At 45.7% G+C, this 576,716-nt stretch overlaps 1 protein-coding gene and 1 non-coding gene across 3 annotated transcripts; one reads left to right on the forward strand and one right to left on the reverse strand.

The window, feature by feature from the left end:
- The first annotated feature begins 7,475 nt into the window (after positions 1–7,475).
- col11a1a (collagen, type XI, alpha 1a) lies at positions 7,476–394,307 on the forward strand. Of its 2 annotated transcripts, XM_073062463.1 has the most exons (66): positions 7,476–7,806; positions 24,351–24,518; positions 51,257–51,470; positions 52,277–52,439; positions 99,651–99,770; positions 108,503–108,667; positions 108,826–108,927; positions 118,024–118,092; positions 133,427–133,468; positions 145,823–145,885; positions 149,000–149,074; positions 153,301–153,384; positions 169,896–169,952; positions 171,258–171,311; positions 180,536–180,589; positions 184,929–184,982; positions 188,050–188,103; positions 197,742–197,795; positions 199,485–199,529; positions 200,889–200,942; positions 201,275–201,319; positions 210,554–210,607; positions 211,535–211,579; positions 211,669–211,722; positions 213,799–213,843; positions 213,977–214,030; positions 214,111–214,155; positions 222,767–222,820; positions 223,926–224,033; positions 224,766–224,819; positions 253,196–253,249; positions 253,763–253,807; positions 261,357–261,410; positions 261,499–261,543; positions 261,947–262,000; positions 262,701–262,754; positions 269,102–269,155; positions 270,034–270,141; positions 272,823–272,912; positions 273,010–273,063; positions 275,589–275,696; positions 278,480–278,587; positions 280,927–280,980; positions 282,609–282,662; positions 282,980–283,087; positions 301,399–301,452; positions 301,904–301,957; positions 302,457–302,510; positions 307,764–307,817; positions 312,915–313,022; positions 313,597–313,650; positions 315,631–315,684; positions 318,787–318,840; positions 325,950–326,003; positions 341,133–341,240; positions 341,324–341,377; positions 341,991–342,044; positions 342,369–342,476; positions 352,939–352,992; positions 360,295–360,330; positions 362,167–362,220; positions 362,349–362,595; positions 374,157–374,269; positions 379,785–379,853; positions 379,976–380,209; positions 393,729–394,307. In XM_073062463.1, the coding sequence occupies exons 1-66, from the start codon at positions 7,701–7,703 to the stop codon at positions 393,873–393,875; spliced, it is 5,217 nt and encodes a 1,738-aa protein (XP_072918564.1). In that variant the 5' UTR covers positions 7,476–7,700; the 3' UTR covers positions 393,876–394,307. The 2 variants fall into 2 exon arrangements, with proteins under 2 accessions (XP_072918564.1, XP_072918565.1); XM_073062464.1 differs by lacking the exon at positions 108,503–108,667.
- Positions 394,308–436,528: 42,221 nt separating this feature from the next.
- On the reverse strand, positions 436,529–436,635 carry LOC140737442 (U6 spliceosomal RNA). Its single transcript, XR_012101145.1, has one exon. It is a non-coding gene; the product is annotated as a U6 spliceosomal RNA (small nuclear RNA).
- Positions 436,636–576,716: the final 140,081 nt, after the last annotated feature.

Here is a 576,716-nt window from a genome sequence, read left to right on the forward strand (position 1 = left end):
CTTCGGCCCACAAAGTTGTGCCAAACCTGTCCCTACCTGAGAAATTACCAGGTTTACCCATAGCCCTCTATTTTACTAAGCTCTATGTACCTATCTAAAAGTCTCTTAAAAGACGCTGTCGTATCCGCCTCCACCACTGTTGCCAGCAGCCCATTCCACGCATTCACCACTCTCTGAGAAAAAAACTTACCCCTGACATCTCTGTACCTGCTCCCCAGTACCTTAAACCTGTGTCCTCTTGTGGCAACCATTTCAGTCCTGGGAAAAAGCCTCTGACTATCCACACGATCAATGCCTCTCATCATCTTTTACATCTCTATCAGGTCACCTCTCATTCTCCATTGCCCCAAGGAGAAAAGGCCGAGTTCACTCAACCTATTCTCATAAGACATGCTTCCCAATCTAGGCAACATTCTTGTAAATCTCTTCTGCACCCTTTCTATGGCTTCCACATCCTTCCTATAGTGAGGCGACCAGAGCTGAGCACAGTACTCCAAGTAGGGTCTGACCAGTTTCCTATATAGCTGCAACATTACCTCTTGGCTCCTAAATTCAATTCCACGATTGATGAAGGCTAATACACCATATGCCTTCTTAACCACAGAGTCAACCTGCGCAGCTGTTTTGAGCATCCTATGGACTCGGACTCCAAGATCCCTCTGATCCTCCACACTGCCAAGAGTCTTGCCATTAATGATTATTCTACCATCATTTTTGACCTACCAAAATGAGCCACCTCACACTTAGCTGGGTTGAACATCTGCCCCTTTTCAGCCCAGTTCTGCATCCTATCAATGTCCCGCTGTAACCTCTGACAGCCCTCCACACTATCCACAACGCCCCCAATCATTGTGTCATCAGCAAATTTACTAACCCATCCTTCCACTTCCTCATCCAGGTCATTTATAAAAATCACAAAGAATAGGGGTCTCAGAACAGATCCCTTAGGAACACCACTGGTCACCGACCTCCACGTAGAATACAAACCATCCACAACCATCCTTTGCCTTCTGTGGGGAAGCCTTTTCTGGATCCACAAAGCAAGATCTCCTTGGATCCCATGCCTCCTTATTTTCTGGATGAGCCTCACATGGGGAATCATATCAAATGTTACTGAACAACAGATAACATTAGAGCGCAGAGAAGTACAGAACAGGAACAGGCCATTCAGCCTGCAATGGAACAGTACAGACAGGAATAAGCCCTTCCTTTGTCTTATGATCTCATCTTCTTGCCTAAAAGTTTGTGAAGATTCCACATGACATGACAAACTTCTACAGGTGTGTGACAGAGAGTATACAGTATTGACTGGTTGCATCACAATCTGGTATGAAAGCACCTATAGTCCTAAATGAAAAAAATCTACAAAAAGTATTGAATACTGTGCAGCCCTTCGTGGGTAAAGGTTTTTCCTCTATTGAGCACATCCACATCAAACACTGTTGCAGGAAAGCAGTGTCCATGATCAGGGACTGTGACCACACAGGTGTCTCTCTTCTCACTCCTGCCACCAGGAAGAAGGTACAGGAGCCTCAGAAGCCACAGCACTAGGTTTCCTCAACCATCAGGCTCTTGAACCAGTGGGGATAACCTCACTCAGCTTCACTCGCCCCATCACCAAACTGTTCCCACAATCTATGGACTCGCTTTCAAAGACTCTTCATCTCATGTTCTTGATATTTATTGCAAATTTGCTTAATTGTTTTCTTTTGTATTTGTACAGTTTGTCATCTTTTACACATTGGTTGTTTGTCCGCCCTGCTGAGTGTGGTCTTTCATTGATTTAATTCTGGTTCTTGAATTTATTGAGTATGCTCACTAGAATCTCAAGTTTAAATATGGAGACATATATGTACTTTTACAATAAATTACTTAGAACTTTGAAGAAGATACTCTCTGGCTAAAAAAAAGTCCTCCTTATCTCTGAAAGGATCATCCCTCAATTTTCAGGCTGTGCCCTCTAGTTCTGAATACCCCCACCATAGGAAACACATTCTCCACATCCACCCTATCTAGTCCTTTCAACATTCAATAGGTTTCAATGAGATCTTCCTGCATTCTTCTGAATTCCAGTGGGTACAGGTCTAAAGCTGTCAAATACTCCTCATATGTTAACCTCTTCTTTCTCCCAGGTCAGTGGCGGTTATTTAAAAAGGGTTTTTTAAAAAAGAGGCTTTGTTTAAAACGTCTGCTAAAAACGTCTTTTTGTCTTTTTCCCCCCTCTCTTACTGTACCAATTAAATGGCTCTAATGTGCTCTTTGTGCCGGATGTTGGAGAACTGGGAGACCCAGAGTCTTCCGGGGAACTACATCTATGTGAAGTGCATCTGGCTGCAGCTCCATGAAGACCGTGTTAGGGATCTGGAGCAGCAACTGGATGACCTTCGGCTTTTATGGGACAGTGAGGATATAATTGATCAAAGTTACAGGGAAGTGGTCACCCTGAAGTTGCAAGAGGCGAGTAGCTGGGTGACTGTCAGGAGAAATGGAAATAGGCAGTCAGAGCAGAGCACCCCTGTGGCCATTCCCCTCAAAACAAATATACTGCTTTGGATACTTTTGTGGGGCATGACCTCCTGAGAAAATGCCGTGGCGACCGGGTTACAGGCACTGGGCATGAGTCTGTGGTGCAGAGGAGAAAGAAAGAGAAGAAGGGAGCGGTAGTGATAGGGGACTCAGTAGTGAGGGGAACAGACAGGAGATTCTGTGGATGTGAACGGGACACCCAGATGGTATGTTGCCACCTAGGTGCCAGGATCAGGGATGTCTCAGATTGCATCCACAACATTTTGGAGAGGGAGGGGGAGCAGCCAGATGTCTTGGTACATATTGGTACCAATGACATAGGAAGGAAAAGCAGTAAGGTCCTGAAAAAAGAATTTAGAGAGCTAGGTAGAAAGCTGTGAAGCAGGACCTCTCAGGTAGAAATTTCTGGATTGCTGTCTGTGCCATGCGCCAGTGAGGGTAGAAACAGGATGATTTGGGAGATAAATGCATGGCTGAGAAGCTGGTGCAGGGGACAGGGCTTCAGGTTCTTGGATCAGTGAGATCTATTCTGACTGAGGTATGACCTGTTCAAAAGTGATGGTTTGCACCTGAACCCAAAGGGGACCAATATTCTCGCAAGTAGTTTTTTCGAGCTGTTGGGGAGGGGTGATTTGGCAGAGGTGTGGGAACAGGAGTGAAGGGACTCAGGATAGGATGGATGGTAAAAAGGTAAAGATAGCATGCAGTTAGATTGTCAGGAAGGGAAGGCAGGTGATGGGACTTAGATGCAGCCAACAAGCTGAGTATCAAATCATTAGGGATGCAGAATCAGAAAGTATAGCAAATATGGTACTCAAGGTGTTGTATTTAAGTGTGTGTAGTATAAGAAATAAGGTAGATGTTCTTGTTGCAATATTACAGATTGCCAGGTTTGATGTGACCATCACTGCATCATGTCCGAAGGATGGTTGTAGTTGGGAGCTGAATGCTCAAGGTTACGTTATATTGGAGGGATAGGAAGGTAGGTAGAGGGGGGTGGTGTGGTTCTACTGGTAAAGAATGACATCAAATCAGTGGAAAGATGTGACATAGGATCAGAAGATGTTGAATCCTTGTTGGTTAAGGAATAACAAGGGTAAAATGATGTTGATGGTGGTTATATACAGGCCTTCCAACAGAGTTGGGAGGTGGACCACAGATTACAACAGGAGATAGAAAAGGTGAGTCAAATGGGCTATGTTATAATAGTCATGGGACATTTTAACATACAGGTCAATTGGTAAAAACAGGTTGGTAATGGATCTCAAGAGAGTGAGTTTGTTGAATACCCAGGAGATAGCTTTCTGTCATTGAGCCTACTAGGGGATTAGCTATACTGGATTGGGTGTTATGTAATGAACCAAAGGCGATTAGCGGGCTTAAGGTAGAAAGAACCTTTGAGTTTGTCTCACACTTTTCCCTTTGTAATAGCAATGGCACTCACTCCTACTCCCAGACACTCAAGGACCTCTGGCATACTGCTAGTGTCTTCCACAGTGAAGACAGATGCAAAGTACCCATTAAGTCCATCTGCCATTTCTTTGTCCCCGATTACTATCTCACCAGCATAATTTTTCAGTGGTCCAATATCAACTTTCACCTTCCTTTCACTTTCTATATAATGAAAAAACTGCTTTATATTATTGCTAATCTGCCTTCATTTTTCAACTTTTTTCTTACACAGCTTTTTTAGTTGCCTTTTGTTAGAATTTAAAAGCTTCCCAATCATCCAACTTCCCATTCACTTTGGCTACTTTACTTTCCTTGGCTTTTATGCAGTCCTTAACTTCCTTTGTCAGCCATAGTTGCCTACCCCTGCCATATGGGAACTTCATCCTCTTTGGGCCATATCTATCCTGTGCCTTGTGAACTATTCCCAGAAACTTCAGCCATCTCTGTTCTGCTGTCATCCCCACCAGTATCCACCTCCAATCCACCTGGGCAAGCTCCTCTCTCATGCTTACGTAATTCCCTTTATTCCTTTGCGATACTGTTACATGTGAGTTATGCTTCTCCCTCTCAAATTGCAGTATGAATTCAATCATATTATGATCACTGTCTCCTTGGGGTTCTTTTACGTGAAATTCCCTAATAAGATCTGGGTTATTCCATAACACCCAAGCTAAAATAGCCTTTCCTTGAGCAGGCTCAAGCACAAGTTGCTCTAAAATACTATTTTGTAGGCATTCAACAAATTCCCTGTCTTGCAGTCCAACAGCAAGCTGATTTTGTCAATCCCCTTGCATATTGAAGTCCCCCATCACAATTGTGTCATTACCCTTATTACATGCCTTTTCCAGTTCCCTTTACAACCTCAACCCCACATCTTGGCTGCTATTTGGAGGCCTATAAATGATTCCCATAATAGTTTTTTTTACCCTTGCAGTTTCTTAACTCCACCCACAAAGATTCAACATCTTCTGACTCTATATCACCTCTTTCTAAAGTTCTAATTTCATCTCTTACCAACAGAGCCACATTACCATCTGTGCCTTCCTGCCTGTCCTTGTGATACAAAGTATATCCTTTGATGTTAAGCTTCCAACTATGGCCTTTTTTCAGCCGCAACTCAATGATACACAAAAATACAACTGCAGATGCTGTGGATCAAAGAATATGAACACAACGCTGGAAGAACTTAGCAGGTCAGGCAGCATCCGTAAGAAAAGAGTAGCCAACGTTTCGGGCCAAGACCTTTCATTAGGAAAGATGAAGGTGATGCCCACAAAGTCATACTGACCAATCTCTAATTGTACCACAAGTTCATCCACTTTATTCCAAATACTACGTGCATTTAAATACAGCACCTTCAGCCCTGCATTCTTTGCCCTTTTGAATTTTGCCTCTGTGGTACAATTTAACTCTTTGCTCTGTCTGTATGTGTACCCAATTATTGGCTTATCCTTCCTCACGTTCATGTTACACCCATCATCTACCTGTAAACATGCTGGTTCATCCTCCTACCATATCAGTTTAAACTACTCCCAACAGCTCTAGTAAATCTGCCTGCAAGAATATTGGTCCTCCTTGGATTCATGTGCAACCCGTCCCTTTTGTACAAAGTGTTCTGAATCAACAAGTTTTCATTGGTTCTCACAAAGGAAATGGGCTAGATCTCAGTGACAAGGTAAAAATCTAGTGCAGGTTTCCTTAAATAAACAGGAGGTACCTGAGCAGGCTTATCACTGGATACGTCCAAGGTGCAGATGGGATTTACCCTAGGTTATTTTGGGAGGAGAGGGAAATCATCGCAGCAGTTCTGGTGGATATTTCTGGATCTTCACTGGTCACAAATGAGGCATCAGGAGACTGGAGGACACTAAACTTGGTCTCCCTTTTCAAGATGGCAGTGGGAAAAAGCCTGGTAACTCTAGATCTATGACGAACATCAGTGGCTGGGAGGTTAATGAAGAAAACTCTAAGGGACAGGATTAATGATCAGTTGGAAAGGCTGGAACTGATCATATTCAGCCAACATGCATTGTTTCTGTTCGAACAATTTGATGGAGGTAATGAAGGACATTGATGAAGGCAGTGCTGTAAATGTCGACTTCAGTAATGTCTATGATGAAATCTCACATGGGAAATTGGTTGAGAAGATTCCAGCCCATGGGATCCAAAGCAAGTTGGCAGATTAGATCCCAAATTGAGAATCAAGAGACTGAAGTTGTGGATGCAGAAGCAGATTGCTAATAGAAGAGGGCAGTTTTTGTGATTAGATCCTTTGGACTTGTGGTGTTCCACAGGAATTGGTGTTATTTGAATGATATGGGAAATGAGTTGAACAGGAAAGTGGCTCACTTAATCAGATGACACAAAGATTGGTGGAGAGTGGTCTTAGGGTACAGAATGATATGGATCTATGGGTGAAATGGCAGATGAGTTTAATCCATGAAGCTGAGGGATGACACAGTTTCAGAGTACTCATGAGGTTAGGACATACATCATGAATGCTGGGATTATTAAAGAAGAGCTCCTTGTGTTGCAAGACCAAAGATCCTTAAAGGCAGCAGCAAAGGTAGGACAGTCTTGTGAGATAATGGCCTTCATTAGTCAGACATTGACTAGAAGGTTAGGTACTTTACATTGCACCCTTATAAAATCTTGGCTAGGTGTCCACAGCTCTGGTCAATTCACAATTGGATGTGATTGCAATGGAGATGTTGCATTGCAGATTCTCTGGGCGAGGAAGCTTCAGCTATGAACAGAGTAATGCTGTCCTTTTTACTCTCCAGGTGATGAGCTCGTTTCCCACTTCCCCTCCCTCTCACCCCTCGCATCACTCCATCCCTCTCACTCCTTCCCCATCCTTCCTCAGCCCTACCCCTACTCCCTCTCCTCCCCATCATTCCTCTCACTCCACACTCTACCTACTCATCTTTCCCCCTCCCTCCTCGTCCCTCAGTCCCCTCACTCTCCACTCTACCCTCTCACTTTTACCCCTCCCTCCTCACCCACTCTTCCCCTGCCCCTCATTCCCCCTCTCCCTGCTCTAACCCTCCCTCCTCGCCCAATCTACCCCTAGCCCCCCGACTCTACCGCTCGCCCCCCTCTCATTCTACCCCTCGCCCTTCATTCCCCGCTCAACCCCTTCCTCTCACACTTTCCCTTCCCTTCTCACCTACTCAGTCCCTCAATCTCCTCGCCCCACTCCGCCCCCTCTCACTCTACCCCTCAACCTTCATTCCCCGCTCTCCCCCTCCCTCCTCGCCCCATTTCCCTTCCTCTCTATCCCGCAACCGCTGTGCGCTCCTGTGACCGATGCCGCCTCTGCCCGATTATCCCCAACGCCGCAGTTCCACTGAAGTGGCCGCGGGATCCGAGCCCAGGCTGATTCGTTGCGCTGACTGACGGGCTGAGTTTAAACTGCTCCTAGTCTCCTCCTCCCTCCCCCCCCCCCCCCCACCGGCAACACAACCCCCCTCCTGAGCCCCATCACTTCTCCCCCTCCCTCCTCTTCCAGTCTGGACGTGCTCTCTCCCAGAACCGTGCCGCCGGTCCCACTCGGCCATCTCAGCGGCTGTCAGACGGAGAGAGGGAACCCAGGGCCGGGACCGAGACCGAGAGGCTGCCGAGCCGGTGTCCATGGCCGTGTGACCCTGATCCTGCCTGTCTCTGCCTGATAGTCTGCGACCCGCTCAGTTCTCCGCTCTCCGCTCCTGATAGTCGGCACCATGACCGGCAGCTCAGACACCAGGTGGAAGTTAAAAGGCTCCTGCCGGCATCTCCTCTTCTCGCTGCTTCTCTGCGGCTTCGTACGGGGTTACAGCGCGGCGCCAGGTAAGTTCAGAGCGAGCGGCAACCGGGGTGATTGTCCTCTTCCTCCATCCCTCATTCCCTCTTCCCTTCCTCTATCTTTTATTCCACCCTCCTTTCCTCATTCCCTTTCCCTCTATCCCTTATTCCCCTCCACTCTACCATCCTCACATCCTCTCGCTCAACCCTACTCGTCCTCTGCCTCAACCCTCCTCGTCCTCTGCCTCAACCCTCCTCGTCCTCTGCCTCAATTCTCCCTCGTCCCCAACCCCCCTCGTCCTCTACCCCAACACTCCCTCGTCGTCTACCTCAACTCTCCTCATCCCTTCTCAAATTCTCCCTCAGCCCTCCTCACCCTCACTTCTCCTACTCTCACCCTCACTGTCCCTCACCGTCTCATCCCCCGTTTTCTCTCCATTGCCCCTCTTGTCCTGTCTCTCTATCTCTCCTCTATCTCCCTTGTCTTTTTATCATTTCTTTCTTTCGCTCTCTGACCCCTCTCTTTTACCCCTTTCCCCCCTACCCTTCACCCCAGGTTATTGACAGCTGTTGGCCGAGTGGACTAGTCGGCTTGCTGGCAGCGACGGCTCCTGCCCCTCCCCGGGGCTGGACTCCGTGTCAATGGTCCGCAAGGTGTGTGCGGAGCTGTTCTCGTTCCCCGGTCCAGCCTGGGCGCCAGAGCCGCCGCTCCGAAATGGCTCCCCCCCCAAAAAAAAAAACAACTTCGGAACGGGGCTGGCCGGTCTGTCCAGACGCGTGGTTTTCAACGCGAGGCTTCCTCAAGGCGGGGAAGTTTAACTAGAACTGACTACAATTTTAAAACACACGTTATAATCTGACTTTCTGCCGACGCCGTTCTGCCAATCTAGTTGGTACTAGTTCCTCGTGACTCTTGCCCAGTCTCTCTATCTAGGTTTCCCATGGAACCTGCAGGCAGAGGCCCCCTCTCTTTCTCCTCCTTGCCTCACCACTCACATACAGAGTGTGGGAGAATGGTGCAGTCGGTAGGGGAGAGTTGCAGAGGGACCAGAGTGTTAGGGACCTATCATAGAGTAACACAGCACAAAATAGACCTTTCGGCCCAACATCCTTTCTGACTAAGCAGCCTTCCCCCACATCCAAATTCTTATGGTTTTCCTCAGCCATTTGGATTTGGTCAATATCCCTCTGAATCTTTCCAATCCATGTCCTAACCAACCTGCGCAAATGTTTTTTATACATTGTAATTGTACTCATCTTTCCTACTTCCTCTGGCAGCCCATTCCATATACCCAAGTCCGGCTGTGTGAAAATCCTGTCCCCCCTTCCTTTTTATACCTTTCCCCTTCATCCTATGCCCTCTAGTTTTAGACTCCCCGACCCTGGGACAAAGGCTGTGACAGTTTTATTTATGTGTACCTCAGGTGATTTTATAAACCTCTATAAAGTCACCCCTCAGCCTCCACCACTCCTGGGAAAACAGTCCTAACCTCTCTTTATAATTCAAATCCTTCAGTCCTTATGAATCCTTAATCTTCTCTAGTTTAATCACACCCTTTCTGTAGCGAATTGTCCAGAAATGCAATAGTACTGTGGGCGCGGTCTCACCAATGTCTTGTACAGCTGGAACATTACTTTCCAGTTTTTGTAATCAATGCCTTGACTGATGAAAGCCAGTCTGCCAACCTCTCTACCTGTCTCACACTTTCAAGGAAGTCTGAACTGTACCTCTGAGTCTTTCTGTTCCCCAGGGGCCCTAACATTTCCTGTGTAAATCCTGCCCCACTTTAATTTGTCAAACTGTAACACCTCACACTTGGCTGAGCTAAATTCCATCAGCCATTTCTTGGCCGTCTTTCCCAGCTGACTTCAGACAATCCTCAATGTCTACCACATAACCAACTCTGGTTTAATTGGCAATCTTTCTGACCATGCCACGTACATTCCATCCAAATTGTTAATGTAGCTGACAGATAACAGTGGACTCAGCACTGATCCCTATGGTCAAAGGTCTCTAGTCCTGACAAACAACTCTCCACTGCCTTCCTCTGCCTCCTATCACCAATGCAATAATGGACTCAGTTGGCCAATTCACCCTGGATCCCTTGTGATCTAACTTTTCTGACATAACTACCCTATGGGGCCTTGTCAAAAGCCTTGCTGAAGTCCATGTCTACTCCACTGGCCTTGCAGTTCAATTCATCACAACAAGAAAAAATCTGCAGCTTCTGGAAATCCAAGCAACACACACAAAATGCTGGAGGAACTCAACAAGCCAGGCAGCGTCTATGGAAAAGAGTACAGTTGACATTTTTGACCAAGACCCTTCAGCCAGTTCTGCTGAAGGGTTTCAGCCCAAAATGTTGACTGTACCATTGTTCCAGTTCAACAAGTCACCTTGATCAAGTTTGTGAGAGCTGGTTTCCCATGCACAAAACCATATTGATGGTCTGAATCAGTGGGGGTGGTGGGTGAGGAAGGCTGGTGCAATGTCTTTGTAGATGGGGGAAGGGGCACAGATTGTGATACAGTATTACCCACCGTCTCTGTACCCATCTCCACCTACCCCATTCCCCACCACTTGGTCTCTGCCTTCAAGTTCTCCTTCACTCTATTTGTTCAATATAGTGAGAGTTTCTATCCACTCAGGCAGTGTTTCTGAGTCCACCCCCTCCCAGGCAAAATAAATTTGGCATACACTCGTAAAACACTGTAGCACAGAAACAGGCCCTTTGGCCCATCTAGTCCATTCCAAACTGTTATTCTGCCTAATCCATTGGCTTGCACCTGGACCATAGTCCTTCATACCCTTGTTTGGATAAGTCAATTTGTTAACCAAATTTCTCTTGTATGTTGAAACCAAATCCAGCCCACCACCTCCACTGGTAACTCATACCACATTCTCACTGAGTGAAGAAATTCTCACTCGGGTTCCCTTTTAATATTTCACCTTTCACCCTTAACCTATGACCTCTAATTTTAGTCTCACTAAACCCTTAACCTATGACCTCTAATTTTAGTTACATCTTTCCTGTAGGTAGGTGACCAAAACTGTATATAATATTCCAAATTAGACATCACCAATGTCTTAAATAGTTTCAACATCCCAACTCCTGTACTCAGGATTTTGATTTATGAAGGCCAATGTGCTAAATGTGTTACAGGTAGATAGAGTTTCTTTCCAACTCTGTAACACCACTTTCAAGGAATTATGGATATGCATTCCCAGGTCCCTTTGTTCTACCACACTCCTGAGTGCCTAATGCTCACCATGTACCTAGAAACATAGAAAACCTACAGCATGATACAGGCTCTTCGGCCCACAAAGTTGTGCCGAACGTGTCCCTACCTACGAAATTACTAGGCTTACCCATAGCCCTCTATCTTTCTAAGCTCAATGTACCTATCCAAAAGTCTCTTAAAAGACCCTATCGTATCTGCCTCCACCACCATTGCTGGCAGCCCATTCCATGCACTCACCACTCTCTGCTTAAAAACTTATCCCTGACATCTCCTCTGTATCTCCTGTGTCCTCTTGTGGCAACCACTTCAGCCCTTGGAAAAAGCCTCTGACTATCTACATGATCAATGCCTCTCATGTACCTATGCTGGTTGATCCTCCAAAAGTGCAACACATTATACTTGCCTGAATTAATTTCCATCTGCCATTTTCCAGCTGGTGCAGATCCCACTGCAAGTTTTGATAGTCTTCCTTGCTGTCCACTACACCCCCAATCTTGGTGTCATTCGCAAATTTACTGGTCCAGTTTACTACATTATCATCCAGATTGTTAATATAGATGACAAACAACAATGGACCCAGCACTGATCCCTGCAGAACACCACTAGTCAGAGGCCTCCAGTCAGAGAGGCAACCATCTAAGACCACTCTCTGGCTTATCTCACAAAGTCAATGTCTAATCCAATGTATTACCTCATTCTGAATGCTGAGTGACTAAACTTTCATGACCAGACTTCCATGCAGGGCCCTGTCAAGTGCCTTAGTAAAGTCCATATAGACACCAACCACTGCCTTGCCTTCATCCACTTTCCTGGTAACTTCCTCATAAACTCTATAAAATTAGTTAGACTTGACTGACCTTGCACGAAGCCATGCTGACTATTCTTAATCAGTCTATCCAAATACTTATACAGTACATCCAATCCCTTAGAGTACCCTCCAACAACTTTCCCACTACTGATATCAGGCTCACCAGCCTATTATTTCCTGGCTTATTCTTAGAGCCTTTCTTAAACAATGGAACAGCATTGACTATCCTCCAATCCTCTGTCAGCTCACCTGTGTCTAAGGATGATTTAAATATCTCTGCTAGGGCCCATACAATCTCTGCAATTGCCTCCCACAGGGTCCAAAGGAACACATTGTCAGGCTTTGGGGATTTATGCTCACTAATTTGCTTCAAGACAGCAAACACCGCCTCCTCTGTAATCTAGGATCCTCTGTAATATAGGATCCATAATCTCACTGCTGCTTTGCCTTACTTCTATAGATTCTGTGCCCATTTCCCAAGTAAATACAGGTGCAAAAAATCCATTTAAGAACTCCCCAATCTCTTTCATCTCCACACAGATTACCATTCTGATATTCCAGAGGACCAATTTTGTCCCTTCCAATCATTTGTTCTTAATATATCTGTAGAGCCCCTTAGGATTCTCCTTCACCTTGTCTGCTAGGGCAAAGTCATACCTTCTTTTAGTCCTCCTGAATTCCTTCTGAAGGTTCCTACCTGTCTAAAAAGTGGGAATAGAGGAGTCAGTGTGTGGGGTGAGTGTGTCAGTGTGTGCTGAATGTGTCAGTGCGTGAGGTAGGTGTGTCATTATGGGCATGAGTGCTTCAGTGTATGTGTGTCATGTGTGGCTGGGTGTGTCAATGTGGGGGTTAGTGTGTCAGTGTAGGGGTGAGTATGTCAGTGAGGGTGTGGATGTTAGTGTGTCAGTGTAGGGGTGAGTGTGTCAGAGTGGGTGTTAGTGTGGAGGTGAGTGTGTCAGTGAGGGTGTGGATGTTAGTGTGTCAGTGTAGGGGTGAGTGTGTCAGAGTGGGTGTTAGTGTGTCAGTGTGGAGGTGAGTGTGTCAGTGAGGGTGTGGATGTTAGTGTGTCAGTGTAGGGGTGAGTGTGTCAGAGTGGGTGTTAGTGTGTCAGTGTGGAGGTGAGTGTGTCAGTGAGGGTGTGGGTGTTAGTGTGTCAGTGTAGGGGTGAGTGTGTCAGAGTGGGTGTCAGTGTGGAGGTGAGTGTGTCAGTGAGGGTGTGGGTGTGTCAGTGTTTGGGTGTCAGTATAGGGGTAAGTGTGTCAGACTGGGTGTTAGTGTGTCAGTTTGGGGTTGAGTCTGTTAGTGTGTGAGTTTGAGTGCGTCAGTGATAGTGTGGAGGTGAGTGTGTCAGTGAGGGTGTGGGTATGTCAGTGTAGGGGTGAGTATGTCAGTGAGGGCATGGGTGTTAGTGTGTCAGTGTAGGGGTGAGTGTGTCAGAGTGGGTGTTAGTGTGTCAGTGTGGAGGTGAGTGTGTCAGTGAGGGTGTGGGTGTGTCAGTGTTTGGGTGTCAGTATAGGGGTAAATGTGTCAGACTGGGTGTTAGTGTGTCAGTGTGTGGTTGAATCTGTTAGTGTGTGAGGTTGAGTGTGTCAGTGAGAGTGTGGAGGTGAGTGTGTCAGTGAGGGTGTGGGTGTGTCAGTGTAGGGGTGAGTATGTCAGTGAGGGTATGGGTGTTAGTGTGTCAGTGTAGGGGTGAGTGTGTCAGAGTGGGTGTTAGTGTGTCAGTGTGGAGGTGAGTGTGTCAGTGAGGGTGTGGGTGTGTCAGTGTTTGGGTGTCAGTATAGGGGTAAGTGTGTCAGACTGGGTGTTAGTGTGTCAGTGTGTGGTTGAATCTGTTAGTGTGTGAGGTTGAGTGTGTCAGTGAGGGTGTGGGTGTGTCAGTGTAGGGGTGAGTATGTCAGTGTGGGGTTGAGTCTGTTAGTGTGTGAGGTTGAGTGTGTCAGTGAGAGTGTGGAGGTGAGTGTGTCAGTGAGGGTGTGGGTGTGTCAGTGTAGGGGTGAGTGTGTTAGAGTGGGTGTTAGTGTGTCAATCCGGAGTTGAGTTTGTTAGTGTGTGGGGTGATTGTGTCAAAGTGGTGTGAATATCAGTATGTGTGGGGTGAGTGTGTCAGTGGTTGGGGTGGATGTTTAGTGTCTGGGTTGAGTGTCTCAGAATGTGGTGAATGTGTCAGTGTGTGGTGAGTGTGTTAGTGTGGGGATAAGTGTGTATGGTGAGGGTGTCAATGTGTGAGGTAAGTGTGTCACTATTGATGAGAGTGCTTCAGTGTATGTGGGGTATATGTGTTGTGTGGCTGAGAGTGACAGTATAAGGGTGAATGTGTCAGTGTGGGCTGAGTTTGTGTGGGTGTTAATGTGTCAGTATGGGATTGAGGGTGTCAGTATGTGGGGAGAGTGTCCATGTGGGTGTTTGTGCTCTTCCTCCATCCCTCCTCTGTGGAAACCACCTGGGTTTCCCCCCAACTCCCTCCATCTTCCCCTCATCTCTCTCCATCTCCCCCACCTCTGTCCGTCTCTCTACAATGTCCCGCCCCATCACTCGTGCCTCCCATCATCGACCCCTCCCCCATGTCTCCCAGAGTCTGGACTTCCACCCCATGCGAGGCTTGGTCACACCCTGAAGCCTTGGCCTTCACTGTCACACATTCGCCCAAAGTCCGCTTCATTCCCAGAGCCAATTCCCAGATTGTGAAGGGTGTCCCTGAACTCAACCTCCCATTTCCACTAGACACTGTTTGGATCAGATCTCTCCATTTCCTACCTCTCCAAACCTGCACTTCAATACTCTTCCCTTCTTCAATACCCTCCCTCCTCATTCCCTTCCCCCTCTTCAATACCCTTCCTCCTTATACCTCTCCCCCTCATTCCCTTCTCCTCCTCTCTCCCACTTTATTTTCTTGCCCCTCCTCAATACCCTCCTCCACCTCAATTCCTTCTCTCTCCTAATACCCCCCTTGTACTTTTCCCCCAATTACATACCTCTCCTTTCCCCATATCCCTGCCTCACTTCATGAACCCCTGTTCCCTCACAAAAATGATTTCTTTCCCTCACCCATTGAATCTCTTCCCTTAGCCCTTTGGTGGGGGAGAGGCAATGGGAGAATAGGAGACTCCTGCTCAGGAGACCAGGTCCTACCCCACCCTCCCTTCGCTTTGCATAATCTTAGCTCGGAATTCCCTGCTTCACAAAGCATCTCATCCTAAACAATCCGATCAGTATTCCTGACCAGTCTGTGAATCCTTGGAATAATTCTTGAATATCCCTGAGTTTGCCAGGATGGGCACTGATCCCGTGACTCAGAGCCAGGACTGCAGTTTGTAACTCCGAATGGGAATTCCAGGGGTGTGAATCTGTCCATCACTGGAATTGAACTGATTCATAGAACTTCAGACCCTCTGGTCCCCACACCATTCCCTGTCTCTGTATCCCCTCTGGCCCCTACACACCTTCCTGTCTCTGTATCCCTTCCCACCACTTCACCACTCCGTCTCTGTATCCCCTCTGACCCCTACACCCCTCCCTGTCTCTGTAACTCCCCCTCTGGTCCCTAAAACCCTCCCTGTCTCTGTATCACTTCTGGCCCCTACACCCCTCCCTGTCTCTGTAACCCCACCTATCCCCTACACCCCTCCCTGTCTCTGTAACTCCTCCAACCCCTACACCCCTCCCTGTCTCTGTAACCCCATCTATCCTCTACACCCCTCCCTGTCTCTGTAACTCCTCCAACCCCTACACCCCTCCCTGTCTCTGTAACCCCATCTATCCCCTACACCCCTCCCTGTCTCTGTAACCCCCTCCAACCCCTACACCCCTCCCTGTCTCTGTAACTCCTCCAACCCCTACACCCCTCCCTGTCTCTGTAACCCCCTCCAACCCCTACACCCCTCCCTGTCTCTGTAACCCTGTCCATCCCCTACACCCCTCCCTGTCTCTGTAACCCCATCTATTCCCTACACCCCTCCCTGTCTCTGTAACTCCTCCAACCCCTACACCCCTCCCTGTCTCTGTAACCCCATCTATCCCCTACACCCCTCCCTGTCTCTGTAACTCCTCCAACCCCTACACCCCTCCCTGTCTCTGTAACCCCATCTATCCCCTACACCCCTCCCTGTCTCTGTAACCCCATCTATCCCCTACACCCCTCCCTGTCTCTGTAACCCCATCTATCCCCTACACCCCTCCCTGTCTCTGTAACCCTGTCCATCCCCTACACCCCTCCCTGTCTCTGTAACCCTGTCCATCCCCTACACTCCTCCCTGTCTCTGTAACCCTCTCCGGTCCCAACACCACTCCCTATCTCTGTATCCTTTCCATTCCCTACACCCCTCCCTGTCTCTGTAACTCCTCCAACCCCTACAGCCCTCCCTGTCTGTGTAATCCCGTCTATCCCCTATACCCCTTCCTGTCTCTGTAACCCCATCTATCCCCTACACCCCTCCCTGTCTCTGTAACCCTGTCCATCCCCTACACCCCTCCCTGTCTCTGTAACTCCTCCAACCCCTACACCCCTCCCTGTCTCTGTAACCCCATCTATCCCCTACACCCCTCCCTGTCTCTGTAACCCTGTCCATCCCCTACACCCCTCCCTGTCTCTGTAACTCCTCCAACCCCTACACCCCTCCCTGTCTCTGTAACCCCACCTATCCCCTACACCCCTCCCTGTCTCTGTAACCCCCTCCAACCCCTACACCCCTCCCTGTCTCTGTAACTCCTCCAACCCCTACACCCCTCCCTGTCTCTGTAACCCCATCTATCCCCTACACCCCTCCCTGTCTCTGTAGCCCTGTCCATCCCCTACACCCCTCCCTGTCTCTGTAACCCCATCTATCCCCTACACCCCTCCCTGTCTCTGTAACCCCATCTATCCCCTACACCCCTCCCTGTCTCTGTAACCCCATCTATCCCCTACACCCCTCCCTGTCTCTGTAACCCTGTCCATCCCCTACACCCCTCCCTGTCTCTGTAACCCTGTCCATCCCCTACACCCCTCCCTGTCTCTGTAACCCTCTCTGGTCCCAACACCACTCCCTATCTCTGTATCCTTTCCATTCCCTACACCCCTCCCTGTCTCTGTAACTCCTCCAACCCCTACAGCCCTCCCTGTCTGTGTAACCCCGTCTATCCCCTATACCCCTTCCTGTCTCTGTAACCCCATCTATCCCCTACACCCCTCCCTGTCTCTGTAACCCTGTCCATCCCCTACACCCCTCCCTGTCTCTGTAACTCCTCCAACCCCTACAGCCCTCCCTGTCTGTGTAACCCCGTCTATCCCCTATACCCCTTCCTGTCTCTGTAACCCCATCTATCCCCTACACCCCTCCCTGTCTCTGTAACCCTGTCCATCCCCTACACCCCTCCCTGTCTCTGTAACCCCTCTGACCCCTACACACCTCCCTGTCTCTGTAACCCCTCTGACCCCTACACACCTCCCTTTCCTTTCTCTTCTCTCTCCCTATCTCCACCTCTCCCCCACCTCCTGTGGAACTCTGTGTGAAGGTTTGGTTTTTTGTTTGCTTTGCCTGATCACAAGTTCGGGAGAATTTGTCTTGTTATAAATAGTTCGTCTGTGGCCACAAACTATCGGTTTATCTGTGGCCTGGTGTGTGGTGGGTGGCATCTCTCACCTCAGCCTCTCTCACTGACACGTTGCAGGCAGGGGTGGGATTAGTGGTGGTCGGATCCCTTCACTGCCCCAGGCCTGGCCTGGGTTACTTCCCACCTCTCTCACACACACTCTCTCTTTGTCCCTGCACACAGACTGCTTCTGTGCTGCGGCTCTCAACGATGCATTGATTCTCTCGAGGCAGCTACGTCTCTCTCTCAGGTTTCGGTTTGGAAAAATAATCAGTCTCCATGCCAGACTGCCGCCTGTCCCTGCACAAGGCAGAGGTTCGGAAATCCTTCCTAGCCCCTTCCTGAAGAATATTCCAGCTCTGCACGGCCAACGAGCTGGAAGGTTGGAAGAGGTGGAGAGGGCTCAGGGACCTCAGGAGCAAGCGGATTGAAGATATCACTGCTGTCCCGAGTAACCTTGCCTCCAGCTGAGAGAGGATTGCCTTCCTGTTCCTCCACAAGTGCCCCGGTGGAGCAGTGTGTAGAACTCGCAGTAGCGGAGAACTAGGTTCAAATCCCTCACAGAGTCAAACAGCGAGGAAACAGGAGCTTCAGCTCATTTTGTCCATGCCACCCACCACAATCACTCAGCTAGTCCAATTTGTACAGATTACTTCAAACTTGTCCTTATCCAAATCTCCTTTGATCATTATTGTTTTAACTTCAGCCACTTTCATTCCATCTATGGGGTGCTGTCTGTCTGAAGAAGTTACCAATCAGGCACTGTTTAAATCTTTTACCTCTCACCTTAAAGCCATGATATCTAGTTCTTAATACACCTTGCTGAGGAAAAAGAGTGTGTGCATTCATCTTATCTGTATCTTTCACAATATTATACACCTTTGTAAGTTGGACCCACAATCTCCCACGTACACTCAAAGGAATAAGGACCTGTCGAACCTTACCCTCCAAAGTAAGGGACATGGAATCCAAAGGGACATTGCTTTGTGGATCCAGAACCGGCTTGCCACAGAAGGAAAAGAGCGGTTGTAGACGGGTCAAATCCTGCATGGAGGTTGGTCACAAGTGGTGTGACTCAGGGATCTGTTCTGGAACCCCTTCTCTTTGTGATTTTTATAAATGACCTGGATGAGGAAGTGAAGGGATGGGTTAGTAAGTTTGCTGATGACACAAAAGTTGGAGGTGTTATGGATAGTGTGGAGGGCTGTCAGAGGTTACAGCAGGACATTGATAGGATGCAAAACTGGGCTGAGAAGTGGCAGATGGAGTTCAACCCAGATAAGTGTGAAGTGGTTCATTTTGGTAGGTCAAATATGATGGCGGACTATAGTATTAATAGTAAGACTCTTGGCGGTGTGGAGGATCTGAGGGATCTTGGGGTCCAAGTCCATAGGACACTCAAAGCTGCTGCGCAGGTTGATTGTATGTTTAAGAAGGCATACATCAATTGTGGGATTGAATTTAGGAGCCAGGAGGTAATGTTGCAGCTATATAGGAGCCTGGTCAGACCCCACTTGGAGTACAATGCTCAGTTCTGGTTGCCTCATTACAGGAAAGACGTGGAAACCATAGAAAGGATGCAGAGGAGATTTACCAGGATGTTGCCTGGATTGGAGAGCATACTTTATCAGAATAGGTAGAGTGAACTTGGCCTTTTCTCCTTGGAGCGGCGGAGGCTGAGACATGGCCTGATAGAAATGAATAAGATGTTGAGAGGCATTGATCTTGTGAATAGTCAGAGGCTTTTTCCCAGGGCTGAAATGGCTAGCACGAGAGCGCACAGTTTTAAGTGCTTGGAAGTAGGTACAGATCAGATGTCAGGGGTAGGTTTTTTACACAGAGAGTGGTGAGTGCATGGATTGGGCTGCCCGTGACAGTGGTGGAGGCAGATATGATAGGGTCTTTTCAGAGACTCCTGGATAGGTACATGGAGCTTAGAAAAATAGAGGGCTATGGGTAACCCTAGGTAATTTCTAAGGTAAGGACATGTTTGGCACAGCTTTGTGGTCTGAAGGGCCTGTATTGTGCTGTGGGTTTTCTATGTTTCTAACTCAGGCTCTTGAGTCTGGCAGTATCATCAGAAATCGTCTATACATTTTCTAGTTTGATGATGCACTTTCTATAAATGTGACCTTAGAGGCTGTCTGTGCGAACTTTGCACATTTTCCTTGTGACCACAAGGGTTCCCCTTGGTGCTCCAGTTCCATCCATAAAATGATAAGACATTGCTGCAGAATTAGGCCATTCAGCCCATTGAGTCTGCTCTGCCCTTAGATCATGGCTGATCTATTTCCTTCTCAGCCATTCTCCTGCCTTGTCCTCGTAACTTTCCACCCCTGACTTCTCAAACATTTATCGACCTCTGTTTTTACAGAGCTGGCCTATGATTTCCTTTCTTCTGCCTCTCTCGCTTCTTGAAGAGTGCAGTGATATTTGCAATTTTCCTGTCTTCCAGAACCATAACAGAATCTAGTGATTCTTGATAGATCATTACTAATGCTTCCACAATCTCCCTAACAATCATTTTCAAAATCCTGGGGTGCAGTCCATCTGGTGCAGGTGACTTAACTACCTTCAGATCTTCCAACTTCCCATGCACCTTCTATCTATTAATAGCAATTGTGCTCACTTTTGCCTCCTGACACTCTCAAACTTCCACCATACTGCTTGTATTTTCCACAGTAAGGACTAATACAAAATACTTGTTCATTTTGTCCACCGTTTCCTTGTCCCCCATTATGACCACTTCAGCATCATTTTCTAGTGGTCAGATATCTACTCTCACCTCTCTTTTACTCTTTATATATTTAAAAATACTTCCGGTATCCCCTTTGATATTATTGGCTCGCTTATCTTCATATTTCATCTTTTACCTCACCACTTCTTTAGTTTCCCTATGTTGTTTTTTAAAAGCTTCCCAGTCCTCTAAATTATCACTAAGGACAAAGTCAGTATAGTTTCGTTAGAGGAAAAGTTTGCCTGATGAACCTGGTGGAATTCTTTGAGGAGTTTACAAGTAGGATAGATAAGGGGGAGGCAGTATATTTGGACTTTCAGAAAGTGCCACAAATGAGGCTGCTTACCAAGTTAAAAGCCCATGGTATTGCAGGACAATTATGACATAGGTAGAGCATTGGCTGATTGGTAGGAGGCATCGAGTGGGAATTAAAGGATCCTTTTCTGATTGGCTGCCAATGACTAGTGGTGTTCCACAGGGGTTGGTGTGGGAACCGCTTTTTTATGCTGTGTATAAATGATTTAGATGATGGAATAGATGGCTTTGTTGCCAAGTTTGCAAATGATATGAAGATTAATGGAGAGGCAGGTCATGTTGAGAAAAAAGGTAGGTTTCAAAAGGACTTAGACAGATTAGGAGAATGGGTAATAGAGTGGCAAATGAAATACAATGTTGGAAAATGCATGGTCATGCACTTTGGTAATAGAAATAAATGTGCAGACTGTTTTATAAACAGGGAGAAAGATCCAAAAATCTGAAATGCAAAGGGACTTGGGAGTCCTTGTGCAAAACACTCTGAAGGTTAACTTGAAGGTAGAGGTATTAGTGAGGAAGGCAAATGCAATGTTAGTATTCATTACAAGAGGTATACCATACAAGAGCAAGGATGTGATACGGAGGCTTAAAAAGGCACTGGTGAGGCCTCACCTTGAGTATTGTGAACAGATTTGGGCTCCTCATCTAAGAAAAGTTGTGCTGGCAATGGAGAAGGTCAGAGAAGGTTCACAAGGATGATTCTGGGAATGAAAGGGTTATCATACGAGGAACTTTTGATGCCTCTGGATCTGTACTTGCTGGAATTTAGGTGGATGAGGAAGGATCTCATTGAAACCTTTCAAATGTTAAAAGGCCGAGGTAGAGTAAAAGTGGAAAGTATGTTTGCCATGGTGGGGGAGTCTAGGACAAGAGGGCACAGCTTCAGGATAGAGGGGCGTCCATTTAAAACCGAAATGTGAAGAGATTTTTTTTCAGCCAGAGGGTGGCAAATTTGTGGAACTTGTTACCTCAGACAGCTGTGGTGGCCAGGTTGTTGGGTGTATTTGAGGCAGAGCTTAATAGGTTCTTGATTGGATATGACATCAAAGGTTATGGAGAGAAGGCCGGGGAGTGGGGCTGAGGAGGGCAAAAAAGGATCAGCCATGACTGAATGGCGGAGCAGACTCAATGGGTCAAATGGCCTAATTCTGCTCCTATGTCTTACCGTCTTATAGTCTAATTTTTGCTCTATTATATGGCCTCTCATTTGCTTTTATTAGACCATAAAACCATAAGATATAGGAGCAGAATTAGGCTATTTGGTCCATTGCATCTGTTCTGCCATTTCATCATGGCTGATCATTTTTTTCCTCTCAACCTCCATCTCCTGCCTTCTCCCTGTATCCTTCATGCCCTGACCAATCAAGAATCTATCACCTTCTGTCTTAAATATACATAAAGATTTGGCCTCTGTAACTGCCTGTGGCAAAGAATTCCACAGATTCACCAGTGTCTGGCCTCATCACTGTTCTAAAGGACGTCCCTCTCTTCTGAGGCTGAGGCTTTCAATGAATCATAGATCTGTATTCCCGGATCCCTTTCTTCTACCACCCCACAGTCCCCTGCTGTTCACTGTGTAAGACCTATCCTGGTTGGTGCCTCTGAAATGCGAAACCTTGTACTTGTCTGTATTATATTCTACCTGCCATGTTTCAGCCCATTTTTCCAGTACCTGCTACAAGCCATGATAGTCTTCTTCTCTCTCCACTACACTCTCACTTTTGGTATCATCTACAATTTGGCTGAACCAGTTAACCACATTATCATCCAGATTATTGATATAGATGAGAAACAATGAGGGACATAGCATCAAACACTGTGGCACTGGACTAGTTACAGACCTCCAGTCAGAGAGGTAGCCATCTACTACCACTCTCTGGATTCCCCCACAAAGCCAATGTCTCATCAAATTTACTACTTAATCTTGACTGCCAAGAGATTGATCCTTATTGACCAAACTCCCAAGTGGGGCCTTGTCAGATACCCTGCTAAAGTCTTTTTAATAGATGTGGTGAACTACATATACCTGTCTGGACACGCCCCCTGCTGACTGTTCCTGTGGCCCCTCCCACTGACCGTGGCTCCTCCTACAGACCCCGGTATAAAGACGATTGAGGCCTGAGCCCGGCCCTCAGTCTCCAGGATGTAGTATGGTGGTCAACTACTGCTTGTTCTTTCTTCCAGTCAATAAAAGCCGATATCTCGCCTTCACGTCTCAGAGAGAGTTATTGATGGTGCATCAATAGGTTTCAAAGAGGTCACCCCTCATTCTTCTGAATTCTATTGAGAACAGTCCCAGAGCTATCAAATGTTCCTCATATGACAAGCCTTTTAATCATTGAATCGTTTTGTGAACCTTCTTTGAACACTCTTCAGTGTTACCTCATCCTTCCTAAGATAAGGGGCCCAAAACTGCTCACATACTCTGTGAGGCCTCACCAGTGCTTTATAAATTCTCAACATTACATCCTTGCTTTTATATTCTAGTCCTCTTGAAATGAATGCTAACATCACATTTTCCTTCCTCACCACAGACTCAAGCTGCAAAAATTAACCTTTAAAAATCTTGCACAATGACTCCCAAGTTGCTGTGCACCTCAGATTTTTGAATTTTTTCTTTAGTTTGAAAATAGTCTAGGCATTTATTTCTTCTCCCAAAGTGCATGACCTACACTTCCCAACAGTGTATTCCATCTGCCGTTTCTTTGCCCATTCTCCTAATCTGTCTAAGTCCTTCTGTAGCCTCTCTACTTCCTCAAAACTACCTGCCCCTCTATCTATATTTGTATTGCCTGCAAAGTTTGCAAATGAAGCCATCAATTTCATCATCCAAATCACTGACATATAACGCAAAAGAATTGGTCCCAACAAGACCCCATGGAACACCACTAGACACCGGCAGCCCACCAGAAAGGCTCCCTTTATTCTCACTCTTTGCCTCCAGCCAATCAGCCAATGCCTTACCCATTCTGACATCTTTCCTGTAATAGTGAGGACTCAGAGCTTGTTAGGCAGCCTTGTGTGGCACCTTGTCAAAGGCCTTCTGAAAATCCAAGTACACAACATCCGCTAATTCTCCTGCTTGTTATTTCTTCAATGGGTAGGCATACAAAAGATCACATAAATTCAAGCAAATTTTTTCCACTGAGGTTGGGTGAGACTACAACTAGAAGTCATGGACAAAGGGTGAAAGGTGAAATGTTTAAGGAGAACATGAGGGGGAACTTTGTTACTCAAAGTGTAGTGGAGTTGCCAGGGCAGTTGTGCATGCAAGCTCCACTTGAACATTTAAGGGAAGTTTTGAGGGGTACATGGTAGGGAGGGTTATGCAGGCTACGGTCCCCATACACATCAAATGGAATGGATCAGTTGACCCCGTACAGATTAATGGCTTGGCACAGACTAGATGGGCTGAAGGGCCTATTTCCCCGCTGTTGTGTTCTGTCACGCAATAATTTTAACTGATAAAATTCTATGGGGCATTGATAGTGGGAATCCTTCCCTAGCTGCAGAGATATTTAAAACTAGAGGACAGGCTTCCAGTAGGAGGGATCTGAGGAGAATCCAGAGTAGGTTGGAAAATGGATGTCACTGCGCAAGGGGTTGGTGGGGTCACAATGTTGAACAAGTATCTGGCCAAGTACTTGAATCATCAAGGCAGAAAAGGATGCGGACCAAGTGCTGGGGAATGTGTTTGGTGTGGTGGGTACTGGAGGGTCAGTATGGAGATGGGGGGGCTGAAAGGCCTGTCCCTGTGCAGGATGAGCCTATGACAGTAACTCTATTGGGCCCCTCCCTCCCTGTTGGATATCCTCTGCCCATAGATGGTAGGCGAGGGTGCCTGAGACGTATTGAGTGGGGTGAAGATCAGGATTTATGGCCTACTCTGACTAACATCCCTCCTTCTCTTTTCAGCCAGTCCAGTCGATGTCCTGCAAGCTTTAGAGTTCCAGAATTCCCCAGAGGGTGTGGTGAAAACAAACGGCTTCTGCAAGAACCGGAGGAATGAGCCAGGACCAGATGTGGCCTACCGAGTCAGTAAACGGGCACAGCTGAGTGCACCCACCAGGCAACTGTACCCCGGTGGGTGAGAGTGGGGACAGAGGAGGGGTCGCAGGTCCGCCTGATGGGCTGGGGGGCGGGTTGCTGGGTCAGGATGTTGTCATTAGGGTTGGGGGTCAAATGTTGGGGTCAAGGGTCATAAAGTTTCAATGAATTTATGATGGGACAGGAACAGGAAAAGTTAAATGAGAAATCTTTTTCTAGGATTGGAAAATGGGAAAAGAGGCAGTGTACTGAGATGGAGGGGATGGCAAAGGGTGTAGGCAGAAGTTGTAGGTGAAGAATGTAGACAGAGAGCGTATGTGGTGGGTGTAAACAGTGGGTGTCGATGGAGGATAGACAGTATGTAGGTCAGGTAGATGGTAGGGTAGACAGAGATTGTGGAATATTCTGGGAGCAGTGATCTCGGGGTAAAGTCCTTGAGAATGCAGTTTTGGTTACCCTGTTGCAGTGAGGAGATGGAGGATAGGAGAGGATTCAGAAGAGGTTCACCAGGATTTAAGGATGGGTTGGACACAGTTGGGTTGTTTTCTCTTGAATGCTGGAGGCTGAGGGGCCGCCTGATAGAAATCATAAAATTGTGGGAGGCATAGATTGAATAGAAAGTCAGAGCCTTAGCCCAGGGTGGAAATGTCAAATATTCGACAGGGTGAAAATTTAAAGAAAAGGAGATGTGCGAGATAGGTTTTTCACACAAAATGTTGCCAAAGGCTATTGATGTCTCTGACAACATTTTGTGCTGTTCCATAACATTGTTTCTTATGCTTTAAAGAAAGAAATGTTATGATTGGTGACACTGCCGTGGATCTTTGGTGGGTTGGTGGGCAATTGGAAGGTTTTCAAATAGGCCCTGTAGGAAGGGTCTCAATGTGTGTGTTGGGGGGTTAGGTACTGAGGGAGAGTCACAGTAGGGGTGAGGTAGGTACTGATGGAGAGTCACACTGACAGAAGGGTGGTACTGAGAGAGGTTCACACTGTTGGAGCTCTCTCTCCTAAAGTTGAAAATTTGCTGGAAAAATCACCAAAGAACAGTTTTGGAGACCACCGGAAGGCTTTGGGAGTGTGCAGTGGACTGAAGCAGCTTCCTTACCTAGAAAAATTCTGTTTGGTGAAGTTTTTTGGTCCATGTTTCTTCAGCGCTGAACAGTAGGTGAAGGTGGTGGATTACCAAAGTTTGAGTCTAACTTTGCCAGGAGCGGGGACGGATTTATTCCATTTTTAAAAGTGGAAAACCCCTCCTGTTCAGAGCGCCTAGCCCAGGGTTTCTGGGTGAAGAGGACTTTGGAGTGGTCAGAGGAACAGTGGACCCGCTCAGAAAAGCTTTCATTGGTGCTGAGGTGTTTAACACCGCATGGCCTTCCCTGCCTATCCACTCCTTTTCCCCCTTCTGTCCCATCCCATCTCATCCCTGAACTGTTTCTTTTTGACTGTTTGCTGGTGTTCTGCTGGGTGTAGACTGTAATATCCCAGCAGTCGTGTTGAACTTTTGAATTCAAACTGCGTCATAGTGGGGAGTTGCAGCTGATGAAGAGGACCACCCATACAAATTACTGACTTTAAAGAATGCTCTACAGTGCACCGTGCCTACTTCAGTCGGTAGGATTGTCACCATAAAAGCCGTGGCGGAGACTGTTGGAGGCTGCGAGGGTATTGTTGCATCAGCGGCTTTGAATGGGAAAACTATTTTCTATTTGAAGTCACCGAGGAGTGTGTTTTTGGCCCTGAGTCAGAGATTAAAGGTGGAGTAGGTGATGGGCCCCATGTAGGTGGCAATACTCTTTGACATGCAACCCCTTTCTGTGACAAGACCCTCTTCCCCTGTCTGTACTCCATCGGCGAGGTGCATTCAAAAATAACCCCGATACCGTACAGGGCACCTCCATGGGGTTATGAGCACCCATTCTCATTCCAGCACTGTCTGCTTATGCAGTTAGAGTGGGGCAGGAATGCCAAGGGGCGGCTTCAGTGTTATTTTGAGGAGCATTACCATCCCCTGGTCTATGGGTCATCTGAGGTGCCATGCCTGTAAGGAGTTTGGGCATATTTAGAAGAATTGCCCAAATTGTCGGGCTGCCAACTCTGCCTCGAAGGGACAGGGTGATACCATTGGGTGTTCCTCCACTGACCCCCCCCCCCCCACTTCAGCTGTCCCACCCCTGTCACCCCCCCCCCCCCCCGTGCCACTGGCTGTGGAAGCTGTGGTTGGACACATGGCGGGTGATGGTGTGGGGTGGGTTCAGGTGGTGGGCAGGAAGGCAAAAAAGAAGAAAAAGCATCTGAAGGCTTCTCCCCCAGAGAAGGAGCAGCTTGTTGCAGTTGAACCAAGTCTAGAGAGTCCTGTGGCTGCTGAAACCTGGGGAAGGGGGGAGGAAGTGGTGGCAGAGACTTTGGATGCCTCTGTAATGGAGGTCAGCGTGCCTCAGTACATCTGCAGCCTGAAACAGTAGAAGAACATGTCCCATGATGCTAGAGATCAAGGGCCAGGAGGATTTACCCCTGGTAAAGGCCATATGTGCAGAGTATATTCCCTCCGAGCTGGAGGATAGCTCTGTCATACAGGGGCCCTCTGCTGGGGAGACATCTCCTGAACACGTGTCCCCTGGGCTGGTGAGCTGCACCACTGTAAAGGGTCCATGTGGAGAGACAGATTTGCATTCAGCTGAGACTGTGCACTCAGAGCGTGTGTTCCCTGGGAAGGGGCAAAGCCCCTGTAGAACAGGGGTTTCCTATGGAAATAGGGTCACCAGTGGGATTGGTTTCCCAGCTTATTGCCTCAGTTGAGGCCAGGTGGCCTGCAGAGGAGCATGTTGCCCAAGAGGGGAACCGAAACAACCCTGGATTGCCATCCTACACAGCTAATCATAAGACTATAAGAGCAGAAAACATAGGAGCAGAATTAGGCCATTTGGCCCATTGAGTCTGCTCTGCTATTCAACCATGGCTGATCCTTTTTTTTTATCCTCCTCAAACCCACTTCCTGGCCTTCTCCCCGAAACCTTTGATGCCAAGTCAAATCAAGAACCTATCAATCTCTGCCTTAAATATACCTGGCTTCCACAGCCATATGTGGCAACAAATTCATTGTTAAAGAAATGTCTCCGCATCTCTGTTTTGCCTCAGCATTACATCCCTGCTCTTGTATTCTAGACCTCTTGAAATGAATGCTAACATAACATTTGCCTTCTTCACCACCGAGTCTACCTGTAAGTTAACCTTTAGGGTGTTCTGCACAAGGACTCCCAAGTCCACTTGCTCTCAGATTTTTGGATTTTCTCCCCATTTAGGAAATAGTCCATACATTTATTTCTACTACCAAAGTCCATGACCTTGCATTTTCCAACATTGTGCTTCATTTGCCACTTTTTTGCCCATTCTCCTAATCTGATACAAACATTGGTGGAGGGGCAGATAGTGTGGAGGAAACAGGTAGGATGCAGAAGGACTTAGTTTGTATCATCTGCAAACTTGACAACAAAGCCATCTATTCCATCATCTAAATTATTTATATACAGCATAAAAAGAAGTGGTCTCAACACTGACCCCTGCAGAATATCACTAGTCACTGGCAACCAATCAGTGACCTTTTATTCCCACTCACTGCCTCCTACCAATCAGCCAATGCTCTAACTATTTTAGTAACTTCCCTGTAATACCATGGGCTCTTAACTTGGTAAGCAGCCTCATGTGTGGCACCTTGTCAAAGGCCTTCTGAAAGTCCAAATATACAACATTCCTGCATCCCCTTTATCTATCCTACTTGTAATCTCCTCAAAGAATTCCAACAGGTTTGTCAGGCAAGATTTTCCCTTAAGGAAACCATGCTGACTTTGTCCTATCTTGTCCTGTGTCACCAAGTACTCCATGACCTCATCCTTAACAATTGACTCTAACATCTTCCCAGCCACTGAGGTTAGGCTAATTGGTCTATAATTTCCTTCTTCTGCCTTCCTCCTTACCTAAACAGAGAGACTGTGTCCCAAGGGGGTCAGGCGGGAGGGGACTCTCCTTCTGCTGTTTCCAGGGAAGGTGATGAGGGTGTGGAGATGGGTACTACCCAGCAAGCTCATATCCAGGATGTGGGAGTAATTCTGTATTCAGAGCTGGCAGGGCCACCCTCTGTCAGTGGTCCTGGGGATGGGCAGAGCCTGTGGACGAGACTCCTGTTGGGGCCACAGTGAAGAGTGAGGTGGTCATGTTGGCTGCAGATAATGACTGCTTGATGATGACTGTGAGATTGTTGGACGCAGTGAAGGGGAAGAGAGAGATTCTTTTGTGGTTGAGATGGTAGATGTGCTGGACTCCAGCAGCGAGTTACAGCCCATCTCTCTGGAGGGGATCTGGCCATTTGTGAGGGACTACTGGAGGAAACCTTTCAAGGCCCAATTGGCCACTGATCACTGGTCACTGGTCAGGTCATTCAGTTTATCTGCACAATCCTCCAAAAGAAGGGGAGGGGAGCTGAGGTGACCCGTGAGGAGAGGCGGCAGATTAAGAGACACCCGGAGCCCCTGGAGAAGGGTTGTTGGGTGAAGGCGAGAGAGGGCTCGAAGGAGAGCTCTGCTCCTTTTCCTACGGGCTCTGGTGAGGGGTCTCAATAAGCTGCGTCATGGAGTTAAGTGTTGCGACCCTTAACATCAACGGTGGTAGGGGGGCTCTCCATGGATCCCATCATCTCTCTGTCCTCCGGGACATGAGATATGCAGTGACCTTCCTGCAGGATACCTGCACCGTTCCAGGAGACAAATCCACCTAGATCCTGGAGTGGCGAGGGATGGGGGTCCACATGAGTCACCTCAGCACTTGTAGTGGGGTGGCCATCTTGTTGGCCCCTTTTTTTCCAGCAGGAAATAACGAAGGTTCAGGAATACGTGCCAGGCCATCTGCTTCACCCTACCGGGTGTCAGGACAGTGTGCCGATGGACTTTGTCAATGTGTACGCCCCTGAGCCCGGCCCGATGCGGATGTCAGCATTGCTGGGATCCATAGAGGTGTCAGCATTGCAAGTGCTTTATCCTAGAGGTGATTTCAATTGCACCCTCGAGAAGAGGGATCGCACTGGTCCCCAGAGTAGCTAAGCTTCGGTGAGGAAGTTACGGGACTTGGTCGCAGTCTGGCGAAGCCTTTACACCAACTACTGTGCTTTCTCGAGGAGATACAGAGGGGGCGGGACTTGCGGGTCGACCAACTCTATATCTCTAGGGCGCACGTCTCCCAGGTGTCAGCCGCCTCCATGCGGCAGTTTGCCTGCTGGGACCACCACCGGGTGTGGGCAGAGCCTAATGCACCGCCTGCACGGTTGGGGTCTGCGTACTGGCTTTTCAACAACCGTCTGCGGGAGGACGGCCCATTCCGTAATTCGTTCCGGCAGGAAAAGCAGGGGAGATTCCCCTCCCTGAGGCTCTGGTGGATTGTGGGAAGGGCTCACATCTGACTGTCCTACCAGGAATATGTGTGCGGATCGACTGAGCGGATGTCCGAGATCGATCAGCTCGAATAGGAGCTGATCGACTTGGAGTCCCGGCTAGAGCCGACCAATGGGAACCAACCCCTCTGGGATGAGTACCGGATGTAGAAGGAGGCGCTGAGGTACCTGCACCCCAAGAGGTTCTGAGGTGCTTATGTGAGGTCGTGGGTCCAGATGTTGCAGGATCTGGACCTCGCTTCGCCCTTCTAGGGTGTCCGCAGGCAGCTCGTGAAGCAACTGGTAGAGCATAGTTCCACCGTCACAATCCGGCTGTCTTCTCACCGGACCCGTGCAGTGAGGATGAACGGAGGATCTGTAGGGGGACTTGCCGAGGGTCAGCCCTGGGGGTGCTGAGCGTCTAGGTGCCCCGCTATCTTTGGTGGAGCTGACCAGTGTCCTCAACCAGCTACAGAGAGGCAAGTCCCTAGGACTGGATGAGTTGACCGCTGAATTCCTCCTAGGGACTGATTATACAGGGGTATTGGGGGAGTGCATGGCGACGGGCGAGATGCCCCTCTCTTCGCACAGAGCAGACGTGGCCCTGCTGCCAAAGAAGGGGGATCTCTGTTGCCTGTGGAATTGACACCCAGTATCCCTCCTCAGTGCGGAGTACTGTACAAGATTTTTGCCCGGGCAGTGGCCGGTCGTCTGGGCTCCGTGCTTGTGAAGTGGTCCACCCTGACCAGTCCTACACAGTCTGGGGGCAGTCTATCCAGGACAATATTCACCCTGTCCGGGATCTGATTTACCTGTGCTGGGAGGCTGGTCTGTCAGTCGCCTTCCTCTCCCTTGAGAAGGCATTTGACAGGATGGACCACAACTACCTTTTTGGAACCTTGCAAGCATTTTGTGACCCGCGTTTGACTGCTGTACACTGCTGTGGAATGCCTCGTTAAGGTTAATGGGTCCTTGACAGTGACGTTGTGCTTTGGGAGGGGGTGTGTCAGGGGTGACCCATGTTTGTACAGTTGAATTCTGTTTGCATGGAGCCATTCCTGTGCCTTCTCCGTGAGAGGTTAACGAGTTTGTTTCTACGCAAACCAGACATGGAGGCCATCCTTTCGGCTTACACTGACCCGGTTGACTTGCAGAGGTTGTGAGAATGCTAGCAGGTCTGCTTAGCCGCGTCCTCTGCATGGGTCAAATGGGAGAAGAACGCGGGCCTCTTGGTGAGTCAATGCCAGGCGGACTTCCTTCCGGAGGGGTTGAGGCCCTTTTGCGTGAAGCACCACACATCTCCTCTTCTTGGGGGTCTACCTGAGTTCGATGGAGGAGGCCTGACCAGTGTACTGCAGGGATTTGGAGACAAAGAGCTCTGCCGGGCTGGGACGGTGGTCAGGCCTCCTTCATGTGATCTTGAACCCGGGAAGGACATTAGTTATAAGTCAGCTGGTTGCCTCCATGATATGGTACTGGCCGGTTACTTTAGTCCTGCTCATTTATTTTGATTTCAGAGCCCAGAAGAGGCTGATGGACTTCTTCTGGGGCAATTGGAAGCATTGGGTCTCTGCAGCGGTCCTGAACTCTGATCACAGAGGCTGGCCAGTCCTTGGTGTACGTGTGCACCCAGCTGGCGGCACTCCACCTCAGGACCCTGCAGAGATAACTGTACTGTGACCACCCTCCGAGGTGACATGCACTGGCGATGTCCTTTCTCCTCCGGGGACACTGCTTGTAGGAGGTTACGTGGTTTCCAGTGGACAGCATCAGCCACACCAATTTGAGAGAACTGTCTTGGTTTTACTGAGAGCTTTTGAGGGTTCGGGGTCTAGTATCATCCAGACAGGGTGTTCCTGCATTGGCAGGAGGTGGTGCTCTCGCTGTGAGGGGAAGGATCCCCATCCTATTGGGGGCTCAGGGAAGCAGAGGGGTTCCAGCTGCACCACCACTTGATGGGCTGGAAGTGCTCGTCGGACCCAGGCCTCGGGAGACCCCATGGGAGAGGGTCCCACACAATGTGAGCCGTCTTGTGGGAATGCCCTCTGTGCCGATCCGTGACGCTCCGAAACTCGGACCCAGGCCTCGGGAGACGCCATGGGAGAGGGTCCCGCACAATGTGAGCCGTCTTGCGGGGATACCCACCGTGCCGATCCGTGACGCTCTGAAGCATTTCTGCGCCTGCTCACCTTTCACTTCCCTGCCTTCCCCTGCCGACCGGACTCACCTTGGCGGTCCATGCTACCGTCTGGCAGCGGGTGGGGGGGGGGGGGTCCCAGTAGAAATCTCTTTACGCAGGGGCCCTTCCCCTGTACATTGGGCACCTGGGGTGGAGGGTGTTGCATCGGGCAGTACCGTGGAAACAGATTTCTGAGCAGGTTCACTGACATTCCGTCCTCCTGTCCACTCTGTGGGAGGGAGGAGTCACCGTACCATGCTTATATGGAGTATGAGAGGCTGCAACTCCTGTCTGACCGTCTGAAGGGACTGCTGGTTAGGTTCTGGATCACTTCAGTCCCGCTCTCCTCATCAACGGGCACCCAATACGGAAAGGGGTGGCTCATGAGGAGGATCTCCTGCTGGGCTTGCTTCTGGCCCTGGACAAGATGGCCATTCATGGGTCTAGGCGGCGGAAAGTTGAGGACTGTGCCTGGGCCAACTGCCTGTCCCTCTTCTTAGGATACGTTCATGCCCAGCTGTCCTTGGAGAGGGAGTATGCAGTCACAATGGGTACATTGGTGGATTTCCGAGACCGGTGGGCCCCCCAGCGAATTGACTGTTTTACAGACAGTCGTAATCATATTTTAATTTGAATTTATTCACTGTCTTGTAAATACTTAATGTTAGTACTTTGTGTATTCGTTGTGTAAATAAACTTTTACAGTTTTGTAAATAAAAAAAGAGGTACTGAGAGAAGTTTACACTGATGGAGGTCGGTACTGAGGGAGGGTCACACCTTGGGATGGACAGTGGTCTGTGAACTGTTGGAAAATGTCAATTTATTTTGGGCATTAACACTGAAGAATGGTGATGAGGACAGAGGAAAGTGTAAGAGAACAGTGCCTCATCATTAACAGTAGGCTGCAGCAATTTATTTCTTGGGAAAAAGTTGTTTTGTCAAGTTTTGTTGAGGCTGTGCTCGGGCCGCAGCAGTGACAGCGGCTGGTGGTTTGTCATTTCATGTTTGCAACTTTTACTGGGTGCAGGGACAGTTTTATATGGCCGTTAACATTGGTAAATCTTTTCCCACCTGGCGCACTCAGCCTGGGATGACCAGGTGAAGAGTTTTACAGCCAATCCTTGTCTTTCTCTAGAATGGAGGAACTTTAGAGCAGCCTGGCTGCACACCAGGAGGGTCAGTGCTGGTGCTTCATTGCACAGACTTTCCTGCTTGTCTGGAGGAGAGTCCTATCCTTTCTCTTTTAGAAACGTAGAAAACCTACAGCACAATACAGGCACTTTGGCCCACAAAGCTGTGCCGAACATGTCCTTACCTTAGAAACTACCTAGGTTTACCCATAGCCCTCTATTTTTCTAAGCTCCATGTACCTGTCCAAAAGTCTCTGAAAAGACCCTATCATATCCATATAACCATATAACAATTACAGCATGGAAACAGGCCATCTCGGCCCTTTTAGTCCGTGCCGAACGCTTACTCTCACTTAGTCCCACCGACCTGCACTCAGCCCATAACCCTCCATTCCTTTCCTGTCCATATACCTATCCAATTTTACTTTAAATGACAATACCGAACCTGCCTCTACCACTTCTACTGGAAGCTCGTTCTACACAGCTACCACTCTCTGAGTAAAGAAATTCCCCCTCGTGTTACCCTTAAACTTTTGCCCCCTAACTCTCAAATCATGTCCTCTTGTTTGAATCTCCCCTACTCTCAATGGAAAAAGCCTATCCACGTCAACTCTATCTATCCTCCTCATAATTTTAAATACCTCTATCAAGTCCCCCCTCAACCTTCTATGCTCCAAAGAATAAAGACCTAACTTAGAACATAGAACATAGAGTAGTACAGCACATTACAGGCCCTTCAGCCCACAATGTTATGCTGACCCTCAAACCCTGCCTCACATATAACTCCCCACCTTAAATTCCTCCATATATCTGTCTAGTAGTCTCTTAAACTTCACTAGTGTGTCTGCTTCCACCACTGACTCAGGCAATGCATTCCACACACCAACCACTCTCTGTGAAAAACCTTCCTCTAATAACCCCCTTGAACTTCCCTCCCCTAAACTTAAAACCATGTTCTCTTGTACTGAGCAGTGTTGTCCTGGGGAAGAGGCGCTGGCTGTCCACTCTGTCTATCCACTCTGTCTATTCCTCTTAATATCTTGTACACCTCTATCATGTTTCCTCTCATCCTCCTTCTCTCCAAAGAGTAAAGCCCTAGCTCCCTTAATCTCTGATCATAATCCATATTCTCTAAACCAGGCAGCATCCTGGTAAATCTCCTCTGTACCCTTTCCAGTGCTTCCACATCCTTCCTATAGTGAGGTGACCAGAACTGGACACAGTACTCCAAGTGTGACCTAACCAGAGTTTTATAGAGCTGCATCATTACATCGCGTCTCTTAAACTCTATCCCTCGACTTATGAAAGCTAACACCCCATAAGCTTTCTTAACTACCCTATCTACCTGTGAGGCAACTTTCAGGGATCTGTGGACATGTAACCCCAGATCCCTCTGCTCCTCCACACGACCAAGTATCCTGCCATTTACTTTGCACTCTGCCTTGGAGATTGTCCTTCCAAAGTGTACCACCTCACACTTCTCCGGGTTGAACTCCATCTGCCACTTCTTAGCCCACTTCTGCATCCTATCAATGTCTCTCTGCAATCTTCAACAATCCTCTACACTATCTACAACACCACCAACATTTGTGTCGTCTGCAAACTTGCCAACTCACCCTTCTACCCCCACATCCAGGTCGTTAATAAAAATCACGAGAAGTAGAGGTCCCAGAACAGATCCTTGTGGGACACCACTAGTCACACCCCTCCAATCTAACTGTACTCCCTCCACCACAACCCTCTGCTTTCTGCAGGCAAGCCAATTCTGAATCCACCTGGCCAAACTGCCCTGGATCCCATGCCTTCTGACTTTCTGAATAAGCCTACCGTGAGGAACCTTGTCAAATGCCTTACTAAAATCCATGTAGATCACATCCACTGCACTACCCTCATCTATATGCCTGGTCACCTCTTCAAAGAACTCTTTCAGGCTTGTTAGGCACGATCTGCCCTTCACAAAGCCATGCTGACTGTCCCTGATCAGACCATGATTCTCTAAATGCCCATAGATCGTATCTCTAAGAATCTTTTCCAACAGCTTTCCCACCACAGATGTAAGGCTCACTGGTCTATAATTACCTGGACTATCCCTACTACCTTTTTTGTACAAGGGGACAACATTTGCCTCCCTCCAATCCTCCGGTACCATTCCCATGGACAACGAGGACATAAAGATCCCAGCCAGAGGCTCAGCAATCTCTTCCCTCACCTCGTGGAGCAGCCTAGGGAATATTCCATCAGGCCCCGGGGACTTATCCGTCCTAATGTATTTTAACAACTCTAACACCTCCTCTCCCTTAATATCAACATGCTCCAGAACATCAACCTCACTCATATTGTCCACACCGTCATCATGTTCCCTTTCATTGGTGAATACCGAAGAGAAGTATTCATTGAGGACCTCGCTCACTTCCACAGCCTCCAGGCACGTCTTCCCACCTTGATCTCTAATCGGTCCTACCTTCACTCCTGTCATCCTTTTGTTCTTCACATAATTGAAGAATGTCTTGGGGTTTTCCTTTACCCTACTCGCCAAGGCCTTCTCATGCCCCCTTCTTGCTCTTCTCAGCCCCTTCTTAAGCTCCTTTCTTGCTACCTTATATTCCTCAATAGACCCATCTGATCCTTGCTTCCTAAACCTCATGTATGCTGCCTTCTTTCACCTGACTAGATTTTCCACTTCTGTTTTCACCCATGGTTCCTTCATCCTACCATTCTTTATTTTCCTCACCGGGATAAATTTATCCCTAACATCCTGCAAGAGATCCTTAAACATGGACCACATGTCCATAGTACATTTCCCTGCGAAAACATCATCCCAATTCACACCCGCAAGTTCCAGCCTTATAGCCTCATAATTTGCCCTTCCCCAATTAAATATTTTCCTGTCCTCTCTGATTCTATCCTTTTCCATGATAATGCTAAAGGCCAGGGAGGGGTGATCACTGTCCCCCAGATGCTCACTCATTGACGGATCTGTGACCTGACCCGGTTCGTTACCTAATACTAGATCTAGTATGGCATTCCCCGTAGTCGGCCTGTCAACATACTGTGACAGGAGTCCATCCTGGACACACTTAACGAACTCTGCACCATCTAAACCTTGGAACTAAACAAGTGCCAATCAATATTAGGGAAGTTAAAGTCACCCATGATAACAACACTGTTATTTTTACACCTTTCCAAAATCTGCCTCCCAATCTGCTTCTCGGTATCTCTGCTACTACCAGGGGGCCTATAGAATACCCACAGTACAGTAACTGCTCCCCTCCTGTTCCTGACTTCTACCCATACTGATTCAAAAGAGTATCCTGCTACATTATCCACCCTTTCTGCAGCTGTAATAGTATCCCTGACTAGTAATGCCACCCCTCCTCCCCTTTCCCCCCCTCTTTATCCCTTTTAAAGCACTGAAATCCAGGAATATTGAGAATCCATTCCTGCCCTGGTGCCAGCCAAGTCTCCGTAATGGCCACTACATCATAACTCCATGTATGTATCCAAGCTCTCAGTTCATCACCTTTGTTCCTGATGCTTCTTGCATTGAAGTACACACACTTTAGCCCTTCTACCTTACTACCTTTACACCCTTTATTCTGCTTCTTTTTCATCAAAGCCTCTCTATATGTTGCATCTGGCTTTACTCCATGCACTTCTTTCACTGCTCTATCGCTTTGGGTTCCATCCCCCTTGCAAATTATTTTAAACCCTCCTGAACCATGCTAGCGTACCTACCTACAAGGATATTGCTCCCTCTCGAGTTCAGGTGCAACCCATCCAGTCTGTACTGGTCCCACCTTCCCCAGAAGAGATCCCAATGATCCAAAAATCTAAAACCCTGCCACCTGCACCAACTCCTCAGCCACGCATTCAACTGCCATCTCCTCCAATTCTTACCATCACTATCATGTAGTACTGGCAGCAATCCTGAGAACACCACTCTTGAGGTTCTGCCTAGTTCCCGAAACTCACACTTCAGGACCTCATCCCTCTTCCTGCCTATGTCGTTGGTACCAACATGTATCATGACTTCTGGTTGCTTTCCTTCTTGTAACAGTATATCATGCACCCGGTCAGAGACATCCCGGACCCTGGCACCCGGGAGGCAACAAACCATGCGGGTGACCTTCTCATGTCCACAAAATCTCCTGTCTGCTCCCCTGACTATAGAGTCTCCAATGACGACAGCTCTCCTCTTCTCCGTCCCATCCTTCTGCACCACAGGGTCAGACTCAGTGCCAGAGGCCCTGCCACTGTGGCTCACACCCTATCGGTCGTCCTCGCCAACAGCATCCAGGACGATAAACTTATTATTCAGGGGAATGGCTACAGGGGAGCTCTGCACTACCTGCCTACTCACCTTCGCTTTCCCTCCTCTGACTGTTACCCAATGACCTGCTTCCAGCAACGTATGTGTAGCTGTAGCTCTCATCTATGATTGCCTCATTCTCCCTTATGAGTCGAAGGTCATCCAGCTGCTGCTCCAGATTCCTCACACGGTTTTCCAGATCACCCAGCCGCAAGCACTTCTGGCAGATGTGACTCTGCGGGAGAGGGGAGTTCCCCCAAGACTGCCACATCTCACAGGAGAGGCACACCACTGGTCTCAGGAGGCATTGCAAAGACTAACTGGGAACAAGTTCGTCGAAGCCTCTCGAGTCAAAGCCTCAAATCTCCACTCCTTCACTGGCCACTCTGCTTGAGCTACCCCTCTATTTATTTGTTTGAGCTTTTCAAACTGTTTGGTCACCTGACCTCGATTGCTCAATCAGCTGCTTTCTGACGAGTCTTAGCTATTCAAATCTTGATTGTCTAATCAATGGCTTTCTGCTGAGCTATTCAAATCTTGATTGACTTGATTGCACAGTCCAACTGCCAAAACTGCCCAAATCTCTCTGTTCAAAGTCTCAAATCTCCACTCCTTTACTGGCCCACTCACTCACTGGCCACTTGTTCTTGTTCAATCTTTCCCTGTAACTTAGGAGCTGAAACCCAGGTAACATTCTAGTAAATCTCTGTACTCTCTCTATTTTGTTGACATCTTTCCTATAATTCGGTGACCAGAACAGTTTTCCTATAACTCGATGACCAGAACTCCTCCACCACTGTTGCTGGCAGCCTATTCCATGCACTCACCACTCTCTGAGTAAAAAAACTTACCCCTGATATCTCCTCTGTACCTACTTCTTTCTCATAGCTCTTTGAAAGACTGATGAGTGTTGTGATCAAGTTAATTCTGCAGCGTTTTGATTTCTGTCTGGAGGGAACTTTAACATGGTGGGCTGCAGCTTCGAGACAGTGAGGCTGAGTTCCTAAGCAGGAGCCGTAGCTTCTGGTAATGTAGCTCCTTAAGAACAGCCACCTTTCAGACCAATAACTCTAAAAAGACATGGTGCAATCTGATATCCCTGTACCCTTGAGAACAACAGAGAAGTTGGCTATTGTGGCTGTGTGAGTGAATGGAGATAACGACATTATTGATACATAAAGTTCTTTGGCTACATAAAATGTAAAAGAGAGGTGAGTGGATATCAGACTGCCGGAAAACAATGGTGGAGAGGTCGTAATGGGGGCAAGGAAATGAAGGACAAACTGAATGAGTATTTTGCATCAGTCTTCACTGTGGAAGACAGGAGCAGTATGGTGGAAGTTCAAGAACGTCAGGGGACAGAAGTGTATGAATTGCCTTTACTAGAGAGAAGGGTTTTGGGAAACTGAAAGACCTGAAGGTAGATAAGTCACCTGCACCATATGGTGTTCACTCCAGAGTTCTGAAAGGGGTGGCTGAAGAGAATGTGAAGGCATTAGTAATAATCTTTCAAGAATCAAATCATTCTGGCATGGTACCAGAGGACTGGAAAACTGCAAAACGTCACTTCACTCTTCAAGAAGGGAGAGAGTCAGTAGAAAGGAAATTATAGGCCAGTTAGTCTGACCTCAGTGGTTAGCAAGATGTTTGAGTTGATTTTTAAGGATGTGGTTTTGGGGTGCTTGGAGGCACACGATAAAATAGACCATAGTCAGCATAATTTCCCCAATGGACAAGTCTTGCTTGACAAATCCATTGGAATTCTTTGAAGAAATAACAAACAGGATAGACAAAGGAGAATTAGTTGATGTTGTGTACTTGGATTTTCAGAAGGCCTTTGTCAAGGTGCCACACATGAGGCTGCTTAACAAGCTACAAGCCCATGGTATTACAGGAAAGATTCTAGCATGGATAAATCAGTGGTTGATTAGCAGGAGGCAAAGAATGGGAATAAAAGGAAACTTTTCTGATTGGCTGCCATTAACTGGTGGTATTTCAGAGGGCTCTGTGTTGTGACCAATTCCTTTTAAATTAATATATCAATGATTTGGATGATGTAATTGATGGCTTTGTTGCGAAGTTTGTGGATGATATGAAGATAGGTGGAGTGGCAGTTAGATTTGAGGAGTATAGATGCTACATAAGGACAGATAGATTAGGATGGGAAATAAAATAGCAGATGGAATACAGTGTTAGGAAGTGTATGGTCATGCACTTAGGTAGTAGAAATAAAAGCACGGACTATTTTCTAAATTAAGAGAAAATTCACAAATCTGAGGTCCAGAGTGACTTGGACTAAAGGTTCATTTGCAGGTTGCGTCAGTGCTGAGGAAGGCAAATGTGATGTTAGCATTCATTTCAAGAGGACTACAATATAAATTCAAAGAGAAGTACAACATATAAAGAAGTCCTTTCTCTTAACCCATGACCTCTAGTTGCAGACCCACCAAACCTCAATGGAAAAATCCTGCTTGCATTCACCCTATGTATATCTCTCATAATTTTCTATACCTCAATCAAATGTCCTCTCAATCTTCAATGGTCTAAGAATATAATCTTAATCTATTCAATCTCGCTTTATAACTCGGGTCCTCTAGACCTGGCAACATTCTCGTAAATTTTCACTGTACTCTATCAACTTTGTTTACATCTTTCCAAAACTACACACAGTATTCCAAATTAGACCTCACTAATGTATTAGATAACTTCAACATAACATCCCATCTCCTGTACACAATACATTGATTTATGAATGCCAATGTGCCAAAAACCTTCTTTATGACCGTATCTACCTGTAACGTCACTTTCAAGGAATTATGGAACTGTATTCCCAAATTGCTTTATTCTACCACAATCCTCAGTGCCCTACCATTCACTGTGTAAGAATGACTCTGGTTGGTCCCACCAAAGTGCAAAACCTCACACTTGCTTGCATAAAATTCCATCTGCCAGTTTTCAGCCCATTTTTACAGCTGATGCAGCTCCTTGATAGCCTTTGTCACTGTCCACTACACTCCCAAACTTGCTGACATCCACAGATTTGCTGATCGAGTTTAGCACATTATCATCCGGACTGTTGAGGAAGATAACAAACACAATACACCCAGCACTGACCCCTGCAGAACACGATGAGTCACACCCCTCCTGTCAGAGAGGATGGGCAGTGAGGGTGAGGACTGGGGTGAGTGTGTGGGAATGGGACAGTGAGGGTGAGGTCTGGGCTGAGTGTGTAATAATGGGACAGTGAGGGTGAGGACTGGGGTGAGTGTATGGAAACAGAGGCAAAATTCAAAAGGGCGAAGAACGCAGGACTGAAGGTGCTGTATTTAAATGTGTGTTGCATTCGGAATAAGGTGGATGAACTCGTGGCGCAATTAGAGATTAGTAGGTATGACGTTGTGGACTCACTGAGTTGTGGCTGAAAGAAGGCCATAGTTGGGAGTGTAATGCCAAAAGATATACCTTGTATCAAAAGGACAGGCTGGAGGCATAGGTGATGGTATAGCTCTGTTGGTAAGAGATGGAATCACATCTTTAGAAAGAGGTGATATAGGGTCAGAGAATGTTGAATCTTTGTGGCTGGAGTTAAGAAAGTGCAAGGGTAAAAAAAAAATTATGGGAATCATATATGGGCTTCCAAATAGCCAATATGTGGGGTTGAGATTGCAAAGGGAACTAGAAAAGACAAGTAAGAAGGGTAATAAAACAATTGTAATGGGGACTTCAATATGCAAGGGGATTAGGAAAATCAGGTTGATGTCAGATCGCAAGAGAGGGAATTTGTTGAAATCCTACAAGATGCATTCTTAGAGCAGCTTGTACTTGAGTCTTTTAGGGGAAATGCTATCTTAGATTGGGTGTTGTGTAATCAGATCTTATTAGGGAGCTTAATGTAAAGGAACCCTTAGGAGACAGTGACCATAACATCATTGAATTTATACTGCAATTTGAGAGGGAGAAGCATAACTTACATATATCAGTATCACAATGGAATAAAGGGAATTACAGAGGCATGAGAGAGGAACTTGCCTCAGTTGGATTGGAGGAGAATCTGGTGGGGACGTTGGCAAAGCAGAGATGGCTGAAATTTCTGGGAACAGTTCACAAGGTGCAGAATAGTAATGTCCCACAGAGGAAGGAGTTGTCAAATGGCAGGGGTAGGCAACCGGGGCTAACAAAAGAAGTTAAGGACTACATAAAACCCAAGGAAAGGGCATATAAGGTAGCAAAAGTGGGTGGGAAGTTGGATGATTGGGAAATTTTTTAAATCCAACAACTGAAAAAGCTATAAAAAGGAAAAGATGAAATACGAAGCCAGACTAGCCAATAATATAAAGCAGGATACCAAAAGTTTTCTTCAGTTATATAGAGAGTAAAAGGGAGGTGAGAGTTTATATTGGACCACTGGAAAATGATGCTGGTAAAGGAGTAATGGGGGACAAAGAAATGGCAGATGAACTTAATGGGTACTTTGCATCTGTCTTCACTGTGGAAGACACTAGCATTGTACCAGAGGTCCATGAGTGTCAGGGAGCAGGAGTGAGTGCCATTGGTACTACAAAGAAAAATGTGCTTGGTAAACTCAGAGGTCTTAAGGTGGATAACTTGCCTGGGCCAGATGGACTACATCCCAGATCTTGAGAGAGGTTGCTGAAGAGATAACGGATGCATTGGTCATGCTTCCCTGGTGTCATGGATTATTGATTATCTGACTGGCAGGCCACAGTACGTGCGCTTGCAACACTGTGTGTCAGAGCAGCACTGGGGCTCCACAGGGTACTGTCCTGTCTCCCTTTCTCTTCACCATCTACACCTCAGACTTCAACTACAACACAGAGTCTTGCCATCTTCAGAAGTTTTCTGATGACTCTGCCATAGTTGGATGCATCAGCAAGGGAGATGAGGCTGAGTACAGGGCTACGGTGGGAAACTCTGTCACATGGTGCGAGCAGAATCACCTGCAGCTTAATGTGAAAAAGACTAAGGAGCTGGTGGTGGACCTGAGGAGGGCTAAGGCACTGGTGACCCCTGTTTCCATCCAAGGGGTCAGTGTGGACATAGCGGAAGATTACAAATACCTGGGGATACGAATTGACAATAAACTGGACTGTTCAAAGAATACTGAGGCTGTCTACAAGAAGGGTCAGAGCCATCTCTATTTCCTGAGGAGACCGAGGTCCTTTAACATCTGCCGGACGGTGCTGAGGATGTTCTACGAGGCTATGGTGGCCAGTGCTATCATATTTGCTGTTGTGTGCTGGAGCAGCAGTCAGAGGGTAGCAGACACCAACAGAATCAACAAACTCATCTGTAAGGCCAGTGATGTTGTGAGGGTGGAACTGGACTCTCTGACGGTGGTGTCTGAAAAGAGGATGCTGTCCAAGTTGCATGCCATCTTGGACAATGACTCCCACCCACTCCATAATGTACTGGTTAGGCACAGGAGTACATTCAGCCAGAGACTCATTCCACCAAGATGTAACACTGAGCATCATAGGAAGTCATTCCTACCTGTGGCCATCAAACTTTACAACTCCTCCCTCGGAGTGTCAGACTCCCTGAGCCAATAGGTTGGTCCTGGACTTATTTCCACTTAGCATGATTAACTTATTTAATTTAATTATTTATGGTTTTATATTGCTATATTTCTTCACTATTCTTGGTTGGTGCGGCTGTACTGAAACCCAGTTTCCCTCGGGATCAATAAAGTATGTCTGTCTGTATCTTTCAAGAATTACTTGATTTGGGCATGGTCCTGCAGGACTGGAAGTTTGCGAATGTCACTCCACTCTCTAAGAAGGGAAGAAGGCAAAAGAAAGGAAATTAAAAGCCTGTTAACCTAACCTCAGAGCTTGGGAAAGTGGAATGGCTGACAGGCAGGATAGCAAGTGGGAATAAAAGTGGCCTTTTCTGGTTGGCTGCCGGTGATTAGTGGTGTTCCTCAAGGATCAGTTTTGGGACCTCTGCTTTTTACATTATTTGGAATGATTTAGATAATGGAATTGATGGCTTTGTGGTAAAGTTTGTGATGATATGAAGATTGGTGGAGGGGTAGGTAGTGCTGAGGAAACAATACAATTGCAACCAGACTTAGACAAATTGGAAGAATGGGCAAAAAAATAGCAGATGGAATACAATGTTGGGAGATGTATGATAATGCATTTTGGTAAAAGAAACAATAGTGCAGACTATTATCTAAATGGGGAGAAGGTTCTAACATCAGAAGTACAGAGGGATTTAGAATTCCTCGTTCAAGACTCCCAGCAGGTTAATTTACAGGTTGAGTCTTTAGTAAAGAAGGCAAATGCAATTTTGGCATTTATATCAAGGGGAATAGCATATAAAAAACAAGGGGATAATGCTGAGCCTTTATAAGATACTAGTCAGGATGCAGTGGAGTATTACAGTATTGGGCCACAGAACGGATGTGTTGTCATTGGAGAGAGTTGAGAGGAAGTTCATGAGGATGATCCCGGGAATGAAAGGGTTAACATATAAGGAGTGCCTGGCAGCTTTGGGCCTGTACTCACTGGAATTTAGAAGAATGCAAGGGTATCTCATTGAAACCTACCAAATGCTGAAAGAACTATAAAATGTGGATGTGGAGAAGGATGTTTCCTATGGTGGGTATCCAGAACTAGAGGGCACAGCCTCAAAATTGAAGGGCAAATCTTTAGAACAGAGGTAAGGAGAAATGTTTTTAGCCAGAGAGCAGTAAATCTATGGAATGTTCTGCCATAAACTGCAGTGGAGACCAAGTCTGTGCATATATTTAAGGCGGAGCTTGATTGTTTCCTGATTGGTCAGGACATCAAAGGTAGGTGTATGGGGTTGAGTGGGATTCGGGATAAGCCATGATGAAATAGTGGAGCAGATGTGATGGGCTGAATGGATGCTTGGAGGGATTAGTGTTTTGGTGTTTTCGGTTTGCTTTTGAGCTGGTTCGGCACAACATCGAGGAACAAATGGCTTGTTCCTGAGCTGCTGGTCTTCTAAGTTCTAAAGAGCTGCTTGTCCTGGAGTTTTGGCTGATCCTAATCACAGGGAACCTGCTCCATTGCAGAAGTATTAGGGAAGAAGGAAGCACCGAGGGACCTGCAGCTCGAGGGCTCCCTTCAAGAGGTCAAGGACTGAGGTGTTACAAGATCTGGACCGTGCCTCACCCTTCTATTACTGTCTGGAGGAGTGGAGAAGTGTGCGCAGGCAACTTGTGGAGCTGCTGGCAGAAGATAGCTCCTCCCTCATGGATCCAGAGAGAATTGTTCATGAAGTTTGCTCATTTTACGCGACCTTGTTCTCACTGGACAAGGAGTGCTATGGGAAGACCTGCAAAAGGTCAGCCCCAAGGCTGTCCAACAACTGGACTCTTCCCTATTGCTAGAGGAACTCTCCAGCATCCTTAACCATCTATGGGAAGGGAAGTCCAGCCTGGTTGGACAGGTTGACTGGAATTCCTCAGGGCCTCTGGACGTTCTGGGTGCTGACTACACCAGGGTCTTGAGTGCAAGCCTGGCAACAGGTGAGATGCCCTTCTCTGGCTGTAAGGTGGTCGTGGTCCTGTTGCCGATGAAGAGAGATCTTCATCACCTGAGGAATTGGTGTCCACTGTTTCTCCCTTGTGCCAGGAATAAGATGTTTGCCTGGACGATGGCAAATTGCCTGGGGTCTGTAGTGTTCCAAATGATCCACCCAGACCAGTTCTACAAGGTCTCGGACTGGTCCATTGAGGACAATATCCACCTCATCCTGGACCTGATCCATCTGTCCCATGAGTCTGGCCCGTCAGTTGCCGTTCTCTCTCTCTCGATCAGGAGAAGATGTCTGACATAGTGGATCATGATTACCACCTCGGGACTCTGCACGTATTTGAACTCTGACCGCATTTTGCTGCCCGTGTCCTTCTGCTATATGCTGCTGTGGAGTTCCAGATAAAAGGTCAGTGGATCATGGACAGCACCATTTTGCTTTGGGAGAGAGGGTGAATCAGGGCTCCTGATGTCGGGGCATGTGTACTCTGTCTGCATAGAGCCTTTCTGTGCTTTCTTCGGAAGCAGTTGACAATTTGGCTCTGCGCAAGCCAGAGATGAAGGTAATCCTTTTGGCTTATGCCAATGATGTCCTCCTTGATCACCGACCCTGTTGGCCTACAGAGGATGCAAGACTGCCAGTGGGTCTTCTCAGTTGCATCCTCTGCCAGGGTCAACTGTAGAAAGTGCTCCTGTCTTTTAGTGGGTCTGTGGGAGATGGACTTCCTGCCAGAGGAGTTAAGACCATATGCGTGGGTACCATGCACTTCCTCTCTCTGGGGGTCTACCTAAGCTCCATTCTGGAGACTTGGCCGGTGAGCTGGTGTTCCAAGTGTTGGGTCTTAGAGATCAAAGCCTCTGCCCAACTGGGATGATGGTCAGGTCTCCTTTGCACAATCTTGTACCGGGGTAGGTTGATGGTCATCAGCCAGCTGATAACCTCCATGGTACCGGCTGGTCACTCTAGTACCGCCCACTGTATGTGTACAGAGAGGATGCAGAGAAAGTTGGTAGACTTCTTCTGGGATTACAGGAGGCAATGGGCCCCTGTTCTGGTCCAGAGTCTTCCTATTGGGGAGGGGGGTCAGTCACTGGTATGTAACCAGATGGCAGCTCTCTGTCTCAGGACTTTACAGAGATACATGTTCTCCAAGCACCCTCCGTGGAAGCATGCACTGACAAAGCATTGCTTCGCTGGGGGCTTTGCCTTCAGGAGGGTACACTGATTCCAGCAGCAAGCATCAGGTGCTCTGCTATGTGAGAGCTGCCAGGTTTTTGCTGGGAGCTACCGGAGGTCTGGGGTAGGGTCTCCTCTGGTCAGAGTTTTCTTGAACCTGCGGGGAGAGGCACTCGGGCCGATGCAAAGATCGTTCCCCATCCCGTGAGGGTGGCTGGCGAAGTGGAGTGGCTATGGCCGCACCAACCCCTGGGAAACTAACTCTTCGGGAACCTCGCGGAGATGTCCACCGTGTTTTTCCTCGACGTGCTGAGACGGTTCCTGTGTGGGCTGCTCCTGCACACTTTTCACTTCATTGCTCTCTCCTACTGTCTGGACACGCCATGGCGGCCTGTCAGGCAGTGAAGGGAGTCCCTAGTGAACGTCTCTCCATGCAGGCATGTTTCCCCTGTATATTGGGGACCTGAGGTGGAGGGTGTTGCACAGGGCAGTACCGTGGAATAGATTCCTGTGCAGGTTCACTGATACCCTGTCCACCTGTCCTTCCTGTGGACAGGAGGAGTCAGGGTACCATGTGTAACTCTTGCTTTGGCTAGCAGCTTAATAGAGGGGGATGATAGCCCCCCTCAGCCCGGCCAAACTTAAGAAATCTCATTTGGGTAGATGCTGAATGATGTGTCTCCCGTTACAAATCATTACCACAAAACACTAAACAGTGCACAATATGTGATTAAACAATTGAGATTTATAATTCTTAATTTGATGATATGGTTAGTAAAGAAAACAAAAAAAAGGCCCATTCTCATGAAACAGTCTAATCCACAACATTGGAGCTCGTTCGCACACCATTGACATCCTCCGATCGTCACTGATCTTCAGACCCTCACTCCAAGTCCACTCCATCTGGCGGTCTACCAACTCTCTCCATTTGGGTCTTCTCTCCTCATCTCTACCCGGTAAAAGACTGTGAATTTGCAGCTCCTGGACACACAAGAAAGAACAACATCCCGCTCATTGGCTAGCATGACTCTAGTCATAACCCAAACACTGCTGCTACAGAGAGGCCATTACTTTAGCAGTGGAACATTACCGAGTACCCATTACATTATCAGTCAAACCTTACAGCGCATTACACTCTACTCCCACCAAATTTAGTCATGGCCTCATGACGTTGAGATAATTCGCCAACTTTTCCTGCAAAATACCAAGTCCAACCCAGGTGCACAAGGCAGTGACTTAGCTCCCAAAATGGTAGGGGTCACACTCTGCTCCTCTGGTGCTGTCAGGTGGTCTCCTAATTCTCTGAGACCTCTGCACCCCCTCACCTAACTCTTCAGGTTCAGACACTACTGGGGATAGAAACATAGAAATATAGACAACCTATAGCATAATACAGGTCCTCGGGCCTACAAAGTTGTGCCGAACATGTCCCTATCTTCGAAATTACTAGGCTTACCTATAGCCATCTATTTTTCTAAGCTCCATGTACCTATCCAAAAGTCTCTTAAAAGACCCTGTTGTATCTGCCTCCACCAGCATTGCTGGCAGCCCATTCCACACTCTCCCACTCTCTGAATAAAAAACTTACCCTGACATCTCCTCTGTACCTACTCCCCAGCACCTTAAACCTGTGTCCTCTTGTGGCAATCATTTAAGCCCAGGGAAAAAGCCTCTGACTATCCACATGATCAATGCCTCTCATCATCTTATACACCTCTATCAGGTCACCCTTCATCTTCCGTCGCTCCAAGGAGAAAAGGCTGAGTTGACTCAACCTATTCTCATAAGGCATGCTCCCCAATCCAGGCAACATCCTCATAAATCTCCTCTGCACCCTTTCAATGGCTTCCACATCCTTTCTGTAGTGAGGCGGCCAGAACTGAGCACAGTGCTCCAAGTGGGGTCTGACCAGGGTCCTATATAGCTGCAACATTACCTCTCGGCTCCTAATTTCAATTCCATGATCGATGAAGGCCAATACACCGTATGCCTTCTTAACCATGGAATCAACCTGCGCTGCTGCTTTGAGCGTCCTATGGACTCGGACCCCAAGATCCCTCTGATCCTCCACACTGCCAAGAGTCTTACCATTAATACTATAGTCCGCCATCATATTTGACCTACCAAAATGAACCACTTCACACTTATCTGGGTTGAACTCCATCTGCCACTTCTCAGCCCAGTTTTGCATCCTATCAATGTTCTGCTGTAACACTTGACAGCCCTCCACACTGTCCACAACACCTCCAACCTTTTTGTCATCAACAAACTTACTAACGCATTCCTCCACTTCCTCATCCAGGTCATTTATAAAAATCAAAAAGAGTAAGTGTCCTAGAACAGATTCCTGAGGCACTCCACTGGTGACCGACCTCTATGCAGAAGATGACCCTTTTACAACCACTCTTTGCCTTCTGTGGGTAAGCCAGATCTGGATCCACAAAGCATTGTCCCCTTCGATCCCATGCCTCCTTACTTTCTCAATAGGCCTTGCATGGGGTACTTTATCAAATGCCTTGTTGAAATCCATATCAAAAGGGAGAACCTCACCTTTTGATCGTACCTCTCCTTATTTCCTTGATTCTGCTTGGCAGCCGCGACCCCAACTAATTCATCAGCCCTTTTCAGCCCTCTTCTCATGTCAGACAAATACTACAGATAGGTCTTCAGTGGTAAGTCACCCTCGTCAGTCCCAAAGCAAAGGTCAATGGGCAACCTTGCCTCACGGCCAAACATCAAGTAACATGGCGAGTACCCAGTAGCTTAATTTTGTGTACAGTTGTAACTGTGAATCAGGTGCCCAATATGTTGACTCCACTTACTCATCCTGCTGATATCCAGGGTCCTGAACATGTCTTGCAAGGTGTGATTAAACATCTGCGTCTGGGGATCACCCTGAGGGTGAAAAGGCGTGGTCCTCGACTTCTCAGCTCCAAGCACGCCCAGTAACTCTTGGATGAGTCTGCTCTCGAAATCCTGTCCCTGATGACCATGTATCCACCTGGGAAGGCCATAATAGATAAAATACTTCTCCAATAACACTTTTGCAACCGTAGACACCCTCTGGTCCTTGGTAGGAAAAGCCTGAGCATATCTGGTGTAGTGGTCAGTGATGACTAAGACATTAGCTGTGTTGCTGGCATCGGGTTCTATTGACAGGAAATACATACACACCAGGTCCAGGGGCCCCGCACTCTGCAAGCTTCTCCCCCTTCTCCTGATTCATGTTCTGAAGCTCCACCATGAGCTCCATTGGGCCTCCTGTCAGGTCAAAAGCATTGTCCAGTGCTTGCATGTAATTGACACCTGTCGCTACGGGATACTTTAACCTGACAGCTCTCACAACGTCAGCGGCCCACCCATTCAAACTTTCAACCAGTCTCTGTCGCTTTACACCATCAGAGCACTGCCACTCATCCAACAACTGAGAGGTCTGCTCTGCCCAAGCCTCATACTCCTCCTCCCCTTTAGGGGTGGGCATTATTCCAGAGAATCGGCAGAGCCTACCATAGCTGGGACTTTGAACCTGGGCATTTTTCCATTTATTCACCAGAAAGGTAAGGGCAGATACTAACTCAGAATTCTTACTCTTCACCAGGGGGCATAGACTGACCGCTCCTTCCCCTCACTCCTCAGAAAGGATAGAACCCTGCCTTTGAAATCTTTGCCCCCAGCTACCACTACGTCAGCGCTGGTCTGTATTAAAATGAGAGCTGCGCCTACTATTTTATCAAATCTCTGCCCAGAATCGCGACTTTAACAGTACTTAACAGGCGAATTAGCGATTCATCCAGTGTACGAATATCTACCTCACTGGTTCAATGCTCAGGATAATCAATCCTGGACAAGCCACCACAATTGTAACTCTTGCTTTGGCTAGTGGCTCAATAGAGGGGATGATCACCCCCCAGCCCAGCCAAGCTTAAGGAATCTCGGCTGGGTGAATGCTGCACGATGTATCTCTTGTTACAAATCAGTACCATGAAATAACAAACAGTACACAATATGCAATTAAACGATTGAGCTTTATAATTTTTAATTTGGCTATATACTAAAGAAAACAAAAATGGAAAAGGGCCCATTCTCGTGAAACAGTCTAATGCGCAATGTTGGAGCTCACTGATAATGCTGCTCATTCACCATCAACCTCCTTTGATCGTCGCTGACCTTTGGACCCTCGCTCCAAGTCCAGCAGTCTACCGACTCTCTCCATTTGGGTCTTCTCTCCTCATCTCTCCCTGGCAAAAGACCACAAATTTCTGGCTCCCAGACACATGAGAAAGAACAATATCCCACTCATTGGCTAACATGCCCCGTTATCTCTAGTCATAACCCAAACATTGCTGCTACAGAGAAACCATTACCTTAGCAGTGGAACATTACAGAGAAGCCATTACATTGGCAGTGAAACCTTACAGTGTGTTACACATGTCTATATGGGGTGTGAGGGGTTTGAATATCTGAAGGGGGCTGCTCCTCTTATTCAGCCTCGCACTCCTGGTTTATGGGCACCCTGTATGGGGTCTGGCTGGGGGGTGGGGGTTGGGCGTCACTTGTTGGATGTTCTGGTAGGCTTGCTCAGGGGCCTAGCCAAGATGCCCATTCGCAGGTCCAGACAGCGGGCTGTTGAGAGATCTGCCTGTGCCGATTGTCTTCCCCTCTTCCAGGGATACATTCATGCCAGGGTATCCTTGGAGAGGGAGCATGTGACCATTAAGGGTGCAATGGGGGATTTCTGAGAACAGGACACATGCCGGCAAATTGGGTACATTATAGATGGTAAAAACTGTATTTTAATTTGAATTCACTAACTGTATTGTCTTTTGTATTTGAGTGAAGTGTGTACATTTTGTTCTGGGTCGTGTTTGTGTAAAATATCGCTGAGCTACACCCCTGATGTTGGTTGTCCCCATGACCTGCCTGCTGCCTGTGGGATCTTGCTGACTCACCTGGGGGTTGGTCTAGTGTCTCAGGCCCTGTAGGTCAGATGGAGCTGAGCTTGGCACCCTGCTGATTCTCTATTTTTTTTTCCTACAGATGGACAGTTCCCTCGTGATTTCTCCATTCTCATCACCCTGAAACCCAAACGCAATACACAGGCTTTCCTGTTGTCTGTCTACAATGGCCATGGGGTTCAACAGCTGGGCGTCGAGATCGGCCGCTCCCCTCTATTTCTCTATGAGGACCAACATGGTCGACCAGCTCCTGAGGACTACCCTGTATTCGGAACCATTAACTTGTCTGACAACAAGTGAGTGATGATGGCTGGCCTGTCTCTCACTGCTACACTCCATCAATGTTCAGGCCAGCTTACCACATGGGCTGATGCCCTCCACTCTGGGGGTGATGGGAATTGGGGCATGTTATCTCAATGCAAGCAATGTGAACGGAGCTTTCATGGAGGGATCCAGAATTAACAAGGGAGTGTGGAGAGGACAAACAGGGTGGGGGTCAGAATGGAGGAGTGAGGGTGGTGGTGGTGGAGTCTGTCAGGGGTGAGTTGCAGGATCTGGGGAGTTGAAACAGGCTCAAAAGGAGGTTGAAAACATTGGAATCCTGGAGTGTGGCACAGTGGGATAAGCTGCTATATCACAGCTCCAGAGACACAAGTTCAATTCCCACCTCCAGTGCTGTCTGTGTGGAGTTTGCACATTCTTCCTGTTACTGTATGGTTTTCCCCTGGGTGTCTGGTTTCCTCCTACATCCCAAAGATGGGTTAATTGGCCACTGTAAGTTGCCACCCAGAATCTGTGAGAGGTAGTATCTGGGGAGAGTTGATGGGAACATGGGGAGAATGAAATGGAATCCATATCAGTTTGGTCTCAGTGGGTGACTGAGGGTCAGCACAAACTCAATGGGCCAGAGGGCATGTTTCCACACTGTGTGGGATAAATGGAGAGAGTGTTTGGAGTTCCTGTGTTTTTCTGCCTTTTGGGGGAAAAGACTTGGACACCTCCTGTGAGAAACGAGAGTTTGGTGAAGTGGATTAGGTCACTTCGCCATCCAGGGAAGCCTTAGGAATGACAGGTGACTGAGCTGTGGTCTCTGTTCTGCCAGGTGGCACCGACTTGCCATCAGTGTCCAGAAGAAGAATGTGACGCTGATCCTGGACTGTAAGAAGAAAATCAGCAAGCCTCTGCCGAGGAGCAGCAACCCTGTCCTGGACACAAGTGGCATCGTGGTATTCGGCACCAGGATCCTTGACGAAGAAGTTTATGAGGTAACATCCCTCCGCCATGGCTCAGAGGTTTACAAGGAAGCAGCACAACCTCTTGGATGGTAGAGAGTGGGCTGGAGACGGGATCTCCATCATAGTCTGAACCCCAATGGCGAGACAGAGGGTGGGAGAAAGGAAACCAGAGGGGGAGAGAGAGAATCATGGGGATACAGAGTAACCAGATGGTACAGGGCAGTAGGAAACCACAAAAGAGGGAAGGGAAACAACTGAGATCAGGGCCCAGGTAGCTGCAGGAATGTCCATCAATGAGGGGTTGGAATCCAAGTTGAAGTTCATGTTAGTTGTCACAGACACACCCAGGGTATCAGGTATAGCGTAGAACAAACATGGTGAACATACTTTTAACAAAATCATAAAGTAACATTGATAATTAATGGGATTAATTTATTTAATGTAACTTATCATTATTATAACTCATTATTAACAATGTGGGAGCCTAGGACCAAAGGGCACAGCCTCAGAACAGAGATGAAGATGAACTTCTTCATCTAAAGGGTGGTGAATCTGTGGAATTCATTGCTACAGACAACTGTGGAGGTTAAGTCACTGGGTATATTTAAATCAAAGTTGATAGGTCCTTGATTTATAAGGGTATCAAAAGTTATCGAGAGAAAACAAGAGAATGGGTTTGAGAGGGATAATTATGGGCCAAATGGCCTAGTTCTACTCCGAAGTCTTATGGGGGTTACAGAAACAGGGAGCGGGGTAGGTACTATTGTGGGTTACAGAGTTGGGAGGGGTGTAGAGGATGGAGGTGGTTACAGAGACTAGGTGAGTCCAGAGTGTTACAGAGACATAGAGAGTGAAGGGCAAAGAAAGGGTATAGAGACAGGAAGGGACTTAGGGATGAAGACAATAATACCATAAGATATAGGAACTGAATTAGGCCACTTGGTCCATTAAAACTACACCACCATTTCATCATGCTGTTCCAATTTTCCTCTCAGCCCCAGTCTCCTGCCTTGTCCCGTATCCCTTCATGCCCTGACCAATCAAGAATCTACCAACCTCTCTTAAATATACCTAATTTCTTGGAATCCACAGCCGTCTGTGAAAATGAATTCCACAGATTCACCACTCTCTGTCTAAAGAAATTCCTCCTCATCTTGGTTCTAAAAGTACGCCCCTCTATTCTGAGGCTGTGTTCTCTGGGTTTAGTCTCTCCCAACATAGGAAACATCCTCTCCACATCCACACCATCAATGCCTTTCACCATTCAATAGGTTTCAATGAGGTCACCCCTCATTCTTCTGAATTCCAGTGAATACAGGCCCAGAGCCTTCAGGCGCTCTTCATATGACAAGCCGTTCAATTCTGGAATCATTTTCATAAACCTCCTTTGAACCCTCTCTTGTTTCATCACATCCTTTCTAAGGTAAGGGACCCAAATCTGCTCACAATACTTTGTGAGGCCTCACCAGTGCTTTATAAAGTTTCAACATTACATCCTTGCTTTTATATTCTAGTCCATAAGACATAGGAGCAGAATTAGGCCATTTGGCCCATAGAGTCTGCTCCACCATTCAATCATAGCTGATCCTCTTTATTTACAACCTCAACCCCACTCCCCGGCCTTCTCTCCATAACCTTTGATTCCACGCCCAATCAAGAACCTATCAAGCTCTGCTTTAAATATACCCACTGGCCTGGCTTCCACAGCTGCCTGTGGTAATAAATTCCATAAGTTCACCACTCTCTTGCTAAAGAAATGTCTCCACATCCCTGTTTTAAATGGACACCCCTCTATTCTGAAGCTGTGCTCTCTTGTCCTAGACTCCCCCAACTTAGGAAACATTCTTTCCACATCTACCATGTTTAGATCTTTCAACATTAGGAAGATTTCAATGAGATCTCCCTTCATCCTTCTAAATTCCAGTGAGTACAGTCCCAAAGCCATCAAACATGCCTCATATGCTAACTCTTTCATTCCCGGAATCATCCTTGTGAGCCTCCTCTGGACCCTCTCCAATGCCAGCATACCTTTTCTGAGATGAGGAGCACAAAACTGTTCACAGTACTCAAGGTGAGGCCTCACCAGTGCCTTATAAAGCCTCAGCATCACATCCCTGCTCTTGTATTCCAGACCTTTTGAAATGAATGCTAAGACTGCATTTGCCTTCCTCACCACATACGTTACCTGCAAGTTAACATTCAGATTGTTCTGCACAAGGACTGCCAAGTCTCATCGCGCCTCTGTTTTTTGTATTTACTCTCTGTTTAGAAAACAGTCAACCTTTTCATTTCTTCTATCAAAGTGCATGATTATTCATTTCCCAACACTGTATTCCAGCTGCCATTTATTTTCCCCTTCTCCTAAACTGCCCAAGTCCTTCTGCAACCTTTCTACTTCCTCATAATTACCAGCCCCTCCATCTATCTTCATATCATCTACAAACTTTGCAACAAAACCATCAATTTGGTGATCGAAATCATTGACATAGATAGATACTTTATTGATCCACATCCTTATTGCTGTTGGGGAGTCTGTAAACAGCTCCTATTGGGGTCTTTTTACCCTTGGAGTTCCTTAGCTTTACCAACAGTTATTCAACACCTTCAACCATAAGACTATAAGGTATAGGAGCAGAATTAGGTCATTCAGCCTATTGAGTCTGCTCTGCCATTCCATCATGGCTGATCCCGGATCCCACTCAACCCCATACACCTGCCTTCTTGTCATAGCCTTTGATGTTCTGACCAATCAGGAAACAATTAAGTTCTGCCTTAAATATACCCATGGACTTGTCCTCCACTGCAGTCTGTGGCAGGGAGTTGCACAGATTCATTACTCTCTAGCCAAAAAAATTCCTCCATACTCCGTTCTAAAAGGTCGCTCCTCAATATTGCATTTGTGCCCTTTAATTCTGGATACTCCCGCCATAGGAAACAACCTCCCCACCTCAACCTTATCTAGTCCTTTCAATATTCAGTTGGATTTAAATGAGATCCATCCTGCATTCTTCTAAGTTTCAGTGAGTACAGGCCCAAAGCTGCCAAATGATTCTCATATATTAACCCCTTCATCCCCAGAATCATCCTCGTAAACTTCCTCTGGACCCTCTCCAATAACTACACATCTTTTCTGAGATATTGGACCCAAAACTGTTGCTAATATTCCAAGTGCGTCCAGACCAGTGTCTTATAAAGCTTCAGCATTATCTCCTTGCTTTTAACATATAACCATATAACAATTACAACACGGAAACAGACCATCTCAGCCCTTCTAGTCTGTGCCGAACGCTTACTCTCACCTAGTCCCACTGGCCCGCACTCAGCCCATAACCCTCCATTCCTTTCCTGTTCATATACCTATCCAATTTTACTTTAAATGACAATACTGAACCTGCCTCGACCACTTCTACTGGAAGCTCATTCCACACAGCTACCACTCTCTGAGTAAAGAAATTCCCCCTCGTGTTACCCTTAAACTTTTGCCCCCTAACTCTCAACTCATGTCCTCTTGTTTGAATCTCCCCTACTCTCAATGAAAAAGCCTATCTACGAAAACTCTATCTATCCCCCTCATAATTTTAAATACCTCTATCAAGTCCCCCCCTCAACCTTCTATGCTCCAAAGAATAAAGACCTAACTTGTTCAACCTTTCCCTGTAATTTAGGTGCTGAAACCCAGGTAACATTCTAGTAAATCTTCTCTGTATTCTCTCTATTTTGTTGATATCTTTCCTATAATTTGGTGACCAGAGCTGTACACAATACTCCAAACTCGGCCTTACCAACGCCTTGTACAAATTTAATATTACATCCCAACTCCAATACTCAATGCTCTGATTTATAAAGGCCAGCATACCAAAAGCTTTCTTCACCACCCTATCCACATGCGATTCCACCTTCAGGGAACTATGCACCATTATTCCTAGATCACTCTGTTCTGCTGCATTCTTCAATGCCCTACCATTCACCATGTATGTCCTAGTTGAATTATTCCTACCAAAATGTAGCACCTCATTCTTATCAGCATTGAACTCCATCTGTCATCATTCAGCTCACTCTTCTAACTGGCCTAAATCTCTCTGCAAACTTTGAGAACTTACTTCATTATCCACAACACCACCTACCTTAGTATCATCTGCATTCTTACTAATCCAATTTACCACCCCATCATCCAGATCATTAATGTAAATGACAAACAACATTGGACCCAGTACATAGAATAGTACAGCACAGTACAGGCCCTTTGGCCCACAATGTTGTACCGACACTTAAACTCTGCCTCCCATATAACCCTCCACCTTAAATTCCTCCATATACCTGTCTAGTAGTCTCTTAAATTTTACAAGTGTATCTGCCTCCACCACTGACTCAGGCAGTGCATTCCATGCACCAACCACTCTCTGAGTGAAAAACCTTCCTCTAATATCGCCCTTGAACTTCCCACCCCTTACCTTAAATACATTTCCTCTTGTGGTGCCCTGGGGAAGAGGCGCTGACTGTCTACTCTATGTATTCCTCTTAAATATTCCGCTATATCTATTTTTCTTAATATCTTGTACACCTCTATCATGTCTCCTCTCATCCTCCTTCTCACCAAAGAGTAAAGCCCTAGCTCCCTTAATCTCTGATCATAATGCATACTCTGTAAACCAGGCAGCATCCTGGTAAATCTCCTCTGTACCCTTTCCAGTGCTTTCACATCCTTCCTATAGTGAGGCGACCAGAACTGGACACAGTACTCCAAGTGTGGCCTAACCAGAGTTTTAAAGAGCTGCATCATTACATCACATCTCTTAAACTCTATCCCTCGACTTATGAAAGCTAACACCCCATAAGCTTTATTAACTATCCCATCTACCTGTGAGGCAACTTTCAGGGATCTCTGGACATGTACCCCAGATCTCTCTGCTCCTCCATACTACCAACTATCCTGCCATTTACTTTGTACTCTGCCTTGGAGTTTGTCCTTCCAAAGTGTACCAACTTACACTTCTCTGGGTTGAACTCCATCTGCCACTTCTCAGCCCACTTCTGCATCCTATGAATGTCTCTCTGCAATCTTTGACAATCCTCTACATTATCCACAACACCACCAAGCTTTGTGTCATCTGCAAACTTGCCAACCCACCCTTCTACCCCCACACCCAGGTCGTTAATAAAAATCACAAAAAGTAGAGGTCCCAGAACCGATCCTTGTGGGACACCACTAGTCACAACCCTTCAATCCGAATGTACTCCCTCCACCACGACCCTTTGCTTTTGGGAGGCAAACCAATTCTGAATCCAACTGGCTAAACTTCGCTGGATCCCATGCCTTCTGACTTTCTGAATAAGCCTATCATGTGGAACATTATCAAATGCCTTACTAAAATCCATGTAGATCACATCTACTGCACTACCCTCATCTATATTCCTGGTCACCTCCTCGAAGAACTCTGGCAGGCTTGTTAAGCACGATCTGCCCTTCACAAAATCATGCTGACTGTCCCTTATCAGACCATGATTCTCTAAATGTCCATAGATCCTATCTCTAAGAATCTTTTCCAACAGCTTTTCCACCACAGATGTACGGCTCACTGGTCTATAATTACTCAGACTATCCCTACTACCTTTTTTGAACAAGGGGACAACATTCATCTTCCTCCAATTCTCTGGTACCATTCCCGTGGACAACGATGACATAAAGATCCTAGCCAGTGGCTCAGCAATCTCTTCCCTCACCTCGTGGAGCAGCCTGGGGAATATTCTATCAGACCCTGGGGACTTAACCATCCTAATGTATTTTAACAACTCCAACACCTCCTCTCTCTTAATATCAACATGCTCTGGAATATCAACCTCACTCATATTGTCCTCACTGTCATCAAGTTCCCTGTCATTGGTGAATACCAAAGAGAAATATTCATTAAGGACCTCGCTCACTTCCACGGCCTCCAGGCACATCTTCCCACTTTTATCTCTAATTGGTCCTACCTTCACTCCTGTCATCCTTTTGTTCTTCACATAATTGAAGGATACCTTGGGGTTTTCCTTTACCCTAGTCGCCAAGGCCTTCTCATGCCCCCTTCTTGCTCTCATCAGCCCCTTAAGCTTCTTTCTTGCTACCCTATATTCCTCAATAGACCCATCTGATGCATGCTTCCTAAACCTCATGTATGCTGCCTTCTTCCACCTGACTAGATTTTCCACCTCACTTGTCACCCATGGTTCCTTCACCCTACCATTCTTTATCTCCCTCACTGGGACAAATTTATACCTAACATCCTGAAAGAGATCCTTAAACATCGATCACATGTCCTTAGTACATTCCCCTGCAAAAAACATCATCCCAATTCACACCTACAAGTTCTAGCCTTATAGCCTCATAATTTGCCCTTCCCCAATCAAAAATTTTCCTGTCCTCTCTGATTCTATCCTTTTCCATGATAATGTTAAAGGCCAGGGAGGGGTGGTCACTGTTCCCCAGATGCTCACCCACTGACAGATCTGTGGCCTGACCCGGTTCGTTACCTAATACCAGATCTAGTATGGCATTCCCCCTAGTCGGTCTGTCAACATACTGTGACAGGAATCCATCCTGGACACACTGAACATACTCTGTCCCATCTAAACCATTGGAAATAATCAGGTGCCAATCAATATTAGGGAAGTTAAAGTCACCCATGATAACAATCCTGTTATTTTTGCACCTTTCCAAAATCTGGCTCCCAATCTGCTCCTCGGTATCTCTGCTGCTATCAGGGGGCCTATAGAATACTCCCAATAGAGTAACTGCTCCCTTCCTGTTCCTTACTTCCACCCATATTGACTCAAAAGAGGATCCTGCTAAATTACCCACCCTTTCTGTAACTGTGATAGTATCCATGACCAGTAATGCCATCCCTCCTCCCCTTTTTCCCCCTTCTCTATCTCTTTTAAAGCACTGAAATCCAGGAATATAGAGAATCTATTCCTGTACTAGTGCCAGCCAAGTCTCCGTAATGGCCACTACATCATAATTCCATGAATGTATCCAAGCTCTCAGTTCATCATCTTTGTTCCTGATGCTTCTTGCTTTGAATTACACACACTTTAGCCCTTCTACCTTTACACCCTTTGATCTGCTTCTCTTTCCTCAAAATCTCTCTATATGTTAGATCTGGCTTTACTCCATGCATTTCTTCCACTGCTCTATCGCTCTGGGTCCCCTTACAAACTAGTTTAAACCCTCCCAAAGCATGCTAGCAAACCAATCTGCAAGGATATTGCTCCCCCTCGAGTTCAGGTGCAACCCATCCAATCTATACAGGTCCCACCTTCCCCAGAAGAGATCCCAATGATCCAAAAATTTAAAACCCTGCCCCCTGCACCAACTCCTCAGCCACACATTCAACTGCCATCTCCTCCAATTCTTACCATCACTATCACGTAGCACTGGCAGCAATCCTGAGGATGTCACTCTCGAGGTCCTGTTCTTCAGCCTTCTTCCTAGTCTCTGAAACTCACACTTCAGGACCTCATTCCTCTTCCTGCTCATGTCATTGGTACCAACATGTATCATGACTTCTGGTTGCTTTCCCTCTCGTATCAGGTTGTCGTGCACCCAGTCAGAGACATCCCGGACCCTGGCACCCAGGAGGCAATAAACCATGCGGGTGTCCTTCTCACATCCACGATATCTACTGTCTGCTCCCCAGACTATACAGTAGCCAATGATGACAGCTCTCCTCTTCTCTGTTCCACCCTTCTGCACCACAGGGTCAGACTCAGTGCCGGAGGCCCTGCCACAGTGGCTCACCCCTGGTTGGTCATCCCCGCCAACAGTATCCATGACAGTATACTTATTATTCAGGGGAATGGCTACAGGGGAGCTCTGCACTACCTGTGTACTCACCTTCGCTTTCCCTCCTCTGACTGTTACCCAACGACCTGCTTCCGGCAGCCTAGGTGTGACTACCTCCCTGTAGCTCTCATCTATGACGGCCTCATTCTCCCTTATGAGTCGAAGGTCATCCAGCTGCTGCTCCAGATTCCTCACACGGTCTTCCAGATCGCCCAGCTGCATGCACTTCTGGCAGATGTGACTCTGCGGGAGAGCAGAGTTCCCCCAAGACTACCATATCTCATATGAGAGGCACATCACCTCTCAGCAGGCATTGTAAAGCCTAACTGGGAGCAAGGTCATCCTCCGCCTCTTCTCTTTGCTTTTATGTTCTATTTCCCTTGAAATAAATGCACACATTGCAATTGCATTCTTTCATAGACTAAAGTTGTAAATTAACCTTCTGGGGGTCTTGGAAGACTCCTAAATCCCTCTGCACCTCTTTTTGAATCTTCTTCTCATTTAGAAAATAGTCCACACTGTTGTTCCTTTTACCAAAATGCATTATCATACATATCTACCTATCTTCGTATCATCCGCAAACTTCACCAAAATGCCATCAATTCGATGATCTAAAGCACTGACAAATAGTGTAAAAAGTAGTGGTCCCAATATTAACCCCTGAAGAATGCACTAGTTGCCAGCAGCCGAGCAGAAAGGGCCCCTTTTATTCCCACTTTCTGCCTTCTGCCTGTTAGCCATTCCTCTATCCATGCCAGTATCTTTCCTGTAACACCATAGGATTTTATCTTGTTAAGCAGCCTCCTGTATGGTAAATATGAAATGCCTTCTGAAAATCTAAGTAAATGACATCCACTGCCTTACTTCCTCGAAGAACTCTTATCAGATTTGTAAGGCAAGATTTCCCTTCACAGAAACCATGCTGACTTTGACTTATTTAATCATTAGTCTCCAACACTTTCCCAACCACTGAGGTTAGGCTAACTGGACTATAATTTCCTTTCTTTTGCCTTCCTCCCTTCTTAAAGAGTGGAGTGACATTTGCAATCTTCCAGTCCTCTGGGACCATGCCAGAATTGAGTGATTGGGTTGCAGACACCAACAGAATCAACAAACTCATTTGTAAGGCCAGTGATGTTGTGAGGGTGGAACTGGACTCTCTGATGGTGGTGTCTGAAAAGAGGATGCTGTCCAAGTTGCATGCCATCTTGGACAGTGACTCCCATCCACTCCATAATGTACTGGTTAGGCACAGGAGTTCATTCAGCCAGAGACTCATTCCACCGAGATATAACACTGAGTGTCACAGGAAATCATTCTTACCTGTGGCCATCAAACTTTACAACTCCTCCCTCGGAGTGTCAGACACCCTGAGCCAATAGGCTGGTCCTGGACTTATTTCCACTTGGAATAATTTACTTATTATTATTTAATTATTTATGGTTTTATATTGCTATATTCCTACATTATTCCTGGTTGGTGTGGCTGTAATGAAACCCAGTTTCCCTCGGGATCAATAAAGTATGTCTGTCTGTCTGTCTTGAAAGATCATGACCAATCCATCTGTTATATGTTCAGCAACCTCCTTCAGGACTCTGGGATGTAGTCCATCTGGCCCAGGTGACTTATCCACCTTAAGACCTTTCAGTCTGCCTAGCAGCTTTTTCTTTGTAATAGTAATGGCACTCATCCTGCCCTCTGATACTTAAGAATGTCTGGCACACTGCTGGTGTATTCCACAGTGAAGACAGATGCAAAGTACCCATTCAGTTCATCTGCCATTTCTTTGTCCGCCATGATTACCTCACCAGCATCATTTTTCAATGGTCTAATATCAACTCTCTACTCTTTATATCACCTCTTTTGCTCTTTATATATCTGAAAAAACTTTTGGTATCTTGCTTTATATTGTTGGCTAGTCTGCCCTCGTATGTTATTTTTCCCTCCTTATAGCTTTTCTAGTTGCCTTTTGCTGGATTTTAAAAACATCCCAATCATCCAACTTCCCACTCACTTTTGCTACCTTATATGCCCTTTCCTTGGCTTTTATGCAGTCCTTAACTTCCATTGTTAGCCACAGTTGCCTACCCTTTGCATTTGAGAACTTCTTCCCCTGTGGGATATATGTGTCGTGTGTTTTGTGAACTGTTCCCAGAAACTTCAGCCACCTCTGCTCTGCCGTCATCCCCACCAGCATCCTCCTCTAATCCACCTGGGCAAGCTCCTCTCTCAATCCCCTGTAATTCCCTTTATTCAATTGCAGTACTGATGTATGTAACTTCTGCTTCTCCCTCTCAAACTGCAGTATGTTATGATTGTTGTCTCCTAAGTGTTCCTTTACATTAAGCTCCCCAATAAGATCTGGATTATTATGCGACACCCAATTTAAGATAGCCTTTCCCCAAGTAGGCTCAAGGACAAGCTGCTCTAAAAAGCTATCTCATAGGCATTCAACAAATTCACTCTCTTGCCATTTGATACCAACCTGATTTTCCCCTTGCATATCCCCCATTACAAATGTGTCATTACCCTTATTAAATGCCTTTTCCAGCTCCCTTTGCAATATTAACCCCACATCTTGGCTACTATCTGGAGGGCTTTATGATTCATAATGGTTTTTCACCCTTGCAATTTCTTAACTCCACCCACAAAGATTCAACATTCTCTGACCCTATGTCACCTCTCCTATAAGTAATTCCATCTCTTACTAACAGAGCTCCACCATCGCTTATGCTTTCTTGCCTGTCCTTTCAATACAAAGTATATCTTTTGATGTTAAGCTCCCAACTATGGCCTTCTTTCAGGCACGACTCAGTGATGCCCACAACGTCATACCGACCAATCTCTAATTGCACCGAGTTCATCCACCTTATTCCGAATGCAACACACATTCACACACAGAACCTTCAGTCCTGCATTTTTCACCCTTTTGAATTTTGTCTCTGTGGTACAACTTAACTTTTTGCTCTGTTTGCATTTGTACCCAGTCATTGGCTTGGTAAATGACATCCACTACCTCTCCTTTGTCCACCCTGCTTGTTATTTCCTCGAAGAACTCTTAACAGATTTGTCAGGCAAGATTTCCCTGCACGGAAACCATGCTGACACTCCATGTCTTTTCCCGCTCTCTTTGCAATCTCACCCTCACATCCTGGCTACTATTTGACACCTTTATATGATTTTGTCACACCATACTCAATCTTTTGATTCCTGACTTTGTATGAGGTCTTACCAACATCTACCTCCACAAACTCTCCACTAACTGTTCTGGCACTGGTTTCCATCCCTCTACAACTCTAGTTTAAACCCCACTGTGCCGCATTAACAATCCTTCCTGCTAGGATATTAAATCCCCTCCAATTCAGTGCAAACTCTCCCTTTTTTACAGTCTTACCATCCCTGGAAGAGAGCCCAGTGATCCAAAAATCTTATGCCCTTCCTCTTGCACCAACTCCTTAGGCATGTTTTAAACTGTATAATCTTCCTAGTTCTAGCCTCTCTAGTACGTGGCATGGGTAGCAATCCTGAGACCACATCTCTGGAGATCCTGCACCTTTAACTCCCCAAACTCCCTATGTTGAACCTTGTCACTAATCCTGCCTATGTCATTGGTACCTACATGAACCATGACTTCTGACTGTTCACCACCCCACTGAAGAATGCTGAAGTCTCGATCCAAGATATTCTGGACCCTGGCACCCGGGAGGCAACATATCATCCAGGAATCTCGTTCTCACCCACAGAACCTCCTGTCCTTCTGCCTAAGTAACAAATCCTCTATCTCCACAGCGTGCCACTTCTACCCCCTCCCTTCCAAGTCACAGAGGCAGTCTCAATGCCAGAGTCCCCAACACTGTGACTTTTCTCAGTTAGGTCATCATACATCCTGCAAGAGGAGCAATCTGCCTGACATATCTACTGTCCTAGCTGAGCAGATATAAAGAAAAGGAAAAAAAACTTGAGCTTTTCTATCCTTTGCTTTCTCTGAGTGAAGCCTCTCTTCGCAGAAGCCTTGAAGAAGTAAAGCATTAAGATACCAATCTGACGATGCACTCAGACAACAGTTGCTGTGATAAAGGGATTGACAGACAGGTAGAGTGAAGGCGATGGAGGTGGTTACAGAGATGGGTTGAAGTGTAGGGGCCAGATTGTGTTACAGAGACAGGGAGAATGAAGGAGGGTGTTACAGAAGCAGTGAGAGTGAAGGGGATGGAGTGGGCTACAGAGACAGGGAGGGGTGTAGGGACCAGAGGGTGTTACAGAGATGGAGCAAGGGAAGGAGAAGAAGAGGGTTAAGGCGATGGAGATGGGTGTAGGGGGATGGAGGTGGTTATAGAGTTGGGGAGGGTGTAGGGACTGGAGAGTGTTATAGAGACAGGGAGAGAGAAGGGGACAGTGGAGGTTGAAGAGATAGGGTGGTGTGTAGGGGCCAAAGGGTGTAACAGAGATGGAGAGAGAGAAGGGGACGGCAGAGGTTACATGGATGGGGTGGTGTGAAGGGGCCAGAGGGTGTTGCAGAGATGGGGAGAGGGAAAGGGAAGAAGGAGGTTGCAGTGATAAGGGGAGTGAAAGGGATGGTGGTGATTATAGAGACGGGAGGAGTGAAGGAGATGCAAGTGGTTATAGAGACGGGAGGAGTGAAGGGGATGGTGGTGGTTATTGAGATGGGGTATTGTTTGGAAACCAGAGGAGCTTATAGAGATGGGCAGAGTGAAGGGGAAGGAGGGTGTTACAGAGACAGGGAGAATGAAGGTGAAAGAGGATGTTACAGAGATGGGGAGAGTGAATGGGCTGGTGGTAGTTATGGGGACAGGGAGAATGAGGTGGAAAAAGGGAGTTACATAGAAACATAGAAAATAGGTGCAGGAGTAGGCCATTCAGCCCTTCGAGCCTGCACCACCATTCAGTATGTTCATGGCTGATCATCCAACTCAGAACTCTGTACCTGCTTTCTCTCCATACCCCCTGATCCCTTTAGCCACAAGGGCCATATCTACTTCCTCCTAAATATAGCCAATGAACCGGCCTCAAGAGAGAGTGCAGAGACGATTTACTAGGATGTTACCAGGGTTTCAGCACTTAAGTTACAGAGAAAGGTTGAACAAGTTAGGTCTCTATTCATTGGAGCGTAGAAGGTTGAGGGGGGATTTGATCGAGGTATTTAAAATGTTGAGAGGGATAGATAGAGTTGACGTGAATAGGCTGTTTCCATTGAGAGTAGGGGAGATTCAAACGAGAGGACATGATTTGAGAGTTAGGGGGCAAAAGTTTAAGGGAAACACGAGGGGGTATTTCTTTACTCAGAGAGTGATAGCTGTGTGGAATGAGCTTCCTGTAGAAGTAGTAGAGGCCAGATCAGTTGTGTCATTTAAGGTAAAATTGGATAGGTATATGGATAGGAAAGGAGTGGAGGGTTATGGGCTGAGTGCGGGTAGGTGGGACTAGGTGAGATTAAGAGTTCGGCACGGACTAGGAGGGCCGGAATGGCCTGTTTCCGTGCTGTGATTGTTATATGGTTATATGGTTAACTGTTTCCTGTGGCAGAGAATTCCACAGATTCACCACACTCTGTGTGAAGAAGTTTTTCCTCATCTCGGTCCTAAAAGGCTTCCCCTTTATCCTTAAACTGTGACCCCTCATTCTGGACTTCCCCAACATCGGAAACAATCTTCCTGCATCTAGCCTGACCAATCCCTTTAGAATTTTATACGTTTCAATAAGATCCCCCCTCACTCTTCTAAATTCCAGTGAGTATGAGCCGAGTCAATCCAGTCTTTCTTCATATGAAAGTCCTGCCATCCCAGGAATCAATCTGGTGAACCGTCTCTGTACCGTCTTTCCTCAGATTAGGGGACCAAAACTGCACACAATACTCTAGGTGCGGTCTCACCAAGGCCTTGTACAACTGCAGTAGAACCTCCCTGCTCCTGTACTCAAATCCTTTTGCTATGAATGCCAACATACCATTTGCCTTTTTCACCACCTGCTGTACTGCATGCCCACCTTCAATGACTGGTGTACAATGACACCCAGGTCTCGTTGCACCTCCCCTTTTCCTAATCGGCCACCGTTCAGATAATAATCTGTTTTCCTGTTCTTGCAACCAAAGTGGATAACCTCACATTTATCCACATTAAATTGCATCTGCCATGTATTTGCCCACTCACCTAACCTATCCAAGTCACCCTGCATCCTCTTAGCATCCTCCTCACAGCTAACACCGCCGCCCAGCTTCGTGTCATCCGCAAACTTGGAGATGCTGCATTTAATTCCCTTGTCTAAATCATTAATATATATTGTAAACAACTGGGGTCCCAGCACTGAGTCTTGCGGTACCCCACTAGTCACTGCCTGCCATTCTGAAAAGGTCCCATTTACTCCCACTCTTTGCTTCCTGTCTGCCAACCCATTCTCTATCCACATCAATACCGTACCCCCAATACCGTGTGCTTTAAGTTTGCACACTAATCTCCTGTGTGGGACCTTGTCAAAAGCCTTTTGAAAATCTAAGTATACCACATCCACTGGCTCTCCCCTATCCACTCTACTAGTTACATCTTCAAAAAATTCTATAAGATTCGACAGACATGATTTTCCTTTCACAAATCCATGCTGACTTTGTCCGATGATTTCACCTCTTTCCAAATGTGCTGTTATCACATCTTTGATAACCGACTCTAGCATTTTCCCCACCACCGATGTCAGACTAACCAGTCTATCATTCCCCGGTTTCTCTCTCCCTCCTTTCTTAAAAAGTGGGGTTACATTAGCCACCCTCCAATCCTCAGGAACTAATCCAGAATCTAAGGAGTTTTGAAAAATTATCACTAATGCATCCACTATTTCTTGGGCTACTTCCTTAAGCACTCTGGGATGCAGACCATCTGGCCCTGTGGATTTATCTGCCTTTAATCCCTTCAATTTACCTAACACCACTTCCCTACTAACATGTATTTCTCTCAGTTCCTCCATCTCACTAGACCCTCGGTCCCTTACTATTTCCGGAAGATTATTTATGTCCTCCTTAGTGAAGACAGAACCAAAGTAGTTATTCAATTGGTCTGCCATGTCATTGTTCCCTATGATCAATTCACCTGTTTCTGACTGTAAAGGACCTACATTTGTCATGACCAATCTTTTTCTTTTCACATATCTATAAAAGCTTTTACAGTTAGTTTTTATGTTTCCTGCCAGCTTTCTCTCATAATCTTTTTCCCCTTTCCTAATTAAGCCCTTTGTCCTCCTCTGCTGGTCTCTGAATTTCTCCCAGTCCTCAGGTGTGCCGCTTTTTTTTGCTAATCTATATATTTCTTCTTTGGACTTGATACCATCCCTAATTTCCCTTGTCAGCCACGGGTGCACTACCTTCCCTGGTTTATTCTTTTGTTGAACTGGGATGAACAATTGTTGTAGTTCATCCATGCAATCTTTAAATGCTTGCCATTGCATATCCACCGTCAACCCTTTAAGTGTCATTTGTCAGTTTATCTTAGCTAATTCACGTCTCATACCTTCAAAGTTACCCTTCTTTAAGTTCAGAACCTTTGTTTCTGAATTAACTATGTCACTCTCCATCTTAATGAAGAATTCCACCATATTATGGTCACTCTTACCCAAGGGGCCTCGCACGACAAGATTGCTAACTAAATAGTTATAGAGACGGGGAGAGTGAAGGGGGATGGTGGTGATTACTGAGACGAAGTGGGATGTAGGGTCCGGAGAGGGTTACAGACCCAGGGAGAGTGAAACATAGAAGACCTGCAGCACAATATAGGCCCCTCAGCCCACAATGCTATGCTGAACATGTATTTATTTTAGAAATTGCCTAGGCTTACCCATAGCCCTCTATTTTTCTTAGCTCTATCTATCTATCTAGGAGTCTCTTAAAAGACCCTATCATATCCACCTCCCCCACCGTCACTGGCAGCCCATTCCACGCACTCACCACCCTCTGCGTTTAAAAAAAAAACTTACCCCTGACATCTCCTCTGTACCTATTTCCATGCACCTTAAAACTATGCTCTCTTGTGCTAGCCATTTCAGCCCTGGAAAAAAGCCTCTGACTATCCACACAATCAGTGCCTCTCATCATTTTATACAGCTCTATCAGATCACCTCTCATCCTCTATCACCCAGGGGAAAAGGCTGAGTTCACTCAACCTATTTTCATACAGCATGCTCCCCAATCCAAGCAACATACTTGTAAATCTCCTCTGCACCCTTTATCTGGTTTCCAAGTCCTTCCTGTAGGGAGGCAACCAGAATTGAACACAGCACTCCAAGTGAGGTCTGATCATGGTCCTATACAGCTGTAACATTACCTCTCAGAGCTTAAACTCAATCCAATAGTTGATGAAGGCCAATGTATCGTATGCCTTCTTAATCACAGAGTCAACCTGTGCAGCTGCTTTGAGTGTCCTATGGACTCGGACCCCAAGATTCCTCTGATCTTCCACACTGCCAAGAGTCTTACCATTAATACTATATTCTGCCATCATATTTGACCTACCAAAATGAACCACTTCACACTTATCTGGGTTGAACATCTGCCACTTCTCAGCCCAGTTTTGCATCCTATCAATGTCCTGCTGTAATCTCTGACTGCCCTCCACACTATCCACAACACCCCCATCATTTGTGTCATCAGCAAATTTACTAACCCATCCCTCCATTTCCTCATCCAGGTCATTTATAAAAATCACGAAGAGAATGAGTTCCAGAGCAGATCCCTGAGGCACACCACTAGTGACCGACCTCCATGCAGAATATGACCTGTCTACAACCACTCTTTGCCTTCTGTGGGCAAGCCAATTTTGAATCCACAAAGCACTGTCTTCTTGGATCCCATGCCTCCTTACTTTCTCAATAAGCCTTGCATAGGGTACCTTATCAAATGGCTTGCTGAAAACCATATACAATAGATCTACTATGTTTAGTCACATCCTCAAAATATGCAATTGGGCTCATAAGGTATGACCTGTCTTTGACAAAGCCACGCTGTCTATTCCTAATCTATGCCTCTTCAAATGTTCATAAATCCTGCCTTTCAAGATCTTTTCCATCAACTTACCAACCACTGGTCTATAAGTTACTGGGCTATCTCTACTCCTTTTCTTGAATAAGGGAACAACATCTGCAACCCTCCAATCCTCTGGAACCTCTCCCGTCCTTATTGATGATGCAAAGATCATTGCCAGAGGCTCAGCAGTCTCTGCCCTCACCTCCTATAGTAGCCTGGGATACATTTCATCAATCCCAGAGACTGTTCCAACTTGATGCTTTCCAAAAACTCCAGCACATCCTCCTTCTTAATGTCTATATGCTCAAGCTTCTCAATCCACTGTAAATCATCCCTGCAATCACCAAGATCCTTTTCTGTAGTGAATACTGAAGAAAAATATTCATTAAGTACCTCAGCTATCTCCTCCAGTTCCATACACACTTTTCCATTGTCACACTTGATTGGTCCTATTCTGTCATGTTTTAGCCTCTTGCTCTTCACATACTTGTGGAATGCCTTGGGGTTTTCTTTAATCCTGCTCACCAAGGCCTTCTCATGGCCCCTTCTGGCTCTCCTAATTTCATTCTTAAACTCCTTCCAGCTAGCCTTATAATCTTCCGGATCACTATCATTACCTAGTTTTTTGAATCTTTCGTAAGCTTTTCTTTTCTTCTTGACTAGATTTATTACAGTCTTTGTACACTATAGTTCCTGTATCCTACCATCCTTTCTGTTTCATTGGAATGTACCTATGGAGAGTGCCACTCAAATATCCCCTGAACATTTACCACATTTTTGTTACATTTCCTTGAGAACATCTGTTCCCAATTTATGCTTCCAAGTTCCTGCCGATAGCCTTATATTTCCCCTTACTCCAATTAAATTATTTCCTAACTTGTCTGTGCCTATCCCTCTCCAATGCTATGGTAAAGGAGACAGAATTGTGATCACTATCTCCAAAATGCTCTTCCACTGAGAGTCCTGACACCTGACGAAGGGTCTCAGCCCGAAACATCGACAGCGCTTCTCCCTATAGATGCTGTCTGGCCTGCTGTGTTCCACCAGCATTTTGTGTGTGTTGTTAACTGACCAGGTTCATTTCCCAATACCAGATCAAGTACAGCCTTTTCTCTTGTAGGCTTATCTACATATTGTGCCAGGAAACCTTCCTGAACACACATAACAAACTCCACCCCATCTAAATCCCTTGTTCTAGAGAGATGCCAAGCAATATTCAAATCTCCCACCACGACAACCCTGTTATTATTACATCTTTCCAGAATCTGTCTCCCTATCTGCTCCTTGATGTCCCTGTTATTATTGGGTGGTATGTAAAACAGCACCACTTTCTGTTTCTAACTTCCACCCACAGAGACTCAGTAGACAATCCCTCCATGACTTCCTCCTATTCTATAGCCACGACACTATCTCTGATCTGCAGTGCCACGCTCCCACCTCTTTTGCCTCCCTCCCTGTCCTTTATGAAACATCTAAAGCCTGGCACTCGAAGTAATCATTCCTGCGCCTACATCATCCAAGTCTCTGTAAAGGCCACAACGTCATAGCTCCAAGTACCGATCCGCATTCTAAGCTCATCCGCTTTGTTCATGATGTTTTTTGCATTAAGATAGACACATCTCAAAGGGTATGTGGGGATTACAGAGGAGGAGTGAAGAGGAAAGAGGGGCTTACAGACATGATGGGGTGTAGTGTCTGGAGGGGGTTACAGAGAAGGAGAATGAAGGCGAAGGAGGGTGTTGCAGAGATGGGGAGAGTGAAGTGGATGGTGGTGGTTGCAGGGACAAGAAGAGTGAAGTGGAAGGAGGGAGTTATAGAGACAGGGAGAGTGAAAGGGGATGGAGGTGATTACAGAGACAAGGTGGGAGGTAGGGTCCGGAGAGGGATACAGAGACAGGGAGAGTGAAGAGGAAGGAGAGGTTACAGAGACAGGGTGAGTGAAGGGGAAGGAGAGGTTACAGAGACAGGGTGAGTGAAGGGGAAGGAGAGGGTTACAGAGGCAGGAAGCGAGTATAGAGTCATGGAATCATAAAGCACAGAGAGCCCTTCAGTCCATCCAGTTAATGCCTATCACAGCATCCTTTCTGTTAGTCCCTTTTGCCCACATTCTGCTCATAACCCTTCATACCTATCCAAATGCCTCTAACCTATTTCAGTTGTACTCACTTTAGCCACATCCTCTGGCAGCTCGTTCCAGATTCACCAGATTCTGAGTAAAGGGGTTACCTCTCAGGTCTGGATTTGATTGGGATCTGGGATCAGCCATGATTGAATGGCAGAGCTAACTCGATGGGCTGCACTTATTGTAATGCCTACACTGTTTTGTGCACTTTATGCAGTCCTGGGAAGGTCTGTAGTCTAGTGTAGTTTTTTTTTTCTGTGTTGTTTTTACGTAGTTCAGTGTAGTTTTTGTACTGTTTCATGTAGCACCATGGTCCTGAAAAACATCTTGTTTTTACTGTGTACTGTACCAGCAGTTATGGTTGAAATAACAATAAAAGTGACTTGACTTGAATGGCCTAATTCTGCTCCTATATCTTATGATCTCTGTTAAATCTCTCCCCTTTCATCTTATATTTGTGCCTTCTAGATTTGACTCCCCAACCCTGGAGAAAAGACTAACCATCCATCTTATCTAGACTCCTTTGTGAATTTATAAACTTCTCTGAGGTCACCCCCTCATTCTACGGTGCTCCAAGGAACAGGAAACCAGTGTGGCCAACCTCTCACTCCCTCCTCTGCTGTCTGTGTGGAGTTTGCACATTCTCTCTGTGACTGTGTGGGTTTCCCCTGAGTACTCCTGTTCCCTCCCAATTCCCAAAACGTGGGTCGGTGGGTTAATTGTCTCCAGTGTGTGAGTGAGGGGGAGTATCTGGTGGGGATCGGATTGATGTGTGAGATATGACAAGTGGGAGCTCTGCTCCAGGGAGAGACTGCTGAAGTTTGGAGTGTGGGGTGAGGGTTAGTGGAGAGATGCAGAGTAATTATGCATTAGGACAAAGTGAACAAGGTGGCTGAGAGAGTCTGGAGGATAGGAGTGAAGGATCAGAGGGAGAGGGAGAGTGCTTCCTGCAGATGTGGGTCGATGGGAATGGGTTCTGGATATTTTCTGAGGTTTGATTGAGGTATACAGAATTATGAGGGGTATAGGCAGGATAAATGCAAGCAGCCTTTTTCCACTGAGCCTGGGTGGGACAACAACCAGAGGTCATGAGTTAAGGGTGAACGGTGAAAAGTTTAATTGGAACATGAGGGGGAATATTTTCACTCAGAGGGTTGTGAGAATGTGGAATGAGATGCCAGCATACAGTGCATGTGAGCTTGATTTCAACAGTTAAGAGAAGTTTGGATAGGTACATGTATGGGAGGGGTACAGACAGCTATGGTTCTGGTGCAGGTCGATAGGAGTAGGCAGTTTGGCACAGACTAGATGGACCGAAGGGCACTTTACTGTGCTGTACTTTTCTATGACTCCATGTGTGAGGACTCACAAAGAGTCAGCACAGGCCTGATAGGCGGAGTGGCCTCATCCTGTGACGGGCAGTCTCGATATTCCTGGGGCTGGAATTTTTCTTATATTCTCTAGTCTTGTCTAGACCACTGATTGTTGGTTCAGTTACTTAATCACTGTGCTACTGTACTGCATTACCCATACATCTGAAAAATATGTTGTAACTTGACAGCGTTCTGGCCTGTGGCCCGATCCTGTCGCGTGCTTGATAGATGGTTGGAGCTTTGCACTGCTTTTGGCAGGAGGCTGCTTTCACTTCAGCTGTAACTGAAGCAACAGATCTCATTGATAACCCCAAGGCTTTGTCTGTATGGGGATCCCTCCACTTTCCACTGCATTTTTCAGCACAACTACCACAAATCAGACTTTGCCTGCCTGGAATCTGTCCAACTTTGAGAGCAGTGTAATGAATCTCTGTCCGCTTACAAAACTCACGCTGACCTCAGCTCCTTCTCACCTCTTCTGGCTGATTTTAAGCTCCACAATTTTACCAAGTGCCATCTGCAATCAGAGGCTAACATCTGCAGAAATTAACACTCAGCTTGTGTACAAATTTCTGCTTCAGATGAGATTGGAAATCTCCTAGAATTACATTATGCACTTGTACAGTGTGTAAGACAAAAGTTCTTTACTTTTCTTTACTAAGTTTTTGGAGAGCAGGGATTCCTTCGTGCAGAAGTTTTTCCATGGCAGAAGGGCTCAGGGACTCGCTTTGTAAATTGAGCAGAGAGTGGAAACATCAGTTGCAGTGTCTTCAGAGGGCTGCGATCAAGGGGCGGTGACGAATGCAGTTCAGTTGCTTCCTGCTTGTGACATCTCCTGAAAGGGTTATGATGCAGGAGAGATTGTAGAACACACCTGAAACAGCACACTGGGAACATTCAGCTCTTAAAAAAAATGCACACTGGGAACGTTTAGCTCTTTTAAAAAAAAAGCACACTGGGAACGTTTAGCTCGAAAAAACAGCACACTGGGAATATTTAGCATGCTAGGAACAGTTAGCATACTAGGAACGTTTAGAAACATAGAAAATCTACAGCTCAATACAGGCCCTTCAGCCCACAAAGCTGTGCTGAACATGTACTTATCTTAGAAATTACCTAGGGTTACCCATAGTCTTCTATTTTTCTGAGCTCCATGTACCTGTCCAGGAGTCTCTTAAAAGACTCTATCATATCGCTGACAGCCCATTTCAGCACTCACCACTCTCCGTGTAAAAAAAAAACTTACCCTGACATCTCCTCTGTACCTGCTTCCAATCACCTTAAAATTGTGCCCTCTTGTGCTAGCCATTACAGCTCTGGGAAAAAGCCTCTGACTATCCACACGATCAATGTCTCTCGTCTTCTTATACACCTCTATCAGGTCACATATCATCCTCCGTCACTCCAAGGAGAAAAGGCCGAGTTCACTCGACCTATTCTCATAAGGTATGCTCCCCAATCCAGGCAACATCCTTGTAAATTTCCTCTGCACCCTTTCTATAGTTTCCACATCCTTCCTGTAGTGAGGCGACCAGAACTGAGCTCAGTACTCCAAGTGAGGTTTAACCAAGGTCCTATACAGCTGCAACATTACCTCTCAGCTCTTAAACTCAATCCTACGATTGATGAAGGCCAATGCGCCGTATGCTTTCTTATCTACAGAGTCAACCTGTGCAGCAGATTTGAGCGTCCAATGGACTCGGACCCCAAGATCCCTTTGATCCTCCACACTGCCAAGAGTCTTACCATTAATACTATATTCTGCTCCTATATCTTATGGTCTTACAGTCTTATTTACAAGACAGTGAAGACATTCAGGTTAAAATATCATTACTACTATATCAAATATTCAATTCCCTGGAGGGTCCACTGCTCCCAGAAATCCCCTAATGTACCCATGAATAGGCCCGTAAATGGCTAACTTGGCTAGGCACAGGACCAAGCCCACCAGTACATCCTCCTCGCAACCCGCCTCCTTCTGAGCACCACCCTTCCCTCAGTACCACCCCTCCCACAGTGTGACCCTCCCTCAGTACCACCCCTCCCACAGTTTGACCCTCCCTCAGTACAACCCCTCCCACAGTGTGGCATTCATATAGTTATAGATTCAAAGTTATTGCCAGTTAGTTTGACATCAGTGGTCGGAAAGATGTTGGAGTCCATTATTAAGGATGAGGTCAAAGTCAGCATGGTTTCCTTAAAGGGAAGTAACAGGCAGGATAGACAAAGGAAGGTCAGTGGATGTTGGTTATTTAACAAGGTGCCGCAAAAGAGGCTACTTAACAAGATAAGAGCCCGTGGTATTACAGGAGATATTTTAGCATGGATAAAGCAGTGGCTAACTGGCAGGAGGCAAAGAATGGGAAGAAAAGGTGCCTTTTCTGGTTGGATGCCAGTGACAGTCGTGTGCCACAGGGGCTTGGTGTTGGGATGGCTTCTTTTTACATTATATGGGAATGATACGGATGACAGATTTGATGTCTTTATACCAAGTTTGCTGATGATACGAAGGTAAGTGGAGGGGCAAGTAGTGTTGGGAAAATGAGCAAAGAAGTGACAGATGGAATATAGTGTAGGGTAGTGTATGGGGATTCACTTTGGTAGAAGGATTAACTGTGTAGACTATTTTCTAAATGAGGAGAAAATTCAAACATCTGAGATGCAAAGGGACTTGTGAATCCATGTGCAGGTTTCCTAAATGTTTACTTTCAGGTTGAGTCACTGGTGAGGAGCATAAATGCAATGTTAACACTTATTTCAAGAATACAAGAGCAAATATATAATGCTGAGGCTTAATGAGGCATTGTCAGAAAGCATTTAGAGTATTGTGAACAGTTTTGGGCCCCTTATCTAAGAAGAGATGTGATAGCATTGGAGAAGGTCCAGAGGAATGACCATAAGACAAAGGAGCAGAAGTCAGCCATTCGGCCCATCGAGTCTGATCCGCCATTTTATCATGAGCTGATCCATTCTCCTATTTAGTCCCACTTACCCACCTTTTCACCGTAACCTTTGATGCCCTGGCTACTCAGATACCTATCAATCTCTGCCTTAAATACACCCAATGACTTGGCCTCCACTGCTGCCTGTGGCAGCAAATTCCATAGATTCACCACCCTCTGGCTTAAAAAATTTCTTTGCATCTCTGTTTTGAATGGGCGCCCTTCAATCCTTAAGTCATGCCCTCTCGTACTAGACTCCCCCACCATGGGAAACAACTTTGCCACATCCATTCTGTCCATGCCTTTTAACATTCAAAATGTTTCTATGAGGTCCCCCCTTATTCTTTTAAACTCCGAGGAGTACAGTCCAAGAGTGGTCAAATGTTCCTCATATGTTAACCCTCTTATTCCTGGAATCATTCTAGTGAATCTTCTCTGAACCCTCTCCAATGTCAGCACATCCTTTCTTAAATAAGGAGCCCAAAACTGTACACAGTACTCCAAGTGAGGTCTTACCAGTGCCTTATAGAGCCTCAACATCACATCCCTGCTCTTATACTCTATTCCTCTAGAAATGAATGCCAACATTGCATTCGCCTTCTTCACCACTGACTCAACCTGGAGGTTAACCTGAAGGGTATCCTGCACAAGGACTCCCAAGTCCCGTTGCATCTCAGAACTTTGAATTCTCTCCCCATTTAAATAATAGTCTGCCTGTTTATTTCTTCTACCAATATGCATGACCATACACTTTCCAACATTATATTTCATTTGCCACTTCTTTGCCCATTCACCCAATCTATCCAAGTCTCTCTGCAGACTCTCTGCTTCCTCAGCACTACCAGCCCCTCCACCTATCTTTGTATCATCAGCAGTCTTAGCCACAAAGCCATCTATTCCATAATCCAAATCATTGATATACAACATAAAAAGAAGCGGCCCCAGCACAGACCCCTGTGGAACACCACTGGTAACCGGCAGCCAACCAGAATGGGATCACTTTATTCCCACTCTCTGTTTCCTGCCAATCAGCCAATGCTCTATCCACATATGTAACTTTCCCGTAATCCCATGGGCTCTTATCTTGTTTAGCAGCCTCATGTGCAGCACCTTGTCAAAGGCCTTCTGAAAATCCAAATACACAACATTCACTGCATCTCCCTGTCTAGCCTACTTGTAATTTTCTCAAAAAATTGCACTAGGTTTTTCAGGCAGGATTTTCCTTTAAGGAAACCATGCTGAGTTCTGCCTATCTTGTCATATGCCTCCAGGTACTCCGTAACCTCATCCTTGACAATCGACTCCAACAACTTCCCAACCACCAATGTCAAACTAACAGGTCTATAATTTCTTTTTTGCTTCCTTGCCCCCTTCTTAAATAGCGGAGTGACATTTGCAATCTTCCAGTCCTCCGGAACCATGCCAGAATCTATTGACTTTTGAAAGACCATTGCTAATGCCTCCGCAATCTCCACTGCTACTTCCTTCAGAACACGAGGGTATATTCCATATGGTCCGGGAGATTTACCTACCCTTAGACTATTCAGCTTCCTGAGTACTTTCTTTGTCGTAATTGTGACTGCGCACACTTCTCTTCCCTGACACCCTTGAGTGTCCGGTATACTGCTGATGTCTTCCTCAGTGAAGACTGATGCAAAATACTCATTCAGTTCCTCCACCATCTCCTTATCTCCCATCACAATTTCTCCTGCATCATTTTCTATCGGTCCTATATCTACTCTCACCTGTCTTTTACTCTTTATATACTTGAAAAAGCTTTTAGTATCCTCTTTGATATTATTTGCTAGTTTCTTTTCATAGTTCATCTTTTCCCTCTTAATGACCTTCTTAGTTTCCTTTTGTAAGCTTTTAAAAACTTCCCAATCCTCTGTCTTCCGACTAAGTTTTGCTTCCTTGTATGCCCTCTGCTTTGCTTTTACTTTGGCTTTGACTTCTCTTGTCAGCCACGGTTGCGTCCTTTTTCCATTCGAAAATTTCTTCTTCTTTGGAATATATCTGTCTTGCACCTTCCTCACTTCTTGCATAAACTCCAGCCACTGCTGCTCAGCCATCCTTCCCGCTAGTGTCCCTTTCCAGTCAACTTTGGCCAGTTCTTCTCTCATGCCACTGTAATTTCCTTTACTCCACTGAAATACCGACACATCGGATTTCGGCTTCTCTTCCTCAAATTTCACAAGTGAACTCAATCATGTTGTGATCACTGCCTCCTAAGGGTTCCTTCACTTCCATCTCTCTAATCACCTCTGGTTCATTACACAATACCCAATCCAGTACAGCCGATCCCCTAGTGGGCTCAACAACAAGCTGTTCTAAAAAGCCATCTCGTAGACATTCTACAAATTCTCTCTCTTGAGATCCAGTGCCGACCTGATTTCCCCAATCCACTCGCATGTTAAAATCCCCCACAATTATCATAACACTGCCCTTCTGGCAAGCCTTTTCTATTTCCTGTTGTAATTTGTAGTCCACATCACTGCAGCTGTTTGGAGGCCTGTATATAACTGCCATCAGGGTCCTTTTATCCCTACGATTTCTTAGCTCAATCCATAAAGATTCGACACCTTCCGATCCTATGTCAACTCTTTCTAATGATTTCATATCATTTCTTACCATTAAAGCCACACAATCAATGCCTCTCATCATCTTATACACCTCTATAAGATCACATCTCATCCACCATCACTCCAAGGAAAAAAGGCCGAGTTCTCTGAACCTGTTCTCATGAGGCATGCTCCCCAAACCAGGCAACATACTTGTAAATTTCCTCAGCACCCTTTCTATGGTTTCCACATACTTTCAATTGTGAGACGACCAGAACTGAGCACAGTACTCTAAGTGGGATCTCACCAGGGTCCTGTATAGCTGCAGCATTACCTCTTGGCTCTTGAACTCAATCCCACGATTGTTGAAGGCCAATGCACCGTATGCTTTTTTAACCTTAGTCAACCTCCACAACAGCTTTGAGTGTCCTATGGACTCGGACCCCGAGATCCCTCTGATCCTCCACATTGCAAAGAGTCTTGCCATTAATTCTATATTCTGCTCCTATATCTTATAGTCTTATGGTCTTATTTACAAGACAGTGAAGACATTCAGATTAAAATATCATTAGTACAGTATTAAACATTCAATTCTGCACTATCCACAGTACCTCCAACCTTTGTGTCATCAGCAAATTTACTAACCCATCCCTCCACTTCTTCATCCAGGTCATTTATAAAAATCATGAAGAGTAGGGGTCCCAGAACAGATCCCTGAGGCACACCACTGGTGACTGACATCCATGCAGAATATGACCCGTCCACAACCACTCTTTGCCTTCTGTGGGCAAGCCAGTTCTGGATCCACAAAGCAATGTCCCCTTGGATCCCATGCCTCCTTTCTTTCTCAATAAGTCTTGTATGGGTACCTTATCAAATGCCTGACTGAAATCCATATACACTACATCAACTGCTCTACCTTCATCAATGTGTTTAGTCACATCCTCAAAAAACTAAATCAGTCTCGTAAGGCACGAGCTGCCTTTCACAACACCATGCTGACTATTCCTAATCATATTATGCCTCTCCAAATGTTCATAAATCCTGTCTCTCAGGATCTTCTTCATCAACTTACCAACAACTGATGTAAGACTCACTGGTCAATAATTTCCTGGGCTATCCCTACTCCCTTTCTTGAATAAGGGAACAACATCCACAACCCTCCAATCCTCCAGAACCTCTCCCGTCCATATTGATGATGCAAAGATCATCGCAGAAGCTCAGCAGTCTCTTCCCTCGCCTCTCACAGTAGCCTGGGGTACATCTCATCAGTCCGGGTGACTTATCCAACTTGATGCTTTCCAAAGTCATCGAGAATCAGAGGGATCTTGGGGTGCGAGTCCATAGTACACTCAAAGCTGCTATGCAGGTTGACTCTGTGGTTAAGAAGGCATACAGTGAATTGGCCTTCATCAATTGTGGGATTGAATTTAAGAGCAGAGAGGTAATGTTTCAGCTATATAGGACCCTGGTCAGACCCCACTTGGAGTACTGTGCTCAATTCTGGTCACTTCACTACAGGAAGGACGTGGAAGCCATAGAAAGGGTGCAGAGGAGATTTACAAGGATGTTGCCTGGATTGGGAAACATGCCTTATGAGAATAGGTTGAGTGAACTCGGCCTTTTCTCCTTGGAGCGACGGAGGATGAGAGGTGCTTTGATAGAGGTATTCAGGATAATGAGAGGCATTGATTCTGTGGATAACCATATAACGATTATAGCACGGAAACAGGCCATCTCGGCCCTTCTAGTCCGTGCCGATCGCTTACTCTCACCTAGTCCCACTGATCCGCACTCAGCCCATAACCCTCCATTCCTTTCCTGTCCATATACCTATCCAATTTTACTTTAAATGACAATACTGAACCTGCCTCTACCACTTCTACTGGAAGCTCGTTCCATACAGCTACCACTCTCTGAGTAAAAAAACTCCCCCTCGTGTTACCCTTAAAATTTTGCCCCCTAACTCTCAACTCATGTCCTCTTGTTTGAATCTCCCCTACTCTCAATGGAAAAAGCCTATCCACATCAACTCTATCTATCCCCCTCATAATTTTGAATACCTCTATGGTCCCCCCTTACCCTTCTATGCTCCAAAGTATAAAGACCTAACTTGTTCAACCGTTTTCTATAACTTAGGTGCTGAAACCCAGGGAACATTCTAGTAAATCTCCTCAGTACTCTCTCTATTTTGTTGACATCTTTCCTATAACTCAGTGACCGGAACTGTACACAATACTCCAAATTCAGCCTTACCAATGCCTTTTACGATTTTAACATTGCATCCCAACTCCTATACTCAATGAACAACAACACACACAAAATGCTGGTGGAACACAGCAGGCCAGGCAGCATCTATAGGGAGAAGCGCTGTTGATGTTTTGGGCCGAGACCCTTCGTCGGGACTAACCGAAAGGAAAGATACTAAGAGATTTGAAAGTAGTGGGGGGAGGGGGAAATGTGAAATGATAGGAGAAGACCGGAGGGGGTGGGATGAAGCTAAGAGCTGGAAAGGTGATTGGCGAAAGTGATACAGAACTGGAGAAGGGAAAGGATCATGGGACGGGAGGCCTCAGGAGAAAGTAAGGAGGGGGGGAAACACCAGAGGGAGATGGAGAACAAGCAAACAACTAAATATGTCAGGGATGGGGTAAGAAGGGGAAGAGGGGCATTAATGGAAGTTAGAGAAGGCAATGTTCATGCCATCAGGTTGGAGGCTACCGAGCCGGTATATAAGGTGTTGTTCCTCCAACCTGAGTTTGGATTCATTTTGACAATAGAGGAGGCCATGGATAGACATATCAGAATGGGAATGGGACGTGGAATTAAAATGTGTAGCCACTGGGAGATCCTGCTTTTTCTGGCGGACTGAGCGTAGGTGTTCAGCGAAATGGTCTCCCAGTCTGCTTCGGGTCTCAACAATATAAAGGCCAACATATCAAAAGCTTTCTTCACCACCCTATCCACATGAGATTCCACCTTCAGGGAACTATGCACCTTTATTCCTAGATCACTCTGTTCTACCGCATTCTTCAATGCCCTACCATTCACCATGTATGTCCTATTTAGATTATTCCTACCAAAATGTAGCACCTCACACTTATCAGCATTAAACTTCATCTGCCATCTTTCAGCCCACTCTTCTAACTGGCCTAAATCTCTCTGCAAACTTTGAAAGCCTACTTCATTATCCACAACGCCACCTACCTTAGTATCATCTGCATACTTACTAATCCAATTTACCACCCCATCATCCAGATCATTAATGTATATGACAAACAACACTGGACCCAGTACAGATCCCTGAGGCACACCACTAGTCACCGGCCTCCAACCTGACAAACAGTTATTCACCATTACTCTCTGGCATCCCATCTAGCCACTGTTGAATCCATTTTACTACTTCAATATTAATACCTAACGATTGAACCTTCCTAACTAACCTTCCGTGCAGAACCTTATCAAAGGCCTTACTGAAGTCCATATAGACAACATCCACTGCTCTACTCTCGTCAACTTTCCTCGTAACTTCTTCAAAAAATTCAATAAGATTTGTCAAACATGACCTTCCACACACAAACGCATGTTGACTGTTCCAGATAATTATATATACCATCTCTAAGAATACTTTCCATTAATTTACCCACCACTGACATCACTGATGTCAAACTGACAGGCCTATAATTGCTAGGTGAGTCAGTGGCTTTTTCCCCAGGGCTAAAATGGCTAGCACAAAGAGGACTTAGTTTTAAGGTGCTTGGAAGTAGGCTCAGAGGAGACATCAGGGGTAAGTTTTTTACACAGAGAGTGGTGAGTGTGTGGAATGGGCTGCCGGCGGCAGGGGTGGAGGTGGAAAAGATAAGGACTTTTAAGAGACTTCTAGATGGCTACATTGAACTTAGAAAAATAGAGAGCTATGGGTAAAGCCTAGGTAGTTCTAAGGTAGGGACGTGTTCGGCACAGCTTTGCGGGCCAAAAGGCCCGTATTGTGCTGTATGTTTTCTATGTTCTCTGTCCCAAAAACTCTAACACATCCTCTTTTTTAATATCTACATGCTGAAGCTTTTCAGTTCGCTGTAAGTCATCTCAACAATCGCCAAGATCCTTTTCCATAATGAATACTGAACCAAAGTACTCATACCTCGGCTATCTCCTCCAGTTCCATACACACTTTTCCACTTCACACTTGATTGGTCCTATTCTCTCACGTCTTATCTTAACAGAGAAAATCTGTTCCAAATTTATTCTTCCAAGAGACGTTGCACAGTTACAGAGTCACACAGCCTGGAATCAGGCCCTGTAGCATTCAGTCCAAACCAGGTCTGCCATCTGAGCACATCCTATCTGCTTACATTTGGTCCATATCCCCCTAAACCTTTCCTATCTGTGTTCCTGTCCAAGTAGCTTTCAAATGTTGTTAATGTACCTGCTTCAACCACTTCCTTTGGCAGATTGCCCTCGGTATGGACCATCTTCTGGATGAAAATGTGACCCTTCAGTTTCCCCTCTCCCCTCAAACCTTTGCCCTCTAGTTCTTGATTGCCCCAATGTTGACAGTACATTTATTATCAAACTATGTATGTACTTTTAGATGTTTTAGATGTTTCAGAAAGGACGGAGGGAAGCAAAAGAGGTGGGGGCATGGCAGAGATAGTGATCAGAGAAAGTGTCACAGCTGCAGAAAATGTGGTCACCATGGAGAGATTGTTTACAGAGTGGAGAGGAGATTAGGGTGGAGATTAGGAACAGGAAGGGGCAATAAATTTACTGGGTGTTTTTTATAGGCTGTCCAATATTAACAGGGATATCGAGGAGCAGATAAGGAAACAGATCCTGGAAAGGTGTAATAATAACAGAGTTGTCGTGATGGGAGATTTTAATTTCCCAAATATTGATTGGCATCTCCCTAGAGCAAGGGGATTAGATGGGGTGGAGTTGTTAGGTATGTTCAGGAAGGTTTCTTGACACAGTATGTAGATAAGCCTACAAGAGGAGAGGCTGTACTTGATCTGGTATTGGGAAATGAGCCTGGTCAGGTGTCAGATCTCACAGTGAGAGAGCATTTTGTAGATAGTGATCATAATTCTATCTCCTTTACAATAGCATTAATAGACAAGTCAGAAAAGCGTTCAATTGGAGTAAGGGGAATTATGAGGCTATCAGGCAGGAAATTGGAGGCTTAAATTGGAAACAGATGTTCTCAGGGAAAAGTACAGAAGAAATGTGGCAAATGTTCAGGGGATATTTGTGTGGAGTTCTGCATAGGTACGTTCCAATGAGACAGGGGAGTTATGGAAGTTATAAATCTTGAGCATGTAGATGTTAAGAAAGAGGATGTGCTGGAGCTTCTGGAAAGCATCAAGTTGGATAAGTCACTGGGACCGGATGAGATGTACCCTAGGTTACTTTGGGAGGTGAGGGAGGAGATTGCTGAGCCTCTGGGGATGCTCTTTACATTATCAATGGGGCTGGGAGAGGTTCTGGAAGATTGGGGGGTTGCGGATGTTGTTTTTTTATTCAAGAAAGGGAGTAAGGATAGCCCAGGAAATTATAGACCAGTGAGTCTTACCTCAGTGGTTGGTAAGTTGATGGAGAAGATCCTGAGAGGCAGGATTTATGAACATTTGGGGAGGTATAATATGAATAGGAATAGTCAGCATGGCTTTGTCAAGGGCAGGTCGTGCCTTATGAGCCTGATTGAATTTTTTGAGGATGTGACTAAACACGTTGATGAAGGAAAAGCATCAGATGTAGTGTATAAGGATTTTAGCAAGGCATTTGATAAGATACCCAATGCAAGGCTTATTGAGAAAGTAAGGAGGCATGGGATCCAAGGGGACATTGCTTTATGGATCCAGAACTGGCTTGCCCACAGAAGGCAAAGAGTGGTTGTAACCGGGTCATATTCTGCTTGGAGGTTGGTCTCCAGTGGAGTGCCTCAGGGATCTGTTCTGGTACCCTTACTCTTCATGATTTTTATAAATGACCTGGATGAGGAAGTGGAAGGATGCGTTAGCAAGTTTGCTGGTGACACCATGGTTAGAGGTGTTGTGGATAGTGTGGAGGGCTTTCAGAGGTTTCAGTGGGACATTGATAGGATGCAAAACTGGGCTGAGAAGTGGCAGATGGAGTTCAACCCAGATAAGTGTGATGTGGTTCATTTTGGCAGGTCAAATATGATGGCAGAATATAGTATTAATGGTAAGACTCTTGGCAGTGTGGAGGATCAGAGGGATCTTGGGATCTGAGTCCACATGACGCTCAAAGCAGCTGCGCAAGTTGATTCTGTGGTTCAGAAGGTACGTGGTGTATTGGCCTTCATCAATTGTGGAATTGAACTTAGGAGCCGAGAGGTAATGTTGCAGCTGTATAGGACCCTGGTCAGACCCCACTTGGAGTACTGTGCTCAGTTCTGGTTGCCTTACTACAGGAAGGATGTGGAAACCATAGAAAGGGTGCAGAGGAGATTTGTATAACCATATAACAATTACAGCACGGAAACAGGTCATCTCAGCCCTTCTAGTCCATGCTGAACGCTTACTCTCACCTAGTCCCACCTACCTGCACTCAGCCCATAACCCTCCATTCCTTTCCTATCCATATACCTATCCAATTCTTTTTAAAATTACAATATCAAACCTGCCTCTACCACTTCTACTGGAAGCTCGTTCCACACAGCTACCACTCTCTGAGTAAAGAAGTTCACCTTGTGTTACTCCTAAACTTCTGCCCATTAACTCTCAACTCATGTCCTCTTGTTTGAATCTCCCCTACTCTCAGTGGAAAAAGCCTGCCCACATCAACTCTATCTATCCCCCTCATAATTTTAAATACCTCTATCAAATCCCCCCTCAACCTTTTACGCTCCAAAGTATAAAGACCTAACTTGTTCAACCTTTCTTGTAACTTAGGTGCTGAAACACAGGTAACATTCTAGTAAATCTCCTCTGTACTATAGAACATAGAATAGTACATCACATTACAGGCCCTTTGGCCCACAATGTTGTGCCGACCCTCAAACCCTGCCTCCCATATAACCCCCACCTTAAATTCCTCCATATACCTGTCTAGTAGTCTCTTAAACTTTACTAGTGAATCTGCCTCCACCACTGACTCAGGTAGTGCATTCCACGCACCAACCACTCTCTGAGTGAAAAACCTTCCTCTAATATCCCCCTTGAACTTCCCTCCCCTTACCTTAAAGTCATGTCCTCTTGTACTGAGCAGTGTTGCCCTGGGGAAGAGGTGCTGGCTGTCCACTCTGTCTATTCCTCTTAATATCTTGTACACTCCTATCATGTCTCCTCTCATCCTCCTTCTCTCCAAAGAGTAAAGCCCTAGCTCCCTTAATCTCTGATCATAATGTGTACTCTGTAAACCAGGCAGCATCCTGGTAAATCTCCTCTATACCCTTTCCAATGCTTCCACATCCTTCCTATAGTGAGGTGACCAGAACTGGACACAGTACTCCAAGTGTGGCCTAACCAGAGTTTTATAGAGCTGCATCATTACCTTGTGACTCTTAAACTCTATCCCTCAACTTATGAAAGCTAACACCCCATTAGCTTTCTTAACTACCCTATCTATCTGTGAGGCAATTTTCAGGGATCTGTGGACATGTACCCCCAGATCCCTCTGCTCCTCCACACTACCAAGTATCCTGCCATTTACTTTGTACTCTGCCTTAGAGTTTGTCCTTCCAAAGTGTACCACCTCACACTTCTCTGGGTTGAACTCCATCTGCCACTTCTTAGCCCACTTCTGCATCCTATCAATGTCTCTCTGCAATCTTCGACAATCCTCTACACTATCTACAACACCACCAACCTTTGAGTCGTCTGCAAACTTGCCAACCCACCCTTCTACCCCCTCATCCAGGTCGTTAATAAAAATCACGAGAAGTAGAGGTCCCAGAACAGATCCTTGTGGGACACCACTAGTCACAACCCTCCAATCTGAATGTACTCCCTCCACCACGACCTTCTGCATGCAAGCCAATTCTGAATCCACCTGGCCAAACTTCCCTGGATTCCATTCCTTTTGACTCTCTGAATAAGCCTACCATGTGGAACCTTGTCAAATTTCTTACTAAAATCCATGTAGATCACATCCACTACACTACCCTCATCTATATGCCTGGCACCTCCTCAAAGAACTCTATCAGGCTTGTTAGGCACGATCGGCCCTTCACAAAGCCATGCTGACTGTCCCTGATCAGACCATGATTCTCTAAATGTCCACAGATCCTATCTCTAAGAATCTTTTCCAACAGTTTTCCCACCACAGACGTGAGGTTCACTGGTCTATAATTACCTGGACTATCCCAACTACCTTTTTTGAATAAGGGGACAACATTCGCCTCCCTCCAATCCTCCCGTACCATTCCCGTGGACAACAAGGACATAAAGATCCTAGCCAGAGGTTCAGCAATTTTCCCTTGCCTCGTGGAGCAGCCTGGGGAATATTCCGTCATGCCCCGGGGACTTATCCGTCCTAATGTATTTTAACAACTCCAACACATCCTCCCCCTTGATATCAACATGCTCCAGAACATCGACCTCACTCATATTGTCCTCACCATCATCAAGTTCCCTCTCATTGGTGAATACCGAAGAGAAGTATTCATTGAAGACCTCGCTCACTTCCACAGCCTCCAGGCACATCTTCCCACTTTTATCTCTAATCGGTCCTACCTTCACTCCTATCATCCTTTTGTTCTTCACATAATTGAAGAACGCCTTGGGATTTTCCTTTACCCTACTCGCCAAGGCCTTCTCATTCCCCCTTCTTGCTCTTCTCAGCCCCTTCTTAAGCTCCTTTCTTGCTACCCTATATTCCTCAATAGACCCATCTGATCCTTGCTTCCTAAACCTCGTGTATGCTGCCTTCTTCCACCTGACTAGATTTTCCACTTCACTTGTCACCCATGGTTCCTTCACCCTACCATTCTTTATCTTCCTCACTGGAACAAATTTAGCCCTAACATCCTGCAAGATATTCCTAAACATCGACCACATGTCCATAGTACATTTCCCTGCAAAAACATCATCCCAATTCACACCCGCAAGTTCTAGCCTTATAGCCTCATAATTTGCCCTTCCCCAGTTAAAAATTTTCCTGTCCTCTCTGATTCTATCCTTTTCCATGATAATGCTAAAGGCCAGGGAGTGGTGATCACTGTCCCTCAGATGCTCACCCACTGAGAGATCTGTGACCTGACCCGGTTTGTTACCTAATACTAGATCTAGTATGGCATTCCCCCTAGTCGGCCTGTCAACTTACTGTGACAGGAATCCATCCTGGACACACTTAACAAACTCTGCCCCATCTAAACCCTTGGAACTAATCAAGTGCCAATCAATATTAGGGAAGTTAAAGTCACCCATGATAACAACCCTGTTATTTTTGCACCTTTCCAAAATCTGCCTCCCAATCTGTTCCTCGGTATCTCTGCTGCTACCAGGGGGCCTATAGAATATCCCCAGTAGAGTAACTGCTCCCTTCCTGTTCCTGACTTCCACCCATACTGACTCAAAAGAGGATCCTGCTACATTACCCACCCGTTCTGCAGCTGTAATAGTATCCCTGACCAATAATGCCACCCCCTCTATCCCTTTTAAAGCACTGAAATCCAGGAATATTGAGAATCCATTCCTGCCCTGGTGCCAGCCAAGTCTTCGTAATGGCCACTACATCATAATTCCATGTATGTATCCAAGCTCTCAGTTCATCACCTTTGTTCCTGATGCTTCTTGCATTGAAGTACACACACTTTAGCCCTTCTACCTTACTACCTTTATACCCTTTATTCTGCTACTCTTTCCTCGAAGCCTCTCTATATGTTAGATCTGGCTTTACTCCATGCACTTCTTTCACTGCTCTATCGCTTTGGGTCCCATCCCCCTTGCAAATTAGTTTAAATCCTCATAAAACATGCTAGCAAACCTACCAGCAAGGATATTGCTCCCCCTCGAGTTTAGGTGCAACCCATCCAATCTGTACAGGTCCCACCTTCCCCAGAAGAGATCCCAATGTTCCAAAAATCTAAAAGCCTGCCCCCTGCACCAACTCCTCAGCCACGCATTCAACTGCCATCTCCTCCAATTCTTACCATCACTATCACGTAGTACTGGCAGCAATTCTGAGAATGCCACCCTTGAGGTCCTGTTCTTCAGCCTTCTGCCTAGTTCCCGAAACTCACACTTCAGGACCTCATCCCTCTTCCTACCTATGTCGTTGGTCCCAACATGTATCACGACTTCTGGTTGCTTTCTCTCTCGGACCAGGATGTCATGCACCCGATCAGAGACATCCCGGACCCTGGCACCCGGGAGGCAACAAACCATGTGGGTTTCCTTCTCACGTCCACAAGATCTCCTGTCTGCTCCCCTGACTATAGAGTCTCCAATGACGACAGTTCTCCTCTTCTCCATCCCATCCTTCTGCACCACAGGGTCAGACTCAGTGCCAGAGGCCCTGCCACCATGGCTCACACCTGGTCGGTCGTCCTCACCAACAGCATCCAGGACGGTAAACTTATTATTCAGGGGAATAGCTACAGGGGTGCTCTGCACTACCTGTCTACTCTCCTTCGCTTTCCCCCCTCGGACTGTCACCCAACGACCTGCTTCCGGCAGCCTAGGTGTGACTACCTCCCTGTACTCTCTCTATTTTGTTGACATCTTTCCTATAATTCGGTGACCAGAACTGTATACAATACTCCAAAATTGGCCTCACCAATGCCCTGTACAATTTTAACATTACATCCCAACTCCTATACTCAATGCTCTGATTTATAAAGGCCAGCATACCAAAAACTTTCTTCACCACCCTATCCACATGAGATTCCACCTTCAGGGAACTTATGCATCATTATTCCTAGATCACTCTGTTCTACTGCATTCCTCAATGCCCTACCATTTACCATACATGTCCTATTTTGATTAGTCCTACCAAAATGTAGCACCTCACACTTATCAGTATTAAACTCCATCTGCCATCTTTCAGCCCATTCTTCTAACTGGCCTAAATCTGGCCTAAATGCCATTTGAGAATAGGTTGAGTGAACTCGGCCTTTTCTCCTTGGAGCGAAGGAAGTTGAAGGGTGACCTGATAGAGGTGTATAAGATGATGAGAGGCATAGATTGTGTGGATAGTCAGAGGCTTTTTCCCAGGGCTGAAATGGCTAGCATGAGAGGACACAGGTTTAAGGTACTGGGGAATAGGTACAGAGGAGATGTCAGGGGTAAGTTTTTTACTCAGAGAATGGTGAGTACGTGGAATGGAGCTTAGAAAAATAGAGGCCTATGGGTAAGCCTAGTAATTTCTGAGGAAGGGACATGTGCAGCACAGCTTTGTGGGCCAAATGGCCTGTATTGTGCTGTAGGTTTTCTATGTTTCTACTTTCAACTTTGAAATTCGGCTCCTTATAGACAGCCATAAAACAAAGAAACCCAATGTGCAGAGAAAAAAAAAATGAATTGCGCAAACAAGAAAAGTAAGCAAATAGCATACAGAACAAAAATGAGTCCATAGACATGAAGCCCAGAGCAGCTGGATCAGACCAGAGCCTCAGCATCAGTTCGTCACAGAGTCGAGTGAAAGTCGTAGAACCCCATCTTGGGAAAAAGACCCTCCCTATGCTCCTCATTATTTTGTAAATTCACTCCTCATTCTCGAACTTTGAATGAATAACACAGCAACCTGCTTAATCTCTTCCTACCGTCCAGTCCCTCAGGTGTGACCTGTAATAAAGTGAGTTGGTTGCACTTTAATCTGAGGGAGACCAATATTCTTGCGGTTAGGTTTACTAGAGCTGTTGGGACTGGTTTAATCTAATATGGCTGGAGATGGGAACCAGTCTGATAGAGCTGAGGATGAGATGCAGGTTTACAAGTAGATGATGTAGGTAATGTACATGTAAGGAAAGATTGGGTACAAATGCTAATGTATCAAAGAGTTAAATTGTACCACAGAGGCATAATTCAAAAGGGCGAAGAATGCAGGAGTTAAGGTGCTGTATTTAAATGTGCATAGGATTGGAATAAGGGGAATGAACTGGTGACACAATTGGAGATTGGTCGGTATGATGCCATGGGCATTACTGAGTCGTGGCTGAAAGAAGGCCATAGTTGGGAGCTTAACATCAAAGGATATACTTTGTATTGAAAGGTCAGGCAGAAAGGCATAGGCGGTGACATGTCTGTGTTGGTAAGAGATCGAATTACGTCTTTAGAAAGAGGTGACATAGAGTCAGAAAATGTTGAATCTTTGTGTGTGGAGTTAAGAAATTGCAAGGGTTAAGAAACCATTATGGGAATCCTATATTGGCCTCCAAATAGTTGCCTAGATGTGGGGTTGAGTTTGCAAAGGAAGCTGGAAAAGGTCTGTAATAATACAAACATTAGGGGTGCAGAGGGACTAATGAGCCTTCATGCAAGACTTCCAGAAGGTTAATTTACAGGTTGAGTCTGTGGTAAAGTAGGCAAATGCAATGATGGCATTTATTTCAAGGGGACTAGAATATAAAAGCCTCTCTACATGGGGTATCAACGGCTATGATTCAGGCAGCCCTCCTGGAAGTCAAAGACTAGAAATCCCAGATGTCCTGTTTTGCCTCTAATGTTCTGCTGCTTTTATGATCCAATGCCACTCTTGTACACTGCAGTGAAGCATGTACAACATAGATCTGTACAGAGTACCCCAGCATGGTCATACACAGACCTGCACATAACACTCCCAACACGGTTATAAACAGACCCGTACAGAGTACCCCAGCATGGTCATACACAGACCTGCACATAACACTCCCAACACGGTTATAAACAGACCCGTACAGAGTACCCCAGCATGGTCATACACAGACCTGCACATAACACTCCCAACACGGTTATAAACAGACCCGTACAGAGTACCCCAGCATGGTCATACACAGACCTGCACATAACACTCCCAACACGGTTATAAACAGACCCGTACAGAGTACCCCAGCATGGTCATACACAGACCTGCACATAACACTCCCAACACGGTTATAAACAGACCTGTACAGAGTACCCCAGCATGGTCATACACAGACCTGCACATAACACTCCCAACACGGTTATAAACAGACCCGTACAGAGTACCCCAGCATGGTCATACACAGACCTGCACATAACACTCCCAACACGGTTATAAACAGACCCGTACAGAGTACCCCAGCATGGTCATACACAGACCTGCACATAACACTCCCAACACGGTTATAAACAGACCTGTACAGAGTACCCCAGCACCGTCACACACAGACCTGAAGACATAGGAGCAGAATTAGGCCATTCAACCCATCGAGTCTGCTCCACTATTCCATCATGGCTGATCCTGGATCCCACTCAACCCCATACACCTGCCTCTTGCCATCTCCTTTGATGCCTGACTGATCAGTATTTAATCAACTTTCGCCTTAAATACACCCACGGACTTGTCCTCCACTGATGTCTGTGGCAGAGCATTCCACAGATTCACGACTCTCTGGCTAAAAAATTCCTCCTTACCTCTGATCTAAAAGGTTGTCCCTCAATTTTGAAGTTGTGCTCTCTAGTTCAGGATACCCCCACCACAGGAAACATCCTCTCCACATCTATCCTCTCTAGTCCTTACAACATTCGATAGGTTTCAGTTAAATCCTCCCGCATTCTTCTTAATTCCATTGAGTACAGGCCTAAAGGTGCCAATTGCTTCTCATATGTTCCCAGAATCATCCTTGTGAACCTTCTCTGGTCTCTCTCCAATGACTTCACATCCTTTCTGAGATATGAGGCCCAAAGCTGTTGACAATACTCTTAATGTGGCCTGACTAGTGCCGTATAAAACCTTAGCATTAACTCCTTGTTTTTATAGAAACATAGGAAACCTACAGCACAATACAGGCACTTTGGCCCACAAAGTTGTGCCGAACATGTCCCTACCTTAGAAGTTACTAACTTCCCCATATCCCTCTATTTTTCTAAACTCCATGCACCTATTTGAAAGTCCTTAAAAGACCCTATCGTATCCGCCTCCACCACTATTTCCGGCAGCCCATTCCACGCACTCACCACTCTCTGAGTAAAAAACTTACCCCTGACATCTCCTCTGTACCTACTCTCAAGCACCTTAAACCTGTGTCGCCTTGTGGCAACTATTTCAGCCCTGGGATAAAGCCTCTGACTATCCACATGATCAATGCCTCTCATCATCTTATACATCTCTATCAAGTCACCTCTCATCCTCCGTCGCTCCAAGGAGAAAAGGCTGAGTTCACTCAACCTGTTTTCATAAGGCATGCTCCCCAATCCAGGCAACATCCTTGTAAATCTCCTCTGCACCCTTTCTATGGCTTCCACGTCCTTCCTGTAGTGAGGCGATCAGAACTAAGCACAGTACTCCAAATGGGGTCTGATCAAGGTCCTATATAGCTGCAACATTACCTCTTGGCACCTAAATTCAATTCCATGATTAATGAAGGCCAATACACCATATGCCCTCTTAACCACAGTGTCAACCAACGCAGCTGCTTTGAGTGTCCTCTGGAGTCGGACCCCAAGATCCCTCTGATCCTCCACACTGCCAAGAGTCTTAACATTAATTCTATATTCTGCCATCATATTTGACCTGCCAAAATGAACCACTTCACACTTATCTGGGTTGAACTCCATCTGTCACTTTTCAGCCCAGTTTTTCATCCTATGAATGTCCCGCTGTATTCTCTGATAGCCCTCCACACTTTCCACAACACCTCCAACCTTTGTGTCATCAGCAAACTTACTAACCCATCCCTCCACTTCCTCATCCAGGTCATTTATAAAAATCATTAAGTGTAAGGGTCCCAGAACAAATCCCTGAGGCACACCACTAGTCACCGACCTCCATGCGGAATATAACCTGTCTACAACCAGTCTTTGCCCTCTGTGGGCAAACCAGTTCTGGATCCACAAAGCAATGTCCCCTTGGATCCCATGCCTCCTTACTTTCTCAATAAGCCTTGCATGGGGTACCTTATCAAATGCCATGCTGAAATCCATATACACTACATCTACTGCTCTTCTTTCATCAATGTGTTTAGTCACATCCTCAAAAAATTCAGTCAGTTTCTCAAGGCACAACCTGCCCTTGACAAAGCCACGCTGCCTATTCCTTAATCATATTATAGAACCATAGAACATTACAGCACAGAAACAGGCCTTTTGGCCCTCCTTGGCTGTGCCGAACCAATTTTCTGCCTAGTCCCACTGACCTGCACCTGGGCCAAATCCCTCCATACACCTCTTATCCATACACCTGTCCAAGTTTTTCTTAAATGTCAAAAGTGAGCCCACATTTACCACTTCATCTGGCAGCTCATTCCACACTCCCACCACTCTCTGTGTGAAGAAGTCCCCCCCCCCCCCATGTTCCCTTTAAACTTTTCCCCCTTCACCCTTAACCCATGACCTCTGGTTTTTTTCTCCCCGGCCTCAGTGGAAAAAACATGCTTGCATTCACTCTATCTATACCCATCTTAATTTTACACACCTCCATCCAATCACCCCTCATTTTCCTAGGCTCCAGGGAATAAAGCCCTAACCTATTCAACCTTTCTCTGTAACTCAGTTTCTCAAGTCCCAGCAACATCCTTGTAAACCTTCTCTGCACGCTTTAAACCTTATTAATATCCTTCCTGTAATTAGGTGACCAAAACTGAACAACTACTCCAAATTCGGTCTCACCAATGTCCTATACAACCTCACTATTACATTCCAACTCATACTCAGTACTTTGATTTATAAAGGCCAATGTACCAAAAGCTCTCTTTACAACCCTGTGACGCCACTTTTAGGGAATTATGTATCTGTACTCCCAGATCCCTCTGTTCTACTGCACTCCTCAGTGTCCTACCATTTACCTTATATGTTCTACCTTGGTTTGACCTTCCGAAGTGCAATACCTCACACTTGTCCGCATTAAACTCCATCTGCCATTTTTCAGCCCATTCCTCCAACTGGTCCAAGTCCTTCTGCAAGCTTTGAAAACCTTCCTCACTGTCCACTACACCTCCAATCTTTGTATCATCAGCAAATTTGCTGATCCAATTTGCCGCATTATCATCTAGATCATTGATATAGATGACAAATAACAATGGACACAGCACTGATCCCTGTGGCACACCACTAGTCACAGGCCTCCACTCAGAGAAGCAATCCTCCACTACCACTCTCTGACTTCTTTCATTGAGCCAATGTCTAATCCAATTTATTACCTCTCCATGTATACCTAGCGACTGAATCTTCCTAACTAACCTCCCATGCGGGACCTTGTCAAAGGCCTTACTGAAGTCCATGTATACAACATCCACTGCCTTCCCTTCATCCACTTTCCTGGTAACTTCCTCGAAAAACTCTAATAGATCGGTTAAACATGACCTACCACACACAAAGCCATGCTGACTTTTTCTAATAAGCCCTGTCTATCCAAATACTTGTAGATCCGGGCACCTGACCCGTGGATATCGACATTTTAAATATTTCTGCCAGGGCCCCTGCAATTTCAACACTAGTCTCCTTCAAGGTCCGAGGGAATATCCTGTCAAGTCCTGGGTATTTATCTACTCTGATTTGCCTCAAGACAGCAAGCAGCTCCTCCTCTTTAATCTGTATAAGTTCCATGACCTCCCTACTTGTTTGCCTCGTTTCCAGTTTCCTTAGTAAATACAGATGCAAAAAACCCATTTAATATCTCTCCCGTTTTTTTCGTTCCATACATAGCCGACCACTCTGATCTTCAAGAGGACCAAGTTTATCCCTTTCTATCCTTTTACTCTTAACATACCTGTAGAAGCCCTTAGGATTATCCTTCATCCTGACTGCCAAAGCAACCTCATGTCTACTTTTAGCCCTCCTGATTTCTTTTTAAAGTATTTTCTTACTCTTTTTATACTCCTCAAGCATCTTATTTCCTCCCTGTTGCCTATACATGTTATACATCTCTCTCTTCTTCTTTATCAGAGTTCCAATATCCCTTGAGAACCAAGGTTCCTTATTCTGAATTCATTTTGCCTTTAACCCTGACAGGAACACACAAACTCTGCACTCTCAAAATTTCTCCTTTGAAAGCCTCCCACTTACCAATCACATCCTTGCCAGAGAACAACCTGTCCCAATCTACGCTTTTTAGATCCTTTCTCATTTCTTCAAATTTGGCTTTTTTCCAGTTTAGAACTTCAACCCGAGGACCAGATCTATCTTTATCCATGACCAAGTTGAAACTAATGACGTTATGATCACTGGAACCAAAGTGTTCCCCTACACACACTTCCGTCACCTGCCCTAACTTGTTTCCTAATAGGAGATCTAATATTGCATCCTCCCTCGTTGGTACATTTATATATTGATTTAGAAAACTTTCCTGAACACATTTCACAAACTCTAACCCATCTAGACCTTTAATAGTATGGGAGTCCCAATCAATGTGTGGAAAATTAAAATCCCCTACAATTACAACTTTCTGACTCCTGCAGTTGTCTGTTAACTCTCTGCAGATTTGCTCCTCCAATTCTTGTTGACTATTGGGTGGTCTATAATACAACCCTATTAAAGTGGTCATACCTTTCCTGTTTCTCAGCTCCACCCATATGGCCTCAGTAGACAAGCCCCCTAATCTTTCCTGCCGAAGCACTGCTGTAATATTTTCCCTGACTAGCAAAGCCACCCCCCCCCCCCCACCCTTCATCACTCTGCCTCTATCACGTCTGAAACATTGGAACCCTGGAACATTGAGCTGCCAGTCCTGCCCCTCCTGTAGTTAGGTTTCAGTAATGGCTATGATGTCATAATTCCATGTGCCAATCCATGCCCTCAGTTCATCTGCCTTTCCCACAATACTCCTCACATTGAAATATACACACCTCAGAAGATTATTACCACCACACACAACCTTACTATTTGTGACTTTGCATGAACTACTAACATCATTTATTTTTACCCCCGTTCCACTATCTACTCTGGCACTCTGGTTCCCATCCCCCTGCAAATCCAGTTTAAACCCTCCCCAACAGCACTAGCAAACCTCCTTGAAGTATATTGGTCCCCTTGTAGTTCAGGTGTAACCTGTCTCTCTTGTACAGGTCCCACCTGCCCCAGGAGAGGTCCCAGTGATCTAAAAATCTGAAACTCTGCCCCCTACACCAGTTTCTCAGCCTTGTGTTCATCTGCCAGAGCATCCTACTCTTACCTTTACTGGCACGTGGCACAGGCAGCAATCCGGAGATTACTACCCTTGAGGTCCTGTTTTTCAACTTCCTACCAAGCTCTCTGTACTCATTCTTCAGGACCTCCTGACTCCTTCTACCTATGTCATTGGTACCGATGTGTACCACGACATCTGGCTGATCACCCTCCCACCTCAGAATGCTGTGCACATGATCAGAGACATCCCTGACCCTGGCACCTGGGAGGCAACAAACCATCCGGGAGTCTCTGTCATGACCACAGAATCTCCTGTCTGTACCTCTAACTATGGAGTCCCCTATCACTACCGCTCTCCTCTTCTTCCTCCCTCCCTTCTGCACTGCAGAACCAGACTCAGTGCCAGAGATCAGGCTGCCGCAGCTTGTCCCAGGTAAGCCACCCCCCCCCCCCCCCCCCCCCCAACAGTATCCAAATCGGTATACCTGTTTTGGAGGGGAATGGCCACAGGGAAACCCTGCACTACCTGCCCTTTCCCCTTCCCTCGCCTGATGGTAACCCAATTACCTGTGCCCTGCTTCTTAGGTGTAACTACCTCCCGGAAGCTACTATCTATAAACTGCTCAGTCTCCCAAATGATCCGGAGGTCATCCAGCTCCTGCTCCAGTTCCCTAATGCGGTTTGTTAGGAGCTGTAACTGGATGCACTTCTTGCAGGTATCGTTGTCAGGGAGACCGGAGGTCTCCCTGACTTCCCACATCCTGCAAGAGGAGCATTCTAACATCCTGCCTGGCATTCTCTCTAGTCCGAACAAAAAAAAAGAAGAGAAACAGAAACTTACTGGAACCTACCCTCGCCGAAGCCTGATTGAGCCAAAGCTGTCCCACTCCGACTCAGTCCACTCCAACGATGGCCGCTACGACAATGGCTGCTGTATATGGCGGTCTTTCTTTTAAAATTTGGCACACTACATCACGCACCTGCGCAGTCTAGCCTCTTTTTCCCAATCAGTTAAAGAAAAGAAAAACGACCTTCCCTCTGCGATGCTTCAGCCTTTCACTCTCAGCCTCTTGCTTCGATTGAAAATACCTCTCCAAATGTTCATAAATCCTGCCTCTCAGGATCTTCTCCATCAACTTTCCAACCACTGAAGTAAGACTCACTTGTTAATAATCTCCTGGGCTATTTCTACTCCCTTTCTTGAATAAAGGAACATTCACAACCCTCCAATCTTCTGGAACCTCTCCTGTACCCATTGATGATTCAAAGATCATCACCAGAGGCTCAGCAATGTCCTCCCTTGCCTCCCACAGTAGCCTGGGCTACATCTCATCTGGACCCGGCGACTTATCCAACTTGATGCTTTCCAAAAGCTCCAGCACATTGTCTTTCTTAATATCTACATGCTCAAGCTTTTCAGCCTGCTGCAAGTTTACAACACCATTACCAAGATCAATTTCCATGGTGAATACTGAAGTAAAGTACTCATTAAGCACCTCCGCTATTTCCTCCGGTTCCATACACACTTTCCCACTGTCACACTTAATAGGTCCTATTCTTTCACGTCTTATCCTCTTGCTATTCACATACTTGTAGAATGCCTTGGGGTCCAACACATTCCCAACCACTGAGGTTAGACTAACTGGTCTATAATTTCCTTTCCTTTGCCTTCATCCCTTCTTAAAGAGTGGAATGACAATTGCAATTTTCCAGTTCTCTGGGACCATGCCAGAATCAAGTGATTCTAGAAAGATCATGATCAATGCATCTGTATCTCTTCAGCAATCTCTCTCAGGACTCTGGGATGTAGTCTGCCTTGTCCAGGTGACTTACGCACCTTAAGACCTTTGAGTTTGCCTAGCACTTTTTCCTCTGGCATACTGTGAGTGTCTTCTATAGTGAAGACAGATGCAAAGTATACATAAAGTTTATCTGCCTTTTTTTTGGTCCCCTGTTACTACCTCACCAGCACGTGGTAACCCCAGCATGGTCATACACAGAGCCGTACACCGTACATCCAGCACAGCCACATACACAGAATCCCCAGAACCATCACACACAGACCTGTGCACAGTTCCCCTGGCACTATCACTCCCAGACCTGCAGACAGTCCCTCTAGCAGAGACACATGCTGACCTATACACAGTTCCCTTGGCACGATCACACCCAGACCTGCAGACAGTCCCACTAGCACCAACACATGCTAACCTGTATGAAGTACCCCCAGAACCATCACACTTAGATCTGCAGACAGTGCCGCTAGCAGAGACACATGCTGACCTGTACACAGTTAACCACAGCTCTGCCTGAGTCCAGTCTGTTCCTTGTGACCTGAGTGGTATGTTTTCCTAGCTGAAACCTTAATGTCGAGATAGGTTGTCAAACCACTGAAATGTCACGTCCTTGACATTTCACTCTTTGCTTCATTTGTGTGTCCTCATTCTCTCTTGCTAAGTCTACGCTCTCTGAGATTAGATGATCAATCAATTTGTTTCACTACTGAAAGCATCTGTTGATTGTGTGAATTGTCTGTCTGTGTTTCTGTGTAAACTGCCAGCCAAGCCCTGTAGATTTACTGGTATGCTCATTTGGAAGCCCAAATGTTGCAGTTTATAGTTTACTATGCAGTAATTAGCAGGAGAACAAGTGTGAGAGATTGCTTGTGTCTTTGGCTGATTTTAATGTTCTCCAGATGCTTGGGAAACCTGATGCAGAGCGCAGAGCGGCAGTGGGGAATCTGTTTGTCATCATCCTGGGGGACTGGACTGGCGCATTGCAGCCAGGCACCCCACTGTACATTGGCATAGAATTCCAACACACTCCGAATTCCGCGGCATCAAATTCCTCACCACAGGTGGGAAGAGAGGGAGGATCACACTGTGGGAGGGGAGGTACTGAGTTTAGATTTCCAAGAGCTGTCCAGGCTGAGACAGGGTTGTGATCAGTTTAAACATCTCTGGACATGACCATCCTGAATGTGAACCCACTCCTCTCTGGCTCAGCCCAGCCCACTGAATGATTCCAATATTTTCTTAGATTTTACCTGGAATCTGCCCTGTCCGAGTGTGTTGCCTCTGTATCTGTCTGTTGGGAGATGCAAGGTCTCTGAGATACAGGTGCAGTATTAGGCCACTTGGCCCATCTTTCCTGCTCTCCCATTGGTTTTGTGCCCCTGCTAATGATTTCTTATGGGTCTTCTCTGTTGTTTCTGTGTTCTCAGGGGGATATCCAGCAGCTGTTGATTGTTCCAGATCCCCGAGCGGCCTACGATTACTGTGACCATTACAGCCCCGACTGCAATACTCCGCTGCCCCAGTTACCACAGGCGCAGGAGGCCCAGGTCAGGCAACCTTTCAGGCTCAAGTGGTGCAGGATGGGGGAGGTGGGGAATGGGGAGGCTGAGGGGAAAATGGATGGGGGAGGTGGGGGAGGGGAGAGGGAGGGGTTTGGCAGGGGTGGGGAGGAAAAGAGGGAGCAGCAAGGGAGGTGAAGTGGGATGGGGCAAAGGAGAGGGGGAGAAGGAGGGGTGGGGAGTGGGTTGAAGAGCTGTTGTTGGGGTCAGTGGGTCAGAGAGTTCAGAATCCCACTCCGTCACACTGTCTCTGCAGCACAAATCTGGACCCGGGTTCTAGCTTTGGACTCTACGTTGACCTTGATCTGAACCCACGCTCCCCACTGCTTAAGCTTGCTGATCACAAACTAGCACTCTCACTTATTCTTGACATTTGACCTTCAACAGTGCCCTTGACCCTCGATTCCCCTTTTGACTCTCAACTCTCCACTTTACCTTCAACTCTCCCATTGACCCTCGCCTCAATCTTCACACTTTGCCCATGCCTTGACCCTTGACCTTTGACCCACACCATATGACTTGACCATCAACCCTCGACCCTCAACAATCTGCTCTGCCCTTGAATCTCCCCTCGTTCCTTGACCCTCGACTCTCCCCTTGACCCTGATTTTCCGTTTGATCCTTGAATCTTCCCTCAACACTTGAATCTCACCCCTTGTTTCAATTCTTGCCTATCACTTTGACTCTCAACCCTCAACGTGATCCTCGTTCCTCAACTCTCAACTCACCCCTTGACTCTCGCATCTGGCCTCAAACCTCCACTCAACTCTCGACCCTTGATTATAACTTTCCCCTTGACTCTCAACCCTGAGCCTCAATCCTCGACTCTCCTCTCTCCCCTTGGCTTTCCTGTTGACCTTCAACTGCTCTTGACCCTTGACTCTCCTCTGACTCTTGACACTTTCCACTTGACTCTTGACACTTTCCACTTGACCCTTGACTCCCCACTTGATCCTTGATGCTACCCTTGACCCTCAACTCTCCCCTTGACTCTCAACTCTCCTCTCAATACTCCACTCGACCCATGCCCCTTCCAATGCTTTCACCCCTCGCCTTGACCCTCAAGACTCTACTCTCAGCTTAACCCTCAACTCTTCCCTCACCCCTCAACTCTCCCCTAGATCCTTGACCCTCATCTTGACGCTCGACTCTCTACTCGACCACAACCCCCCCACCCCTTGCTTCTCTTCCCCTGCCCCTTGACTTGACTCTTAACCCTTGCCCTTGATGCTTGACTTTCCACGACCCACAAAACTCCCCTCAATACTCCCCTCACCTCTCACCTTGCCACTCCCCTCAACACTCGGCTCTCACCACTCCACTCGCCCCTCGACTTTTGCCTCTCCACTCTCCACTCACCACTTGACTCTCTTGAACCTCCCCTGGACACTTGACTGCACTCAACTCACCTCTCCATTCTCAACTCTCCCCTTATACATTAATACTCCACTCGACACTTGTCTCTTCACTTGACCCATGTCCTCTCCACATCCTTTGCAAATTCGCCTCTCACAATTTGACCCTTGCTCTTTGCATTGACCCTTGACCCTCAAGCCTCAACTCTCTCCTTGTCCCACGACCCTGACCCTTGACTCTCCCCTGACTCTCTCCTTGACTCAGACTTCAACTCTCCTTCCTGGGCCTCCACTTGACTCTTCGCTCGACCCTTGACTCCTTTCTTTCATCTCGACTCTCTCTTTGACCCTTCTGCCGACCCTTGACTCTCCCTCAACCTTTGACTCTCTTCTGAAAGCTCTTTTCAACCTTTGACTCACCCCTTGACCCTTGACTCTCCATTTGACCTGCCCCTTGATTCTTGAGTCTCCTCTGGACCCTCAAAACTTTCCTCAACCCTCCCCTTGACCTTCCCCTAATCCCTTGCCCATTATGCCTCACTCCTCGCCCCTTGCTATATTACCCACTACTTTACCTTGTCTTGTGACACCCCCTTGGCCATTGATCCCCATCTCAACCCTCAATCTTCGACTCTCCTTGACTGTCGAACCTTAACTCTACTCTAGACTATTTTCTCCCCCTTCAACCCTTGACACTCTACTTGGTAATCCACTTGACCCTCCCCACGACTCTCCCCTAGACCCTTGTCTCCTAATTTTCCGCTTTGTCATCAAAACACACCTCGACGCTCACCTTGATCATCGCCACTCATGTTAACCCTTGACCCTATACTCTCCCCTCATCCCTTGACACCCTCGACATCCTCTGACTCTCAACTCTACCTCAACTATCCCCTTGACTCCCAAATTGACCCTTGATCTTTGACCCTTGACCCTCAACTCTCCACTAAACACTCGACTCTGGACTCTCGACTGTCCCCACACCCTTGATTCTCTCCTCAACCCTTGACTCCAATCTCACATCTCCCCTTGACTCACCCCTCCACTCACTCCTTGACCTTTCCCCTGCCATTCACCCCTCACCATTTGCTTTGTTCCTTGACACTTGACTCTCCCATCAACCCTCAACTCTCCCCTCGACCCTTGATTCTGACTCTCCACTTGACCCACATACCCCTCGACTCTCTCCTCAACCCTCAACTTGCCACTCCCTTCACCTTGTCCCTCAACCCTCAACTTGACCCTTGACCCTTGCCAAACTCTCGACCTTGACTCTATTCTCAACTCTTGACTCTTTCCTCGACCCTCAACTCTTCCTTTGACCCTCAGCTCTCACCTCTCCATTCGACCCTCGGACTTCAACCCTTGACCCTTCACTGTCCACTCACTATTCACTACTTGACCCTAGACTCTTGAATCTCCCCTTGACTCTTGATTCTTCCCTCGACTCTCCCCTGGACCCTTGACTCTGCACTCAACTCACTTCTCCATTCTCAACTCTCCCCTCATCCATCAAAACTCCTCTCAACCCCTGTCTCTCCACTTGACCATTGCCCTTCCCACACCCCTCACAACCTCTCCCCTCGCAATTTGTTCCTCGCTCCTCACTTTGACCCTTGACCCTAGACCCACAACTCTCTCCTCATCCTTGACCCTTGGCTCTCCCTTTAACTCCCCCTTGACTCTCTACTCTCCCCTTGACTCCCACTTTGACCCATGACCAAACTCCCCTCAATCCTCACCTCTCCACTTTCCACTTGACCCTAGACTCTTGACCATTCGACCCTTGACTCATTCCTCAACTCTCCCCTGGACCCTTAACTCTGCACTCAACTCACCCCTCCACTCTCAACTCTCCTGTCTTTTTGTCAAAACTCCCTTCGATCCTTGTCTCTCCACTTGACTTGCTCTCCCCACGTCCCTCACAACTTGTCCCTTGCTTCTTGGATTTACCCTTGATCCCTTTGACCTGCAACTTTCTCCTCGTCCCTGAACCCTTGACTCCCCCTCAACCATCGATTGTCCCCTCAACTTTTGACTCTCCTTTTGATGCTCTCTTCGACCCTTCACTCTCTGCTTGAACTACCCCTTGACCCTCTCATCAATCCTCCTTTTGACACTCAACACTCCCTATGACCCAAGATTCTCTTCTCGACCTTTACCTCAACCCTCGATTCTCGACTCTCCCCTCAGCCCACAATTCTCCCTAAGACACTCCTCTTAACCCTCTCCTCAACCCTCAACTTGATCCTTACCTTGCACCCCCAATCCTCGCCCCTTGCTCCACACCTTGACCTTTGATTCTTTTCTCATCCTTTGACTCTTCCCTCAGCCTCAACTCTCCCATTGACCCTCTCCATCTTGATTCTTGAGTCTCCCCTCGACCCTCAAAACTTCCCTCAACACCCTCCTTGACCTTCTCCTCGACTCTCACCAGTTATCCCTCACCCCTCCTCCTTGCCTTGACCCTCGATACCCCTTTGACTCTTGATCCCCACCTTAGCCCTCAATCTTTGACTCTCTCCTCAACTGTTGACCCTTTTACTTCCTTCTGTACTCGCGACTCTCCCCTCAACTCTCCATTCACTCCTCAACCCTAGCCATTTGCCCCTCACTACTTGCCTTATCCCTTTACCCTCAACTTTCCCATTGACCACCTACCCCCTCAACCCTCCCCTTGACTCTGGGGTCTCGCCTCAGCACTCTCCTTGACCCTTGCCCATTCCTCAGACCCTCACCATGCCCCTTGCTCCTCGTCTTGAACCTCAACCCTCAACCCTCAACTCTTTTATCAAATCTCCCCTCAACTCTTGACTCTCCTCTCAACATTCCTCTCAACCCTTGCACCTTCCTGGACCCTCACCCTTTTCCCCTCACCTTGACCCTTGACTCTCCCATCAACTTTCCCATTGAGTCTCCTCTCATCCCTTGAATCTCCCTTTGACTTTGGCTCTCCCCTCGACCTCATCCCTTCATCCCTCAACACCCCTGACTCACCCTTTGACACCCCACTCAAATAACTCTCGACGCACTCTCCTCACACCCTTGATACTCCTCTTGACTCTTGGCATCCCCCGACACCCACTTCTGCTCAACTGTCAACCCTTGACACCCTACTCATCCCTTGACACATCCCTCATCCCTCAACCCTTGACTCTCCCCTTGACCTTTGACTCTGCCCTTGGCTCTCCCCTCCACTTTCCTCTTCACTGACCCTTGACTCTCCCCTCGACTCTACCCTTGATCTTCACTTTGACTCTACCCTTGACCCAACCCTCGACCCTCACCTTGACTCTCCCTTTTCCCTCCCCTCAACTCTCCCCTTGAGACTCCCTTTGCCCCTTGCCTTGTCCCTCAGTCCTTGACTCAGCCTTCATCTGTTGTCGCCCCTGACCCTTGACATTCCCTTGACAATCCCCTCAACACCTCACTCAACCCTTGACATCCCCTCAACACCCTCTTGACACAAGCTTCAATCCTCAAAATCCCTCTTGTCCCTCAACACCTATCGACCCTTGACATCTCCTCAAAACCCCTCAAAATTCCCCTCGCAACTCCCCTTAAAAGCCCCTAGACACCCCCTCAAAACCCCTTGACACCCCTTGACACCTCTTGAAACTGAACTCAAAAATCCCTTTGACATCCCCTCAATACCCTCTTGATCCCCCCAAAACTCCCTTTGAAATTCCCCTTGAAACTACCCTTGACACCCCTGACATTCAGCACTCTACTCGACCCTCGAAGCTTTCCTTGATTCTCAAAACTCCCTTTGACACTCCATTCAACCCTCAACATTCCCCTTGACCCTCAAAACTTCCCTCAACACTCCACTCAACATCTTCCTCGACCCTTCAAACTCCCCTTGACTCTCAAAACTCCCCTCAGCGCTCTACTCAACTCTCAATACCTCGACCCTTGATACTCCCCTCGACCATTAAAACTCCTCCTGAAACTCCCCTCAATTCCTTTCGACACCCCCCTTGTTCCTTGACCCTTGACACTCCCACTGGCACTCTTCCATAATCTTTCCTGCCAACTCTCCTCACCAACTCTCTCTCTCACCACTTGACCCTCCCTTGGCCCTCTTGCTCTCAAACCTCTTCCCCTGACAGAGCCTCTGCCAAATACCTCAAAGTTCAGGACATCTGCTGTCTCCCCTTGCACTTGTACAAAGGATCATTATGTCTTGCTCTGCTGGCCCCAACTGTGGTCTGCACCACCCTACACCCTCCCCCTCCACTCCCTCCAGCATTTTCACTCTTCTTCAGTGTGCTGCACTGTCTCTGTTCCCTGGGTAGTGGATACAGGGTGTGGTGAAGGGACAGAGCTGTTATCCATTGTCTGTGCTCCACCCACTACTGCATTCACCAAGTCCAACAATGGGATGAGAAGCGGCAATGAGTCTCCAGTGTTGACCTGTTCATCACAGGCAGACCTCAGTACAGAAAGAGGCAGTGTGGATAAAGAGGAGAAACAGATGTTGCTGGCTCCTGCTCCACCATAACTGCTCACCCTTCCATTGGGAATGACCTCCCAGTTGGACCCAAACCCCTGTCACTGTGGATAATTCTTCTTGTTGTTCACCAGTCTCCCTCAGCGAAGGTCACCATCTTTGTCGCATGGTCCTCTGAGTGAGATGGAGATTCTCATGGTCATCAGCCATGGCCAAATCTACACTCTCCCCCTGCAGCTTGCTGAGCTCTTGGAAATATGGTCTTGGTTGGTCTTGTCAATGGAGTGGTCTGCAATGCCCGCCTGGTCAGGAAGGTGACCAGTGTTGGTACATTTATCTGTCACCCATGCACAAGCCAAGGAGCGAGGTGCTTTTCCTCGATTACATGGACATATTTCATCTGGTGTTGAAGCAGGTGACTTCTGAACCTGTTCTCACCAAGCTATCGCTAACTGTCATTGCATTTGCCCTTACACATAGCTCCCCCTGGAGGACTCCCTGGAGTATGAGTACAGTAATGGTGACTCAGACTTTGCACATTATTACCATCACCTCTCCGAGGAACAGCCAACAGTGGGAGGGGAGGAAAGCCAAACGCAGGTAACCAGGAGATGGGTCCTCTGCCCAGCATGGTCTGTGTCAGTCTGTCTGCCACCTCTGCTCAGCCCCATTTGTCTTGTCATGTCATTCGTGTTTCCATTCTTGTGTCTCCCATCCTCTCCCTCCCTCCACTCCATCCCTCCCTTCAGATCCTTACTCTCTCATCCATCCATTTCCCCTTATTGTCCCTCCACCACCCTCTTCCACCCTTCCCTCCATTTATCTCTCCCACCTGTCCCACCACCCCTTCCTCCATCTCCCCCACCCCACCCTCCATCCCCCTCCCACCCCACCCTCCATCACCCACATCCCACCCTCCATCCCCCCTCCCACCCCACCCTCCATCACCCCCTCCCACCCCACCATCTCCCACAACCCACTCCATCTCCCACACCCCACCCTCCACTTTCCCCCTCCTATTTCTCCCATCCCTACCTCCACCTCGCTCTCCCATTCCTCCCTCTTCTTCCTTCTCCCACCCCTACCTCCTCTCCCCTTTCCCACCCCTCCATCCTCTTTCCTCACCCGCCCCTCCCTCCATCTCTCTCTCCCATCGCACCCACCACTCTTGCCACCAATCTCTTCCACCCCTCCTTCCACCATCCTCTCACCCTCCAATTTCTTCCATTTCTACCACCACTTTCCTCTTCCACCCCTCCCTCCACTTTCCTGTCCCACTCCTCCCTCCTTTCTCTACCACTCCTCCCTCCTTCTTTCTCTACCACTCCTTCCTTCATCTCCTTCTTCCACCCCTCCATCCAACTCCCTCTCCCTCCCCTCCCTCCCTCTCTCACCCTTCCATCTATCTCTCCCTCCACCTTCCTCTCCCCTCTCCCACCCACCCCTCCACTTTCTTCTCCCCTCCTACTTCTCCCGTTCCTACATCCCCTCCCTCTCCCACTCCTCCACCAATCTCTACCACCCCTCCCTCCACCTCCCTCTCCCATCCTTCCCTCCATCTCTTCCACCCCTCCCTCCACCTCCCTCTCCACTCTCCTATTTCTTGCATTCTTCCCTTCACCTCCCTTTACCAGCATTCTCCCCACTTTCCTCTCCCATCAATCCCTTCCTCTCTCACCCTTCCCTCAAATTCCTCTCCCAATGCTCGTTACATCTGTCTCTCCCTCGCCTCTTTCCACCATCCTTCCCTCCCTCCAATTTCTCACATTTCTACCTCCACATTCCCTCCCACCACTCTCTCCACCTCCAACTCCCACTCATCCCTCCACTTCCCACTCCCACCCTTCCATCCCACTCTCCTACCCCCTCCACTTTCCTCTCCCTCCCTCCTCTTTCTCCCATTCCTAAATGCATCCTCCTCCCACCTCTCCCTCCACCTCCCCCCTCCCCCTCCGTCCACTTCCCTTTCCCAGCCCTCCTTCTAAATCATCTCTCACCTCTCCCTCTAATTCCTCTCTCACCCCTCCTGCCCTACCTCCACCTATCTCTCCCACCCTTCCCACCCTTCCCTCCCTCCACTTACCTCTCCCCTGCTATTTCTCCCATTCCTACCTGCACCTTCCTCTCTCACCCCTCCTTCCACTGATCTCTCCCACCCCTACTACCACTATCCTCTCCCCCTCTAATTTCTCCCATTTCTACCTCCTCCTCCCTCTCCCACTCACCCTCCACTTCCCTCTCCCACCTCTCCCTCAACTTTCCTCTCCGGCCCCTTACTCCACTTATCTCTCCCACCCACCCTCCACCTCCCTCTCCCACCAATTCCTCCCTCTCATCATTCCCTCCAATTCCTCTCCCACCCCACTCTCCACTTTCCCCTCCCCATCCTATTTCTCCCATTCCTACCTCAACTTTCCTCTCCCTCTCTCATCCCTCCCTCCACCTCCCTCTCCCGCCCCTTCAGCACCACCCACTTATCTCTCCCATCCCATCTTCTACTGTCCTCTACCCTCCTATTTCTCCCATTCCTACCTCCACCTCCCTCTCCCACCCTTTCCTCCACTTTCCTCCCCTCCATCATCTTTCTCCCATTCCTACCTCCACCTCTCTCTCCCACCCCTCCCTTGACTTTCCTCTCCCATCCCTCCCTCCTCACCCCTCTCCTACCTTCCCTCCACCTCCCTCTTCACTCCTTCCTCCATCTTCCCCTCTCCCCTCCTATTTCTCACATTCCTACTTGCATCGCCCTTTCCCACCCCTCCCCCAACTGTCCTCTCTTACCCCTCCCTCCACCTCCTTCTCCCACCCTCCCTCCACCTTCCTCTCCCACCCTTCCCTCCACTTACTCTCCCATACCCCATCACCCCTCCTGTTATTCATGTCTCTGCATTCCATCTCAATACATTTTTCAGACAAGCAAACCCAGTTTATTCTTCAAAGAGAAGACCATTTCTGGGCGAACAGACACTATGGGCGTTTCGACCAAGACTCCTTCCAAAAACATATTCACATCTGAGAAGAGGGGTCAGGAGCAGTTCGAGCAGCTGACCTTTACCCACCTCCAGCTGGGGGAAAAGGTAGCCAACGAGATCAAGATCTTTCCAGGTGAAGACTGGAAGATCTCTGATGAACCATCTGTTCGCCGAGGCGCTCTTCCCCTTGTCTGTCGCCTGCAGCGTTCTCTGGCAGTGGGTGATAGGTTTGAGGTTAAAATCCCTCCTCTCTGTCTCCCCAGGAACAGAGCAACCTCTTACCAGAGCAGCACGCGGAGGATTATTACTATGAGATTGTTCAAGAAACAACCAGCTCTTCGTCAGCGAGTGAGAGAGGCAGTGAGGTAAGGTATAACGAGAGGGAGGTGATGGGAGATGTGCCTCCACTCTGTTTGTTTGGAGGCCATTTGCAAAGTTGGTATTGGAGGTAGGGGAAGAATTCACATGGAGAAGGAGAGCAGTGTCCGAATAACAGAAGGTGGGGCCTTTGAGGGAGCTGCAGAAACTCGACAATAAGACCCAAGCCTGGAGCCACCACAGCTGAGATGAGCATGGTTGATCTGCGGTATGGTTTAATCTTTGAGCAGAATGTTGGATTTTGGTGACAACAAATTGGTTAATTTGTTTGAAATCCACTGGCTTGTTCACTTCCTCTGCACTGTTTCATTTGAATAGAAGTATTTTTATTAATTGCTGCAGGACGGCACACTGTGGACGCCCTTGGAATGTTTTAACATTGTTTGTACTTTGTCTGATTCATAAAAACAGAAAGATGAAACACCACAGCACAGTACAGGTCCTTCTGCCCATGAATGTAATAGTCTTACAGGTCCCGGGAGCAAGGAACACTGACTGTATTTCTCTGACCAGTAACAACCAAAAGTCCATCCTTAGTTGAATGTCACAAGCTGGTGATGAGCCACATCTGTGACACGCTGCTTCCATAGAGCTGGTGTGAGGGAGTTCCAGGACTGGTAAAGGTCCTAGTATTTGTGAATGACCCAGTATTTGTGAAGTTTCAAGTCTATGTGGACTCAGTATTTGTGAATCACCCAGTATTTGTGAATCACCCAGAATTTGTAAATCACCCAGAATTTGTGAATCACCCAGCATTTGTGAAGGACCCAGTATTGGTGGAGATGTTCCCATGCTACTGATGGGGAAGGTTTTCAGGGCTTGCACCCAGTACTTGTGTTCTTGTCTGATTTGTACCCAGCACATCCTCAAATCCTCCACCATTCTACCCCTTAGTAAAATCTTTCTGCACAGCACAGTGACTCAGCAGCAGAGCTGCTGCTTCACAGCCCAGAGACACAAGTTCAATCCCATCTCAGGCACTGTTTCCCTGTGATGGTGAGGGGACTTCCTTGGGTGCTCTGGTTTCCTCCCACATCCTAAAGACTTACAGGTCGGTGGGTTAATTGGCCACTGTAAGTTGTCCCCAGGGTGTGGGTGAGGGGTGGAATCTATGTGGGGGAATAGGAGACATGGAAAGTTAGTAGGGAATCTGTGAGCTGGCACAGACTCGATGGTCAAGTGGCTCCTTCTACAGCATCTGATGCAGAGTTGACCACAGGCAGTGTGTTGCTGTGTTGTACCTCTGCCCATGGTCTTGAGGTTTGATTCGCAGTGTGGCACTGCTTATTTGCGTCCTTTCTCTTATCATTCTGAAACCTTCCCTGTCAAAAAAGGGAAATGTTATTGAAATCTGAAATCAAACAAAGCAAAAATGTTAAATATTCTGAGCTGGGCCTTGTCTCCAAGCTAAGACTCATTTGCAAAAACTGCCTGGAGATGAAGTCAACCCCCTCATCACTGCTCTGCTTCATGAACCCCTGCCCTTAATGCTGACCCTTACACTGAGGATCAGGCTCCTTTCCAAAATGACCAACTCACCGATACAACTAATAAACATGTCTGGTGGCCAGAGTTTCCTGCCAAAGGGAACGACTGCCCCAGACCATCACAGATATTCCTGTCTCCATCTCCATGGCTACTTTGCAAAGGTCCGTAGTGTGGAATTTATCTTTGCTTTGCTAACACTCTGCTTATATCACTCTCCATTTCTGAACCATCGCAAATCACATGGATAAAACTAAGACCAACATGGAAGAAGATTATAAAGAATATGTGATTGGAGAAGATGATTATTATCCTGACAAGAAAGACTCAGAGGGAAAAGAACAGAACTTCAATGAGTACGAGTACATCGAACACGACTTCAAAGAATACAGTGAAAATGAAAACAGCCTCAAAGGGCATGACCCCAGTGAGCATGACCCCAGTGAGCATGACCCCAGTGAGCATGAATTCAAAGGGCAAGACTCCAGAGGTTCTCCAGTTGAAGGTTTAAGGTCCAATGATCCCAATTTCAAAGCAGATGATACTGAGTATGGCCCCAGTGAATATGACTTCACTGAACATGAACTGACCGGGCAAGAGCACAAAGGCCAAGACTTGAAAGGTTCTCCTGCCAAAGGTGCAAGTACCAATGATCCTGATTTCAAAGAGTATGACATTGAGTACGACCCCAGTGAATATGACCCCAGTCATTATGGCGATGAATATTATTATGAGGTGACAGAATATGAGGATAAGGAGCCATCGGTCACAGCTGAGGAGAACGTTGGCCAAGGGGTTGCTGCAGAAATAAGTGTGAGTCTCCCTGCAATGACTTGCATGCATGTTGGAATAACAGGGTCCACAGCCTAGATATAGCATGTCTACACAAGACCCATCTACCTGCATTAAGTCCAAAGCCACCACTCCTTTTGTGGCCAGCTACCTGTATAAAAGCCTTAAAACTCTAACTTTGTACCTGCTTCCATCACTTCCTCTGGGAGCTCATTCCCTATACCCACCATCCCCTGTGTCGAAAACCTGTTGCTCAGGTCCCCTTTAAATTCATTTTCTCTTGTATTAAACCTGTGCCATTTCATTCTAGATTTTCCAGTGGAAAGGATAATAACTATCTACTCTATCTCTGCCCCTCAGGGTGTTATGCAACTCCATAAGACCATAGAGGCTTACACACATGCCATTGGGAACACTTAGTAGGTATCAGGATCTTATCCCCAATATACTCCTGGCTATGACAACCTTGGTTCCTGAAGGATGTCATAGCTAAGAGGAGGGGAAGAGTAGGTAGTGTAGTGGAGATAAACTCCCACTACTTATTAAATAAATTCCCACCAAACTGAAGAGATGGAAGAAGGGGCTGTTGGCTCAAAAATATAGAAAGCTTGGAGACAGTGCAAAAGGGAGGAAAGGCAGGTGATAGAGAAGGGACGTGCTCAGACTGATGGTTTGAGATGTGTCTATTTTAATGCAAGAAGCATCATGAACAAAGGGGATGAGCTTAGAGCATGGATCAGTACTTGGAGCTATGATGTTGTGGCCATTACAGAGACTTGGATGGCTCAAGGCAGGAAAGGATACTTAGAGTACCAGACTTTAGATGTTTCAGAAAGGATAGGGAGGGGGGCAAAAGAGGTGGGAGCGTGGAACTGTTGATCAGAGATAGTGTCACAGCTGCAGAAAAGGAGGAAGTCATGGAGGGGTTGTCTATGGAGTACATATGTGTGGAAGTTAGGAATAGGAAGGGGTCAATAACTCTACTGGGTATTTTTTATAGACCACCCAATAGTAACAGGGACACAGAGATAGTGTCATGGCTGCAAAGGAGTAAGTCATAGAGGGATTGTCTACTGAGTCTCTGTGGGTGGAAGTGAGAAACAGGAAGGGGTCAATAACTCTACTGGATGTTTTTTATAGACCACCCAATAGTAACAGGGACATCGAGGAGCAGTTAGGGAGACAGATTCTGGAAAGGTGTAATAATAACAGGGCTGTTGTGGTGGGAGATTTTAATTTCCCCAATATTAATTGGTATCTTCCTAGAGCAAGGGGTTTAGATGGGGTGGAGTTGTTAGGTGTGTTCAGGAAGAATCTTGACACAATATGTAGATAAGCCTACAAAAGGACAGGCTGTGCTTGATCTGGTATTGGGAAATGAACCTGGTCAGGTGTCAGGTCTCTCAGTGGAAGAGTATCTTGGATATAGTGATCAGAATTCTATCTCCTTTACAATAGCCTTGGAGAGGGATAGGAACAGATAAGTTAGGAAAGCATTTAATTGGAGTAATTCAAAAAACTAGGTAATGATAGAGATCTAGAAGATTATGAGACTAGCAGGAAGGAGTTTAAGAATGAAATTAGGAGAACCAGAAGAGGCCATGAGAAGGCCTTGGTGAGCAGGATTAAATAAAATCCCAAGGTATTCTACAAGTATGTGAAGAGCAAAAGGATAAGACGTGAGAGAATAAGACCAAACAAGTGTGACAGTGGAAAAGTGTGTATGGAACTGGAGGAGACAGCAGAGGTACCTAATCAATACTTGCTTCAGTATTCACTCCAAAAAAGAAGCTTGGCAATTGAAGGGAATGTTTACAGTGGATTGAAAAGCTTGAACATATAGATATTAAGAAAGAGGAAATACTGGAACTTTTGAAAAGCATCAAGTTGGATAAGTCTCTGGGACCGGATGAGATCTACCCCAGGTTACTGTGGGAGGCGAAGGAGGAGATTGCTGAACCTCTGGCAATGATCTGTGCATCATCAATGGGGACAGGAGAGTTTCTGGAGGATTGAAGGGTTGCAGATGTTGTTCCCTTATTCAAGAAAGGGAGTAGAGATAGCCCAGGAAATTATAGACCAGTGGTTGGTAAGTTAATGGAAAAGATCCTGAGAGGCAGGATTTATGAACATTTGGAGAGGCATAATATGATTAGGAATAGTCAGCATGGCTTTGTCAAAGGCAGGTTATGCCTTACAAGCCTGACTGAATTTTTTTGAGGATATGACTTAACACTTTGATGAACGGAGATCAGTTGATGTAGTGTATATAGATTTCAGCAAGGCATTTGGTAAGGTACCCCATGGAAGGCTTATTGAGAAAGTAAGGAGGCATAGGATCCAAGGGGACCTTGCTTTGTGGATCCAGAATTGGCTTGCCCACAAAAGGCAAAGTGGTTGTAGACAGGTCATATTCTGCATGGAGGCCAGTGACCAGTGGTGTGCCTCAGGGATCTGTTCTGGGATGCTTACTCTTCGTGATTTTTATAAATGACCTGGATAAGGAAATGGTGGGATGGGGTAGTAAATTTGCTGATGACACAAAGGTTGGGGGTGTTGTGGATAGTGTGGAGGGCTGTCAGAGGTTACAGTGGGACAGTGATAGGATGAAAAAACTAGGCTGAGAAGTGGCAGATGGAGTTCAATGCAGATAAGTGACTCAGGAATCTGTGCTGGGACCATTGTTGTTTGTTGTCTATATCAATAATCTAGATGATAATGTGGTAAATTGGATCAGCATGTCTGCTGATAGCATTAAGATAGGAGGTGCTGTGGACAGCGAGGAAGGCTTTCAAAGCTTGCAGAGGGATCTGGACCAACTGGAAAAATGGGCCAGAAAATGGCAGATGGAATTTAATGCAGGCACGTGTGAGGTGTTGCATTTTGGAAGGACAAATCAAGGTAGGACATACACAGTAAATGGTAGGGCACTGAGGACTGCGGAGGAACAAAGGGATCTGGGAGTTCAGATACATAATTCCCTGAAAGTGGCGTCACAGGTAGACAGGGTTGTAAAGAAGACTTTTGGCATCCTGGCATTCATAAATCAAAATATTGAGTATAGGAGTTGGGATGTTATGGTGAGGTTGTATAAGACATTGGTGAGGCCAAATTTGGAGTATTGTGTGCAGTTCTGATCACCTAACTATAGGAAGAATATCAGTAAGATTGAAAGAGTGCATAGAAGATTTACTATGATGTTGCTGGGTCTTCAGGAGTTGAGTTACAGGGAAAGATTGAACAGGTTAGGATTTTATTCCTTGGAGCATTGAAGAATGAGGGGGGATTTGATAGAGGTTTACAAAATTATGAGGGGTATAGACAGAGTAAATGTAAGTAGGCTGTTTCCACTTAGATTAGGGGAGATAAATATGAGAGGACGTGGCTTTAGGGTGAAAGGGGAAAAGTTTAAGGGGAACATTGAGGGAACTTCTTCACTCAGAGAATGGTGGGAGTGTGGAACGAGCTGCCATCTGACGTGGTAAATGTGGGCTCACTCTTAAGTTTTAAGAATAAATTGGATAGATACATGGATGGGAGAGGTCTGGAGGGTTATGGACTGGATGCAGGTCAATGGGACTAACGGAATAAAGTTCCGGCACAGACTAGAAGGGATGAATGCCCTGTTTTCTGTGTTGTAGTGTTCTATGGTTCTAAGTGTGAGGTGATTCATTTTGGTAGGTCAAATATGATGGCAGAATATAGTATTAAAGGTAAGAGTCTTGGCAGTGCAGAGGATCAGTGGAATATTGGGGTCCGAGTCCATAGGACGCTCAAAGCTGCTGCGCAGGTTGGCTCTGTGGTTAAGAAAGCATACGCAGCATTGGCCTTCATCAATCGTGGGATTGAGTTTAAGAGCCGAGAGGTAATGTTGCAGCTATATAGGACCCTGGTCAGACTCCACTTGGAGTATTGTGCTCAGTTCTGGTCACCTCACTACTGGAAGGATGTGGAAACTATAGAAAGGGTGCAGAGGAGATTTACAAGGATGTTGCCTGGATTAGGGAGCATGCCTTATGAGAATAGGTTGACTAAACTTGGCCTTTTCTCTTTGGAGTACAAGAGGATGAGAGGTGACCTGATAGAGGTGTATAAGATGATGAAAGGCATTGATCATGTGGATAGTCAGAGGCTTTTTCCCAGGGCTGAAATGGCTAACATGAGAGGGCACAGTTTTAAGATGCTTGGAAGCAGGTAAAGAGGAGATGGCAGGGGTAAGTTTTTTATGCAGAGAGTGGTGAGTGTGTGGAATGGGCTGTTGACAACGGTGGTGGAGGTAGATACGATAGGGTCTTTTGAGAGACTCCTGTATGGGTACATGGAGGTTAGTAAAATAGAGGGCTATGGGTAAACCTTGGTAATTTCTAAGTAAGTACATGTCAGCACAGCATTGTGAGCCATAGGGCCTGTATTGTGCTGTATGATTTCTATGTTTCTAAATGCTTTCAATGACATGCATCTCAAATAGCCTTGGACAACAAAGTCCAGCTCCTGGTCTTCACTTGTGGCTTAGCTACTAAATCCCGTGGAACTGTTTCCACTGGCAGGAGAATGCCAACATTACATGAAGACTCCCAAGTCCCTTTGCACCTTTGATTTTTGAATTTTCTCCCTGTGTTTATTCCTTCTACCAAAGTACATGACCATATACTTTCCTACACTATATTCCATCTGCTTCACTTTGCCCATTTTCCTCACCTAAGTCCTTCTGCAGACTCCCTGCTTCCTCGACACTACCTGCCCCTTCACTTAGCTTTGCATTGGCTGCAAACTGACCACAAATCTATCAGTTCCTTCATACACATCATTACTGAAGAAAGTGAATAGTTGTTTTCCCAATACTGACCCCTGCTGAACCTCACTCGTCACTGGCAAAAGACACCATAATCTCATTACTCAGCTGCCATGTATGCAGACTACCCAGTGACTCCTTATAATTACAGCCTTCAATTCCAGGTAGTATCTTGGTGAATCTCTTCTGTCTTCCTTTTACTGCCATACCCTTCCTGTAAAGTGGACACAAGAGATTCTGTAGATGTTGGAAATCTAGAGCATCACACACAAAACGCTGGAAGAACTCAGCAGGTCAGGCAGCACCTATGGAGGAAACTGAGTTGAAGTTATGGGGCTGAAACACTCAATTAGGACTGGAAATGAAGAGGGCAGAAACCAGAATAAAAAACATGGAGGGAGTGGAAAGGGTAGAAGCTCGAAAGTGATAGTGAGGCCAGGTGGGGGGTGGGGGAGGGAGGGCATGAAGTAAGAATCTGGGTGGTGATAGGCTGAAGAAGAAGAGATCTGTTAGGGGAGAAGAATAGACCATGGGAGGAAGGGAAGGAGGAGGATCACCAGAGGGAGGTGAATGGCAGGTGAGGAGAAGATAGGGGTGAGAGGAGAGGCAGAATGGGAAATGGGAAGGAGAGCAGAGTGGGGAAGAAATTACCAGGTTAGAGAAATCGATGTTCATGCTATCAGTTTGGAGGCCTCCTAGGAAGCATGTGAGGTGTAGCTCCTCCAGCCTGAGTTTGGCATCATCATGGCAATAGAGGAAGTCATGGACAGACATGTTGGAATGGGATTAGGATGTGGAGTTGAAATGTGTGGTCACTGGGAGACAGAGCAAAGGTACTTAACCAAGCAACCTCCAGATTGTATTGGGGCTTGGTGATGTAAAGGAGGCTGCACCACAAGTGCAGATACAATAAATCACCAAGAGATTTTGCAGATGCTGGAAATATTGAATAGCATAGACAAAATGCTGGAAGAATTCATCAAATCAGGCAGCATCTATGAAGGGCAAAATATTCTTGATGTTCTAGGCCAAGACCCTTCATTATTTTGTGTGTGTGTACAATAAGCGGCCCCAACAGACTGTCACAAAGTGTCACCTCACCTGGAAAGACTGCTTGGGGCTGTGACTGGTGCTGAGAGGGAGTACTAGGGGCTGGTGTAACACGTACTCTTTGTAGGGATAAGTACCATGAGGGAAGTCAGTGGGAAGGTGTGAGTGGACAAAGGAATGATGTAAAGCAATCCCTATCGAAAATAAGATGGGGTGAAAGGTGTGCCTGGAGGTGGGATCTCATTGGAAATGGCAGAAGTTATGGAGAATGATGTGCTGGATCATGGGCTCATGATTGCAGTTGTGTCTCCGATTTCTGAAAGATGGTGGAGAAACAACCATCTCAAAGTCCCTGCACATGAAGATGCAGCCCCTGCAGGTAGAAGAGTGAAAGGAGCTGGACCTTATCCAGGTACAGAATCTCAATCACGGCTGGTCAGGCAACATCTGTGGGGAGAGGAACAGCCAACAATTCAGGTCAGAATCCCTTCATCTGATCTGGGAACGAGGAAATCGAGTCAGTTTTAAGTGAGGGAGGGGTATGGAACAGAAGAATCTCTACGATAGGGTGATGGCAGGTGTCATAATGGGGGCAGGTTAGTAAGTTTTGACCTAACTGGCAGTGTGTGGTTGAGGGGTAAATACCAGGGAGAAAAGGTGGTGGGAAAACCTGGTGGGGAATGGGGTTGGTCTGTGAGTCAGCTTCAACCTGATATGACCAATGGCCCCTGTATGGTGAATGTTTGCAGAGATTGGGGAGGGAGAGATGGGAGCCTCGATGGGTGGGTGGTTCTCCATGCGGGGAATTCGGTGATGGTGAAGAAGCCATTTTGGAATCACTACTAACTTCCTGCCTCATCAGTGCGATGTTGGCAGCTCAGGGCATTGACCATGACTCATGGGACGGGTGGGGGTTCCAGTGTCCTCTGCCCCAATGTTGATGTCAATTTTTTTCTGGCTGCAGGTGAGCACGAATTCTCTGGGACTGAGAGGCGAGAAAGGCCAGAAAGGAGAGCCTGCTGTGGTGGAGCCCGTGAGTGAGGGAATTTTAACCAGGGTGGGGAGGGATGTAGGACGGAGTGGGCGGAAGAAGATGTGTCTCCTCAGGATCTGAGATGATTTGGTGAGATCCTCCTCACTGTCTTCAACTGCAGAGATTATCAATCTGGATTGAATACCACTAATTTTCTAAGGCTTGTGGTAGGACAGTTGTGTCACTACAGACAGAGGAGATAAACAGGGATAGTTTCTTCCCAAAATTGGATTTCAATAACATTCAGAGGTTGCCTGGTTACTCTCACTGAGAAAGGCACAATCATTTTCAACAGAACAAAATAATAATACCAGCAAAAGCAGATAAGAATAGTGAGGATGGTGATGGATGAAGAGAGGGAGAGAACAAAAATGGGAATGAAAGTAGATGGGGGAGGAATAGACAAGCATGAAGAACAAGACTGAGAGGACAATGAAAGAAATGTTAATGAGATGATTTGGATGTAAATATAAATAATCAGATTAGTAAACTTATAGATGACAAGAACCTTGAAGGTGTTGTGGACAATGAGGAGGGATATCAATAGATACAATGGGAGAACAGTTGGAAATGTGGACAGGGAAATGGTAGATGGAGTTTAACTGAATAAGTGAAGGGATCCTGTCAAATATACAGGAAAGTACACAGCATATGGCTGGACCTTTAAGTGTATTGAAGTACAGAAAGATCTTGGGGTATGTCCATATAGCGCTCAGAAAGCGACACCACCGGTAGATAAGTAGATGAAGAAGGTGTATGGCATTCCTACCTTAATTGGTTGGGAAGCTGAGTATAAATGTCAGGAAATTGAGTGGCAGCTGCAAAAAACATTTGGTTAGGTCATATCTGTAAAATTTTGTGCAGTTCTCATTACCCCATTGTAGAATGGATGTCGAGGTTATGGAGAGAGTGCAGAAGATGTTTATCAGAATGCTGTCTGGATTATAGCCCAAGTGCTATAACAAGACGCTGGACAAACTTGGATTGTTTTATTTTTCTCTGAGGTGGCAGTGGCTGAGGAGAAATCTGATAGATGTTCATAAGAGTATGAGATGAATAGATAGAGGTGGAAACCTGATATCTTATAGAAGGGAGATCAGATATCTGAAAGAGGGGAGACCTGATGTCTGATGGAGGGAGACCTGACCTCTGATGGAGGGGAAATCTCAAGTCTGATAGAGGGGAGACCTGACGTCTGATAGAGGGAGACCTGACCTCTGATGGAGGGGAAATCTCAAGTCTGATAGAGGGGAGACCTGACGTCTGATGGAGGAGAGACCTGATGTCTGATGGAAGGGAGATCTGACGTCTGGTGGAGGGGAGATCTCACGTCAGATGGAGGGGAGACCTGACGTCTGATGGAAGGGAGATCTGACGTCTGATGGAAGGGAGATCTGATGTCTGATGGATGGCAGACCAGACGTCTGATGGAGGGGAGACCTGACGTCTGATGGAAGGGAGATCTGACGTCTGATGGAAGGGAGATCTGACGTCTGATGGAAGGGAGATCTGACGTCTGATGGATGGCAGACCAGACGTCTGATAGAGGGGAGACCTGACGTCTGATAGAGGGAGACCTGACCTCTGATGGAGGGGAAATCTCAAGTCTGATAGAGGGGAGACCTGACGTCTGATGGAGGAGAGACCTGATGTCTGATGGAAGGGAGATCTGACGTCTGATGGAGGGGAGATCTGACGTCTGATTGAGGGGAGACCTGACGTCTGATGGAAGGGAGATCTGACGTCTGATGGAAAGGAGATCTGATGTCTGATGGATGGCAGACCAGACGTTTGATGGAGGGGAGATCTGACGTCTGATGGAGGGGAGACCTGACGTCTGATGGAAGGGAGATCTGACGTCTGATGGAAGGGAGATCTGACGTCTGATGGATGGCAGACCAGACGTCTGATAGAGGGGAGACCTGACGTCTGATAGAGGGAGACCTGACCTCTGATGGAGGGGAAATCTCAAGTCTGATAGAGGGGAGACCTGACGTCTGATGGAGGAGAGACCTGATGTCTGATGGAAGGGAGATCTGACGTCTGATGGAGGGGAGACCTGACGTCTGATAGAGGGAGACCTGACCTCTGATGGAGGGGAAATCTCAAGTCTGATAGAGGGGAGACCTGACGTCTGATGGAGGAGAGACCTGATGTCTGATGGAAGGGAGATCTGACGTCTGATGGAGGGGAGATCTGACGTCTGATGGAGGGGAGTTCTGGCGTCTGATGGAGGGGAGATCTGACGTCTGATGGAGGGGAGTTCTGGCATCTGATGGAGGGGAGATCTGATGTCTAATGGGGGGGGAGATATGAGACTGATGGAGGGGAGACCTGATGTTTGATGAAAGGGAGATCTGACGTCTGATGGAGGGGAGATCTGATGTCTGATGGAGGGGAGATCTGACGTCTGACGGAAGGGAGATCTGATGTCTGACGGAGGGGAGACCTGAGACTGATGGAGGGGAGACCTGACGTCTGATGGAGGGGAGATATGAGACTGATGGAGGGGAGATCTGATGTCTGATGGAGGGGAAATCTGGTATCTGCAGGAAGGGCATCCTGATATGTGATGGAGGGGAGACATGATAACTGCTGCAGGGGAAATCTGATGGCGAAGATACCTGATATATGATGTTCGAGGTACCTGATATTTGAGGGAGGTTGGACAAGTTATCTGATGTAGGGTAGATCTGATATCTGTTGGAGGGGTGATCTGATGTCTGTTGCATGGGAGATCTGATACTTACTGGTGGGGAGGTCTGATATCTGATGGAAATTGATGGAGGCGAGATCTGATATCTGATGAAGGGTCAATCTGATTCCTGATGGTGGGAATGTCAGATATATGATTCAGAGGCAATCTGATAGTGATGGTGGAGAGACCTGATATCTGACACAGGGGAAACATGATATCTAATGGAGTGGAGATCTGATACCTGCTGGATGTAGCTCTCATAGCTGTTGGAAAGGAGGGCTGATATCTGATAGAGGGTTAATCTGATACAGTGCCTTCAAAAAGTATTCACCAGCCTTGAATGTTTTCATACTTTATTGTTTTACAGCTTGAATCACAGTAGATTTAGACCATAAGACCATAAGATATAGGAGCTGAGTCAGACTATTCAGCCCATCGAGTCTGCTCCATCATTCCATCATGGCTGATCCTGAATGCCACTCAATGCCATACATCTGCCTTCTTGCCATATCCTTTGATACCCTGACCAATCAGGAAACTATCAACTTCTGCTTTAAGTACACCCATGGCTTCCACCACAGTCTGTGGCAGAGCATTCCATGGATTCACTACTCTCTGGCTAAAAAAATTCTTCCTTACCTCTGTTCTAAAAGGTCACCCCTCGATTTTGAGGCTGTGCCCTCTAGTTCTGAAAACGCTCACCAAAGGAAACATCCTCTCCACATCCACCTTATCTAGTCCTTCAACATTCGGTAGGTTTCAATGAGATCCCCCTCATTCTTCTAAATTCCAGTGAGTACAGGCCCAAAACTCCCAAATGCTACTCATATGTTAACCCCTTCATTCCTGGAATCATCTTCCTAAACCTCCTCTGGACTCTCTCCAACGACAACACACCCTTTCTGAGATATGAGGCCCATAACTGTTGACAATACTCCAAGTGAGACTTGACTAGTGTCTTATAAAGGCTCAAAATTATCTCCTTGCTTTTAAACATAGAACATAGAATAGTACAGCACATTACAGGCCCTTCAGCCCACAATGTTGTGCTGACCCTCAAACCCTGCCTCACATATAACCCCCCCACATTAAATTCCTCCATATACCTGTCTAGTAGTCTCTTAAACTTCACTAGTGTGTCTGCCTCCACCACTGACTCAGGCAGTGCATTCCACGCACCATTCTACCATTTTACATTCTATTCCCCTTGAAATAAATGGCAACTTTGCTTTTGCCTTCTTTACCACAGATACAACCTGTAAATTAATCTTCTGGGAGTCTTGCATGAAGACTCCTAAGTCACTCTGCACCTCTAATGTTTGAACCTTCTCCCCATTTAGATAATCGTCCACACTATTGTTCCTTTTACCAAAATGCATTATCATACATTTCCCAGCACTGTATTCCATGTGCCGCTTTTTTGCCCATTCCTACAATTTCTCTAATTCCTGCTGCAATTGCATTGCTTCCTCAGCACTACCTACCCATCCACCTATCTTTGTATCATCCGCAAACTTCACCACAAAGCCATCAATCCCATTATCCAAATCACTGACAAACAATGTGAGAAGTAGTGGTCCCAATACTGACCCCTTAGGAACACCACTAGTCACTGGCAACTAACCAGAAAAGACCCCTTTTATTCCCACTTGCTGCCTCCTGCCTGTCAGCCATTCTGCTATTCATCCCAGTATTTCCAGTAATAGCCATGGGATTCTATCTTGTTAAGCAGCCTCATGCATGGCAACACATTGTGCCTTCTGAAAATACAAGTAAATGACATCCACTGCCTCTCCTTTGTCCACCTTGCTTGTTACTTCCTTGAAGAACTCTAACTTTGACATATTTTTATCATTAGTCCTAGCACCCTGAAACTACATCCTTGAAAATGGACTCCAACACTTTCCCAACTACAGATGTAAGGCTAACTAGCCAATAATTTCCTTTATTTTGTCTTCCTCACTTCTTAAGGAGTGGAGTGATATTTGCAATCTTTCAGTCCCACAGGACCATAGCAGAGTCAAGTGATTCTTGAAAGATGATGACCAATGCATCCATTATCTCTTCAGCAGCCTCTCTCAGGACTCGGGGATGTAGTCTATCATGTCCGCGTGACTTATCCACCTTAAGACCTTTGAGTTTGCCTAAAACTTTTTAGTTTGTAATAGCAATGGCGCTCACTCCTGCTCCCTGACACTCATGGACCTCTGGCACACTGCTAGTGTCTTCTACAGTGAATACTGATGCCAAGTACTCATTAACTTCATCTGCCATTTCCTTGTTTCCCATTACTACCTCACCAGCATTGCTTTCCAGTGGTTCAATATTAACTCTCAACTCCCTTTTACTCCTCATATAACTGACTTTTGGTATCCTGCTAGTCTGCCTTCAGATTTCATCTTTTCCCTTTTTATGGCTTTTTTTAGTTGCCTTTGGTTGGATTCCCAATCATCACTTTTGCTACCTTATATGTCCTTTCCTTGGCTTTTATGCAATCCTTAACTTCTCTTGTCAGCCACGGTTGCCTACTGCTGCCATTTGAGAACTTTTTCTGTTGGACAATCTGTCCTGTGCCTTGTGAACTATTCCTAGAAACTTCAGCCACCTCTGCTCTACCATCATCCCTCCAATATCTTCCTCCAATCCTCTCTCTCATGCTCCTCAGTCCACTGCCATGCTTTCCACTGTCTCCTCCATCATGCCTCTGTAATTCCCCTTATTCCATTGCGATACTGATACATGTGACCTATGCTTCTCCCTCTCCAATTGCAGTATGAATTCAATCATATTATGATGACTACCTCCTAAGAGTTGCTCTACATTAAGCTTCCTAATAAGATCTGCCTACCAACATATACAACAACTTCTGGCTGCTCATCCTCCCTTTTCAGGATATTGTGGTCACATTCAGAAACATCATGGACCCTGGCTCCAGGGTGGCAGTGGGGTGGGGGGTGGGGAGGCATGTTTCTTTTTATTCTTCTTTTAATTTGGCTTTTCTGTATACTGCTCAACACAAAAAGACTCTTATCAAAGTGGAAACAGCTCTCTACAAAGTGGTCTAAATCAATTACAAATATAAAACACAAAACAATTGATTGCATAATTACTCACCCCCTTCGAGTCAGTATTTACTAGATGCACCTCTGGCAGCAATTACAGTCTTGAGTCTGTGTGGATATGTCTCTATCAACTTTGCACATCTGGATGCTGCAATTTTTCCCCTTTCTTCTTTACAAACTTGCTCAAGTTCTGTCAGATTGCATGGGGATTGTGAGTGAACAGCCCTTTTCAAGTTCAGCTTCAAATTCTCAATTGGATTGAGTCTGGACTCTGACTTGGCCACTCCAGGACATTAATTTTGTTTTTAAGCCATTCCTGTGTAGCTTTATGTTTATGTAGGCTTTATGTTGGGATCATTGTCTTGCTGGAAAACAAATCTTCTCCCCAACAACAGTTCTCTTGCAGATTGCATCAGTTTTTCCTTCAAAATTTCCCTGTATTTTGCAGTATTAATTTTACCCTCTATTTTCACAGCCTTCCAAGGCCTACTGCAGTGAAGCATTCCCACACCATGATGCAGACACCATTTCATGCTTCACGGTATGGGTGGCGTGTTTTTGATGATGTGCAGTGTTAGGCTTATGCTAAACATAGCGTTTAGTCTGATGGCCAAAATGCTCAATTTTGGTTTCATCAGATCATAGGCTCTTCTTCTAGCTGACTTTACAGTCTCCCACATGCCTTCTGGCAAACTCTGGCCAAGATTTCTTGTGAATTTTTTCAACAGTGGCTTTCTCTTTGCCACTCTCCCGTAAAGCTGGAATGGTGAAGCCCCCTGAGCAACAGTTGTATGTGCAGTCTCTCCGATCTTAGCCACTGAAGCTTGTAACTCCTCCAGAGTTGTCATAGGTCTCTTGGTGGCCTCCCTCACGAGTCCCTTTCTTGCATGGACAATCTGCTCTAGGCAGGTTTACAGCTGTGCCATATTCTTTCTGTTTCTTGATGATTGACTTAACTGTACTCCAAGGGATATTCACTGACTTGGAAATTTTCTTGTATCCATCCCCTGACTTGTGCTTTTCAATGACTTTTTCACATTGTTGCTTGGAGTGTTCTTTTGTCTTCATGGTGTAGTTTTTATTAGAATACTGACTCACCAGCAGTTGGGCCTTCTCGATACAGGTGTATAGAACCATAGAATATTACAGCACAGAAACAGGCCTTTTGGCCGTTCTTGGCTGTGCCGAACCATTTTTCTGCCTAGTCCCACTGACCTGCACCTGAATAATATCCTTCCATACCCCTCTCATCCATGTACATGTCCAAGTTTTTCTTAAATGGTAAAAGTGAGCCCGCATTTACCACTGCATCTGGCAGCTCATTCCACACTCCCACCACTCTCTGTGTGAAGAAGCCCCCCCCCCATGTTCCCTTTAAATTTTTTTTACTACATTGTATTTTTACTACAAACAATTGAAACACCTTGACTACACACAGCGATCTCTTTATAGCTAATTATGTAACTTCTATAACCAACTAGCTGCACAAGTGATGATTTGCTGTGTCATATTAAAGATGGATGAATACTTATGCAATCAATTATTTTGTGTTTTATATTTATAATTAATTTAGATCACTTAGTAGAAATCTGTTTTCACTTTGACATGAAATTCTTTTTCTGTTGATCAGTATCAAAAAAAGCTAAATTAAATCTACTGTGATTCAATGTTGTAAAACTATAAAACATGAACATATCCAAGGTGAATGTGAATACTTTTTATAGGCACTGTATTTGCTTAGGGGAAATCTGACTATAAAGACCTGATATCTGATAGAAGGGATGCCTGATATCTGATATAGATGAGAGCTGATATCTGATCTTGTGGAGAATTGGTACCCGAAAGAAGGGATACTTGATATCTGATGGAGTGGAGAACTACTGTCCAATGGAGGGAGAACTACTATCTGATGGAGGGGAGATCTGATAGGGAGTGATCTGATGGACAGAATAAATAGAGGAGAGCCCTTATATCCATTGGAGAGGAGATCTAATTGGAGGAGATATGATAGCTGATTGAGGGGACACTTGATATCTGAGAGAGCGGAGATCCAATATCTGATGGAGCAGTGATTGGATATCTGCATGAAGGGAGACCTGATATCTGATAGAGAGGACTTCTGATATCTGATGGAGGGGATATCACTGAATCATGGCTAAAGAAAGGTTGGGGTTGGGAGCTGAATGTCCAAGATTATACATTGTATCGGAAGGATAGGAAGGTGAGCAGAGGGGGTGGCATAGTTCTATTGGTAAAGACTGGTCTCAAATTAGTAGAAAGATGTGATCATAGGATCAGAATTTATTGAGTCCTTGTTGGTTGAGTTAAGAAACTGTAAGGGTAAAGGGACCCTGATGGCAGATACATATAACCCTCCTAATAGCAGCTGGGATGTGAACTACAAATTACAATGGGAAATAGAAAAGACATGTCAAAAGGGCAATGTTATGATAGTCACTGGAGATTTTACTATGCAGGTCAATTGGGAAAATCAGTTTGGTAATATATCTCGAGTGAATTTGTTGAATCCCTATGAGATGGCTTTTTAGAACAGTTCGAGTCCACTTGGGGATCAGCTATATTGGATTGGGTCTGATGTAGCAGTATTTCAGCGAAGGAAAGGAAATTACAGTGGTATGAGAGAGGAGTTGGCCAAAGTAAATTGGAAGCAGATGCTGGCAGGGATGACAGCAGAGCAGCAACGGTATGAATTTCAAGGAAAAATGAGGAAGGTGCAGGGTAGATGTATTTCAAAAACAAAGAAATACTGAAATGGCAAAATAGTACAGCCATGGCTGACAAGGAAACTCAAAGCTAATGTAAAAACAAAAGAGAGGGCATACAACAATGCATGGTGCCACAGCACAGGAAATTTGCAAACATTGCTCCATACTTTCAGAAAGGAGGAAGGCAGAAGAAAGGAAATTATAGACCAGTCAGCCTGACATCAGATGTTGGGAAGATGTTGGAGTCAATTATTAAAGATAAGGTGATTGAGTACTTGGTGACACAGGACAAGTTAGTACAAAGTCAGCATGGTTTCCTTCAGGGAAAATCTTTCTTGACGAACCTGTTGAAATTCTTTGAGGAGATTACAAGTAGGATAGATAAAGGGGATAGCTGACTGGTGGCGTAGTGGCATCAGCGCTGGACTCCAGGGTGAGAGGTCCCCAGTTCGAATCCAGCCGGCTCCCTTCAGATGCCTAAGACACGCCGTATGATGAGCAATCACCAAAAGAATCAGCGCAAAAAGCTTGTCATGATGGCACCAGGAGTTAAGGGTGCACACAGATGAAGGGGATGCAGTGGATGTTGTATTTTTAGACTTTCAGAGGCCTTTGACAAGGTGCCACATATGAGGCTGCTTACCAAGATAAGATCCCATGGTAAGGGAAGTTACTAACATGCTTAGAGCATTGGAGGATAAAAGGATCTTTGACTGGTTGGCTGCCAGTGACTAGTGGTGTTCTGCAGGTGATGGGACTACTTCTTTTTGTGTTGTACATCAATGATTTAGATGATTAAATAAATGGCTTTGTTGCCAAGTTTGCAGATGATAATGAAGATGGGTGAAGGGGCAGGTAGTTTTGAGGAAACAGGAAGACTGCAGAAGTACTTGACAGATTGGGAGAATGTGCAAGGAAGTGGCAATTGAAACACAATGTTGGAAAATGCATGGTTACGCACTTTCGTAGTGGAAATAAATGGGCAGACTATTTTCTAAACAGGGAGAAAATCCAGGAATCTGAGATGCAAAGGAACTTGGGAGTCCTTAAACACTCTAAAGGTTAACTTGCAGGTTGAGTCGGTGGTGAGGAAGGCAAATGCAATGTTAGCATTCATTTCAAGAGGTCTAGAATACAAAAGCAGGGATGTGATGCTGAGGCTTTATAAAACACTGGTGAGGCCTCACCTTGCGCATTGTGAACATTTTTGGGCTCCCCATCAAAAGGAAGATGCGCTGGCATTGGAGAGGGTTCAGAGGAGGCTCACAAGGATGATTTTAGAAGTGAAAGTTTTATCATACGAGGAACATATGATGGCTCTGGGTTTATACTTACTGGAATTCAGAAGAATAGGGGGTGGGGAACCCTTTTGAATGTTGAAAGGCCTGGACAGAGTAGATGTGGAAAGGATGTTTCCCATGGAGGGGGAGTCTAGGATAGGAGGGCACAGCCTCAGGATGGAGAGGCATCCATTTAAAAAAGACATGCAAAGAAATTTCTTTAGCCAGAAGGTGTGAATTTGTGGAATTTATTACCACAGACCAAGAGCCATCAAATGTTCCACGTATGATCACCCTTTCATTCCCAGAATCATCCTTGTGAACCTCCTCTGGCCCCTCTCCAACGCCAGCACATCTTTTCTGAGATGAGGAGCACAAAACTGTTCACAATAGTCAAGGTGAGGCCTCACCAGTGCCTTATAAAGCCTCAGCATCACATCCCTGCTCTTGTATTCTAGACCTCTTGAAATTAATGCTAACATTGCATTTGCCTTTCTCACCACTGACTCAACCTGCAAGTTAACCTTCAGGGTGTTCTGCACAAGGACTCCCGAGTCCCTCTGCATCTCTGATTCCTAGATTTTCTCCCCATTGAGAGAACAATCCGCACATTTATTTCTGCAACTAAAGTGCATGACCATGTACTTTCCAACATGCTATTTCATTTGTCACTCTCTTGCCCATTCTCCTGATCTGTCTAAGTCCTTCTGCACCCTACCTGCTTCCTCAACAGCCTACCTGCCCCTCCACCAATCTTCGTATCATCTGCAAACTTGACAACAAAGCCATCTATTCTATCATCTAAAAACACAAAATGCTAGCAGAACTCAACAGGCCAGACAGCATCTATAGCAGGAGGTAGTGACGACGTTTCGGGCCGAAACCCTTCATCAGGAGTGAAGTAACATGGGATGGTCAAGGGGGGATAAGAAGTGGGGGGAGGGATAAAGTAGAGAGCTAGGAAGTGATAGGCTGGAGGGAAATGGGCTGGGGGAAGGTGGAGAATTATGGGAAATAAAAGAGAAAGAAAGGTAGGGCTGGGGGGAGATTATAGTGAGGGGGGAAAAAAGAGAGAGAAAGAGAACCAGACTGAAATAATAGATAGGGATGGGGGTAAGGGGGGGCAGGGGTATCAACGGAGGTCTGTGAGTTGGATGTTCATGCTGGCAGGTAGGAGGTTACCCAGGCAGGAGATAAGGTATTGCTCCATCGACCTGCGCGCGGCCTCATCTTGACAGCAGAGGAGGCCATGGACAGACATGTCGGAGTGGGAGTGGTCTGTGGAATTGAAGTGTGTGGCCACAGGGAGATCCCGCCTCTGCTGGAGGACTGAGCACCGGTGTTCGGCAAAACAGTCTCCCAGTCTGCGGCGGGTCTCCCCAATGTATAAATGGCCACATCGGGAGCACCGGATACAGTATATCACCCCAGTTGACTCGCAGGTGAAGTGGTGCATCACCTGAAAGGCCTGTCAGGTGCCCCACACTTCTTCCCTCAGCACCATCCTAGGCCCCCGACAGTCCTTTCAGGTGAGGCACCACCTCATTCTCCTGCACAAGCCGAAGTCATCCAGCTGCTGCTCCAGATCCCTAACACGGTCTTCAAGGAGTTGCAGCTGGATGCACCACGCAGATGTAACTCGCTGGGTGATTTTGAGCCTCCCAGGACTCCAACATCTGGCATGAAGAACCCACAACAGCCATTTACTACACTAAGTACAGCAAGAGAGAGAAATAAAGGGAACCTTAACAGAAACTTACCCCCAGCCAAAGCCTCTTTTGAGTCCAATTTAGGTATGTTGTCCAATTTAGGAATGTAGTGTCAAACTGATGAAAATAGAGCAGTAGATGTGGTGTATTTGTATTTTAGTAATGTGATTGACTATGTTCCACATGACAATCTCATCCTGAAAATCTGGAGGCATGGGATCATAGAAATGGCTGGATGGATTCTAAAATTGGCTTGTTGACAGAAGGCAGAGAGTGGTTGCAGATGGAACATATTCTGGCTGGAGTTGGTGATCAGTGGCATTCGATGGGGATTTGTTCTGGGACCCCTGCTCTCTGTGATTTTTATAAGTGTTTTGGATGAGGAAGTGGAAGGGTGGGTTAGTAAGTTTACAGATGACATAAAGGTTGTATATAGTGTAAAAGTTTGTACATTGGGGCATTGTTAGGATGCAGAGCTGGGCTGAGAATAATGAAGGCAGATGCAAAATACTTATTCAGTTTGTTAGTTCAGTCTTTGTGCCCCATTACTACCTTGCCAGTGTAATTTTCTAGTGGTCCGATATCTGCTCTCATCTCTCTTTTACTCTATATATCTGAAATAAGTTTCTGGTATTCTCTTTGATATTGTTGACAAGCTTACTTTCATTTTTCATCTTTTCCCTCCTTATGGGGTTTTTAGTTGCTTTCTTTTGGTTTTTAAAAACTTCCAAATCCTCAAACTTCCTATAATTTTGGCTCTATTATATGCATTATCTTTGGCTTTTATGTTTAACCAGGATGCTTCCTGGATTAGAGAACATGTCTTATGAGAAAAGGTTGAACAAGCCAAGAGTTTTCTCTTTGGAGGATAAGAGGTGACCTGATAGAGGTGTACAAAATGCTAAGAGGCACAGATAGAGTGGGCAGCCAGAGGCTTTTTCACTGAGTGTCAATGGCTAAGAGGACATCTGTTTAAGGTGAGTGGAAGAAAGTTCAGGGGTGATGTTAGAGGAAGATTTTTTACACAGAGAGTGTGTGGATGTTTGGAACACCCTGCCATGGGTGGTGATACAGGCCAATACATCAGGGACATTTAAGGTACTGTTGGGCTCAAGTTATGCCCTGTGTTCGTTTGGAAGAGAGACAACCGACACCTGATTATAGTGAAACGTGGCTTTATTTGCAGAATCGTAACTGGCACAGCGAATCCACGGAGTCGCTGGAGAAGGCGCGCGTTCCGACTTCCCCTTACAATCTGCTCTTATTTATACCCCTTTTCCCCCCAGCACAGCCCCCCGCTACATATTAGGTAATATCGGGCACTTGTGTCCATCTTATTGGCCCGATGCCATACACTCACGAGTTACCTGTTTCTTTTGTTTACTGAATCGCGTGACACTAGTAGTTTCGGTGTAGCGGAATCCCCAGTTTCGCTTCCCCCCCTCCCTTGCATTCCGGTCTCCTAATATTACGTGAGCCACTCCTGACCTGTAATGGCAGTCTCGAATTAACCCTAACATTAACCCTAACACTCCCTCCCTTGGCCTCCCAGAGGCCACATCCCTTACAATCTTTTCCGCGGCTGCCGGGATCAGGCAGGGAGGTGAGCGTCCCCCAGCACTCTTTGGCGTGTCCTCCCTATTTGCTTATCCTGATTTGTCCGACCTAGGGTCACAAAATATGGGTAGGGGTTCCCTAAACATCCGCAATTTTTACAAGTAGCATGCAACATTTCAGAAAACTTATTCAAGAACAAATTCACAATCCCCCCCTTGCCATGGTCCATTTCAGTCCGTGTCCTCCCCTTCCACCGGGAACAAGGGTGCCTGGTACGCCGGTGGAGGTCCATTCTTTCCAGTCAAGGCTCGATCTATAGTCCGGATGACTAGGGTCCTGATACAGGGTATGCAACAACAACCACACATGATAAAGACAGCAATTGAAATAGACAGTCCTAGAGCCGACTGTCCCAGAAACGCTCCCCACTTGCCAGAGGTCTTATTTAGCCAGTAGAAAATGATGCCAGTTATTGTCCCCCTCCCTTCTTACCTTTTAATGCCCTGTTGGAGACCTCGGTGACAGGGTATGGACCATGCCACCGTTTTCCGTTCCAGGTGAGCTTCCCCGGCCTCGGAGGAACACTTCCACCCCTACCTTGATGGTGTCCGACCCCTGCGGCTGCTCACTGTTAGATTATTGAACTCGCACAGTTATCAATTTTACCATATTTCTAAAAACTCTCATATACTCTGTTACTCAACACGCAAATGTCTGAGTTTTGGTAACTCGAAATTGAAGTGCTCCATGGCTCCCTAGTACACAGAGAGGATCAAATGTGGGACGGTCGCCTTTCAAAACCTGACCTTCGCGTGGGAGTTTTCTCCTCTTAACAACCAGTCTAAGGTAGGCGCCGTCAGTATCCCTGTGTACTACGGTGTACCGCGACACTTTTCTCCTCACTCCTGAGACTTTTATGCCCATCGTGGGCGGCGGGTACCCTCACTCAGAAGACTTTTCCACGGGCGGAGGATCTTCCTAAAAACAGATAAGAGTTAGTACTTACCAGTCACGATTCTGCACCGGGAATGATCTCTCCCAGGGTAATTTGGGGTTGGTGAGGATCCGTCAGCAGACAAGATCTAACTCAGTGATTTAACTATCTAGTGGAAGTCTTCGATATAACAGGCACTTCCTGACCTTAGTCGAGCTTGCGGCCGCAAGTTGTCTGCTGTCGGACCCGCCAGCCTGTGTTGTCTCTCCCTCCCCACGTCGGGGTCACCAAATGTTGGGCTTGAAATTCTGCCCTGTGTTCGTTTAGGAAGAGAGACAACCAACACCGGAATATTACAAAACTTGGGTTTATTGCAGAATTCGTAACTAGCACAGCGAATCCACGGAGTCGCTGGAGAAGGCGCGTGTTCCGACTTCCCCTTACAATCTGCTCTTATTTATACCCCTTTTCCCCCCAGCACAGTCCCCCGCTACATATTAGGTAATATCGGGCACTTGTGTCCATCTTATTGGCCCAATGCCATACACTCACGAGTTACCTGTTTCTTTTGTTTACTGAATCGCGTGACACTAGTAGTTTCGGTGTAGCGGAATCCCCAGTTTCACTTCCCCCCCTCCCTCGCATTCCGGTCTCCTAATATTACGTGAGCCACTCCTGACCTGTAATGGCAGTCTCGAATTAACCCTAACATTAACCCTAACAGTACTCTTAGATAGGCACATGGACAGTTATGGGCTGTGTAGGAGGGTGGTGTTAGATTGATTGTGGAGTAGGTTTCTATAGTTTGGCCAAAGGGCCTGTACTGTGCTAGGCTGCTCTGTTGTCATGTTAACGTATTGGTGGAGTGCACAATTTAGGAATCACATGGTTATTTGGACTTTATTCCAACAAGAGTAGAGATGTCAGCTCCAATTACCCTGGTGAGGCCATGCCTGGTGTATTGTGATCAGATCTCGCAGCGACAGGAAAGAGACCATGTCACAGATCTCTGGGCTGTGAGATAGTCCTGTGAGCAGTGATTAGGCAGATTGGCTATATACTGTCTGAGAGGAGAAAGGGGAGGCATTGAAATGTTAAAAACTCTTCCAGATCTGGACAGGGTATAGGGGAGGGGAGAGAAAGAGGAGGAGTTGCGAAGAGGAGGGAAGGGGAGGAGGAGGTAAGGGAAGAGGTGGAGAAGGAGGAGGGGAGAGTTGTGAAGGGAAAGCAGGAGGGAAGTGTTGGAGGGGGAGGTGATAGAGGAGGGGAAGGAAGGGGAGGGAATGGGAGGGAGGGGGAGAGGAGGAACTAGAAGACGTGGTAGCCAAGTGGAAAGCAATCTGACTGATGTTTCTTTGTTGATCTCAGGGAATGCTGATTGAAGGCCCTCCTGGATTAGCTGGACCCACGGTAAGGAGCTTTGAACCCACTTCATTTCCTTACAGTCATGGGCAGCCCAGCGTATCGGAAGAAACATGGACCATTAACAGAGTCATGGGTCTCTGATGATGAGTGCACTGGGGGAGCGAGCAGAGGAAATATGGACTATTAACAGGTTTTGCTTATTTTCTGGCAAGGCAGACATTTCCTTTCTGAGTGAGGAAGTTTCCCCTCATGTTCCCTTTAAACTGTTCACCTTTCACCCTTAACCCATGACCTCTGGTTGTAGTCCCACACAACCTCAGTGGAAAAAGTCTGCTTGATTTACCCCATCTATACCACTCATAATTTTGAATACCTCTGTCAAATCTCCCTCAATCTTCCATGTTAGAACCATAGAAAACCTACAGCCCAATACAGGCCCTTCGGCCCACAAAGCTGTGTCAAAAATGTCCTTAACTTAGAAATTACCTACAGTTACCCATAGCCCTCTATTTTTCTAAGCTCCATGTACTTATCCAGGAGTCTCCTAAAAGACCCTATCGTATCTGCCTCCACTACCATTGCCGGCAGCCCATTCCACGCACTCACCACTCTCTGAGTAAAAAAACTTACCCCTGACATCTCCTCTGTACCTACTCCCCAGCACCTTAAACCTGTGCCCTCTTGTGGCATCCATTTCAGCCCTGGCAAAAAGCCTCTGACTATCCACACGATCAATGCCTCTCATCATCTTATACACCTCTATCAGGTCACCTCTCATCCTCCATCACTCCAAGGAAAAAAGGCCTGTTTTCATAAGGCATGCTCCCCAATCCAGGCAACATCCTTGTAAATCTCTTCTGCACCCTTTCTATGATTTCCACATCCTTCCTGTAATGAGGCGACCAGAACTGACCACAGTACTCCAAGTGGGGTCTGACCAGAGTCCTATATAGGTGCAACATTACCTCTCAGCTCCTAAACTCAATACCATGATTGATGAAGGCCAATGTACCGTATGCTTTCTTAACCATAGAGTCAACCTGCGTAGCAGCTTTGTGTGTCCTATGGACTTGGGCCCCAAGATCCCTCTGATCCTCCACACTGCCAAGAGTCTTACCATTAATACTATATTCTGCCATCATATTTGACCTACCAAAATGAACCACCTTATGTTCTAGGTAGTGAAGTTCTAACCCATTCCTATGACTCAGGTCCTCCAGTCCCAGCAACATCCTTGTAAATTTTCTCTGTATTCTTTCAATCTTATTTACAACTTCCCTGTAGGTAGGTAACCAAAATTGACACAATACTCCAAGTTAGGCCTCCACAATATCTTATACAATTTCATCATAACATCCCAACTCCTGTACTCAGTACATTGATTTATCAAGACCAATGTGCCAAAAGCTTTCTTTACAACTCTATCTACCCATGACACCCCTTTTAAGGAATTATGGATCTGTATTCCCAGATCCCTTTGTTCCACTGCACTCCTCAGTGCCCCACTGTTCACTGTGTAAGTCCTCCCAAAATACAACCCCTCACACTGAGTTTTACACTACATCTCCCATTCCATTTTCCATATTTTTCCAGCTGGACCAGATCCCACTGCAAACTTTGATAGTCTTCCTCACTCTCCAATATATCCTAAACCTTGCTGATCCAGTGAATCACATTATCATCCAGGTTACTGATCTGGATGACAAACAACAATGGACCCAGCACCGATCCCTGCAGCACTCCACTAGTCACAGGCTTCCAGTCAGAGAGGCAACCATCTATTACGAATATCTGGCTTCTTCCACAAAGTCAATGTTTAATCCAATTTACTACCTCATTTGAATGCTGAACAGCTGTACTTTCTTGACCACCCTCCCTTGGTGGACCTTGTTAAATGCCTTGCTAAACTCCATGTAGCCAACATCCACTGCCTTGCCTTCATCAGCTTTCCAAAGTTCCATGGTTTATATCCAATGATGGGGAAGAAACAATTATATATTTCCCAATCAGGATGTTGGGGTCTTGGGGAACTTTTATAATCATGGAGAGATACAGCATAGACCATTCAGCCCATCTAGTCTGTGCCAACAATCAGCCATCCATTGACACCAATCCCTCACTGATTCCATTCCATTCTCCCCACATTCCCATCAACTCCCCCCCCCCAGATTCCAACCCTCACCCTCACATTGGGGACAACTTATATTGGCCAATTAACCCACTGACCTGCACGTCTTTGGGATGTGTGAGGGAAATGGAGCACCTGGGGAAAACCCACATGGTCACAGGGAGCACATGCAAACTCTACACAGACAGCGCCAGAGGTGGTGATTGAACCCATGGCTGTGAGGCAGTGGCTCAACTCGCTGTGCCACTGTGCTGCTCTACCTAAGGAAAGACGTACATGTGTTAAGGGGAGTGCAAGGGTTGAGAGGTCATAATGTAATACAGCACAAAAACAGGCCCTTCGGCCTATCATGACCTTGCTGTCTAATTTTTTGCCCATCCACATTAGGACCATATCCTTGCCCATTCAAGGGTCTGTTTAAATATCTCCTAAACACAGTGATTGTATCTAACTCCATCACCTCCTCTGCCTTTCCAAAGGGTCATGAGTCCTATCCCTCAAAATTTTCTCCACCAGCCTAGCCTACCTGGATGACCACAGCTGCCATTCTTCATGAGCCATTCTCCCTGGCACTGCCCTATGGCCAACAGTGATGCAAAAATATCCAGCATCACAGCAACCTCCTCCCTGCTTCGCAGAATAACCTTGGATATTTCTTATCTAGCCCTGGAGATTTAGAACAGGGAACATTACAGAACAGGTACATGCCCTTCAGCCCGTCATGTATATGCTGACTCTGATGCCAAATTCAGTGAATCTCACCTGGTTCATCCATTTCCTGTATATTCATGTTGTTTAAATCCCTCAATCAATTGTTTACAGGCAGCACACTCTCTGTTTAAAAAACACTTGCCCCACACATCTCCTTTGACCTTTCTCCCTCTCACCTTAAACCTATACTCTCTAGTATTTGATATCTCCATTCTGGGACAAAGATTCTATCTATCTCTATCGCAATTTCATAAACCTTGATCAGATCTCCTTTCAAACTCTGACGCTCCAAAGAAAGCAACCCAAGTTTGTCCAATAGATCTCATCACACTCAGGGGATTCATCCACCACAATGTTTTTCTGGAGTCGCAGCATCTCCTTCTCCTAGGTATCAATACATAGTGGAATATTAGCACCCCCTCCCTGACCTCATTCTCTTCCATATTCTTCAAGTTGATGAGTGTGCATTTAATACTTCTGGCTCCAGACATATATCCTCTCCTTTCTCCTAGAGTGGACTTACTCTTCCCTTAAGACCATAAGCTATAGGAGCAGAATTAGGCCATTTAGTCCATCGTGTCTCCTCCACCATTTCATCATGGCTGATCCGATTTCTCTCTCAGCCCCAATCTGCTGTCTTCTCCCCATATCCCTTCAAACCTCTGCCTTAAATGTTTGTAAAGACCTAGCCTCCACAGCTGCTGATGACAATGAATTCCAGAGATTCACCACTCTCTGGCTAAAGAAATTCCTTCTCATTTCTATTCTAAAAGGTCGCCCCTTTATTCTGAGGCTGTGTCCTCTGGTTGTAGACTCTCCCACCAGAGGGAACATCCTCTCCACATCCACTCTATCAAGAGCTTTCACCATTTGATAGATTTCAATTAGGTCACGTGGAGAGGATGTTTTCTCTGGTGGGAGAGTCTACGACCAGAGGACACAGCCTCAGAATTTAGTGAATCCAGGCCCAGAGCCAAAAAACGCTCTTCATATAACAAGCTGTTCAATCCTGGAATCATGTTTGTGAACAAACTCTGAACCCTCTCCAGTTTCAGCAATCCTTTCTAAGAGGATCAAAACTGATAACAATAATCCAAGTGAGGCTTCACAGGTGCTTTATAAAGCCTTTACATTACATCCTTGCATTTATATTCTAGTCCTCATGAAATGAATGTTAATATCTCATTTGCCTTCCTCACTGTAGACTCAACCTGCAAATTAACCTTTAGGGAATCCTGCACAAGGACTCCCATGTCCCTTTGCACCTCAGATCTTTGAATTTTCTCTCCATTTAGAAAATAGTTAACCTTTTTATTTCTTTTACCAAAGTGCATGACTGGACACTTCCCAACATTCCATTTCATCTGTCATTTCTTTACCCATTCTCCTAATCTGTCTAAGTCCTTCTGTAGCCTTTCTACTTCCCCAAAACTACTTGCCTTTCCATCTTTCTTCATATCATCTGCAAATTTTGCAACAAAACAATCAATTCCATCATCCAAGTCATTAACGTATAAAGTAACAAGAAGTGGACCCATCACAGATCCCTATAGAACACCACAAGTCATCAGCAATCAACCAGAAAAGGCTCCCTTTATTCCCACTCTTTGCCTCTTGCCAACCATCCACTGCTTTATCCATGCTAGTATCCTTCCTTTACTACCACAGGCTCTTGCTAAGCAGCCTCATGTGTGACACTTTGTCAAAGGCATCTGAAAATCCAAGTACACAACATCAACTGATCCTCTTTTGTCCATCCTGCTTATTATTTCTTCAAAGAATTCCAACAGATTTGTCAGGCAAGATTTTCCCTTGAGGAAACCATACTGAATATTTTTATCATTTGCCTCCAAGTACCTCAAAACCACATCCTTAATTGACTCCAACTTCTTCCCAACCACAGAGGTCAGACTAACTGGCTTATGATTTCCTTTCTTCTGCTTCTTTCCCTCCTTGGAGTGTGATGTGACATTGGCAGTCTTCTGGAACCATTTCGGAATCTAGTGACTCTTGAAAGATTATTATTAATGCCCCCACAATCTCTTCAGACACCTCTTTCAGAGCCCTAGAGTGTAGACTATCTGTTCCAGGTGATTTATCTACCTTCAGACCTTTCAGTTTCCCAAGAACTTTTTCCTTAGTAATGACAACTTCACACACTTCTGAACTCCGGCACTCTGGAACGTCCACCATACTTCTAATGTCTTCCACAGTGAAGACTAATGCAAATTACTTATTCAGTTCATCTGCCATTTCCTTGTCCCCCATTACTACCTCTCTAGCATTGTTTTTCAGTGGTCCAATATCCACTCTCACCTCTCTTTTAAACTTTGTATCTGAAGAAACTTCCGGCATCCTCTTTAAGATTATTGACTAGCTTTCTTTCATATTCCATCTTTATCTTCTTAATTATTTTTTCAGTTGCGTTCTGTTGGTTTTTTAAAACTCCCCAATCCTCTAACTTCCCACTAATTTTTGCTCTATTATATGCTCTCTCTTTGGCTTTTATGTTTGCTTTGACTTATTTTGTTAGCCATGGTTGTGTCATCTTGCCTTTAGGATACCTCCTCCTTTTTGGGTTGTATATATCCTGCACCTTCCATATTGCTTCCAGAAATTTCAATCATTGCTGCTCTGTTGTCATCCCTGCTGGTGTTCTTTTCCAATCAATTCTGACCTCATGCCCCTGCAATTCCCATTATTCCACTGTAATAATTATATATCTGATTTTAGCTGCTTCTTCTCAAATTTCAGGGTGAATTTGCTCATATTATGATCACTTTCCCCTAAGGTTTCTTTTACCTTAAGCTCTCTAGATAATTCCAGTTCATTGCACAACACCCAATTCAGAATAACAAATCCTCTAGTGTTTTCAACCATGAGCTACTCTAAAAACCCATCTCATAGGCATTCTAGAAACTTCCCCTCCTGGATTCCAGCAGCAACCTGATTTTCCCAATCTACTTGCATATTGAAATCCTCTTTGACTATTGTAACATTGTCCTTTTGGCGTGCTGTTTCTTTCTTCCGATGTAATTTGTAGAACACATCATTACTACTGTTTGGGCACCTGTATATAAGCCCCATCAGGGTCTTTTTATGCTTGCAGTTCCTTAGCTCTATTCACAATGATTCAACACCTTCCAATCCTATGTCATCTCATTCTAATGATTTGATTTCATTTTTTACCACCAGATCCATGCTACTCCCTCTGACTTATTCCCTATCCTTTCAACACAATGTGTATCCTATTACCTCATCACCTTCTTGATATTAAATACAGTACTTGAGATTTTCCTTAATTTCACTTGCCCAAGGCATTTCATAACCCCTTGTCAATCCCCCCACCCCCCCACCCCTGATTCCCAGTTTAAGTTCTAGAGACATAGAAACATAGAAAACCTGCAGCACAATACAGGCCCTTCAGCCCACAAAGTTGCGCCGAACATGTCCCTACCTTAGAAATTACTAGGCTTACCCATAGCCCTTTATTTTTCTAAGCTCCATGTACCTATCCAAAAGTCTCTTAAAAGACCCTATCATATCCGCCTCCACCACTGTTGCCGGCAGCCCATTCCACTCACTCACCACTCTCTGAGTAAAAAAACTTACCCCTGACATCTCTGCTGTACCAACTCCCCAGCACCTTAAACCTGTGTCCTCTTGTGGTAGCCATTTCAGCCCTGGGAAAAAGCCTCTGACTATCCACACGATCAATGCCTCTCATCATCTTATACACCTATTCTCTCCTATAGTTCTCTCCTATTCTTTGTTTTCTTTCTAGACCCTATTTGATTTCAGCTTCCTAGATGTCTTTTTTCCTTCTTCCTTTTGACTAACTTTACAACATCTCTCATCGCTCTTTATCCAATCCTTCAGAATCTTACCATCCTGGTCTTCCTTATTCTGATCAGCTGGTCTTTAAATAACTCCTACATGTCTGATATGGACTTGTCTGTTATCACCTGCTTTGTCCTCTCCCCCCGGCACCTGCTCCCGGTCAACTCTCTCCCTGGCACCTGCTCTTGGTCAACTCTCCCCGGCACCTGCTCCCGGTCAACTCCCCCCAGCACCTGCTCTCAGTCTCCTCTCCCCGGCACCTGATCTCGGTTTTCAAGTTGGACTGTCCACAAACCCTCCTGGATTCACCTAACAAATTCTGCCCAGTTTAGCTCTTCTGCACTAAGGGAGCAGTCAATATTGGCAAAGTTGAAGTCACCCACTCTGGTAACCCTAATGGTTTTACATCTTTGCATAATCTGTCTACATATCTGTTCCTCAATCCTCCACTGCCTGTTGGGAGGTATCTCATATAACCACACCAGAGTGAATGTACCTTTCTTTTCCCTGAGTTCTATCCAGATTACTTCAGTGGATGAGGCCTCTGTGTTCTTTCCAAGTTCCCTCTGATCAGGAGTGCATTTCTCCATCTCTTTTACATCTATCTGAACTTTCTAACTTTCAGAACATCAAACAGCTAGTCCTGTCCCTCTCACAGCCAAGTCTCCGTAATGGCCACAGCATCGTACCTTCATGTGCTGAGTTCCTCCAGCATTTTGAGTATGTTCCTTCTCTTTTAACTCTGTTTAAAAGGTCGCCAATCACAGGTCCTGCCTTACACTGTAGAAATTGGCCCTCGTCCAGTCTAAGACTTTACTCTGGCACTCTTTCCCTTTCACTGCGCACCTTGAGGCTGACAGGATCATGACCATGATCCACAAGTGACACTTCCACCATCTGTCCAGTTGCATTTCCAAAGATAAGGCTGAGCACTGGCCTATCTTTTGCAGGATCCCCTACACATTGTCTCTAAGAGGATTTAACAAATCTCACCCCAGTCCAAGTCAGTATTGGGGAAGTTAAAGTCCCCCTCTATCACCCTCAGGCTGTCACACCTTTTTGGGATTGGTCTACATGTCTGCTGATCCACCTATGTTCCCTCCGGGATAACCTCCCCAGACATCGTAGTGATTGTGTTCACAGGACCTTTCACCACCACGTCCACAGCCCCTCTTCACTACTACTGTCACACAGATTGCCCTCTCTCCCCCCATTCTGTCTGCTCACTGACTGAGAAGAGAGAAGGCTACAGGGTAAATGAGTGGGGAATGACAGTAATTTGTGAAATGACATCGAATCATAGAATTACTCAGCTTGCAAACAGACCCTTCAGCCCAACTCATCCATGCTGAAGAAGTTTTCCTCTTGAGATAGTCCTGTGTGCCCAAGTCGGAACAGTTCCTATTCACATACCTTTCTAAAGGTAATTAAACACTGTTATTGTCTCCACCTCTACCACCTCCTCATATCCACCACCTTCTGTGTGGAAAAGTTGTCCCTCAATCTATCCCTGTCACCTTAAACCTGTGCCCTCTAGTTTTAGACTCCCCCACCCCGGGGAAGTTGGACCCTCAGTCTGACCCACAGGAAAGGTTTGGTGATTATGTCTGCACCATTATTTTCCACCCCGCACATTGCTGTTTCCACTTCACCCTCTCCCCACCCCCCCAGTCCTCGCCAATGAGAATGTGGCCCTCCCTTCCAGAAGAGTGTGGAGGGGCTCGATCCAATTCCTCAGCGTGGAGGAGGCCAAGTACTTACTGAGCTGTACAAAATTACAAGGGACAGACATGGGGTAGATTGTGGGAAGTAATTTCCTGTAACATAGAACAATACAACACAGTACAGGCCCTTCGGCCCACAATGCTGTGCCGACCCTTAAACCCTGCCTCCCATATAACCCTCCACCTTAAATTCCTCCATATACCTGTCCTGTAGTCTCTTAAATTTCACTACTGTATCTGCCTCCACCACTGACTCAGGTAGTGCATTCCACACACGAAATGCTCTCTGAGTAAAAAATCTTCCTCTAATATCCCCCTTGAACTTTCCACCCCTTACCTCAAAGCCATGTCCTCTTGTACTGAGCAGTGGTGCCCTGGGGAAGAGGTGCTGGCTGTCCACTCTATCTATGCCTCTTAATATCTTGTATACCTCTACCATGTCTCTTCTCATCCTCCTTCTCTCCAAAGAGTAAAGCCCTAGCTCTCTTCATCTCTGATCATAATGCATACTCTCTAAACCAGGCAGCATCCTGGTAAATCTCCTCTGTACCCTTTCCAATGCTTCCACATCCTTCCTATAGTGAACTGGATACAGTACTCCAAGTTTGGCCTAACCAGAGTTTTATAGAGCTGCATCATTACCCTGCAACTCTTAAACTCTATCCCTTGACTTATGAAAGCTAACACCCCATAAGCTTTCTTAACTACCCTACCTACCTGTGAGGCAACTTTCAGGGATCTGTGGACATGTACCCCCAGATCCCTCTGCTCCTCCACACTTCCAAGTATCCTGCCATTTACTTTCTATTCTGACTTGGAGTTTGTCCTTCCAAAGTGTATCACCACACACTTCTCTGGGTTGAACTCCTTCTGCCACTTCTCAGCCCACTTCTGCATCCTATCAATGTGTCTCTGCAATCTTCGACAATCCTCTACACTATGCACAACACCACCAAGCTTTGTGCCGTCTGCAAACTTGCCAACCCATCCTTCCACCCCCACATCCAGGTTGTTAATAGAAATCATGAAAAGATGAGGTCCCAGAACCGATGCTTGTGTGACACCACTAGTCACAACCCTCCAATCTGAATGTACTTGCTCCACCACGACCCTCTGCCTTCTGCAGGCATCCAATTCTGAATCCACCTGGCCAAACTTCCCTGGATCCCATGCCTTCTGACTTACTGAATAAGCCTACCGTGTGGTACATTGTCAAATGCCTTACTAAAATCCATGTAGATCACATCCACTGCACTACCCTCATCTATATGCCTGGTCACCTCCTCAAAGAACTCTATCAGGCTTGTTAGACATGATCTGCCCTTCACAAAGCCATGCTGACTGTCCCTGATCAGAACATGATTCTCTAAATACCCACAGATTCTATCTCTAAGAATCTTTTCCCAAAGCTTTCCCACCACAGACGTAAGGCTCACTGGTCTATAATTACCCGGACAATCCCCACTACCTTTTTTGAACAAGGAGACACCATTCGCCTCCCTCCAATCCTCCTGTACCATTCCCGTGGACAACGAGGCCATAAAGATCCTAGCCAGAGGCTCAGCAACCTCTTCCCTCACCTCATGGAGCAGCCTGGGGAATATTCCATCAGGCCCCAGGGACTTATACATCCTAATGTATTTTAACAACTCCAACACCTCTTCTCCCTTAATATCAATATGCTCCAGAACATCAACCTCGCTCATATTGTCCTCACCGTCATCAAGTTCCCTCTCCTCAGTGAATACTGAAGAGAAGTATTCATTGAGGACCTCGCTCACTTCCACAGCCTTCAGGCACATCTTCCCACTTTTATCTCTAATCGGTCCTACCTTCACTCCTGTCATCCTTTTGTTCTTCACATAATTGAAGAATGCCTCGGGGTTTTCCTTTACCCTACTCGCCAAGGCCTTCTCATGCCCCCTTCTTGCTCTCCTCAGCCCCTTCTTAAGCTCCTTTCTTGCTACCCTATATTCTTCAATAGACACATCTGATCCTTGCTTCCTAAACCTCATGTATGCTGCCTTCTTCCACCTGACTAGATTTTCCACCTCACTTGTCACCCATGGATCCTTCACCCTACCATTCTTTATCTTTCTCACCAGGACAAATTTATCCCTAACATCCTGAAAGAGATCCTTAAACATTGACCACATGTCCATAGTACATTCCCCTGCAAAAACATCATCCCAATTCACACCTGCAAGTTCTAGCCTTATAGCTTCATAATTTGCCCTTCCCCAATTAAAAATTTTCCTGTCCTCTCTGATTCTATCCTTTTCCATGATAATGCTAAAGGTCAGGGAGGGGTGATCACTGTCCCCCAGATGCTCACCCATTGACAGATCTGTGACCTGACCCGGTTTGTTACCTAATACTAGATCTAGTATGGCATTCCCCCTAGTCAGCCTGTCAACATACTGTGACAGGAATCTGTCCTAGACACACTTTACAAACTCTGCTCTGTCTAAACCATTGGAACTAATCAGGTGCCAACCAATATTAGGGAAGTTAAAGTCACCCATGATACCAACCCTGTTATTTTTGCACCTTTCCAATATCTGCCTCCCAATCTGCTCCTCGTTATCTCTGCTGCTACCAGGAGGCCTATAGAATACCCCCAGTAGAGTAACTGCTCCCTTCCTGTTCCTGACTTCCACCCATACTGACTCAAAAGAGGATCCTGCTACATTACCCACCCTTTCTGCCACCCCTCCTCCCCTTTTTCCCCCTTCTTTCCCCTCTTTTCCCTCTTTTAAAGCACTGAAATCCAAGCCAAGTCTCTGTAATGGCCATAGGCATCCGTTAGTCTCATGAGACCATGGATTTGTGCCTTGGAAGGTTTCCAGGGCGTAGGACTGGGCAGGGTTGTATGTGAGACCGGCAGTTGCCCAAGCTGCAAGCCTTCCCCTCTCCATGCCACCGATGTTGTCCAAGGGAAGGGTACTAGGACCGAAGCAGCTTGGCACTGGTGTCATCGCAGAGCAATGTGTGGTTAAGTGCCTTGCTCAAGGACACAACACGCTGCCTCAGCTGAAGCTTGAACCAGTGACCTTCAGATCACTAGACCGATGCCTTATCCATTAGGCCACGTGCCAATACAATTGTAATGCCCACTACATCATAATTCCATGTACGTATCCAAGCTCCCAGTTTGTCACCTTTGTTCTTGATGTTTCTTGCATTGAAGTACATGCACTTTAGCCCTTCTACCTTACTACCTTCACGCCCCTTATTCTGTTTCTCTTTTATCAAAGCCTCTTTATATGTTAGATCTGGCTTTACTCCATGCACTATACTTGCAGCTCTCACATGACCTTTATCCTCCTCCACCTCACCATCTGCTCTAACACTCTGGTTCCTCTCCCCCTGTAAATCTAGTTTAAACCCCCTGGAGCAGCACTAGCAAACCTTCCCGCAAGGATGTTAGTCCCCCTCCAGTTCAGGTGCAACCCATCCCTGGTAACAGAGACCCTGGGTTTAGTGTGAGGGGTAGGGGAAGTAGAGAGGATGTGAGGGAGGTTTATCCTACAGAGTGAGGTTAGAATCTGGTGCTCACTGCCTGAGGGGGTGGTGGGCAGAGATCCTTGCAATGTTGAACAGGTATATGGATGAGCACCTGAATCACCAAGTCAGGGAAGTGTTTGGACAGAGTAAATTGGTTAGTTAGTTATGAAGGACAGCAGGAGATGGCAGACAGAAGTGTTTGTTTCCATGCTGTGTGACTCTGGGCTGGGTTCGGAGGGATGTCTGGGTGGTAGGTTGTTGGATAAAGATGGGAGAGGGAATGTACCGGAGGAACTGGGAACAGCAGCAGCAAGTGGAGTGGATGAATGGCCTGTTCACAGGCTGCAGATTGAGTGTAATGGGAGCTGTCTGGGGCAGCTCTTGCTCTGTCTCGGCACCTCTCTCCATTGCCTGTGCCGTGATCGGGCGGGTTTTACTGAATGGTTTTCACAGCCGTGCATTCCAAATGCTTCTGTTCCCTTTTCACAGGGTCTCCCAGGCTCCCCCGGTCTGATGGGTCCACCCGGCCCTCAAGGTGATCCTGGTCCACGGGTGAGTCACGTTTGCTATTGCTCCACTTCACAGCAGAGATCCCATCTGCAGCCCCTGTCGCTCAGCGCTGGGGTAAATAGGTCAACTTGGAACACAGTACACACCACAGAGAATGGCATTAACTTGCTCTCAGGCAGGATATTAATTCCCTCTGAAGATTAGAATCAGAATCAGGTTTAAAATGTCATAGAATTTGTTGTTTTGTGACAGCAGTATATTGCAAAACATAATAACAATAACAAAGCTATGAATGACATTTAAAAGGATAGATCAAAAAATTAAATTAAATTAGTCGTGCAAAAAGAGTTTTAGGAGCCCAGGAGGTCTGACTCAGCTCCAAGTGCATTTGTGCAAACAAACGTCTTCTCAATAACAAAAATCGCAGAGCACAGAGAGATGGTTTGATTTTATTTTGAGAGAAAGTAGCTTTGAGGTTGTGTGAGCGCTGCTGAAGTGAGGCGCAGCTAGTGTTTGGAAGGGTGGAAAGTTAAGGAGCCCATGTGTAGCCATAGCTACTGGTACGCTTCCTCCTGCATGTTCCCCCGAGAGTCACTCAGCACGCAGCCAAGCGAGAGAGAAAGAAAAAGAATTCTTTGACATATGTTACCGAGTCAGCTTCACACAAACCAGATGTTGGAACTTATTAAAATGCAGAGTTGGGAGCATTTGTCTCTGGCAAGAACCGTCTGTCTCGGCGGATCTCATTTCAGTCTGTGACGCTCCCTGGGATTGAAGGTCTGCTTCTGGTTCGTCGTACGTTGATACAGTTAAGGAATGTCAACATTGGCTGTCACTGGCAGACTCCTCAATACAAGGGCAGCCTGTCTCCTTGGCTGCCCACAAGCACTCTGGCGATTTAGGGCTGTTAATGCCTTTCCATCACAGAGGGCAGAGCCAACCCTGCAGAAAGATTATCAGTACCAATTGCTTATGCAGGGTTTAAACTCAATCCCAAAGCACCACCATCCTCCAGCAGAAAGAATGTGATCTTCACAAATCCAGCCGGAATCTCAGAACCAACCCAAGGGAAACTGTGCACAGCAAGAGCCCATCTCAGCACCTTCAGTGATTCAGTTTAGTTAATTTTGTTTGGCGATGAATATTCATCACCAGATACCAGGAAAACTGCAGTCACATCAACAAATAGTGTGAGGAGATTGGTTCAAACCTCAACAGTGTGTACACATTAACTGCAGATCTAAAACTACCTCCGCACTCTCCCTTAGTGCAGCATCTCCCACAGTGTGACCCCACTCAGTACCACCCCTCCCACAGTGACCCTCCCTCAGTACCACCCCTCCCACAGTGTGACCCACCCTCAGTACCACCCCTCCCACAGTGACCCTCCCTCAGTACCACCCCTCCCACAGTGTGACCCACCCTCAGTACCACCCCTCCCACAGTGTGACCCTCCCTCAGTACCACCCTTCCCACAGTGTGACCCACCCTCAGTACCACCCCTTCCACTGTGAACATCTCTCAGTACCACCCCTCCCACAGTGACCCTCCCTCAGTACCACCCCTCCCACAGTGTGACCCACCCTCAGTACCACCCCTCCCACAGTGTGACCCTCCCTCAGTACCACCCTTCCCACAGTGTGACCCACCCTCAGTACCACCCCTTCCACTGTGAACATCTCTCAGTACCACCCCTCTCACAGTGTGACCCTCCCTCAGTACCACCCCTCCCACAGTGTGACCCACCCTCAGTACCACCCCTCCCACAGTGTGACCCTCCCTCAGTACCACCCCTCCCACAGTGACCCACCCTCAGTACCACCCCTCCCACAGTGTGACCCTCCCTCATTACCACCCTTCCCACAGTGACCCTCCCTCAGTACCAACCCTCCCACAGTGCAACCCGCCCTCAGTACCACACCACCCACAGTGACCCTCCCTCATTACCACCCTTCCCACAGCGTGACCCTCCCTCAGTACCACCCCTCCCACAGTGTGACCCTCCCTCAGTGCCACCCCTCCCCCAGTGTGACCCTCCCTCAGTACCACCCCTCCCACAGTGTAACCCTCCCTCAGTACCACCCCTCTCCCAGTGTGACCTTCCTTCAGTACCACCCCTCCCTCAGTACCAGCCCTCCCACAGTGTGACCCTCCTTCAGTACCACCCCTCCCACAGTGTGACCCTCCCTCAGTGCCACCCCTCCCCCAGTGTGACCCTCCCTCAGTATCTCCTCCCACAGTGTGACCCTCCCTCAGTACCACCCCTCCCACAGTGTGACCCTCCCTCAGCGCCACCACTCCCACAGTGTGACCCTCCCTCAGTACCACCCCTCCCACAGTGTGACCCTCCCTCAGCACCACCACTCCCACAGTGTGACCCTCCCTCAGTACCACCCCTCCCACAGTGTGACTCTCCCTCAGTGGGACCCCACCCCCCCTCAGAACACCCCTCCCAGGGTGTGACTCACTGTATCAACCCTCACCCCTCCCAGGGTGTACCTGCCCTCCCACTGCCTCTGATTGTATTATTACTGAGAAGGCTCTAATGATAATCTTGCACATTGCTTTAAGAGCAGCACACCCAAGTTGTTGGAGGTACTCAACAGGTCAGACAGCATCTATGGAGGGGAATAAATAGTCATTATTTCGGGCCGAGACACTTTTCCCCTCCATAGATGCCGTCTGACCTGTTGTTTCCTCAGTAACTTGTGTGTGTTGCTCTGGATATCCAGCATCTGCAGATTCTCTGGTGTTTTGTGACGAACATTCCTCTCTCCGCTGGCCGTGCAGTGTGGTCATGGACAAGTGGGTGCTGCGAACATGTTCACATCGAGGGGGCATGGGGTGTATGGGGGCTAACCGCACAGTAATGTCTGAGCCAAGGGAGCTAGGTTGCTCACTGTGCAAAGATGGGATATTGGTGCGGCAGGCCTCTGTTATCTAGTCTTTCCTGTTTTTGTTGGGCTGTGCCTGTACTTTCCACAGGTGCTTTTCATGGAGGGAGCGCCTCTGGCAGGGGGACAGAATAGTGGTTTTCTGGAATGTGGGAAGTATGCACTGGTTTCCCTGAGGCTGTGCTCTCTCCTGGCTCGGCCTCTTACTTGACAGGACCATGCTTGCTCTGGGATGTGACGCAATGCCTCTCTCTCCCAACAGGGTCCAATCGGACGAGCCGGACTTCCTGGGGCTGATGGATTACCCGGGCCACCTGGCACAATGCTGATGCTTCCTGTGAGTTTACTGCTTCATAGAACACTGCACCACTACAGCACAGAAACAGGTCTTCAGCCACCTAGTCCGTGCCAAAATATTAATCTGCCTAGTCCCATTGAGCCGACCCTGGACAATAGCCTTCCATACTCCTATGAGCATCTTCTGTCTGAAGTGTTCCTGTACTTCCACCACCCAGGATGCATCCCACTTCCTTACTCTCGAAACCTCCCACAACAAAGACGCTCCCTGTCCCCGACACTCCACTGTGACCTCCAATCAATCCCTCCCCTACCCTATTCTTGCCCAGGGACACTACCCCCTCTTCGATCCTTCACCCTGATCATCCCCTCCCCCACCCTAACCTTCCTCAGGGACACTCCCACCCTACCCGACCCTTCACTCTGATCAACCACTCCCCCACCCTATCCTTCACAGGGACATTCCCCCCCCACCTCGACACTTCACTCCGATCATCCTCTTCGCTACCCTATCCTTCCCCAGGCACACTCCCCCATCCCCAACCCTTCACTGTGACCTCCGATCAATCCCTCCCACACCCTATCCTTCCCAGGGACTCCACCCCCTTCTCAATCCTTCACTCCGATCAACACCTCCTATTCTTCCCCAGGGATACTCCCCCTCCCCAACCCTTCACTGCGATCATCCCCTCACCTACCCTATCCTTCCCAGGGACACTTCCCCATCCCCAACCCTTCACTGTGACCTCTGATCAATCCCTCCCCCACCCTATCCCTCCCCAGAGACACTCCCCCTCCCCAACCCTTCACTGTGACCTCCGATCATCCCCTCCCCCCCATCCTTCCCCAGGGACACTCCCCCTCCCCAACCCTTCACTCCGATCATCCACTCCCCTACCCCATCCTTTCCCAGGGACACTCCCCCTCCCCAACCCTTCACTCCGATCATCCACTCCCCTACCCCATCCTTTCCCAGGGACACTCCCCCCTCCCCGACCCTTCACTGTGACCTCCGATCATCTCCTCCCCCCCTTTCCCAGGGACACTCCCCCCTCCCCGACCCTTCACTCCTATCATCCCCTCACCACCCTATCCTTCCCCAGGGACACTCCCCCCCTCCCCGACCCTTCACTCTGATCATCCACTCACCACCCTATCCTTCCACAGGGACACTCCCCCTCCCCAACCCTCCACTGTGACCTCCGATCATCCCCTCCCCCACCCCTTCCCAGGGACTCTACCCTCTTCTCGACCCTTCACTTCGTTCAACCCCTCCCATCCTTCCCCAGGGACTCTCCCCCCTCCCCAACCCTTCACTGTGACTTCCGATCATCTCCTCCCCCCCCCTCCTTTCCCAGGGACACTCCCCCCTCCCCAACCTTTCACTCCTATCATCCCCTCACCACCCTATCCTTCCCCAGGGACACTCCCACCCTCCCCAACCCTTCACTCTGATCAACCACTCCCCCCACCCTATCCTTTACAGGGACATTCCCCCCCCACCTCGACGCTTCACTCCGATCATCCTGTTCGCTACCCTATCCTTCCCCAGGCACACTCCCCCATCCCCAACCCTTCACTGTGACCTCCGATCAATCCCTCCCACACCCTATCCTTCCCCAGAGACTCCACCCCCTTCTCAACCCTTCACTCCGATCAACCCCTCCTATTCTTCCCCAGGGACACTCCCCCTCCCCAACCCTTCACTGCGATCATCCCCTCACCTACCCTATCCTTCCCAGGGACTCCACCCCCTTTTCAACCCTTCACTCCGATCAACCCCTCCCATCCTTCCCCAGGGACACTCCCCCTCCCCAACCCTTCACTGCGATCATCCCCTCACCTACCCTATCCTTTCCCAGGGACACTTCCCCATCCTCAACCCTTCACTGTGACCTCTGATCAATCCCAACCCCAACCTATCCTTCCCCAGAGACACTCCCCCAACCCTTCACTGTGACCTCCAATCATCCCCTCCCCCCCATCCTTCCCCAGGGACACTCCCCCTCCCCAACCCTTCACTCCGATCATCCACTCCCCTACCCCATCCTTTCCCAGGGACACTCCCCCCTCCCCGACCCTTCACTGTGACCTCCGATCATCTCCTCCCCCCCTCCTTTCCCAGGGACACTCCCCCCTCCCCAACCCTTCACTCCTATCATCCCCTCACCACCCTATCCTTCCACAGGGACACTCCCCCTCCCCAACCCTCCACTGTGACCTCTGATCATCCCCTCCCCCCATCCTTCCCCAGGGACAATCCCCCCTCCCCGACCCTTCACTCTGATCATCCACTCCCCCCACCCTAACCCTCCCCAGGGACACTCCCCCCTCTCTGACCCTTCACTGTGACCTCCAATCATCCCCTCTCCCACCCATTCCCAGGGACTCTACCCTCTTCTCGACCCTTCACTCCGATCATCCCCTCCCCCATCCTATTCTTCCCAGGGACTCTACCCCCCAACCCTGACCCTTCACTCTGACCTCTAATCATCCCTCCCCCCCCCATTGTTCCCAGGGACACCCCCCCTCCTCGACCCTTCACTGTGACCTTCAATCATCCCCTCCCCCACCCCTTCCCAGGGACTCTACCCTCTTCTCGACCCTTCACTGTGACTTCTAATCACTCCCTCCTCACTGTCACTCTCCAAGGACATTCTCCTTCCCCCTTCACTATACTGTCTGGACACCCCTTCACTCCTCCACTCCACACCTCCCCAACACTCAACAGCCAGACAGCATCTGTGGGAAGAGTTCCTGATTCGACACCCTTCCCCAGTCCTGATGGAGAGTCCTGCCACCACAAGCCTCAACTGTGCTCTCCTCACAGACATTCATTGACCTAATGGGAGTTTCCCGCATTCCCTGGTTTTATTACAGACTTGCAGCATCTCATCCCTGCCACAGGTTGGTTGAGATGAGAACAAGAGGACATGGGTAAGAGTAAAAGGTGAAATGTTTAGAAGGAACTTGAGGGAGAATTTTTGACACAGAGGGTAGGTAGAGTGTAAACAGAGCTGCCAGTGGAAGTGGTGAACGTGGGTTCGATTTCAGCATTTAATGGAAATTCGAACAGTACGTGGCTGTGAGGGGTATGGTCTGGGTGCAGTCAATGGATGTGGCAGAACTCAGTAGATGGGCTGAAGGGTTTGTCTGTGTAACTTTGTTTTCTTCTGATCAGAGGTTGTTGTTGATGGGACCCTGGTGCACAGGATATTCTGATCTCCAAGTGGGAAAGTGAAAGGGTGACTGGGATACCTCTTTCAAGTTGTAAGTACTGATAATGGAGGATGGAGAGCTATGAGGTTTAAAGAAGGTGACCCTTGGCTGTGATATTAAATGGTATTTGTCATTCATTTTCACTAAGTGGGCAGAGCAGCTGCCTCACAGACTCAGAGACCCAGTTTCGATCCCAACCTCAGCCACTGTCTGTGTGGAGTTTGTACCTTCTCCGTTTCCACGTGGTTTTCCCTGGGAGCCCTGGTTCCTTCCCACCTCCCAGAGACGTGCAGGTTGGTGGATTGATCGGCTGCTGTAAGTTGTCCCTAGTGTGTGGGTGAGGGGTGGAACCTGGAGGTAGTAGATGGGAATGTTGGGAGAATAGCATTGGGGTCAACACAATTTACAGCTATAGACATAGAAACAGGCCGTTTGGCACAACCTATAAATGCTGATTCGATTGCCTTGGTAACCCATTCCACCTGCCTCCATTTACATATTCTTGTAAACCTTTTCTATCTATGGTAGGGTGCAATTCAGTTGGGGGTAGGTTTTGTCAGAATAGGTGTTGTGTGTTATGGGTTTTGGATTGTTTTTCTGTTGCTGTTAAGTGTTGGGGTGTAGATGTTTTGGGTTGCTGTCCTGTTGGGGAAAGGCATTTGGGGGGTTTGGGTATTTGGTAAAGCTGCTATGGGTTTGGGTATGTGTAGAATAGGGAGTGGGGCTATGTGGTTGTTGGGAGATGTGAGGTCCCTCCACCAAGAGGAACCACCCACCCAGAGCCAGTGATGGATTGTTCACCCAGAGCCAGTAAAGGATTGTCCAGCCAGAGCCAGCAATAGACTATCTAGAGTCATTGAGGGATTATCCAATGGTCCAATAGACCATCCAGAGCCAGTGATGGTTCATTCACCTTGAGCCAGTGATAGTTTGTCCATCCAGAGTCAGAGATAGATGATCCTGTCAGAGCCAGTGATGGACTGTAATCTTCCATGGTTTTGCCTCTCTAGATGTATTGATTATGTTGTTCTCTACATTTCTCTGTAGTTCCGCTATGGCTCCAGTGGTGAGAAGGGACCACCGATATCAGCGCAGGAGGCACAGGCACAGGCTATTCTACAGCAGGCCAGGGTAAGTATCGCTGGCAACCCTGGCATTTACTCATTGGTTCATAGCTTGGCCCCAGTACTGGACCCCATTGACACCTGCTATTACTTGTCACCTGCCAGGTTGGACTCCTTAGCCTCCCCACATGCGTAATATGCATCTTCCCTGTACATTTCCAGTCCTAATGAAGGGTTTCATCTGGAAGTATCAACTATTGGTTCCTTTCCATAAATGCTGTCTGACCTACTAAGTTCCTGCAGCATTTTATGTGTTAATCTGTTTGATTTTCTCAACCTCATTCATGTATAAGCCCTCCTCTATCTGATTTTCCAAAATACATCAACCTTATACTTATCATAAGACATAGGAGCAGGATTAGGCCATTTGGCCCATCGAGCCTGCTCCACCATTTAGTCGTGCCTGATCCATTTTGTTTCTCCTCCTCATCCCCATTTCCCAGCCATCACCCCGTAAGCTTTGATGACATGTCCAATTAAGAACCTATTAATCTCTGCCTTAAATAGACCCAATGACCTGGCTTCCACAGGTGCATGTGGCAATAAATTCCACAAATTCACCCCATTTTGGCTGAAGAAATTTTTCTTTATCTGTTTTGAAATGGTATCCCTCTATCCTGAGTCTGTGCCCTCTTATCCTAGACTCTCCCACCATGGGAAACATCCTTTTCACATCTACTCTGTCTAGAGCTTTCAATATTCAAAAGGTTTCAATGAGATCCCCCCTTATCGTTCTGAATTTTAGTGAGTACAGACCCAGAGCCATCAAATGTTCCTGGTACGATAACCCTTTCATTCCTGGAATCATCCTTGTGAACCTCCTCTGAACTGTCTCCAATGCCAGCACGTCGTTTCTAAGATGAGGGGCCCAATACTGTACACAATACTCAAGGTGAGGCCACACCAGTGCCTTATAAAGCCTCAGCATCACATCTCTGCTCTTTTATTCTAGACCTCTTAAAACGAATGCTAACATTGCATTTACCTTTCTCTCCCCATTCAACCTGCAAGTTAACCTTCAGGGTGTTCTGCACAAGGACTCCCAGGTCCATCTACATCTCAGATTTTTTGATTTTCTCCCCATTTAGAAAATAATCCGCATATTTATTTCTACTGCCAAAGTGCATGAACATGCATTTTCCAACGTTGTATTTTTTTTGCCACTTTCTTGCCCATTCTCCTAATCTGTGTAAGTCCTTCTGCATCCCCACCTGTTTCCTCAACACTACCTGCCCCTCCACCAATCTTTGTATCATCTGCAAACTTAATGAGCTATCTATTTCATCATCTAAATCATTTATATGTTTGATTGTCCATCAGAATCTGATGACAACACCCACTCCTTTAACTGTGAGATCTTTGATGACTATACAGTCCTATCCTGGACCTACAAGTTCAATGGCAGGTGGGACATGTATATGTGGTAGTGGTGGTGGTAGGGATGGCAACCATGGCTGCATTTCTCCTGGCTCTCTTCTGCTGTCTTCTGGTTGTTCTTTCCATCTCCAGAATATGAACCCTATCCCTACACAGCTGTCGCCAAGTGTTACGGTCAGCAGCAACATCCTCCAGGTCCTCGGGTCTGATCTTACACTTCCTTAAAGCATTCTTCATCTGATCCTTATAGCGCTTCTTCAGCCCTCCAGCTGAGCGTCGACCATGATGTAGCTGGCCATATAACACTCTGCGGGGTAGCTGACATGGGGGCATCCTTATCACGTGCCCCAGCCACTGCAGCTGACGCTGGGTGATCATGGCCTCAATACTCCTGCAGTTGGTCTTTACAAGTATTTCAGTGTGAGGCACCCACTCACGCCAGGTAATTCCCAGGATGCGCTGAAGGCAGCTCATGTGGAAGCGCTCCAAGGACTTGATGTGATGGCTGTAGGTTACCCGAGCTTCACAGCTATAAAGAAGGGTGGTGACACAGACCGCTTGGTATACAGGGACCTTTGTGGAGGGATGAAGGCTCTTGTTCTGAAAGTCTCTACGCCAAAGTCTCCCAAAGGCAGCTGATGCCTGTTTAATATGACTCTGGATGTCATTGTCAATGCCGCTATCCTCAGAGAATGCTCTCCAGATATTTGAAAGATAGCACTACTGACAGCTTTTCATCACCAACAGTGAAGGCAGGTAGAGTGGGTGGGTGGGACACTGGTACTCCATTGGCAAACCACTTCTGTCTTGGTGGTATTGACAGTTAGACCCATCCTGCTGTACGCACTCACCGCCACAGCAGGTACAGTCTGAAGATCCGCCACAGGAGCACAGTCATCTGCATACTGCAGCTCCAGAACTCGTTCTCTATGGAGTCTGGTGGTTGCGTGGAGCCTCCTGATGTCAAAGAGGTTGCCATCTAATCTGATGTACACTGCCACACCACTGCTGTCTTCAATCTCGTTGTGGAGAAGCTTGGTAACACACAAGAGGAAGATGTTAAAGAGCAATGGTGCTAGCACACACCCCGGCCTCACCCCTGTGCGTACAAGGAAGGGCTCGGACTCTTGTCCTCTTATGGTCACCTGAGCAGTCATCCCATCATGGAACTGGCGGAGGATGTTAACAAATTTATTGGGACAGCCAAAACTGAGGAGGACATCCCATAGAACCATAGAACATTACAGCACAGAAACAGGCCTTTTGGCCCTTCTTGGCTGTGCTGAACCATTTTTCTGCCTTGACCCACTGACCTGCACCTAGACCATATCCCTCCATAACCCTCTCATCCATGTACCTGTCCAAGTTTTCCTTAAATGTTAAAAGTGAGCCTGCATTCTCCACTTCAACTGGCAGTTCATTCCACACTCCCACTACTCTCTGTGTGAAGAAGCTCCCCCTAATGTTCCCTTTAAACTTTTCTCCCTTAACCCATGTCCTTTGGTTTTTTTCTCCCCTAGCCTCAGTGAAAAAGCCTGCTTGCATTCACTCTATCTATACCCATCATAATTTTATACACCTCTATCAAATCTCCCCTCATTCTTCTACCCTCCAGGGAATGAAGTCCTAACCTATTCAACCTTTCTCTGTAACTGTTTCTCAAGTCTCGGCAACATCCTTGTAAACCTTCTCTGCACTCTTTCAACTTTATTAATATTCTTCCTGTAATTAGGGCTCTGTCGTGGGCAAAGTACTGGAGAGTTTAACATCGGTAGCTGAGCGAAGGGCGCTGAGTAGGCTACGGTCAATTATGGAAAACTCTGAACATCCTCTACATAGCACCATCCAGAGACAGAGAAGCAGTTTCAGCGACAGGTTACTATCGATGCAATGCTCCTCAGACAGGATGAAGAGGTCAATACTCCCCAATGCCATTAGGCTTTACAATTCAACCACCAGGACTTAAGAACTTTTTAAAAGCTATTATTAATGCTTTTTGAGATAGTGATTTAGATGCATATCATATTTTTTACTGAGTTAAGTATTGTATGTAATTAGTTTTGCTACAACAAGTGTATGGGACATTGGAAAAAAAAGTTGAATTTCCCCATGGGGATGAATAAAGTATCTATCTATCTATCTACCAAAACTGCCCACAATACTCCAAATACGGCCTCACCAATGTCTTATACAACCTCACCATAACATTCCAACTCTTATGCTCAATACTTAGATTTATAAAGGCCAATGTGCCAAAAGCTCTCTTTACTGTCCTATCTATCTGCGATTTTAGGGAATTATATATCTGAATTCCCAGATCCCTCTGTTCTACTGCACTCCTCAGTGTCCTAACATTTAACTTGTATGTTCTACCTTGGTTTGTCCTTCCAAAGTGCAATACCTCACACTTGCCTGCATTAAACTCCATCTGCCATTTTTCAGCCCATTTTTCCAGCTGTTCCAAATCCCTCTGCAAGCTTTGAAGACCTTCCTCACTGTCCACTACACCTCCAATCTTTGTATCATCAACAAATTTGCTGATCCAGTTTACCACATTATCATCCAGATGATAATTTGTCATATAGATGACAAATAACAATAGACCCAGCACTGATCCCTGTGGCGCACCACTAGTCACAGGCCTCCACTCAGAGAAGCAATCCTCCACTACCACTCTCTGGCTTTTCCTATTGAGCCAATGTCTAATCCAATTTACCACCTCACCATGTATACCTAGCGACTGAATCTTCCTAATTAACCTCCCATGCGGGACCTTGTCAAAGGCCTTACTGAAGTCCATGTAGACAACATCCACTGCCTTCCCTTATAAATTACAATGATGTTTGCATTTCTCCATTGAAGTGGGATGTTCTCGTCAGTCCAGGCCGTGGTGATGTACTGGTAGAAGGCGCACATACACATGTACCCCCCCCGTTCTTCAGTAACTCAGCAGGGATATTGTCAGTGCCAGGGGACTTATTGTCCTTAAGGGAATGGACAGCTGATAGAACCTCCTGGAAGGCTGGTGGTAGACTGAGGTCGTGGGTAGGAGGAAGTTCAGGCAGTTCGTCCAGGATGGTGGGGTCTGCATCAGAATCCTGATTAAGCAGGGTGTTAAAATACTCAGCCCACCTCAGCAGAATGGTATTCTGATTCGTCAGAAGTGTTAGACCATTTGTTGTTTTCAGGGGAGTAATGTATTGATTTATTGGGCCATAGATGGTTTCGACAGTATTGTAAAAATTATGCATGTTATTATTATCGGCAAAGGACTGGATTTCATGTGCCTTTTCAGTCCACCACTCATTTTGTATGGCCTGTATTGCCTTTTGCACTTTCTTCCGAGCTGCCTGCCAATGCTGTCTGATGCTGATGGATGAAGGGTTGTCTAAAGTTGCCCGGTGTGCTTTGTGCATGTCCTTAAGCAAGTTGTGGATGGTATCTGAGTTATCGTCAAACCAGTCTTGGTGGTTCCTGCTCTTATGGTCGATGAATTGGGCTGCTGTCTCATAGAGCGTAGAGCTAATGTAGGTCCACTGTTGTTCCATGGTATTTTCTGAACTCAGACAAGGTTCCAGCTCCCTTAGTTTCTCAGCTAGGATGCGTCGAAACTCACTTCTTGCTTCTGTGCTTCTCAGGTGGTTGCAATTTAGACGCTTTTTATTGGGTTTTTGCAGCCACAAAGGGGGACGTACTTTCATATGGAGCTTGGTCACAATCATATGGCCACAATCATTTATATACAGCATAAAAATAAGTGGTCCCAGCACCAGTCCCTGCGGAACACTACTGATCACTGGCAGCCAATCAGACAAGGATCCTTTTATTCCCACTCGCTGCCTGCTACCAATTAGCCAATGCCATAATCATGTTAGTAAGTTTCCTGTAATACCATCGGCTCTTAACTTGTTAAGCAGCCTCATGTATGGCACCTGTCAAAGGCCTTCTGAAAGACCAAATATACAACATCCACTGCACCCACTTTATCTATCAACTTGTAATCTCCTCAAAGAATTCCAACAGGTTTGTCAGGTAGGATTTTCCATGAAGGAAATCATGCTGGCTTTGTACTAACTTGTCCTGTGTCACCAAGTACTCCATCACCTCGTCCTTAACAATTGATTCTAACATCTTCCCAACCACTGAGGTCAGACTAACTGGTCTATAATTTCCCTTCTGCTGCCTTCCTCCTTTCTTAAAGAGTGGAGTGACATTTGCAATTTTCCAGTCCTCTGGCACTATGCCAAGGTCCAATGAGTTTTGAAAGATCATTTCTAATGCCTCCACAATCTCTAATGCTACCTCTTTCAGAACCCTATGATACAGTTCCTCTGGTTCAGGTGACTTATGCACTTCTAGGTCTTTTAGCTTTTTGTAACAGTAACTGCACCCACTTCTCTTCCATCACACACCACAACATCTGACACACTGTTAGTGTCTTCCACAGTGAAGACTGATGCAAAATACTCATTTAGTTAATCTGCCATCTCCTGTTCCCCACTATTATTTCTCTTGTATCATTTTCTAGCAGTCCTATAGCCGCTCTCATCTCTTGTTTATTTTTTACATACTTGAGAAAGGTTTTACTATTCACTATGATATTATTTGCTAGCTTGCTTTCATATTTTATCTTTTCCCCTCTAATGATTCTTTTAGTTGTTATCTGTAGGCTTTTAAAAGTTTCCCAATCCTCCATCTTCCCACTAATTCTGGCTTTGTTGTCTGCCCGCTCTTCTACTTTTACAATAGCTTTGACTTTTCTTGTCAGCCATGGATCTATTATTTTACCATTTGAGTATTTCTCCTTCTTCACTTCTTCCCTTACCCCTCTGAAATACTGCTATCATGTTTGCTGTTGTGTGCTGGGGCAGCAGGCTGAGGGTAGCAGATGCCACAGAATCAACAAACTCATTCATAAGGCCAGTGATGTTGTGGGGGTGGAACTGGACTCTCTGACGATGGTGTCTGAAAAGAGGATGCTGTCCAAGTTGCATGCCATCTTGGACAATGTCTCCCATCCACTCCATAATGTACTGGTTAGGCACAGGAGTACATTCAGCCAGAGACTCATTCCACTGAGATGTAACACTGAGTGTCACAGGAAGTCATTCCTGCCTGTGGCCATCAAACTTTACAACTCCTCCCTCGGAGTGTCAGACACTCTGAGCCAATAGGCTGGTCCTGGACTTATTTCCACTTGGCATAAATTACTTATTATCATTTAATTATTTCTGGTTTTATTTTGCTATATTTCTGCTCTATTATTGGTTGGTGCAACTGTAATGAAACCCAATTTCCCTCGGGATCAATAAAGTATGTCTGTCTGTCTGTCTGTCTACATCAGACTTTACTTTCTCCCTATCAAATTTCAAGTTGAACTCAATCATATTGTGATCACTGGTTCCTAAGGGTTCTTTTACCTTAAGCTCCCTAATTGTCTCCAGTTCATTACATAACACCCAATCCAGAATAGCTGATCCCCGAGTAGGCTCAACGACAAACTGCTCTAAAATGCCATCTCTTATGTATTCAACAAACTCACTCTCTTGAGATCCACTACCAACCTGATTTTCCCAATCAACTTGCATGTTAAAATCTCCCATGACTACCATAATATTGCCCTTTTGACTTTGTTTTTCTATTTCCTGTTGTAATCTGTGGTCCACATCCCAGCCACTTTTGGGAGGCCTGTATATAATTGCCATCAGTGTCTTTTTTCCCGTGCACTTTCTTAATTCAACCCAGAAGGATTCAACATCTTTTAAATCTATGTCACATCTTTCTACAGATTTGATGCCATTTTTTTTTACCAGTAGAGTCACTCCACCCCCTCTGCTTATGCCTCTATCCCTCCAATATAACGTATTAACTTGGACATTCAGTTCCCAACTGCAACCATCCTTCAGCCACGATTCAGCGATGGCCACAACATCATACCTGACAGTCTGTAATAATGCAACAAGATCATCCACCTTATCCCTTATACTCTGCAAATTGAGATACAACACCTTAAGTACTGTATTTGTTATCCTTTTTGATTTTGCATCCCTCATGTATTGATACTCACCCTAATTCCAAGTGCTCCTGCAATGTTTTGTCACCCTGCAACCTTATCCTTCAATCTCTTTATGGAGGACAGCATGTGGTATAGATAGATAGATAGATAGATACTTTATTCATCCCCATGGGGAAATTCAACTTTTTTCCAATGTCCCATACACTTGTTGTAGCAAAACTAATTACATACAATACTTAACTCAGTAAAAATATGATATGCATCTAAATCACTATCTCAAAAAGCATTAATAATAGCTTTTAAAAAGTTCTTAAGTCCTGGCGGTAGAATTGTAAAGCCTAATGGCATTGGGGAGTATTGACCTCTTCATCCTGTCTGAGGAGCATTGCATCGATAGTAACCTGTCGCTGAAACTGCTTCTCTGTCTCTGGATGGTGCTATGTAGAGGATGTTCAGAGTTATCCATAATTGACCGTAGCCTACTCAGCGCCCTTCGCTCAGCTACCGATGCTAAACTCTCCAGTACTTTGCCCACGACAGAGCCCGCCTTCCTTACCAGCTTATTAAGACGTGAGGCGTCCCTCTTCTTAATGCTTCCTCCCCAACACGCCACCACAAAGAAGAGGGCGCTCTCCACAACTGACCTATAGAACATCTTCAGCATCTCACTACAGACATTGAATGACGCCAACCTTCTTAGGAAGTACAGTCGACTCTGTGCCTTCCTGCACAAGGCATCTGTGTTGGCAGTCCAGTCTAGCTTCTCGTCTAACTGTACTCTCCAGTTAGTATATAAATGTATAAATGTATCTCTCCAGCAGACTTCATCATGATCATCATGACTCCAGTATTTCTACTATTTTTTAATGTTTCTTAATTGTACAAATGATTTTTTTATGTTCTGTAGCTGAGCAGCAGTGAACTATCTGACTGGCCTACCAGAGTTCTCTTTGGGAACTAGTTGACTTGATCAGCATTTCTGATCTGGCTATTGGTCACGATTGCACTTAATAAAACAAGACCCTGTTGGCTGCAACTATGTCCCACCACCTGTCTGACCTTCCTGGCCGAGTGACAGCACACTATCTTTACTTGTTTACCATCTGTCCTATTCCAAGTTCCATCACTCTGGTTCTCATCCCCTGCCAAATTAGTTTAAATCCTCCCCAACAGCTCTAACAAACCTGCCCACGAGAGTATTGATCCCCCTTGGGTTCAAGTGCAACCCATCACTTTTGAGCAAGTCATACCTACCCCAGTAGAGATCCCAATGATCCAAGAATCAGAGGCCTGCCTGGTGCACCAGCTTGTCAGCCACACATTTATCTTCTAAATCATCCTGTTTCTACCGTCACAGGCAGCAATCAAGAAATTACTACCAGGAGGTCCTGCTTCTCAGCTTTCTACTTAGCTCTCTAAATTTTCTTTTCAGGACCTCTTTGCTTTTCGTTTCTTTGTCATTGGAACCAATATGTACCAAGACATCTGGCTGCTCTCCCTCCCTCTCCAAAAGTCATAGAACGCTAAAGCACAGAAACAGTACGTTCGGCCTATTTAGTCTGTGCCAAACTATAAATCTGCCTATTCCCATTGACATGCACCAGCACCATAGCCATGCGTTAACCCTCTTATCCATGTAGCTAACCAAACATCTCTTAAACCCCACATCCACCACTTGCACTGGCAGCTCGTTCCACACTCTCACCACCCTCTGAGTGAGGAAATACCCCCTTATGTTCCTCTTTAAACACTTCACCTTTCATTCTTAACCCATGACCTCCAGTTGCAATTCCACACAACAGTGCAAAAAACCTGCTTTTATACACTTTCTATAGAAACATAGAATATAGAAACATAGAAAATCTACAGCACAATACAGGCCCTTCGGCCCACAAAGTTGTGCTGAACATATCCTTACCTTAGAAATTACTAGGCTTACTTATAGCCCTCTATTTTTCTAAGCTCCATGTACCTATCCAGAACTATCTTAAAAGACCCTATCATATCCGCCTTCACCACCTTTGCCGGCAGCCCATTCCAAGCACTCACAACTCTCTGAGTAAAAAACTTACCCCTGACATCTCCTCTGTACCTACTCCCCAGAACCTTAAACCCATGTCCTATTGTGGCAACCATTTCAGACCTGGGAAAAAGCCTCTGACTATCCACACGATCAATGCCTCTCATCATCTTGTACACCTCTCAGGTCACCTCTCATCCTCCGTCGCTCCAAGGAGAAAAGGCCGACTTCACACAACCTATTCTCATAAGGTGTGCTCAGCAATCCAGGCAACATCCTTGTAAATCTCCTCTTCACCCTTTCTATGGCTTCCACATCCTTCCTGAGCACAGTACTCCAAGTGGGGTCTGACCAGGGTCCTATATAGCTGCAACATTACCTCTCAGCTCCTAAATTCAATTCCACAATTGATAAAGGCCAATACACCGTATGTCTTCTTAACAATAGAGTCAACATGCGCAGCTGCTTTGAGTGTCCTATGGACTCGGACCCCAAGATTCCTCTGATCCTCCACACTGCCAGGAGTCTTACCATTAATACTATATTCTGTCATCATATTTGACCTACCAAAATGAACCACTTCACACTTATCTGGGCTAAACTCCATCTGCCACTTCTCAGCCCAGTTTTGCATCCTATCAATGTCCCACTGTAACCTCTGACAGCCCTCTGCACTATCCATAACACCTCCAACCTTTGTGTCATCAGCAAACCTACTAAACCATCCTTCCACTTCCTCATCCATGTCATTTATAAAAATCATGAAGAGTAAGCGTCCCAGAACAGATCCCTGAGGCACACCACTGGTGACCAACCTCCATGCAGAATATGAACCATCTACAACCACTCTTTGCCTTCTGTGGACAAGCCAGTTCTATTTTTTTTGTAATTTATTTTTTTATTGAAGTTCATCAAACAAACATTTCCAAAAGATGTATTTCAGACATTGTACATATATATCATATAATCATATATATTACAAATCTCCACAAAGTATTTATCTGGGGTATACACTTATAGAAAAGAGTGGAAAGAAAAAACAAGCAATAGGAAAGAACTATGTACAAGTAGGGAATGATTTCTGGATCCACAGAGCAATGTCACCTTGGATCCAATGCCTCCTCACTTTCTCAATAAGCCTGGCATGGGGTACCTTATCAAATGCCTTACTGAAATCCATATACACTACATCTACTGCTCTTCCTTCGTCAATGTGTTTAGTCACATCCTCAAAAAATTCAATCAGGCTCTTAAGGCACGACCTGTCCTTGACAAAGCCATGCTGACTGTTCCTAATCATATTCTACCTCTATATACATATATATTTATATCAAATCTCAATGTTCCAAGGAATGAAGTCATAACCTATTCATATAACCATATAACAACTACAGCACGGAAACAGGCCATCTCGGCCCTTCTAGTCCGTGCCGACACTTACACTCACCTAGTCCCACTGGCTCGCACTCAGCCCATAACACTCCATTCCTTCCCTATCCATATACCTATCCAATTTTACTTTAAATGACAATACCAAACCTGTCTCTACCACTTCTACTGGAAGCTCATTCCACACAGCTACCACTCTCTGAGTAAAGAAATTCCCCCTCGTGTTACCCCTAAGCTTTTGCCCCCTAACTCTCAAATCATGTCCTCTTGTTTGAATCTCCCCTACTCTCAATGGAAAAAGCCTATCCACGTCAACTCGATCTATCCCCCTCATTATTTTAAATACCTCTATCAAGTCCCCCCTCAACCTTCTATGCTCCAAAGAATAAAGACCTAACTTGTTCAACCTTTCCCTGTAACTTAGGTGCTGAAACCCAGGTAACATTCTAGTAAATCTTCTCTGTACTCTCTCTATTTTGTTGACATCTTTCCTATAATTCAGTGAGCAGAACTGTACACAATACTCCAAATTCGGCCTTACCAGTGCCTTGTACAATTTTAACATTACATCCCAACTCCTATACTCAATGCTCTGATTTATAAAGGCCAGCATACCAAAAGCTTTCTTCACCACCCTACCCACATGAGATACCACCTTCAGGGAACTATGCACCATTATTCCTAGATCACTCTGTTCTACTGCATTCTTCAATGCCCTACCATTTACCATGTATGTCCTATTTGGATTATTCCTACCAAAATGTAGCACCTCACACTTATCAGCATTAAACTCCATCTGTCATCATTCAGCCCACTCTTCTAACTGGCCTAAATCTCTCTGCAAGCTTTGAAAACCTACTTCAGCCTTTCTCTATTACTCAGGTTTGCAAGTCCTGACAACATTCTTGAAAATTTTTTCTGCATTCTTTCAACCAGTTACGATAGAGTCTTTCAGTGGATCTTTTAAGATAATTTTGGACAGGTACATGGAGCTTAGAAAAATAGAGGGCTATTGGTACCCCTATTAATTTCTAAGGTAGGGACATGTTAGGCACAACTTTGTGGGCCGAAGAGCCTGTATTGTGCTGCAAGTTTTCTTTGTTTCTATGTTTATTATTTGTATTTTTCCTGTAGGTAGGTAACGAAAACTGGACACAAAATTCTAAATTAGGCCTCTCCAATATTTTATACAATTGCCACATAATATCCCAACCCCTGTTCTCAGTGCACTTATTTATGAAGGCCAATGTGTCAAAAGTTTCCTTTATGACACTATTTATTTGTGAAGTCACTTTCCAGAAATTATGGATCTGTATTCCTAAATCCCTCTGTTCTATCACACTCTCTGTACCCTACCACACACTGTGTAAGGCCTATCCTGGTTAGTGTTCCCAAAGTACAACACTTTACCCTCATCTACATTAAAATCCACCTGCTATTTTTGATCCAGTTTACCACATTATCATCTGGTTTGTTGATATAGATGAGAAACAGTGGACCCAGCAACAATCCCTGTGGCACTCTAGTAGTCAGGCCTCCAGTCAGAGATGCAACTATCTACAACCACTCTCTGTCTTTTTCTGTGAAGCCAATGTTTAAACCAATTTACTGCCTCATCTTGAATGCTAAGCGACCGAATCTTCTTGACCAACATCTCATGATCTTGCTGTTGCTTTGCCTCCCTTCTGTGGACTCTTTTTCAGTCTCCCAAGTAGATATAGATGCAAATAAATCCATTTAAATTTCCCCCATTTCTTTTGGCTCCACACATAGATTATCACCCTGATCTTCCAGAGGATCGATTTTGTCCCTTGCTATTCTTTTTCCCTTAATATAGCTGAAGAAACCCTTAGGATTCTCCTTCACCTTGTTTGCTAGATCATTCTCATGCCTTATTTTAGCTCTCCTGATTTCCATAAGATCATAAAACATAGAGTAGAAATGAGCCATTTGGCCCATCGAGTCTGCTCTGCCATTCAATCATGGCTGATATTCCCCCCCCCCCCATCTCAGCCCCACCCCCCCAGCCTTCTCCCCGTAACCTTTGATACCATGTCCAATCAAGAACCTATCAAGCTCTGCTTTAAATATATCCAACTACCAGGCCTCTACAGCTGCCTGTGGTAAGAAATTCCACAAATTCACCACCCTCTGGTTGAAGAAATTTCTCTTCATCCCTGTTTTAAAAGGGCACCCCTCTATCCTGAGGGTGTGCCCGCTTGTCCTAGACTCTCCCACCATGGGAAACATCCTTTTCACATCTACTCTAGGCCTTTCAACATTTGAAAGGTTTCCTTATTAAGTGTTCTCTTGCATTTGTTATACTCCAATGTATCTGGTTTAGCTTACTTGTCTATATCTGCTATGCATCTCCTTCTTTGTCTTAACCAGGACTCAATGTCATAGAACATAGAATAGTACAGCACAATACAGACTCTTCGGCCCACAATGTTGTGCTGACCCTTAAACCCTGCCTCCCATATACCCCTCCACCTTAAATTCCTCCATATACCTGTCTAGTAGTCTCCTAAAAGTTACTAGTGTATCTGCCTCCACTACTGACTCAGGCAATGCATTCCATGCACCAACCACTCTCTGAGTAAAAAACTTTCCTCTAATATCCCCCTTGAACCTCCCACCCCTTGCCTTAAAGCTATGTCCTCTTGTATTGAGCAGTGGTACCCTGGGGAAGAGGCACTGGCTGTCCACTTTATCTATTCCTCTTAATATCTTGTATACCTCTATCATGTCTCCTCTCATCCTCCGTCTCTCCAAAGAGTAAAGCCCTAGCTCCCTTAATCTCTGATCATAATGCATACTCTTTAAACCAGGAGGCATCCTGGTAAATCTCCTTTGTACCCTTTCCAGTGCTTCCACATCCTTCCTATAGTGAGGCGACCAGAACTGGACACAATACTCAAGTGTAGCCTAACCACACTGCGACAGGAACTATCTGACAGGAACAATCAAATTCTGTACGCTCAAAGTTTCTCTTTTGAACGCCTCCCACTTACCAAGTACACCTTTGCCAGCAATCAACTTGTCCCAATACACACTTGCCAGTACCTTACTAATAAAAATTGGCCTTTCTCCAACTTAGACTCTCAACCCAAGGACCAGACCTATCTTTTTCCATAATTACCTTGAAGCTAACTCAACAGTTGCATTTAACATCAGAGAATGTGTTCAATATACAGCTTGACATTCCCGTTCTTTGCAGACGTCTACAAAACCTGAAGAATTCCCCAAGAATGAGTGACAGTAAAAATGTTAAAACCCCAAAGGCTTCCTACACCCACAACCAGCAGAAAAATAATGACTTCCCCCTCTCCACTTACTTCAGCAAGAAAAGCCTCAGCATCCTCCACCCACCATGAAGTAATTTCAAAACCCCCAAGGAAGACCACGATCTGCAGTGCAATAAAAATGAATCGCTCACTCAACGATTCAACATACAACAGGCTCTCTTTCTCCCTAATATAGGGACAGAGGCCATATACAAAATAATTCACTGATTTACGGTGATAAAGTTTCGGAACCCTGAAGGCCCGCTTGTCTTCTAGGCTGTGTCCTAGGTGTATCGAAAAACATGAACAAGTTCCATTTCCGTGAAGAGCTTAGTGTGAGTGTTGTTCTAGGTCAGGGTCTTCGACAGAACACCATCCACCTTGAAAAGGAAAAAAAGAGGCATTAAAGATAGAAATACTGTGTCCGGTGCTCCCAGTGTGGTCTTTTATATATTGGTGAGACCCGACGTAGACTGGGAGACCGTTTCGCTGAACACCTACGCTCTGTCCGCCAGAGAAAGCAGGATCTCCCAGTGGCCACACATTTTAATTCCACGTCCCATTCCCATTGTGATATGTCTATCCATGGCCTCCTCTACTGTCAAGATGAAGCCACACTCAGGTTGGAGGAACAACACCGTATATACCGGCTGGGTAGCCTCCAACCTGATGGCATGAACATTGACCTCTAACTTCCGTTAATGCCCCTCCCCTTCTTACCCCATCCCTGATATATTTAGTTGCTTTTTTTTCTCTCTCTGCCCATCACTCTGCCTTTTCTCCATCTCCCTCTGGTGCTCCCCTCCCCCTTTCTTTCTCCCTAGGCCTCCCGTCCCATGATCCTTTCCCTTCGCCAGCTCTGTATCCCTTTTGCCAACCACCTGTCTGGCTCTCAGCCTCACCCCACCCCCTCCAGTCTTCTCCTATCATCTCGCATTTTCCCCTCTCCCTCCTACTTTCAAATCTCTTACTATCTTTCCTTTCATTTAGTCCTGACGAAGGGTCTCAGCCCGAAACGTTGACAGCGCTTCTCCTTATAGATGCTGCCTGGCCTGCTGCATTCCACCAGCATTTTGTGTGTGTTTCTTGAATTTCCAGCATCTGCAGATTTCCTCGTGTTTGCCTTTCAAAGATAGAAATTAAGCTGTTTCTGCAGTTGAGCTTGAAGAACTCGTTGTTGTGCACTATTGTAGCTCCGCCCACTAATGGCGTTATGATCACTAGGTACTAAGTGTTCTCATTCAGAAAGTGCTCTGTCTCATTCCCTTATAGGAGATCTAGGATCACACTCTCTCATTGGGACTTCTATGTACTGACCTGGATGACAATGTAGATGGGTGGGTTAGTTAGTTTGCAGATGATACTAAAATTGGTGGAGTTGTGAATACTGTAGAAGATTGGCAAACAATACAGATCATTTGGAGATATGGGCAGAGAAATGGCAGATGGAGCTTAACCCAGTGAAATGTGAGGCGTTGAATCACAGTAGGGCAAGATCCTTGCGTGTTGCTGAGCAGAGAGCTTTTGGGATCCAAGTTCATAGCTCCTTGAAAGTGGCTACAGAGATCAGTAAAGTGGTTAAGAAGGCTTATGGAAGGCTTTGCATTTATTAGTCAAGCCATTGAGTTCAAAGGTTATGAGGTTATGTTGCAACTTAGAAAAACTCTAGTTAGACTACATAAGACTATAAGACCTAAGAGCAGAAGTAGGCCATTATGCCTACCGAACCTGTTCTGCCACTCAATCATGGCTGATCCAATTCTTCCAACTCCCCTGCCTTATCCCCATACCCTTTAATGCCCTGGCTAATCAAGAACCTATCTATCTCTGCCTTAAATGCACCCAATGACTTGGCCTCCACAACTGCTTGTGGCAACAAATACCACAGATTTACCACCCTCTGACTAAAGTAATTTGTCCGTATCTCTGTTCTAAATGGACGTCCTTCAATCCTAAAATTGTGCTCTCTTGTCCTGGACTCCCCTACCATAGGAAATAACTTTGCCATATCTAATCTGTTCAGGCTTTTTAACATCTGGAATGTTTCTATGAGATACCCCCTCATTCTTCCACACTCCAGGGAATACAGCCCAAGAGCTGCCAGACGTTCCTCATATGGTAACTGGATAAATGCATACAATTCTGGTTGCCTACTACAGGAAGGATGTTGAGGCTTTGAAGAGAGTGCAGAAGAGGTTTACCAGGATGCTGCCTGGTTTAGAGGGTATGTGTTACCAAGAGAGTCTGGATAAACTTGGGTTGTTTTCTCTGGAGTGCCTGAGACTGACAGAGATTTACAGGATTATGAGAGGCATAGAGAGAGTGGACTGAGAGTATCTGTTTCCAAGCATTGAAATGTCAGGCAGGCAACCGTGTTTTCCTGTATCCTGTGTTTGCCTGTATTGTGACTTTTGCCTCTTTATTGACAGATCGCCATGAGAGGTCCGGCTGGTCCAATGGGACTGACGGGAAGGTCGGGACCAGTGGTGAGTTTTGAGAACACTCCATTTCTTGGCAGTGGGAAGGACACAGGAGGTCACAGTTCATCCCCAACCACACCTCCCATCCCCAGTTCACCAATCACACCTCCCATCTCCACCCACACCTCCCATCACCACCCACTCCTCCCATCACCACCCACTCCTCCCATCATCACCCACTCCTCCCATCTCCACCCACACCTCCCATCACCACCCACTCCTCCCATCACCACCCACACCTCCCATCACCACCCACTCCTCCCATCACCACCCACACCACCCATCTCCACCCACGCCTCCCATCACCGCCCACTCCTCCCATCTCCACCCACTCCTCCCATCACCACCCACTCCTCCCATCTCCACCCACTCCTCCCATCTCCACCCACGCCTCCCATCACCACCCACACCACCCATCTCCACCCACGCCTCCCATCACCACCCACACCACCCATCTCCACCCACGCCTCCCATCACCACCCACTCCTCCCATCACCACCCACACCACCCATCTCCACCCACTCCTCCCATCTCCACCCACGCCTCCCATCACCACCCACACCACCCATCTCCACCCACTCCTCCCATCATCACCCACTCCTCCCATCTCCACCCACATCTCCCATCATCACCCACTCCTCCCATCTCCACCCACTCCTCCCATCTCCACCTACACCTCCCATCACCACCCACACCACCCATCTCCACCCACGCCTCCCATCACCACCCACTCCTCCCATCACCACCCACACCACCCATCTCCACCCACACCACCCATCACCACCCACGCCTCCCATCACCACCCACTCCTCCCATCACCACCCACACCACCCATCACCACCCACTCCTCCCATACCACCCACACCACCCATCTCCACCCACACCACCCATCACCACCCACTCCTCCCATCTCCACCCACTCCTCCCATCTCCACCCACACCTCCCATCACCACCCACACCACCCATCACCACCCACTCCTCCCATACCACCCACACCACCCATCTCCACCCACACCACCCATCACCACCCACTCCTCCCATCACCACCCACTCCTCCCATCTCCACCCACACCTCCCATCATCACCCACACCTCCCGTCATCACACACACCTCCCATTATCCAATCCATGCGCTCCATTAATGTTGAATCCCTGGGGATTTGGAATTTTTGGCACATTTTCTACCCTCAAGGGGGCATTAAGTGTCAGAAGTTAATGTTTTTCCTCCCTACTAGCACAGTCTGGAATAATGGACATTTGACCCATCTCACTGCCATACTCGTTGATTTCTCTCACTCTCCCGTTGCTTAGGGAATTCCTGGCAGTCCAGGATTGAAGGGTGATACTGGTGACGCTGGTCCTCAGGTAAGCCAAATTTATCCATCTTTCATCTCTCTCTAACTTTGTCCCTTTCCCCCTCTGTCCCTGTTCCCATCTCCCCCTCCCTCTCCCCCTCCATCACCACTGCCCCTCCCCTCCCCCTCTCCCCTTCCCCTTTCCTCTCTTTAACTTTCATTCTCTCTCTTTCTCTCTCTCTTGTTCATTCTCTTTCTTTCTCTCTGTTTCTGTCTGTCCCTCTCACCCCATTTGTCCATCTCTTTCATGCTATGATTCTCTCAATGGTGTGTTGGACATACTGTGTGGATAAGAGATGGCAAAAATAGAAGAATAGGAGAGATGTTGGGGAATGGTTTTGAGAGAAATGGGAGACACAGTAGGGTGAAATGGGGAATAATGAGAAAGGGTTTGAGAGGAATGGTAGAGATGCTGGGTAGATGGAATTTAGAGGAAAGGTGGAGATGGATGGTAGGAAGATGGGGTTTGAAAAGAATAAGGAGATGGCGGGAAAAGGGGGGTTAAGGAATGGGAGCAAATGTGAGGACACGGGGTTGAGAGGAATGTGGGGTGATAGTGAGGAGATGGGGTTTATGAGGAATGGGAGAGGTGGGCTTGAAAATAATTGGGGGAGATGGTGCGATGATGAGGTTGAGAGGAATGGGGGAATGGTAGACAGATGAGGTTGAAAGTAATTGGAGGAGATGAAGGAAAGATGGTTTGAGAGGAATGGGGACATGGTGTAGAGTGCAAATGGGAGGAATGGGGAAATGGCAGGTCACAGGCTTCAAAGGAATTGGGGAAATACTGAGAAGACAGGGTTTGAGAGGAATGGTAGAAATGGTGGGGAGGTGGGGATTCAAAGGAAAGGTGGAGATGGGTTAAAGATGATTGGGCAGATGGTGGGAAGATGGGGTTTGAACAGAATGGGAAGATGGTAGGGAAACAAGGTTTGAGAGAAATGAGAGTGTTGGTGGGATGATGGTGGCTCAGAGGAATGGAGGAGATGGTGGGGAGATGGAGGTTGAGAGGAAAAGAGGAGATGTTGGAGAGCAGTGGGGAAAATGGTGGGTAGAGGGGGTTTGAGAAGAAAGGGGGTGATGGTAGGGAGATGAGAGTTGAGTGGAATGGGGCAAATGGTGAGGAGACAGGGTTTGAATGGGGGTAATAGTGGGGAGATGGAGTTGTAAGCAATTTGGGTAGATTGTCGGATTATGTGGTTGAGGGTAAAGGGGAGATAGTGGGAAGATTGGGTTGAAAGTAATTGGGAGAGATGGAGTTAAGAGGAATGGGGAGATGGTTGGGGGACTGGGATTGAGAGGAATGGAGGAGATGGTTGGGGGACTGGGTTTGAGAGGAATGAGAGAGAGGGATTTCAGAAGAAGGGTTGAGATGGGGTTAGAGATGAATGAGGCAGATGGTGGGAATATGGGATTGAAATGAATAAGAAGATTACAGGGAGACAGGGTTGAGAGGAATGGGGAGATGGTGGGGGATTGTTTTGAGAGGAATGGGGTAGATGGTGGGGAATCTGGGGTTGAGGGAAATGAGGAGATGGTGTGGAGACGGGGTTTAAGGTGGATGGTGGTTTGCACTTGAATCCTAGGGGGACCTATAACCTGGCAGGGAGATTTACTAAGGCTACTGGGGAGACTTTAAACTAGAATGGTTGGTAGGTGGGAATCAAATTGAAGAGACTAGGAGAGAAGAGGTTAGTTCACAATTAGAGAAAGCTTGTAGACAGTGTGTGAGGGAGGATAGGCAGGTGATAGAGAAGGGGAGCACTCAGACCAAAGATGTAGGGGAGAAGAAAGAAAAAGAAGATAGTAAAGTTGTTTGCCATGTTAGGGATAAACAGAGAGTAAGAGGTGGAGAATTTCTTAAATGCATTTATTTTAATGCTAGGAGCATTGTAAGAAAGGTGGATGAGCTTAAAGCATGGATTGATACCTGGAAATATGATGTTGTAGCTATTAGTGAAACATGGTTGCAGGAGGGATGTGAATGGCAACTAATTATTCTTGGATTTCGTTGCTTCAGGTGTGATGGAATCGGAGGGGCAAGATGGGGAGGTGTTGCATTTCTTGTCAGAGGTTGCTTTGACAGGATAGATTAGAGGGGTAATCTAGGAAGGCTACTTGGATGGAATTGAGGAATGGGAAAGGTATAGTAACACTTATAGGGGTGTATTATAGACCACCTAATTGGGAGCGAGAATTGGAGGAGCAAATTTGTAAGGAGATAGCAGATATTTGTAGTAAGCACAAGGTTGTGATTGTGGGAGATTTTAATTTTCCACAAAAAAGGGCTAGATGGTTTGGAGTTTGTAAATTGTGTGCAGGATAGTTTTTTGCAGCAATACATAGAGGTACCAACTGGAGAAGGGGCAGTGTTGGATCTCCTGTTAGGGAATGTGATAGGTCAGGTGACGGAGGTATGTGTTGGGGAGCATTTCGGGTCCAGTGATCACAATGCCATTAGTTTCAATATAATTATGGAGAAGGGTAGGACTGGACCCAGGGTTGAGATTTTTGATTGGAGAAAGGCTAACTTTGAGCAGATGTGAAAGGATTTAGAAGGAATGGATTGGGACAATTTGTTTTATGGGAAATATGTAATAGAGAAATGGAGGTCATTTAAAAGTGAAATTTTGAGGGTACAGAATCTTTATGTTCTTAGGTTGAAAGGAAAGGTTAAAAGTTTGAGAGAGCCATGGTTTCAAGGGATATTGGAAACCTGGTTTGGAAAAAGAGGGAGATCTATAATAAATATAGGCAGCATGGAGTAAATGAGGTGCTCGAGGAATATAAAGAATGTAAAAAGAATCTTAAGAACGATTAGAAAAGCTAAAAGAAAATATGAGTTTGATTTGGCAAGTAAGGTGAAAATAAATGCAAAGGGTTTCTACAGTTATATTAACAGCAAAAGGATAGTGAGGGATAAAATTGGTCCCTTAGAGAATCAGAGTGGACAGCTATATGCAGAGCCAAAAGAGATGGGGGAGATTTTGAAGAATTTCTTTTCTTTGGTATTCACTAAGGAGAAGGATATTGAATTGTGTAAGATAAGGGAAACAAGGAGGGTAGTTATGGAAACTATGATGATTAAAGACGAGGAAGTACTGGTGCTTTTAAAGAATATAAAAGTGGATAAGTCTCCAGGTCCTGACAGGATTTTCCCTAGGACCTTGAGGGAAGTTAGTGTAGAAATAGCAGGGGCTCTGACAGAAATATTTCAAGTGTCATTAGAAACGGGGATGGTGCTGGAGGATTGGCGTATTGCTCATGTGGTTCCATTGTTTAAAAAGGGTTCTAAGAGTAAACCTAGCAATTATAGGCCTGTCAGTTTGACGTCAGTGGTGGGTAAATTAATAGAAAGTATTCTTAGAGATGGTATGTATAATTACCTGGATGGACAGGGTCTGATTAGGAACAGTCAACATGGATTTGTGCGTGGAAGGTCATGTTTGACAAATCCTATTGAATTTTTTGAAGAGGTTACTAGGAAAGTTGACGAGGGTAAGGCCGTAGATGTTGTCTATATGGACTTCAGTAAGGCCTTTGACAAAGTTCCACATGGAAGGTTAGTTAGGAAGGTTCAATCGTTAGGTATTAATATTGAAGTAGCAAAATGGGTTCAACAGTGGCTGGATGGGAGATGCCAGAGAGTAGTGGTGGATAACTGTTTGTCAGGTTGGAGGGTGGTGACTAGTGGTGTGCCTCAGGGATCTGTACTCGGTCCAATGTTGTTTGTCATATACATTAATGATCTGGATGATGGGGTGGTAAATTGGATTAGTAAGTATGAAGATGATACTACGATAGGTGGCATTGTGGATAATGAAGTAGGTTTTCAAAGCTTGCAGAGAGATTTAGGCCAGTTAGAAGAGTGGGCTGAAAGATGGCAGATGAAGTTTAATGCTGATAAGTGTGAGGTGCTACATTTTGGTAGGACTAATCAAAATAGGACATCATGGTAAATGGTAGGGCATTGAGGAATGCAGTAGAGCACAGCGATCTAGGAATAATGGTGCATAGTTCCCTGAAGATGGAATCTCATGTGGATAGGGTGATGAAGAAAGCTTTTGTTATGCTGATCCTTATAAATCAGAGCATTGAGTTTAGGAGTTGGGATGTAATGTTAAAATTGTACAACGCATTGATGAAGCCAAATTTGGAGTATTGTGTACAGTTCTGGTCTCCAAATTATAGGAAAGAAGTCAACAAAATAGAGAGACTACAGAGGAGATTTGCTAGAATGTTACCTGGGTTTCAGCACCTAAGTTACAGAGAACGGTTGAACAAGTTAGGTCTTTATTCTTTGGAGCATAGAACTTTGAGGGGGGACTTGATAGAGGTATTTAAAATTCTGAGGGGGAATAGATAGAGTTGACATGGATAGGCTTTTTTCATTGAGAGTAGGGGAGATTCAAACAAGAGGACATGAGTTGAGAGTTAAGGGGTAAAAGTTTAGGGGTAAGACGAGGGGGAACTTCTTTACTTCTTTACTACTCAGAGAGTGGTAGCTGTGTGGAACGAGCTTCCAGTAGAAGTGGTAGAGGCAGGTTCAATATTGTCATTTTTAACAAAAATGGACAGGTATATGGACAGGAAAGGAATGGAGGGTTATGGGCTCAGTGCATGTCGGTGGGACTAGGTGAGAGCATTTGGCACGGACTAGAAGGGCCGAGGTGGCCTGTTTCCATGCTGTAATTGTTATATGATTATTATATGGTTATATGGGGTTAGAGAGTGTGGCGGCTGCAATTATCAGCCGCACCATCAACCAGGCATATTAAGGTGTCCTGTAGCTGACTATCCTCTTGATAATCTGGCAAATGACTGAGCTGTTGCATTACACCAGCCTAAGTAGATGAGGCTGGATAATTGGATTGTGCCATTCTGCTAAAGGCAGAGGCGTGTTCTCTGGTGCTGCTTCATTTATGTTGTATCTTTTTAAGGAGAGGAATGTTTTCTCTCCCCTACAATTTACTATGGACTGGCCAGCATTGAAAATAAATCCACAATCAGGAGATGAGTGGTGTCACTTCATTTGAGGAGTATTTACTATGTTGTTGTAACCAAGTTCTGTTTAGCTGATTCAAGTTTGGACTTTAGAACAGTTCTGTTGTGTTTGTAAATATTTTGGGTAAATAAAACTCCTCTTTTTTTCACCTTTACCTGCTCTCCCAGTTTTATGCTTGCCCTGGTCCTACACAGAGAGGAAAGGGATAGATAGTGGGGATATATGGTTTAATAGGAATGGGGGAGCTGGCATTTGAGAGGAATGGGGGAGATTATGTGAAGACATTTGTTGAAAGGAACAGGGAGATGGTGGCTGCCAGGAATGGGGAGATGGGGTTGAGAGGAAAAGGGGAGATGGTGCAGGGACAGGGTGGAGAGCAATGGGGAGATGGTGGATAGATGAGTTTTGAGAGGAAAGGGGGCAATGTTAGGAAGACTGGGGTTGAGAGGAATGGCAGAGATGGTGGATAGATGGGTTGAAAGGAATGAGGGGATGGCAGTGAGACAGGGGTTAAGGGGAATGGGGGAAATTGTGAGGATACAAGGTTTGGGAGGAATGGTATTGATGGTGGGGAGATGGGTTTCAGATGATAGCTGGAAATGGGATTAGAGAGGAATCGGAAGACGGTGGGAAGACAGGTATGAAAAGAATGGGGAGATGGGGTGTGAGAGGAATGAGGAAATGGAAGGGAGAGGAATTTGACAGAAATGGGGAAGTAGAGCTCATGGGGGTTGAGAGGAATAGGGAGGTGGGGAGACTAGGGTTGAGAGGAATAGGGAAATGGTGGGGAGACTAGGGTTGAGAGGAATGGGGAAATGGTGGGGAGACTAGGGTTGAGAGGAATGGGGAAATGGTGGGGAGACTAGGGTTGAGAGGAATGGGGAAATGGTGGGGAGACTAGGGTTGAGAGGAATGGGGAAATGGTGGGGAGACTAGGGTTGAGAGGAATGGGGAAATGGTGGGGAGACTAGGGTTGAGAGGAATAGGGAGGTGGGGAGACTAGGGTTGAGAGGAATGGGGAAATGGTGGGTAGATTAACTGGAAGGCATCGGGTAAATGGTGTTATGGGGCTAGAGAGGAATGGGGAGATGGGTTTGAGAGGAATGGGTGAGATTGTGAGGAGACTGGGGTTTAGAAGATGGAAGCTGAGAGGTATAAGGGAAATAGTGGGAGATGATGGGAAGAATGGGTTGAGAGGAGTGGTGAGATAGTGTGGAAGACTAGGGTTGAGAGCAATAGGTGATTGAGAGGTGATTGAGGTGATTGATAGTATGGGGAGATGAAGGGGAGATGGGGTTGAGAGGAATGGGGAGATGGTGGGGAGATAGGTTTGAGAGGAATGAGAAGCTGATGGAGAGATGGGGTTGAGTGGAATAAAAAGATGGGGAGATGGTTGAGAGGAATGGAGGTAATGGAGAACTGGGTTTTGAGAGGAATGGGGAGATGGTGGGGAGATTAATGGGAAGGCATTGGGTAAATGGTTTGATAGGGCTAGAGAAGAATGGGGAGATGTTGTGGAGATGGGGTCTGAGAGTAATGGGGGAGATGGGGTTGAAAGGAATGGGGATATGGTGGGTGATGGTTTTGAGAGGAATGGGTAGATGGTGGGTAGATAGAGTTTGACAAGAATGGTGAGATGATGGGAAGAAAGGGTTTGATAGGATTGGGGGAGATATAAGGCAAATGGGGTTTGAGAGAAATAGTCAGATGCTCTTGCGAGGAATGGGAAATAGTTAGGTGTTCATGTTGAAAGTAATTATGGGAGATGATAGGATGGTGATTGAATGGAATGGAGTAAATAGTAAGTTGGGGGTTGAGAGGAATGTGGGAGATGCTGGAGAGATGGGAGTTGAGAGGAAAAGAGAGATGGGGACTGAGCAGAATAGGGAGATGATGGAGAGATGGGGGTTGAGAGGAATACAAAAATGGGGAGACGGGTTGAGATGTATAGGGAGATGAAGGGGAGATGGAGTTGAGAGGAATGAGGAACAGGTGGAAAGATGGGTTTGAGAGGAATAGGGTGAGATGTTTGGAACACTAGGGTTGAGAGGAATGGAGACATGGTGGAGATGGGGATTGGGTGGAATATGGGCAATGGAGAGATGGAATTTGAGAGGAATGAGGAAATGATGGGCAGGATGGGCTTGAGTGGAATAGGGAGATGGTGGGGTGACTGGTGGTGAAACGAATGGGGTAGATGGTGGAGATGGGGATAGAGTGATATTGGGGTTGAGTGAAATGGACAGATGGTGGGGAGATGGGCAGGAGAGAGGTGGGGAAATGCTGCGATCAGTGTTGAGAGGAATGGGGAGATGGAAAGATAGGGATTGAGTGAAATGGGGGAAATGTTGAGATGGGAGTTGAGCGGTGGTAGGGAGATGGCGTATGGCAGGAATAGTGAGGTTTTCAGGAGATGGGGTGGAGAGGAATGGGGCAATAGGTAGAGATGGTTTTGAGAGTAACAGGGGAGATGGGGTTTGAAAGGAATGGGCTGATGATGAGGAGACAGTGTTTGAAAGGAAAGTGGCAATGTTGGGAGATGGTTTTGAGAGGAATGGGGCGATGGTGGGGAGATGGGGATTGGGTAAAATGGGTGTAATAAAAGATGGGACTTGAGAAGAATGAGAAGATGATGGTGAGGTGGGATTGAGGGGAATGGGGAGATGATAGGGAGATGGGATTAGGACGATAGGGGAGATGGTGGAGTGACTCAATGTTGAAAGGAATGGGGGAGATGGGAATTGGGTGAAATGGAGAGATGGGGTTTGAGAGGGATGGGGAGATGGAATTGAGAGGAATGGGGAGATGGTGAGGTGAGTCAATGTTGAAAGGAATGGAGGACATGGTGGAGGTGGGGATTGAATGTGATGAGGGAAATGGTGAAATGAGCATTGAGAGGAATGGGGAGTTGGAGAGATGTTGAAAGGAATAGGGAGATGGGGTTAAGAGGAACGGGGAGATGTTGGAAAGACTGGGGTTGAGGAATGTGGAGATGGTGGAATGGGGAAGTAGAAAATGTGGTTTGAGAGAAGGGGAAATGGGTGGGTGACTGGAGGTTGAAAGGAATAGTGGAGATGATGGAGGTGGGGATAAAGTGTAATGGGGGAAATTGTGAGATGGGGCTGAGAGGAATGTGGAGGTGGTGGAGAGATGGGGTGGAGAGCAATGGGGGAGTAGGTAGATAGGCTTGAGAGGAAAGGGGGTGATGATAGGAGACAGTATTATGAGGAATGATTAGATGGGTGATGGTTTTGAGAAAAATTGGGAAGACAGTGGGTAGATTAGGGTTGAGAGGAATGGGAAACATAGTGGGGTTGGGAGAAATGGGGAACATGGTGTGGTTGAGAGAGATAGGGAACATGATGGGGAGACAGGGTTGAGAGGAATGTGGGCTGATGGTGAGGAGTTATGGTCTGTGAGGAATGGAAGAGATGCTTGGGAGATGGGGTTAGAGAGGAAATGGGTAGATTGTGGGGGCATGGGGTTTAATAAGAATGGGGGAGTTGGTGGTTGAAAGGAATGAGGAGATGATGGGAAGATCGGGATGAGAGGAAATGGGGAGACGGTGGAGAGCAATGGGGAAGATGGTGGGTAGATTCATTTTGAGAACCAAGGGTTCTCAAAATGTTAAGGAGACTGGGGTTAAGAGGAATGGGAAGATGGGGTTTGAGAGGAATGGGGAAGATGGTTGGAGATGGGACTGAGAGGTATGGGGGAAATGGTGAGATGAGGGTTGAGAGGAATGGGGAAATGGTAGGAGAATGGAGGATATGGTGAGCAGATGGGGGTTGAGTGGAATGGGAGATGGTGGGGTTTGGAGGAATGAGGAGATGGCGTAGGGGTTGAGAGGAATGCGGGAAATGGTAGGAGGATGGGGGAGATGGTGTAGGAGAGGAGTTTAAGAGGAATGGGGATATAATAGGGTGATGGGGTTGAGAGGAAAGGGGCAAATGGTGTGGAGACTGAAATAGGGTGGTGGGGAAGGGGAGAATGTGGCAGATGAGGTCAGGAGATAGGTGGGAAGGATGGGGGAGACTGGTTAGAGTCAGAGAGGACAGGAGGGGAGACTCCCCTCCCTATGGTGATGCACACTCAGGATCTGGATTCTATTTGTTGAGACAACCATCCTCCTTGTGCTCCAGCACTGGATGTGATGTCAATGTCTTGAGGGTGAAGTGGATGTATCTCCTGGAATGAACATGACTAACTGCTATTTTCACCTCACTCAGGGTCCTCGTGGAATTCAAGGAATAATGGGAGCGACCGGAAAGCCTGGCAGGAGGGTAGGTACCCTCGGATTTGCATGCCATCAAATTCTCACACAAATTCCCAATCACTGTCCCCATCCTCCTGTTCTCAATAACCCGGCCCCAATCCCTGTCCCCAATACCCTTGTCCTAATTGCTGTCCCCCATTTACCTGTCTCCAACCCCTGACTCCCATCCATGACCCCCATCACTCTGTCCCCAACCCAACTCGTCCTCAACCCCCATCCCCAAACTTCCATTTTCAAACCCCCATCCACAACCCACTGTCCAAAACCCACCGTCCCTAATTCCCTTTTCCCTAATCCCCATCCCTAATCCCTTTCCCTAATCACCCAGTATGCAATTTTCCCTATCTCCAATCCCCCTGTCCTGAATACCTGCCCCAAATCCTGTCCCCAATCCCAGTACTGAATTATCCTATCACCACACCTTTCCCCAGTCAATCTTTTCCCGATCCTCTGCCCCCAAATCCCTCTCTACCCAATCGCTCTGCACCCAATCCCTGGTCCAATCCCTGTCCCCAATTACAATTGACAGTCACCAATCCTTGACCCTAATCCCAGTCCCCCGTTCCCATCCTCCTGTCCCTCATGCCCCTGTCACAAAACCATCTGACCCCAACTGCTATGCTCCAAATCCCTGGCCCAATTCCAGTCCCCAATCCCAGTCATCAATGCCAGTTCCTAATCACAATTCTCAGTTCTCCTGTGCCCAAACCCTCTGTTCTTGATGCCCCTGTTGTGACCTGCACCACTGACCATCACTGATCAGTAGTGACCTGCACTATTGACCAGCACTGACCAATAGTGACCTACCCTATTCACCAGTACTGACCAAAGGTGACCTGCACTATTGCGCAGCACTGACCAGTTTTGACCTGCACTATTGACCAGCAGTGACCTATACCAATGATCAGCACTGACCAATAGTGACCTTAACTATTAACCAGTACTGATCAGTAGTGACCTGCACCATTAACATTCACTGACAAATAGTGACCTGCATCATTGACCAGCACCAACCAGTACTGATATATACCACTGACCAGAACTGACCAGTTGTGACCTGAAGTATTGTCCAGCAGTGACTTGTACCATTGACCAGCATTGACCAATAGTGACCTTAACTATTGATCAGCACTGATCTGTTGTGACCTGCATCATTGACCAGCACTGACAAGTAGTAACTGGCACCATTGACCAGCACTAACCAGTAATGTCTTGCACCATTGACCAGTACTGACCAGTAGTGACCAGCACCATTGACATTAACTGACAAATAGTGACTTGCATCATTGACTAGCACTTATGAATAGTGACCTGCGATGTTGATCAGCACTGGTCAGTAGTATACTGCGCTGTTCACCTGTATTGACCAATAGTGACCTGTACCACTGACCAGTACTGACCAAAGGTGACCTGCACATTTGACCAGCACTCTTCGATAGTGACCTGCACTATTTACCAATACTGACCAAAGGTAACCTGCACTATTGAGCAGCATTGACCTGTAAGGACTTGTATAATTGACCAGCATTTGCTAGTAATGACCTGCACTATTGACCAGCACTGACCAATAGTGACCTGCACTATTCACCAGTACTGACAGAATTGACATATACCATTGACCAGCACTGACCATTTGTGACCTGCACATTTGACCAGCACTGACCAGTAATATCTTGCACTATTGACCAGCACTGACTAGTTGTGACCTGCACTATTGACCAGTACTGACCAATAGAGAACTGCACTATTCAGCAATACTGACAGAATTGACATATTCTGCTAACCAGCAATGACCAGTTGTGACCTGAACATTTGACCAGCACTGACCTGTACCATTGACCAGCACTGACCAGTAATATCTTGCACCATTGACCAGCATTGACTAGTTGTGACCTGCACTATTGATCAGCAGTGACCTGTACCATTGACCAGCACCAGTAAGTAGTTCACTATTGACCAGTTTTGACCAGTAGTGACCTGCACCATTGACCAGTACTGACGAGTACCAGAGACCAGCCCAAACCAGTAGTGACCTGTACCATTGACCAGCACTGACCAGTTGTGACCTGCACCATTGATGGCACTGACTAATAGTGACCTGCACTATTGACATATACTGACCAATAGTGACCTGCTTCATTGACTAGCACTTATGAATAGTATCCTACACTATTGACCAGTACTGATCATTAGTAACCTGCAGTATTGACCAATACTGACCAATAGTGACCTACACTATACACCAGTACTAATCAAAGTTTACCTGCACTATTTTGCAGCACTGACCAGTAGTAACCTTCACAATTGACCAGCACTGACCAGTACTTCTATACCATTGATCAGCACTGGCGAGTAGTAACCTGCACTATTGACCAGCACTGACCAGTAGTGACCTGTACCATTGACCAGCACTGACCAGTAGTATCCTGCATTATTGACCAGCACTGACCAGTAATGACATGCATCATTGACCAGCAGTTCCCAATAGTGTCCTACACCATTGAAATGCACTGACCAGTTGTGACCTGCACCATTGACCAGCACTGATCAGTAGTGATCTGTACTATTGACCAGCACTGACCAGTAGGAACCTGCAGCATTAACCAGCACTGACCAGTAGTGACTTGCACTATTGGTATTCACTGACAAATAGTGACCTGCAGTATTGGCCAGCACTGATGAATAGTGATCTGCACTTTTGACCAGCACTGACCAATAGTATCCTGCACCATTGACTGGCACTGAATGGTACTGAACTATACCATTGATCAGCACTGACCAATAGTGGTCTGTAACATTGACCAGCACTACAAATAGTATCCTGCACCATTGGCCAGCACTGACCAATAGTGACTTTCATAATTGACCACCACTGTTCAGTAGTGACCTGCATCATTGACCAGCACTATCCAGTAGTCACCTGCACTATTGATCTGCACTGACCAATTATGACCTGTATATTGACCAGCACTGACCAATAGTAACCTGTATTATTGACCAGCACTGGCCAGTAGTGACCTGCACCATTGACCAGCACTACAAATAGTAACCTGCACTGACCAATAGTGACTTTCATAATTGACCAGCACTGTCCAGTAGTGACCAGCACTGACCAACAGTATCCTGCACTATTGACCTTTAGTGGCCAGCATTGACCAGTAATTGACCCATTCCATTGACCAGCACTGATCAATATTGACCAGCTGTGTGTAGTCATGATCTGTACTGTTAACTAGCACTGAGCAGAAGTGACAAGTAGTGACCCTCACTGACTCCACCACCTTCTCTGCCTTGATGATTCGAGACTCATCTTTCTTGTGAGGGTCTCTGTCTCCATCTCTCCCCCTCAAGTAGTGAGTTCAAGATTTCTTTCTTAATTTTCCTCTGAACCTCCTAGCCCTCACCTTAAGCCTTTGTCCTGTGAGATTAGACACTTTTGCAGTAGTGAAAATTTTTTCCCCATTTTTTTGTCCACCTGCACTTGGTTGTATCCTTCACTCCAAGAACAGATTCATCCTCTCCAGATTCTAAATCTACACCTGGCAAAACTGTGAAATCTCCTCTGCACTGTCTGCGGAGCAGTGACCTCCCTCATGGGGTGTGGTGACCCAAACTGCGCACAGTGCTTCAGCTGTGGTGTCACCATTTCATTAACCCTTGTCTCAAAGTTCAAAGTACATTTCTTAACAATATACCATCTACAACCTTGAGATTCATCTTCTTTCAGGCAGCCACAAAACAAAGAAACTCAGTAGAATCCACGAAACCCCCCAAACTACCAAGACCATCAAACATCCAATGTGTGAAAAAAGGCAAACTGCACAAACAAAAGGCATAAACAAATAATGCCTAGAACATGAACCACAGAGTGAGTCTATGGCTGAGGAGTCAGTTCAGCACTGAGGTGAGTGTAGCTGGTCCAGGAGTCCGAATGCTGCAGGGTAACTGCTCCTGAACCTGATGGCGTGGGACCCAGGGCTTCTGCACCTCCCGCCCCATAGCAGGAGTGAGAAGAGAAGGAGATGGGTTGAACACAGGCAGGCTCAAATAGGGGATTTTGGCTGGTGTGGGGAAAAATACAGCCTCAGCCAATGAAGGCTAGAATCCCAAATGCCCTTTTTCCCCACCTATATGCCTGCGCTTCCACATCAGTTAAGTTTATACTTGTATACTTGAATCTTCTGTTTGTCCGCACTGCTCAGGGTCTCACCATCACACATTTTCCAGTCCTCCCACAGACCTTATTCCCCCATCACTCTCTACCCACCTCATCTTTGCCCTACTTTCTCCATCATCACCTGAAGCCCTCCTTCCACACATGACTTATGAGTTGTTATCCTTTCCAGGGTCGGCCCGGAGCTGATGGATCCCGCGGAATGCCAGGAGAGCCTGGTGCAAAGGTAATTCCATAGCAATGTGAACTTGCGCGTGTGTCTCCGTCTGGCATCATGAGAAATGTGGCTGAGGCACAGGGACACTGAACCAGGGCGAGATGTTCTGGGATGGAAGTTTCAAACCTTGATAGTAAGCAGAGGTGTAAAAGAGTGGAGAGGTGGCGAGGATCAGGAGGGAGTTCAGGGGCTTAAGATACAGGGAATCCATGTTTAATGTCAGGAGTGAATGGTAGGCTGAAACCAGAAAGTGAGCTGGATGGGGTTATAGAGACAGAGAAAGGTGTTGAGGATGGAGGGGGTTACAGAGACTGGGAGGGGTGTAGGGACCGGAGGAATGACAGAGATGTGAGCAGATGTAGGGGCTGGAGGGGTTTTCAGAGACATGGAAGAGTGTCGGGGTTGGATGGGGTTACAGAGATGGGGAGAGATGGAAGGGGTTGCAGAGACCAGGAGGGGTGTAGGGACAGGTGACAGAGATAGGGAGGGTTGTAAGGGCTGGATGAGGTTACAGAGACAGGGAAACGTGTCAAGGATGGAAGGGGTTACAGAGATGGAGAGGTGTGTAGGGACGAGGGGCGACAGAGACGGGAAGGTACTGTGAAACATAGAAACATAGAAAACCTACAGCACAATACAGGCCCTTCAGCCCACAAAGCTGTGGCGAACATGTTGTAACCCTCGAACTACCTAGGCTTACCCATAGCCTTCTATTTTTCTAAGCTCCACGTATCCATCCAGGAGTCTCTTAAAAGACCCTATCATTTCCATCTCCACCACTGCCACCAGCAGCCCATTCCACACACTCACCACTCTCTGCATAAAAAAAAGGTACCCCTGATCTCTCCTCTGTACCTCCTTCCAAGCACCTTAAAACTACACCCACTTGTGCCATCCATTTCAGCCCTAGCTAAAAGCCTCTGACTATCCACACAATCAATTCCTCTCATTATCTTGTACACCTCTATCAGGTTACATCTCATCCTCCGTCGCTTCAAGGAGAAAAGGCCGAGTTCACTCAACCTATTCTCATTAGGCATGCTCCCCAATCCAGGCAACATCCTTGTAAATCTCCTTTGCACCTTTACTATGGTTTCCACATCCTTCCTGTAGTGAGGTGACCGGAATTGAGCACAGTACTCCAAGTGTGGTCTGACCATTACCTCTCGACTCTTAAACTCAATCTCATGGTTGATGAAGGCCAATGCATCGTATACCTTCTTAATCACAAATATTCCTGTAGAGGTGTGTTGTTATGTGAAGTCTCAGAGACAGGTCAGTACGAAGTAGAGATATGTTGTTATGTGAACTAGCAGAGATAGGTGAGTACATAGGTTAGTATTGTGTACAGGCATGTTGTTTGATGAAGTGTCAGAGATAGGTCATACTGTGTAGAGGTATGTTGGTATATGAAGTCTCAGAGAGAGTACTGTGTAGACATGTGTCATGTCAAGTTTCAGAGATAGATCAGTTCTCTGTAGAAACAAGTGAAAATCTGTTGCTGCTGGAAATCTAAGTGACAAAATGCTGAAGGCCAGGAAGCATCTCTGGGAAAAAGGACAGTCAATGTTTTGGGCTGAAATCCTTCATCTGTACTGGAGAGAAAAAAGAGGCGTCAGAGTTGGAAGGTGGGGAGAGAAACACAGGGTGATAGGTGTAACTGGGAAAGGGGGAGGGGTGAAGTAAAGATCTGGGAAGATGACTGGTGAAAGAGATACAGGGATGGAGAAGGGGAAAGCTATTGGGAGAAGTCAGGAGGCCACGGAAGAACGAAAATTGGGGAAGAGCACCAGAGGGAGACAATGGGCAGGCAAGGAGATAAGGTGAAGGAGGGAAAAGGAGATGGATAATGGTGATGGGAGGGGTCATTAGTGGAAGTTCGAGAAACTAATGTTCATATCATCAGGTTGGAGGATACCCAAATGAAACATATGGGGTTGTTCCTCCAACATGAGTGTGGCCTCATCACCGACAATAGAGGAGGCCATGGATTGGCATATTGGAATGGGAAGTGGAAGTAAAATGGGTGGCCACTGGGAGATCCCACTTCTTCTGGTGGACAGAGCGTAGGTGCTTGGCAAAATGGTACATGTAGTCCTTTTACACTATGTGAGTCCCAAATTAGGCCACACCACTGTCTTGTACAACTTGAACACAATATCCCATCTCTTGTGCTCAATATTTTTATTTATGAAACCAATATCTCAAAAGGTTTCTTTACAATCTGATCTTCTTGTGCCACCATTTTCAATGAATTAAGGACCTGTCTTCCTAGATCTATTTGTTCTACTGCACTCTTTGCTGCACTACTGCTCATTCTATAAGATCTATCCTGATTGGTTCTACTGAAGTACAACACCTTGCACTTGTCTGCATTAAATCCCATCTGCCATTTTTCAGCCCAGGTTTCCTGCTGGTCCAGATCCTGGTGCAAACTCTAATAGTCCTGCTTTCTGTTCACTACATCCCCAATCTTGGTTTAATATCTTTGGATTCTCCCTGATCTTTTCTCCCTAAAGCTATCTCAGATCTCCTGTTTATCCTTTTGATGTCCTCCTTCAGTGCACTCCTACAACCCTATACTCTTCTAGAGATTCACTTGATTCCAGCTGCCTTGTACATGACCCATGTCTCATCTTTGGCCAGAGGCTTAATATCCCTCATAGTCCAGGTTTCCTTACTCCAGCCATCTTTGTCCTTCACTCTAATGTGGAACATAGAACAGAAACATGGAAACTTTGAAGTGTTGTTATTTTTTGAATTTCTTTCACTTGCCATATGTCCCTTTGCCTGCAAACAACTTACCCCAATCAACTCGAATACCAGCAAAGTTCAACTGGCCCTTAGTTCCAAACTTTCATCAGTATCTGGATCTGGAAAAAATGAGCTGAAAATGGCAGACAGAATTTCATGTAGACAAGTGTGAGGTGTTGCACTTTGGAGGGCAAACCGGGGTTGGTCTTGCTCTGTAAACGGTAGAGCACTGAGGAGTATGGTAGAACAGAAGGATCTACAAATGCATACTGGAAATATACACAACAAATAATCTTGACTCTTGAATGTTGTCCCCTTGCAGGGTGACCGTGGTTTTGACGGCTTGCCAGGACTTCCTGGAGAAAAAGGCAATCGGGTAAGAAACCAGTTTAATACCACACCTTCCTATTGCACTGAACTCCAGGATATCCCATTCAACATGTTCCCACTGAACCTGTCACGTACCCCGCGACCGGGTTAAAAACCAGCAGAAATGGAAAACACTTTGGAGTCTGGTATTACCGTAAACTAATAGTGTTTATTAGTAAACTAAGCAATACAGTACTATAAAATACAAATATATGAAACAGGTTAGCAATGATATATACAGAAGTGTGAAAATAGGAACCAAAACCGGGCTCTTTCAGAGCTAGGGGTAAATGGATACAGTCTTACGATGGTGAAGAGTTCAGTTCAGTTCAGGTCGAGATAGTTGTTTGAGTATCGTTGGAGAGAGAGAGAGAGAGAGAGGTGATGAGAGGTGATGCCGTTGCCATTGATCTTCCCATAGTCTTCCTGTGTGTGGTCACCAACTATGACCATATCACGTACGACTGTTCTTCAGTGGTGGACCTGTCACCCAGGCAAGGGTGGACACACAAACAGTTCCCCACCGGTCACACCTTTTCACACTGTGAGCCACTGATCGATTTCCCCGAATCGATCCTCCAAAACCCCCACCTTCACATGGGTGCACAACGCTCATTCAGTGTCTCGTGGTGTGTCTGCCTGTGTCTTAGCAGACCTGCTTTTTATCTCCACATGCTGGACACTGGCTGTCCATCAACCTGGCTCCTCCCTGCTGTCTCTGTGGAATCTTAACAAGCAGGCAAAGTGTCCTTGGAGAAAAGGTAAATAATCAGCCGCGGAACCATAACATTAAATCTTGTCTCTCTCTCTCTCTCTCTCTCTCTCTCTCTCACATATGCACTGGATGCCTTCCCCTCTCTCTCTCAACAGCAGCACAGGTCAATAGGGTCAACTCTAGACCCCCTTCTCAAACTCGGTTTGCCCATCACAAACCCAAATCTGGGACTATCCCATTCTACATGTTACAAACACAGTGAACTCTAGGAATGTCCCATTCCACACATTCCCACTGCACTGAACTCTGGGAATATCCCATTCCACACGCTTCCACCACACCAAACTACAGGAATATCATGTTCCGCAGAGACAGACAGTGTACTTCAGTATGTTTCCTGAGGTCCCCCATGTTACTGAGGACATAAGCTCACATTGTGTCTTCTGAAGATGAAGCAGTTATACTGTAGGGTAATGTAATTATGGACACCTACATCATTCACAACCACCAACATTGTTGGGGTTCACTTTAAGAGGCTGGTCTGACGTTATGACGTAAGTCAAGTCAAGTCAAGTCAAGTCACTTTTTATTGTCATTTCGACCATAACTGCTGGTACAGTACACAGTAAAAACAAAACAAAGTTCCTCCTGAACCATGGAGCTACATGAAACAATACAAAAAGCTACACTGAACTACATAAAACAACACAAAAACTACACTAGACTACAGACCTACACAGGACTGCATAAAGTGCACTAAACAGTGCAGGCATTACAATAAATAATAATCAAGACAATAGGTGCAGTAGAGGGCATTAAGTTGGTGTCAGTCCAGGCTCTGGATATTGAGGAGTCTGATGGCTTGGGGGAAGAAACTGTTACATAGTCTGGTTGTGAGAGCCCGAATGCTTCGGTGCCTTTTGCCAGATGGCCGTAATTATGTGAAGTTCAGGTTTGGAGTACAATACATGAGTTGTTATGGTTTCTCTTAACATAAAATGCCTCATGTTTTTTCATTTGTGAAAACCTACACTAGTAACCCTGATGCTCTAGGATGATTCCAGAGTTATTGAATGTCGTTTTGAAACTGCCAGAACTTTGGGAGTAAAATGCCATCACTTGGTTTGTACAAGCTGAGGCCCAGTTCATGCTGTAAGAAATCTCTGCTAACAATGCCAAATATTTCCATGTGGTAATGTCACTCAGCAGTTCCACAGCTGTGAGAGTGGTGGGTCTTATTCAACACCCGCCTGAACACGATAACTGCTGTTCGCAGAAAACTCACCTTTTACAGACCTTTGGACTATCAGAGTCTGAGTGCGCCAAACAGTTCCTCTTCAAGCTGTCAGAATGAACCACATGTTCCTGGGAAATCACCATCATTTTTTTATTTTTAAAGAACTCTTCATGCAGCAAATGTCTGGTCAAATTCACATAGCCTTCACTAATGCACCGGTGAAGGACTATAGGGAGCTTGCTAAAATGGACCACTTTCCCTGCCTCAATAAGCCTGGTCAGCAAAGCCTCCAAACAGACAATGCCAGGTCAATGTTTCTACTATGCTCTCTTTGGTACAAATGCTAAGAAGTGCCAACTGCCTTGCAGCTTCAACAGTGCCAATGCATCAGGCTAACAGAGGTCTGTGAACACTGTGGGTTCCAGCTGCCAGGGTTGTTTACTGTTCATTACAGACACCCTTTCAGGGCTATGTGTCCTGTGTGGCGCAGGTGTTCAAGTGAGTGTACTACTGGCATCGCCTATTGATGAGAAGGCAAACAGTGACAAAACTTCATGGGAGGCCGTCAACGGGAGCAGGATCCAGACTTACAGGACACGACAGGGGACATTCTGCTTCAGTGGGCGACATTACACATGGGACTTTGTCCTGGCTGAAGTGGCTAGACCGCTGTTTGGCGCAGATTTCCTGTGTGCCCAAGGACTGTTGGTTGATTTTTAAGATCTGCCATTTTGTGGATGTCAAGACCTTTGAGTTGTTACCCTGTTCCCCCAGTAAGTTCCCCACAACAACTCTGTCAAGCACATGCACGACTACATGTGATTTTACTCGAATGCTGGGTGAATTCCCAAAACTCGTCAAACCCACATTCTCCACGAAAGTCACAAAACATGGGGTTGAGCATCACATTTCCACAACTGTCCCACCAGTCCATGCCGCACACATAGACTGGACCCAGAAAAGCTGGCAACTGCAAAAGGTGAGTTCGCCAAAATTTGAAAGAATTGGCATTGTAAGCAGGTCGAATAGCTCCTGGGCTGCACCCCTCCATATGGTCCCTAAGTCCAATGGTGGTTACCACCCATGTGGAAATCACCATTGCCAAAGTCAACTTAGGGGCTACCATCATGTGCCTGTGTGAACACAGAAACATAGAGAATCTACAGCACATTGCAGGCCCTTTGGCCCCAATATTGTTCCAACCATGTAACCTACTCTAGAAACTGCCTAGAATTACCCTACCACATAACCCTCTATTTTTCTAAGCTCCATATACCTATCTAAGAGTCTCTTAAAAGATGCTATCGTGTCCGCGTCTACCACTTTCACTGGCAGTGCATTCCATGCACCCACCATTCTCTGTGTGAAAAGCTTACCTCTGACACTCCCTTGTATCTACTTCCAAGCACCTTAAAACTATGCCCAACCTGTGTTAGCCATTTCAGCCCAGGGAAAAAGCATCCAGCTAACCACATGATCAATGTCCCTCATCAACTTATACACCTCTATCAGGTCACCTCTCATCCTCCACCGCTCCAAGGAGAAAATGCCAAGTTCATGCAACCTATTCTCATAAGGCATGCTCTCCAATCCAGGCAACATCCTTGTAAATCTCCTCTGCACTTTCTCGATACTATCCACATCCTTTCTGTAGTGAGGTGACCAGAACTGAACACAGTACTCCAAGTCAGTCTAACTAAGGTCTTGTATATCTGTAACATTACCTCATGGCTCTTGAACTCAGTCCCATGTTTGATAAAGGCCAACACACCATACACCTTCTTAACCACACAGTCAACCTGCACAGCAGCTTTGAGTGTGCCATGGACATAGACCCGAAGATCTCGCTGATCCTCCACACTGCCTTAAGTCTTACCATTAATATTATATTCTGTCTTCAAATTTGACCTACCAAAATGAAGTACTTCACACTTATCTGGGTTGAAGTGCCTCTTCTCAGCCCAGTTCTGCATCCTAGCGATGTCCCGTTGTAACTTCTGACAACTCTCCAGACTATCCACAAAGCTCCTAACTTTCGTATCATCATCAAACTTACTAACTCACCCTTCTACTTCTTCATCCAGGTCATTTATAAAAATCACAAAGAGGAGAGGTCACAGATCAGGTCCCTGTGTAACACCACTGGTCACCAACCTCCATGCAGAATACGAATAATCTACAACCACTTTTTGCTTTTGGTAGTCAAGCCTATTCTGGATCCATGAGCAAGATCTGCTTGGATCCCATGCCTCATTTCTTTCTGAATGAACCTGGCATGGGGAAGCTTATCAAATGCCTTACTCTGAGAATGTGCTCTGAGAACATTCCCAAAATGGCTGTGATAACCCTGTTTGGCATTTTTAAGTTTCTGCACATGCCATTTGGAGTGTAAAATGCATCACAGACTTTCCAACAGTTGATGGACTCTATTAAAAGACTTAGAATTTCTTTTTGTTCACCTGGATGACATGCTTGTCACCAGAACATCCAAATCTGAACACGTATCTCATCTCTACACACTTTAGCTAACACAGGTTGATTATAAACTTGCTAAACGCCAGTTTGGGTTGTCAACCATTGACTTTCTTGACCGTCACATCTCCACAGAAGGTGTAAAACCCTTCTCATTAAAAGTATCTACTATTATGGATTTTCCACCACCCCATACCGCTAACATCCTTCATTCCGTGTGCTGCTGAACTTATGCTTCCCTTGTATAGTGAGCTTGAAGTCAATGTCCCTAATCACATGCTTGACTGGTCAGTGGACATGACCAGAGCATATGATGACACTAAACAAGCTCTTTCTAATGCAACCCTTCTGGTGCACCAGCTCCCCAACAATCCATAGCCATTACAACTGACGTCTCAGACTACACTGTGGGTGCTGGTCGGAGGTGTGTGGTGGCTGCTCACTTTCTTCTGCCGGCAGCTCCATCCTCCCGAAAGGAAGTACAGCATCTTTGACTGTGAGCTTCTCAGTCTCCATCTGGCTATCTGTCATTTTTGTTTTCTTCTATAGAGGGTTGCCATTTCACAACATTGTGTACACAAGGCCATCCCTTGTGTACATAATGACCAAAGTATCAGATCCTTGGTCTGCACGGCAGCAATGCCACCTGGCCTACATATCCAAGTTAACAAATGAAGTGCAACACATCAAGGGGAAAAATAATGTCATCCTTCTGGCATTGATGACAATCGCAGATGTGGCTCGGGTATTCATCAGCACTTGGGTTACTCAGTTTGGCACCCTATCTGATATTTCTTCAGACCAAAGTCCCCAATTCATTTCAGACCTCTGGGCTGAGGTGGCCCAGAGCCTTGGCATTAGGCTTCATCACACCACGGTGCATCACCTGCAAACCAACGGCCAATGCAAGCAGTTCCATCGTTCCTTAAAAACTGCTGTGAAGGTTTCAGTAATAAGGAGAGATTAGAGAGACTGAATAATTCCAAGGACCAACACCTGAGGTCAGGATTGAACCCAGTTCGTAGGAGCTGTGAGCTGGTACCACTACCCACTGTCCCACAGATCCACACATGGTCAAAGTCAAGTTAAATCAAGAAATTTTAATATTAGACTATATATATGTTGCCATATACTACACTGAGATTCATTTTCTTGCAGGCATTAACAGGAAAATAAAGAAGTACAATAGAATTTATGAAAACCTTTCTCTTGATGGAACTTTTATGTACTGATTAAGGAAACTTTCCTGAATACAAGAATTTGTCAAAGGTGTTCAGGAAGGTTTCTTTAATCTTAATCACAGAAACTCCAACTAGAGAGCGTGCGATACTAGATCTCCTATCAGGGAATGAGACAGGACAAGTAACAGAAAGTTGTGTAGAGGAACACTTTCCATCTAGTGATCATAATGCTACTAGCTTCAAGGTAATTATGGAAAAGGATAGATCTGGTTCTTGGATTGAAATTCTAAGTTGGAGACAGGCCAATTTTGGTGGGATTGGAAGGATCTGGCAAGTGTGGGTTGGGATTGGTTATTTTCTGGCAAAGGTATACTTGGTAAATGGGAAGCTTCAAAAGGGAAATTTTGAGAGTACAGAGTTTGTATGTTCATGGTAGAATAAAAGACAAAGATAACAGGTTTAGATAACTGTTTTTCAAGAGATAGTGAAGCCTGGTTAAGAAAAAGAAGGAAGTGCATAGCAGGTATAGGCAGGTAGGAACAAAAGAGGTACTTAAGTATAAGAAATGCAAGAGAACACTTAAGAAGAAAATCAGGAAGGCTAAAAGAGGGCATGAGGTAGTAGAAAAAGTACTACCTAGTAGAAAAAGTGAAGGATAAGACCATAAAACATAGGAACAGAACTAGGCTATCTGGCCCATCGACTCTGCTTTGCCATTCAATCATGGATGATCCTTTTTGTTCTCCTGCTCATCCCCAGTTCCTGGCCTTTTCCCCAAATCCTTTGATGCTGTGTCCAATGAAGAACCTATTAATCTCTGCCTTAAATACACCCAACGATCTGGCCACCACAGCTGCCTGTGGTAACAAATTCCTCAAATTCACCACTCTGGCTAAAGAAATTACTCTGTATTTCTGTTTTGAAATAGACACCCCTCTATCTTGAGGTTGTGCCCTCTTGTCCTAGACTCTCCCACCATGGGAAACATCCTTTTCACATCTACTCTATCTAGGCCTTTCAATATTTGAAAGGTTTCAATGAAATTCCCCCTCAATCTTCTAAAATCTAGTGAGTACAGGCTCAGAGCCAACAAACGTTCCTTGTATGATAATCTTTTAATTCCCGGAATCATCCTTGTGAATCTCCTCTGAACCCTCCCCAATGCCAACACATCTCTTCTTAGATGAAAAGCCCAAAGCTTTTCACAATACTCAAGATGAGGCCTTAGCAGTGGCTTATAAAGCCTCAGCATCACATCCCTGCTCTTGTATTCTAGACATCTTGAAATGAATCATAACATTGCATTTGCCTTCCTCACCACCGACTCAACCTGCAAGTTAACCTTTAGGGTGTTCTGCACAAGGATTCCCAAGTCCCTTTGCATCTCATATTTTTCGATTTTCTCCTCATTTGGAACACATTTATTTCTATTACGGAAGTGCATGACCATGCATTTTCCAACATTGTATTTCATTTGCCACTTTCTTGCCCATTCTCCAAATCTGTCTAAGTCCTTCTACATCCTACCTGTTTCCTCAACACTACCTCGCCCTCCACCAATCTTTGTATCATCTGTAAACTTGGCAACAAAGCCATCTGTTCCATCATCTAAATCATTTATATACAGCATAAAAGTAAGTGGTCCCAACACTGACCCCTGCGGAACACAACTCGTCACTGGCAGACAACCAGAAAAGGATCCTACTCACTGCCTCCTACCAATCAGCCAGTGTTCTAACCATGCCAGTAACTTTCCTGTAAAACCATAGGTCTTAACTTGGTAAGCAGCCTCATATGTGACACTTTGTCAAAAGCCTTCTGAAAGTCTAAATATACAACCCTTTATCTATCCTACTTGTAATCTCCTCAAAGAATTCCACCAGGTTCATCAGGCAAGAGTTTCCCCTTAAAGAAAATATGCCTATCTTGTCCTGCATCACCAAGTCCTCCATAACCTCAAACTTAACAATTGACTCCAATATCTTCCCTACTACTGAGATCAGGCTAAGTATTTAGATAGACAGGGACTGATTAGGAATAGTATAGCTTTGTGTGTGGTAAGTCATGTCTAACCAACATTATAGAGTTTTTTGAGGAAGTTACCAGGAAAGTTAATGAGGGCATCACAGTGGATATTGTCAATATTCTCTTTAGCAAGGCCTTTGACAAGATCCTGCATGGGACATTGGTCAAGAAGGTTGATGATCCATAGAACATAGAAATATACAGCACTTTTAACTTGCACTGGACACTTATAACTTGATTTTAACTGACATGTGGCTGTTGTGTTTTACTATTTATTGCTGTGCTTACTATTTGTTGCGTTTGTTATATTATGATTGCACTTGCCTCTGGGAACCGCTGTCTCATTCTGCCCTGCAAAGCTGATGTATGGTTGGAATGACAATAAAGTTTTTGAATCTTGAATCTTGAATTACTGGCTCTTTGGTCTACAACGTTGTGCTGACCATGTAACCTACTCTAGAAACTGCCTAGAATTACCCTACCACATAGCCCTCTATTTTTCTAAGCTCCATGTACCTATCTAAGAATCTCTGAAGAGACCCAATTGTATCCACCTCCACCACCATCGCTGGCAGTGCATTCCACACACCCACCACTCTCTGTGTGAAAAACTTAACCCTGACATCCCCCTGGTACCTATTTCCAAGCAGACAGTGGTAGTAGATGGTTGCTTCTCTTACTGGAGGCCTGTGTCTAGAGGTGTGCTGCAGGGATCAGCACCATTCATTGCTGTTTGTCATCTATAACAATGATCTGGGCGATAATGCGGTTAACCGGATCAGCAAATTTGTGGATAACAATCAATCAAGATTGGGGGTGTATTGGACAGCGAGGAGACTGTCGAGCTTGCAGTTGGATCTTGACCAGTTGGAAAAAAAGGCTGAAAAATGGCAGATAGAGTTTAATGCTGACAAGTGTGAGGTGTTACAGTTTGTGAAGACCAGCCAATCTAGGTCTTACACTTTACACAGCTAGGGTGTTAAAGAAAGCTTGTGGCATATTGGCCTTCATGAATCAGTGTACTGAGTATGAGATTGTATAAGATGTTTCCACTGAGCTTGGGTTGCACTACAACTAGAAGTCATGGGTTAAGAGTGAAAGGTGAGAAGTTTAAGGGGAACTTGGGGGTAACTTCTTCACTCAGAGGGTGGTGAGAGTGTGGGCTGAGTTGCAGGCATAAGTGGTGCATGCGAGATCAATTTTTAAATTAACAGAAGTTTGGATAGGTTCAATACATGGACAGTAGGGTTATGGAGGGCTGTGGTCCCAGTGCAGCTCATTGGGAGTAGGTAGTTTAAATGGCTCAGCATGGACTAGGTGGGCCAAAAGGCCTGTTTCTGTGCTGGCCTTTTCTATGACTCTATCTTGGTGAGGCCTAATTTGGAGTACTGTCTGCAGTTTTGGTCACCTACCTACAGGAAAGATGTAAATAAGATTGAAAGAGTGCAGAGAAAATTTACAAGGATGTTGCTGGACAAGGACCTGAGTTATAGGGAAAGAATGAATAGGTTATGTCTTTAGTCCCTAGAATGTAGAAGACCGAGAGGAGATTTGATGGAGGTATATAGAAATATGAGGGGAACAGACAGGTTAAATACAAGCAGGCTTTTAATGTTGGGGTTGGTAAAACTACGAGAGGTCATGGGTTAAGGGTAAAAGGTGAAATGTTTAAGGGGAACATGAGGGGCAACTTCTTAATGGAGGGTGGTGAGAGTGTGGAATGAGGCAGGAGAGAGTTGATTGACAGCGGGAAGAATGCATCCTAGGTTTTGCACCATGTTGACTGTTTACTGTTTGGTTGTTTCTCTCCATGTTAATTATCTCTCACGTACCTTGTCAACTGTATGTAAAATCCTGGCTTTGCAGATGTAGGTTTGTTAATCACAAGTTATTCCTGCTGGTCTGAATGAACTCCCTCACTGCCATCTCCTTTCAATTAATTTAGCACAAAGCAAATTTGTGCTAGAACTTGCAGGGATTCTGTACGCTGATCTATTGTTTTTCCATCCACACAGGGTGAGACAGGACCTCAGGGCTCCCCAGGGGCACCGGGTGAAGATGGCGTCAGGGTAAGTCATCTCAAAGGTCTTCCACATGAGAAAATGTGCAAATGCTGGAAATCCAACGCAATGCACACAAAATACTGAGGAGCTCAGCAGGTTTCAAACCAAAGCTGTAGCCATAGGAAAACACATGGTCCCAGCTATTCCTGTCTTTGTTCCTGTCCATGTTCCAAGCCTGCACCAGCATTGCTCCCCAACACTTCCCTTGCTATATTGATGACTACATTGGAGCTCATCGACTTTATCAACTTTGCCTCTAGCTTCCACCCTGCCCTCAAATTTACTTGGAACATTTCTGGCACCTCCCTCCCCTTTCTCAATCACTCTGTCTCCATCAGTCTATTTACTGATACTTTTTATAAACCTACTGCCTCTCACAGCTATCTGGACTATACCTCTCACCCTCCACCTGTCATTTGTAAAAATGCCATCCCCTTTTCTCAATTCCTCAGGCTCTGCTGCATCTGTTCTCAGTATGAGGCTTTTCATTCCCTAACTACTGAGATGTCCTCCTTCTTCAGAGAAATGGGTTTCCTTTCCTCTGTCATCAATGCTGTCTTCACCCTCATCTCTTCCATTTTGTGCACATTTGCCCTTACCCCATTCTTCTGCTGCGATATCAGGGATGGGGTTCCTCTTGTCCTCACCTGCCACCCAACCAGAGATAGGGTTCCTCTTATCCCAACATACTACCATACTAGCTTCAGCTCCAGCACATAATTCCCCATAACTTCAGCCATCTCCAATGGGATCCCACCATCAAGCACATCTATCCTTATCTTCCACTTTCCACTTTCTACAGGGATCACTTCCTACGCAACTCCCTTGTCCACTCAAACCTCCCCACTGATCTCTGTCCTGGCACATCTTCCCTCAACACCATTCAGGGCCCAAACAGTCCTTCCAGGTGAAGCGACACTTCACCTGTGAGTCTGCTGGGATCTCTGCTGTATCTGGTGATACTGGTTTGGCCTCCTATATATCAGTGAGATCTGAAATAGATTGGGAGTCCTTTTTGCTAAGCACCTTTGCTTGATTCACCAGGGAAAAACCGGATCTCCTGGTGGCCACTCATTTTAATTCTACTTCTCATTCCCATTTGACATGTTAGTTTATGGACATCTCTACTGCCGTGATGAGACCACACTCAGGCTGGAGAAGCACATTATATTCCGTCTGGGTAGTCTCCAACCTGATGGCATGAACATTGATTTCTTGAACTTCTGGTAACTGCCCTCTCCCACCCCCCACTCTGCTTCACCATTCCCCATTCCTGTTTTCCTCTCTCACCTTATCTCCTTACCTGCCCATCACCTCCCTCTGATGCTCCTCCCCTTCTCTTTCTTCTCTGGGGTCTTCTGTCCTCTCCTATCAAATTCTCCCTCTGACAGCCCTGTACCTCTTTCACCAATCAACATCCCAGCTCTTTACTTCATCCCTCCCCTTCTCCCAGTTTCACCTATCACCTTGTACTTCTTACTCCCTCCCCCCCCCCCAATTCTTACTCTGAACTCTCCTCTTCCTTTCCAGTCCTGATGAGGGGTCTCAACCCAAATTATCAACTGTTTATTCTTTTCCCGAGATGTTGCCTGGCCTGCTGAGTTCCTCTGGCATTTTGTGTGTGTTGTTTCAAAGGTCTTCCTTTGATCAGTTCTCCCCATCACTCAGCCACCTTATTCTGCATTTATTTTCCAGGGAGATGATGGTGAGCTCGGGCCCCGAGGATTGCCTGGAGAAGCTGTAAGTTGGCCATTTCTGAAGCATGGATCTCAGATGGTGGGACAGGGAAATGGGGTCCTGGGCCTCGTCGAGAGTCCACAGAGGATGGAGGTTGAACAAACCATGGTGACCTATATGGCTGGGCCACTGCCAGATAACTGAGCAGCTGTGAGCCCAGCCTGTATGGGTGTTTGTGGGTGGCGAATGGTTGATATTTAGTCCCTCGGTTGAGTGACTCTGCCTTGGGGAGAGGATGTAAGAGCTGGGAAGGTGAAGGAATCCAACAGGATCATTGCGTGTGGAGGGCCAGTCACCAGAGAATAGGATGGAGGGGAAGGGCAGAAGGGACAGAGAGTGGGGAAGAGTATCTCCACCACAGTGAGACCCTGGGAGTTGGGTCAACTAAAGCTTTTTATAAAAATAGGTGACCTTTTTTGCAAATTTACAACATTTTAAAATGAAAAGCAACTGAGCAGTGCAGCTCTGTGATGCCCAGCTGCCCTGGGACGAGCCTGAGGGCACAACATGCTCTCCCTTTCTAGTGACTCAGACATCTCCTCAGAAAAGGGGCAGGTACTCAGCTTGGATGGAACCCTTGATGACCCATGACTGAGACCTGGATATGGTCACCTTGGACAGATGAGGAAGTTCCCCAAATGACCCTTGCCCCTCTGCACCAGGCCAAGAGATAAGGAGTGTGGGGCTGAAGAATGTCCAGAGCCTGTGGGGCAGCCCTTTCAGGCGCACTGAGAGGCGAGCACCTCTACCACCTGGCACGATTATTAAATGCAGACTCCTCCAGGCCATGGCAGGATGTGTGACAGGAGCTACAGAGATTCTATACAAAGAGAAATGTATCAGAACTGGGCCGACACAGGCTTGGCAGGCAGAGTGGTCTTTTCCTGTGCTGGCAGAGGTTGGTCTGCTTACCAGTCAGTTCCAGGGGTGTGAGCTCACTCCCTGGTACAGGACGGGAGCTGCTGATGTGACTGCACAGTACAATGGAGTGAGTGGGAGAAAGGTTCTGAAGGGGTTATGTAAGGTATAGGCTACAACATGAGGAGGTGACATCTCAGGAGGGGACAGAGTCAAGAGGGATTCCTTCCCTGGGTGGGCATGACCTTTGGGGTCAACTCTGGGATTCAGCTCTCCAAGTGCTGAGGATTTTCAGTATTGGGATGGATGAATTTTGGTCTGGAAAGGTCTGCGAGGAAATGGGATGGGACAAGAAGGGGAATAGGGTCTAGACCCCGCAGACTTGAGGGGTGGACTGAGGGGAAGCTTCCATTTCCCCCAATTCCTCATGGAATGAAGTTGAGGAGAGATGTTGAAGTTCAGGCTGACGGAATCACTTTGAAACTTGTCTATCTTTCTCTGCAGGGTCCCAGAGGACTTCTCGGGCCCCGAGGATCTCCCGGACCTCCAGGACAACCTGTACGTCCCAGACTGGCCTCAGAATCACCTCTTTCTAGTGCTGGATTGTGAGAGGGGGCAGAGGGGAGGGGAGGGTGTTCCCTGTGGATGTGGGTTAGTGGGAATGGGTTCACCAGGTAGAGTTTTGGGGGAGGGGAAAGGTTCCAGGGACCCGGGGAGGAAGCAAGGAGCGGGATTGGGTGGAGACTCTCACAGAGCCAGTACAGGCCTGATGGGCGGAGTGGACATCCTAACTTGATTGTGTTTATAGAATCAGAAGCTGTGAGTCAGTGTTAAAATGCCTTCCAGTGTTTGAGGAATTAAGCAATGTTTGATTCATTTTATTGTTTCAGGGACCTTCTGGTTTGGATGGACCTCAAGGGCCCAAAGGAAACATGGTGAGTGTGTCCAGGTCACCGACCTTACAGGCTACTACAGTATGGGAAACACGCTGACCATTTGTCACCCATCCACACCAACCCCAGTTCCAGCGCTTTCTCCCAGTCTGTAGCTTGGTGATTTAAGGGGTTAAGAATCGAATAGAACTTTATTGCCATTGCTCAAGACAATGAGATTGTGATGCTACTCCAGTCTGTGCAAAACGGATATTTAGTGCCTGCAGTATGGCCTAATTAAAAAAAAATCCCATATTTACATGCAACAAGAGATTTGATATTTCAGAACACTCAAAAGCTGGGATGTAGTTGCGCATTCAGCTGTACAACAGCCCTTGGAAAGAAGCAGTTTTTCAGGCAGATGTTTGTTCCTGTTGTGTTAACTCTCACAACATTTCTCATCTTTTCTTCTGCCCCTCTGCCATTTCCCATCTTCCCCTCTCCCTTCTCCCTCTCTCTCCTCTTTCCCTCACCCCCTTTGCCTTCTCCCCCTCCCCTCTCCCTATAGCCTCTCTCCATCTGTCTCTCTCTTCCTCTCTCCCTCTCCATTTTCCCTTCCTTTTACCTTCCATAATCTCCCTCCTCACCACATCTCTACATTGCCTGCACTCTCCCCAGTACCTCCCTCTGTCCACCCGTCCCCCTATTCTTCCCTGCACTCCTTCCTTTTGTCCTCCTGTCACTAACATCTGACCTCTTCCCTCTCCCCTCCCCTCTCCTGCTCTTCTCCCTCGCTCCCTCGGAATTATTTCCCCTCCCCTTCTCCCACTCCCTTTCTGCATTCTGCCTTTTCTTCCTCTATCCTGGAGACACAGAGAAGTCCAATACAAGATTCAATGGTAGAAAGTAGAGGATTGTTTCTCAAACTAGAGGTCTGTGTCGAGTTGTGTGTTGCAGGGGTTGGTGATGTCACCTTTATTGTTTGTAGTTTATGTAATTGATTTGGATTTGAATGTACAGGCCTGGTTAGACATTAAAATAGATCATGTTGTAGACAGTATAGTAAGTTATGAAAAAACAGGTGGGATTTTGATCAGCTGGGGATGTGAATTGAGAAATGGCAGATAGGTTTCTATCCAGATAAATCTGAGGTTTTGCATTTTGGAAAGTTAAACCTGAGCAGCATTTTCACAGTGAATGACAATAAGACCATAAGCCTAGTAATTTCTAAGGTAGGGACATGTTCGGCACAACTTTGTGGGCTGAAGGGCCTGTATTGTGCTATAGGTTTTCTATGTTTCTAATAATAATGCACAAATTAGGCCATTTGGCCCATCAAGTCTGCTTCACTATTTCATCATGGCTGATCCAATTTTTCCCTCAGTCCCAATCTCCGGCCTTTTCCTCATACCCTTTCATGCCCTGACCAATCGAGAATCTATCAACCTCTGCCTAAATATACATAAAGATTTGGCCACCACAGTTGCCTGTGGCAAAGAATTCCACAGATTTGCCAATTTCTGGCAAAAGAAATTCATAGAAACATAGAAAACCTACAGCACAATACAGGCCCTTTGGCCCACAAAGTTGAGCTGAACATGTCCCTACCATAGAACATAGAACCAAAAAACACTACAGCACATAAAACAGATGATTTGGCCCTTCTAGTCTGTGCTGAAACTTTATCCCTCTAGTCCCATTGACCTGCACCTAGTCCATAACCCTCTAGACCTCTCCCATCCATGTATCTATCCAATTTATTCTTAAAACTTAAGAGTGAGCCCACATTTACCATGTCAGATGGCAGCTCGTTCCACACTCCCACCACTCTCTGAGTGAAGAAGTTCCCCCTAATGTTCCCACTAAACCTTTCCCCATTCATCCTAAAGCCACGTCTTCTAGTATTTATCTCTCCTAGTCTAAGTGGAAACAGCCTATTCGCATTTACTCTGTCTATACTCCTCATAATTTTGTAAACCTCTATCAAATCCCCCCTCATTCTTCTCAGCTCCAAGGAATAAAGTCCTAAATTGTTCAATCTTTCCCTGTAACTAAACTCCTGAAGACCCAGCAACATCCTAGTAAATCTTCTCTGCACTCTTTCAATCTTACTGATATCCTTCCTATAGTTAGGTGACCAGAACTGCAAACAATACTCCAAATTTGGCCTCACCAATGTCTTATACAACCTCACCATAACATCCTAACTCCTATACTCAATACTTTGATTTATGAATGCCAGGATGCCAAAAGCCATCTTTACAACCCTGTCTACCTGTGACACCACTTTCAGGGAATTAGGTATCTGAATTCCCAGATCCCTTTGTTCCTCCGCACTCCTCAGTGCCCCACCATTTACTGTGTATGTCCTACTTTGATTTATCCTTCCAAAATGCAACACCTTTCCATCTGCCATTTTCTGACCCATTTTTCCAGTTGGTCCAGATCCCTCTGCAAGCTTTGAAAGCCTTCCTCGTTGTCCACAACACCTCCAATCTTCATGTCATCAGCAAACTTGCTGATCCAATTTACCACATTATCATCTGGATCATTGATTTAGTAACAAACAACAACGTTCCCAGCACAGATCCCTGAGGCACACCATTAGTCACAGGCCTCCAGTCTGAGAAGCAATCATCCACTACCACTCTCTGTCTTCTCCCACACAGCCAATTTTGAATCCAGTTTACAACCTTACCTTAGAAATTACAGTACTAGGCTTACCCATAGCCCTCTATTTTTCTAAGCTCCATGTACCCATCCAAAAGTCTCTTAAAAGACCCTATTGTATCCACATCTACCGCTGTTGCTGGCAGCCTATTCCACACAGTCACCACTCTCTGTGTAAAAAACTTATCCCTGACATCTCCTCTGTACCTACTCCCCAGCACCTTAAACCTGTGTCCTCTTGTGGCAACCATTTCAGCCCTGGGAAAAAGCCCCTGATTATCCACATGATCAATGTCTCTCATCATCTTATACACCTCTATCAGGTCACCTCTCATCGTCACTCCAAGGAGAAAAGGCTGAGTTCACTCAACCTGTTTTCATGAAGCATGCTCCCTATTCCAGGCAACATCCTTGTAAATCTCCTCTGCACTCTTTCTATAGCTTCCACATCCTTCCTGTAGTGAGGTGACTAGAACTGAGCACAGTACTCTAAGTGGGGTCTGACCAGGGTCCTATATACCTGCGACATTAACTCTCAGCTCCTAAATTCAATTCCACGATTAATGAAGGCCAATACATTGTACGCCTTCTTAACCAGAGTCAACCTGTGCAGCTGCTGTGAGCATCCTATCAACTTGGACCACAAGATCCCTCTGATTCTCCACACTGCCAAGTGTCTTATCATTAATACTATATTCTGCCATCATATTTGACCTACCAAAATGAACCACCTCACACTTATCTAGGTTGAACTCCATCTGCCACTTTTCAGTCCAAGCCCAGTTTTGTCTCCTGTCAATGTCCTGTTGTAACCTTGGACAGCCCTCCACACTATCCACAACCTTTTTTTGTCATCAGCAAATTTACAAACCTATCCCTTCACTTTCTTATCCAGGTCATTTATAAAAATCACGAAGAGTAAGGGTCGCAGAACAGATCCCTGAGGCACACAACTGATGACCAACCTCCATGCAGAATACGACCCATCTACAACCACTCTTTGCCTTCTGTGGGCAAGCTGATTCTGGATCCACAAAACAATGTCCCTTGGATCCCATGCGTCTTTACTTCCTCAATAAGACTTGCATGGGGTACGTTGTCAAATGCCTTGCTGAAATCCAAGGTATTTAGAATACTGGTCTCCATCAGTTAGGGTTTGTATCATATAACAATTACAGCATGGAAACAGGCCATCTCGGCCCTTCTAGTCCGTGCTGACTGCTTACTCTCACCTAGTCCCAGCGATCTGCACTCAGCCCATAACCCTCCATTCCTTTCCTGTCCATATACCTATCCAATTTTTTTAAAGGACAATACCGAACCTGCCTCTACCACTTCTACTGGAAGCTTGTTCCATACAGCTACCACTCTCTGAGTAAAGAAGTTCCCCCTCTTGTTACCCCTAAACTTTTGCCCCTTAACTCTCAACTCATGTCCTCTTGTTTGAATCTCCCCTACTCTCAATGGAAAAAGCCTATCCACGTCAACTCTATCTATCCCCCTCATAATTTTAAATACCTCTATCAAGTCCCCCCTCAACCTTCTACGCTCCAAAGAATAAAGACTTAACTTGTTCAACCTTTCTCTGTAACTTAGGTGCTGAAACCCAGGTAACATTAGCAAATCTCCTCTGTACTCTATTTTGTTGACATCTTTCCTATAACTTGGTGACCAGAACTGTACACAATACTCCAAATTTGGCCTCACCAAGGCCTTGTACAATTTTAACATTACATCCCAACTCCTATACTCAATGCTCTGATTTATAAAGGCCAGCATACCAAAAGCTTTCTTCACCACCCTATCTAAATGAGATTCCTCTTCTTTAATCATCAGTTTTCATAACTACCCTACTTGTTTCTCCTACCTTACACAATTCAATATCCTTCTCCTTAGTGAATACTGAAGAAAAGAAATTGTTCAAAATCTCCCCCATCTCTTTTGGCTCCACACATAGCTGTCCACTCTGATTCTCTAAGGGACCAATTTTATCCCTCACTATCCTTTTGCTATTAATATAACTGTAGAAATGCTTTGCATTTATTTTCACCTTACTTGTCAAAGCAAACTCATACTTTCTTTTAGCTTTTCTAATTGCTTTCTTAAGATTCTTTTTACATTCTTTACATTCCTCAAGCACCTCATTTACTTCACGCTGCTTATATTTATTGTAGATCTCTCTCTTTTTCCTAACCAAGTTTCCAATATCCCTTGAAAACCGTGGCTCTCTCAAACTTTTAACCTTTCCTTTCAACTTAACAGGAACATAAAGATTCTGTACCCTCAAAATTTCTCCTTTAAATGACCTCCATTTCTCTATTACATCCTTCCCATAAAACAAATTGTCCCAAACCACTCCATCTAAATCCTTTCACATCTCCTCAAAGTTAGCCTTTCTCCAATCAAAAATCTCAACCCTGGGTCCAGTACTATCCTTCTCCATAATTATATTGAAACTAATGGCATTGTGATCATTTGACCTGAAGTGCTCCCCAACACATACCTCCGTCACCTGACCTATCTCATTCCCTAACAGGAGATCCAACACTGCCCCTTCTCTAGTTGGTACCTCTATATATTGCTGCAAAAAACTATCCTGCACACATTTTACAAACTCCAAACCATCCAGCCCTTTTACAGAATGGGCTTCCCAGTCAATGTGTGGAAAATTAAAATCTCCCACAATCACAATTCTGTGCTTACTACAAATATCTGCTATCTCCCTACAAATTTGCTCCTCCAATTCTCGCTCCCCATTAGGTGGTCTATAATACACCCTGATAAGTGTTACCACACCTTTCCCATTCCTCAATTCCACCCAAATAGTCTCCCTAGACGAGTCCTCTAATCTATCCTGCCAAAGCACCGCTGTAATAATTTCTCGGACAAGCAATGCAACACCTCCTCCTCTTGCCCCTACGATTCTGTCACACCTGAAGCAATGAAATCCAGGAATATTTAGTTGCCAATCACACCCCTCCTGCAATCATGTTTCACTAATAGCTCCAACATCATAGTTCCAGGTATCAATCCATGCTGTAAGCTCATCCACCTTTCTTACAATGCTGCTAGCATTAAAATAAATGCATTTAAGAAATTCTCCACCTCTTACTCTCTGTTTATCTCTAATGGTGCAAACAACTTTATTATCTTTTTGTTCCTTCTCCCCTACATCTTTGGTCTGAGTGCTCACTTCTCTATCACCTAACTATCCTCCCTCACACACTGTCTACTAGCTTTCTCTATTTGTGAACTAACCTCCTCTCTCCTAGTCTCTTCAATTTGATTCCCACCCCACCAACCATTCTAGTTTAAAGTCTCCCCAGCAGCCTTAGCAAATCTCCCCGCCAGGATATTGGACCCCTGGGATTCAATTGCAACCCGTCCTTTTGTACAGGTCACACCTGCCCCAAAAGAGGTCCCGATGATTCAGAAACCTGAATCCCTGCACCCTACTCCAATCCCTCAGCCACACATTTATCCTCCACCTCATTCCATTCCTACTCTCACTGTCGCGTGGCACAGGCAGTAATCCCAAGATTGCTACCTTTGCAGTCCTTCTTCTCAACTCTCTTCCTAACTCCCTGTATTCTCCTTTCAGGACCTCTTCGCTTTTCCTACCTATGTCATCGGTACCTATATGTACCACAACCTTTGGGTCCTCACCCTCCCACTTCAGGATATCTTGGACGCAATCAGGAACATCCCAGTCCCTGGCACCAGGGAGGCAAACTACTATCCGGGGTTCCTGAATGCATCCACGGAATTGCCTATCTGACCCCCTATCGAGTCCTCTATTACTACTGCCTTCCTCTTCCTTTCCCTACCCTTCTGAGCTACAGGGCCGGACTCTGTGCCGGAGGTACAGCCACTGTTGCTTCCCCCAGGTAGGGTGTCCCCCCCACAACAGTACTCAAACAGGAGTACTTATTGTCAAGAGGTACAGCCACTGGGGTACTCTCTAGTACCTGACTCTTCCCCTTCCCCCTCCTAACCGTGACCCACCTGTCTGCCTCCCGTGGCCCCGGTATGACCACCTGCCTGTAACTCCTCTCTATCACCTCCTCACTCTCTGTGACCAGACGAAGGTCATCGAGCTGCAGCTCCAGTTCCCTAACACGGTCCCTTAGGAGCTGCAGCTCGGCGCACCTGGTGCAGATATGGACGTCCTGAGGCTAGGAGACTCCAGGACTTCCAGGACTTCCCATATATGACACAAGCTGCTTTCACACTCATAATTCCCCCTTTCCTCAAATAACAGGAAAAATTGAAAACTAAACCTACCTTGCCTTGCCCGTTTCTGCCTAAGCCCGTTGAGCCAAAGCCCTTAAGCCTTCACTCTGCTCCCAGCTCACTCTGCTGCCTGCAAAATGACGCTGGAGTTATTTGGCAGCTGTAGAGGATGTTGGTGAGATCAGTGTATCCGTTTGATCGTCATACTCTAGGAAAGATGTGATTAAGCTTGGGAGGGTGCAGAAAAGATTCACAGGGAAGCTCAGTTTTGGTTTTCCTCTAATAGGAAAGGTTATTAAAATGGAGGGAGTACAAAGGGGATTTATGATAACCTGCCAGGACTGAGAGATAGGGAGGTGTTGGTCTGGCCTGGTCTTTATTCATTGAAATGCAGGTGAATGATGGGCAACCTTACATAGAAATACAGTATAACGTTATGAGAGTCTTTTCCCCAGGGTAGGGGAGGACAAATCTGGGGGGCTTAGGTTTAGAGTGAAGGAAAAATTTAAAAGAGACGATGGTGATGAGTGTATGGAACAGGTTACCAGAATATGTAGTTGAGACAGATACAATAGAATTGTTTAAGAAACATTTAGATAATTATGTGGGGTGTGGAATGGAGTTGGGCGAGGTGGGGTGGGATGGGATGGAATGGGTGAGATGGGGTGGGTGTGGAGGGTGTGGTGGGGCCGGATGGGTGGGGTGTTGTTGGGTGGGGTGGGTGAGGTTTGGTGGGATGAATGAGGTGGGGTGGGGTTGGGTGGAGTGGGTGAGGTGGGGTAGGTATGGTGGGGTTTGGTGAGGTGGAGTGGGGTTAGTGAGGTCAGGTGGGGTGAGGTGGAGTGGGGTGCAGGTTTAGAGGGTGATAAAATCAGTTGTTCTTTATACTTCTACTTTCTATAAAATATTAGCTAAATTAATAAAAGTCTAAAATCTTGTTTTAATCATAGTTTTTTGCTGATGTAGTTGTATCTTTAACAAACTCATAGCAACACACACACAATGCTGAAGGAACTGAGGAGGCTAATCCATAGCATCTACGGAAAAAATAAACAGTCAACATTTTGGGCCATGACCTTCCATCAAACCTGCTGAGTTTTTTCAGCATTTTGTGTGTGTTGCTTTGGATATCTACCATCTGTAGATTCTCTCTTGTTTGTTTAACAAACTCATGTCTTTTTCTCAGAATGTGGTGGTTCATCCCCACTTACTGGCGGAAGGCAGTATAGCAGTTTCATATACGTTTTCATTTTTTAATTGGGTAATAATATATTAGCACATTCTACACACATTTTAATTGTGTAGCCTCTTTATCAGTTTATCTCTATCTAAGGAATTTCAGCTATTCTGAGTATAAGGGGATAGATTTTCAAGACGCCATATAGTCTATTGCATTTTTTTTCTTTTTTGTCTTTCATCTGCCTTGTATCACCATTACTTTGTCTGTGAATTTGGTTAAGCTTTAAAATAAATGATAGTAAAGAATCAGTTCCTTACTCATTCTTGAGCTCCTAAAAGAAGCCGGGGATTGAAAATAATTGTGATCAGTCAAGGGATATGAGTCAAATGCAGGAAATTGTGACTAGCTGGGCTGGGACCATGGTCAGCAGAAACTGGATCTGTATCCATGCTGTATGGCTCTCTGATTCGATCACTGTATGGGACTAGTCAGGTGGGCACCATGGTTAACATGGACGAATAGGGCTGAAGGGCCTGTTCCATGCTGTAAACGCTATGACTATGTCCATGCTGACCCTCCAGTATCAACTATAGTAAGTTACTTCCCCAGCAGAGGGTCTGCACCCTTCTCTGTCATGATATGTATTTTTAATCTATCTGGAAATCAAACAAAGTTATTGGTTTTATACCCTGCCTAGTCAACGTCTGTCACTGTGCACAGCATCAAGAACTTGCATGTCATCCATAAACTTATTGATCACTGATATCGCTAACATTTGCAAAATGGCATTAGTCACAGACATCCAGTGAGATCAGGATCAGATTGGCCAGCAGCATCTGTCACCGTCCGATTAACCACATCACCTTGGACTCATGGTGATTGCAGGGGAAGGAGGGGATAGCGAAGGGAAGTGGGGGGAAGAGTATTGGAGGGGGGCAATGGGAATGGGAAGAGCGGAGTGATGGGAAGGTAGAAAGGGGACTGGAAGGGAGTTTGTTGTACTGGGGGCAGCTTCAAAACAATGACTTTATCTCTCTCCCTCTTTCCCTCTCTCTCCATCTCCTTCCTCTCCAATGCCCATCGCCCTCCCTCTCTGTCACCCCCACAACCCTCCCACTTCCCTTCCCTCTCTCTCCCACCTCCTCTCCCTCCCCCACTCCCTCTCCCTTGCCATTTTCCTCTCTCACTCACTCTTCGCATTCTCCAATCTCCAGGGACCTCAAGGCGAGCCGGGCCCTGCAGGGCAACAGGGAATTCCGGGGCCCCAGGTGAGTGTGAACTAAAGAGGGAGGGGAATGGCTGGGGGAGGAGTTGGGAGTGAAGGAAGGGATAAGAGATGGAGGCTGTAGGTTATAGGGATTTTGTCCGGTAAGGTGAGAGTTAGGGTGTGCGGTGAGGGCATTGGCGTCAGTTAAGTGTAGGGAGAATTCAAGAGTAAAGGGAAAGTGAGGTGTTGGGGTCATGGATAGAGGAGGAGGTGAGAGAATCATGATGATGGTGGATGTGGGGTGGGGGTGGGGTGGGTTAGTGTGGGTAGGTGGGAATGTGTTGGGGGAGGCAGTGAACGTGGGCGAGTGATAGGTCTGCATTAGGTGTCAGTATTTGTCCTGCATGATTGCCTGATATCTGCCCTCACTCCCCCTTCCATCCTCCCCCTCCCCATTCATTACCCTTCCCCCCCCACTCATCCTTCTCCCTGTCTATCCTTACGCCTCACCCCATTCATCCTCTGTTTTGTTCGTCCTTTTCACCCTCCGTACATTCATCCTTCTCTCCCTCAATCTATCCCCCTTCCCCATCTCTTCCCTACTTCAATTCTGTCCCCCGTCCATTCCCCTTTGCTTCTCTGTCCATCTCCCTCCCCACTCATCCATCACCCCTCCCTCCTGTCAGTCCCCCTTCACCCCCATGTTCATCCCTCTTTTCCCCTGCCCCATTTATCCTTCCCCCTACCTCCTCTGTCTGTTACTCACTCTCCCTTCATTCAGTTCCCCTCATTCTGTCCCACACCCCCTCTGTCTGTCTCCCTCTCCATCCTTCTCTCCCTCCTTGTACATCCCTCGCCCTCTCTCTCTCCCTCCCTCCCTCCCTTCCATTCATTCCTCATTCTGTGTGTGGGCAATTCAAAGACATTCTTGCATGCCTGAGCTCCCAATAGCCCGTCATGACTAGAACCTTCCTGTCTCTTTGTTCAGGGTCTCCCCGGACCTCAAGGCACGATCGGACCCCCAGGGACAAAGGTAAGGCCAGCAGTGGACAACAGAGGTGACAGGTTGGCTTGTATCTGCCATGGACTTCCTGACACTTGTCCATGGTGTTCTCCCCACAGGGTCCACAGGGAAAAGCTGGTCTCCCAGGTCTTCGAGGAGCCGATGGACCTCCGGTGAGTGACCCTTCCTCTGCGGACAAAAACTGTTGGTGATGTATATTGATCGGACAGACGGAACAGCTTCATCTGGGTGTTAAACTTGAAAACTATGACACACTCATCTCCACAGACAACAGTTGAACACTCCTCACCATTCCTATTGATAAATGCACAGTATCAAATACACACACTGTGAATGGCAGGCTATCCCTCCTTACCTCCCCCACTGATAAATGCATCAGATACACACATTGTGAATAGTGTATCCTACAGGGGAAGAGGTTGGGAACATCTGGTCGAATGTAAGAGAAAAGAATATGGTAAATGGCAGGGCAAGAGTCACACTGATGAACAGAAGGGTCTTGGGCTGCTCGAAAATGGCCACACAAGTAGCCAACATGTTGGACTTTACAGGTCAGGTAGAGTGTATAAAAGTCAGGAATTTATGTTGCTGTGTGTTAGGCCTTCATTTAGTTCTGGTCTCCTTATCACAGAAAAGATGTAGAGGCTTCTGAGAGGGTGCAGAAGAGGGTCACCAGGAAGCTGACATGAATAGAGAGTATGAATGATAGGGAGCTGTTGGACAAACATGGGTTGTTTACTGTGGAGTGCCAGAGGCTGAGGGGTGGGGGGAAAGATCTGAGAGAAGTCCGCATGACTACAAGAGTCATAGGTATGGCAAACAGTCCCAGATGGAATTGTCAAAAACCAGAGGGCAAAGGTTAAATTAGAAGGAGGTTCAAATGGGATGTGTTGGAGATGTTTAAAGGAGATGTGTGGTGGAGGTGTTTAAATGTATTGAGTGGGAGAGGGGTTTAAAGGTGATGTATGGGGGAGGGGTTTAGAGTAGAGGTGTGGGGGAGGAGTTTAAAGGAGATGCATGGGGAAGGGGGTTAAAGGGGGTATGTGAGGAGGGTTAGTCAGGCAAGATATTCTCTACAGGAATCTTTTCTGAATTTGTTCTATCTTATCCTGTCACCAAGTACTCCAGAACCTCATCCTTAACAATTGACTTCAACATCTTCCCAGCCACTGAGGTCAGGTCTATAATTTCCCTTCTGAAAGTGTGACATTTGCAATTTTCCAGTCGTCCGGAATAATGCTGGAACCATTGATTTCTGAAAGATCACTACTAATGCCTCTGCAATCTCTACTGATACCTTTTTCAGAACCTTACTGTGCAGTTCATCTGGTCCAGGAGATTTGTACACCTTTTGGTCTTTCAGCTTTTTGAGCACCTTCTCCCTTGTAACAGTAACTGCACTCACTTCTCTTCCCTCACACCCCTCAACACCTGGCACACTGCTAGTGTCTTCCACAGTGAAGACTGATGCAAAATACTCATTTAGTTCACTACCGTCTTCTTGGCCCCTGTTATTATTTCTCCGGTTTCACTTTCCAGTGGTCTATATCCACTCGCTTCTCTCTTTTATTTTTTACATACTTGAAGAAGATTTTTCTGTCCACCTTGATATTGTTTGCTAGTTTGCTTTCATATTTCACTTTTTCCCTCCTAATGATTCTTTTAGTTGCTCTCTTTAGGGTTTTAAAAGCTTCCCAATCCTCTTTCTTTCTATTAATTTCTGCTTTGTTGTATACCCTCTCTTTTGCTTTTACATTAGCTCTGCCATCCCTTGTCAGCCACAAATGTACTATTTTGCCATTTGCATATTTCTTTGTTTTTGGAATACATCTGTCCTGCACCTTCCTCATTTTTCACAGAAACTCACTCCATTGCTGTTCTACTATCATCCCTGCCAAGATCTTCTTCCAATTTACTTTGGCCAACTCCTCTTTCATTCTACTGTAATTTCCCTTACTCCACTGAAATACTGCTGCATCAGACTTTACTTTCTCCCTATCAAATTTCAAGTTAAAATCAATCATATTGTGATCACTGCCTCCTGAGGATTCCTTTACCTAAAGCTCCCTAATCACTTCCAGTTCCTGATGTAACACCCAATCCAGTATAGCTGATTACCCCCCCCACCCCGATCCTTCCCTCCAATCACTTTAAAATGATGCCTCTGCTATTGTCATTTGATAGGTTGTGATGGACTGACTATTAATCTCTCCCTGTGTCTTCTTAAGGGGCATCCAGGGAAAGAAGGCCCTCCAGGAGAGAAAGGCTCTCAGGTAATGTTGGTGTGATTCCACCCCCCACCCCCCTTGGCTGTCTCCCTTTCTCTCCCCAACACTCCTGTCCAGATGCACACCTCTTCTCTTTCCCTTGAGCCATGTTCCCTCACCTTTCTCTCTCTCCCTGTAGGGAGTAACTGGTGCACAGGGTCCACTAGGATATCCGGGCCCCCGGGGAGTGAAGGTAAGTTTGCACACAGATTCCATGTTTTCAGGCTGCCCAATGTCCAGCTAATGCACTGACTGTGATGTGTTTGGAGACAGGGTGCCGATGGAGTCCGCGGCCTCAAAGGCGGAAAAGGAGAAAAGGTGAGCGACTCACTGTGTTTACATACTCCTAGCATACGTGGAGGGGAGGGTGCTCAGAGTACAGGGAGACATTTTACCATTGTATGGAAGGGTGGGCTTCCTCAGTATTGGTAGGGGCCATGTAACAGACCCAGTCTTGTAGTCTCCCTGAATTGCTCCATCTGAAGGAGCATCCACATCCCAAAGACATGTGGGTTGATGAGCTAATTGTCCACTGTGAATTGTCCCCAGGGTGTAATCTGGAAGGTGTAGGTGGTAATAAGGGAGTGGGGGGGAAGAATAGATTGCAGACAATCAGTAGTAAATGTGATTACCTTGTGAACTGGCAGAGACCTGAATTTCTGAATGAGCCACCCTCTGTCAAGTAGTCATAGATGAATAGGTTTACACGTTAACTGATGGGGGTAGGGAACTAAGACAGGAGAGAGATTAAATCTGGGTCAGAACAGCCATAGTTACATTGGCTGGTGGGATAGGCCAGAGAGTGCGATTGGCCTTCACTTCTGAATGCCTGTGTTATTATGTTTCTACTGTGGTACTGATAGACTGTAGCATGACACTGTTAGACTGTACTTAACACTGTTAGACTGTACTGTGACACTGCTGGACTGTACTGTGACACTGTTGGACTGTACGGTGACACAGTTAGACTGCACTGTGATACTGCTAGACTGCACTGTGACAGTGTTAGACTGTACTGTGACAGTATTTGACACTGCTGTTACAGACTGTACTGTGACACTGTTAGAAACATAGAAACATAGAAAATCTACAGCACAATACAGGGCCTTCGGCCCACAAAGCTGTGCCAAACATGTCCTTACCTTAGAACTACCCAGGTTTACCCATAGCCCTCTATTTTTCTAAGCTCCATGTATCCATCCAGGAGTCTCTTAAAAGACCCTATCATTTCCATCTCCACCACTGCCACCAGCAGCCCATTCCACACACTCACCACTCTCTGCATTAAAAAAACTTACCCCTGACATCTCCTCTATACCTACTTCCAAGTACCTTAAAACTATGCCCTCTCGTGCTAGCCATTTCAGCCCTCGGAAAAATCCTCTGACTACCACACCATCAAAGCCTCTCATTATCTTGTACGCCTCTATCAGGTCACCTCTCATCCTCCATCGCTCGAAGGAAAGAAGGCCGAGCTCACTCAACCTATTCTCATAAGGCATGCTCCTCAATCCAGGCAACATCCTTGTAAATCTCCTCTGTACCCTTTCTATGGTTTCCACATCCTCCCCGTAGTGAGGTGAACAGAACTGAGCACAGTACTCCAAGTGGGGTCTGACCAGGGTCCTATATAGCTGTAACATTACCTCTCGGCTCTTAAACTCAGTCGCACGATTGATGAAGGCCAATGTACCATATGCCTTGTTAACCACAGTTTCCGCATAGCAGCCTAGTAGCTTTCAGTGTCCTATGGACTCAGACCCCAAGATCCCTCTGATCCTCACCAAGATCCTTTTATGTAGTGAATACTGAAGCAAAGTATTCATTAAGTACCTCTGCTATCTCCTCTGGTTCCAGACACACTTTTCCAGTGTCACATTTGATTGGTCCTATTCTCCCATGTCTTAGACTGCACTGTACACTGTTAGACCATGTGACACTGTTAGACTGTACAGTGACATTGTCAGGCTGTAATGTGACATTGTTAGACTGCGCAGTGACACTGTTAGACTATTGTGACACTGTCAGACTGTAGTGTACACTGACACTTAGAGTATACTGTGAAATTGTTAGACTATGGTGACACTGTTAGACTGTAGTGTGACAGTATTTGACACTGCTATTACAGAGTGCAATGTGACACTGTTAGGCTGTTATGTGATATTGTTAGACTGCACTGTGACAATGTTAGACCACACTATGACACAGTTAGGCTGTAACGTGACACTGTTAGACTGTAATGTGACACTTTTAGACTGTAATGTAACACTGTTAAATTTATACCTTATCTCGCGAGAGTTAGCACGTAATGTTCTTCTATTTGCACACATTGCTTTTTGCTTTGCAGTCTCCTTGACCCTAGTCATGTAGCTTATTAGCCCTTTTCCTCCACAACTGTACTGAAATTGGTCAACTGTGCTGACATTATTGGCTTGTACTATGACACTGATGACCTATGCTAACTAGTTCAACTGTATTGACATTGTTTGGCTGTGCTGACATTTTTGTCAGCTGTACTATGACGCTGATGCTTGCACTGACATTGTTCGTCTGTACTGACATGAGTTGATTGTACTGACATTGTTCAACTATACTGACATTGTTTGATTATACTGATGTTGTTGGACTCTACTGTCATTTCAACTGTACTGACATTTAAGACCATAAGACCATAAGAGCAGAATTCAGCCTTAAGAAACTGGCATAGTGTATATGGAAGATGGGAAACAAGCAGTATTATCATGGAACATATAGACATTAAAGAGGAGGAGGTGTTTGCTGCCTTACAGCAAATAAAGGTAGATAAATCCCCCAGACCTGACATGATATTTCCTTGGACCTTGAGAGAGACTAGTGTAGAAATTGCAGGGGCCCTGGCAGAATTTTTTAAAATGTCCTTAGCCACAGGTGTGGTGCCGAAGGATTGGAGGGTAGCTCATGTTGTTCCGTTTTTTAAAAAAGGCTCCAAAAGTAAACCAGGTAATTATAGGCCAGTGGGCCTGACATTAGTAGTAGGTAAATTATTGGAAGGTGTTCTGAGAGATTGGATATACAAGTATTTGGACAGCCAAGGGCTGATTAAGGATAGTCAGCATGGCTTTGTGCGTGGTAGATTGTGTTTAACGAATCTTGTAGAGTTTTTCGAGAAGGTTACCAAGAAAGTAGATGAAGGAAAGGCTGTGGATGTTGTCTACATGGACTTTGACAAGGTCCCACATGGGAAGTTAGTTCAGAAGGTTCAGACACTAGGTATCCATGGACAGGTTGTAAAATAGATTCGGAATTGGCTGTGTGGGAGAAGACAGAGAGTGGTAGTGGATGATTGCTTCTCAGACTGGAGGCCTGTGACTAATGGTGTGCCTCAGGGATCTGTGATGGGACTATTGTTGTTTGTTGTCTATATCAATGATATAGATGATAATGAGGTAAATTGGATCAGCAAGTTTGCTCATGACAATAAGATTGGAGGTGTTGTGGACAGTGAGAAAGGCTTTCAAAGCTTGCAGAGGGATCTGGACCAAATGGAAAAATGGGTCAGAAAATGACAGATGGAATTTAATGCAGACAAGTGTGAGGTGTTGCATTTTGGAAGGACAAATCAAGGTAGGACATACACAGTAAATGGTAGGGCACTGAGGAGTGTGGAGGAACAAAGGGATCTGGGAGTTCAGATACATAATTCCCTGGAAGTGGCGTCACAGGTAGACAGGGTTGTAAAAAAGGCTTTTGGCATCCTGGCATTCATAAATCAAAGTATTGAGTATAGGAGTTGGGATGTTATGGTGAGGTTGTATAAGACATTGGTGAGGCCAAATTTGGAGTATTGTGTGCAGTTCTGGTCACCTAACTATAGAAAGAATATCAGAAAGATTGAAAGAGTGCAGAGAAGATTTACTAGGATGTTGCCGGGTCTTCAGGAGTTGAGTTACAGGGAAAGACTGAACAATTTAGGACTTTACTCCTTGGAGCGTTGAAGAATGAAGGGGGATTTGATAGAAGTTTACAAAATTATGAGGGGTATAGACAGAGTAAATGCGAGTAGGCTCTTTCCACTTAGATTAGGAGAGATAAATACGAGAGGACATGGCTTTAGGGTGAAAGGGGAAAGATTTAGTGGGAACATAAGGGGGAACTTCTTCACTCAGAGAATGGTGGGTGTGTGGAACGAGCTGCCATCTGATGTGGTAAATGCAGGCTCACTCTTAAGTTTTAAGAATAAATTGGATAGATACATGGATGGGAGAGGCCTGGAGGGTTATGGACTGGGTGCGGGTCAATGGAACTAGTGGAATAAAGTTTTGGCACATACTTGAAGGGCTGAATGACCTGTTTTCTGTGTTGTAGTGTTCTTTGGTTCTGGCCATTCAGCCCATCGAGTCATCTCCACTATTCCATCATGGCTGATCCTGGATCCCACTCACCCTATACACTTGCTTTCTTGCTATATCATTTGATGCCATGACCAATCAGGAAATGATCAAATTCTGCCTTAAATATATGTATAGACTCGTCCTCCACCGCAGTCTGTGGCAGAACATTCCACAGATTCACTACTCACTGGCTAAAAAAAAATCCTCCTTACCCCTGTTCTAAAGTGTTGCCTAAAGTGGTACATTGGCCTTTATAAATCAAACTATTGAGTATAAGAGTTGGAATGTTATGGTGAGGTTGTATAAGACATTGGTGAGGCTGTATAAGACATTGGTGAGGCCAAATTTGGAGTATCATGTGCAGTTTTGGTCACTGAATTACAGGAAGGATATTAATAAGGTTGAAAGAGTGCAGAGAACGTTTACAAGGATGTTGCCGGGACTTGAGAAACTGAGTTACAGAGGAAGGTTGAATAGGTTAGGACTTTATTCCCTGGAGTGTAGAAGAATGAGGGGTGATTTGATAGAGGTATATAAAATTATGATGGGTATAGATAGAGTGAAAGGAAGCAGGCTTTTTCCACTGAGGCTAGAGGAGAAAAACACCAGAGGACATGGGTTAAGGGTGAATGGGGAAAGTTTAAAGGGAACATTGAGAGGGGCCTCTTCACACACAGAGTGGTGGGAGTGTGGAATGAGCTGCCAGATGAAGTGGTAAATGCGGGCTCAGTTTTAACATTTAAGAAAAACTTGGACAGGTACATGGATGAGAGGGGTATGAAGGGATATGGGCCAGGTGCAGGTCAGAAGGACTAGACAGAAAAATGGTTCGGCACAGCCAAGAAGGGCCAAAAGGCCTGTTTCAATGCTGTAATGTTCTATGGTTCTATATTGCCCCTCAATTTTGAGGCTGTGCCCTCTAGTTCTGGATACCCCCACCATAGGAAACATCCTCTCCACATCCACCTTATCTCGTCCTTTCAACATTTGGTGATCCCCTTGCATTTTAGCAACACATACAAAATGCTGGTGGAACACAGCAGGCCAGGCAGCATCTATAGCAAGAAGCACAGTCGACTTTTCCGGCCGAGACCCTTCGTCAGGACTAACTGAAAGAAAAGATAGTAAGAGATTTGAAAGTAGGAGGGGGAGGGAGAAATCGGAAATGATAGAAGACAGGAGGAGATGGGGTGAAGCTAAGAGCTGGAAAGGTGATTGGCAAAAGGGATACAGAGCTGGAGAAGGGAAAGGATCATGGGATGGGAGGCTGGGAGAAAGAAAGGGGGAGGGGAGCACCAGAGGGAGATGGAGAGCAGGCAAGGAGTGATTGTGAGAGGGGCAGAGAGAGAGAAAAAAAAGGGAGGGGAGAAAATAAATAAATCAGGGATGGGGTAAGAAGGGGAGGAGGAAAATTAACGGAAGTTAGAGAAATCAATGTTCATGCCATCAGGTTGGAGGCTACCCAGCCGGTATATAAGGTATTGTTCCTCCAACCTGAGTGTAGCTTCATCTTGACAGTAGAGGAGGCCATGGATAGACATATCAGAATGGGAATGGGACGTGGAATTAAAATGTGTAGCCACTAGGAGATCCTGCTTTCTCTGGCGGACAGAGCTAAGTGTTTAGTGAAACGGTTTCCCAGTCTGCGTCGAGTCTCACCAATATATAAAAGGCCACACCGGGAACACCGGACGCAGTATATCACACCAGCCGACTCACAGGTGAAGTGTCGCCTCACCTGGAAGGACTCTCTGGGGCCCTGAATGGTGGTGAGGGAGGAAGTGTAAGGGCAGGTGTAGCAATTGTTCCGTTTACAAGGATAAGTACCAGGAGGGAGATTGGTGGGAAGGGATGGGGGGGACAAGTGGACAAGGGAGTCATGTAGGGAGCAATCCCTGCGGAAAGCAGAAAGTTGGGGGGGAGAAGGGAAGATGTGCTTGGTAGTGGGATCTGTTGGAGGTAGCGGAAGTTACAGAAAATTATACGTTGGACCCAGAGGCTGGTGGCGTGGTAGGTGAGGACAAAGGGAACCCTATCCCGAGTGGGTGGCGGGTTGATGGGGTGAGTAAATGGGAGAGATGTGTTTGAGAGCAGAGTTAATGGTGGAGGAAGGGTAAGTTCATGTGAGTATAGTCCCAAAGCTGCCAAATGCTCCTCATATGTTAATCCCTTCATTCCTGGAATCATCTCTGGACTCTCTCCAATGACAACACATCCTTCCTGAAATCTGGGGCAGAAAATTGTTGACCATACTCCAAGTGTGGCCTGACTAGTGTCTTATAAAGCTACAGCATTGTCTCCTTGCTTTTATATTCTATTCCTCTTGAAATAAATGCCAACTTTGCATTTACCTTCTTTACCATTGACTCAACCTGTAAATTAACCTTCGGGTAATCTTGCACTCCTAAGTCCCTCTGCCCCTCTGATGTTTGAAACCTCTCCCCATTTAGATAATAGTCCGCACTATTGTTCCTTTTACCAAAATGCAGAATCATACATTTCCCAACACTGTATTCTATGTGCCACTTCTTTTCCCATTCTTCCAATTTGTCTAAGTTCTGCTGCAATCGCATTGCTTCCTCAGCACTTCCTACCCCTCCACTTATTTTTGTATCAACCACAAACTTTGCTACGAAGCCATCAATTCCATTATCGAAATCATTGACAAACAATGTGAAAAACAACGGTCCTAATACTGACCTCTGAGGAATGCACCGAGTCACCAGCAATCAATTAGAAAAGGCCCCTTTTATTCCCACTCACTGCCTCCTGCCTGTCAGCCATTCCTCTATCCATACCAGTATCTTTCCTGTAACACCACAGGATTTTATCTAGTTAAGCAGCCTCATGCATGGCACCTTATGAAATGCCTTCTGAAAATCCATGTAAATGACATCTACTGCCTCTCCTTTGTCCACTCTGTTTGTTACTTCCTCTAACAGATTTGTTAGGCAAGATCTCCCTTTACAGAACCTCATCCTGAGTAATAGACTCCAACACTTTCCCAACCACTGAGGTCAGACTGACTGGCCTATTATTTCTTTTCTTTTGCCTTCCTCCCTTTTTAAAGAGTGGAGTGACATTTGCTATCTTCTAGACCTCCAGGGCCATGCCAGAATCAAGTGATTCTTGAAATATCATGACCAATCCATCTGTTATTTTTTCAGCAACCTCTCTCAGGACTCTGGGATGTAGTCCACCTGGCCCAGATGACTTATCCACCTTAAGACCTTTGAGTTTGTCTAGCACTTTTTTCTTTGTAATACCAATGGCACTCACTACAACTCCCTGATACTCACGGACCTCTGGAACACTGCTAGTGTCTGCCACATGCAAAGTAGATAAATGCAAAGTACCCATTAAGTTAATCTGCTATTTCTTTGCCCCCATTACTCCCTCACCAGCATCATTTTCCAGTGGTCCAATATCAGCTTTCACTTCCCTTTTACTCTTTGTATAACTGAAAAAAAACTTTGGTATTCTGCTTTATATTATTGGCTAATCTGCCTTTATATTTCATCTTTTCCCTGCTTATAGCCTTCTTAGTTGCCTTTTGTTGGATCTTTAAAGCTTCCCAATCATCCAACTTCCCACTCATTTTTGCTAATTTATGTGCCCTTTCCTTGGCCTTTATGCAGTCCTTAACTTCCTTTGCCAGCCATGGTTGCCCACCCCTGGCATTCAGAACTTCTTCCTCTGTGGGACATATCTATCCTGTGAACTATTCTCAGAAACTTCAGCCAGATAAGTGTGAGGTGGTTCATTTTGGTAGGTCAAATATGATGACAGAATATAGTATTAATGGTAAGACTCTTGGCAGTGTGGAGGATCAGAGGGATCTTGCAGTCCGAGACCATTGGACACTCAAAGCAGCTGCGCAGGTTGACTCTGTAGTTAGTAAGTTTATGGTGTATTGGCCTTCATCCATCATGGAATTGAATTTAGGAGCCGAGAGGTAATGTTGCAGCTATATAGGACCCTGGTCAGACCCCACTTGGAGTATTGTGCTCAGTTCTGGTCTCCTCACTACAGGAAGGATGTGGAAGCCATAAAAAAGATGCAGAGGAGATTTACAAGGGTGTTGCCTGGATTGGGGAGCATGCCTTATGAGAATAGGTTGAGTGAACTCGGCCTTTTTTCCTTGGAGCAACTGAGGATGAGAGGTGACCTGATAGAGGTGTATAAGATGATGAGAGGCATTGATCGTGTGGATAGTCAGAGGCTTTTTCCCAGGGCTAAAATAGCTAACACAAGAGGGCACAGATTTAAGGTGCTTGGAAGTAGGGACAGAGGAGATATGGGGTAAGTTTTTTCCTCAGAGTGGTAAGTGCGTGGAATGGGCTGCTGGCGATGGTGGTGGACGCGGATATGATAGGGTCTTTTAGAGACTCCCGGACAGGTAAATGGAGCTCAGAAAAATAGAGGGCTATGGGTAACTCTATGTAATTTCTCGGGTAAGGACATGTTCAGTACAGCTTTGTGGGCCAAAGGGCCTGTATTGTGCTGTAGCTTTTCTATATTTCTACACTGATAAGCTGTACTATCTTTTCCTCCTATAGGGTGAAGATGGTTTCCCTGGATTTAAAGGTGACATGGGGCTGAAGGGGGAGCGGGTGAGTGATTTTTCCAGTCTGTGTGGGTGCCAGACTGTGGTATGGGGGGCTTCTGGGCATTCACTTGGATCAGTCACATCACACCTCAAGTCTCCTTCTGCTGAGCAGGAAACTGTGGCAGATTCTAATGAGTCAAATACCCTTCAGCCCTGCTCTGAGGTGGGGGGGGGGGGGGAGGTGATTAGTGATGCTCCTTACTTCATTCCCTCCTGTGCCTGAGGTCACAAGCTTTTGTCTGTGGTCAATAGCAGAAACCTGTCAGAGGGGACCATCTTCTAACAGAGGTTATGACCCTGTAGCAGGAATCTTCACCATTTCCCTTCCCACCCTTGTTCTCACTGACTGGAATGGTTGTAGCATTCCAACAAGATTGACAGATTCTGTGAAAGCTCACTACCTTCTCCCAGGGCTCAGCACTGGACACAAGTCACGTTCATCTGAGGGAATGGTGGAGACTGTCTGTGCCTCGACCTCACTGCCAGCTGGGACTCACCATTAGTCAGAGGGGCCTGAATTTGAAGGGAGGTATGTGTTTTCAATGGCTACAGCTGGCTGAGGGTCCCTGCTGAGGTTTATGAGTCCCCCACCCTCAGTTCATCTCCAGCTCACTTACCCTACCCCCCAGCATCTCATTTCCAACTTATTTGACTCCACCCTCACAAATGGCTTGTTCTCCCTATTGTCCACTTCCCCTCATAACCCCATCCCTTGTTGCCTGATCATCCTGTCTCCTCATCCCTGGCTTGGCATTCTGCCCAGACCTTGCCTACAGCCCATCTCCTCATACTAGGGTTGCCATTCGGTCCAGATTTATTCTGCAGCCCATCGCCCTCACCCCTCTGCCATCTTCATCATTTCCTCTCCCACCCTTGTTCTCACCAACTGGAACGGTTGTAAGCCCACCAACTCCTTCCTCAACCAAAATGAGGCCATTCAGCCCACTAATTGCTCCCTGCCTTCCCACATTGGGGGAGTTGAACTGACGGGCATTAACAGTACTTGGGGGTGCAGGGCGTTTATGAGAGGGGCACGGGGGTGAGTGAGAGGAACGTAGGGTGTGAGTGAGCTGCCAGTGAGATTTACCATTCCTCACTCTCTGCTGCAGGGTGAGACTGGGTTACCAGGACCCCGCGGAGAGGATGGACCCGAGGGTCCTAAAGGTCGCTCAGGACCCCCAGGAGACTCTGGTGCAGCAGGATTAGCTGGAGAGAAGGTCAGTACTGGGGAAGTGGGCACTCCTATGGGATATCCCAGAGCAGTAGGACAGGCTGTGCTTGAGTGCAAGGAGTGACCAGCACTCGAGGGGTGGGATGTCTATGGTGTCAGAGATGTCCCACTGTCAATCATCACCTCTCCACATCACCCATAGTGCTGCCTTTGAGTCTGGGGAGGGGCTTTTTCCAGTGAGAGAGTCTACCATCAAGGGACACTGGAGATTCTGCAGGTGCTGGAAATCCAGGGTAGCACACACAAAATTTTGGAGGAACTCAGCAGGTTAGTCAGCATCTATGGAGGAGAACAAACAGATTTTAACAGAACAAGGGGTGATCTTCTGAAACATCTCTGACCTTAAGGGGACATGACAAGGGAGAGGTGGAGATATTTCCGCCGTGTGAGAATCTCAATGGGGCGGGGTACTGTTAGAGGATTAGGGAGCAAACATTTAAAACTAAGGTGTGTAGAGTCTTCTCATAGAGGGAGTGGAATCTTTGGAATTCTCCACCCAAGAGGGGTTTATAGAGGAGGGAGAGAAGTGTTTGACAGATCGGGGGACTGAGGGCAATGGGGAACTGGTATAGAAGCGGGGATAAGGCCTCGGGCAGATCATCCATGGTCACATTGAACGGTGAGATAGGACGAGGAGCTGAGGGGCTGAGTGGCCTTCTTCAGCTCAGTCTGCTCGTTACTGGTGAGTTCTGCTGATGGACTGTTCGTCTCACTTCAGGGAAAGTTGGGCGTTCCAGGATTGCCAGGATATCCCGGCAGGCAAGGACCAAAGGTGAGTAACTATCCAGTTCACGGGCTACCTGACAGTGACGGGGTGAGGGCACTGGGAATGCTGAGAGTTTGGGATCCCAGTTCACGGGCTATCTGACAATGATGGGGCGAGGGCACTGGGAATGCTGAGAGTTTGGGATCCCAGTTCACGAGCTATCTGACAATGATGGGGCGAGGGCACTGGGAATGCTGAGAGTTTGGGATACCAGTTCACAGGCTATCTGACAATGATGGGGCGAGGGCACTGGGAATGCTGAGAGTTTGGGATCCCAGTTCATGGGCTACCTGACAGTGATGGGGTGAGGGCACTGGGAATGATGAGAGTTTGGGATCCCAGTTCATGGGCTACCTGACAGTGACGGGGTGAGGGCACTGGAAATGATGAGAGTTTGGGATCCCAGTTCACGGGCTACCTGACAGTGACGGGGTGAGGGCACTGGGAATGATGAGAGTTTGGGATCCCAGTTCACGGGCTACCTGACAGTGATGGGGCGAGGGCACTGGGAATGATGAGAGTTTGGGATCCCAGTTCACGGGCTACCTGACAGTGACGGGGTGAGGGCACTGGGAATGCTGAGAGTTTGAGATCCCAGTTCACGGGCTATCTGACAGTGACGGGGTGAGAGCACTGGGAATGCTGAGAGTTTGGGATCCCAGTTCACGGGCTACCTGACAGTGATGGGGCGAGGGCACTGGGAATGCTGAGAGTTTGGGATCCCAGTTTACGGGCTACCTGACAGTGATGGGGCGAGGGCACTGGGAATGCTGAGAGTTTGGGATCCAGTGGGCAGTACTAGACTAGTGGACAGCAACATATCGACTGTACAGAGTGGGATCTAATGGAAAGCACTGGATCTGGCAGTGTAGGATCCAGTGCACAGAGTGGGATCTAATGGAAAGCACTGGATCTGGCCGTGTAGGATCCAGTGCACAGAGTGGGATCTAATGGAAAGCATTGGATCTGGCCGTGTAGGATCCAGTGCATGGAGTGGGATCTAATGGAAAGCATTGGATCTGGCAGTGTAGGATCCAGTGCACAGAGTGGGATCTAATGGAAAGCATTGGATCTGGCAGTGTAGGATCCAGTGCACAGAGTGGGATCTAATGGAAAGCATTGGATCTGGCAGTGTAGGATCCAGTGCACAGAGTGGGATCTAATGGAAAGCATTGGATCTGGCAGTGTAGGATCCAGTGCACAGAGTGGGATCTAATGGAAAGCATTGGATCTGGCAGTGTAGGATCCAGTGCACAGAGTGGGATCGAATGGAAAGCATTGGATCTGGCAGTGTAGGATCCAGTGCACAGAGTGGGATCGAATGGAAAGCATTGGATCTGGCAGTGTAGGATCCAGTGCACAGAGTGGGATCGAATGGAAAACATTGGATCTGGCAGTGTAGGACCCAGTGCACAGAGTGGGATCTAATGGAAAGCATTGGATCTGGCAGTGTAGGATCCAGTGCACAGAGTGGGATCTAATGGAAAGCATTGGATCTGGCCGTGTAGGATCCAGTGCACAGAGTGGGATCTAATGGAAAGCATTGGATCTGGCAGTGTAGGATCCAGTGCACAGAGTGGGATCTAATGGAAAGCATTGGATCTGGCCATGTAGGATCCAGTGCACAGAGTGGGATCCATGGTCACTGTGCCTGTAATGTTGTGAATGTTGCTCCATTTCCTCTCCCTATCCCCTGAGGATTGGCTACTGGCAGGGAAGCACTGAATCCTTGAGGAACAGGGCAATTCTCCCTGTGGTTCCTCTTCTTCTCTCACCCTGTCCCTGCCTCTACCTGATGCTCCACATTTGGGCAATCTCTCCCAGCATGAGACAGATTGAGAGGGAGAGACATCTGTCACTCACATCGCTGCTCCCATACCGGGCCAAAGGAGGGTGGGAGTCCTACAGACTGGACAGTGAACAGATTATACAGACAATGGAAGAATTGTAGCTCAAGGTTCCCACTCACCTCACCCCAGTGTGCTTTCAGTTGACATTAGTCCTTTGGCACAGAATGGTGAGACAACTTTCCAGAAATTCCAGTGTTTTTAAGAGACCAGAGTCCTGTTCAGTATCACCTGCCAGTATTACAGAGTTTTAATGTACAGTCGATGCACTAAACAGTCTGTGTCTCATACAGTCCTTGTACAGAATGTGTATTGCATGGTCTGTGGACTGTGCAGTCTGTTCTATATAGTTTGTTTGCTGTATAGAATGTGTACTGTGTAGTCTGTGGACTGTGCAGTCTGTTCTATATAGTTTGTTTGCTGTATAGAATGTGTACTGTGTAGTCTGTGGACTGTGCAGTCTGTTCTATATAGTTTGTTTGCTGTATAGAATGTGTACTGTGTAGTCTGTGGACTGTGCAGTCTGTTCTATATAGTTTGTTTGCTGTATAGAATGTGTACTGTGTAGTCTGTGTGCTGTACCGAATGTGTACTGCCTTGTCTGTGGACTGTGCAGTCTGTTCTATATAGTTTGTTTGCTGTATAGAATGTGTACTGTGTAGTCTGTGTGCTGTACAGAATGTGTATTGCATGGTCTGTGGACTGTGCAGTCTGTTCTATATAGTTTGTTTGCTGTATAGAATGTGTACTGTGTAGTCTGTGGACTGCACAGTCTGTTCTACACTGGCTATATGCTATACAGAATGTGCCTGTGTAGTCTGTGGACTGTGCAGTCTGTTCTGTACAGTCTGTGTGCTGTACAGAATGTGTACTGTGTAGTCTGTGGACTGTGCAGTCTGCTCTATATAGTTTGTTTGCTGTACAGAATGTGCCTGTGTAGTCTGTGGACTGCACAGTCTGTTCTACACAGGCTATATGCTATACAGAATGTGCCTGTGTAGTCTGTGTCCCATACAGTCCATGAGCCGAACAGTCTGTGTACTGCACAGTCTGTTCTGTACAATCTGTGTGATGTGCAGTCTGCAAGCTGCAAAGGATATGTACTGTAAATGGTAAACCTATATTTTTGTCTGACCATTTAAAAGCAAGTGCCCGTTTGGTCATTCTGATCCTTTGTGTCTGACCTGTGTTTGTGGAAGATCTCCCCCTCTGCTCACCTTTTCTCATCCCTGTTCTCTCATCTCTCTGATGCAATCGGGTTCTCAGGCTGCAGGTAAGTCTGTCTGCTCTCTTTTTTCCTCTCCACCTCCTGACTGATGCGCTCAGTGTACTGTGTGAAGACAAGGCCTGAAATGGTTTCAGTTGTTGAGTTGTTTACCTCCTGAACAACCCGTCCACACCAAACAAATTGCCATCCTGAGCCAGTCCCAGTTATCTGTGTTTGGCCCATGTCCCTCTAAGCCATTCCTATCCCCATACCTGTCTAAACTTTTCCTATCCATGTACCTGTCTAAACCTTTTCTCTCCATGTACCTGTCCAACCTGTGCAAATGTCTTTTATGTATTGTAATTGTACTCACATCTTCCAGTTTCTTTGGCAGCTTGTTCCATATTCCCACCTCCCTCAGCCAGCATTTGGCTCCTATCATTCTGAACCTTCTGATACAGTTACCAGCATGGAAACAGACTCTTTGGTCCTACCTGTACGTGCTGATCAAGATGCCCACCTGAACTAGCCCCATTTGTCTGTGTTTGGCCCATATCGCTCTGAACCCTTCCTATCCATGTACCTGTCCCATGTCTTTTAAACATTGTAATTGTATCATTTCCTTGGGTAGCTTGTTCCATATACCCACCACCCCCTGTGTGAAAATACTGCCCCTCAGGTCCTCTGCATACCTTTCCCCTTTCACCTTCTATCTATGCCCTCTAGTTTTGGACTCTTTTACCCAGAGAAGTTGACTGTGAGCATCCAGCCTATCTAGGCCTCTCTTCATGATCTTATAAACCTCCAAGCTTAGCCTCCTTTGCTCTAGGGAAAGTAATCTGTCTGTCCTTGTAACTCAAACCCTCCAGTACGGAAACATCTTGGTGATTCATTGCAGCACTCCCCTTGCTTAATCAGGTGTATGGAGTAGAATGGCACCCAGGATCAGCCGTGAAGAAATGGCATGGTGGACTCAATGGGATGAATGGCCTAATTCTACTCCTATGTCTTATGGTTTATGGTCTAATTACATTCTTCCTATTGCTAAGTGATCAGAACCGCACACACATGACCCCCAGTGCCATCACACGCAACCCTCCCACTGCCATTACACATTTCTCCCCGTGCACTCACACCAATGTCTTGTGCATGTGTAACTTCACACACACGACTCCCAGTGCAGTCTTGTACAGGTGTAACATGACATCCCAATTCTTGTATTCACTGTCCTGATTGGTGATGCCAAGCATGCTAAGTGCCTTCCTCACCACCTTGTCTATATGTGTCACTCCTATATCGTGTACCTATCTCCCTAGGTCTCTCGGTTCTACAGCACTCTCCAGGGGCCTAATATTTAATGAGCAAATCCCACTCAATTTAACAAAATGCAATACTTTGAGTTAAATTCCATCTTCCATTCCTTGGCCCATTTCCAGTTGATAGATAGATAGATAGATAGATAGATACTTTATTCATCCCCATGGGGAAATTCAACTTTTTTCCAATGTCCCATACACTTGTTGTAGCAAAACTAATTACATACAATACTTAACTCAGTAAAAAATATGATATGCATCTAAATCACTATCTCAAAAAGCATTAATAATAGCTTTTAAAAAAAGTTCTTAAGTCCTGGCGGTAGAATTGTAAAGCCTAATGGCATTGGGGAGTATTGACCTCTTCATCCTGTCTGAGGAGCATTGTATCGATAGTAACCTGTCGCTGAAATTGCTTCTCTGTCTCTGGATGGTGCTATGTAGAGGATGTTCAGAGTTATCCATAATTGACCGTAGCCTACTCAGCGCCCTTCGCTCAGCTACCAATGTTAAACTCTCCAGTACTTTGCCCACGACAGAGCCCGCCTTCCTTACCAGCTTATTAAGACGTGAGGCGTCCCTCTTCTTAATGCTTCCTCCCCAACACGCCACCACAAAGAAGAGGGCGCTCTCCACAACTGACCTATAGAACATCTTCAGCATCTCACTACAGACATTGAATGACGCCAACCTTCTTAGGAAGTACAGTCGACTCTGTGCCTTCCTGCACAAGGCATCTGTGTTGGCAGTCCAGTTTAGCTTCTCGTCTAACTGTACTCCCAGATACTTGTAGGTCTTAACCTGCTCCACACATTCAACCTTTACCTTCCACCTCACCACCACCACTACTGTCATCTGTTATCTTATCAGTCATACCAGCTATGTTCTCATCCTAACCATTAATATAACTGACCAACAACAGTGGACCCTTTGGAACACCACTGGTCACGGTGGACCCAGCACCGACCCCTGTGGGACACCACTGGTCATGGTGGACCCAGCACTGACCCCTGTGGGACACCACTGGTCACGGTGGACCCAGCACCGACCCCTGTGGGACACCACTGGTCACGGTGGACCCAGCACCGACCCCTGTGGGACACCACTGGTCACGGTGGACCCAGCACCGATCCCTGTGGGACACCACTGGTCACGGTGGACCCAGCACCGATCCCTGTGGGACACCACTGGTCACGGTGGACCCAGCACCGATCCCTGTGGGACACCACTGGTTACAGTGGACCAGGTGATAATCTCTGTGGGACATCACTGGACATGGTGGACTCAATACCAACCTCTGTGGCATACCTCAGGTCACAAATCTCCAATCTGAGACAATTTCCCACCTTCCTCCTGACTCCTGTCACCAAGACAGTTTTGTACTGACCACTCTAATCCACTATTCAGGACCTTGCCAAAAGCTTTGCTGCAGTCCAAGCAGACATCTACTGCCCTGTGCTCATGAATCTGCTTGGTTGTTTCATCAAAACAATTAATCAAATTGGTGTCCCTGCTGATTTTATACACCTCTATAAGATCACTCTTCAGTCTGCAAGGAATAAACAGCCTACCTGTACAACCTCAACCATTAACTCAGTCCTGGCAACTTTCTCATAAACTTCTCTGCATTCTTTCCAGCTTAATGATATTTTTTCAGTAACAGGGTGATCAAAAACTAAGGACTGACTTTGATGGACCCTTCATCTCATGCTCTTATCTCTTATTGTTTATTTATTATTATTATTCTTTCTTTTTTTATTTGCACAGTTTGTTGTCTTTTGCACATTGGTGTTTGTCCCTCTTGTTGGATGTGGTCTTTCATTGATTCTATTGTGTTTCTTCTGTTTTTGACTTTTAGACCATAAGATATAGGATCAGAATAGGCCATTTGGCCCATTGAGTCTGCTCTGCCATTTCATCATGACTGATCCTGCCTTCCCCCAACCCATATCCCTTCATACCTTGACGAATCAAGGATCTATCAACCAGTGCCTTAAATATACATAAAGACTTGGCTTCCACAGCTGCCTGTGGCAATCAATTCCACAGATTCACCTCTCTCTGGCTAAAGAAATTCCTCCTCATCTCCATTCTAAAAGGACACCTGTCTATTCTGAGGCGGTGTCCTCTGGCTTTAGACTCTCCCCCCATAGGAAACATCCTCTCCACATCCACTCCATCAAGGCCCTTCACCATTCGATACGTTTCAATGAGGTCACCCCTCATTCTTCTGAATTCCAGTGAAATCAAGCCCAGAACCATCAAACACTCCTCATATGACAAGCTATTCAATCCTTGAATAATTTTCGTGAACCTCCTTTGTATCCTCCCCAGTTTCAGCACATCCTTTCTAAGATAAGTGGCTCAAAACTGCTCACCAGTGTTTTATAGAATCACAACATTATGTCCTTGCTTTTATATTCTAGTCCTTTTGAAATGAATGTTAACATTACATTTACCTTCCTCACCACAGACTCAACTTACAAATTAACTTTTAGAGAATCTTGCATAAGAACTCTCAAATCCCTTTTTGTATTTTCTCTCCATTTAGAGAATAGTCAACCCTTTCATTTCTTCTACCAAAGTGCATGAACATACACTTCCCAACCTGCCATTTCTTTGCCCCTTCTCCTAATCTGTCAGTTCTTCTGTAGCCTCTCTACTTCCTAAAATGACCTGCTTCTCCACTTATCCTTATATCATCCGCCAAGTTTGCAACAAAGCCATTATTTCAGTCATCCAAATCATTAACAGATAATGTTAAACAAATCAGTCCCAACAATCAGACCCCCGTGGAACATCACTAGTCACTGGCAGCTAATCAGAAAAGGCTCCCTTTATTCTCACCCTTTACCCCCTGTGAATCAGCTACCACTTTATCCAAACTAGAATCTTTTCAGTAATGCCATGGGTTCGTAGCTTGTTAAGCAGCCTCAGTTGTGGCAATACATTCAAAATGCTGGAGACACTCAGGAGGCTAGGCAGCATCTATGGAAAAGAGTACAGTCAATATTTCGGGTTTTTTGCGTGTGTTGCTCAGATTTCCAGTGTCTGCAGATTTTCTCTTCTTCATATACGGCACCTTGTCAAAGGGCTTCTGAAAATCCATGTATTCACCATCAATCGATTCTTCTTTGTCTATTCTGCTTGCTATTTCTTCAAAGAATTCCATCAGATTTGTCAGGCAAGATTTCCCCTTGAGGAAACCATGCTGACTATGGCCTATTTTATCATGTACCTTCAAGTAGCCTGAGATCTCGTCTTTAATAATCAACTCCAACATTTTCCCAACCACTAAGGGCAGACTTACTGGTCTATAGTTTCCTTTCTTCTGCCTCTCTCTCTTCAAGTCAAGTCAAGTCATTTTTATTGTCATTTTGACCATAACTACTGGTACAGTACATAGTAAAAATGAGACATTTTTCAGAACCATGGTGTTACATGACACAGCACAAAAACTAGACTGAACTACGTAAAAACAACACAGAGAGAGAAAAAAAAACAACACACAACAACTACACTAGACTACGGACCTACCCAGGACTGCATAAAGTGCACAAACAGTGCAGGCATTACAATAAATAATAAACAGGACAATAGGGCAGTAAGGTGTCAGTCCAGGCTCTGGGTATTGAGGAGTCTGATAGCTTGGGGGAAGAAACTGTTACATAGTCTGGTCGTGAGAGCCCGAATGCTTTGGTGCCTTTTTCCAGACAGCAGGAGGGAGAAGAGTTTGTATGAGGGGTGCGTGGGGTCCTTCATAATGCTGTTTGCTTTGCGGATGCAGCGTGTAATGTAAATGTCCGTGATGGCGGGAAGAGACACCCTGATGATCTTCTCAGCTGACCTCACTATCCGCTGCAGGTCTGGCGATCCGAGATGGTGCAATATCCAAACCAGGCAGTGATGCAGCTGCTCAAAATGCTCTCAATACAACCCCTGTAGAATGATATGAGGATACGGGGTGGGAGATGGACTTTCCTCAGCCTTCACAGAAAGTAGAGACGCTGCTGGGCTTTCTTTGCTAGGAGCTGGTGTAGAGGGACCAGGTGAGATTCTCCGCCAAGTGAACACCAAGAAATTTGGTGCTCTTAACGATCTCTACCAAGGAGCCATCGATGTTCAGTGGGGAGTGGTCGCTCCGTGCCCTCCTGAAGTCAACAACCATCTTGATCATCCCTTCTTGAAGAGTGGAGTAACATTCACAATTTTCCAGTCTTCTGGAACCATTCCAGAATCTAGTGATTCTTGGAGATCTTTACTAATACCTCCATAATCTCTTCAGCCATCTCTTTCAGAACACTGGGGTGTACACCAACTGGTCCAGGAAACTTATCTACCTTCAGACCTTTCAGTTTCCAAAGAACCTTCTCTCTAGTGATGATAACTTCACGCACTTCATAATCCCTGACACCTGGAACTTCCGCCACACTAGTGTCTTCCACACTGAAGACTGATGCAAAATATTTATTCAGTTTGTCCACCATTTTCTTGTCCCCCACTACTACCCCTCCAGCATCATTTTCCAGGAGTTTGATATCCACTCTCACCTCTCTTTTACATTTTATGTGTCTGAAGAAACTTTCGGTATCCTCTTTAATATTTTTGGCTAGTTTACTTTTGTATTCCATCTTTACCTTCTTAATGATGTTTTAGTTGCCTTCTGTTGGTTTTAAAATCTTCTCAGTCCTCTAACTTCCCACTAATTTTTGCTCTATTATATAAGAAATAGGAGCAGAAGAAGGCTATCTGGCCTGTCGCGCCTGCTCTGCCATTTCATAAGATCATGGTAGTTCTGGCCATGAACCCATCTCCACCTACCTGCCTTTTCCCCATAACCTCTAATTCCCCTACTGTGCAAAATCTATCCAACATTGTCTTAAATATATTTACTAAGGGAGCTTCCACTGGGCAGTGAATTCCACAGATTCACCACTCTCCAGGAAAACCAGTTCCTCTTCAACTCCATCCTAAATCTACTCCCCCGAATCTTGAGGCTATGTCCCCTAGTTCTAGTCTCACCTACCAGTGGAAACAACTTTCCTGTCTCTATCTTATCTATCCCTTTCATAATTTTATATGTTTCTGAAAGATCTCCTCTCAATCTCTCCTCATAACCCCCTCTGGAATCAACCTGGTGAACCTCCTCTGCACCACCCCCAAAGCCAGTGTATCCTTCCTCAAGTAAGGAGACCAGAACTGCACGCAGTACTCCAGGTGTGGCCTCATCAGTACCCTGTACAATTGCAACATAACCTCCCTGCTCTTAAATTCAATCCCTCTAGCAATGAAGACATTTTCCTTCTTGATAGTCTGCTGCACGTGCAAACCAACCTTTTGTGATTTATGCACAAGCTCTCCCAAGTCCCTCTGCACAGCAGCATGCTGCAATTTTTACCATTTGCTCTTTTGTTTTTCCTTCCAAATTGGATGACCTCACTTTTACCAACATTGTACTCCATCTGCCAGATGCTTGTCCACTCATTTAACCTATCTATATCTCTCTGCAGACTCTCTGTAACTTCTGCACAATTTACTTTTCCACTCAATTTAGTATCATCAGATAATTTAGATACACTACACTTAGTCCTCTCTTCCAGATTGTAGAAGTATATTGTGAACAGCTGAGGGCCCAGCTCCGACCCCTGCGGCACACCACTCACCACTGATTGTCAACCTGAGTTTCAAAATCAGGTTTATTATCACCGGCATTGTCGTGAAATTTGTTAACTTAGCAGCAGCAGTTCAATGCAATACATAATATAGAAGAAAGAAAAATAATAATAATAATAATAAATAAATCAGTAAATCAATTACTGTATACATATATTGAATAAGTTAAATACCATGCAAAAAAAACAGAAATAATATATATTTAAAAAGCGAGGTAGTGTTCAGGGGTTCAATGCCCATTTAGGAATCAGATAGCAGAGGAGAAGAAGCTGATCCTGAATCACTGAGTCTGTGCCTTCAGGTGCCTTCAGGCTTCTGTACCTCCTACCCGATGTACAAAAAGGATGGGTTGCTCTTGAATCTGAAGGGGACCAATATCCTGGCGGGGAGGTTTTCAAAGGCTATTAGGGAGAACTAGAATTGCTGGGGGGGGGGGGGGGGGACCGAACTGAAGTGACAGAGGAAAGGGAGATTGGCTCACAAATAGAGAAAGCTTGGAGAAAGGGAGGATAGGCAGGTGATAGAGAAGGGATGCACTCAGATCGATGGTTTGAGATGTGTCTATTTTAATGTGAGGAGTATTATGAATAAAGTGGATGAGCTTAGAGCATGGATCAGCTCTTGGAGCTATGATGTTGTGGCCATTACAGAGTCTTGGATGGTGCAGGGGCAGGAATGGCTACTTCAAGTGCCAGGCTTTAGATGTTTCAGAAAGGACAGGGAGGGAGGCAAAAGAGGTGGGGGTGTGGCACTGTTGATCAGAGATAGTGTCACAGCTGCAGAAAAGGAGGAAGTCATGGAGGGGTTGTCTATGGAGTACATATGTGTGGAAGTTAGGAATAGGAAGGGGTCAATAACTCTACTGGGTGTTTTTTTATAGACCACCCAATAGTAACAGGGATATCGAGGAGCAGATAGGGAGACAGATTCTGGAAAGGAGTAATAATAACAGGGTTGTTGTGGTAGGAGATTTTAATTTCCCAAATATTGATTGGCATCTCCCTAGAGTGAAGGATTTAGATGGGTGGAGCTTGTTAGGTGTGTTCAAGAAGGTTTCTTGACACAATATGTAGATAAGCCTACAAGGGGAGAGGCTGTACTTGATCTAGTATTGGGAAATTAACCTGGTCAGGTGTCAGGTCTCTCAGTGGGAGAGCATTTTGGAGATATTGATCACAATTCTATCTCCTGTACCACAGCATTGGAGAGGAATAGGAACAGACAAGTTAGGAAAACATTTAATTGGAGTAAGGGGAAATATGAGGCTATCGGGCAGGAACGGAAGCATAAATTGGAAACTGATGTTGTTCCCTTATTCAAGAAAGGGAGTAGGGATAGCACAGGAAGTTATAAACCAATGATTCTCACTTCAGTGGTTGGAAAGCTGATGGAGAAGATCCTGAGAGGCAGGATTTATGAACATTTGGAAAGGCATAATATGATTAGGAATAGTCAGCATGGCTTTGTCAAAGGCAGATCGTGCCTTATGAGCCTGATTGAATTTTTTGAGGACGTGACTAAACACATTGATGAAACTTGAGCCGCTGATGTAGTGTATATGGATTTTAGTCAGGCATTTGATAAGGTACCTCATGCAAGGCTTGTTGAGAAAGTAAGGAGGCACGGGATCGAAGGGGACTTTGCTTTGTGGATCCAGAACAGGCTTGCCCACAGAAGGCAAAGAGTGGTTGTAGATGGGTCATATTCTGCTTGGAGGTCGGTCACCAGTGGAGTGCCTCAGGGATCTGTTCTGGGACCCCTACTCTTCGTGATTTTTATAAATTACTTGGATGAGGAAGTGGAGAGATGGTTAGTAAGTTTGCTGATGACACAAAGATTGGGGGTGTGTGGACAATGTGGAGGGCTGTCAGAGGTTACAGCAGGACATCGATAGGATGCAAAACTGGGCTGAGAAGTGGCAGATGGAGTTCAACCCAGGTAAGTGTGAAGTGGTTCATTTTGGTAGGTCAAATATGATGGCAGAATATAGCATTAATGGCAAGACTCTTGGCAGTGTGGAGAATCAGAGGGATCTTGGGGTCCGAGTCCATAGGACACTCAAAGCTGATATGCAGGTTGACTCTGTGGTTAAGAATGCATATGGAGGATTGGCCTTCATCAACCATACGATTAAGTTTAAGAGCTGAGAGGTAATGTTGTAGCTACATAGGACTCTGGTCAGACCCCACTTGGAATACTGTGCCTAATTCTGGTTGCCACACTGCAGGAAGGACGTGGAAACGATAGAAAGGGTGCAGAGGAGATTTAAAAGGATGTTGCCTGGCTTGGGGAGCATGCCTTATGAGAATAGGTTGAGTGAACTCGGCCTTTTCTCCTTGGAGCGACGGAGGATGAGAGGTGGCCTGATAGAGGTGTATAAGATGAGAGGTATTGATCATGTGGATAGTCAGAGACTTTTTCCTAGGTCTGAAATGGCAAGCATGAGAGGGCATAGTTTTAAGGTGCTTGGAAGTAGGTACAAAGGAGATGTCACGGGTAAGTTTTTTACCCAGAGAGTGGTGAGTGCATGGAATGGGCTGCCGGCGATGGTGGTGGAGGTGGAAACAATAGGGTCTTTTAAGAATGCCTTTTGTGGACCTTATAAAAATAGAGGGCTATGGGTAAGCCTAGGTAGTTCTAAGGGAAGAACATGTTTGGTACAGCTTTGTGGGCTGAAAGGCCTGTATTATGCTGTAGGTTTTCTATGTTTCGATGTAACTGTGAGAAAAGGGCATGCCTTAATAAAGGACACTGCCTTTTTGAGACACCACTCCTTGAAGATGTCCTGGGTACTTAATCGGCTAGTACCCAAGATGGAGCTGACTGGATTTACAACCCTCTGCAGCTTCTTTCAGTCTGTGCAGTAGCCTGCGCACCCCTCACCCTCTGCCTCCATACCAGACAGTGATGCAGCCTGTCAGAATGCTCTCCATGGTACATCTATTGAAGTTTTTGAGTGTATTTGTTGACATGCCAAATCTCTTCAAACTCCTAAGGAAGTATAGCTGTTGTCTTGCCTTCTTTATAACTACATTGATATGTTGGCGCCAGGTTTGGTCCTCAGAGATCTTGACTCCCAGGAACTTGAAACTGCTCACTCTCTCCACTTCTGATCCCTCTGTGAGGATTGGTATATGTTCCTTTGTCTTACCCTTCCTGAAGTCCACAATCAGCCCTTTTGTCTTACTGATGTTGGTTACCATGTTGTTGCTGAGGCACTACTCCACTAGTTGGCATGTATTGCTCTTGTACACACTCTCGTTACCATCTGAGATTCTACCAACAATGGTAGTAAGGGATAAAATTGGTCCTCTTGAAGATCAGAGTGGTCGGCTAAGTATGGAACCAAAAGAAATGGGGGATATCTTAAATAGGTTTTTTGCATCTGTATTTACTAAGGAAACAGGCATGGAGTCTATGGAAATAAGGCTAACAAGTAGTGAGGTCATGGAACCTATACAGATTGAAAAGGAGGAAGTGCTTGCTGTCTTGAGGCAAATCAGAGTAGATAAATCCCCAGGACCTGACAGGGTATTCCCTTGGACCTTGAACGAGACTAGTGTTGAAATTGAAGGGGCCCTGGCAGATTTAAAATGTTGGTATCTATGGGTGAGGTGCCGGAGGATTGGAGGATAGGTCATGTTGTTCCGTTGTTTAAAAAAATTTCCAGTCTTTTTTTGCATGAACTGTCAAGAGGAGTTGTGATTCTTTGTTTATTCACAATAGCCTAATACTACATTTACATGACTTTGACAGTATACATCCCTTCCATTGTTTGTACATTTGTTGCATTATGTATTTGATATAACTTCTCTGATTTGTATCTATTCATTTTTTTAAAAAATCAATAAAAAAAGATTGAAATTAAAAAAAGGCTCTAAAAGTAATCTGGGAAATTATAGGTCAGTAAGTTTGACGTCAGTAGTAGGTAAATTATTGGAAGGAGTACTAACAGATAGGATCTACAAGTATTTGGATAGACAGGGACTTATTGGGGAGTGTCAACATGGCTGTGTGAGTGGTAGGTCAATTTTAGCCAATCTATTAGAGTTTTTCGAGGAGGTTACCAGGAAAGTGGATGAAGGGAAGGCAGTGGATATTGTCTACATGGACTTCTGTAAGGCCTTTGACAAGGTCCCGCATGGGAGGTTAGTTAGGAAGATTCAGTCACTAGGTATACATGGTGAGGTAGTAAATTGGGTTATACATTGGCTTAATGGGACAAGTCAGAGAGTGGTAGTGGAGGATTGCTTCTCTGAGTGGAGGCCAGTGACTAGTGGTGTGCCACAGGGATCAGTGCTGGGTCCATTGTTATTTGTAATCTATATCAATGATCTGGATGATAATGTGGTAAATTGGATCAGCAAATTTGCTGATGATACAAAGATTGGAGGTGTAGTGGACAGTGAGGAAAGATTGCAGAGGGATTTGGACCAGTTTGAAAATGGGCTGAAAAATGGCAGATGCAGACAAGTGTATTGCACTTTGGAAGGACAAACCAAGGTAGAACATACAAGGTAAATGGTAAGACACTGAGGAGTGCAGTAGAACAGAGGGATCAGGGAATACAGATACAAAATTCCCTAAAAGTGGTGTCACAGGCAGATAGGGTCATCAAGGGAGCTTTTGGCACATTAGCCTTTATAAATCAAAGTACTGAGTATAAGAGTTGGAATGTAATGTTGAGGTTGTATAAGACATTGGTAAGGCCGTATTTGGAGTACTGTGAGCAGTTTTGGTCACCTAATTACAGAAAGGATATTAACAAGGTTGAAAGAATGCAGAGAAGGTTTACAAGGATGTTGCCGGGACTTGAGAAACTGAGTTACAGAGAAAAGTTGAATAGGTTAGGACCTTATTCCCTGGAGTGTAGAAGAATGAGGGGAGATTTGATGGAAGTATATAAAATTATGATGGGTATAGATAGAGTGAATGTAAGCAGGCTTTTTCCACTGAGGCTAGGAGAAAAAAAACCAAAGGACTTGGGTTAAGGGTGAAGGGGGAAAGTTTAAAGGGAACATTAGGGAGGGCTTTTTCACACAGAGAGTGGTGGGAGTGTGGAATAAGCTGCCAAGTGAAGTGGTAAATGCGGGCTCACTTTTAACATTTAAGAAAAACTTGGACAGGTACATGGATGAGAGGTGTATGGAGGGATATGGTCCAGGTGCAGATCAGTGGGACTTGGCAGAAAAATGGTTCAGCACAGCCAAGAAGGGCCGAAGGGCCTGTTTCTGTGCTGTAATATTCTATGGTTCTATCAACAAATTTATCGATGATATTTGAGCTATGCCTAGCCACGTAGTCATGGGTATAAAGAGAGTAGAGCAGTGGGCTAAGTACACACCTCTGAGGTGCACCAGTGTTGATCATCAGCGAGGAGGAGATGTTATCACCAATACGTACAGATTGTGGTTGTCCAGTTAGGAAGTTGAGGATCCAATTGGAGAGGGAGGTACAGAGACCCAGGTTCTGTAACTTCTCAATCAGGATTGTGGGAATGATGGTGTTAAATGCTGAGCTATAATCAATGACCAGCATCCTGACATTAGGTGTTCGTAACACCTATGTATCCCAACTGTCTGTTTCCTATTAGTTAACCAATCCTGCATCCATGCTAAAACATCACCCCAACTCTATGCATCCTTATCTTAAGATAGAAAAAAACATAGAAACATAGAAATCCTACAGCCGAATTAAGGCCCTTCGGCTGACAATGCTATACTGAATATGTAGTTACTTTAGAAATCACCTAGTGTTACCCATAGCACTCTATTTTTCTAAGCTCCATGTACCTATCCAGGAGTCTCTTAAAAGACCCTGTTGTATCTGCCTCTACTACCATTGCCAGCAGCCCATTCTATGCACTCACCACTCTCTGCATAAAAAAACTTACCCCTGACATCTCCTCTGTACCTCTTATGGACAAGTCTTTTATACGGCATCTTATTGGATGTCTATCTGTTCCCCTCTATCCACTGCATTCATTATATCCTCAAAGAACTCCAGTAATTTTGTCAAACAGGACCTACCTTTGCTGAAACCATGCTGTGTCTGACTGATGGATCCATTTCTTTCCAGATGCCTTGCTATTTCTTCTTTAATGATTGTTTCAAGCATTTTCTCAACTACAGAAGTTAAACTAACTGGCCTACAGTTACTTGCCTTTTACCTTCATACTTTTTGTACAGTGGCATGGCATTTGCCATCTTCTAATCTGCTGGGAAGATCGCAGAGCCCAGAGAATTTTGATTAATTATTTCCAAAGCCTCTACTATAACTTCTGGCATTTCTTTCAGTAGCCTGGGATGCATTCCATCAGGACCAGAGGACGTATCTATTTTCAGGCCATAAGTTTGTTCAGCACTAACTCTGTAGTGATAGCTATTGTATCAAGGTCCTCATCTCTCATCACATCCATAACACCTCTCTTTGGCATGTTAGACGTGTCCTCCTCTGTAAAGACCGACACAAAATAGTCATTCAAAGCTTCTACTATTTCCTCATTACCCAATATCAATTCCCCCTTCTTGTTCTCCAATGGACCTATGTTCACTTTGGCCACTCTTTTCTGATTTATATAATTATAAAATCTTTACTTTCTGTTTTTATATTTTGTGATAGTTTGTTTTCATAACCTAGCTTCCCTTTCTTTATTGCTGACTTTGTGGTTCTTTGTTGCTTTCTGATGACATCCGTTAGTCTCATGAGACCATGGATCTGCACCTGGATTGGCTTGCAGTGACGCTGGAGTGTCCTCTCCAGGGCGCAGGCCTGGGCAGGGTTGTAAGGAAGACCGGCAATTGCCCAAGCAGCAAGTCTCCCCTCTTCACGCCACTGATGTTGTCCAGGGCCGATACAGCTTGGCACCAGTGATGTCACAGGAGTTGCCAGAGTGAGGTTGAAGGCAATGTCGGACTGCCTTAGGGACTCCAGCTCCAGACTTGTCGTCAGGGTTTACTCCCGAAGTCTTTCCCATGAGTGGGTATGGCTGCAAGGCAGCGGAGGTTTGAAATCAGAGTTTTCCCTCTCTTAGATGGACTGCCTTCCCAGGCTGATGAGCTCCATCTACCTGAAGCACTGGTTTTAAGGTGCCAGGGTCTGCCTTCGCCCCCTCTCTTGTCAATAGAAACAGTTCCATCGGCCTTAGAGGCTAAACCACACGAGAAGGCCAGGAGTTGGACTTGGTTGTCAGAGGCTATTTAAGGCGCATGCCATGAGGAACAGTTTTAGACAGTGGGACCTTGTCCCCACTACCACTCCTCGACTTGACAGCCTTGGAACCAATTTTCCAGTTTCCCACTACTCTGGCGACTTCGTATGCACAAACTTTTAGTTTTATGCCTTCTTTTATTTCCTCAGATATCAGACCATAAGTAGGTACAGAGGAGATGTCGGGTAAATTTTTTACGCAGAGAGTGGTGAGTGCGTGGAATGGGCTGCCGGTAACGATGGTGCTGGAGGTGGGTACGATAGGGTCTTTTAAGAGACTCCTTGATAGGTACATGGAGCTTAGAAGAATAGAGGGCTATGGGTAATCCTAGATAATTTCTAAGGCAAGGACATGTTTGGCACAGCTTTGTGGGCTGAAGGGTCTGTATTGTGATGTAGGTTTTCTAAGTTTCTATAAGACCATAATCTATAGGAGCAGAAGTAGGCTATTCAGCCCATCGAGTCTGCTCTTCCATTCAATCATAGGCTGATCCAATTCTTCCAGTCATCCCCACTCCCCTACCTTCTCCCCATATCCTTTGATGCCCCGGCTAATCAAGAACCTATCTATCTCTGCCTTATATACACCCAATGACTTGGTCTCCACAGCCGCTTGTGCAACAAATTCCACAGACTCACCACCCTCTGACTAAAATAATTTCTCTGCATCTCTGTTCTAAATGGATGTTCTTCAATCCTGAAGTTGTGCCTTCTTGTCCTAGACTCCCCTACCATGGGAAATAATTTTGCCTTATCTAATCTGTTCAGGTCTTTTAACATTTGGAATGTTTCTATGAGATCCCCCTCATTCTCCTGAACTCCAGGGAATACAGCCCAAGAGCTGCCAGACATTCCTCATATGGTAATCCTTTCATTCCTGGAATCATTCTCGTGAATCTTCTCTAAACCCTCTCCAATGTCAGTATATCGTTTCTAAAGTAAGGAACCCAAAACTGCACACAATACTCCAAGTGTGGTCTCACAAATGCCTTATAGAGCCTCAACATCACATCCCTGCTCTTATATTCTGTTCCTCTAGAAATGAATGCCAACATTGCATTCGTCTTCTTCACTACTGACTCAACCTGGAGGTTAACCTTTAGGGTATCCTGCACAACTCCCAAGTCCCTTTGCATTTCTGCATTTTGAATTCTCTCTCCATCTAAATAATCGTCTGCCCTTTTATTTCTTCCACCAAATTGCATGACCATACACTTTCCAACATTATATTTCATTTACCACTTCTTTGCCCATTCCCGTAAACTATCTAAGTCTCTCTGCAGGCTCTCTGTTTCCTCAACACTTCCCGCTCCTCCATCTGTCTTTGTGTCATCGACTAATTTAGCCACAAATCTATTAATCCCATAGTCCATTTCATTGACATACATCTTATCCAAGGCTAGCTCTCCCCACCCTTACTGTCTTTGCTTTTAGCTGTAACACTCAAAGCTTCCAAGCAGGTTGATTCAAACAACACACACAAAATGCTAGTGGAACACAGCAGGCCAGGCAGCATCTATAGGAAGAAGCGCTGTCGACGTTTTGGGCTGAGACCCTTCGCAGGTTGATTCCAAGCAGGTCGATTCTGTGGTTAAAAAGGCATACAGTGCATTGGCCTTCATCAACCATGGGATTAAGTTTAGGAGCCGAGAGGTACTGTTGCAGCTGTATAGGACCCTAGTCAGAATACTGTGCTCATTTCTGGTCGCCTCACTACAGGAAGGATGTGGAAACCATAAAAAGGGTGCAGAGGAGATTTATAAGGATGTTGCCTTGGATTGGGGAGCATGCCTTATGAGAATAGGTTGAGTGAACTGGACCTTTTCTCCTTGGAGCAACTGAGGATGAGAGGTGACCTGATAGAGGTGTATAAGTTAAGAGGCATTGATCATGTGGATAGTCAGAGGCTTCTTCCCATGGCTGAAACAGCTAACATGAGAGGGCACAGTTTAAGGTGTCTGGAAGTAGGTACAGAGGAGATGTCAGAGGTAAGTTTTTTACGTAGAGAGTGGTGAGTGCATGTGTGGCGCTTGGCCAAGTGGTTAAGGCATTGGACTAGCAATCTGAAGGTCATGAGTTCGAGTCCCAGCTGAGGCAGCGTGTTGTGTCCTTGAGCAAAGCACTTAACCACACATTGCTCCAGTCCACCCAGCTGAAAATAGGTACCAGCAAAATGCTGGGGGTTAACCTTGCGATAGACTAGCGTCCTATCCGGGGGGGAGTTTCATACTCTCAGTCGCTTCATGCCATGGAAACCGGCATAAGCACCGGTTTGATGAGTCTATAAGCCTCGGGACAGACTTTAACCTTCTTAACTTTTGGTGAGTGCACGGAATGGGCTGCTGGCGACGGTGGTGGAGACGGATACGATTAGATTAGAAGACTCCTGGATAGGCGCATGGAGCTTAGAAAAATAGAGGGCTATGGGTAACCCTAGGTAATTTCTAAAGTAAATACATGTTTGGCACAGCATTGTGGGCTGAAGGGCCTGTATTGTGCTGTATGTTTTCAATGTTCCTATGTTTAGTAATCTAGAGATTGCCACCATTTTGGTTCTGCTTTTTAATTTAGTCCCTAGCTGCTCATATTCCCTTAGCAGAAACTCTTTCCTCATTCTACCTATGTCATTGGTACCCACATAGACCACAACAACTGGATTGTCCCCCCCCCCCCCGTAAGTTTCACAAGTCCCTTTACACCTCTGCATTTTGAATTCTCTCTCCACCTAAGTAACAGTCTGCTCATTTATTTCTTCCACCAAAGTGCAAAACCATACACTTTCCAACATTGCATTTCATTTGCCACTTCTTTGCCCATTCCCCTAAACTATCTAACTCTTCCTGCAGACTCTCTGTTTCCTCAACACTACCCGCTCCTCCACCTACCTTTGTATCATCGGCAAATTTAACCACAAATCCATTAATCCCATAGTCCAAATCGTTGACATACATCGTAAAAAGTAGTGGTCCTAACACCGACCCCTGTGGAACTCTACTGGTAACCGGCAGCCAGCCAAAATAGGATCCCTTTTTTCCCACTCTCTGCTTTCTGCTGATCAGTCAGTATTCCACCCATGCTAGTAACTTCCCAGTAATTCCATGGGCTCTTATCTTGCTAACCAGCCTCCTGTGCAGCTCTTTGTTAAAGGCCTTCTGAAAATCCAAGCACACCACATCCACTGCATCTCCTTTGTCTACCCTGCTTATATTTCCTCAAAAAATTGTAGTAGGTTAGTCAAGCAGAAATTTTCCTTTCAGGAAACCATACTGGCATTGGCTTATCTTATCGTGTACCTCCAGGTACTCCGTAATCTCATCCCTAACTATCGATTCCAATAACTTTCCAACCACTGATGTCAGACTAACAGGTCTATAGTTTCCTTTCTGCTGCCTCCCAACCTTCTTAAATAGCAAAGTAACATTTGCAATTTTCCAGTCATCTGGTACAATGCCAGAATCAATTGACTCTTGAAAAATCATTGTTAATGCCTCTGCAATCTCTCTAGCTACTTCCTTCAGAAATCAAGGGTGCATTTCATCAGGTCCAGGAGATTTATTCACCCTCAGACCATTAACCTTCCTGAGCCCCTTCTTAATTGTAATTTTCACTGCACATACTTCACTTCCCTGACACTCTTGAATGCCCGGTATACTGCAGATGCCTTCCACTGTGAAGGCTGATGCAAAATATGCATTCAGTTCCTCTGCCATCTCTGCATCTCTCATTACAATATCTCCAGTGTCATTGTCTATTGTATAGAAACGTACAAAATTTTGAAAGGGATAGATAAGATAGAAGTAGGAAAGTTGTTTCCATTGGTAGGTGAGTCTAGAACTAGGGGACATTGCCTCAAGATTCAGGGGAGAAGATTTAGGACAGAGATGAGGAGAAACTGTTTTTCCCAGAGAGTGATGAATCTGTGGAATTCTCTGCCCAGGGAAGCTTCTTCACTAAATATATTTAAGATACAGTTAGATAGATTTTGACATAGTAGGTGAATGAAGGGTTATGGGGAAAAGGCAGGTAGATGAAGCTGAGTTTACGGACAGATCAGCCATGATCTTATTGAATGACAGGGCAGGCTTGATGGGCCAGATGGCCTAATCCTGCTCCTTCTTATGTTCTTATGTCCTATATCTACCCTCAATTCTCTTTTACCCTTTATATACTTAAAAAAGTTTTTAGGATCTTCTTTGATATTAGTCACTATCCTCCTTTCATAATCCATCTTTTCCTTCCCAATGACCTTCTTAGTTTCCTTCTGCAAGTTTTTAAAAGCTCCCCAATCCTCTATCTTTCCACTAGTTCTGGCTTCATTTTATGCCTCTTTTGCTTTTACTTTGGCTCTGACTTCGCTTGTCAGCCACGTTAGTGTCCTTCTTCCATTTGAAAATTTCTTCTTATTTGGGATATATCTGTCTTGCACTTCCTTCGTTTTTTGCAGAAACTCCAGCCTTTCCTGCTTTGTTGTCTTTCCTGCTAGTGTCTCTTTCCAGTCAATTTTGGCCATTTCCCCTCTCATGCCATTGTAAGTCCCTAGCTGCTCATATTCCCTTAGCAGAAACTCTTTCCTCATTCTACCTATATCATTAGTACCAAGATGGACCACAACAACTGGATTGTTCCCTTCCTACTGTAAATTTCTCTGCAGGTCAGATAAGATAGTTTTCCTATGTTTCTATATTCCCTAAGGGTTCCTTAACCCTAAGCTGTTTTATCACCTCCGGATCATCGCACAACACCTAATCCAGCTCAGCCAATCCCCTAGTGGGCTCAACAACAAGCTGTTCTGAAAAGTTATCACCTAGACATTCTATAAATTCTCTTTCTTGAGGTCCAGCACTGGCCTGGTTTTCCCAATCCACTTTCATGTTAAAATCCCCAACAATTATCATGACATTGCCCTTCTGAGATGTTTTTCTATCCCCTGCTGTAATTTGTAATCCACATCCCGGCTGCTGTTTGGAGGCCTGTATACAACTGCCATTAGAGTCCTTTTATCCTTGCCATTTCTTAACTCAACCCATAGAGACTCTACACCTCTGTCATTCTTTTTGAATGGCTTAATATTATTTCTTATACACAGGGACACACAAGTCCCTCTGCCTACTAAGCTATCTTTCTGATACGCCATACATCCTTGGACATTCAGCTCCCAATGTCAACCATTCTTCAGCCAAGTTTCAGAGATGGCCACAATGTTATACTTACCAATCTGTAGCTGAATTTCAAGATTGTCCATTTTATTTCGTATGCTGCATGCATTTAAATATAACACTTTCAGTCCAGTATTTGTTACTTTCTGTTTTAACTGCACCATACCTCTATTGCCCTGTAACTCATCCCACTGGCTATGATTATGACTCATCCCCTGCCTGTCCTTTCTATCATCTCTGTTGCACGCTATCTTTGATTTATTTCTGTTTTCTCCTTCCTCAGCCCTATCACTCTGGTTCCCACTCCCCTGCCAAATTAGCTTAAACCTATAGGGAAGAAGTCATCTCTCTGATACAGTGATGTCAAGAAAACAACCTCTCCCTCAATGTTGCAAAAACAAAGGAGCTGATTGTGGATTACAGGAGGAATAGAGACGGGCTAACCCCTATTGACATCAATGGATCTGGGGTTGAGAGGGTCTGGAGGGTGGTGCGGACAGCCCAGCACATCTGTAGTTGTTCCCATGATTCAGGGCATTTACAAGGACAGGTGTGTAAAAAGGGCCCGTAGGATCACTGGGGACCCAAATCATCCCAACCACAACCTATTCCAGCTCCTACCATTCAGGAAGCAGTAACGTAGCATAAAAGCCATGACCAACAGGCTCTGGGACAGCTTCTTCCATGAGGCCATCAGACTGATGAATTCATGATGATTTTTGTGTACTCTATTCAGACATTGACTGTTCTATTTATTATAAATTACTATGATTGCACATTTAGACGGAGACGTAACGTGAAGAGTTTTACTCTCCGTGTATGTGAAGGATGTAAGAAATAAAGCAAAGTCCATTCAATTTAAAATTCCATTAAACCTGCCTTCTAGGATATTAGACCCCTTTGGGTTCAGGTGTAACCCGTCTTTTTGTGCAGGTCGTACCTCCCCCAGAAGAGGCCCCAATGATCCAGGAACCCAAAGCCCTGCCCTCTACACTGGTCTCTCAGCCATGCATTAATATGCCTGATCATGCTATTCTTGTGTTTGTTAGCACGTGGCACAGGCAGCAATCCTGAGATTACTACCCTGGAGTTCCTACTTTTCAGCTTCCTACCCAACTCCCTGAATTCTCTCTTCAGGACCTCCTCCCTTTTTCTACCAATGTCATTGGTACCAACATGTACCAAGACTTCTGGTTGTTCACTCTCTCCCTTCAGAGTACACTGTACCTGATCCGAGACATCCCATACCCTGGCACCTGGGAGGCAACACACCATGTGGGTATCTCTATCAGGCTGATAGAACCTCCTGTCTGTTCCCCTCACTATAGAATCGCCTATGACTACCGCATTCCTCTTCTCTCCCTTCTGCACCATGAAACCAGGCTCAGTGCCAGAGACCCGAGCGCCGTGGTCGTCCTCTGTCAGGTCACCCCCCTCAACAGCATCCAAAATGAGATAATGATTACTGAGACGGATGGCCAGAGGGGTGTTCTCTACTACCTGAGCTCTTCCCTTCCCTTCCCTGACAGTCACCGACTTATCTAACTCCTGCAGCCTCGAGGTGACTAACTCCTTGTAGCTCCTATCTATCTCCTGCTCACTCTCCCTAATAAGCTGAAAGTCATCAAGCCGCAGCTCCAGATCCCTAACATGGTCTCTCAGGAGCTGCATCTCAGTGCACCTGGTGCAGACGTGGCCATCTGGGAGACTGGAAGATTCCCAGGATTCCCACATCTGACATCCAGAGCAAAGTACTAACCCTACAGACATGCTCTCTATTCCTCTGGAAAAAAATGCAAGGGATAAAAAAAGAGTCTACTTACTTCGCCAAAGCCCTAACATTCTGCCTCAGACCACTCCGTTGATGACTGCTCCGCTAGGTAGTGTCTCCCTTTTATACCTGAACCTTCCCTGCTCTCCAACTCATGATTGGTGCGCCAGTTATAGCTGAGTTCCCGCAAAGCTATCCCCTTTTAAACTTCACTCCCAGACCTGTGTGCCTCCTCCTCTCTCATAGCTCTCCAACTCACGATTGGTGTGCCGGCTATAGCTGAATTCCTGTGAAGCTTTCCCCTTTTAAAGTTCGCTCCTGGACCTGGGTGCCACCTCCTCTCTTGTAGCTCTCCAACTCACTATTGTTGCACTGGTTATAGCAGAGTTCCGGTGAAGCTTTCTCCTTTTAAACTTTGCTCCCGGACCTGGATGCTTTCTCCTCTTTTGTAGCTCTCCAACTCGCGGTTGGTGTGTTGGTTACTAGAAACATAGAAACATTGAAAACCTACAGCACAATACAGGTCCTTTGGCCCACAAAGTTGTGCCGAACATGTCCCTACCTTAGAAATTACTAGGTTTACCTGTAGCCCTCTGTTTTACTAAGCTCCATGTACCTACCTAAAAGCCTCTTAAAAGACCCTGTCATATCCAGCTCCACCATAGTTACCGGCAGCCCATTCCACACACTCACCACTCTTTGAGTAAAAAACTTACCCCTGACATCTCCTCTGTACCTACTCCCCAGCACCTTAAACTTGTGTCCTCTTGTGGAAACCATTTCAGCCCTGGGAAAAAGCCTCTGACTATCGACACAATCAATGCCTCTCATCATCTTGTAAACCTCTATCAGGTCACCTCTCATCCTCCTTCGCTCCAAGGAGAAAAGGCCGAATTCACTCAACCTATTCTCATGTCATGCTCCCCAATCCAGGCAACATCCTTATAAATCTCCTCTGTGCTCTTTCTATGGCTTCCCCATCCTTCCTGTAGTGAGGCAACCAGAACTGAGCACAATACTCCAAGTGGGGTCTCACCAGGGTCTTATACAGATGTAACATTACCACTCGGCTCTGAAGTTCAATGCCACGACTGATGAAGGCCAATGCACCATACACCTTCTTAACCACAGAGTAAACTGGCGCTGCAGCTTTGAGCATCCTATGGACTCGGACCCCAAGATCCCTCTGATCCTCCACACTGCCAAGAGTCTTACCATTGCTCCCTATTACTATTGATGGTGAGGATGTGGATGTGGTGAGGACCTACAAGTACCTGGGGGTGCACCTGGATAATGGACTTGAGTGGAGCCCAACACAGAAGCTGTGTAGAAGATGGGCAGAGTTGTCTCTACTTCCTGAGGAGACTGAGGTCCTTTGGAGTATACAGGCCTCAACTTCACATGTTCTACCAGTCTGTTGTCACCAGTACAATCTTCTATGCTGTGGTGTGCCGGTGCAAGAGCATCAAAATGGGTGCTGCCAACAGGCTCAATAAACTGATTAGAAAGGCTGGCACTGTTATGGAAGTCAAATTGGACACACTAGAAGCTGTGGTAAAACAAAAAACACTGCGGAAAATCCTGGCTTTTCTGGACAATGTTTCTTACCCTCTGCATACCATCCAGGCTGAACAAAGAAACATTTTTAGTAATAGACGAAGATGTAGGAGCAGAATTAGGCCATTCAGCCCATTGAGTCTGCTCCGCGATTCCATCATGGCTGATCCCGGATCCCACTCAATCCCATACTTGCCATATCCTCTGATGCCCTGACCGAACAGGAAACGATCAATTTCCGCTTTAAATGTACATACGGACTTGGCCTCCACTGCAGTCTGTGGCAGAGCATTCCACAGATCCACTACTCACTGGCTAAAAATTTCCTCCTTAACTCTGTTCTAAAAGGTCGCCCCCTCAATTTTGAGGCTGTGCTCTCTAGTTCTGGATACCCCCACAATAGGAAATATCCTCTCCACTTCCACCCTATCTAGTCATTTCAACATTCGGTAGGTTTCAATGAGATCCCCACGCATTCTTCTAAATTCCAGGACCAAAGATGTCAAATGCTCCTCATATGTTAACCCCTTTCTTCCCAGAACCATCCTTGTGAACCTCCTCTGGACTCTCTCCAATGACAACACATTCTTTCTGAGATATGAGGTCCAAAACCTTCGACAATACTCCGTGGCCTAACGAGTGTCTTCTAAAGCCTCAGCATGATTTCCTTGCTTTTAGATTCTATTCCCCTTGAAATAAATGCCAACATTGCATTTGCCTTTTATATGGAAGACTCTACTTGTAAATTAACCTCTTGGAGTCTTGCACGAGGATCCTAAGTTCCCCTGCACCTCTGATGTTTGAACCTTCTCCACATTTAGATAATAGTCTGCACTATTATTCCTTTTATCAAAATGTATTATCATACATCTCCCAACACTGTATTCCATCTGCTACTTTTTTGCCCATTCTTCCAATTTGTCTATCACAGTGCTTCCTTAACACTCCCTACTCCTCCACTTATCTTTGTATCATCTGCAAACTTTGCCACAAGCCATTAATTTCATTTTCCAAATCATTGGCAAACAATGTGAAAAGCAGCAGTCCCAATACTGACATCTGAGGAACACCACTAGTCACTGGCAGCCAATCAGAAAAGGTCCCATTTATTCCCACTTGCTGCCTCCCACCTGTCAGCCATTCATTATCCATGCCAGTATCTTTCCTGTAAAGCTATAGGATTTCATCTTGTTAAGCAGTCTCATGTGTGGCACCTTAACGAATGCCTTCTGAAAATCCAAATAAATGACATCTACTGCCTCTCCTTTATCCACCCTGCTCATTACTTCCATGAAGAAGTCTAACAGATTTGTCAGGCAAGATTTCCCTTGATAGAAACAATGCTGACTATGACTTGCTTTATTATTAGTCTCCATGTACCCCAAAACTTCATCCTTAATAATAGAATCTAATATTTTCCTAACCACTGAGGTCAGACTGACTGGCCTGTAATTTCTGTTCTTTTGCTTTTCTCCCTTCTTAAAGGGTGGAGTGACATTTGCAATTTGCAGTTCTCTGGGACAATGCCAGAATCAAGTGATTTGTGAAAGATCATGATCAATGCATCCATTATCGCTTCAACAACCTCTTTCAGGACTCTGGGATGTAGTCTATCTGGTTCAGGTGACTTATCCATCTTAGGAGCCTTGAGTTGGCCTAACATCTTTTCCTTTGTCATAGCAATGGCACTCACTCCTGCTCACTGATATTCATAAACCTCTGGCACACTGCTGGTGTCTTCTACAGTGAAGACTGATGCAAAGTATTCATTAAGTTCATCTGCCATTTCTTTGTCTCCCATTACTACCTCACCAGCATCATTTTCCAGTGGTCCAATATCAACTCTCACCTCCCTTTTACTCTTTATATAACTGAAAAAACTTTTGGTATTCTGCTTTATAGTATTGGCTAGTTGGCCCCCATATCTCATCTTTCCCTTTCTTATAGTTTTTTTAGTTGCCTTTTGTTAGATGTTACAAGCATCCCAATCATCCAACATCCTACTCATTTCTGCCACACCACCATCTATACTTTCCTGCATGCCCTTTCAATACAAATTATGTCCTTTGATCTTAAACTCCCAACTATGGCCTTCTTTCAGCCATGACATAGTGATGCCCACAACATCATACCAACCAATCTCTAATTATGCCACAAGTTCTTCCACTTTATTCCAAATGCAATGCCCATTTAAACACAGCACCTTCAGTCCTGCATTCTTCGCCCTTTTGAATTTTGCCTCTGTGGTACAATTTAACTCTTTGCTCTGTTTGCATTTGTACCCAATCATTGGCTTGCCCTTCTTACATTCATGTTAGACCCATCATCTACTTGTAAACCTGCTAGCACATCCTCAGCTCTGTCATACTGGTTCCCTTCCCCCTGCTGTTGACTAAGACAACTGCACTGCTTCAAAGAGTGCTATATGAGGCCTTTTTATTTTTTATTTTTTTTCTTCCCTATTTTCTAATATTTGTATATTTGTATTTTTGTGCACTCGTAATTTCCTTTGCGATCCATTGGGACCATTGGGATGCTGTATCTATCTATACAGCATCCCAGGACAGGCCTTTTTGCAGGAACGGAAACATCTGATTGCTCACACTGGCATTCCTCAACTTCATCTCTTCCTTCTGTTTCCTTCAGGGATCAACTGGATTCCCGGGATTCCCAGGAGCTAATGGAGAGAAAGGAGCAAGGGTAAGTCTGGGAATTGTTGACTGACAGATCACACACACAGTCACCAGTACTCACACACGTACACACACATTCATTCAGCAGTGCACACATTCACACTCAACACACCAACACACACTCATACACTAATACTCACAATCATACATTCGGCCTCACACTCACGCAGGCTCACACCCACACACGCAAGCGCTTGTGCGTGTACTCACAATGTTTGCACACAGAGGCATACATAATACTTCAGTACCACCCCTCCCACAGTGAGTATAATCCAGATTTTGGTTGCTGAACTCTGCCTAAGGCTAGTTGGAGTCCGATTCCAAGTCCTTGTGCATGTCTGTGCCTGAATCAACTTCACCTCCTGCTCAGCAGAGTTGCCATTTGCTCTTGCTGTCGGATGTGGCTGCTGAATTCGGCAAGGTTTCCTTGAGCCCATTTGGAGTCCGTGTCTGAGTCCGAATCAACTTGCCTCTCTCGTTTGCTCTCAGTATCTGATGTTTGTTTTCTTCTTTTGGACAGGGAGTTCACGGGAAACCTGGACCAAGAGGTCAGCGAGGCCCAACAGTAAGTACCCTCGCCTCCCTCTCCTACTCCCATCGCTGCTGCTGAGACCCAGTCAAAGGGTGGTGTGTAACAGAGTGAATTACCTACAGTCAACACGCAATGGGTGAAATACCACCTTGCCCCAGACAGGCGCAGACGTGAGAGGGAGAGGGAGAGGGAGGACGGTGCAGGGGTCAGGGGTTAGAGTATGGGTTGACCTGAGGGTGAGGGGTTGGTGATTGGACAAGATGGGATGTGAGGAGGACAGGTTGAGGCCACCTGCACCCTGATTCCTGATGATTGATGAGTCTTTGACCTCAGCACCCTTTTCCTGCACCAACTCCACTGCTCAATTGCCTTCATGTCCAATGGTTTCTCGATATCTGTCCTGAGTCTGTTCAGTGACTGGTGCTCCTCTGGGGAGATCACAGACCCAGTACAGCCTTACCCACCCATCACCCAATCACAGACCCAGTACAGCCTTACCCACCCATCACCCAATCACAGACCCAGTACAGCCTTACCCACCCATCACACAATCACAGACCCAGTACAGCCTTACCTACCCACCCATCACCCAATCACAGACCCATTACAGCCTTACCCACCCACCCATCACCCAATCACAGACCCAATACAGCCTTACCCACCCACCCATCACCCAATCACAGACCCAATACAGCCCCTATTCATCCACACATTACCAAATCACAGACCCAGTACAGCCCCTTCCCTACCCACTCATCACCCAATCACAGACCCAGTACAGTCTTACCCACCCATCACCCAATCACAGACCCAGTACAGCCCCTATCCATCCACACATTACCAAATCACAGACCCTGAACAGCCCCTTCCCTACCCACCCATCACCCAATCACAGACCCAGTACAGCCCCTTCCCTACCCACTCATCACCCAATCACAGACCCAATACAGCCTTACCCACCCATCACCCAATCACAGACCCAGTACAGCCTTACCCACCCATCACACAATCACAAACCCAGTACAGCCTTACCCACCCACCCATCACACAATCACAGACCCAGTACAGCCTCTATCCATCACACATTACCAAATCACAGACCCAGTACAGCCCCTTCCCTACCCACTCATCACCCAATCACAGACCCAGTACAGCTCCTTCCCTACCCACTCATCACCCAATCACAGACCCAGTACAGCCCCTAGCCATCCACCCATCAACCAATCACAGACCCAGTCTGCACAAATTCCACCTACCACCTTTATTTTCTAATACAGTCGTCTTTGGTCCTGTATACTAAGTGAACCTGCCAATCAGATGGAAATGCCATCCTGGAGTCTACATAGACAACATCCACCTGCTTTCATCAGTTACCTCCTCAAAAATTCAGAATCAAATCAGCGAAGCAGGATTTTCCCCACACCAAGCCACTCTGACTATGCCTGATCATCGCTGCCTTTCCAAATGTTCGTAAACCCTATTCTACAGGATTATTTCCAATCGTCCTCGTCCCACTGATGTAAGGATTACCAGTATGTAGTTACCTGGCCTATTGCCTGATGCTCTTCTTAAATAAGCCTCAGCAATTCTATTTACCTTGTGCTTCTGTCTCCCAGGACACTGCCTCCTGTGTACAATCACTCTACAGCTGTTTCCCATCCAACAACAGTACACAAATCTCTTCCCAGCCCTCTTCTCCCTTGCTTCCCATAGGATTATGAGATAGATCTCACCTGACCCTGGTGATGTACACACCTCTTCTACACCTTTTCCTTACTGCTGACCTGCCCCTGATTGTGAATTTTCCATCTAAGTACAGATGAGCAGTACCAGTGAATATCCTCCCCTCTCTGCTCTGAATGGTCAGACCCATATCCTGAGGCATGGAGACCAGACCTGGGTACAATACCTTGGTGTGGTCCTATCCTTCCTGATGCTGGGAGTCCAGAGCTGACACAATATTTCTGGAGAGGACTCACTGGGACTCTATGTAACTATTGGCAACAGCACATTTCCTGTATAATTTCCTATTGTGATTAAGGCCAAAGGGGCAATGGCAGCCTCACTGCTTGCTGAGTGTAACCAACACTGGGATGAACATGGAACACTAGAGCACAGTACAGGCACTTCAGCCCAGAATGTGTGCCAACCTCTTAAACTACTCTAAGAACAATGTCACCCTTCCCTCCCACATAGCCCTCCATTTTGCCATCATCCATGTACCTTCCCAAGTGTTTCATAAGTGCCTGAAATGTATCTGCCTTTACCACCAACCCTGCCAGGATGTTTCATGCTCCCAACACTTTCTGTATAAAGAAAAGAAACCTGACATCTCCTTATACATTCTCCAAACACTTTAAAATTATGTCCCCTGCTATTAGCCATTTCCACCCTAGAAACCAGTCTCTGGTTGTACACTCTTATTATGAGACAATAAGACATAGGAACAGAATTAGGTCATTCAGGCCATCAAGTCTGCTCTGCCATTCCATCATGGCTGATCCTGGATCTGGATCAACCCCATACACCTGCCTACTCACCATATCCTTTGATGCCCCGACCAATCAAGAAACGATCTACTTCTGCCTTAAATATACCTATGGACATGGCCTCCGCTGCAGTCTGTGGCAGAGCATTCCACAGATTCACTATCTGGCTAAAAAAATTTATCCGTATCTCTGTTCTAAAGGGTCGCCCCTCATTTTTGAAGCTGTGCCCTCGAGTTCTGAATACCCCACCACAGGAAACATCCACCCTATCCAGTCCTTTCAACATTTGGTAGGTTTCAATGAGATCCCTCACCCCCCCCCCCCCCCGCATCCTTCTAAATTCCATTGAGTACAGGCCCAAAGCTTCCAAACCTTCCTCTTATGGTAACTGCTTCATTCCCAGAATCACCCCTGTGAACCTCTACACTCTCTCCAATGACAGCACACCTTTTTTGAGTAATGGGGCCCAAAACTGTTGACAATACTTCAAGTGCAGCCTGACTAGTGTCGTAGAAACATAGAAACATAGAAAACCTAGAGCACAATACAGGTTCTTTGGCCCACAAAGCTGTGCCAAACATGTTCTTACTTTAGAAATTACCCATAGCCCTCTATTTTTCAATGCTCCATGTACCTATCTAGGAGTCTCTCTTAAAAGACCCTATCATATCTGCCTCCACCACCGTTGCTGACAGCCCATTCCATGCATTCACCACCCTCTGCGTAAAAAAACTTACTCCTGACATCTCCTCTGTATTTACCTCCATGCACCTTAAAACTGTGCCCTCTCACATTAGCTATTTCAGCCCTGGGAAAAAGCCTCTGACTGTCCACATGATCAATGCCTCTCATCATCTTATACACCTCTATCAGGTCACCTCTCTTCCTTCGTCACTCCAAGTTGAAAAGGTCAAGTTCACTCAACCTATTCTCATAAGGCATGCTCCCCAGTCCAGGCAACATCCTTGTAAATCTCCTGTGCACCCTTTCTATAATTTCTACAACCTTCCTGTAGTGAGATGATCAGAACTGAGCACAGTACTCCAAGTGGGGTCTGACCAGGGTCCTATAAAGCTGTAACATTACCTCTCGGCTCTTGAACTCAATCCCATATTTGATGAAGCCAATGCACCGTATGCTTTCTTAACTACAGAGTCAACCTGCGCAGCAGCTTTGAGTGTCCTAAGGACTCAGACCCCAAGATCCCTCTGATCCTTCACACTGCCAAGAGTCTAACCATTAATACTATATTCTACCATCATATTTGACCTACTAAAATGAACCACCTCACACTTATCTGGGTTGAACACCATCTGCCACTTCTCAGCCCAGTTTTGCATCCTATCAATGTCCCGCTGTAACCTCTGACAGCCCTCCACACTATCCACAACACTCCCAACCTTTGTGTCATCAGCAAATTAACTAACCTATCCCTCCACTTCCTCATCCAGGTCATTTATGAAAATCACAAAGAGAAGGGGTCCCAGAACAGATCCCCGAGGCACTCCACTGGTCACCGACCTCCATGCAGAATATGACCTGTCTACAGCCACTCCTTGCCTTCTGTGGGCAAGCCAATTCTGGATCCACAAAGCAAGATCCCCTTGGATCCCATGCCTCCTTACTTTCTCAATAAGCCTTGCATTGGGATTGGGTACTTTATCAAATGCCTTGCTGAAATCCATATACACTACATCTACTGCTCTACCTTCATCAATGTTTTTAGTCACATCCTCAAAAAATTCATTCAGGCTCGTAAGGCACGACCTGCCTTTGACAAAACCATGCTGACAACTCCTAATAATATTATGTCTCTCCGAATGTTCATAAATCCTGCTTCTCAGGATCTTCTCTATGAACTAGAGTCTTACAACATCCTTGTAAATCTCCTCTGCACCCTTTCTATAGTTTCCACAATCTTCCTGTAGTGAGGTGATCAGAACTGAGTGCAGTACCGATCACCTCAGCATTATCTCCTTGCTTTTGTATTCTATTCCCCTTGAAACTAATGCCAACATTGCATTTGTCTTCTTTACCACAGACTCAACCTGTACACTAATCTTCTGGGAGTCTTGCAGAAGGACTCCTAATTCCCTCTTCACCTCTGATGTTTGAACCTTCTCCCCATTTAGATAATAGCTCACATTATTGTTCCTTTTACCAACATGCATTATCATACATGTTAGACAGGTATATGGAGGAATTTAAGGTGGGGGGGGCTATATGGGAGGTAAGGTTGAAGGGTCGGCACAACATTGTGGGCTGAAGGGCCTGTACTGCGCTGTATTGTTCTATGTTCTATATACCTACCAAGACTGTGAATCAATCTGCTACTTTTTTGCCCATTCTTCCAATTTGTCTAAGTCCTGCTGCAATCGCATTGCTTCCTCAGCATTACCAACCTCTAGACCAATCTTCGTATCATCTGCAAACTTTACCACAAAGCCATTGATTCCATTATCCAAATCATTATTCCCCTATTAATGCCAGTATCTTTTCTGTAATGGCATAGGATTTTTTCTTGTTAAGCAGCGTCATGTGTAGCCTCTTATCAAATGCCCTCTTAAATGCAAATAAATAACATCCACTGCCTCTCCTTTGTCCACTCTGTTTGTTACTTCCTTGAAAAACTCCAACAGATTTGTCAGGCAAGATTTTCATTTACAGAAACCATGCTGACTTTGACTTATTTCTATCATTAGTCTCCAAATACCCCAAAACCTCATCCTTAGTAATAGACTCCAACTCTTTCCCATCCACTGAGGTTAGACTAACTGGCCTATAATTTCCAACCTTTTGCCTTCCTCCCTTCTTAAAGAGTGGAATGACATTTGCAATTTTCCAGTCCTCTGGCACCATGGTTACTAACATGGTTAGAGCATTGACTGATTGGTAGGAGGCAGCGAGTGGGAATAAAAGTTGGCTGCCAGTGACTAGTGGTGTTCCGCAGGGGTCGGTGTTGGGACCACTTCTTTTTATGTTGTATGTCAACGATTTAGATGATGTTCTAGAAGGCTTGGTTGCCAAGTTTTCAGATGAAATTAAGATTGGTAGAGGGGCAGGTAGTGTTGAGGAAACAGGTAGGCTGCAGAACAACTTAGGCAGATTAGAAGAATAGGCAAGAAAGTGGCAAGTGAAATATAATGTTGGAAAATGCATGATCATGCATTTTGGTAGTAGAAATAAATGTGAAGATTATTTTATAAGTGGGGATCAAATCCAAAAATCTGAGATGTAAGGGGGCTTGAGAATCTTTGTGCAGAATACCCTAAATGCTAACTTGCAATTAGAGTCGGTGGTGAGTAAGGCAATTGTAATGTTAGCAGTCATTTCAAGAGGTCTTGAATGCAAGAGTACGGATGTGATGCTGAGGCTTTACAAAGCACTGGTGAGGCTGCACCTCATCTAAGAAAAGATTTGCTGGCATTGGAAAGGGTTCAGAGGCAGTTTGCAAGGATGATTCCTGGAATGAAAGGGTTAATATATGAGGAATGTTTGATGTCTCTGGTACTGTACTCGCTGGAAGTTAGAAGGATGAGGCAGAATCTGATTGCAGATACAATAGGGTCATTTAAGAGACAGAGGGACACATGGAGCTTAGAAAATTAGAGGGCTATGGGTAACCCTAGGTAATTTCTAAAGTACGTACATGTTCGACACAGCATTGTGGGCTGAAGGGCCTGAATTGTGCTGCAGGTTTTCTATGTTTCTGTGTTTTTATGAAGCCTTTTTAATGTTAAAACACCTTGACGGTTGATGTGGAAAGGATGTTTCCCATGGTAGGGGAGTGTCGGACAAGAAGATACAGACTCAGGATAGAGAAGCTTCCATTTAAAACAAAGATGTGGAGAATTTTCTTTCACCAGAGAGTGGTGGATTTATGGAATTTGTTAACACAGGCAGCTGTGGAGGCCATGTCATTGGGTGTACTTAAGGCAAACCTTGATAGATTCTTGATTGGATATGTCATCAATGGTTATGGAGAGAAGGCTGAAAAATGGGGTTGAGCAGCAGAAAGAAGTATCAGCCATGATTGAATGATGGAGCAGACTCGATGGGCCAAATAGCCTAATTCTGCACCTATGTCTCATGATCTTATGCTAGAATCAAGTAATTCTTGAAAGGTCATGACCAATGCATCCATTATCTGATCCAGTTTACCACATTATCATCTAGATTGTTGATATAGATGACAAACAGATGCTGTAGTGTTCTATGATTCTTTGACTTTATATATCATCCCCCTGTCTTCTGCAGATATTTTGCTTCCTCAACGTTACCTGTCCCTCCACTTATCTTCCTATCATCTCAAACTTGGCCACAAAGCCATGAATTTCATCATCCAAATCTTTGACATATACTGTAATATGAAAAGAAGTGGTCCCAACACTGATCCCACTGGTCACCGGTAGCCAACCAAAAAAGGCCACCTTTGCTCCCACTCCAAATTCTCCCTAGTAATAGCAACAACTCTCTTCTGCCTCCTGGCACTCTAGAATTGCTGGCATTCTGCTAGAGTCTTCCACAGTGCAAATGGGTGTAAAGTTCCTCCGTCATTTCTCTGTTCCCTATTATTACCTCACCAGCATAATTCTCCAGCAGTCTGATATCTGCTGTAGTTTCCCTTATACATCCGAAGAAACTTTTGGTATTCTCTTTTATATTATTGGCTATTTCCCTTCATATTCTCCTTATGGCTTCTTTAGTTGCCTTCTGTTGTTTTTTAAAAGCTTCCCAATCCTCTAACTTCCCATTAATTGTTTGCCCTATTGTTTGCCCTCTTTTTGTTTTTATGCTCTCTTTGACTTCCCTTGTCAGCCACGGTTACGTCATACCACCTTTAGAAATCTTTGGGAGGTTTCAAACCTGTGCTTTCTGAATTATCCTCAGAACCTCCAGCCATTGCTGCTCTGCCATCATTCCTGCTTATGTCCACTTCCAACCTTTGGACAACTCCTCTCTCATCCCTTTATTCCACTGTAATACTGATACGCTGACTTTAGCTTCTCCCTCTCAGTCTGCAGGGTGAATTCTGCCATATCATTACTGTATACAAGCATTAAACCATCTTTCGGATTTAACTTTCTCCCCAGGGCCCACGAGGAGGTCGAGGTCCAAGAGGTCCCACTGGGAAACCTGGAGCAAAGGTAACTCTTGGAATAGTTTGTCTGATCGGAGGCTTGGATGGGAGGGACCCCAGGAACACTCTCATAATCCTGTTCTCTCTGTTCACAGGGAACATCGGGCAATGATGGGCCCCCGGGAACTCCTGGGGAAAGGGTGAGTGATTGGGGCAGTGGCTCCACCCTTGGAACTTGGTGGGATGGTGGTCCAGGGAGTTGGGAATGGGATGGCACATGAGCAGCATGGCATAGACATCGACTCTTCAGTTCATCTCCTGATGGACTTCACACGCTCCCATCTGGGCGGTGAGTGGGTTGGGGGATGGAATGGAGAGCCAGAGTGGGGGGAGGTGCGGATGTTTTGGAAAGGAGTACAGGGTGAAGGGTGTGGGGATAAGTACAGGGGGAGTTTGTGGGGGGGTCCCAGGGGAGGAAGAAGGATGTGGCGGGTGTTCAAGGGCAGGTGAGTACAGGGGTTGGATTGTCTGTTGGGGAAAGCATGGGGGGAGGTTTTGGGGTGGGTGTGGAGGTCTGATCTCATTGTTGGCTCTGTGTTTCAGGGACCACAAGGACCCCAGGGGCCAGTCGGATTTCCAGGACTGAAGGGACCACCTGTAAGTAGCCGCTTGGGGGCTTCATTTCCTCTCCTCTTGTAACCACCTCCTACCCTAGAAACCACCACTCACCCCATCACCTGATGGGGTCAAAGCCTCCCCCACAGCCAATGGGATTGAACTCGTCTTGAGAAAGGTCCCATTCGCTTTCTGATCATATCCCAGAGGGCAGCTCTCTAACATCTACATTTTCTCAACCCCACTCTCCTCTTCTCCATTCCCCTGCCCTCCTTGTCTTCCCCTTCCTCCTCACCCCCTCACTATACTCTGTCCTCTCTACCCCTTCCCACCCCACCATGTGCCGTCTACTCAGCCCTCTCCCTTCCACTCCCCGCCAATTCCCTACAGTAACCTGTCCCCCTCGCCTTTCCCCATAAAGTAATGCCACAATCAATAACCCTTCTCCCCATACTGTAAACTCTCCCCTCCTCCCTTCTCCACTCCCCTCTTTCTCTGATCACTGTTCCTCTCCCTCATATAGTAACCTCCCCTCCTTCCTTCTCTCCTGCCTTTCTCTGATCTCTGTTCCTCTCCCTCATACAGTAACTTCTCCCCTTCTCCCTTCTTGCCACTCCCTTTTTTCTCTAATCGCCTCCCACTGTACAGTACCTATCCCCTGTGCAGTAACCCCCACATACAGTAACGTCTTCTCCATGCAGTACCCCTCACCCATACAGTAACATCTCTCTGCTCTCTGCAGGGTCCAGCGGGTAAAGATGGACTTCCCGGTCATCCCGGTCAGCGTGGGGAGACGGTGAGTGAACTGTTGTGGGTGCTTGTTCTGGTCATGGTGGGAAAAGGTTCCATATGGTAGGCGGGTCCAGAAGGTTACATCACAAGGTCTGAGGCTTCTTGGCCAACTGGCTTGGAGACAACGGAGGTAGAGGGGGATTGGTGGTGTGGTGCATATTGGAATGGGATTCTGTAGGGACTACTGCTGGGACCAATGATGAGGACATAAATGCATGTGCTGACTACGAAGTATGCAGACAACTTGAAGATTTGTAGAATCCCATATTGCAGATGGAAGTGTAAGGATACAGATCAGCTTTCAAGGTGCACATGATAAATAAATGTATGGGCTGGAAGGATGGTGCAGTGGCGGGGAAAGTAAAGCACATTGGGATGACAAATTCCAGTAAGGCCGAGTCAATGGCAGAGATCTTGGCAGTGTAGTTCTTATACAAGGTCGCCATAGTGTGCAAGTCCACAGCTCTCTGAGAGTGACAGGGACCTCCAAGTGTGCAAGTCCACAGCTCTCTGAGAGTGGCAGGGACCTCCAAGTGTGCAAGTCTACAGCTCTCTGAGAGTGACAGGGACCTCCAAGTGTGCAAGTCCACAGCTCTCTGAGAGTGACAGGGACCTCCAAGTGTGCAAGTCCACAGCTCTTTGAGAGTGACATGAACCCCTCAGAGTGCAAGTACACAGCTCTCTGAGAGTGACAGGGACCTCCTAGTGTGCAAATACACTCATCTCTGAGTGAAAAAGATCTCCTAGTGTGCAATACCACAGCTCTCTGAGAACGACAGGGACCTCCAGGTGTGCAAATCGGTAGTTTGCTGAGTGTGACAGGAACCCCTCAGTGTGCAAGTCCACAGCTCACTTAGAGTGACAGGGAGCCCCATGGTGTGCATCCCCTGCTTGCTTATAGTGACAGGGACAGGGACCTCCTACTGTGCACTTCGATATAGCTCTCTAAGAATGATAGCAACCTCTTAGTGTGAAAATCCACAGCCTGCTGAGAGTGACAGGGACATCCTATTATTCACTCCAATAGCTCTCTGAGAGTGACAGGATCCACCTAGTGTGAAAATCCACAGGTCACTGAGAGTGACAGGGACCGCCTAGTGTGCAAAGACACTGCTCTCTAACTGTGACAGGGTCTTCCTAGTGTGCAAATCCACAGCTCACTGAGGGTGACAAAGACATCCTAGTATTCACTTCAATTGCTCTCTGTGTGTGCACCTCCTAGTGTGCATATCTACAACTGTCTGAGAGTGACAGGGACATCCTTGTATTCACTTCAATTGCTCTCTGAGACTAGGGTGGACTAAGGTGGACCTCCTAGTCTATAAATCGTCAGCTCTCTGACAGTGACAGGGACCTCAATAGACAGTAGGTGCAGGAGTAGGCCATTCGGCCCTTCTAGCCAGCACCGCCATTCACTGTGATCATGGCTGATCATACACAATCAGTACCCCGTTCCTGCCCTCTCCCCATATCCCTTGATCCCACTATCTATAAGAGCTCTATTTAACTCTCTCTTGAATGCATCCAGAGACTTGGCCTCCACTGCCTTCTGGGGCAGAACATTCCACATATCCACCACTCTCTGGGTGAAAAAGTTTTTCCGCATCTCTGTTCTAAATGGCCTACCCCTTATTCTTAAACTGTGGCCTCTAGTTCTGGACTCACCCATCAGCGGGAACATGCTTCCTGCCTCCAGTGTGTCCAATCCCTTAATAATCTTATATGTTTCAATCAGATCCCCTCTCATCCTTCTAAATTCCAGTGTATACAAGCCCAGTCGCTCCAATCTTTCAACATATGACAGTCCCGCCATTCCAGGAATTAACCTTGTGAACCTACACTGCACTCCCTCAATGGCAAGAATGTCCTTCCTCAAATTTGGAGACCAAAACTGCACACAATACTCCAGGTGGGGTCTCACCAGGGCCCTGTACAGCTGCAGAAGGACCTCTTTACTCCTATACTCAATTCCTCTTGTTATAAAGGCCAGCATGCCATTAGCTTTCTTCACTGGTGTAGTGTGCAAGTCCACAGCTCTCTGAGAGTGACATTGACCACCTAGTGTGCAAATACACAGCTGTCTGAGAGTGACAGGGACCTCTTAGTGTGCAAGTCAGTCCTCGCTGAGAGTGACAGGAACCCCTCAAGAGCAACAGGGACCTCCTAGTGTGTCAAATCCACAGCTCTTTGAGAGTGACAGGAACCCCTCAGTATCCAAATCCACAGTTCACTGAGAGTAACAAGAACCTGCTTGTGTGTATGTCTACAGCTCAATGAGAGTGCCAGGGTCCTCCTAGTGTGCACATCTACAGTTCTCTGAGAGTGACAGAGGCCTCCTAGCATGCAAGTCCACATGTGTCTGAGAATGGCAGGGTTTTTCTAGGGTGCATATCTCCAGCTCCCTGCGAGTAACAGGGCTCTCCGAGTCTGCAAACCCACACTCACTGAGGATGACTGGGACCTCTTAGTGTGCAAACCCACACTCACTGAGGGTGACTGGGACCTCTTAGTGTGCAAGTACACTACTCTCTGAGAGTGACAGGGACCTCCTAGTATGCTAATCTACAGTTCTCAGCTTGACAGGGACCTCTTAGTGTGCAAGACCTCAGCTGTCTGGGAATGTTAGGGTCCTCCCAGTGTTCATATCTACAGCTCTCTGAGAGTGACAGGGCACTGCTTGTTTCCATGAACACAGCTCTCTGAGAACGTTAGCAACCTTCTAAGTGTAAGTTGATAGCTCTCTGAGAGAAACAGGGAACTCCCAGTGTGCAATTCCACCACTCTCTGAGAGTGACAGGGACCTCCTATTTGACAAATACATAGCTCCCTTACAGTTACAAGCACAACCTTGTGCACAAGTCCACAGTTTGCTGAGAGTTTTGCAAACCTACAGCTCTCTGAGAGTGACAGGAGCTCCCTAGTGTGCAAGACCAGAGCTCACTGAGAGTGACACAGGTACCTCCTAGTGTGCAAGTCCACAACCATCTGAGTATGACAGGGTCCCCTAGTGTGCATATTTACAACTCTCTAAGAGTGACTGGGACCTCTGTGCCTGCAAATCCACAGCTCACTGAGCGTGACCAAGGCCTCTTAGTGTGCAAGTCCACAGCTCTCTGTGAGCGACTGGGACTACCTAGGGTACAAAGCCACAGTTCTCTGAAAGTGACAGGGACCTCCTAGTGTGCAAATCCACAGACTGTTGAGAGTGGCAGGAACGTCCTAGTATTCACTTCAATTGCTCTCTGCGTGTAACAGGGTCTTTCTAGTGTGCAAATCCATGGCTCTCTGAAAGTGACAGGGCTCCTTAGTGTGCAAGTCCACAGCTCTCTGAGAGTATTGGGGCCTCTTAGTGTGTAAGTATTAAGGCATGTCAGAAAGGCAATGTCATGATAATCGTTGGGGATTTTAACATGAAAGTGGATTGGGAAAATCAGGTCAATATTGGACTTCAAGAGGGAGAATTTGTAGAATGTCTAAGGGATGGCTTTTTAGAACAGCTTGTTGTTGAGCTCACTAGGGGATCGGCTGTGTTGTGTAATGATCCGGAGACGATAAGGGAGCTTAAGGTTAAGGAACCCTTAGGGAACAGTGATCACAATATGATAGAGTTCACTTTGAAATTTGAGAGAGAAAAAATAAAATCCAATGTGTCGGTATTTCAGTGGAATAAAGGAAATTACAATGGCATGAGAGGGGAACTGGCCGAAGTTGACTGGAAAGGGACATTTGCAGGAAAGGCAGCAGAGCAGCAATAGCTGGAGTTTCTCCAAAAAATGAGGGAAGTGCAAGACAGACATATTCCAAATAACAATAAATTTTCGAAGGGAAGAAGGACACTACCGTGGCTGACAAGTGAAGTCAGAGCCAAAGTAAAAGCAAAAGAGAGGGCATACAAGGAAGCCAGAGTTAGTGGGAAGATAGAGGATTGGGGAGATTTTAAAAACTTGCAGAAGGAAACAAAGAAGGTCACTCAGAAGGAAAAGAATTCTGTGAGGAAGCTGGGGACTAATATCAAAGAAGATACTAAAAGCTTTTTTAAGTATATAAATTATAAAAGAGAGTCAAGGGTATAACCATATAACATATAACAATTACAGCACAGAAACAGGCCATCTCGGCCCTTCTAGTCCGTGCCGACACTTACTCTCACCTAGTCCCACTGGCTCGCACTCAGCCCATAACACTCCATTCCTTTCCTGTCCATATACCTATCCAATTTTACTTTAAATGACAATACTGAACCAGCCTCTACCACTTCTACTGGAAGCTCGTTCCACACAGCTACCACTCTCTGAGTAAAGAAATTCTCCCTCGTGTTACCCTTAAACTTTTGCCCCCTAACTCTCAAATCATGTCCTTTTGTTTGAATCTCCCCTGGTCTCAATGGAAAAGGTCTATCCACGTCAACTCAATCTATCCCCCTCATTATTTTAAATACCCCCTCAACCTTCTACGCTCCAAAGAATAAAGACCTAACTTGTTCAGCCTTTCCCTGGAACTTAGGTGCTGAAACCCAGGTAACATTCTAGTAAATCTTCTCTGTACTCTCTCTAATTTGTTGATATCTTTCCTATAATTCAGTGACCAGAACTGTACACAATACTCCAAATTTGGCCTTACCAATGCCTTGTACAATTTTAACATTACATCCCAACTCCTATACTCAATGCTCTGATTTATAAAGGCCAGCACACCAAAAGCTTTCTTCACCACCCTATCCACATGAGATTCCACCTTCAGGGAACTATGCACCATTATTCCTAGATCACTCTGTTCTACTGCATTCTTCAATGCCCTACCATTTACCAAGTATGTCCTATTTGGATTATTCCTACCAAAATGTAGCACCTCACACTTATCAGCATTAAACTCCATCTGCCATCGTTCAGCCCACTCTTCTAACTGGCCTATATCTCTCTGCAAGCTTTGAAAACCTACTTCATTATCTACAATGCCACCTATCTTAGTATCATTTGCATACTTACTAATCCAATTTACCACCCTATCATCCAGATCATTAATGTATATGACAAACAACATTGGACCCAATACAGATCCCCGAGGTACACCACTAGTCACTGGCCTCCAACCTGACAAACAGTTGTCCATCACTACTCTCTGGCATCTCCCATCTAGCCACTGTTGAATCCATTTTACTACTTCAATATTAATACCTAACGATTGAACCTTCCTAACTAACCTTCCATGCGGAACCTTGTCAAAGGCCTTACTGAAGTCCATATAGACAACATCCACTGCTTTACCCTCGTCAACTTTCCTCGTAACCTCTTCAAAAAATTCAATAAGATTTGTCAAACATGACCTTCCACGCACAAATCCATGCTGACTATTCCTAATCAGACCCTGTCTATCCAGATAATTATATATACCATCTCTAAGAATACTTTCCATTAATTTACCCACCACTGACATCAAACTGACAGGCCTATAATTGCTAGGTTTACTCTTAGAACCGTTTTTAAACAATGGAACCACATGAGCAATACGCCAATCCTCCAGCACCATCCCCGTTTCTAATGACATTTGAAATATTTCTGTCAGAGCCCCTGCTATTTCTACACCAACTTCCCTCAAGGTCCTGTCAGGACCTGCTAGATATAGGACCAATACAAAATGATGCTGGAGATATTCTAATGAGTTGCAGAGATGGCAGAGGAACTGAATACCTATTTTGCATCAGTCTTCACAGTAGAAGATGTCTGCAGTATACCAGACATTCAAGAGTGTCGGGGAAGTGAAGTTTGTGCAGTGAAACTTACCGCTGAGAAGGTGCTCAGGAAGCTTAATGGTCTGAGGGTGGATAAATCTCCTGGACCTGATGGAATACACACTTGAGTTCTGAAGGAAGTAGCTGAAGAGATTGCGGAGGCATTAACGATGATCTTTCAAGAATCAATAGATTCTGGTTTTGTACCAGATGACTGGAAATTGCAAATGTTACTCTGCCATTTAAGAAGAGTGGGAGGCACAGAAAGGAAACTATAGACCTGTCAGCCTGACATCAGTGGTTGGGAAGTTGTTGGAATCGATTGTTATGGATGAGATTATGGAGTACCTGGAGGCACATGACAAGATAGGCCAAAGCCAGTATGGTTTCCTGAAAGGAAAATCCTGCCTGACAAACCTACTGCAATTCTCTGTGAAAATTACAAGTAACGTAGACAAAGGAGATGAGTAGACATGGTGTACTTGGACTTTCAGAAGGCCTTTGACAAGGTGTCGCACATGAGGCTGCTTAGCAAGATAAGAGCCTTTGGAGTTACAAGGAAGTGGTAGCGTGAGGGAAGTTGACTTTTGAACATCAGGGATCTTTGTCATTTCTTTCCCCAGGGTTTCCAAGGCAAGACTGGCCCACCAGGTCCGGGAGGTGTGGTGGGACCCCAGGTGAGTCCCTGACCTTTGTGGGATGTGTGTGGGTGTGTGTATATGTTTGTGGGAATCTGCAGGATTGTGTGAAAGAGTTTGTGCTCAGTATGTGAGGGAATTCGTGTGTGTATTACCTATTACCTATTATTATTTAATTATTTATGGTTCTATATTGCCATATTTCTACTCTATTCTTGGTTGGTGCGACTGTAACGAAACCCAATTTCCCTCAGGATCAATAAAGTATGTCTGTCTGTCTGTCTGTCTGTGATTGTGTAAATGCTTCTGTGGGAGTGTCTGTGCTCAGTGTGGGAGTATCAATGCAGAGTTATGTGTGTGAGGGATTGTGTAGAGTGGTGTTGGATCCCCCGGAAGAAGGGAGAAGTGATCTGTCTCCAGCATCATGGATACGCTTTCGTTCCGATTTTCCCCATCGTCTCTCGACTCCTTCCCGTATCCGATCTCTACACTATGGATACACTTACATTCCGATTTTCCCCATCGTCTCTCGGCTCCTTCCCAGTATCCGATCCCTACACTATGGATACCCTTTCATTCCGATTTTCCCAGTATCTGATCCCTACACGATGGATACACTTTCATTCCGATTTTCCCCATTGTCTCTCAGCTCCTTCCCAGTATCCAATCCTACACTATGTGATAATGAGGACCTGGCCCTGCAGAGGAAAGTGTTACCAATCCTGGGATCAGGCTGTTTGGTTCACCTTTTCCATGCTGACTATCACCCCACCATTCCCAGTGACCAGAACCTGCCTCAAGAGCCTGTTCCCACAAGTCTACATCGTTCCCTGAACATTTCCCAGATGGATCTCTGTGATGTGTCACTGGCCAGGATCTGATGATTCTTGTCTGACTATTCCCTGCTCATCTCACAGGGACCCACAGGAGAGACTGGTCCCATGGGTGAGAGAGGACATCCTGGTCCTCCTGGCCCTCCGGGAGAGCAAGGGCTGCCGGGAGCTGCAGGGAAGGAAGGAGCCAAGGTGAGTGTGATTGGAATCCCCATTCCCCATTCACTCAGTAAAGACTGCACTTTCACTAGGGATCAGGAAAGCGAAAAGGGCCTACACAGGTAAAATACATGGACGCTTCTGTGACACAGGTGACACCAGATGGATGTGGCAGGGAATTCAAGCTCTGACAGACTACAGGATCAGGCTGAAAACAGATGACAGCGACGCCTCTCTTCCAAACAGGCTCAACAATTTCTTTGCCCGCTTCGAAGCATCAAACACTACAGCAAGGGGGAGAGCCAGTCCCTTCTTACCATCTGACCAGCCGGCTCCAATCATTGATTCAGAGCACACATGGAGGACCCTTGCCAGGGTCAATCCATGTAAAGCGGGAGGTCCCTACAACATCCCTAGACCTGTGCTCAAGGAATGTGCTGATGTATTAGCTGATGTCCTGACAGACATTTTTAACATCTCCCTTAGTCAAGCCATTGTCCCCAGATGCTTCAAAACCTCCACAATCATCCCTGTAGCAAAGAAATCAGTTATAGCCTGTCTGAATGATTACCGTCCTGTCGCCCTGACCCCCATAGAGTTGAAATGTTTTGAACAGCTTGTCAAGCCTCATATCACAGCCAGCTTCCCCTCATCGCTGGATCCTCTACAGTTTGCTTATCATCCAAATCGCTCTACGGAGAATGCAATATCCACTACACTGCACACAGTTCTCTCTCACTTGGACAATAAAAACACTTGTGCCAGAATCCTGTACATTGATTTCAGTTCTGCATTCAATACCATTATCCCGCAGAGACTAGTGGAGGAACTGTCGCTGCTTGGCCTTAACACTGCCATGTGTCGCTGGATTCTGGACTTCTTGACAGAGAGACCAGTCAGTCCATGTTGGCAGGAACATCTCTGACTCCATCACACTGAGCACTGGATCCCCACGAGGCTGTGTGCTCAGTCCATTGCTCTTTACACTGCTAACACATGACTGTGCAGCCAGATTCAAGGGGAACCTGATCATTAAATTTGCTGATGATACCACAGTGGTGGGGCTCATCAGCAAAAATGATGAAACAATGTACAGGGAGGAGGTCAAACTCCTAGAGAGCTGGTGCAGTGACAACAACTTGATGCTTAATGTCACCAAAACCAAGAAGATGATCATCGATTTCAGACGGTCTCAGCCTGAGCACACACCCCTCAGCATCAGCGGCTCCACAGTGGAGAGAGTGGAAAGCATCAAGTTCCTTGGGCTGCAGATCTCGGACAATCTCACCTGGTCCAGGAACACCACAGGGATTGTGAAACGGGTCCAGCAGAGATGGCACTTTTTGAGGAAACTTAAACAAGCATCACTCCCCACTAACATCTTAACTACATTCTACAGAGGTGTGGCTGAGAGTGTGCTGACCTTTTGCATCACAACCTGGTACTCCAGCTGCAGTGCTGCCGACAAAAAAGCCTTGCAGAGGGTGGTTAGGGGAGCAGAGAAGGTTATTGGGGACTCCCTACCTTCTATCCAAGACCTCTTTCAGAGTTGATGCCTCCAGAAGACATGGTACGTCATTAAAGACCACTCACACCCTCTCCATGATCTGTTTGTTCTTCTGCCATCAGGCAAACATTACAGAAGGATCAAAACAAAAACCACAATGCTACTAAACAGCTTCCTCCCACAGGCAGTCAGACTGCTAAATGTCTGCTCTACCTGACTCTGCTTTGGACACTTTTAACTTGCACTGGACACTTATAACTTGATTTTAACTGAAATGTGTCTGTTGTGTTTTACTATTTATTGTTGTGTTTACTATTTGTTGCATTTGTTATGTTATGATTGCACTTGCCCCTGGGAAACACTGTTTCATTCTGCCCTGCAGAGCTATGTATGGTTGGAATGACAATAAAGTTTTCGAATCTTGAAAAAAATCTTGAAATCTTGTCCAGGCTGGGACCCTGCCCCATCCTCTCTCAGCAGTGTGGGGCCACCAGGAGTCCAGGCACCAGCCTGCTGTCAACTACAGTTCCAGGCTTTGAGGAGAGGCACTAGGCCTGGTAATTGTGACTAGATGGTGAGAATTGGATGGAGTTGGGAAGAGTTCAAGCAGAGACCCAGGGCCATGGGTGGGGAGAATTCCCAGGCCTATGGTGGGGGGGGGGGATTTCCTGTTGGAAGAGATTCACAGGCATTGTGGGCAGGTTCCTAGGAGGATAGGGAGAAGATTCTCAGGGTGAGAGTGAGATCACAGCTAGTATCTGAAGGTGCAGGATGTTTTGAAATAATTATGGAATTGTGGGTATTTAGCAGAAACATCTCAGACCAAGGGAACAAAATAAGAAGATGTGGAGATGTTGGGAGATCTCGAACGAGGGGATGCAGTTATAAAATTAGGGAGTAGACATTTAATACTGAGGTGTGCATGGACTTGCTTGTCACAAAGAAAGGGGAATCTGGAATCTCTGTAATTCTCCATCCCCAAAGGATGTGGAGACTGAATCTCCAGTTTCAGAGAAGGAGGGTCCTGATACAGGGCATGGGGAAGTTTCTGGTGGTGGGAAGGTCATGAGAGAGGGTCCTGGTGTGGGGGTGGGGGTTGTTGGCTGGAGGTTCATCCTAGTAAGGCAGTGTCTTGGGGTGAGGTGTAGTTCCCAAAGTTTGATGCCCTGATACTTTGAATGTTTGTTTGCCTTCACTTTCACCTCAGGGTGATCCTGGACTCAGTGGGATTGCTGGAAAGGATGGTCCTCCTGGATTACAAGGTTTCCCTGGGCAGCGAGGACTTCCTGGAGGCACGGTGAGTCAGACCCTTTCGCTCAGGAGCACCTGGGCTGTTAAAAATGTCCTTGTGATCCCAGCGTGAGCAAACTTTATCTGTGCTTCTCCTCCTGCAGGGTCCAGCTGGACTGAAAGGAGCCGAGGGTCCCATGGGCCCAGTTGGGCCAGTGGTGAGTACTAGTCCCCACCACGAGTCATCACTGACTGAGATCTTCACTATCAATTGACCAGAGCTGTGGAAGTGGGTGTTCCCCGGGTGGGGATATTGGCCAAGGCAGGATAGGAAAGAGGTGAACATAGAACATACAGAAGAACTGCACTGGTCAGGCCATTCTTCCATCACGTTGGGCCAATCTTGATGCTTATAGATACTAAATATCCTCCTTTTGTGTATCATCCATATTCCTCCATTCACTTTATAATCATGTTCTGCTGCATTGGTTATGGTGGGTTTCATTGTAGTAAGTCGAGCATCTAGAGTTGGGTGAGCTGTGTCAGTTGGATGTGTTGGAATGGATCTGTTGAACTGGGTGTGTGATGTTTGGTGAGTTGTGTGGGTTGCAGGGGACCTGTTAAACATTGTGTGTGATATTCGGTGAGCTGTGTGGGCTGGGATAGATCTGGGGAACTGGGGATGTGATGTTCCATAATACCATAAGATATCAGAGCAGAAGTAGGCCATTCGGCCCATCAAGTCTGCTCCGCCATTCAATCATGGGCTGATCCAATTCTTCCAGTCATCCCCACTCCCCTGCCTTCACCCCATACCCTTTGATATCATGGCTAATCAAAACCTGTCTATCTCTGCCTTAAATGCACCCAGTAACTTGGCCTCCACAGCCGCTTGTGGCAACTAATTCCACAGATTTACCACCCTCTGACTAAAGTAATTTCTCCACATCTCTGTTCTAAATGGATGTCCTTCAACCCTGCAGTCATGCCCTCTTGTCCGATAATCCCCTACCATGGGAAATAACATTGCCATATCTTATCTGTTCAGGCCTTTTAACATTCGGAATGTTTCTATGAGATCCCCCCCCTCATTCTCCTGAACTTCAGGGAATTCAGCCCAAGAGCTGCCAGAAGTTCTCCATTGGTAACTCTTCATTCCTGGAATAATTCTCGTGAATCCTCTGTGAAACCTCTCCAATGTCAGTATATCCTTTCTAAAAACTGTAATAACATTATAGTAACCAATATGGTATCATGCTTCCAAACCACATTGGAGGGTAGTATGGGGTTGGGCAGGGTGTGTGAAGCTGGATGGGGTGTGTTAGATTGGTTTGGGTGGGATGTACTGGGTTGGGTTGCATAAGGTAAGCTGGGTTGGATTGGTTTACCGGGGTGTGTTGGGTTGGATTGGGATGTTTGGGGATGAGTTTGGGGATTTGCATTGGGTTGGATGGGATTTGATTGGTTTGGTTTTGAGAGGTATATTCCGATTGGTGAGTTGTGTTATTTTGTGTTGGGGTATTGGCATGTTTGAGGCTGGATGGTTGTGTTGGGCTGGGTTGTGTGGGGTTAGGTTGGATTGCGGTGGGTTGAACATGTTGGGTTGGGGTTTTTTGGGTTGTATGGGATGTACTGGGTTGTGTTGGGGTTGGTGTGTTGGTTTAGAGTGATGTGTTGTGTTGGGCTGGTGTCTGTGGGGATGAGTTGGGTTGAATTATTTTGGGTTGAGTGTGTTGGGCTGGGTGGAATTGGGTTGGTTTGGATGGGGTGTACTGGATTGTGTTGGAATTAGTATGTTGGTTTTGGGGGGATTGTTAGACTGTGTGGAATGTGTTTGGATTGGTTTGGGTTAGGTATGTGGGGTTGGATGGGATTAGGTTGGTTAGATAGTGTGTACTAGATTGTATTAGATTTAGAGTGTGTTGGTTTAGAGGTTTATGTTGGGCTGGATGAACCAGCACCACCCAATTATAGCCATGTGCCCAATTAACCAGTATGTCTTTGAAATGTGGGAGGCTGGTACTGTAATAAAGTTACACTCACCATTATGCTACCGTGCTTCCAAACAGTGTTGAATTGAAGGGGTGTGTAAGATTGGATGGGTATTCTGGGTTGGATTGCATTTTGTTGGGTTAGATGAGGTATGTTGGGTTGGATAGGGTGTGTTAGTTGTGCTAGATTAGTTTGATTAGTTTGGGTTATGTTGGTGTGTGTTGGGCTAGATGGGGTTGGGTTGTTTTGCAGTGTGTTGGATTGACTTGTGTAGGTAGAAATGGATTGGGTTATTGTGTCCGGGGTGGGGTGTGTAGAATTGTATACGGTTGAGTTGAATTGGATGGCTGTGTATGGTTGGATGGGATTGGATTATTTTGGAGGATGTATTGAGTTGTGTGTGCTGTGTTTTATTGTGTAGGGAGGTTGGATTAGGGTGCATGTAGTTGAATGTGGTTGAGCTGGGTATGTAGGTTTGGTGTTAGGTTGGGTTGGAGTGTGTGGAGTTGGATGAGATTGGGTTGTTTCAGAGGGAAGTGCAGGGGTTGGGTGGGTTGTATTTCCTTCTGTTGAGGTTTGAGTTGGTTGTGCTTGGGTGCATAGAGTTGGTTGTGCTAGGATTGGACTGAGGTGTGTTGGGTTGGATAAGTTATGTTGTCTTGGGCTGCGGCTGGTTGGGTTGGGCATGTTGTGTCTTATCCATTGAGTGTGTCTCTGGGTGCTTGTATTGATGTCTGCTCTCTGTTCCCAGGGCTCTCCTGGTCAACGAGGATCAGCTGGACCTGGTGGACCTATTGGTCTTCCTGGTCGACCTGGACCACAAGGTGGACTCGGCCCTGCTGGAGAGAAAGGAGCTCCGGTAACGTATTCCTCTGCAAGAGAAATCATCGTCACACAGAACTAGAGTGATATCAGACAGATGATTCTGCTGCAGGGCTGGGAATCACTTCTCCCACATCCACCTACTCTTTGTGTCGATCAACTTTCCCTCAAAGAATTTAATGGAATCGGGGAAGGGGGCCCATGAGTTTAATAGGATCAAGGAATGGAGCCCTGTGAAGTTAACGGGATTGGGGAATGAAGCCCTGAAAACTTAATGAGGTTGGAGAACAGGGCCCTGTGAATTTAATGGGGATGGGGAACAGGACCCTGTGAATTCAATGGGGATGAGGGAACAGGGCCCTGTGAATTTAATGGGGATGGGGAACAAGACCCTGAGAATTCAATAGGGATGGGGAACAAGACCCTGTGAATTAAATGGGGATGCAGAACAGGACCCTGTGAATTTAATGGGGATGAGGGAGCAGGACACTCTGAATTTAATCTTGAAGGGAAACAGGGCCCTGTGAATTCAATAGGGATGGGGAACAAGACCCTGTGAATTTAATGAGAATGGGGAACAGGGCCCTGTGAATTTAATGGGGATGGGGAACAGGACCCTGTGAATTTAATAGGGATGGGGAACAGGACCCTGTGAATTTAATGGGGATGGGGAACAGGACCCTGTGAATTAAATGGGGATGAGGAACAGGACCCTGTGAATTTAATAGGGATGGGGAACAGGACCCTGTGAATTAAATGGGGATGGGGAACAGGACCCTGTGAATTTAATAGGATTGGAGAACAGGACCCTGTGAATTTAATGGGGTTGGGGGAACAGGACCCTGTGAATTTAATGGGATTGGAGAACTGGACCCTGTGAATTTAATGGGGATGGGAAACAGGACTCTGTAAATTTAATGGGATTGGAGAACAGGGCCCTGTGAATTTAATGGGGATGGGAAACAGGACTCTGTAAATTTAATGGGATTGGAGAACAGGGCCCTGTGAATTTAATGGGGATGGGGAATGGGACTCTGTGAATTTAATGGGAATCAGGAGCACGGCTCTGTTATTGGGAATGGGGAACAGCAGTAAGGCAGACACTGAACCTCAATCTTTCTGAATGATGAGATTGTGAACTATTATCACCTCTCCATTGAGATTCTGCTGCATTCCGGTTGGATTTTCCACTCAGCCCAGTTCTGTGTCTAATCTGCCCTTTGAGTTGTTCTCGAATTGCAACCTCTGCACCTCAAACCGGTGAATCTCTGCCCATGTACACTCAGTTCTGGTACCTTCCACAAAACCAAAACTTCATGCCTTATCAAGTCACTCTTGTTCCTTCCCATATACTCTGATACCTCCTTACAATACAGGCAGCCACTCTACCCATTGAGTCTCTACCAGATCACAATTAACCCACCAACTTGTATGTCTTTGGGGAGATGGGAGGGAACCGGAGCCCCTGCCGGAATCCCATGTGGTCAGAAGGAGAATGTTCAAAATCACCCAGCCGGAGGTCGTGATCAGACCTGGGCCGCTAGGGATCATGAGGCAGTGGCTCTACCTGTTATCCCATTGTGTTAGTATATTGTTGTGGAACAGACCCAGCTCTCCCTCTCCCACACTGTGCTGGGTACAGTTGGTGGAATTTCTGCCAGTTCTGTCTTCTTGAAGCACTGACAAAAGAATTGCCTTTGTTTTGTGGGAAGGCTCGGTGCACATTTCATCCATAAAACTATGAGACATAGGAGCAGAATTAGGTATTTTATTTATTCCATCATAGCTATTTTATTAATTCTCTCAAACCCACTTTCCTATCTTCTCCCTGTAACCTTTGACTCCATTACTAATCAAGAAAATATCAACCCCCGCTTTAAATATATCCAATGATTTGGCCTCCACAGCCATCTGGCTAAAGAAATTCCTTCTCATCTCTGTCCTAAAAGGATGTCCTTCTACTCTGAGGCTGTGCCCTCTTGGACTCCCCCACTACAGGAAACATCTTCTCCATTTCCACTCTAGGCCTTCAATATTCGATAGGTTTCAATGAGATCACCCCTCATTCTTCTAAACTTCATTAAGTACAGCCCAGAGCCATCACTTTCCTCATTGTTAACGCTTTCATTCCCAGAATCATTCTTGTGAACCTCCTCTGGACCCTTTCAATGCCAGTACAAGGGGCTCAAAACTGCTCACAATACTCTCAGTGTGGTCCGACCAATGCCTTATAACGCCTCAGCATTACTTTCTTGTTTTTTATATTCTAGTCCTCTCAAAATGAATGCTAACATTGCATTTGCCTTCTTTATCACTGACTCAACCTGCAAGTTAACCTTTAAGGAATCCTGCAAAAGGACTCGCTAGTCCTTCTGTACCTCTGATTTCTGAATTTTCTCCCCATTTAGAAAGTAATCTATGCCTTTATTTCTTCTACACAGTGCATGACTGTACACTTCCATACTCCATCTGCCACTTTGCCCATTCTCCAAATCTTTTCAAGTCCTGCGGAGTCTCTCCTTCCTCAGTGTTGCTTGCCATTCTACCTATCTTTGTATCGTCTGCAAACTTGGCCACAAAACCATCAATTTAAATCAATCACAAAGGCTCACTCCCTTAACTCTACTGTGCAGGGGGGGGGGGGGAGGAGTGTGTGTGTGTGTGTGTGTGTGTGTGTGTGTGTGTGTGTGTGTGTGTGTGTGTGTGTGTGTGTGTGTGTGTGTGTGTGTGTGTGTGTGTGTGTGTGTGTGTGTGTGTGTGTGTGTGTGTGTGAGAGAGAGAGAGACCCCTGTGGGAGCTGACCTTTCTGTCACCTTACAGGGGGAGAGAGGACCCCCGGGACCAGCTGGTCGGGATGGAGTTCAGGGACCCGTGGGGTTGCCAGGTCCCGCAGGTCCACAGGGACCTCCAGGAGAAGATGGCGACAAGGTGGGTCTTCATCTTTCATTTGCTTCTCCAGTCGCTCATTGCCTGTGCTACATCCCTTCTCTTCACACCCCAGAGGACACCACTTCTTGTCCTTTGGTCCTCATTAGCTGGAAGGTTGGGTTGGGAAACTGGGATTGATTGTCTACAGTTATCTCACACTCTGGAGAGGCTGCACCTAGACCACTCTAGCATCATTATTTAGGAAAGGATATGCTGGCATTGAGGCAGCGTTGAATTGATTCGTGAGGAGTGTCCAATCAGGAGACTTATGAAATGTTGCCAGGGCTTGAGGAACTGAGTACTTGGAGGAGGATAGGAAGGCCAGGACTACATCACAGATCAAGGATCAACTTTGTTCACCAAATATATTTAGATGCATTAGGAATTTACTATGGTGTATCAGTCAGAGTGTGACTTGCAACACATTAAATAACATTCAACATTTTTAAAGAATAAAGAATGATATAAAAGTAAAGTTAGATTTAAAATATGGATGTGAAATAAAATGTCCACAAATGCCAGCAAACAGCATTATAAACAGTGGTTTAAAGTATTTGCAATGCAATGACTGGGGTACTTGATAGAAGGATGTGGGGGTGGGTAACTAGAATGGTTGATCAGATTAAAACGTGGAGGAAAAAACTTTTAAGATGGCATGGTTTATGGTTAAATAGCCCTTACCATTTTCCAGAAGCTAGCTTTTGGAAGTGGCAGTTTGCAGTGTGGGTAGTGACTTTTCCTGTTTGATGTTTTGTCCTGGATATTCCTTTGAACATCGCAGATGGGGTGAGCTGCAAGGTACAGAAGTTTGAATCCCCACTCTACCTTGGCAAGAATAGCTACATGCTTTCAAACATTCTTGGTCTGAACAGCTAGACATTAGACCAGATGGAGGTATATAAAATCACAAAGGAACAAGACAAGCAACACACACAAAATGCTGGAGCAACTCAGTAGGCCAGGCAGTACCTATGGGGGAAACAACCCGACCCTGAACCCCTACAGACACAGAATGTGGGTGTGACACACGACAACCCGAACCCCCATGGACATGGAATGTGGGGTTAACACCCCACCCTGAACCCCCACAGACAGAGAATGTGGGGGTGACACATGACAACCCGAACCCCCATGGACATGGAATGTGGGGTTACCACCCCACCCTGAACCCCCACAGACAGAGAATGTGGGGGTAACACACATCCCACTCCAAACCCCCATGGACATAGAATGTGGGGGTAACTCTCCCCACCCTGAACCCCCATGGACACAAAGTGTGGTGGTGACACCCACAGTCACAGAATGCCTTGAAATTGGTTTATTATTGTCGCCTGTACTGAGATACAGTGAAAATCATGCCTTGCGTACTGTTCATACAGAGCAGCTCATTACACAGTGCATTGAGGTAGAACAAGGTAAAACTATTGGTATATAAAATGATGAGGGGTATAGATAAGGTGAATACAAGCAGGTCTTTTCCCCACTGATGTTAGGTGGGACTACAACTAGAGGTCATGGGTTAAGGGTGATAAGTCAAATGTTTTAGGGGGCATGAGGAGAAACTTCTTCATTCAGAGGGCTGTGAGGATATGGAGTGAGCTGTCAACGCAAGTGGTGGAAGCAAACTCGATTTCAACTTTTAAGAGAAGTTTGGATAGGTACATGGATAGTAGGGATATGGAGGGATAAGGTCCCAATGCAGATCAATGGGAGGCAGCAGTTTAAATTGTTTTGGCATGGACTAGATGGGCTGAAGGGCCTGTTTCTCTGCTGTACTTTTCTACGATTCTGTGAATAATGACAGAATACAGAATAAAGTGTTACAGTTACAGAGCATGTGCAGTGCAGGTAGACAACAAGGTGCAAGATCATAACAAGGTAGCTTGTGAGGTCAAGAGTCCGTCTTATTGGATTAGAGGACCGTTCGATAGTTTGATAACAGTGGGATAGAAGCTGTCTTTGAGCCTGGGTGTATCTGCTTTCAGGCTTTTGTAATCTCTGCCCAATGGGAGAGGGGAGAGAGAGAGAATGTCCGGCGATGGAGGGGTCTTCGATTATGCTGGCTGCTTCACTAAGGCAGAGAGAAGTGTAGACAGAGTCCATGGAGGGGAGGCCGGTTTCTGTGATGTGCTGAATTTCATCCACAACTCTCTGCAGTTTCTTGTGGACATGGGTAGATCAGTTGCTGTACCATGGTGCGATGTATCCTGATCCTCGATGGACACAAAGTTGGAGGTGATTGGGGCATGAAGGGGAGTGACTCATCGCACCCAACTAGCCAGTGAGGATCAGCTGGAGAAAGATCTGATGAGTTCTTATTTTGCTCTTTCTGTCCACAGGGGGAGATTGGAGGACCTGGTCAGAAAGGAGGCAAGGGAGCAAAAGGTGAACAGGTGGGTCCCTGAAGGTTCCTGTGTTCCAGGAAGGACAGCACACTCTGTGTTTATCCCTTCTATTCCTTCCAATATCTGAGCTGATTGTTCCATAGAGACAGGCGTAAACACCGACTGGACCATACAGACAGGAAGATACTGACCGACACATGCAGGCAGGAGTTAAAAGCTGATTGGTCCATACAGACAGGGGCAAAACACTGATTGCAAAATGCATATGGAGAATAATGCTGATTGATCCATGGACACAGGGTTAAAACCCTGATTGGTCCAATCACAAACAAGAGAAAAGCCGTGGATGCTGGAAATCCAAGCAACACACACAAAATGCTGGAGTAACTCAGCAGGCCAAGCAGCATCTATGGAAAAGAGTACAGAAAACATTTTGGGCTGAGACCCTTCATCAGCACTGGAGAGAAAAGATAAGTCAGAATAAGAATAAGGTGGGGGAGGGGAGGAAGAAATACCAGGCCGCAGGTGATGGGTGAAACTGGGAGAGGGGCAGGGGTGAAGTAAAGAGCTGGTGAAAGGGGAATCCAATAAGAGAGAACAAGACCAACGAAAAAAGGAAAGGGTGAGGTGATGAGCAGGTAAGTAGGCAAGGTGAGAGAGAGAAAAATGAGAACGTGGAATGGTGAAAGGGGATGCATTACCGGAAGTTCGAGAAATCGATGTTCATGCCATCATGTTGGAGGCTACCCAGACAGAATATAAGGTGTTGCTCCTCCAACCTGAGTGTGGCCTCATCACAGCGATAGAGGAAGCCATGGACTTATGTATCAAAATGGGAATGGGAGTAGAATTAAAATGGGTGGCCACTGGGAGATCCTGCTTATTCTGACAGATGTAGCGTATGTCCTTGGCGAAGTGCTCTCTCAATCTACGTCGGTCTTACCGATATACAGGAGGCCACATTGGGAGCCCAGGATAACAGTAGGTGACCCCAACAGACTCATAGGTGAAGTGTCACCTCACCTGGAAGGACTGTTTGGGGCATGGAATGGTAGTGAGGGAGGAGGAGTAGGGGCAAATGTAGCCCTTGCAAGGTGAAGTGCCAGGAGAGAGATCAGCGGGGAGGAATGAATGGACAAGGGAGTCACGTAGGGAGCGATCACTGTGGAAAACAAAGTGGGGGAGGGGGAGAGGAAAAGACGTGCTTGGTGGTGGGATCCCATTCATGATGGCAGAAGTTATAGAGAATTATGTGCTGGATGCAGACATTGGTGGGGTGGTAGGGAGGATGTGAGGGCTGACATGAGATGGGGCTGAAGACAGTGTTGATGGTGGAGGAAGGGAAGCCCCTTTTTTGAAGGAGGGCATATCCTTAGTTCTGGAGTGAAAAGCCTCATCCTGAGAGCAAATATAGCAATGACAGAGGAATTGAGAAAAGGGAATGACATTTTTACAAGTAGCAGGTTGGGAAGAGGTTTTGTCCAGGTAGCTGTAAGAATTGTAGACAAGGGGAAAGTGCACTGATTGGTCTATGCAGACAAGGAAAAAGATTGATCCAAGCAGGTGATGACATTGGGTCTGACAGATATGGGATTGGTCACTGTTTGGACTAGGCAGTGATAAGGGGTTGTCAGTGATTGGCTGAAGAAGTCATGCATCTCTAACTTTCCTTCCAGGGACCGCCTGGACCTCCTGGGCTTCAAGGACCCATTGGACAACCAGGAACTGCTGTAAGTCACTGGATCATCAATGCAACTCTAGCCTGAAAGCAGCTCAAAGGGCAGAAAGCCATTCAGCCCCATGAACCTAGTCTTACCAATCTTTGATCTGTCAGCAGAGTGATTCTGATTGGTGTTTGTCTGGTAGAAGAACAAATATGATTGATGCTTGTCTGGAATATGGAATCTGATTTGTTCTTCTCAAGCAGTAGAATGTATCTAGTGCTTGTCTGGGACATAAAATCTGACTGTTCCTTGTCCGCTTAGAATGACTTTGATTGGTGCTTCTCAGGTAGTAGAGAAAATCTGACTGGAGCTTGTCTTTCCAGGGAGGTGATGGATTGCCAGGTCCTCGGGGCCAGCAGGGAATGTTCGGGCAGAAAGGTGATGAAGGATCACGAGGATTCCCTGGTCTTCCTGGTCCAGTTGGTCTGCAAGTAAGTGCCACTGCATTGTTGTAACCCCTGCTGTATAAAACAACAAAAACTCAGGTTAATGCAGGAGCCAGCACAAGGTGCTTCACCAGAAACACTCAGCAAGTCAGGCAGCTTCTGTGGAGAAATAAACAGTTAATGTTTCAAGTGCAAAGTGAAACACTCCAGAGAAAGGTGTTCCTCCAAATTCCCAAGTGAATTACCCGGAAATTGCTCTGTTTGTCCATTTCCTGAGTTCCAAACTGTTGTTCATTGAAGGAGGCCCATTGGCCCATCATTCCTCCAACTGTCATGCACTCCTGAACTAACCCCATTTCCTGGTGAGGTTTTCTCTGCAGTATCCTCCCAATTTGGTAGGCTCCCTGGTTAATGACAGTTTTGGTTGCCTTTGGCATGAGCAACTTTACTTTGTTTGAAAGCACATTTTCCTGATTTATGGTGATGGCTTTCACTTGAGGTAAACCACTGCATTTACGGCTGAGCCTCAGTGGAATGAGTTTTACAGAGAGAGTCTTCACTTCCAATACCTGGTACATCTACTCATCAGTGTCTAGAGCAACCAAGAGTTTTTCAGAGGAGATTCACCAGTCACTGGCTGGCCCCTCACCAGCGATTACAGAAAATACATCTGTATTCCTTGTCATTTAGCAGAACTAGGGATGACCTTGTCAATGACCTTACAGATTTTCAAAGACAACATCCACTGTCCCACTTTCACATATGACATTAGTTACCCTTCTGAAAAACTATCTCCTGCGCATAAAAGCATACAAACTATAAGACCATAAGACATAGGAGCAGAATTAGGCCATTCAGCCCATCGAGTCCACTCTGCCATTCCATCATGGCTGATCCTGGATAACCATATAACAATCACAGCACGGAAACAGGCCATCTTGGCCCTCCTAGTCCGTGCCGAACTCTTAATCTCACCTAGTCCCACCTACCCGCACTCAGCCCATAACCCTCCACTCCTTTCCTGTCCATATACCTATCCAATTTTACCTTAAATGACACAACTGAACTGGCCTCTACTACTTCTACAGGAAGCTCATTCCACACAGCTATCACTCTCTGAGTAAAGAAATACCCCCTCGTGTTTCCCTTAAACTTTTGCCTCCTAACTCTCAAATCATGTCCTCTCGTTTGAATCTCCCCTACTCTCAATGGAAACAGCCTATTCACGTCAACTCTATCTATCCCTCTCAAAATTTTAAATACCTCAATCAAATCCCCCCTCAACCTTCTATGCTCCAATAAATAGAGACCTAACTTGTTCAACCTTTCTCTGTAACTTAAGTGCTGAAACCCAGGTAACATCCTAGTAAATTGTCTCTGCACTCTCTCTAATTTATTGATATCTTTCCTATAATTCGGCGACCAGAACTGTACACAATATTCCAAATTTGGCCTTACCAATGCCTTGTACAATTTTAACATTACATCCCAACTTCTGTACTCAATGCTCTGATTTATAAAGGCCAGCGTTCCAAAAGCCTTCTTCACCACCCTATCTACATGAGACTCCACCTTCAGGGAACTATGCACTGTTATTCCTAGATCTCTCTGTTCCACTGCATTCCTCAATGCCCTACCATTTACCCTGTATGTTCTATTTGGATTATTCCTGTCAAAATGTAGAACCTCACACTTCTCAGCATTAAACTCCATCTGCCAACGTTCAGCCCATTCTTCTAACCGGCATAAATCTCCCTGCAAGCTTTGAAAACCCACCTCATTATCCACAACACCTCCTACCTTAGTATCATCGGCATACTTACTAATCCAATTTACTACCCCATCATCCAGATCATTTATGTATATTACAAACAACATTGGGCCCAAAACAGATCCCTGAGGCACCCCGCTAGTCACCGGCCTCCATCCTGATAAACAATTATCCACCACTACTCTCTGGCATCTCCCATCTAGCCACTGTTGAATCCATTTTATTACTCCAGCATTAATACCTAATGATTGAACCTTCTTAACTAACCTTCCATGTGGAAGTTTGTCAAAGGCCTTGCTGAAGTCCATATAGACTACATCCACTGCCTTACCCTTGTCAACATTCCTCGCAACTTCTTCAAAAAATTCAATAAGGTTTGTCAAACATGACCTTCCACGCACAAATCCATGCTGGCTACTCCTAATCAGATCCTGTCTATTCAGATAATTATAAATACTATCTCTAAGAATACTTTCCATTAATTTATCCACCACTGATGTCAAACTGACAGGTCTATAATTGCCAGGCTTACTTCTAGAACCCTTTTTAAACAATGGAACCATGTGAGCAATACACCAATCCTCCGGCACAATCCCCGTTTCTAATGAAATCTGAAAGATATCCGTCAGAGCTCCTGCTATCTCTACACAAACTTCCCTCAAGGTCCTGGGGAATATCCTGTCAGGACCCGGAGATTTATCCACTTTTAAATTTCTTAAAAGCGCCAGTACTTCCACCTCTTTAATTGTCATAGGTTCCATAACTTCCTTACTTGTTTCCCACACCTTACACAATTCAATATCCTTCTCCTTAGTGAATACCGAAGAGAAGAAATCGTTCAAAATCTCTCCCATCTCCCTCGGCTCCACACATAGCTGACCACCCTGATTCTCTAAGGGACCAATTTTATCCCTCACTATCCTCTTGCTTTTAATATAACTGTAGAAACCTTTCGGATTTACTTCCTCCTTATTTGCCAAACCAAACTCGTATCTTCTTTTAGCTTTTCTAATCTCTTTCTGAAGATTCCTTTTACATTTTTTATATTCCTCGAGCAATTCCTTCACTCCATGCTGCCTATATCTATTGTAGACATCCCTCTTTTTCCGAACCAAGTTTCTAATATCCCTTGAAAACCATGACGCTTTCAAACCTTTAACCTTTCCTTTCAACCTAACAGGAACATAAAGATTCTAACAGGAACATAAAGATACACCTGCTTTATCGCCGTATTCTTTGATGCCCTGACCAATCAAGAAATGATCAGCTTCCACCTTAAATATACCCACAGACTTAACCTGCACTGCAGTCTGTGGCAGAGCATTCCTCAGATTTACGACTCTCTGGCTAATAAAATTCCCTCTTATTTCTGTTCTAAAGGGTTACCCCTTAATTTTGATGTTATGCCCTCTAGTTCTGGTTACCCACACCATAGGAAACATCTTCTCCACATCCACCTTATCTAGTCATAAGAACATAAGAAATAGGAGTAGGAGTAGGCCATCTGGCGCATTGAGCCTGCTCTGCCATTTAATAAGATTATGGCTGATCTGGCCAAGGACTCATCTCCACCTACGTGTTTTTCCCCAATAAACTTTACTTCCCCTACTACGCAAAAATCTATCCAACCTTATCTTAAATATATTTGCTGAGGTAGCCTCCACTGCTTCATTGGGCAGAGAATTCCACATATTCACCACTCTCTGGGAAATTCAGGATTCTCGGGAGTCAGCAATCTCAGGATTGCTACCTGTGCCACGTGCGAGTGAGGCAAGGAACAGAAAGATTATACAGATTAATACGTGGCTGAGAGGATGGTGCAGGAGGGAGGGCTTCAGGTTTTTAGATAATTGGGCTTTGTTCCAGGGAAGGTGGGATCTGTTCCGAAGGGACGGTTTACACCTGAACTGGAGCGGTACTAACATTCTTGCAGGGAAGTTTGCTAGTGCTTCCTAGGGGGGGTTAAACTAAATTTGCAGGGGGCAGGGATCCAGAATGTGGGAGAGGATAGCGAGAGGAAGAATAAAGAACAGGTGGGGACTACACGGTTCCGGAATATTAAGTGTGTAGTAGAGAAAGGTGAGGCAGAACAAGTGATAAGGAGGACACATGTACAGAGGGATGGTCTGACGGCACATGGAGTTAAATGTGCAGAAAGAATAAGTAAATTTAGGAAGGACAACAAAATTCTAGGGGCGTATAGCCTGATGGGAGTTCGGGGAGCTGGGTTAAGGACAATAGGCAGCGATTCAAACAGAGAGAGGAGAAATGGGCTAAAAATTCTATATCTGAATGCACGAAGTGTCAGAACTAAGGCGGATGAGCTTGAAGCTCAGGTGCGAATGGGTAACTGTGATGTTGTTGGGATAACGGAGACATGGCTGCAGGGAGATCAGACCTGGGAAATGAATGTACAAGGGTATACGTGCTATCGTAGGGACAGAAATGTGGGAAGAGGGGGTGGGGTAGCCCTGTTGGTGAGGAATGAGATTCAGTCCTTTGCAAGGGGGGACATAGGATCAGGAGAAGTAGAGTCTATGTGGATAGAACTGAGGAACAGTAAGGGCAAAAGGACCCAAATGGGTGTTGTCTACAGGCCACCAAACAGTAGCATGGATATTGGGTGCAAGTTGAATAGGGAGTTAACATTGGCATGTGGTAAAGGTAATGTCGCAGTAGTTATGGGGGATTTCAACATGCAGGTGAACTGGGAGAATCAGGTTGGTGCTGGACCACAGGATAGGGAGTTTGTAGAGTGCCTACGGGATGCATTCTTGGAACAGCTTGTATGAGAGCCAACCAGGGACAAGGCTATTCTGGATTTAGTGTTATGTAATGAACAGGATTTGATAAGCGATCTTGAAGTAAAGGAGCCATTAGGAGGTAGTGATCACAATATGATAAGTTTTTATCTGCAATTTGAGAAGGATAAGGGCAGCTTGGAGGTGTCAGTGTTGCAGATGAACAGGGGAAACTATGGAGCCATGAGGGAGGAGCTGGCCAAAGTTTGACTGGACGGATAGCCTAGCAGAAAAGACAGTGGAACAGCAATGGCAGGTATTCTTGGGAATAATGCACAAGGTGCAAAATCAGTTCATCCCCCAGAGAAGGAAGGATTCAAAGGGGGGAAAGGGGCCTCAGTGGTTGACAAAGGAAGTCAGAGACTGCATAGCATTAAAAAAAAGGAAATATGACAGAGCTAAGGTGAGTGGGAGGACAGATGATTGGGAAGTTTTTAAGGAACAACAGAACTTAACTAAAAAAGGCAATACGGGGAGAAAAAATGAGGTACGAACGCAAGCTAGCCAGGAATATAAAGGAGGATAGCTAAAGCTTTTTTAGGTATGTGAAGAGAAAGAAGATAGTTAAGAACAATGTTGGGCCCTTGAAGAATGAATTGGGTGAAATTGTTATGGGAAACAGAGAAATGGCAGAAGAATTTAATAAGTACTTTAGATCTGTCTTCACTAAGGAAGACACAAGCAATCTCCCAGATGTATGGATGGGCCAAGGACATAGGGTAACAGAGGAAATGAAACAGACTGACATTAGGAAGGAAATGGTGATGAGTAGACTGATGGGACTGAAGGCTGACAAATCCCCAGGTCCAGATGGTCTGCACCCTAGGGTACTAAAGGAGGTGGCCCTGGAAATTGCGGATGCATTGGTAATCATTTTCCAATGTTCCTTAGATTTAGGATCAGTTCCTGAGGATTGGAGAATGGCTAATGTAATCCCACTTTTTAAGAAAGGAGGGAGGGAGAAAACAGAGAACTATCGACCTGTCAGCCTGACATCTGTGGTGGGGAAGATGCTAGAGTCCATTATTAAAGATGAAATAGTGGCATATCTAGATAGCAGTGATAGGATTGGGCCGAGCCAGCATGGATTTACCAAGGGTAAATCATGCTTGACTAATCTGTTGGAGTTTTTCGAGGATGTAACCAGGAAGTTAGGCGGGGGAGATCCAGTGGATGTAGTGTACCTCGATTTTCAGAAGGCATTTGATAAGGTCCCACATAGGAGATTGGTGGGTAAAATCAGAGCTCATGGCATTGGTGGGAAGATATTGACATGGATAGAAAACTGGTTGGCAGATAGAAAGCAAAGGGTAGCGGTGAATGGGTGTTTCTCGGAATGGCAGGTGGTGACTAGTGGGGTGCCACAGGGCTCGGTATTGGGACCACAGCTGTTTACGATTTACGTCAACAATTTAGATGAAGGCATTGAGAATAACATCAGCAAATTTGCTGATGATACTAAGCTGGGTGGCAGTGCGACATGTGATGAGGATGTTAGGAGAATTCAGGGTGACTTGGATAGGCTGGGTGAGTGGGCAGATACTTGGCAGATGACGTTTAATGTGAATAAGTGTGAGATTATCCACTTTGGGAGTAAGAACAGGAAGGCAGATTATTATCTGAACGGTGTAGAGTTAGGTAAGGGAGAAATACAAAGAGATCTAGGAGTCCTTGTTCATCAGTCACTGTGACTGATGTGCAGCAGGCAGTGAAAAAGGCTAATGGAATGTTGGCCTTTATTACAAAGGGAATTGAGTACAAGAGCAAGGAAATCCTCTTGCATTTGTACAGAGCCCTGGTGAGACCACAGCTGGAGTATTGTGTACAGTTTTGGTCTCCAGGGTTAAGGAAGGACATCCTGGCTGTAGAGGAAGTGCAGCGTAGATTCACGAGGTTAATTCCTGGGATGTCTGGACTGTCTTACGCAGAGAGGTTAGAGAGACTGGGCTTGTACACACTGGAATTAAGGAGATTGAGAGGGGATCTGATTGAAACATATAAGATTATTAAGGGATTGGACAAGATAGAGGCAGGAAATATGTTCCAGATGCTGGGAGAGTCCAGTACCAGAGGGCATGGTTTGAGAATAAGGGGTAGGTCATTTAGGACAAAGATAAGGAAAACCACCTTCTCACAGAGAGTTGTGGGGGTCTGGAATGCACTGCCTGGGAAGGTAGTGGAGGCCAATTCTCTGGATGCTTTCAAGAAGGAGCTAGATAGGTATCTTATGGATAGGGGAAACAAGGGATATGGGGACAAGGAAGGAACTGGGTATTGATAGTAGATGATCAGCCATGATCTCAAAATGGCGGTGCAGGCTCGAAGGGCCGAATGGTCTACTTCTGCACCTATTGTCTATTGTCTAAAAGCAGACCCCCTCATCTTCATCCTAAATCTACTCCCCTGAGTCTTGAGACTATGTCATTGAAACATAGAAAACCTACAGCACAATACAGGCCCTTCACATTACAGGCCCAACCCACCCCCACAAACACTTGGCACTTCCGATTAACCCTGGCTTCAGCCCCACAAACCCTAAGCACACCACGATTAACCCTTGCTAAACCCCCACAAACCTGATGTCCTATGTCAGGAGGGACAAGATTCAACAAAGGCAAGTGCTGGACCTGGTTAATGAAGGCGTGGGCCAGATCAAAGTGGCAGGGTTGCGTGAAACTTAATCTCAAGTGACGAGATCAAAAAGCACAAGAGGGCTGATTCACCCACTGCCCACATACTCTCAGCCTAACCCACAAAGTTGTGCTGAACATGTCTCTGCCTTAGAAATTACTAGGATTACCCATAGTCCTCTATTATTCTAAGCTCCAAGTACCTATCCAAAAGTCTATAAAAAGACCCTATCGTATCTGCCTCCACCACTGTTGCTGGCAGCCCATTCCACGCACTCACCACTCTCTGAGTAAACAAACTTACCCCTGACATCTCCTCTGTACCTACTCCCAAGCATCTTAAACCTGAGCCCTCTTGTGGCATTCATTTCAGCCCTGGGAAAACTCTTCTGACTATCCATACGATCAATGCCTCTCATCATCTTATACACCTCTATCAGGTCACCTCTCATTCTCCAACGCTCCAAGGAGAAAAGGCCAAGTTCACTCAACCTGTTTTCATAAGGCTTGCTCCCCAATCCAGGCAACATCCTTGTAAGTATCCTCTGCACCCTTTCTATGGATTCCACATCCTTCCTGTAGTGAGGCAACCAGAACTGAGCACAGTACTCCAAGTGGGGTCTGACCTGGGTCCTATATAGCTGCAACATTACCTCTCGGCTCTTAAGTTCAATTCCACGATTGATGAAAGCCAATACACCGTATGCCTTCTTAACCACAGAGTCAACCTGCATAATTGCTTTGAGCGTCCTATGGACTCAGACCCCAAGATCCCTCTGATCCTCCACACTGCCAAGAGTCTAACTATTAATACTATATTCTGCTATCATCAATTTGACCTACCAAATTGCACCACCTCACACTTATCTGGGTTGAACTCCATCTGCCAATTCTCAGCCCAGTTTTGTATCCTATCGATGACCTGCTGTAACCTCTGACAGCCCTCCACACTATCCACAACACCCCCAACCTTTGTGTCATCAGAAAATTTACTAACCCATCCCTCCACTTCCTCATCCAGGTCATTTGTAAAATTCACAAAGAGTAACGGTCCTAGAACAGATCCCTGAGGCACTCCGCTGGTCACTGATCTCCATGCAGAATATGACCCCTCTAAAACCACTCTTTGCCTTCTGTGGGCAAGCCAGTTCTGGATCCACAAAGCAATGTCCCCTTGGATCCCATGCCCACTTACTTTCTCAATAAGCCTTGCATGGAGTACCTTATCAAATGCCTTGCTGAAATCGATATACTCTACATCTACTGCTCTTCCTTCATCAATGTATTTAGTCACATTCTCAAAAAATCCAATCAGGCTCGTAAGGCACGACCTACCCTTGACAAAGCCATGCTGACTATTCTTAATCATATCATACCTCTCCAAATATTCATAAATCCTGCCTCTCAGGATCTTCTCCATCAACTTACCAACCACTGAAGTAAGACTCACTGGTCTATAATTTCCTGAGCTATCTCTACTTCCTTTCTTCAATAAGGGAACATCCGCAACCCTCCAATTCTCCGGAACCTCTCCCCTCCCCAAAGATAGAACCATAGAACCATAGAACATTACAGCACAGAAACAGGCCTTTTGGCTCTTCTTGGCTGTGCCGAACCATTTTTCTGCCTAGTCCCACTGACCTGCACCTGGACCATATCCCTCCATACATCTCTCATCCATGTACCCATCCAAGTTTTTCTTAAATGTTAAAAGTGAGCCTGCATTTACCACTTCATCTGGCAGCTCATTCCACACTCCACACTCCCACCACTCTGTGTGTGAAGAAGCCCCTCCTAATGTTCCCTTTAAACTTTCCCCCTTCACCCTTAACCCATGTCCTCTGGTGTTTTTCTTCCCTAGCCTCAGTGAGAAAAGCTTGCTTCCTTTCACTCTATCTATACCCATCATAATTTTATATACCTCTATCAAATTTCCCCTCATCCTTTTACGCTCCAGGGAATAAAGTCCTAACCTATTCAACCTTTCTCTGTAACTCAGTTTCTCAAGTCCCAGCAACATCCTTGTAAACCTTCTCTGCACTCTTTCAACCTTATTAATATCCTTCTGTAATTCAGTGACCAAAACTGCACACAATACTCCAAATTCAGCCTCACCAATGCCTTTTACAATGTCACCATAACATTCCAACTCTTATACTCAATACTTTGATTTATAAAGGCCAATGTACCAAAAGCTCTCTTTACTACCCTATCTGCCCGTGACACCACTTTTATGGAATTTTGTATCTGTATTTCCAGATCCCTCTGTTCTACTACACTCCTCAGTGCCCTACCATTCACCTTGTATGTTCTACCTTGGTTTGTCCTTCCAAAGTGCAATACCTCACACTTGTGTGTATTAAACTCCATCTGCCATTTTTCAGCCCATTTTTCCAGCTGGTCCAAATCCCTCTGCAAGCTTTGAAAATGTTCCTCACTGTCCCCTACACCAATTTTTGTATCATCAGCAAATCTGATGATCCAATTTACCACATTATCATCCAGATCATTGATATAGATGATAAATAACAATGGACTCAGCACCGATCCCTGTGGCACACCACTAGTTACAGGCCTCCACTCAGAGAAGCAATCCTCAACCACTCTCTGACTTCTCCCATTGAGCCAATGTCTAATCTAATTCACTGCCTCACCATGTATACCTAGCGACTGAATCTTCCTAACTAATCTTCCATGCGGGACCTTATCAAAGCCCTTATTGAAGTCCATGTAGACAACATCCACTGCTTTCCCTTCATACACGTTCCTTGTAACCTCCTCAAAAATCTCTAATAGATTTGTTAAACTTGACCTACCATGCACAAAGCCGTGTTGACTCTCCCTACTGATGATGCAAAGATCATTGCCTTGCCAGAGACTCAGCAATCTCCTCCCTCACCTCCCACAGTAGCCTGGGGTACATCTCATCTGGCCCTGGTGACTTATCCAACTTGATGTTTTCCAAAAGCACCAGCACATCCTCTTTCTTAATATCTACATGCTCAAGCTTTTCAGTCCACTGCAAGTCATCACTACAATCACCAAGATCCTTTTCCATATGTTCTTCAAACATTCGGTAGTTTTCAATGAAATTCCCAGCCATTCTTCTAAATTCCAGTGAGCACAGGCCCAAATGCTCCTCTTCATTCCCAGTATCATCCTCACGAACCTCCTCTGGACACTCTCCAATGACAACACCCTCTTTCTGAGATATAAGGCCTAAAACTGTTGACAATATTCTATGAGCGGCCTGGCTGGTATCTTATAAAGTCTCAGCATTATCTCCTCACTTTTACGTTAAATTGCACTTGAAATAAATGCCAACATTTCTTTTGCCTTCTTTACCACAGACTCAATCTGTAAATTGACCTTCTAAAAGTCTTGAAGAAGGACACCCAAATCCCTCTGCACTGAAGTTCAAGCCTTCTCCCATTTAGAAAATAGTCTGCATTATTGTCTCTTTTTACCAAAATGCATCATCATACATTTCCCAACACTGTATTCCATCTGCCACTTTTTTGCCCATTCTTCTAACTTGTCTAAGTCCTGCTGCAATCGCATTGCTTCTTCAGCACTACCTATCCCTCCACCTATCTTCATATCATTCACAAACTCTGCCACAAAGCCATCAATTCCATGATCTAAATCACTGACAAACAATGTGAAAAGCAACGGTACCTGCTAACCCCTGAGGAACATCACTAGGTACTGGCAGCCAACCAGAAAAGGCCCCTTTTATTCCCACTCACTGCCTCCTGCCTGTCAGCCATTCCTCTATCCATGCTAGTATCTTTCCTGTAACACCACAGGATTTTATCTTGTTAGGCAGCCTCATGAGTGACACCTTATCAAATGCCTTCTGAAAATCCAAGTAAATGACATCCACTGACTCTCCTTTGTCCACCCTGTTTGTTACTTCGATGAAGAACTCTAACAGATTTGTCAGGCAAGATTTTCCTTGACAAAACCATGATGATTTTGAGTTATTTTATCACTGGTCTCCAAGTAACTCGAAACCTCATCCTAAATAACAGACTCCAACATTTTCGCAACCACTGAGGTTAGGCTAACTGGCCTAAAATTTCCTTTCTTCTGCTTTCCTCCCTTCTTTAAGAGTGGAGTGGTGTTTGCAATCTTCCAGTCCTCCAGGACCATGCCAGAATCAAATGATTCTTGAAAGACCATGACCAGTGCATCCATTATCTGTTCAGCATCCTTTCTCAGGACTCTGGGATGTAGTCCATCTGGTCCAGGTGTCTTGTCCACCTTAGGACCTTTGAGTTTGTCTAGCACTATTTCCTTTGTAATAGCAATGGCACTCCTGCTCCCTGACACTCACAGACTTCTGGGAGACTGCTAGAGTCTTCCACAGTGAAGACAGATGCAAAGTACCCATTAAGTTCATCTGCCATTTCTTTGTCCCCGATTACTACCTCACCAACATCTTTTTCCAGTGGTCAGATATCAAATCAACTCTCACCTCCCTTTTACTCTCTATATAACCTAGAAAAACTTCTGTTATCCTGCTTTATATTATTGATTAGTCTGCCCTCATTTTTCACCTTTTCCCTTTTTTTAAATTTTTTAATATTTTTTTTATTGAATTTTCAAATGATTACAGAAGGAAAAAAAATTATGAACCCTTCCCCCCTCCCCCTAACATATCCCTGTAGAAAGAGGGAAAAAAGAGAAAACAAAAGAAAGAAAGAATGGCTGGATATCGGAAGATCCCCACATGCTCCATGGAGTTCATAATAGCTTTAGTATATATATTTATTTATTTCCCCAAATAACCAATAATTTTATCTTCGGAGCACCTATATATTTAATCCTATCCTTTGTAAATAAGGGCGCCAAATTTTCAGAAATATTTCATATTTATCTCTTAAATTATAAGTAATTTTTTCAAATGGAATGCAGCTAAAAGCTATATCTATTTTCATTTTCTTAATGAATGTTAAAATTCTTTTTCTTTTCACCGGTCCATTAAGCCCATTAACATTAAAACTTAAAAAATTCAGTAAATTAGTCATTATTTTTAACAGGGTTACTCCAGTCTATAGTAATAACTAACTTTTCAACTTTCGTAGTACCTTGGGGAATCTTTTTAAAATTCTCCCTGTTGCTATGTGTCTCCCCTCCGATTATCCAGGCAAAGAAAGAAAGATTAAAGAAAAGTAGATTATAAAGAAAAAAATAACAAACTACCCCCTACTAATGTTGTGAATAAAAAAAAAACACAACATTACCCCCCTCCGTTGTACGGGTCATGGCAATCGCCATGATTACACACGTGAATCCTGTAGCAATCGATCCGAAGTTCCCTTAGCTCCCCCGTAACATAAAAAAGTATATATAAGAGAAGAAAAAATAATATCACTACTCTCGATTAATACTTCTCAAATTTTCACCTTTCTCCCCCTGTATCATATAATTAAGAATATATTTAAATATTCTTCTGTCCTTAAACATCCATCAACTCCATTCACTGTCCCTGTCTTCATCTTTAATCCGTTTCACTTTTAAATCTTTGGCTGTGGTTAACGAATATTTAGGAGTTCTTGTGCAAATTCTTCCGCATCCCGATAATCAGTAAAAGATCTTCTTTTTCTGTCATCCAAAAAAATTATCAGGGTTGCCGGGTGGCGCAATATAAATTTATAACCCTTTTCCCATAAAACTTTTTTTGCTGGGTTAAATTCCTTCTTTCTCTTCAAAAGGTCATAACTTGTATCAGGATAGAAAAGAACTGTTTTCCCTTCTATCATCAATGGCCCGTTTCTCTTTCTGGCACGTTGGGCAGCTGCCTTCAGGATCTTTTCTTTATCTTGATATCTTAAGCATTTTATCAAGATTGATCGTGGGTTTTGATCAACTTGAGGTCTTCATCTTAAGGCTCTGTGAGCACTTTCAATTTCAATTAACTGGGTTCCTTCCATTTCCAAAATTTCCGGAATCCATTTTTGAAAAAAATTTATTGGATCCTCTCCCTCTATACCTTCTTTAAGTCCAACAATCTTAATATTATTTCATCTGCTAAAATTTTCAAGTACATCCACTTTTTCCAACAACCATTTTCTTTCAGATGTCCAGGCAGAAATATTATCTTCCATTTTATTCACTCTATTAATGGTGTCTCCCATTGTTTCTTCCAAGTTTTTAATTTTCTTGTCCATTTTGTCCTGTCTTTTCATCATTTTATCAAACATAATCTTCATATTTTTAATATCTTTTTTATTACTTTTAATGCTTTTAATTCATGCATTATTTGCACCAAAGATTTCTTTATGTTTCCAATATCACCTCCAACCTCTTCCTGTTGCTTTTCTTTGTTTGTCTCTTCACCTTCGTCTGATTTATCCAGAGAATCTGATTCCACTCATATTCACTTTCACTTTCAATTCCGATCATAGCTGGGATTTGTAGTTTGGGTTGCTCGTGTTTGTGCATGCCCCTTCCTTCACACATGCGCAATTCCTGTTGCTCTTTTTTTTTTGGAAACGGTTGATGTTGCCGCAGTTTCCTGTTCTGTATCGCCGGAGGTAAAATGCACTTGAGCCCGAGGCTCTTTCATGGCGACCGGCCTTGATTCTTTTCCAACTTGTGTTGTCTTCAAAGTAGTAGTTTTCTTCTGCTTCTGTTTAGGAGACATATCTTAAGACAATCCTGAGTAGTTTATAAGTAATTTTTAAAAAGTATTTACTAACTTTTCTTCACTTAAACATTATTTTACTGTTTTTTTACGGGAGAGCTAGATTTCCACATCTCGATCCTACGTCATCACGTGACATCCCCCCACCTTTCCCCTTCTTATAGCTTTTTTAGTTTCCTTTTGTTCAATTTTTTTAAATCCCCAATCATCAAAAGGTCGTGGTACATATTGGTACCAATGACATAGTTAGGAAAAGGGAAGAGGTCCTGAAAGAAGACGACAGGGAGTTAGGAAGGAAGTTGAAAAGCAGGACCTCAAAGGAAGTAATCTTGGGATTACTGTCTGTGCCACGCGACAGTGAGAATAGGAATAGAATGAGGTGGAGGAGAAATACGTGGCTGAGGGATTGGAGCAGGGGGCAGGGATTCAGATTTCTGGATCATTGGGACCTCTTTTGGGGTGGGTGTGACCTGTACAAAAAGGACAGGTTGCACTTGAATCCCAGGAGGACCAATATCCTGGCGGGCAGGTTTGATAGAGCTGTTGGGAAGGGTTTAAACTAGTTTGGCAGGGGGGTGGAAATCAGAATGTGAGTGCAGGGATTAAGGTAGAAGGACAAGGGCATGATGCTAAGAGTTCTGAGTTGATGAGGAAGGACAGGCAGGGGACAGAACATAATTGTAGCCAGTTAAAGGGGTTGAAATGTGTCTATTTCAATGCTAGGAGTATTAGGAACAAGGAGGATGAACTTAGAGCATGGATTAGTACGGGGAACTACGATGTTGTGACCGTTACTGAAACTTGGTTGGAGGAAGGGCAGGATTGGATGATGCAGGTCCCGGGGTTCAGGTGTTTTAAAAGGAACAGGATGGGAGGTAGAAAAGGGGGGGGGGAGTGGCATTGCTGGTCAGGGATAGTATCACGGCTATAGAAAGGGAGGACGCTGCAGAAGGAGTGTCCACGGAGTCAGTCTGGGTGGAAGTCAGAAATGGGAAGGGATCAATCACTGTGCTGGGAGTAGTCTATAGGCCCCCAAATAGCCCTCAGGACACTGAGGAGCAGATAAGCAGGCAGATTTTAGAATGGTGCAGGAAATACAGGGTAGTAATTATATGTGATTTCAATTTCCCTTGTATTGACTGGCACCTCCTGAGTGCAAGGGGGATAGATGGGGCTGAATTTGTCAGGTGTGTTCAAGAAGGATTCCTGACACAGTATGTGGACTGGCTGACGAGAGGAGAGGCTATACTGGATTTAGTTCTGGGTAATGAACCTGGTCAGGTGACAGACCTCTTGGTGGGGGAGCATTTTGGTGAGAGTGACCACAACTCCCTTAGCTTCAGCATAGCTATGGAAAGGGATAAAATCAGATGAAATGGTAAAGTGCTTGACTGGGGAAGGGCTAACTTTGAAGGGATGAGGCAGGAACTAGCGAGAATAAATTGGAAACAGATATTGAAAGGGGAAAGCACAGAAGTAATGTGGGAGAAGTTTAGGGACCACTTGAGCTGGGTTCAGGATAGGTTTGTCCCACTGAGGCAAGGAACAAATGGTAGGAAAAGGGAACCATGGCTGACAAAACATGTGAGGCAACTCGTCAAGAGGAAAAAGGAAGCATATGTTAGATATAAGAAGCAGGAAGTAGGAGGGGCTCATGAGATATATAGGGTAGTCAGGAAGGAGCTAACAAAAGGACTTAGGAGAGCTCGAAGGGGGCATGAGAAGGCCTTGGCATATAGGATTAAGGAGAACCCCAAGGCATTCTATGCGTATGTGAAGAATAGGAGGATGACGAGAATGAAGGTGGGACTGCTAAAGGATAAAGAGGGCAACATGTGCCTGGAGGCGGAGGAGGTTGGGGAGGTCCTAAATGAATACTTTGCTTCAGTATTCACAAGTGAAAAGGATCTTGATCAGGATGAAGTCAAAGTAAAGCGGGCCCGTGTGCTGAACAATGTGGAGATTAAGGAAGAAGAAGTGCTGGATCTTCTTAAAAATATTAAGATTGATAAATCCCCAGGGCTGGATATGATACACCCCAGGTTGTAGTGGGAATTGAGAGAAGAGATCGCAGGAGTATTAGCTATGATCTTTTAATCCTCTTTGGCTGCAGGGGAAGTGCCAGAGGACTGGAGAATGGCAAATGTAGTTCCCTTGTTTAAAAAAGGTAATAGGAAGAAACCTGGGAACTATAGATCAGTGAGTCTTACGTCAATGGTATGCAAACTACTGGAAAGGATTCTTAAGGATAGGATCTACGAGCATTTGGAGAAGTACAGTCTACTCATGGATAGTCAACATGGCTTTGTGAAGGGAAAATTGTGCCTCACGAGCCTGATTGAGTTTTTTGAAGAGGTAACAAAAGAAATTGATGAGGATAGGGCAGTGGATGTGGTCTACATGGACTTTAGCAAAGCATTTGACAAGGTCCCTCATGAGAGACTCATCCAGAAAGTCATGAGGCCTGGGTTAGGTGGAACTTTGGCTGTTTGGATAAAAAATTGGCTTAAAGAAAGAAAGCAGAGGGTAGTTGTGGAAGGAAAGTATTCTGCCTGGTGGTCGGTGACTAGTGGAATGCCACAGGGATCTGTCCTGGGACCCCTGCTATTTGTGATTTTTATAAATGACCTGGATGTAGAGGCGGAAGGATGGGTGAGTAAGTTTGCGGATGACACGAAGATTGGAGGAGTTGTGGATGGAGCTGTAGGTGGTCGAAGGCTACAAGAGGATATAGACAGGCGGTAGAGTTGGGCAGAAAAATGGAAGATGGAGTTCAATCCGGACAAGTGTGAGGTGATGCATTTTGGAAGGACAAACCAGAAGGCTGAGTTCAGGATTAATGGTCAGTTACTTAAGAGTGTGGATGAACAAAGGGACCTTGGGGTTCAAATCCATAAATCCCTCAAGGTCGCTGCACAGGTTGATAGGGTAGTTAAGAAGGCCTATGGAATGCTAGGCTTCATTAACAGGGGGATTGAGTTGAAGAGTAGAGAGGTCATGTTGCAACTCTACAAATCTCTGGTGAGACTGCACTTAGAGTATTGTGTTCAATTCTGGTCACCTCGTTATAGGAAGGATGTGGAAGCTATGGAGAGGGTGCAGAGGAGATTTACCAGGATGTTGCCTGGTTTGGAGAACAAATCATATGAAGCAAGGTTAGCAGAGCTGGGACTTTTCTCTTTGGAGCGTAGAAGAATGAGAGGGGACTTGATAGAGGTATACAAGATTATGAGAGGCATAGATAGGGTGGATAGTCAGTACCTCTTTCCCAGGGCACCAATAGCAGAGGGCATATGTACAAAATTAAGGGAGGGAAATTTAGGGGAGACATCAGGGGTAAGTTTTTTTACACAGAGGGTTGTGAGTGCCTGGAATGACTTGCCAAGGATGGTGGTGGAGGCTAAAACATTAGAGGTATCTAAGAGCCTCTTGGACAGGCACATGGATGAAAGAAAAATGGAGGGTTATGGGATAGTGTGGGTTTAGTACTTTTTTAAGGCTTATATGGGTCAGCACAACATGGAGGGCTGAAGGGCCTGTACTGTGCTGTAGTGTTGTATGGTTCTATGGTTCTATCCAAATTGCCACTCACTTTTGCTACCTTATATGCCCTCTCATTGGCTATTATGCAGCTTTAACTTCCTTTGTCAGCCACAGTTGCCTACCCCTGCCTTTTGAGAACTTTTTTCTCTGTGGGACATGTCTATCCTGGGCCTTGTGAACTATTTCCAAAAACTTCAGCTATCTCTGCTCTGCTGTAGTCCCCGCCAGTATCCTCCAATTCAACAGGGCAAGCTTCTCTCTCATGCCTCTGCAATTCCCTTTATTCCATTGTGATACTGATAAATTTCAGTTATGCTTCTCTCTCTCAAATTGCAGTATGAATGCAATCATATTATGATCACTGCTTCCTAAGGGTTCCTTTACATTAAGTTCCTTAATAAGATCTGGGTTATTACACTACACCCAATCTAAGATAGACTTTCCGCTGAGCGCAAGCTGCTTTAAAAAGCCATCCCTTAAGCATCTAATAAATTCTCTCTCATGCGATCTGACACCAAATTGATTTTCCAACCTCTTTCATATTGAAGTCCCTCATTACAATTTTGACATTCCCCTTATTACATGCCTTTTCCAGTTCTCTTTGCAATCTCAATCCCACATTTTGGCTACTGTTCGGTGGCCTATATATGATTCTCACAATTGTTCTCTCCCTTCCGATGGGAGAGGGGGAAGGTGGTTGGGAACAGACCAGAGAGTGAAATTGTTGAGGGAGAGTTATTGGGATGCGGGCAGAGAGCTGGAAGGCAGTGCGCACAGGTTTGTTTGGCCAAAGAGCATTTCTCAGTGCTTTGAGATTTTCAGTGTTACTGACATTGTAGATTGGAGATCCAAGACCTGTGAGTTTGGAGATGGTCAGTAGTTTGGAACGACAATTTTAACATCTGAGACAACACAAAGTTATTGATTGATTTTTTTGTTTGTTTTTGAAATGAATGTAGGGTCTTCCAGGACCTCCAGGTGAGAAAGGAGAGGCAGGCGATGTAGGATCAATGGTAAGTACAATTTGGTTATTTTGAACTCAACTGAATGAATGAAATAAGGGTCTCAGTGAACTCTGACCCCAAATCCAGGGTCACAGAGTGAACTCTAACCCCAAACAAGAATGACAGAGTGAATGACACCTGCTCCTCTAATATCTGATCCCTATTCCAGGGTGACACCTGCTAATGGCCGATTAACACATTCCAGTGGTCAGCGGCTCTCCAGTCTTGGTTGATTTGCTGACAATGTGGGATCAGTGGCAATCCAAACTTTGCTAACACACAATAAGTCAGCTGGGCACAAGGCATGTGTCGTCCAACAGAGTGTGAGAGACATCTCACCCAGGTAACTCAGAGTCCTGGGAGACACTGAGGACTTATGCAGATGGAGGAACCTTTCTTGCTGCTCGCCAGTATCTCAGTGAATCTTGAGTTCTAATGTCCAGAAAATCTTTCCACACAGGGACCACCAGGACCTCCAGGGCCAAGAGGACCTCATGGTCCAAGCGGTTCTGATGTAAGTATTTCCAGATCCAGCTGCCTGACATCCTCTGAGTGCCTGGCCACACCTTCACACCTCTTCTATACCTGCTCTTCCTCTTGGTCTGTCTCTGCACCTGCTCACAACCCTGCCTCTCTTGCCCACCTCTGTCTGTCTGTCTGTCTCTCTCTCTTGCTCTCTCTCTCTCTCACACACACACCCCCTCTTTGTCTGTATCTCTGTTTCTATCTCTCACCACCATCTGTGTGTCTCTCAATCTCTCTGTCTCACCCCCTCTGTATGTCAATTTCTCTCACCCCTCTGTGTCTGCCTCTCTTTCTCTCTCTATCTCTCTCTCTCACTCCCCTCTGTGTGTGTCTCTCTCTGTCTGTAATGCCCTTGTGTCTCTCTCTCTGTCTCTGACTTCCCTGTCTGTATCTCTCTCTCTCTTACTCTCTCACTCTGTCCCTGATTGCCCCTCTCTCTCTCTCTCTGAACCTGCTCACATCTCTCTCTCTTTCCGTCTCTTCCACAGGGAGCTCCAGGTCCCTCGGGTGCAATCGGTTCTCCTGGTGGCGTTGGTGAGAAGGTGAGCTCTCTCTGTGGGATTGTCTGTATTTTCAACAGCTCTCACTGCAGCTGTCCAGACCTGCACCTACATACATACACACACACACACACACACAAACGCTCAAGCATGTATGAACACGCACATTTACAAACACACACAAACACTGATGTAGAGACTCTCTCATGGAATTGTACATGACAGAAACGGAATCGTCATTTTATCCCATCCAAAAACACACTCATTTTGTAGCCATACAGCACCAATTCAAACATGTACTCACACTTGCAAACTGAAACTCCTACACTCTCAAACTCAAATTCGCACACTAAGACTCATACTTTCCAACTCAATCTCATACACACTCATATTCAATCTTGAGCACTCTCAAACTTATTCCCACACACACTCAAACTCAATCTCGCACACTCTGAAACTCGATCCTGCACACACTCAAACTGAAACTCATGCACTCTCAAACCCAATCTCATGCACACTCAAACTCAATCTCGTACACTCAAACTCAAACTCATGCAAACTCAAATGCAGTCTTGTCATGGTGAAACTCAATTTCACGCACGCTCAAACTTAAACTCGCTCACACTCAAACTCAATCTTGCACACTCTCAAACTTAATCTTGTGCACACTCAAACTGAAACCTGCGCACTCGCAAAGTCAAACCTGTGCACATTCAGACTCAATCTTGCACACTCTCAAACTTAATCTTGTGCACACTCAAACTGAAACCTGCGCACTCGCAAGGTCAAACCTGTGCACATTCAAACTCAATCTTGCACACAATCAAACTCAAACTCAAGGACTCTCATATTCAATCTTGTGCACACTCAAGAGCAATCTCGCACACTCAAATTCCAACTCATGCACTCAATCTTAATCCCGCACACACTCAAACTCAATCTCGTCCATTCACACTCAACGTTGTGCACTTCCAAACCCAATCTCATGCACTCTCAAACCCAATCTCATGCACTCTCAAACCCAATCTCGTGCACTCTCAAACCCAATCTCACACACTCAAACTCAATCTCATGCAAACTGAAACCATCAAACTGTATCTCACATACTTTGAAACTCAATCTCGCACACTCTCAAACTCAAGTTCGCTCACACTCAAACTCAATCTTGTGCACACTCAAACTCAACCCTGCACACGCTCAAACTCAAACCCGTGCACACTCAAACTGAAACTCATTTACTCAAACTCAATCTCACACACTTTCAAGCTCACTCTTCTGCACGATCAGACTCAAACTCACGCTGAAACTCAAACTGGTGCACTCTCATATACAATGTTGCGCACGCTCAAACTTCAACATACACGCTCTCAAGATCAAACCCGTGCACACTCAACTGAAACTCGTACATTCAAATTCACTGTTACACCAGCTCAAATTCAGACTTGTTCACCATCAATCTGAATCTTGCACACAATCAAACTCAAACTTGTGGACTCTCGCGCAAACTCAAACTCAATCTTGTCACGGTGAAACTTAATCTCATGCACGCTCAAACTCACTCACTCTCAAGCTCACTCATGCATATGATCAAACTCAAACTCGTGCACACTCAAAATCAATCTTTTCACGATGAAACTCAATGTCGTACACACTCAAACTTAAACCTGCATGCGCTTAAGATCAAACCCGTGCACACTCAAACTAAATCTCGTGTACTCAAACTCATTGTCACACCCACTCAAATTCAAACTCATGCACCCTCAAACTCAATTTTGCATGCAATCAAACTCAAACTTGAGGACTCTCATATTCAATCTTGCGCAACCTCAAACTCTATCTCGTACACACTCAAACTCGATCTTGTCATGATGAAATTTATTCTTGCACATGCTCAAACTTAAACTCGCGCATTCTCAAGCTCACTCATGCGCATGATCAAACTCAAACTCGTGCCCTGTCATATTCAATCTTGCAGACACAAAAACTCAATGTCGCGCACTCAGAATTAAAGTTGTGCACAATCAAACACAATCTTGCACATGCTCAAACTCAATCTCATGCACACTCAAACTGAAACTCGAGCACTCAAGCACAATCTCGCAACACTCAAACTCAAACTCGTGCACTCTCAAATTCAATCTCGCACACAATCCAACTCAAACTCGAGCACTCTCATACTCAATCTCGCACACACTCAAACTTAATCTAGTGCACTCAAACTCAACTCACGCATGATCAAATATAATCTTGCACATGCCAAAGCACAAACTCGTGCACTCTGAAACTCAATCTCGCACACTTTCAAAGTCAAACTCACTCCCACTCAAACTCAATCTTGTGCACACTCAAGCTCAACCCTGCGCACCCTCAAGTTCAAACCCATGCACACTCAAACTGGAAGTCATGCACTCAAACTCAATCTCGCATACCCTCAAGCTCACTCTTGCGCACGATCAGACTCAAACTCACACACGCTGAAACTCAAACTCGTGCACTCTCATATTCAATCTCGCGCATACAAACACAATCTTGCGCATGCTCAAACTCAAACTCAAACTCACGCACTCTCAAACTCAATCTCGTGCATGCTCAAACTGAAACTTGTGCACTCAAACTCTATCTCGTACACTCAAACTCAAACATAATCAAACACAACCTTGGGAACGCTGAAACTCAAACTTGTGCACTCAAACTCAATCCCACACAATCTCAAACTCAAACTTAATCTCTTGCACTCTTTAACCCAATCTTGCACACACTCCAACCCAATCTTGTGCACTCTCAAACTCAATTTCATCACAATGAAGCTCAATCTCACACATGCTCAAACTCAATCTCATGCACACTCAAGCTCAAACTCGTGCACACTCAAACTCACTCGTGAATGCTCAAACTCCAACTTTCACACTCTAGAACTCCAACTCACACTTACACGTGCACACACATGCACACTCACACTTGCATAGCACATTCTTGCACACTCGCACACACACGTACACTCAAATTGTAGATGTGTTCTATGGTTGCACATTTGGATCACAGTGAGGAAGATGGAAATCAATGGGACCCTGTTGACACAGATCCTGGGAACCTTTGATCCAAAATTACTTCCCTCCTCCCATCCCTACCCCTCTGCGCCCCCCTACATTGCCATCAGACCCAGTAACCACCCCCTGAACTCACAGACCATGCCCAGAAATCTACTGTTCACTCATTCACCTCGCTAAGAGTTAATTGTATCCCAAACAGTTCTCCCCTCAGCCCCAACCCTTCACTCTCTACCTTTTCCCACTCTGCACTCTGCCCTCACTCTCCCCCCACTCTGCATTCTGCCCTCACTCACCCACACCATGCTCATTCAAACCCCCACTCTCTTCTGTCTCCCACTCTCCCTACCCCTTCTACTTGCCCATCTTTTAACCTATCACCACTCCACCCCTCCATTTCCCTCCTCAGCCATCCCTCAGCCCCACCCCGTCATCCCTCCCACCCTCCTCAGTGACAATTCTTCACCCTAAAACTCCTGCCTCCCATGTGACACAGTTTTCCAGGAGGGAAACAGGCCTTTCGGCCCTACCTGTCCATGCTGACTACCTGAGCCAGTCTCACTTACCTTCAAGTCTACATGGTTGTCCGTGTCTGGTTAATAACATTAATTAACCATATAACCATATAACAATTACAGCATGGAAACAGGCCATCTCGTCCCTTCTAGACTGTGCCGAACACTTACTCTCTCCTAGTCCCACCGACCTGCACTCAGCCCATAACCCTCCATTCCTTTCCTGTCCATATACCTATCCAATTTTTTTTTAATGACAATATCGAACCTGCCTCTACCACTTCTACTGGAAGCTTGTTCCACACAGCTACCACTCTCTGAGTAAAGAAGTTCCCCCTCGTGTTACCCCTAAACTTTTGCCCCCTAACTCTCAACTCATGTCCTCTTGTTTGAATCTCTCCTACTCTCAATGGAAAAAGCCTATCCACGTAAACTCTATCTATTCCCTTCATAATTTTAAATACCTCTATCAAGTCCCCCTCAAACTTCTACGCTCCAAAGAATAAAGACCTAACTTGTTCAACCTTTCTCTATAACTTAGGTGCTGAAACCCAGGTAACATTCTAGTAAATCTCTGTACTCTTTCTATTTTGTTGACATCTTTCCTATAATTCGGTGACCAGAACTGTACACGATATTCCAAATTTGGCCTCACCAATGCCTTGTACAATTTTAACATTACATCCCAACTCCTATACTCAATGCTCTGATTTATAAAGGCCAGCATACCAAAAGCTTTCTTCTCCACCCTATCCACATGCGATTCCACCTTCAGGGAACTATACACCATTATTCCTAGATCACTCTGTTCTACTGCATTCCTCAAAGCCCTACCATTTACCATGTAAGTCCTATTTAGATTAGTCCTACCAAAATGTAGCACCTCACACTTATCAGCATTAAACTCCATCTGCCATCTTTCAGCCCACTCTTTCTACTGGCCTAAATCTCTCTGCAAGCTTTGAAAACCTACTTCATTATCCACAACGCCATCTATCTTAGTATCGTCTGCATACTTACTAATCCAATTTACCACCCCATCATCCAGATCATTAATGTATATGACAAACAACACTGGATTCAGTACAGATCCCTGAGGCACACCACTAGTCACCGGCCTCCAACCTGACAAACAGTTATCCACCACTACTCTCTGGCATCTCCCATCCAGCCATTGTTGAATCCATTTTACTACTTCAATATTAATACCTAATGATTGAACCTTCCTAACTAACCTTCCATGTGGAACCTTGTCAAAGGCCTTACTGAAGTCAAAACCTATCTCCAGTACTTCCTCTGGCAGCTTGTGCCATATACCCAGCACCCTCTGAGGGAAATAGCTGTTCTTAGATTCCTTTTAATCTATTCCCCACCTCCCTGCCTACCCATCCCTCAGTGTCCTTTTATTCCCCACCCTGTTCTTTCTCTCCCCACTCCGGTGGTCTCAGAGTGTGGGGGTAATTTGCCATTGTGTCTTTGTGTGTGACCAGTCCCAAACTTGTGTGCTGGCAAAATCCACCTCTGGGATTTATATGGATGGGTGCTACTGGTTAGCATAGACAGGCAGGGCTGAATGGTCTTTCTCCAGGCTGCTTGACCCTGTGACTCCTCCATCTCCCCTGACACAGCCCCTACTCTCCACTTGTCTGGCCCAAAGGATCTCATTCGGTCCCAGGCACCCAGAAACTCAGTGAAAAGTGCAGTCTGTTAATTTTTATTGTTTGTATCCCCAGGGTGAGACAGGTGAAGCAGGTGACCCTGGTCCACAAGGGGTGAGAGGGCGCAAGGTGAGTTACACTGAACTCTGACACCAAGAAGAGTTGTGAAGTCCTTGTGCCACTGTTGGCTTGGATTAGTAGTGGGGTCAGGGTAAGGAAGTAGTGTTAGTCTACCATGATTAAGGGAGGGGTTGGGGTTAGGGTTGAAGATGAGCTTCATTTATCACAAGTGTATTGAAACAACACTGAAATATGTTATTGGTGTTAACGACCAACACAGTCTGAGGATGCACTGGGTGGGGACAGCCCACAAGTGTTGACATGCATAGGATATCCACAACTAATGAACCATAACCCATGCATTTTTGGAATGTGGGAGGAAACCGGAGCACCTCAATTAAACTCTTGCAGTCATGGGGAGAACATACAAACTCCTTACAGGCAGTGGCAAAAATTGAGGATCAATCTTGTAGCAAGTGCTCTAAAGCATTATTCTAACCACTACACCAACAGACCATCCCACCATGAGGGTTAGGGTTGTTCAGGGTGAGGGCTCGGTTTAATGTTGGGGTTAGCGTGAGTCTGCCATACCTCCCAGTTACGGTTGGGATGATGGTTATGGTGCGGGTTAGGGTTAAAGCTGGGGTGAATGTTGGGGTTAGTATTAGTCTCCCATACCTCAAAGTTAGAGTTGGATTAACATTAGTTTGCCCTACCTCAAGGTTAGGGTTAGGGCTGGGGTTAAAGTTCAGGTTAGCATTAGTTTGCCATACTATACAGTTAGGGTTGGTTAATGTTAGTCTGCTATACCTCACAGTCTAGAGTTGGATCAGTGTTAGTCTGCCATACCATAATATAGGAGCAGAATTAGGCCATTCAGCCCATCAAATCTGCCCTGCTTCAAGTTTAGGGTAATGACCACTCCACTAAGTGTTACCTCTTTACATAGAGACTGGGGTTTTCAGAAATTCTTTATCGGACCTACGCAGGAATGCTCCTGTTGTGTCTCATAGTACTCCAATATGGGAGTGGGGTTGATGTCAGGTAAACAAAGGTAGGATGTGGAAGATTTAGGGAGTGCATCGAGGAGTATTACCAGGATGCTGCCTGGATTAGAGAGTGTGTTTTATGAGGATAGCTTAATTGAGGGAGGGCTTTTCACAGGAGCAAAGGAGCATGAGAGGTGACTTATATGACTTATAGTGATGTACAAGATGATAACAGGCAACAAGAGAGATAAAGTTGGGTTAGCGATTTCTCAGGGTGGGAATGGTTAATCCAAGGGGACATAAATTTAAAGTGATTGGAGGAATGTATAGGGGGAATGTCAAAGGTATGACTTTTACACAGACAGTGTGGGTTTGTGGAAAGCCCTGCTGGGGTGGCAGTAGAGGCAGATACGTTAAAGTGGTTTGATAAAGGCACGACTGCACAGGTGCATGGACATTGGTAAGTTAGACTGGCGGGAAGAACTTAAAAAGAAAAATGCATGGCTGAGGGATTGGAGCAGGGGGCAGGGATTCAGATCTCTGGATTATTGGGACCTTTTTGGGGGCAGGAGTGACCTGTACAAAAAGGACAGGTTGCACTTGAATCCAAGGGGTACCAATATCCTGTCAGGGAGGTTTTCTAGGGCTATTGGGGAGAATTTAAACTAGAATCACTGTGGGTTGGGAACCGAACTGAAGGGACGGAGGAAGGGGCAGTTGGCTCACAAATCGAGACAGTGTGCAGGCAGTGTGAGAGAGAGGATAGGCAGGTGATAGAGAAGGGATGCACTCAGACTGATGGTTTGAGATATGTCTATTTTAATGCAAGAAGCTTCATGTACTAAGCGAATGAGCTTAGAGTGTGGATCAGTACTTAGAGCTATGATGCTGTGGCAGGTCATCGATAGGATGCAAAACTGGGTTGAGAAGTGACAGATGGAGTTCAACTCATAAGTGTGAAGTAGTTCATTTTGGTAGGTCAAATATGATGGCAGAATATAGCATTAATGGTAAGACTCTTGGCAAGTGTGGAGTAACCAAGGGATCTTGGGGTCCACGTCCATAGGATTCTCAAAGCTGCTGCACAGGTTAACTCTGTGGTTAAGAAGGCATACGGTGTATTGGCCTTCATCAACTGTGGGATTGTGTTCAAGAGCTGAGAGGTAATGTAACAGCTATACAGAACCCTGGTCAGACCCCACTTGGAGTACTGGTCTCATCACTACAGGAAGGATGTGGAAACCATAGAAAGGGTGCAGAGGAGATTTACAAGGATGTTGCTGGATTGGGGAGCATGCCTTATGAGAATAGGTTGAGTAAACTTAGCCTTTTCTTCTTGGAGCAACAGAGGACGAGAGGTGACCTGATAGAGGTGTATAAGATAATGAGAGGCATTAATTGTGTGGATAATCAGGGGCTTTTTCCCAGGGCTGAAATGGCTAACACAGGAGGACACAGTTCTAAGGTGCTTGGAAGTAGGTACAGAGGTGTTATCAGGAGTAAGATTTTTTTATGCAGAGAGTGGTGAGTGTGTGGAGTGGGCTGCTGGCAATGATGGTGGAGGCAGAAACAATAGGATCTTTTAAGAGACTCCTGGATAAGTACATGAGGCCTAGAAATATAGAGGATTATAGGTAACCCTAGGTAATTTCTAAAGTGAGTACACGTTTGGCACAGCATTGTGGGCTGAAGGGCCTGTATTCTACTGTAGGTTTTCTATGTTTCTATGATATTTAAGAGACTCTAAGGCACATGGTTGATAGAAAAATGAAAGATTATGTTGGAGGGAAGAGTTACATTGATCTTCAAGTAAGTTAAAGTGTCAGCATGATATGATAGGCTGAAGGGCTGTAGTGTGTAGCAATGCTTTATTCTATTCTCTACTGTACTGAACTCTGGGCATGCATGAGCGGGAAGAGGTGACTGAGAGATTCAGGAGTTTTCCTGAAGTGACTTCTGAGACAAGCGGCTTCAGTTCTGCTTACCGACCACAATCACACTCCCTGGGACACAGAGGCTGTGGAGATCAGATGGAAGGAGTGGGAAATGATTCCCTCTATCTATGGATCTGGGAGCCTGAGAGGTGGAACAGCTTCACTGGTTAACAGGAAGAGTTGGTGAGATACTGCAGAGGAAGGGTTTTGGGATGTGGGGAGGGTGGAATCACCCTGTGATTTGGGATAAGGAAGTGAGCCGAGCGTCCCCATCAATATCAGAGAACACTGGAAATTCCCATCAAGTCAGTCAGCATCTGTGGTGAGAGGAACATCTGACATCAGGAATGGGAAAGGGAAAATGAGTCAGTTTTCATTGGTGGGAAAGGGAGTGTGGGACAGGGGAATATCTGTGAAAGGGTGAGACCAGACGGGTTAATCAGAATCAGAATCAGGTTTATTATCACCAGCATGTGACGTGAAATTTGTTAACTTCGCAGCAGCAGTTCAATGCAATATAATCTAGCAGAGAGAAAAAAATAATAAATGAAATAAAACATAATAATAAATAAACAAGTACATCAATAACGTATATTCGCAAACATGAAGAAATCTGCAGATACTGGAAATTCAAGCAACACACACAAAATGCTGGTGGAACACAGCAGGCTAGGCAGCATCTATGGGAAGAAGTACAGTCAATGTTTCGGGCCGAGACCCTTCGTCAGGACTAACTGAAAGAAGAGATAGTAAGAGATTTGAAAGTGGGAGGGGGAGGGATGAAGCTAAGAGCTGGAAAGTTGATTGGCAAAATGGATACACAGCTGGGGAGAGGGAGAGGATCATGGGACGGGAGGCTGAGGGAGAAAGAAAGGGGGAGGGGAGCACCAGAGGAAGATGGAGAGCAGGAAAGGAGTGATTGGGAGAGGGACAGAGAGAGAAAAGAGAAAAAAGGGAAATAAATAAACAAACAAATAAGGGATGGGGTAAGAAGGGGAGGAGGGGCATTAACGGAAGTTAGAGAAATCAGTGTTCATGCCATCAGGTTGGAGGCTACCCAGACGGAATATTAGGTGTTGTTCCTCCAACCTGCACGTGGCTTCATCTTGACAATAGAGGAGGCCATGGATAGACATATCAGAATGGGAATGGAACGTGGAATTAAAATGTGTGGCCATTGGGAGATCCTGCTTTCTCTGGCAAACAGAGCGTAGGTGTTCTGCGAAACAATCTCCCAGTCTGTGTCGGGGCTCGCCAATATATAGAAGGCCACACCGGGAGCACCGGACGCAGTATACCACACCAGCCGACTCACAGGTGATGTGTCACCTCACCTGGAAGGACGGTCTGGGGCCCTGAATGGTGGTGAGGGAGGAAGTGTAAGGGCAGGTGTAGCACTTGTTCCACTTACAAGGATAAGTGCCAGGAGGGAGATCGGTGGGAAGGGATGGGGGGGACGAGTGGACAAGGGAGTCGCGTAGGGAGCGATCCCTGCGGAAAGCAGAAAGGGGAGGGAGGGAAAGATGTGCTTGGTAGTGGAATCGTGTTGGAGGTGGCAGAAGTTACGGAGAATTATATGTTGGACCCAGAGGCTGGTGGGGTGGCAGGTGAGGTCAAGGGGAACCCTATCCCTAGTAGGGTGGTGGGAGAATGGGGTGAGAGCAGATGTACGTGAAATGGGAGAGATGCGTATATTGAATAGATTATTTAAAAATGTGAAAAAACAGAAAGACTGTATATTAAAAAAGTGAGGTAGTGTCCAAAGCTTCAATGTCCATTTAGGAATCGGATGGCAGAGGGGAAGAAGCTGTTACTGATTTTGTGCCTTCAGGCTTCTGTATCTGTACCTCCTACCTGATGGTCACAGTGGGGCAGTGTGAATGGTGTAAATGGAGCAGTTACACTTGTCTGACCATGTGATGAGTCACCGAGGCCAAAGCTGTGGGCTGTGCTCGTTTGGTACTAATGAGCAGAGAAACTGAGATGCATCATGGACAGCTGAAGACGGCTCGATGTGGGACAGAGACAATGAGAGAGTTACCCAACATTGGAGGATTGGGGTTGGGATCCTACAGAACTCCAGCATACCCACTGGTGGTCGGCGTACAAGGGTCAGTGCAGACTCAGTGGAAAAGAGTCGGTCTCTGTGCTCTTACCTTGCCACACCACAGCTGTGGACAGCAGGAAGCAGGAAGGCCAGAATCAGCGCAGGTTAAACTGGTTATTGACTGTCCTTACCGCAGGGTCCTAAGGGTGATGTCGGAGAGAAGGGTGAAGCTGGACCCCCTGGAGCAGCTGGACCAGCAGGACCAAGGGGGCCACCAGGAGACGATGGGTCAAAGGGTAATCCGGTACGTGAGAGAACCAGTGTTCCTGAGCCATATCAAAGTGGGACTCACTATATGGCCCAAGACACACACCAACCTTGTCACTATGATGTAATCATACCATCTCTGACTCCCCTCAGAACTTCCTACTCCCCTTCAACCCTACTCTCCTTCCTCTTCCCTACCCTTCTTGAAAACCTCCTCCCCCACCCTTCCATAAGGAGCAATTTCCCTTCCATCTCCTCCACTCTGCCCTCATTCTCTCCCCCACTGCCTTGTGAGCCTAATTCTTTCCTCTCCCACTTCATGTTCTCTGACACGTTCACTTTCCCTCTCTCTGCCCTTGCCTCTGCCTCCTTTTCTATCTATATCTCTTGTTGCTCTCTCTGCCTTTGTGTGTCTCTCTCTCCTTCACATTTACTCTTTCTCAGTTTCCCTCTCTCTCAACACCTTTCTTATTTCTCTCTCTCTCCCTCTCAGCTCTGTCCCTGTCCCTCTCACTCTGTGTGTCTCTGTCTCTTGCACACACACTCTCACCCTCGAGGAACACTGACTCATCTTCATGAGCCTTTGAACAGATGTGTTTGTACTCCTGCAGGGTCCCGTTGGTTTCCCTGGTGATCCGGGACCACCTGGTGAAGCAGGAACTCCGGTGAGTGGCAGAAGCATCTCCACAGCTTAACACTATTGTAAAGGTAAACTGGGAATCACTGTGATTCCGCAAAGACCTGCTTCGGAAACCACATATGTTCCCTTAAATTTGTTATTTTGCTGGACTAGACTCTCTCCAAACCCACGGTTTTGTCCTATATCCCTGATCACACCTACACTGGGAGGACTGTGCACTGTTCCCATCTCATTATCCCTGGGTCAGATTGACACTGGAGCACCGTACTCAATTTCCGTCTCACCACCATTGGGTCTAACCCACACCAGGAGTACCATCTACATTTCCTGTCTCAATATCCTTCAGTCAAACCCACTTGTGGAGCACCATGCACAGTTCTTGTCTCCCTACCCCTGAAGTCAGACAGAATCTGACAGCACTGTGTTCAGTTCCTGTCTGTCTACCCCTGGGTCAGACCCACACCAGGAACACCGCACACAGTTCCCATCACATTATGCCTGGGTCAGACCCACATAGGAGCACCATGCTCAGTTCCTGTCTCTATATCCCTGGGTCAGACCCACATAGGAGCACCATGCTCAGTTCCCATCTCGCTACCCTGTGGGTCAGTCTCACACCAAAAGCACTATGCTCTGCTCCTGTCTCCCTACCCCTGGGTCATACCAACACTGGGAGCACCGTTTAGTTCCCATCTCATTATCCCCTAGTCAGTACCACTTTTGGAGCTCTGTGTGCAGTTCCCGTCGCATTACCTCTGGGTTAGACTCACACTGGGAGCACCATGCACAGTTACAGTCTCTCTATCCCTGGGTCAGACTCACACTGGGAGCACCGTGCACAGTTACAGTTTCTCTATCCCTGGGTCAGACCCACACTGGGAGCACCGTGCACAGTTCCTGTTTCTATATCCCTGGGTCAGACCCACACTGGGAGCACCGTGCACAGTTCCTGTTTCTATATCCCTGGGTCAGACCCACACTGGGAGATCCGTGCACAGTTACAGTCTCTCTATCCCTGGGTCAGACTCACACTGGGAGCACCGTGCACAGTTACAGTTTCTCTATCCCTGGGTCAGACCCACACTGGGAGCACCGTGCACAGTTCCTGTTTCTATATCCCTGGGTCAGACCCATACTGGGAGCACTGTGCACAGTTCCTGTTTCTGTACCCCGGGTCAGACCCACACTGGGAGCACTGTGCACAGTTCCTGTCTCTCTATCCCTGGGTCAGACCCACACTGGGAGATCCGTGCACAGTTCCTGTCTCTATATCCCTGGGTCAGACCCACATTGGGAGCACCGTGCACAGTTCCTGTCTCTATATCCCTGGGTCAGACCCACACTGGGAGCACCGTGCACAGTTCCTGTCTCTATATCCCTGGGTCAGACCCACACTGGGAGCACCGTGCACAGTTCCTGTCTCTATATCCCTGGGTCAGACCCACACTGGGAGCACCGTGCACAGTTCCTGTCTCTATATCCCTGGGTCAGACCCACACTGGGAGCACCGTGCACAGTTCCTGTCTCTATATCCCTGGGTCAGACCCACACTGGGAGCACCGTGCACAGTTCCTGTCTCTATATCCCTGGGTCAGACCCACACTGGGAGCACCGTGCACAGTTCCTGTCTCTATATCCCTGGGTCAGACCCACACTGGGAGCACCGTGCACAGTTCCTGTCTCTATATCCCTGGGTCAGACCCACACTGGGAGCACCGTGCACAGTTCCTGTCTCTATATCCCTGGGTCAGACCCACACTGGGAGCACCGTGCACAGTTCCTGTCTCTATATCCCTGGGTCAGACCCACACTGGGAGCACCGTGCTCAGTTCCTGTCTCTGTATCCTCAGATGCTTCTCTGGTTTAACAGTTGGGTAATGTTTCTGAGTCATTGTGAACTTGTGTTGGTAAACATGTTGTATCAGACCTGTTAGCCAAAGATTAATTCAGTGGTGAGGATTGCTTTTAACTGTTGCACTGATGATTATATTCTGCCCTGCTGCAGGGTCTGGATGGAACAGGGGGAGAGAAAGGAGAGGACGGGGAGGCTGGCCAACCGGTGAGTATCTCCCAGCAACTCAAATAAGGATAACAAAAGACACACATTCCGTGTAATGAGAGATCAGTTAACGCCAACTCTTCTTGTCAGAGTGATGCACCATCAATAACTCACTCTGAGACGTAAGAAGTGAGATATCGGCTTTTATTGACTGGAAGAATGAACAACACAACATCCTGGAGAATGAGGGCTGGCCTCAGGCCTCATTCGCCTTTATACAGGGGTTTGTGGGAGGAGCCACAAGAGCAGTCAGCAGGGGTCTGTTGGGAGCAAGCCACTCTGGTATATGTAGTTCACCACACAGAGTTTAGCCAAGGAGGTTGAGATGCACTCAAGAGTGTATCTGTAAAGCAATAACAATGCAGAATAAAGTGTAACAGCTACACTGCAACAATAAAGTGCAAGATCATAATGAGGTAGTTACTGAGGCCAAGACCTCCTATTGTACAAGAGGTTCGGTCAAAAGTGTGATATCAGTGGGATAGAAGCTGCCCTTGAGCCTAGTGGTGTATACTTGCAGGCTTTTGTATCTTCAATGCCCACAAAATGCTGGAGGAATTCAGCAGGTCAGGCAGCTTCTATGGAAATCGTTACGCATTCCGTAATGGGTTAAAAGAACCAGCAGAAATGGAACACACCTGAAGTCTGGTTTTGCTATTAACAAAACACTAGTTTATTAGTATCTACATAATATAGTAATAAAACCATATAAATCGTACAGGTTAGCAGAGTTTATGCATATATAAGTGTAAATATAAAGCCCCAAACCTCTTCAAGCTTAGGTGGTAAATGATACAGTCTTATGATGGTATAGAAATGAAGTCAGTTCAGTTTGTGATATTGAGTTGAGTAAAATTGGGGTGAGGGGGAGGGGAGAGAGAGAAAGATGATTTGTTTTCCAAGTAAGCTGATGCTGTCAATTCTTCCACATTGTCCCTCAAAGTCCTGTTAAAGTCACTGACTGTGACCACACAAAAGGGTACCGTCTTCACACGGTAAAGCTATCAACCCAGACAAGGGTTAAACGCACCGATAGCCTTCCACCGGTCACCCCTTTTCCACACTGCGAGCAAAAACCCACCCTTTGCGGGCACTCAAAGCTCATCCAGTGTCTATTCTTCCGTGTCTCCTGTGTGTCTGTCTGAAAAGCCAGCTGACCTTGTATATATCCCAAACATGCGTAACACCAGCTGTCCATTATATAGCTCCGCCCATCAGTAACCATGGCAACTCATGCTGTTCGGTGCTCTTGCTCTCTCTCTCTGAATCAGTACACACATTCTCTATCTCTCTTTTTAAAAGGAACAGTCCATATTGAATAAACCTTAGGATCTCGTCACAAAATGAATAAACAATCCATGTTTCGGATCAAGAACCTTTTCTTGGACTGGAAAAGGACAGAAGAAAGACTCCCCTACTTCTGCCCAATAAGAGGGGAGGTGAAGAGAGAACGTCTGGGGTGGGTGGGGTCTTTGATTATGTCAGCTGTTTTACTGAGGCAGTGATAAGTATATACAGAGTTCAGGGACGGCAAGCTGGGGTCTGTGATATGCTGAGCTGTGTCCACAACTCTCTAGTTTCTTGCGGTCACAGATGTCACACCAAGCCATGATGTGTTCTGAGAGGAAGCTTTCTGTGATGCATTGATAAAAATTGGTCAGGGTCAAAGGGGACATGCTGAATTTCTTTAGCCTCCTGAAGAAGTAGAGTTGTTTATGCAATTTCTTAGCTGTGACATCAATATGGTTGGACCAGGGCAATTTATTGGTGTTCAGTCCTAGGAACTTCATACTCCCAAGCCTCTCAACATAAAACATAAATTATACACAATTGTTAGAAGAAATAAAAACACACAATTTGAACAAAATAGAAGTCCCTTTTAGTTCAAAGTGATCATAATATTGCTCTGCTGAGGTAGTGATAGGGTTATGAATGGGTTATGATCAATGGTGTTCTTTCTGATAGGTTTCTGTAATATCTGAAATGAGTACTAATGTTCAAGTACATGCTCAAAGTTCTGGAGCAACTCAGTGGTCAGGCAACATCTATGGAAATGAATAAACACGCAATAGTTTGGGCGGAGCACCTTCACAGGACAGGAAAGGAATAAGGAAGAGCCAGAATAAGAAGGGGGAAGGAAGGAGGATAGGTGAACCCAGGCTGGGTGGGGGGGGGTGGGGGGAGGAGAAGGAGTGTGAAGGGAGAAACTGGGAGATGATAAGAAAAGGAAGAGGTAAAGAGCTGAAGAAAAAGGAATCTGATAGAAGAGGAGAGTGGACCATGGGAGAAAGGGAAGGAGGAGAGGAACCGGGGGATGGGACAGGCAGCTGAGGCAAAGGGTAAAAAGTTGACTGTTTATTCCCCTCCATACTGTAGTAGCTGGCTAACTTGCTGAGATCCTCCAGCATTTTGTGTGTATGCTCAAGATTTCCAGCATATGCAGAATCTCTTGTTTATGGCATGCTGTTTTTCATTCACTAAATTCAATAAACAAATATTTGTGGAGTGCAGAGGAGATTTATAAGGATATTGCCTGAATTGGGGAGCATGCCTTATGAGAATAGGTTGAGTGAAATTGGCCTTTTCTCCTTGGAGTGATGGAGGATGAGAGGTGACCTGATAAAGGTGTATAAGATGAGAGGCATTAATGGTTTGGATAGCCAGAGGCTTTTTCCCCAGGGCTGAAATGGCTAACATGAGAGGTACTTGGAAGTAGGTACAAAGGGGATGTCAGAAGTAAGTTTTTCCACACAGAGTGTGGTGGGTGCGTGGAATGCACTGCCAGCGATGGTGGTAGAGGTGGTAAAGGTCTTTTAAGAGACACTTAGATAGGTATGTGGAGTTTAGAAAAGCAGAAGGCTATGCAGTAAGGAAGTTCTAGGTAGTTTCGAGAGTAGGTTACAGGTTGGCACAACATTGTGAGCTGAAGGGCCTATACTATGCTGTAGATTATCTATGTTTCTATGTTCTGAAAAAAGTGATTAAGGTTATGTCAGTTGTTTTTGAAACTTCCTGAACGTGGTGGTGTGGGACTTCTGGCTTGTCTATTTGGAGCTTCCGTCTATGCCCAGGAGAACTAATCACCATTGTGTTCATTTCTAGGGTCCACCCGGCCCTTCTGGAGAAGCTGGTGTTCCAGGACCTCCCGGAAAGCGGGTAAGAGTTTTATTAATTTCTGCGTCCCTGATCTAAGTTAGTGGGAGCAGGCTCCTGGACAGTCAGCCCTTCCTCGACAGCCTATAATCCCCTTGCACTGATTCTGGATCCTTCTCCTTCATCCTGCAGCATTTGCAGATTTCTCTGAATTCTTGCCCTGATCATTAGCCCCACCACTGGCCATGCCTCTTGCTGCCTGGATGACAGATTCCTGAAAACCTTCCAAGGGCTCGATTGTTTCCCCAACCCTCTTCTCTCACCAGCGCCTGGACTCGAGATGCTGGAAACAATGGTCAGGCAGCATTGTGAGGAGAGGGTCAGGGATAATTGGATCAGTTGTGGAATGGAAGTGGAGAGTCCTGGGAATATCAGGGTTGGAAAAAGGGAAACAGTGGAGTTGGGAACAGTACATAATCCTCTCCATATTCTAGACTTCCATATGACATGGAAGGAGGCTATTCATCCCATCACTTCAGTGCTGGCCCACAGTCCATAAGACCATAAGATATAGAAGCTGAATTAGGCCATTTGAGTCTGCTCCAGCATTTCATTCTGGCTGATCCAGTTTCCCCACAGACACAATCTCCTGCTTTGTTCCAGTATCCCTTTATGCCCTGTCTAATCAAGAATCTAACAACCTCTGCCTTAAAAATACATAAAGACTTGCTCTCCACAGCCGCCTGTGGTGATGAATTCCACAGATTCACCACCCTCTGGCTAAAGAAATTCCTCCTCATATGTTTTAAAAGCATGCCCCTCTATTCTGAGGCTGTATCCTCTGGTCTGACTCTCCCACCACAGGAAACATCCTCTCCACATTCACACTTTCAAGACTTTTCACCATTTGACAGGTTTCAATGAGGTCATCCCTTATTCTTCTGAATTCCAGGGAATACAGACCCGCTCAATCCAGGAACCATTTTCCACTAGTTTATACCAAAATCAATTCTCCCCACATTACTACCACCTCCCCCCAGACTTCACCCCTCAACCATGCACTGGGGACAGTTTACAGTGGCCAATTAACCCATATCTTAGGAATATTGGAGGGAGGTGGAGCACCCAGGGGAAAGCCACATGGTCACAGGAAGAACGTGCGAACTCCATATCAACAGTACCGGAGGTCGGGATTGAGCCCGGGTGTCAGGGACTGTGAGGCGGCAGTTCTACCCACAGTTATCATAACAGTGAATATCACATGAACCCAGGACATCAGGAGCAGGAATGGACCACTTTGCCCTTCAGTCTCATCACACCATTCAATGTGACCATGACTTTTCTACCCAGGCCTCATCTTCCCTTCTATGCCAGTTTCCCATCACCTTCAGTACCCTGATCTGTCAAAGATTTCTCTCCCTCCTTTTTATACACTCTCAATGATCCAGTCTCCATATCTTCTGGGGTGGAGAATCCCAGAGATTCCCCTCCCTCTGTGAGAAGTCCCCACACACCTCAGTTTTAAAGGTCTACCCCATAATTCTGTCCCTATTGAAAAACAGTAAAAGACCAAAAGGTATATAAATAATCAAAATATAGGAAAGATCAGGGTGAATTTAAAGTAAAGCAAAACACCCTATAGTTTCATTCCTCAGTAATTACTACATGTACACCCTACATAATTACTTCCAGTCAAATTACTAAAAGGAAGGTAAAAATCAACATAACGCTGAAAGAATATAACGTATTGTTTAAAAAGAGCTGCGAAAAAGTAACATTAGAGGACCCGTATAAAGGCGGAAAACAGCAAAAGAGAAAATGGGTGCGGTCTGCCTGCATATTTTACATAGTTTGAAAGATAACAAGGCACCAATTACTTAATCAAATAAATGATTAAGGCTTCGTAAACCAAGAAACCTTGTCATCAACAAAGCACCAATTACTTGATTGAACACCTGAAATTAAAACATTCGGCATAAAGAGATGTACAATATATACAATATACAATATTCTATATTTCTTATTGCTGGTTTTTGGTTTTTTCACTATTTTACCATTTTATCATTTTGTTTTTTTCTCTCCCTTGAATGCCTTAAATTAGTCATGTAGGAAGCTATCTAAACCACTTCCCTTTCTAATTATTTTCTATTTGTTTCTTTACTCCTTTTTTTTGCACCCGCAAGTATATGTTGTTTTCCTTATTGGTTTCTACTAATATTTGATTTTATTGTCTTTCCTTTTTACCGAGACTAATACTTAGATTTTCCCATGGTATTTTTTCATAAATAGCAAACTTATTTACTTTGAGATTTTGTTTTTGTATATATATATTTTCAATCATTTATTCAGCACAGCTATACATATATATTTTCTGGAGCCACCGGAGTTTTGGGTTGGGAACGTTAGATTTAGTCTTCAGCCTCCCTTGGCTGATTTCTCTCTTTGGGGGGAGGGAGGGGGGAAATGGGTTCTTCCAGAAAGCTGATTGGATGTTTTTACTGTTTTATTTATTCACTATCTACATGTCTGTGATTACCTTCTATACATTACTAAAGGATACTTGATGGATTCTTTTATTAATACACTCAGTTTTAATGTGAAAGGTCTAAATAACCCTGTTAAACGAAATAAGATTTTCTCTTATATCCGGAAACTTAAACTCGTATAATCTTTCTCCAAGAAACCTATATTCGTAAAGATGATATTTCACACTTTTTCAAAGGATGGAAGGGTATACATTTTCACTCACCCTCTCAATCTAGATCGAGAGGCGTCTCTATCCTGTTTGATCAGAATGTATCCTTTATTCAACATAATGTAATTTCTGATACAAATGGCCGCTTTGTTATTGTTTCGGGTAGTCTTGAGAATAAACTAATGGTATTTGTGAATGTATACGCTCCAAATACAGATGACTCCTTGTTCTTTGAACGTCTTTTCTCTTTTCTGCCTGATTTGAATCGGTATTCCTTAGTGATGGGTGGAGATTTTAATTTTTGACTTGACCCTATATTAGACCGCTCTTCAAGTAAAACCCCTGTCACTAATAAATCAGTCCTACTTTTTAAATCTTTTCTATTTCAATGTGGTATTCTCGACGTGTGGCGTTTTTTGCACACCGAAGAAAAGGAATATTCATATTTCTCTCAGGTTCATCATATGTACTCCCGGATTGACTACTTTTTTATAGATAGAAACTTCCTTCCACTGGTATGATCCTGTGATTATAAGGAGATTGCTTTGTCTGATCATGCACCTGTGCTTCTGGCTTTAAGATTACCTGTTTATTCTGTATCAAATAGAAGTTGGCATTTTAACTTATCATTGTTACCTGATAAAAATTTTCTAAAGTTTTTGGAAAACCATGTTACTTTTTTCTTTAAAGAAAATGTTAAAGGAGATACTGCTGGTACTATAGTCTGGGATACTTTTAAAGCACATATTCGTGGAGAAATTATCTCTTACTCTACCTATATAAAGAAAAAAGCTGACAAAGAAAGGTTTGACCTAGCAGCGATATTAAAAGATCTTGATCAAAAGTATGCCCTATCTCCAGATCCAAGTATATATAATAAGCGGATTGAAATCCAATCCAAGTATAATCTTCTGCTGACTTACCCAATTGAACGACAGCTGTTGAGAGATAAAACTCAATTTTAAATTCACGGGGATAGAACAGGTAGTTTATTAGCCAATCGCTTAAAATCTTTTACAGCTAATCGTCAAATCACAGTAATTTTTAAAGAAAATGGTACTAAGATATCTGACCATTCTGAAATTAACAATGTATTTAAAGACTTTTACTTTAAGTTGTATCAGTCTGATTCTTCTTCAGATGATACCTATATGAATGCTTTTTTCAGTAATATCAACATTCCTACATTGTCTGCTGATAGCCTAATACAATTAGATCAGCCTATTTCCAATGAAGAAGTGGCTGAGGTTATACGTGCTTTACATTCTGGTAAGACCCCGGGACCTGATGGCTTTCCTGGGGAGTTTTATAAAACTTTCACTACGTTACTTACACCTTATTTATCCTCTGTTTTATCAGAGTCATTTAAATCAGGTAAACTCCCTCAATCTTTTTATGAAGCTTTTATTTCTCTTATTCTTAAAAAAAATAAAAATCCAGCTGAATGTTCTTCATACAGACCGATTTCTTTATTAAATGTGGATGCAAAAATTTTATCCAAAATCTTAGCTTGAAGACTTGAAAATATTTCACCATCTATTATATCACATGACCAGACAGGATTTATTAAAAATCATTACTCACATTTTAATATATGTTGGTTATTGAATGTGATATATTCACCATCCAAAAAAATATCAGAGTGTATATTATCCTTAGGTGCAGAAAAAGCCTTCGATAGGATTGAGTGGAATTATCTTTTTAAGACCTTAGAAAAGTTTAATTTTGGGCCTAATTTTATTAATTGCGTTAAATTAATTTACTTGTCTCCTACCGCTCAGGTTATTACTAACTCTCAAATTTCTAAGCCCTTTAAATTACAGCGGGGAACTAGACAAGGTTGCCCTCTTAGTCCTTTACTTTTTGCTTTAGTTATAGAACCCTTAGCAATAGCATTTCGAGAATCTAAGGACATTTCTGGTATACTAAGGGAAGGTATGACTCATAAAATTTTGTTATATGTTGATGATATTTTACTTTTTATCTCTAACACTGAAACTTCTTTACCTTCGGTTCTTTCTTTAATTTCCCAGTTTAGTTTTTTTTTCAGGATATAAGCTGAACTTGCATAAAAGTGAGCTATTTCCTTTAAATGACCTAATGTCATCAAAAGCCAAATTTCCGTTCCAAGTTGTTACAAGTCAATTTACATATCTAGGTGTAACAATTACAAAAAATTTCAAGAATTTATTTAAAGAAAACTTAAACCCCTTATTGAATTATGTGAAAAAGACACTTTCTAAATCGTCTCCTCTTTCTTTATCTCTAATTGGCCATAATTCTGTCCCCTCGATTGAGACTCTTCCACTGGTGGAAACATCTTCACATCTCCCTGTCATATCCCTTCAGGGTCTGGCTTGTTTCAGTAAGGTCACCGTATATTCGACTAAACTCAAAGCATACAGTCTAAGCCTGTCTGGCCTCTCCTGACGGTACAACCCTGTGATTCAGAAAATATCCTGGTTAATTTCTTCTGGACTGTCAGCATGCCCTTCCTTAAAATTGAATCTAATCCTTGCAGACTTACGGAGATCAGGCTAAGTGTAAACCACTGTAAGTTAGCAATTAGAGGGTGATCTGCTGTCTGTTTCTGGCTCAGAGTGGGAGTGGTGATGCTATGTCTAAGCCCATCATTAGTGCACAGCTCCCTCTAATGGCCCTACCATGAAGACCATGACATAGGAGCAAAATTAGCCCATCCAGTCTGCTCAACCTCAGTCTCCTGCCATCTCCCTGTAACTTTTGACATCCTGACTAATCAAGAACCTATCACCTCCACTTTAAATATAACCAGTGACTTGTCCTCCATAGCCATCTGTGGCAATGAATTCCACTGATTCACCATCCTCCGGCTAAAGAAATTCCTCCTAAATGAATGTCCCTCTATTCTGAGACCGTGTGCTCTGGTCCCACATTCCCCTACTATCAGAAAGTCAAGTCAAGTCAACTTTTATTGTCATTTCAACCATTACTGCTGGTACAGTACACAGTAAAAATGAGACGGCGTTTTTCAGGACCCTGGTGTTACATGACACAGTACAAAAAACTAGACTGAACTATGTAAAAAACAACACGGAGAAAGCTACACTAGACTACAGACCTACACTGGACTACATAAAATGCACAAAAACAGTGCAGGCATTACAATAAATAATAAACAGGACAGTAGGGCAAGGTGTCAGTCCAGGCTTCGGGTATTGTGGAGTCTGATAGCTTGGGGGAAGAAACTGTTACATAGTCTGGTCGTGAGAGCCCAAATGCTTTGGAGCCTTTTCCCAGACGGCAGGAGGGAGAAGAGTTTGTATGAGGGGTGCATGGGGTCTTTCATAATGCTGTTTGCTTTGCGGAGGCAGCGTGTAGTGTAAATGTCCGTAATGGCAGGAACAGACACCCTGATGATCTTCTCAGCTGACCTCACTATCCGCTTCAGGGTCATCTTCCATCTTCCTGTCTCCCTTCTTTCTTGGCTTTCAATATTCAATACGTTTCACTGAGATCTCCCTAAATTCCAGCAAGTGCAGACTCAGATCCATCAAGCACTCCTCACATGTTAACCCTTTAATTCTCAGAATGATTCTCGTGAACCTTCTCTGAACCCTCTCACAGCTTTTCTTAGATAAGGGGCCTAAAGCTGCTCGATACTCCTGTCCCCTCCATCTCCCACTGCCCCCATCATCATCACATTCTACAGGAGTTGTATTGAGAGCATCCTGAGCAGCTGCATCACTGCCTGGTTTGGATATTGCACCATCTTGGATCGCAAGACCCAGCAACGGATAGTGAGGTCAGCTGAGAAGATCGGATCGGGGTCTCTCTTCCCACCATTACAGACATTTACACCACACTCTGCATTTGCAAAGCAAACAGCATTATGAAGGACCCCGCACACCTCTCATACAAACTTTTCTCCCTCCTTCCATCTGGGAAAAGGCACTGAAACATTCAGGCTGTCACGACCAGACTATGTAACAGTTTCTTCACCCAAGCCATCAGACTCCTCAATACCCAGAGCCTGGACTGACACCAACTTACTGCCTTCTACTGTGCCTATTGTCTTGTTTATTATTTATTGTAATGCCTGCGCTGTTTTGTGCACTTTATGCAGTCCTGGGTTGGTCTGTAGTCTAGTGTAGTTTTTGTGTTGTTTTATGTAGTTCAGTGTGGTTTTTGTATTGTTTCATGTAGCACCATGGTCCTGAAAAACATTGCCTCATTTTCACTGTGTATTATACCAGCAGTTATGGTTAAAATGACAATAAAAAGTGACTTGACTCCCAGTGCGGTCTGACCAGTGCCTTATAAAGCCTTAAAATTATATCCTTACTTTTATATTCTAGTCCTCTCGAAATGAATACTAACATTGCATTTACCTTTGTCACAACTTGCAAGTCAGCTTTTAGGGAGTGAACATGAAAGAAATTATTTGCTGAAATAGTTAAAGCCTCTGCATCCTCATGGTCTCCATTTGCTTCCACAGGGACCACCCGGAGCAGCCGGAGCTGAAGGACGACAAGGGGATAAAGGAGCCAAGGTAGGGTTGTAGATGTGTGAGACAGGGGAGCAGACACTGGTAGCTCCATTCCTAATTCATCCTGTGAGAGTATCCCTTCCTAATCTCCAGCTATTCCTCTACACAGCCCAAATCCATCAGGGAGCACAGGAACAGGCCCTTTGGCCCATTGACTCTGCTGACCACCAGACCCACAGTTACACTGCTCAGCCCAAGTTTGAGTACTCCAGATGTGAAGCAGTTAGGGGCAATGTGTTCCTGCAAGGGTGATGGGCAAGGAAGGGATCCCAGTGTACAGTAACTGGAGAGGTCCTGCAGGAATGTGGAATAGACCATAGAAAATCTACAGTACATTACAGGCCCTTTGGCCCACAATGTTGTGCCAACCATTTAACCTACTGGAGAAATGGCCTAGAACTTCCCTACCACATAGCCCTCTATTTTTCTAAGCTCCGTGTACCTACCTAAAAATCTCTTAAAAGACCCTATTGTATTTGCCTCCACTACCTTCACTGGCAGTGCATTCCAAGCACCAACCAATGTGTGAAAAACTTGCCTCTGACATCCTCCTTGTACATACTTCCAAGCACCTTAGAAGTATGCCCCATCAAGTTAGCCATTCCAGCCCTGGGGAAAAGCCCCTGACTATACATGCAATCAATGCCTCTCATCATCTTATATACCTCTCATCCTCTGTTGTTCCAAGGAGAAAAAGCTAAGTTCACTCAACCTATTCTCCTAAGGCATACTCTCCAATCCAGGCAACATCCTTGTCAATCTCCTCTGCACCCTCTCTATCGTATCCACATCCTTCCTGTAGTGAGGTGACCAGAACTGAACACAGTACTCCAAGAGGGGTCTAACCAAAGTCTTATATAGCTGTAACATTACCTCACAGCTCTTGAATCCCACAGTTGAAGTCCAACACACCATACACCTTTTTAACAACTGTCAGGGCACTGTAGCGGGGATCCAATCGCAGACCCAGCACTGTGCACAGTGATATTAATTGGGTAACAAATCCCGAAGTGCAAACAAAGTCAGGGTCAAAGTTCAGTCAGAGATCAAAACATCCAGAGAAATCCAAAAACCAGAATCAGGAAACAGGCAGAGTCGATATTTGGACGGACAGAATTCAGATGCTAATACTGGAAAGGCTCAGGAAAACTCATTGACACAATCTGGGAACGAGCAGTTGAAAACACAGGACTGAAATACACCGAGCAATAAACAGAGAGGCAGGTGAGAGGCGGAGTACTCAGTAATACAGGGGCCGGAGTAGAGCAGGAGCGGGGACAGGAGCACATGGCAATACAAAACCACAGACTGGCGGCTAGGGAGAAACACACAAAAGGACAAAGTTCAACTGGAGGCACTGACAGTACCACCTCCCCTCCCCACCACAGACACTTCCTGGTGTCAATGCACGTAGAGCTGGGTGCTGGCAATGAAAGTTCCTGATGAGAGAGGGGTCCAGAGTGTTACCGGCTGGGACCCAGCACCTCTCCTCAGGACTATAGCCCTCCTAGTCCACAAGGTACTGGAGGCCATGGCCCCGGCGACGAACGTCCAGCAGTTGATGCACCGTGAAGGCTTCTGACCTATCAATGAGCCCCGGGGTGAAGGAGGGGTTTGGGGACAGGACACGGGGTGGCTCATGAAAGGCTTGATGCGGGACACATGGAAGGTGGAATGAATGCGGCGGGGAGTGGAGGGGAGCTTGAGATGGATGGTAGCGAGGCTGATGACTTCAGCAATGCAAAAGGGGCCAATGAAGCAGAGGGCCAAGCTTGCAGGATCCACCTTGAGGGGCAGGTCTCGGGTTGAAAGCCACACACGCTGTCCCTGGTGATAACATGGGGACTTGGAGCGATGGCAGTCAGCTTGACGCTTGATCCTAGCAGAGTCACGGAGAAGGGCAGGACAAGTGCGCCTCCACGTCTGCTGACAATGGCGGATGAATGCCTGGGCAGATGGAACATCATCCTCCTCCTCCTGGGCGGTTGGTAGCCAAGGCAGCACTCGAAAGGGGACAGACTAGTGGATGATGGATAAGAGTTTACTGTGTACTCAGCCCAGGGTAGCTGCTAACTCCACGCGGAGGGGTTCTGGGAGACCAGACACTGCAATACTGTCTCTAGCTGTTGGTTGGGCCACTCGGTCTGGCTCTGGTCTGTGGATGGAATCCTGAAAACAGAATTAGAGGCACCCAGAAGATTACAGAATGCCCTCCAGAAGATGGATGTGAAATAAGAGCCCCTGTCTGACACATCTAGAGGTAATCCATGCAACTTAAATCACAGCAAGAGGCGGAGAGGGAAGAGGTAAAAGAAGCTCGGAGAGAAGCTGTCTTTTTTTAATTGATTGCGGCAAAGAGGCTAGACTGCGCAGACGTGTGACGTAGTGTGCCAAAGGTTTAAAATGAAAGACTGCCATATACAGCGGCCATCGTCGGAGTGGACTGATGCAGAGTGGGTCGGCTTTGGCTCAATCAGGCTTTGGCGAGAACAGGCAGAGGCGAGGTTTGAACGGGGCACAACTGCGCAAACACGTGAAAGTCGGCCCGTGAGGCAACGGGGGAATTTAAATAGCGAGCAGAGGCTGAGTACGAGCTTCACTCCAGCTGAGGTAAGGCTGGGTAAGCTCCTTTAATTAATCTAATTAGCTTAGGAGTAGGTAATGGAGGCAGCAGTTAGGGCAGTTGAGTGCTCCGTTTGCAGTATGTGGGAAGTCAGGACGAGCACAGCTGTCCCTGATTACTACACCTGCAAAAGGTGCATCCAGCTGCAGCTCCTGACAAACTGTGTTAGGGAACTGGAGCTGGAGCTGGATGAACTTCGGATCATGCAGGAGGCAGAGGCAGAAATAAACGGGAGTTACTGGGAGATAGTCATCCCTAGGAGTCAGGAGACAGGTAGCAGGGTGACTGTCAGGAGAGAGAAGGGGAATAAACAGGAAGAGCAGAGCACCCCTGTGGCCGTTCCCATCAACAATAAGTATACTGTTTTCGATACTGTTGGTGGGGACCACACACTACGGATAAGTTGCAGTGGTTGTGTCTCTGGCACCGAGACTGGACCCTCAGCTCAGAAGGGAAGGAAGGAAAAGAGGAGAGAAGTAGTGATAGGGTATTCGATAGTTAGGGGGACAGATAGGAGGTTCTGTGGAAGAGATTGAGAATCCCGGATGGTTTATTGCCTCCCTGGTGCCAGGGTCCACGATATCTCGGATCGAGTTCTCAGTATTCTCAAGAGGGAGGGTGAGCAGCTTGATGTCGTGGTTCATGTAGGGACCAATGACGTGGGTAGGAAGAGCGAGGAGGTCCTGAAAGGTGAGTTTAGGGAGTTAGGTGCCAAGTTAAAGGACAGGACCACCAGGATAGCAATCTCAGGATTGCTACCAGTGCCACGTGCAGGTGGGTTTAGAGATAGTAAGATAGCACAGATCAACATGTGGCTGAAGACATGGTGCAGGAGGGAGGGCTTCAGATTTATAGATAATTGGGCAGTTTTCCAGGAAAGGTGAGACCTGTTCCGGTGGGACAGTTTACATCTGAACTGGAGGGGGCCAAATATTCTTGCAGGTAGGCTTACTAGAGAAGCTCCAGTGGATTTAAACTAGATAGTGGGGGGGGGGGGGGAACCAGAGTGTAGGAACAGATGTATGGGAGAAGGAAGAAAAAGAAGATAGTAAAGTTGTTTGCACCATTAGAGATAAACAGAGAGGAAGAGGTGGAGAATTTCTTAAATGCATTTATTTTAATGCTAGGAGCATTGTAAGAAAGGTGGATGAGCTTAGAGCATGAATTGATACCTGGAAATATGATGTTGTAGCTATTAGTGAAACATGGTTGCAGGAGGGGTGTTTATTGGCAACTAAATATTCCTGGATTTTGTTGCTTCAGGTGTGATAGAATCGGCGGGGGGGGGGGGGGCGGGGACAAGAGGGGGAGGTGTTGCGTTGCTTGTCAGAGAAAATATTACAGTAGTGCTCTGGCAGGATAGATTAGAGGGCTCGTCTAGGGAGACTATTTGGGTGGAATTAAGGAATGGGAAAGGTGTAGTAACACTTATAGGGGTGTATTATAGACCAACTAATGGGGAGCGAGAATTGGAGAATTACAAGGAGATAGCAGATATTTGTAGTAAGCCTAGGGTTGTGATTGTGGGAGATTTTAATTTTCCAGACATAGACTGGGAAGCCCAGACTGTAAAAGGGATGGATGGTTTGGAGTTTGCAAAATGTGTGCAGGATAGTTTTTTGCAACAATACATAGAGGTACCAACTAGAGAAGGGGCTGTGTTGGATCTTCTGTTAGAGAATGAAATAGGTCAGGTGACGGAGGTATGTGTTGTGGAGCACTTCGGGTCCAGTGATCACAATGCCATTAGTTTCAATATAATTATGGAGAAGGATAGGACTGGACCCAGGGCTGAGATTTTTGATTGGAGAAAGGCTAACTTAGGCGATGCAAAAGGATTTAGAAGGAGTGGATTGGGACAATTTGTTTTATGGGAAGGATGTAATAGAGAAATGGAGGTCATTTAAAGGTGAAATTTTGAGGGTACAGAATCTTTATGTTCCTGTTAGGTTGAAAGGAAAGGTTAAGAGTTTGAGAGAGCCATGGTTTTCAAGGGATATTGGAAACTTGGTTAGGAAAAAGAGAGATATCTACAATAAATATAGGCAGCATGGAGTAAATGAGGTGCTCGAGGAATATAAAGAATGTAAGAAGAATATTAAAGAAATTAGAAAAGCTAAAAGGAGATACGAGGTTGCTTTGGCAAGTAAGGTGAAAATAAATCCAAAGGGTTTCTACAGTTATATTAATAGCAAAAGGATGGTGAGGGATAAAATTGGTCCCTTAGAGAATCAGAGTGGACAGCTATGTGTGGAGCCGAAAGAGATGGGGGAGACTTTGAACAATTTCTTTTCTTCAATATTCACTAAGTAAAAGGATATTGAATTGTGTAAGATAAGGGAAAGAAGGAGGGAAGTTATGGAAACTATGACAATTAAAGAGGAGGAAGTACTGGTGCTTTTAAGGAATATAAAAGTGGATAAATCTCCGGGTCCTGACAGGATTTTCACTAGGACCTTGAGGGAGGTTAGTGTAGAAATAGCAGGGCCTCTGACAGAAATATTTCAAATGTCATTAGAAACGGGGATGGTGCTGGAGGATTGGCGTATTGCTCATGTGGTTCCATTGTTTAAAAAGGGTTCTAAGAGTAAACCTAGCAATTATAGGCCTGTCAGTTTGATGTCAGTGGTGGGGAAATTAATGGAAAGTATTCTTAGAGATGGTATATATAATTATCTGGATAGACAGGGTCTAATTAGGAACAGTCAACATGGATTTGTGCGTGGAGGGTCATGTTTGACAAATCTTATTGAATTTTTTGAAGAGGTTACGAGGAAAGTTGACAAGGGTAAAGCAGTGGATGTTGTCTATATGGATTTCAGTAAGGCCTTTGACAAGGTTTCGCACGGAAGTTTAGTTAGGAAGATTCAATCGTTAGGTATTAATATTGAAGTAGTAAAATGGATTCAACAGTGGTTGGATGGGAGATACTAGGGAGTAGTGGTGGATAACTGTTTGTCAGGTTGGAGGGTGGTGACTAGTGGTGTGCCTCAGGGATCTGTACTGGATCCAATGTTGTTTGTCATATACATTAATGATCTGGATGATGGGGTGGTAAATTGGATTAGTAAGTATGCAGATGATACTAAGGTAGGTGGCATTGTGGATAATGAAGTAGGTTTTCAAAGTTTGCAGAGAGATTTAGGCCAGTTAGAAGAGTGGGCTGAACGATGGCAGATGGAGTTTAATGCTGGTAAGTGTGAGGTGCTACATTTTGGTAGGAATAATCCAAATAGGACATGCATGGTAAATGGTAGGGCATTGAAGAATGCAGTAGAACAGAGTGATCTAGGAATAATGGTGCATAGTTCCCTGAACGTGAAATCTCATGTGGATAGGGTGGTGAAGAAAGCTTTTGGTATGTTGGCCTTTATAAATCAGAGCATTGAGTATAGGAGTTGGGATGTAATGTTAAAATTGTACAAGGCATTGGTAAGGCTGAATTTGGAGTATTATGTACAGTTCTGGTCACCGAATTATAGGAAAGATGTCAACAAAATAGAGAGAGTACAGAGAAGATTTACTAGAATGTTACCTGGGTTTCAGCACCTAAGTTACAGGGAAAGATTGAACAAGTTAGTTTTTTTATTCTTTGGAGCATAGAAGGTTGAGGGGGGGCTTGATAGAGGTATTTAAAATTATGAGGGGGATAGATTGACGTGGATAGGCTTTTTACATTTTTACAGTAGGGGAGATCCAAACAACAGGACATGAGTTGAGACTTACAGGGCAAATGTTTAAGGGTAACATGAAGGGGAATTTCTTTACTCAGAGAGTGGTAGCTGTGTGGAATGAGCTTCCAGTAGAAGTGGTAGAGGCAGGTTTGGTATTGTCATTTAAAGCAAAATTGGATAGGTACATGGACAGGAAAAGAATGGAGGGTTATCGTCTGAGTGCGGGTCAGTGGGATTAGGTGAGATTAAGCGTTCGGCATGGACTAGTAGGGCCGAGATGGCCTGTTTCTGTGCTGTAATTGTTACATGGTTAATTTAAAAACATGCAGTACTAATAATGTGGCTGTTTCTTTGGCAGAGGGGAATTTAGGTAAAGGAATGGAGTGCACAGACTTGGAGAAATGATTAACTATTGTGAGAATGGTGGTGTTACCATCTGATGGGAAAGACCGGTGACAAAATTCAGGGCAATGTGGGACCAGGGTCTCTTGGAGATAGACAGGAGTTGTAACAGATCAGCAGGTGACCAGTTAGAGTTCTCGCCTTGAGCACAGACCGAGCAGGCTGAGACGAATTTGCAGATGTCATCTCCCATGGAGGGCCACCAGAACCACTGAATGATGAAGGTTTGAGTATGTTTGGTTTCAGGGTGACAAGATAACCAGGAAGAATGACCCCACTGTAATACCTGTGAGCAGACAGAGCTGGGAACATAAACACAGTTAGTGGGGCATTGACTAGGGGCTGCCTTGTTCAACTTGCTCTTGTTGAGCAGCTTGCAGCATGGATTCAATGTCCCATTGCGCTGCCCCCACGAGACAGTGAGCAGGGAGGATGACATCGGGGACATCAGGGGTGGGAAATCTTCAGGAGAGGGCATTAGGTTTTCCATTCTTGGAACCAGGCGGAAAGACAGAGTAAAATTGAATCTTGAAGAAAACAGGAACCAACGAGCTTGACAGCAGTTGAGATGCTTGGCAGTGGGATATATTCCAGATTTTTGTGATCAGTCCAGACTAAGAATGGCACCTTGGCTTCCTCCAGCCTCCACTCCTCCAGAGCTAACTTCACAGCCAGCAGCTCCCGGTTTCTGACATCGTAATACTGCTCCATGGAAGTGAGGCGGTGAGAGAAGGCGGCACAGGGGTGTACCTTCTCATCCTTGTGATGCACCATCAATAACTCACTCTAAGACGTAAAAGCGAGGTATCGGCTTTTATTGACTGGAAGAAGGAACGAGCAGTGAGTGACCACCATACTACATCCTGGAGACTGAGAGGCCGGGCTCAGACCTCCATCACCTTTATACAGGGGTCTGTGGGAGGAGCCACAGGAGCAGTCATCAGGGGGCGTGTCCAGACAGGTATATGTAGTTCACCACACCTTGGCTGAGCGCTGAGAGATAACAGCTCCTACACCAATGTCAGACGCATTCACCTCCACAATGAACTGCCTGTCGTTGTCGGGTTGAATCAGGATGGGGGCAGAGGTGAAATGTTCCTTCAGGCTAGAGAATGCTTTTTCAGCAGCAGGGGACCAGGAGAATCTGACAGACGATGAGGTAAGAGCAGCGAGTGGTGCAGCCAGTGTACTGTAATTTCTGATGAAACAGCGATAGAAGTTAGCAAAGCCCAAGAAGCGTTGCAACTCCCAACGAGTCAAAGATTGGGGCTATTCGAACACCACCTTGATGTTCTGTTGGTCCATCTGAATGGAACAACCTGAAATTACATACCACAGGAAGGAGACAGTATTGCAATGAAATTCACATTTCTCATTTCCTCAGAAAATAACTGAAAACTACTACAGAAAGGGGAGCCTGCCTCCCAGGTAGCTGTTCTCATTCTCTCACCTGACCAGACAGTTGGGTGATGATGGAGGCTACCTTGGCTCGATCAGTCGGAAATGTTGTTGGCTGTAATTCACAAATGAGGGTGCACTGGGAAAGAAAAGAGCAGCAGGTACTGGGCTCACCTGAGTACTTTTCTGGAGGAGGCAGATAGGGCTCTTGGACAGGAGGAGTGAGTGAGAACACAGAGGGGGCAGAAGATGCAGTCACAGAATGTTGATGGGTACTCTGGGACAACTGGAGTGATTGAGTCTGGGCCACAAGATCGGCTACATTGGCAGAAAATGACTCCACTGTCCTGAACATGGAGTCCAGCTGGTTCTGGTGTCTCCCCAGCATCACTCCCTATTGTTCCAGGACAGCTCTCAGATGACCAGGGTCTGCTGGATCCATTCTGGCCAGATTGTACTGTCAGAATGCTGGAGAAGGGATCCAATCGCAGACCCAGTACTGTGCACACTGTGATATTAATTGAGTAACAAATACAGAGGGGCAACAAAGTCAGCATCAAAGTTCAGGTGGAGATCAAAAATTCCAGAGAAATCCAAAAACCAGAATCAGGAAGCAGGCAGAGTCAATATTCAGACAGACAGAGTTCAGGTACAAATTCTGGACAGACTCAGGAAAACTCACTGGCACAATCTAGCAACAAACAGTTGAAAACACTTAACTAAAATACACTGAGCAATAAACAGAGAGGCAGATGATAGGTGGAGCACAATGAGACACAGGTGGCAGAAAAACAGGTAATAATGAGAAACAGGTGAGAGACGGAGTACTCAGTGATACAGGGGCTGGAGTAGAGCAGGAGCACAAAACCATAGATTGACGGCTAGGGGGAAAACACACAAAAAAGACAAAGTTCAACTGGAGGTACTGACAACAACACTGTCAACCTGCACAGCAGCTTTAAGCATCCTAAGGACATGGACCTCAAAATCTCTCTGATCCTCCACACTGCCAAGAGTCTTACCATTAAGAATGTGCAAGGTTATATACAAAAGAAATTAAAAGAGCAAACAAAGGATGTGACTAAACACGCTGATGAAGGTAGAGCAGTAGCTGCAGTGTATATGGATTTTAGCAAGGCATTTGATAAGGTACCCAATGCGGGGCTTATTGAGAAAGTAAGGAGGCATGGGATCCAAGGGGACATTGCTTTGTGGATCCAGAACTGGTTTGCCCACAGAAGGCAAAGAGTGGTTATAGACAGGTCATATTCTCCATGGAGGTCAGTGACCAGTGGTGTGCCTCAGGGATCTGTGACCCCTACTCTTCGTTATTTTTATAAATGACCTGGATGAGGAAGTGAAGGGATGGGTTTGTAAATTTGCTGATGACACAAAGGTTGGGGGTATTGTGGATAGTGTGGAGGGTGTCAGAGGTTACAGTGGGATATTGATAGGATGCAAAACTGGGCTGAGAAGTGGCAGATGGAGTTCAACCCAGATGTGTGAAGTGGTTCATTTTGGTAGGTCAAATATGATAGCAAAATATAGTATTAATGGTAAGACTCTTGGCAGCATGGAGGATCTTGGGGTCCGAATTCATAGGACACTCAAAGCTGCTGCACAGGTTGACTGTGTGGTTAAGAAGGTGTATGGTGTGTTGGCCTTTATCAAACATCAGACTGAATTCAAGAGCCGTGAGGTAACGTTACAGCTATATAGGACCCTGGTCAGACCCCACATGGAGTACTGTGCTCAGTTCTGGTTACCTCACTAAAGGAAGGATGTGGATACTATAGAGAGAGTACAGAGGAGATTTACAAGGATATTACCTCAATTGGAGGGCATATCTTTTGAGAATAGGTTGAGTGAACCTGGCCTTTTCTCCTTGGAGTGACAGAAGATGAGAGGTGACCTGATACAGGTGTATAAGATGAGGAGGGGCATTGATCGTATAGATAGCCAGAGGCTTTTTCCCGGGGCTGAAATGGTTAACACAAGGGGATGTAGTTTTAAGGTGCTTGGAAATAGGTACCAAGGGGATGTCAGGGGTAAGTTTTTTCACACAGAGAGTGGTGGATGTATGGTATGCACTGCCAGCGAAGGTTGTGGAGGTAGATACAATAGGGTCTTTTAAGAAACTCTTAGATAGGTACACGGAACTTTGAAAAATAGAGGGCTGTGTGCTAGGGAAATTCTAGGCAGTTTCTAGAGTAGGTTACATTGTTGGCACAACATTGTGGGCCAAAGGCCCTCTAATGTGCAGTAGATTTCTATGTTCTATGTACTCCTTTCCTAGATGCTGCTTAGCCTGCTGAGTTCCTGCAGCATTTTGTGTGTAAGCTATTAGACTACTAACCAGAAATTGAGACCGGGTTGCTGATCTTGTAAAGTAATGTACTATGGCTGATCTACCATGCTGCTCCAGTTGGCCTGGCAGAGGTCATTGTATCTTTGTTAGTAATGGGTGAGGTAAAGGAAGATGTGATGGTGTGGAAGGCTCATGATGTGCCTTTATTGAAGAAGGGCTGCAAGATCAAGTCAGAAAACTACAGACCAGTGAGCCTGACATCAGTAGTGGGGAGGTTACTGGAGGAGATTCTGAAGGAGAGGATCTACCAGTGAGTCTAACATCAGTGGGTGGGGGGGGTGGGGGAGGGCAGTATTATTGGAGAGTATTCTGAGATGGAGAATCCAACTGTGATTCTAACATCAGTGGTGGGGTGGGGAGTGTTACTGGAGAGGATTCTGAGGGAGAGGTCCTACCTGAATTAGGAAGGGGAAAGAGTGTTTAGGGATAGTCAATGTGGGCTTTGTTTGGAGAAGAACAAGTTCAAAGTTCAAAGTAAATTGCTTCTCAAAGTACAGATATGTCATCATTTACAACCCTAAGATTCATTTTTGTGGACATACTCAGTAAATCTATATAAAGTAATAACCATAGGAGAATCAATGAAAGACCACACCAACTTGGGAATTCAACCAGTGTACAAATGACAACAAACTGCAATTACAAAAAGAAAGAAATAATAAATAAATAAGCAGTAGATATCTAGGACATGAGCTGAAAAGTCCTTGAAAATGAGTCCATAGGCTGTTGGAACATTTCCATGATGGGTCAAGTGAAGCTGAGTAAAGTTATCCACCATGTCTCAAGAATTTGAGATTGTGAGGATTGACGAGGCAGGATGGAAGATACTATTGATATGAACTTTAGCAAAGCCTTTGACAGGGTCCCAAATGATAGGCTGATTCGGAAGTTTAGAGTAAATGGGATTCAGGGTGAGATAGCCATTTGGATACAAAGTTGGTTTGGTGATAGGACTTAGAGGGAGGTCATGGTTGGTCGTTTCGCAGATTGGAAGCCTATGATCAGTGGTGTGCCACAGGGTTCACTCCTGGTTCTTCCATTGTTTGTCATCTATATTAACAATATGAATGAGAAGGTGGGTGACGTAAGTATTAAGTTTGCAGGTGACATCAAAACTGGTGGTGTCATGGGTGGTAAAAGTGTTTGAAGATCAATTGGGAATATGGACAAGGGAATGGCAGATGGAATATTTCTCAGAGAGTGGGATTTTGGGAAGTTAAACTAGGTGGAAGGAAATCGTCCGCTACCTGGAAATAATTCCGGATGCGACATACCTACCTAAACTAGGTTAGGACTTATACAATGAATGACAGGTCCCTGGAGAGTGTTGTAGAACAGGGAGACTGAGGAGTACAGGAACATAGAGAGTGAAGCTAGTGTTTGGCATGCTGGTCTTCAAGGGTTATGACTTTGAGTACAAGAGTTTGGATGTAATGTTAGAACTATACAAGACATTTGTGAGACTGCACTTCTGGTCACCCAGCTATTGGAAGGATGTCATTAAAATGGAGAGGGTGCAGATGTTGCCAGGATGGGAGGGACAGGCTAGGCTTGTTTTTCCTGGAGTTAAGCTGAGTGATGATTGTATAAAATCATAAGGGTGTTGATAAGGTAAATGGTCTTTTCCCCAGGGTAGGGGTGTCTTAAAACTAAAGGGCGTAGGTATAAGATAAGAAGGGAAAGATTTAGAGGACCTAAGGAGAAGGGTTTTCACACAGAAGGTGATGCCAGAGGCATGTACAATAATAATGTTTGAACAAGACTTGGACAGTAGCGTGAATAAAAAAGGTTTAGAGGGATGTGAACCAAATACAGGCAGATGGGGTTGGCTCAGGTGATCATGGATGAGTTGGCCTCAAGGGCCTGTTTCTATGGCACCTTCTTCACCTCCCACAGCACTATCAATCAAGATGGAGAAATCCCCTCAACCTGATGAGATGTATGTATCTCTGGTTGTGTGAGAGGCAAAGGAGATAGCTGGGGGTAGCAGTGGGGATATTTGAACCTCTGCTGACCACAGGTGACTGAGGACAGAGAAACACGGTTCCTTTATTCAAAATGGCAAAGTGGATAAACAAGGTAATTACAGACCAGAGAGTCTAATGTTGGTAGTAAGGAAGTTCTCAGAATAAACAGGATTAGCCTGCTGCTGGAAGGAGAAAGATTGGTTATTGATCAAAGGTAGTCAGCATGGAGGATGGTTGAACTGAGAGTGATGAAATCTGTGTGGTTGATGTAGTTTGCATGAACTTCAGACAGACTATTAGCAAGATCCCATCGTGATTCAAAAGGATTGAGCCCAAGGGGAATAGGGCAAGTTGGAAAATTGGATCCAGAGTAACACACACACAACAAGAACTCAGCAGGTCAGGCAGTATCTAAGGAGGGGAATTAACAGTCATTGTTTTGGGCTGAGACCCTTCATCAGGACAGGAAGGGAAGGTGGAAAGAAACCAGAACAGAGTGGGAGGGGGAGGAGTACAACCTGGCAGGTGACAGGCGAGACCAGGTGATGGAGGAAGAGGGTAGATGGGTGAAGGAGGGAGTATGAAATGAGAAGCTGGGGTAGGAAAAAATGGTAAAGGGCTGAAGAAAAAGTAATCTGATAGGATTTAAATTTGACCTAAATTGTCTTGGTGAGGGTGAAGAGTGGTAGGTTGTTTTTCATAATTGGATCTTGGCTGTTTGTTATATACACTAATAACACCAGTGTGAGGGTAGGGGTATGGTTTTTAAATGCGCAGATAGGGTGTGGTAGTGATGAGAGTCTCACCCACCCAGAGATACAAAGGAAGTTAATATTGTAAGGGCAGCTAGGACGTAACATCCGTGTCTGATCTCCACCAATGGAGATGGGCTGTATGAATCAAGGTTCAACCTTATTGACCATATACATTTACACAGATTAGGAATTTGCTGTGGTGAGCTGGTTGGGGTGAGACATGCAACAAAAAACAATATTCAACAATTATAAAGAATTACATATATAAAAAATTATGTGACTATCTTCACTATTCAGTACAAGAACTGTATTGGCTCCCTTCCTGTTTATCCTGTGCAACACTGAGTCATGTCATCTTCAGAAATTCTCTGATGACTCAGCAATAGTCGGGTGTCCAAAGAGAGGACTGGAGGATGATACAGGGCCCTGGTGGAGGACTTTGTCCAATGGAGCAAGCTGAATCATCTGCAACTCAATATCAGTAAGACAAAGGAGATGGTGATGGACTTTAGGACGACAGCCTGCACTGCTCCCTGTTACTATTGATGGTGAGGATGTCGATGTGGTGAGGAACTACAGGTACCTGGGGGTGCACCTGGATGACAGACTTGAGTGGAGCACCAACACAGAGGCTGTGTACAAAAAGGGCTAGAGTTGCCTCTACTTCCTGAGGAGACTGAGGTCCTTTGGAGTATGCAGGCCTCTCCTTCACACGTTTTACCAGTCTGTTGTTTCCAGTACAACCTTCTATGTGGTGCTGTGCTGGGGCAGTGGCATCAAGACAGGTGATGGCAACAGATTCAATAAAATGATTAGAAAGGGCTGGCTCTATTATAGGAGTCAAATTGTATACACTGAGGGCTGTGGTAGAACAAAGGACCCTATGGAATATCCTGGTAATTCTGACCATATTTCTCACCCTCTGCATGCCACCTTGGCTGAAGAGAGGAGCACTTTTAGTAATAGATGAAGGCAACTGCACTGCTCCAAAGAGTGCAATATGACGTCATTCTTACCCTCGGCCCTAAGGCTCTATAATGAGTCAGCCTATAGCCGGGGAAGTGATGATCTCCCTCCTTTTAGACTGTTTAACTTATTTTTAATTTATTATTCTTACTTCTCTTCTAACATTGTATATCTGTGAACTCTCTTCTAAAGTTGTATATCTGTGAACTTGTAATGCTGCTGTGACACTAATCTCCTCTGGGCTCAATATAGCATCTATTTATCTATCTATCTATCTATTCCTTCACCATGACTGGAACTGTCTGGAACTCCCTGCCCACCAGTACCCTGGGGGCACTTTCACCAGAAGAACCAGTGAGGTCCACCTATTCAGGGGCAATAAATGCCACTAAAGTCACATCCTGAAAGTTATTGCACAATGTAAAGCATCAAATAGGGATGTGTTGTCATTGCAATGAGTGAAATGGGCTGCAAGACCCTACAGAAGACAATATCAAATACTGACAGGATCACTGGGGTCTCCCTTCCCCCCCATTGTGACATTTACTGCAAGTGTTGCAGACGAAGGGCCTGAAGCATTGTTGAGGATCCCTACCACCCGTCCCACTATCTCTCTGACCCACTACCATCAGGAAGGAGGCACAGGAGCACCAGGACTAGGACTACCAGATTGGGTAACAGCTTCTTCCCTCAGGCTGTGAGACTAATGAATACCCTGCAACTACCAAGGTTCGTCACTAGGACAGTGAGCTGTTCACTGTTTACCTGTGCTGTGCACTGCTTGTATTTTGAATTACTGTATATTTTATTAACTTATTTATGTAATATTTGTTTTATGTGCTGTATGTGATATTTTTTGTGGGTGAACTGTGGTCTGTAGAAACGTTTTGATTTATTGTACTGTATATACTGTATGTACAATCAGATGACAATAAACTTGAAATTAAATCTGCCCTTTGATCTGCAACTTCGACCTTAGGGCGAAGCAGGCTCTGAGGGACCTCCAGGCAAGACTGGACCAGTGGGGCCACAGGGTCCTCCAGGAAAATCAGGGCCCGAGGGATTGCGAGGAATTCCTGGCCCAGTGGTGAGTGGTGCATAGTCAAGCCCGTTCTCCTGTACTGAAATCAGGACAAGGTTGGAGGAAATAATGGTTTAATTTTCCTGCAGGGTGAACAAGGGCACCCAGGACCCGCTGGTCAGGATGGACCACCAGGACCTATGGTAAGTGTGGAAAGGAAGTTTTTATTGAATAGACACCCAACTCTCAGCTGAGAATTAGCCTGACAAATGGTGACCCTCCAATCTCAGGAACTTCTTCATATGTAACGTGACCAGAGAACCAAGGATGCACTTCTGGGGAAAATGGTCAAAAGCTTCACAGGAGTCAAACGCAGGGTGAATATCGATCTATAACATCCCATCACACTGTCCTGGGATCAGGAACAATGTGAAACTCCCTCTGCACCATCCCATCACACACTCCTGGGGTCAGGCACAATGTGAAACTCCCTCTGCACCATCCCATCACACATTCCTGGGGTCAGGCACAATGTGAAGCTCCCTCTGCACCATCCCAGGATCAGCCACAGAGTGAAGCTCCCTCTGCACCATCCCTTCACACATTCCTGGGATCAGACACAGAGTGAATCTCTCTTTACACTGTCCCATCACACACTGCCAGGGTCAGACACAAGGTGAAACACTCTCCACACTGTCTCATCGCACACTCCCGGGGTTAGAAACAAGGTGAAATGCCCAGAAAGTGTTTCCCATTGATGCAATTTATGAATATTATTGGATGTTGGATGTAACAAAAACTCTTCTGTTGTCACAGGGACCCCCTGGTCTGCCTGGACTGAAAGGAGATCCAGGAAGCAAGGGAGAGAAAGTGAGTGAGGGGCACAGTGTGAATGGGAGGGAAAGAGGGAGTCTGTGTGAGTGATGGAGGGAATGAGGGGTGGCAGGTGGTGAATGAGGGAGGAAGTGGGTGAGGAATAATAGGGATCAGTAGATGAGGGTTTGGATGGTGGGAGGGAGGGATGTCTTGACCTGTCTCTCCATTCACAATGTGATCCCATTGTTTACCAGGTGGGGTAACGCTGTGGACAGGGTGGGGTAACACTGCGGACAAGGTGGGGTAAAGCTGCAGACAAGGTGAAATTTCGGAGATGCCCAAGAGCAAGTGGCCATGAACCTGTGCCTCTTCCCACAGGGACATCCCGGTCTGATTGGGTTGATCGGCCCTCCTGGAGAACAGGGAGAGAAGGGTGACCGTGGTTTGCCTGGACTACAGGGCCTTCCAGGAAGCAAAGGAGATGTTGTAAGTAAAAGACATCTTTTAATGTAAAGGGCTGGGTGCAATTGATCCCAAGTTGCTATGGGAAACCAGGGAAGAGTTAACTGGGTCCCCAACAGATTTTGGAATTGGAATTAGACTGTAAGACCACAAGACATAGGCACAGAATTAGCCCACTCAGTCCATCCAGTGCACTCTGCCTTTCCATCATGGCTGAAATATTATCCCTCTGAAAACCGTTCTCTTGCCTTCTCCCTGTAAACCTTGATGCCCAGTCTAATCAACCTCTGCTTAAGCACGTATACCCAGTGACAGCCTCCTATGGCAATGAATTCCACAGATTCTCTACTCTCTGGCTAAAGAAATTCCTCCTTATCTCTGTTCTAAATACACTTTCCTTTATTCTGAGGCTATGCCCTCTGACGCTAGACTCTCCCACTATAGGAAACATCCTCCCCACATCCACTCTATCTAGACCTTTCAATCTCCTGATAGATTTCAATGAGATTTCCCCCTCATTTGTCTAAACTCCAGTGAGTTCAGGCCCAGAGCCCTCAAACACTCCTCATATGTTAATCCTTGCATTCCTGGAATAATTATTCTCGTGAACTTCCTCCGGCCCCTCCCCAATGCCAACATATCTTTTCTATGATAAGGGGCCTAAAGCTGCTCACAATACCCTGTTTGGTCTGATCAGTGCCTTATAAAGCCTCAACATCCTTTATGTTATGTTGCATTTGCCTTCCTTACCATCTATTCAACCTGCAAGTTAACCTTTTAAGAAAACCTGCATGAGGACTCCCAAATCCCTTTGAACTCTGATTTTTGAATTTTCTTCTCATTTAGAAGATAATATGTGCCTTTATTGCTTCTACCAAGGTACATGACCATGCATTTACCTACACTATATTCCATCTGTCACTTCTTTGCCCATTCTCCCAATCTGCATAAGTCCTTCTTGAGACACCCTGCTTTCTCAACACTACCCACCCTTCCATCTACTAACTCTTATATCTATCCTACTTGTTATTTCCTTGAAGAATTGGTTAATGATGGTCACATATATCGAGCTAGAGTGGAAAAGCTAGTTTTCCACGCCCTCCACACAAATCATTTCAATATATCAGTAGACGAGAACAATAAGAACAGCAAAGCATTAAAGCTAGTGTCGATAATAAGGTGCAGAAACTACAGTGAGGTTAACTGTGATGTCATGAGTTCATCTTGAATGTACAAGATTTAAGAGTCTTATAACAGCAGGACAGAAGCTGCCCTTGAGCCTGGTGGTATATGTTTTCAGGCTTTTGTATCTTCTGCCCGATATAAAGGGGCAGAAGAGAGAATGACCTGGATAGGAAGGGCCCTTGATTATGCTGGCTTTCCCAAGCCAGTGGGATATGGAGACAGATCAAGAGAGAAGTCTATTGATGATCACTCCTGGAGATCTCAACCCTCTCACTGAGAGGTTATTGGTCATCACTCCTTGAGTTCTCAACCCTCTCACAGAGAGAAGGCTATTGGTGATCACTCCTGGAGATCTCAAACCTCTCACAGAGAGAAGGCTATTGGTGGTCACTCCTGGAGTTCCCACCTCTCTCAAATGCAACATCATTGATACATACAGATCTCCTGTAGTCAATGACAAACTCTTTTGTGTTGCTGACATTGTGGAAAAGGTTGTTGTCACGCTGACATGCCACAGAGCTCTCCATCTCCTTCCTGTACACCAACTCATCGTTATATGAAATACGGCTTAATATGGTAGTATCATCTGTAAACTTGTAGGCAGAGTTAGAGCAGAATCTGGCCACACAAACGTGAGTGTACAGGGAGTATAGGGGACCCTGAGGCACCAATGCTGAGAATCATCATGCCAGAGATCATCCTGCCAATTCCTTTCAGTCTGTTGATTTGGTTGAGTGAGGGGTTAAGGCTCAGGATCCAGAATCTGGAGCTAAATTTTTCCCATCTCAATCAGCCAGAGGAGAGACTGTAGGATAGACAATGTTGTTCTTGTATTTAAGGTGTCGACAGACATCAGCCAGGTAACTAGGCTGGTGAGATGTTGTCAGTTGTAGGGAAATCAGCCAGGTAACTGTACCATGGTGAGACGTTGTCAGTTGTAGGGAATCCGTGGGTAACTGTAGGCTGGTGAGACGTTGTCTGTGGTAGGGAATTCCATGGGTAACTGTAGGCTGGTGAGACGTTGTCTGTGGTAGGGAATTCCGTGGGTAACTGTAGGCTGGTGAGATGTTGTCTGTGGTAGGGAATTCCGTGGGTAACTGTAGGCTGGTGAGATGTTGTCAGTTGTAGGGAAATCAGCCAGGTAACTGTACCATGGTGAGACGTTGTCAGTTGTAGGGAATCCGTGGGTAACTGTAGGCTGGTGAGACGTTGTCTGTGGTAGGGAATTCCATGGGTAACTGTAGGCTGGTGAGACGTTGTCTGTGGTAGGGAATTCCGTGGGTAACTGTAGGCTGGTGAGATGTTGTCTGTGGTAGGGAATTCCGTGGGTAACTGTAGGCTGGTGAGACGTTGTCTGTAGTAGGGAATTCTGTGGGTAACTGTAAGCTGGTGAGACGTTGTCTGTGGGAGGGAATTCCGTGGGTAACTGTAGGCTGGTGAGATATTGTCTGTGGTAGGGAATTCCGTGGGTAACTGTAGGCTGGTGAGACGTTGTCTGTGGGAGGGAATTCCGTGGGTAACTGTAGGCTGGTGAGATATTGTCTGGGGTAGGGAATTCCATGGGTAACTGTAAGCTGGTGAGACGTTGTCTGTGGGAGGGAATTCCGTGGGTAACTGTAGGCTGGTAAGATATTGTCTGTGGTAGGGAATTCCGTGGGTAACTGTAGGCTGGTGAGACGTTGTCTGTGGTAGGGAATTCCATGGGTAACTGTAGGCTGGTGAGACGTTGTCTGTGGTAGGGAATTCCGTGGGTAACTGTAGGCTGGTGAGACGTTGTCTGTGGTAGGGAATTCCGTGGGTAACTGTAGGCTGGTGAGACGTTGTCTGTGGTAGGGAATTCCGTGGGTAACTGTAGGCTGGTGAGACATTGTCTGTGGTAGGGAATTCCATGGGGAACTGCAGGCTGGTGAGACGTTGTCTGTTGTAGGGAATTCTGTGGGTAACTGTAGGCTGATGAGACGTTGTCTGGGGTAGGGAATTCCATGGGTAACTGTAAGCTGGTGAGACATTGTCTGTGGGAGGGAAATTAGCCGGGTAACTGCAGGCTGGTGAGACGTTGTCTGTGGTAGGGAATTCCGTGGGGAACTGCAGGCTGGTGAGACGTTGTCTGTTGTAAGGAATTCTGTGGGGAACTGTAGGCTGATGAAACGTTGTCTGTGGTAAGGAATTCTGTGGGGAACTGTAGGCTGATGAAACGTTGTCTGTGGTAGGGAAATTAGCCGGGTAACTGTAGGTGTTGTATCTAAGTGCGTGTAGAGTAAGAAATAAGGTAGATGATCTTTTTGCAATATTACAGATTGCCAGGTATGATGTTATGGCCATCACTGAATTGTGGCTGAAGGATGGTTGTAGTTGGGAACTGAATATCCAAGGTTACAGATTATATCGGAGGGATAGGAAGGTAGGCAGAGGGGGTGGCATGGCTCTACTGGTAAAGAATGGCATTAAATCAGTAGAAAGATGTGACATAGGATCGGAAGATGTTGAATCCTTGTGGGTTCAATTAAGAAACTGCAAGGGTCTATACAGGCCTCTCAACAGTGGCTGGGAGGTGGACCACAGATTACAACAGGAAATAGAAAAGGCGAATCAAAAGGGCATTGTTATGGTAGTCATGGGATATTTTAACATGCAGGTCGATTGGGAAAATTAGGGTGGTAATGGATCTCCAGAGAGTTTGTTGAATGCCTAAGAGATGGCTTTTCAGAGCAGTTTGTTGTTGAGCCTATTAAGGGATAAGCTATACTAGATTTGTTGTTATGTAATGAACCAGAGGCGATTAACAAGCTTAAGATAAAGGAACCCTTAGGAACCAGTGATCACAATATGATTGGGTTCAACTTGAAATTTGATAGGGAGAGAGTAGAGAGTAAAGTCTGATGTAACAATATTTCATATAGAACATAGAATAGTACAGCACATTACAGACCCTTCGGCCCACAATGTTGTGCCGACCTTCAAACTCTGCCTTCCATATAACCTCCCACCTTAAATTCCTCCATATACCTGTCTAGTAGTCTCTTAAGTTCACTAGTGTATCTGCCTCCACCATTGACTCAGGCAGTGCATTTCACGCACCAACCACTCTCTGAGTGAAAAACCTTCCTCTAATATCCCCCTTGAACTTCCCTCCCCTTACCTTAAAGCCATGTCCTCTTGTACTGAGCAGTGGTGCCCTGGGGAAGAGGCGCTGGCTGTCCACTCTGTCTATTCCTCTTAATATCTTGTACACCTCTATCATGTCTCCTCTCATCCTCCTTCTCTCCAAACAGTAAAGCCCTAGCTCCCTTAATCTCTGAATTTCTCTTAATCTCTTAATTTCAGTAGAGTAAGGGAAATTACAGTGGTATGGGAGAGGAGTTGGTCAATGTAAACTGGAAGGAGCTGCTGGCAGGGATGTCAGCAGAGCAGCAATGGTGTGTGTTTCTGGGGAAAATGTGGAAGGTGCAGGACATGTGTATTCTAAAAATGAGGAAATACTCAAATGGTAAAAGAGTACAACTATGGCTGACAAGGGAAGTCAAAGCTTTTGTAAAAGCAAAAGGAAGGGCATACAACAAAGCAAAAATTAGTGGGAAGACAGAGGATTGGGAAGTTTTTAAAAACCTGCAGAGAGCAACTGAAAAAGTCATAAGAAGGGAAAATATGAAATAAGAAAACAAGCTGGCAAATTATATCAAACTGGATAGTAAAGTTTTTACAAGTGTGTTTAAAAATAAAAGAGAAACGAAAATGAATATAGGACCACTAGAAAATGAGACAGGAGAAATAATAAAAGGGGACAAGGAGATGGCTGATGAATTAAATGAGTTTTTTGCACCAGTCTTCACTGAAGAAGACTCTTGCAATATGCCTGATGTTACATAGAAACGTAGAAAACCTACAGCAAAATACAGGCCCTTCAGCCCACAAAGCTGTGAAAATATGTCCTTACCATAGAAATTACCTAGGGTTACCCATTGCCCTCTATTTTTCTCAGCTCTGTGTGCCTATCGAGAAGTCTCTTAAAAGACCCTATCGTATCCGCCTCCGCAACCATTGTTGGCAACCCATTCCATGCACCAACCACTATCTGCGTAAAAATCTTACCCCTGACATCTCCTCTGTACCTACTTCCAATCACCTTAAAACTGTGCCCTCTCATGCTAGCCATTTCAGCCCTGAAAAAAAGCTGAAAGACCTAAAGGTACATAAATCAACCAGACCAGATTAACTGCACCCTAGGGTTCTGAACGAAGTAGCATTAGAGATTGTGATGGCTTTAGAAATGATCTTTCAAAAATCATTTGACTCTGGCATAGTGCTAGAGGACTGGAAAATTGGAAATGTCATTCCATTCTTTAAGAAAGGAGGAAGGCAATGCCCCGCTATCAAAGACTATTGGAGTGGGATACACAATGCTCTACAAGACATCTTTAAATGTGAAATACCCTTAGAAAGTCAGACCATATATTTTGGGTATATATCTCAAGAATGGTTGAAAAGAGATAAATATTTAATGAATATGCTGCAGGTGGCTGGTGAAAAGACTCTTACTAGGAGATGGCTATCACAGGAGAGCCCAACTTTAAATACATGAATGGAAATTACAATGGACATTTACAAAATGGAGAAGATAACAGCATCTGTTAATCATAAGTTGCAACAATTTGATTCATACTGGGAAAAATGGTTTAACTACTTAACACCTCATAGGCCTGATTTTATTCTCACAAATCAATGAATATGTTGTACAAAAAAGATCACTCCCTACTTGTACATAGTTTTCTCCTTTTGGTTGTTCTTTCTTTCGTCTCTTTTCTATAAGTGTATACCTCAGATAAATATCATGTGGAGATTTGTGGCAAATATGACTATATGATATTTACGTACAATATCTGAAATACATCTTATGGAAATGTTTGTTTGATGATGAACTTCAATAAAAAAATAAATTACAGAAAAGGAGGAAGGCAGCAGAAAGGAAGTTATAGACCAGTTAGCCTGACTTCAGTGGTTGGGAAGATGTTGGAGTCAATTGTTAAGGATAAGGTGTTGCAGTACTTGGTGACACAGGACAAGATAGGGCAAAGTCAGAATGGTTTCCTTCAGGGGAAATCCTGCCTGATGAACCTGCTGGAATTGTTTGAGGAGATTACAAGTAGGATAGAAAAAGGAAGTAGTGGATGTTGTATATTTGGATTTCAGAAGGCCTTTGACAAGGTGCCACACATGAGGCTGCTTACCAAGTTACAAGCCCATGGTAATACAGGAAAGTTACTATCATGGTTAGAGCATTGGCTGATTGGAAATAAAAGGATCCTTTTCTGGTTGGCTGCCAGTGACTACTGGTGTTCCGCAGGAGTCAGTGTTGGGACCAGTTCTTTTTATGCTGTATATAAATGACTTAGATGATGGAATAGATAGCTTTGTTGCCAAGTTTGCAGATGATACGAAGATTGGTGGAGGGGCATGTAATGTTGAGGAAACAGGTAGGGTACAGAAGGACAGACAGATAAGGAGAATAGGCAAGAAAATGGCAAATGAAATACAGTGTTGGAAAATGCATGGTCATGCACTTTGGTAGTAGAAATAAATGTGCAGACCATGTTCTTAACGGGGAGAAAATCCGGGAATCTGAGATGCAGAAGGACTTGGGAATCCTTGTGCAGAACACCCTGAAGGTTAACTTGCAGGCTGAGTTGGTGGTGAGGAAGGCAAATGTCATATTAGTATTCATTTCACACCACCCCCCACACCAAATGGTGATGCAGCCAGTCAGAATGCTCTCTACTGTACATTTGTAGAAGGAGTCTGTAACTAGATCCTGGTGTAATCAGCACCCAGTATGTCCCAGAAGGCCCTGAGGAATCCCAACCCCAGGGATTTGCATAACTGGTTAAGGGTGTTGTTCAGCTCCTCCAGTGATAAGGGACGCTCTCAGGACTGACCTTTGACAGGTCCTCCCAAAGCACTCCCTGCACTTCCTCACGATGGGTCCAGTGAGATAAGGGTTGCATAAAATGACGCACTCACCATACCATGGGAGCAGCCTCACTGAGTGGCCCCACGACAGGAGTAGTCTCAGCCTTGGGACCAGTTGCAGGGGAAGGGTATCCCCACTCCTCTGGTTTGAAAATAACACCCACAGCCTGTTCTTGGGGTTGGGCAGGGCTGGACCCCTGCTCATCATAATGCTCTGTACTGTGCCTCCTGCCCCTATTTTGGGCAACCTATTGACCTCCTGGAAGTATGGAAGAAAGTCTCAAAGCACCTTGACCTTGTCCAGCTGCTCCAAGGTTATTTTGGTCACCCAACCCTGGGTAACACATGTAGGAGTCATGACCTCCCCACTTATCAGGACCCTGGTACTCCACTCCTCCTGGGAGAATGGTGACCCAGGAATACTCAGGTCAAATGATGAAAAATAGTGAGGTGGAGTTCATGGGTTCAAAGTCCATTTAGGAAAAGGAAGGCAGAGGGAAAGAAGCTGTTCCCGAATCACTGAGTGTGTGCCTTCAGGCTTCTACACCTCCTTCCTGATGACAACTTGCAGGTTGAATCAGTGGTGTGGAAGACAAATGCAATGTTAGCATTCATTTCAAGAGGTCTAGAATACAAGAGCAGGGATGTGATGCTGAGGCTTTAGAAGGCACTGGTGAGGCCTCACCTTGAGTATTGTGAACAGTTTTGGGTCCCTTATCTTAGAAAAGATGTGCTGGCATTGGAGAGGGTCCAGAGGAGGTTCACAAGGATGATTCCAGGAATGAAAGGGTTATCATACAAGGAACATTTGATTGCTCTGGGTCTGTACTCACTGGAATTTAGAAGGATGGGTGGGGTGGGGGGGGGTCTCAATGAAATCTTTCAAATGTTGAAAGGCTGAGACAGAGTAGATGTGGAAAGGATGTTTTCTCTGGTGGCAGAGTCTAGGAAAAGAGGGCATAGCCTCAGGATAGAGAAGCACCCTTTAAAAACAGAAATGCGGAGAAATTTCTTTAGCCAAAAGGTGGTGAATTTGTGGAATTTGTTGCCACATGCAGCTGTGGAGGCCAGGTCACTGGGTGTATTTAAGGCAAAGATTGATAAGTTCTTGATTGGACATGGCATCAAAGGTTATGGCGAGAAGGCCGGGAACTGGGGTTGAGGAGGAAAAATAAAAGAATCAGCCATGATTGAATGATTTAGGCCATTTGGCCCATCAAGTCTGTTCCACCATTTAATCATGGCTGATCCTTTTCTCCCCTCCTCAATCCCATTCCCTGGCCTTCTCCCCATAACCTTTATAAGGCAAGGCAGTAGCTGATGCCCATATGAACCTTAAGAAGGCAATTGACAAGTCCTGCAGGGTTGGCTGGTTCAGAGGGCATGGGGATTTTAGATGAACTGACTAAAAGGGTTTGTATTTGGTTCGGTGGTGGGAGGCAGAGGATAATGATGAAAGAAGATTTCTGCCTGTAAGTCACCGATCTGTGACATACTGCAATGATCAGAGTTGGGATCTTTGCTCTTTGTGATGTTTATTAATGATATCATCACTGTAAGTTTGTAGACGACATGAAGATTGGTGATGTGGATAGTGAGGAAGGTTGTCTAAGGTCACAGAAGGATGTAAATCAGATAGAAAATTGGATGGACTGTTTGCTGATGGAATTTCTCCCCGAGAAAAGTGAAATGATGCATTTTGGGAATTAATTAAGATAGAACAAATAGGATTGGAATTCCCTGAAAGTATAATGCAAGGAGAGAGGTGGTGAAGAAGGCGGGCAGCATGAAGTATACGAGCTGAGACCTCATGCTGGACCTCTCCTGGATCACTCTGTGCCACTCTGGTCTCCACAGTACAGGGAGGATGCGGTTGTGTTGGAGAGGGTGCGGAGAGATTTGCCAGGGTGTTGGCTGGATTGAGGACTTTAGTTATGGGAGAAATTGGATAGGCTGGGCTTCAATCCTCTGGGGCGGAGATTGAGGAGTTACGTGATGAAGGGGAGGCAGCCTGAAACTTTTTCTCATGATGGGGTATCAAAAACAAGTTTATGGGTGAGACAAAAGGAGTTTTTAAGGGGATCTGAGGGATGAGTTTTTTCCATTTCAAGAAGTTTCTACAAGTGGAAGTGGTGGAATCAGATTCTGTCACTGTGTTTAGAAGACAGTTACACAGAATCAATTTAATATCACTGGCATATGTTGTAAAATTTGCTGTTTTGTGGTAGTGATACAATGCAATACATAATAAAACATGTAAATTACAATAAGAAATATATTTTTTAAAATTAAAATTGTGCAAAAAGGGAAAAAAGGTCAGAAACAAGAGAAAATCTGCAGATGCTGGAATTCCTAGCAACACACACAAAATGCTGGAGGAACTCAGCAGACCAGGCAGCATCTATGGAAAAGAGTAAACTGTCGATGTTTCGGGCCGAGACCCTTCAGCGCATACTGCCGAAGGGTTTTGGCCTGAAAGATCAACCTACTTTTTTCCATAGATGCTGCCTGGCCTGCTGAGTTCCTCCAGCATTTTGTGTGTGTTGCAAAAAATAAGGTAGTGTTTATGGGTTCATTATCCAATCAAAAATCTGATAGTAGAGAAGATGCTCCTAAAATGCTGAGTGTTTGTCTTGTATCCATTTTTATACTTTGAATTTATTTTGCACTATGAACCACTTCCTTGATAATATGAATGAGAAGAGAGCAGGTCCTGGGTGATGGGGGTCCTTAATGATGGATGCCACCTTTTTGAGTTATCTCTTTTAGAAGCTGTCCAAGATGCTGGGGAGGCCGTTGCCTATGATGGAGAATGCTGAGATTACAACTTTCAGCAGCTTTTTACAATCTTTTGCAGTGGCCCTTCCATACTAGATGGTGATGCAACCCATGAGAATGTTTTCCACAAAATGCTGGAGGAACTCAGCAGGAACTCAAGGAGCTCAGCCCAAACATTGACTGTACTTTTTTTTCCATAGAAGCTGCCTGGCCTGCTGAGTTCGTCCAGCATTTTGTGTGTGTTGCTCGGATTTCTAACAACTGCGGATTTTCTTTTGTTTGAGGATATCTTTCATGGAACATCTGTAGAAATTTGCAAGGGTCTTTGGTGACGTACCAAATTTCCTAAAACTCCTTTTAATTAAATGTAACTACTACTAACTTTGTAATTGCAGCAATCTGTTGCATCAACATATAAACTGCTCACCCTTTCTGCTGCTGATCCCTCGATGAAGACTGCTGTGTATACACTTGGCTTCACTTTCTGAAGTTCACAATCAATTCTTTATTCTTTGGAAAGGTGGGTTTGTGACATTCTGCTGTTTGTGTCTCCCCACAGGGATTAGCTGGAGCTGCAGGACCTCTTGGACCCCCTGGACCCCCTGGCCTGCCTGTAAGTACAGTAACATCGAATGTCCAGCTCACAGTCACAGGGTCGTTTCAAACCAACAGCACACGGTCACAGGGACATTTCACACCAGAGCACACAGTCACAGGGACATTTCACACCCACAGCACACGGTCACAGGGACATTTCACACCGAGAGCACACGGTCACAGGGAAATTTCACACCCACAGCACACGGTCACAGGGACATTTCATACCCACAGCACACGGTCACAGGGACATTTCACACCGAGAGCACACGGTCACAGGAAAATTTCACACCCACAGCACACGGTCACAGGGACATTTCATACCCACAGCACACGGTCACAGGGACATTTCACACCCACAGCACACGGTCACAGGGACATTTCACACCGAGAGCACACGGTCACAGGGAAATTTCACACCCACAGCACATGGTCACAGGGACATTTCATACCCACAGCACACGGTCACAGGGACATTTCACACCCACAGCACACGGTCACAGGGACATTTCACACCGAGAGCACACGGTCACAGGGAAATTTCACACCCACAGCACATGGTCACAGGGACATTTCATACCCACAGCACACGGTCACAGGGACATTTCACACCGAGAGCACACGGTCACAGGGAAATTTCACACCCACAGCACATGGTCACAGGGACATTTCATACCCACAGCACACGGTCACAGGGACATTTCACACCCACAGCACACGGTCACAGGGACATTTCACACCGAGAGCACACGGTCACAGGGAAATTTCACACCCACAGCACATGGTCACAGGGACATTTCATACCCACAGCACACGGTCACAGGGAAATTTCACACCAACAGCACACGGTCACAGGGAAATTTCACACCAACAGCACACGGTCACAGGGACATTTCACTCCGAGAGCACACGGTCACAGGGACATTTCACACCGAGAGCACATGGTCACAGGGACATTTCATACCGAGAGCACACGGTCATAGGGAAATTTCACACCGAGAGCACACGGTCACAGGGACATTTCACACCAGAGCACACGGTCACAGGGACATTTCATACCGAGAGCACACGGTCACAGGGACATTTCATACCGAGAGCACACGGTCATAGGGAAATTTCACACCGAGAGCACACGGTCACAGGGACATTTCACACCAGAGCACACGGTCACAGGGACATTTCATACCGAGAGCACACGGTCACAGGGAAATTTCACACCGAGAGCACACAGTCACAGGGACATTTCACACCGAGAGCACACAGTCACAGGGACATTTCATACCCACAGCACACAGTCACAGGGACATTTCACACCGAGAGCACACGGTCACAGGGACATTTCACACCGAGAGCACACGGTCATAGGGAAATTTCACACGCACAGCACATGGTCACAGGGACATTTCACACCCACAGCACACGGTCACAGGGAAATTTCACACCCACAGCACACGGTCACAGGGAAATTTCACACCGAGAGCACACGGTCACAGGGACATTTCATACCGAGAGCACACGGTCACAGGGACATTTCATACCCACAGCACACGGTCACAGGGACATTTCACACCGAGAGCACACGGTCACAGGGAAATTTCACACCCACAGCACACGGTCACAGGGACATTTCACACCGAGAGCACACGGTCACAGGGACATTTCACACCGAGAGCACACGGTCATAGGGAAATTTCACACGCACAGCACATGGTCACAGGGACATTTCACACCCACAGCACACGGTCACAGGGAAATTTCACACCCACAGCACACGGTCACAGGGACATTTCACACCGAGAGCACACGGTCACAGGGACATTTCATACCCACAGCACATGGTCACAGGGACATTTCACACCCACAGCACACGGTCATAGGGAAATTTCACACCCACAGCACATGGTCACAGGGACATTTCACACCCACAGCACACGGTCACAGGGAAATTTCACACCCACAGCACACGGTCACAGGGACATTTCACACCGAGAGCACACGGTCACAGGGAAATTTCACACCGAGAGCACACGGTCACAGGGAAATTTCACACCCACAGCACACGGTCACAGGGACATTTCACCCCCACAGCACACGGTCACAGGGACATTTCACACCCACAGCACACGGTCACAGGGACATTTCACCCCCACAGCACACGGTCATAGGGACATTTCACACCCACAGCACACGGTCACAGGGACATTTCACACCGAGAGCACACGGTCACAGGGAAATTTCACACCCACAGCACACGGTCACAGGGACATTTCATACCCACAGCACACGGTCACAGGGACATTTCACACCGAGAGCACACGGTCACAGGGAAATTTCACACCCACAGCACACGGTCACAGGGACATTTCATACCCACAGCACACGGTCACAGGGACATTTCACACCGAGAGCACATGGTCACAGGGACATTTCACACCCACAGCACACGGTCACAGGGACATTTCACAACGAGAGCACACGGTCACAGGGACATTTCATACCCACAGCACACGGTCACAGGGAAATTTCACACCCACAGCACACGGTCACAGGGAAATTTCACACCCACAGCACACGGTCACAGGGACATTTCACACCGAGAGCACACGGTCACAGGGAAATTTCACACCCACAGCACATGGTCACAGGGACATTTCATACCCACAGCACACGGTCACAGGGACATTTCACACCCACAGCACACGGTCACAGGGACATTTCACACCGAGAGCACACGGTCACAGGGACATTTCATACCCACAGCACATGGTCACAGGGAAATTTCACACCCACAGCACACGGTCACAGGGACATTTCACACCGAGAGCACACGGTCACAGGGAAATTTCACACCCACAGCACATGGTCACAGGGACATTTCATACCCACAGCACACGGTCACAGGAAAATTTCACACCAACAGCACACGGTCACAGGGACATTTCACACCCACAGCACACGGTCACAGGGACATTTCACACCGAGAGCACATGGTCACAGGGACATTTCACACCGAGAGCACACGGTCACAGGGACATTTCACACCGAGAGCACATGGTCACAGGGACATTTCATACCGAGAGCACACGGTCATAGGGAAATTTCACACCGAGAGCACACGGTCACAGGGACATTTCACACCAGAGCACACGGTCACAGGGACATTTCATACCGAGAGCACACGGTCACAGGGAAATTTCACACCCACAGCACACGGTCACAGGGACATTTCACACCGAGAGCACACGGTCACAGGGACATTTCATACCGAGAGCACACGGTCACAGGGACATTTCATACCCACAGCACACGGTCACAGGGACATTTCACACCGAGAGCACACGGTCACGGAAATTTCACACCCACAGCACACGGTCACAGGGACATTTCACACCGAGAGCACACGGTCACAGGGACATTTCACACCGAGAGCACACGGTCATAGGGAAATTTCACACGCACAGCACATGGTCACAGGGACATTTCACACCCACAGCACACGGTCACAGGGAAATTTCACACCCACAGCACACGGTCACAGGGACATTTCACACCGAGAGCACACGGTCACAGGGACATTTCATACCCACAGCACACGGTCACAGGGACATTTCATACCCACAGCACATGGTCACAGGGACATTTCACACCCACAGCACACGGTCATAGGGAAATTTCACACCCACAGCACATGGTCACAGGGACATTTCACACCCACAGCACACGGTCACAGGGAAATTTCACACCCACAGCACACGGTCACAGGGACATTTCACACCGAGAGCACACGGTCACAGGGAAATTTCACACCGAGAGCACACGGTCACAGGGAAATTTCACACCCACAGCACACGGTCACAGGGACATTTCACCCCCACAGCACACGGTCACAGGGACATTTCACCCCCACAGCACACGGTCACAGGGACATTTCACCCCCACAGCACACGGTCACAGGGACATTTCACACCGAGAGCACACGGTCACAGGGAAATTTCATACCCACAGCACACAGTCACAGGGACATTTCACACCGAGAGCACATGGTCACAGGGACATTTCACACCCACAGCACACGGTCACAGGGACATTTCACAACGAGAGCACACGGTCACAGGGACATTTCATACCCACAGCACACGGTCACAGGGAAATTTCACACCCACAGCACATGGTCACAGGGACATTTCACACCGAGAGCACACGGTCACAGGGAAATTTCACACCCACAGCACATGGTCACAGGGACATTTCATACCCACAGCACACGGTCACAGGGAAATTTCACACCAACAGCACACGGTCACAGGGACATTTCACACCGAGAGCACACGGTCACAGGGACATTTCATACCCACAGCACACGGTCATAGGGACATTTCACACCGAGAGCACACGGTCACAGGGACATTTCACAACGAGAGCACACGGTCACAGGGACATTTCATACCCACAGCACATGGTCACAGGGAAATTTCACACCCACAGCACACGGTCACAGGGACATTTCACACCGAGAGCACACGGTCACAGGGAAATTTCACACCCACAGCACATGGTCACAGGGACATTTCATACCCACAGCACACGGTCACAGGGAAATTTCACACCAACAGCACACGGTCACAGGGACATTTCACACCCACAGCACACGGTCACAGGGACATTTCACACCGAGAGCACACGGTCACAGGGACATTTCATACCTACAGCACATGGTCACAGGGACATTTCATACCCACAGCACACGGTCACAGGGACATTTCACACCGAGAGCACACGGTCATAGGGACATTTCACACCCACAGCACACGGTCACAGGGACATTTCACACCGAGAGCACACGGTCATAGGGAAATTTCACACCGAGAGCACACGGTCACAGTGACATTTCACACCCACAGCACACGGTCACAGGGACATTTCACACCGAGAGCACATGGTCACAGGGAAATTTCACACCCACAGCACACGGTCACAGGGACATTTCACACCGAGAGCACACGGTCACAGGGACATTTCACACCCACAGCACACGGTCACAGGGACATTTCACACCCACAGCACACGGTCATAGGGAAATTTCACACCCACAGCACATGGTCACAGGGACATTTCACACCCACAGCACATGGTCACAGGGAAATTTCACACCCACAGCACACGGTCACAGGGACATTTCACACCAGAGCACATGGTCACAGGGACATTTCACACCGAGAGCACACGGTCACAGGGACATTTCACACCCACAGCACACGGCCACAGGGACATTTCACACCGAGAGCACACGGTCACAGGGACATTTCACACCGAGAGCACACGGTCATAGGGAAATTTCACACCCACAGCACACGGTCACAGGGACATTTCACACCGAGAGCACATGGTCACAGGGACATTTCATACCCACAGCACACGGTCACAGGGACATTTCACACCAGAGCACAGAGTCACAGGGACATTTCACACCGAGAGCACACGGTCACAGGGACATTTCACACCGAGAGCACACGGTCACAGGGAAATTTCACACCGAGAGCACACGGTCACAGGGACATTTCAAAGCCATAGCACACGGTCACAGGGACATTTCATACCGAGAGCACACGGTCACAGGGACATTTCAAAGCCATAGCACACGGTCACAGGGACATTTCACACCGAGAGCACACGGTCACAGGGACATTTCACACCGAGAGCACACAGTCACAGGGACATTTCACACCCACAGCACACGGTCACAGGGACATTTCACACCAGAGCACATGGTCACAGGGACATTTCACACCGAGAGCACACGGTCACAGGGACATTTCACACCCACAGCACATGGTCACAGGGACATTTCACACCCACAGCACACGGTCACAGGGAAATTTCACACCCACAGCACACGGTCACAGGGACATTTCACACCCACAGCACACGACCACAGGGACATTTCACACCGAGAGCACACGGTCACAGGGACATTTCACACCGAGAGCACACGGTCATAGGGAAATTTCACACCCACAGCACACGGTCACAGGGACATTTCACACCGAGAGCACATGGTCACAGGGACATTTCACACCGAGAGCACACGGTCACAGGGACATTTCACACCGAGAGCACACGGTCATAGGGAAATTTCACACCCACAGCACACGGTCACGGACATTTCACACCAGAGCACATGGTCACAGGGACATTTCACACCGAGAGCACACGGTCACAGGGACATTTCACACCCACAGCACACGGTCACAGGGACATTTCACACCGAGAGCACATGGTCACAGGGACATTTCACACCGAGAGCACACGGTCACAGGGACATTTCAAAGCCATAGCACACGGTCACAGGGACATTTCACACCCACAGCACACGGTCACAGGGAAATTTCATACCCACAGCACACGGTCACAGGGACATTTCACACCGAGAGCACATGGTCACAGGGACATTTCACACCAAGAGCACACGGTCACAGGGAAATTTCACACCCACAGCACACGGTCACAGGGACATTTCAAAGCCATAGCACACGGTCACAGGGACATTTCACACCGACAGCACACGGTCACAGGGACATTTCACACCCACAGCACACGGTCACAGGGACATTTCACACCAGAGCACATGGTCACAGGGACATTTCACACCGAGAGCACATGGTCACAGGGACATTTCATACCCACAGCACACGGTCACAGGGACATTTCACACCCACAGCACACGGCCACAGGGACATTTCACACCGAGAGCACACGGTCACAGGGACATTTCACACCGAGAGCACACGGTCACAGGGACATTTCAAAGCCATAGCACACGGTCACAGGGACATTTCACACCGAGAGCACATGGTCATAGGGAAATTTCACACCCACAGCACACGGTCACAGGGACATTGCACACCGAGAGCACACAGTCACAGAGACATTTCACACCCACAGCACACGGTCACAGGGACATTTCACACCAGAGCACAGAGTCACAGGGACTGAGAGCAATGGGAATCTGTTGTAACACCATGAGCTCCCATGAGCTGGTCCAACCAATGCTCATGTGTAAAAGACCAGTAGGGCTGCTGTGTGAGAGGGGGTGGGTGTGCAGTGTGGTGTAGTGCTGAGGACAGCCTGAGTGTGTTGCACATCCCATGTGGATCACTGGCTGCCCGATCTGCCCCATGTTAGGCGATTGTTGCAGGAACTGTATCCATGTGTCACCATGTCCCCATTGTTTCAGCACCTCCTAGTCTCTGCATCTCAGTGTCCCTACATCTCTGTGTATCCTTGCATTCTCTGACTCTCCCAATTTTGTTGTTCACAGGGTCCATTGGGGCCAAAGGGATCTAAAGGATCAACGGTAAGGAACACATCCACCCCCTCCCTTTCCCCACCCATAAACCCCCTTGACACTGCCCACCCCTTCCCTTTCCCCCACCCATAAACCCCCTCGACACTGCCCACCCCCTCCCTTTCCCCCACCCATAAACCCCCTTGACACTGCCCACCCCCTCCCTTTCCCCCACCCATAAACCCCCTCGACACTGCCCACCCCCTCCCTTTCCCCCACCAATAAACCCCCTCGACAATGCCCACCCCTTTCCTTTCCCCCACCCATAAACCCCCTCGACACTGCCCACCCCCTCCCTTTCCCCCACCCATAAACCTCCTCGACACTGCCCACCCCCTCCCTTTCCCCCACCAATAAACCCCCTCGACACTGCTCACCCCCTCCCTTCCCCCACCAATAAACCCCTCAACACTGCCCACCCCCTCCCTTTCCCCCACCAATAAACCCCCTCAATACTGCCCACCCCCTCCCTTTCCCCACCCATAAACCCCCTCGACACTGCCCACCCCCTCCCTTTCCCCCACCAATAAACCCCCTCGACACTGCCCACCCCCTCCCTTCCCCCACCAATAAACCCCTCAACACTGCCCACCCCCTCCCTTCCCCCACCAATAAACCCCCTCGACACTGCCCACCCCCTCCCTTCCCCCACCAATAAACCCCTCAATACTGCCCACCCCCTCCCTTTCCCCACCCATAAACCCCCTCGACACTGCCCACCCCCTCCCTTTCCCCCACCAATAAACCCCCTCGACACTGCCCACCTCCTCCCTTTCCCCCACCAATAAACCCCCTCGATACTGCCCACCCCCTCCCTTCCCCCACCCATACACCACCTCGACACTGCCCACCCCCTCCCTTTCCCCCACCCATAAACCCCCTTGACACTGCCCACCCCTTCCCTTTCCCCACCCATAAACCCCCTCGACACTGCCCACCCCCTCCCTTTCCCCCACCCATAAACCCCCTCGACACTGCCCACCCCTTTCCTTTCCCCCACCCATAAACCCCCTCGACACTGCCCACCCCCTCCCTTTCCCCCACCCATAAACCCCCTCGACACTGCCCACCCCCTCCCTTTCCCCCACCAATAAACCCCCTCGACACTGCCCACCCCCTCCCTTCCCCCACCAATAAACCCCTCAACACTGCCCACCCCCTCCCTTTCCCCCACCAATAAACCCCCTCAATACTGCCCACCCCCTCCCTTTCCCCACCCATAAACCCCCTCGACACTGCCCACCCCCTCCCTTTCCCCCACCAATAAACCCCCTCGACACTGCCCACCTCCTCCCTTTCCCCCACCAATAAACCCCCTCGATACTGCCCACCCCCTCCCTTTCCCCACCCATAAACCCCCTCGACACTGCCCACCCCACCAATAAACCCCCTCGACACTGCCCACCCACTCCCTTTCCCCCACCAATAAACCCCCTCGACACTGTCCTCAGCCCTTCCTAGCCCCAACCCCTCCCACTGACCCTCTCGACACTGTCTACATCACTCCCACAACCCCAACCCCACCCACTAACCCCTGCAACCCTGTCCCTACCCCTCCCTCACCCCAAATCCCACTCACTAGCCCCTCGATACTGTCCAACTCCCCCACTATCCTGTCTCCAAATTTCCTCAACACCCACCCCCATATCACCCTCTTGTCACTAGATTCTTCCCTTCCCCATGCCCCTCCTCCCCGTCCGTCCTCCCATCCAACTCCCTCTATCCTGTCCCCTCCACCACACAGCCAACCATTTCTCACCTCGTTTCTTCACCTCATACCGTCTCTGCCACCCCTCATTCCTGCTCCTCCACTCCTTGGCTCTTCACTGTCTCTCTCGTTGGCAGGGTCCGGCAGGTCAGAAGGGTGACACTGGAGCAATTGGTGTTCCTGGACCTCCCGTAAGTACCTCGTGCACACTGGGGATGTTTGGGGATTTACATAGTTCACATCCTCGCTGACTCTTCCCGTGCCCCTTTGGGTCTTCTGGTCTCTGCTCACTGGGTGTATTGTGTCTGTGAATTCGCAGGGGCCTCCAGGAGAGGTGATCCAACCACTGCCCATCCGGACACCCAAGAAGACCAGGAGGTCTTCGGACAAGATGCAGGCTGACCAGGATAAGGCTGTGGACTACGTGGAGGGACTGGATGACATATTCAACTCCCTGGACACCCTGAAGATGGAGGTGGACCACATGAAGAATCCAATGGGAACCCAGAACAACCCAGCCCGGACCTGCAAGGACCTGCAACTGTCTCACCCAGACTTCCCTGATGGTGAGCTAATGGCCATGCCGTCCCCACCCCTTCAAGTTGTGGTTGGCCGGCATTCTGGAGCAGAGACTCCCAACATCCATTTTGGGCTGCGAGTACCCCAATACCTTTCACTCTGAACTGTCTCAGATTGGAGAACATTATTTCCCGATCCCAGAATGTACCTCAAACACCTCCCTCCAGTTTAGTTTGTAACTTACAGTAATCTTACATTTTGCTCTGTGCTGCTTCCACAAAGCAACACATTTCACTCCAACATCAATGATAATAAACATGATTTCTGATACAGATTCCCAATCACCCTCAGTCCCCTGATCTGTGAAACACTTTTTTCCCTTTCTTTAAACCCCTGCAGTAATCCAGTCTCCACACCCTATGTGGTGGAGAATTCAAAAGATCCAAAAAGAGGGAGAGCTCTAGTGGAGCGGCCTGGTCGAGGGAAGTGCCTGGTGTGATTCTGGCAGTTTTGGCAGTTGGATAGTGCAATCAAGAATTGATTAGCAGTTGTTTGGCAATCGAGATTTGAATATCTCAGACTCAGCAGAAAACAGCTGATTGGGCAATCGAAGTCAGGTGACCTTGCAGCTTGCAAAGCTCAAGCAAATAAAAAGAGGGAGAGCTCCAGCAGACCAGCCTGTCAGGAAGTGCCTGGTGTGAAAAGTGCTAGTCTTTGGTAAGGAGACTACGCCAGGCACAATTGCAGAAGGTGAAGACATGACTGCTAAGCTGATTCAGTGTGCTACGTGCATGATGTGGGAGGTCAGGGACACTGATGGTGCCCCCGGCTGCTACAGCTGTGGAATGTGTGTCCAGGTTCAGCTTCTGAAGGAGCATGTTGCAGCACTGAAGAAAGAACTGGATGACCTCAGGTTTATCCGTGAAAACGAGGGTTTTCTGGACAGGACCTACAGTGAGGTCGTTACACCGAGGATACCTATAGAATCTATAGAACATTGGAAAATGAGGTACGAAGGTAAACTAGCCAAGAACATAAAGGAGGATAGTAAAAGCTTCTTTAGGTATGTGAATAGCAAAAAAAAGTTAAGACCAAAATTGGGCCATTGAAGACAGAAACGGGTGAATTTATTATGGGGAACAAGGAAATGGCAGATGAGTTGAACAGGTACTTTGGATCTGTCTTCACTAGGGAAGACACAAACAATCTCCCAGATGTAATAGTGGCCAAAGGAACTAGGGTAAAGGATGAACTGAAGGAAATTTATATTAGGCAAGAAACGGTGTTGGATAGACTGTTGAGTCTGAAGGCTGATAAGTCTCCGGGACCTGATGGTCTGCATCCCAGGGTACTTAAAAAGGTGGCTCTAGAAATCGTGGATGCATTGGTAATCATTTTCCAATGTTCTATAGATTCAGGAACAGTTCCTGCTGATTGGAGGGTGGCTAATGTTGTCCCACTTTTCAAGAAAGGAGGGCGAGAGAAAACAGGGAATTATAGACCAGTTAGCTTGACGTCAGTGGTAGGAAAGATGCTGGAGTCAATTATAAAAGAGGAAATTACGACACATTTGGATAGCAGTAGAAGGATCAGTCCGAGTCAGCATGGATTTATGAAGGGAAAATCATGCTTGACTAATCTTCTGGAGTTTTTTGAGGATGTAACTATGAAAATGGACAAGGGAGAGCCAGTGGATGTAGTGTACCTGGACTTCCAGAAAGCTTTTGATAAAGTCCCGCATAGGAGATTAGTGGGCAAAATTAGGGCACATGGTATTGGGGGTAAAGTACTGACATGGATTGAAAATTGGCTGGCTGACAGGAAACAGAGTAGCGATTAACGGGTCCCTTTCAGAATGGCAGGCTGTGACTAGTGGGGTACCGCAAGGTTCAGTGCTGGGACCACAGCTGTTTACAATATACATTAATGATTTAGATGAAGGGATTAAAAGTAACATTAGCAAATTTGCTGATGACACAAAGCTGGGTGGCAGTGTGAAATGTCAGGAGGATGTTATGAGAATGCAGGGTGACTTGGACAGGTTGGGTGAGTGGGCAAATGTATGGCAGATGCAGTTTAATGTGGATAAATGTGAGGTTATCCACTTCGGTGGCAAGAACAGGAAGGCAGATTACTATCTAAATGGAGTCAAGTTAGGAAAAGGGGAAGTACAACGAGATCTAGGTGTTCTTGTACATCAGTCAATGAAAGCAAGCATGCAGGTACAGCAGGCAGTGAAGAAAGCTAATGGCATGTTGGCCTTTATAACAAGAGGAATTGAGTATAGGAGTAAAGAGGTCCTTCTGCAGCTGTACAGGGCCCTGGTGAGACCCCACCTGGAGTATTGTGTGCAGTTTTGGTCTCCAAATTTGAGGAAGGACATTCTTGCTATTGAGGGAGTGCAGCGTAGGTTCACAAGGTTAATTCCCGGAATGGCGGGACTGTCATATGTTGAAAGATTGGAGCGACTGGGCTTGTATACACTGGAATTTAGAAGGATGAGAGGGGATCTGATTGAAACATGTAAGATTATTAAGGGATTGGACATGCTGGAGGTAGGAAGCATGTTCCCGCTGATGGGTGAGTCCAGAACTAGAGGCCACAGTTTAAGAATAAGGGGTAGGCCATTTAGAACAGATGCGGAAAAACTTTTTCACCCAGAGAGTGGTGGATATGCGGAATGCTCTGCTCCAGAAGGCAGTGGAGGCCAAGTCTTTGGATGCATTCAAGAGAGAGTTAGATAGAGCTCTTATAGATAGCGGGGTCAAGGGATATGGGGAGAGGGCAGGAACGGGGTACTGATTGTGTATGATCAGCCATGATCACAGTGAATGGCGGTGCTGGCTAGAAGGGCCGAATGGCCTACTCCTGCACCTACTGTCTATTGTCTATTCCCCTCCTTCTGTGAGAAGCACCCACACACCTCAGTTTTAACTGTCTGCCCCTAATCCTGTAACTGTGACCCTTGTTTGAGACTCTCACACTGGTAGAAACACCTCCACATCTCCCCTGCTCTGTTCCCTCAGGACCCTCTGTATTATCTGGAATATTTTCCAGTGAATCGTAACCCTTTAAACCCCATTCTCAGCTCTGGAGAATCAGTGGGATGGGCATATTCACTGAGAGCACCTCATGCCCCTCACACACAGGCCTCCCCAAATCCACCACACATAGGGCCAGAATTCAGTTACAAGCCAGTCTCAGCCAATCTGTGTGCAAGTACCATAATGATAGTAAGCCATTATGACAATAGACTATAAGATAGCAAAATTAAGCAATTTAGCCCATGGAGTGGACTCCACCATAGCTGATTTAATATCCTTCTGAACCCCATTTCCCTGCCTTCTCCCTGTAACCTTTAATGCCTTGACTATCCAAGAACCTATCAACCGCTTTAAATATGCCTAAAGGCCATCTGTGACAATGAATTCCATGGATTCACCACTCTCTGGCTAAAGAAATTTCTCCTCATCTCTATTCTAAATGAATGTCCCTCTTAAAACAGAGATGAGGAGGAATTTCTTTAGCCAGAGTGAGATGAATCTGTGGAATCCCATTATACAAATTGTTGACTTATTACATAAAAAGAAGCGGTCCCAACACTGCCTTTGCGGAATACCACTAGTCACCGGCAGCCGAGAGAAAATCCGCCTCCCCTGCTTTGTTCCTACTCTTTGCCTCTGGCCAGTCAGCCAATTTTCTATCTGTACTGGCATCTTTCCTGTAATACCATGGGCTGTTATCTTGTTAAGCAGCCTCATGTAGAGAACCTTGTCAAAGACCTTCTGAAAATCCAAGTAAACAACATCCACCAGCGCTCATTTGTCTATTGTGACTGTTACTTTCCCAAGGAATTCCAACAGATTTGTCAGGCCAGACTTCCCCCTAAGGAAATTATGCCAACTTTGGCCTATTTTATCATGTGCCCCCAAGTGCCCTGAAACCTCCTTAATAATGGACTCCAACATCTTCCCAACCACTGAGGTCAGACTATCTAGCCTATAATTTCCTTTCTTCTGCTTCTTTCCCTTCTTAAAGAGTGGAACGGCATTTACAATTCACCAGTCCTCTGGAACCATTGCAGAATCTAGTGGTTCTCGAAAGATCATTACTAATGCCAGGAATCCCTTCCTCTTGTTACCCACACCCTTCTCCCCCATCCACCCATCTCTTACCCCCAACACCTATTTCCCACCCCCTCCACTGTAGTCTCTATGCAGAGTCACTCACTCCCTTCACCAGCCAAATCTGGCTCTGCTTCAATCCCTTAGAGCCTCAGTATTGGCTGGGTGAAGGTCAGCAATCACAGAGTGACATGGTGTGGAAGCAGACACTTCAGCCTGGATAAGACTGGACCTCAGAGCACCTTGGTGACAGGCCTCCAGTCAGAATAACCCCCCTCTCCTACTAGCCAAGTGTGAATTCAATCCACCAAGTCTCCATGGAAACCATGTGCCTTGCATTTCTGAATCAACTTAAAATGAGAGATTTTGTTGAAGACTTTACTAAAATTCATGTGTACAACTTCCACTACCCTGTCCTCATCAGTCACCTTCATCACCTCCTCAAAAAATCATGATCAAGTTTGGAAGCCATGATCTGCCCAAAATAAAGCTGTGCTGACTAACTGAGTGAGGGTAGCTCAATTAGGCAGTGATTGAAGGGTCTCACGCACTAAATTCTGGGGGAACTCTGCAGGCCAGGCAGCATCTATGGAAAATAGTATAGTCGACGTTTCGGGCTGAGACCCTTCACAGGACTGCTGAAGCATTTCAGCACTTTGTGTGTATTGCTCAGAATTCCAGCATCTGCAGATTTTCTCTTGTTTGTGATTTGATTGAAGGGCCTGATCTCTATAAACACAAGAGGTTCTGCAGATGCTGGAAATTCACAGTAACCCACACAAAATGCAAGAGGAACTCACCCTAATGAAGGTCTTGGCCCAAAACAAACACTATAATTGCTTTCAATGGATGTTGACTGAGTCGCTCCAGCATTTTGAGGCTTGTTCTGTGCATTGCACAGCTCTGTGACCCTTGTCACTACCCAGACAAAGTCGATGCTTTTCCAGATGTAACAAGTGTAAAAAAGGCTGTGCTGGTGTCACTCCTGATGAATTAGGCTCGGAAAGCCCACAATTCTTCCTCAATCACACTTTATTTCCTTGTTCAGCCCAACACTGTCACCAAACCGTTCTGAAGTCTGAACATTTTTATACAGAAATCACCGCCAATTTAGGAAATAGACTAATTAGTTAACTGCCTGTGCAAATTCCTTACATGCATGATCAATCACCATTCACAATACAGGTGTTAAAACATAGAAACATAGTAAACCTACAGCACAAAACAGGCCCTTCAGCCCACAAAGCTGTGCCGAACATGTCTATACCTTAGAAGTTACCTAGGGTTACCCATAGCCCTCTATTTTCTGAGCTCCATGTACCTGTCCAGGAGTCTCTTAAAAGACCCTATCGTATCCACCTCCACCAATGTTGGCAGCAGCCCATTCCACGCACTCACCACTCCCTGCTTAAAAAACCTACCCCTAACATCACCTCTGCACCTACTTCCAAGCACCTTAAAACTTAAGCCATTTCAGCCCTGGGAAAAAGCCTCTGATTATCCACACAATCAATACCTCTTATCATCTTATACACTTCTATCAGGTCACCTCTTATCCTCCGTCGCTCCAAGAAAAAAAGGCCAAGTTCACTCAACCTATTCTCATGTTAGGCTCCCTAATTCAGGCAAAATCCTTGTAAATCTCCTCTGCACCTTTTCTATGGTTTCCACATCCTTCCTGTAGTGAGATGACCAGAACTCCAAGTGGGGTTTGACCAGGGGCCTCTTTAGCTGCAACATTGCCTCTCTGTTCCTAAACTCAATCCCAGGATTGATGAAGGCCAATACACTGTATGCTTTCTTAACCACAGAGTCAACCGGCACAGCAGTTTTGAGTGTCCACTGGATTTGGACCCCAAGATCTCTTTGATCCTCCAAGAGGCCAAGAATCTTACCATTAATATTATACTCTGCCATGATATTTGACCTACCAAAATGAACCACCTCACACTTATCTGGGTTGAACTCCATCTGCCACTTCTCAGACCAGTTTTGCATCCTATCAATGTCCCTCTGTAACCTCTGACAGCCCTCCCCACTATCCACAACACCTCCAACCTTTGTGTCATCAGTAAATTTACTAAACCCTCCATCCACTTCCTCATCCAGATCATTTATAAAATCATGAAGAGTAAGTGTCCCAGAACAGATCACTGAGGCATACCACTGGTCACCGACCTCCATGCAGAATATGACCTGTCTACAACCACTTTGCCTTCTGTGGACAAACCAGTTCTGGATCCACAATGCAATGTCCCCTTGGGTCCCATGCCTCCTTACTTTCTCAATAAGCCTTGCATGGGGTACCTTGTCAAATGCCTTGCTAAAATCCATATAAACTATATCTACTGCTCTACCTTCATCAATATATTTAATCACATCCTCAAAAAATTCAGTCAGGCTCGTAAAGCACGACCTGCCCTTTACAAAGCCATGCTGACTACTCCAAATCATATTATACCTCTCCAAATGTTCATAAATCCTGCCTCTCAGGATCTTCTCCATCAACTTACCAACAACTGATGTAAGACTCACTGGTCTATAATTTCCTGGGCTATCTCCACTCCCTTTCTTGATTAATGCAATAACGTCCGCAACCCTCCAATCCTCTAGAACCTCTCCCGTCCCCACTGATGATCCAAAGATCATCGCTAGAGACTCAGCAATCTCCTCCCTCACCTAGGGAAGTAGCCTGGGGTATATCTCATCCGGTCCCAGCGACTTATCCAACTTGATGCTTTCCAAAAGCTCCAGTACATCCTCTTTATTAATATCTACATGCTCAAGCTTTTCGGTCCTCCGTAAGTCATCCCTACAATTGCCAAGATCCTTTTCCGTAGTGAATACTAAAGCAAAGTACTCATTAGGTACCTCCGCTATTTCCTCCGGTTCCATACACACTTTTCCACAGTCACAATTGATTGGTCCTATTCTCTCACATCTTATCTTCTTGCTCTTGTAGAGTGCCTTGGAGTTTTCTTTAATCCTGTCCGCCATGGCCTTCTCACGGCCTCTTCTGGCTCTCCTAAATTTCTTTCTTAAGCTCCTTCCTGCTAGCCTTATAACCTTCTAGGTCTCTATCATTACCTAGTTTTCTGAACCTTTCATAAGCTCTTCTTTTCTCCATGACTAGATTTACAATAGCCTTTGTACACCATGGTTCCTGTACCCTACCATCCTTTCCCTGTCTCATTGGAACGTACCTGTGCAGAACTCCACGCAAATATCTCCTGAACATTTGCCACATTTCTGTACATTCCTGAGAACATTTGGTCCCAATTTGTGCTTCTAAGCTCTTGCCTGATAGCCTCGTATTTCCCTTTAGTCCAATTAAACGCTTTCCTAACTTATCTGTTCCCATCCCTCTCCAAAGCTACGGTAAAGGAGATAGCATTGTGATCACTATCTCCAAAATGCTCTCCCACTGAGAGATCTGACACCCGACCAGCTTCATTTCCGAATACCAGATCAAGTACAGACTCTCCTCTTGTAGGTTTATCTTGATACAATGTCAGGAAACATTCCTGAACACACCTAACAAACTCCACCTCATTTAAATCCCTCATTGTAGGGACATACAGAACATAAAACATAGAATTGTACAGTACGGTACAGGAAGTTCGGCCCACAATGTTGTGCCGACCCTTAAACCCTGCCTCCCATATACCCACCCCATCTTAAATTCCTCCATATACCAGTCTAGTAGTCTCTTAAATTTCACTAGTGTATCTGCCTCCACCACTGCCTCAGGCAGTACATTCCACGCACCAACCACTCTCAGAGTAAAAACCCTTCCTCTAATATCCACCTTGAACTTCCCACCCCTTACGTTAAAGCCATGTCCTCTTGAATTGAGCAGTGGTGCCCTGGGGAAGAGGCGCTGGCTGTCCACTCTAACTATGCCTCTTAATATCTTGTATGCCTCTATCATGTCTCCTCTCATCCTCCTTCTCTCCTAAGAATACAGCCCTAGCTCCCTTAATCTCTGATTTAAATGCATACTCTCTAAACCAGGCAGCAGCCTGGTAAATCTCCTCTATACCCTTTCCAATGCATCCACATCCTTCCTATAGTGAGGCAACCAGAACTGGATACAGTACTCCAAGTGTGGCCTAACCAGAGTTTTATAGAGCTGCATCAATACCTTGCGACTCTTAAACTCTATCCCTTAACTTATGAAAGCTAACATCCCATAAGCTTTCTTAACTACCCTATCTACTGTGAGGCAACTTTCAGGGATCTGTGGACATGTACCCCCAGATCCCGCTGCTCTTCCGTACTACCAAGTATCCTGCCATTTACTTTGTACTCTGCCTTGGAGTTTGACCTTCCAAAGTGCACCACCTCACACTTCTCCGGGTTAAACTCCATCTGCCACTTCTCAGCCCATTCCTGCATCCTATCAATGTCTGTCTGCAATCACTACCAACCTTTGTGTCGTCTGCAAACTTGCCAACCCACCCTTCTACCCTGACATTCAGGTCGTTAATAAAAATCACAAAAAGTAGAGGTCCCAGAACCAATCATTGTGGGACACCACTAGTCACAACCCTCCAATCCAAATGTACTCCCTCCACCACAACCCACTGCTTTCTGCAGGCAAGCCAATTCTGAATCCACCTGGCCAAACTTCCCTGGATCCCATGCCTTCTGACTTTCTGAATAAGCCTACTGTGTGGATCCTTGTCAAATGCCTTACTAAAATCCATGTAGATCACATCCACTGCACTACCCTCAACTATATGCCTGGTCACCTCCTCAAAGAACTCTATCAGGCTTGCTAGACATGATCTGCTCTTCACAAAGCCATGCTGACTGTCCCTGATCAAACCCTGATTCTCTAAATGCCCATAGATCCTATCTCTAAGAATCTTTTCCAACAAATTTCCCACCACAGATGTAAGGCTCACTGGTCTATAATTACCTGGACTATCCCTACTACCTTTTTTGAACAAGGCGACAACATTCAACTCCCTCCAATCCACCGGTACAATTCCCATGGACAACGAGGACATAAAGTTTATAGCCAGAGGCTCAGCAATCTCTTCCCTCACCTCATGGAGCAGCCTGGCGAATATTCCGTCAGGCCCTAGGGACTTATCTGTCCTAATGTATTTTAACAACTCCAACAGCTTCACTCCCTTAATATCAACATGCTCCAGAACTTCAACCTCACTCATATTGTCCTCACCATCATCAAGTTCCCTTTCATTGGTGAATACTGAAGAGAAGTATTCATTGAGGACCTCGCTCACTTCCACAGCCTCCAGGCACATCTTCCCACCTTTATCTCTAATCGGTCCTATCTTCAATCCTGTCATCCTTTTGTTCTTCACATAACTGAAGAATGGCTTCGGGTTTTCCTTTACCCTACTCACCATGCCCCCCTTCTTGCTCTCCTTAGCCCCTTCTTAACCTCCTTTCTTGCTACCCTATATTCCTCAATAGCCCCATCTTTATCCTTGCTTCCTAAACCTCATGTATGCTGCCTTCTTCCACCTGACTAGATTTTTCACCTCACTTGTTCCTTCACCCTACCATTCTTTATCTTCCTCACAGGGACAAATTTATCCCTAACATCCTGCAAGATATCTCTAAACATCAACCACATGTCCATAGAACATTTCCCTGAAAAAACATTCATCCCAATTCACACACGCAAGTTCTAGCCTTATAGCCTCTAATTTACCCTTCCTCAATTAAAAATTTTCCTGTCCTCTCTGATCCTATCCTTTTCCATGATAATGCTAAAGGCCAGGGAGCGGTGGTCACTGTCCCCCAGATGCTCACCCACTGACAGATCTGTGACCTGACCCGGTTTGTTACCTAATACTAGATCTAGTATGGCATTCCCCCTAGTCAGCCTGTCAACATACTGTGACAGGAATCCATCCTGGACACACTTAACAAACTCTGCCCCATCTAAACCTTTGGAACTAACCAGGTGCCAACCAATATTAGGGAAGTTAAAGTCACCCATGATAACAACCCTGTTATTTTTGCAGTTTTCCAAAATCTGCCTCCCAATCTGCTCCTCGGTATCTCTGCTGCTACCAGGGGGGCTATAGAATACTCCCAATAGAGTAACTGCTCCCTTCCTGTTCCTGACTTCCACTCATACTGACTCAAAGGAGGATCCTGCTACATTACCCACCCTTTCTGTAGCTGTAATTGTATCCCCAACCAGTAATGCCACCTCTCCTCCCCTTTTGCCCCCTCTCTATCCCTTTTAAAACACTGAAATCCAGGAATATTGAGAATCCATTCCTGCCCTGGTGCCAGCCAAGTCTCTGTAATGGCATCATAATTCCATGTATGTATCCAAGCTCTCAGTTCATCACCTTTGTTCCTGATGCTTCTTGCATTGAAGTACACGCACTTTAGCCCTTCTACCTTACTACCTTTATACCCTTTATTCTGCTTCTCTTTCCTCAAAGCCTCTTTATATGATAGATCTGGCTTTACTCTATACACTATACTTATAGTTCTCGCATGATCTTTATCCTTCTCTACCTCACTATCTGCTCTAACACTCTGGTTCCCCTCCCCCTGCAAATCTAGTTTAAACCCCCTGGAGCAGCACTGGCCAACCTTCCCGCAAGGATATTAGTCCCCCTCCAGTTCAGGTGCAACATGTCTCGTTGGAACAGGTCCCACCTTCTCTGGAACAAGTCCCAATAGTCCAGAAACATGATGCTCTTTCTCCTGCACCAACTCCTTAGCCATGTATTTAGCTGCATTATCTTCCTATTTCTAGCCTCACTAACACGTGGCACGGGTAGCAATCCTGAGATTGCAACTCTGGAGGTCCTGTCCTTCAACTTTGCACCTAACTCCCTAAACTCTCTTTGCAGGACCTCCTCCTTCTTCCTATCCACGTCATTGGTCCCTACATGGACCACGACATCTGGCTGCTCAACCTCCCTCCTGACAATACCGAGAACTCGATCAGAGATATCGTGGACCCTGGCACCAGGGAGGCAACAGACCATCCGGGATTCTCGATCTCTACCACAGAACCTCTTATCTGTCCCCCTAACTATCGAATCCCCTATCACTACTGCTCTCCTCTTTTCCCTCCTTCCCTTCTGAGCTGAGGGTTCAGTTTCAGTGCCAGAGACGCAACCACTGCAACTTGTCCCTGGTAGGTCATCCCCACCAACAGCATCCAAAACGATATACTTATTGTTTGCATGCCAATCAATATTTGGGAAATAAAAATCTTCCACCACCACGACCCTGTTCTTATTACACCTTTCCAGAATCTGTCTCCCTATCTGCTCCTTGATGTCCCTGTTATTATTGGGTGGTCTATAAAATAACACCCAGTAGAGTTATTGACCCCTTGCTGTTCCTAACTTCCACCCACAGAGATTCCGTAGACAATCACACCGTCTTCCTCCTTTTCTGCACAGCATTAGAGTGATGCATAGCGATTGACCATCCACACTTGGTTAACAGCCTTCTGTTCTGTTCTTTTGCAGGTGAGTACTGGATTGACCCGAACCAGGGCTGCACTGGAGACTCCTTCAAGGTTTACTGCAACTTCACCAGTGGCAGCGAGACCTGCATCTATCCTGACAGCAAGTCACAGGGAGTGAGTAACAACACCTTTCATTCACACTGACCCTCAACAATCCTGTGCTCCATCTGAGGACAGTATCCCAGTCAGTCCATCCTTCCCTACCCATCACCACACACCCCCCTCTGCCTTCCCAATGCCCTCCCTCTCTCTCCCTAACTCCTTTCTCCTCCACTCCCTGTCCCCATCTCCTCACTGCACCCGCTCCCTGACGCCTCACACCCCCACCCCTCTCCCTTCATGATCCATTACCCTCCCCTTTCCCTTCTGCACCCTTCCATCCTCTCCTTCCCTCGACCTCTCTCCACCCTTCTTCACCAGCTCCCTCCACTCCCTCTCCCCCACCTTGCTCCACCTCCCTCCACCATCACTTTGCACTCCCTCTTTTGCCCCTCATCTTCCATTTCCTTCTCCTCTTCCTCCACCTTTCTTTCTCCCATCCCCTTCCATTTACTTCCCAACCCTCTAAATTTCTCCCTCCATCCCCACTCTCTACTCACTCTTTCTCTTTGTCTTCAACTCTCTCCCACCCTCTCCCAGGAAGCTTCTGGTGCCTTTCCTCTGTACATCCTTTGACCCAGATTCTTCCAGGGAACTATATCTATGTGACGGGCATCCGGCTGCAGCTCCATGACAACCGTGTTAGGGATCTGGAGCAGCAGCTGGATGACCTTTGGCTAGTGTTGTTGAGTGAGGAGATGATTGATCAGAGTTACAGGGAAGTGGTCACCCCTAAGTTGCAGGAGGCGAGTAGCTGGGTGACTGTCAGGAGAAATGGAAACGTGAACAGGCAGTTAGCACAGAGATCCCCTGTGGCCATTCCCCTCAATAATAAGTATCTGTTTTGGATACTGTTGTGGGGCATGACCTTCCAGGGGAATACTATGGAAACCAGGTTACTGCCACTGAGAATGGGTCTCTGATGCAGAAGTTAAAGAGGGAGAAGAGGGGAGCAATAGTGATACAGGACTCAATAGTCAGAGGAACAGACAGAAGATTTTGTGCTCATGAACGTGATACCGGAATGGTAAGTTGCCTCCCGGCTGCCAGGGTCAGGGACATTTTGGATGATGTCCAGAGCATTTTAGAGAGGGAAGGAGAGCAGCTAGATATCTTGGTACATGTTGATTCCAATGACATAGAAAGGAAAAACAATGAGGTCCTGAAGAGAGAATTTAGAGAGCTAGGCAGAAAGCTGAGAAGCAAGACCTCTCGAGTAGTAATTTCTGTATTGCTGCCTGTGCCTCGTGCCAGCGAGAGTAGAAACAGGATGACTTGGCAGAAAAATGTGTGGCTGAGAAGCTGGTTCAGGGGACATGGCTTCAAGTTCTTGGATCATTGGGGTCTCTTCTGGGGAAGGTATGATCTTTACAAAAGGGACAGGTCACACCTGAATCTGAGGGGGACCAATATTCTCATGGGTAGGATTCTTACACCTGTTGGGGAGGGATTAAACTAACTTGGTGGTGGGGGGGTGTGGGAACTGGTGAATGTACTCAGGATAAGACGGGCAGTAAAAAGTAAATATAGCGTGCAGTCAGACTGTCAGGAAGGGCAGGCAGGTGATGGGACTCAGCTGTAGCCAACAGGCTGAGTATCAAAACATTGGGGATGCAGAATCAGAAAGGACAGCAAATACGGTTCTCAAGGTGTGGTACCTAAATGCACGTGGTATAAGAAATAAGGTGGATGATCTTGTTGCACTATTACAGATCGTCAGGTATGATGTTGTGGCCATCACTGTATCATGGCTGAAGGATGGTTGTAGTTGGGAGCTGAATGTCTAAGGTTACACATTGTATCAGAGGGATAGGAAGGTAGGCAGAGGGGCTGGTGTGACTCTACTGGTAAAGGATGATATCAAATCAGTAGAAAGATGTGACATAGGATCGGAAGACGTTGAATCTTTGTGGGTTGAGTTAAGAAACTGCAAGGGTAAAAGGACCCTGATGGCAGTTATATACAGGCCTCCCAACAGTGGTTGAGAGGTGGACCACAGATTACAACAGGAAATAGAAAAGGCGAGTCAAAACGGCAAGGTTATGGTAGTCATGGGAGATTTTAACATGCAGATCGATTGGGAAAATTAGGTTGATAATGGAGCTCAAGAGAGTTAGTTTGTTTTATGCCTGAGAGATAGCTTTTTGGAGCAGTTTGTTGTTGAGCCTACTAGGGGATCAGCTATACTGGATTCGGTGTTATGTAATGAACCAGAGGCAATTAGGGAGCTTAACATAACAGAACCCTTAGGAAATAGTGATCACATTATGATTGTGTTCAACTTGAAGTTTGATTGGAAAGAAGTAAAGTCTGACATAGCAGTATTTCAGTGGAGTGAGGGAAATTAGAGCGGTATGAGAGAGGAGTTGGCCAAAGTAAATTGGAAGGAGCTGCTGGCAGGGATGTCAGCAGAGCAGCAATGGTGTGCTTTTCTGGGAAAACTGAGGAAGGTGCAGGATGTGTATATTCTAAAAATGAAGAAATACTCAAATGGTAAAATAATACAAGGGAAGTCAAAGCTATTGTAAAAGCAAAAGGAAGGGCATATAACAAAGCAAAAATTAGTGGGAAGGTAGAGTATTGGGAAGTTTTTAAAAACCTACAGAGAGCAACTAAAAAAAGTCATTAGAAGGGAAAAGATGAAATATGAAAGCAAGCTAGCATATGCTATCAAAGTGGATAGTAAAAGTTTTTACAAGTGTGTTAAAAATAAAAGAGAAATGAGAGTGGATATAGGACCGTTAGAAATGAGGCAGGAGAAATAATAATGGGGGACAAGGAGATGGCTGATGAATTAAATAGATAGATAGATACTTTATTCATCCCCATGGGGAAATTCAACTTTTTTCCAATGTCCCATACACTTGTTGTAGCATAACTAATTACATACAATACTTAACTCAGTAAAAAAAAATATTATATGCATCTAAATCACTATCTCAAAAAGCATTAATAATAGCTTTTTAAAAGTTCTTAAGTCCTGGCGGTAGAATTGTAAAGCCTAATGGCATTGGGGAGTATTGACCTCTTCATCCTGTCTGAGGAGCATTGCATCGATAGTAACCTGTCGCTGAAACTGCTTCTCTGTCTCTGGATGGTGCTATGTAGAGGATGTTCAGAGTTATCCATAATTGACCGTAGCCTACTCAGCGCCCTTCGCTCAGCTACCGATGTTAAACTCTCCAGTACTTTGCCCACGACAGAGCCCGCCTTCCTTACCAGCTTATTAAGACGTGAGGCGTCCAAAATGAGTATTTTGCATCAGTCTTCACTGCAGAAGACTCTAGTAGTATGCCTGATGTTACATAGAAACATAGAAAACCTACAGCACAATACAGGCCCTTCGGCCCAGAAAGTTGTGCCAAATATGTCCTTACTTTAGAAGTTACCTTGGGTTACCCATAGCCCTCTATTTTTCTAAGCTCCGTGTACCTATCCAGGAGTCTCTTAAAAGACCCTATCATATCCACCACCACCACTGTCGCCAGCAGCCCATTCCACACACTCACCACTCTCTGGGTAAAAAAAACTTACCCCTGACATCTCCTCTGTACCTACTTCCAAGCACCTTAAAACTGTGCCCTCTCGTGCTAGCATTTCAGCCCTGGGAAAAAGTCTCTGACTATCGACACGATCAATGCCTCTCATCATTTTGTACATCTTATGTTGTACTGTTATTCCCCTTGAAATAAATGTCAACATTGCATTTGCCTTCTTTACCATAGACTCAACCAGTAAATAAATCTCCTGGGAGTCTTACACAAGGACTCCTAAGTTCCTCTACACCTCTGATGTTAGAACCTTCTCCCCATTTAGATTATAGTCTGCACTATTGCTCCTTTTACCAGAATGCATTATCGTACATTTCCCAACATTGTATCCCATCTGCCACTTTTTTTGCCCATTCTTCTAATTTGTCTAAGTCCTGCTACAATCACATTGCTTCCTCAGCACTACTTACCACTCCAGTTATCTACGTATCATCTGCAAACTTTGCCACAAAGCCATCAATTCCATTATCTATATCATTGACAAGAAATGTGAAAAGCAGTGGACCCTATACTGATCCCTAAGGAACAGCACTAGTCACTGGCAGCCAACCAAAATAGGCCCCTTTTTATTCCCACTCACTGCTTCCTGCCTGTCAGCCATTCTGCTATCCATGCCAGTATTCTTCTTGTAACACCATAGGATTTTTTATTGTTAAGCAGCCTCATGTGTGCCACGTTATCAAATGCCTTCTAAAAACCCAAGTAAATGATACCCATTGCCTCTCCTTTGTCACTCTGTTTGTTACTTCTTCGAAGAACTCTAACAGATTTCTCGGGCAAGATTTCCCTTTACAGAAACCATGCTGACTTCGATTTATTTTATCATTAGTCTCCAAGTACCCTGAAACCTCATCCTTAATAATAGATTCCAGCACTTCCCCAACCACTGTTAGGCTAACTGGCCTATAATTTCCTTTCTTTTGCCTTCCTCCTTTAAGGAGTGGAGTGACATTTGCATTTTTCCATTCCTCCAAGACCATGCCAGAATCAAGTGATCCTTGAAAGACCATGACCAATGCATCCGTTATCTCCTCAGCAACCTTTCTCAGGACTTTGGGATGTAGTCCATCTGGCTCAGGTGACTTATCCACCTTAAGACCTTTGTGTTTGCCCTGAACTTTTTTCTTTGTAATAGCAATGACACTCACTCCTTCTCCCTGACACACACGGACCTCTGGTACACTGCAAATGTTTTCCGCAGTACTCATTAAGTTAATCTGCCATTTCTTTGTCCCTCATTACTACCTCACCAGCATCATTTTTCGGTGGTCCAATATTTTCCCAGGGCAGAAATGGCTACACAAGAGGGCACAGCTTTAAGATGCTTGGAAGTAGATACAAAGGAGATGTCAGGGGTTAAGATTTTTACCCAGAGAGTGGTGAGTGTGTGGAATGGGCTACTAGCAATGGCGGTGGAGGCAGATACAATAGGGCCTTTTAAGAGTCTCTTGGATGGGTACACGGAGCTTAGAGAAATAGAGGGCTATGGGTAACCCAAGGTAATTTCTAAAGTAAGTACATGTTCGGCACAGCATTGTGGGCCGAAGGGCCTGTATTGTGCTGTAGGTTTTCTATGTTTCTATGTTCTAACTCTCACTTCCCTTTTACTCTTTATGTAACTGAAAATACTTCTGTTTTATATGATTAGCTAGTCTGCCCCAACATTTCATCTTTTCCCTTCTTATAGCTTTTTTACTTGCTTTTTGTTGGATTTTAAAAGCTTCCCAATCATCCAACTTCCCACTCACTTTTGCTACCTTATAGCAAAAGCCCTTTCCTTGGCTTTTGTGCATTCCTCAACTTCCCTTGTCAGCCACATTCTTCTTCCCATCTCTGCTGTTCCCAATCTCCCACCAGCCTCCCTACCAGCTCTGCCACCTTCCATTGTTGACAGCATCTCCTCTCCTTTGGGGCAGTGGAGCACTGAGCCCCTAATCCCGGTGTCTGAGTGTTTACACCCATCTTCTGTTATTTACCAGGCTCGACTATCTCCCTGGTCCAAGGAATCGCCTGGATCCTGGTTCAGTGAATTCAAGCGGGGAAGGCTGGTGAGTTAACTGTTCAAATTCTGAATCTAGCACCTCCTGCACCTGTTAAGCTCTTGCGCTGCCCACTTATCCTTAGTTAATGTGTTCTGCCATTCCACATTAACCCTCTGTGTTCCACACAGCTGTCCTATGTGGATGCTCAAGGTGAAATCATTAACGAGGTGCAGATGACATTCCTGAAGTTGCTGAGTGCATCGGCACGACAGAACTTCAGCTACATCTGCCAGCAGTCCGTGGCCTGGCACGACGCATTGTCAGACAGCTATGATAAGGCACTGAGGTTCCTGGGCTCCAACGATGAGGAGATGTCACACGATAACAACCCTTATATCAAAGCCATCTCTGACAGCTGTAGTGTAAGTATTACAGTGTGTGTGTGTGTGTGTGTGTGTGTGTGTGTGAGATAGCTGTAGTTTACACCTCACTGTGAGTATGTGAAATGGCTGTAGTGTAAAAAATCACTGTGTATTTGCGATGGCTGTAGAGTTCTTCTCACTGCATGTCTGAGATAGCTATAGTGTATGTCTCACTGTGTAGAAACACAGAAAACCTACAGCACAATACAGGCCCTTCGGCCCACAAAGTTGTACTGAACACATCCATACCTTAGAAATAACTAGGCTTACCTATAGCCCTCTATATTACTAAACTCCATGTACCTATCTAACAGCCTCTTAAAAGACCCTATCGTATCCGCCTCCAGCACCGTTGCCGGCAGCCCATTCCACGCACTCACCACTCTCCGAGTAAAAAAACTTACCCCTGACATCTCCTCTGTACCTACTCCTCAGCACCTTAAACCTGTGTCCTCTTGTGGCAAACATTTTAGCCCTGGGAAAAATCCTGTAGTGAGGTGACCAGAACTGAGCACATACTCCAAGTGGGGCCTGACCAGGGTCCTATATAGCTGCAACATTACCTCTCGGCTCCTAAGTTTAATTCCACGATTGATGAAGGCCAATACACCATTCGCCTTCTTAACCACAGAGTCAACCTGAGCAGCTGCTTTGAGTATCCTACGGTCTCGGACCCCAATATCCTTCTGATCCTCCACACAGCCAAGGGTCTTACAAGTGATACTATATTCTACCATCATATTTGACCTACCAAAATGAACCACCTCACACTTATCTGGGTTGAACTCCATCTACCACTTCTCAGCCCAGTTTTTCATCCTATCAATATCCCGTTGTAACCTCTGACAGCCCTCCACACTATCCACAACACCTCCAACCCTTGTGTCATCAGCAAACTTACTAACCCATCCCTCCACTTCCTCATCCAGGTCAATTATAAAAATCACGAAGAGATAGGGTCCCAGAACAGATCCCGAGGCACTCCACTGGTGACCAACCTCCATGCAGAATATGACCTGTCTATGACCACTCTTTGCCTTCTGTGGGCAAGCCACTGCTGGATCCACAAAGCAATGTACCTTGGATCCTCTGCCTCCTTACTTTCTCAATAAGCCTTACATGGGGTACCTTATCAAATACCTTGCTGAAATCCATATACACTACATCTACTGCTCTTTCTTCCAATGTGTTTAGTCATATCCTCAAAAAATTGAATCAGGCTCGTAAGGCATGACCTGCCTTTGACAAAGCCATGCTGACTTTTCCTAATCATATTGTACCTCTCCAAATGTTCATAAGTACTGCCTCTCAGGATCTTCTCCATCAACTTACCAACCACTGAGGTAAGACTCACTGGTCTCTAATTTCCTGCGCTATCTCTACTCCCTTTCTTGAATAAAGGAACAACATCCGCAACCCTCCAATCTTCGGGAACCTCTCCCGTCTCCATTGATGATGCAAAGATCATCGCCAAAGGCTCAGCAATCTCTTCCCTTGCCTCCCACAGTAGCCTGAGGTACATTTCATCCGGTCCGGGCAACTTATCCAACTTGATGCTTTCCAAAAGTTCCAGCACAACCTCTTTCTTAATATCTACATGCTCAAGCTTTTCAGTCCGCTGTAAGTCATCACTACAATCACCAAGATCCTTTTCCGTAGTGAATACTGAAGTGAAGTATTCATTAAGTACCTCTGCTATTTCCTCTGGTTTCATACATACTTTCCCACTGTCATACTTGATAGGTCCTATTCTTTCACGTCTTATCCTCTTACTCTTCACGTACTTGTAGAGTGTCTTGGGGTTTTCCTTAATTCTGCCTGCCAAGGCCTTCTCATGGCCCCTTCTGGCTCTCCTAATTTCTTTCTTCAGCTCCTTCCTAGTAGCCTTATAATCTTCTCGATCTTTAACATTACCATATAACCATATAACAATTACAGCATGAAAACAGGCCATCTTGGCCCTTCTACTCCATGAACGCTTACTCTCACCTGGTCCCACTGACCCGCACTCAGCCCATAACCCTCCATTCCTTTCCTGTCCATATATCTATCCAATTTTACTTTAAATGACAATACCGAACCTGTCTCTACCACTTCCACTGGAAGCTCGTTCCACACAGCCACCACTTTCTGAGTAAAGAAATTCCTCCTCATGTTACGCTTAAACTTTTGCCCCCTAATTCTCAACTCATGTCCTCTTGTTCGAATCTCCCCTACTCTCAATGGAAAAAGCCTATCCACGTCAACTCTATCTATCCCCCTCATAGCTTTAAATACCTCTATCAAGTCCCCCCTCAACCTTCTACGCTCCAAAGAATAAAGACCTAACTTGTTCAATCTTTCCCTGTAACTTAGGTGCTAAAACCCAGGTAACATTCTAGTAAATCTTCTCTGTACTCTCTCTATTTTGTTGACATCTTTCCTATAATTTGGTGACCAAAACTGTACACAATACTCCAAATTCGGCCTTACCAATGCCTTGTACAATTTTAACATTACATCTCAATTCCTATACTCAATGCTCTGATTTATAAAGGCCAACATATCAAAAGCTTTCTTCACCACCCTATCCACATGAGATTCCACCTTCAGGAAACTATGCACCATTATTCCTAGATCACTCTGTTCTACTGCATTCTTCAATGCCCTACCATTCACCATGTATGTCATATTTGGATTATTCCTACCAAAATGTAGCACCTCACACTTATCAGCATTAAACTCCATCTGCCATCTTTCAGCCCACTCTTCTAACTGGCCTAAATCTCTCTGCACACTTTGAAAGCCTGCTTCATTATCCACAACGCCACCTACCTTAGTATCATCTGCATACTTACTAATCCAATTTACCACCCCATCATCCAGATCATTAATGTATATGACAAACAACATTGGACCCAGTACAGATCCCTGAGGCACACCACTAGTCACCAGCCTCCAACCTTTCAAACAGTTATCCACCACTGCTCTCTGGCATCTCCCATCCAGCCACTGTTGAATCCATTTTACTACTTCAATATTAATACCTAACGATTAAACCTTCCTAACTAAACTTCCGTGCAGAACCTTGTCAAAGGCCTTACTGAAATCCATATAGACAACATCCACTGCTTTACCCTCGTCAACTTTCCTCGTAACCTCTTCAAAAAATTCAATAAGATTTGTCAAACATGACCTTCCACGCACAAATCCATGCTGACTATTCCTAATCAGACCCTGTCTATCCAGATAATTATATATACCATCTCTAAGAATACTTTCTATTAATTTACCTACCACTGACGTCAAACTTACAGGCCTATAATTGCCAGGTTTACTCTTAGAACCCTTTTTAAACAATGGAACCACATGAGCAATACGCCAATCCTCCAGCACCATCCCCGTTTCTAATGACATTTGAAATATTTCTGTCAGAGCCCCTGCTATTTCTACACCAACTTCTCTCAAGGTCCTAGGGAATATCCTGTCAGGACCCAGAGATTTATCCACTTTTATATTCCTTAAAAGCGCCAGTACTTCCTCCTTGTTAATCGTCATAGTTTCCATAACTTCCCTACTTGTTTCCCTTACCTTACACAATTCAATATCCTTCTCTTTAGAGAATACCGAAGAAAAGAAATTGTTCAAAATCTGCCCCATCTCTTTTGGCTCCACACATAGCTGTCCACTCTGATTCTCTAAGGGACCAATTTTATCCCTCACTATCCTTTTGCTATTAGTATAACTGTAGAAACCCTTCGGATTTATTTTCACCTTACTTGCCAAAGCAACCTCGTATCTTCTTTTAGCTTTTCTAATTTCTTTCTTAAGATTCTTCTTACATTCTTTATATTCCTCAAGCACCTCATTTACTCCATGCTGCCTATATTTATTGTAGATATCTCTCTTTTTCCTAACCAAGTTTCCAATATCCCTTGAAAACCATGGCTCTCTCAAACTTTTAACCTTTCCTTTCAACCTAACAGGAACATAAAGATTCTGTACCCTCAAAATTTCACCTTTAAATGACCTCATTTCTTTGTTACATCCTTCCCATAAAACAAATTCTCCCAATCCACTCCTTCTAAATCCTTTCGCATCTCCTCAAAGTTAGCCTTTCTCCAATCAAAAATCTCAGCCCTGGGTCCAGTCCTATCCTTCTCCATAATTATATTGAAACTAATGGTATTGTGATCACTGGACCCAAAGTGCTCCCCAACACATACCTCCGTCACCTGACCTATTTCATTCCCTAACAGAAGATCCAACACTGCCCCTTCTCTAGTTGGTTCCTCTGTGTATTGCTGCAAAAAACTATCCTGCACACATTTTACAAACTCCAAACCATCCATCCCTTTTACAGTATGGGATTCCCAGTCTATGTCTGGAAAATTAAAATCTCCCACAATCACAACCCTGTGCTTACTACAAATATCTGCTATCTCCTTGCAAATTTGCCCCTCCAATTCTCGCTCCGCATTAGGTAGTCTATAATACACCCCTATAAGCATTACTACACTTTTCCGATTCCTCAATTCCACCCAAATAGTCTCCCTAGATGAGCTCGCTAATCTATCCTGCCAGAGCACCGCTGTAATATTTTCTCTGACAAGTAACGCAACACCTCCCCCTCTTGTCCCTCCGATTCTATCACACCTGAAGCTTTTACCTAGTTCTCTGAATCTTTTGTAAGGAGCTTCTCTTTTCTTCTTGACTAGATTTATTACAGCCTTCGTACACCACAGTTCCTGTACCCTACTATAACTTCCCTGTCTCATTGGAACGTACCTATACAGAGCTCTACACAAATATCCCCCGAATACATGCCACATTTCTTCTGTACTTTTCCCTGAAAACATCTGTTTCCAATTTAAGCCTCCAATTTCCTGCCTGATAGCCTCATAATTCCCCTTACTCCAATTAAACGCTTTTCTAACTTGTCTGTTCCTATCTCTCTCCAATGCTATTGTAAAGGAGACAGAATTATGATCACTATCTCCAAAATGCTCTCCCACTGCGAGATCTGACACCTGACCAGGTTCATTTCCCAATACTAAATCAAGTACAGCCTCTCCTCTTGTAGGCTTATCTACATACTTGTCAAGAAACCTTCCTGAACACACCTAGCAAACTCCACCCCATCTAAACCCCTCACTCTAGGGAGATGCCAATCGATATTTGGGAAATTAAAATCTCCCATCATGACAACCCTGTTATTATTACACCTTTCCAGGATCTATTTCCCTATCTGCTCCTCGATATCGCTGTTACTATTAGGTGGCCTATAAAAAACACCCAGTAAAGTTCCTGTTCCTGTTAGGAACCTCTACCCACAGAGTCTCCGTAGACAATCCCTCCATGGCGTCCACTTTTCTGCAGCCGTGACACTATCTTTGATCAACAGTGCCACACCCCACATCTTTTGCCTCCCTCCCTGTCCTTTCTGAAACATCTAAAACCTGGCACTTGAAGTAATCAACCCTGTCCCTCAGCCATCCAAGTCTCTGTAATGGCCACCACATCATATCTCCCAGTACTGATCCACGCTCTAAGCTCATCCGCTTTGTTCACAACACTCCTTGCATTAAAATAGACACATCTCAAGCCTTCGGTCTGAACAAGTCTGTTCTCTATCACCTGCCTATCGTCCCGCTTGCACTCTCTACAAGCTTTCTCTATTTGTGAGCTAACCTCCTTTTCCCCAGTCTCTTTAGTTCGGTTCCCACCCCCAACCATTCTACAGTAGCCTTAGCAAACCTTCCCGCCAGGATATTGGTCCCCTTGGGATTCAAGTGCAACCCGTCCTTTTTGTACAGGTCACACCTGCCCCAAAAGAGATCCCAATGATCCAGAAATCTGAATCCCTGCCCCCTGCTCCAATCCTTCAGCCATGCATTTATCTTCCACCTCATCCTATTCCTATTCTCACTGTTGCGTGGCACAGGCAGTAATCCCGATTTTACTACCTTTGCGGTCCTGTTTCTCAACTTCCTACCTAACTTAAAGTGAATGCTGACAGTCTGTGTTCAGTGTTCAGGTCCTTTTTTCAGGACCTCTTCCCTTTTCCTACCTACGTCATTCGTACCAATATGTACTACAAGCTCTAGCTCCCACTGCAGGATATCTTGGACGCGATCTGAAGCATCCTGGACCCTGGCACCCAGGAGGCAAACTACCATCCGAGTTTCTTTCCTGCATCCACAGAATTGCCTGTCTGAACCCCTAACTATAGAGTCCCCTATTACTACTGCCTTCCTCTTCCCTTCCCTATCCTTCTGAGCCACAGGGCCAGACTCTGTGCCAGAGGCACGGCCACTGCCGCTTCCCCCAGGTAGGCTGTCCCCCAACCAACAGTACTCAAACAGGAGTACTTTTTTTCAAGGGTTATAGCCACAGGGGTACTCTCTAACACCTGACTCTTCCCCTTCCCCCTCCTGACTGTGACCCACTTGTTTGTCTCCCGTGGCCCCAGTGTGACCACCTGCCTATCCAGTTCCCTAACTCGGTCCCTCAGGAGCTGCAGTTCGACACACCTGGTATAGGTATTGCTGTCCAGGAGGCTGGGTGATTCCAGGATCCCCCACATCTGACAATGAGTACAGAAAACTGGCCTCACACACATACTTCCTACCTTGCCTCGTCCTGTTACCACCTGAGCCCATTGAGTCAAAGCCCTACCACTCTGCTGCCTCTCACTCCTCTGTCCACTCTGACGCTGCCCATCAGCTCTCTTTAACCCGAGTAGTAAAAAAAAACTCCCTTTGCTCTGAAAAATCAGCAGTTCACTCACAGCTACCTTTCTCAGAATTCAGATCGCTGTGTGTGTGAGACTGCTGTAGTATACCATATAACAATTACAGCATGGAAACAGGCCATCTCGGCCCTTCTAGTCCGTGTCGAATGCTTACTTTCACCTAGCCTCACCTACCTGTACTCAGTCCACAACCCTCCATTCCTTTCCTGTCCATATACCAATCCAATTTTTTTTTAAATATATGTCTCACTGTATGTGTGAGATAGCTGTAGCGTACGTCTCACTGTGTGTGAGATATTCATAGTGTATGTCTCACAGTGTGGAACCCACACAGAAAAGAAGAGGGAAGTGATGCAGAGACCAAAGCTACAGTTAGTGAAGAAAAAAGTTAGAGTAGAGTGCATAAAAGTAAAAAGCAAAAATCGCAAAGGTCACTAGATTCATGAGTATAAGGGCACTTTATTCGAAACAAGGTTAATGAACTGTGGCACAGATCAGTTCCAAGGCATATGATTTCGTGGCCATTACAGAAACCTGGTTGCAAGGTGGAAATGACTGGGAATTAAATAACCAAGGGTATCAGGTAATATGGAAAGATAGTCAGGAAGGCAGAGGAGGTGGGGTGGTGCTCTTGATTAGGGATGAGATCAGGGCGATTGTGAGAGACAATATAAGATCTACAGAGCAGAATGCTGAGTCCACCTGGGTAGAGATTAAGAATAGTAGAGGGAAAATATCACTGGTGGGTGTTGTCTATAGGCCACCTATTAAAATTATTGCAGTGGCAGAGGCGATTAACCATGAAATAACTGAGGCTTGTAAGAATGGAAGGGCAGTTGTTATGGGGGATTTTAACTTCCACATAGATTGGGTGAATCAGGTTGGTCAAGGAAGTCTTGAGGAGGACTTCATAGAATGTATCTGTGATGGCTTTCTTGAGCAGCATATTAGTGAATCTACAAGGGAAAATACTATCTTAGATCTAGTTCTGTGCAATGAGACAGGTAAGATTAATGATCTTGTAGTCAGGGATCCTTTTGGAAAGAGTGATCAAAGTATAAATGAATTTCAAATTCAGATGGAGGATGAAATAGTCAGATCTAAAACTAGTGTATTATGCTTGAACAAGGGAGACTACAACGGGATGAGGGAGGAGTTGGCTAATGTGGATTGGGAGCACAGGCTATTTGGTAGGACAGTTGAGGAACAGTGGAATACTTTCAGAGGTTTTTCCAAAGTGCTCGACAAAAGTATATTCCAGTCGAAAGTAAGGACAGTAAGTGTGGGGAGAGCCAGCCTTGGATAACTAAGGAAATAAAAGATAGCATCAAATTAAAAGCTCATGTGTACAAAGTCGCAAAGAGTAGTGGGAGACTGGAGGACTGGGAAAACTTTAAAAAGCAACAGAGAACAACTAAACAAGAAATAAGGAAAGGGAAGATAGAGTATGGAAGTAAATTAGCACAAAATATAAAAACATATAGCAAAAGTTTTTATAAATATATAAAGCGAAAGAGGGTGGCTAAAGTCAATTTAAAGAACAAACACGAGGAAAACTGCAGATGCTGGAAATTCAAACAACACACACAAAATGCTGGTGGAACACAGCAGGCCAGGCAGCATCTATAAGGAGAAGCACTGTCGACGTTTCCGGACGAGACCCTTCGACAGTGCTTCTCCTTATAGATGCTGCCTGGCCTGCTGTGTTCCACCAGCATTTTGTGTGTGTTGGCTAAAGTCAATGTAGGTCCCTTGAAAGACGAGAAGGGGAAATTGATATTGGGTGATAAGGAAATGGCTGAGACATTGAACGACTATGTTGTGTCGGCCTTCACGGTGGAGAACACGTCTAATATGCCAAAGAAGGATGTTATGGACAAAATATGAGGTGAGGATCTCGATAAAATCACTGTCACTGAAGAGATACTGATGAACAAACGGGAGGGCCTGAAAGTAGATAAGCCCCTGGTCCTGATGGGATGCATCCCAGGGTGCTGAAGGAATTGGTGGAGGTTATAGTAGATGCACTGGTAATCATTTATCAAAACTCTAGACTCTGAGCAGGTCCCAGTGGACTGGAAGACAGCAAATGACACGCCACTTTTTAAAAAAGGATGTAGGCAAAAGACAGGCAACTGTAGGCCAGTTAGCTTAACATCTGTTGTCAGGAAAATGCTTGAAGCTGTCATTAAGGAAGAAATAGTGAAACATTTAGAAAGGAGTGGTTCCATTAGACAGACACAGCATGGATTCAGAAAGGGCAGGTCCTGTTTGACAAACTTACTGGAGTTCTTTGAGGACATAATAAGTGCAGTGAATAGAGGGGAACAGGTGGATGTCGTACACTTGGATTTCCAGAAGGCATTCAATAAGGTGCCACACAAGAGACCTATAAACAAGATTAGGATGCATGGAGTCAGAGGAACTGTATTGGCATGGATAGTGGATTGGTTAACCAATAGAAGGCAGAGAGTCGGTATAAATGGGTGTTTCTTCAGTTGGCAGTCAGTGGTGAGTGGGGTGCCGCAGGGGTCAATGCTAGGCCTGCAACTGTTTGCCATCTATATTGATGATTTGGAAGAGGGGACTGAGTGTAGTGTAGCAAAATTTGCTGATGACACTAAACTGAGTGGAAAAGCAAATTGTACAGAGGATGTGGAGAGTCTGCAGAGGGATATAGATAGGTTAAGTGAGGGGCCAAGGTCTGGCAGATGAAATACAATGTTGGTAAATGCGAGATCATCCACTTTGGAATGAATAATAGAAGAGCAGATTATTATTTAAATAGTGAAAGATTGCAGCATGCTATTGTGCAGAGGGACTTGGGAGTGCTTGTTCATGAATCACATAAAGTTCACTTGCAGGTACAACAAGTTATTAAGAAGGCAAATGGAATGTTGGCCTTCATTGCTAGAAGGATTGAGTTCAAGAGCAGGGAGGCCATGCTGTAACTATACAGGGTACTGGTGAGGCTGCACCTGGAGTACTGTGTGCAGTTCTGGTCTCCTTACTTAAGGAAGGATATACTGGCTTTGGAGGCAGTGCAGAGGAGGTTCACCAGGTTGATTCCAGAGATGAAGAGGTTAACCTATGAGAAGAGATTGAATCGCCTGGGACTATACTCTCTGGAGTTCAGAAGAATGAAGGGGGATCTTATAGAAAAATACGAAGCTTTGAAACATAGAAACATAGAAAATAGGTGCAGGAGTAGGCCATTCGGCCCTTCGAGCCTGCACCGCCACTCAGTATGATCCTGGCTGATCATCCAACTCAGAACCCTGTACCTGCTTTCTCTCCATACCCCCTGATCCCTTTAGCCACAAGGGCCATATCTAACTTCCTCTTAAATATAGCCAATGAACCAGCCTCAACTGTTTCCTGTAGCAGAGAATTCCACAGATTCACCACTCTCTGTGTGAAGAAGTTTTTCTTCATCTCGGTCCTAAAAGGCTTCCCCTTTATCCTTAAACTGTGACCCCTCGTTCTGGACTTCCCCAACATCGGAAACAATCTTCCTGCATCTAGCCTGTCCAATCCCTTTAGAATTTTATACGTTTCAATAAGATCCCCCCTCAATCTTCTAAATTCCAGTGAGTATAAGCCTAGTCGATCCAGTCTTTCTTCATATGAAAGTCTTGCCATCCCAGGAATCAATTTGGTGAACCTTCTCTGTACTCCCTCTATGGCAAGAATCTTCAGATTAGGGGACCAAAACTGCACACAATACTCTAGGTGTGGTCTCACCAAGGCCTTGTACAACTGCAGTAGAACCTCCCTGCTCCTGTACTCAAATCCTTTTGCTATGAATGCCAACATACTATTTGCCTTTTTCACCGCCTGCTGTACCTGCATGCCCACCTTCAATGACTGGTGTACAATGACACCCAGGTCTCGTTGCATCTCCCCTTTTCCTAATTGGTCACCGTTCAGATAATAATCTGTTTTCCTGTTCTTGCAACCAAAGTGGATAACCTCACATTTATCCACAATTAAATTGCATCTGCCATGAATTTGCCCACTCACCTAACCTATCCAAGTCACCCTGCATCCTCTTAGCATCCTCCTCACAGCTAACACCGCCGCCCAGTTTCGTGTCATCCGCAAACTTGGAGATGCTGCATTTAATTCCCTTGTCCAAATCATTAATATCTATTGTAAACAACTGGGGTCCCAGCACTGAGCCTTGCGGTACCCCATTAGTCATTGCCTGCCATTCTGAAAAGGTCCCGTTTACTCCCACTCTTTGCTTCCTGTCTGCCAACCAATTCTCTATCCACATCAATACCATACCCCCAATACCGTGTGCTTTAAGTTTGCACACGAATCTCCTGTGTGGGACCTTGTCAAAAGCCTTTTGAAAATCTAAATATACCACATCCACTGGTTCTCCCCTATCCACTCTACTGGTTACATCTTCAAAAAATTCTATAAGGTTCGTCAGACATGATTTTCCTTTCACAAATCCATGCTGACTTTGTCCGATGATTTCACCTCTTTCCAAATGTGCTGTTATCACATCTTTGATAACCGACTCTAGCATTTTCCCCACCACCGATGTCAGACTAACCGGTCTATAATTCCCTGGTTTCTCTCTCCCTCCTTTTTTAAAAAGTGGGATAGATGAGATAGAAGTAGGAAAGTTGTTCCCATTGGTAGGTGAGACTAGAACTAGGGGACATTGCCTCAAGATTCATGGAAGAAGATTTAGGATGAAGTTGAGGAGGAACTGTTTTTTCCAGAGAGTGGTGAATCTGTGGAATTCTCTGCCCAGGGAAGAAGTTGAGGCTTCCTCACTAAATATAATTAAGAAACAGTTAGATAGGTTTTTACATCGTAAGGGAATTCAGGGTTATGGGAAAAAGGCAGGTAGATGGAGCTGAGTTTACGGACAGGTCAGACATGATCTTATTGAATGGCGGGGCAGGCTCAATGGGCCGGATGGCCTACTCCTGCTCCTATTTCTTATGTTCTCATTGTGTGTGTGTGTGTGTGTGTGTGTGTGTGTGTGTGTGTGTGTGTGTGTGTGTGTGTGTGTGTGTGTGTGTGTGTGTGTGTGTGTGTGTGTGTGTGTGTGTGTGTGTTAGCTGTAGTGTATGTCTCACTATGTGTGTGAGATAGCAGCAGTGTACGTCTGTGTGTGAGATAGCTATAGTGTAAGAATCACTGTGTGTGTAATAGCTGTAGGGTACGTTTCACTGTGTGTTTGAGCTGGTTGTGGTATAAGAATCACGTGTGTGTGTGTATTTATTTATACATGCACAATTCCCATCCCCTTGGGTCAGTCCCACACCGAGGCACTGTGTACTGTCCCCACACTCATATTCCCCGGGTCTGCCCCACACCGGGGCACTGTGTACTGTCCCCACACTCATATTCCCCGGGTCTGCCCCACACCAGCACAGTGCACATGTTTCCAGTCTCTAAACTCCTGCTGGGTCAGACCCCAACCAAGACCACCATGCTAAGTTCCTGTCCCTGTTTCCTTCTGGGTCAGCCCCACACACCAGGAGTCCCATGCACAGTTCCTGTTTCTATGCACCCCCACCCCCGGATCAGCTCTATACTGGAAGCACTATATATACCGGTAAGTCCCAACTCTGTATCTCTCTAGGTCTGCGCCACACTGGTAGCACCGTGCACAGTTCCCATCTCGGTATCCCCTTGGGTCAGCCGAGACCAGAAGAACTGCGCATGTTTCCTGTCTCAGCACCTCTGCTGGTTCAGACCCACAGTGGTAGCACCATGCTCATTTCCCATCTCCATACCCCCTGCACGGTTTCCGTCTCCATAACCCTTGTTCAGACCCACTCCGGCAGAACCATGCATGGTACTATCTCCGTCCGCTCACCTGGGTCAGACCCACACCAGGGGAATCATGTCCAATTCCCATCACTGCTCCCCCCGGGTCAGACCCACACCAGCGGAACCATGTCCCAGCGGAACCATGTCCGATGCCCATCTCCATTCCCCCCGGGTCAGACCCACTCCAGGGGAACCATGTCCGATTCCCATCTCCATTCCCCCCTGGGTCAGACCCACTCCAGGGGAGCCATGTCCGATTCCCATCTCCATTCCCCCCTGGGTCAGACCCACTCCAGGGGAACCATGTCCGATTCCCATCTCCATACCCCCCTGGGTCAGACCCACTCCAGGGGAACCATGTCCGATTCCCATCTCCATACCCCCCTGGGTCAGACCCACTCCAGGGGAACCATGTCCGATTCCCATCTCCATTCCCCCCTGGGTCAGACCCACTCCAGGGGAACCATGTCCGATTCCCATCTCCATTCCCCCCTGGGTCAGACCCACTCCAGGGGAACCATGTCCGATTCCCATCTCCATTCCCCCCTGGGTCAGACCCACTCCAGGGGAACCATGTCCGATTCCCATCTCCATTCCCCACTGGGTCAGACCCACTCCAGGGGAACCATGTCCGATTCCCATCTCCATTCCCCACTGGGTCAGACCCACTCCAGGGGAACCATGTCCGATTCCCATCTCCATTCCCCACTGGGTCAGACCCACTCCAGGGGAACCATGTCCGATTCCCATCTCCATTCCCCCCTGGGTCAGACCCACTCCAGGGGAACCATGTCCGATTCCCATCTCCATTCCCCCCTGGGTCAGACCCACACCAGGAGAACCATGTCCGATTCCCATCTCCATTCCCCCCTGGGTCAGACCCACTCCAGGAGCATCATGGACAGTTCCAGTTGATGAATGCATTGTATATGAGGGTGGTAGTCTGCAGTGATACATTTAATTCCTCTCTTTTTGATTTCTCAGTTGAGAAAAGGTTTGGGCAAGACCGTACTTGAGATCAACACTCCCAAAGTGCAACAAGTACCCCTCATAGACTTTTTGGTGAGTGACTTTGGGAATCCGAACCAGAAGTTTGGGTTTGAAGTCGGTCCCGTCTGCTTCCTGGGTTAATGATGGAGACCAGACCGTGTAGAGCAATTGAACATCCAACTTTCTCAAGGCACCTGCAAGTTCAGCAGCTGGATGGAAATTCCTTCACTCTGTGTGCACACTATTACCGAGAGATTACTGAATGCCCTCGTGGGGCCCCAATCACATGACATAAACCTATGGGAGACACGCGTGGAGTGACCCCGTGCCGTGCCATTACCTCAGTGGAGTCATTGCTTCAGAGGAGTCTTGTGTAATCTCACAGCTGAGATGCTGAGAAGATGTATTTTATTGAACTGTAATTATTCTTTTTGTAAATTATCTCTCATCTTTCAGAACTTGCAAGTGTCTCTCTCTCTTTGGCTTCCCGTTTTACAATAACTTTTTGTAAAATTAATTAAAAATATATGGTGTAAACAAAAAAATTGAAAATAAAGTGTTAGCGTCTTGTGAGTGAGCTGCTTCTTTTGCACTGTTGAAAGCTGGGGATTAGCCTATAAGACATAGGAGCAGAATTAGCCCATCAAGTCAGCTCCACCATTCCATCATGGCTGATCTCAGATCCCACTCACCCCCATTCACCTGCCCACTCACCATATCCTTCGATGCCCTGACCAATCAGGAAATAATCAATTTCCGTCTTAAATATACCCATGGACTCAGCCTCTATCGCAGTCTGTGGCAGAGCATTCTACAGAATCAGTACCTTCTGGCTAAAAAAAATCCTCCTTCCTTCTGTTCCAAAAGGTCACCCCACAATTTTGAGGCTGTGCCCTCTAGTTCTGGATACCCCCACCCGAGGAAACATCCTCTCCACATCCACCCTATAGCCCTTTCAGCTTTGGGGTAGGTTTCAATGAGATCCCCCACATCCTTTTAAATTCCAGTGCGTACAAGCCCAAAGCTGCCAAACACTCCTTATATGTTAACCCCTTCATTCCCAGAATTATCCTCATGAACCTCCTTTGGGCTCTCTCCAAAGACAGCACATCCGTTCTGAGATATGGAACTCAAAACTGTTGACAATACTCCAAGTGTGGCCTGACTAGTGTCTTATAAAGCCTCAGCATTATCTCCTTGCTTTTATATTCTAGTCCCCTTGAAATAAATGCCAACATTGCATTTGCCTTCTTTACCACAGACTCAACCTGTAAGTTGACCTTCTGGGAGTCTTACACGTAGTCCCTCCGCACCTCTGATGTTTGAAAATTCTCCCCATTTAGATAATAATCCACACTATTGTTCCTTCTACCAAAATGCATTTTCATTCATTTTCCAACACTATTCCATCTGACACTTTTTTGCCCATTCTTCCAATTTGTCTCAGTCCTGCACAATCGCATTGTTTCCTCAGCACTAACTCACCACTTATCTTTGTATTGTCTGCAAACTTTGCCACAAAGCCATCAATTGCATTATCCAAATCATTGACAAACAATGTGAAAAGTAACGGTCCCAATACTGACCCCTGAGGAACACCACTAGTCACCGGCAGCCAATCAGAAAAGGCCCCTTTTATTCCCACTCACTGCCTCCTGCCTATCAGCCATTCTGCTATCCATGCCATGTCAGAATCTTTCCTGTAACTTCACAGGATTTTATCTTGTTAAACAGCCTCATGAGTGGCATATTATCAAATGCCTTCAGAAAACCCAAGCAAATGACATCCACTCCCTCTCTTTCGGCCACCCTGCTTGTTACTAGCTCAAAGAACTAACAGATTCTGTGAAGATTTTCCCTTTACAGAAACCATACTGACCTTAATTTATTTTATCATTAGTCCCCAAGAACCCAAAAACTCATCCTTAATAATAGACTCACTTTCCCAATGACTGAGTTTAGGCTTACTGGCCTATAATTTTTCTTTTGCCTTCCTTACTTCTTAAAGAGTGGAGTGACATTTGCACTCTTCCAGTCCTCCAGGATCATGAACAATCAAGTGATTCTTGAAAGATCATGACCAATGCAGCCATTATCTCTTCAGCAACCTCTCTCAGAACTCTGGGATGTAGTCCATCTGGCCCAGGTTACTTATCCATCAGAAGACCTTTGAGGGGTGAACGTTTTCCAAGTGAGCTGTTTCTTTTGCGCTGCAGAGAGCTGGGGTTCAAGCACACAGGGTAGTGAGCTGTTTCTTTTCATTATGGAGATCTGTGGTCCAGGTGCATGAGGGGTAGCATCTTGTGAGTGAGCTGTTTCTTTTAAACTGTTAGGAGCTGGGCTCTTGGCACACTGGAGTAGCGTCTTCTGAGTGAGCTGTTTCTCGTCACTGTTGACAGCTGGGATTCAGGTGTATGGTGAGTCACATCTGTGAAGAGCTGGGGTTCAGGTGCACAGTGTGTGGTGTCTTGTGAGTGAGCTGTATCTTCCCCACTATGTACAGCTGGTGTTCAGACACATGCGGGGCTGGGGGGGTTGTGTTTGAAGTGAGCTCCTTATTTGGCACTGTTGAGAGCTGGGGGGCAGGCATGCGGGTTGTTGCGTCTTCTGTGAACAGTTTGTTTTGCACTTGTGGGTTCCGGCGCATGGCAGGGTAGTGCTTTTACAGTGGGTTGTTTCTTTTGAACTAGCAAGAACTGGGGTTCCGGCGCACAAGGTGTGCAGTCTTGTGAGTGACCTGTTACTTTTGCACTCTTGAGAGCTGAAGTTCCAGTACACAGGGAGGTGGCATCCACCGTTGAGAGCTGGGGTTCAGGCGCATGGGGGTTGGTGTCTTGTGAGTGAGCTGTTTCTTCTGCACTGTTGAGAACTGTGTTTCAGGCGAAAGGGGCATTGTGAGAGAGTTGGGGTTCCGGCGCATGGGGGTGAGTAGACCCAGAGCAGTATGTAGTCTCCTGCTGTTACCCAGAGCTCAGTGCAAGCCCAGAAAGCCCACGATCTCCTTGCCCATTATCCAGTCCTGTCATCTCATGTCAACATATTCAAAGTCCTTCAGTTACTCGGATACCTTGTGTTGAAACTTGGCTCTGCTTTCAATCTCTGTGTTATCCCACAGCCGACCAAAGACGGCATGCAGCCCATAATGTGTCTAGGTCATGTGTTATTATTATTATGGAACTTCATTTCCTATTTGTCAAAGTTGCAATTCCCTCTGTTCCTGACTTGTGAGTCATATTGTCTGATGCGTTAGAGTTGGGACGTCCCGAATGAGAACTCAGCAATGCCGAAATTCCTGGTCTTTCCGCTCCCAAAGCAACACCTGTTGACGTGAAGCCGTTGAGGAGCCAGTATTTGAATATTAAAGGCCTTGTCTCTTTCGCTGGTTTGTTTCTTGCTGATTTGTGCTGAGGGATGTGGCAAGGAGACAACAGGAGGCTCCGAGTGAAGCAGGATACCTCACACCCACCTCACTGAAGCAGCCCAGGCAGTATGTTATATTTTGTGTTAGATCCCAGCATTCCACCCTTTTCCATATTCTATTCATACAGAATGAGACCCTTCAGCCCATCAACTGTACTTAAATTCACCTATCCTTCTATTCCTGTTCTCATGAACATGTGGCACCAGCAACAATCCAGAGCTTCACAAACAGATTAAGTCTAAAAATTACCAAAAGTCACAAAACTAAATAAATAGTGTGAAAGAGTAATAATGAGGGAGTGTTCCTGGACAATTCAGACACAGAGGGGAAGAAGCTGTATGTCCTGCCCAGTGGGAGTAATGAGAAGAGGGTATGTCCCAAATGGTGATGGATTTTACCTTCCTGAACACCAGCTGTTGAAGATGATCTTGATCATCAAGAGGGTTATGCTCATGGTGGAGCTGGCTGAGTCTGCAAATCTACAGGTTCTGTTCGTCATCCAGCTCCCTCATCTCGTGTTGCAGGTTATCTTCACTTCCCCTATGGATAACACAACCTCCTACTGATCACAGCCTCTTGCTGTCCCTGTCCCTTCATGGAATCTCCTGCAATCACACTTACCATGGAGGTATCACATCATCCTGGAATCTTGCTGTGGCCATAAAAATGCCTGAACCTCTCCCACTGTCACTCTCGTAGTCCATTTCCCTCCCCCCCCCCCCCCCCCCCATACAGTAGTACCAACTGTCTACCCTACAGCCTCATTTCTCTGCAGGAGACCATTCTTTCCAACAGGGTACATGTGCTAGTGAGGGGAATGCCCACTGCATTACCTGCCAGACGTTCCTGATAATTACCCATCTGTCTCTGTATATCTGTGGAATGACCAGCTTACTAAATGTGGACAGGGTTCCTCCCCTGTCTATCATTTATACTAACGATGTGGATGGAAGTGATTGGAGGAAAGTATGGGCGGGGTGTCAGAGGTAAGTTTTTTTTTACAGAGAGTGGTGGGTACATGGAACACCCTGCTAGGGGTGGTGGTAGAGGCAGATACATTAGGGCCATTTAAAAGATCCATAGATAGGCATATAGATGACAGAGAAACAGAGAACAATAGGGAATCAAAGATTAAATTGACATTAGAATAGGTTAATAGGCAGGCACAATGTTGTAGGCCAAAGAGCCTGTACTAGTCTATGTTCTAAAACTGGGGGTGCAGTGGACAGTTAAGAATATTGTCCACGGTTAAAGCAGAACCTCAATCAACTCATAAAATGGGCAGGTAGATTTTAATTCAGAGAAGGGTTAATAATGTAATGAGTTAAAGAGTCAACTTTGATTAGCTTTGGAAAGTTAAAGCAGAGCAGATGTTACACAGTGAACGGCTGTGCCCTGAAGAGTGTTGTCTGGCCAGTGAACAGGGAGATTTAATACGAAACAGCTTATAAGACATTGATCAGACCACACCTGGTGTACTGTATTCAGTTCTGGACCACACCTGCGCATACAATAGGGTCTTTTAAGAGACTTTTGAATAGGTACATGGAGCTTAGAAAAATAGAGGGCTATGGGTAAGTCTAGTAATTTCTAAGGTAAGGACATGTTTGGCCCGTATTGTGCTGTAGGTTTTCTATGTTTCACACCTGGAGTACTGTATTCAGTTCTGTGATCAAACCTAGGGTACTGTATTCAGTTCTGGACCACACGTGGAGTACTGTTTTCAGTTCTGCGATCACACCTCGAGTACTGTATTCGTTTCTGCAATCACACCTGGAGTAATCTATTCAGTTCTGTGATTACATCTGCAGTTACCTGTTCAGTTCTGGGATCACACCTGGATACTGTATTCAGTTCTGGGATCAAAACTGGAGTACTGTATTCAATTCTGGACCACACCTGGAGTACTGCATTCAATTCAGGACCACACCCCCAGTACTGCATTCCGTTCAGGGCCACCTGGATTACTGTGTTCAGATTCGGGATCAGAATCAGAATCAGGTTTATTATCACCGGCATCTGACGTGAAATTTGTTAACTTAGCATCAGCTTTTCAATGCAATACATAATCTAGCAGAGAGAGAGAGAGAGAAAGAAAATAATAAATAAAATAAAATATAATAATAAATAAACAAGCAAATGAATTACATATATTGAATAGATTTTTTTTAATGCGCGAGAAAACAGAAATACTGTATATTAATAAAAGTGAGGTAATGTCCAAAGCTTCAATGTCCATTTAGGAACTGGATGACAGAGCGGAAGAAGCTGTTCCTGAATCGCTGAGTGTGTGCCTTCAGGCTTTTATACCTCCTATCAGATGGTAACAGTGAGAAAAGGGAATGCCCTGGGTGCTGGAGGTCCTTAATAATGGATGTTGCCTTTCTGAGACACCGCTCCCTAAAGATGTCCTGGGTACTTTGTGGGCTAGTGCCCAAGATGGAGCTGACGAGATTTACAACCTTCTGCAGCTTCTTTTAGTTCAGTGCAGTAGCCCCTCCATACCAGACAGCTTGTCTGAATGCTCTTGACGGTACAACTATAGAAGGTTTTGAGTGTACTGAGCCTGGATTACTGCGTTCAGGTTTGGGATCACACCTGAAATATTGCGTTCACATCTGAGATCACACTTGGAGAACAGCATTCAGACCCGGACCATTCTTGGAGAACTGCATTCAATTCAGGACCACACCTGGAGTATTGTGTTCAGCTCTGGACCACATCTGGCCATATAACCATATAACAATTACAGCATGGAAACAGGTCGCCTCTGCCCTTCTAGTCCATGCCGAACGCTTACTCTCACCTAGTCCCACCGACCTACACTCAGCCCATAACCCTCCATTCCTTTCCTGTCCATATACCTATCCAATTTTACTTTAAATAACAATATCGAACCTGCCTCTACCACTTCTACTGGAAGCTCGTTCCACACAGCTACCACTCTCTGAGTAAAGAAATTCCCCCTCATGTTACCCCTAAACTTTTGCCCCCTAACTCTCAAATCATGTCCTCTTGTTTGAATCTCCCCTACTCTCAATGGAAAAAGCCTATTCATGTCAACTCTATCTATCCCCCTCATAATTTTAAATACCTCTATCAAGTCCCCCCTCAAATTTCTATGCTCCAAAGAATAAAGACCTAATTTGTTCAACTTTTCTCTGTAACTTAGGTGCTGAAACCCAGGTAACATTCTAGTAAATCTTCTCTGTACTCTCTCTATTTTGTTGACATCTTTCCTATAATTTGGTGACAGGAACTGTACACAATACTCCAAATTTGGCTTCATCAATGTCTTGTACAATTTTAACATTACATCCCAACTCCTATACTCAATGCTCTGATTTATAAAGACCACACCTGGGGAACCGTGTTCATTTTAGGATCACAGCTGGGGAACTGTCTTCAGTTCCGGATCACACCTGGAGAAATGTGTTCAGTTCTGGATCACATGTGGATAACTGGGTTCAGTTCAGGATCAAGTCAAGTCAAGTCAAGTCACTTTTTATTGTCATTTCAACCATAACTGCTGGTACAGTACACAGGAAAAATGAGACAACATTTTTCAGGACCATGGTGCTACATGAAACAGTACAAAAACTAGACTGAAACTATGTAAAAACAACACAAAAAAAAAACTACACTAGACTACAGACCTACTCGGGACTGCATAATGAGCACAAAACAGTGCAGGCATTACAGTAAATAATAAACAAGACAACAGGCACAATAGAAGACGGTAAGCTGGTGTCAGTCCAGGCTCTGTCCAGGAGTCTGATGGCTTGGGGGAAGAAACTATTAAATAGTCTGGTGGTGAGAGCCCGAATGCTTTGGTGCCTTTTCCCAGATGGCAGGAGGGAGAAGAGTTTGTATGAGGGGTGCATGGGGTCCTTCATAATGCTGTTTGCTTTGCGGATGCAGCATGTAGTGTAAATGTCTGTAATGGCGGGAAGAGAGACCCCGATGATCTTCTCAGTTGATCTCACTATCCGCTGCAGGGTCTTGCGATCCGAGGTGGTGCAATTTCTGAACCAGGCAGTGATGCAGCTGCTCTGGATGCTCTCAATACAACCTCTGTAGAATGTGATGAGGATGGACCAGGTGAGATTCTCCACCAGGTGAACACTAAGGAATTTGGTGCTCATAACGACCTCTACCGAGGAGCCGTCAATGTTCAGCGGAGAGTGCTCGCTCCGTGCCCTCCTGAAGTCAACAACCATCTCCTTTCTTTTGTTCACATTCAGAGACAGGTTGTTGGCTCTGCATCAGTCCATTAGCCGCTGCACCTCCTTTCTGTAAGCTGACTCGTCATTCTTGCTGATGAGACCCACCACGGTCGTGTCATCGGCGAACTTGATGATGTGGTTCGAGCTGTGTGTTGCAGCAGAGTCATGGGTCAGCAGAGTGAACAGCAGTGGACTGAGCACGCAGTCCACTGCTGGAGAACAGTGTTCAGTTCAGGATCACTCCTGGGGAACTGAGTTTAGTTCTGTGATCACACCTGGAGAAATGTGTTCAGATCAGGATCACAACCGAAGAGCTGTGATCAGTTCTGTGACCACACCTGGGGAACAGGGTTCGGTTTCATTTACATTATTAATTATTGTACTGTCTGAGAATGTTTTGTGCACTTTATGTAGTCCTGCGTAGGTCTGAAGTCTAGTGTAGTTTTGTGTTGTTTCATGCAGTCTAGTGTAGTTTTGTGTTGTTTCATGTAGCACCATGGTCCTGGAGCAACATTGTTTTGTTTTTACTGTGTACTGTACCAGCAGTTATGGTTGAAATGACAATAAAAGCGACTTTACTTGACTTCACGATCACACCTGGGGAACTTCGTTCAGTTCAGCATCACACCTGGGAATGGTGTTAAGTTCGGGATCACAGCTGGAGAACTGTGCTCAGTTCTGTGACCACACCTGGGGAACCGTGTTCAGTTTAAATTCACAGCTGGGGAACTGTGTTCAGTTTGAGGATCACAGCTGGAGAACTGTTTTCAGTTCAGGATGACATCTGGAGAACTGTGTTTTGTTCTGTGATCACACCTGGAGAAATGCGTTCAGTCAGGATCACACCGAGAGAACTGTGATCAGGATGTGACCAAACCTGGAGAACTGAGTTCTGTTCAGGATCACACTGGTGCACTTGTGATCAGTTCCATAATCACACCAGAGAAACTGTATGTTGACTCCTGACTCCTGATGAAGGGTTTCAGCCCGAAACATCGTCACTACCTCCTCCCATAGATGCTGTCTGGCCTGCTGAGTTCTGCCAGCATTTTGTGTTTTTATTTATCTCCAGCATCTGCAGATTCACTCGTGTTGCCAGAGAAACTGTGTTCAGTTCAGGATCAAACCTGGAGAACTGTGTTCTGTTCAGGATCACACCTGAAGGACTGTGTTCAGTTCTGTGAACAAACAGGTTGAACTGTGTTCAGTTAAGCATTACACTTGGGGAACTGCACTCAGTTCAGAATCACACCTGAAAAACTGTGTTTAGTTCTGTTATCACACCTGGGGAACTGTGCTCTGTTCAGGATACCACCTGGCGAACTGTGATCAGGAATGTAACAAAACCTGGAGAACGATGTTCACTTCAGGATCACACCTGGAGAACTGCATTCAGTTCAGGATCACAAGAGGAGAACTGAGTTCAATTCAGGATCACACCTGGGAATGGTGTTAAGTTCGGAATCAAACCTGGAGAACTGCATTCAGTTCAGGATCACAAGAGGAGAACTGAGTTCAATTCAGGATCACACCTAGGAATGGTGTTAAGCTCGGAATCAAACCTGGAGAACTGTGTTCAGTTTTGCAACCACACCTGGAGAACTGCATTCAGTTCAGCATACCTGGGGAACCGTGTTCAGTTCAGTATCACACCTGGGGAATAGTGTTCAATTCAGATCTCACCAGCGGAACAATGTTCTGTTCAGGATCACACCTGGGGAACTGTGTTTCATTCAGGATCACACCTGGGGAACTGTGTTCCATTCAGGATCATACCTGGGGAACTGTGTTCAGTTCAGGGTCACACCTGGGGAACTGTGTTCAGTTCTGTGACCACACCTGGGGAACTGTGTTTCATTCAGGATCACACCTGGGGAACTGTGTTCAGTTCAGGATCACAGCTCTCAAATGAATTCTGGGTTTTAAAAAGTTAATGGAAAGCATTCAGCCTTCAGAATTGTTTGCAAACCTTTTTGCTAACTTATTTCCGAATATTTTAAAATCTCCACCTAAAATAGACCGAGCTCATATATCGCCAGGACCGAGTCCTTCTCCAGAATAACAACCCCTTCTGTGATAATCTGTCTTCTCGACTTTCAAACAAAGGAACTTTTAATACGTGAATCTTGTTGGAAACGTATGATTGATTATTAAGGCAGAAGATCAGAATTGTGGAGGATTTTTCACCCGAGGTGTTAAATGAATGCTTTAAGTTTAAAAAGGTTATGTCCGAATTGTATAATAATGGTGTTAAACCTTCTCTTCGTTACTCCGCTCGTCTTAGAATCATTTTGAAAAATGGCTCTCAGAAACCATTCCGTTTGACTCAAGAGGTGCAGGTTTTTTAATTTCTGAAACAGTATAAGAAGTTTAACTGTTCAAAAATTCCCTATATGAATCTATGTTGCATCTGCCTGATGGATTCTTCTTTTAGAATCAGCAGTCTAACCGTTCATTACTTTCTTTTATGAATAATTGTTTTTTTTTCACTTTTGGTATACCTCCGTATCTAATTTTTTTGTACTTTATTTCTTTGCTTAGAAAATTAAGGATTTAACATTAGTAAGTTTTCATTGAGTAATACATTCCAAGTTAATATGTTCTGAATTTTCTTAGTTCTTTTTAATATTTTATACTATATTTTTTCATGAGGTTTTTGTTAATAAGTTTAATTCTGCTCTGTTTTTTTGTTGTGTCTTGTTGGAATGTAGTCAGCTTTAAAAAATTTTTGAGTTCAGCCAGTAGATTGTTTTGGGAATGTAATGTGGGCAGATTTAGCTGTCGACTTTCCCTCTTTGGGTGGGGGTGGGGGTGGATTTCTTCTTTTCTATCAGCTGTTTGGTTCTCTTAGCTTCATTTGTTGCTTGGTTACTTTATCTTAAAGATCATTGTTTGGACTTAAAATATATATATTCCTGTGGTTTTTATTCTAACCTCCCTTTTATGTAATATTTTAAATGGATCACGCTATTAATTTATTTAGTTTTAATGTGAAAAAATTAAACGAACCTGTGAAATCTAATAAGATATTTTATTATATTAAGAAATTGAATGTCTCAATTACTTTTTTTTACAAGAAACTCATGTTCATAAATGTGATAATTTATGTCTTTTCAGCTGATGGAAGGGCTTATCTTTTCATTCCTCCTTTCGGGCTAAGGCCAGAGGAGTTTCGATTCTTATAGACAACTCAGTTTCTTTCGTTGAACATAATATATTGTCTGACACCAATGGACGTTTTGTTATAGTCTCAGGGAAATTAGATAATAAATGAATGGTCTTTGCTAATTTGTATGCCCTGAATATAGATGATTCAGGTTTTTTGAATGCTTTTTTTTGCTTTTACCAGATTTAAGTCTGTATTATATGGTTTTAGGAGACTTCAACTGTTGTTTAGATCACTCGTCTTTTAAATGATTGACTTTTAGTAATATCTGTCTCCTTTATCCAATCTTTTCTAGTGAAATGCAATATTGGTTGATATTTGATGCTTTTTCATCCAACAGATAAAGAGTACTCATTTTTTCTCATGTTCATCATACATATTCCAGGATTGATTTTTTTTTTGTTGATAGTGAATTGATTCCATTGGTTCAATCCTGTGAATATAAAGAAATTGCTATTTCAGATCATGTCCCTGTGTTTTTATCTTTAAATCTAATGGGTGTCTACAAAATAAACAGATTTTGGTGTTTTAATCCAATCCTGTTATTTGATAAAGATTTTTAAAAAATTTTTGGAGAGACAAATTACTCTTTTTTTGAAGAGAATACGCTAGAAGAGACTTCTAGTCTTATTTTATGAGATGTTTTAAAGGCTTATATTAGAGGACAAATTATTTATTTTACCGCAAGTGTTAAGAAAAAATATGCTTTGGTTCCAGATCCTGTTTTATATAAAAGACACGTTGAAATTAAAACTAAATAGGATCTTTAACTTCCAGATTTAGCTTTTAACTTATTCGACTGAAACTCAACTTTTAAAAGATAAAAGTCAGTTTTATGTTCATGGAGGTAAAATGGGTAAACTATTGGCTAACCAGTTAAAGACCTTTATAGTTAAATGCCAAATTAAAGAAATTTGTAAAGCTAATGGTGATAAAACATCTGATCATTTAGAAATAAATGATACTTTTAGAGAATTCTATTCTAAACTTTATAGTTATGATCCTCCTAAAGATAATACTGTAATGAATAATTTCTTAGATCAATTAAACATTCTTACACTTTATCGTGATAATCGAAAATTGCAGGATCAACCCATTTCTTAAGAGGAAATTGCCAAGGTTGTTCACTCTTTGCACTTAGGGAAGGCCCCGGGTCCTGATGGATTTTCTGGAGAGTTTTATAAGGCTTTTTCCTCTTTGCTTATACCTCACTTATATTCAGTCCTTTCGGACCCTTTTAAATTAGGTAGGCTGTCACAATCTTTTCATGAAGCCTCCATTTCAATTATTCTTGAAAAGAATAAGGATCCAACTGAATGTTCTTCTTATAGACCAATTTCCTTACTTAATGTTGATACTAAAATTTTATCTAAACTTTTGGCTCAGAGGATTGAAAATATGTTGCTATCTATTATTTCTGATGACCAGACTGGATTTATCAAAAATCAATACTCCCACTTTAAGATTCATCGTTTATTGAATGTTATTTATTCTCCTTCTATAGAGTTATCGGAATGTGTGATATCCTTAGATGCTGAGAAAGCCTTTGATTGGGTTGAATGGAATTATTTATTTAAGACTTTAGAAAAATTTTACTTTGGGCCCAATTTTATTCAATGGATTAAATTGCTTTATCTATCTCCCTCCACTTAGGTTCTTACTAACTCTCAGAATTCTAAACCTTTTTAACCTCAACGTGGAACTAAACAAGCTCTAGTCAAAGCAAGAGGCTGAGAGTGAAGGAGTAAAGGAATCTTGGAGAGAAGTCATTTTTTTTTACATTGCTCAGAGAAAAGAGGCTAGACTGTGCAGGCGCTTACATAGAGCGCCAAATGTTAAAAAAAAGACCACCATATACAGCCAGCAGCTGAGTGAAAGGCAGCAGAGTGGGATGGCTTTGGCTCAACAGGCAGAGGTCAGGGTAGGTGTCAGTAAGTTTTGTTATGTTTGTTTAGAGTAGAGAGAATGCCAGGTAGGATGTTGGAATGCTCCTCTTGCAGGATGTGGGAAGTCAGGGAGACCGGAGGTGTCCCTGACAACGACACCTGCAAGGAATGCATCCAGCTGCAGCTCCTAACAAACCACGTTAGGGAACTGGAGCAGGAGCTGGATGACCTCCCGATCATTCGGGAGAATGAGGAGTTTATAGATAGTAGTTTCAGGGAGGTAGTTACACCAAAGAAGCAGCTCACCGGTAATTGGGTAACTGTCAGGCGAGGGAAGGGGAAAGGGCAGGCAGAGCAGGGCTTCCCTGTGGCCATTCCCCTCAACAACAAGTATACCGATTTGGATACTGTTGGGGGCAGGGGTGACTTACCTGGGACAAGCTGTGGCAGCTGGATCTCTGGCACTGAGTCTGGTTCTGCAGTGCAGAAGGGAGGGTGGAAGAAGAGGAGAGCGGTAGTGATAGGGGACTCAATAGTCGGAGGTACAGACAGGAGGTTCTGTGGTCGTGACAGAGTCTCCTGGATAGTTTGTTGACTCCTGGGTGCCAGGGTCAGGGATGTCTCTGATCACATGCACAGCATTCTGAAGTGGGAGGGTGATCAGCCAGATGTCGCGGTACACATCAGTACCAATGACATAGGTAGAAAGAGTGAGGAGATCCTGAAGAATGAGTATAGGGAGTTTGGTAGGAAGTTAAAGACAGACAGACTTGACTAGGGGGCAGGGTTTTAGATTTCAGGATCATTGAGACCTCTTCTGGGGCAGGTGGGACCTGTACAAGGGAGATGGGTTACACCTGAACTACAAGGGGACCAATATCCTTGCAGGGAGTTTTCTGAGTGGAGGCCTGTGACTAGTGGTGTGCCACAGGGATTAGTGCTGAGTCCATTGTTATTTGTCATCTATATCAATCATCTGGATGATAATGTGGTAAACTTTATCAGCAAATTTGCTGATGATGCAAAAATTGGATGTTCAGTGAACAGTAAGAAAGGTTTTCAAAGCTTGCAGAGGGATTTGGACCAGCTGGAAAAATGGGCTGAAAAATGGCAGATGGAGTTTAATACAGACAAGTGTGAGGTATTGCACTTTGGAAGGACAAACCTAGGTAGAACATACAAGGTAAATGGTAGGACACTGAGGAGTGCAGTAGAACAGAGGGATCTAGGAATACAGATACAAACTTCCCTAAAAGTGGCGTCACAGGTAGATAAGGTAGTAAAGAGAGCTTTTGGTACATTGGCTTTATAAATCAAATTATTGGGTATATGAGTTGGAATGTTATGGTGAGGTTGTATAAGGCAATGGTGAGGCCGAATTTGGAGTATTTTGTGCAGTTTTCATCACCGAATTACAGGAAGGATATTAATAAGGTTGAAAGAGTGCAGAGAAAGTTTACAAGGATGTTGCCAGAACTTGAGAAACTGAGTTACAGAGAAAGGTTGAATAGGTTAGGGCTTTATTCCCTGGAGCGTAGAAGAACGAGGGGAGACTTGATAGAGGTATATAAAATTATGATGGGTATAGATAGAGTGAATGCAAGCAGGCTTTTTCCATTGGGGTTAGGGGTGAAAAAAACCAGAGGAAATGGGTTAAGGATGAAGGGGGAAAAGTTTAAAGGGAACATTGAGGGGGGGTTTCTTTACACAGGCAGTGGTGGGAGTGTGGAATGAGCTGCCAGATGAAGTGGTAAATACGGGCTCACTTTTAACATTTAAGAAAAACTTGGACAGGTACATGGATGAGAGGTGTAGGGAGGGAAATGGTCCAGGTGCAGGTCAGTGGGACTAGGCAGAAAAATGGTTCGGCACAGCCAAGAAGGGCCAAAAGTCCTATTTCTGTGCTGTAATGTTCTATGGTTCTATGGTAAGGTTGTCCTTTGAGTCCTTTGCTTTTTGATTTGGTCTTAGAACTTTTAGCTATTGCTTTCCGGAAATCTAATGATATCACTAGTATTTTAAGGAGGGGTAGTATGCACAAAGTTTCACTTTATGCTGAAGACCTTTTGCTCTACATTTCTAATGTGAAGTCTTCTTTACCTTCCGTACTTTCTTTACTCTCCTGCTTTAGTCAGTTTTCTGGATATAAACTTAACTTTCGTAAGAGTGAACTTTTTCCTTCGAATAATTTGGTATTAGTTAATACTAACTTTCCTTTTAAAATTGTAAGAAATCAATTTACTTATTTGGCGTAACAATTACTAGGAATTATAAATTCCTTTTTAAAGAATTTATTTTACACTTCTGAATTATGTTAAGAAGACACTATCAAATTGGTCACCCCTCTTTTATCATTGATTGGCTGAATTAATTCTATTAAAGTGAATATTTTGCCTAAATTTTGATATTTATTTCAGCCCGTACCTGTTTTTATTACTAAATTCTTTTTTGATTCTCTGGATTCTATTATATCTTCTTATATATGGAAAAATAAAATTTCTCAATTAAATAAAGTTCATCTTCAAAAAGCTAAATAGAATGGAGGTTTAGCCTTACCCAATTTTAGGTTTTATTACTGGGCAGTCAGTATACGGAATCTTACATTTTGGTTACATTATATTAATTGAGAGGTCTATCCGGTCTGGGTTTCTTTAGAAGCTAATTCTGTTAATAAATTTTCTATCATTTCTCTTCTCAGATCCTCAATTCCTTTATCTTTAAGTTATTTAACTGATAACTTTGTAGTTAGACACACTTTTTTTTAAACCTTCTATGACTGATGTAGTTTTTAAAGAGTGCAATAGATTGGGTATGAAATGTTTTCAGGATTTGTTTGTTGGAGATAGTCTCTCTTCATTTGAACAACTGCCAGCTAATTATAGCCTACCCAAAACCCACTTTTTTCGATATTTACAAATTAGAGACTTTTTGCGTTCTCAAGCACATACATTTGGTTCTCTGGCCTGTCCTGGGGAACTGAGTTCTATTCAGTCTCATACTGTCAAAGGCGGATCGACCCGATGCAATAGCGCAAGGTACCACGAATTCAATAAAACCATAAAACAAGCGATACTTCCTCAACCTTCACTTTTTATTCATAGCATGCTATAGGGGAAGTTTCAGACTGATCTCTCAAAGAGACAGTCCAGACACTGCCCACACCCAAACACATTTCCACACAATTTATTATACTAATCATTACAGGAAATATTATAATTACGTGAGTTAATACAATTTTAGAATAGTTTTGATCACATGCTAAGATACAATTAGATGTAAAATCATTATTGGTTAGTTATAATTAATTCTGCCAAGACTAGCCTAGATACAACTTAACTTCCTCATATTGGCACCTCCCCCTGACACTTGCCCCTTCTCTCGAACGTTATGTCCCATATTTAGTTATGCCTTAAGATGCCCCTTCAATCATACCATACCCATATTCAGTTATGCTTAGCACTTTTAGAGAACAATGCCTAATGCGTCACCTGTTGCCAGGTAGAGTTTCTTTCTGACTGTCCAGTGACATAAGGTACCTGTAAGACAATTGATCATAAGCTAATCATACCCCTTAATCCATTCCCCATTTACCTATCCCTCTACCTAAGTTTACCTTTCCCTTCATCAATACCTGGAGAACTGTATTCTGTCCAGGATCACACCTGGGGAACTGTGTTCAATTCGGGATCACACCTGGTGAATTGTTTTCAGTTCAGGATCGCACCTGTGCGTTCTAGTCACAGACCTGGGTAATGACCCATTCAGTCCCAGTCAGATACCCGGGTTATGACCCAGTCTGTCTCAGTCTAATAGCCAGGTTATGACCCAGTCTGTCAGGATCTGATACCTGGGTAATGACCCAGTCTGTACCCATCCGATACCCGGGTTATGACCCATTCTTTCCCTGTCTGATACCTGGGTACTGTCTCAGTCTGACACAGTCATATACCCAGGTAATGACCCAGTCTGTCACAGTTGGATAACTGAGTAATGACCCAGTCTGTCACAGTCAGAAACCCAGGTAACAACACAGTATGAAACTGTCAAATAACCGGGTAATGACCCAGTCTATCCTGGTCAAAACCCCAGGTAATGATGCAGTCTTTCCTGGTCAAATACCTGGGTAATGACCCAGTCTGTCAGAATCAGATATCCAGGTAATGACCCAGTCTGAACCAGTTAGATACCCAGGAAATGACCCAGTCTGTCCCTGTCCAATAGCCAGGTAATGAAAACAACACACACAAAATGCTGGTGGAACACAGCAGGCCAGGCAGCATCTATAAGGAGAAGCACTGTCGACATTTCGGGCCGAGACCCTTCATCAGGACTAACTGAAAGGAAAGATAGTAAGAGATTTGAAAGTAGTGGGGGGAGGGGGAAATGCGAAATGATAGGAGAAGACCGGTGGGGGTGGGATGAAGCTAAGAGCTGGAAAGGTGATTGGCGAAAGTGATACAGAGCTGGAGAAGGGAAAGGATCATGGGACAGGAGGCCTCGGGAGAAAGAAAGGGGGAGGGGGAGCACCAGAGGGAGAGTGATGGGCAGAGAGAGAGAAAAAAAACAAACAACTAAATATGTCAGGGATGGGGTAAGAAGGGGAGGAGGGGCATTAACGGAAGTTAGAGAAGTCAATGTTCATGCCATCAGGTTGGAGGCTACCCAGCCGGTATATAAGGTGTTGTTCCTCCAACCTGAGTTTGGATTCATTTTGACAGTAGAGGAGGCCATGGATAGACATATTGGAATGGGAATGGGATGTGGAATTAAAATGCGTGGCCACTGGGAGATCCTGATTTCTCTGGTGGACCGAGCGTAGGTGTTCAGCGAAACAGTCTTCCAGACTGCGTCGGGTCTCACCAATATATAAAAGGCCACACCGGGAGCACCGGACGCAGTATACCACATGAGCCGACTCACAGGTGAAGTGTCGCCTCACCTGGAAGGACTGTCTGGGGCCCCGAATGGTGGTGAGGGAGAAAGTGTAAGGGCAGGTGTAGCACTTGTTCCACTTACAAGGATAAGTGCCAGGAGGGAGATTGCTGGGAAGGGATGGGGGGATGTGTGGACAAGGGAGTTGCTTGAAAGCAGAAAGAGGGGGAGAGGGAAAGATGTACTTGGTAGTGGGATCCCGTTGGAGGTGGCAGAAGTTATGGAGATTTATACGTTGGACCTGGAGGCTGGTGGGGTGGTAGGTGAGCACAAGGGGAACCCTATCCCGAGTGGGGTGGCGGACGGATGGGGTGAGGGCAGATGTGCGGGAAATGGGAGAGATGCGTTTGAGAGCAGAGTTGATGGTGGAAGAAGGGAAGTCCCTTTGTTTAAAAAAGGAAAACATCTCCTTCGTCCTGGAATGAAAAGCCTCAACCTGAGAGCAGATATGGTGGAGACGGAGGAATTGTGAGAAGGGGATAGCATTTTTGCAAGAGACAGGGTGGGAAGAGGAATAGTCCAGGTAGCTGTGAGAGTCTGTAGGCTTATAGTAGATATCAGTAGATAAGCCGTCTCTAGAGATGGAGACAGAAAGATCAAAAAAGGAGAGGGAGGTGTCGGAAATGGACCAAGTAAATTTGAGGGCAGGGTGAAAGTTGGAGGCAAAGTTAATGAAGTCAACGAGCTCAGCATGCGTGCAGGAGGCAGCGCCAATGCAGTCGTCGATGTAGCAAAGGAAAAGAAAGGGACGGATACCCGTATAGACTTGAAACATGGACTGTTCCACAAAGCCAACAAAAAGACAGGCATAACTGGGACCCATGCGGGTGCCCATGGCTACACCCTTGGTTTGGAGGAAGTGGGAGGAAGCAGGTAATGACCCAGTCTGTCCCAGTCCGATAGCCAGGTAATAACCCAGTCTGTCCCTGTTTGATACCCGGGCTATGGCCCAGTCTGTCGTAGTCAGATACCTGGTCAATGATTCAGTCTGACACAGTCAGATACCCAGGTAACGACCCAATCTGAACCAGTCTGATATCCGGCTAATGACACAGTCCACCCCAGTCTAATACCCGGTCTATGACCCAGTCGATCCTGATCAGATACACAGTTAACAACCCAGTCTGAACCAGATAGATACCCAGGCACGATCCAGTCTGAACCAATCCGATACCCGGGCAATGACCCAGCCTTGGTCCGATAGCTGGGTAATGACCCCCAGTAAAAACCCAGTCTGTCACAGTCAGATACCCAGGTAATGACGCAGTCTGAAATTGTCAGATAACTGGGCAATGACCCAGTCTATCAGTCAGATACCTGGGTAATGACCCAGTCTATCAGAGTCAGATACCCAGGTAATGACCCAGTCTGAACCAGTTAGATACCCAGGTTATGACCCAGTCTGTCCCTGTCCAATACCCAAATAATGACCCAGTCTGTCCCTTTCTGATACTCAGGCCATGACCCAGTCTGTCTTGGTCCAATACCCAGGTTATGACCCGGTCTGTCCCTGTCCAATAGCTAGGTAATGACCCAGTCTGTACTGGTCAGATACCCAGGTAATGATGCAGTCTGTCCTGGTCAAATACCTGCGTAATGACTCAGTCTGTCAGAGACTGATACCCAGGTAATGACCCAGTCTGTACTGGTCAGATACCCAGGTAATGATGCAGTCTGTCCTGGTCAAATACCTGGGTAATGACCCAGTCTGTCAGAGTCAGATACCCAGGTAATGACTCAGTCTGTCCCTGTCTGATACCCAGGTAATGACCCAGTCTATCCTGGTCAAAACCCCAGGACAGATGCAGTCTGTCCTGGTCAAATACCCGGGTAATGACCAGTCTGAACCAGTTAGATACCCAGGTTATGACCCAGTCTGTCCCAGTCCGATATCTGGGTAATGACCCAGTCTATCTCGGTTCAATACCCATGTTATGACCCAGTCTATCCCGGCCCAACATCAGTGTTATGACCCAGTCTGTCCCTGTCCAATACCCGGCTAATGACCCTGTGTGTAATAGTTGCAGACCTGGGTAATGAGCCATTCCATCCCAGTCAGATACCCACTAGAACAGTAGAATACTACAGCACAGTACAACCCCTTCAGCCCTCCATGTTGTACCGACCCACATATTCCTTTAAAAAAAAGTACTAAACCCACACTACCTCGAAACCCTCTATTTTTCTTTCATCCATGTGCCTGTCCAAGAGGCTCTTAAATACTCCTAATGTTTTAGCCTCCACCACCATCCTGGCAAGTCATTCCAGGAACCCACAACCCTCTGTGTAAAACACTTACCCCTGATGTCTCCCCTAAACTTCCCTCCCTTAATTTTGTACATATGCCCTCTGGTGTTTGCTATTCGTGCCCTGGGAAAGAGGTACTGGCTATCCACCCTATCTATGCCTCTCATAATCTTGTAGACCTCTATCAAGTCCCCTCTCATCCAAAGAGAAAAGTCCTAGCTCTGCTAACATTGCCTCATAAGAATTGTTTTCCAATCCAGGCAACATCCTGGTAAATCTCCTCTGCACCCTCTCCATAGCTTCCACATCCTTCCTATAATGATGAGACCAGAACTAAACACAATACTCTAAGTGTGATCTCACCAGAGATTTGTAGAGTTGCAGCATGACCTCTCTACTCTTATAACCATATAACAATTACAGCACGGAAACAGGCCATCTCGGCCCTTCTAGTCCATGCCGAACGCTTACTCTCACCTAGTCCCACTGACCCGCACTCAGCCCATAACCCTCCATTCCTTTCCTGTCCATATACCTATTCAATTTTACTTTAAATGACAATACCGAACCTGCCTCTACCACTTCTACTGGAAGCTCATTCCACAGAGCTACCACTCTCTGAGTAAAGAAGTTCCCCCTCATGTTACCCTTAAACTTTTGCCCCCTAACTCTCAACTCATGTCCTCTTGTTTGAATCTCCCCTACTCTCAATGGAAAAAGCCTATCCACGTCAACTCGATCTATCCCCCTCATTATTTTAAATATCTCTATCAAGTCCCCCCTCAAACTTCTATGCTCCAAAGAATAAAGACCTAACTTGGTCAGCCTTTCCCTGTAACTTAGGTGCTGAAACCCAGGTAACATTCTAGTAAATCTTCTCTGTACTCTCTCTATTTTGTTGTTTAAACTGACAGGACTATAATTGCTAGGTTTACTCTTAGAACCCTTTTTAAACAATGGAACCATATGAGCAATACGCCAATCCTCCAGCACCATCCCCATTTCTAATGACATTTGAAATACTTCTGTCAGAGCCCCTGCTATTTCTACACTAACCTCCCTCAAGGTCCTAGGGAATATCCTGTCAGGACCCTGAGATTTATCCACTTTTATATTCCTTAAAAGCGCCAGTACTTCTCCTCTTTAATCATCATAGTTTCCATAACTTCCCTACTTGTTTCCCTTACCTTACACAATTCAATATCCTTCTCCTTAGTGAAAACTGAAGAAAAGAAATTGTTCAAAATCTCCCCCATCTCTTTCGGCTCCACACATAGCTGTCCACTCTGATTCTCTAAGGGACGAATTTTATCCCTCACTATCCTTTTGCTATTAATGTAACTGTAGAAACCTTTCGGATTTATTTTCACCTTACTTGCCAAAGCAACCTCATATCTTCTTTTAGCTTTTCTAATTTCTTTCTTAAGATTCTTCTTACATTCTTTATATTCCTCGAGCACCTCATTTACTCCATGCTGCCTAAATTTATTGTAGATATCTCTCTTTTTCCTAACTAAGTTTCCAATATCCCTTGAAAACCATGACTCTCTCAAACTTTTAACCTTTCCTTTCAACCTAACAGGAACATAAAGATTCTGTAACCTCAAGATTTCACCTTTAAATGACCTCCATTTCTCTGTTACATCCTTCCCATAAAACAAATTGTCCCAATCCGCTCCTTCTAAATCCTTTCGCATCTCCTCAAAGTTAGCCTTTCTCCAATCAAAAATCTCAACCCTGGGTCCAGTCTTATCCTTCTCCATAATTATATTGAAACTAATGGTATTGTGATCACTGGACCCAAAGTGCTCCCCAACACATAACTCTGTCACTGACCTATTTCATTCCCTAACAGAAGATCCAACATTGCCCCTTCTCTAGTTGGTACTTCTATATATTGCTGCAAAAAACTATCCTCCACACATTTTACAAACTCCAAACCATCCATCCCTTTTACAGTCTGGGCTTCCCAGTCTATGTCTGGAAAATTAAAATCTCCCACAATCACAACCCTGTGCTTACTACAAATATCTGCTATCTCCTTGCAAATTTGCTCCTCCAATTCTCGCTCCCCATTAGGTGGTCTATAATACACCCCTATAAGTGTTACTACACCTTTCCCATTCCTCAATTCCACCCAAATATTCTCCCTAGACGAGCCCTCTAATCTATCCTGCCAGAGCACCGCTGTAATATTTTCTCTGACAAGCAATGCAACACCTCCCCTTCTTGTCCCCCTGATTCTATCACACCTGAAGCAACAAAATCCAGGAATATTTAGTTGCCAATCACACCCCTCCTGCAACCATGTTTCACTAATAGCTGCAACATCATATTTCCAGGTATCAATCCATGCTCTAAGCTCATCCACCTTTCTTACAATGCTCCTAGCATTAAAATTCTCCATCTCTTCCTCTCTGTTTATCTAACAGTACAAAGAATTTCACTGTCTTCTTTTTCTTCCTTCTCCCATACATCTGTTCCTACACTCTGGTTCCCATCCCCCCTCATATCTAGTTTAAATCCACTGGAGCCTCTCTAGCAAACTTACCTGCAAGAATACTTGTCCCCCTCCAGTTCAGATGTAAATTGTCCTGCCGGAAATGGTCCCACCTTCCCTGGAAAACTGCCCAATTATCTATAAATCTGAAGCCCTCCCTCCTGCACCATGTCTTCAGCCATGTGTTGATCTGCACTATCTTACTATTTCTAAACCCACCTGCACGTGGCACTAGTAACAGTCCTGAGATTGCTATTCTGGAGGTCCTGTCCTCTAACTTGGCACCTAGCTCCCTAAACTCACCTTTCAGGACCTCCTCGTTTTTCCTACCCACACCATTGGTCCCTGCATGGACCACGACATCTGGCTGCTCACCCTCCCTCTTGAGAATACTGAGAACTCGATTCAAGATATCGTGGACCCTGGCACCAGGGAGGCAACAAACCATCAGGGATTCTCGATCTCTTCCATACAACCTCCTATCTGTCCCCCTAACTATCGAATCCCCTATCACTACTGCTCTCCTCTATTCCCTCCTTCCCTTCTGAGCTGAGGGTCCAGTCTCGGTGCCAGAGATGCAACCACTGCAACTTGTCCCTGGTAGGTCGTCCCCACCAACAATATCCAAAACAGTATACTTATTATTGATGGGAACGGCCACAGGGATGCTCTGCTCATTCTGTCTATTCCCCTTCCCTCTCCTGACAGTCACCCAGCTACCTATCTCCTGACTCCTAGGGGTGACTATCTCCCTGAAACTCCTGTTTATTTCTGCCTCTGCCTCCTGCATGATCCGAAGTTCATCCAGCTCCAGCTCCAGTTCCCTAACACAGTTTGTCAGGAGCTGCAGCTGGATGCACCTTTTGCAGGTGTAGTCATCAGGGACAGCTGTGCTCGTCCTGACTTCCCACATACTGCAAACGGAGCACTCAGCTGCCCTAACTGCTGCCTCCATTACCTACTCCTAATCTAATTAGATTAATTGAACTCAATGTCCCTATTAATGAAGCTTAGCATCCCATAGGCCTTCCTAACTACCCTATCAAACTGCGCAGCAACCTTGAGGGATTTATGGATTTGAACCATAAGGTCCCTTTGTTCATCTACACTCTTAAGTAACCGACCATTAACCCCGTACTCAGCCTTCTGATTTGTCTTTCCAAAATGCATCAACTCACACTTATCTGGATTGAACTCCATCTGCCACTTTTCTGCCCAAGTCTGCATCGTGTCTCTATCCTCTTGTAACCTTTGACAACATACAGCTCCATCCGCAACTCCTCCAATTTTCGTGTCATCCGCAAACTTATCACCCATCCTTCCACCTCTACATCCAGGTCACTTATAAAAACCACAGAGCAGGGGTCCCAGCACAGATCTTTGCGGCACTCCACTAGTCACTGAACTCCAGGCAGAATACTTTCCTTCCACTACTAACCTCTGCTTTCTTCCTGTAAGCCTTCTTTATCCTTTAGCGGCCCCACCTTCATTCTTGTCATCCTTCTGTCCTTCACATACACATAGAACGCCTTGGGGTTATGACCCAGTCTGTCTCATTCAGATATCCGGGTTGCTCTGGATTTCCAGCATCTGCAGAATCTCTCGTGTTTCTGATTTCCTCAACTCTCCCACTCTTGGAAACATCTTCACCATGTCTGTTCTATCAAAGCCTTTCAATATTTGATAGGTTTCAACTACCTGACCTGCTGAGTGGCTCTAGAGCCCTGCTTGGAAACACAGAACAGTACAGGCCCTTCAGCCCACAATGCTGTGCCAAACTTGTAATCTATACCAAGATCAATCCAACCTTTCGCTCTGCATAGCCTTTCATTTTTTATCATCCATGTGCCCATCTAAAATTGGATACTTTGGTTTAGAGATACAGTGTACTAACAGGCTCTCCTGGCCCAATGATCCCACACCGCCCAATTATCCTGCTAACCTTCATGTCTTTGGAATGTGGGAGGAAAGCCACACAGTCACTGGGAGAATATACAAACTCGTGACAGTGGTGAAAATGCATTGTTGTTGCTGTAAAGCATTTTTCTAACTGTGACTCTACCATGCCCTTTTTTATTTCCAGAGTACAGGACCCCTGTCCTCGAGGGCTGGTCACCTATGGACAACAGTTTCCCTTCCCTGAAGGGCATCTGTGAATGTGTCGGGTTTTAATGAACATCATTCTCCTCAGGGTCAGTTTTACCGACTCTAATTTCTCACTGCGGTGAGTGGGACCTGCTCTCCCCCTCTGGTATCACTGTGACATCCCAAACCAGACTGGGAGAGTGTGTATAGCAGGAGATGCTGACAATAGAACACTAGATGTCAGTGTAGGCTGTGAAGAGTCTGCACAGACACATCAAGAAGTTGGCTGGCTGTTGGAACAAGCTGCCAGATTGAACAAAGTACAGAGAAAAGTGAGGTCATCCACTTTGGAACAAAAATAGAACATAGAACAGTACAGCACAGTTTAGGCCCTCAGCCCATAATGTAGTGCTAACCTTTTAACCTATGAGATTAACCCTATCCTCCACATACTCCTGGCATACATGTGCCTACCTAAGAGTCTCTTAAATATTACTAATATATCTAACTCTACCATCACCCCTGCAGTGCATTCCAGCCACCTACTACTCTGTGTATAATAACTTATCTCTGGCATCCCCCTTATACTTTCCTTCAATCACCTTCAAATTATTGCTCCTTATATTAGTCATTTTCACCTGGGGTAAAAGGTTTGGCTGCCCACTCGACCTATGTCTTTTATCATCTTGTACACATCTATCAAGTCACCTCTCATCCTCCTTTGCTCCAGGGTGAAAAGCCCGAGTTCACTCAACCTATCATCATAAGACACGCTCTGTACACCAGCCAGCAATCTGGTAAATCTCCTCTACACCCTGTATAAAGCTTCCACATCCTTGGAGGTGACCAGGACTGAACACAATACTCTCGTGTAGTTCAACTGTTTTTATGGAGCTTCAACGTTACCAAAAATCTCTTGAACTCAATCCCCTGACTAATGACGGGCAACACACCATAAGCCTTCTTAACCACTATATCCAATTACACAGCAATTCTGAAAGTTCTGTGGCCGTAGTCTTCAAGATCCCCCTAGAACTTTAAGAATCCTGCCATTATCCTTATACTCTACCTTCAGCCTTCCAAAGTAAATCAGTTCATACTTTTCTGGTAGGAGAAACAGTTGGAATCATTGTCCCAGGGTAGAAATGTCAAATACTAAGTCTTAGAACATATACTTAACATGACGGGGGAAAGCTTAATAAGAGATCTGACCTTAAGATGATCCGAGATACTGAGAGCATCATAGATAGAAGTTTCAACTAGGTGGTCACACTGAAGGTAAAGGTAGAAAGATCACAGGAAAGGAAAGGTCCTATTCCTCGGGGCCTCGGCATCAGGACCAGGAAAGAAAAGGTCCTATTCCTCGGGGCCTCGGCATCAGGACCAGGAAAGAAAAGGTCCTATTCCTCGAGGCCTCGGCATCAGGACCAGGAAAGAAAAGGTCCTATTCCTCGGGGCCTCGGCATCAGGACCAGGAAAGAAAAGGTCCTATTCCTCGGGGCCTCGGCATCAGGACCAGGAAAGAAAAGGTCCTATTCCTCGGGGCCTCGGCATCAGGACCAGGAAAGAAAAGGTCCTATTCCTCGGGGCCTCGGCATCAGGACCAGGAAAGAAAAGGTCCTATTCCTCGGGGCCTCGGCATCAGGACCAGGAAAGAAAAGGTCCTATTCCTCGGGGCCTCGGCATCAGGACCAGGAAAGAAAAGGTCCTATTCCTCGGGGCCTCGGCATCAGGACCAGGAAAGAAAAGGTCCTATTCCTCGGGGCCTCGGCATCAGGACCAGGAAAGAAAAGGTCCTATTCCTCGGGGCCTCGGCATCAGGACCAGGAAAGAAAAGGTCCTATTCCTCGGGGCCTCGGCATCAGGACCAGGAAAGAAAAGGTCCTATTCCTCGGGGCCTCGGCATCAGGACCAGGAAAGAAAAGGTCCTATTCCTCGGGGCCTCGGCATCAGGACCAGGAAAGAAAAGGTCCTATTCCTCGGGGCCTCGGCATCAGGACCAGGAAAGAAAAGGTCCTATTCCTCGGGGCCTCGGCATCAGGACCAGGAAAGAAAAGGTCCTATTCCTCGGGGCCTCGGCATCAGGACCAGGAAAGAAAAGGTCCTATTCCTCGGGGCCTCGGCATCAGGACCAGGAAAGAAAAGGTCCTATTCCTCGGGGCCTCGGCATCAGGACCAGGAAAGAAAAGGTCCTATTCCTCGGGGCCTCGGCATCAGGACCAGGAAAGAAAAGGTCCTATTCCTCGAGGCCTCGGCATCAGGACCAGGAAAGAAAAGGTCCTATTCCTCGGGGCCTCGGCATCAGGTTTATAATCACTATAGTTGTTAACATGAAGCAGAGAGTGAATTTGTAAATCTGGCAAGAGCAAAAGATGTTGGGAATGGTGAGGGTGGAGCTCCACAGGAGGGGTGTGGGACAGGTGATAGAGAAGGAGTGCTCGGGGTGTGAAGGGTGCACAGGTACAGTCACACCCAGCCCTGAGACCTCAGACAAGGTCATTTGATTCCAAACATTTGGTTAATTGATCATAACAGAATGTCTCTCTGGTGTTTCCCATCCCCTCCCCTCTCCTTTCCCTTTTTCCAACCATAATTCCCTTCTCCCGGTCCCCATCCTACTCTCAGTCCACAACAGAGACCCATATCAGAATCAGGTTTATCATCACTCATATATGTCTTTTTTTGTGGCAGCAGTACAGTGCAATACATAACATTATTACAGTATTGTGCAAAAGTCTTAGACGCCCTAGCTATATATATGTGTTTAAGACTTGCACAGTACTGTACATTGTGAAATTTGTTGTTTAATGGCAACAGATTGGTACTATAGATACAAATTACTGTGTTGCAAAAATAAATAGTGAAAAAAGGAATAATATGAAAGTGTTCATGGTCATAGACCGTTAAAAAATCAGATGGTGAAGGGGAAGAATCTGTTCCTGAATCATTGAGTGTGTGTCTTCAGGCTCCAGTACCTCCTCCCAGGGCATATCCTGGATGGTGAGGGTCTTTAATGATGAATACTGTCTTCCTGAGGCATCACCTTTTGAAGATGTCCTCAATGGTGGGGAGAGTCATGCCTGTGATGGAGCTGGCTGAGTCTGTAACCCTCTGAAACAGCTTGCGATCCTAAGCATTGGAGCCTCCGTACCAGACAGTGATCCAACCTGTCAGAATGCTCTCCATCTGTAGAAAGTTGCTAAAGTCTTTTGATAATGTTGTACAAGACTTTGGTGAGGCTTGATTTGGAGTATTGTGTGCAGTTTTGCTCACCTATCTACAGGAAAGACACAATTAAGATTGAAAGAGTGAAGAGAAAATGCACAAGGATGTTGCCAGGACTTGAGGGCCTCAGTTATGAGGGGAAGGTTGAATAGGTTATGACTTTATTCCCTAGAGTGTAGGAGAATGAGGGAAGATTTGATAGAGGTATACAATTATGAGGGGTGTAGATAGAGTAAATGCAAACAGGCTTTTTCCACTGAAGTTGGGTGAGACTTGAACTAGAGTTCTTGGGTTAAGGGTGAAAGGTGAAATACGTAAGGGGAACTTCTTCACTCAGTGTGGTGAGGGTGTGGAACAAGCTGCCAGCACAAGTGGTGGATGTGGGTTCAATTTCAAAATTTAAGAAAAATTTGGATAGATGCATGGATGGGAGGAGTATGGAGGGCTATGTTCCGGGTGCAGGTCAATAGGTCTAGGCAGATTTATGGTTCAGCATGGACTAGATGGGCCAAAGGGACTGTTTCTTATGTAGTGTTCTATGATTCTGATTCTACATATCAAATTTCCTCAAAGTACTAATTAATTATAGCCACTGGAGTGCATTCTTCAGGGTTGCATCAATGTGTTGGGCCCAGGACAGATCGTCAGAGATGATGACACCCAGGAACCTGATGCTTCCCACACTGACGTAAAGCTCGTTATGGATAGGGACAGAACTGGTCCACAGGTCCAAACACTGAACTGTGGCGAGGAGAATGCTGACAGTATGCGACAGGAGTTGTGCAAAGGTTGATTGCAGTAGGTTGTTGAAGGGCAAACAGACAACAGGCAAATAGAGGGCTTTTAAAAGTGATACAAGTAATCAAGTTCTGTAAGTCCCTGTTTGACTGAAAGACAAAACTGGTGGCTGAAGAGAACCCTGGATTGGAAGGGGTATAGAGGCTATGACCAGGGAAAAGTTGGTTGAATAAAGGCAGCTGGGCTTAAGGGAAACCCTGGAGAAGTCTAGAAGCATATTCAAAAAGGAAATAAAGACGAAAAGAGGGAATGGGATAGCTTTGGCAGGAATGATTAAAGACAATCCAAAGAATTTTATGTTAAAAGAAAAAGAATAACTGAAGATATAATAAGAGACCTCAGGATGAAAGTGGGGATCTGTGTGATGAGCTGCACAAGATGAGTGATGTCCTCACCCACTATTTCTCCTGTTTACCATGGAGAAAGACATGAATATTTCAGAGCAAGGAAAAGTAAATGGGGAGGTCTTGGATAGTTTGCATCACAGCAGAGTAGGTGCTGGATGCCTTATACTGTATGAAGGCAGAGGAATATCTAGGACCTGACCAGGCAGATATGACAGTGGTGTTAATGAAGCAGTGAAATAGGCAGATGGATGTGCAGGTAATGAAGGGGTATCAATTAAGAACAGACAGAAGGAATTTAGTTTCATTCAGCATCATACACAAAATGGTGCTGAGCTCCACCAGCATTTTGTCTGTTGCTTGGATTTCCAGAATATACAGATTGTCTCTTGTTTATCATTGTCAGTGCAGACATAATGAGCCGAAGGGCCTTTCCTCTGTTGTTTCTATTCTATGTTGTGTGTTCAACGATCCTGGGGCAGAGAATTCCAGAGATCCACTTTACTCTGGGATAACTAAGTCAATGAGTAATCAGACAGATTCTTCTGTCAGTGCAGAAACATCTTACTACAATTATGTCAAGTTCTGGTGCTTGTGGGACAAATCTGGCCACAAGGATGGGAGTGAGATGCCTGTCCATGAATACCTGCAGCAGGTTGATTCTTTGAATGGTGGGACTGTCCATGAGGAAAGATTTATCAGACAGCTTTTGCCTTCCTTGAGGAATTAGAGGTGACAATGAAAGCAGACCATTCCAGATCCCATCCTTCCCCTGGTGATGGGGCATCTGGACCCAGAGTCACTCTCTCAAAATGAGGGGTCAGCTGTTAGGACAGCAGTAAGAGAAACCTTCTCACCCACTCCTAGCAACAAATGCAGAATGCTGGCGGAACTCAGCAGGCCTGGCAGCATCCATGGAAAAGAGAGAACAGTCATGTCTCAGGCCAAGACCCTTCATTAGAACTCCCTCCCAGTCAAGACCCTTCAACACTAATTACATTCAGGGGAAGAGCTGGTGGTGGGGGGACACTGACACAAAATAATAGCCATGATATAATAGGATCTAAGAGGCAGAAAAGTAGGGCCGAGTGGCCTATGCTATCACGTTGCTCTGAGATCAGAGTTTCAGTGAGGAATGTCAGGGCAGAAATTGAAGGGGTGGAGCAGTTCCTTGAGGGGTGGGGGTACGGGAATGGGAGCAGGAACAGAGACCAGGTCGGGAGAGAAAGTATCACAGAGGTGGACATTACAGAGACTGAGACAGGTAGTTGGGTCTGAAGGGACAATACAAACACTGAGAATGGGTGTGAAGGACATTATAGAGACAGAGACAGTGAGTGGAGGTCAAGTCGGTGAGACATTACAGAGTGAGATGGGATGAAGGTTGGGTTGGAAGAACATTACAGAGACTGAGATGGGGTGGAGGGTTGAGTCACAGGGGGAACTTTACCAGACTGAGACAGAGGGTGGGGGTTGGGGTTCATTACAGAGACTGAGACAGGGGGTGGGGATGAGGGACTTCAGAGACTGAGATAGGGGGTGGGGGTTGGGGGACATTACAGAGACTGAGACAGAGGGTGGGGATCAGTGGACATTACAGAGACCGAGACAGAGGGTGGGGGTCAGTGGACATTACAGAGACTGAGACAGAGGGTGGGGATCAGTGGACATTACAGAGACCGAGACAGAGGGTGGGGGTCAGTGGACATTACAGAGACTGAGACAGGGTGGGGATGAGGGACTTCAGAGACTGAGACAGAGGGTGGGGGTCAGTGGACATTAAAGAGACTGAGATAGGGGGTGGGGGTTGGGGTCATTAAAGAGACTGAGATAGGGGTGGGGATCAGTGGACATTACAGAGACTGAGATGGGGTGGGGGTTGGGGGTCATTACAGAGACTGAGATAGGGGGTGGGGGTTGGGGTCATTAAAGAGACTGAGACAGGGGGTGGGGATTGGGGGACATTACAGAGACTGAGACAGAGGGTGGGGATCAGTGGACATTACAGAGACCGAGACAGAGGGTGGGGATCAGTGGACATTACAGAGACTGAGACAGGGGGTGGGGGTTGGGGGTCATTACAGAGACTGAGACAGGGGGTGGGGGTTGGGAGTCATTACAGAGACTGAGACAGGGGTGGTGTTCGGAAGTCGGACAGACGGACGTTACAGAGACTGAGACAGGGGGTGGGGGTCAGGGCACATTATAGAGACTGAGACGGGGGAGGGGGTCGGGTCGGGGGTGCATTACAGAGACGAAGATATGGAATTGGGGTCGGGGCGGACAGTAGAGACTGAGACAATCTTTGTAAGACTCAGTTTTTGGTGTAAATGTATTTTCGCGGCAGATCGCTAATGGGAAACAATCCTCTCTGATAAACGACACATTCAGCAATAAATTCCGCGTTTACAGTGATTGCTGAGACACCCTCGCAGTGATTAAATCAGGAGTTCCCTCTCACAACAGATTGGAAGCAGCGAACCGGAGGGGCTCGTTAACTCGTTGAGGAGAGAATTGATGTTCCATCACTGTCCTGTCTAGGCACCAAGACATAGTGCGATAGTACATATCAGTACCACTTCTTCCACAGCGCGGCGCTCCCTGGGTACCGCTACTTCTGTAGCACGGCACTCCCTCGGTATCGCTCCTTCCTCAGCGCGGCGCTCCCTCTGCAATGCTCCCCCTACAGCATGGCGCTCCCTCGGTACTGCTTCTTTCACGACGAGGCGCTCCCTCCGTACCGATCCTTCCACAGCACAGCGCTCTGTCAGTACCTATCCTCCCATGGCGCACTGTTCGCTCAGTTCTTCCCTTTGCGTGTCGTGGCGCTCCCTCGGTACCGCTCCACCCCTAGCGCGGCGCTCCGTTAGTACCGAGCATGCTGCCGCTCAATCAGGAACGCTCTTTCACAGCGTGAGGCTCCCTCGGTACCGCCCTCTTGCTGAGTGCTACTCTCTCAGTCCCACCCATTTTTTCACAAACGTACAAAACTTTATTCAAATACAAAAAAAATACAACGGTTGGGGGTTACAATACAGTTCGTTAAAGTACCTGTACCGTTTTTACCATCGAAAACGCACTCAATTCCCTGGTGGGTCACCGTTTCCGAAAATCCCCCATTAAACCCATAATGGTCGCATGATCCCCTTCTAAGGACACACTGACCTGGACAGGTAGATCCCTCAACAGCCCGCTGCCTGGACCGCGAATGGGCATCTTGGCTAGGTCCAGGAGCAAGCCTACCAGTGACCCATACTGGGTGCCCATAAACCAGGAGCGCGGCAGCCCCTTCAACCTCCATATAGACATGGTACCTGACTCCTGCCGTCCACAGGAAGGACAGGTGGACGGGGTATCAGAGAACCTGCACAGGAAGCTATTCCATGTTACTGCCCTGTGCAACTCCCTCCACCCCAGGTCCCCAGTATACAGGGGAAACACGCCTGCATGGAGTGACGTCCACTAGGGACCCCTTTACTGTCTGACAGGCCGCCATGGCGTGTCCAGACAGTAGGAGAGAGCAATGAAGTGAAAAGTGTGCAGGAGCAGCCCACACAGGAACCGTCTCAGCACGTCGAGGAAAGAAACGGTGGACATCTCTGCGAGGTGCGGGACTGGCTCCCAAAGGAGATCTCAGGGTTAGTTTCCCAGGGGTTGGTGCGGCCATTGCCACTCCACTTCGCCAGCCACCCTCACGGGATGGGGAATGATCTCTCCATCGGCCCGAGTGCCTCTCCCCGCAGGTTCAGGAACACTCTGACCGGAGGAGACCCTACCCCAGACCTCCGGTAGCTCCCGGCAAAAACCTGGCAGCTCTCGCACAGTGGAGCACCTGATGCTTGCCGCCAGAATCAGTGTACCCTCCTGAAGGCAAAGCCCCCGGTGAAGTAATGCTTCATCAGTACATGCCTCCACAGAGGGTGCTTGGAGAACATGTGTCTCTGTAAAGTCCTGAGACAGAGAGCTGCCATCTGGGTACATACCAGTGACTGACCCCCCTCCCCAATAGGAAGACTCTGGACCAGAGCAGGGACCTATTGCCTCCTGTAATCCTAGAAGTCCACCGACTTTTTCTGCGTCCTCTCTGCCCGCATACAGTATTCAGCGGGCGGGACTAGAGTGACCAGCCAGTACCAAAGTATGGAGATTACCAGCCGGTTGATGACCTACAATGACCAGACCAGTGTCCCAGCAGTTCCCGGCCAAGTCTCCGCAGTGAAGCTTAGTTAGACCCCCAGGTAGAAGAGGTGCATGGTTTTATCTCCTCTGGTAAGGAGGCCTCCCCCGCCCCCAATGAACCATTAAAAGACTGGAGCACTTTCTCCAGCTGATGCCAGTGCATGGCAGAGGCTGTGACTGAGAAGTCCCACTGGCAGTCTTGCATCCTCTGTAGGCCAACAAGGTCGGTGATTAAGGAGGACATCATTGGCATAAGCCAAAAGGACTATCTTCATCTCCGGCTTGCGTAGAGCCAGACTGCCAACCGCTCCCGAAGAAGTCAGAGAAAAGGCTCTATGCAGAGTACAGATGTCCCAACATCGGGCAGCCCTGATGCACCCCTCCCCCCCAAACAAAAGGGTGCTGTTAAGGATCTATTGACCTTTATCAGGAACTCCATGGACACGGGCAACAAAATGCAGTCGAGTCCGAACACGCACAGAGTCCCGAGGAGAGGTAGTCATGATCCACTGTGTTAAACGTCTTCTCCAGATCGAGACAGAAAATAGCGACTGACGGGCCAGACTCGCGGGACAGATGGATCAGGTCATATTAGTCTCAATCGACCGGCCGGGGACCATGTCTGGACGGATCCTTTGGGACAGCATGGAGCCCAGACAATTGGCCATTACCGGGGAAAACACCTGAAATTTGGTGCACAGGAGAGAGACTGGGCGCCAATTGCCCAGGCGGAAAAGATCCCCCTTCTTTCGCGGAGGATCACGTCTGCCCTACACCAAAATAATCAGAATCAGGTTCAATCTCACCGGCATGCATGTAGAAATTTGTTTACTTTATGGCAGCAGTACAACAAAATACATGATATTTTAGTGGGAAGGAGAACAGCCAGATGTCGTGGTACATATTGGGACCAAACGAGGAAAAGGGAGGAGGTCCTGAAAGCCGACGACAGGGAGTTAGGAAGGAAGCTGAGAAGCAGGACCTCAAATGTAGTATTCTTTTAATTACTTCCTGTGCCACGTGACAGTGAGTGCAGGAATAGAATGAGGTGGAGGATAAATGCTTGGCTGAGGGGTGGAGCATGGGGGAAGAAATTTAGATTTCTGGACCATTGGGACCTCTTTTGGGTAAGTGTGACCTGTACAAAGAGGACGGGTTGCACTTGAATCTGAGGGGACCAATATCCTGGCGGGAAGGTTTGCTAAGGCTACTGGGGAGAGTTTAAACTCGAATTGCTGTGGGGTGGTAACTGAACTGAAGAGAAGGCAGAAGAGGTGGTTGGCTCACAAATATAGAAAGCTTGGAGACAATGTGAGAGGGAGGGAGAAGGGACACGCTCAGACTGATGGTTTGAGATGTGTCTATTTTAATGCTAGAAGCATCATGAACAAAGCGGATGAGCTTAGAGTGTGGATTAGTACTTGGAGCTATGATGTTGTGGCAATTACAGAGACTTGGATGGCTCAAGGGCAGGAATGGTTACTTCAAGTGCCAGGCTTTAGATGTTTCAGAAAGGGCAGGGAGGGAAGCAAAAGAGGTGGGGGAATGGCACTATTGATCAGAGATAGTGTCACGGCTGCAGAAAAGGAGGAAGTCATGGAGGGATTGTCTACGGAGTCTCTGTGGGTGGAAGTTAGGAACAGCAAGGGGTCAATAACTCGCTGTTTTTTTTATAGACCACCCAAAAGTCTATAAAAAGTGGTCTATAAAACTAAGAGACATCAAGGAGCTGATAGGGAGACAGATTCTGGAAAGGTGCAATAATAATAGGGTTGTCGTAGTGGGAGATTTTAATTTCCCAAATATCAATTGGAATGTCTCTAGAGTGAGGGGTTGAGATGGGGTGGCGTTTGTTAGGTGAGTTCAGGAAGGTTTCTTGACACAATATGCAGATAAGCCTACAAGAGGAGAGGCTGTACTTGATTTGTTATTGGGAAATGAACCTGGTCAGGTGTTAGATCTCTCTGTGGGAGAGCAGTTTGGAGATAATGATCACAATTATATCTCCTTTACCATAGCTTTAGAGAGGGATATGAACAGACAAATTAGGACTAGGGGAAAGAAGAGGCTATCAGGCAGGAACTTTGAAGTATAAATTGGAAACAGATGTTCTCAAGGAAATGTGTGGCAGAAATGTGGCAAATGTTCCAATGAGACAGGGAAAGGATGGTAGGGTACATGAACCGTGGTGTACAAAGGGTGTTGTAAATCTAGTCAAGAAGAAAAAAAAGAGCTTACAAAAGGTTCAAAAAACTAGGTGACAATAGAGATCTAGAAGAATATAAGGCTAGCAGGAAGAAGCTTAAAAATGAAATTAGGAGAGCCAGAAGGGGCTATATGAAGGCCTTGGTGGACAGGATTAAGAAAAACTCCAAGTCATTATACAAGTATGTGAAGAGAAAGAAGATAAGACATGAGAGAATAGGACCAATCAAGTGTGACAGTGGGAAAGTGTGTATGGAATCACAGGAAATAGCAGAGGTACTTAATGAATACTTTGCTTCAGTATTCACTATGGGAAAGGATCTTGGTGATAGTAGTGATGACTTGCAGCAGACTGAAAAGCTTGAGCATGTAGATATTAATAAAAAGGATGTGCTGGAGCTTTTGGAAAGCACCAAGTTGGATAAGTCACCCAGACAGGACGAGATGTACCCCAGGCTAATGGAGGAGATTGCTGAGCCTCTGGCAATGATCTTTGCATCATTAATGGGCACAGGAGAGGATCCAGAGGATTGGAGGGTTGCAGATGCTGTTCCCTTATTCAAAGAAGGGAGTAGAGATAGCCCAGGAAATTATAGACCAGTGAGTCTTACTTCAGTGGTTGGTAAGTTGATGGAGAAGATCCTGAGAAGCAGGATTTATTAACATTTGGAGAGGTATAATATGATTAGGAATAGTTAGCATGGCTTTGTCAAAGGCAGGTTGCACCTTACGAGCCTGATTGAATTTTTTGAAGATGTGACTAAACACATTGATGAAGGTAGAGCAGTAGATGTAGTGTATATGGATTTCAGCAAGGCATTTGATGGTTCCCCATCCAAGGCTTATTGAGAAAGTAAGCAGGCATGGGATCCAAGCGGATATTGTTTTGTGAATCGAGAATTGGCTTGCCCACAGAAGGCAAAGAGTGCTTGTAGACAGGTCATATGCTGCATGGAGGTCGGTGACCAGTGGTGTGCCTCAGGGATCTGTTCTAGGATCCCTGCTCTTTGTGATTTTTATAAATGACCTGGATGAGGAAGTGGAAGGATGGATTAGTAAATTTGCTGATGACACAAATGTTGGTGGTGTTATGAATAGTGTGAAGGGCCATCAGATGTTACAGCGGGACATTGATAGGATGCAAAACTGGGCTGAGAAGTGGCAGATGGTGTTCAACCCAGATAAGTGTGAGATGGTTCATTTTGGTAGGTCAAATATAATGGCAGAATATAGTATTAATGGTAAGACTCTTGGCAGTGTGGGGGAATCAGTGGGATCTTGGGGTCCAAGTTCATAGGACACTCAAAACTGCTGCGCAGATTGACTCTGTAGTTAAAAAGGCATATGGTGCATTGGTCTTCATCAATCGTGGAACTGATTTAGGAGCCCAGAGGTAATGTTGCAGCTATATAGGACCCTGGTCAGACCCCACTTGGAGTACTGTGTTCAGGTCGCCTCGCTACAGGAAGGATGTGGAAGCCATAGAAAGGATGCAGAGGAGATTTACAAGGATGTTGCCTGGATTGGGGAGCATGCCTTATGAGAATAGGTTGAGTGAACTCGCCTTTTTTCCTTGGAGCAACAGATGATGAGAGGTGACCTGATAGAGGTGTACAGTATAAGAGAATGAGAGGCATTTATCGTGTGGATAGTTGGAGGCTTTTTCGGAGGGCTGAAATGGCTAGCACGAGAGGGCATAGTTTTAAGGTGCTTGGAAGTAGGTATAGAGGAGATGTCAGGGTTAAGTTTTTTTACTCAGAGAGTGGTGAGTGCGTGATGGAGTCGGATAGGTTATTTTAAGAGACTCCTGGATAGATGCATGGAGCTTGGAAAAACAGATAAGGCAAGGACATGTTCGGCTCAGTTTTGTGGGCCCAACAGGGCCGGATTAACCTAGTAGCAAAAGTAGCATATGCTACAGGCCCCGCCCGCACCTTATAAGCAAGCTGCATTCTGGTGAAATCGGCATTCTCACCGTATTCTCACGACTGTTAGGATGAGTTTTTGGGTGGACGATTCATTTACACTTAAATAAATTACTTCAGCCAAGCATTTCCAAAAAGCTGTGAACCCAGTTTCATTCTGATAATAAAATTTACTTTGCACTTTGAGTTTCGGAAAACTTCCTTTGATTCTGAGAACAGAGACTGACAGTTCCAGCTCCCGGTAGCAGGCCGTCCTCAAGGACACTCTTAGCCAATCAGCGAGTACCGCTGGGAGAAACATGCTCTCATTGGCTGAGGAGTGTCAGTGGGCGGGACAGTGTGCGCTCAGAGTGGTCTGTGGAGAGGATGGAGATTGGGAGCTGCACTTCGGGTAAAGGCTGCAATACCAGAGGGGGTTTAGTTGCGTATCTATTTGTCAGTCATAGTTACCAGCTGCAGTGGAGAACGCTCATTTTCAAAACTGAAAAATATTTAAAGTGAACTAAGGAACACCATGGGTCAAAACAGATTGAACAATCTCACTCTAATGAGCATTGAACATGAACTTCTGCGTGAAATAGACATTTCCAGTATCATCAACAAATTTGCTCATGCTAACTCTAGAAAATCTAACTTTTAAATTGTAGTTTTGTTACTTCTGACATTTGAAATTCATACCTACATGTAAGTAATACTATAACTGAAGTGTCAGACATTTGTCCTATTATTTGTCTGTATAGCAAATGACAATAGACAATAGGTACAGGAGTAGGCTATTCGGCCCTTCGAGCCAGCACCGCCATTCAATGTGATCATGGCTGATCATCCACAATCAGCACCCTGTTCCTGCCTTCTCTCCATAACCCTTGACTCTGCTATCTTTAGGAGCTCTATCTAACTCTTTTTTGAAAGCATCCAGAGAATTGGCCTCCACTGCCTTCTGAGGCAGAGCGTTCCACAGATCCACAACTCTCTGAGTGAAAGAGTTTTTCCTCAACTCCGTTCTAAATAGCCTACCCCTTATTCTTAAACTGTGGCCTCTGGTTCTGGACTCCCCCAACATCAGGAACATGTTTCCTGCCTCTAGCGTGTCCAATCCCTTAATAATCTTATATGTTTCAATCAGATCCCCTCTCATCATTCTAAATGAAAAAAATCAATGACTTTACTATGGAAGTAAATAATTTTTGTTTTAATACTTACATGCATTTTAAAAAATTTAGGACCCCTTTATAACATATGCTACAGGCCCTGCACTAGCTTAATCCGGCCCTGGGGCCAAAGGGTCTCTATTGTGCCGTAGGTTTTCTATGTTTCTATAAATAAATAGAGAAAAATCTGTAGTGACATATATGTGTGTGTGTGTGTGTGTGTGTGTGTGTGTGTGTGTGTGTGTGTGTGTGTGTGTGTGTGTGTGTGTGTGTGTGTGTGTGTGTGTGTGTGTGTGTGTGTGTATTCAATAGTTAAATCCAAATAAGTAGTGCAGTAAAAAACTGAAATAAAAAGTAGTGAGGCAGTATTCATGGGTCCTGCCGAAGGGTCTCAGCCTGAAACATTGACTGTACATTTTTCCATAGATGCTGCCTGGCCTGTTGACTTTCTCCAGCATTTTGTGTTTCAATGGTTCAATATCCATTTAGAAATCATAAGGCAGAGGGGAAGAAGCTGTTATGGAACCACTGAGTGTGTGCTTCCTTTCTGATGGGAACAGTGTGAAGGGGGCATGTCCTGGGTATTGGGGGTCCTGAATGATAAGTGCCACCTTTCTAAGGCACCGCTCACTGAAGATGCCTTAGTACTACGGAGGCTTGTAGCCATAATAGAGTGACTGATCTTACTTTGATCTTGGGCAATAACCCCCTCCCCCACCCCCCACACCAAATGGTGATGCAGCCAGTCAGAATGCTCTCTACTGTACATTTGTAGAAGGAGTCTGTAACTAGATCCTGGTGTAATCAGCACCCAGTATGTCCCAGAAGGCCCTGAGGAATTCCACAGTCAGCCCGTCCAACCCCAGGGATTTGCATAACTGGTTAAGGGTGTTGTTCAGCTCCTCCAGTGATAAGGGACGCTCTCAGGACTGACCTTTGACAGGTCCTCCCAAAGCACTCCCTGCACTTCCTCACGATGGGTCCAGTGAGATAAGGGTTGCATAAAATGACGCACTCACCATACCATGGGAGCAGCCTCACTGAGTGGCCCCACGACAGGAGTAGTCTCAGCCTTGGGACCAGTTGCAGGGGAAGGGTATCCCCACTCCTCTGGTTTGAAAATAACACCCACAGCCTGTTCCTGGGGTTGGGCAGGGCTGGACCCCTGCTCATCATAATGCTCTGTACTGTGCCTCCTGCCCCTATTTTGGGCAACCTATTGACCTCCTGGAAGTATGGAAGAAAGTCTCAAAGCACCTTGACCTTGTCCAGCTGCTCCAAGGTTATTTTGGTCACCCAACCCTGGGTAACACATGTAGGAGTCATGACCTCCCCACTTATCAGGACCCTGGTACTCCACTCCTCCTGGGAGAATGGTGACCCAGGAATATTCAGGTCAAATGATGAAAAATAGTGAGGTGGAGTTCATGGGTTCAAAGTCCATTTAGGAAAAGGAAGGCAGAGGGAAAGAAGCTGTTCCCGAATCACTGAGTGTGTGCCTTCAGGCTTCTACACCTTCTTCCTGATGACAACTTGCAGGTTGAGTCAGTGGTGTGGAAGACAAATGAAATGACAATAGACAATAGACAGTAGGTGCAGGAGTAGGCCATTTGGCCCTCCTAGCCAGCACCGCCATTCACTGTGATCATGGCTGATCATACACAATCAGTACCCCGTTCCTGCCCTCTCCCCATATCCCTTGACCCCGCTATCTATAAGAGCACTATCTAACTCTCTCTTGAATGCATCCAGAGACTTAGCCTCCACTGCCTTCTGGGGCAGAGCATTCCACATAACCACCACTCTCTGGGTGAAAAAGTTTTTCCGCATATCTGTTCTAAATGGCCTACCCCTTATTCTCAAACTGTGGCCTCTAATTCTGGACTCACCCATCAGCGGGAACATGCTTCCTGCCTCCAGCGTGTCCAATCCCTTAATAATCTTACATGTTTCAATCAGATCCCCTCTCATCCTTCTAAATTCCAATGTACACAAGCCCAGTCGCTCCAATCTTTCAACATATGACAGTCCCGCCATTCCGGGAATTAACCTTGTGAACCTACGCTGCACTCCCTCAATAGCAAGAATGTCCTTCCTCAAATTTGGAGACCAAAACTGCACACAATACTCCAGGTGGGGTCTCACCAGGGCCCTGTACAGCTGCAGAAGGACCTCTTTACTCCTATACTCAATTCCTCTTGTTATAAAGGCCAGCATGCCATTAGCTTTCTTCATAATGTTAGCATTTATTTCAAGAGGTCTAGAATACAAGAGCAGGGATGTGATACTGAGGCTTTAGAAGGCACTGGTGAGGCCTGATCTTGAGTATTGTGAACAGTTTTGGACCCCTCATCGTAGAAAAGATTTGCTGGCATTGGAGAAGGTCCAGAGGAGCCAAAGGGTGATTCCAGAAATGAAAGTGTTATCATACGAGGAACGCTTGATAGCTCTGGGTCTGTACTCATTGGAATTTAGAAGGATTGGGGGGGGGGTGTCTCATTGAAACCTTTCGAGTGTTGAAAGGACTAGACAGAGCAGATGTGGAAAGGATGTTTCCCATGGTGGGAGAGTCTGGGACACGAGGACACAGCCTCAGGATAGAGGGCCATCCGTTCAAAACAGAGATAACCATCAAACCAGACAAATCTTTATAGTCAGACCTAATACAAGGATCCTGTTTGAATAATGAAGGAAGGAAAGTTGCTGACAAGTCACCAAGATCTGACTCCCAATTTGGGCTATCATGGGTAGCAGAACCATGCTGCACAGAACCATCCGCATTGGCTAGCTTCTTAGCCATAGCTTGAGGTACTGCACAGTAAGGATAAATGTTAGAATCTGTCTTTGGGTCATCGGTGCTTGGCTTAGTCATCAGCTGCACTGCAGGAACAACTTTTCCACCTGCTAGGTTATTCCCTAACAGCAAACACTAGTCCCAAGTTTAATTACTGGTTTATCCTGACTATCCATGCTACTCTTTAGGAAGGTCTTATTCGGAGTAAACTTAACCTTGTAGGTTAGAGCAAACTCATCTGCTAATTTAGCAGATTCTTGCAAAGTGGCAGCATCCTTCTCATTTAAATATGTCTTTATGTCATTATGGATGCACCTTTTAAATTCTTCAATTAAAACCAACTCTTTCAATTTGTCAAAATTACCATCCATATTTTTAGATGTGCACCATCGTTCAAAACACACAGACTTCTCATAAGCAAATTCCACATGAGTCTGGTTCACAGATTTCCTCAGATTCCTAAACCTTTGCCCATAGGCTTCTGGAACCACCTCATAGGCTTCTGGAACCACCTCATAGGCTTTTAAGCACAGCCTGTTTCACGGCCTCATAATTAGTTGCATCATCAACTGACAGGGCAGAATAAGCCTGCTGAGCCTTACCCTTAATTACACTCTGTAACAAAAGAAGCCAACCAACTTAGGGCCACTGTAGGCTCTGAGTAACTTTCTCAAAATGTTGAAAGTATGTATCATCCTCAGCTTCATCAAAAAGGGGGAGCAATTTAACTTATCACCAGAGTCAGCAGGTTGCCTCTTGAGCCTTAGCTTGTCTAGCTCAAACTGCCTCTGTTTTTCTATCTTTGATAGTGATCTTTGTTGTTGTTCAGCCTCAAACTGTCTTTTTTTGTCTGCTTCCACAGCTTCAAACTGCCTTTGTCTTTCGCTGTCCTCTAATTTAAGTGCCTATAACTTTATTTGTTCCAGCTTCAACTGGATCTCAGGGTTAACTGGTTTACTTTCAGGAAACCTTTCTAACACCTCCCCTTTTCTAACATCTCCATAGATACATAGTGCTCAGCTATTCTCCTCTGAATTTCTGCCTTTTTCATAGCCGGCTTTACCTCAGTAAGTTCCAGCTTTTTAGCAATGGCCAACAAATTGTCCTTTCAAGTCAAGTCAAGTCAAGTCAAGTCACTTTTATTGTCATTTCGACCGTAACTGCTGGTACAGTACATAGTAAAAACGAGACGTTTTTTCAGGACCATGGTGTTACATGACACAGTACAAAAACTAGACTGAACTACGTAAAAAACAACACAGAACAAAAAAACACTAGACAACAGACCTACCCAGGACTGCGTAAAGTGCACAAAACAGTGCAGGCATTACAATAAATAATAAACAGGACAATAGGGCAGTAAGGTGTCAGTCCAGGCTCTGGGTATTGAGGAGTCTGATAGCTTGGGGGAAGAAACTGTTACACAGTCTGGTCGTGACAGCCTGAATGCTTCGGTGCCTTTTCCCAGACCGCAGGAGGGAGAGGAGTTTGTATGAGGGGTGTGTGGGGTCCTTGATAATGCTGTTTCCTTTGCGGATGTAGCGTGTGGTGTAAATGTCCGTGATGGCAAGAAGAGAGATACCGATGATCTTCTCAGCTGACCTCATTATCCACTGCAGGGTCTTGCGATCCGAGATGTGTGGTAACTTTTACTTTACAAAAAGACCACTCGACAACTTAATGGCCAAAAGAGCATCTTTTTTTTTCTTTTTTTTTATGGAATGCTTCACGAATTTGCGTGTCATCCTTGCGCAGGGGCCATGCTAATATTCTCTGTATCATTCCAATTTTAGTATATGTGCTGTCGAAGCGAGCACAAAGAGCATCTTTATCTGGGATGGCAAATGATATTTACAATACAGAGGCTTCTAGGTACCTCGTGCGGCGTGGGTGGAGGACTATATACAATGCATACTGGGAGTAAAAAGAGCGGAAGAAAAGACCCCGCCAACCTTGGATCCCGCCTCTTGCTACCAACAGCTCCCTGACTAGTATTAACTTACTTTTAATAATACTCACATTACAACACTTCTCCCCCTTTAAAATCCAACATTCCCCAAATATAGAAGAACTGGGAAGTAAAAACAGTGGTATCATTAGCAACAGGTTACCAATACAAAAACACCTAAAAAAAAGCATGGCAAATTCAACATTCAATCTAACAACAAAAGAAACTATCCAATCAAAGATTCAGTCTGTCAGGAGGTTTGTGAGGGCGCTGCGATCTACGCACTACCCCCGGTGACCAGCAGGCACCGCTGGTGAGGATGTTTTGTGTGGCTCAAGTGTTGGGAACACGAGAGGGGTCTGTGTGTCCACATGAAAATGTCCATCTTCTTCAGGGGACTCTTCCCCCTCTGCCAGTGTGCTTCCCTCTAGCAAAGTCACTGGTGGACATGCTTCCCCAGTAGTCTGTCTCACCATTGGAAACTCCATGGAACTGTCTACCTCTGAGCCGGAATCATGACGCAGGTGCACATGGTCCTGATGTCTGTGGAAAACACACCCATCAGTCAGCTTAACAACATAGGAGACTGGACCACTCTGCTTAAGAATAACACCAGGTAGCCATTGCTGATTGTTTCTCACATAGACAATGTCATCCGGTTCTAACTGTCTGTCTCGCGCATGTTGATCATGTCCCTCCTTCTGCTTTTCCTGCTTTCTCTCAATTTTTGCCTTCATGTCCGGGCGCAGCAGGTCCAATCCTGACTTGGGCCTACGCCCCATCAGCATCTCTGCTGGAGTGCGTGCAGTCGTAGTCTGTGGAGTGAGGCGGTATTTAAACAGGAACGTGAAAGCCGGGTACTAAGAGAGTCCCCTGTCATCCGCTTCAGGCCTTCCTTCACTGTCTGAACAGCCCGCTCAGCCAAACCATTTAAGGCTGGGTGGAAAGGGGCCGTCCGAATGTGATGAATGCCGTTCTGCTGCATGAACTCACCGAACAGCTCACTGGTGAACGTCGGGCCATTATCAGTGACCAGAATGTCAGGCAACCCGTGGGCTGCAAACACTTGCCTGAGTTTGTCTATAGTTGAGAGGGCTGTGATGTTGCTCATGATGTGAGCTTCAATCCATTTGGAATGCGCATCTACCATTATAAGAAACATCTGTCCCATAAAAGGGCCAGCAAAGTCCAAATGTAGCCTAGACCAGGGGTAGACTGGCCACTCCCATGGGTGCAAAGGAGCTGGTGGTGGCATGTTCTGATTAGTCTGACATTGCATGCATGATTTTACCTTGTCCTCCAGATCCTGATCCATTCTCGGCCACCAGACGTAGGATCTTGCCAGGCTTTTCATTCGAGACACCCCTGGGTGAGTCTCATGAATTTCCTCCACAATCTGTGAACGGCCCGGGGGAGGCACGATGACTCCGCCCCCCAGAAAATGCAGCCATCCTGCAGACTCAGTTCTGTCTTGCGTTTGGCATAAGGTCTCAGTTCCTCTCCTTCCACAACTCTGGGCCAACCTTGTAAAAGGAAAGTCTTGACTTGAGACAGGCCTGGGTCCCTCTCTGTCCATTGCTTGATCTGGGTTGCCTTTACAGGTGTCGTGGACAGCCTCTCCGATGAAAACAGTCTCTGGAGGCACATATGTAGTAACAGCATCTCAGGTAAAGGGAGTCGACTCAGCGCATCGGCGTTTGCATTATCCCCACCCGCTCTGTACACGATAATATACTGGTAGGCTGACAATGTGAGAGCCCAACGCTGTATCCTGGCTGAGGCTAGCGGTGGGATGCATCTGGTCTCCCTAAAAAGACTCATCAGTGGTTTATGGTCCGTATAAAATGTGAATGGATGTCCGTAGAGGTACTGATGAAAACGTTTGACCACAAAAACAATGGCCAGACCTTCTTTGTCTAGCTGTGAATATCCCTTCTCAACAGCCGTCAGGGTACGTGAAGCAAAACCAATAGGCTTCTCTGAACGGTCCTCCATTACGTGTGAGAGAACTGCCCCGACTCCATAGGGCGAAGCGTCGCATGAAAGGGTGATCGCCTTGTCGGGGTCATAGTGAACTAGCAGCTTCCCTGAGTGGAGGAGATATTTTACTTCCTTGAAAGCTTCCTCCTGCTCTTCACCCCACCGCCACTTAGTGTCATTGTGAAGCAGCTTATACAGTGGGGCCAAAACCTTTGAGAGGTCCGGAAGAAACTTGCCATAATAACTCACCATGCCCAAAAATGATCTGAATTCAGTGACGCTCTAGGGGCTTGGGGCCGCCTTAATAGCTCTCACTTTCTCCTCCACTGGGCAAAGCCCCTCAGCTGTAATCTTGTGTCCCGGGTAGGTCACACTCAGAGCCAGGAACACACATTTTCCGCGTTTCTACCGCAGCCCTGCATCTGAGAGTCTCTTCAGCACCTGTTCTAAATTAGCCAGATGCTCCCCCTCTGTGGCTTCTGTGATCAAAATATCATCAAGATACACTGCTACGTGCGGAATCCCCTGCAGCAAAGAGTCCATTGTCCTTTGGAAAATGGTGGGGCTAGATGCCACTCCAAACACCAGGCGATTGTATTTGAATAATCCCTTGTGCGTATTGATTGTGATGTACTCCTTTGAATCCTCGTCGAGCAGCAGCTGTTGGTAGGCGTGGCTCATGTCCAGCTTTATGAACAGTTTACCCCCTGACAGGGTCGCAAACAGGTCATCCACCCGTGGCAATGGGTACTCCTCCAGCTTAGAGACTTGATTCACCGTAAGCTTGTAGTCCCCACATATCCTCACCGTTTTATCCGCCTTCAAAACTGGGACAATTGGAGCCGCCCACCTTGAAAACTGGACGAGCTCAATGATGCCCAGCCCCTGTAAATGTACCAGCTCCGCCTCGACTTTGCCTTTCATGGCATAGGGCACCGACCTGGGCTTAAAAAAAACGTGGTGTGGCCTCAGGGTCGACATAGAGTTTCATGGTCACACCCCTCAGTGTGCCCAGCTCGTCCCTGAAAATGTCACTGTACCACTGCAGAATGTCCTTCATCGTGCGTGCATACTTAATTTAATGCCAGTTGAGCTGGATTTTGCGAAGCCAATCGCGGCCCAAAAGACTGGGCCCACTGCCCTTAGCTATCACCAGCCTGGCTTCAGCCTTCTGGCCCCTGGCTGAAATATCCACATATAACACTCCTAAATGAGATATGGGCTGCCCCGTATAGGTCCTGAGTTGGAGCTTAGATGGTCTGATGGGAGGCAGGTTGGATCCCCATGTCCTCCTGTAGGTCTCTTCACTAATGACCGATGCAGTAGCCCCTGAATCAATCTCGAACTTAATGTCCTTTCCCTTGACAGTGACTGTGACATAATATGGTTCAGGCGGTCCCTCATCGGTTTCCACCCCAAACATGTTGCAGGCACACGCTGCCTCCTCGTCTGCTTCTCCCAGGTGGTGTGTGGCTGCCTGAGTCTGTTGAGCTTTCCCCTGCCCAGGCTTAACCTTACCCTTTATGCTCCTGCACTGTTTAGCTAAATGTCCTTTCTTGCTTGAAGCATGGCAGACAGTATCTTTGAATTTACAAACATTTGCATAGTGCGTTCCTCCACACTGAAAACATTCCACCCGCTTTTCCTGTCCACCAGTCTCCCTCCTGACTTGGAGCACTGCCGTCGACTGCAACCCCCCCGATATCCTTTCTGTATATCCTTGGCATTATTAGCAGCCAACTCCATGCCTTGAGCAATCTTGAGGGCTGTCTTGAAAGTCAACGGAGGGGTTTTCCCCAACAAGCGGCATTGTACGGCATCATTATTAATGCTGTATACTAATCTGAGGTCAACTGAGGAAGATCTGTACCAGCAAGGCGGCTGGACCGGATGGAGTTTCCCCACGATTACTGAGGGCCTGTGTGACTGAGCTGGGAGAACCACTACAGCGCATCTTCAACATGAGCCTGGAGCAGAGAAGAGTACCCAGACAGTGGAAAACATCCTGTATTGTCCCGGTACCGAAGAAACCACAACCAAAGGAGTTGAATGATTTCAGACCTGTTGCCTTGACGTCGCACGTGATGAAGACCATGGAGCGGCTGATAATACAGAATCTGAGGCCACAAACCAGGCACGCCCAGGATCCTCTTCAGTTTGCGTATAAGGAGAAGGTGGGAGTGGAGGATGCTATCACGTATTTGCTGCACAAATCACTCTCTCACCTAGATGGGGTCAGTTGTGCTGTGAGGATTACATTCCTTGACTTCTCTAGTGCCTTTAACACCATCCAGCCCAAGATCTTAAGGCACAAACTAACGGAGATGGGAGTAGACTCTCACATGGTGGATTGGATAGTGGACTACTTGACAGATAGACCTCAGTATGTGCGGTTGGGAGACTGTAGGTCTGACACGGTGGTCAGCAGCACAGGAGCGCCGCAGGGAACCGTACTCTCTCCGGTCCTGTTCACCCTGTACACATCAGACTTCCAATATAACTCAGAGTCCTGCCATGTGCAGAAGTTCGCTGATGACACGGCCATAGTGGGGTGTGTCAGGAATGGACAGGAGGAGGAGTATAGGAAACTGATACAGGACTTTGTGATATGGTGCAACTCAAACTACCTGCGTCTCAATATCACCAAGACCAAGGAGATGGTGGTGGACTTTAGGAGATCTAGGCCTCATATGGAGCCAGTGATCATTAATGGAGAATGTGTGGAGCAGGTTAAGACCTACAAGTATCTGGGAGTACAGTTAGACGAGAAGCTAGACTGGACTGCCAACACAGATGCCTTGTGCAGGAAGGCACAGAGTCGACTGTACTTCCTTAGAAGGTTGGCGTCATTCAATGTCTGTAGTGAGATGCTGAAGATGTTCTATAGGTCAGTTGTGGAAACCGCCCTCTTCTTTGTGGTGGCGTGTTGGGGAGGAAGCATTAAGAAGAGGGACACCTCACGTCTTAATAAGCTGGTAAGGAAGGCGGGCTCTGTCGTGGGCAAAGTACTGGAGAGTATAACATCGGTAGCTGAGCGAAGGGCGCTGAGTAGGCTACGGTCAATTATGGATAACTCTGAACATCCTCTACATAGCACCATCCAGAGACAGAGAAGCAGTTTCAGCGACAGGTTACTATCGATGCAATGCTCCTCAGACAGGATGAAGAGGTCAATACTCCCCAATGCCATTAGGCTTTACAATTCAACCGCCAGGACTTAAGAACTTTTTAAAAGCTATTATTAATGCTTTTTGAGATAGTGATTTAGATGCATATCATATTTTTTACTGAGTTAAGTATTGTATGTAATTAGTTTTGCTACAACAAGTGTATGGGACATTGGAAAAAAGTTGAATTTCCCCATGGGGATGAATAAAGTATCTATCTATCTATCTAATCTATCACGGAGCATGTCATCCAACACGGCTCCGAAATCGCAATGCTCCGACGGCTGCCGAAGCTCGGCCAGAAAACCGCCCACAGACTGACCTGGCTTCCGGACATGGCTGTGAAACTTGAACCGTTGAACTATCATTGAAGGCTTCAGATTGTGGTGGTACCCCACGAGCTTGACCAGTTCATCGTATGGAATTTCTCCTGGTTTCCGCGGTTCCATATCAGCTTGTACATCTTTGCCCTACACACACTCAGGAGAATAGAGCACTTCTTAGCCTCCTCAGTAATTCCATTAGCAGAGGAAAAAGTGGCCCAACCTTCCCTCGTACTCCGGCCACTCCTCGATTTGCTCGTCGAACACACCGACCGTTCCGAACACGAGATTCCTCGCCCGCTCACAGTTCCTGATCGAAATCGGGGCCGACCTGTCCACAAAACCAGTTTACCTCATCGCCAAAAATATGTGGTGACTTCTACTTTACAAAAAGACCACTCGACAACTTGATGGCCAAAAGAGCATCTTCATCTGGGACGGCAAATGGTATTTACAATACAGAGGCTTCCAGGTACCTCGTGCGGCATGGGTGGAGGAACTATATACAATACATACTGGGAGTAAAAAGAGCAGAAGTAAAGACCCCGCCAACCCCGGATCCCGCCTCTTGCTACCAACAGCTCCCCGATTCGTATTAACTTACTTTTAATAATATTCTCATTACAATAAGATGGAGCAATTTCTGAACCAGGCAGTGATGCAGCTGTTCAGGATGCTCTCAATACAACCCCTGTAGAATGTGATGAGGATAGGGGCTGGGAGATGGACTTTCCTCAGCCTTCGCAGAAAGTAGAGACAAGTAGAGACGCTGCTGGGCTTTCTTTGCTATGGAGCTGGTGTTGAGGGACCAGGTGAGATTCTCCGCCAGGTGAACACCAAGAAATTTGGTGCTCTTTACAATCTCTACCGAGGAGCCGTTGATGTTCAGTGGGGAGTGGTCACTCCGTGCCCTCCTGAAGTCAACAACCATCTCTTTTGTTTTGTTCACATTCAGAGACAGGTTGTTGGCTCTGCACCAGTCCGTTAGCCACTGCACCTCCTCTCTGTAAGCTGACTCGTCGTTCTTGCTGATGAGACCCACCACAGTTGTGTCATCGGCAAACTTGATGATGTGGTTCGAGCTGTGTGTTGCAGCACAGTCGTGGGTCAGCAGAGTGAACAGCAGTGGACTGAGCACACAGCCCTGGGGGCCCCCCGTGCTCAGTGTGATGGTGTTGGAGATGCTGCTCCCAATCCGGACTGACTGAGGTCTCCCAGTCAGGAAGTCTAGGATTCAGTTGCAGAGGGAGGTGTTCAGGCCCAGTAGGCTCAGCTTTCCAATCAGTTTCTGAGGGATGATTGTGTTGAATGCTGAACTGGTCTATGAACAGCATTCGAACGTATGTACCTTTTTTGTCCAGGTGGGTTAGGGCCAGGTGGAAGGTGATGGCAATGGCGTTGTCTGTTGAGCGGTGGTACGCAAACTGCAGGGAGTCCAGTTTCTGTCATCCCCTAATACCTTAGGGGTTGGCAATGTCAGAAATGCATTAATATCCATTACTGCTGGTTTCCACACATAAGTCAACTAAAAGGGAGATAACCAATCAGATCGATAATCAATCAATAAGCCCCAATTCTGTTCATATCCTGGATGAGCCCCAAATTTTATTATGTACCAGCAGCAATAGATCATAAATTGAGACAGATTTTGAAGTTAAAACCACTATCTTTATTAGTATCTACCTAAGAATATAGAAAATTATACAAAATAAATGAAAGTTAAAAGTGTTAAGTGTGTGTTTGTGTTTGTGTTTGTGTGGCTCCCAAACAGTCAAGCTTAGGGACAGTTCTCAAAGTCTTAAGTTGGCAAACTAGAAAAGGTCCAGTAATCCACGGAATAAATGATGGGAGAGATTTGTAAATCCATGTTAAAATGTAGAGAGGGAGCAATTGCAAAGAATTCCACAGATTCCACGCTAGGTAAACAAAGTAACAGTCACTGAAGATCTTATCCATCGAGTCGTCCCAAAATCCACGTAGAAATATCACAAGGTGACAGTCACAGAATATCCCTTCACTCAAGTGGTTACCACATAGCACACCCAAATCCAGGTAAGGGTTAACAACAGTGGTTCCACAGGATACTCTAACAAAATCCACATATGGATCATCCAAAGTGGCAGTCACACATTCAGTGTGCACGGTGTGCCATTGATCAACCCTATCTTTTGGGCATGAGAAAGGATCAGACTTTACCCATACTGTATCAAACTACTGCCAGCAGCTTGCAGTCCAAACTTCCTCTCTCTCTCTCTCTCTCTTCTTCTGAACTGAAAGTCTCAGCGATCTGTCGCAGTTTGTTATACTGATGTCATAGCCCCACCTTATCAAAGCGTGTTAGAGTGTCACCGACAGTATGAAACTGTGGTCACATAACAATATTAATTGAGTAACAAATCCCAAGGTGGAAACAAAGTCGGCGTCAAAGTTCAGGCAGAGATCAAAACATCCAGAGAAATCCAAAAACCAGAATCAGAAAACAGGCAGAGTCGATATTTGGACGGACAGAGTACAGATATGAATACTGGAAGGCTCAGGAAAACTCACTGGCACAATCTGGCAACAGTTGAAAACACAGGACTAAAATATACCGAGCAATAAACAGGGAGGCAGATAATAGGTGGAGCACAATGAGACACGGGTGGCAGCAATACAAGTAATAATGAGAAACAGGTGAGAGGTGGAGTACTTAGTAATACAGGGGCCGGAGTAGAACAGGAGCACATGGCAATACAAAACCACAGACTGACGGCTGGGGAAAACACACAAAAAGACGGAGCTCAACTGGTGGTACTGACACAGGATTGATGAATGAGAATTGGTGGATGTTATGTATTGATGTTCTGTATAGAGAAAGGTTGAACAAGTCAGGTCTTTATTCTTTGGAGCATAGAAGGTTGAGGGGGGGACTTGATAGAGGTATTGAAAATTATGAGGGGGATAGATAGAGTTGGCGTGGATAGGCTTTTTCCATTGAGAGTAGGGGATATTCAAACAAGAGGACATGAGTTGAGAGTTAGGGGGCAAAAGTTTAGGGGTAATATGAGGGGGATTTTCTTTCCTGAGAGAGTGGTAGCTGTGTGGAACAAGCTTCCAGTAGAAGTGGTAGAGGCAGGTTTGATATTGTCATTTAAAGTAAAATTGGATAGGTATATGGACAGGAAAGGAATGGAGGGTTATGGGCTGAGTGCAGGTTGGTGGGATTAGGTGACAGTAAGCGTTCGGCATGGACTAGAAGGGTCAAGTTGGCCTGTTTCCATGCTGTAATTGTTATATGGTTATATGGATTTTCAGAAGGCCTTTATGAAGCTGCCACACATGAGGCTGGTTAGCAAAATAAGAGCCTATGATATTACTGGAAATATATTGGCATGGACAAAAGATTGTCTGATTGGCAAGAAGTGAAAAGTGGGACTAAAGGCAGCCTTTTCTGATTGGCTGCTGGTGATCGTGGTGTTCCGCTGGAGTCGGTATTGGAACCACTTCTTTTTTCATTATATGTCAATGATTTGGATGACGGAAATGATGGCTTTGGGACCACATTTGTGAATTTTACAAAGATGCTGTAGGTGGAGGGACTAGTAGTGTTGAGGTAACAGGGAACTGCAGAAAGACTTGAACAGATTTGTAGAATGGACAAAGTGGCAGATGGAATATGGTGTTGGGATCTGATATATCAATCCATGGCCTCCTCTACTGTTGAAATGAAAGAACACTCAGGTTGAAGGAACAACACCTTATATTCCATCTGGGTAGCCTCCAACCTGATGGCATGAACATTGATTTCTCTAACTTCCATTAATGCCCCTCCTCCCCTTCTTACCCCATCCCTAATTTTAATATAAATATTTTTTTTCTTTTCTCTCTTTCCCTCTCACAATAACTCCTTGCCTGTTCTCCATCTTCCTCTGGTGTTCCCCTCCCCCTTTCTTTCTTCCAAGGCCTTCTTCTGATACTCGCCCTTCTCCAGCCTTGTATCCCTTTTGCCAATCAACTTCCCAGCTCTTAGCTTCACCTCTCCCCCTCCTGTCTTCTCCTATCATTTCAGGTCTCCTCCTCCCACTCCCACTTTCAAATCTCTTACTACCTCTTTTTTCTATTAGTCCTGACAAAGGGTCTCAGCCCGAAACGTCAACTGTACTTCTTCCTATAGATGCTGCCTGGCCTGTTGCGTTGCACCAGCATTTTGTGGGTGTTGCTTGAATTTCCAGCATCTGCAGATTTTCTTGTGTTTGTGTCTATAATTTCCTGGTTTCTGTTTGGAGCCTTTTTTAAACAATGGAACAACATTGGCTATCCTCAATCTCTGGTATCTTTCCTTTTGCTAAGGATGATTTACATATCTCGATTAAGGCCTCTAAACTTGCCTTCCGTAGAGTCTGAGGGAACACATTGACAGGCTCTGGGGTTTATCCACCTGATTTGCCTCAGGGTAGCAAACACTTCGAAAGAGTAGATGTGGAGAGGATGTTTCCAATAGTGGGTCTGTCTAGGACCAGATGACACAGCCTTAGAATAGAAGGGCATCCTTTTAGAACAGAGATGAGGAGGAACTTCTTTAACCAAAGAGCGGTGAACCTGTGGAATTCACTGCCACAGCCAGCTGCGGAGGCCAGATCTTTGGATAGATTTAAGGCAGAGGTTGATAGATTCTTGATTAGTCAGGGCATAAAGGTATACGGGGAGAAGGCAGGAGAATGGGGACAAGAGGAAATGGAGCAGCCATGATCTAATTGCAGAGCAGACTCAATGGGCCAAAAGGCCTAATTCCAGTCCTACATCTTCTGGTCTTATGGTCTCCCCATTGCAGCTCAGCAATGATCCCTCCTCACTGCCTCTCCCCTTAGAACACCATTCTGTCTCCCGGTGTGAATATTTCCTGCTGTAAACACAGGGGTTGCATGGGACTCCCACACCTGACCTCTGAATGACATTGACCATGGGAGAGTCACAGCCCAGACCCAGGATTCAAAACCCGCTGACTCAGATTGGGAATGTCTGGGAATATATTTCATTGATCAAACAGAATGTTCTTCCCCACTAGGGTCATGACACCACCCTCACCCAAGCCCTACACTCACACACACTCACACACACTCACACACACACACTCTCCAACTTCACACCCCATCCATACACTCACCCTCTCTCTCACACACATAGAAAAATAATAATAAATGTTTAAATCAATACAGTATATGTATATTGAATAGATTAAAGATCATGAAAAAACAGAAATAATACATATTGAAAAAGTGAGGAGGTGTTCACAGGTTCAATGTTTATTTAGGAATTTGATGACAGAGGGAAAAAAGCTGTTTCTGAATCACTGAATGTGTGCCTTCAGGCTTCTGTACCTTCTACCTGATGGTAACAGTGAGAAAAGGACATGCCCTGGGTGCTGGGAGGCCTTAATAATGGACACTGTCTTTCTGAAACACCGCTCCTTGAAGATGTCCTAGGTACAGCCTGTCAGAATGCTCTGTAAGGTACATCTATAGAAGTTTTTGAGTGTTTCTGTTGACATACCAAATCTCTTCAAACTCTTAATGAAGTATAGTCGCTGTCTTGCCTTCTTTATAACTACATCGATATGTTGGGAACACACACAAAATGTTGGTGGAACGCAGCAGGCCAGGCAGCATTTATAGGGCGAAGCGCCTCGACGTTTCTCCCTATAGATGCTGCCTGGCCTGCTGCATTCCACCAGCATTTTGTGTGTGTTGCTTGAATTCCCAGCATCTGCAGATTTCCTCGATATGTTGGGACCAGGTTAGATCCCAGAAATCTTGACACCCAAGAACATTGAAACATAGAAAATTGGTGCAGGAGTAGGCCATTCAGCCCTTCGAGCCTGCACTGCCATTCAGTATGATCATGGCTGATCATCCAACTCAGAACCCTGTACCTGCTTTCTCCCCATACCCCCTGATCCCTTTAGCCACAAGGGCCATATCTAACTTCCTCTTAAATATAGCCAATGAACCAGCCTCAACTGTTTCCTGTGGCAGAGAATTCCACAGATTCACCACTCTCTGTATGAAGAAGTTTTTCCTCATCTCGGTCCTAAAAGGCTTCCCCTTTATCCTTAAACTGTGACCCCTCGTTCTGGATTTCCCCAACATCGGAAACAATCTTCCTGCATCGAGCCTGTCCAATCCCTTTAGAATTTTACAAATTTCAATAAGATCCCCCCTCAATCTTCTAAATTCCAGTGAGTATAAGCCTAGTCGATCCAATCTTTCTTCATATGAAAGTCTTGCCATCCCAGGAATCAATCTGGTGAACCTTCTTTGTACTTCCTCTATGGCAAGAATGTCTTTCCTCGGATTAGGGGACCAAAACTGCACACAGTACTCTAGGTGCGGTCTCACCAAGGCCTTGTACAACTGCAGTAGAACCTCTCTGCTCCTGTACTCAAATCCTTTTGCTATGAATGCCAACATACCATTTGCCTTTTTCACCGCCTGCTGTACCTGCATGCCCACCTTCAATGACTGGTGTACAATGACACCCAGGTCTCGTTGCATCTCCCCTTTTCCTAATCCGCCACCGTTCAGATAATAATCTGTTTTCCTGTTCTTGCCACCAAAGTGGATAACCTCACATTTATCCACATTAAATTGCATCTGCCATGAATTTGCCCACTCACCTAACCTATCCAAGTCACCCTGCATCCTCTTAGCATCCTCCTCACAGCTAACACCGCCGCCCAGCTTCGTGTCATCCGCAAACTTGGAGATGCTACATTTAATTCCCTCATCTAAATCATTAATATATATTGTAAACAACTGGGGTCCCAGCACTGAGCCTTGCGGTACCCCACTAGTCACTGCCTGCCATTCTGAAAAGGTCCCGTTTACTCCCACTCTTTGCTTCCTGTCTGCCAACCAATTCTCTATCCACATCAATACCATACCCCCAATACCGTGTGCTTTAAGTTTGCACACGAATCTCCTGTGTGGGACCTTGTCAAAAGCCTTTTGAAAATCTAAATATACTACATCCACTGGTTCTCCCCTATCCACTCTACTAGTTACATCTTCAAAAAATTCTATAAGATTCGTCAGACATGATTTTCCTTTCACAAATCCATGCTGACTTTGTCCGATGATTTCACCGCTTTCCAAATGTGCTGTTATCACATCTTTGATAACCGACTCTAGCAATTTCCCCACCACCGATGTCAGAACTTGAAGCTGCTCACTCTCTCCACTTCTGAGGATCACCCTATGAGGATTGGTATGTGTTCCTTCATCTTACCCTTCCTGAACTCTACAATCAGCTATTTCATCTTACTGACACTGAGTGCAAGGTTGTTGCTGTGACACCATTCCACTAGTTGGCATATCTCGCTCCTGTATGCCCTCTCATCACCATCTGAGATTCTACCAATAATGGTTGTATCATCAGCAACTTTATTGATGGTATTTGAGCTATGCTTAACCACACAGTCATGAGTCTATAGAGAGTAGAACAGTGGGCTAAGCACACACCCCTAAGGTGCACCAGTGTCGATTGTCAGTGAGATGTTATCACTAATCCGCACAGATTGTGGTCTTCCAGTTAGGAAGTTGAAGATCCAATTGCAGAGGGAGGTACAGAGGCCCAGGTTCTGTAACTTATCAATCAGGATTGTGGGAATGATGGCATTAAATGCTGAGCTATAGTCGATGAACAGCATCCTGACATAGGTGTTTGTGTTGTCTATGTGGTCTAAGGCTGTGTGAAGAGCCACTGAGATTGCATCTGCTGTTGACCTATTGTGACAATAAGCAAATTGCAGTGGGTCCAGGTCCTTGCTGTGGCAGGAGTTCAGTCTAGTCATGACCAACCTCTCAAAGCATTTCATCACTCTAGATGTGAGTGCTACTGGGAAATAGTCATTAGGCAGCTCAAGTTATTCTCCTTAGGCACTGGCATAATTGTTGCATTTTTGGAGTAAATGGGAACTTCTGCCCGTAGAAGTGAGAGGTTGAAAATCTCTTTGAATACTCCCACCAGTTGGTTGGTACAGGTTTTCAGAGCCTTACAAGGTACTCCATCGGGACCTTCCGCCTTGTGAGGGTTAACTCTCTTTAAAGACAGCCTAACATCGACCTACGAGACAGAGATCACATTGTCACTGGGTGCAGCAGGGATTTTCACAGCTGTAGTTATATTCCCTCTTTCAAAGCAGGCAAAGAAGGCTTTGAGATCATCTGGTAGTGAAGCATCATGCTATTGGGTTTCACTTTGTAGGAAGTAATGGCTTGCAAACCCTGCCAGAGTTGTCGTTCATCTGATGTCGCCTCCAACCTCGTTCAAAATTGTCTCTCCGCAAATCATACCTGGTTTTCTGGTAAAGACCTGGGTTGCCAGACTTGAATGCCACTGATCTAGCCTTCAGCAGACGATGTACCTCCTGGTTCATCCACGGCTTTTGGTTTGGGAATGTACAGTAAGTCTTTGTAGGCACACACTCATCCACACGTTTTAATGAAGCCAGTAACAACTGTAACATACTCATCCAGATTTGAAGATGAATCCCTGAGTACAGTCCAGAACACAGATTCAAAGCAGTCCTGTAGGCGCTCCTGTGCTTGTCCATACCTTCATGGTCCTTACTGCTGGTGCTGCAGTCTTCCTATACTCAGGGAGTAGAAGTACAGCCAGGTGATCAGACTTCCTGGAGTGAGGGCGCGGAATAGCATGGTAGGCATTCTTGATGGTGGTGTAACAATGGTCCAGGGTGTTGTTTCCTCTGGTATTACAAGTGATCTGTTGATGATAATTGTTTAGTTATTTTTTTCAGACTGGCCTGGTTAAAATCCCCCAAAACGATGGTGAAGGCATTAGGATGCGCTTTTTCGTACATATTGTTCCCATTACTCAGATCATCTAAATCCTGATTGACTTAGGTGGAATTATACTGCTACCAAAATGACTCTGGAGAACTCCCGCAGTAGGTAAAAAGGACAGCGCTTAACTGCTAGATATTCCAGGTCTTGTGAACAGAATTGGGACAGAACTGATATATTTGTGCACCAAGAAGAGTTAATCATGAGGCATACTCCTTACCCTCTCTCTTACACACATATCTTACACATCCACCCTCTGTCACACACAGACATCTCACACACTCAGTCCCTCCCTCTCACACACATTAGACACCCTCACACACACACCTCATGCATAACCCTCTCTCTCACACACACATCTCACACTCTCACTCACATATCGACACGGTAGTAATCATTGTGGTGGTGCGGAGATGCTTGTTGCCGCACTTGGCCTTGGCAGCCGGTCTGATCTTCAGTTGGGAAACATTGATTTAGACCTTCAATGAAATGTCAGAGAGTTAATCCTCTGGCAGGCAAGAGCATTAAACACACGGCAGGGAGCAGAACAACTTCAGAATGCCTGATTCATTGTGCACTGTGAAGCTACACAGTGGTAAACCACAGCATCCCAACGCAGAGCTCTGCATTGTAATTGTTCAAATCCCGTGGAACTACAGCAAATTTATAAATACATGGTTAATTAACAAGCCATCCATTGTAATGATGGGTTCTGGTTTAAAATGCCACAGGGAAGAAATCCTGGCTGATCCGACAAAGGCTCAAACACTCCCAGTCGGCCAGATCCACATCTTCCTAGCTAAACGACTGACAGAGGAGCAATACACACAAAACGTTAGAGGTACTTGGCAAGACAGTCAGCACCTGTGGAAAAAGCTACAGTTGATTTTACAGCCGAAGGGTCTGTCCCATCCCCAGTCTATGCAGTCTCTGTCCTGTCCCCAGTCGATGCAGTCTCAGTCCCATCCCCAGTCTATACAGTCTCTGTCCCATTCGCAGACTATTGCAATCTATTTTGGAGAAGGAAGTCGGAGGATCAGAACGGGAGAGCGGCAGGAGCCATTTTGACTTTTTCTTATTCTCGTCGGGGTTAAGAGAGGTGGGACTGCACAGGCGTGTGACGTCGGGTAGTGAAGTGGGGAAGATTTAAAAGGACACAGCCTTAAACAGCAGGCAGTGTTGTTTTGCGGGCAGCAGAGTGAGCCGGGAGTAGAGTGTAGGCTTAAGGGCTTGGGCTCAACGGGCTCAGGCGGAAGCGGGCGAGGCAAGGTAGGTTCAGGTTTCAGTTTTTCCTGTTATTTTCAGTTATTCGGGAAGTATGAGTGTGAGGGCAGCTTGTTGTTCTCGGTGTCGGATGTGGGAGGTCCTGGAGTCTCCTAGCCTCCCGGACGTCCACGTCTTCGCCAGGTGCGCCGAGCTGCAGCTCCTAAGGGACCGTGTCAGGGAACTGGAGCTGCAGCTCGATAACCTTCGTCTGGTTAGGGAGAGTGAGGAGCTGATAGAGAGGAGTTACAGGCAGGTGGTCACACCGGGGCCATGGGAGGCAGACAAGTGGGTCACGGTTAGGAGGGGGAAGGGGAAGAGTCAGGTACTAGAGAGTACCCCAGTGGATGTACTGCTTGACAATAAGTACTCCTGTTTGAGTACTGTTGGGGGGGCAGCCTACCTGGAGGAAGCAACAGTGGCCGTGCCTTTGGCACAGAGTCCAGCTCTGTGGCTCAGAAGGGTAGGGAAAGGAAGAGGAAGGCAGTAGTAATAGGGGACTCGATAGTTAGGGGGTCAAACAGGCGATTCTGTGGACGCAATTAGGAGACCCGGATGGTAGTTTGCCTCCCTGGTGCCAGGGTTCGGGATGTTTCTGATCGCGTCCAAGATATCCTGAAGTGGGAGGGTGAGGAGCCAGAGGTTGTGGTACATATAGGTACCAATGACATAGGTAGGAAAAGGAAGAGGTCCTGAAAGGAGAATATAGGGAGTTAGGAAGGGAGTTGAGAAGAAGGACCACAAAGGTAGTAATCTCGAGATTACTGCCTGTGCCACGTGACAGTGAGTGTAGGAATGGAATGAGGTGGAAGATAAATGTGTGGCTGAGGGATTGGAGCAGGGGGCAGGGATTCAAGTTTCTGGATCATTGGGACCTCTTTTGGGGCAGGTGTGACCTGTACAAAAAGGACGGGTTACGCTTCAATCCTAGGGGGACCAATATCCTGGTGGGAAGGTTTAATAGAGCTGTCAGGGAGGGTTTGAACAAATTTGGCAGGGGGATGGGAACCGGAATGACGGAGCAGAGGAGAGAGAAAACAGAAATAGATCTAAGGTAATGAACAGTAAGGATGTCAGGAAGGACAGGCAGGTGATGGAGCAAATTTGCAACCATTCGGATGAGTTGCAGTGCAATAAAGTTGCAGTGTAATCAATGCAAAAAGTACCAAATACTGGACTTAAGGTATTATACTTAAATGCATGCAGCATAAGGAATAAGGTTGATGATCTTGTCGTACAGCTACAGATTGGCAGGTATGATATTGCGGCCATCACTGAGACGTGGCTAAAAGATGCATGTCTCTGGGATCTGAACGTCCAAGGGTACACAGTGTATTGGAAGGATAGGCAGGTAGGTAGAGGGGGTGGCGTGACTTTAATGGTAAGAAATAATATTAAACCATTAGAAAGAGTTGACATAGGATCGGAAGGTACAGGATCTGTATGGGTTGAGCAAAGAAATTGCAGGGGTAAAAGGACCCTGATGGCAGTTATCTACAGGCCTCCAAACAGCTGCAGTGATGTGGACTACAAATTACAACAGGAAATAGAAAAGGCTTGCCAGAAGGGCAGTGTTATGATAATTGTAGGGGATTTTAACATGTGAGTGGATTGGGGAAAATCAGGTCGGCACTGGATCTCAAGAGAGAGAATTTGTAGAATGTCTACGAGATGGCTTTTTAGAACAGCTTGTTGTTGAGCCCACTAGGGGATCGGCTGTACTGGATTGGGTATTGTGTAACGAACCAGAGGCGATTAGAGAGGTGGAAGTGAAGGAAGCCTTAGGAGGCAGTGATCACAACATGATTGAGTTCACTGTGAAATTTGAGAAAGAGAAGCCAAAATCCGATGTGTCGGTATTTCAGTGGAGTAAAGGAAATTACAGTGGCATGAGAGAGGAACTGGCCAAAGTTGACTGGAAAGGGACACTGGCGGGAAGGACGGCAGAGCAGCAGTGGCTGGAGTTTATGCGAGAAGTGAGGAAGGTGCAAGACAGATATATTCCAAAGAAGAAATTTTCGAATGGAAAAAGGATGCAACTGTGGCTGACAAGAGAAGTCAAAGCCAAAGTAAAAGCAAAGCAGAGGGCATACAAGGAAGCAAAAATTAGTGGGAAGTCAGAGGATTGGGAACTTTTTAAAAGGTTACAAAAGGAAACTAAGAAGGTCATTAAGAGGGAAAAGATGAACTATGAAAGGAAGCTAGCAAATAATATCAAAGAGGATACTAAAAGCTTTCTCAAGTATATAAAGAGTAAAAGACAGGTGAGAGTAGATATAGGACCGATAGAAAATGATGCTGGAGAAATTGTAATGGGAGATAAGGAGACGGAGGAGGAACTAAACGAGTATTTTGCATCAGTCTTCACTGAGGAAGACATCAGCAATATACCAGACATTCAAGGGTGTCAGGGAAGAGAAATATGCACAGTCACAATTACGACAGAGAAAGTACTCAGGAAGCTGAATAGTCTAAGGGTAGATAAGTCTCCTGGACCAAATGGAATGCACCCTCGTGTTCTGAAGGAAGTAGCAGTGGAGATTGCGGAGGCATTAGCAATGGTCTTTCAAAAGTCGATAGATTCTGGCCTGGTTCCGGAGGACTGGAAGATTGCAAATGTCACTCCGCTGTTTAAGAAGGGGGCAAGGAAGCAAAAAGAAAATTATAGACCTATTAGCTTGACATCGGTGGTTGGGAAGTTATTGGAGTCAATTGTCAAGAAAGAGGTTACGGAGTACCTGGAGGCATATGACAAGATAGGAAGAACTCAGCATGGTTTCCTTAAAGGAAAATCCTGCCTGACAAACCTAGTGCAATTTTTTGAGGAAATTACAAGTAGGCTAGACAAGGGAGATGCAGTGGATGTTGTGTATTTGGATTTTCAGAAGGCCTTTGACAAGGTGCCACACATGAGGCTGCTAAACAAGATAAGAGCCCATGGAATTACAATAAAGTTACATACGTGGGTAGAGCGTTGGTTGATTGGCAGGAAACAGAGAGTGGAAATAAAGGGATCCCATTCTGGTTGGCTGCCGGTTACCAGTGGTGTTCTACAGGGGTCCATGTTGGGGCCGCTTCTTTTTACGTTGTATATCAATGATTTGGATTATGGAATAGATGGCTTTGTGGCTAAGTTTGCTGATGATACAAAGATAGGTGGAGGGGCCGGTAGTGCTAAGGAAAGAGAGAGACTTGGATAGATTAGGGGAATGGGCAAAGAAGTGGCAAATAATTTACAATGTTGGAAAGTGTACGGTCATGCACTTTGATAGAAGAAATAAACAGGCAGACTATTATTTAAATAGGGAGAGAATTCAAAGTTCTGAGATGCAACAGGACTTGGGAGTCCTTGTGCAGGATACCTTTAAGGTTAACCTCCAGGTTGAGTCGGTGGTGAAGAAGGTGAATGCAATGTTGGCATTCATTTCTAGAGGAATAGAGTATAGGAGCAGGGATGTGATGTTGAGGCTCTATAAGGCACTGGTAAGACCTCACTTGGAATACAGTGTCCAGTTTTGGGCTCCTTATTTAAGAAAGGATGTGCTGACATTGGAGAGGGTTCAGAGAAGATACACTAGAATGATTCCGGGAATGAGAGGATTAACATATGAGGAACGTTTGACCGCTCTTGGACTGTACTCCTTGGAGTTTAGAAGAAAGAGGGGGGACCTCATAGAAACATTTTGAATGTTGAAAGGCATGGACAGAGTGGATGTGGCAAAGTTGTTTCCCATGGTGGGGGAGTCTAGTACGAGAGGACATGACTTGAGGATTGCAGGGCGCCCATTCAGAATAGAGATGCGAAAAAAAAATTTTAGCCAGAGGGTGGTGAATCTATAGAATTTGTTGCCACGGGCGGCAGTGGAGGCCGAGTCATTGGGTGTATTTAAGGCAGAGATTGATAGGTATCTGAGTAGTCAGGGCATCAAAGGTTATGGTGAGAAGGCGGGGGAATGGGACTAAAGGGGAGATTGGATCAGCTCATGATAAAATGGCGGATCAGACTCAATGGGCCGAATGGCCGACTTCTGCTCCTTTGTCTTATGGTCTTATGTCTTATCCCCAGTCTATGTAGTCTCTGTCCAATCCCCAATCTATGCAATCTCTGTCCCATCCCCAATCTATGCAGTCTGTCCCCAGTCTATACATTCTCTGTCCTGTCCCCACTTTATGCAATTTCTGTCCCATCCCCAGCTTATGCAGTTTCTGTCGCGTCGTGTCTCTGCATTCTCCGTCCTGTCCCCAGTCTCTGTTCTGTTCCCAGGCCAGTTAGTCTCACCTCAGTGGTTGGGAAGATGTCGGAGTTGATTATTAAGGATAAGGTCTCAGGGTATTTGGAGGTGCATGATAAAATAGGCCATAGTCAGCACGATTACCTCAAGTGAAAATCTTGCCTGACAAATCTGTTGGAGTTCTTTGAAGAAATAACAAGCAGAATAGACAAAGGAGAATCCATTTATGTTGTGTACTTGGATTTTCAGAAGGTCTTTGTCAAGTAGCCATATATGAGGCTGCTTAACAAGCTATGAGCCTGTGGAATTACAGGAAATATTCTAGCATGGATAATGTAGTGGCTGACTGGCAGGAGGCAAAAAGTGCAATAAAAGGGGCCTTTTCTGGCTGATTGCCAGTGACTAGTGGTGTTCCACAGAGGTCTGTGTTGGGACTGATTCTTTTTAAGTTACATGTCAATGATTTGGCTGATGGCTTTGCTGCAAGGTTTGTAAATGATATGAAGAGAGGTGAAGGGGCAGGTAGTTTTGCATAGTAGAAAGGTTACAGAAGAGCTTAGACAGATTAGGAGAATGGGCAAAGAAGCAACAGATGGAATATAGTGTCGGGAAATGTATGGTCATGCACTTTGATAGAAGAAATGAAAAGGTTGACCATTTCTAAATGGAGAGAGAATACAAAAACTTGAGTTGCAAAGGGACTTGGAAACCTTTGAGCTGGGTTCTAGAACATAGAATAGTACAGCACATTACAGGCCCTTTGGCCCACAATGTTGTGCTAACCCTTAAACCCTGCCTCCCATATACCCCCTTCCACCTTAAATTCCTTCATATACCTGTCTAGTAGTCTCTTATATTTCACTAGTGTATCTGCCTCCACTACAGACTCAGGCAGTGCATTCCACGCACCAACCACTCTCTGAGTAAAAAACCTTCCTCTAATACCCCCCTTGAACTTCCCACCCCTTACCTTAAAGCCATGTCCTCTTGTATTGAGCAGTGGTGTCCTGGGAAAGAGGCGCTGGCTGTCCACTCTATCTATTCCTCTTGATATCTTGTATACCTCGATCTCTGAAGATTAATTTGATGGTTGAGTCTACGGTGAGGAGGGCACGTGCAAAGTTGGCATTCATTTCAAGGGGACTAGAATATGAAAGCAAGGATGTAATGTCGAAACTTTATAAGGCACTGGTGAGGCTTCATTTGGAGTATTGTGAGCAGTTTTGGCCCATTTATCTTAGAAAGGATGTGCTTAAACTGAAGATTCAAAGGAAGTTCTGAAAAATGATTCCAGGATTTAATGGTTGCCATATGAAGATTGTTTGATTGCTCTGGGCCTGTATTCACTAGAATTCAGAAGAATAAGTGGTAATCTCATTGAAACCTATTGAATGGTGAAAGGTCTCAACAGAGTTGATGTGGAGAGGATGTTTGCTCTGGTGGGAGAAGCTAAGATCAGAGGACACAGCCTCAGGAAAAAGGGATGTCCTTTTAGAACAGAGATGAGGAATTTCTTCAGCCAGAGAGTGGTGAATCTGTGGAATTCTTTGCCACAGTCAGCTGTGGAGACCAAGTCTTTCTGCATATTTAAGGCAGAGGTTGATAGATTCTTGATTGGTTGGGGCATGAAGGAGAATGAATGGGAAGGTGAATTGGCAGTTAGCACAGAGCATCCCTGTAGCATTCCCTCAATAATAAGTATACTGTTTTGGAATCTGTGTGGGGGATGACCTCCCAGGGAATGCCACGGAGACCAGGTTACTGGCACTGAGCATGAGTCCATGGGGCAGAAGGGTAAAGAGAGAGAAGAAGGGGACATTAATGACAAGGGACTCAATAGTCAGCGCAACAGACAGGAGATTCTGTGGACATGAATGGGAAACCCAAATGGTACGTTGCTTCCCAGGTCCCAAAGTCAAGGACATCTTGAATCGTGCCCACAGCATTTTACAGAGGGAGGGATTGAGCAGCCAGATGTCTTGGTACATATTGGTACCAATGACATAAGAAAGAAAAACAAAGAGGTCCTGAAGAAAGAATTTAGAGAGCTAGGCAGAAAGATGAGAAGCGGGACCTCCAGGGTAGTAATTTCTGTATTGCTGCCTGTGCCACGTGGCAGTGAGGGTAGAAAAAGGATGATTTGGCAGATAAATGTGTGGCTGAGAAGCTGGTTCGTGGGGCAGATCTTCAGTTTCTTGGATCATTGGTATCTCTTCTGGGTCATCATCATAGCTTGTCACACCAGACAGCCAGCCACTCTGGTGTTGTTTGGTTGATGTTGAACAGGTCAGTGTCAGCTAAATCAGGTGGGCAGTTGAGCAGACCATGTTCAATGTTCCGCACCCTTTCGCCACACTCATAGGATTCGCTGGTCTTTAAACCCCACTTCACCATATTGTCTCCCATCCTACAAACTCCCGCTCTCGCTCTGTTGAGAGTGACCACTTCCATCTGTGAAGCAGTGCCCCGTCTGGAAACGTTTCTGTGGGGACTTGCACTCTATTGTTTGCTGGGGTTCTGGCTCCTGTTTGTCGCCAGAGGTCAATCCTGTATGTTTAGGGAGATGTTCCATGCAGTAGTTCCTCCACTGTAGCAAAGCTTTTCCTTGATTTTAGGCAGTTGGAAACTGGCACATGATGATGTAGTGGGTGCCGTGGATCCGAGTTCTGTTTACCTTTATCAATTTTTGTTGTAGTGTGTTTTCGAATCTCTGGGGGAACAATGCCTGCAAGTCTGTAAATGATGTTAGTGGGTGTGGGGCACAGTGTGCTTATTCAGCAGGCTTCATTAAGTAACGGGTCTATTTTCTTCACATGGGCTGATCTGCCCCACACAGGTGTACAGTATTCTGCAGGTGCATAGCAGAGTGCTAGGGCAATGATCTAAGTGTGTGAACATTAGCTCCACATTTCGTGCCTGCTAATTTTTTCAGAGAGAATTACAAGAGCCAACTTTCCCTCGGAGTTTTTGGATGTGAGTGGCAAATGGAAACATCCTATCCAGTGTCACGCCCAGATAAATTGGAGTCGGATGGTGTTTGAGCTCCTTCCCACACCAGAAGATCTTAAGTTTCCAAGCTGCTTCTTGATTCCTCAGATGGAATGCACACGCTTGAGTTTTTGATGGATTTGGGTTCAGAGACCATTTTTCTTTGCTTTGAGGACTGCTGTAAGTTGTACTTCAACTTCTTGGAAGGAATTGGCTTGTGTTGCTATGCATAGGTCATCTGCATAGATAAACCTGCATGTGTTAGGAAAGGTTGGTTTGTCTTCTGGGTGAGGTATGACCTGTACAAAAGTGAAGGGTTGGACCTGAACCTGGGGTGGGGAGCCAATATTCTCATGGGCAGGTAGTTAGAGTTATTGGGGAGGCTTTAAACTAATTTGACTGTGGGTTGGGAACTGGAGTGAAATAACTCAGGATAGGACAGATGATAAAAGAGCATGGATAGCATGCAGTCAGATTGTCAAGAAAGGCAGGCAAATGATAGGACAAAATTGCAGCCAGCAGTGTGAGTATCAACACATTAGGGATGCAAGGTCAAAAAAAATAGCAAGTACAATGCACAAAGTATTATATCTTAAAGCACAGAGTATAAAAAATAAGGTGGATGATCTTCTTCCACTTTTACAGATCATTGGATATGATGTTGTGGCCATCATTGAACCATGACTGAAGGATGGTTGTAGTTGGGAACTGAATGTCCAAGGTTACACATTGTATTGGAGGGATAGGAAGGTAGGAAGACGGGGTGGTGTGGCTCTGCTGGTAAAGAATTTGTTGCAATGGAACGGGGCGAACCCAAACGCAGGACACAGACATGGGGGTAGAGTAATCTAAAGTGTTTATTAACGGTTACAGGGAAGGCCGGGGAGTGAGGATTAGGCAGAGGAAAGCCGAGGAGTCAGGGGTGAGAACTCGGCGTTTAACCACCAAGCTAACGAAGAGTCTAGATAGGTGGCGGAACGAGGCAGGGCAGGGTGCGAGCCTGGCTTGAGGAGAACAGCAGGCAGAAGGATGAATGGGAATACAGGCGGCGTGCAATGCTCCTATTAACACAGAGAGACAGGGTTAACACAGGCAAATAGCGTGGAAACAGAACTTGGAATACACAATTCATAGCGGTTGAGAGACAGGGTTAACACCAGAAAACAGCGCGGAAACAGAACTTGGAATACACAATTGTAAGCAGTCGATAGACAGAATTAACACAAGCAAACAGCACAGGTAAACGGAGGAACAGGAGGTAGGCAAAACTTTTCTTGATACAGGGTATTGCTGGAGCTGAATGGCAAACAGGAGACAGGTGGCAGGCAACATTTACCTTGACACAGAGCGTTAAATGGAAAGGCAAACAACAGACAATACTCTTTGTGACACAGGGCACTGCCGAGCTGAACGGCCGACAGGAGACAGGCAGCAAACAAAACTTATCTTGACACGGAGCGTAGAAAAGTAAGCGGCAGACAATGCCTTTCTTAACATGGTGAGACAGAGCTACACAGGTAAACCTCAGTACTGAAATAAATTTAGAATATTTATCTTAACACGGAGAGACAGAGTTACACAGGTAAACCTCGGTACTGAAGTACAACTTAGAGTACTTATCTTGACATGGAGAGAGGAGCTATAGGCAGGTAGTCACTCTGGTGCCTGGGGAAACAGATAAGTGGGTAACAGTCAGGAGAGGGAAGGGCAAGAGTCACATGCTAGAGGGTACCCCTGTGGCTGTCCCACTTAACAATAAGTACTCCTGTTTGAGTACTGTTGGGGTGAACAGCCTACCTGGGGGAAGTATCTCTGGCAGAGAGTCCGGCCCTGTGGCTCAGAATGGTAAAGAAAGGAAGAGGATGGCAGCAGTGATAGGGAACTCTGTAGTTAGGGGGTCAGACAGACGATTCTGTGGACGCAGGAAAGAAACACGGATGGCAGTTTGCCTCCCAGGTGCCAGGGTCCAGGATATTTCTGATCATGTCCATGATATCTTGAAGTGGGAGGGAGAACAGCCAGAGGTTGTGGTACATATTGATACCAATGACATAGGTAGGAAAGGGAGGAATTCCTGAAAACAGACTACAGGGAGTTAGGAAGGAAGTTGAGAAACAGGACCTCAAAGGTAGTAATCTCGGGATTACTGCCTGTGCCATGCGACAGTGAGTATAGGAATAGAATGAGGTGGAGGATAAATGCGTGGCTGAGGGATTGGAGCAGGGGGCAGGGATTCAGATTTCTGGATCATTGGGACCTCTTTTGGGGCGGGTGTGACCTGTACAAGCAGAACAGGTTGTACTTGAATCTGAGGGGGACCAATATCCTAATGGGAAGGTTTGCTAAGGCTGTTGGGCAGAGTTTAAACTAGAATTTCTGTGGGGTGGGAATCGAACTGAAGTGACGGAGGAAAGGGAGGTTGGCTCACAAATAGAGAAAGCTTGGAGACAGTGCGAAAGGGAGGATAGGCAGGTGATAGAGAAGGGACGCGCTCAGACCGATGGTTTGAGATGTGTCTATTTTAATGTGAGGAGTATTATGAATAAAGTGGATGAGCTTAGAGCGTGGATCAGCACCTGGAGCTATGATGTTGTGGTCATAACAGAGACCTGGATGGTGCAGGGGCAGGAATGGTTACTTCGAGTGTCAGGCTTTAGGTGTTTAAGAAAGAACAGGGAGGGAGGCAAAAGAGGAGGGGGCACGGCACTGCTGATCAGAGATAGTGTTTCGGCTGCAGAAAAGGAGGAAGTCATGGTGGGATTGTCTACTGAGTCTCTGTGGGTGGAAGTTAGGAATCGGAAGGGGTCAATAACTCTGATGGGTTTTTTTTATAGACCACCCAATAGTAACAGGGACATTGAGGAGCAAATAGGGAGGCAGATTCTGGAAAGGAGTAATAATACAGGGTTGTTGTGGTGGGAGATTTTAATCTCCCAAATATTGACTGGCATCTCCCTAGAGAGAGGGGTTTAGGTGGGGTAGAGTTTGTTAGGTGTGTTCGGGAAGGTTTCTGGACACAATATGAGGAGAGGCTGTACTTGATCTGGTATTGGGAAATGAACCTGTCAGGTGTCAGGTCTCTCAATGGGAGAGCATTTTGGAGATAGTGATCACACTTCTATCTCCTTTACTATAGCTTTGGCAAGGGATAGGAACAGACAAGTTAGGGAAACGTTTAATTGGAGTAAGGGGAAATATGAGGCTATCGGGCAGGAACTTGGAAGCATAAATTGGAAACAGATGTTCTCAAGGAAACGTACGGAAGGAATGTGGCAAATGTTCAGGAGATATCTGTGTGGGGTTCTGCATAGGTATGTTCCAATGCGATAGGGAAAGGATGGTAGGGTACAGGAACTCTGGTGTACAAAGGCTGTTGAAAATCTGGTCAAGAGGGAAAGAAAAGCTTACAAAAGGATCAAAAAACTAGGTAATGATAGGAACCTAGAAGATTATAAGGCTAGCAGAAAGAACCTTAAGAATGAAATTAGGAGAGTCAGAAGGGGCCATGAGAATGCCTTGGTGAGCAGGATTAAAGGAAACCCCAAGGCATTCTATAAACATGTGAAGAGCAAAAGAATATAAGATGTAAGAGAATAGGACCAATCAAGTGTGAAAGTGGAAAAGTGTGTATGGGACCGGAGGAAATAGTGGAGGTACATAATGAATACTTAATGAATTCAGTATTCGCTATGGAAAAGGATCTTGGTGATTGTAAGGATGACTTGCAGTGGACTGAAAAGCTTGAGCACTTAGATAGAAAGGAAGAGGATATGCTGGAGCTTTTGGAAAGCATCAAGTTGGATAAGTCACTGAAACCAGACTGTATATACCCCAGGATACTGTGGGAAGAGAGAGAGGAGGCTATTGAGCCTCTGACAAAGATATTTGCATCATCAATGGGGATGGGAGAGGTTCCGGAGGATTGGATGGTTGCGGATGGTGTTCCATCATTCGGGAAAGGGAGTAGAGATAGCCAGGAAATTATAGGCTAGTGAGTCTTACTTCAGTGGTTGGTAAGTTGATGGAGAAGATCCTGAGAGGCAGAATTTATGAACATTTGGAGAGACATAATATGATTAGGAATAGTCAGCTTGGCTTTGTGAAGAGCAGGTTGTGTCACATTGAGTTGGATTGAATTGAATTTTTTGAGGATGTGACTAAACACATTGTTTAAGGTAGCGCCGTAGATGTAGTATATATGGATTTTGGCAAGGCATTTGATAAGGTACCCCATGCAAGGCTTATTGAGAAAGTAAGGAGGCATGGGATCCAAGGGAACATTGCTTTGTGGATCCAGAACTGGCTTGCCCACAGAAGGCAAAGAGTGGTTGTAGACGGGTCATATTCTGCATGAAGGTCGGTGACCAGTGGAATGCCTCAGGAATCTGTTCTGGAACCCTAACTCTTCGTAATCTTTATAAATGACCCGGATAAGGAAATGGAAGGATGGTTTAGTATATTTGTTGATGACAGGTTGGGGGTGTTGTGGATAGTGTGGAGGGCTGTCAGAGGTTACAGTGGGATATTGATAGGATGCAAAACTGGGCTGTGAAGTGGCAGATGGAGTTCAACCCAGATAAGTGTGAAGTGGTTCATTTTGGTAGGTCAAATATGATATAGAATATAGCATTAATGGTAAGACTCTTTGCAGTGGGAAGAATCAGTGGGATCTTATGGTCCGAGTCCATAGGACACTCAAAGCTGCCACACAGGTTGACTCTGTGGTTAAGAAAGCATACGATGCATTGGCCTTCATCAACCGTGGGATTGAGTTTAAGAACTGAGAGGTAATGTTGCAGCTCTATAGGACCCTGGTCAGACCCCACTTGGAGTACTGTGCTCAATTCTGGTCACCTCACTACAGGAAGGATGTGGAAACCATAGAAAGGGTGCAAAGGAGATTTACAAGGATGTTACCTGGATTTGGGAGCTTGCCTTATGAGAATAGGTTGAGTCAACTCAGCCTTTTCTCCTTGGAGCGACAGAGGATGAGAGGTGACCTGATAGAGGTGTATAAGATAATGAGAGTCATTGATCATGTGTATAGTCAGAGGCTTTTTTTCCAGGGTTGAAATGGCTAGCACGAGAGGACATTGTTTTAAGGTGCTTGGAAGTAGGTACAGAGGAGACGTCAGGGGTAAGTTTTTTACACAGAGAGTGGTGAGTTTGTGGAATGGGCTGCCGTATTAGGTGGTGGAGGCGGAATTGATAGGGTCTTTTAAGAGGCTCCTAAAGAGGTACATGGACCTTAGAAAAATAGAGGGCTATGCATAAGCCTAGGTAGTTCTAAGGTAAGGACATGTTTGGTACAGCTTTGTGGGCTGAAGGGCCTGTATTGTGCTGTAGGGTTTCTGTGTTCTATGTTCTATGTTCTAATATTGGGGAAATTAAAATCTTCCACCACGACAACCCTGTCATTGTTACACCTTCCCAGAATCTGTCTCCCTATCTGTTCTTCGATGTCCCTGTTATTATTGGGTGGTCTATAAAAAACACGCAGTAGAGTTTATTGACCCCTTCCTATTTGTAACTTCAACCCACAGAGACCCCGTAGACAATCCCTCCATGATTTCCTCCTTTTTCACAGCTGTGACACTATCTCTGATCAGCAGTACCACGCCCCCACCTCTTTTGCCTTCCTCCCTGACCTTATTGAAACATCTAAAGCCTGGCACTCGAAGTAACCATTCCTGCCCCTGAGCCATCCAAGTCTCTGTAATGGCCACAACATCATAGCTTCAGGTACTGATCCACGTTCTACACTTCAAACACGAGGAAATCTGCAGATGCTGGAAATTCAAACAACAACACACACAAAATGCTGGTGGAACACAGCAGGCCAGACAGCATCTATAACTGTCGACGTTTCGGGCTGAGACCCTTCGTCAGGACTAACTGAAAGGAAAGATAGTAAGAGATTTGAAAGAAGTGGGGGGAGTGGGAAAATGCGAAATGATAGGAGAAGACCGGAGGGGGTGGGATGAAGCTAAGAGCTGGAAAGGTGATTGGTGAAAGTGATACCGAGCTGGAGAAGGGAAAGGATCATGGGACGGGAGGCCTCGGGAGAAAGAAGGGGGGGGGGAAGCACCAGAGGGAGATGGAGAACAGGCAAACAACTAAACATGTCAGGGATGGGGTAAGAAGGGGAGGAGGGACATTAACGGAAGTTAGAGAAGTCAATATTCATGCCATCAGGTTGGAGGCTACCCAGCCGGTATATAAGGTGTTGTTCCTCCAACCTGAGTGTGGCTTCATCTTGACAGTAGAGGAGGCCATGGATAGACATATCAGAATGGGAATGGGATGTGGAATTAAAATGTGTGGCCACTGGGAGATCCTGCTTTCTCTGGTGGACTGAAGCGTAGGTGTTCAGCGAAACGGTCTCCCAGTCTACGTCGGGTCTCACCAATATATAAAAGGCCACACCGGGAGCACCGGACACAGTATACCACACCAGCCGACTCACAGGTGAAGTGTTACCTCACCTGGAAGGACTGTCTGGGGCCCTGAATGGTGGTGAGGGAGGAAGTGTAAGGGCAGGTGTAGCACTTGTTCCACTTACAAGGATCAGTGCCAGGAGGGAGATTGGTGGGAAGGGATGGGGGGGGGGATGAGTGGACAAGGGAGTCGCGTAGGGAGTGATCTCTGCGGAAAGCAGAAAGTTCTACACTTATCTATTTTGTTCATGATATTCTTATATTAAGATAGACACATCTCAAACCTTCAGTCTGAGCACGTCCCTTCTCTATCACCTGCCTATCCTCCTTCACACACTGTCTCCTGGCTTCCTCTATTTTTGAGCCGCGTGCCCCTTCCTCCATCTCTTCAGTTCAGTTCCCACCCACCAGCAATCCTGATTTAAACTCTTCCTAATACCTTAGCAAATCACTTTGTACATTTCTCAGACAGTCTAATGAATGCCTTAAGTCTAGACTGATGGCCAGAAGGAAAGCAGGAGGGTATGTGTTCAGGGCTGTTTCACTTTGGCATCAGTGTTGCTGATGGATCTCAAAAAACAGTCAGACCAAAGTAGTAATGAGTGCATTCTCTGCTGTATTTGGTATTCATTCTTTCAGTGTAATCAGCTGGCCCACCTCATTAATCTAATTATTGCATTTACGGATAACAGCGCTTGCCTTTTGTCAGTGTGCATATTAACTGTGAACGCGTTAATTGTATCTTTATAAAAATGTCAGTGGGTGTCTCAGGTTCCATCTGTAATTCAAGTTTGTCTGGGACTTCATTGATTAAATACCTGGTAATATGTCATTTCTGATCGTGTATCAAGGGAAAAGATCCAAAATTTTTAATTCTCTGAATACTTGACAGTTGAGGACATTTCAGGAGATGCTTATTTTGAAGTATCTTTTTTTTAAAATCATTAAAAATGCCACCTATAAGTAATGTATGGATGTCATAGTCTTGGTGTTCTAAAAACTGGTATCAAATGTGAAAATTCTTATGATGAAAAGAAAAATGGGCTGGTGTGTGGAAGGAGAATCAGTCAGCGTGAAGCAGCCCCGGTGAGCTGTGTGGGAGTCTGTGGAGCTGAGAGTGAATGTTAGTGTGAGAGAGAGAACAAGAGAGAGAGGGAGAGAGAGAGACAAACAGACAGACAGAGAAAGATAATTCCTTCACTGTCGACTTTGCTAATGGGCAGGAGGAGGAGGAGAGCTTTGCCAAGTTTAAAAGAGAAGGAAGAACTTTGCTCTACATATGCTGAACCATACAGGGAAACCACTGAGGGGAGGAGAGACTGTACATTCTAGAGAGAACATAGAACACAGAACACAGAACATACAACATTACACAATAGGAGCACTAGTGGTAGTGTGATCACTCAAGTAGAGTATGATGTTCTCCAAAGGGTTTATTCTGTCAGTAGAGAACGCCTGTGCAGAACTTTTGTTTAATGTTGTGAGGCTGATGCACGGTAGTCACCACATGGTCCTTGACAGACTGATGTCAGGGTCCAGTACAATGGAACATAAGATGCCTGGGGACATTTCACTGCTGCAGCCTTTCTCCACCTTCTCTGCTGTTGTGATGTGTCATCATCTTTCACCAGCTCCGCCGTTGAGGTTTTGGTTGGATCACTCTTTTTTGATTCTCTTCCTTGAGCTCACTGCCACGAGCGACCCTCCCAGGAACTAAGCTCCAGACACATCGCTCTTGGGATCTCAGGAACTCACAACTCTCTCCAGCAAGACAAGGTGATGATCCTTGGAGAGAATGACACAGAATGTCCACGGAACATAACATATTAAGAGCAAAGTACAGGCCTTGGTCTACAATATTGTGGTAACCTTTTAACCTACTCTAAGATTAATCTCACCCTTCCCTCCCTCTGTGACCTCCCTTTTTCTATGATCCATGTATGATCCATGTTTCTTAAATGCTTCTAATGTATCTGCCTCAACCCACTACACAGAGTTAAACACCTTCCCAGTCCCTATCGTCAGACCCAGGACAGGCACTACCTGCTGGAGGAGGTTCCTCTTCGTAACTTAGTGTTTGTAAAGACCTGGTCAACATTCAGCTGGCCTGCCAGAGCCCTTCCTCGGCCTCTGGGAACCCAACTCCAACAAACCAAATCATTTTTCTTTTTATTATCAGGATTTTAGGGTGAATAAATCCCCAGGGCCTGAGAAGGTGTTTTATTGGAACCTGTGAGAGGCTAGTGGAAAAATTGCAGAGAAATTTAAAACATCCTTAGCCATGGGTGAGGTGCCAGAGGACTGGTGGATTGCTAATGTTGTTCTGCAGTTTTAGAAAAGTTCTAATAATAAACTAGGAAATTATAGGTTGGGGAGCTTGACATCAGTAGTCAGAAAGGTATTGGAAGGTATTCTAAGGGACCAGATATACAAGTATTTGGATAGACTCGGACTGATTAAGGATAGTCAGCATGGCTTCGTGCGTGGTAGGTTATGTCTAACCAATCTTATAGTTTTTCAAGAAATTTACCAGAAAAACTGATAAAGGCAAGGCACTGGATGTTGTCAACATGGACAAAATTCTGCATGGATGGTTGGTCAAAAAGGTTCAGTAGCTCAGCATTCAGGATGCAATGTTAAATTGGATTATTTCACTGGCTTTGTGGGAGAAGCCAGGTAGTGGTAGTACATGGTTGCCTCTCTGACTGGAGCCCTGTGACTGGTGGTGTGCTGCAAGGATTGCTGCTGGGTCCTTTGTTGTTTGACACCTATATTAATAATCCGGATGATTATGTAGTTAACTGGATCAGTAAATTTGCGAATGACACCAAGATTGCGAGGAAGACTATCAAAGCTTGCAGTGGGCTCTGGACCATCTGGAATGAATGGGCTGAGAAATGGCAGATAGAATTTAATGCTGACTAGTGTGAGGCGTTGATGTAGGGACACTGAGTGGAGTGGAACAAAGGGATCTGGGAATACAGATCCATAATTCATTGAAAGTGACAGCACGGGTCATAAAGAAAGCTTTTGGCACATTGGCCTTCACAAAGCAATGTACTGAGTACAGGAGTTGGGATGTTATGTTGAAATTGTGCAAGACATTGGTGAGGCCTAATTTGGAGTATAATGTGCAGTTTGGGTCACCTGCCTACAGGAAAGATGGAAATAAGATTGAAAGAGAGCAGAGAAACTTTACAAGGATGTTGCTGGAACTTGAGGACATGATTTATAAAGAAAGATTGAATAGGTTAGAACTTTATTCCCTAGGGCATAAAAGATTGAGGGATGATTTGATAGAGGTATACAAAATCATGAGGAGCATCGATAGGATAAACACAAGCAGGCTTTTTCCACTGATGTTGTGTGAGACTACAACTGGAGGTCATGGGTTAAAGGTCAAAGGTGAAATCGGTAAGGAGAACCTAGAGGGACCGTCTTCACTCAAAGAGTGGCGTGAGTGTGAAATGAGCTTCCAGTGAAAGTGATGGATGCAGGTTTGATTTCAGCATTTAAGAGAAATTTGCATAGGTACACGGATGGGAAGGGTATCTAAAGCTATGCTCCAGGTGCAGGTCGATGAGACTAGGCAGTTTAATTGTTTGGCGCAGACTAGATGACCGAAGGGCCTGTTTCTGTGTTGTAGAGTCAATTGACATTTGATATTCATCTTTGAGAACATCCAAGTTATGACATTGTTACATTACTTACAGGCGGCACTTTTAATGGTGTTGAAGAAAGATCAATGTAACAACTGTGCTGTTGCAGCAGAACCAGAGCATCAACATGGTATCACAAAGGGATACAGCACAGAAACAGGTTCTTTGGCCCATCTAGTGCATGCGACCCCAATATCACAATGTTTGTGAGGGGAAAGGTGAAGGGTATCTTTTCTTCTTTGGCTGTCCATCGATTTCAATGTAGACTGTGCTGAGAGTTTAGTCTCTGCAGGCATGTTTATGGGCCACAAGACCAGCATTGGATCGGCACTCTCTCCCACATTGGTTGCATTTGTGATTTGACTGGTCTAGCACCGAATGTCTGCATTCATGACCTGCTTCATATTTCTTCTGCCTTTTCTCCTCGATAGCTGGGATTGACTTCCTGACAACGCAGCACCAACTTCTTCTGTCCAAAGCATCTTTCTCCCAGGTGTTGACATTCATGTCAGTGTTCTTCATATGGAGCTTGAGCACGTCTTTGTAGGACAGCTTCTGACCACCATGCTTCCTCTTTCCTTCATGTAGCTCACCATAGAAAACAGCTTTGGGTAAACGATCACCGCTCATTCTTGTGACATGACCAGTCCAACGCAGCTGAGAAGCTGTGATGAGCGATTCTGTGCTGACTGTCCCAGCACGTTTTGAGCACCTCCACATCTGGTACCCTCTCTTGCCACTTGATGTGTGATATTTGGCATAAATGCCTGAGTTGTGTCTGATCAATTTCTTGATGTGCTTCCGCTACAATGTCATTGTTTCAGTTGGATAAAGCAGAGATGGTAAAACAGCTGTGTTATACACTTTGACCTTGGTTGCCATTTTAATGTCGTGGCGAGACCAAAGTCGCTTCTGCAAAGCACCAAAGACTTTTTAGCTGATTGAATTCTCCTCTCAACTTCCAGATCTGATGAGTTGGTGTTGGTCACAGAGCTTCCTAAGTGTGTGAAAGAGTCAGAACATTTCAGCACTACCCCATTGACCGATATGACTGGTAGTTGGGTCTCACTGGGACTACACAGAGGAGGAGGCTGGTACAGAAGATCGGTTTTGGAGACATTGATTCTTAGGCCAAAAAGAGTGGCAGCAAATGAGAAGTGGTCTACAATTTCTTGAATCACATTAACATCAGTAGCAACCAGGGCTGAGTCATCTGCATACAGAAACTCTCTGACACATATCTCTCGTGATTTGGTTGAAGCTTTGCGTCTTGACATGTTGAACAATTTTCCATCTTAGTGAGTCCTGATGTACACACCTTTGTCCAAATTATGGTCCATTATATCCAAAACTGCAGCAAGATATAGTGTGAACAAAGTTGGAGCAAGAATGCATCCCTGTTTTACCCCCTGGTTGATGGTGAAGGCTTTGCTGACGTCTCCTCTGACAGATACTTTGCCAGACATGTTCTCATGAAACAACTTGACCATCGTAACCAGCCTATCTGGACAGCCATACGTTTTGAGCACTTCCCAGAGCATTTCTTTGTCCACCATATCAAATGCTTGTGAGAAATCAACAAAGACAATGTACAATGGTTGCTGCTGTTCTACTGCCTTCTCCTGGAGTTACCTCAAAGTAAAAATCATGTCAGTGGTTGCTTTTCCAGCCCTAAAGCCACATTGGTTTTCAGGAAGCACATCTTCTGAGATGATCTTGAGCCGGTTGAGCAGTATCTTCGTCCTAATCTTGCCAGCTATGGGGAGAAGGGAGATTCCTCGGTGGTTTCCACAAAGACTACGGTCGCCTTTCTTCTTGTAGACGGTGACAATCAGCGCACCTTTGAAGTCCAGATGGAGACATTGATTCTGCCAACAAGCATTATATAAGGTCAACAGATCAGTCTTCAGAGCAGGACCACCTTGCTTCAGTACATCCGATGGAATGCCGTCTTGCCCGGGTGCTTTACCACTTCTGGTATCTTTTAAAGTCTTATTAAGTTCTGTCATAGTGTTGAGTCCACATAGCTCTTCTCTTACCAGTCTAGTTATGAGCCTTTCTCATGCATTGCGGTCAGCCGCACCTTGTTGGTTTAGAAGGTTACAGACGTGTTCCCTCCATCGCTCAGTGGCGTCTTTCCTGTTGGTGCATAGCTTCCTCCCATCTGCAGTTTTTACTGGGGCCACTGTATTGCTTCTTGGACCATAGACAGCTTTCAGTCCTGAGAAGAGCCCATGGTAGTCATTCCTGTCTGACATTGCTTGCAGTTCTTCCGCTTTCTTATTCCACCAGTTGTCCTTCATAGCCCTGATCTCCCTTTGAACTATGTCTTTCATGGCCTTAAATGCTGCTTTGCTTCTTTCAGAGTTCTCTTTCAGGTGACACATATAAAGCCTTTGTTTCATCTCCAACAGTTCTTGAATTGAATTATTTTGTTCTTGAAACCAGTCAGGAGTTTTTCTCTTAGGGTGGCCGAGCACCGCACTTGCAGTTGAATGGATGGTTTTCTTGAGCTGCTTCCAGCATTCTTCAATATTGGTTGGGTCATTGAAAGGGTCTTTGTCTTCTTGGAGAAATAATGCCAATGCTGTGACAAGTCTCCTCTGATGTTCCTCACTGGCCAACTTGTTGACATCCAATTCCCTGGGTGCTTCACTGGGCGTTTTTTGCCTTGGCAGCAGCAGTTTAAGTCTAAGTTGTGATCGTACCATGTAATGATCAGATGAGCACTCTGCTCCATGCATTGCTTTTGTCGATAGAACTTCTGGCATATCTGCTCTGCATGTCACAACATAGTCAAGCAAATGGAGATGCTTTGACCTTGGGTGCATCCAAGTGAAGTAGTTCTTCTCGGGTTGACAAAAGAAAGTGTTGGTAATGCATAATTCCCTCTGAGAGCAAAAGTTTAGTGTTCTTTTTGCCTTTACTAAATTTGCCAATGACACCTTCATAGATACTGTGATCCTTGCCTACCCTGGCATTGAAATCTCCCGAGACGCGCAACTTGTCTGCCCAGTTACTTCAGCCAGTTCCTGATAGAAGGACTCCTTGTCTTCATCAGAATATGCCATGGTTAGTGCATATACATTGATCAAACTCAGGAAACAATCCTTTCCGATGGGAACATGCAGTCGCAGGATCCTTTCAGATATCCCTATCGGAAGAGTTGGCAATTTGCTAGCAATCTTGTTGGAAATAGCAAAGGCAACACCTGCATCTTTCCTTTCATTGGTTTTACCAATCCAAAAGAAAGTATGAGTATTTTCTTGGATCTGGCCTTGTCCTTCAATCCTTGTCTCTTGGTGCACAGCAATATCAATGTTGTATCTTGCCAATTCCTTAGCTATCAAAGCAGTTCTCCTTTCTGGTCTTGAGTTGTTATCCAGCACTGTTCGCACAGTCCATGTGGCAACAGTCAGTTTCATCTTCTTAAACTTCTCACCGCAGTGGCGAAGACCCGTTGGCCACGGAGAGCCAGCCAGGTGAAATCTGAGCAAGCTTTTTTTACCCCACCCTTTCTAGGGGCTTCCCCTTCCAGGGCGGGCAGTGCTATCCCTAAAAAAGGCTGCCTGGACATTCACATCGCTACCTCAACCCTGTTGTTGCTCAGAAAACTCAACAAGGAAGCGACCATCGTATGTGAGCCGCCCATGTGCAAATCATGCTGGCAACCTCCAGCTCCTCAAGCCTGCTGCCGTCACATGACCTCCATCGCCTCAGGGCTGTCCACACCTTCCAGAAACTCTACTCCAACACAGTAACATGACAGACGGTGTCGTGCCCCCACCGTACAGTCTCTCTGGGCTTCCAAATCTGATGCTAAGTGGTACACGGGAGTGTAACAGACTTAGCAGATAAGGAAGCTGCCCCGCAGTGACATCTAACTAGTCTAGTGATGCCATTCGTTGACCAGCACTCCGGTTCCTCCACACGCCACCAAGGTGGTTGTACCATTGACCCTCTTGGATTCATCTGCCACAGACACCGTCAGACGCCCTGCTGCCGGCGTCCTCACTGAGTACAGCCTTTGTCTGAAGAGGCATAACCTACAAAATAGCAAAGGCATGCTTACCTCTCTGACTTAGCTAACCACGATCCTACTACTAGATCTAGTCTAGGAGTATACCGATGCAACATCACCTTCACGGCTAGGTTAGACCTGCCAGAGAACGAATCTCCACCGTACTTCACTGATGTTCAGCCAGTGTCACTCCTACGCCATGGTGAGGCGCCAAGGTAGGATTTTGTAGGGTATCAATTTGTGAAGGCAGCCAAGTTTGAGCCAGAGGCACTTCTTCCTGGCTCCGGCAACCCAGATTCGAACACAGCCTCCGCCACTGTCTGTGTGAAGTTTCTACATCCTCCTGTGAATGCATAGGTTTCTCTCGGCTACTCCGATTTCCTCCCACATCCCAAAGACGTGCACGTTGGTGAATCAACTGATGCTGTAAATTGTCAACATGAGGAAATCTGCAGATGCTGGAAATTCAAGCAACACACACAAAATGCTGGTGGAATGCAGCAGGCTAGGCAGCATCTATAGGGAGAAGCACTGTTGACGTTTCGGGCCGAGACCCTTCATCAGGACTAACTGAAAGAAAAGATAGTAAAAGATTTGAAAGTGGGAGGGGGAGATCTGAAATGATAGGAGAAGACAGGAGGGAGAGGGGTGAAGCTAAGAGCTGGAAAGTTGATTGGCAAAAGGGATACACAGCTGGAGGAGGGAAAGGATCATGGGACGGGAGGCCCAGGAAGAAAGAAAGGGGGAGGGAAGCACCAGAGGAAGATGGAGAGCAGGCAAGGAGTGTTGTGAGAGGGACAGAGAGAGAAAAAAAGAGAGAAAAGAAAAAGAAGAGAAGAAGAAAAAGAGAAAAAAGGAGGGGAAAGAATAATAAATAAATAAATAAATAAATAAATATGGGATGGGTAAGAAGGGGAGGAGGGACATTAACAGAAGTTAGAGAAATCAATGTTCATGCCATCAGGTTGGAGGCTACCCAGATGGAATATAAGGTGTTGTTCCTCCAACCTGAGTGTGGCTTCATCTTGACAGGAGGAGGCCAGGGATTGACATATCAGAATGGGAATAGGATGTGGAATTAAAATGTGTGGCCACTGGGAGATCCTGCTTTTTCTGGTGGACAGAGCGTAGGTGTTCAGTGAAACAGTCTCCCAATCTGTGTCCGATCTCACCAATATATAAAAGGCCGCACCAGGAGCACTGGACACAGTATATCACACCAGCCGACTCACAGGTGAAGTGTCGCCTCACCTGGAAGGACTGTCTGGGGTTAGGGTTACTTAGTATTACTATCTCTTCTTTCAGTTAGTCCTGACGAAGGGTCTCGGCTTGAAACGTCAACTGTACTTCTTCCTATAGATGCTGCCTGGCCTGCTGCATTCCACCAGCATTTTGTGTGTGTTGCTGTAAATTGTCCCTAGTTTGTGAGTGAGCGGTGGAATCTGGGGTGAGATAAAGGGGATGGGGTGGGGAATAGGAAAGGATTAGAATAAATGGCTGAACAGACAGACTAAGAGACAGGAGCAGAATTAATGTCCACAAGTTTGTGCTCCCCACAGTCCTCCGCTGGGAGAGCTAGTGGTCCCCTCTGTCAGCTCAGTGACCCCCCCACCACCACAACCCACAGCCACCGGTGCTCAGGATGGTACACGAGACCCAGACCCGGTCTGCCTCCAGCGCGAGATTCATCAACACTCGGCTCATTGTGAGAACCTGCACAAAACCATTTGTTCTCCACCGTCTGTTAAAGTGAACGCTGAGGTTTGGGTGTTAAATATTTATGACTTGCAGAGTGATTAAAGATTCTCTCACACACGGCATTAATTCCCCACACATTGGAATGAAGAGGCAGTTTATACGGTGATATTAGCATCAGCTTTATATATTCCACATCCACTGGCGATCACAATCAATTATTAAACATGAACAACATCGGCGACTCTTCCCCAGTGTCGCTATGGTAGTTTTATCCTTCACTCTGGGTACTGATTTACTGGTCCCCCCAGTGGGTTAGACGGGTCCCCTGGGACTATTTAACATTTTATTACTTGGAGAGAGTGCGCCTACTGAAGACTCAAAATGGTCAATGACTTCCATGAGAAACTGCAGATGCTGGAATGTGGAGAAACACACAGGATGCTGCAGGACCTCAGACAGTCAGGAGGCATCTGTGACCGGCTAAGAGCAGTTGATGTTTAAGCTCAAACCCCTGCCTCTGACTGTTTTGGGACAAGTACTAGAATCTGGAAAAAATGTTCACAGCAAAATCTTCATTGTCAGTGAAATAAATCACAGTGATGTGGGATAAGAACTTGAGAAGCTGGCGTCATGAGACTGGACATCTTCAAGTGGCGGTGCCTCAAAAAGCCAGCATCAATCACCAAGCAGGACATGCCCTCTTCTCATTATTACCATCAGGGAAGAAGTACAGGAGCCTGAAGACACAGACTGAACAATTCAGCAGCAGCTTCTTCCCCACTGCATCAGATTTCCAAAGGGTACGTGAACCCATCATTATTACTACACATTTGCACTATGAATTTATTTATCTCATTGGTTACAGGAAAACACAGAACAGTACAGTATGGGCCTTCAGCCATCAAGATAAATCGACTGTGTGATTGTCAAGCCATGCTGAGGGACACACTGAAACTCTGCACAGTCAGGGCTAAGGCTCTGTGGGGGAGGACTACAGTCTAGACTCATTCTTCTATCGCACACAGAGGGGCTGAGTTTGGTAGGGAAGCCCTTTAAACAAGCAGAGGGTGAATCACCCCAGGTGGCCACATGAGGGGCAATGGTGCTGTTTCTATTGTGCTTTTTTCCCTTCAAGTTTATATGACTGAATATCAAACTGTTGTCACTGTTTCTTGCCTCGTATAAAATGTTTATTATGAAAAATGTCTAATTTTGAAATAAAACAAAAGAATATAGGTCTACAGAGGATGTAATTTCACCGACTCTCTGCCTGGCCAGTCTTGCCGACTCTGTTTCAAGGTCCAGAGAGTGAACATCAGAGGATCTATCCTGAGCCCAGCATATCAGTGTAATTATGAAGGGGGCATGCCAGAGGCTGTACTTTCTTACAAGTTGGAGGAGGGGGAAGGACCATAGAGAGAGAGATTGGTGAGGAATCAAGGAAGAGAGGACAGGGGAATCATTGTGGGGGAGTGGGATCAGAATCTGGTTTATTATCAAGTCAAGTCACTTTTTATTGTCATTTCGACCATAACTGCTGGTACAGTACACAGTAAAAACCAGACAACGTTTTTCAGGACCATGGTGTTACATGACACAGTACAAATACTAGACTGAACTACATAAAAAAAACACGGAAGAAAACTACACTAGACTACAGACCTACCCAGGACTGCATAAAGTGCACAGATCGGTGCAGGCATTACAATAAATAACAAACAAGACAATAGGGCAGTGAGGTGTCAGTCCAGGCTCACCGGCATGTGATGTGAAATCTGTTAACTTAGCAGAAACAGTTCAATGCAATACATAATATAGAAGAAGGAAAAAAATTAATAAAATAAAAATTATAATAATAATAAATAAATAAGTAAATCAATTACAGTATATGCATATTGAATAGATTAAAAAAGTGCAAAATACAGAAATACTATAAATTTTAAAAAGTGAGGTAGTGTCCAAGGGTTCAATGTCCATTTAGGAATCGGATGGCAGAGGGGAAGAAGCTGTTCGCTGAGTGTGTGCCTTCAGGCTCCTGTATCTCCTACCTGATGGTAACAGTGAGAAAAGGGCATGCCCTGGGTGCTGGAGGTCCTTAATAATGGACTCTGCCTTTCTGAGGCACCGCTCCCTGAAGATGTCCTTTGTGGGCTAGTGCCCAAGATGCAGCTGACTAGATTTACAACCTTCTGCAGCTTCTTTAGGTTCTTTACTGCCGCCCCCCCCCATCCCCCCATACCAGACAGTGATGCAGCCTGTCAGAATGCTCTCCATGGTACATCTATACAAGTTCTTGAGTGTATTTGTTGACATGCCAAGTTTCTTCAAACTCCTAATGAGGTATAGCTGTTGTCTTGCCTTCTTTATAACTGCATCGATACACTGGGACCAGGTTAGATCCTCAGAGACCTTGACACCCAGGAACTTGAGGGGTTGGGAGGGGAAGGAGTGAAATCAGGGATGGGAACCGGGAGAGGGAGTGGACCATGGAGGAAGGGATTGGTGAGGGATAAAGAAAGTGGGGAGGGTGAAATCAAGAAGGGGGAAATTGTGGAGGGGGAATCGGGGAGGGGGAAATTGGGGAGGGGAGAGGAGATGTGGGAGGGGGAAAGGGTGGAGTGGACCATGAAGGGAGGGATTGGTGAAAGTTCAAGGAAGAGAGGAGGTGGGAATCGGGGAGGGGTTGTCAGGGAGTGGCAAGGGGAAATCAAGGAGGGGATCTTGGAGGTGGAAGGGATGGGTGGAAATTGGAGAGAGGGGTTCAGGGAGGGAGAAAGGGTTCTACTTTAAGAAATGCCATTGTAAAATAAGGCCTATTTTATCATGCACCTCCAAGTATGAAACCACACAGAGTCACAGTATCCGAGAAAAATACAACACAGTAACAGGTCCCTTGGCTTGTCCCATCGACTTGCACGGGGGCTATTTCCTCCATACCCCTACCACCCATGTACCTATCCAAACTTCTCTTCAGTATTGAAATCAAGCTCATGTGCACTGCTTGAGTTGGCAGCTCGTTCCACACTTTCACATCCTTCTGAGCGAAGAAGTTTCTCCTCATGTTCCCCTTAAACTTTTCACCTGTCACCCTTAACCCGTGGCCTTTGGTTGTAGTCCCATCAAAACTTAGTGGAAAAGCCTGCTTGCATTTGCTCTATCTATACCCATCATAATTGTGTATACCTCTATCAAATCTCCTCTCAGTCTTCTACATTCTAAAGAATAAAGTCTGAACCTACTCAATCTTTCCTTATAACTCAGGTCCTCAAGATCCAGCAATATCCTTGTAAATTTTCTCTACACACTTCCAACCTTCTTTACACCTTTCCTGTAGGTAGGTGACCAAAACTGCACACAAAATGCCAAATTAAGACTCACAAACATCTTATACAATTTTAACATTCATCACCAGAGATCTAAAGATCGCTCGATATTGGCATGGCTCCTGTTGCCTGGAATATTGACAATGTCACCCCATTCTTTAAGAAGGAGATTTTAAATTTCCTAATATTAACTGGCATCTCCTTAGAGCAAGGGGTTAGGTTTAGATGGGGTGGAATTTGTTAAATGTGTTCAGGAGGTTTCCTGACACAGTATGTGGAAAAGCCTACAATAGGAGAGGCTGTACTTGATCTGGTATTGGGACATGAACCTGGTCAGGTGTCAGATCTCTCAGTGGGAGAGAATTTTGGAGATAGTGATCACAATTCTATCTCCTTTACCACAGCATTGGAGAGGGATAGGAGCAGACAAGTCATGAAAATGTTTAATTGAAGTAAGGGGAAATATGAAGCTATCAGGCAGGAACTTGGATGTATAAATTGGAAGAAGATGTTCTCGGGGGAAATGTGGCAAGTGTTCAGGGACCATTTGCATGGTGTTCTGCACAGGTACGTTCTATTGAGGCAGGGAAAGGTTGGTAGGGTAAAAGAACCATGGTGTACAAAGGATGTAGAAAATCTAGTTAAGAATAATAGAAAAGAAAAGCCTATGAAAGGTTCAAGAAACTTGGTACTGATAGAGTTCTAGATAATTACAAGGTTGCCAGAAAAGAACTGAGGAATGAAATTAAGAGAGATAGAAAGAGCTATGAGAGGCACCGGTGAGCAGGATTAAGGAAAACAACAAGACATTCTACAAGTTTGTGAAGAGCAAGAGGATGAGCTGTGTGAGAATAGGACTAATCAGGAATGTCAGTGGAAATTTGTGCATGAGGGTGGAGGAGGTACTTAATGAATACCTTGCTTTAACATTCACCAGGAAAAAGGACCTTGGTATTGTGGGGATGATTTACAGTGGTCTGAAACACTTGAGCAAATAGACATTGAGAAAGAGGATGTGCTGGAGGTTTTGAAAAGATTAAGTTGGATAAGTCACTGGGACCAGTTGAAATACACCCCAGGCTACTTTGGGAAGCAAGGGTGGAGATTGCTGAGCCTCTGGCAATGATCTTTCCATCATCAATATGGATGGGAGAAGTACTGGAGAATTGGAGGGTTGCAAATGTTGTTCCCTTGTTCAAGAAAGGGAGTAGAGATAACCCAGGAAAATATAGACCATTGAGACTTACTTCAGTAGTGGGCAACTTGTTGGAGAAGATCCTGAGAGGCAGAATTTAGGAGCATTTGGAGAGACATAATCTGATTAGGGATAGTCAGCATGGCTTTGTCAAGGGCAGGTCATGCCTTACGAGCCTGATTGAATTCTTTGAGGATATAACAAAACACATTGATGAAGGTAGAACAGTGGATGTAGTGTATATGGATTTCAGTGAGGCATTTGATAAGGTTCCCCATGCAAGGCTCATTCAGTAAGTAAGGAGACATGGGATCCAAGGAGACCTTGATTTATGGATCCGGAATTGTCTTGCCCACAGGAAGCATCGGGTGGTTGTAGATGGTCTGTATTCTACGTGGAGGTCGGTGACCAGTGGTGTGCCTCAGGGATCCGTTCTGGGACCCTTACTCTTCGTGATTTTTATCAATGACTTTACACTTAGCTCTATGATTTTGGATGTGGGAGTTTACCGTGGTATTGACAGTCATTTTCCAGAATTCAGTGGAGTATGGAGTAGTTCCCACAGGCTGGAAGCTGAGAAAAATAATCCCTCATCTGTAGAAAAAGGAGGGAGAACATTTACAGAATACAGTCTGCTTACATTTACAGTGGTGGGAAAATGTTTGAGACAGTTTGGCAATGAACACATCTGGCATGCTTGCATTGAGAGGTTGGATACTCAGTGTCGGTTTTGGGATGTTGCAGTTGTATAATGTGAAAGCTTTGGACAGAATGCAGAGAGGATTGCCAGGGTGATGTCTTTCACTGATTCTGTCGTGGTTATTATCCTACATGGATTTATTGAGAATGCCTACTAGCAAATAAATCTCAGCGTTGTATATAGTGACATCTATGTATTTGGATAATAAATTTACTTTGAACTTTGAAATACGTGATGAGGATCCTGCGTTGTTGAGTATTGTGAGCAGCTTTTGCTTCTTATCAAAGAAAGAATGTGCTGGCATTGGAGATGGTCAAGAAAAGGTTCTTGAGAATGTTTGAAATATGAGTGGCTCTGGGCCTGAACTCACTGAGGTTTAGAAAAATGAGTGGATCTCATTGAAAGGCCTAGAGTGGATGTGTTTAAAAAAAGAGATGCTCAGGGGCGTGGAGAGGGGTGGTGTGCCTGATCATCAGTCCGCCCCTGCATTTCTAATGATCAGCATTGTTTATTGTTCTTGTGTTAAAATGCTTTTGTGGGATTATGGTGGGAAGTTCCAGTTCCTTTATTGTTACATTTTAGCTTGGGTTATATAATTATTTGCTTGTGTATTTGTGGGTCAGCCTGACTGTAACTGGGGTGTGTGATGGTCACCTTCCCCATCTGTGTGAAATGGTTGGGTTTTGTCTCCGGGTCAGGGTGCCCTGTCTGTTTTGTGTTTATCACAATAAAATGATTGTTGAGTTTAACAAGCTGTCATCTGTTATGTCCAAATGCTTGCCATGGAATGTTTCCTATAATGGGGGAATCTCCGTCCAGAAAATGATGGCTAACCTCTGCAACAGAGATGAGGTCCAACTGGGTCCTGCTGAAGGGTTTTGGCCCAAAACATTGACTGTACTTTTCTCCATTGATACTGCCTAGCCTGGCGAGTTCCTCCAGCATTTTGTGTGTGTTGCTCGGATTTCCAGCATCTGCAGAATTTTTCTTGTTTGAGGACCATTTTTGTTAGCCAGAGGGTAGTGAATCTGTGGAATTTATTGCCACAGGCAATTGTGGAGGCCAAGTCATTGGGTATATTTAAAGTGGAGGTTGATAGATTCTTGATTAGTCAGGGCATTAAAGGTTATGGGGAGAAGGCAGGAGAATGTGGTTGAGAGTGTTAATCAGTCAGCCATGATGGAATGGTGGAGCAAACTCAATGGGCCAAATGGCCCAATCTGTCATTTGATAATGTGGATTGAGTTTATTTGTACTGATATCTTGTTTTGTGCAGTGTTTTTCTTTACTGTCTTGCATATTTTTTTTCTCTGTGTAGTTTGTACCTATGAGTCTGTGATGCAAGTTTTTCATTGTACTTGTACCCACCTTACTTGTGGATGTAACAATAAACCTGACCCCCTTGCTCCCCAGTACATGCTGGGTGGGCAACCCTGCTAAGGGCAGAGTGTTGGATTGCATCAGGAGAGTTGGAGACTGTTTCCTCAGGCTGTAATCCCACCTGTCCCCACTGACCAGGGATCATGGCTACTTGCCACTTCTGAGTGCCACGGTCACATAAGTTAACTCCATCCACCTCCCCCTCTCCTTTCCTCTCCCATTCCCCCATCCCTCATTACCTCACTCCCTTCTGCCCATGTATCATATATTCCTCCCCTTCCCATTCATCCCTATCCCCTCTCCTCCACCCTCCCCCAGCTCTCCACCTTCTGTCTTATGCACCAGTGAATTAAACATCTTACACTTTGCTTATACGAGGGGTGATTGATAAGTTCATGGCCTAAGGTAGAAGGAGTCAATTTTAGAAAACCTAGTACATTTATTTTTCAACATAGTCCCCTCCTACATTTACACACTTAGTTCAGTGGTCGTGGAGCATACGGATCTTAGACCTCCAGAAAGTGTCCACAGCAGGGGTGATTGATAAGTTTGTGGCCTAAGGTAGAAGGAGATGAGTTATACAGCTCTCCTAACATGCACATGCAGGTCAACACTTTGAGTGATTATGCAAAAAGTTTGAAGTTAATAATTCATCTCCTTCTACCTTAGGTCACAAACTTATCAATTACCCCTCATAGAGTTGGTGAGAATAGTTCAGGAACACTCACACTAGCATTCTGACACACACAGATGCAAGAGACTCAACAGATACTGGAATAAACTGGGAAATTATAGACTAGTGATCATCCATCATGGGTCAATTAGTAGAAAGTATTCTAAAGGACAGGACTTGATTAGGGAGAGTCAACATAGCTTTGAGTATGGTAGGTCAAGTATAACAAATTTTATACAATTGTTTATGGTGGTTACGAGAAAGGTTGATGAAGGCAAGGCAGTAGATGTTGTCTATGTGGACTCTAGCAAGGACTTTGACAAGTTCCTACATGGGAGGCTGTTAAGAAGGTTCATTTGTTTGGCATCTAGGATGAGGTAGTAAATTGGATTCAACATTGGCTTTGCAAGACAAGCCAGAAAGTGGTAGTCAATGGTTGTCTCTCTGACTGGAGGACTGTGACTAGTGGTGTGCTGCAAGGATCAGTGATGGGTCTAGTGCTGTTTGTCATCTATTTTAACAATCAGGATGATAACTGGATCAGCAAATTTACAGATGTTACTAAGTAGTGGACAGTGAGAAAGGCTATCATGGCTTGCAGAGGGATTTGCATCAGCTGGAAAAATGGGCTGAAAAATGGCAGGTGGAATTTAATACAAACAAGTGTGAGGTTTTGCACTTCGGTAGAACCAGCCAGGGTAGGCCTTAAACAGTTAACGGTAGGGCACAAAGGAATGTGGTGGAACAAAGGGATCTGGGAATACAGGCCCACAATTTGTTGAAAGTGGTGTTACAGGTGGATAGGGTCATAAAGAAAGCTTTTCTCACGTTGTCTTCATAAATCAATGTATTTAGTATAGGACACATGAGTGAATCTGCAGATGCTGGAAATAAATAAAAACACAAAATGCTGGCAGAACTCTGCAGGCCAGACAGCATCTATGGGAGGAGGTAGTGACGACGGTTTGGGCCGAAACCCTTCATCAGGAGTGAAGTAACATGGGATGGGGGAGAGGGGATAAGAAGTGGGGGGAGGGATGAAGTAGAGAGCTGGGAAGTGATAGGCTGGAGGGAAATGGGCTCGGGGGAAGGTGGAGAATTATGGGAAATAAAAGAGAAAGAAAGGTAGGGCTGGGGGGAGATTATAGTGAGGGGGGAAAAAGGAGAGAGAAAGAGAACCAGACTAAAATAATAGATAGGGATGGGGCTAAGGGGGGGCAGGGGTATCAACGGAGGTCTGTGAGTTGGATGTTCATGCCAGCAGGTAGAAGGCTACCTAGGCGGGAGATAAGGTATTGCTCCATCAGCCTGCGTGTGGCCTCATCTTGACGGTTGAGGAGGCCATGGACAGACATGTTGGAGTGGGAGTGGTCTGTGGAATTGAAGTGTGTGGTCACAGGGAGATCAAGCAGATACACTAGTGAAGTTTAAGAGACTACTAGACAGGTATATGGAGGAATTTGAGGTGGGGGTTATAGGGGAGGCAGGGTTTGAGGGTCAGCACAACATTGTGGGCTGAAGGGCCTATAATGTGCTGTACTATTCTATGTTCTATGTTCTATGTTGCCTGGTTTAGAGAACAAGTCATGTGAAGCAAGGTTAGCAGAGCTGGGACTTTTCTCTTTGAAGCGTAGAAGAATGAGATGGGACTTGATAGAGGTCTACAAGATTATGAGAGGCATAGATAGGGTGGATAGTGAGTACCTGTTTCCCAGGGCACCAATAGCAAACACCAGAGGGCAGAACTCCACACCAGGCTTGTCTTTCTACTCATCCTTCCTCTTACTTCCCTCACAGGAAAATAGCCACTCACAGGAGACCTTGCCCACGCCCAGGATTACGGCTGCACAGGTGGAAGGTCAACTGAGGAAGATCTGTACCAGCAAGGCGGCTGGACCGGATGGAGTTTCCCCACGATTACTGAGGGCCTGTGCGACTGAGCTGGGAGAACCACTACAGCGCATCTTCAACATGAGCCTGGAGCAGAGAAGAGTACCCAGACAGTGGAAAACATCCTGTATTGTCCCGGTACCGAAGAAACCACAACCAAAGGAGTTGAATGACTTCAGACCTGTTGCCTTGACATCGCACGTGATGAAGACCATGGAGCGGCTGATAATACAGAATCTGAGGCCACAAACCAGGCACGCCCGGGATCCTCTTCAGTTTGCGTATAAGGAAAAGGTGGGAGTGGAGGATGCTATCACGTATTTGCTGCACAAATCCCTCTCTCACCTGGATGGGGTCAGTGGTGCTGTGAGGATTACATTCCTGGACTTCTCTAGTGCCTTCAACACCATCCAGCCCAAGATCTTAAGGCACAAACTAACGGAGATGGGAGTAGACTCTCACATGGTGGATTGGATAGTGGACTACTTGACAGATAGACCTCAGTATGTGCGGTTGGGAGACTGTAGGTCTGACACGGTGGTCAGCAGCACAGGAGCGCCACAGGGGACTGTGCTCTCTCCGGTCCTGTTCACCCTGTACACATCAGACTTCCAATATAACTCGGAGTCCTGCCATGTGCAGAAATTCGCTGATGACACGGCCATAGTGGGGTGTGTCAGGAATGGACAGGAGGAAGAGTATAGGAAACTGATACAGGACTTTGTGATATGGTGCAACTCAAACTACCTGCGTCTCAATATCACCAAGACCAAGGAGATGGTGGTGGACTTTAGGAGATCTAGGCCTCATATGGAGCCAGTGATCATTAATGGAGAATGTGTGGAGCAGGTTAAGACCTACAAGTATCTGGGAGTACAGTTAGATGAGAAGCTAGACTGGACTGCCAACACAGATGCCTTGTGCAGGAAGGCACAGAGTCGACTGTACTTCCTTAGAAGGTTGGCGTCATTCAATGTTTGTAGTGAGATGCTGAAGATGTTCTATAGGTCAGTTGTGGAGAGCGCCCCCTTCTTTGTGGTGGCGTGTTGGGGAGGCAGCATTAAGAAGAGGGACGCCTCACGTCTTAATAAGCTGGTAAGGAAGGCGGGCTCTGTCGTGGGCAAAGTACTGGAGAGTATAACATCGGTAGCAGAGCGAAGGGCGCTGAGTAGGCTACGGTCAATTATGGAAAACCCTGAACATCCTCTACATAGCACCATCCGGAGACAGAGAAGCAGTTTCAGTGACAGGTTGTTATCGATGCAATGCTCCTCAGACAGGATGAAGAGATCAATACTCCCCAATGCCATTCGGCTTTACAATTCAACCGCCAGGAGTAAGATATGTTAAAGTGCCGGGGTTAGGACTCAATGTATTTAAGTAAACTACTTAAGAACTTTTTAAAAGCTATTATTAATGCTTTTTGAGAGGGTGATTTTAGATGCATATCATATCTTTACTGAGTTAAGTATTGTATGTAATTAGTTTTGCTACAATAAGTGTATGGGACATTGGAAAAAATGTTGAATTTCCCCATGGGGATGAATAAAGTATCTATCTATCTATGTACAAAATTAAGGGAGGGAAGTTTAGGGGAGACATCAAGGGTAAGTTTTTTACACAGAGGGTTGTGAGTGCCTGGAATGACTTGCCAGGGATGGTTGTGAAGGCTAAAACATTAGGGGTATTTAAGAGCCTCTTGGACAGGCACATGGATGAAAGAAAAATAGAGGGTTATGGGGTAGTGTGGGTTTAGTACTTTTTTTAAGGATTATATGGGTCAGCACAACATGGAGGGCTGAAGGGCCTGTACGGTGTTGTAGTGTTCTTTGGTTCTATGGACATGGCAGGGATTGGAAATGGCATCCCATGGAATTCAGGGATCCTGACCATGGTCAGGGGTCCTTTGATTGGTGTACTGTGCAGACTCAATAGAAGCATTTCTGCGCAGGTCCAGTGAAGAGCTTTAGAAGCACAGACTCTATAGAAGAGAGGTCCCATCTAGTGGACCGGTCATTGTTGGAGTAGTCTGAGTCAGAGTAATAAGGCTTTGGCTCAACAAGGCTTTGGCGAGAGCAGCAGAGGCAAGGTAAGAAGGTAAGTTCATTTCTTACTTCTTTTTCTAATTTAACTCTTGCTAGAATAGGAGGCATGTGTTCTGTTCTGGGTGTCAGATGCAGGATTTCCGAAGACTACCAGACTCCCAGATGGCCACACATACACCAGGTGCGCCGAGCTGCAGCTCCTTATAGACCGTGTTAGGGAACTGGAGCTGCAGCTCGATGACCTTCAGCTTGTTAGGAGAAGTGAAGAGGTGATAGACAAGATCTACAGGGAGGCAGTCATGCCAAGGCAACAGGAGACAGATAAATAGGTGACTGTCAGGAGAAGGAAGGGAGAACATCAGATATGGACAGCACCCCTGTGCCGTCCCCTTCAACAATAAGTACTCCATTTTGAGTACTGTTGGGGGGGGGGGGGGGGGATGACCTACCTGGGGAAAGCAACTGTTGCTGTGCCTCTGGCACTGTGTCTGGTCCTGTGGCTCACAAGGGTAGGGAACGGATCAGGATGGCAGCAGTAATAGGGAATTCTATAGTCAGGAGGACATATCAGTGATACTGTGGATGCGAAAAATAAACACAGATGGTAGTTTGTGTCACAGATGCCAGAGTGCACAAAGTTTCTAAAAGTGTCCACAATATCCTGAAAATGGAGGGTGAGCAGCCAGAAGTCATGGAACATATTGGTATCAATGACAGAGATAGAAAAACAGAAAACAGGCAGTGAGGAAAGAAGTTGAAAAGCAGGACTTCAAGGGATTGCTGTCTGTGCCATGTGACATGAGGACAGGAATAGACTGAGGTGGCAGATACATACCTGGCTGAAGAATTGGAACAAGGGGGCAGGGATTCGGATTTCTGGATCATTGGGAGCTCTTCAGGTGTAATCTATACACAAGAGACAGGTTGGACTTGAATCCAGAGGGGACCAATATCCTTGTGGGCAGGTATTAGAGCTGTTGGGAGTGGTTTAAACTAATATGGCAGGGGGATGGGAACCAGTATGATGGAGCTGAGGATGAGCCAGCAGGTTTACAAGCCGATGATGGGTGTAACATGAATGTAAGGAAGGACATGCCAGTGACAGAGTACAAATTCAGACAGAGCAAAGAGTTAAAATGTACTTCTGAGCCCAAATTCAAAAGAGCAAAGAATGCAGAACTGTAGGTGCTGTATTTAAATGCACGCAGCATTTGGAATGAGGTGGACAAACTGATAGCACAATTAGAGATTGACAGTATGACGTTGTGGGCATCACTGAGTTGTGGCTGAAAGAAGGCCATAGTTGGGAGCTTAACATCAAAGGATATACTTTATATCAAAAGGACAGGCTGGAAGGTATAGGTGGTGGTGTGGCTCTGTTGGTAAGAGATGGAATTACATCTTTAGAAAGAGGTGACACAGGATCAGAGAATGTTGAGTTAAGAAAATGCAAAGGTTAAAATATAATTATGGGAATCATATATAGGCCCCTAAGTAGTAGCCAAGAAATAGGATTGAGATTGCAAAGGGAGATGGAAAAGACATGTAATAAGGGTAATGACATAATTGTAATGGGGACTTCAATATGCAAGGGGATTGGGAAAATCAGGTTGGAGTCAAATCACGAAAGAGGGAATTTCTTAAATGCCTATGAGATTGCTTTTAAGAGCATCTTGTGCTTGAGCCTACTTGGGGAAAGGCCATCTTGGATTGGATGTTGTGTAATGACTTATATCTTATTCAGGTGCTTAATGTAAAGGGGTCTTTGGGAGGCAGTGTTCATAATATGATTGAATTCCAACTGCAATTTGAGAGGGAGAAGCACAAGTCACATGTATCAGTGTCACAATGGAATAAAGGGAATTACAGAGGCATGATAGAGGTGCTTGCCCAGGTGGATTGGAGGAGGATACTGGCGGGGATGACAGCAGAGCAGAGATGGCTGTAGTTTCTGGGTATAGTTACAAAGCACAGGATAGATATGTTCCGCAGAGGAAGAAGATCTGACAAAGGAGCTGAAGGACTGAATAAAAGCCAGGGAAAGGGCATATAAGGTAGTAAAAGTGAGTGGGAAGTTGGATGATTGGGAAGCATTTAAAATCCAACAAAATGCATCTAAAAAAGCTATAAGGGAAAAGACAAAATAAGAGGGCAGACTAGCCGATAATATAAAGAAAGATACCAACAGTTTTTTCAGTTATATAAAGAGTAAAAGGGAGGTGAGAGTTGATACTGTACCACTGGAAAATTGTGCTGGTGAGGTAGTAATGGGGGGGGGGGGGCAAAGAAATGGCAGATGAACTGAATGGGTACTTTGCATCTGTCTTCACTGTGGAAGACACTAGCAGTGTGCCAGAGGTCCATGAGTGTCAGGGAGCAGGAGTGAGTGCCATTGCTATTACAAGGGAAAAAGTACTAGGGAACCTGGGCCATATGGACTATATCCCAGAGCCCTGAGAGAGGTTGCTGAAGAGATAGCCGATGCATTGGTCATGATCTTTCAAGGATCACTGGATTCTGGCATGGTCCTGGAGGACTGGAAGATTGCAAATGCACTCCACTCCTTAAGAAGGAGGAAGGGAAAAGAAAGGACAGGGAGGGAGGCAAAAATGCTGGTGGCTGCAGAAAAGGAGGAAAACATGGAGCAATTGTCTATGGAGTCTCTGTGGATGGAAGTTAGGAACAGGAAGGGGGGGCAAAAACGTTACTGGGTGTTTTTTATAGACCACCCAATAGTAACAGGGACATTGAGGAGTAGATAAGGAGACAGATTCTGGAAAAGTGTAATAATTACAGGATTGTCATGGTGGAAAGTTTTAATTTCCCCAATATTGATTGGCATCTCCCTAGAGTAAGGGGTTTCAATGGGGTGGAGTTTGTTAGATGTGTTCAGGAAGATTTCCTGACAAATTATGTAGATAACCCTACAAGAGGAGAGGCTGTATTTGATCGGTACTGGGAAATGAACCTGTCAGGTGTCAGGTTTCTCAGTGGGAGAGCATTTTGGAGATAGTGATCACAATTCTATCTTCTTTACCATAGCATTGGAGAGGGATAGGATCAGGCAAGTTAGGAAAGTGTTTAATTGGAGTAAAGGAAAATATGAGGCTATCAGGCAGGAACGTGGAAGCATAAATTGGAAACAGATGCGCTCAGGGAAATGTGAAATGTGGCAAATGTTCCGGAGATAATTGTGTGGAGTTCTGCATAGGTACATTCCAATTAGACAGGGAAAGGATAGTAGGGTACAGGAACCGTGGTGTACAAAGACTGTTGTAAATCTAGTCAAGAAGAAAAGAAAAGCTTACAAAAGGTTCAAAAAACTAGGTAATGATTGAGATATAGAAGATTATTAGGCTAGTAGGAAGGAGCTTAAGAATAAAATTAGGAGAGCCAGAAGGGGACATGAGAAGGCCTTGGCAAACAGAATTAAGGAAAGCCCAAAGGCATTCTACAAGTATGTGAAGAGCAAGAGAATAACAGGGGAGAGAATAGGACCAATTAAGTATGACAGTGGAAAAGTGTGTATGGAACCAGAGGAGATAGCAGAGGTACTTAATGAATACTTTGCTTCAGTATTCACTACAGAAAACAACCTTGTCGATTGTCGACTGAAAAGCTTAAGCATGTAAATATTAAGAAAGAGGATGTGCTGGAGCTTTTGAAAAGCATCAAGTTGAATAAGTCACACACACAAAATGCTGGTGGAACGCAACAGGCCAGGAAGCATCTATAGGAAGAAGCACTGTTGACGTTTCGGGCCAAGACCCTTTGTCAGGACTCAGTTGGATAAGTCACCCGGACCAGATGCGATGTACCCCGGGCTACTATGGGAGGCGAGGGAGGAGATTGCTAATCCTCTGGTGATGATCTTTGCATCATCAATGGAGACTGGAGAGGTTCCGGAGGATTGGAAGGTTGCGGATGTTGTTCTATCATTCAAGAAAGGGAATAGAGACAGGTCAGGAAATTATAGACCAGTGAGTCTTACTTCAGTGGTTGGTAAGTTGATGGAGAAGATCCTGAGAGGCAGGATTTATGAATATCTGGAGAGGCATAATATGATTAGGAATAGTCAGCATGGCTTTGTCAAAGGCAGGTCACGCCTTACAAGCCTGATTGAATTTTTTGAGGATGTGACTAAACACATTGATGATGGTAGAGCAGTAGATGTAGTGTATATGGATTTCAGAAAGCATTTGATAAGTTACCCCATATAAGGCTTATTGAAAAAATAAGGAGGCATGGGATCCAAGGGGACCTTGCTTTGTGGATCCAGAACTGGCTCGCTCACAGAAGGCAAAGAGTGGTTGTAGATGGGTCATATTCTGCATGGAGGTTGCTGACCATTGGGGTGTCTCAGGTATTTGTTCTGGGACCACTTCACTTCGTGATTTTTATAAATGACCTGGATGAGGAAGTGGAGGGATGGGTTAGTGAATTTGCTGACGACACAAGGGTTGGGGGTGTTGTGGATGTTGTGGAGGGCTGTCAGAGGTTACAGCGGGACATCGATAGGATGCAAAACCGGGCTGAGAAGTGGCAGATGGAATTCAAATATGATGGCAGAATATAGCATTAATGGTAAGACTTTTAGCAGTGTGGAGGATCAGAGGGATCTTGGGGTCGGAGTCCATAGGGCACTCAAAGCTGTTGTGCAGGTTGACTCTGTGGTTAAGAAGGCATACAGTGCATTGGCCATCATCAATTGTGGGATTGAGTATAAGAGCAGAGAGGTAATGTTGCCGCTATATAGGACCCTGGTTAGACCCCACTTTGGAGTATTGTGCTCAGTTCTGGTCACCTCACTACATGAAGGATGTGGAAGCCATAGAAAGGGTGCAGAGGAGATTTACAAGGATGTTGCCTGGACTGGGGAGCCTGCCTTATCAGAATAGGTTGAGTGAACTCAGCCTTTTCTCCTCGGAGCAACGAAGGACGAGAGGTGTCCTGACAAAGGTGTATAAGATGATGAGAGGCATAGATCATGTGGATAGTCAGAGGCTTTTTCCCAGGGCTGAAATTGCTAGCACAAGAGTAGCACAGTTTTAAGGTGCTTGGAAGTAGGTACAGAGAAAACGTCAGGGATAAGATTTTTGATGCAGAGAGTGGTGAGTGCATGGAATGGGCTGCCGGAGACGGTGGTGGAGGGAGTTACGATAGGGTCTTTTAAGAGGCTTTGGATAGGTACTTGCTTAGAAAAATAGGGGGCTATAGGTAACCCTGGATAATTTCTAAGATATGGACATGTTCGGCACAGCTTTCTGGGCCAAAGGGCCTGTGTTGTTCTGTAGTTTTTGATGTTTCTGTGTTTCTATGGAAGGGAAATATAGGCCAGTTAACCTAAACTCAGTGGTTGGGAAAGTGTTGGAGTCTATTATTCAGGATGAGGTTTTGGGGCATTTCGATACTAATGATAAAATAAGTCAATGCCAGCATGGTTTCTGTTCAGGGAGATCCTGTCTGACAAATCTGGTAGAGTTCTTTGAGGAAGCAACCAGCAAGGTGGACAAAGGAGAGGCAGTGGATGTCATTTATTTGGATTTTCAGAAGACATTTGATAAAGTGCATCACAAGATGCTGCTTAACAAGATGAAACACTTTGGCGTTACAGAAAAGACACTGGCATGGATAGAGGAATGGCTGACTGGCAGGAGGCAGTGAGTGGGAATAAAAGGGGCCTTTTCTGGTTGGCTGCCAGTGACTAGTGGTATTCCTCAGGGATCAGTATTGAGACCACTACTTTTCACATTGTTTGTTAATGATTTAGATAATGAATTGATTGCTTTGTGGCAAAGTTCGCAGATGATCATTTTTTTAAAAATTGGATAGGTATATGGACAGGAAAGGAATGGAGGGTTATGGACTAAGTGCAGGTCGGTGGGATGAGGTGAGAGTAAGCATTTAGCATGGACTAGAAGGGCCAAGATGGCCTGTTTCCATGCTGTAATTGTTATATGGTTATATGTTATATGATACGAAGACAGGGGCGGGGTAGGTATAACCATATAAACCATATAACAAATACGGCACAGAAACAGGCCATCTCGGCCATTCTAGTCCGTGAAACTATATTGAAACTAATTGTGATCACTGGACCTGAAGTGCTCCCCAACACATACCTCCGTCACCTGACCTATCTTATTCCCTAACAGGAGATCCAACGCTGTCCCTTCTCTAGTAGGTACCTCTGTGTATTGCTGCAAAAAACTATCCTGCACACATTTTGCAAACTTCAAACCATCCAGCCCTTTTACAGTATGGGCTTCCCAGTCTATGTGTGGAAAATTAAAATCTCCCACAATCACAACCCTGTGCCTACTACAAATATCTGCTATCTCCTTGCAAATGAACTCCTCCAATTCTTGCTCCTCATTAGGTGGTCTATAATATACCCCTATAAGCATTACTACACCTTTCCTATTCCTCAGTTCCAACCAAATGGCCTCCCTAGACGAGCCCTCTAATCTATCCTGCCAAAGCACTGCTGTAATATTTTCTCTGACAAGCAATGCAACACCTCCCCCCTTGCCCCTCCAATTCTATCACACCTGAAGCAACAAAATCCAGGAATATTTAGTTGCCAATAAACACCCCTCCTGCAACCATGTTTCACTAATAGCTACAACATCATATTTCCAGGTATCAATCCATGCTCTAAGCTCATCCACCTTTCTTACAATGCTCCTAGCATTAAAATAAATGCATTTAAGAAATTCTCCACCTCTTACTCTCTGTTTATCCCTAATGGTGCAAACAACTTTACTATCTTCTTTTTCTTCCTTCTCCCCTACATCTTCGGTCTGAGTGCTCCCCTTCTCTACCACCTGCCTATCCTCCCTCACACACTGTCTACAAGCTTTCTCTATTTGTGAACTAACCTCCTCTCTCCTAGTCTCTTCAATTTGATTGCCACCCCCCAACCATTCTAGTTTAAAGTCTCCCCAGTAGCCTTAGCAAATCTCCCTGCCAGGATATTGGTCCCCCTAGGATTCAAGTCCAACCCGTCCTTTTTGTACAGGTCACACCTGCCCCAAAAAAGGTTCCAATGATCCAGAAACTTGAATCCCTGTCCCTTGCTCCAATCCCTCAGCCACGCATTTATCCTCCACCTCATTCCATTCGTACTCTCACTGTCATGTGGCACAGGCAGTAATCTCAAGATTACTACCTTTGCGGTCCTTCTTCTCAACTCCCTTCCTAACTCTCTATATTCTCCTTTCAGGACCTCTTCCCTTTTCCTACCTATGTCATTGGTACCTATATGTACCACAACCTCTGGCTCCTCACCCTGCCACTTCAGGATATCTTGGACGTGATCAGAAACATCCCAAACCCTGGCACCAGGGAGACAAACTACCATCCGGGTCTCCTGACTACATCCACAGAATCACCTATCTGACCCCCTAACTATGGAGTCCCCTATTACTACCGCCTTCCTCTTCCTTTCCCTACCCTTCTGAGCTACAGGGCCAGACTCTATGCTGGAGTCACGGCCACTGTTGCTTCCCCCAGGTAGGCTGTCTCCTCCAACAGTACTCAAACAGGAGTACTTATTGTCAAGGGGTACAGCCACTGGGGTACTCTCTAGTACCAGACTCTTCCCCTTCCCCCTCCTAACCGTGACCCATTTGTCTGCCTCCCATGGTCCCGATGTGACCACATGTCTGTAACTCCTCTCTATCAACTCCTCACTCTCCCTGACCAGACGAAGGTCATCGAGCTGCAGCTCCATTTCCCTAACACGGTCCCTTAGGAGCTGCAGCTCGGCGCACCTGGCGCAGATGTGGACTTCCGGGAGGCTAGGAGACTCCAGGACCTTCCACATCCGACACCGAGAACAACAAGCTGCCCCCACACTCATAATTCCCGCTTTCTTCAAATAACAGGAAAAACTGAAAACTAATCCTACCTTGTCTCGCCCGTTTCTGCCTAATCCCGTTGAGCTTAAGCCTTCACTCTGCTCCCGGCTCACTCCACTGCCTGCAAACGACACTGCCCTCTATATAAGGCTGTGTTGCTTTTAAATCTTCCGTGCTTCACTGCCCAACGTCACGCCTGCGCAGTCCCGCATCTCTTAACACCAATGAGAAGAAAAAGTCAAAATGGCTCCCACAGCACTTCCGTTCTGATTCTCAGACTTCCTTCTCCAAAGGTAGTGCTGAGGAAACAATGCGATTACAGCAGGACAGACAAATTGGAAGAATGGGCAAAAAAGTGGCAGATGGAATACAGTATTGGGAAATGTATGATAATGCATTTTGGTTAAAAGGGACAATAGTGTGAACTATTATCTAAATAGGGAGAAAATACAAATATCAAAGGTGCAAAGGGACTTAGGAGTCCTCATGCAAGACTCCCAGAAGTTTAATTTACAGGTTGATTCTGTGTTAAAGACAAATGCAATGTTGGCATTTATTTCAAGAGGAATAGAATATAAGGCCATAAGACATGGGAGCAGAATTAGTCCATTCAGCCCATTGAATCCGCTCTGCACAGCTTTCTGAAATGGGAGAGTGAGCAGCCAGATGTCATGGTACACATTGGTACCAATGACATAGGAATAAAGAGTGAAGAGGTTATGAAGAGTGTGTATAGAGAGCTTGGTAGGAAGTTAAAAGGCGGGACCTCAAGGGTGGTAATCTCAGGATTGCTACCTGTGCCACGTGCCAGTGAGAGTAAGAATAGGATGCTCTAGACAATGAACACGTGGCTGAGGAACTAGTGTAGGGGGCAGGGTTTCAGATTTCAGGATCATTGGGACCTCTTCTGGGGCAGGTGGGACCTGTAAAAGAGAGACGGGTTACACCTGAACTACAGGGGGACCAATATCCTTGCAGGGAGGTTTGTTAGTGCTATTGGGGAGGGTTTAAACTAGATTTGCAGGGGGATGGGAACCAGAGTGCCAGAGCAGATAGTGGAGTGGGGTTGAAAATAAATGATGTTAAAGGTTCATGCAAACTCACAAATAGAAGGGTTGAGTGTGGTGGTAATAATCTTCTGAGGTGTGTCTATTTCAATGCCAGGAGTATTGCGGGGAAGGCTGTTGAGCTGAGGGCGTGGTTTGACACATGGAATTATGACATTGTAGCCATTAGTGAAACTTGGCTACAAGATGGGCAGGACTGGCAGCTTAATGTTCCACAGTTCCAATGTTTCAGACGTGATAGAGGCCGAAAGATGAAGGGTGGGGGAGTGGGGGTGGCATTGCTAGTCAGGGAAAATGTTACAGCAGTGCTCAGGCAGGACAGATTAGAGGGCTTGTCTAACAAGGCCATATGGGTGGAGCTGAGAAACAGGAAGGGTATGACCACATTAATGGGGTTGTATTATAGACCATCCAATAGTCAGCGAGAATTGGAGGAGCAAATCAGCAGAGAGATAACAGACGACTGCAGGAGACAGAAAGTTGTGATAGTAGGGGATTTTAATTTTCCACATATTGATTGGGACTTCCATACTGTTAAAGGTCTAGACGAGTTAGAGTTTGTAAAATGTGTTCAGGAAAGTTTTCTAAATCAATATATAGAGGTACCGACTAGAGAGGATGCAATATTAGATCTCCTATTAGGAAACGAGTTAGGACAGGTGACGGAAGTGTGTGTAGGGGAACACTTTGGTTCCAGTGATCATAACACCATTAGTTTCAACTTGATTATGTATAAAGATAGATCTGGTCCTCGGGTTGAGGTTCTAAACTACAAAAAGGCCAAATTTGAAGAAATGAGAAAGGATCTAAAAAGCGTGGATTGGGACAGGTTGTTCTCTGGCAAGGATGTCGTTGGTAAGTGGGAGGCCTTCAAGGAGAAATTTTGAGAGTGCAGAGTTTGTATGTTCCTGTCAGGGTTAAAGGCAAAGTGAGTAAGAATAAGGAACCTTGGTTCTCAAGGGATATTGGAACTATGATAAAGAAGATGTATGACATGTATAGGAAACAGGGAGCAAATAAGGTTCTTGAGGAGTATAAAAAGTGTAAAAAAAATACTTAAGAAAGAAATCAGGAGGGCTAAAAGAAGACATGAGGTAGCTTTGGTAGTCAAGGTGAAGGATAATCCAAAGAGCTAATACAGGAATATTAAGAGCAGAAGGATAGTAAGGGATAAAATTGGTCCTCTTGAAGATCAGAGTGGTCGGCTATGTATGGAACCGAAAGAAATGGGGGAGATCTTAAATGGATTTTTTGCATCTGTATTTACTAAGGAAACTGTCATGGAGTCAATGGAAATAAGGCAAACAGATAGTGAGGCCATGGACCTATACAAATTGAAGAGGAGGAGGTGCTTGCTATCTTGAGGCAAATCAGAGTAGATAAATCCCCAGGACCTGACAGGGTATTTCCTTGGACCTTGAAGGAGACTAGTGTTGAAATCGCAGGGGCCCTGGCAGATATATTTAAAATGGTGGTATCTACGGGTGCGGTGCCAGAGAATTGGAGGATAGCTCCTGTTGTTCTGTTCTTTGAAAAAGGCTCTAGAAGTAATCCAGGAAATTATAGGCCGGTAAGTTTGATGTCAGTAGTTGGTAAATTATTGGAAGGAGTACTAAGCGATAGGATCTACAAGTATTTGGATAGACAGGGACTTATTAGGGAGAGTCAACACAGCTTTGTGCATGGTAGGTCAAGTTTAACAAATCTACTAGAGTTTTTCGAGGATGTTACCAGGAAAGTGGATGAAGGGAAGGCAGTGGATGTTGTCTACATGGACTTCAGTAAGGCCTTTGACAAGGTCCTGCATGGGAGGTTAGTTAGGAAGATTCAGTCACTAGGTATACATGGTGAGGTAGTAAATTGGATTAGACATTGGCTCAATGGGAGAAGTCAGAGAGTGGTAGTGGAGGATTGCTTCTCTGAGTGGAGGCCTGTGAATAGTGATGTGTCACAGGGATCAGTGCTGGGTCCATTGTTATTTGTAATCTATATCAATGATCTGGATGATAATGTGGTAAGTTGGATCAGCAAGTTTGCTGATGATACAAAGATTGAAGGTGTAGTGGACAGTGAGGAAGGTTTTCAAAGCTTGCAGAGGGATTTGGACCAGTTGGAAAAATGGGCTGAAAAATGGCAGATGGAGTTTAATATAGACAAGTGTGAGGTATTGCACTTGGGAAGGAAAAACCAAGGTAGAACAAACAAGGTAAAGGGCAGGGCACTGAGGAGTGCAGTAGAACAGAGGGATCTGGGAATACAGAAATATAATTCCCTAAAAGTGGCGTCACAGGTAGATAGGGTAGTAAAGAGATCTTTTGGTACACTGGCCTTTATAAATCAAAGTTTTGAGTTAAAGAGTTGGAATGTTATGGTGAGGTTGTATAAGTCACTGGTGAGGCCAAATTTGGAGTATTGTGTGCAGTTTTGGTCACCGAATTACAGGAAGGATATTAATAAGGTTGAAAGAGTGCAGAGAAAGTTTACAAGGATGTTGCCGGGACTTGAGAAACTGAGTTACAGGGAAAGGTTGAATAGGTTAAGACTTTATTCCCTGGAGCGTAGAAGAATGAGGGGAGACTTGATAGAGGTACATAAAATTATGATGGGTATAGATAGAGTGAATGCAAGCAGGCTTTTTCCACTGAGGCTAGGGGAGAAAAAAACCAGAGGGCATGTGTTAAGGGTGTAGGGGGGAAAAGTTTAAAGGGAATATTAGGGGGGGGGCTTCTTCACACAGATTGTGGTGGGAGTGTGGAATGAGCTGCCAGATGAAGTGGTAAATACGGGCTCACTTTTAACATTTAAGAAAAACTTGGGCAGGTACATGGATGAGAGGTGTATGGAGGGATATGGGCCAGGTGCAGGTCAGTGGGACTAGGCAGAAAAATGGTTTGGCACAGCCAAGAAGGGCCAAAAGACCTGTTTCTGTGCTGTAATGTTCTATGGTTCTATGGGGAGGGGGGAAACAAAGAGCTGGGAAGTTGATTGGTGAAAGAGTTAAAGTGCTGGAAAAGGTAGAGGACAGAAGTCCATGGAAGAGAAAAAGTGGGAGGAGTACCAGGAGGAGTTGATGGGCAGGCAAGGCGATAAGGTGAGAGAGGGAAAAGGGGATGGGGAATGGTGAAGGGCGGGGGGGGGCTTGTGGGGTATTGCCGGAAGTTTGAGAAATTGACGTTCATGCCATCAAGTTGGAAACTACCCAGACAGAATATAAGAAGTTGCTCGTCCAACATGAGTATGACCTCATTGCAACTGGAAAGGAGGCCATGCACAGACATATTGGAATGGAAATGGGAAGTTGAATTAAAATGTGTGGCCATTGGGAGATCCTGTTTTTTCTGGCAGACAGAGCGTAGGTGTTCAGCGAAGCAGTCTCCCAATCTATGTCAAGTCTCACCGATATATAGGAGGCCACACCAGGAACATTGGACACTGTATATGACCCCAACAGACTACCAGATGAAGTGTCGTCTCACTTGGAAAGACTGCTTGGGGCCCTGAATGGTAATGAGGGAGGAAGTGTAGGGGCAGCTGGAGCACTGTTCCACTTGCAAGGATAAGTGCCAGGACGGAGATCAGTGGGAAGGGACATATGCACAAGGGAGTCATTAGGGAGTGATCCCTGCAAAAAGCAGAAAGTTGGGAAGAGGGAAAGATGTGCTTGGTGGTGGGGTCACATTGGATATAGAGGAAGTTGCCGAGAATTATGTGGTGGACGCGGAGGCTGGCTGGGTGGTAGGTGAGGACAAGAGGGTCCTATCCCTGATAGAGTGTTGGGAGGATAGGGTAAGAGCAGACATACATGAGATGGAAAAGGTGTGTTGAAGGCAACATTGATGGGGGAGGAAGGGAGGCTACTTTCCTTGAAGAAGGAGGACATCTGGAATGAAAAGCCTCCTCCTGAGAGCAGATACAGTGAAGACATATGAGGCTCATTTGCTAACACTGTCATTCTCAAATTCATCAATGTGAACCTCCCCTGGACACTCTCCAATGACAATATAAGGGGCCAAAAATTGTTGACAATATTCCAAGTGCAGCCTGGAAAGTGTCTTATAAAGGCTCAGCATTATCTTCTCGTCTTTATATTTTATTTCCTTGAAATAAATGCCAACATTGCAATTGCCTTCCTTACCACAGACTCAACCTGTGAATTAAACTTCTGGGAATCTTGCACAAGGAATCCCAAGTTTCTTTGCATCTCTGATGTTTGAACCTTCTCCCCAGTTAGGTAATAGTCTGTACTATCGTTCCTTTTACTAAAATGCATTATCATACATTTCCAAGCACTGTATCCCACTCCCTGTAACCTTTGACATGCTGACTAATCTAGAACCTATCAGCCTCTGTTTTAATTATACCCAATGAGTTGTTCTCCACAGCTGCCAATGACAAAGAATTCCACAGATTCTCCAAGGAGCACTGCTATGGGAAAGCAGCATCTGTCATCAAGGACCCCACCATCCACACCATTCTCTTCTCACTGCTGCCATCGGGAAGGAGGTACAGGAGCCTCAAGTTCTACAGCGCCAGGCTTACTACCCCTCCACCTTCAGGCTCCTGAGCCAGTGGGATAACTTCACTCACCACAAAAATGAACTGATTCCACAACCAAGAGAAAATCTGCAGATGCTGGAAATCCAAGCAACACGCACAAAATGCTGAAGGAACTCAACAGGCCAGGCAGCATCTATAGAAAAGAGTAAACAGTCAACACTTCGGGCCGAGACCTTTCAGCAGGACTGGAGAAAAAAAGATGAGGAGTAGATTTAAAAGGTCGGGGGAGAGGAAAGTGAAACACAAGGTGACAGGTGAAACCAGGAGGGAGAGGGATGAAGTAAAGAACTGGGAAGTTGATCGGTGAACATAAGAGAAAATTTCACAACCTATGGAGTCACTATCAAGGAATTGACAGCTCATGTTCTCAATGTTTGTTTATTTGTATGATTTGTCTTCTTTTGTAAATTGGTTGTTTGCCAGTCTTTGTGCGTTTTTCATTGTTTTTACTGTACTTCCTTGTTCTACTGTGAATGGCCACAAGAAAATGAATAAGGTAGTATATGGTGACATTTATGTACTATCATAATGAACTTACTTTCAGCTCCCTGGCTAAAGAAATTCCTCCTCATCTCTGTTCTAAAGGGTTATCTTTATGTATTGAGGCTGTGCCCTCTGTTCTAGACTCCCCACATCCACTCTACCTACACCTTTCAATATTCGATAGGTTTCAAAGAGATTCCCCCTTTTCTTCTAAATTCCAGCAAGTACAGGCGCAGAGCCATCAGAAGCTTCTCATACGTTAACCTTTCATTCCCAGAACCATTCACGTGAACCTCCTCTGGATCCTCTCCAATGCCAACACATCTATTCTTAGATACAGGGTCTAGAACTGCTCACAAAAAGTGTGAGCTGACCATGACTGAGACCAGGTTGGTAATCGAACCCCTTCATCCATTCCACCCATCAGTGTGATTTATTCTGCAGTTAGATGTCACCAAACCAACCAATACAGGAATACCAGTAATTCTGTATTAAATGTATCGGTACGTTGTTCATGACGGGACACTCCTCTAATACCTGGTGAACCCCTTTATACTGCCCCCACAGCTCCTGTGTCCTTCCCCACCTAGCAAGACCAAAGCTGTTCCAGTCTCAATGGGCTGAATGGCCTTGGTGCTGGGTGATTACCTGAACCCCACACCACCCGGAGGGTGACCCTCCCCACCTGCTCCATTCCTGTCTCTGGTCGACTACTGGAGTTTGGGGGTTCAGACCACCCAAGGGACACGACAAGATGTGAACGGGGTGGGGGTGGGGATTGGTTCGCCATGGAGTCTCTCCTGCTCAGCACAACACCGACACGGCAGCACAGCCGACGCACAGAGACTGACTGGAGTGACATTTGAAGCTGCTCATCACAGAAGCAAATATGTTTAGAGAGGATATTGGAAGTGAGAATCTCTGCCTGATGTGGACTTTCTGGAGCTCGGATCTGATCCTCATGAATATTTCCCGGGATGGATGAGCTGTTTCGGAGAGTTTGCAGAAGGTTCAGACAGCGAGACGGTCATCTTTATTCATGGAATAATAAGCCCGTTTCTCTGACAGATTACTGTGTGTGTGAGTGTGTGTATGATGCTGTGTGAGTACGTGTGTGTGGGTTTGGGTGTGTGATGCACCATCAATAACTCACTCTGAGACGTAAGAAGTGAGGTATCGGCTTTTATTGACTGGAAGAATGAACAACACTACATCCTGTAGAATGAGGCCGGGCATCAGGCCTCAATCGCCTTTATACAGGGGTCTGTGGGAGGAGCCACAGGAGCAGTCAGCAGGGGTCTGTGGGAGGAGTCACAGGAGCAGTCCAGACAGGTATATGTAGTTCCCCACAGTGTGACTGTGTGCGAATGAATCTGTGTGAGTGTGTGTGTTAGTACTTGTGTGTGTGAGTGTCTATTAGTATTTGTGTGTGAGTATCTGTGCAATTGAGTGCCACTGTGTTTGAATGTGTGTCAATGTATGTGTGAATGTGTATATATGCATGTCACTGTGTGTGAGTGTGTGTGACAGTGTGTGTGTGTGTGTGTGTGTGTGTGTGTGTGTGTGTGTGTGTATGCGACAGTGTGAGTGAGTCTGTGAGTGCGTGTGTATATGACTGTGCCTGAGTGTGTTTGTGTGACTGTATCTGAATGTGTGTGACTGTATGTCTGAGTGTGTATATATATCTGTCACTGCGTCTGTGTGTGTTACTGTATGTTTGTGTGTGTGAGACTGTGTCTGTGTACTGTGTGTGGGTGTGTGTGTGAGAGAGGGTTGTTTTTTATCTTTGTGTACATGTATGGGGGTAAATGTGAGTCTGAATTTTATGAGACAATGTTTACTTGTGTGTTTGTGTCTGTGTGCTGAGTGTGTGCCTCAGAATCGGTATCTGAGTGAGGTAGTGTTTCTGTACCCGCATGTGTCTATGAATGAGAGGGAGTTTGAGTCTGGCTTTATATCAGAAGATGGATCTCTGTATTTTGTCTCTCAGACTTGTGTTTCTTTATCAGTTGATTGATTTTCCATGATTTGTGCGCTTGTGGGAAGTCCATTTGAGTGAATAAGAGGCTCCCGGAATGACTGCAGGCTCACACTTTGTTGGAGAGGGAGTTCCACAGAGCTCACAGGCCATGGGGGAGATGGCTGAGATCTGTCCAAATTGCCAACAAGGCCTTTCACTAGAGTGACCAGTTGGACTTCCCAAACAAAGGACATAAGTCAGGAGAGGGATTTAATGTTCAGTTTTATAACGTATTAGTCAGAATACATTTGGAGTATTGTGAACAGTTTTGGTTGTCATATCTAACAAAGGATATGCTGGCATTGGAGAGAGTCCAGAGGAGTTTCATGAGAATTATCCAAGGAATGAAAGGGTTAATATATGAGTAAAGGGTGGTTGTTCTGAGTCACGCTGCTTAATCACATTTATTAACTGTGAGGTGGGGTACGTTCAAGAGCTTTAACTGTAGTACAACTTTGTGCCACATATTCTCAAGCGTGGAATAGGAAGTCTGATGAAGTTTATGTAATCGTAACATCATTCTCTGTAAGTAACAACTTTGAAGTAAGAATCCATATGATGCATCGCTTCATCACAGTCTATTTTGAGTAGGTAGTAAAAATTCAAGTGTAATTGTTATTTTTGGAAGAAGGTTAGATTTCAATAATAGAATATGAGGGCACAGATTCAAGGCAAGACCAAACTAAAAGAAACAAATAACTCAACTGCTTGTTTGTTATAAACATAATTACAAATTTCTTCTGCATCTATGAAAATAGTAAACTCCTGATGAAGGATTTCAGTCTGAAAGGTTAACTGTTCATTTACCCCATAGATGCTGCCTGACCTGCTGAGTTCCTCCAGCATTTCGTGTATGTTTCTCTGGATTTCCAGCATCAGCAGAATCTCCTGTGATTAACGAATAGTGGTTACAGATGCTGCCTGTCTGCATGCTGAGTTTGATGCTGACCCTGTGTTCTTTGTAGAGTTCAATGTGCAGGAATGTAAGAAGCCACAGAGGGTAGGGGACTTCACCCAAAACATGACGGGCACATCACTCCCCACCATCGGCTGAATCGAAAGGAGGCACTGCCTCAAGAAGGCAACATCCATCATCAAAGATCCTCACTATCCGGAGCATACCATCTTCTCACACTTTCCATCAGGCAGGAGGTACACGTCCTAAACCACCAGGTTCAAGAACAGCTACTTCCCTTCAACCATTTGGTTCTTGAACTAACCGGCACAACCCTAATCATTACCTCATTATAACAAAACTGTGACTTCTCAGCACAACTGAGTATTGTTGAATTTTTGCTCCAATGTGTTCTTTCTTGTAAAAATTGTGTAAAATTTACATTTATTTTATGTTTTTTTTTGTGAATGCTGCTTATTTTCATTTTTTAATGAACTCTTCGATAGGTACATGAAGCTGAGAAAAATAGAGGCTATGCAGTAGGGAAATTCTAGACAAGTTCTAGAGTAAGTTACATGGTTGGCACAACATTGTGGGCTGAAGGGCCTGTGATCTGCTGTAGATTTTCTATGTTTCTATCTGATGTTCTGAGCCTGCAATGTTGCTGTAAGCAAGTTTTTCATCACATCTGTGCACACATGATATGGGAGGGAGGGCATAAGATTTTTGTATCATTCGTCTCTCTTCCAGGGAAGCTGTGACCTGTACAGGAGAGACAGATTGCACCTGAACAAGAGGGGGACTAGTATTCTAGCAGGGAGGTTTACTAAAGCTCCATGGTGGGGTTTAAACTAGAGTTGCAGGGACATGCAGAGTGCCAGAACAGTTAGTGGAGAGGTTGTGGAGGCAGATCTTGGTAAGACCTCTGACAAAGTCAGGAATCAAAAGGTGCGATTAGTGTCCTGAGCTGCATATATTTCAATACAAGTATTGTAGGAAAAGCGAATGGGCTTAGGGCATGAATCAACACTTGGAATTATGATATTGTAGCCATTAGTGAGACTTAGTTGCGGGGGGGGGGGGGGCAGGACTGGCAGCTGAATATTCTAGGGTTTTCAATGTGACAGAGTGTGAGGAATTAAAGGAGGAGGGGTGATTTTACTTGTGAGGGAAAATGTTATGGCAGTGTTCCATCAGGATAGACTGGATAACTCGTCTAGTCAGGCATTATGGGTGGAACTGAGAAATAATAATGGTATAATGGAGCCATATTACAGACCATCCAACAGTCCAGGGGATTTAGAGGAACAAACTTGTAAAGAGATTGAGACTGTTGCAATAACATAAAGTTGTTATAGCAGGTGATTTTAACTTTTCACATATTGACTGGGAATCGCATTCTGTAAAAGGACTAGATGGGATGTGTTGAGGAAAGTTTCATTTATCAGTATGTAGAAGTCCCAATGGGAGAGTGTGCGATACTGGATCTGCTATTAGGGAATGAATCAGGGCAGGTGACAGAAGTTTGTGTAGGGGAACACTTTGCATCCAGTGACCACTGGAAATTGGAGAAAGGCCAATATCGAAGGTATCAAAAATGATCTGGCAAGTGTGGATTGGGGAAGGTTGTTTTCTGGCAAAGTTATACTTGGTAAGTGGGAGGCCTTCAAAAACAAAATTTTGAGAGTGCAAAGACTGAATGTGCCTGTCAGAATAGAAGGTAAAGATAACAAATGTAGGGAAGCATGGTTTTCAAGAGATATTGAGGCCTTGGTTAAGAGAGAAAAAGGAGTTGCAAAGCAGGTATAGGAAAGTAGGAACAAATAAGGTGCATATGAAGTACAAGAAATGCAGGAGAACACAAGAAAGAAATGAGGGCTAAAAGAAGGCATGAAGTTGCTCTGGCAATCAAGATGAAGGAGAATCCAAAGGGACTCTGCAGATGTGTTAAGAGCAAAAGGATTGCAAGGGACAAAATTGGTCATCTGGAAGACCAGAATGGTAATCCATGTGTAGATAGGGGAGGTTTTTAATTAATTCTTTGCATCTGAATTTGCTCAGGAGCAAATTCACTGAATCTACAGAAGTGAGGCAAAGTGACATAAACTTTGTGCACTCTGTACGGATTAAAGAGGAGGAGGTGTCTGTTATCCTGAGGCCAATCAAGCCGGATAAATCCATAGAGCCTGACAAGATGTTCCCTTGGACCCAACGGGAGGCAATTGCAGAAATTGCCAGGGCCCTAAAAGTGATATTTAAATTTACCTTAGTGACAGGAGAAGTACCAGAGGATTAAAGCATTGCCAATGTTGCTCTGCTGTTAAAAAAACCTCTGAACAGAAACCAGGAAATTATAGGTCGGTGAGTTTGACATCAATTAGAAATATAGAAACATAAAAAATCTACAGCACAATACAGGTCCTTTGGCCCACAAGGCTGTGCGGAACATGTTCTTACCTTAGAAATTACCTAGGGTTACCCATAGCCCTCTATTTTTCTGAGCATGTCCTGTCCAGGAGTTTCTTAAAAGACCCTATCGTATCCGCCTCCACCACTGTCGCCAGCAGCCCATTCCATGCACTCACCACTCTCTGCGTAAAAAACTTACCCTTGACATCTCCTCTGTACCTACTTCCAAGCACCTTAAAAGTGTGCCCTCTCATGCGAGCCATTTCACCCCTGGGAAAAAGGCTCTGACTATTCATACGATCAATGCCTCTCATCACCTTATACACCTCTATCAGGTCACCTCTCATCCTGCATCGCTCCAAGAGAAAAAGGTCATTCACGCAACATATTCTCATAAGGCATACTATCCAAGGCAGGCAACATCCTTGTAAATCTCCTCTGCACCCTTTCCATGGTTTCCATATCCTTCCTATAGAACTGAGCACAGTACTATACTCCAAGTGGAGTCTGACCAGGGTCCTATATCGCTGCAACGTTACTTTTCGGCTCCTAAACTCAATCCCATGATTGGTGAAGACCAATGCACCGTATGCTTTCTTAACCACAGAGTCTACCTGCGCAGCAGCTTTGAGTGCCCTATGGACTCGGACCCCAAGATCCCTCTGATCCTCCACACTGCCAAAAGTCTAACCATTAATACTATATTCGGCCATCATATTTGACCTACCAAGATGAACCACCTCATACTTATCTGGGTTGAACTCCATCTGCCACTTCTCAGCCCAGTTTTATATCCTATCAATGTCCTACTGTAACCTCTGACAGCCCTCCACACTATCCACAACATCCCCAACCATTGTGTCATCAATGAATTTACTAACCCATCCCTCCATTTCTTCATCCAGGTCATTTATTAAAATCACGAACAGCAGGGGTCCCAGACAGATCTTTGATACACTCCACTGGTCACCGACCTCTATGCCAAATATGACCTGTCTACAACCACTCTTTGCCTTCTGTGGGCAAGCCAGTTCTGGATCCACAAAGCAACGTCCCCTTGGATCCCATGCCTCCTTACTTTCTCAATAAGCCTTGCATGGGGTACCTTATCAAATGCCTTGCTGAAATCCACATACACTACATCCACCGCTCTACCTTCATCAATGTGTTTAGTCACATCTTCAAAAAATTTGAGCAGGCTTGTAAGGCACAATCTGCCATTCACAAAGCCATGTTGACTATTCCTAATCATATTATGCCTCTCCAAATGTTCATAAATCCTGCCTCTCAGGATCTTCTCCATCAGCTTACCAACCACTGAAGTAAGACTCACTGGTCTATCCCTACTCCCTTTCTTGAATAAGGAAACAACATCTGCAACCATCCAATCCTCCAGAAACTCTCCTGTCCTCATTGATGATGCGAAGATCATTGCCAGAGGCTCAGCAATCTCTTCCCTTGCTTCCCACAGTAGCCTGGGGTATATCTCATCAGAACCCGGTGACATATCCAATTTGATGCTTTCCAAAAGCTCCAGCACATCCTCTCTTAATATCTACATGCACAAGCTTTTCAGTCCACTGTAAGTCATCCCACAATCACCAAGATCCTTTTCCATAATGAATACTGAAGCAAAGTACTCATTAAGAATCCCAGCTCTCTCCTCGGGTTCCATACTCACATTTCCACCGTCACACTTGATTTGTCCTATTCTCTCATGTCTTATCCTCTTGCTCTTCATATGCTTGTAGAATGCCTTGGGTTTTCCATATTCCTGTCCACCAAGGCCTTCATATAGCCCCTACTGGCTCTCCTAATTTCATTTATAAGTTCCTTCCTGCTAGTCTTATTATCTTCTAGAAATCTATCATCACTGAGTTTTTTGAACCTTTCATAAGCTCTTCTTTTCTTCTTGACTAGATTTACAACAGCCTTTGTATACCATGGTTCCTTTACCCTGCCATCTCTTTGGAACGTACCTATGCAGAACTCCACACAAATATCCCCGGAACATTTGCCACATTTCTTCCGTACATTTCCCTGAAAAAAACTGTTCCCAATTTATGCTTCCAAGTTCCTGCCGGATAGCCTCATATTTCCCCTTACTCCAATTAAACACTTTCCTAACTTATCTGTTCCTATCCCTCTTCAATGCTATGGTAAATGAGATAGAATTGGGATCACTATCTCCAAAATGCTCTCCCACTGACAGATCTGCCACCTGACCAGGTTCATTTCTCAATACCAGATGAAGTACAGCCTGTCCTCTTGTAGGGTTATCTACATATTGTGTCAAGAAACCTTCTTGAATGCACCTAACAAACTCCACCCCATCTAAACCCCTCACTCTAGGGAGATGCCAATTGATATCTGGGAAATTAAAATCTCCCACCACAACAACCCTATTATTATTATACCTTTCCACAATCTGTCTTCCTATCTGCTCCTCAATGTTACTATTGGGTGGTCTATAAAAAACACCCAGTAGAGTTATTGACCCCTTCCTATTCCAAACTTCCACCCACAGAGACTCCTTAGACAATCCCTCCATGTCTTCCTCCTTTTCTGCAGCTGTGACACTATCTCTGATCAATAGTGCCACACCCCCACCTCTTTTGCCTCCTTTCCTGTCCTTTCTGAAACTCCGAAAGCCTAGCACTTGAAGTAGCCATTCCTGTGCCATCCAAGTCTCTCTCGCACTGTCTCCAAGCTTTCTCTATTTGTGAGCCAACCGCCTCTTCCTCCGTCTCTTCAATTTAGTTCCCACCCTCAGCAATCCTAGTTTAAGCTCTCCCCAATAGCCTTAGAAATCCACCAGGAAATTGGTCCCCCTGGGATTCAAGTGCACCCATCCTTTTTGTACAGGTCACTCCTACCCCAGAAGAGATGCCAATGATCCAGAAATCTGAATCCCTGCCCCCTGCTCCAATCCCTCAGCCACGCATTTATTCTCCACCTCACTCTATTCCTATACTCTCTGTCATGTGGCACAGGCAGTAATTCTGAGATCACTACCTTTGTGGTCCTGCCTCTCAACTTCCTTCCTAACTCCCTGTAGTCTGCGTTCAGGACCTCCTCCCTTTTCCTGCTATGTCATTGGTACCAATTTTTATGTACTAATATGCACCAAGTTGTGAGGAAGTTATTGGAAGGTATTCCAAGGGACCGCATGTATAAGTATTTGGATAGACATAAGATATTGGAGCAGAATAGGGACATTTGGCCCATTGAGTCTGTTCTGCCATTTCATCATGGCTGCTATAATTTTCTCTTCAGTCCCATTCTCCTGCCTTCCTCCCCATCCTGCCCTCCATATCCTTTCATATCCTGTCCAATCAAGAAGCTATCAACCTCTGCCCTAAATATACATAAAGACTTGGCCTCCACAGCTGTCTGTGGCAACAAATTGCACAGATTCATCACTCTCTGGCTCAGTTAATTCCTCTTCATCTCCATTCTAAAAGGACACCCGATTTTTCTGAGGTTGTACTCTCTGGTACTACTCTTGCACCATAGGAAACATCCTCTCCACATCTACTCTATCAAGGCTGTTCAAAGACGAAAGAGCTGATTGTGGACCTCAGGAAAGGTAAGACAAAGGAACCGATACAAATCCTCACAGAGAGATCGGAAGTGGAGAGAGTGAGCAGTTTCAAGTTCCTGGGTGTCAAGATTTCTGAGGATCTAACCTGGTCCCAACATATTGATGCAGCTATAAAGAAGGCAAGACAGCGGCTATACTTCATTAGGAGGTTGAAGAGATTTGGTATGTCAAAAAATACACTCAAAAACTTCTATAGATTTACTGTGGAGAGCATTCTGACAGGCTACATCACTGTCTGGTATGGGGGGTGGGTACTGCACAGGACTGAAAGAAGCTGCAGAGGGCTGTAAATCTAGTCAGCTCCATCTTGGGTACTAGCTTGCAAAGTACCCAGCAAATCTTCAGGGAGTGGTGTCTCAGAAAGGCATTGTCAATTAATGAGGACCCAGAGCATGGCCTTTGCTCACTGTTACCATTGATAGGAGGTACAGAAGCCTGAAGGCACACACTCCGCAATTCAGGTACTTCTTCTTCCCCTCTGCCATCCAATTCCTAAATGGACATAGAACCCTTGGACACTACCTCACTTTTTTAATATATATCATTAGAAGCATTAAGAAGAGGGACGCCTCACGTCTTAATAAGCTGGTAAGGAAGGCGGGCTCTGTCGTGGGCAAAGTACTGGAGAGTTTAACATCGGTAGCTGAGCGAAGGGCGCTGAGTAGGCTACGGTCAATTATGGATAACTCTGAACATCCTCTACATAGCACCATCCAGAGACAGAGAAGCAGTTTCAGCGACAGGTTACTATCGATGCAATGCTCCTCAGACAGGATGAAGAGGTCAATACTCCCCAATGCCATTAGGCTTTACAATTCTACCGCCAGGACTTAAGAACTTTTTAAAAGCTATTATTATTGCTTTTGAGATAGTGATTTAGATGCATATCATATTTTTTACTGAGTTAAGTATTGTATGTAATTAGTTTTGCTACAACAAGTGTATGGGACATTGGAAAAAAGTTGGAATTTCCCCATGGGGATGAATAAAGTATCTATCTATCTATCTATCTATCTATCTATTTTTTCAGGATGTTTAATCTATTCAATATACGAATACTGTAATTTATTTATTTATCTATTTATTTGTTTATTTATTATTATTATTTTATTTTGCTTTTTCCTTCTGTATTTTGTATTGCATTGAATTGCTGCTGCCAAGTTAACAAATTTCACAACACATTCTGCTGTTGATAAACCTGATTCTGAGTCTTAAATGAATCCTCGCCAGTCTCAACTTTACACCCTTGCATTTATATTCTAGTCCTCTAGAAATTAATGTTAACATCTCAATTGCATTCCTCATCACAGACTCAGTCTGAAAATTAACCTTTAGGTAATCCTACACAAGGACTCCTAAGTCCTGTTGCATCTCAGTTTTTTGTATTTTCTCTCCATTTAGAAAATAGTCAACTTTTCATCTGCCAAAGTGCATGACCACACATTTCTTGACACTGTATTCCATCTGAAACTTCTTTGCCCATATTCTTAATCTGTCTAAGAAGTCCTTCTGTAGCCTCCCAACTTCTCCAAAACTACTGTAAACTTTGCAATAAAGTCATCAATTCCATCATTCAAATTATTGACATATAACGTAAAAAGAATCAGTCCCATCACTAGGCTCTGTGGAACACCATGAGTCACTGGCAGCCAACCAGAAAAGGCTCCCTTTGTTCCCACTCTTTGCCTCCTGCCAATCAGCCACTGATTTATCCATGCTAGAATCTTTCCTGTAATACCATGGGCTCATAGCTTGTTAAACAGCCTCATGTGTGGCACCTTGTCAAAGACCTTCTGAAAATCCAAGTACACAACATCCACTGATTCTCCTTTGTCTATCCTGCTTATTATTTCTTCAAAGAATTCCAACAAATTTTTCAGGCAAGATATGCTGACTGCGACCTATTTTATCATGTGCCTCCAAGTACCCTGAAACCACACCCATAACAATCAACTCCAACATTTTCTCAAACACTGAAGCAGATGAACTTTCTTCTGCCTCTCTCCCTTCTTGAAGAGTGGAGTGACATTTGCAATTTTTCTGTCTTCCGGAGCCATTCTAGAATCTAGTGATTCCTGAAAGTTTATTACTAATGCCTCCACGATCTCTTCAGCCACCTCCTTCAGAACTCTGTGGTGTACACCATCTGGTCCAGGTGACTTATCTACATTCAGTCCTTTCAGTTTCCAAAGAACTTTCTCCCTAGTAATGGTAACTTCACACACTTCACGACCCCTGACACCTGGAACTTCCACCATACTGCTAGTGCCTTCCACAGTGAAGACTGATGCAAAATACTTATTACGTTCATCCACCATTTTCTTATCCCATATTACTACCTCTCCAGCATCACTTCCAGAGGTCTGATATCCATTCTCACCTCTTTTTTACACTTTATAAAAGAAATAAATACTTTAATTTCTTCTGAGAAAAGTATCAGAAGAAACTTTTAGTATCTTCTTTAATATTATTGGCTAGCTTACTTTTGTATTCCATCTTTACCTTCTTAATGACATTTTTCATTTCCTTCTGTTGGTTCTAAAAAGCTAATTTTTGCTTTATTATATGCCCTCTCTTGGCTTTTATGTTGGCTTAAACTTCTCCTGTTAACCATGGTTATGTCATCTTGCTTTTAGAATACTTCTTACTCTTTGGGATGTATATATCCTGCGCCTTTGGAATTGCTTCCAGAAATTCCAACTATTATTGCTCTGCTGTCATCCCTGCCAGTGTTCTTTTCCAATCAATTCTGGCCAACTCCTCTCTCATGCCTCTGTAATTCCCTTTACTCCACTGTAATACTGATACATCTGACTTTAGCTTCTCCTTCTCAAATTTCAGGATGAATTCGATCATATTATGATCATTTCCCTTAAGGGTTTTTTTTTACCTTAAGCTCTCTAATCAATTCTGGTTCATTGCAAAACACTCAGTCAAAAATAGCTGATCCCATAGTGGGCTCAACCATTAGCTGCTCTAAAAAGCCATCTCATAGGCATTCTAGAAATTCCCCCTCTTGGAATCCAACACTAACCTGACTTCTCAATCTACCTGCATATTGAAATTTGGCATGACTATTGTAATATTGCTCTTTTGTCATGTATTTTCTATTTCCTGTTGTAATTTGTAGACCTCATCCTTGAGGGTCTCTATAGATCTCAACTCTATCCACAATGATTCAACACCTTCCAACCCTAGCAGTTGGTAGCCGTCGATCTCAGGGGATCATGGGTTCGCGCCTCTGGTGGACTGGTGCAAGCCTGGGCGGGAAGATTTGAAGAACTGGCTGCTGCCTATGCAGTGGGTTCCCCCTCACCATGTCACTGATGTAGTCTAAGGGAAGGGCAAGCGCCAATACAGCTTGGCACCAGTGTTGGAGCAGAGGTTGCCAGAGTGAAGTTGTAAACAACATCGAACAGCCTTAGGGACTCCTGCTCCGGATTTCTTCCTTGGGGTTTACTCCCAAAGCCTTTCCCATGGGTGGGTATGGCCGTAAGGCAGCAGAGGTTTAAAATCAGAGTTTTCCTTCTCCAAGGTGGGCTGCTGTCCAAGGCTGATGAGCACCACCTGCTGTAATATCTGACCCTATGTCACCTCCTTCTAATGATTTGATTTCATTTTTTAACCAACAGAGCAATGCCACCCTCTTTGCCTTCTTGCCTGCCCTTTCAATACAATGTGTATCCTTGGACATTAAGCTTCCAGCTATAATCCTCTTTCAGCCATGATTTAGTGACGTCTACAACATCATACATGCCAATCTGTAAGCGTGCTACAAGTTCATCTATTTATTCTGTATACTACGTATAGTCAAATATAAACACCTTCAGCCTTGTATTCACAGGTCAGCATAGCTTTGTGCACGGTAGGTCATGTCTAACCAACCTTGCAGAGTTTTTCAAGTAAGTTACCAGGAGAGTGGATGAAGGAAAGGCAGTGGAGAAATGGATGTCGTCAGGGGCCATTCAGGATTATTGTAGGCAGGGGGAGCAATAAGCGGCACCCTAACTTGAGGCATAAGACCTGACCAACCGTTCATAGAGCAGGCACTTCCAAAAAATGCGATGAGGCACTGCAACGCAGGAAGAATGGTAGCTCTACAGGTGGGAAACACTCATCAATGCAACGCATTTGCAACTCAGTGATCTCTTCTGACCTTATCAACCAAACAGACATCATTGGGGGTGAAAAATTAGCTGCCAGGGTGCCTAACAGTTCTCCTTGAATTTATGGCATGGAATGAGCTCATGCAATTTAACTGTAGTTAAGTCAAGCACACCCTCTTAACTTTCTCTAGCCAGGACCAAAAGCTGAAATAGAGACTGCCGACCCCAAAGATTCCTATTAAGGATTTCAAAGCAACCTCAGCTTCATATGTGTGGTCAAGAACCGTCTTCACCGTCAATCACATAAACTAGAATAATATAAAGATAATATAAAGGTTTGCTAAATACCAGCTTTATTCCAACTAACATTCAAATTCCATTCTGAATCCTTGTCAATGTAATGTTCACTGTTGATTGTCTTCATCTTCGCCTCATCGTTCCTTTGTGTGCCACAACTATCGTTCCATCTGTGTCAACTCTCTGCCATCGTCAACATCCAATAGGCATTCCCAGTTTGTTTTAATTCTTTATTTTAATTTGGCCCATTTATGATAGATAAATACTTATGGCGTTATCTACGAATCTGAAGGTGGTGAAGCCTTGAATACTAATACTGTTAAGAAACAGAAACTGCAGAAGGTGCATCAAAACAATGTTACCTAGCAGTTCCAGACAATGAAAGGAACATTTGAAAAGCATTGCACACTCAAGTTTTTTGCCAAGAAAGCTTAAAATGATAGTGGTCTCATTGCTTCCTATAAAATTTCCAAAATGATAGCAAAGTGTGGAAAATCTCAGACAACTGGTAAAAGGTTAATAGTGCCTTCTCTATCAGAAGTGCTTACCACTGTTCTCAAAATGCATACCAGTATCTTAAGGCAAACACAAGGAAATCTGCAGATGCTGGAAATTCAAACAACAACACACACAAAATGCTGGTGGAACGCAGCAGGCCAGGCAGCATCTATAGGGAGAAGTGCTGTCGACGTTTCAGGCTGAGACCCTTCGTCAGGACTAACTGAAAGGAAAGATAGTAAGAGCAATCTACCAGCATTTTGTGTGTGTTACCAGTATTTTAAAATAATTTCCTGAGTAATAACTCTGCAGCTCATCGTATTGATGAAATGAGTGCAGACATTGAGTATCAACTATGCACACATCTACAAAAAACAGAACTTGGGATACAACTGGATGAGTCAACAGTGTGAGACAACAACGAGGCATTGCTAATGCCATATGTACAGTTTATCAAAAATGGAAAAGTTTATGAAGAGATTCTCTTTTGTAAAATGTTAAAAACAAGTATTAATGGGGAATCAATCTACAGCAAGCACAAAATGTATATTGAGAATAAAAGTATTCCAATAAGGAACATGATTTCTTGTGCAACAGATGGAGCACCATATATGACAGGTTGCCATGCTGGTTTAGTGGCATTTATGAAAATAGAAATTCCAAGTCGTTTTGCATTCCATTGTGTAATTTATCATCAAAATCTTGCAACAAAAAGCCTCAGCCAGCAAAGTTTTTCAAACATGACCCTTGTAATATCTGCTATCAACAAAATTAAAGCTCATCTATTAAATTGCAGAATATTTCACCAGTTATGCCAAAATAATGATGAAGAGTTGGAATGCTTTGAATGCTTTGCTTCTTCACATTGAAGTGCGTTAGGTACCAAAAGGCTGTTGCTTAAAATGTTTCTTGGATCTTTTTGACTCTGTAGTTGAATTTTTGCACAAAGTTGATAAGAGCTTAGGAAACAAGACTGAACATGGAGATATGACATGCCTAGCCGATCTGTATGACAAAATGCTCGGAATCAGAATCAGAATCAGGCTTATTATCACTAGCATGTGTCATGAAATTTGTTAACTTAGCAGTGGTAGTTCAATGTAATACATAATATAGAAGAGAAAAAATAATAATAATAAATAAGTAAATCAAACACAGCATACATATATATTGAATAGATTAAAATTGTACAAAAACAGAAATAACATATATTTAAAAAGTGAGGTAGTGTCTAATGGTTCAATGCCCATTCAGGAATTGGGTAGCAGAGAGGAAAAAGCTGTTCTTGAATCGCTGAGTGTGTGCTTTCAGGCTTCTGTAACTCCTACCTGATGGTAACAGTGAGAAAAGGGCATGCCCTGGGTGCTGGAGATCCTTTATAATGGATGCTGCTCCCTGAAGATTCTACCAATAAAGGTTGTATTATCGGCAAATTTATAGATCGTATTTCAGCTATGCCTAGCCACACAGTCATGGGTATAGAGAGAGCAGAGCAGTGGGCTAAGCACACATCCCTGAGGTACACCAGTGTAGAGGAGATGTTATCAACAATCCGCACATATTGTGTTCTTCTGGTTAGGAAGTCGAGGATGCAATTGCAAAGGGAGGTACAGAGGTCTGCATTCTATAAACATGGAAACATAGAAAAACTACAGCACAATACAGGCCCTTCAGCCCAGAATGCTGTGGTGAACATGTACTTACTTTAGAAATTACTGAGGGTTATCCATAGCCCTCTATTTTTCCAAGCTCCATGTACCTATCCAGGAATCTCTTAAAAGATCCTATTGTATCCACCTCCATCACAACCCCCGGCAGCCCATTCCACGCACTCACCACTCTCTGCATAAAAAATATTACCTGTGACATCTTGTCTGTATCTACTTCAAAGCATTTTAACTGTGTCCTCAGCCCCAGGAAAAAGTCTCTGACTATCCATACAGTCAATTCATCTCATCATCTTATACACCTCTGTCAGGTCACCTCTCATTGCCCGTAACTCCAAGTGGAAAAGGCCAAGTACACTCAACCTATACTCATAAGGCATTCTCCCCAATCCAGGCAACATCCTTGTAAATCTCCTCTGCACCCTTTCTATGGTTTCCACATCCTTCCTGTATTGAGGTGACCAGAACTGAGCACAGTACTCCAAGTGGGGTCTGACCAGGGTCCTATATAGCTGCAACATTACCTCTCGGCTCTTAAGCTCAATCCTACGGTTGATGAAGGCCAATGCACCGTATGCCTTCTTAATCACAGAGTCAACCTACACAGCAGCTTTGAGTGTTCTATGGGTTTGGACTGCAAGATCTCTCTGATCCTCCACACTGCCAAGGGTCTTACCATTAATACTATATTCTGCCATTATATTTGACCTACCAAAATGAACACTTACCTGGGTTAAACTCCATCTGCCACTTCTCAGCCCAGTTTTGCATCCTATCGATGTCCTGCTGTAACCTCTGACAGCCCTTCACACTATCCACAAAACCTCCAACCTTTGTGTCGTCAGCAAATTTACTAACCCATCCCTCCACTTCCTCCTCCAGGTCATTTATAAAAATCATGAAGAGAAGGGGTACCAGAACAGATCCCTGAGGCACACCACTGGTCACCAACCTCCATGCAGAATATGACCAATCTACAATCACTCTTTGCCTTCTATTGGGCAAACCAGTTCTGGATCCACAAAGCAATATCCTCTTGGATCCCATGCCTCGTTACTTTGTCCATAAACCTTACATTGGGAACCTTATCAAGTGCATTGCTGAAATCCATATACACTACATCCACTGCTCTACCTTCAACGTGTTTAGTCACATCCTCAAAAAATTCAATCACGCCCATAAGGCACAACCTGCCCTTGACAAAGCCATGCTGACTATTCCTAATCATATTATGCCTCTCCAAATGTTCATAAATCCTGCCTCTCAGGATCTTTTCCATCAACTTACCAACCATTGAAGTAAGACTCACAGGTCTATAATTTCCTGGTCTATCTCTACTCCCTTTCTTGAATAAGGGAACAACATCTGCAACCCTCCAATCCTCCAGAACCTCATCTGCCTCCATTGATGATGAAAGATCATTGCCAGAGGCTCAGCAATCTCCTCCCTTGCCTCCCATTGTAGCCTGGCGTACATATTGTCCAGTCCCAGAGACTTATACAACTTGATGCTTTCCAATGTTCCAGCACATCCTTTTTCTTAATGTTTATATGCTCAAGCTTTTCAATCCACTGCACGTCATCCCTACAATTGCCAAGATCCTTTTCTGTAGTGAATACTGAAGCAAAATATTCATTAAGTACCTCTGCTATCTCCTCCAGTTCCATGCACACTTTTCCATTGTCACACTTGATTGGTCCAATTCTGTCATGTCTTATACTCTTGCTCTTCACATTCTTGTAGAATGCCTTGGGGTTTCCTTTAATCCTGCTCACCAAGGTCTTCTCATGTCCCCTTCTGGCTCTCCTAATTTCATGCTTAAGCTCCTTCCTGCTAGCCTTATAATCTTCTAGTTCTCTATCATTACCTAGTTTTTTGAAACTTTCATAAGCTTTTCTTTTCCTCTTGACTAGATTTTCAACAGTTCCTGTACCCTACCATCCTTTCCCTGTCTCATTGGAACATACCTATGAAGAACACCATGCAAATATCCCCTTAACATTTGCCACATTTCTGCCATATATTTCCCTGAGAACATCTGTTCCCAATTTATGTTTCCAAGTTCCTGCCTGATAGCCTCATATTTCCCCTTACTCCAATTAAACATTTTCCTAACTTGTCTGCTCCTATCCCTCTCCAATGCTATGGTAAAAGAGATAGAATTGTGATCACTGTATTCCTGAAGACACCTAACAAAAGCCACCCCATTTAAACCCCTTGCTCTGGGGATATGCCAATCAATATTTACACTACACGCTGCATCCGCAAAGGAAACAGCATTATGAAGGACCCCATGCACCCCTCATACAATCTCTTCTCCCTCCTGCCGTCTGGGAAAAGGCTCCAAAGCATTCGGGCTCTCACAACCAGACTATGTAACAGTTTCTTTCGCCAAACTATCAGACTCCACAATACCCAGAGCCTGGACTGACACCTTACTGCCCTATTGTCTTGCTTATTATTTATTGTAATGTCTGCACTGTTTTGTGCACTTTATGCAGTCCTGGGTAGGTCTGTAGTCTAGTGTAGCTTTCTCTGTGTTGTTTTTTTACGCAGTTCAGTCTAGTTTTTGTACTGTGTCATGTAACACCATGGTCCTGAAGGGCATTGTCTCATTTTTACTAGGTACTGTACCAGCAGTCATGGTTGAAATGACAATAAAAGTGACTTGACTTGAAATTAAAATCTCTCACCACGACAACCCAGTTATTATTACACCTTTCCAGAATCTGTCTCCCTATCTGCTCCTCGATGTCCCTGTCATTTTTGTGTGGTGTATAAAAAAATACTCAGTAGAGTTATTGACCCCTTCCTGTTTCTAACTTCCACCCACAGAAACTCAGTAGACAATATCTCCATGACTTCCTCCTTTTCTGCAGCCATGACACTATCTCTGACCAGCAGTGCAACACACCTATCTCTTTTGCCTCCCTCCCTCTCCTTTCTGAAACATCTAAAGCCTTCTCAATCAGGATAGTGGGAATGATGCTATTAAATGCTGAGCTGTAGTCAATGAACAGCAGCCTGACATAAATGTTTGTGTTGTCATGGTGGTCTAAAGCCATGTGAAGTGACACTAAATATGAGAATTTAAATTTAATCCAGGCAAAAATTGCAGTGTCCTCTTTTATTGGAACACTGGAAATATACAAGCAAAACATTGGGAGAAGAATGTTCTCACAGCTTCCTTTCATGGAAAATACAGCACTCTCATTCACAGACAATGATTTACAAGTGTACTGTTGATACTGCCAGTCACTGAACAAGGATTTTCAGCACCATTACAAGATTTTGAAAGATCTGGAAATTCTGGCAGGGTAATTAACCCCATTCGTTGCAAGGTGGAGGAACAGGAAAAGAGCTTCCAAGAAGAAATCATCAAAATTGAGAATACTGAAGAAGCAAAAATGGTTTTCAAAAATGTTGGCTTTTGTGGCATGTGGCTACAGTATCATCTGATGTTGCCTGGTCTTTGGAGAAGAGCCAAATGGCTCTTCATTACATTTTCATCCTCCTACCTTGTTGAAAGAGGCTTCAGTGCAGTGAATGGACATTGTTACGCATGGGACTTAAGGCTTTTGCTGTCACAACATGAACCAGATATTTCAACTCTTGCTAAAAACTATCAGCCTCAAAAATCACATTGATGTTGAAGCTGCTGTACAGCAGACAAGTACTGTGTAAGCTAGGTTTAAAGAAAAATTTTAAAAACTAAAGCAGAATCTATTTTCACATGTTAGCATATGGTAGACATGTTTTTACACTAGAGGGGTGCCAGAAAGAATATTGTGCCTAAGAGGGGCATTGGCAAGTATGAAGATGCTTTAGGGTTGTGTTGGAAAGTATGAAGATGCTTTAGGGGTGCATTGGGCTGAAAATGGTTGGGAAACTGATTTATATCAGTGATCTGGATGATAATGCAGTTAACTAGATCAGCAAATTTGCAGATGGCATCAAGATTGAGCATGTAGTGAACACTGAAGAAGGTTATTGTGACTTGCAGTGGGATATGCATCAGCTGGAAAAATGGGCTGAGAAATGGCAGATGGAATTTAATGAAGACAAGTGCAAGGTTTTGCACTTTGGTAAGACCAACCAGGGTGAGATCTTACACAGTGAACAGTAGGGTCCTGAGATGTGTGGTAGAACAAAGGGATATCGGAATACAGGTTCATAATTCATTGAAAGTGGCGTCACTGGTTGATAGGTTCATAAAGTAAGTTTTTGGCACATTAGCCTTCACAAATCAATACCCTGAGTACAGAGGATGGGATGTTATGTTAAAGTTGTATGAGGTGTTGGTGAGGCCTAATTTGGAGTATTGTGTGCCGTTTTCATCACCTACCTACAAGAAAGATGGAAAAGCTGAAAGAGTATAGAGAAAATTTCCAAGGATGTTGCCGGGTTAGGAGGACCTGAGTTAAAAGGAAAATTTGAATAGTTTAGGACTGTATTCCTTACAACGTAGAAGATTGAGAGGAGATTTGATAGAGGTATACAAAATTATGAGGGGTATAGATAGGGTAAATGAAAGCAGGCTTTTTCCACAGAGGAGGGTGGGACTGCCACCAGAAGATGAAAGGTGAAAAGTTTAAGGCAAACATGCGGGGAAACTTCTTCACTCAGTGGGTCATGAGAGTGTGGATTGCAAGTAGTGTATTCAAGCTCTATTTCAAAGTTTAGTCGTAGGGATATTTTAGAAGTTTAGTGGAGATGGATAGTAGTGGTATGGAAGGCTATGGTCCTAGTGATGGTTGATGGGAGCAGGTAGTTTAAATGGTTTTGGCATGGACTTGATGGGCTGAAAGGCCTGTTTCTGACTGTACTCCTCTATGACTCTATGTACTTGTGCATATGACACTAAACACCACCTTGACTTTAACTGAAAGGTCGCGTTGATGAAGGAATAGTACATTGGTGTGTAACCAAAGTTATTTTTGAATTCGTCCTCTGTTCTTTTCTGATTCAGCTCAGGGCTTTTGCAGACAAAGGAGACACTCCACAAGAAAACTAGCACAAAAAGTTACTTTCAGAACTAGCACAAATATAATACGGAGAGAACAAATGTCTACAGTGGTAGCAGGACAGTAATCAAAATCATCCTTATCATCCGATCTCTGCAATGTTGTGGGGGGAGGGGGAGAACACAGATCCAATAATTATACACATAGCCTGATGTGGGAAATGAACCTGGTCAGGTGTCAGATCACTCAGTGGGAGAGCAATTTGGAGATAGTGATCATAATTCTGTCTCCTTTACAATAGCATTGGAGAGAAAAAGGAACAGACAAGTTAGAAAAACATTTAATTGGAGTAAGGGGAGTTAAGAGGTCATCAGGCTTAAATTGGAAACAGGTGTTCTCAGGGAAAAATACGGAAGAAATGTGGCAAATATTCAGGGGATATTTGTGTGGAGTTCTGTATAGGTACGTTCCAATGAGACAGGGAAGTTATGGTAGAGTACAGGAACCGTGGTGTACAAAGGCTGTAATAAGTCTAGTCAAGAAGAAAAGAAAAGCTTACAAAAGGTTCAGAGAGCTAGGTAATGTTAGAGATCTAGAAGATTATAAGGCTACTAGGAAGGAGCTTAAGAAGGAAATTAGGAGAGCCAGAAGGAGCCATGAGGAGGCCTTGGCGGGCAGAATTGAGGAAAACCCCAAGGCATTCTACAAGCATGTGAAGCGCAAGAGAATAAGACGTGAAACAATAGGACCTATCAAGTGTGACAGCAGGAAAGTGTGTATGGAACCGGAGGAAATAGCAGAGGTACTTAATGAATATTTTACTTCAGTATTCACTATGGAAAAGGATCTTAGTGATTGTAGTGATGACTTGCAGCAGACTGAAAAGCTTGAGCATGTAGATATTAAGAAAGAGGATGTGCTGCAGCTTTTGGAAAGCACCAAGTTGGATAAATCACCGGGACCGGATGAAATGTACCCCAGGCTACTGTGGGAGATGAGGGAGGAGACTGCTGAGCCTCTGGCAATGATCTTTGCATCATCAATGGGGATGGGAGAGGTTCCGGAGGATTGGAGGGTTGCGGATGTTGTTCCTTTATTCAAGAAAGGGAGTAGGGATAGCCCAGGAAATTATAGACCAGTGAGACTTACCTCAGTGGTTGGTAAGTTGATGGAGAAGATCCTGAGAAGCAGGATTTATGAACATTTGGAGAGGTATAATATGATTAGGAATAGTTAGCATGGCTTTGTAAAAGGCAGGTCGTGTCTTACAAGCCTGATTGAATTTTTTGAGGATGTGACTGAACACATTGATGAAGGAAGAGCAGTAGATGTAGTCTATATAGATTTCAGCAAGGCATTTGATAAGGTACCCCATGTAGGCTTATTGAGAAACTAAGGGGGTATGGGATCCAAGGGGACATTGCTTTGTGGATCCAGAACTAGCTTGCCCACAGAAGGCAAAGAGTGGTTGTAGATGGTTCATATTCTGCATGGAGGTCAGTCACCAGTGGAGTGCCTCAGGAATCTGTTCTGGGATGCTTACTCTTCCTGATTTTTATAAATGACCTGGATGAGGAAGTGGAGGGATGGGTTAGTAAGTTTGCTGATGACACAAAGGTTGGAGGTGTTGTGGATAGTGTGGAGGGCTGTCAGATGTTACAGTGGGACATTGATAAATAGGATGCAAAACTGGGCGGAGAAGTGGCAGATGGAGTTCAACCAGGATAAGTGTGAAGTGGTTCACACTTTTGGTTGGTCAAATATGAAGGCAGAATATGGTATTAATGGTAAGACTCTTGGCAATGTGGAGGATCAGAGGGATCTTGGGTTCCGAGTCCATAGGATGCTCAAAGCAGCTGTGCAGGTTGACTCTGTGGTTAAAAATGTGTATAGTGTATTGGCCTTCATCAATCGTGGAATTGAATTTAGGAGCCGAGAGGTAATGGTGCAGGTATATAGGACCCTGGTCAGACCCTACTTGGAGTACTGTGCTCAGTTCTGGTCGCCTCACTACAGGAAGGATGTGGAAGTCATAGAAAGGGTGCAGAGGAAATTTACAAGAATGTTGCCTGGATTGGGGAGCATACCTTATGAGAATAGGTTGAGTGAACTTGGCCTTTTCACTTCAATAAAAAAAATAAATTACAAAAAAAAAGAACTCGGCCTTTTATCCTTGGAGCGAAGGAAGATGAGAGGTTACCTGATAGAGATGTACAAGATGATGAGAGACATTGATCATGTGGAAAGTCAGAGGCTTTTCCCAGGGCTGAAATGGTTGCCACAAGAGGACACAGGTTTAAGGTGCTGGGGAGTCGGTACAGTGGAGATGTCAGGAATAAGTTTTTTACTCAGAAAGTGGTGAGTGTTTGGAATGGGCTTCTGGCAACGGTGGTGGAGGCAGATACGGTAGGGTCTTTTTAAGAGGCTTTTAGATAGGTACATGGAGCTTAGTGAAATAGAGGGCTATAGGTGAGCCTAGTAATTTCTGAGGTAGAGACATGTTCGGCACAACATTGTGGGCCGAAGGGCCTGCATTGTGCTGTAAGTTTTCTATGTTTCTATGTTTTTTTTTCTCCCTCTTGCTGACTCTGACCTGGTACTCTAACTCCCTTGATGTCCTTGCTCTTTCTTAGACCATAAGATCACAAGACGTAGGAGCAGAATTAAGTCGCAGTGTACAAAGGCTGTTGTAAAACTAGTCAAGAAGAAAAGCTTACGAAATGTTTAAAAAACTAGGTAATGGTAGAGATGTAGAAGATATATGGCTAGCAGGAAGGTGCTTAAGAAGGAAATTAGGAGAGCCAGAAGGGGCCATGAGAAGGTCTTGGTGGACAGGATTAAGGAAAACCCCCAAGGCAATCTACAAGTATGTGAAGAGCAAGAGGATAAGGCGTGAGAGGATAGGACCAATGTGACAGTAGAAAAGTGTGTATGGAACTGGAGGAGATAGCTGAGGTACTTAATGAGTACTTTGTTTCAGTATTTGCTACGGAAAAGGATGTGGAAACCATAGAAAAGGTGCAGAGGAGATTTACAAGAATGTTACCTGGATTGGGGAGCATGGCTTATGAGATTAGGCTGAGTCAACTTGGCCTTTTCTCCTTGGAGTGACAGAGGATGAGGTGACCTGATCGAGGTGTATAAAATGATTAGAGGCATTGATTGTATGGATAGTCAGAGGCTTTGAATCTTTTTGAAAGTCTTCCATTGTTCCTCAACTGTCCAACCATATAGCCTGTGTTACCAGTCTACATTAGCCAAATCCTCCCTCACCCCATCGTAGTCTCCATTGTTTAGACATAATACACTGGTTTTAGATCAAACTATTGCACCCTCCATTTGTATGAGAAATTCAGTCATACTGTGATCACTCTTTCCAAGAGGATCCATAATTTTGCCTGTCTCATTGCACAGGACCAGATCTGAGATAACACATTCCCTTGTAGGTTCAGTAAAATGCTGTTCAAGGAAGCCATCGTGGATGTATTCTATGAAGTCCGTCTCAAGACTACCTCAACCAACTTGATTCACCCAGTCTCTGCAAGTTAAAGTTCCCCATGATAACTGCTGTTCCATTCTAACATGCCTCAGGTATTTCTCTGTTTGTTGCCTGTGCCACTGTAATGTTATTATTCAGTGGCTGACAGACGACTCCCACCAGTGATATTTTCCCTTTACTATCCTTAATCTCTACCCAGATGGATTCAAAATTCTGCTCCTTAGATAATCTTTCACTATCACCCTGATCTCACCTTTAATCAAGAACACTACTCCACCTCCCTTACCTTCCTGCCTATCCTTCGGCATTACCTGATATCCTTGGATATTTAATTCCAATCCTCTCCACCCTGCAACCACGTCTCTGTAATGGCCATTAAATCATACCTTTTTGTACTGATTTGAGCCACAAGTTCACTGTCCTTGTTTCAAATCCTATGGGCATTCAAATAAAGTGCCCTTACACTCATTGTGCTTTTAAAATCTTGTAACCTTTTACTTCTGACTTTGCTTCACTCCAGTGTTACTTCCTTTTTCTCTTTTGCTTTTTCTTTATCTTTATCCACATTTTTCTTTTTTACTTTATCCATACTTTTTCAATCTCTTGAACCTACTCCTTACTACGTATTTAGTTTAAAACCCTATCCACAGCCCTAGTTCTGTGATTCACAAGGATCCAGGTCCCATCACGGGTCTGGTGGAGCCCATCTCATTGGTACAGTTCCCTCCTTACCCAATACTGGTGCCAGTTTCCTATGAATTCAAACCCACTTCTCCCACACCAATCCTTGAGCCACACATTTAACTCTCTGATCTTCTTGACCCTGTGCCAATTTGCAGGTGGCTCAGGTAGTAATCAAGAGATTATGACCTTTTTGTTTCTGCTTTTTAATTTAGTCCCTAACTGCTCAAGTTCACTCAGCAGAACTCTTGCCTTATGCTACCTATGTCATTGGTACCCACATGGACCATGAACACTGGATCTTTCTCCTCCCACTGCAAATTCCCCTGCAGGTCAGATAAGATGTCCTGAACTCCGCCACCAGGCAGGCAACACAGTCTTCAGAATGCTTTGTCCTCGTGACAGAGAACTCTGTCTATTCCCCTGACTATACTATCCCCAACTACCACTAAATTTCTCTTCTTTCCCCTGCTTGAATGGCTTCCTGAACTACGGTGTCATAGTTAGGTTGCTCACCCTTAGAAACATAGAAAATCTACTTATATTGAATAGATTATTTTAAAAATGTGCAAAAACAAAAATACTGTATACTGAATACCAGTGGTATTCTGCAGGGATGTAGTGTATATGCTCTAGGAACCCTCCTCTTTCTGATTTTTATAAATAGAAACATAGAAAACCTACAGCACAATACAGGCCCTTCAGCTCACAAAGTTGTGCCAAACATGTCCCTACTAGGTTTACCTATAGCCCTCTATTTTTCTAAGCTCCATGTACCTATCTAAAAGCCTCTTAAAAGACCCTATCGTATCCGCCTCCACCACTGTTGCCGGCAGCCCATTCCACACACTCACCACTCTCTGAGTGAAAAAACTTACCCCTGACATCTCCTCTGTACCACTCCCCAGCACCTTAAACCTCTGTCCTCTTGTGGCAACCATTTCTTGTGGCCCTGGGAAAAAGCCTCTGACTATCCATATGATCAATGCCTCTCATCATCTTGTATACCTCTATCAGGTCACCTCTCATCCTCCGTCGCTCCAAGGAGAAAAGGCCAAGTTCACTCAACCTATTCTCATAAGGCATGCTCCCCAATCCAGGCAACATCCTTGTAAATCTCCTCTGCACCCTTTCTATGGGTTCCACATCCTTCCTGTAGTGAGGCGAGTAGAATTGAACACAGTACTCCAAGCGGGGTCTGACCAGGGTCCTATATAGCTGCAACATTACCTCTTGGCTCCTAAATTCAATTCCACGATTGATGAAGGCCAATACACCGTATGCCTTCTTAACCACAGAGTAAACCTACGCAGCTGCTTTGAGCGTCCTATGGACTCAGACCCCAAGATCCCTCTGATCCTCCACATTATTATTTCTCCGGCTTAATTTTCCTGCGGTCCTATATCCACTTTCATTTCTCTTTTATTTTTTACATACTTGAAAAGCTTTTACTATCCACTTTGATATTGTTTGCTAGCTTGCTTTCATATTTCGCCTCTTCCCTCCTAATGACTCTTTTAGTTGTTCTCTGTAGATTTTTAAAAGCTTCTCAATCCCCTGTCTTCCCACTGATTCTTGCTTTGTTATATGCCCTTTCTTTTGCTTTTACATTGGCTTTGACTTCCCTTATCAGCCACAGTTGCATTATTTTACCATTTCAGCATTTCTTCATTTTTGGAATACACATGCCCTGCACCTTCCTCATTTTTCCCAGAAACTCATGCCATTACAACTCAGCTGTCATCCCTGCTGACACCGCCTTCCAATTTACTTTGGCCAACTCCTCTCTCGTGCCATGTAATTTCCTTCACAACACTGAAAAACTATTACATCAGACTTTACTTTCTCTCTATCAAATTTCAAGTTGAACTCAACCATATTGTGATCACTGTCTCCAAAGGGCTCTTTTATCTTACGTTCTACCTTAAGCATTACATAACGTTCAATCCAGTATAGCTGATCCCCTAGCGGGCTCAACAACAAACTGCTTTAAAAGCCATCTCATAGGCATTCAACAAACTCACTCTCTTGAGATCCATTGCCAACCTGATTTTCTCAGTCGACCTGCATGTTCAAATCTCCCATGACGACCATTAACATGGCCCTTTTGACTCGCCTTTTCAATTTCCCATTGTAATCTGTGGTAAACATCCCAGCTACTGTTGGGAAGTCTGTATATAACTGCAATCAGGGTCCTTTTTCTTAACTCAGCCCACAAGGATTCAACATCTTCTGATCCTAAATCACATCTTTCTAATGATTTGATGCCATTCTTCACCAGCCCCTCTGCCTACCTTCCTACCCTTCTGGTGGACATTCAGCTCCCAACTACAACCATCCTCAGCCATGATTCAGTGATGGTCACAACATCATACCTGGAAATCTGTAATAGTGCAACAAGCAAAACTGTAGCTTCAGCATAGCTATGGAGAGGGATAAAATCAGACGAAATGGTAAAGTGCTTAACTGGGAAAGGGCTAACTTTGAAGGGATGAGGCAGGAACTAGCAAGAGTAAATTGGAAATAGATGTTCAAAGGGGAAAGCACAGAAGTAATGTGAGAGAAGTTTAGGGACCACTTGAGCTGGGTTCAGGATAGGTTTGTCCCACCGAGGCAAGGAAAAAATGGTAGGAAAAGGGAACCGTGGCTGACGAAACATGAGGCAACTCGTCAAGAGGAAAAAGGAAGCATATGTTAGATGTAAGAAGCAGGAAGTAAGAGGGGCTTATGAGAAATATAGGGTAGCCAGGAAGGAGCTAAAGAAAGGACTTAGGAAAGCTTGAAGGGGGCATGAGAAGGCCTTGGCATGTAGGATTAAGGAGAACCCCAAGACGTTCTATGCGTACGTGAAGAATAAGAGGATGATGAGAACGAAGGTGGGACCGCTAAAGGATAAAGAGGGCAACATATGCCTGGAGGTGGAGGAGGTTGGGGAGGTCCAAATGAATACTTTGCTTCAGTATTCACAAGTGAAAAGGATCTTGATCAGGATGAGGTCAAAATAGAGTGGGCCTGTGTGCTGGACAATGTGGAGATTAAGGAAGAAGTGCTGGATCTTTCTTAAAAACATTAAAATTGATAAATCCCCAGGGCTGGATATGATACACCCCAGGTTGTAGTGGGAATTGAGAGAAGAGATCGCAAGAGCATTAGCCATGATCTTTGAATCCTCTTTGGCTGCAGGGGAAGTGCCGGAGGACTAGAGAATGGCAAATGTAGTTCCCTTGTTTAAAAAAGGTAATAGGGAGAAACCTGGGAACTATAGACCGGTGAGTCTTACGTCAGTGGTATGCAAACTACTGGAAAGGATTCTTAATGATAGGATCTACGAGCATTTGGAGAAGAACAGTCTATTCATGAATAGTCAACATGGCTTTTTGAAGGGAAGATCGTGCCTCACGAGCCTGATTGAATTTTTTGAAAAGATAACAAAAGAAATTGATGAGGGTAGGGCAGTGGATGTGGTCTACATGGATCTTAGCAAGGCATTTGACAAGGTCCTTCACGAGAGACTCATCCAGAAAGTCATGAGGCATGGGATAAGTGGAACCGTGGCTGTCTGGATAAAAAATTGGTTTAAAGGAAGAAAGCAGAGGGTAGTTGTGGAAGGAAAGTATTCTGCCTGGAGGTCAGTAACTAGTGGAGTGCCGCAGGGATCTGTTCTGGGATCGCTGCTATTTATGATTTTTATAAATGACCTGGATGTAGAGGCGGAAGGTCGCTGTGCAGGTTGATAGGGTAGTTAAGAAGGCCTATGGGATGCTAGGCTTCATTAACAGGGGGATTGAGTTCAAGAGTAGAGAGGTTATGTTGCAACTCTACAGATCTCTGGTGAGACCGTACTTAGAGTATTGTGTTCAATTCTGGTCACCTCATTATAGGAAGGATGTGAAAGCTATGTAGAGGATGCAGAGGAGATTTACCAGGATGTTGCCTGGTTTAGAGAACAAGTCATGTGAAGCAAGGTTAGCAGAGCTGGGACTTTTCTCTTTGAAGCGTAGAAGAATGAGAGGGGACTTGATAGAGGTCTACAAGATTATGAAAGGCATAGATAGGGTGAATAGTCAGTACCTGTTTCCCAGGGCACCAATAGCAAACACCAGAGGGCATATGTACAAAATTAAGGGAGGGAAGTTTAGGGGAGACATCAGGGGTAAGTTTTTTTTACACAGAGGGTTGTGAGTGCCTGGAATGACTTGCCAGGGATGGTGGTGGAGGCTAAAACATTAGGGGTATTTAAGAGCCTCTTGCACAGGCACATGGATGAAAGAAAAATAGAGGGTTATGGGGTAGTGTGGGTTAAGTACTTTTCTTTTAAGGATTATATGGGTCGGCACAACATGGAGGGCTGAAGGGCCTGTACTGTGTTGTAGTGTTCTATGGTTAAGATCATCCACCTTATTTCTTATACTCTGCGCATTGAGGTATTACACTTTGGTGCTGTATTTGGTCCCCTTTTTGATTCTGCATCCCTAATGCACTGATACTCACCCTGTTGGCTACAGCTGAGTCCCATCACCTACCTGCCCTTCCTGACAGTCTGACTGCACGCTATCTTTGCTTTTATACCATTCATCCTGTCCTGAGTCCCTTCACTTCAGTTCCCAGCTCCCTGCCAAATTAATTTAAACCCGCCCCAACAGCTCTAACAAACCTGCCTGCAAGAATATTGGTCCCCCTCAGGTTCAGGTGCAACCTGTCACTTTTATACATGTCATATCTCCCCAGAACAAATCCCAATGATCCAAGAACCTGAATCCCTGCACCCTGCAACGCCTCTTTCAAACCAAAGCCTGACACTCCTACTCTCACCACCAGCCGACTCCCAATAACAGCCGTCTGCTTGTACTTTCATTTTATTTGCTTTGCTTCACTCCTGCCATTGATTGGGCCACCGGAACGAACCTGATCTTCCGTGAAACAAGCATTGCCGATCTGTGAGAAGTCTCGTTGCTGTGCTCTGTCCTGCCCCTGCTGCTGACTGGGGGAGTACAGAGAAAATTCACAATGATGTTGCTAGGTCTAGGGAATCTGAGTTATAAGGAAAGATTGAATAGGTTAGTAATTTATTCCTTAGAACATAGAAGATTGAGAGGAGATTTGATAGAGATATACAAAATTATGAGGGATATAGATAGGGTAAAAGATTGTGATGTAAAAGACAAGAGAGAGTGGATATCAGTTCCACTGGAAAATGATGCTGGAGAGGTCATAATAGGGAACAAGGAAATGGTAGATGATCTAATAAGTACTTTGCATCACTGTGGAAAACACCAGCAGTATGGTGGAAATTGCAAGTGTCAGGGGTCATGAAGTGGGTGAAGTTACCATAACTAGAGAGAAGGTTCTTGGGAAACTGAAAGGTCTGAAGATAGATAAACTCACCTGGACCAGATGGTGTACACTCCAGGGTTCTGAAGGACGTAGCTGAAGAGATCATGGAGGCATTAGTAATGATCTTTCAAGAATCACTGGATTCTGGAATGGTTCCAGAAAACTGGAAAATTGCCAAATGTCACTCCACTCTTCAAGGAAAGATAGAGGCAGAAGAAAGGAAACTATCGGCCAGTTAGTCTGACCTTCATGGTTGGGAAGACGTTGAAGTCAATTGTTATGGATTTGGTTGGCAGCTCACCTCGGAGAAAGAAAACTCTGATCTCAAACCTCTGCAGCCTTGCGGCAACAGCCACTCATGGGGAAGTCTTTGGGAGTAAACTGTGAGGGAACAATCCGGAGCTGGAGTCCCTAACACAGTCCTATGTTGAGTTGAACACTGACTGGTAACTCCTGTGATGCTGCTGGTACCAAACTGTATTGGTCTCTGCCATTTCTTTAAGATCATCAGATGCGTGGAGAGATGGAGCTTGCTACATGGGCAACAGCTTGCTCTTCATATCGTCCTGCCAGGCTTGCATAACAAGAGAGCTACGAATGTAACATCCATGGTCGATCCTGACCAGTGGAGGCCTCACTGACTCAGAGACACATGATAAAACAGGCCTTGGTCAGCATGGTTTCCGGAAGGGAAAATCTTGCCTCACAAATCTGCTGGAAGTCTTTGAAGAAATAACAAGCAGGACAGACAAAGGACAATCAGTTGATGATGTGTATTTGGATTTTCAGAAGGCCTTTGACAAGGAGCCACACATGAGGCTGCTTAACAAGTTACGAGCCAGTAGTATTACAGGAAAGATTCTAGCATGGATAAAGCAGTAGCTGATTGGCAGGAGGCAGAGTGGATATAAAGAGAGCCTTTCTGGTTGGCTGCCAGTGACTCATAATGATTTACAGGGGTCTGTGTTGGGACTGATACTTTTTACATTATACGTCAATAATTTGGATGATGGAATTGATTACTTTGTTGCAAAGTTTGCAGACAATATGAAGATAGTTGGAGAGGCAGGCAGTTTTGAGGAGGTAGACAGGCTACAGAAGGACTTTGACAGATTAGGGCAATGGGCAAAGAAGTGTCAGACCTGAGCTGGGTGCAGTTCATGCTGCTGCCTAGAAGACATTGGAGTTGGTGTGCAAAAGCAGCCTGCAGTGTAACCATGAGTGACTGTCTTGGACGTTTCTCTTGCAATCGCAAAACCCTGTGGACATTGGCCATTTTCCCTTGCTTGGTGGAAAGCGACAGGCGATGAGTCTGCAGCGTGCCTTGGTTGTACTGAGGATAAGGCTTCAAGCAGGCTTGCCCGCTGCTGCTGTCCAGATGAGATGATGCTGGAGGTGGTGGAGTCTGGCATCTGTGCTCAGTAGGGAGCTAGATTCTCATATCAGTGCTGCCCTCCAGTATTCAACAGGGAGAAGGACAACCTGCATGCCGCATGTCGCTCAGGGACTTGGACTAATGATGTCTGTGTGTGTGAGTGTGTGTGTGTGTGTGTACGTCTGTGTGTGTGAGTGTGTGTGTGTGTGTGTATGTGTGTGTGTGTATGTCTGTGTGTGTGAGTGTGTGTGTGTGTGAGTGTGTGTGTGTGAGTGTGTGTGTGTATGTATGTGTGTGTGAGTGAGTGTGTGTGTGTGTGTCTATGTGTGTGTGTATTACTGTGTGTGTGTGTATGTCTGTGTATGTGTGTGTGTGTATGTCTGTGTGTGTGAGTGTGTGTGTGTCTATGTGTGAGTGTGAGTGTGTGTATTACTGTGTGTGTGTGTGTCTATGTGCGTGTGTGTATTACTGTGTGTGTGTGTGTATGTCTGTGTATGTGTGTGTGTGAGTGTGTGTGTGTGTACGTCTGTGTGTGTGAGTGTGTGTGTGTGTGTGTATGTCTGTGTGTGTGAGTGTGTGTGTGTGTGTGAGTGTGAGTGTGTGTGTGTGTACGTCTGTGTGTGTGAGTGTGTGTGTGTGTGTGTATGTCTGTGTGTGTGAGTGTGTGTGTGTCTATGTGTGAGTGTGAGTGTGTGTATTACTGTGTGTGTGTGTGTGTCTATGTGCATGTGTGTATTACTGTGTGTGTGTGTATGTCTGTGTATGTGTGTGTGTGTGAGTGTGTGTGTGTGTACGTCTGTGTGTGTGAGTGTGTGTGTGTGTGTGTGTGTGTATGTCTGTGTGTGTGAGTGTGTGTGTGTGTGAGTGTGTGTGTATGTCTGTGTGTGTGAGTGTGTGTGTGTGTCTATGTGCGTGTGTGTATTACTGTGTGTGTGTGAGTGTGTGTGTGTATGTCTGTGTATGTGTGTGTGTATGTCTGTGTATGTGTGTGTGTGAGTGTGTGTGTATGTCTGTGTATGTGTGTGTGTGAGTGTGTGTATGTCTGTGTGTGTGTGTATTACTGTGTGTGTGAGTGAGTGTGTGTGTGTCTGTGTGTGTGAGTGTGAGTGTGTGTATTACTGTGTGTGTGTGTCTATGTGCGTGCGTGTATTACTGTGTGTGTGTGTGAGAGTGTGTGTGAGTGTGTGTGTGTCTATGTGCGTGAGTGTGAGTGTGTGTATTACTGTGTGTGTGTGTGTGTCTATGTGCGTGTGTGTATTACTGTGTGTGTGTGTGTGTATGTCTGTGTATGTGTGTGTGTGTGAGTGTGTGTGTATGTCTGTGTGTGTGTGTGTATGTCTGTGTGTGTGAGTGTGTGTGTGTGAGTGTGTGTGTATGTCTGTGTGTGTGAGTGTGTGTATTACTGTGTGTGTGTGTGTGTGTGTCTATGTGCGTGTGTGTATTACTGTGTGTGTGAGTGTGTGTGTGTGTATGTCTGTGTATGTGTGTGTGTGTATGTATGTGTATGTGTGTGTGTGAGTGTGTGTGTGTGTATGTCTGTGTATGTGTGTGTGTGTGAGTGTGTGTATGTCTGTGTGTGTGTATTACTGTGTGTGTGTGATTGAGTGTGTGTGTGTCTGTGTGTGTGAGTGTGAGTGTGTGTATTACTGTGTGTGTGTGTCTATGTGCGTGTGTGTATTACTGTGTGTGTGAGAGTGTGTGTGTATGTCTGTATATGTGTGTGTGAGTGTGTGTATGTCTGTGTGTGTCTGTCTGTGTGTGTGTGTCTATGTGCGTGTGTGTGTGTGAGTGTGTGTATGTATGTCTGTGTATGTCTGTGTGTGTGAGTGTGTGTATGTCTGTGTGTGTGTGTGTGTTTGTGTGAGTGTGTGTGTCTGTGTGTGTATGTGAGTGTGTGTATGTCTCTGTGTATGTGTGAGTGTGTGCGTGCGTGTGCGTGTGTGTGTCTATGTGCGTGTGTGTGTGAGTGTGTGTATGTCTGTGTTTGTGTGAGTGTGTGTGTGTGAGTGTGTGTATGTCTCTGTGTGTGTGTGAGTGAGTGTGTGTATGTCTCTGTGTATGTGTGAGTGAGTGAGTGAGTGTGTGTGTGTGTGTGTGTGCGCGCGTGCATGCGTGTGTGCGTATGTGTGTGTGTGTGCTTTCTCTCTTGCTATTTTGATTGTATGTCATGCACCTGGGCCCCAGAGAAACTGTCTCATTTGGCTGTATCCATGCATGGTCTGAATGATATTAAACTTGATTTGATAGATGGACTACAATGTCGGGATGAGTATGGTCATCCACTTTGGTGGAAGAAATGAAAGGGATGTCTATTTTCTAAATGTAGAGAAAATAATAAACTCTAAGGTACAAAGGGCTCGGGAGTCCTTGTGCAGGATTCCCTAAAGGTTAATTTGCAGGTTGAGTCTGTGGTGAGGAAGGCAATGCTATAGGGGACTCTATAGTTAGGGGGTCAAACAGACGATACTGTGGAAGCAGGAAAGAAATGGGGATGGTAGTTTTCCTCCGAGGTGCCAGGGTCCAGGATGTTTCTGATTGCGTCGACGATATCCTGAAGTGGAAAGGTGAACAGCCAGAAGACGTGGTACATATTGATACCAATGACATAGGTAGGAAAAAGGAGGAGGTCCTGAAAACAGACTACAGGGAGTTTGGAAGGAAGTTGAGAAGCAGGACCTCAAAGGTAGTAATCTTGGGATTACTGCCTGTGCCACGTGACAGTGAGAATAGGAATAGAATGAGGTGGAGGATAAATGCGTGGCTGAGGGATTGGAGCAGGGCAGGGATTCAGATTTCTGGATCATTGGGACCTCTTTTTGGGCAGGCGTGACCTGTAAAAAAGGATGGGTTGCACTTGAATCTGAGGTTTCCAATATCCTAGCAGGGAGGTTTGCTAAGGCTATTGGGGAGAGTTTAAACTGGAATTGCTAGGGGGGAGGGGAACTGAACTGAAGTGACAGAGGAAAGGGAGGTTGGCTCACGAATAGAGAAAGCTTGGAGACAGTGCAAGAGGGAATATAGGCAGGTGATAGAGAAGGGATGCGCTCAGACTGATGGTTTGAGATGTATCTATTTTAATGCAAGAAGCATCATGAACAAAATGGATGAGCTTAGAACATGGATCAGTACTTGGAGCTATGATGATGTGGCCATTACAGAGACTTGGATGGCTCAGGGGCAGGAATGGTTACTTCGAGTGCCGGGTTTTGACATTTCAGAAAGAACAGGGAGGGAGGCAAAAGAGGTGGGGGTGTGGCACTGTTGATCAGAAATAGTGTCACGGCTGCAGAAAAGGTGGACGCCATGGAGGGATTGTCTACGGAGTCTCTGTGGGTGGATGTTAGGAATAGAAAGGGGTCAATAACTGTACTGGGTATTTTCTACAGAGCACCCAGTAGTACAGGGATATCGGGAAGCAGCTAGGGAGACAGATCCCGGAAAGGAGTAATAATAACAGGGCTGTCGTGGTGGGAGATTTTAATTTCCCAAATATCGATTGGCATCTCTCTAGAGCAAGGGGCTTAGATGGGGTGGAGTTTGTTAGGTGAGTTCAAGAAGATTTCTTGACACAATATGTAGATAAGCCTACAAGAGGAGAGGCTGTACTTGATCTGGTATTGGGAAATGAACCTGGTCAGGTGTCAGATCTCTCAGTGGGAGAACACTTGGAGATAATGATCACAACTCTATCTCCTTTACCATAGCATTGGAGAGGGATAGGAACAGATAAGTTAGGGAAACATTTGATAGGAGTAAGTGGAAATATGAGGCTATCAGGCAGGAACTTGGAAGCATAAATTGGGAACAGATGTTTTCAGGGAAATGTATGGAAGAAATGTGGCAAATGTTCAGGGGGTATTTGTGTGGAGTTCTGCATAGGTACATTCCAATGAGACAGGGAAAGGATGGTAGGGTACAGGAACCATGGTGTACAAAGGCTGTTGTATAACTAGTCAAGAAGAAAAGCTTATGAAAGGTTCAGAAAAGTAGGTAATAATAGAGAACTAGAAGATTATAAGGCTTGCAGGAAGGAACTTAAGAATGAAATAAGGAGAGCCAGAAGGGGCCATGAGAAGGCCTTGGTGAGCAAGATTAAGGAAAACCCCAAGACAAGAAAATAAGACATGGGAGAATAGGACCAATCAAGTGTGACAGTGGAAAAGTGTGTATGGAACTGGAGGAGAAAGCAGAGATATTTAATGAATATTTTGTTTCAGTATTCACTACAGAAGAAGGTTTTGGTGATTGTAGGGATGACTTACAGTGGATTGAAAAGCTTGAGCATATAGACATTAAGAAAGAGGATGTACTGGAGCTTTTGGAAAGCATCAAGTTGGATCAGTCACCAGGACCGGATGAGATTTACCCCAGGCTACTGTGGAAGGTGAGAAAGGAGATTGCTGAGCCTCTGGAAATGATCTTTGCTCCATCAATGGGGACGGGAGGGGTTCTGGAGAATTGGAGGGTTGCAGTTATTGTTTCCATATTCAGGAAAGGGAGTAGAGATTACCCCGGAAATAAGACCAGTAAATAAGTCTTATTTCAGTGGTTGGTAAATTGATGGAAAAGATCCTGAGGGACAGGATTTATGAACATTTGGAGAGGCATAATATGATTAGGAATAGTCAGCATGTCTTTGTCAAAGGCAGGTCGTGCCTTACAAGCCTGATTGAATTTTCTGAGAACGTGACTAAACACATTGATGAAGGAGCAACACACACAAAATGCTGGTGGAACGCAGGAGGCCAGGCAGCATCTATAGGAAGAAGTACAGTCGATGTTTAGGGCCGAGACCCTTCATCAGGACTAACTGAAAGAAAAGATCATAAGAAATATAAAAGTGGGAGGGGTAGGGGTAGATCCGAAATGATAAAAGACAGGAGGGGAAGGGATAAAGCTAAGAGCTGGAAAGCTGATTGGCAAAAGGGATACAGAGCTGGAGAAGGGAAAGGATCATGGGACGGGAGGCCTAGGGAGAAAGAAAGGGGGAGCGGAGCACCAGAGGGAGATGGGGAGAAAGCAAGGAGTGATTGTGAGAGGGGCAGAGAGAGAAAAAAAAGAGAGAGAGAAAAAAGGGGGGGAATAATAAACAAATAAATACAGGATGGGGTAAGAAGGGGAGGTGGGGCATTAATGGAAGTTAGAGAAATTAATGTTCATGCCATCAGGTTGGAGGCTACCCAGACGGAATATAAGGTGTTGTTCTTCCAACCTGAGTGTGGCTTCATCTTGACAGTAGAGGAGGCCATGGATAGACATATCAGAATGAGAATGGGACGTGGAATTAAAATGTGTGGCCACTGGGAGATCCTGCTTTCTCTGGCGGACCGAGAGTAGGTGTTCAGAGAAATGGTCTCCCAGTCTGCGTCGGGTCTCACTGATATATAAAAGGCCACACAGGGAGCACCGGACACAGTATACCACACCAGCCGACTCACAGGTGAAGTGTCGCCTCACCTGGAAGGACTGTCTGGGGCCCTGAATGGTGGTGAGGGAGGAAGTGTAAGGGCAAATGTAGCACTTGTTCCATTTACAAGGATAAGTGCCAGGAGGGAGATCGGTGGGAAGGGATGGGGGGGACGAGTGGACAAGGGAGTCGCATAGGGAGCGATCCCTGCAGAAATCAGAAAGGGGGGGAGGGAAAAATGTGTTTGGTAGTGGGATCCCTTTGGAGGTGTCGGAAGTTACGGAGAATTATACGTTGGACCTGGAGGCTGGTGGAGTGGTAGGTGAGAACAAGGGGAACCCTTTCCCAAGTGGGATGGCAGGAGGATGGGGTGAGAGCAGGTGTGTGGGAAATGGGAGAGATGCATTTGAGAGCAGAGTTGATGCTGGAGGAAGAGAAGCCCCTTTCTTTAAAAAAGTAAGACATCTCCTTCATCCTGGAATGAAAAGCCTCATCCTGAGAGCAGATGCGGCGGAGACGGAGGAATTGCGAGAAGGGGATGGCATTTTTGCAAGAGACAGGGTGGAAAGAGGAATAGACCTGGTAGCTGTGAGAGTCCGTAGGCTTATAGTAGATATCAGTAAATAAGCCATCTCCAGAGATAGAGACAGAAAGATCAAGAAAGGGGAGGGAGGTGTCGGAAATGGACCAGGTAAATTCGAGGGCACGGTGAAAGTTGGAAGCAAAGTTAAAAAGAAGCAGAGAGCTTTGAGACCAAGCCTATACGGGTATCCGTCCCCCACTTTTCCTTCGCTACATCGACGACTGCATTAGTGCTGCCTCATGTTCGGCACAGCTTTGTGGGCCGAAGGGCCTGTATTGTCTTGTAGGTTTTCTATGTTTCTATGTTAGCATTCATTTCAAGAGGACAAGAATATAAAAGCAAGGATGTTATGTTGAGATTTTATAAAGCACCGGTTTAGGCCTCACTTTGAGTACTGTGAGTAGTTTTGGGCACCTTATCTTAGAAATGATGTGTTGACAGTCGAAAGGTTTCAAAGGAGGTTCTCAAAAATGATTCTAAGATTGAATGGCTTGTCATATGAAGAGTGTTTAATGGTCTGTATTCACTAGGTAACCTCACTGAAACTATTGAATGGTAAAAGGCCTTGATGGAGTGGATGTGAAAAGGATGTTTCCTTTGGTGGGAGAGTCTAAGACCAGAGGATATACACTCAGAACAGAGGGATGGCCTTTTAGAATGGAGAAGAGGGGGAATTACTTTAATGGGCCAAATGGCTGAATTCAGCTCCTCTATCTTATAGTCTTATTCCCTCAGTCCTATCTATCACTGACCCATTCCACAGACAGCAGAATCACCTGGAAAGCTTGGTCTCACCCTAATTGCCCCAAATCCCCCTCCCCCCCACACAAAAACCGAGAAAGATTGGATGAAAAACAGAGAATATAAACAAACTATAAAGACTGAAAAGGTCTATAGTCCAAGTCCAGATCCAAAACGCAGAAAACCTGAATAACACTCTCCAGGCACAGTGGCATGCTCTTCCCTCTCCGACAGCAGAGCGATCCCGTCAGCGATCAATATGTAGTCTCCTGTCTCCGACAGCAGAGCGATCCCGTCAGCGATCAATATGTAGTCTCCTGTCTCCAGAAGCAGAGCGATCCCACCAGTGATTAATATGTAGTCTCCTGTCTCCAGAAGCAGAGCGATCCCACCAGTGATCAATATGTAATATCCTGTCTCCGACAGCAGAGCGATCCATCAGCGATCAATATGTAGTCTCCTGTCTCCGACAGCAGAGCGATCCCACCAGTGATCAATATGTAGTCTCCTGTCTCCGACAGCAGAGCGATCCCACCAGCGATCAATATGTAGTCTCCTGTCTCCGACAGCAGAGCGATCCCACCAGTGATCAATATGTAGTCTCCTTTCTCTGACAGCAGAGCGATCCCACCAGCGATCAATATGTAATCTCCTGTCTCCGACAGCAGAGCGATCCCACCAGTGATCAATATGTAATCTCCTGTCTCCGACAGCAGAGCGATCCCACCAGCGATCAATATGTAGTCTCCTGTCTCCGACAGCAGAGCGATCCCACCAGCGATCAATATGTAGTCTCCTGTCTCCGACAGCAGAGCGATCCCACCAGCGATCAATATGTAGTCTCCTGTCTCCGACAGCAGAGCGATCCCACCAGCGATCAATATGTAGTCTCCTGTCTCCGACAGCAGAGCGATCCCACCAGCGATCAATATGTAGTCTCCTGTCTCCGACAGCAGAGCGATCCCACCAGTGATCAATATGTAGTCTCCTGTCTCCAGAAACAGAGCGATCCCACCAGTGATCAATATGTAATCTCCTGTCTCCGACAGCAGAGCGATCCCACCAGTGATCAATATGTAGTCTCCTGTCTCCGACAGCAGAGCGATCCCACCAGCGATCAATATGTAGTCTCCTGTCTCCGACAGCAGAGCAATTCCACCAGCGATCAATATGTAGTCTCCTGTCTCCAGAAGCAGAGCGATCCCACCAGTGAACAATATGTAATCTCCTGTCTCCGACAGCAGAGCGATCCCACCAGTGATCAATATGTAATCTCCTGTCTCCGACAGCAGAGCGATCCCACCAGCGATCAATATGTAGTCTCCTGTCTCCGACAGCAGAGCGATCCCACCAGTGATCAATATGTAATCTCCTGTCTCCGACAGCAGAGCGATCCCACCAGCGATCAATATGTAGTCTCCTGTCTCCGACAGCAGAGCGATCCCACCAGTGATCAATATGTAGTCTCCTTTCTCTGACAGCAGAGCGATCCCACCAGCGATCAATATGTAATCTCCTGTCTCCGACAGCAGAGCGATCCCACCAGTGATCAATATGTAATCTCCTGTCTCCGACAGCAGAGCGATCCCACCAGCGATCAATATGTAATCTCCTGTCTCCAGAAGCAGAGCGATCCCACCAGCAATCAATATGTAATCTCCTGTCTCCGACAGCAGAGCGATCCCACCAGTGATCAATATGTAATCTCCTGTCTCCGACAGCAGAGCGATCCCACCAGCGATCAATATGTAGTCTCCTGTCTCCAGAAGCAGAGCGATCCCACCAGCGATCAATATGAAGTCTCCTGTCTCCGACAGCAGAGCGATTCCACCAGCGATCAATATGTAGTCTCCTGTCTCCAGAAGCAGAGCGATCCCACCAGTGATCAATATGTAGTCTCCTGTCTCCAGAAGCAGAGCGATCCCACCAGCGATCAATATGAAGTCTCCTGTCTCCGACAGCAGAGCGATTCCACCAGCGATCAATATGTAGTCTCCTTTCTCTGACAGCAGAGCGATCCCACCAGCGATCAATATGTAGTCTCCTGTCTCCGACAGCAGAGCAATTCCACCAGCGATCAATATGTAGTCTCCTGTCTCCGACAGCAGAGCGATCCCACCAGTGATCAATATGTAGTCTCCTGTCTCCGACAGCAGAGCGATCCCACCAGCGATCAATATGTAGTCTCCTGTCTCCAGAAGCAGAGCGATCCCACCAGCGATCAATATGAAGTCTCCTGTCTCCGACAGCAGAGCGATTCCACCAGCGATCAATATGTAGTCTCCTGTCTCCAGAAGCAGAGCGATCCCACCAGTGATCAATATGTAGTCTCCTGTCTCCAGAAGCAGAGCGATCCCACCAGTGATCAATATGTAGTCTCCTGTCTCCAGAAGCAGAGCGATCCCACCAGTGATCAATATGTAGTCTCCTGTCTCCGACAGCAGAGCGATTCCACCAGCGATCAATATGTAGTCTCCTGTCTCCAGAAGCAGAGCGATCCCACCAGTGAACAAAAGGCAGGCATCCAGCACTCACCTTCCACATGCGCCTTGATGTTTCAACTGGCGCTTTAAGCGGCAACATTAGAAGCTTCTAGTGATGAAATAGAGTCTAAGATCGACTTGCGCACCGTTCCTCTGCCTTCTCTCCTCGAGGTTACTGTACACTGCCTCTGCCTCCCAGAATCCCCTCGGAGACTGTAGAGTGCCGAAACATCCAAATGATCTCCAAACTGAGAATCACAGACTTTAACAGTTCCAGAATCACATCCAAGACAAAAAAACAAACGTAGCAGACATAAAAGAAGTGAAATATATCATTTCATATATCGAACATGGGAGCATTGTACATAGCTACCACCTTGACCCTGGTCTTAACATATTGGAGAGATTCCCTTAGTCCTATCTATCAACCGGACGGTTCCATAGACAGCAGAATCATCTGGAAACCCTGGTCTCACCATATCGGAGATATTCCCTCAGTCCTTTCTATCAACTAGATTATTCCTTACACACCAGAATCTCTTGGACAACCTTAGTCTCACCCTCAATCCCTCCTTGTCATCCCAACTACCAACTTCTTTTCTCACTTTCCCAGGTCTGATGAAGAACATTTGACAGGAATTATTATTGAACAGTTTTTCTCCCTGGACACAAAGTGAATCAATTTCTGTTCTTTCCTTGGTAATTATAGCTGATTTCTCCCTCCTCTCCATTTCCCAAATTATAACTATTTCTGAGATCTTCCTTGGATCTGATGTAAAGGTACCTGTTTAATTCATCTATTTTTCCTTGTTTTCAATTATTAATTCTCTGTACTCACTCTCTATTGGACCAACACTCAATTTATTAACTTTTCTTTCTTGGAACATCTCCAGTAACTCTATAGATATCTATAGAAACTTGTACATTTTTGTATTTCCGGCCAGTGTAATCACATTCTATAATTTTATAATTCTGTAATTCCTTCCTCATTCAACTTTTGCTTATTCTTTGTCTTCTCTTTATTCTGTCGTATTCACTGAACTGACATTCTTAACACAATTATCGGGGTTCCTTAAGTTTGATATTATCTTTAACTTTATCCAGTGGTTCATTCTCTCTTTGGAAGTTTTCAGTCCTATCTGGCATAGAAAACCATAAGATATAGGAGCTGCATTGAGCAATTCAGCCCATCGAATCTGCTCCACTATTCTATCATGACTGATTTATTACCCCTCTCATTCCCATTCTCCTGCTTTCTCCCTGTACCCACTAACTTTGCCTCCACAGTCACTGTGGCAATGCATTCCAGATTCACCACCTACTGGCTAAAGACATTCCTCTTCTCTTTGTTCTAAAGGGATGTCCTTCTTTTCTGAAGCTGTGCCCTCTGGTCCTAGACTCACCCACTATAGGAAACATCCTCTCCACATCCACTCTATCTAGGCTTTTCAATATTCAATAGGTTTCAAAAAGATCCACCACCACCACCCCCTCCATTCTTCTAAAATCCAGTGAGTACAATCCCAGAGCCATCATTAAATATCTATGTCATAGAACATACAACAGTACAAATGAGTACATGTCCTTTGTCCCACACAGTTGTGCTGACATTTTAACCTACTCTAAAATCAATCTAACCCTTCCCTCCCACATACCCTGCAATTTTTCTACCATCCATTGGGGCATTTAAGAAACTCCTGATGATTTTCTATCATTAGGACTTTTTTAAATGTCCCAAAAGTACCTGCCTCTATCACCTGCCTATCTGACCTTTAACCGGAGTTACAGCTTGCCTTTGCTAGATTTCCTGTTATTCCCTCATAATTGTCCTTACTTTGGCATAAAATACTTGTCAATTTCTCTCTTTTTAAGGACATAAAAAATCTGACAACTTTAGATTTGTAGTTTGGATAGGTACATGGATGGGATGGATATGGGAGGCTAAGTTCCAGCTGCGGATCGATGGCTAGAGTTTGTAGGGATTGGATGGGTTGAAGGTTCTACTTTTGTGCTTTAACGTTCTATGACTCCAGAGTGTCAGCTGCACAAAAACAAACCTTTCGGCCCAACTATTCCTGCTGACTATCTGAACTCACCCCATTTAACAAACCATATGAACAGCCTCAACTCAAAATGCCGACAATCCATCTTCCTCCATTGATCCTGCCTGACCATGAGACCAAAAGACATGGGAGCAGAATTAGGCCCTTCTGTCCATTGATGCTGCCCCATCATTCCACCTTGGGTGATTTATTATCCCTCTCAACCCCATTCTCTTGCCTTTTCCCCATAACCTTTGATGCCCTGACTAATCAAGAATCTATCAAACTCCACTTTAAATATACCCAATGACGGCCTCCACAGCTGTCTGTGGCAAGGATTTCCACAGATTCACCATTCTCTGGTTAACAAAATTCCTCCTCTCTATTCTGAGGTTGTGCCCTCTGATCCTAAACTCCCCCACTATAGGAAACATCCTTTCCACATCCACTCTACCTAGGCCTTTCATTATTTGATAGGTTTCAATGTGATCCCTCCTCATTCATCTACAGGTCCAGAGACATCAAATGTTCTCATACAATAACCCTTTCATTCCCAAGATCATTTTTTGGACCTCCTCAGGACCCTTTCCAATGCCAGCTCATCTTTCCTTTGATAAGGTGCCCAAAACTGCTCACAATACTACAATGTCTTTCAGTTAGTCCTGACGAAGGGTCTCGGCCCGAAACGTTGACTGTACTTCTTCCTATAGATGCTGCCTGGCCTGCTGCATTCCACCAGCATTTTGTGTGTGTTGCACACTCCAAGTATAGTCTGACCAAACCCTTATAAAGCCTTAGTACTACATCTTCAAAGTTCAAAGTAAATTTATTATCAAAGTACATATACGTCACCATATATGCAATGCTGAGATTCATTTTATTGTGGGCATACACAGTAAATACAAGAAACATAGAAGAATCAATGAAAGACTGCACCCAACAGGATGGACAACAAATTCACAAATGCAAAAGAATAGAAGATCTAATACTAATAATAAATAAGCAATAAATATCGAGAACATGAGATGAAGAGTCTTTGAAAGTGAGTCCATAGGTTGTGAGAACATTTCAGAGATCGGGGAGTGAAGTTGAATGAAGTTATCCCCTCTGGTTCAAGACCCTGATGGGTGAGGAGTAATAACTGTTCCTGAACCTGGTGGTGTGAGTCCTGAGGCTCCTGTACCTTCTTCCTGAAGGCAGCAGCAAGAAGAGAGCATGGCCTGAATGTCAGGGTTATTAATGATGGATGATGCTTTCCTGTAATGGTGCCCCATGTAGATGTGCTCAATAGTGGGCTGGGCTGTATCCATTACTTTTTGTAGCATTTTCCATTTAAGAGCCTTGGTGGTTCCATACCAGGCTATGATGCAGGCAGTCAATATACTCTCCACCACACATCTATAGAAGTTTGTCAAAGTTTTAGGATATAGAGGCACTATTGTGTCTTGTTGGTCTTGCTAACACTGAGTCAGAGGTTGTTGTTCTGGCACCACTCAGCCATGTTTTCATTCTCCCTCCTATAAGCAGATGCGTCACCACCTATGATTTGCCCTGTGACAGTGGTGTAACCAGCAAACTTAAATATAGCATTGGAGCTGTGTTTAGCCACACAATCATGAGTATAAAATGAGTAGAGCAGAGTGCTAAGCACAGGCCCTGTGGTGCACCCGTGCTGATGGAGATTGTGGGGGAGATGTTGCTATTCCAAACTGACTTGTGTCTGCAAGTGAGGAAATCAAGGATCCAATTGCACAAGTTGATATTGAGGCCAAAGTTTTGAAGCTTCTGGATTAGTTTTGAGGGATGGTGGTATTGAAATCTGCACTGTAGTCAATAAAGGGGATCCTGATATATGCATCTTTGCTGTCCAGATGTTACAGGGTTGAGTGAAGAGCCAATAAAATGGCATGTGCAGTGAACCTGTTGTGCTGGTAGGCTCCAAGTCACTTCTTAGGCAGAGGTTGATATGTTTCATCATCAACATCTCAAAGCATCAGTGGATGTAAGTGTTGCTGGTCAATAGTTATTGAGACAACTTAGCACATTCTTCTTAGGTACCAGTATAATTGCAGCCTGCTTGAAGCAGGTGGGTACCTCAGACTGCTGAGCTAAGAGGTTAAATATATCAAAGAACCCTCCAGCCAGTTGAACATCACAGATCTTTAGTGCTCGATCGGGTATTCCATCTGGGCAAGATGCTTTTCGTGGGTTCACCTTCCTAAATAATGCTCTCATGTCGGCTGCAGAGACTGAAATCACGGGGTCATTGGGGCTGTGGGAGTTCATGAAGGTTCCTCTATGCTTTTATACTCAACTCCTCTTGAAATTCACATTGCATTTGCCTTCCTCACCACTGACTCAATCTGCAAATTAACCTTTAGGCAGTCCTGCATCCAAGTCCCTTTGCACCTCTGATTTCTGAATTTTCCTTCTCCTTAGAAAGGTCTACACCTTTCTTTCTTTCTTCTATCAAAGTGCATGACCATATTCTACCTGTCACTTCTGTGCCCATTCTTCTAAACCCCCTAACCCCCACTCCATTCCACTCTCACCAGTTCACCTCTTTATCCCCTGCAATCCCACCTCCCTGCACACCCTCACTAACCCCCACCCTCCACCTTAGTTGCCCTCATACCCAGAAACACCACCACCTTGAATTCCCTGATTCCCATTCGACCTCATCCCCAAACTCTTCATCCACACCCTCACCCAACTCAGCGTCCTCTTCACCGGTCTCAACCTCCCTCACCCCCTAACCCTCCTCACCCCCCCAGTGCCTTCACCCCCTCACATCCAACAATATCAGGCTTAACCTGAGGGAACCGCTATCTGGAGAAACTCTCCCTCGGGCTACCAGCTCTGCGCCACAGTTCTGGTGGGTGGGGTGATCGCCGAGGCTGTTGTGGGCCCTGCATACTGAAGCAGGGCTGGGGCAGGAGGGGAGTCCTTGGGGTGGGGCCGGCGATGGACGCGTGTGCTCGGCGTCTCCGCCTGACTCCACGCCGCTGTACGCCTCGAGTAATTTCAACTCCTGGGACATCTCCGGCAGCAGTCTGTGTCTCTGGGCTTCCTGCGTGACCGAGGTATTAAACCGCATCATTTCTGGGCGCGTGTGATCTGTAATCTGAGCGTGTCGGGGTCCTGCAGAGAGAGGAGAAAGCTTTGTTTCTGTGACTACACAGAACCTTATCATCCTCCGAGCTCAAACTCACAACAGAACCTTTGAGTGAGAGAGATTTCGCAGTGACTGGTGGGGAGCGAGAGGGTTTGATCTCGGAGAGTCTGTTGGAGTGAGCGCTGCAGAAGTCAGGAGCTGCCAGACAAGAAAGGAGAAAAAGAGAGATTTGCATTTCAATAGCACCTCGTACCAGCCCAGGACGTCCCAGAGGCCTTGAACACACAGAGAAATGTATTTGAAGTGTAGTCAGTGTTATAACAAAGGCAGAAAATGGAGCACAGTAAGATCCCAGGCGAGGGAAGAGTGCGTGAGCAGACGCTCTGATTACAGCAAGAGTGAACGATGGCCACCTCAGGACACTTCAGTGCGAAGTGTAGGGAGTGGGGGCCTCAAACCTCAGCTCCGAGTGCGATGTGAAGGCACCGCCCGAAACCAGGAGAGTCACAGCTCCTTCACCACCACCCAGGACCCAATGGAAGGATGAGGCTCATCGGAGGAACTTCCTCCCTGTTGGAAACCCTGCTCGGCAACTGGGAAAGTACCCACACAGCAGGCATCAGAGTTGGGAGATGCCCGTACATAGTGCCAGCATGATCATGTTTGGCCTCTGCAATTCCTTGTTAGGATGCAGATCCTCTCTGGAGGGTTGCCGGGAGGGGTCACTCGCTACACACCGCGGCGTCCCCCTCCTTAATGCATCCGGATGTGGGGTAGGAGTGAGCAGGTGTCAAGTTTACCCTTGTATCGGAGTGACAGAGCGAGTTACACCCCCCCCCCCCCGTACTGAGAGTGAAGGAGGGAGTATCCTGTTATCACCCCTCCTCCACGAACTGAAGAGAGGGAGCGGGAGTCCATTTACCTCGCCCCATACTGAAAGTGAATGGGGGTGTATCCAGTTCCCACCCTACCACCCCCCCCCCCTCACATACCAGAATGAGGGATGGGGTGTCCAGTTTCCCCCTGCGCTGGGAGTAAGGAAGGGTAAGGTGTCCATGTGTGTGTGAGTGTGGGGAGGGGGTTTGTAACAGCCGTGGATGTTACACAGAACACCTCAGCTCTTAGAAGTGAAAGACTTCTCCAGAAAACATCGCTGCAGAATTTAGAACAAGTTGAAATTCAAGTTCATTGTCATTCAACCTTACACATGTATCCAGCCAAAATAATGTTCCTCAGGACCAAGGTGCACAACACAGTGCATATAACACATACATACAACATATAAAGTAATATTGCCACAAATAATTCCATTCAATCCGTTTAATTGTCATTCAACCATACATGAATACGGACAAATGAAACAGAGTTACTCCGGGACTAAAGTGTAACACACAATACCAACAGTCACCCATGGCATGAAGCACACACTTCACATACAGATAGCAAGTACATTAAATATATCAGTAAAATACAGCCACGCAAAAAAAAACTCCAGAGCCCAAGTCCATGAATCCTGCAGAAATCTGCAGTTAGACACAACATAGTTGGCTTGAATACTGGAGGGAGGTCATGCTGCAACTATACAGGGTACTGGTGAGGCCACACCTGGAGTACTGTGGGCAGTTCTGGTGTTCATACTGGAGGAAGGATATACTGGCTTTGGAGGCAGTGCAGAGGAGGTTCACCAGGTTGATTCCAGAGATGAAGGGGTTAACCTATGAGGAGAGATTGAGTTGCCTGGGACTATACTCTCTGGAGTTCAGAAGAATGAGCGGAAATCTTATAGAAACATACAAAATTTTGAAAGGGATAGATAAGATAGAAGCAGGAAAGTTGTTTCCATTGGTCGGTGAGACTAGAACTAGGGGACATTGCCTCAAGATTCAGGGGAGAAGATTTAGGACGGAGATGAGGAGAAACTGTTTTTCCCCGAGAGTGGTGAATCTGTGGAATTCTCTGCCCAGGGAAGCAGTTGAGGCTTCTTCACTAAATATATTTAAGATACAGTTAGATAGATTTTTACATAGTATGGGAATTAAGGGTTATAGGGGAGAAATCAGGTAGATGGAGCTGAGTTTACAGACAGATCAGCCATGATCTTATTGAATGGCGGGGCAGGCTCGATGGGCCGGATGGCCTACTCCTGCTCCCATTTCTTACGTTCTTATGTATGTTATTATGTCGGCCACACGGACTCCAGCCTGGATACCGCATCTCACCACCCTCAGTGGAGTGCAGCAGCTTCAACGCTCTCTGCTGGTGGCTGTAAACAGGCAACACCATGGCTTGCGGCCCAGTCTTTGATATGACCGAGGCCACGCTGCACCCTACCGACCACTGTCAATAAACCGGTGAATCAAATTTGCAGCATTCCACATTAAAAACATCCAGAAGGGTCTTGCAATCACAAGAAAAGTGACTAAGACAGTCACTCTCTATTGGACTACACACCTCCTTTGCACACTGAATCCTCAGAAGCCTTTCTAATGCAAACAACAGCACAATCTGCATCAAGTCAAGTCAAGAAAAGTAACTTTTATTGTCATTTCGACTATAACTGCTGGTACAGTACATAGTAAAAATGAGTCGTTTTTCAGGACCATGGTGTTACATGACACAGTACAAAAACTCGACTGAACTACGTAAAAAACAACACAGAAAAAACTACACTAGACTACAGACCTACCCAGGACTGCATAAAGTGCACAAAACAGTGCAGACATTACAATAAATAATAAGCAAGACAATAGGGCAGTAAGGTGTCAGTCCAGGCTCTGGGTATTGAGGAGTCTGATAGCTTGGGGGAAGAAACTGTTGCACAGTCTGGTCATGAGGACCTGAATGCTTCGGTGCCTTTTCCCAGACAGCAGGAGGGAGAAAAGTTTGTATGAGGGGTGCGTGGGATCCTTCATAATGCTGTTTGCTTTGTGTATTGTAAATGTACGTAATGGCGGGAAGAGAGACCCCAATGATCTTCTCAGCTGACCTCACTATCCGCTGCAGGGTCTTGTGATCTGAAATGGTGCAATTTCCAAACCAGGCAGTGATGCAGCTGCTCAGGATGTTCTCAATACAACCTCTGTAGAATGTGATGAGGATGGGGGGGTGGGAGATAGACCCTCCTCAGCCTTCACAGAAAGTAGAGACACTGCTGGGCTTTCTTTGCTTTGGAGCTGGTGTTGAGGGACCAGGTGAGATTTTCCACCAGGTGAACACCCAGAAATTTGGTGCTCTTAACGATCAAGTTCAGCTCCGTCAGTTTCTCTGTCAATGAGCAGGTAGATCTGCAGTACTTTAAGTTCTTAATATCTAGCACGATTTTGTGATCATAAAAATATGTTTAGAAAGGACATTAAATAAGTTTAAAAAGGTGCTGCAATCGAACAAGTAATAGTCAGCACAGTCAGCACAAGTGACCAGTACAACACTGAAACAGGCTCTTTGGCCCATCTAATCCCTGCTAAAACCATTTAAACTGCCTACTCCCATTGACCTGCACCTGGCACCACAGCCCTTCTTACCCCTACCATCCAAACTTCTCTTAAACATTGAAATCGAGCTTGCAAGGACCACTTGTCTTTGCAGTTTGTTCCACACTCTCAGGACCCTCTGAGTGAAGAAGTTCCCCCTTGTGTTTCCCTTAAACTTTTCACCTTTCGCCGCATTGGCGCTGCTTCCTGCAGCCACGAGGAGCTCGTCGAGGTGATCAACGTTGCCTCCAACTTCCACCCTGTCCTCAAGTTTACCCGATCCATTTCCGACACCTCCCTTCCCTTTCTCGATCCCTCTGTCTCTGGAGATTGTTTATCTGCCGATATCTATTAAAAACCCACGGACTCTCATGGCTACCTGGGCTACATCTCCTCCCACCCTGTTACTTGTAAAACCGCCATCTCCTTCTATCAATTCCTCCGTCTCTGCCGCATCTGCTATCAGGATGAGGTTTTGCATTCCAGAACGAAGGAGGTGTTCTCCTTTTTTAAAGAAAGGGGCTTCCCTTCCTCCACCATCAACACTGCCCTCAACCGCATCTCTCCCATTTTGCGCACGTCTGCCCTTACCCCATCCTCCTGCCACCCTACCAGGCATAGGCTTCTCCGGAATCCTATCCCTACCGCCACACCAACCTCCGCATCCAGTGCACAATTCTCCATAACTTCTGCCTTCTTCAGCAGGATCCCACCACGGCACATTCCCCCCGCCCCCAGCTTTCTGCTTTCCACAGGGATCGCTCCCTACGCAACTCCCTTGTCCATTCTTCCCTCCCCACTGATCCCACTCCTGGTACTTATCCTTGCAAGTGGAAAAGTCCTACACTTGCCCCTGCTCCTCCCTCCACCTTTCTCACTACCACTCACGGCCGCAAACAGTGCTTCCAGGTGAGGCGACGCTTCACCTGTGAGTCTGTTGGAGTCATTTACTGTGTCCGGTGCTCCCGGTGCGGCCTCTTGTATATCAGTGAGACCCGACCTGAAGCAGATTGGGAGACCGCTTTGCTGAGCTCCTGCGCTAGTCCGCCATAAGCTCCCAGTGGCCACACATTTTAATTCCACTTCACATTCCCATTCTGACATGTCAGTCCCTGGTCTCCTCTATTGCTGCAACGAGGCCACACTTTGTGTTGAGTCAAACAGCGTAAATCTGCTCCTATGTCTTATGGTATATTATCTCCAATACTAAGATTAATCTCCTTACAGCCAGCCACAAACCAAAGAAACCCAATAGAACCCAATTTTAAAAAGAACGTCAAACACTCAGTGTGCGAGACAAAAATATGTTGCAAACAATAAAAGTAATCAAATAACATGGAGGACTGAATTTCACAAAGGTGAGTCCACAGCCTCGAAGCCAGTCATCGCTGTGGTTGCAGGTCACAACCTGAGATCAGTAAATCATGTGGAGAGCGGGCTGCACACTGGCCCGACCCTTCCCAATCCGGCTCAGCACTTAAATCGGCCAAACAGACGGTTGTTCCTCTTTCTCGGAGACAGGGCAGGGTACGCTCTTGGGCTCGGGATCCACCGCCTCGATTCGCCCCATACCCGACCTTTTCAATCTGGCCCCCGGCACTTAAATCGCTCAAACATGAACTTGTTCCTCGGTCATAGACTTGGGACCTGCTGTCTCAATTCTGCCTTGCCCCGGCTCGCCTCATCTCAGATCTGCCACTTCGAATTGGCTCCAAGCTGCTCCAGCAATGGCCAAACATTGGCTCTTCCCCATTGCGGCTCGATTTGGCTCGGACATGCCTCGCCACACCGTTCTTCAAAACTTCACTTCACACCGCAAAAATAGCACGTCGTTCAAAAGCTCAATTCCAAAATTGAATTTACAGGTTGTTGCTTGCAGTGATCGTTTTCGAGAAAAGCTGAGTTTTTTGTTTACTGCTACCAATATGAACAGACATTATCACATTCCCGGTGCCCCTGCTGATAGAAGGCGAAGCGTGGTTTCCCAAGCGCTGGAAGCAGCGGCCCCATCCCGTGACGAACATTTGGGTGTGCACGTTAACTACGGCCGGTGCGCGGTTCCCAACAGGCTGGTACAGACAGAAAGCGGGTATTTCTGTGCTGTGTAATTGTACCCCGAGCAACACCCATTTTAATCTCTCCGTATTCCCCTCACCAAATAGCCAATTAACTCACCCTGCATAAATTGGTAAATTGGTTTATTTTTGTCACAAGTACAGTGAAAGACTTTGCTTTGAATGCCATCCATCCAGACAGATCATTTCATGATGCTGGAAATCCAGAGATCATCACACCGTATATTGAGTCAGAACAAGAGAAGGCAACAGCAGAATGCACAATGAAGTAGAACAGTCACAGAGCCAGTGCAGCGCAGCTGGGCAATGAGGTAGTCAAGGGCCGCACGAGGCATTCATTCATTCAATGGTCAAACCGCGCCGTAGAAGCTGTCCCGAGTCTTGTGCTTTCAGGTTTTTGTATCTTCCGGGTTGGGTGGGGTCTTTCATTATGCTGGCTGCTTCACTAAGGAAGCGAGAAAATGTCTTGGGGAAACGTGTACACCCGAAGGATTCGCCCAATGGCAGAAGCCCCTTTCCTGGCTGCGAAACTTCCCAGTTACCCCTCCCCACTCACCCAGCCACTGGAAAGCAGCGACTCCTTCACTGAGCACGCAGTCACGGGGAGATCTTGAACCGGAGGCTGGGGTTGAACTCAGTCCTGACGAAGGGTCTCGGCCCGACCCGCTGTTCCTCCAGCGTGTTGTGCGTGGGGCAGCAGTTCTACCCGTTGTAGCACCCAGTGAGAGAGGAGTTCGTGGCGTGCTATGGAAGCCCTGTCTTTATCCCAGAGGTGAATGGAGAGCGCGGTGTGATGTTCCCTTTCCCCGGATGGAGAGAGTGAACCAGGGAGTGCGAGGCAGATTCCCGAGGTTTCCGATCCGAAACGTCGGCAATCTCCTCCACCCCCTACACACACACACACACACACACACACACACACACACACACACACACACACACACACACACACACACACACACACACACACACACACACACACACACACACAACACAGACGCACAAAGTACTGTATGGTTCGAGTGCTGTGTGTCCCTCTGTGACTGGAAGTGGAGTGTGTGAATCGTTTGTTGAATGAGACGGGCGAGCGACAGGGGGTGAGAATCTTCTTGGCGTCTGTGAGTTGTTGGCAGTGCAGTACAAAGCTGTCAGTGAGTGCGGCCGAGTCTCCGGGGAGCTGCTGTCAGAGGAACTGACAGTCTGATGACCTTATATTGATGTTCCTGCCTGCTCCGAGATGGAGGGAGTGAGATTTTCTCCCTGCGCCCTTCCATAGTCCGCCGCTTGCTAATTACTGCCGGACCCACTGTCCAAGGCGTCCTGAATCTGCATTCTGGCAAAGTGCAGCTTGTCACGCTGCCCGTCACCTTTGACCCGTGATCCCTCGGGGAGTACAGGAGCTGCTGTGGGAGTTAGTGTTCAACCGTCTACCGTCTGCACGCTGAATCTTTTGGAATTCTTTGAGGAAATATCAAGCAGAGTAGACAGAGGAGAATGGTAGATGTTGTGTACTTAGATTTTCAGAAGGCCCTTGACAGGTGCCAAAAATGAGGCTACTTATCAAGATCAGACCCCACGGTATTACAGGATAAGTCCTAGCATGGGTAGATGATTGACTGACAGACAGGAAGCAGGAGTTGAAATAAAGGGGGACTTTTCTGGTTTTCTGGTGACTAGTTGTGTTCCACAGGGGTCTGAGTTGGGACCAATTCTTTTCACGTTGTAGTCAATGATTTGGATGATGGAATTGATGGCTTTGTGACCAGGATTACAGGCTATACAAAAATAGGTGGAGTCTGAGTGGCAGATAACATTGAGGAAGCAGGAAGTCAGCAGAAGGACTTAGACAGATTAGGAGAGTGGACAAGGAAGTGGCAGATGGAATATTGTGTTGGGGAGTGTATGGTAGTGCACTTTGGTGGAAGGAATAAAAATGTAGACTATTTTTGAAATGGGCAGAAAATTCAAAAGTCCAAGGTGCAAAGGGACTTGAAGTGCTTGAGAAGGATTCCCTAAAGGTTGATCTGCAGATTGAGTCAGTGATGAGGAAGGCAAATTTGATGTTGGCATTCATTTCAAGAAGACTAGAATATAAAAGCAAGGATGTAATGCTGAGGCTTTAGGCCTTACAACTGGAGTATTATGAGCAGGTCTGGGTCCCTTATCTAAAAAAAAGGATGTGCGATGACATGTGAGAGGGTTCAGAGTATGTTCACAAAAGTGATTTTGGGAATGATAGGGTTATTGTTTGAAGAGCATTTAAGGCTTTAGGCCTGTACTCACTGGAATTTGGAAAAAACTGAGCAGCGATCTCATTAAAAGCTATCAAATGCTGAAAGGCCTAGATAGAGTGGATGTGAAGAGGGTGTTCCTTATAGTGAGGGAGATGAGGACCAGAGTGTGCAGCCTCAGGACAGAGAGATGTCCTTTTAGAATAGAGATGATGATGACTTTCTTTAATGAACTCTCATTCAAGAGCTAACAGCTCATACTTACAATATTATCTGATCTTGCGTCTATCCGTTTATTTATCTTTCTGTCCATCTGCCAATATATCTACTATATATATATACGGCCCCTTTCTACCTGGCATCTCTAGCGGTGCGGCTCGTTAGCCCCTCGCTGACAGCCACTGGACTCAGCAGTGAGAAAAACACATTTCTGAAACTCCATACATCCAAAGTCGGTGTGACTTGGGTTCCGCCAAACCCAGGAAGTTGAGACGTCTTGACCAACCAAACCCCAATCTGTGCAAATACTGTGTAAATACTGCTGGTGCCAAACTGTATCGGTCTCTGCCGTTTCTTTGGGTTCATCAGATGTGAGGAGAGTGGGAGCTTGCTGCATGGGCCACAGCTCGCTCTCCGTATCGTCCTGTACTTCCCAGGTCTGCGTATCTAGACAGCTCGGACGCAACATCCATAGTTGACCAAAACCAATGGAGGCCTCAGACTCAGGCTGCCCCCATTGGAAACAAATAACAGATTGTACACTGCATACAATTATAAATAAGGTATATTTATAAACATCAGCTTTATTGAACTGTTAATAGGAAAAAGAATCTGTTAACCTGTTAACTGTTAATAGTCAGGCCGACTAGGGGGAATGCCATACTAGATCTAGTATTAGGTAACAAACCGGGTCAGGTCACAGATCTGTCAGTGGGTGAGCATCTGGGGGACAGTGATCACTGCTCCCTGACCTTTAGCATTATTATGGAAAAGGATAGAATCAGAGAGGACAGGAAAATTTTTAATTGTGGAAGGGCAAATTATGAGGCTATAAGGCTGGAACTTGCGGGTGTGAATTGGGATGATGTTTTTGCAGGGAAATGTACTATGGACATGTGGTTGATGTTTAAGGATCTCTTGCAGGATGTTGGGGATAAATTTGTCCTGGTGAGGAAGATAAAGAATGGTAGGGTGAAGGAACCATGGGTGACAAGTGAGGTGGAAAATCTAGTCAGGTGGAAGAAGGCAGCATACATGAGGTTTAGGAGGCAAGGATCAGATAGGTCTATTCAGGAATATAGGGTAGCAAGAAAGGAGCTTAAGAAGGGGCTGAGAAGAGCAAGAAGGGGGCATGAGAAGGTCTTGGCGAGTAGGGTAAAGGAAAACCCCAAGGCATTCTTCAATTATGTGAAGAACAAAAGGATGACAGGAGTGAAGATAGGACCAATTAGAGATAAAGGTGGGAGGATGTGCCTGGAGGCTATGGAAGTGAGCGAAGTCCTCAATGAATACTTCTCTTCAGTATTCACCACTGAGAGGGAACTTGATGACGATGAGGACAATATGAGTGAGGTTGATGTTCTGGAGCATGTTGATATTAAGGGAGAGGAGGTGTTGGAGTTGTTAAAATACATTAGGATGGATAAGTCCTCAGGGCCTGATGGAATATTCCCCAGGCTGCTCCACGAGGCAAGGGAAGAGATTGCTGAGCCTTTGGCTAGGATCTTTATGTCCTCGTTGTCCACAGGAACGGTACTGAAGGACTGGAGGGAGGTGAATGTTGTCCCCTTGTTCAAAAAAGGTAGTAGGGATAGACCGGGTAATTATAGACCAGAGAGCCTTACATCTGTGGTGGGAAAGCTGTTGGAAAAGATTCTTAGAGATAGGATCTATGGGCATTTAGAGAATCATGGTCTGATCAGGGACAGTCAGCATGGCTTTGTGAAGGGCAGATCGTGTCTAACAAGCCTGATAGAGTTCTTTGAGGAGGTGACCAGGAATATAGATGAGGGTAGTGTAGTGGATGTGATCTACATGGATTTTAGTAAGGCATTTGACAAGGATCCACACAGTAGGCTTATTCAGAAAGTCAGAAGGCATGGGATCCAGGGAAGTTTGGCCAGGTGGATTCAGAATTGGCTTGCCTGCAGAAGGCAGAGGGTCATGGTGGAGGGAGTACATTCAGATTGGAGGGTTGTGACTAGTGGTGTCCCACAAGGATCTGTTCTGGGACCTCTACTTTTTGTGATTTTTATTAATGACCTGGATGTGGGGGTAGAAGGGTGGGTCTGAGAAGTGGCAGATGGAATTCAACCTGGAGAAGTGTGAAGTGGTACACTTTGGAAGGACAAACTCCAAGACAGAGTACAAAGTAAATGGCAGGATACTTGGTAGTGTGGAGGAGCAGAGGGATCTGGGGGTACATGTCCACAGATCCCTGAAAGTTGCCTCACAGGTAGATAGGGTAGTTAAGAAAGCTTATGGGGTGTTAGCTTTCGTAAGTAGAGGGATAGGGTTTAAGAGTTGCGATGTAATGATGCAGCTCTATAAAACTCTGGTTAGGCCACACTTGGAGTATTGTGTCCTGTTCTGGTCACCTCACTATAGGAAGGATGTGGAAGCATTGTAAAGGGTACAGAGGAGATTTACCAGGATGCTGCCTGGTTTAGAGAGTATAGATTATGATCAGAGATTAAGGGAACTAGGGCTTTACTCTTTGGAGAGAAGGAGGATGAGAGGAGACATGATAGAGGTGTACAAGATATTAAGAGGAATAGATAGAGTGGACAGCCAGCGCCTCTTCCCCAGGGCACCACTGCTCAGCACAAGAGGACATGGCTTTAAGTTAAGGGGAGGGCAGTTCAAGGGGGATATTAGAGGAAGGCTTTTCACTCAGAGAGTGGTTGGTGCATGGAATGCACTGCCTGAGTCAGTGGTGGAGGCAGATACACTAGTGAAGTTTAAGAGACTACTAGACAGGTATATGGAGGAATTTAATGTGGGGGGTTATATGGGAGGCAGGGTTTGATGGTCGGCACAACATTGTGGGCCGAAGGGCCTGTAATGTGCTGTACTATTCTATGTTCTAAGAAAAGAAAAATAATATAAAGGGCCCATTGCAATTAACCCAGTCCAAATGTGCACATAAGTTGGAGCTAATTCTGCTCCTATGTCTTATGGTCTTATGGGGCAGGTTTCAGAAGTGCAGTCAGAGAAATCTGGGTGAGTAACCATGCTGCATTTTGTCGGTGGTACAAATTGTAGCCACTGTGCACCAGTGGTGCAGGGAAAGAGATTTGAGAGGGTGGATGGGGGAGAGAAAGACTGTTCATGAGGGTGTGTTTAGAGGGTGGAGGGAGAGGGTGTATAGAGGGTGGAGAGATTCCTCCTTAGAAGGCAGTGATCATAATATGATTGAATTCATACTGTAATTTGAGAAGGAGAAGCATATCTGTATCACAGTGGAATAAAAGGAAAAACAGAGGCATAAGAGAAGAGCTTACCTCGGTGAATTGGAGGAGGGTACTGGCAGAGATGATAGCAGAACAGAGATGACTGAAGTTTCTGGGAGTAAGTCGCAAGGCGCAGGATAGATATGTCCGACAGAGGAAGAAGTTCTCAAATGTCAGGGGTAGGCAACCATTGCTGACAAAGTAAGTTAAGGACTGCATAAAAGCCAAGGAAAGGGCATATAAGGTAGCAAAATTAAGTGGGAAGTTAGATGATTGGGAAACTTCTAAATGGCAACTAAAAATTTATAAGAAGGGAAAAGATGAAATATGACGGCAGACTAGCCAATAATATAAAACAGGATACCAAAAGTTTTTTCAGTTATATAAAGTGTAAAAGGGAGGTGAAAAAGATGCTGGTGAGGTAGTAACAGGGGATAAAGAAATGGCAGATGAACTTAATGGGTGCTTTGCATCTGTCTTCACTGCAGAAGACACTAGCAGTGTGCCAGAGGTCCATGAATGTTCGGGAGCAGGACAGAGTGCCATTGCTATTATTAAAAAAAAAGTGCTAGACAAACTCAAAGGTCTTAAGGTGGATAAGTCACATAGGCCAGATGGACTACATCCCAGAGTTCTGAGAGAGGTTGCTGAAGAGATAGCCGATGCATTGATCATGGTCTTTCAAGAATCACTTGATTCTGAAATGGAAGATTGCAAATGTCACTCCACTCTTTAAGAAGGGAGAAGAGCAAAAGAAAGGATATTATAGGCCAGTTAGCCTAACCTCAGTGGCTGGGGAAGTGTTGAAGTCTGTTATTAAGGATGAGGTTTCAAGATATTTAGAGACTAGTGATAAAATAAGTCAAAATCAACATGGTTTCTGTAAAGGAAAATCTTGCCTGACAAATCTGTTAGAGTTCTTCGAGAAAGTAACAAGCAGGGTAGACAAAGGAGAGGAAATGGATGTCATTTACTTGGATTTTCAGAAGACATTTGATAAGGTGGCACACCTGAGGATGCGTAACAAGATAAAATCCTAGTGTTACAGGAAAGATACAGGCATGGATAGAAGAATGGCTGACAGGCAGAAGGCAGTGAGTGGGAATAAAAGGGGCCTTTTCTGGTTGGCTGTCGGTGACTAGTGGTGTTCCTCAGGGGTCAGTATTGGGACTGCTCCTTTTCACATTGTAGTCAATGATTTGGTTAATTTAAGGAGATAATGCTGAGCCTTTCTTTCTAAGACACTAGTCAAGCCACACTTGGAATATTGCCAACAGTTTTGGGCCCCATGTTTCAGAAATGATGTGTTGTCATTGGACAGAGTCCAGAGGAGGTTCATGAGGATGATTCTGGGAATGAAGGGGTTAACATATGAGGAGTCTTTGACAGCTTTGGGCCTGTATTCACTGGAACTTAGAAGGATGCATGGGGATCTCATTGAAACCTACCGAATGTTGAAAGGACTAGATAGGGTGGATGAGGAGAGGATGTTTCCTATGGTGGGGGTATCCAGAACTAGAGGACACAGCCTCATAATTGAGGGGCGATCTTCAAGAACAGAGGCAAGGAGGATCTATTTTTCACCAGAGAGTGGTGAATCTGTGGAATGCTCTGCCACAGACTTTGGTGGAGGCCAAGTCCCTGGATATATTTACCCATGGGTTGATCATTTCCTGATCAATTAGGCCATCAAAGGATATGCTGAAAAGGCAGGTGTATGTGGTTGAGTGGGATCCAGGATCAGCTATATTGGAATGGTGGAGCAGACTCAATGGGCTAAATGGCTTAATTCTGCTCCTCTCTTATGGTCTTATAGTCTTCTGGATGGGGTGTTTAGAGGATAGAAGGAAGGAGTGTTTAGTGGGTGGAGGGAGGGAGTAATTAAAGGGTGGAGTGGGTGTGTTTAGAAGTTCAAGACAGGGAGTGTAGAGGGGTGGAGTGATGGGGTTTTTAGAAGGTGGAGGGAGAGAGGGTTTAGAGGGTGGAGGGAGTGTTTAGATGATAAGACAATAAGACATAGGAGCAGAATTAGGTCATCTGGTGCATCGAGTCTGCTCCACCATTCAATCATAGCTGATTCTTTTTTTTTATCTCCTCCTCAACTTCAGTTCCCGTCCTTCTACCCGTAACCCTTGATGCATGTCCAATCAAGAATCTATCAATGTCTGCCTTAAATATACCCAACGACCTGGCTGCATGTGGCAAGAAATTCCACATTTCACCACCCTTTGGCTAAAGAAATTTCACCACATCTCTGTTTTAAAAGGGTGCCCCTCTATCCTGATGCTGTGCCCTCTTGTCTGCGAGTCTCCCACCATGGGAAACATCCTTCCCACCTCTACTCTGTCCAGGCTTTTCAACATTTGAAAGGTTTCAATGAGATTTCCCTTCATCCTTCTGAATTCCAGTGAGTACAAACCCAGAACCATCAAGCATTCCTCGTATGATAACCCTTTCATTCTTGGAATCATCCTTGTGAACCTCTTCTGGACCCTCTCCAATGCCAGCACATCTTTTCTAAGATGAGGGGCCCAGACTGTTCTCAACACTCAAGGTGAGGCCTCACCAGTACTTTATAAAGCCTCCACATCACATCCTGCTCTTGTATTCTAGACCTATTGAAATGAATGCTAAAAGTGCATGACCATGCATTTTCCAACATTGTATTTCATCTTCCACTTTCTTGCCCAATTTCCCAATCTGTCTAAGTCCTTCTGCATCCTACCTGTTTCCTCAACACTACCTGCCCCTCCACCAACCTTCATATCTTCTGAAAACCTGGCAACTAAGCCACCTATTCCATCATCTAAATCATTCATATATGGCATAAAAAGAAGTGGTCTCAACACCAGCCTTTGCGGAACACCACTAGTCACTGGCAGCCAACCAGACAAGGATTATTTTATTCCCACTCGCTGCCTCCTACCAATCAGCCAATGCTATAACCATGTTAGAAAACCTTCCTGTAATACCATGGGCTCTTAACTTGGTAAGCAGCAAAGCCCTTCTGAAAGTCCATATATACAACATCCAGTGCAGCCCTTTATCTATCCTACTTGTAATCTCCTCAAAGAATTCCAACAGGTTCGGCTGGCAGGAATTTCCCTGAAGGAAACCGTGCTGACTTTGCTTTATCTTGTCCTGTGTCACCAAGTACTCCATCACCTCACCATTACAATTGATTCTACATCTTCCCAGCCACTGAGGTCAAGCTAACTGGTTTATAATTTCCTTTCTGTTGCCTTCCTCCTTTCTCAAAGAGTAGAATAACATATGCAATTTTCCAGTCCTATGGCGCCATGCCAGAATGCAATGATTTCTGAAGGATCATTTCTACTGCCACCACAATCTCTAACGCTACATCTTTCCGGACCCTAGGGTGCAGTTCCTCTGGTCTGGGTAACTTGGAGTATGTATCTTTAGGTCTTTCAGCTTTTGAGCACCTTCTCTCTTGTAACAATAACTGTACCCACTTCACCCCCTTCACACAGTACAGCATCAGGCACACTGCTAGTGTCTTCCACAGTGAAAACTGACACAAAATACTCATTTAGTTCATCAGCCATCTCCTTGTTCCCTGTTATTATTTCTCCTGCCTCATTTTCTGGTGGTCCTAGAACTCTAATTTCTCTTTTATTTTTAAAATACTTGAAAAAACATTTACTATCCACTTTGATATTATTTGCTAGCTTGCTTTCATATTTCATCTTTTCCCTTGTAATGATTTTTAGTAGCTCTCTGTAGGTTTTTTAAAAAACTTCCCAAGCCTCTATCTTCCCAATAATTTTTGCTTTGTTTTATGCCCTCTCTTTTGCTTTTACAATAGCTTTGACTTCCCTTGTCAGCCATGGTTGTACTATTTTACCATTTGAGTATTTCTTCATTTTTGGAATACCCATGTCCTGCACTTTCCTCATTTTTCCCAGAACACACACCATTGCTGCTCTGCTGACATCCCTGACAACAGCTTCTTCCAATTTACTTTGGCCAACTCCTCTCCCTTACCAATGTAATTTCCTTTACTCCCCTGAAATACTGCTACATCAGACTTTGCTTTCTCCCTATCAAATTTCAAGTTGAACTCAATCATATTGTGATCACTGGTTCCTCAGGGTTCTTTTACGTTAAGTTCCCTAATTACCTCCGGTTCATTACCTTACACCCAATCCAGTATAGTTGATGCCCTAGTTGGCTCAATGACAAACTGCCCTAAACAGCCATCTCATAGGTGTTCAACAGACTCACTCTCTTGTGATCCATTACCAACCTGATTTTCCCAATTGACCTGTATGTTAAAATCTCCCGTGACTACCATAACATTGCCTTTTTGACACACCTTTTCTATTTCCCTTTGTAACCTGTGTTCCACCTCCCAGCCACTGTTTGGAGGCCTGTATATAACTGCCATCAGGGTCCTTTTACCCTTGCAGTTTCTTACTCAACCCTCAAGGATTCAACATCTTCCGATCCTATGTCACATCTTTCTACTGATTTGATGCCGTTCTTTCCCAGCAGAGCCACACCACCCCCTCTGCCTGTGTTCCTATCCCTCTGATATAACTTGTAACCTTGGACATTCAGTTCCCAACGACAACCATCCTTAAACCATGATTCAGTGATGGCCACAACATCATACCTGGCGATTTGTAATAGTGCAACAAGATCATCCACCTTATTTCTTATACTATGTGCATTTAGATACAACACCTTGAGTATCATGCTTGCTATCCTTTCTGATTCTGCATCCCTCATGATTTGATAGTCAGCTTGTTTGCTGTAACTTAGAGGGTGGAGGGAGGGAGTATTTAGAGAGTGGAGGGAGGAAGTGTTTAGAGGGTGGAAGGAGAGTGTGTTTAGAAGGTGAGGGAAGAATTTGTTTAGATAATGGAGGGAGGGAGTATTCAGATGGTAGATGGTCTGCAGAGGGTGGAGGGAGGTGAGCTTAGATGGTGGAGGGAGGGAATGTTTAGAGTATAGAAGGTCTTCAGTGGTTGGAGTGAGGTAGTGTTTAGCAGATGGAAGAGAGAGCATTTAGAGGGTGGGGGAGAGAATGTTTAGAGTTTATAGGCAGGAGGTGTTTAGAGGATATAGGGAGTGTTAATTAGGTGGATGGAGGGAGTGTTTAGAGTGTTGTTTAATTGGAGAAGGGAAGGGTTCTTTCGATGGTTGAGTGTTTAGAGGATGGATGGAGGAACTGTTTAGAGGGTGATGGGTGGGATTATTTAGCGTTTGGAGGGAGAGAGTGTTTAGAGGGTGTAGAGTGGGAGTGTTTAGAGGATGCAGGGAGAGAGTGTTTAGAGGGTGGCAGGCGGGACTTTAGAGTTTGAAGGGATGGTGTTTTGAGGGTGCAGGAAGGTGTATTTAGAGGGAGGAGAGAATACTTACAGTGTGGAGGGAGAGTTTATTTAGAGGGAAATGGGAGGGAATGGTTAGAGGGTTGAGGGTCTTTAGAAGATGGGAGGAGGGAGTATTTAGAGTGTAGAGGGAGGGAGTGTTTAGAGGGTGTAGGGAAGGATTGTTTAGTGGGCATAGGGAGAGTGTGATTAATGGGTAGAGGGAGGGAGTATTTAGTGGATGGAGGAAGTATGTTTAGATGGAGGGGTTGTTTAGAGGGTGGAGGGAGTGACTTTAGTGGGTGGAGAAAGGGGATGTTTAGAGGGTTTAGGTAGGGAGTGTAAAGAGGGTGTAGGAGGAGTGTTTAGAGAGGAGAGGGAGTGTTTAGAGAGTGGAGCGAGGGAGTGTTCACAGTGTGGAGGGAGGATGTGTTCAGTAGGTAGAGGTTGGAGGAAGGTAGTTATTGGATGAAGGGAAGTGAGTTTAGATGGTGGAAGAAAAAGGTGTTCAGAGGGTAGAGGGTCTATAGCAGTTAGGGGAGGTAGAGTTTAGCAGATGGAGGGGAACATTTAGGGGTCTGTTTAGAGGGAAAAGGGAAGGAATATTTAGAGGGTAGAGGAAGTAGGTGTTTGGAGGGAAGAGGGAGGGAGTATTTAGTGTAGAGGGAGGAGGCACAGGTTGTTGAGAGAGTGGAAGAATGGGGTGTTTAGAGGGTGGTGGGAGAATATGTTTAGATGCTGGAGTGAGAGGGTATTTGAAGGTGGGGGGTGTGAGTGTTTGGAAGGTTGGAGAGATGGTGTGTTCAGAGGATGGAGGAAAGAAGTGTTGAGAGAATAGAGGGAGGGAGTGCTTTGCAGTGTGGAGGGTGTGAGTGTTTAGAGGGTGGAGGAAGGGAAAGTTTAGAGGGTGGAGGGTGTGAGTGTTTAGAGGGTGGAAGGAGGGAGTGTTTAGAGGGTGGATGAAGGGAGAGTTTTGAAGGTGGATGGAGAGAGTGTTTAGACACTGTAGGTTGTGTTTAGAGGGTGTAGGGAGGGGTTGTTTTGAGGGTGTGGGGTGTTTAGAGCGTGGTAGAAGGGAGTGTTTTGCAGTGTGGATGGAGGGAGTGTTTAGAGGGTGGAGGGAGGGGTTGTTTTGAGGGTGTAGGGAGTGTTTGAAGGTGTAGAGAGGAAGAGAATGTAGAGAGTGGAGGGAATGTTTAGAGGGTGTAGGGCGTGTTTAGAGGATGGAAGGAGGGAGTGTTTTGAGGGTGGAGGGGATGTTTAGAGGATGGAGGGAGAATGTTTGGAATTTGGAGGGAGGGATGGCTAGAGGGTGTTGGGAAGAGGTGTTTAAAGAGCGGAGGAAGGGAGTGTTTAGAGGGTGCAGTGGCGGTGTGCTTCGTGGATGGAGGGAAGGTGTGTTTCCTGAGTAGACGGTGGGATGCGAAGTGTTTGGGTGCCGATTGAGCGGACTGCTTTGCCCTGGATGGTGTCGACTTTCCAGAGAGTATTGGCGCCACGCTCCTTTATCCCTGCAAAGAGAAACTACCCCCTCCCCCCTTCATTCTACTGAGTGACAGACAGTGTTATCTGTGAGTGTAAGAGGATGCGGCATCGGAACTAACCTTCCCCGGAAGGTGAAGAACTCAGCGTTGGAATAAAACAGATGAACGAGCTGATGACAAACGTCCGGATGGAGATTCAGGTCAGAGTCAGGAAATGGAGAATGCGGAAGGCGAGAGAATGAGTTTAATAGGGCAGTGCAGAGGGATGATCGGCAGCATCAATAAAGTCTCAAATGTTCTCAATCCAGCACCAGTTCCAGCGAGTCCGTTTGCCGGCACTTCCCTGTAACTTAACGATCAATCTGGGCGACTATATGTGCAGCCACAGAGATGGGCGAGGTCTTAAATTAATATTGCTCATATGTATTTACCGTGGAGAAGATTATGGAAGCTGGGGAATTCGGGGAAATAAATAGCAATATATTGGAACATATCCAGATTACATCAAAAGAGCGGTACTGGCAAAACATATTAAGGTGGATAGATCTCCTAGGCTGTTCCAGTGTATCCTGAGAGATAGAAACATAGAAAACCTACAGCACAATACAAGCCCTTCGGCCCACAAAGCTGTACCGAACGTGTCCTTATCTTAGAACTACCTAAGCTTACCCATCGCATTCTATATTTCTAAGCTCCATGTACCTATCCAGGAGTCTCTTAAAAGACCCTATCGTTTCTGCTTCCATCACTGCTGCCGGCAGCCCATTCCACGCACTCACCACTCTCTACGTAAAACGCCTACCCTGACATCTCTGTACCTACTTCCAAGCATCTTAAAACTGTGCCCTCTTGTGGCAACCATTTCAGCCCTGGGAAAGAGCCTCTGAATACCCACACGATCAATGCCTCTCATCATCTTATACACCTCTATCAGGTCACCTCTCATCCTCTGTCGCTCTAAGGAGAAAAGGCCGAGTTCACTCCACCTATTCTCATAAGGCATGCTCCCCAATCCAGGCAACATCCTTGTAGATCTCCTCTGCACCCTTTTTACGGTTTCCACGTCCTTCCTGTAGTGAGGCAACCAGAACTGAGCACAGTACTCCAAGTGGGGTCTGACCGGAGTCCTATATAGCTGTAATATTACCCCTCCGCTCTTAAACTCAATTCCGAGATTGATGAAGGCCAATACACTGTATGCCTTCTTAACCATGTGGGCAGTGAGAGAAAAAAATATTGAAGTCCTGGCAGAGATAATTCCACGGTGTTTAGCTGAGGGTGATGTACGGGAAGGTTTATGTATGTGTGTGTGTGTGTGGAGGGGGGAGGAGGAGGTTGTAAATGCTGTATGTTTTTTGAAGAAGGGCTGATTGAACAAGTCGGTGAGCCCAGCATCAGAGGTGGGGTTGTTGCCTGTGTGGATTCTGAAAGACACATCGTTCAGCGTTTGGAAAGGTAGAGCCCTATTGAGGGCAGCCAGCTGGGATTTGTGTGGGGGAATCAAGTCTCACATATATAATTGAGTTCTTTGAAGAAGTGACAATGTGGATTGACGAGGTTGCGGCTATGGGTGTTGCCTATAAGTTCAATTTCCTGCGGGCATTCACCATTAATACAATGAAACAAAAAAGGAAATTAATATAATAATAAATGCACAATAAATATCGAAGACGTGAGATGAAGAGTCCCTGAAAGTGAGTCCATAGGTTGTGGGAACAGTTCTGTGATGGGGCAAGGAAAGTCGAGTGAACTTACCCCCTCTAGTTCAAGAGGCTGATGGTTGAAGGGTTATACTGTTCCTGAACCTGGTGGTGTGAGTCCTAATGCTCCCGTACCACCTTCCTGATGGCAGCAGTGAAAAGAAGGCATGTCCTGGATGGTGGGGGTCCTGGATGGTGGGGGTCCTTGATGGTGGATGCTGCTTTCCGTGTTGCTGTGCTCAATGGGGAGGGCTCTATCCATGATGGACTGGGTCCATATATTTAGAGGTTTTTCCGTTCAAGAGCATTGGTGATGCAATCAATCAATATACTCTCCACCGCACATCTATGGAAGTTTGACAAATTTTTAGATGACATGCTGAATCTTGGTAAGTTTCTAAGAAAGTCGAGGCGTTGTTGCATTTTTTTTTTTTGCAATGGTTCGTGCTGAACCAAGGACAGATCACTGATGAGAGTGATTCCTTGTGGCTACAGTCAGAGGAGTGCTGGAAGGGTTGTGGAAAATGAGAGCGGAGGGACGTGCCCTGTTCCTGTCAATGGAATCTTGCTGTGCCCAGTTTTACTGCAGCATTTACCTCATTAACTCGGGGTGTGCATTTCAATATTAATGACAGCCGCTGTCAGCAGCTCCCCGGGGAATCTGTCCCGCTCGCTCCCCAAGATACTATCCCTGGGGAATCTGTCCCGCTCGCTCCCTGGGACACTGTCTCCCTGGGGAATCTGTCCCGCTCGCTCCCTGGGACACTGTCTCCCTGGGGAATCTGTCCCACTCGCTCCCCGGGACACTGTCTCCCTGGGAAATCTGTCCCGCTCGCTCCCTGGGACACTGTCTCCCTGGGGAATCTGTCCCGCTCGCTCCCTGGGACACTGTCTCTCTGGGGAATCTGTCCCGCTCGCTCCTCGAGACACTGTCTCCCTGGGGAATCTGTCCCGCTCGCTCCCCGGGACACTGCCTCCCTGGGGAATCTGTCCCGCTCGCTCCCTGGGACACTGTCTCCCTGGGGAATCTGTCCCGCTCGCTCCTCGAGACACTGTCTCCCTGGGAAATCTGTCCCGCTCGCTCCCCGGGACACTGCCTCCCTGGGGAATCTGTCTCGCTCGCTCCTCGAGACACTGTCTCCCTGGGGAATCTGTCCCGCTCGCTCCCCAAGATACTGTCTCCCTGGGGAATCTGTCCTGTTCGCTCCTCGAGACACTGTCTCCCTGGGGAATCTGTCCTGTTGGCTCCCCGGGACACTGACTCCCTGGGGAATCTGTCCTGTTCGCTCCCCGGGATACTGTCTCACTGGGGAATCTGTCCCTCTCGCTCCCTGGGATACTGTCTCCCTGGGGAATCTGTCCCGCTCGCTCCCTGGGACACTGACTCCCTGGGGAATCTGTCCCGCTCGCTCCCCGGGACACTGTCTCCCTGGGGAATCTGTCCCGTTCGCTCCCCGGGACACTGTATCCCTGGGGAATCTGTCCCGCTCGCTCCCCGGGACACCGTCTCCCTGGGGAATCTGTCCCGCTCGCTCCCCGGGACACTGTCTCGCTGGGGAATCTGTCCCGCTCGCTCCCGGGACACTGTCTCCCTGGGGAATCTGTCCCGCTCGCTCCCTGGGATACTGTCTCCCTGGTGAATCTGCCCCGTCTATGCAGTACTGTTTTATGTTCTATTCCCACGTCCTCTGTCGAGGGTGAGACCCAGTCCAAAGCTGCCCCCACCAACCCCTCACACGGTCTGGCCCTTCCATGTAAGCGACTTCGCCCTCCGATCCCCACCACCCCCGGCTGTGGGACGGAATCCACAAGGTGCGGCGGGACTATATTGAAACTGATCTGCCCCGAATCCCTGAAACAACGGGGGGAAACACTGGGGAATGTTGGGCCAATCCCCACACAGGATCTGGAGAAAGTGTGGGCACTCGGCAAGTTCTTGAGGCGTCAGGGTCGGAAGGACGAAAGGGAAGTGACTGGAGATTGAAGTGGAAGCAATCGGAGTTGATGAAAATTTAAACAGGCTGCATCAGGCCGGGGTATAAATAATGAAGCGACTGTGTGCGGAGAACGCTCGTGTGTTTGACCTTCAGAGCTGCTGTGCACCGCCTGAGCCTTTCTCTGAAGCTTTCATTAACCCAGACTGCGGATTACTCGGGATTACACGGATTCGGCACAGAAACAGGCCGTTCGGCCCATCCACGCATGCTCCATACCTGTCCATGAGAACAAAAACACTGCAGATGTCGGAAATCTGCAGCAAAAACAGGAAACGCTGGAAACACTCAGCAGGTCAGGCAGCATGTGTGGAGAAAGAGACTTTTAAAAATGTCATTTAAAGCTGCAGCGTAGTAACAGGCCCTTCCAACCAATGAGGCAGTGTGTCCAGTTGCACCCTTCTGACCATTTAAGCTACTGAGCCCTAAGCCTTTGGACTCTGAGAAGAAACCGGGGTAACAGGGTCACATTGTCACATTGTACAAACTCCTTGCACAGCAGCGGGAAATGAACCCGAGTCGCTGCTGTGCCGTCTCAGACAGGGTGAGCGTCTCATGCCTGAGACCCTAAGACCCTAACCGAATCCAGTGTCGTCCCGATCCCTCCCATCTCAGGCGTCACTGAATTCGGCCCCTTGTCTGTGTACTAGTTCCAGTAAACTGCATTTAGTTCGTGGCTTTCTCTACGTTGGCATTTGTCCGATGTATTTTAAAATACACAGGTGAGCTAGCTGTATCAATAAAACTTCGTTGGTCCCAATGGAAATCTCTTTATGTAGGGGTCCTTTCCCTGTCCTTTGGGGACCTGGGGTGGAAGGTGTTGCATCGGGCAGCAGGTTTTTGAGCAGGTTCACTGACACCCCGTCCACCTGTCCATACTGTGGCCGGGAGGAGTCACCGTACCATGCTTATATGGAGTGTCAGAGGTTGCAGCCCATGTCTGAGTTTCTGAAGGCGCTGCTGCTCCGGTCTTAGTTGTATTTCATATCACGGCACCCAGTACGGAAGGGGGCGGGTCGTGAGGAGGATCTCCTGGTGGGCTTGCTCAGGTCCTGGCCAGGATGGTCTAGGCGGTGGACAATCAAGGTCTCTGCCAGGGCCGACTGCCTGCCGCTTTTCCGGGGACACGTTCGTGCCCGGCTGACCTTGGAGAGGGAGCATGTGGTCGCAATGGGGGATTTCCGGGATGGTGCCCCCTCCAGGAAATTGACTGTTTTATAGACAGTAATAATCATATTTTGATTTGAGTTTATTTACTATCTTGTAAATACTGGATGTTTGTACTTTGTGTATTTTTCGTGTAAATAAACTTTTGTAATTTCGTAAAAAAAATAACTCGGTAATTTTATGGGTACCTTCACCGTGACAACACACACACACACACACACACACACACACACACACACACACACACACACACACACACACACACACACACACACACACACACACACACACACACACACACACACACACACACACACACACACACAACAGCCCGGGGCGTCGGAGTGTGTGTACATTCTCTGTGTGGTCTGATTTCCTCCCACAGTCCAAAGACATATCGATTACTAGGTTAATTGGACTGCTCCTGGAAATCCCCCACTGCACCCATAATTGTGACAGCACGCTCCTTCTCCAAGGATAACCGGGCATGAACGTGGTGGTTTGAGTATTTCAGAAACTGCTGATCTCCTGGGCTTCTCACGCACAGCTGTCCGAAGACTTCACAGTGAATGATGCGAAAAGACATCCAGTGAGCGGCAATTCTGTGGGTAAAATGCGGGTGGCGGAAGGAAGTCAGAGGTGAATGGCCAGATTGGTCAAGCTGCCTGGAAGGCGACAGTAACTCAGATAACCGCACATCACAGCAGAAGAGAATCTCTGAATGAACAACACGTCGAACCTTGAGCAGCACACACAAAATGCTGGAGGGACCCAGCAGGCCAGGCAGCATCTATGGAAAAGTGTAAACTTTCGACATTTCGTACCGAGACACTTCTTCATGACTCCTGCCTGACCTGCTGAATTCCTCCAATGTTTCGTGTGTGTTGCTTTGGATTTCCAGCATCTGCGGATTTTCTCATGTTTGTGATTCTACGGCGAACCTTGAAGTAGATGGGCTGAAACAGCGGAAGATTACAGTAAAGGAGGTACCTACTGGATTGGTCACTGTGTGTATAAAATCACGAGAGGGTGTGTGCACTGTCTTTTACTCAGGGATGGGGGAATCAGGACCAAGAAGGCACGGGTGGCAGGTGAGAGGAGGGTGACCTCTTCTTCAAGAAGAACGAGAGTCAAGTTTTTTACTCCAAGGCTGGTATGCATATGGAATGAGTTGCCAGAGGAAGTTGGGGCAGGTATAATAACAACTTTTAAAATAGGTAAGAGAATGAGGGGAGATTTGATAGAGGTATACTAAATTATGAGGGGTATAGACCGGGGAAATGCGAGCAGGCTTCTTCCACAGAGGCTGAGCGGGACTACAACCAGAGGTCATGGGTTAAGAGTGAAAGGTGAGGTTTAAGGGGAACATGAGAAGGAACTTCTTCACTTAGAGGGTAGCGAGAGTGTGGAATGAGCTGCCAGTGCGGCGGGTGTGGGTTCGATTTCAACATGTAAGAGAAATTTGGATAGGGACATGGTTGGGAGGGCTATAGACTGGATGCGGGACAATGGGTTTAGGCAGATTAATATTTCGGCACAACTAGATTGCCGAAAGGCCTTATTTTGTGCTGTAGTGTTCTATGACTCTCTGGGCAGGAACATGTTTGGAAAGGTTTAGAAAACGATGGGCCAAACACGGGCTCATAACCTTCTAAAGAAAAGTGGAGTCCTATGTGGAAGGGTAGAGTTAGAAGGGTCTTAGGGTGGGTTAAATGGTTAGCACAGCGTTATAGGCCGAAAGGGCTGTATTATCTTGTGCTGCACCGTTGTACGTTTAATGTTCTGAATGGGACTAGTTTGAATGGGCGTCCTGGTCGGCCCGTGACTCAGATCATTAAAATCTGAGCTGCAGTGGTGGGATTTGAACCCATTGGATCACGATTCCTCCAGTTTACACACTTCGCTGGGTATCAACCGAAGTGGAGAATACTTATCCCTAATGAGATCGATGAATGATCAGGGGTAACGGTGAGAGTACATCCGATACGTTCGCAGTGCTGACACTGAACGGCTTCATTAGATTCCAGCAGCGATCTTCATTCTGATTCACCGAGGGTTCCGCTCTCTAATTTATACAAGAGAGTCTGAAGGGGCAGAGCCTGTTCTCCTGAGCGTTTTATCGATCGCACTGAAATCCATAAACTACATTATCCCCTCATCGACTTCCTGTAATTATTTCACCCGGATCATTATTCCTACTGGATGGGATTTATTGTTTAATGACGATAATCTGTTGCTTCCACTCCTGAGTCAGCAATTGGAAACCAAGTCCACACCGGGGACGGCCGATGCTGGGATCCAGAGCGAGGAACCAAACAGCGGGCTAGACAACATCCGTGAAATCTCACCTGAACTATCCACTGTCCGTCTCCCGATACTCCTCCAACAGCCGACCTCGCAGAGTATCTACAACACAACGGTAGAACATTCGGCCCGTATGGATCAAGTCAGTCCCAACACTCTCAGCTGTCTCCCAACACTCTCCATCCAGCTCTCAACCAAACTAAATGAACCCCTTTTCTCCCGGAGACACAGAGTGAAAGCAGTTCATTTGCCAGTTGGCATCCATTCCCGGAGTTACTGTTCCCCTCTCCGTCCCAGGCCGAGTCTATCTCCTCCTCTCCCCTCCTCGGTGCAACAGGAACGACCCAGACCTTATCCTCCCTCTCCCACTACCCCTTCACCAGTAACGTCACTCACGCCGTCCCCGCCTTTAGGACCAGCTGCTGAGGAACCCCCACTCGGCTGCCGTTCCCCATGACAATCTCTCTGAACCGCTCCACCGTCTGACTCCGTCCTCCCTTCCTCAGGCCCAGGGACACCCGCTCGTCCCTTCTGTCGCACACCCACTCTCCCGTCCTCATACTGAGCGTGGGGGCGAATCCCTCACCCCTCGAAAGGCCCAAGGGGTGATGGACAATCAGACACTGATTGACAAGTTGATTGGCGTCAACGTGGAGACCAACACCCACTCTGTAACCAAGCGACTCCAAGTTCGCGGTAACGGGATGTGGCGACTGATCGATACAACAGGTGTGACCCGTCCTTAGGCGACAGACAGCAGACAGTCTTCCCCAGGGTGAGAGTCCGAAACTTTCGCTCGTCTGAGCAGATCGAAAAGTTATACAGCACTGAAACCCTTTGGCCCAACTCTTCCGCGTCGATTTAGATGTCTACATCGGCCACTTGCAATTGCTTACGCTTTGCCAAAATCCTTCTGAACTTTTCGTACCTATGTACTTGTCTAACGATCTGATGCACAGTATGACAGTCCCCGCCTCTACCACTTCCTCTTCCATACACCCATCTTCGTCTGTGTGAAAACGTTGTCCTTCATGTTCCTTTTAATCTGTACCCTCTCACTTTAATCCCGTGCTCTCCGATACCCTGGAAAAAGGTCCACCTTATCTATGACCCACATTGGAGAGCATAAGATATATCATATGAATTAGGCCATTTGGCCCGTCAAGTCTGCTCTGCCATTTCATCATGGTTAATCCATTTTCCACTCAGCCCTAATATTCTGCCTTCTCCCCATATCCTTTCATGACCCGACTAATCACGAATCTGCCTTAAATATACCCAATGAATTGGCCACCACAACCACCAATGTTAACGAATCCACAGATTCACCATTCTCTGGCTGGAGAATACGAGAATGAGGAGACAACTTAGAGGGATGCCAAATTATAAGGGGCTGAATGCATGCAAGGTTTTCCCCCCGAAGTTGGGTGAGACTACAACTAGAGACAATAGACAATAGACAATAGGTGCAGAAGTAGACCATTCAGCCCTTCAAGTCTGCACCGCCATTCTGAGATCATGGCTGATCATCTACTATCAATACCCGGTTCCTCCCTTGTCCCCATATCCCTTGATTCCCCTATCCATAAGATACCTATCTAGCTCCTTCTTGAAAGCATCCAGAGAATTGGCCTCCACTACCTTCCCAGGCAGTGCACTCCAGACCCCCACAACTCTCCGGGAGAAGAAGTTTTTCCTTAACTCTGTCCTAAATGACCTACCCCTTATTCTCAAACCATGCCCTCCGGTACTGGACTCTCCTAGCATCTGGAACATAGCTTTGGGGTTAAAAGTGAAATATTCGAGTGGAATTTAAAGTGAATTTCTTTACTCAAAGGACGGTGACAGTATGGTACGAGCTGCCATTGGAAGTGGTAGATGCTCCTATGCTGGAAGGTGCACCAGGTGGAAGTGGTAGATGCTCCTATCGAAGAATAGGAGCAGAATGAGGCCATTCGGTCCACCGAGTCTGTCCCACCATTCCACCATGCCTGATTTAACCCCATTCTCCTGCCTTCTCACCGTAACCTTTGACACGCTGACTAATCAAGTGCCTACCAACTTCCGCTTCAACCATACCCAATAACCCGGCCTCGACAGCCGTCTGTGGCAATGTATTCCACGGATTCGCCACTTGCAACATTTAAGGGAGGTTTAGATAGGTACATAGATCAGAGAGGTTTGATGGGCTATGGTCTAGGTGCGGGTGGATGGAACTAAGCTGAAAACAGGTAGTATTAATCCAGATGGGGCGAATGGCCTGTTTCGGTGCTGTCATACCCGACGTCATTCTCTCTTTCTCTCCTGAACCAGCGTGAATAACTTCGCTCACCCAATACTGAACTTATTTCAAAACCTATCAACTAATTTACAAGGACTCTACAACTCATGTTCTCAATATTATGAATTATTATTTTTAAAATTTTTTGGATTGCACAATTTGTTGCCTTTTGCACATTGGCCGTTTGTCCGTCTTTGTCTTGTGCAGATTTTCATTGATTTCGTTGTGTTCCTTTGTATCTACTGTGAATACCCGCAAGAAAATGAATCTCCGATAAATATATGGTGGCATATACAGTATATACTTTGATAATAAATTTACTTTGAACTTTGAATTTTAACTCTATGTCTCAGTATTCTATAATTCGTTATCCAGACTTCAAGCTTCGGTGGAGTGGATGTGACAGGGGACTCTTTCCAAGGGCTAGAATCGGCTCCATGGAGCGAAAGGCCTCTTGAGCTGAAACACTTTTCGTAAACAGACTTCTTGCATCGTCAATGTTCATCCGCTCTGATCGATTTAGAGGCACATTATGTCTTCACTGTGTCTCGGTGTTGTTTCCATGGTGACGCGCCAGGTTGCAATAAACCAATAAACTCACGGATAATCCGTTTATTTCCCAGCTTCAATATTACACTGTGAGCTCCCGGATTCCCGGGGCACTGGTGTGTGTGTGTGTGTGTGTGTGTGTGTGTGTGTGTGTGTGTGTGTGTGTGTGTGTGTGTGTGTGTGTGTGTGTGTGTGTGTGTGTGTGTGTGTGTGTGTGTGTGTGTGTGTGTGTGTGTGTGTGTGTGTGTGTGTGTGTGTGTGTGTGTGTGTGTGAGAGAGAGAGAGAGTGAACAGATAGGTGTGGATAAGGGGATGCAAACAGATGGAAGTGAGACGGGGCTGGAACCTCTACTCTCCCCTTTTATGTAAATCCCTCCTGGTCCTATTCACCCCCCATCTCTGAAAACACCACCGACCCCTACACCCCTCCTTTTCCCTGTAAATCTTCCGTACCGTACCCCACGCTCTTACCCATCTCCCACCATTTCCTGTCTTTGTAACCACTCCGGCCTCTACATCACTCCCTGTCTCTCTAAACCATCACCGGCCTATGGACCTCTTCCCATCTCTGTACCCTATCCTGTCTCTATACCCTTCTCTGTATCTGTAAATCCACCCCATCTCGGCCCTTACCCTTTTCCCTGTCTTTGTAACAACTTCCTGCGGCCTCTACAGTCCTCCCCGTCTCTGTAACCCCCCCCCGCCCCTAAAACCACCTCTATCTCTGTAATCCCCTCTGGCTCCTAAACCCATCTCTATCTTTGTCACACCCCTGGCGCCTACACCCATCTCTGTCTCCGTAATCCCCTCTGGCCCCTACAAACATCTCTATCTCCGTACTCTCCTCTGGCCCCTACAAACACCTCTATCTCTGTAATCCTCTCTGGCCCCTACACTCATTCCCATCTCTATACTCTCCTCAGGCCCCTACAAACATCTCTATCTCCATAATCCCCTCTGGCCCCTACAAACACCTCTACCTCCGTAATCCCCACTGGCCCCTACACTCATTCCCATCTCTATACTCTCTTCAGGCCCCTACAAACATCTCTATCTCCATAATCCCCTGTGCCCCTGCAAACATCTCTATCTCCATAATCCCCTCTGGCCCCTACAAACACCTCTACCTCCGTAATATTCTCTGGCTCCTACAAAGACCTCAATCTCCGTAATCCCCTCTGGCCCCTACAAAGACCGCTATCTCCGTAATCCCCTCTGGCCCCTACACCCATCTCTGTCTCCGTAATCCCCTTTGGCCCCCACAAACATCTCTTCCTCTGTAATCCCCTCTGGCCCCTACAAACATCTCTATCTCCATAATCCTCTCTGGCCCCTACAAACATCTCTATCTCCATAACCCCTCTGGACCCTACAAACATCTCTATCTCCATAATCCCCTCTGGCCCCTACTCCCATCTCTGTCTCCGTAATCCCCTCTGGCCCCTACATCTCCGTAATCCCCTCTGGCCCCTACATCTCCGTAATCCCCTTTGGCCCCTACACTCATTCCGTCTCTATAATCTCCTCAGGCCCCTACAAACATCTCTATCTCCATAACCCCTCTGGCCCCTACACCCATCTCTGTTTCTGCAATCCTGTCTGGCCCCTACACCCATCTCTGTCTCCGTAATCCCCTCTGGCCCCTACATCTCCATAATCCCCTTTGGCCCCTACACTCATTCCGGACTTTGTAATTTCCTTCGGCCCCTACACACATCTCCATCTCTGTAACCCCTGTGGCCCCTATGTCCTCCACCCACAGGTCCAAAATTTGAATCCATGACTTAGGACTTATTATTAATCATTTCCATCTTGGGGAAAAGTCTCTGGCTGTCTGCTTGAACTATGCCTCTTATCGTCTTGTGCACCTCTATCAAAGTCACCTCCCGTCCTCTTTCACTGGTATTCACCAAGGAAAAGGACATTGCGGATATTCCATGGTCCCTTTAGGGAACATTAAGGTGGCAGGGTCCCCGAGGCCTGATGGAATCTGTCTCAGATGACTGAGAAAGATAAACGGCCTGCACAGAGATCCCTGTGTCCTCTCTAGGCACAGGTGAGGTCAGATGACTGAAAAATGACCAGCGTCGTTCCTTTGTTTGAAAAGTCCCATCGAGCTAAGCAGTGAAAGGGGAATTATTCTTTAAGATTCTAAGGAACAGAGTTCGCACACATTTGGAAAAAACGTGGATATTAGCAATAGTCAGCTTGACTTTATGCCTGGAGGTCATGTCATAGAAACATTGAAAACCTACAGCACAATACAGACCTTCGACCCACTGTGTTGTGCCCAACATGTACTTAAATTACCTAGGGTTACCCATAACCCTTTATTTTTCTAAGCTCTAAGATATTTTTCTACCTATCCAGGAGTCTCTTAAAAGACCCTATCCTATCCGCCTCCACC

This window comes from Hemitrygon akajei, chromosome 12 (genome assembly GCF_048418815.1).
Source record: "Hemitrygon akajei chromosome 12, sHemAka1.3, whole genome shotgun sequence".
In the NCBI taxonomy this organism is placed as follows: Eukaryota; Metazoa; Chordata; class Chondrichthyes; order Myliobatiformes; family Dasyatidae; genus Hemitrygon; species Hemitrygon akajei.

What these genes read in the sequence shown, in the direction of transcription:
- col11a1a (XM_073062463.1), top strand. Translation starts at nt 7,701, where the DNA reads ATGACCGGCAGCTCAGACACCAGGTGGAAGTTAAAAGGCTCCTGCCGG. An exon ending in TTGACGAAGAAGTTTATGAG is followed by an intron (nt 52,440 to 99,650) that starts GTAACATCCCTC and finishes CTGTGTTCTCAG; the next exon opens with GGGGATATCCAGCAGCTGTT. An exon ending in TTGGTGTTCCTGGACCTCCC is followed by an intron (nt 362,221 to 362,348) that starts GTAAGTACCTCG and finishes GTGAATTCGCAG; the next exon opens with GGGCCTCCAGGAGAGGTGAT.